The following is a 576,716-nucleotide window of genomic DNA, read 5'->3' as shown; positions in this document are numbered from 1 at the left end:
ACTGGGTGTCTAATTGTGTTCTTGTATGAAAGAGAACCACTGAGAAAATGATGCCCCATATGTTGGCCATCACAATACACATTAAGCAAAGCAAGTATAAAATGAAAGCTGTGTTGAAATCTGTGCCAAAACTTGCTTAACAATGGCTTCAGCATTGGATGGAAGGAACAGCCAGTCCCTGTCAGCCCCATTAAAAACAAACAAACAAACAAACAAACTTGCTATTATAATGTAATTAGAAAAACACACAGGTTTTATTTGGAATTTTGTTAGCAGTTCATTAGACTTTTATAGAGCTTCAGAGTACTCTGGGCTTGGTTCAGGATCTGCTAAATGTGTTTTCATCTTCCTGGTCCAACTAGAGAGAGAGACAAAGAAGAGGAGGAGGAGGAGGATTTGCACATAGAGCAAAAGGAAGTCAGTGTTGCAGTTCTTTAGGAAAAAAATGAATGTCAGAAGGAACCTAAATAAATGGGCTCTGCTTTTACAAGGAGGAGTGCCACTACAGGCACCATCTGTGAGAACAAAGCTGATTTCTTCATCTCTGTGTGCTAGTAAGAAAAGTATCTTTGTAATGAAAAAAATAGCTGCAGCAACATTCACATATATTTGCCAATCACATATAGCTGGGGATATATTGTAATTTGTCTGGGTCCCAGAGATCCTGGGAAGATAGGCAGGTGCTTAACCAGAAAGCAGACTTCTAGCACTGGAAGGAAAGAGGTAAGGGAGGGCAATTAAATTAAATTAAATTTGTGCAATGACATCATCACACCAGTGTTGTCATGGTGCGTGTTGCAGATGCTTCTAGCCTCAAACATCTGTAGAGGACCCCAGGATAGTGAAGACTTCTATATGCTATGCTAATTATGCATTTCAATTCTATGCTAATTTTTGTTTTGGAGAAACAGAAGCTTAAAAGCTTTAGTTGTGGATGTTCTTCTGGTATAGATGGGAGTTGTCTTGGCAAAAATCAGGTGGTTTACTCAACACAGAAACTTCAGGGGTACAAAGCAACTAAGGAAAACACTGGGAGACAGAAACCTTGTTCAGAAAACCATCTGATCAAAATCAGTTCCAAATTCAGACTTTTGCCTTCAGATTAAACTTTTTTAAAAAAAACAAAGGAGTGGAATTTATCATACAGGTAGTTCTCACTTAATGACAATTTGTTTAGTGACAGTTCAGACTTACGACAGTGCTGACTTACAACTGCTGCTTACATTTACGACCATTGCAGCATCCACACGGTTATGCGATCACGATTTGGGTGCTTGGCAATGGTTCACATTTATGACCATTGCAGTACCCCATGGTCATGTGATTGCCATTTTTGACCTTCCCAGCTGGCTTCTGGCAAGCAAAATCAATGGGGAACTGTCTGATTCACTTAATGGCCACTGGAAAAAAGATCATAAAATCAGGTCAGATTTGCTCAATGACCGCTTTGCTTAACAACCAAAATTCTGGTCTCAGTTGTGGTCATTAAACAAGGACTACCTGTAATATGAAAGATAACTAATGAAGACTGGGAGCTACTGTAATTAAAAATGTCATGGGATTTTACAGAAATGCTAAAATGTACACATAAAAAACATTAAAATAACATTTTTTAAAAAGCATAAATATATTAAAAAGCGTGTAAAAAGGATACGATGTTTCTGGGAATGTTATATAGAGACTCAGCTTCTATCCCATGTGTTTTTCAGCCACCAAATAAGCTTCCAATGCAAAGAAAGGAAAGAGCACAATTCCTTTTGCTGCAGCAGAACAAGAGGGAATCTGCGATGATACAAAGGCTGGCAAAGCTGCAACGATGGCAAAGGAAAAACAAAACAACTCAGTCTCTTCCTTCCTAGCCAGGACCTTCATCCTGCTCATCTCCCTATCCAAAACAGTTGTCTTTATCCCAAAGCAAAAGCAAAGGAGATCGGTCTGCCATTACACTGCCTTTTAGTTGAGTCCATGTCTTCCCCTAGATCGGAGCCTGGTCTTCAGACGGGGATCCAGGAAGTCGACCGTTCTTGGGTTTGGCATGGGAGCTTTCTTTTGACATACTTAATACCTGGCTGAGCCTATAGGGGAGAGAAGCAGAGCTGTGTGGTGGCATAGGCATAAACACTGGTCAAACCATTGCAAGATTATCAAATTCAAAGATTTTAATGGTTTCATCTTAAAATCTTGTGAGATTCTTGCCCCAACTCTCACAAACTCACTGCATTCTCAGTGTTTTGTTTTGTTCTGTTTTATGGGAAGATTTCAACTTTTCTCCCTCAAATTCTTGTGAGATTTTGGCATTTGAACATGCAACAATATTGACATTTTATAAGATCTGGAGATTTGTTTGTTTCTAATTTAAAGTATTTAATTCTGGATTTTGGTGACCCCTGTAGGACCCATATTTAAAAGATGATGAGCTTCATACTAATTATATCTATATCTATATCATCTACACTCACATATACATACACAGTTAGGAGAGCTCTCCTCTATTTTTTCCGCATTTGGTGAAATACCCTTCTATGTTTATGACTGAAGTTGAATATATGTCAGGGCAGCCACGCTCTGAATAAGACTCAGACTCACTTAGGAGGCCTAAGGATTTCTGGTTTTATTTGAACGGTGTGCGTGCAAAGAGAAAGACGGGAATCCTTCTGTGGTGACAGGGTGCTCTGTTTATACTTTGCTGGCAGATGTTGTGCTTCTCTACCCTCGGGCCAGGACCAGATGGGTGCTTGAGACCGTGATGCGTCAGCTGATGGGCGATCCCGGCGATCTCCTTTGTCTCCCTGTCTTCGTCCGGACCGGGTGCGTCCCCTGAAGGTGTTTCCCCGATCTTCTGATAGGTGTTAACTACTGTCTGATGGGTGCCCCCATTATGTTGGGCATTCCTCTGTGGACATGCGTGCCTGAGGGAGGTGTGAATGCATCCCCGGGGGGAATGGGAAGGCGTTCCCCTTGCCTCTTGATGGGTGCTAAGTTTGGTCTGAAGGGCTTATCTATTGTGTTGGGGGTTCCCTTCTGGATATGGGTGCTTGAGTGATTTAGGGATTATGCTTATCCCTTCCTCTTACCTAATGTGCATGTTCCCCGTTGTGATGCACATATGCCTTGCAACGGGGAACATGACAATATAACCCTCTTATAGTCTAGAAATCTCAAGGTTCTTTTGAACATCACATCCACACAAACTCTTTACCCTGCTATAAAAACAATGTAGCCATCTGTCATGGACCTCAGGTTCTCATACCTCCCCTTGTATCTGAAGGTCAGCTGACAGCTGAAGCAGCCAAAGTACAGCTTCTGGGTCTGTTTTAGAAGGGGCGATTTCTTTATGATCTCACTTCAAGTCCCTGCATGTGAACAAGGTAGGGCATGTTGATGTGCATGGGGGAGGAGATGTGTTCTATGTTAGTGAATGTTGTGGCTCCATCTGGTTCTGCTGGGACCAACCCCCAATCTGGTCCTTGCTCTCTTCTCCTGCGCCTCAGTCCTCTTTTGCCAGCGAGGATGATGAAATCTCCAGCTCTCAGAGTTTTCTCTTTCCTCTGAATGAACAAGATGGTCAGTCCGATGACTGGTCTCCTAAGGACCCTGATTAACCTGTTCCTGTGTCAATACATGTGTCAGAAACTATAAATTAAAGAACTGTACTGCAAGAACTTGGCTCCTGTGCTTCCTTTATGTGTTTGGCGGTTGTTGTTTTTCCTTTGTTTTATTGTAAACCTTTTTTACGACCATGCAGTCAATGTGTCAGCCTAAGAAGTGGTTGTAGCAGACCTTGTGATGGGTTGTGTTGCTGCTGGTGGTCCTGCTGTATCGCCAAGCATAGCCATGAGAGGCCATTATGCATGTTTGTTCTCAGGTCCCTGGGACACTGGGTAACATGGCTCTGTGGGATGGAATGGTCTACTAAAGGATCACTAAAAATGATTGATCACACCATCAGATAGCCCTATTCCCAACACCCCAGGCACCTGAGGACAAATGTGCATATTTTTGTATACTAAAGTGGTCTGTTAGGAATCGTAACAATTGCTGTTGCTATTTCTTGCTTGGTTTGACAGATGATCAACCGCTTGACCATCTACAGAGGCTGATGTCACTGTGGGGGGCAGGGGATCTAGCTTACAGTGTGTCCGTTGGTGGCAATTGGCACTTGCATCAGCTGTGACTGAGAATACAACTGTCAGTCACAGAACCTGGACTCTGGTGTAGTAAACCTGTGATAAACATCAGACTGTGCAGCATTAGGAGGTAGCCTGATTTAAGGCACTAAGGTTTCCTGCTGGAACCAGCACAGGATGAAAACAGGACTACATGGCTGCATGAATTTGGCTTTAAAATGACATTGTACCCATTAAATGATGCCACTTGCTCACTTGGGCACCACCACTATCATTTCTGTGCCTTGTTTGTCATGTTGTTCCAGGAGTAGAACATATCCATTAAGAGTAAAGGCCATCGTCTGCCCAGCATTTTAAACTGTTTTTTCTGTTGTAGCTAAGAGAGTCATGTCATAAGAGATGGGGCTGATGTTGCTATGTTTGGTTGTTGTTGTTTTTCCTTTGTTTTATTGTAAACCGTTTTTATGACCATGCAGTCAACTTGTCAACCTAAAGTGGTCAATATAGCTCGCCTCACTCCTGTTATATCCTCTGCAGCAGTTTTGCAGCACCCTGCTGTTTTCTGGAGTTGAAGAGGGTGAGGAAGCAAAAGACAGAAAATCCAACCAACTGCCCAATAGAGTCCTTTCCTGGATGATACTGAGTCTCCTTTTGCAAGGAAAAGAAAAAGAAACTGCTTGGAAACTGTCAAAGCAAACATCTGTTCCAAAAAATAGGGATGGTAGTAAGATGCTCTGGTGCCTTGGCTTCAGGAAGGAGTTGAAAATCCCAGAAATCAGGAGGTGCTAGGAGGTGGAAGTCCCCACCAATGAAAAACCACCCAAAGGAAATGCTGAAAAAGTGTCTTCAGGTAACTGGTTCTCAAGCATCAGCCAAGTCAACCTTTAAGTATCAACTTGTTTCTGATAACAGTATGAATGGAATAAGGCCACTAACTGCAAATGGAGAGATTGCATTATTTTTCCCTTGTCAGCCGTGCATCACTGTTTATGGAAAGGGGCAAAGAGGAAAAGTTGATGTTCTTTCATCCAGCCTAAGAATACGGCCTTTGAAAATGGATTAATGGCACTTGGTAGTAGCCCATTAGCAATTTACCTACATGGATCTCATACTGTACCATTTTAAAAAGGAATGATTCTTAATGTCACTAAAGATGTAAGATTTGGAATCACTCCATTATAACTGATGGAAAAATTGAGTGAAGAGGTTTATGGTGAAATACCCCCTTTCATCTTCCTAACTACTTACAGATCAATGGTCAGCACTGAGTTGCTTTTATGATCCTGTTTAAGAATGTGATCCTTAATGTAATCCTAATCAGTAGCTGTTTCTTGATCTGGTTTTAGTCTTTGCAAACTGGATGAGTTTGTAGGAAGAAATAGAATGTATACAGAGTGAATTTGACAGAGAAATGCATTATCCTGAAATATTGTCTCTATCAGAGTTTTAAATATATATATATATATATATGTAGGTTCATATCACATAATAAGGAAATTGTCCATGTCCTGGCAACAAATAAGGGCTTTTATTAGCATGGCTGCCAGGGAAAATTATATAAGGAAGTGCACTGGTAAACTTAGTCTAATGAATTCTGAAGAGGAGAAATATTAACTCAAATATTCTGGACATCACCAAATGTTCCCCCCCACCCACCCAAAATGTTCATGGAGTGATTCCCTAACATGCTACCCACTATATAAAATGGGACTTCAGGTCCCATAATTCCCATGGTCTACTGGCTAACTGGCTGAGAATTTTGGGAGGTGCAGCCCCAAATCTGTGTAAGCAACAGATTGTGGTAGGTGGTCATAAATACTCTGGAAATATTACTGTGATATTTCGATTGATTGATTGATTATGTGCCATCAAGTTCTAGAGACCACACAGATAGATTTTCTTCATGATGCTCCGTCCCTAACCTGGTCCTTCAAGTCTCCCGATGGTGTACTCCTGGTCTTGCTCCTGGTTGTCCTCTTCTTTTTCCTTTCACCTTTCCCAGCATTAGACCTAGGAAACTAGGTCTTTCCATAATGTATTCAAAGTAGGATAATTTGAGCCTGGTCAAATCTGGGTTGATTTGTTTGATGATCCATTTGTTTGTTTTCTTGGCTGTCCATGTTATTCTCAGGAGTCTTCTCCAGCACCAAATTTCAGAGGTGTCAATACTCATCCTATCCTGCTTCTTCAAAATCCAGTTTGGTTGTGCTTGTGATACACCAGACAAAATGTGCCAAAACTGACTAGTAGCAGGGAATGCTGCATCTGGCACAGGCATGATGAAGGCTGGTAACCTTCTCTATTTTACTAAAAAAAAGTATATGAGAACCTTGATTATCCAAAAGCTGTCTGTGGTAGGACTATTAACTACCACAGACATCTATTGCTAACCATGAGGATAACAAAAAGATGAAACATTTATTGCGACATTAGAGCGCAAGGTCGGTCATTCTGTGCCTGCACTGCAACATTTCATGCAAATATATGGGAGTGAATTTTGCATCACAATGCACATTATGTCATTTGTCCCCCTTTGCCCTCCCCTTGCTGACACCCTGAAATCCCCCCCCCCGTAGAATCTTCCAAAGTTCACAATCCCAGGTGCTCCTAACAGTTTCTGATGGTCTGTGGGAAAAGTCCTTGAACAGATAACATAACCCAAACACATTCCATTGTAATGAACACAGATACAGAGCTTGGTACAAGGTTTCACAGCAGCTCCCTCCCAAACAGAAACGTGCATCAGCGCCCTGGCATGTGAAATGTTATGATGTGTACTGTACATTGAAACAGTGAACATGACAGTGTAGAAATTATATATTGAGCAGATGGAAAGCTTTTTAATCTTAGTAGGCTGAAGGCAAAAAATAAGGTAACTACAACCTTATAGAACTCCAATATGCTGATGATAATGTAGTCTGCACACACACAGAAGAAGAACTTCAAACTATCCTAAACATCTTTGCAGAAGCATACAATAAGCTCAGCCTCTCACTTAACATTAAAAAAACCCAAAGTGCCTTACCAGCAAGTTTGAACTAATCCCTCCTCAGCGCCATCAATTCACCATGAAGGAGTGTCACTGGAAAATGTCGACCACTTTCCTTATCTTGGCAGCCATCTATCTATAAAAGCCGATATCGACGCTGAAATCCAGTATCGTCTGAGCTGTGCGAGTGTAGCTTTCTCCCGAATGAAGCTCAGAGCGTTTGAGGATCAGGACACCTGCAGGGAGACCAAAATGCTTGTTTACAAAGCCATTGCACTACCAACCCTATTGTACACCTGTGAAACTTGGACTTTCTACAAAGGCCACCTCCAACTTCTTGAAAGATTCCATCAATGCTGCCTCCGTAAAATTCTGCAAATTACTTGGAAAGATAGGCAGACTAATGTTAGCGTATTGGAAGAAGTGAAGACCACCTGCGCTGAGACAATGATCATCCAACATCAACTTCGCTGGACCGGCCATGTTGTTTGAATACCTGACCATCATCTTCCAAAGCAAGTACTTTACTCCCAATTTAAGAATGGAAAACAGAATATTGGTGGACAGCAAAAGAGATTCAAAGACATTCTCAAAGCTAATTTTAAAAAGTTTAATATCATCACTGAGAACTGGGAAGTCCTAACTCATGAGCATTTAAATTGGAGATCAGCCCTTATTAAAGGCACTACAGACTTTGAAGAAGCATGAGTACAGGGCAAAAGGGAGAAGTGAGCTAAGAGGAAGGCACATCAAGCAAATCCTCATCGTGACCATCTTCCACCTGGAAATTTACACCTTCATTGTGGGAGGCTATGGGGATCCAGAATTGGCCTTTACAGCCGCTTACAGATCCTCTGTTAAGATTTTAATCCTGGAAGACAATCTTACTCTGCTATGAGTGGTTGTCAATGAATGAATGAATGAATGAATGATAATCTACCTTAGGGTAGATTCATGGTCCATCCAAGAGTTTCCAAACTGGACATTGGCATACAGAAACTCAGGCAGATGCTATCATTAGTCCAGGGACTTCTTGTAGCACATAATTTGTGTTCAGAAGATAATACTGTTCATTAGAGTCTTGCTTTTCTTTGTTGGCTGCCTTCTCAATGCAGCAACTTTACCATTGCTTGGCTTCATTTGCACAATATGTGTCCAATGATTAACTTAACCACAGTGTAACCAATGAACCTAATTTTTCTAGCACATTGAAGCGTAAATTCATTGCAGTGGTTGCATTCGGACAATAGGTTAGGCTAAACGGTGACTAGCTAGTTTGAGGTTCAATATGTAGAATAAACATAGCTTATCTCAATTTTTGCCTGCCCTAACCTAGTTTATGATCAGATGAGCTCAGTTCTTCTGCCTGGACTCCTTTGATCCTTCTGGTCTCTGATGACCTTAAGATAACTCAGGCCTAAAGAACATATGGAGCAGATAATCTGCTGAGCTCGGGGGGTGGGGGGCAGAAATAGAAAACAGCAGCTCAGACCATGGGAGGTCATATTTCTTAAATGACTGCATTCATTTGTATTCTTTTAAAAAGCCCTCCCTGGAAACATAACCATCACAGCAGGAAAAAGACAGTGTTATTCATTCTGGGGCAAATCACAAAAAACAGGGATGCGATTTCTCACAGTGGAAAACAAAGTAGATGGAGATAAGTTTTGTGTGTGTGTGTAACAAAAGGGATACTTCCAGGCAATGCCATGTGAGGCAGTAAATGTATGCTGACATTTTGCTAGCTTCTCTATAGCAGAGCAGAAATTGAATTCAGCAAACATATTAAGTAGTACAAATACTATTACTGCTGCTGTTTCCAGTAATATTAGTGTTTCTATCATGCATATAACAACAAGAGGTCCAAAGTCATCAACATAATGCCAGATAAACAGACATTAAGATCCTTCCTGTCAGAATGTTTTCTTCAGGCTGGTGTCTATGATGTCGTTGAACTACAAATCTCATAATTCCAAGGGAATGTGCTAGCTAGAGATGGTGATCTTTCTGTTCCACTCATCTAGAGGATACAGATTGGAGGAAGCTATGATAAATGCCTCGTAAATCAGTTGAAGGTGAGCTGACCACTTCATCTTGTAGTCATGGTGAAGTCCACTGGACCGTGCTTCCCTCTGCCCTGCCTCTCATTGATAACCTTTTACTTACCTCCCTCTCTAGCTTAGGGTAGCTGAGCAACAGAAATCTATTTTTTGTTACTGCAGAGGTTAAACAAATTAGATTATTATTTGGCATGGAAAACAGAAAACCACGCTGATGGAGCCTTAGCTACCTGAGGATTATATTAATGGATCAATAAGGCACCCCTTGGTGTAATACATACTCTCTCATACACTGTCTATTTTATGGGAGTTTTGTTGTTATTTTTGTCTAACTGGGATGCAGATGGCAAGAATCAGGGTCAAATGGATTGAGAACAACACAAAGCAACCAGGCTTTGATACAAACAGCCATAAGGTTTCTATAGAGACAGTGGAAATTTTCACCATGCCACAAATTGTTTCTTACTTTAATCCCAATATACAGTGCTAGTTACAGGAAAAGGAGGAAGAAGAAGAGACTCCAAAACAGAATAATGGCAGAAGAAAGAAATACAGTAGCTCAAAATATTGATGATTTGATTTCATTTCATTTGGTCTGATTTGATTTGTTTCCTGCCTTTCCTCCAAAAGCCCAAGGTTGCTCACATAGAACTTCATCCAATTTTTTCACAACTGTGTAGCAGGTGTTTAGCTAAGAGATAGTGACTGGTCTAAAATTACTGAGGGAGCTTCCACAGCTGAGGTGGACTTCTACCTGAATCTCCCCACTTCTGGTTTGGATCTTAACCATTTCATTACATTGTTCCTTCACTGTGTTTCATGTATTGTGAGGCTGGTCTACAGAAATTTAAATTAGCCATTTAAAGATATGTGTATAGGGGAAAGCTTGATTCTATGACCTTGTATGGTTCTGGTAATCTATCTTTTAACTATTGGGCATCTTGGTGTCTCTTGCTCAACACACTCCTCACAGCTCTTGGCCTTATATTAGCTATTACCCACACAGGATTTTAAAAGTATATTTGTATGGCTGACATTAGATTTGAACTTGACCCTGCCTGGTTCTATTCCAGTCCCTTAACCTTTGCTCACTCTGCTATTTGCAGGTCAGCTACACATGGCTGGAGAGATCCACCCTTGAACTTACTACCTTTGTACCAGTGGCAGTGGGAAGGAAGGGTGAAGTCTGAATTTGATTTGCATGGTCAGATTTCCCCGCAGTCTGAATTATTTAACAAGGGGAGTATGCAGAATGGGAAGAGGAGGGTGAGGAATGGGGAGAGATAGTTTCTGGGCATTGTATCACTGGGCCATCACCATGGGATTTGATGTTGTTGTTGTTGTTGTTGCTTACTTTCTCCTATGGCTTTAATATTTATCGTTTGATTTAATTTTATATTTTTGCATGGCATTTTCATAAAACTTTTTAAGGCATGTTTTCATTCATTATTTTAACCTATCAGTTTGCACTGGAAATGCAAACTTTAACTGTAAACCCCTTCAGGATTTCTTTGACTGGGAAGCAATTGTTTCAAGACAGAAAGACATGCACCACAATCTGCCAATTCTGGTCCTGTGATGGAGCATTGAAGAAAACGTTCTTCTGGAGCTCCCCACTACAGTCCCCTCAAAGGGTGACATCCAGCAGCTGTCTTTATTATCCTGGAATGCAAGGCACTGAAAGACCCAGCTCAAGTCCCTGGTGGAAAACAAAGAAATTTTAGAGCTACCAAATTGGAGATGCAGAAATCCAGATGAGCAGTGGAGGGCAGCAAAAAGCAAGCAAGTTTCAGCATCTCTCTACTGCCCTCTACTGGTCAAATAATTTTCACAGGCTAGACTGGTAGCTTTAGCCTTTAGTGCGGGAAATGGGGCAAGCAGATATATTTTGTCTTACTGTATGTTAATTCATTTTTAATCTGTAGGGTAGTGGAAAAAGCACTTCTATCCAATTTTCTTTCAGAAAATTGAAAGGAGGGAAAAGCCAAAGGAAGATGAGCCTGAATTTAAAATGACCCCCATCCCAAAAATTCAGGAGAATAAAAGGTTAAAAATAGAAACAAAAATCCTGTATACTCTTCACTTTCCCTATATTTTCAAGTACAATTGCTAAACCAATCCTGAAGAGCTTTTCTTCAAACAAATGTGTGCATTTGGCACACTTATACACATGTGTACATATGTCTATGTATTTATTTATGCACCAACCAGAGGCTTCTCTGATAAAGGTAGGGCCTGGATGAATATTAATATTGATTGAAGCCAATGCAGCAGAATAAAAATTACTGTAAAAGACACCCATTTGTAGAATATTTTGTCTCTCTCCCTATCTGTACATATGTGCAAACCAGATTGCAAAGTTGTTTCTTCAAAAATCCTGCTGGGTTCCTTCTAGCTCTGATCAACCTTTTATTTAAACAAAGTCTGCCATTGTGTGCCTTCACCCAGTTTTGGGGCTGTAAGGAAATCAATGGCTACCTTCTCCCTTGGAAATAAGAGAATGACCACTTCTTGATTGCAAACAGGAAACTGATTTACTATTAATATTTTTTTAAATTTGCTTTACAAACAATAAATACTTAACCCCCCAAAAAACTGGTTACTCTTCCCTTCAAGTTCTTTTATGCTGAAAGAAGAAAACCATCAAACTCTATTAGAAATCAAAGGGTGGATCCCTTGCAACTAGTTCCTTTCCCTGTGCAACACTCACTCGCACCCATAAACTGGGCATCAGAGATCTCTTTGAAACTGGCTTCTTCTTGGAGACTTGCAGTCTTAAGTATTGTAGATGTTAAACAGGATGATCATTTCCTCCAGCTAATCCAACCCAATTCCTCTCCTCCCTTCAATCTCTTATCTCTGGGTTTCTCCTTTACTTCGGCTACCACAGGCTATGTGGGTCATTGTCACCTGAATTCTGTCTCCTCCTCACTCCATTTCCACCAATATCTTGGTTTTTTTACCATCCTTTTCTCTTGCCTCATGCCCTGCACCTGTACCATGCCATTTCTTCAGCTTTACTGAATGCTCACAGCTCTGAATCCCACCCCACTTTTTTCCTGTTGTCTATCTCTCTCCTTATCTGACTTTCTGTACTCTCTTACCTCCTAATTTCACTGCCCCATCACCCGAACAAGAAGAGGACAGGGTTAACACATATTATAAGGCTACCAAAATCCAGAAATAAGTTAAAACCATTCTTTGTGGTCAGCTACCAGCTTTCCAGCTTTCTGCAATGCAGGTATGACAATCCCAACTTCATCCTCATTCTCCTTGAAGTTACAGCTGTTGAAGTCACTTTTCCTGACTTTATTGCAGTCACTGTTTGCTGACTTTCAGCAGAAACTTTATTAATGTATTCTTAGCAAATGCAAGACAATCCCTCCAATTGTCAGGTGTCTGATTTGGGAAAACATATAAAGATGACTTTTGGGTAAACACTGTATATGTACAACCAAAATCTTGGATGTGATGAATACTGTGCCCACCCAGATAGCCAGAAGGAAAGGCCCCAGGATGGAACCCTGTCCACAGCTTCCATACTCTAAAACCAGCCCTGGTATAGCCAAAACCTAAATAATAGGACTGTGTAGTGCTTTGGTGTCATTTCCAAAATGGTGCTTGGGAGCAGAAAAAGTCATGAATATGCTTCTCCTTAACACAGCATCTCCTTAACATACTCCCCACCCACCCACCGCACCCCCAGAAACACTCCAAATCACCTTTCTGGAATTGAACCTGACATATTGCACAGCCCTCCTAAATAGATTCCATCCCTTACAAGGAAATATAGATTTGGGGCCTCAGCTTGCCTATATAGCAAAAGGGCTTCTGCCAATATACCAACTCTGCTATAGTAGTAAGTTCTCTTACTCTATTAACTTTGAGATCAAGGGATTTTTACAACTTAAACTATTCCTTTCAGCAACATGAGGATCTCCTTTTAGCCACTGTTTTTTCAAGGGTCTGAGATTTCACACTACAGCTTTCAAGAATAGGTAGCCTGTTGAAAGGAGATGTAATGATGGTTAGTACTAACAGCCAACTCCACCGACTGATAGCCCATTGAGAAATCAACTGCTGTTCTGAACAAAGCAGAGAAAGACTTGATTATGAAATGTCCAATATTATAGCGGGGAAATGTGAACTTATTCCACTATTTCTCAAGACACATCTAATTTCTCACACTCACAAGGCCAGGAGAAATAGTTCCAGGTGGTTTTTACAAAAGTCCTCTAGTAAAAGTAGTTTCTTATGAAATTTATTGGCAATTCTAATCTATGCTTAATGAGTAAGTAGTATGGTGGGATGTCTTTCTCTCTCTCTCTGTCTCTTGGGAACAAATCAGTACAATCAGGTTGTCTAGGGAATGTATCCTCTTTTATGATCTCTTTGAGTATTATAATATTATAGAATGATTATCAAAATCTTCCTATATCTAGGAAATTTATACATCTTTAAAGCATCCACAAGAAATCAGTAGAAACTATGGAAGCTGCTGAAACTTACTGCTTTCAGTGTATTTCAATCGAATGATCAAGCATAAAAGGCTCAATGATCACTCTCAATTTACATTAAGTGTTGCAGCAACTTCTTTAAAAAAATCTTTACAGTATATGTTGAGCTTAGGCCATTAACTTTCGCTAATGCTCCCTTCACGAGCTTTTTTTAGCCTGTTTTATAATTGCCATAAATTGCTTTGGCATGGTGATGAGATCATAGGAACAAATAAATCACCATCAGTCAATCATAGATTTGTAGTATACATAGCTAGAAAAACCTAATAGGTCATTTAGTCCAACTCCCTGTTCAATGAAGTACTGCTGACAGAGACCCATTCAGCCCAAATTTCAAAACTTCCAGTGTTCTGAGCAGTCTACTCAATGGCTCTAATCAATCAGCAGGAAACTTCTCCAAATATAAAGCCTACTGTATCTCCTTCCCTTTAATGTCAGCCTTCTGATATTTTTCTCGTTCTCAAATTCAACACAGAACAGGTCTTCCTCTTCTTGCATGTGATAGACTGTCCTTCCTTCATTCCTTCCCTCCCTCCTTCTCTCTCTCTCTCATACCACTCGCATCCCCAATCAAACTCCCCTTGGAGGCTTACGGGGTATACAAAGTAACAATTAAAACATTCATGATAAACCACACAACATAAAACTCTCCTAATATAAAGCCTGAATCTCCTTTCCTTTAATGTCAGTCTTCTGGTCTTCCCCTTCTTGCATGTGATAGACTTAACATACCTCCTTCCTTCCTTCCTTCCTTCCTTCCTTCCTTCCTTCCTTCCTTCCTTCCTTCCTTCCTTCCTTCCTTCCTTCCTTCCTTCCTTCCTTCCTTCCTTCCTTCCTTCCTTCCTTCCTTCCTTCCTTCCTTCCTTCCTTCCTTCCTTCCTTCCTTCCTTCCTTCCTTCCTTCCTTCCTTCCTTCCTTCCTTCCTTGTCCTGGCTAAGCAAAGACCATGCCGAGATGAGAGGAAGTCTCTAGTGTTTTATTTAACTGCTATTGTAGACAGAAAATCCTACCAAACTGAAGAAGTGTGGGAAAACCCAGACAGATAAACCCCAAAACTCAAGGCAGGTCTGTTCTGGGTTTCTTTGAATGACAGCTCAAAGTCTCTAAACTACGCATGTGTTTTCACCCTTGGATAGGGGCCTCCTCCTGCTCACCATCCATACTCATGACATTCCTTCCTTCCTTCCTTCCTTCCTTCCTTCCTTCCTTCCTTCCTTCCTTCCTTCCTTCCTTCCTTCCTTCCTTCCTTCCTTCCTTCCTCCTCTTTCTTTCTCTCTCTTTCTCTCTTTTATACCACCCCCATCCCCAAACTACCCTTGGCAGCTTACAGGGTATTCAAAGTATCAGTTAAAACATTAATGGTAAACCATACAACATAAAACTCTGAAGAAAATCAGAAACAACAACAACAGCAGCAACGTAAAAATAATAACAATAAAAAACTGGCACAATAATTACATCGAGAGAATGTCCTCTGAAATAATTTCATTTTTATGAATTTTATGAAAGCCAGCATGGATCTCCCCTCTATCTTCTCTTTTACAATTTAATATCCATCTGGCTCCTACTGGCATTCCAGAATTTTCCTAGGCCTTGGGGTAGGGTGGTTGGGCCCCCTGCTCGATTGTATGTGGATATGGTTGATCAGATCCGCCACTGCCTCTTGTTGTTTATTCTTTTATAATTATTGTATGGTATTTTCTATTCTGTCTGGTTTTATTGTATGCTGCCCAGAGTCAGTTCAGAGTCAGACACTGCCTAAATTGAATAAATTAAATTAAATTATTGAATATGCCTAGGTCTTTTAGACATTATCCCTGGAGCTTGGTTTCCAGATCCCTGATCATCCTGGTAGTTCTCCTCTAATCCATTCCAACTTCTCCTTCTCACTTTTAAAGATCAGTGTCCAGAATTGGACACAGTAATCCAAATGTAGCCTAACCAGCAAAGAATATATTTTATTCTGTGATTTGAATACAATCTCCTTTTAATACAGCCAAGATTGTGTTGCTCTTTTTAGCTGCTGTATCACACTATAGCTCATATTCAGCTGGTGGCATACTTGGTCTTCTAGATCTTTCTCATATGCACTGCCATCAAATCAGGTACCTCCAGTTATCTACCTATATCTTTAAATTGTATCTCACAACATTTGAACATGGAACAATGTGCAGTGCATAGTCCCATCACAAGATGGATTTGCAGTTGGCTGACCAACTGTAGTCAACACATGGTCCTTACTTGGTCTATGTCCACCTGGAGGGAGGTATGCATAGGGTACCTCAGGGTTCTGTCTTGGGCCCAGGACTCTTCAAAATCTTCATAAATGATTTAGATGAAGGAATAGAAGGGATGCTCATAAAACTTGTGGAGGACATAAAGTTGGGGAGGATTGCTAACAGGTTCTGGGAATCCTGGTAGACCAGAGATTCAACATAAGTCAGCAATGTGCCACAGCTGTCAAATAAGCCATTGCAGTTTTCAGCTGCATCAACAGAGATACATTGTGTATCTGGAATATTATGTCCAGTTCTGGTCACCACAATACAAAAAGGATGCTGAGGAACTGGAAAGGACAAGGATGGTAAGGGGCTTGTTATATTTAGCCTAAAGAAGAGACAGTGATGGGGACATAGGATAACAGTCTTCCAATAAATATAGGGGCATTGCAGGGCAGAAAGTATTGATTTATTCTCCATAGCATTTAAGGGTAAAACAAGAACAAATGGGTGGAAGCTTAACAGAGAGAGATTCTAATTTTAAATAAGGAGGAATTTCCTGCTGGTGAGAGCTATTAAGCAGTAGAACAGCCTGCCCTCTGAATTCCTGGGTGCTTCATCACTAGGTTTTCGTAAAAGATTGGACAGTTGTTTGTCTGGGATGGTATGAAGATCCTGCCCTGGGCAGGTTATTGGAGTAGAAGACCTCTAAGATCCCTTTCAACTCTATGGTTCTATGATTCTGTGAACTTATCCTGTCCCCTCCAATGCAACCTTGTCAAGGTCATTTTGAATTGTGATTTTAATGTATTAGCCTATCCCACTAGTTTGGTGTCATCTGTGAATCTGATAAGTATTCCTTCCATTTTATCCTCTACACCATTTAGAAAGATGTTGGAAAGCACTGAGTCAAATGGAGCCCTGGGAGACCATTCTTGATACCTTCCTTTGCCTATGGTGAGGAGGGGTAGGCAATTGACTGATACAGTGTTGGCAGCAAACAACTCAGAGAAGTAGTTTACCTATCATTATTTCTTATGAACAAGTACTTGGTCTTGACATCTATTGTCATGAACCTTTGAGTGTTAACCAAGGTCTACAGTTCTAATGCACTCATGCCTACACAGCTACAAGTTAATATTTTACTCCTTGGTTGGCCCCCAAGAGGAATGATGCTGTTCACGGAACATACTATAAGATGTATGATATATAATATATAAATCAGAATATACATCCCTTGAGCCAAGCAGCATTTTACAAGCCAGCATGAAGGATGAATCAAATTATATTTAACATTTCCCTCTTGAGCGATAATGCAAGTGAAAAGCAGAGTCTGAAAGCTGTTAGAAAAGGCCACCCATTTAGTTTGCAGTCTTTGGGTTACAGATTTCATTGGTTCTGTACATTGCAAAATATTTTCCCTTGAAGCGTTATAATCTGGGGAAGCCACTGAATCCAGCTGCTGAACAAATCCCAAGAACATCTAGAAAAGACACTCAAAGGAACTTCTGAATACCTCTGCCCTAAACCCTATGGGAAAAAGAAAGCAAGATCAAGGTTGTCGTCATCATCATCATCATCATCATCATCATTATCATCATCATCACTCAAGTTTTCCTCTATCTTCATCCTGTTTTTAAATTCTTGCTTTCCCCCTTTTCTCTATGAAATAACATGGCAATGTTGAGAGGTTATTTAAAAAAATGAATCAATCCCTACCAGAACAGGAAAATGGTTAAAGTTTGAACCAGTATTCCCAGCCCTAGCAGATATCATTTCTATTGGGGCTCAGACTAAAGGTCCTAGAATCACAGACATAAATTAACACCTAGAAAGTTCCAGCTTAGAATGAGACTACCGGGAGAGATGAATCAGCTACTTTAAGTCCACACTAGTTTTGTCTTTGTTCAAGAAGAGATTTATTCCCCTGAATTTTCCATGACTTGTTTTAAAACCACAAAATGTGGTAGTAAATTTATACAACGGAATTTATTGGGTGTACTTTCTCCTTCCTCAATTACCTTTGTTTGTTTTTCCTAAAATATGCATTTTTTATTAGAGAACTATATTACCATGTTTGGATTGATTGATTTCATTTCATTTATATGGCCCCCATCTCACAACAGTGATTCTGGGTGGCATACAAATATTAGAACAACAGCTACAAGCAGTTATCTATGATGCCCAAGGTTAAAACAATAACCCCCAAACATGAAAACCACATCAACAGCAGCACTCACCTAAGCTCCTGACCCAAACAATTGGGGAAATAGCCAGGTCTTCAGAGCCTTGAAAAAGGCCAACAGGATTGGGGCCATCCAGATCTCTGGGAAGGATGCTGTTCTATAGGGCTAGTGCTGCCACAGAAAAGGCATGACCCCTAGGTCCCACAAGATGACACTGTTTCATGGAGGGGACCCAAAGCATGCTCTCTCGGATAGATCTGGTAGGCTGAGCAGAAACAATGGGAGAGGGATTGTTCTGTAAACATGTAGAATACAGATGATAACTCTGTTCTTATCTGCATATCAGATCAGGACTGTGGATTCAGTGGGTACTTAGTAGATACATAGTAGGTACTCAGGAGGTAATTAAAAGAAACTCCATCACCCCACCAGAGAATTTCTGATTCAAATGTCTAATTGGCAATAAACTCACCAGGTACTCTTGGACCAATCACACCATTTTTCAGTTTAATTTTCTTCTCAGGATTGCACAGAGAGAAGAAATAACAATGCCTGCTACCTTCTCCTGCTTGGCTGAAGGAAAACAAAACAAAACCTTTCTATCTTTTTGCAAGATAAAATGCTGTGCGTATGGTGGTATGTACAAATAATTTTAAAAATAATGAATAATCACAGCATAATCATACACATATTTATTCATAAAAGTGTAAGTGGGCTGTGCTGGATCAGACCTAAAGCTTATCTGGTTCAGCATCCATAGTAACTAAGCATACATATGGTAAGGAATACTATTAATTCATAAGTCACAAATAGTTTCGTAAAACTTGTTTTTAAGCTTAAGCAGTGTTACTACCAAGCAGGACCAGGGGTGGGAGGTCATTGGTCCAATGCTTTCATGGGCTAGAAAGGCCTGAAATGACTCCAGAAAAAAATGAAATGTGGGCCAGCTAGTTAAAGCTGCAGCTGTAGCAACATGCCATTTTAAAAGCTAGCATTCCTCAAACTATTAGTTCCAGGCAGGTGAATCATCCAGATGCTACCTTTTGGGGCACCTGGCCAATGAAGTTATTAGAACACAATAAGCCAAGTCCATTGCTGTATTGCTATATTGGCCAAAAGCCCCCAAGTGCATCATCTGATGGGTTCACCTGGCCCCTGTTAATATTTTAAAGATTTTTTTTTTTTAATTACACAAAATGTCTGCATCTCTAATGAAGAGGCCAATGCAAGCCTTTCAAGGCTGGTTGAAATCAAGGAGATGGTCATGGAGCAAATGGGATAAAGTTATGGAAGACAAAACAAGAGGAAAAGGTGACGGGAAAGGACAACACAGAGAAAAAGAAGCAAATAAAAGTAGCAGACTGCCCTTGCTGTGAGCTGAAAGCTGAAGGAAAACTGGTTGAGAGGTTGCAGACCCCATCCAAACATTACATATTCTCGTTTTTTGCTTCTGCTTCTAAAATTGCTAAGCCAAGTAGATCTGCAGTGGCATTTAGGCATGTTTGTAACTGCATGGGGAAAAAATCCAAATGTGGATAAAGGAATGTCGCTGGATATCTGCTTAGGACAAGAACATGGATTTCAAATTGGATATGAATAGGGCTCATCAAAAGGCAAATGCAAATTTAGGCTGCATTAATAGAAAGACAGTTACCAAGAATGGATGTAAAACTCCCACTGTATTCTATGTCTTTCAGACTCTACCTCAGGTAATGTTCCATTGCACCATAATTTAAGATGCATTCATTCAAACTGGAAGAAGGGCAACAAGGATGACTGGAAAACTGGAAATTTAATTTTGTAAGAAGAGATAGGGGGAACTGGCTATGATTATCTTGAGAAAAAATAATTGAGGGGGCCATATGATAATACAGTTCATACAGTATATACTGTTCAGATACAATGAAGAAGACAAGCTATTCTCTATCATTCATCAGTACCAGAAATGGAATAATGGTGTTAAGTTATAGTAAGGCAGACCCTGTTTTATTATTAAGAATAACATCCTAAAAGCAAAAACAGTGTGACAGTGGAACCAATTACCTATGAAGAGCTCCTATTTGCTGGCTGTCTTAAGGCACTGGATAAACATTTGTTAGAGATGCTTTAATTTGTGTTTCTGCACTGAACAGGGAGATGGGAATCCAAATCTAAATGTCCCCTTGCAACTTTGTGATTCAACCTACCCTTTGTTTTACTAAGTTATGTAAAAAGTATGTTCTGCTTATATTTCCTAATCTAGGAATTAGATTTTGGGTTGATTCTAAACTTCATTACAAATGTGAGTTTACAATATGATGTCAGGTTAAACAACCATCCTTCTTCACATTCAGATTGTCTCAGTTTTTATGGAAGTTCTTATAAAATGAGTTATTCAGTATGTTTTGGTTTGGCACAGTACACTCAGATCTTGAATGTGACAGAATATAAATCATCCATTTCCCCATAAACAGTAATGCTCTATAACTTATAAACAAGTCTCATGTCAACCTGGTCCCTTGGATTTTAGCAAATGCATGCATATAGCCCAGCAAATCTGAAATAATAATGACAAGACCTAGGAGAACTGCAGAGATAAATGTAACTGAGTAAAAAGGAGAGAAATAAAAATGAAATGGAATGAAATGAAATGAAATGAAATGAAATTAGCAACAATATGCCTCTTAGCAAACATCCAGTCTAGGAACAGGTGGGACTTTACTTTCTACCTCTCTTCTGGCAACTTGGGGAAAATAATCAGTTGCATCATCAACATCACCTTGGATAGTTATAGTTTTCTCTTATCAGTGGTATGGAGAACTTGGACTCTCCATCTTATGTTAGTTACCATTACTGATAATTGGGGATTTAGAAAAGTGACAGAGATTTCAGTTCAGAACCTACAGTATACTACAAGAAAATTACAATAGATAGTATTATATTGATGGACTATATTTCAATGCATTACAGTTCCAAGGCCAATCACATTTCAGATACACATTTATTGATGTATCTCTTTTTTCACTTTTAGTTGTGACCATCCCACTTTTCTTACATAACAACTCAAAGCAAGAAATAACATTATTTTTGAAAAAATACATATCACTTGAGCACCCGAAAAATCAAAACCACAAGAGACAAAAACATCAACTTTTTAGCAGGAATCCCAGTAGTGATTATATAGGATTACACCTATGTCATTCCTAATGACATAGGAACAATCTCATGCATAAACAAACAAACAAACAAAAACAATCAGCTGTTTATACTAACCTCAGCTCTTTTTCAAAAGACCAGAGGCCACTTGTTAGGTTGGCATCTAAAAGCAACAGGAATTGGAGTCAGGGATAGCATTTTACAGAACTGTATGCCAGAGTGAACAGTTTCTGCTCATAGTAGTCATACCCTGGGTTTCATTTAGTAGAAGATAAATTACCTTGAAGAATACATTAGGAGGTACATATAGGAGAATATGAGTCTTACCCTATAAACTAAGTAGGGAACCTGTGGTCCTGTAGGTGTTCCTGAACTATAATTCCCAGAAGTCCTCACCATTGCCTATGTTGGCAGAGCCTTCTGCAGATTCTCTCCCTTCTCACCATCACTAATCCTATCAGAAAAGTAAGGTAGAAGGGGAGATGGGCGGTGACAACATTTGATAAATAAATAAATAAAATAAATAAAATAAAGAGTGGAAGTGGTGGTAATGAATTGGAATAGCACTGAGCTGGGAAAAAAATCTCAGTGTACCTTTTCTTGTTCAATATGTTGAAAAATATTTATTTTAGAAAGACTTTCATAGAAGAAGGTAGATACTCATGGGTGGAGTGTGGTATTCTTGCACATATTTAGCTAGGATATGGTCAAGGGGGCTGTGTGAATGACCTGTCTTTCATTGCACAATCATCTCTCCAGGGGTCTGCAGCTTCTCTATCTTTCCACATTTCCATTAAATCCCAAAGGGAAGACATCATAAGAAAAAAATGCCCATTTCAAGTGCCAGTGCTATTATCATTGTTAAGAGGAAGTTCTGTCTTCAAAAAATTGTAGGAGAATTTATCCTTCCCTGGGAGAAAGGTCAAAAAATTATCCACCCTGTTTCTCTGCCCACAAATATAGTGGAGAATTTTAAAAAGGTCAAAGAGGCAACCTCTAGATTAGAAGGCAAGAGTACAAGAGGAGAAAAATTGAGTGCCAACTTCTCAACTTCTGCAGACTGGTTCAGGACACTTGTTCAGTTTTTCCCAGTTGGGGATATAGCTTGGAAAAACAGCTAAACTGACTCTAGGAAAGCCTTGCTGGAGTTGTCCGTCTTCAGAAAACTCCATCAAATCCTTGGCTACATATTGAGCTTTCAAAGAAGGGAGGGAGGGAGGGAGAGAAAGCCCATGTTTTCCAGAAATCAGCTGGGGAAAAAATGGAAATCCTGGAAAGGTATACTGTATGTCAGATAATCGGTAAGAACATTTGATGCAGACTGCATCAAAGGATCAGACATTCTTGCTGGAAAGCTTCTTCGTCTCATTTATTCAGTAATAAGTGATTTTCAAGATTTACTAGATGCCTACCTGGCTCAATATATAAAAATGGAACCAGCAATAACAGTGTCAACTGAAATTGTAAAAAGAAGAAAATAGACTTCATACATCTCACTTTGAAAACTGTCCTGCAGTGCAAATATATTTGGCAGAGAAGTCAGAAAGAGGCTTCGTTGCTCTGGTACTGAGAAATAATACTAAAAATATACTTTTGTCTGCCATGTTTTACATTCAACCTAGCCCTAATAACCTAGTGGTTAAACCTGAAACATCACAGAATTAAATCCAACCAGTAAAATAACATTTTCTTGATCTATAGCAAACTTTCTGAATCTTCCAAATGTATGGGGGTAACAACTCACTGATTTTGACAAAGGTCTAGTCTGAACACATCTGGATGAAGGGATAAAGGTATTGCACATCTTTCAAATTCTGACATCAAAGATTAGTGATATCAGAGAAAGAAAGAGGGAAAGAAATATTTTATTTGATCCCTATTCCCTATTCAAGGCAAAACTGAAATACTTTGGCCACACAATGAGAAGACAGGACACCCTGGAGAAGATGCTGATGCTAGGGAGAGTGGAGGGCAAAAGGAAGAGGGGCCGACCAAGGTCAAGGTGGATGGATGATATTCTAGAGGTGACGGACTCTTCCCTGGGGGAGTTGGGGGTGTTGACGACCGACAGGAAGCTCTGGCGTGGGCTGGTCCATGAAGTCACGAAGAGTCGGAAGCGACTGAATGAATAAACAACAACATTCCCAGTGACCTGATTCTTACATCCCAGAATAGTATGCAGGATGGAACACAATTATTCTTCAGCAAAGGTCACATACTGAATTTGGAAGGCAGTTCTTGGCTCAAAAATTGTGCATGCAACTTTGTATAAATGGGAAATTATATACAAAAAGGCATGTATGAATAAAAAATATGTATACAAATAAATATGTATTTTCTAAAAAAAACATTAAAAATAAAATGCCTAAATCTAATGAGATTTTATGTGAGAAGAACAAGGACTAGCAAAATTTGACTATGTTGATCAAAGACATCAAAACTGCAATTGCCTTGCTATCATGGAGGATGTTGAAATCCATCTCTCCCTGGGGTCTCCCAGGGAGGGTCTCAGGGGCACCAATGTCCCCTTAGATATCTCTCTTCTTTCTGACCTGGCAACATTTTTTAAAAATATATTATTTTAATTAAAAGAAGTAACAGCCTCCAGTATCACCTTTAGTTTTAAAACTACATCTGTGGCCCATATAGGTCCAGTGGGGGAGTAGGGAGAAGAAATAAATATGGTGGCTAAGACTCAGTGTTTTGTTTGGAAGTGTGAGTATCTGCTTGTAGGAAAGGACCATTCTGTGGGACAGATTTCACATCCCTTGAAACTGGTAATATCCAGCATGATATTTTGTGAATGGGCATCCACCACAACATGTCCTTAAAATTCCAAATGTGCCCACCAGTCCTAAAGTATAGGGAGCCCTAGTCTGTGCATAGAAAGCCAGTTTGGTATAGTGGTTAAAAGTGCTTGACTAGAAGCTGAGACTGAGTCCTAATCCTGCCTAAGGTACAGATCTAGGTGTCTTTCTCAGCCCAAGGAAGAAGTCAATGGCAAACCTGTTATGAAAACATTGCCAATAAAACTGCACAGGCTTGTCCAGCAGCTGCTAGGAGTCAAGACTGACTCAAAGGCACAATATATTGATGTTGATATACAATATGTGCATACCAATATCTTTCCTGCCTTCCGGACATCTCCGTGCCTGGATTCCCTATAAACTTCTCTTGTATCTTTGCATGCCTAATTGGGCTCTCTTCTAGACAGTCACTCTCTGTTGCACTTGTGTGCACACACCAAGAGACAAATACATTTAGAATCTGAGCATGCTGCTGCAGTGGGGGCAGCACAGCTTTCCCCTCTGAATATTACTTCACATCTTGCAAAGTCATCTCCCATTATGTGCTCACCCTCCAATCACAGGCTGGCAGAGAGACATTCAATACAGCAGAGAGCAGGCATTTCTGCAGTTCTCCATGGTGGGTGGGTGGGAGAGAGTCATGGCCCATCCAGAGTTTGATGCAAGTCAACAGGTCTGCATTAGCAATTATCCATTTGGATAGACAAAGTGCTGCCTTTCATATATTTTGGACTATAAACCCTATTATTCCTAACCAGGAGGAAAACTGAAACGGGTAGAAATTGGAGTATAAATCTGAATGCACCAAGTTGCTTACCCTTATACTAACCTAACTGGCTTACGTAGTCACGTAGCTAACAATTAACTGCTAAGGTACTGTGGACCCACTGCTCCCATTCTACATTCATTGCCACTATACCCATCAATCTTTGTCCATACATTGGAGAGAATAGATATATTGGAGAACTGCTGTATGGTGAGGGGAGGAATCTGCTTCCCACACACACAAACAGCAGTTCTTTTCTACAATGTTTTCCTTCTCAATATGCAAGTGGTAGCTGCTAGGGCAGTGCAGAACTTCAGCTTCGGTTCCAAAAAGTTGCTTCCAGGTGCATGGGGGGTACAACTGTAGCCTCTCTCTCCAGTTTTGTAAAGCACCTGCATGTTTCCCCCTAGGATTGTGCAGTTGCCCTTTGCAGCTGTTCTGCATTCCATGGAAAATATGTGATTGCTTTATGGAATTGCAGGCAGGTGCTATGTTTGCACCTCTTCAAGTTCCAAAGCACTTTTGGGGAAGTGAGTCCACTGAAGTACTGTACAGCTCAAGTGGCTTTATATTATGACAAGAAGCAAATCTGGCGGATACAACCCTTAACTCTCTGCCTAGGTAAAGGTAAGGGTTTCCCTTGACATTAAGTCCAGTCGTGTCCGACTCTAGGGGGCAGTGCTCATCTCCGTTTCAAAGCCGAAGAGCCGGCGTTTGTCCGTAGACACTTCCGTGGTCATGTGGCCGGCATGACTAAACAGAACGCTGTTACCTGCCCACTGAAGTGGTACCTATTAATCTACTCACATATGCATGTTTTCAAACTGCTAGGTTGGCAGGAACTGGGACTAGCAACGGGAGCTCACCCCGTCATGCGGATTTGAACCGCCGACCTTCTTATCGGCCAGCTCAGCAGCTCAGCGGTTTAACCCGCAGCACCACCACATCCCTCTGTCTACCTAATTATTAATCAAGTGAATGAACACCCAAATCAGTCTGTTAAATGTCAGTGATTAGATCTGGGATGCACAACTCTTCTCTGGTCAAGGACCATCCTTAGCCTTTGAATAATATGCTGCAAACAAAGCTCCCAAAAGATCAGCTGGGCCAGGATAAACAAGTGGGGATGACCAGGGCCAACATTAACTTTAACTTAATGTAAATTTGAATTCAATGTAAATCAAAATCATTAAATACATATGATCATTTCTCTATGTGGTTAATCTCTAGCATTAGAAGCTTCCAGTTCATAGGGGATCTGAGGCCCCCAGTGTTTTAAGGGTCTGCATGGGACCCTGGGCCTCACATATAATCCCCAATATGAGTATAAAAGTGTGAGGAGAAATTCAGCTGCCTGGATGAGATCTGATGCCTGCAACTCATAATCTTAGCTTTCCTTATGCTTTCATATCCCTGTGTCTGCCTATCTATTTGTATCTGTCATGCAGACTCATGAAAAAGTCCAGAAAGCAGCAGTGTGTTCATTTTTAAAAATAAAACACTGCCAAACCTCAAAAGCCATTATTCTGGAGCTCAGAAATGCACACCCAGTGGAAATAGCAGAGCGTAAAGACACCACATTGCCCATCCTCTTGAATGACACATTTTAAATATGATTCTCCGCTCTCTCATTAGGAAACATTGTATTATCTTCAGGTTTATTCTAGCCTGAGGTTTTAAAGTGATTCTGTCACTGGATATAAGTATGTACCCAAGGCAGCCCAAAGCCTTTGACTCCTCTTGCTTGATTTGAAATTCATGTACTAATGTTGTTATGTGACAAATTTCCTGCAGCTCTTGGAGGTTAAAGTTGCATTCTCCACTGCAGAGAATAATTAAGTTATCCAGGGAAAACTCCATTTGTTCTAGCCCCTCAGCTTTCATTGCAATGCATGCCTTTTCCTTTCTCCCTTTGAAAATTACCTGTGTGCAGAAGCAAACACTTTTGAGCTGCCTTCTACATATTCTCTTTTTCTTGTGGCTTTCAAGAACCACTGCATTCCTTCTCCTTACAACAATCACAATTCTCTTAGGGCTTCTTCTCTGCTTGTTCCTAGTCATGGGAGGGATTTGGATTATGAGCTTTCCTAAATGAAAAGAGAGACCCAATTTGGTGTAGTGGTTAGGGCACCAGGCTCAAAACAGGGAGACCATGAGTTCTAGTCCCACTTTAAGCACAAAGCCAGCTGGGTGACCTTGGGCCAGTCACTTTCTCTCAGCCCTAGGAAGGAAGCAATGGCAAACCATTTCCGAAAAACCTTGCCAAGAAAACTGCAGGGACTTGTCTAGGCGGTCTCTGAGAACTGGGCACAATTGGACGAATTAAAAAAAGAGAGAGAAGATGTCATCCCAATATGAGGGAAACCCAAATCTTTCCCATTTAGAACTAGCTGCCTCTATCAGTTAGCCAGTTCTCCCACTTGTGAACCTAAGTGAGACAGGGCAGTGGCACTAATAAGATCTTCTTACTTTGACAGAGCACCTAAAGCACATTAAAAATACTCTTTGGGGCACAACGCTAACCAGGAAATGCATCTCTCCAAGTTAGGGCTCCTGAGTTCCGTGTGATAAGATCCTTCTTTCTACGGACACAGTTACTGCAGAATTAATCACCAAAGTTAGACTTAGCTTCCATGATAGCAGTCTCTCAGGGTACCCTCAGATGAAATTTGAGGGGTAAAAAACAATAATCACATTTTACAGCCATGACTTAATGCATACAATCCATTCCTGAAGCTTCTTAAACCCACTGAATATTTCACCCTGCGGATTTCAGTATTGTCCTTGTATTTTTGGCCATCCTCCTGTGCTTCTCAGAGGCATTATTTAAAAATAAAAACTGATTGCAAAAAAGGTTGTCCATCCCAAGCAGGGAACAATCATCTCCTTCTTTCCTCTTTTTAAATGTGCTGGGATTGCAGCTCCTAAATTTCCCAGCCAAAATGCTAAAAGTTAAATGTGGGAACTGATTTCCAACATATCTGGGAAACATCAGGCTGACCTTAAATGTAAATGCATTTAAAATAGATTAATTAAGAGAATATTGTGTTTAGAATAGTATATTTTGAGTGGTAATGTATTCATTCTAAAGCTGAGAAAAAATATATACATTGAAACAAACATTTAAAAAATGTGTTTGAAAAAAATCAGAAGTGAAATTCTGTGTAGATATTTCTATTTTTTTTAATTATTATAAGATTAACACAGAAAATATGGAATAGATTTATGGATGTTCTCATATGAAAGTGAAATAGACTGGAAATAAACTGATTTATCCTTCTCCATTTGAAAGTATTCTGAATGCCATTTTTAACCAAACTTAAGAACAGGATTTAAAGTAGAGTAATAACATCACCAGATTACAGAAGGAGGCCTGCATCAGAGTGACAGAAATTTTTAAAACCCAGCTATGAATTCTTAACTTCAGTTAAATTTGATGGCAGGACTTTGTACTTTATAGCACAAATTCATAATCAAGGCACTTCCTTTTTTTCTTTTCTGCATGCTCCTATATTCATTTACTTTGATTGTGGTACCTGTCCAAAAAGATTTGTATGAAGGAACTATTGTTGATCTTGTTTATTTTGTTGCTTTGTTAACTTTATTTTTTTTAAGTATTATTTGCCAATGTCATACATATTAAAGAGAAGACAACATAGAAACTTCTTCAATGTTTTATTCAGTCTGATGAAAGCAAATCTACTTTTGAAATTCTTTCAAAGAAGAAAAGAATTTCAGAGGAAATATCACAGATGGAGTGTGGTGTTCTCACACTGATGGCCAAGGAGTGTGTGAATGCCCTGATCTGCTATAATCATCTCTAATGGTTCCCAGCATCCCTGGCTTCCTACACTTCTTATGCCTTGCTTGGAGCTTTATCAATACAAGCATTACCATGACCTGTTATAGTTACAGACCTGCTCTGAAGAAACGGCCAGAGAGTTTCTCTTTTCCCTAAAGAAATTCAGAGAAAACCATCTAAAGGCCATTTCTGTCCATTTCTATTCTGGGTTCATGAGCAGAGCAGACAATGCAAACAGTTTATTTAAGAGGTAATTACTGTGTTTTAAATTAGAAACATTTCAAAACCCCTGGTCCTAGTCTTGGATGAAGAAGCTCTGCCACAGTCACAGATTCCCCTTAGTATGTTATTCACTTTTTCCTGAAGTTTATCACACCAAAATTACTTGGCTTAAGGTATCTGCCAATTTTCACCAGCCTAGTACCCTAGTATGGGGCTTTCTGATGGGTATGGAAGTTACAGTTGCAGGCATCAATTTAGATAAATATTAATTTTCAAAGAGCTCACTGGTACAAAATTGCCAACAAGCACAACGCAACTAGATCATCAGATATTTCTCCAGATGATTTCTAAATTTATTACAGGTTTGTTATTATGTGGCCAATGACTTAGCAAAATATTTCAGCTTCTATACACAGAAACACACACACAAACACACATTCCAGAAGTATAACAACAATGCTTTTACATCAATGATTTTACATCAACAGTGTAAAAAGCCTGTAACAACAATACCGTATCTTATATAAAAAGTATAAAAAGCCTCTCAAAGACCTATGATGAAATCCACATTTTTTTTCTGATAGAGCTACATTTGAGTATCAGATTGTGAGCTGCACACTTCATGAAATAATCATGTCAAATTTCTTCTGTTGATAAAGATGCTATTGCCTCAGATAGATACAAATGCATTTGAACTGGGAAAAACAGTCTATGGTGGTAGTGGAGGGCTTGAGGTGGAAAAGCCTCTTCCAATATTTTATATTTATTTTCTCTTCTTGCTAAAGGAGGCTCAGAAAATAAAGAACACAAATGGAGGGTCTATAGGGTCTGCCATAGATCAAGCTCATATAAGAACTCATATCTGCAAGAGTTTCTAATTTTATAGGAGATCTTAAGATCTTCTCCTGAAGTACAGCTTCAAAGCCCCTTCTCTCCTGGGAACAGTTCTATGGAATGAAATTGGGAAATATTCTCCAGTTCTGGAACATCTTCATAAGGAGATGGGCCTGTTGGTTATTTTACCAATTTTAAAAGGTCAAATTTCGGACACAGAATCATTGAGTCTACTTTCCCATAGCTTAAGTATACAGTCTTAATACTAAAAAAAGTGCCCTCTACCAACTGGCAAATTGTTGTTCTTTAAAAAAACACACCACCAAAATCATTTTAAAAGAATTCTAAATTACCCTGGGAATGAGGCTGAGAGACAGAAACTTTTTCCTTAAGGGAAAGAAGACTTTCAAGAATTTAAACAATAGATTTTGTCAGGATATAATAGAATATTTGAAAAATATTGGGGTATCATATATGATTTGAAGTGCCTGAGTTAATGACATTTACCCAAAAGTTTGCTTATTTATTTGTTTGTTTGTTTATTTATTTATTTATTTAAAATATTTGTATAGCTATCCATCTTATGCAGCATAACCCTGGACATCTCACAAGCAATAGTAACACAATAAAAGCAGAAAAGGCATAAAAGCCAACAAAGAACCTGCTGGTGGCCCAAAACTCAACACATCCTCACACATCCAGAAAAAAACTTTAGCCCTTCACTGATCTCCAGCTTCACACTACCCCAAGGCTTGTAGAAAAAGGCAGTTCTACATGGCTTTTTAGAAGGCTGGGAGAGCAGGGGCCTTCTGAATCTCAGGGGGAAGGGTGTTCCAAAGGACTGTTCTCTATCATTCCAGAGTGTAGGACACAGAATAACGAACTTAATGGAGGAAAAAAAAAACGTTTAAAATATTTTCCAACGCTGAACAGAATTTCAATAAAATCTTCATGATAGAATATTCCTGTAGTTACTTGTAGTTCTAAAGTAGTTGAGTTTCACTGTATAATCAACTTTTCAGTGGCCTGCAGTCTCTCTGCTGTCCATGCTTCAGTTAAATCTCCTGTAGGAAATAATTATTCATGTGTGGTATTTATGAATTGCCACAATCAGTTAAGATTCTGTGTGATGTTCCCCCCCAATAATAACAAAATGAAAATCCTCAGAACTATGGCAAAATGATAATATAATAATAACTAAATATAACAGTCACCCATTATCAAAAAGGCCAAAGGCACTGTGGAGTAGGATGGTCTTCACAGCCTTGAGAAAAGCAAAGATAGAAGGGGCCACATGTATTTCCAGCAGGAGGGTCTTCCATGGCATGTGGGACATTAATATAAAGGCCTGTCACTTAGGCAATTTGCTGGTGGATATTCAGTAGGTGTTCCTACTAGATTGCCAGATTCCGTTTTTGCAAAACAGTTTCTGATATATCCTGGTTCTATCAAGCACTTGAAGATAATAATCAGCACATCATATTGAACCCAGATGCCTATTGGCCATCAATGCAGCAACCTGAAAACATTTCTTTTCCAACCTGAAAAAGTCAGGAATATAAGCAGTCTGGACACCACATTCCCTACCAATTGAAGCTTCTGAGTTATCTTCAGAAGCAGCTCCACATAGGATGAGCTACAGTAGTCCAGCTGCATGATGATCAAGGCATGAGTTACTGCTGCCAAGATTTATTGCCTGATAATCCCTTCTATTGGACTTTTTCAAATCAGAAAATGGAGGCAGCCATGAGGAATCCCTCCAACAATAAATTAAACTCAACAATGTCACCAAAAGAAATCTAAAACAAATTCAAAAGTACCCAAGGATGAGAGAGAAAAACAGAAGGTTTTTTTTTTTTTTTTCAGGAAAAAAAATATTTGGGAAAGTTGAAAGTAGATTTCAGCACAGTGTGAATTAAAATACACAATTTGCATTCCTCCTTGCTTCTATTCAGCAGGAGAGGCTCCCTGAAAATGACAGATTTAGTAAGCAATAGGTCCGTGCCTAAAGAGGTGCCTTGCAAGGGGTAGGAGCACAAACAAAGCACCTCTCTCTGAATTACTAAAGCAATCACCTTTTTCCAAGCTTAGCATGCTTTAATTATTTCAAGAAAGATCCTCATTAGCATTGCCTTATATTACAAAGCATTTCATTTTGCAAAAGCTGAACAAGCAATTTAGGAAGGTAAGAGTCAACATTAACATATTCCAGGCCTGTCCAGTTAACAGTAGACCTTTGCTGTGTCACACCAAAGAACATAGTGAATTCCCAATCACTCTTTTTGTTCTCTAGGTCATTCCATCTTTGAGTTTACAAAGCCCTAGAAATTGATCCAGTACTTGCCATGACCACTTGATCTGCAGGGATATTTGCTACCAAATTTTACTTGTCCTTGGAAAGCCACTCAACATTTGCTGACATCATAAGGCCTACTACAGAGCAGCATTCATTGAATTTTCTTCTACTGCTTTCTTTATCCTAGGTATTCTTAACATTAAATTGTTACAACTGCTTTAGCTGATAGATTTGTAATTTAGCCCTTATTTACATAGGTAATTTTCTTTATATGATTCAATGAATATTCTGTTTCAAGAGCCTAGAGGGAATTAAGTTCCCATTTAGCATTAATATTTATGGTATTTTGTATTATATTATATTATATTATATTATATTATATTATATTATGAATTATATCTTTCTGGTGTAGGTGGTCATGCATGCATGCTCAAAACAAAAAATCAACACAATAAGCAGCTTTGATTTCAAGCTTATATTCTGGCTGCAGCTATAAGCTCTCACATATATGTTTCTCCATGAAACTTGCCATAGTCTGATTTTGTCTGGCATGCTGTTTAGAAAATGTAAATTATTTCTGCAATAAAGACCCTGCAGGCAGGTAATCCTAAAGGATTCTGTTCATCATATCTATTTGCCCCCAAATAGCTTTCCTTCAAAGCTACCTGTCAGATATTTTTCAAAGCACCGAACAAATGCACCCAGATATAAATAGAGAACAACACCGTAGGGGAAGGGGTTCTACTAATTTATTTTATTTCGTTTTATTTTTGTTATTCCATGATTGGTGAGAAGTAAGGAATGGGGTATTTATACATTTTATTTGCCCTTGTGGTTAGCTAAAGGCACGGAGAATAAGGACTGATTGGCCTGTGTTGTTCTTTGAGAGCATTAGACTACAGACAGACACTCAGAACATTTCAATCTGTAAACAGTGAAGTTGTTTTCAAGCTGCTTTGTGAGAACATGGTAGTGTGAAAAGTCCTTAACACTCATCCTTGCTCCTTATTCTTATCACTGATACCTGAAGGAAAAGAAAGCTGCCACTGACATCCACAAAAACTCACAGCTTTTCTTGTTTGGAAAGAAATACTCAGAAGACAGATGGAAAGCTAATGGGTTCAGCAGTGCAGATACAATAAGTAAAGTCTTCCCCACATCAAGCCAACATCAAGGGTTTTTTTTAGCAATAGTAGTGGTGTCTCATTATTGTCACTTTTTTTTAACCCATGAGTCTGGTTTATGGACCTGGAATATCTTGGTGCTCATTGATCCAAATACTAACCAGGTCCAAACCTGCCTCCCAAGGCAGACATGAATTTGGCTGATTCTTCTCAGAAACACAATCTGGTTAGGATTATATCTTTATTAGAGAGCTAGTTTGGTGTGGTGGTTAAGGCATCAGGCTAGAAAGTGGGAGACCTTGAGTTCTAATCCTGCCTTAAACACAAAGCCAGCTGGGTGACCTTGGACCAGTCACTTTCTCTCAGCCCTCAGCAATGGTAAACCACTTCTGAAACACTTGCCAAGAAAACTGCAGGGACTTGTCCAGGCAGTCTCTGAGAATCAGACACGACTGAACGGAATCTGTCTGTCTGACGGTTGATCTGTCTTTACTGTAACTCAAGAACAGTAGTCATTACAGTGGACTGTCTCTGATTATTAAGCCTGATTCCCAAACCAACCCCTTCCTTGTCTTCAAATCTTTCCTCTGTTTAACAGTAGCTTGGCCTTTCTTTTCTCAACCCCACTCATAAGTGGCAGTTAAAGGTTCTATGTTTCCATGTGGGGATCTCTGGCTTCTACTGAATGCCATTATCCCGATTCAGTTCAGCAATGGATTCCATGGATCAGAGGAACAGATTTGACATTTATTTTCACCACTGTACAGAAAAGTATCTAATAAACCAGGAGTTGGAGCAAGCTCTTGCCTCAGAGCATCACCTCCTTCTCATTTATCTGAAAGACTAGATTCACAGAAGTGCAGTAAAATATCTCTATGTGTTTAAGGATTTGTTCCTTGTGTATTAAGCCCCAAATAACGTGAGATTAAGATTCCTAAAATATAGCCTTCCCCAGTATAACTGAGCATTGTTACTAGGATAAACACAGGAGATTCAACTGTTTTTGCCATTATTTGCAGATTGTCCTCTTGAAATTTTGTTGCATGAGGCTTCTTCAGGATGGTGGTACTGACTAGCTAGAAAGTTTCTCCTGATATTCAGGAGTCACCTACTGCAATGCTGGTTGGATACCTGTTGGAAAATCCATCTCTTCTTCCCAAGTCTTTCCAATTAGAACATTTTTTTTACCATTCTCCAGACACCTTCCTAGTATATGTAAATCTTGTGGTTTCATTTGCTTATCTTTTAAAGAAATTCTCCTTATTTTAACAACTTGTTCTATATCAAACTGTTATTTTAACACATTGGTCTTTCATGAACAGTACTTCAAGCAGTTTGAACTTTGGAATGTGGCAGGGAAATAGGTTAAATAAATATGTAAATAGCTTAAGAAGTCAGTGTAAAATGGGGTCAAAGGCTGAAGCCTCAGTTCTCATTCATATAAAAGCTTAAACACTCACACACATTTTGATGCATTTGAATTAGTCAATCACACTCAGTGAGGTGTAGTTTATCTGACTTTCCTTCTATTTCCAAAATTCCCAGATTTTCAGTGTTTGGAATAGCCTGGAAAAGTGTCAGATAAAAATAGCATTTTCTTGTAGACCCTGTATCTGCCTTTCTGTTGAACTGAGTAACATTACAATTGCACTGTCACAACAGACCTGCTTTAGTTATAACGGGTCACTTCACAGAGTTCCCATTTTACTTTATTATGCCCCAGATTTCATTCATCTCAGGACCTGGGATTAAGCTGACAAATACAATGCAAGCTCTTATATGGACACATCATAAATACTGTATGTCATAAATAGTTACATATTCAGTTTTATACTACTACCAATTATTTTTTATCATGTATTATGTGAGCAGTTTGGGGAAGCAGAAAAAGCAGTGAACAAATGAACAAGTGAGTTGTTACTAGGTCCCAATGAAAGCAAAAACATGTCATATATGGCTCTCTGTTCCCCATCTCAAAAAGCCACAGCTGCCCTCTTTGTCTTGCTACATTATTTATTTGCATCAGCTTTGCTATGAGTAGTTCTCATAAAGTAAAACTGGTGGTGTAGAAAAAATAATTTCTGTATACAGAAGCATTTATTAAATTAATGTTTTACTTAAGATAAAAGGCAACTGGTTTAAACAAAACTTTTGTAGAGATTATATTTAGGTGTAGGTGTCTCTGTGTGCATGCAATGTAATATAGAGTTCATTAAATATATGACGACTTCAAAACTACATTCAGATTTATTGAAAGAGTTCTGAGCCACAGTTCATCACAAGTAATCTGTTAGAGACCACATGCCATCAAGGAGCAGAGTTAAAGACAATGCTGGGTAACATGTATCTGAAACATAATCCTCTTTTCTTCGTCCTTTGCAGTCAGGCTGAGAATGGGAGCATCTGATTTCTGGAGGGTAAAACACTTTCTTTTCTACCATCAATCATCCCCCAAACCACCCCATTTTGGCTACTGCAATGTGGCCAACATGGGGCTGGTCTTGAAAAGTATCTGGTGCTAAATGCAGCAGCAGTGCTGATGACTGATGCAATTAAAAAACCATATGACACCTGTACTGAAAGATCTGTACCTGTTGGCATTTGCTTACTAGGTACAATTTAAGGTGGTGTTGTTGACCTAAATGTCAACCTAGGCCTCAATATCTAAGGGACTGCCTCTCCCAGGAGAATCCCTTCTGCCATAAGATGTAGCATACAGGAGAAGGCTATCTCCTGCATGGCTCCAAGGTTGTGGAATATACATTCCAAGTAGATGTTTGCTTCCCATTCTCTCAGTATTAGGAAACTGGTAAAAACTTTCACTAGGTTTTTGTCAGCTGAACTGACTTCAGTGATAGTGATTTTAATTCTCCCTTGATTTTAATTCTATCATTCTTATTTGTAGGTTTAATCATTTGTATATTTAATTCCTGTAAGCCGTTTTGTTGTGTGAGGGTAAAGGTAGGATATACATTTAATAAATAACAATAAATAAATACATAAATGGTATCAGGTACATGGATTGAGCTTCAGGTCTTCTGCATGAAATAAATGTTATGCCGCCAAGCTAGAATCCCTTCCCCACTCAAACATTATGATATGGAAGCTTCCAATTTACACTCTGAATAGGACTGTTACTGAAGTTAATCTAAAGTGAAATATTGAAGGGAAGGAAATAGCAGGATCAGGCTTGAGCAAAATATTCAAGTAATTCTGAGAAGCTAAAGCGGTTTTGATAAGATTAATGAAATGATTCATGGTGTTTGAAATAGTGTGTATTTTGAACAGCAGTACAAAAATAAATTCCTTTTAGTGATGTTCTTCTAGATGCATAAGAACATAGAAGAGAAGAATGACCTTACTGGATCAGGCCCACCATCCTAGTTTGCATTTTGTTTCCCACAGGGGCTAACCAGATGCTTCAAGGGTACTCATAAGCAGGAGGTGGAGATATATCTCTCTGTCTTGCTGTTGTTCCCTGGCAACTCCATTTTGGATGCAAGCTTCTCCTAACCTGGAGAAAAGCTACTGCCTGCCCTACATTGGATTTATCAAATCCCCTTTTAAAGCCATTCAAGTTTAATGGACATCACATCTTACGGTCATCAAGTCCATGGGTTAATTATGTACTGTGTGAAGAAGTCCTCATCCTAATAGAAGACAATGACAAAGCACTTCAATGTTGTCATCAATAAAATTCCATGGATGTACCCATGAAATCACAGACATCAAACTCAACCCAGGGGAGATGTTACAAATTCTTAAATATCAAATATATTTCCCCTGAATATTGGAAAGGGTACGTAATTCTTTGTACTTTAATTCATGTTTAGTAATTGGGATTTAGCATGATTCAATATGAATATTTAAGACTTTGTATTAAAAAGTTGCCTTTGAGTCAAGCTTGTAAACTAGGGGCTTATATCCATATAATTTTCTTGGAAATAATTTGCCATTGCCTTCCTACAAGATATTTTTTTCCAGCTCCTCAGTACATTTTAATATTATTGTTTATTCATTTAGTCGCTTCCAACTCTTCGTGACTTAATGGACCAGCCCACGCCAGAGCTTCCTGTCGGTCGTCAACACCCCCAGCTACCCCAGGGACGAGTCCGTCACCTCTAGAATATCATCTATCCATCTTGCCCTTGGTCGGCCCCTCTTCCTTTTGCCTTCCACTCTCCCTAGCATCAGCATCTTCTCCAGGGTGTCCTGTCTTCTCATTATGTGGCCAAAGTATTTCAGTTTTGCCTTTAATGTTTTAATATACTCTGAGCTAATAAGGCTTTGTGGGATGTAAATGTAGATGGAACATAAACCAAATTATAATATTAACGAGTTCTTACATTTAAGATGCTTTTTTTTTTCCTTCCTAAAAGTTCTGTATTTGTAGGATTAGAACAGGCGTCAAGTTAGAGAAATGAAGTCTTGGGGCAAAATTCTGTGATTCCAAGTACTCAGAACAAATTTACTATTAGCAAAAACACAAAACAAAACAAAATGAACAATAGCTTATTTTAAAAGTACCGGTTCCTAGGAATATTAGAAATGACTTAAATGTGAAAAATAAAAAATCCAAGTTGGCAAGCTAGCCTGAGGGAAAAGATTAGAAATTGAATTGTAATCCTTTCTTAATGCAAATATGATAAGATAGACCTTACATTTGCATGCAAAATAGGTCTATCTAATAACTGCAACATAATCAAGCTAAAGATATCAGCTGCTGAGCCCCATCTGCCTTGATATGAAGGATCACAGTTTTTCACCATGAGAGAGGTCTGCTCCAGGAAGTAGTACTGCATGAAAGATAGAATACAGAATAATTTGCCTCCATCTTTTATAGTAAGGTATCCCTGAAGAAGATGTATTGTCTTTATAACTAATAAACATAGAAGAATCCTTTTCTTTTTTTCCTGTATCTACAACCTTGCTTTGAAGAACAACAGTCAGAGATGTCATTTGGTTTTGCAACTCAGAATCCCAAAGCCCTTTTTGAGTGGCCACAAATTAGGGACCTCCAAGCTTTCTGAACTGGTGGTTATTTTTCCAATTTTAAAATTGGGCCACCAGATTTGGGCTGCAAAAATCTGGATTATTACTAGGTGGCAGCAAAACAATACAGCTGGCCAGATGGGTACCCTTCCAAACCAAACAGTGAGCTACAGCCATTTTCCATGTTTTATTTGCTGTGGGAAATTAAGATTATGCTAGAGGGTGGTGCTTTGCTTTTTAACAAGGCTAGACTCCTTTTTAACATTTAAACAGTGTTTTTTAAAAAGTCAAATAGGGCAGAGGGCCCCTAGGCAGAATTCCTTCAGCATATATTGTCCATGTTGGTGATTCCTGCTATACAGGAATGTGTGATTATCTCAAGCAACATTCTTCTATTTGGTTCAGTTTCTTCTGGATCATGTTTTTCTCCCTTTTAATTTAATGCTTTTGAAATGCCATCTTAAAACTTCATGTGTAATACCTTTCATTCACACCAGCTCAGTCCTTAAACTAATGAGGTTCCTTGTTCTCATGGCTGTTTTGAAATGAGAGTTACAACCTGATCCCCAAAGCATTTCACTCATACAAACCCAATTTGCTTCAGCAAAGCATATTGTGCATTACATTGCCCATCTGCTAAAGCATGTAGGCAATTTCAGAAACTTTACCCCAAGCCACACACTTAACAGCACCCCTGCTAGTTTTCCATTCAGTCTAACTATTCTTCGCATGGATTTCAAGTTCTAGCAGTGTGCTGGAAACGTAAAAACTGGCCCCAGAGGATTTTTTTTTTACTTCAGTGTAATTAAGAAATTAGATTTCAAGAGCATTGATATATTTCTCAACTAGCATTTGGAAATGGGTCACTAGCTTGATCCTTTGGAGGTTGCATTATCCATTGGATTATTTGCAATTATAACTTCTCAGAGTTTCTTTAGTTTCAAACCTCCAACTTCTACATTTAAAAAAAAAAGCAAATAATTATGCCAAAGGAGGATCATCCTTCTGAAATCTTCAAAGAGACCCTCAAGGTATTCATATTCAGATTAATACTCAGGAACATATAAATGAGGGCCAAATGATCAGAAATGTATGACTGGATTGGACCCAGGTTTGCACTTCACTTGCCCCAGGAAAAATACTGTGATCAACATACTTACCATCATGTATCCAAATCACCCACTCAATCATTCACCCACTTCTGAAATTATGGTGGCTACACATCAGGAGGATGGTCTAGGTCTAGGTCTATCCATTCAGTCACGTTTGACTCTCAGTCACTTTGTGGATCAATGCTGTCCATGCCTTTCTATCTCTTACAGCTTCCTTTAGTTCCATCAAAGTCATTTCAGTGTCCCTTCTGATGGTGTCAAGCCAGTGTGTCCTAGGGTGGCCCCTTCTTCTTTTACCACTGATCAGTCCCAGCATAATTGTCTTTTCAAGCGAGTTGGCTCGCATAAGACAACTGAAGTATGACAGTTTTTGTTTGGTGATCTTGGCTTCCAGGGATGTTTTTGGTTTGACTCTGTCTAGGACTTCCTTGTTGGTAATCTTCGTTGTCCATGAGATGTGTAGTAATCATCTCCAGCACCACAATTTGAATACATCTATCTTTCTCCTACCTGCCTTCCTCAAAGTCCAAGTTTCACAACCATACATAGCTATTGGAAATATGATCGTATTAACTAGTCTGCATTTGGGTGGGAGGCTGATACTGGTATTCTTCCAGATGTTATTTATACTGGTCATTGCTGTTCTTCCAAGTGCTATACGTCTTCTGATCTCTGGGTTGCAGTCACCCTTTTGATCGATTTTAGAACCAAGGAAGTTAAACTCCTTTACTGCTTCAATTACCTCATTGTTGATCTTAACACTGACTTGCACATTCTCTGCCGTTGTCATTATCTTTGTTTTCTTGGTGTTAAGGCACAAAGTTTTTCACTTTCATCTTTGACTATAAGGATTAGCCATTCTAGATCTTCTTTACTTTCCACCAGCAGTGTTGTATCATCTGCATAACGAAGGTTGTTGATGTTCCTACTGCCAATTTTTACTCCAATATTAGATTCTTCCAGATATGCCTTTCTCATAACCACGTCTGCGTACATGTTGAATAATGAAGGTAACAGAATACAACCCTGATGAGTGCCTTTTCCAATTTTGAACCATTCTGTGTCTCCACATGCTGTCCTTACAGTTGCTTCTTGATCAGAGTACAAAGATCGTATCAGTTGGATGAGGTGTGATGTGATGTGATATGTAAGGAGGATGACTACTTTTCAAAAGCAACTGCTGCTACAGGGCCTATTCTGTCCAAGTCTGGTTTAAAGATAATAAAGCATAAGACTAGGTCACAGGATGAGATTTGAACTTGCTCATAAGCAGACAGAAGGTTAAGCAGCCACTTACAATATTTTTTTTTCTAAATATGCATCTATAGATCTTTAGATTGGCATGTCAATGTTTTATGTAAAGCTGTGTCTTCCTAAAGCATTTCCTATTTCTTTGCCATAGGTAAGATCCATCTTTACAACACTGTCTTGGTTCTTTTTTGAATTCTGAATAGTAAAAAGAAAAGAGGAGAAGATTTGGCATTCTATTACCCCGCCTTCTCCACTGCTCTCAATATTAGAAGAAACTAGTATTGTTGAAAAGTGAATGAGTAAATGGATGGTGGACAGTAATTCTGAAATATATGCCTGGAAGGAGAATTCTAGCAAACTGATCAATGGAGCCATTGATGGAACTGCTAACTACAACCATCACTGAGAGGCCTCTGGAAATACGGAGACTAATTCATTAGGGCTATCAGATCTGAGCTACAAAGGTCCAGATCATTATTAGATGACAGCAAATAGAAACAGGAAATTCTAACTGTTTGTTGACATCTCATGGTCATTCAATATTTTGTTACTATGTATGCAGCCCTATCATTCCTATGTTCCAGTGAAGCCAGTTTGGGACCCTATACAATGCATGCACTGAACTGAATTAAGGCTGCCCCCCTTCATATTGGATTCATACTTGAAGAACTGCAGAAACAAACACCAATTTCATCTAAATCTAAACACAGGTATAGAGTTAGATGAGATCGACACAGGGGGAGAGATAGAAAGAGAGATGGGGATATATACCCCTGCTACATCTGTCTTCTGTTTCTCTGTTAAATATCATGGTTGGAAAAAAGAGAAGAGTGGAGAAGTATCTCACAGTTTAGCTTCTAATATTTGCCTGCCAGTGTTAAAGGTAAAGGTTTCCCTTGACATTAAGTCCAGTTGTGTCCGACTCTAGGGGGCAGTGCTCATCTCTGTTTCAAAGCCGAAGAGCCAGCGTTTGTCCATAGACACTTCCATGGTCATGTGGCTGGCATGACTAAACGGAATGCCGTTACCTGCCCGCCGAAGCGGTACCTATTAATCTACTCACATTTGCATGTTTTCGAACTGCTAGGTTGGCAGGAGCTAGGACTAGCAATGGGAGCTCACCCCATCATGCGAATTCGAACCGCCGACCTTCCGATCGGCAAGCTCAGCAGCTCAGCAGTTTAACCCACAGCGCCACCGCGTCCCACAGATATTTCTCTGTTAAATATCATGGTTGGAAAAAAGAGAAGAGTGGAGAAGTATCTGACAGTTTAACTTCTAATATTTGCCTGCCAATGTTATCTCATACTAAAAGAAAAGAAAACAAATTTATACCTCTTCTAAAAATAAAAATCAGAATTTAACTATATACTTTGCACCAGTTGCTCTCTTTTTTCCATTAGAAGGTCTATTTGCCATAACATTTCACATATTTTCTCTCATTTTGCTAAAATATTAAGAGCTGTTAATGGGTATTGCATGTTAGCCAAAGAAAGGCATGAAGTACTGAAAATCCAAATGCTACTTGCAGCTTTTAATTTTATTTATTTATTTTTCAAATTTCTATTACCACCCATCTAATTCAATGCTAGCTTCCATTTGTACTACAATTTTCTGCAGATGTGGAACAGCTTCTACTTCTAAAATACTTTAACCCAGGAGAGAGTTTTATATCAGTTAAAGACAGAACACTAAAAGAAAAAAAGAAAGAAAATCTTCAGTGTTGAGTATGGAAGAAAACATTTATAAAGTTTTCTCTTGCTTCATTTGGTTGGTTCATTTGTTTCCATCTCAATTTTGTCCCATTACAGTATGAAGAAATGTGATTGGTTTTGCTTACTTCTTGTGAAAATGAATGAACAAAATTGTCATCTGGCATGAGGAAAATCATGTTTACCTGCTTGCCATGTAAATGCTAATGATCAAGAGCCTGAAATAAAAAATGTGGCAACCCTAATGAAGTATCCCAAATAATGAGCAATGTACAGAGACTCTGACCTAGACTTTTAAGTACCATGCATTCAAACTTGAATACATTAATCAGTCAACTTTGCTTTCTCTGCCATTATTTATTTCTTTGCAAATCTTACCCTGTCCTTTCACCCTATTCAAGAAAAAAAAATGATGATGTTCTGTGAGTTCTTGCCATAAGCAAACCAAATGAAAATCTCCTCTCTAAACTTTGATCCAATCAAAGAGCAAGTGATACTAACTATTCATTCATTCATTCATTCATTCATTTTATTCAATTTGTATAGCTGCCCATCTCAAACCAGTGACTCTGGGCAGCAGACAATCATAAAAACAATGAAAACAATAAATACAATACAAAAATAATTTAAATACAAATAGCAGCCAAGAGACATCATAATCCATCAGTGTCATCTCAACTGAACTTGAGTTCAGTTCATCTGCATTTAATTAAAATTAAATAAAATTAACAAGATTACTCTCCAGTCATGTGTTTATTACTTTTCCCCTTCTGTCTCATTAAAAATTCAACATTTGCAGATCTCTGGGGGTGCCTCCCAAATTTCTGGGGGGCCATATGTGTTCCCAGGAGCTCAGATAAAGTTCTGCCTCCAGATGAAACTACAAGTGATGTCTATAAACTCATGTCACCAAATCAACATTTGTTTGAAGGGAGATTTGTAGGCAAGAAATGGCAGGTTGAAGGGGCTTAATTACAGTGATTTTCTTACATAATTCTCCTATTTTGTCTAAGACAAGTTCAGTCTTAGAAACCTAAGGCTTTGGAAGAAGGAAATCATTGAGTCGTGAAGACTGCATTGAATCCTGATAATTATTTCCTAAACAGTGTTCCACAACATCCCCTTACTAATATTTTAGGGTAAAATAAGGTTGGGAACTGCATGTTTGCCTCATACAATCTATTTTAACCTCATCTGGGGCCTACTGTACCTCAGAGGTGTCTTTGCCTCTCTCTCCACAACATCTGAGAGAGCCATATATTCTGATGACATACTAGCAGTGGAGCATTTAATATTTGATACCTTATCTTGTACATATTTGACGAACATTGAGCCATGAAGACTGCATTGAATCCTGTTAGTCTTTAGAACAATTAATTAATGTTTCCCATGCTGGGCATTTTGCACTTCACATCTTTGGTGCAATAATTCTGCTCCAGAATACTTATCTGGGGCAACATGTTTTGCTAACTTTATTATTGCCATTGTTATTGGTGTGGTTGTTTGCTGTCAGTACTGCTTATGCTTTGGTTTAGTTCTTTTCTTTGACTGTTCTGGCAAGTTGTAGAGAATGGAGCTTTTCCTCTCAAGCAGAAGGCTGCATCAATCAGAAAAATAGCTGACGTTTCTTGATTAAGTTTATATTCTGTCAATGAAACTCCCATATCAATTCAGCAATTACAGGGAACACTAAAATCGTGCACCAAGTGGTTGCTAGCAGACATTCCCACACCCTGTTGATTCAAGGCAGTCTAAAAGCAAAAGAGAAATGGACTGAGATTTACTTTTCATATTTTCCAGAGCCACAAGAAGCAATTAATGAGCAATAGAAAAATGGAATAAAGATGGGATGAGTAGTTCTCATTCTTCTGAAGTAGTTTTAGGGCCACGCAGTGCTTAGGCAAAAAAGAGATTTAAGAGTTTTCAAGGACACAGCTATAGAACCTGTCTGCAACTCCATTAACTGCAAGTGTCTTTTTCTGGAATTACAAAGAGCTATAGAGGGCAGCCACACAGGTGCTACAGTACTTGAATGCTCCTCCTTGAATACTCTTTGTCTTCAAATCCAAAGGACTGCACAGTAATATTTACAGCAAAGGTGGACAATGTTCAGATAGCATGGGGCTGTGCTTGATGTTTTTAGGGAAGGCTAGGACCACAGTGAGTGAAAAATTGATGCAAAGTATACAGAGATTCCTTGTTCACACCTGAGCTAGGCTGGGATTTTCTAGTTTATAATTTGTGATAAAGTCTTTTTTCTGCTTGACAGAGCTTAATTTGCACTTTTAATGTAATCTGTATCTAGAAAGAAAAATGCATGAAAAGGTTTTGGTTGTATGTGGGCCTAGGAACTGAGTTTTTAGAGTATTTTTAAAGAGAAAGAGCCTTCACAATGAAGCTGAAAGGTTGAAGAGATCTACTGAACAATACAGGATAAAATTAATGAAGATAAATGAAACTTCTTCACTTACAAAGCAGAAATCAAATCTGTAGGTACAGGATGGGGAAAATCTGGTTTGTACTTGTGAAAAGGAACTTGGAATAGTAGGAGGATTATACAATGCATATGAGTCAACAATGAGATTTTGCTGTAAAAAACAAAACAATTGTTTTAGGCCACATCTACACAAGCATAGTTTACAAGGTGGGGAAGTAATACATGCATTTTATTCTGTTTTAGTCAAGTACTTATCTCAAGTACTGTGCTCCATTCCAGGCATCACACTTTAAGGAACAAAAAAATGGGTAGTTTCAGAGAAGACTAATGAAAGATGATGGGGGACTGAAAACATAGTCCTATAAAGTGAAACTGAAGAAGTTAGATTACTATTTATTTATATTTATTTATTGAAACTTATTGGCTGCCCAACTCCAGTGGACTCTGATACCTTTAGATACCTTTAGCCTTGAGAAAAGACAACTGAGAAGGAATATGATTGCACTCTTTAATACCTGATGGGTGTCAGAAAATATGGCCACAACCCTCTTCTCTAATGCCTCAAGATGCAGGACATGGAATAATGGTCACAGAAAAACAAATTAGATTGGATTTATAGGGAAAAATATCCTAATGATAAAAGCAGTTTGACCATGGAATCAGTTAGCTGTTATAATGGTACCTTTTTGCTGCATGTATGTAATGGACAGAAGGAATAACCTTGAGGAACAGGAAGCAGACAAGCTACCAAGAAAATGGCCAGATAAAAGAAACCTGACTCTGGACCAGAACTGTAACCTGAGAAAGCATCGCAGACTAGACCCTCCCTAGTTCTCAGGAAGAAAAAGCGAGCAGGGGAAGCACATTCAGACTTGCAAGATTCTGTTACTGCAACATTATAATAAAAGTAGTATTAGCCTGCATGACTTCAAATGTTTTACATTGATAATATTAAAAGAGAGATTAAAAGAGAGAGATTTAAGGATTATAGATACCCTAAAGCAGGGTTCCTTAGCCTCGGCAACTCTAAGCTGTGTGGACTTCAACTCCTAGAATTCCCCAGCCAGCTTTGCAAAGTCCACACAGCTTAGAGTTGCCAAGGTTGAGGAACCCTGCCCTAAAGCCTCAGGTTGCCCACTCCTGATTTATGAATGACCTGCTCTTGAATACTGATTTTAGTCACAACTCTGTAGCCATGTCTTATTCTCCATTCACTTGGGAAACTGGGTTCAATGCTTCACAATTCTTCCAACCTGTTTGCTCGTGCCCTTCCTGCCCGTGTGTCAGGAAACAGATTCTTGTCACTGTGAAATAGTTCTCTAAGAAAAATATAAGCTTTTTTACTACACAAATGGCAGGGTGTGTGGGTATGTACAGTATGTATGTCTAAAACTGGAATGTCAACATAATACTCAGTCTCTTGAGAAAAACTGGGAAGCCCCCAAAATGGAGCTACTTTTAGAATGAACAGCAAAAACATTCCTATTAAGGAGGATCCACTGGGAGGACAGCTCAACTCCAACAGATGGAGTATCTGACCCAGTTTTCATTGCCATTTTAATCTACATTCACTCTGACACAGTAACTACAGCTGTGACAGCCTTGTTGTGCAAGACTAACATATACGAATAAGGACTCACATTATTGAGGGAACCCATTTCAGAGAAGACGTTTGATAATTTCTATGGCTGTTAAGAACATAAGCATAGCCCAACGCTCATCTCAATCCATCTCAATCCATCTCAATTTTTGTTTCTCATGGAATCTAAACTACTGCTTCTTGGGTGCTTGCAAGCATAAGGTGAAGATATTCCTTTCTTCCATGTTTCTTGCCCCACAACTGGTATTTGGAGGCATGTTGTTACCAATTTAGTGGTAACACTGAGTCACAAGACTGATGGCCTTTAACTGACCTGTCCTTCATGTGTTTACCCAGTCCTTTTTTAACACCAGCCAAATTAGTTTGCCATCTATTGTTCATGCTAATGAATTACACAGATTCCTTATGCACTGTTGGAAAAAGTCCTTTATTTGGTGTCTCCTTCCAGTTAGCTTCATTGAATGATCCCTAGTCCTATGTTTAAGCTCTTCCTAATAAAGACATTTGAGCCTCTTGATTATTCTGTTGCCCTCTTCTGTGCTTTTCCCAGTACTATTACACATTCTTTCAAGTGCTGATTCAGAATTAAAAAAGAAGGTAAGGGGAGGTTAGTGGTATTTCTACAGTATAATGTTTGCTTACACATGCATATATGAGTTATGCATCATCCTCCAAAAATTTCTCTTTCCCAGCAAATTGTTGTCCTATAATTTCATACAGAAAGGAAAGATATCACTCTGCCTCTACATATTTCAATGTAGATTTCTTCCTTTGCACATGCATTTTACATTACCTCCTTTTCACTATTGGGAGTGGAAGTCAGATGTAATCATCTGTATCATTACCTTTGCATTCTTGGGCCATCCTGTTCCCACTAAAATATATCACTGGAATCTAATCTTACCCGCTACCAGTTGCCTTTGGTTAGGTATTAAGAAAGAAGTAAGCAATCTGGTACTTGTTAGTTAGACAGCCAGTTTGGTGTAGTGGTTAAGACATCAGGCTAGAAACCAGGAGACCATGAGTTCTAGTCCTGCCTTAGGCAAAAAGCCATCTGGGTGACCTTGGGCCAGCCATTCTCTCTCAGCCCTGGGAAGGCAGCAATGGCAAACCACTTCTGAAAAACTTTGCCAAGGAAGCTGCAAGGACTTGTCTAGGCAGTCTCCAAGAATCAGACACAACTGAATGGATAAAAAAACCTTGCTAGTTGTTCTAAACTATTTCTCCCACAATGCATTACCAATAAACAAGTTGATTGTGGTTAGCGGAGGTTGAAATCTGAAACGTTCCAAGTGTACCAATTTACAAATCCTTGACTTAAGAAGTTATCCTATAATTTGTACCCCTAGAAATTTTAGAGTTCAAAATTACAGACTTGGAAAGGATTCTAAGAAGCTATTAGGACCTGTTCTCAAATCCATCACAATGTTTATTTATTTATTTATTAATCAAATTTATCACTGCCCATCTCCCAGAAGGGACTCTGGGTGGTTTACAATAAAACATAAATAAAAATATAAAACTGTAAAACACTATAATATATAATATAATAAATATAATAAAAACCTCAATGGCTGGAAGTTCTTTATGATTTGCAGGCAGAGCAGGGTCCTTCTAAGAAACTAACCATCCCCAGAAATGGCTACTCTCCCTCCCGCCCCAGGCATAATTACAGAACCAGGTCTTTAGCTGTTTCCTAAAGTCCAGGAGGGAGGGAGCCAATCTCAATATCATTCCCACAGCTTCCTGAAATTCAGATTAAAATTTGTCTTGTTGTTTGGCTGGTGCCAGGTCTGCGTGTGATACAGCCCTCACCCTTTTAATGCACATTCTTCTTCTAACTATGCATCAATGATGGGGCTATGGTTCATAACTCTGCAAATGCCTCAATATACCATGTGGTTCTGCATAGTTAAATCTGTCAATTTCATTGACGATCAGTTTCCAATTACAATGTTCTGTGTGCTTGTTTTAATCCATAGGTCTAGATGCCACAGGTTTTAATTTATAACTAAATTCAGTACAGGAATTCAATACTATTCAGTTAAGAATGCTATATGAAATACAGTATTGTCTTCAGTTGTGCCATTTTAGCACATTAAGAATGTCATTCCCTTAAAAAATATGTACAACAAAACATTGTAATAATAAAACCCAAAGGAAGGGCACCTCTTATAATATTGTGATTATGTTTAGGGGGAAAAAAAGAGGAATAATGCCATTTCTGTGCAGTTATTGCCATGATGCTTTAGGAGTTCTTCTTTATTGAAATGTTATTGCCTTTACAAAATTTGTTTTGCATTTGTAAGCAAATGTTTTCTATAAAGAATACTAATTAGGTTTTAAAGGGGTTTTGTTCATTTACTTCATTCACATTATCTAGGGGTTGAGATAGTTTTCATTTGAATAGTCTGCTTAAATGTGGAAGAAATGTAAAAGTAACAAAATCTACAGATATAAAATGGATATAGAGCTGCATGATTTATATGGATATCAATATTTCTTGCAAATTGTAATTCTGCTCTTACATGGCCTTTTAAATTACTTAACCCAAGATCATAGGTTTTTTTTAAGTTAAATGTAGAAAACTACACCCACCCCCCAAAAGACAGTGATTATACGATGAAGAAAACCTAAATATAATGATTAATATAAAGTAAATATAACAAGCAAGGAAAACCAATCCTCAAAAAGATTCATACAATAACTACAGATAACAGTATAAGATTAATCCAGTTCTTAAGCTGTCATTACATCTAGACAATATAGAGCAGGGTTTCTCAACCAGGGTTCCATGGTTGATCATGATTTATTTAAAAAAATATTTCAAATTCAGGCAGCTTCACATTAAAGAGGCAAGTTTCATTCTTTATTTTTTAGTTTAAGAACACTGTGAATGCATATGTACAAGCCTACACATGAAACAAATATAATAATTTTGTAACTTCTGGCTTATACTTGAGCCTGAATGGTTCCCCAAGGTCTGAAAAATACCTTGGGGACCCCTCCAGGGTCAAAAAGTTGAGAAAGGCTGATATAGAGACATATTGTGTCTTCTTCTCAAGTAAGTTCAAGAATACCTCACTCCATTTGTGAGATATGTTTATAAATTCCCTTATCCTAAAGAAGATTCTCATTCATCGGATTTATAGGTATAACTAAAACTTAATGGATTGACTCCTAAGATTGGAAGATAGCATTTAGAGAATGCAATTTCTTCAAAAGGAAGAAGCAAGAGAAATAGAGTGTGCATATGTTAAAAGTATCCATACCTGCTGAGAAATTCAAGTGAAACAATTGTGGCAATATTGTAGAGAGCATATGGCTTAAAATAAGTGGAGGAATTAATAAAATGAGTGGAAGAATTAATGCAATAAGTGGAAAAACTGATAAAACTATATGGTTGGTGGTGTCTACAATCAGCAGCCCCAACAAGAAGAAGACATAGAAAATTCTTTCTAGAATCAAACTTCAGTCTTTCAGAGAGATATGAGTTTGCGGGAGGGGGAATTTCAAACAAATTCCAAACAAATTTATTCCAAACAAATTCTGTTAAGCGTAGGTCTTCCAGAAAATTCCTGAGTTGACTTGTTAAAAACTCTCTTTTTCACTGGTTGAAGGAAGACTGACAATAGTAACCAATATGAAAAGAAAAAAATCGAAGTAAATAGAACATTGGTGTGGGAAATAACATTTAATGTTTGCATTCTTGATTTTAAAGTAAAATAAAGCTGAGTGTAGTTGAATATGTATCTTGGATTCTGAGAAAGCAAACACAAATAAACTTAGAGCAAAAATTAGTAGGAATTCCATGGTAGGAAGAGAGCCACTTTGGTGTAGTGGTTAAGGCACCAGGCTGGAAACCAGGAGACCATGAATTCTAGTCCCACCTTAGGCATAAAACCAGCTGGGTGACCTTGGGCCATTCATTCTCTCTCAGCCCTAGGAAGCAGGCAATGGCAAATCACTTCTGAAATATCTCCAAGAAAACTGCAGGGACTTGTCCAGCTAGTCTCCAGGAGTTAACAATGACTTGAAGGTGCGCACACACAGACATACCATGATAGGTAAAATTATTGGGAAAAGGGACTCAAGACAGGCAGAGGTCCTAAAAAAGGAGAAACTAAAAGTTCAAGACATGCTCAAAATAAAAGAAAGAGAAAACATTGCTTTATCAACTGCTCAGTCAAGACAGCAAAATGCTAACAAGTATCAAAGAAAAGGCAGCTTTCAAATCCACCCTCACTGGGTGACTTTGGGCTAGTCAGAAGCACTTAGTCTAGCCTCTGTCACAAAGTTCCTGTTTCAAGGAAAAATGGGAGGAAGTGTTATGTCCACTGTCTTGAGCTCCTGAAGAAAAAGTGGGATATAAATAAAAGCACCTACTTCTAGAGAGGGAAATGTGATGGGTCAACAAAACAGCTATGGATGTGAAAATCTATATGGAAACTCCTCAGCTTGGAAGCTACATGGTCTACAGAGGATGAGGTATAGTAACAATTTTCTTTGGTCAGTGAATTTATGTTAAAGCACTGATAGATATCTTCTAGTTTCAGGTTTGGCATTAACACAATTTTAGTGTGGCAGAGGGACACTAAAAGGGATGCTTGAGGGATGATTTAGCAGCATGTTTCCTGAAAATGGGATAAATACATAAAATATATAAATACATCCTTCTGCTAGATTCAGAGAGGGGACATATTTTCCTGTTGACCCTGTTTGATGAAAACTCACCTCTGCTGATATTGCTGCTTCCTTCCTTCCTCAGTTGTGCAGATGATGCCATCCAATCTGTGATCACACCAGTTATGGAACAATGCCATCATTAGAAATGGTTGTGTGATGTGACCATCTGGGGGCAAGTCAGAATCATGGATTAGAGGGTCTGTATCATTTAATGGCCTTTTTCAGGGAGGAAAATCACAAAAGCTTGAAAGTTCCTCAGCACAAGTGGAACAATCCACACAATATTTTGAATAGTTTGGCTTAGCTCCAGTTTAGGCTAATACAATATCTTTCTTTAAAAAAACATCCATAATGTTAGGCTAAGATGTGTTACAACTTTTGTTTCCTTACCAGGTTTGCTTCTGAGCCAGGATCAAAGGTACAGGCAGTTGCATGAAATTAGGTTCTTTATTCTTCACCCAAGAGCAAAAGCAGTGACAGCAAGCTGTTGGGTGGGCAATCGCACGGGACCCCCTCCTTACAGCACATTATATACATTCCATTCAACTCTTCCTTTAGAATACCACCCCTTACTCCGTTACCCATATTCCACCTTAACCTCATTCCATATTAGGAACTTCCTTCCTTCACTCCATCTTAACATCACTCCATACAAGGGACTTCCTTCCATCCTTGCTAGGGCCCCTTGACCCTCTGAAGAAGCTGTCTTTGGAATGTACACCTTATCTTTCTACGGGTATAGCTGTCTATCAAGGTCTGTTAGAAGGGAGAGTAACAAAAGCCAACACAACTCTTCAAGGAAATAAAACACAGTTTCAGGGCCATAATAAGGGTGCAAATGTTCTAATATATGAATACTAAATATAAAATATATGAATATGAAATATATTTGTATTTAAGTTCTATCTATGTAAAAATCTTCTATCAGATGCTTCTTAGCATCCTACAATGTCATGTTGCGAACAAAATTTATATAAATTTGCTCTGAGTTGTATACCCAATGGCCACAGTTCTGGGCAACACATTACTTGTAGTGTAACCACAAACTGGAACAAGATCAGCAACATATGACATAAACAATTAGGCAGCCTGGCATGACTGATTTATGAGGAGCGATTAAAGAGTGTTAAATATTACAGCTTGGCTCTGAAATTACTAAAGGAGAGATGACAACAATATATAAAACATAAGCCCAGAAGAAAATGGGAACTATTAACCCAAAATAAGTTATTGGCTAATGTTAGAGAAGTATAAAATAGCTGCTGATTGGGGGAGGGGTGGGTGGGGGAAGGAATAGACCCAGTGAGATATCTTGGGCTATCAAAATATTTCCTGCAGTCCTAAACGTAACTATTAGTGTTTGAAACATAACTAGAATCCTTGAGTTCGAAGAAGTCATTTAGCCTATTGACTCCAATCCTCTATCCAGTGCAAGAATCTAATTTAAAGCATCCTGGAAGATTGCTGTTTAGTCTCTGCCTGAACGTATCCAATTGAAAGGGAGCTTAACAGCTCTCTGTGTAATTGGCACCATTGTTCTTACTGTTACTACTTTTTTCTCATCTTAATTTGGGAATCTGCATTTCTTTAACTTAAATTCATTATTTGCTCTTCTGCATTCCAGAACAAGACAGATTAGGTCTTGACCTACTTCGGTGTGAAATCCCTTAGGCACAGAAGTGTCTTATCATCTCCCTCCCCACATTTTTTTTCCTCAGGTTTGAACATATCCACTCTCTCTTTCTGAGACTTAACTTCTAATCCCCTGATCACCCTCATTGCCCTTCTCTGTTTTGTTCCACTTTCTCTGAAGACTTTTCAAAATGTGATATCCAGAAATAGAAGTAGCACTGTTAGTTATATGGGGTCGGACCAAAGCAGAATAAAGTGAAAAGATTACTTAGCATTATTTCAAAATGATACCTCTGATGATGCATCCTAAAACTGAATTTGCCTCCCACCCCCCACTATTATCCCAAGTAATATAATAAACCCAGGTTTCCCCCCATTATACATTCTCATTTGCTTTTTTCTTTCATGATAGGATAAGTTAATGGCCAGGAATAAAGAATGAAAAAGTTGCACTGGAGAAGAAACATGAAAATATACATGCACAAGATTGTATTAAGATATGAGATATTTCTAGCCAAGATATGAAGGGATAAAGAATTCTTGGAAACATTTTTTATAATAAGATTCTTGTACTCCCTATGGCCATGGAACAGTAATGGAAAAGATCATCCTTGATCTGATAGACAACTACTAGATTTTTATGAATTTTCATGACAAGATCTGTGATGCAAGATAACCCAGCAATCCAACTGAGGTAATCCAGCATTTCTTATAAATGAGAGCTGGCTGGAAGAAAAGTCTGAAGTTCCAGCATTGATTGCATCAAGGTTCATCTCAAAGGGTTCACTAATGGGATTTCCCATGGCCTTTCGTCACCTGGTCACCACAAGTAGGGTCACTGGTACTGTGTGTGTTATCTGAATGCTTGAGAGAGTGAAGGTGAGATGCTTCTGTTGCTAAAATAAACCTTCAGTAGTCTCCTGAAATTGTTGGATGGTGTTTCTGAGTTTGCTCTGGTGGTGCATAAAAGAATCATAATTTTATAGCAGAGGACAATCCTCTTTGTAATCCTTCCTAAGAAAAGATATTGCGTGTAGCTGTTTTATTTCATTCTGTTACTTTCAGCCTGTTTTTTTGTAACACACACAGTCTTTTTAATGTTTTATTTTTCTTCTAGGACATTAGCCATCACACCCAATTCTTTGTAATCTGCAAATTTAATAAAGGTTATTTCTACTTCTTCATCCTAGTCATTAATAAAAACATTGAAGAGTAGAAAATTCAGGACTGATTATCCCACTTAATAGCTTTCCAATCTGATTAGAAATTAATACTCTTTGAGTACAATTTTTAAACTAGATATATATCCACTCAGAGGCATCCACAGGGAAGGCAAATGATGAAATGAACATTGTGCATTTGTAAATGGCAGAAATTGTACCACAGTGTTGCAATGTTTTTTTCATCATTCTAACAAAATCATTGGTTTCTGTGGATACCTCTGTGTCCACTTAATTGTTCTGCCATTCAGTCCACACTTAATAAGATTGCTAATTAGCATGTTACAGAGTTATTTGTCAGAAGTATTCCTGAAGTCAAGATATATTATGTTTACAGCATTCCCACAATCTATTAGGGAATCCCATTTTAAAAAAAAAGAGAGAGAGAGAGAGAGAGAGAGAGAGATACAGGTAATCTGAAAGGATTTGTTCTTTACAAATGTATTGGTGTTTTATGGTAATTACTTGTAGAGAGTAATGGAGATGATCTTGACAGAAATATGCATGAACTGTTAACTAGGCAAAGAGGGCTGAAACATTCTTTAAGTCCTGAGAAGCAAGATAATATCCAGAAGCAACTCAAGGAAATGCCTCCCTGATTCAATGGGCTGTCTACCTAGTGGGGCTGACATTACTGCACTGAAATTTAACATGCCAAGACCTGACAGATGCTAGGAAGAAGGATTTATTATATTTATCTAAAAATGGTCCTATAGTTCCATGAAAAAAGGTCAACATCTTATTATAAACAATAGCTTGATGTTCTTATCTCTTTTCTGATTATAATAGTAAAAACTATTATAATTAGACAAAAAGAATTAAAAAAGAATTAAAAGTTCAAGGAAAAAGAAAAAGAAACAAAGAAAAAGAAATATATGAAGAAGTGACATCCAACCTTCATCACAAGTATAAACAAATTTAGTGACTCTTCACCCCCTATAAGGTTGCAAGCAGATATTTCTTCATCCCATAACCCATCCCTTATCTATAAGCAAATCCATAAAACATCAACTTTTCAATCCTGGTGTCAGCAAAAAGTCCATGAAGGTTTGCCAGAACATTGAAAAAAAGAAGTCTTATTTTAACCTTGATTAAATAAACCAACTTTATATTCCTTCCTTTTACTTCTAACATTCTTAATCTTTAATTCAATCAAATATTGTTGTAGGATTTGATTTGTCTTCAATTCTTCTTTATCCCATTGCACAGATTTCTTCACAGACACTTTCTAGGATGGTCATATGATCATTCCAAGAAGCACTGAGGAAAGGAAGAATCATCTTTTAAACACCCCGGTGTTTCTATGAGCTTGCAGAGGTTTTTAAAAGACAGTGAAGAGAACCACCCTGACACCTCCATGAACATTTGCAAAAGGGACCAAGAAAGTGTATTGTCCTTCCTAGATTAATTATTATCTTCAGATTTCCAGGTTTCACTTTAAAAAAAAACACCTATTTTCTCACTTTTTCAGAAGCAAATACACAAGACAACATGAGCAGCTTCTAATCCATCCATTTTCTAAGAAAGAGTTCTTCATACTTCTTGGTGTTTTGGGCCAGTGAGAAATCAGTCCTAACGGTAACTAACATGCTTGTCCTGATTCATACATAAATGATGATTTTAAAAAAATATTTGATAAGTGATTATTACCATTTAAAAAAAGACAAGAAGATATCCAGTACATCACCCTTTTGATATAAGAGTGATAGTGGTGTGTCCCCCCAAACAAAAGAATGGATTTGTAATACTATAATTCAATTCTTATTTTTAAAAATGGTCTTCTAAAGAATTGTAGACCTCTTTTCTGATGCATTTGGTTTTGTTTGTGTATTTAACATATGGAGCCAGATACAAAATTTGCAGTTCCAGGAACAAACATGGAGTTCCAAGAGCATTTGGGTGATTTATCTGAACATCAATTGACTAATGAAAAATGTGGCTGATCTACAAGGTACAAGGAACATGAAACTCAGCCCAAATCTGTTCATAGCTCTGATTATTGAAGGCACTCCCCAGAGATTCCATTGTTGATCCATACTTAACATTTTCTAATGTTTTCTAATGTTTCTAAGATGAAGGAAAGTTGTGGAGACTTATGTCATTGTGGAATCCTTGGTGCTCTCTGAGCCTTGTTGTTTTCTTGAAGACATTTCATTGAAGCACTGAAGATGTTGCCTAGTCTGGCAATGAAATGTCTTCAAGAAAACAACAAGGCTCAGAGAGCACCAAGGACCCCACAGTTCAACCCTGAGTTACAAATATTCTCTTCAATTGGCACTTATGTCTTTTTTCTAGCACAAAATAACCAGCTTTAGTCTTTGGTGTTGTGGGAAAATCTGCAGCTTGAAACCCTGGAGAGTTGCTACAGGTCAGTATAGACTTACTGGACTACAAAGAACTATGGTTTTTCACCATCTCCGTCCAATCTAGCTGATTGTTGATGGCTTTGTTGCCTAAAGTTGAAGAGAAATGGACTCCATGATAAACTTGAGTTTGTGCTAATAGTGAGACCATTTCTCTGAAATCAAATCACGTTGTACCAAAAGTTGTCATTTTTGTTACAGGTTGTAACAAAACCTGTTCAGAAATGGCTCAGAACTGCAACAACTCATATTCCTACTCCTGAACAAGGGGTTGTTTTCCTTACAAATTATCTGAAAAAAATATAGTATTGGCAAAATAAAATACCCAACATTTCCTTTAGAGTTCTGAACTATGCATCTGTCACAAACTGTGGCACTAAGCACGAAAGCAGACAGGCAAGAAAAATGAACAAGCGTGCTGTAGTTGGCTGTCTCCTTGAACAAATCACAATTATATTGTATGTTGCAGCTTCTCCCTACTTTGAAAAAATTCCAGCAGTTGCCCAGGGCCACCTTACCAATTTTAAAAATACAATAAATGCAATTACAGCCGCACTGAAGCTCAAATTTATCCCATAATGAATTCCTCTGAGGGCAAGCCCCCTGCCCCCAAATCTCCTCTTATAAGATTTTATTGCAGGATTGTTTTACATTTCTACTTAAGTTACAGCTGTCAGTCTATGATAAAGTAGCAGTTTTGAGTGCAATACAGTGGCTGTTCCAGGCAGTGGATTGGAAAAACAATGGGAAACAAGGGGAGTGGGAAGTTCACTTTTTGCCCCATTCTGACACCTACAGTAACTATGGGGTTTACTTCCTCTAAGGGATGGTGCTGTATGGATCAGCATACACACAGGCCAGGTATAAAGCATTTCTATAGGAAATGTTTAAAGCACTTTAATAGCAAATGATTTGCGGCATTTTCTTATACAACATATTGCTCTGGCAAAAAAACAAAAAAAGCTATCTCAGTCATCACCGCTCATGATTGTAAATTATATCTAGGTAAACACCGGCATCTGCTTCCCATGCAAACAGAATCTGTCATTGCAGAAACAGTCAGAATATCCTGGTTGAGTAAAAAGATAGCAGCAGTTTCTTCTCTTTGCCAAGGAAATGTGAGGAACAAAACACAAAGAATATCATCTAAATTCAGCTGATCTTTTGCAGAAGCATGCTCATTTTCACTGTAGTCAGGTATATACTCCATTCAGTGTACTTTTCATGTGTGTATATGTATATGAACTAAAACTATGGGTTCCTGGACCATGGTCCACACCAGCCTTGCTCAACTTTTGACCCTGGAGGAACTCTTGACATATTTTTCAGACCTTGGGGAACCCCTGCACATTCAGGCTCAAATATAGGCCAGAAGTTACAAATTCAAATTATATTGTATATATATTATTTTGTATAAAATATATTTTATTTTGTAAACAAAATATTATATTGTTTCAGGTGTAGGCCTGTATATATTCATTAACAGTGTGCTTAAACTGAAATTAAAGAATGAAACTTACCTCTTTAATGTGCAGTTGCCTGAATTTGATTTTTTTTTTAATAAATTGTGATCTCTCAGGGAACCCCTGGTGACCTATCATGGAACCCTAGGGTTCCACAGAACCCTGGTTGAGAAACCCTGGTCTACACTAGGTACAGGAAGGGCTTCTGACAAGGGATGGGCTGCATCTCTCAAAGACTGGGAAGAAAATGTTTAGAAGACATCTTGTTCAGGACATCTGGTGGGGTTGAAATTAAATCCAGAAGGGGAGGGAGATAAATACCCAGAACATATGCCCAAATATAGTCAAGCATACAACCAGGAAGGAAATGGTAAGAAGGAATTGGTGTTCAGCAATACACAGGAGATACAGCAGGCAAACCTAAATATAGCAGGCTAGTATAAAAGAGATGGCTGTACACAAATGCAGAATATGGGGAACAAGCAAGGAGTATTTGAAGTCCTAGTATAGGGAGGCAAATGTGACATTGTCAGTATTACTGAAACCCAGAACTCATGACTAGAACATAGTACCAGAAGGTACAAACACAGCCAAAAATAACTACACTTGCAGGATGAAAACCCTGCTTGTAAGCATCTGGGTGAATATTAAGAGAAAGAGAAAATAATGACACTATTATGAGTGTGTATTACAAGCCACCAGTCAAGCAGAAGATGGGTGAAATCTTTGCAAATCAAATGGCTGAGGTGCCAGGAAACATCCCATTGTGGTAATGAGATATTTCGACTACCCTGACATTTGGTGGAGTGGTGAAGGTGCTGGCCTAGAAGCCAGGAGACTGTGAGTTCTAGGTCTCCCTTAGGCATTAAAACTGGCTGGGTGACTTTGGCCAGGCCCTCCCTCTCAGCCCACCCTCCAAGGATCTAAGCTAGGATAATACATTTTAGATCCATTTGGCAGTCTAGATTTTTGCTCTAAACAAACAAAGATTTAGCCCCAACCAGGATCAGAAAGTCGGGACTTACCACTGTTCACTTTTTATCTAATTAATTCACATAGGTACTCCAGAACCTGCAAATCTCTGATTGCAGATTTTCTATTCATCCACAATTCAATCAGAGTCCTGTTGAGAAAACTGCAAGATCATTGGCAGCAAACATCTTACCAGTTTTTTTTTAAATAGCTATTAAGGAGAGTGAACCATCTTTTTGTTTAAGTACTGATCTGTTGCCAACTTTCCCCTAGCTCATAGGCAAAAGGAACTTCTCAGACAAGAAAATTTCCAGGATCCAATATATTGTTTCCAAATTGTTGCAGCAAAAGAAGAGTAGAACCAGGATGATCCAGCATGTTTAAGGTCCTGAAAGCATAATATAGCATTGGCTAATATAAAGCAATCCTTTTGGAAAAGGTATCACAAATCAAGTAGCCCTAAAATGCTACGCAGCTATCAAGATATATTAGATCCCAATTTTGTCCCTAAGAGAAGGATGGGAAATCTCTGGCCTGTCAAAGTTGCTGAACCACAAGTCCCAACCACCTATCCGGATGGGTAATGATGAAGGATGCTGGAAGTAGCTCAGCAACATTTAGAGTGTCTTTCCTTTAATCTTGACCTTTGAGCGTAACACAATAGTTGAGCCACACTAAAAATATATATAATTGATCTAGAGCAGGAATAAGCAATTTTGGTGGCCAGGGGATTTGCTGAAATATTTTGGATGGAAAAAGGGATGTTATTGGTAGGATAATCAGTTTTATCCTCCAATTGTTTGGGGTGAGGAAGTAGAATTGGTGGCTTTCTCTCCTATCTATCTATCTATCTATCTATCTATCTATCTATCTATCTATCTATCTATCTATCTATCTTGTTCAGTTCAGTCTAGGTTACCATTTTTGTGTCACTGATTAAAGTTTCAACTAATGTTAAAGAGGTGCTCTGGAGTCCTTTAAAAAATAGGAGGGGTGAGCTATGAGCCTGGCTTATGAGACCATTTGTTTCTATCAGAGATGCTTTGAATATCCATCTGGTCCAAGTTGGCTATGTATATGTTTATTATTATTTTTTAAAAAAGAGGTTTTATCTGTCTTTCTCTCTGTCTTCATCTTCTACTGTATTTTCTTTTTCTTTTCTTTCTTCTTCTTTTGCATCAGAGCTGTATATGACTCATTTGAATGCATATTGTGAATTTGAATCACTCTTACCATAGGCTTTTGTAATTGCTTGATAGTTAGATCAATACCATGCCTGCTTATTATTACTGCAGTTTTAATAATAGGTTACTGTGTTATCATCTTTTTCCTTTCTCTAACTGAAATCTATTCTAATTTGTGCAATAAGGACTAAATTGAGTGAAATGTGCATTTATCACTGAAGTTATAAAAACTGAGCCTCTCTCTCTCTCTTTCCCACATTTGTTACAATTTTAATTTTGTTTTACAGAGAAGTTTATTCCATTCCATTCTTGCATCACTTTGTTAATGTTTTCAGAAAGCGATCTTCTGAATTTTTTTAAAGTGATGTGGTAACATAGACATTCAGAATCTTAAGAACTCTTGCTTTTGTTTGTTTTAGAAAATAAAGCAACATTACAACCTTTGAATGACAGTCTTTGCTTTTTTTTTCTACCACTCCCATCTAATCAATATCTCCCTTTTCCACTGCTGTTAAATGCTAAGCATCTCATTGCAGAAAATTGAAATCATTGTGTCTGCGAGAACCAAGTAGGAGATTTTAAGTTTCAAATGACTAGGAAAAAGCAGGACTGGATTTAAAGTGAACTACCTTCATTTCAGAAAATGTGTGAAATTAAGGTTTGATTTCAAATGATGCTCTAAAATTTAATTCAAAGGATGGATATATCTGTGCCCCCAGATCACTCATAATTCCTGAGTTCATGCTGCTGAAATTCAGCAACAAACAGTCAAAATGGGATTCCTGCCTATTTTTAGATTAGACATAGAAAGGAGTGCATAAGCCTTTGGATAGGCCTAACACATCCAAAAAACGAAACGAACGAAAAGATAAAACCAAAAAACTTTAAACCTCCCAGTACAAAACCCTGCCTTCATGCCCCTTCCCATTTTTTTTTTAAGTGTGGACTACCTGCTAAAAATATTCTTCCCTTTGTGAAGCCTCAGCACAGAATGGAGACCAATACATTGTCCTGTTAGTATGTATCAGGTATCGATATGCCATTGAGTTTGTATGAAACTGCGGGCATTTCCCCCTAGGTCTCTCAACCAATCTGAAGCATAATTGATTAAATCAATTAAAGAAATAAATTGTATAGGTAATTAAATAAATAAATTCAAGAACTTCATTCTGGGACATACTTTATTCTTCCTAACGTTTATCTGGAGAACTCCTCAGCAGGATTACCAAAACAGAATAACAACCACTTCTGAAATGTTGGTAGCTTCCTACTTGTGCCAGAAGTTTCTCTCATGAAAAATCAGATTGGTTAGAACACTGGGAACTAATCCAAAGATTTCTATAGGAAAAATCACTTGAAATTGATTGAATCACATTGAATATGAAATCACTTTCCACTTAGCCAAGTAGAGCTGTTCTAGGAGTCTTGTTCTAAGAACTGGGAGATCTGTCTGCATTTTACAACTGTCCTTACTAAAGTCAACTACCTAAAATACATGAACATTAACATAAAATTTATCACTCACTTTCAATGGTGACCTTTTGCACTGCTAGATTTTGAAATTATAAGGGCTCGGATATATCCTGATAGACTAGGGTTTTACATTCCATCCTTTTTTCTGAACATCCAATATATATTCGCTCATAAAATTAATATTCTACTTTTATTTAGTATACATAAGTCAGAGCGACTAGTCTAGGCAGGCAAATTGGTGCAGATGTTTAAAATTTCGCTGAAATAAGGCAGTCTAAAAATCTAGGCATATTTTAAATTACTGGCAACCATTCTCCCATTGGAAACATACACTTATGGTTTTTATGCTGATTGAAATTTCTTTTTAAAAATCAAGATAATACTGAAACATATTCCTAGAAAACAATTAGAAAAAGAAGGAAAGACTTACAATAATTTAGGGCTGAATGTCTGGTATGAGATGCTTTCCTGTACTGAACATACCTACTGAATTTTTACCTGTCCAATTATTTTAGTGAATGGAATTTTGGGGTACCTCTGAGCCTGGTAGTCATGTGTCAGGCACATATTCCTCATGGGCATCTCTAGTGAGTAAAGTAAACCTCTGCCACTGGAATGCCTACCTAGATATATCTCAGCCCAGTCCAAAGTTGTCCTGAAAGATCATTGAAAACTGTGGGTTTAGGACCCTTGACTTGTAAACTTACTATAGCATGCATGGCTGAACAAAGTCTTACATTTTATGTAGAACAGACTATAAAATGAATGTTTTATATTCCAGTTTCCTGAGATTTTTGAAGCACTATTAGAAATCTTATCAGGACCAGTTAAACCAATGGTGTCTTCTTTAAATTATTGAATATCTTCTTAAATTATGCCATTCTGGAACACAATCAACACCCCATAATCCATATTACATATCTGATATGAAGGCAGTTTTATCTGCTTGTAAATCGGATTTGATTAGTATCCATGACTTGCCCTGTTGTTCTTATTCAAACTTAAGAACCTAGATTTGGAAGAAAAAAATAAGATAGATATATTTTAAATTAGTGAAGGGGAAAAAAAACCCGCTTTCTGGCATTTGTCTAAAACACCCATGTGATCTCTCTAAGAACCTAATTCAGGGGCACTATCCATCCCAAGTTGATACAAAATTCTTTTATTTTCTACCACAGTGCCGTCAAGCTTAAAAATCAGCAATTTATTTTATAGAATGTTGAAAGGAAGAGAAAACTTTAGATGGTTATGCATTTTTAATGCAAATACAGGCTCTTCTTTTTAAAAAAACAACCTGCCATTCCAGTAAATAATTTGCTGGATAGCATATAACTGAATTTGTGGTATGGAATGTTGGTAAACAAAGCCTATTTTTTTACTAAATTGAAAGATCCCGACTCCAGTTGGAAGGAATAAATGCTTTTAATCAGGTTTAATTTGGCAACAGTTTGTTCACATATTTTGAGCATGCTTTACTCTACAATTTAAAAATGTCTTGTTAATGTGATATATACCACAAAGGCCTAAATTAAAAAGCAAAATGGTGTATGTACAGTCATCTGTTTTTTCTACACATGTGGAATACTTAAGAGATTTTCACCCTAGACAAGTTTTTTTTTACTGAATGTTGTCCTACAGACATTTTCAGCAGGGAGGGACAGTTTATTTTAGAGGGAAGTACCTACCATTCCTTCCACTGTTTTTGCACACATTTAATTTCTATTTCCATGGTTACTTTGATCTCTTGCTATAGCACTACTCGACAGGGCTTCTTGTTTTCCTATTATGACATGACCTCAGCTAATCAGGAACTGGTTCCTGACATTATAGTGCTATATAGTAAATGAGGCTATAAGTGAGGATGAACAACAGCAATCTGAGTCACTGAGAGAACAAATCATACAGGCTGATTTTCCAAGCAAGGCACATTTTCTCTTCCTAGGAACAATCATAAACCATTAAAAAATCCTACTCCCTAAACTTAACAACAAGCAAGGACAAATTTCATAACTATTCTTGATTATTCAGCAATTTAGAAGTTAAAAAGTGTCTTTTTTTAAAAAAAAATGCATTATTAAGCTATTTATTTGTTTGTTTAATGTTTATGGCTGCCCATCTTGCTGTAGCAACTCTTAGAGCTAACAATATATAAAAACACAGGGGAAAAAAACCCAATCAGAACAACATTGGAAAAAGCTATGAAGGCAACCAAGATAAAACCCAATCCACAATAAATTCAAACCACCCACACACAGGTTCCAGTTAAGTGCCTAGTCCCCAAGGCAGAAAAATATCTAGTCTTCACAGCTTTTCAGAGGACCAGAAATGTCAGGGCCCATCATATCTTGGGGGGCCTGGTGTTCCAGGGGACAGGCACTGTAACAGAAAAGGCCCATTTCCTGGGTCCCACAAGATGGCATTATTTAGTTGACAGGACCTGCAGCATGTCTCTCCTGCCTGACCTAATAGGACAGGTAGAAGCAAACTGAGAGAGGCAGTCCCACAAACAACTGGCTCCATGCCATGAAGGATTCTATAGGTAACAACCCACACCTTGAACTGCACTTGGAAGCCAACTGGGAGTCAGTGCAGCTTTCAGAGGAGAAGTATATTTTTCTTCTCCTTCCACAGTTGTAGCACTTCTGAAAATGACCAATGGGATGAGGAGGAGGCTCAAGAATTTTTCTGTCATTATTTATGCCTTGAAACATGGGAAGTCATGGAAGCTATAGATAGCTGTGGATAGGAATTTACAGTGGAAAACTGGATAGTCACAGATATACTGTACCTTTACTCCTGATATCAAAATAAGTGTAAGAACACTACCCCATAGATGTCTATTCCATCATATCCTTGTCATTCCCCATGAGTCAATTAGTGCTCCCTTCAACTGACCAAAGGTCAACATTCAATTACTTTATTCCACCCTGTTTTTGCCTCACCACCCTTATTTTCAAGATGAGGAAACAACCACATCCCCCTGCTCAATTTAGGCCTGCTGAAATAATGGCAGGGCCACTTGGTGCATTAACTTGTACTTGTACAATTTAAATGAAAGGTGGTTCATAGTGACTAAACACTAGCCTTGACTTCAAAAGGGAGAGAACACATTGATCTCCCAATAGAATTGATAAAAGTAATTATATTGTAGAATGCATCAGCCTTGTGTAGATTTATGCTGAAGGGAAATATGAAAAAGTGGTGGCATGATGAAGGCTATGAATGAGGGGAAAATGTAAGAAAATGACTGCTGCAAAACCAAGGATGAAGCATTGCATAATGCACATGTATAAAAAAAGACTTTTGCAAAGAATGCAGAAAGAGAGCAAGAACTGCTAAATTTTAAAAGAGGCTGTGAAAATAGGAGAGTAATTATGATAGAAATAAAAAATTGTTTGGGAGATTGGGTAAAGAGGGCTCAGCAAGCAGCATTCAGCAAAATAAATGTCAAAGAGTAGAAATTAATGCTCTAAATATTAGTATCAAGAAAAAAATGATACTAAGAAAATCATAAATGCTATGAGAATGTTGAAAAATGGTAGGCTACAGAAGAGATAATGTAGCTGAAAAAATGTTAAAATATGGATGTTGTTTGCTTATGTATTTTTGGTGTTACTTTGTTGGCTAAGAACCCAAATTATTTTCAGTAAATGTTAGATAGATTGTATGAAGCAGTGTTGTCATGGAGAAAATCTGCCTATGTGGTCATTAGGAGTCAAAAACAACTTGATGGTACATAATCAATCATCATCAATCAATCAGTGATGCAATGAGGAGTATGACTCTGAAAATTAATCCATCAAAGACCAAGATAGTTGCGTTTGACAAGGAAAATGTATAATGTAACTTAAATGAATGAAGAAAAACAAGAGCAAGTAGATGTATTTGTGCACCTTAATGGAATGCTTAATAAAGATGGAGAAATAGATAAAATTTAGATGTGCAAATGCTAGTAGAAATGTAGCGATTAATGGTCTGTCGCAAGGAATTGAATGTTTGTGAAAAGAACTGAAAATGGCTATTTCATAAACACAGTGCTTCTGCCCACTTCATTTTATGGAAGTGAGAATCTGGTATGCCAGAAAAAACAAAAGTCAGTTGAATGTAGAGATAATGGAGTACTTAGGAAGTGTGTGTGGTCAAACCAAAAGAGATAGGGTCAAGAATGAATGGATGCTGAATGAATGTTGATTAAATACAAAAGTGAGTGACCAGTAACTTAAAATGTATAAGTTAAAGGTAAAGCTTTCCCTTGACATTAAGTCCAGTCGTGTCTGACTCTAGGGGGCGGTGCTCATCTCCGTTTCAAAGCTGAAGAGCCGGCATTTGTCCGTAGACACTTCCGTGGTCATGTGGCCGGCATGACTAAACGGAACACCATCACCTGCCTACCCAAGCGGTACCTATTAATCTACTCACATTTGCATGCTTTCGAACTGCTAGGTTGGCAGGAGCTGGGACTAGCAACGGGAGCTCACCCCGTCACGCGGATTCGAACCACCGACCTTCCAATCAGCAAGCTCAGCAGCTCAGCGGTTTAACCCATAGCACCACCGCGTCCCTTAATGTATAAGTTACATTATGCATTATACAATGTATAATGTAACTTAAATGAAGAATGAAGAAAAACAAGCGCAAGTAGATGTATTTATGCACCTTGATAGAATGCTTAATAAAGATGGAATCAGGTTAGACAAAGAGAATGATTGAAAATCAAACTGCAAAAATGATTATATAAAGGAAAGATGAATGAATCAAGAGAGTCATGGTAGGATGGAATTCATGAGATCTTCAAAAAGAGAGAGGTGAAATGTTTAAAGAACAAAAGGCAATATACAAAATGGCATATGGACATGATAGAAGCAAGGATGTTTGCAAGGATAGAAAAATATGGAGAAGTATCGTGAATGGTGTTGATGTAAAGTAGCTTTAGCTATGTTTCTTTATCTTTTTCTTATTTCATCCCTTTGATGTCTTTATCTTATTATTTCTTGTTCCCCCTTTGCATTCTGTATAATGTTGTTTATCCCAAAAGCGAATCGCCTGATGGGTATGTATATATGTGGAAATTTTATTCTAGATTTTTTCTAACATAGATATACAACAACAAACCACTGATTTCTGGATAATCTTCTTCAAAAAAAGTTCAACCAAATTAATCTGTCAACTTCCACAATCCACAGATGTGATATCTAACTGAATAGCTGAAGAAAACAAATGTTTGTGCAAGACCACCATGCACCTTGACAATTTTTCATCACAGAGGTTGAAATGAGATAAATTAAACAGCTACTGAGACTTAAACCCAGGAGGTACTGACTGTCTGCAGGAAGCAACCAAAATGCAGAAGATTTATGGGTAACCATGTCTTCTAAATACAGGTATAATACATTGGAGAATGACTGCATGATGTGGTTTTTAATCATACAAACCTCTCACCTGGTTTCTTCCAGTGAGGCAAGAGAACCATTTCCCTATTTGATCATTACTCACATCAAAATCAATTCAAACAAACCCATAGGTGGTCTAAGTTTTAAGTTCATGAAAGGAATGGGAAGTCTTTGTCATTTAAAGATATGTTTACTAACAAATGAGAGCCAGTTTGGTGTAGTGGTTAAGGCATCAGGCTAGAAAGTGGGAGACCATGAATTCTAGTCCTGCCCTAGGCACAAAGCCAGCTGGGTGACCTTGGGCCAGTCACTTTTTCTCAGCCCTAGGAAGGAGGCAATGGCAAACCACTTCTGAAAAACCTTGACAAGAAAACTGCAGGGATTTGTCCAGGCAGCTGCGGAGAATTAGACACAACTGAACAGATTTTTTAAAAAAACAAAACCTAACAAATTGTGTCAGAAGAATTCCAAAAGCATCTTGTGTTAACTCTGGTTTTCATTAAAGCTCTTACAAATCAGTCATGCTCGAGGAGATGGTCTTTGATATCTCACACTGATTTCCTTTTTAAAGAACATATCCAGTTTATAGAAGCTGTTTACAATGATTGATTTATTCTAACAATGAGCAAAAAGACAGTAATAGAGTCCTTTTATATTTTGCAATTGTACTTGAGTTCAATGCACTTAATATTTTGTGCAAACTATCCAATTCAGTGGATGTAATATGGCAAGAGATTCTATTCCAAAGTACTTACAGCTGATATTCACAAATTTATAGATGAGATCAAATGCATTTTCAAAAGCAAATGTTGCCCGTGGGGATTCAAACTCTTCTCTGGAAAGAGAAAATGATTCAAGGTATGAGAGCCACTGGCATACTTACAACAAAAAAGGGACATTGGTCTGTGATTCTGCAGGTCAGAAATGCCCTCAGATAACCTGCAGCTAGTCAAAGTAATTCAGTAGAAGCCATTTTTGAAAAGAAAACATTCCTACAAATAGAAGACCACCTTTGTGCTGTCTTTGTGAGGGCATGGCAGCATTGAATTCAGTATCTTCACTGACTGCATCAACCAATGCATCTATTATACAGTGGCTATGGGAATCATCATACAGTGAAGAACAGGATAAACACTCCTGAATGATGGCACTTCATAACAATGGGCAAGAACAATACATACCACCCGTACACCTTTACACAAACAATTTCATCTTCATCGAATTAAATGGGAAGGATAGAAACATGCATAAGAAAACTTTGGCAGAGCACGTATTTATATTTATTTATTTTCTATCCCGCCTTTATTATTTTTATAAATAACTCAAGGCAGGGAACATACCTAACACTCCTTCCTCCTCCTATTTTCCCCACAACCACCACCCTGTGAGGTGAGTTGGGCTGAGAGAGAGTGACTGGCCCAAGGTCACCCAGCTGGCTTTCATGCCTGAGGCAGAACTAGAACTCACAGTCTCCTGGTTTCTAGCCCATTGCCTTAACCACTAGACCAAACAGGTTCAACTGAACAACCCTGTTTTATTATTTCAGATGATTCTGAGTTTCCAGCCTAGTAGATTTTGCTTCTGTGGTGAAACAGCAAATAACACCACCACAAGTCAAAGGTAGGTGAAATCCTTGGGAATCTGCTGTTCTGCTGCAACAGCCTGAAAAAAAGACCCTACTCATACAAAGATCTAGTCCAGAGTTCAGTTTGGACTACAGTTATTTGGCAATGAAGACCTTGTGCATACTTAGCTCCTGCCCATCAATGGATTGTGTTAACAGATTCTTCCATTCTGTCCACATTTCTGATTTTTTGGTAACAACAAGCAAGTTAATTTTACACTGCCTGCTGATCCATTTCTCCAATGAGCCAAAGGCATATTTTTGCTTGATGGTATCAAAAATCACACTGGATTTAGAAACAATTTTAGCAGCTCAGGCTTTCTGTAGAAGTGGGATGGATGTTGAAACACAGGGAACCCCAATGCCCCATCTTCAATATTAGCATAAAACTAACCCAGAGGGGTGTCTTCCAGTAATTGCAGTCAGTGTCTAATCAGAGAATGAACCAGGCAGTCCAGTCCTTTAAGGTGTTACAATGGGAGTTTCCCAACACAGCTCAGACATTGGCCCAAAACTGCTAGTCACGGTGGGTCTAACCTGGCAACAGGTGATGCATGGCTTCTTTTGGGATTGATTGAAGCATATTGACCATGAACACTGCTAATTAAAGCTAGTATCTGGGTAAAGAGCTGGGACAATCTCCTAAAATACTGACCAAGAACCAGCTTTCCTTGAGCTCACTTGCAGCTACTGAAGGATTTGAAACACCTTGGCTTAAAAAACAATGAGCAACAATCAGTGTTGTGCTTTGCGGGGGGTTTGGAAATCTCCAAACTGCCCTTTGAAGTTGACTTTCAGGAACAAGTTGCATTCTTGAACACATAAGCTAATGCAGCATTAAATAATACTCTAGTAAGACATCATATTTGCATGCAATAAACTATGATGTAACTATCAGATACAGGATGCAGGTAAATTCAATCAAGTCTTCTAAGGGCATGGCTAAAAGCTTTGCCTAAATTTAAATGAAGGAAGCATTGGATGGCATAGAATAATTTAAGCTGAAGTCCTGATTCTTATCAGAAGTTGTTCTTTTATGTGAATTTCATAACACTGATGAGCTGCTGTTTCTTTAAAGAACTAATCATAGCTTTAATAAGGTACAATTTATAATTTGAAGAATCTTTGAAAATACTTTCATTGCATAATTCATTAATTAATGCATAATTCATTTATTTAATGTTCAGTTTTAGGATGCAGAGTAATACATTTCATTTGACATGCATTTGGACCTTTTAAAATGAAGGGTCTGGGATGCTGCATTTTTTAGCTGCTTTGAGAAGGAGGCTTTGCCAGTTGTCTCCTGCTCTCTCCTCTGCTGAGGCTGATGAAATGGCTATTGGGGAGGATGGAACATCTAATGAAGCCCACTTTTCAGGGTTAAAAAATATGATCTTGCTTTCGTTCACTGTCCTTAGATTTGGGAGTGAGACAAAAGTTGGTCATTTGGAATGATGGAATTATTGTTTTCCCTCTCCCTGCCTGATAATTCTTTTTAAAAAGTAGATTAGCCCATGGACCAAATATCCAGACAGAATTCTCTGTTCCTTCACATTGTTATAAATCTGAAATTGTTCATAGATTAGCCAAAATAAAATGAAAATTTCCTTTAGGAAATTACAGTAGTAGTAGCAAAATGTGAAGATTACATACCCTTGGGAGAAAAACTACAGAATAAAGTCTCTGTACTGAAGTATCAGAAAGAACTAAAGGAATTTTTCAGATTAATGATAATTTAAGAATAAGGAATCTTACATTGGATGAAGTTATTAAAGAACTGAAGATTTTTTTTTCAGTTTACCTTAGTAAGACAAGAAGAGAAGAAGTACTCAGAATGAAAAAAAATATATATGAAGATAGACTGAATGAACCTGAAGAAGAAAAAAAAAAGCCTTCAACCGTTTGGAAATAGAAGAGAATAAGTACTTTTAAAGATACTTTTGAAGCAGAAAAGTTGTTATTATTAGCCAAAATTAAAGAGAGCCAGTTTGGTCTAGCAGTTAAGGTGCTGGGCTAGAAACCAGGAGTCTGTGAGTTCTAGTCCCACCTTAGGCATGAAAGCCGGCGGGGTGACCTTGGACCAGTCCCTCTCTCTCAGCCCAACTCGGTGCAAGGTAGACTAGCTTCCTCATGGTGCACCCCGGGCAACATGACTCATCATGGCTAAATAGTCTACATATCTGGCTGCTGGACCTCACATGGATTTCCCAGCAAGAAAAATCAGCATGAACACCGAACTGCTATGCCATACAATAAAAAGAAAAAAAAAAAAACTAAAATATAATTAGTAACAACAGAAGAGAATATCTGTGGCTCAGGGTTGAACTGCAGAGTCCTTGGAGCTCTCTAAGCTTGGTTGTTTGCTTGCAGACATTTCACTACCCAACTAGGTAACAATACTTGTGCTAGTGTGGGGTTTTGTCCTAACAACCAGGAAACACACTGAGACAAGGAACTGGTCTCTAATATTTATTGCTAGTACTTAACAGGAATCCTAACAAACTGAAGAAGTGTGGGGAAAACCCAGCCATATAACCCCCAAGGGTTAAGGCAGTCCCGATCTGTGTCTCTTTGAATGGCTGAACAATTCATCAGTGCTACACATGCGCTTGACAGTCTGGATGGGAGCCCCCTGCTCGCCATCCTTACTCATGACAGGTTTGCCTGCAAGGCAAGCGACTATATAAAACAGGGAGCAAACCCCATACTCCCTAGCACTGATTTTGAAATTTATTTAATAATTCATAATTAATTTGACCTGACATCAGTCTTTGTGCTGGTACTGATACTCTATTTCCCAAATTACTTAGACAATAGTTTTGTGTGTAAACTGGAGTTATGTTTTCTGGCATAGGAATAAAATTATTCTTTATTTTTTATTTCTATTTATAGTATTTTTACTGTATTTTATTTTTTGTATTATTCTGATGGTTTTAATCACTTGTTGTAAACCGCCCAGAGGCCTCCAATGGGAGGAGATGGGTGGGGATAAATTAGATAAATAAATAAATAGGAATAAAATATTGGTTTCTAAGATTTTAAATGGCCCCTGAACCTTTCCCCACACCTGCATGACTGCTTGGATATGATTTTTGAAAACCATGTATTGCTAGCAACCCTAAGTGCCATTTTTTTGGCAGAAATGTGGGGTATATGCAAATTTGCAGCCCTCAACAACAATATTCATGTTTGCTGGTAGAAACTGGGCATTTGAATGTTCAATTATGTTGCGGCGGACCTCTATACAGAGGCGTCTATGGGAGGGGAGACAAGGGGAGCAAATGACATCATGAAGGTCATAAAAATATTTTGCAAATGGCAGAATTATGTAATTTGCATGATTTGTCTTATTATACCATGATTCATATGATGTCATCATAGCTTGTATTGCCCCTATCCAGATGATGTCAGGAAAAATGCTAGGCTAATCTGCTGCCCTGGCTTTCTTTTTGTTAGGAGTGCAACATGCAGAAAGGGAAATATCCCCTCTCTGTTCAGTTACGTAAAATGGATGTGGTCCAGGAATTCTTTTGATCTTGATTTTGCTGGTTGTATAAACTGGACCATCAGACTTTTGTAAGCAGCTCTGTAATATGTATCTGCAAAAGTAGTCCAAATGATATTAAGCATATGACAGATCAAACAAATATACTTGTGAAGGTGGAGATGTGGTATCTTGGTCACCACGTCTTGGTCATTTCCAACCATTATACAGGAATCCACTTTTAATCTCATACGGCCACACTAGATGCTGCTTCCAATGCTAATATTGAGTATTGATTAAAGAAATGCAAATGGATTTTGACAGCAAAGGAGACCATGATTTAGTTAAATTGGCAGAATGCATAACTCAAGATGTGTAGGAAATGCAAAGTAATGTTGTATGATCTAAATTTTCAAGGGCAGGTGTTAAACTCCTGTTTTCTGCAGTGTGGCTATTCATCAACCAAGAAGACATTCTCATAAGCAAAACGCAACAAGCATTTCTCTTCCCATTACACCCAATTTTAACTGAAGAGCCAAAGCACATAAAAGTTGTGTCACCGGTTTATAAAAATAAGTCTTCAAAATAAAGAAATAGCAAAATATTAGAAGAAAAGGCAGCCCAGAAAAATAAGAATACTGAGATTGGAATCTTAAGGACTACTTGATTCCTTAAATTTTCCATTCCAAGAAAGCTGCTAACTGGGATTCACCAATATGATGATACCACACCATTGCTCAATCAGCTGCATTGTATTTTTGGCTGGCATCAAGAGGAAATATCCCCTTGTTCCTTGGCATGTTCAATTATAATCGTTGCATGACTTTCTTCTCCTTCCACAATTGCAGCCTGATGTTCTGAAAGTCTTTAAAAACTTGGCTGTTTTCCCAGGCTTGGGGTACGATCCTTGAGCAGCTGTTGTTGGCTGTGTTGTATCATGTATGGAGTGTGGTTTGTCTGGATGTACATTATCTTTTTTATCTTACCATTTTCTATCTTTTTAAAAAAAATCTAAGCTTCCCAGAGTCATTTTGGAGGTCAGCCAGCCTGTAAAATGCATAAATATATACTAGATCTAGCTGTGCTTCGTATAGGTTTAGACATAAAACCTAGTTGAGCTGAGAAATTCTCCTGCATTTTTTGGAACAGTTTTCATTCAATTTAGAGAAGTAGAATTTGCATGAGCTATTATATCAAAGGAGAAGATAATTTAGGAAAGATTCCTATAGTGGACAGTGCTGTTCTTATCCTTATTTAACTCAAATGAGGCCAAGACGTTTGTTTCTGTCTTTCATTGTATACTGATCTCTCTAATGGTCTTCAATAGCAGCATCCATAGGGAGACTCATAATAGTCAAGATAGCAGTCACAACTGTGCGATTGAAGACCCACCCCCTTGTGTGTGCATGCAACACAAAGATACATACAAAAGGGATGGAGCTTCAGTTGTGGAGTTGTGTGAGGTTTGAGTCTGACTCTGTCTCTGAAAACAAAACTTATCTTGAGCAAAAAGGAGAAAACAAAACTCATCCGGAGGGAATCGGAGAAATATAAACCAGGAGTGACCCAGCAGAGCAGGAGAAATTGCAGACACTGATTGGACAAACTCTGGAGGGAGATTTGAAGCCTCCAATCAGTGCTCAAGAGAGAAGAGCAGAGAAGCACATGAAGGAAAAAGCAGCCTGATTGGCTGCTGAAGGAAAACAGCATGAAAAGGAGTGAATAAAAAGGCAACTGTGCCAAGAGCAAGCTGCTGGAGACAACTGATCCTTTGAACTCACAGCACCTGTGGAAGAGTCCTTACTGGAGTCAGGAGCCTTGCCTGTAGCCATTGCGGAATCAGACCCAGCTTCTCCTGCCATCGCGGACCCGCTTCCTTCGCATGTCACTCCAATTGAGTCCAGCCTTGCCAATCCAGTGGAACACAGCCTTGCAACCAGTTCCAAGCCTCATCTCACTGCTCCAGCCATGCCCAGCTTTGGTTCCAGCTTCCAGCCTTGCCTTGCTGCTCCAGGCAAGTCCAGTATTGCTTCCAGCTCCAAGACTTGTTTCATCACTACAGCCATGTCCAGCCTTGCCTCCAGTTCCAAGCCTTGCCTTGTTGCTCCAGCCAAGCCTAGCTCTGCTTTGAGTTACACACCTTGCCTTTCCATTCCAGCCAAGTCCTGCCTCACCACCAGATCTGAGCCTTGTCTTATTGATCCAGCTGAGCCTTTCTTAGCCTCTGTGTCGAGCTCGAGTCTCACATCTCAAGCCTCCTCCTTGCCATGCATTTTAGCCAACCGGGTCTTGCCACCTCATTGAGGGGTTTAGCCAAGTTCTGCCTTGCTGTTGTGCCACAATCTCCTGCTACCTCTGATTCTGCAGCCTTGTCTTGTTTCCCTCCATTGCCTGGGTAGACTTGATTGAACTGAACTGCCTAATCTAGGACTTCATTGTTGTAAATAGTTGTTTGAAATAAAGTATTCAGATGTAATTCAGCCTGGCAGCCTCTTAGTCTGAACAGGACAGGTTGCAACCACCATCTTGACTTTTTTTATATCCTTCCAGATGCCACTGGTCTGGAACCCTGACCCCCATCCCATAAATAGAGTTCAGGTGGGGAGTCCCATCAGTAGGCTTTTTTCAGTAACTATTCTACACTCATGGGTAAGAGAGAATCCTTCCTTTGAGAAATTATTAGAGAATTTCTCCTCCCACCTTGCCCATGAATTTGATGGATAATTTCAAAAGCTCATTTGTGCCCAGTTGTTAAAAAAAGCTAAATTAAAATAAACTCAATGGATTTAAAATAAACTCAAACAGCAATGGATTGGTACATATCAGCCTAGTCTGACAGTGTGTGCTACATAGACCAATGATCTGACTCAGCAAAAGGCAGTATTGATTCTGCCCATGACTGTCTCATCTGATACAACAATATGTATCTTAATGCAAGTCAATAGCATTATCAAATTAATCTGCCTTTGTCAGACACATTAGTACTTAGCTTATTGTGAATCATTACCCACTGTCAAATATGGAGCAATAAAAAATGAGAACATATGAATGCAGATGGCTTGCTTCAAATTCTATTAATTTCTCTAATGCATAGAATTTATTCCAGGGGGTGAGCTTCCAAGCAGAGAAGATCAGTACTAATCATTTACTGCACTAATGGTAAAATGGAACTGGATCTGTTTGAGTGTAGAAAATGTGTCAGAAATGAGGAAGAAACTAAGGAGTGAGAGCTCATTTCTGTAAAACAAACTGCAGATAAATAGGCTGACACAGATGCGCACAAACAAAAGGGATCTTGTGTGTTGCTGCCTGAGAAGCTTCAAAGTGTTCAAAAGAAATAATCACCACTTTGTTCTCTCATTTTTCTTTCTTGGCCAATATGACAGACACCCACACTTCTAAGAAGGTTCTCTTGAAAAAAGTAAAGACACTGAGAAAGAACTGAGTTTTTTAACCATTATTTTTTAAGCGAAGGAGAATCATTTTTATTGATCCCATAAATACACCAGTGAAACACCCACATACAGAGTAATTTTTCAAGCCATCACTGATTACTTCACACATCTTAGTGCCCCCAGGCCTGCTAAATGACTAGAAATGCATGGATCTCTACTGGATATGTCAGACAATCTTTACTTTGGTCATAAACCATACTATAAGTCCATATATAGACTTACACCCATTTGAAAGATAAGGATTTAAGATATAGAAGAACATATTAATAATACGATTATAGGAATTATTAATATACAATTCTAAAACTTTGAAATACTGAGATCTAATTATAAGAACTGTATTTACTATTGTTAATAAAACTATAAACACTAAAATATGGCAATATAGCATAATGAATAAAGCAGAGTGGCATGTTATGAATGATTTTTTAAAAAAAAATAGACTGAAAATAGTCAGTGGTTAAAAAAAGCAAGCTATATTGTGATATTCTTACAGAGTTCATGAATTCACTGAATTGCTGGTATTACAATTTAAGGTATGAAATAACAGATTAGTATCAATGTTACAGGGGTTATTAACACAAAACTGCAAATTTTTAACATTAAGGTATAACAATAAGAAGAGTCACTACTAATATTAAGACTTTAAAATTTGTGATGTGGCTATACAATGTAAAAACAGAGTAGCAAAAATGAATGGATGAAACAAAAGCAAAAAAACTGAAAATAGTCAGCAGATAAAACAATTTAAACTGTAAGATATAATACACTAAGATTGTACATTACTAATGTTAAAGTATAGATTCAGTTTATTTAAAACAATCATAGATGAAAGATGTGGAAGGGGAAAAGATGCATAACAGACACAAAGAAAAATCCAAGGTTGGAATGTGTCAGACAATCTTTATTTTTGTCACAGACCACTATAAAATATAGAGAATGACAACCATTCAAAGGAGAAGGTGGACCTGTAGGCTCAGATTTAGCTTTGCCATCGTTGTCTGTAAGTTAAATCTAAGCATACAGGTCCAGCTTTATAGCACCTGTGATACCATTCGTTTCCTAATAGCTACAGCTCCAGAGATAAATGTTGCCATCTTGCAGGTAGTGTCTGGATTTAAATCTGATAAAAGGAGGTTGACATAAAAGATAGCTGGTCTACCTTAGTATTTCCTTAAAACAGGTATTCCAAGAAAATGTCAGGAGTCCTTGCAGAATTAATACATGTGCCACTTACTCAGCAGATTCACAAAGGCATGAACATAGGTATTTATCATATGAGACATCAGCAAATGTACCTTGGATAATTGCAGAAGATAAGGCATTTCTAAACTGGCCAAAGAAAAGGCACACTGGTGCCTTGAGGAAAGATTACATTAAAAATATGAGGTGGTGTGATTTTTTTTTAGTTGGATTTCTGACTGCACAGCAACAGGCAATTCTGCTAAGGTCATTTTGTTTATCAATAGGTTGAACATGTAGCCTAGCCATCCCCAACGCTAATCTTTGCCAACCAGGGCATCCTCCCAGAGTGGAGGTTCAGGACTCTGGGAGTTGAAGATCACACAGCTGGAGGATGCCTAGGTTGGCAAAGATCAGTGTACCTTTGACACCCAGATGTTGCCATTTTGAGAACTGGTAGCTTCATATGAGCACTAAAGAGATACAGAAAACTTTAACTTTGTTACTTATTCAGATTCTTGCAGTCTAGTTCTATATTTGTATTGTGCCTTCAAGTCAGTGTTGACTCTTGGTGACTGCTTGGACAAGTCCCTGCAGTTTTCTTGGAAAGATTTCAGAAGTGGTTTGCCATTGATTTCTTTGCAGGGCTGACAGAAAGTGACAGACCCAGAGTCACCCAGCTGGGTTCATGCCTAAGGTGAGACTACAAATAACAGTCTCCTGGTTTCTAGCCTGGTGCCTTGACTACTACATCTGGCTCTCAGTCTAGATCTAGTAGCCCTAATTGTAGCAGATTCATTCATGCCTTAGTTTTCTTATAATTTTCCACCTAACCAATTGCTAACTTTTTTACTATTGTTCTTCATGCTACCTCTACTTTTTGATTTAGCATTTTTTGACTCACAATATGGGATTAAGAAATGAAGCAATTACTTACAATGCAATGTAATTTTTATTATCCAGGAATAAGACTCATTGAACTCAACAAGTGTATCATCAAATTGTATTGTTTGAGTAGAAGAATGGCTCAGATCAGAAGTCAGTAAGATTAGTCTAATGTAACAATAGATGTAAGCTGACCATGAGTAGGCCCACTGAAATAAATGTAATAGATGCATTATTTATTTTATTTATATCTTGTCTTTCTACCCAGTGCATTAACAAATAACAAAAGTTCATTACTTCATGATGGAAATATTGTAACTTATGTACTTGCATCCAACATTAAGATACAAGTACCAAAGGGTAAGATTTGCATCATGGCATCATTGTATGTATGTCATCATTTTGGCCTTGTTGTGGCTTTGCTGCATATGATGCTAGCCCAGAAGGCACTTAAGGTAGCTAAAAATAAAATAATAAAACACAGAGTTAAAATTGGATCAGAACAGTTAAAATAAAGTACTGGTATAGACCAGTGGCTGGAAAGAGATCTTGACTCATTTCCTGAAAGAAGAAAGTGTGGGGCTGAGAACAATTCCTGAAGTAGCATCACCCTGAGAACAATTCCTGAAGTAGCATCATCCAGAGGTCCTGTCTCAGAAAATGAAGATAGTTTTTAGAGCACCTCTTCTACAGATGCTAATATCCAGATAGGTTCATACATTTCAAAGGCCCTATTCTAACTGTGACTAAATTTGGATTATTTGAAAAGAAATTCTTGTATTCTTGTAGACTTTCATTAGAAACTTAAAGTTGTAAAACTACATTTCAAAGCAAAGGAATAAAGTGTATTATTTCTTTATAATATCAGATTGAAACAACCTCTGAAGGAATTGATTCTTGAGAAAATACACTATTAGGAGAAGGGACTTTAAACATGTTATCAGGATGCAGATGAAAACCTGAATTACTCTCCGGCCCCCCGCCCAACCAGCTATAGAAGCTGAGGATAATGTATTGGATTTGAAAGTTACTCTTTAAAACTGTCGTCCATTTATATACATTGCAAAAAAGTTGTTTTTTTTAATACAGTGGAAGGTTTTTAAGTATAAATATAATAATATTTGATGTTAGTGAAATACCTGTTGAACTCACAAGAAAAAGCAAATTATTCTTTTTCTGAGTAATCTTCATGGATTCTGGTTAACACACAAGCAACCCTTAGCATTTGCTCAATTCCAGAGATTGGAATACTTATGAGTAACTGAAAACCAAGTAATTTATCTACCACGTCATACATTTTAAGTTCTTTCATACAGAAAAACAGGACTCCTCACACATTCTACAGCATTATATACACACTTACTCTAAGAAGAGAAGAGAAGCAATAGAAATCTTCTCTTGATAAAATCCAGCCTTGCTTAATAGAGGGAATGCAGGTTGGGAATTATGGAAGTTGTAATCTAACATGTCTGAATGACACAAGAGTTAGAGAAGACTCAGATAGGCGGTACTTACCAAGTTGAACCAGTTGCCCACCCAATTCAATGGGAAGCAGCTTCATATTGAAGAGTGAAAGTCACAAAATATATTTTTTAATTTTCTTAATTTCTTTGCAAGATAAAGCATTGTAGGGCTCATTCATCCAATACCTCCATCTGAATCAAAGCAAATAAGAGTTTAGCTACTTAGCACAGTGACCTCAGCCATCAAGTAATGAAGATGTCCAGGAAGATACTGTGATTAAAGATATACCAAAAGCTGCTGGGAGATGAAGCAGTAGCATCTCTCTCTTTGCCCACCCTTCTGTCTCTCTTTCCCACAGGAAATAATCTATCATATGTCCTAAAATCAGATCAGGTTGACCATCTGTCCTAAAATCAGATCTGAATCCAGATTGAAAAGAATCAGCACTCTCCAAAACTTCACCTAAATGGATGAACTGGTAACTGGACAGGAATTGACAAAATATTCTATATCTAGCAAGGGTTTCTTCAGAAATGGATTAATCACTGCATCCTTTAAGGCTAGTGCCACTGCTTCATTATCAAAATTGCCTTTATCACCTCTTGAGCCCACCCAATCAATATCCTTTGACTTGCAATTTGTCCATATCCTTGAGACTCAAAGCGATACCAGAGAATTATCCCTGATGGTGCAATGGACACTTTAGTATGTATTATATGAAAAGCAGGATTCAAATCAGTGTCAAGAAAAATGATTTCAAACTTCAAAATACTTGACATCTGGGTTGCAGCAATTCCAACAAAATAATGCATCTATTACATTTTTTTCAGTGGGCCTATTCATGGTTTTCTAGGGCAGGTGACAATAACCCCCTTGAGCATTCTAAGAGGTTTTCTTGGATGTTTACTTGAGAATGTATTGAAAGCCACAAAGTATGCCTGGTTTTGTAGTGTTTCCTGCCATATAGTAGGCATGACTCTCCATCTAATGGTTGTTCTGTTGGCTCTAAGCTGAAATTTATACTGCTTGCATTACTGTTTTCTCCAGCTCTGTTTCACCCTTCAAAGCTCTCCAGAAAACCAGACAGAAGAAATTAATCAATGGATCATTTTCAATATGCCTAGTTTATCACTATTAATATTCATGAACACATCAAGGCTTAAATTGCGCAATACTCTCTGAGTAACTCTCATCTTGTTATATGCCAGAAAAGCTGGGACCTAATTTAATAATGATTAAGTTTTTTTCTTTTTTCTTTTAATCTATTCAATCATGTCTGATTCTTGGAAACTGCCTGGACAAGTCCCTGCAGTTTTCTTGGCAAGGTTTTTCAGAAGTGGTTTGCCCTTGCCTCCTTCCTAGGGCTGAGAGAAAGTGACCAGCTCAAGGTCACCCAGCTGATATTGTGCCTAAGATGGGACTAAAACTCATGGCCTCCCAGTTTCTAGCCTGATGCCTTAAGTTTCTTGCCTAATATCAAGTTACTTTTCAATAAATTCATTAGGTATACTCCAAGCTTAGCTGTGGATCTAACCTAGTATTTTAGAATATACATTCATTGTTTGCTTTCCTTCAACACAAAATGTTTCACTGCACCATGATTTATGGTTGGTTAAGTTGCTATGGGCAAGATAAAATTGTTTTCTAGACCCTGAAAGAGCCCAGGGTGCATCAGCTGGTCTCCCCTGATCTATGTAAAGCCCTTTCTGTATGAGAGCCTTGGGACAATGCATATTTCAAGCAAAACACCAGTATTTATCATCCTCTTTTAAGCCTGTCTTAAAGAGCAGTAGGAGTCCAATGTTTTCTAAGAAGGTATTCTGTTATATGAAACATTAATTAAAGATGCTATTAATATTGTACTCAATATTTTCCCAAAGGAGCTGCACTTATGTGGTGGCAATTCTACAGTACCTACTCCGAAAAGTGCAATTTATTTGGTCTTAATTCTGCTGGTTCCCTAAGGAAAGAAACCATATTATGGGGATTAGGAGTTAAGTTTAACCCTGATCATTCAGGGATTGAAAGTGACTTGAGAAAGTTAAAAATGCATACAAATTCACAATGAGATCCTACATATTTTAAAAACTGCTGAATAACCTTAGTTGTTCTAAGGTCAGTTGTTCTTAGAACTATATAAAGTTGATTCAGTAATATTAGTCAATAATACTTTAATTTTTGTATTTATTTTTACAGAAAATATGCATTTTTGTACAGTTTCTTTAAATGAGCCCACATTTAAAATTAAATTGACAAACTTGTTTTCTCACCATTAAAGGTTTAATTTGCCTAAATCTCAGAGATCTAGCAGTTTCCAGTTTCTATTGTATAAGTACCACTGTATTCAGTTGTTATCTGTATTCTATAAAGTATTATTCATATTTTATAACTGAATGAAACAATCAACTTGGAAAAAATATTTTGCACAAAACTTCATTATATAATTTCATTATAGGAAATTCATTATATAATAAACCATAAAAAATGTGTGCCAATTCCCATACTGATCACTGATTGAGTACAGGGTCGATAGCCCAAATCAACAAGTTTGATAAACGGATATTTTGAATTCTTTATCTGAATTTCAGAATTGCAAAATATAATTATTTTGTTACTGAAGCAGTACAAATACATTAGGAACCATGATCCTGCAGATTTTTTGTCTCTTTCTGAATTTCCTAAGGTGTATTATGGCTTGCCCAAGTACTTGGAGTTCTAAGTTTGTCCATTTCACTTTACAGCTTTTCTCCATCAACTGTGTTCCTGATGTCTATAATTCCCATGTGCTCAAAAGTCTCAATCTAATTTTTGTGCCTGTTTTATGGATGCCCATGTGCACTTGTGGGCATTCATAAATCTTACCCCAAAAACAAGATGTAATTATGGTTTTGATAGTAACAAAAATTTTATGGAGGGGGGCATGAAGAAATGAGTGATTTATCAAATACCAAAGGTTGTCATTTTTCCTGATAAACTGTCCCCATCAACCAAAATGTAATTTTGAATAAACATATTAAACATAGCAAATTAATCTTCTATACTCTCTTCAATCTTGCATACACATACACACACACACAATTCCATATTTTTTAGATTATACATATTTACTTTTTTTGGTTCTTTTCTTCTATACTTGAGTTCAATCAATCAATCAATCAATTTATTTATTACGGTCATAGACCAGTACAACTATACAGTAGTTGAGTTTGTGTTTGATGAAAAGATCCTTTTGGGGGGGGGGGGTTCAAATTGTGTGTGTGTGTGTGTGTGTGTGTGTAATGTGTTGATGATTCTTACCTGGACATGGTAATGGAACAGCATCCTCACCTGAGAGCAACAGGCTAACTTAAGGCGTGAAGGCCAACCACATAGTATACACACCTGTGTTCTCCTATACCTTGTTGATACACCTGTTTTCTCCTTCAATGAAAGGTGGTGGTCTTCCTGCCTCCTCTCATGCACATTCTGTAACCACCTCCCTGTGCCTGATTGTACCCGTTTGAGCCCTTATAAGTACCAGTAAAACACTGCACAAAAAGAATTTTAATGCAATAATGTATTTGTTTACCCTGAGATAGCATTTCTGCAGGAAAATCATTGAGAAATTGATCATGCATCAGTTTTAAATCCTTTTCAAAATTTTCTAATTAATTTTCTGGTCGGTTGTGTCCTAAGCTTATCCATCCAAAATTAAAAATCAGATTTGGGAGGAATAAGCTCAGGACACAGTTGGCTACAAAAATGCACTGAGAATGGAATGGATGAGATCCTTTCTGCCTAGTCTAGCACAACCTCCCACTTAACCATTGATGCTAGTTGTTTCCTTTTAATTGGCAGTGAGTTCTCCCTACATTTTGTCTCAGGCAATAAAAACTATGAGAAATTGCAGTTCAAATGCAGCTTTAAGTGTAACATGTCCTACCAACAGGGCTGCAACTAAGGAGGGGCAAGCAGGGCATGTGCCCCGGGTGCCACCCTGGGGGGGGGGGGGCAAAATGGGTACGGAATCCATGTTTGACCTGGGTGACACAGAACCTAGTTGCAGCCCTGCCTACCAAACATTATCATCATCACCATATATATCATAACATTCATTCTCATAGTAATAAGAAATGACTCTCATCATATGGGTTTTTACAGATTTAGAACAGCAGGGGGAATTCCAAAGTATGCAAAAGTTCAAAACATATTTGAAATAATATGTTTTGGGGTTGAAAGAAGCCCTAAAGTTATGGGGCAAATAGTCAATGCCCCTGGAATGCTGCTTTAGAAAAGAAAAAAAGCCGGGAACACTAATGAAATAAATTATCCCAGAAAAGGGCATGGTTGCCTAGAACAAGGGAGAGAAGGCTCTCTAAACTGGAAAAAAAAATGTTGCAGTTTCCATTTGCATAGATTAGTGTTTTCAGCCTTGGCAACTTTAAGATGTGTGGACTTCAACTTCCAGAATTCTCCAGCCAACAAGCTGATTTTCTTTTGTGGCCAAGTAGAAGGTTGCTTCAGCTTATGTCCTGTTCCTTCTATATTGCTGGCATTGAATCACTGTTAAAATAGCCATCTCCTGAAGATGTGTTGGGAATATACCTTCCAGGATCCTGTGCCTGGGAATTCTGAACACTTCTGTAAGATGCCAGGTTAGCAAGGGCTAACTTAATAACAGTAGAATTGAGAATATAACCAACTGAAGTTTTTCAGCTGGATGTTTGTAGTAATTTTTTTTCTCCAACACCATTTTTTAATGAATAGTTAGTGCTGGCATTGGAACTGGATGATCAAGCATTGCTAATGTGATTAAGATATTTACTTTCATGGTATTAAAAAACAAAATTAGCTAAACCAGATGTGGAGACATATACACATTTTAGGTCAATAAACAACAGCTGACAGTGACCTTGACATATTCATGTTTGCTTTGTATTTCTGCTGAGGAGTTTATTTTAAAATAGAAAGCAAAAAAAGTTCATCTATCTTTTTGGGAGATAGATTAGACAGTTTGTTGGCAAATTTAAGATGGGTAGACTTCAACTCTCAGAATTTGCCAGCCGGCCATGAATAATCCATTGAAATGGCGTTCTTCCAGACAAATTTCCCCCTAGGCTTTCATGTTGGTCTCCCATCCAAGTGCTAACCAGGTCCAATCCTGCTTAGCCTTTTCAAGATCAATCTAGCTCTGTATGTGATGTGACATCCACGTTTACAAAAACATTGCATAGAAAGGCATGGTGTTTAGGTGAGGTAGGATGGGATGGGGTAGGGTATGGAGGAAAATATCACTGCATAACTGACAATTCTCACTTTCAGCCAGGAATAGCTTTACTATGTTTCAAGTAAATCACAATGCTTTGGGAAGGAACATCTAATGAACGTATGGAGGCCATTATAATATTTTCACTTATTTTTATGACTGATGTTCATAGTCTTGGAAGCCCCTCTGAGCGTCCAGGAATGGCTTGAGAACCAGCATGAATATTTGGTGTCCCATTAATAGTATCCCAATGGTGTATTTGCAGCTCTATCAAGTCCTGGTGATTTGAGTCTGCCTTGCTCACTACTTTCTTCCTGGCCTCCAGTTCAGAGCAGGTGGAGCAACATCTTTCTGTCACAGGTAATAAGTGCTGGGACCTGATAATAGGCTGCACATGCTTCAGGCACCCAATAGCAGCACAGGGAGGACGCCACCTCTTTACTGAAATAATTGGGATGGGTGGGGGAATGTGCTCTGAAGGCTTTAGAAGCTTAAAGGATTTGATATTCTAACACTTAGCTGTTGTGTTAAATAACACGTAACATAATCACAGTGAGAGCAACAAATGGCTCACAAAAATATTTTAAATAGCAATATTTAAAAAGAAAAACATTTCAAGCTTTTAAAGGTTCCCCTTCGATATTACATAGCATAAGACATTGTATTTAACATGCACCCTTATAATATATGTTACTTATATTGTAGTATATGAAACATAGTGTTACAGTATATACGTGGGCTATGTATTTTCTCAGTGAAGTGTCATCCATCTACCCAATATCAAGGATGAATCTCTTTGTGACTTGGATGCCAGAGCTGAGCACAAAGCAATATGAAACAGAAAGCCTCAAGCGATTTTTCCATCCTTATATCTCCCTAACCTGTGCACCTATCTTTTTGAAATCTTACAGGTTACTTACCTACAGGCATCTCTGTGATTCAGGTTATCTTCACAAAAAATGCTCACAAAACATGGCAGAATATAAAACCTTTATGAAACTTGCTAGATTTCAAAGGCTGCCTTTTTCTCCATTTCAGGGAAGGAATAACATAATCCTTTAAAAAATGCTTAAAATTAAGAGATTTGTTGTACAAAACCCCACCACCACCTTCTTCCTATATTTTGTCAGAATGAATCCCCTCAGAAGAGAAAGCTTTTTCTGCAGATTTATTCAGTTCTGACGGAACAGAATACACATATAACTTTATGCCTTCTGATTTCAAAATGCAGCCATCTGGGGCAAATTAACCACTTATCAGAATGAAGCACCAAAGTAGGATTCAAAGTGAATATTCTTCTATATATGTACCTAATTAGTAGAAAAAACCTTTGAGAATCAGTAGAGTTTGCAACTTTAACCGTACATCCAGAGATGTGCAAAATACTTAAGAGACATTCTGTGTGCAAATTTGATTCTGATTGTACTAGAAAATCCATCTCCATATTTGGATTCTCTCTGTGTCTATACACATTACCACTGTATTAAAAATGCTTATTCTGGTTCCACTGTATTCTGGTTCCACTGTATTGAGGACATAGGGAATGGCCTTGAAGGACAGAAGGAAACCCACTGCCAAAAGAATGGTCAGATACCCTTGAACCCAGGTCAAAAAGTAAATTGAGGAAATGTCCCAGAGAAGCCCTTCCCTACTTCACCCAGAGATAAAGGGAGTGAGGGGGAAGCACATTCAGACTTGCAAGATTCTCTTACTATAGCTGTTACAGTAAAAGTAGTTACTGACCTACATGGCATTGGTTTCTTAATAGGGTCTATAGGGCTGTCACACTGCTACATATTGGCTCTTCAGAGGTGTGTGTTGTGGTTGGTTCATAATTGTGGTGCCTCATAGGTTTCTCCCTCTGAATGATACATGAAAATTGCTCAAACCCTCCCCAATAGCCTGGTACTGTGAATTCTGACAGATAACTACCCCTAACCATGGTTATCAGCAAAGCACCAGAAACTGAGATTTCCTAGACTTGCTATTAACCTCAGTTTTCACCAGGTAAAAAAAGACGGTCTCTAATGTCATTGAGTACCCAACCAAAGTCACCACCCTTTCCTCAGAACAGCAGAACCATGAAAGCTAAAGATATTTGGGAATTTGCAAGATACTTACCTACAACTAACCTTCCTCAGGCTGAGCAACAACTTCGTCAGGGCCTGGCACAACATGCTACCCTCAACATTACAGGACAGAATGTACAAAATTCCATTAACAGAACACACCTGCCCAGGTATGATTCTAGGAAATATTGTCCAACATGTGTTGTTTCACTGCAATTTCTGTAAGCGATAAGCAAGGATCATATATTACCCTTGTTGCAATGCCTCACACAAAGAACAGAGGAATAGTAATCATACCAATCACCTTTTCTCAGACTCCAACCATGCTATCACCAACACAGGGACCAACTTTTTTGTGGCTGCAGTGAACATGTGGCAACAATTAGTACAAAACTGATCAATTTTCCAGCCCAGATCCACTTTATTAATTTTATTATTCTTTTTTTAATCTTGTCTGGTTTTGCTGATCTTTGATCGTAATAATAAAACCTGATTTGATTCCTCAGACTCATACTGTATGTTCCTGGTGGGTCTGAGGAGAGTTTATTATAGCAGGATTTGATGAGGTTACTCACGGAGCATACTTTCACTAGAGGTAAATATATATTACTACAGTGTACTACACCTGTTGCCATGGCATTAAAAATGATAGAACACTTTCTGGGATGTGCTACAGATCTTATTGATACTTGTTAGCTTAGAATTCATGTTTGAATATTAGCAGGATTTATCTATAATTCTCATTTTTCTCTCCCATGTAACTCACAAATGTCATCATGTTCTAAAGAATCTTACAATTTGCTTCATTATGTTCATTCACATATGGAACCACAAAATAAGCCTTCTCTACATGGACCTCAATAAGAACATTTATGGCAATATATATTGTTATTCTTATTACTGCACTGGAACCAAAAAATGACAATTTCCTGTAATAGGTAAGACCTGAGAGAAAAGTAGCCTCTCCATATTCTCCATTCCACTCATACACACAGTTTCATCTATAGACAATATATAAAATAAAAATTGATGGAATCAAGGAATCCTGGTATTGGAAACGCCATTGAGGCTATCGAGTCCAATCATTTGCTCAGTGCAGGAATACAGATGTTGGTTGTCCAGTGTCCATTTGAGCACATCCAGTGAAGGACAACCCATGCTCCTGCTGGATAATTGGTTCTAAGGTCAAACTGATCTCACTGTTAGGATTTCTTTTCCTAATATTCAATGGGACTCTGCCTTCCTGTAATTTAAATCCACTATTCTATGTCCTGAATTCTGAAATAATACATGTCTTGAACATCTGTGTGGCATCTTTCCTGATTCTCCTCATATTTCTTTTCTAGAGGCTAAACATTTCAGATTTTGTCCATCTCTCTTCTAGTTCCCTTGTCATTTTTCCAAACTTGCTCTAGTCTTTAAATCCTGCTTAAAGTAGAATTGGATACAGTGCTCAAGATTTGGTTTGGTGTTAGTCTTTTAAAAATATTGCCCTGTCTGCTTCTTAGTATGTGTTTCCTGTGAAGATTTGCAATAATGTGTAGCAATAGCAGAGAGATAGGGACAGAGTGAGACTAATGCAATTACACTTTGCATTAAAAACCAACACCTTGGCATTGCCTCCTTCCTGGGGCTGAGAGAGATGACTGGACCAAAGTCACCCTACTGGCTTCATGCCTAAGGCTGAACTCACAGTCTCCCAGTTTCTAGCCTGGTGCCTAAGCCACTACACCAAACTGGCTCTCTTATTCATCATAGTGGTTCCAATAGTTTTCTTTCCCATTCATGCATGGTTAGCTCTCCTTGTAAGATATATTGTAAACTTAACGGTTTGCTATTTAGATGGCAATTTTGTTTCTATCACTGATTCAATGTGAGCATGTGACGATCAAACAGATTTTATTTTAAACAATCAGACAACGATAATCTAGACTCCTCCTTGAGTTTTGATATTCATACTTTTGAAAATAATTAGAGCTATTCATATTCACAGACCATTCCAATGCATATGATAATTAGGCACATTCTAATTACATATGAAGCAAAATCAATCATGTATTTTCATCCTGGTATAATCCAACAGAAATCTGAGTCAGAAATCAAGTCTCAGATGCTAGGACACACAGGTTTTCAATCATCCCCACAGCAGAGTATATGTGAACTGAAAATAAAATTATTTTTTTGAAAATGGTACTTCCCCGGATTTTGAAAAGCGGTTTCAGGAGCCAACACAGACTTGAAGCAAAAAAAAAAAAAAAAAGCATTTGTTAGGGGAAAATATTATGACAGTTTAAATCTATTTTATTATGTGGGAAGCTGCTATAAATCTTGAAAATTTGGTAGCACACAAATTTAAACAACAACAAATACAAGACAATACTCTGACTAGTAGAGGTTCTGCAGAAGGTCAAATATATATTTCATATCTTCATCTCTCTTTATCAGTACAGATACTTAGAAATCAACCTGGTACTTTCTACAAGGAAGACATGTCTATGACTGGATCATATTGCCCAACTGTTTGTTTAACTGTGTTGTATTTAATAAGCTACAACTGACTTATTCAACAAACCATATCATGGTTTACCACAATGTGCGAGTCCAACCTTCTCATATTAATATCCTGATTATCATGTCTGACATGCTCTGATAGTTTTAATGAGATCAGCATGGGACATAATGGGGTGACAGAATGTGGGGAGTACCATCTCTTCCCCACCTCCTTTTTTTTTTTTTTTTTGGTGCCTTTGAGTCAGTGTTGACTCCTGGTGACTGCCTAGACATGTTCCTGTAGTTTCCTTGGCAACATTTTTAGAAGTGGTTTATCATTGCCTTCCTCCTATGACTGCAAGTGTAATGATATGTGGGAATTACTTTTGGAGACAGGAGGAAGAGTCACAGTCTAGACAACAATCAGATAAGAGTTGGCTTAACCCACAGAAGCAATGGGGGCATGGCAAAGTCTCAGAAAAGCCCCTTCCTAGTTTCTTGGACTGTAAAGGCAATGGGGGAGAGATGTACTTTCAGACCTGCAAGATTCTGTTCATGTAACCTTACAATAAAGTTAGAGCTGGTGTTTCTGGGTGTGATTTTTGTCTGGATTACCGTGCAAAGCTAAGAGAAAGTGACTGGCCCAAGGCACTGAGCTGCCCTTGTTCCTAAGGCAGGACTAGAACTCACAGTCTTCTGGTTTCTAATCTAGTGCCTTAACCACTACACCAAACTGTCTCTCAACCATGTATTATCCATTCAAGTAATTTATCCAGCTGCACCTTGTCTACAGATATAATTGGCATGACCAAAGAGCATAAATCACCTTCTGATGATTAAATTTGTCTCCCAATATCTTCTGTTGTGCTTGATCTGCAAATAGAATTTAGCACGAAGGGGAAAAAAAAACCCACAGAAAGCACTTTAGTTACCTTTACATCATGCACCACTTTCTATTTGCACATTTTTGGTATTTGCATCAAGGAGCACAATGCCCTGTGCAGCTGTTCACCTTGCTGTATATCCACAATTGGAGAAACTGAGGCATCAGGAGATTAATTACAGCTGCATATTTCAAAACTGCTGAACACCCACAAATCTCAATGAAGTCCATACCAGCAGAAGCAATTTAAAACATCATATAATGAGGCTGGAGGTGTCTTTGTGAAGGTCAGACTACCTAGGGTATCTATAAACAGGCAATTACTTACTCACTATACAAGCATTTTCATGGGGCCAGAATGAAAGGTCCACCTTGTCCACCAGGCCATACAAAATGTGACAAGAAATTATAATGAATATAGAATAAATTAAAGAATCTGTATTTCAGGCTGCTCCTTCTAAACTTCTGCCAAAATCAGCGCAGATCAGGTCTAAGGTTATATATGACACAAGTCAAGGTTATACATTATGCGTTGTTCGTAATCTTCTACCATGGGACTCACAACTTTCAGTAATGGCTTCAAGTTTAATTAACAAACTCCAAGTAGGGAACGGACAAGGGAAAGGATCAAATAATTAGATATCTACTGCATGAATCAGTTCTGGGAAGGGAAACATCTGCCATGTAAGAGTCCTCCTTCAAAAATCCACTAACCCTTGGCTCTCAAGGAAGGCAGGGTTGTGGTCACCTTTGTCAGTCCCAGGGATCTTGACAGCCAAGTCCAACCTGTTGGTCAATATTTCTTTGGGAACTGCATCAAGACAACCATTGCCACCAAACCTAAACTCAGAGAAATGAGAGGTACAAGAAATCTCTTTACTGTAAGGCAGCCTTTCTCAAACTTTTGATCTGGAGGAACCCTTGAAAAATTTGTCAGGCCTCAGGGAACCCCTGCCCATTCAGGCTCAAATATAGGCCAGAAGTTACAACATTATTATATTTGTTTCATGTGTAGGCCTGTATATATGCATTAACAGTATTCTTAAACTAAAAATAAAGAATGACACTTGCCTCTTTAATGTGAAGTTGCCTGAATTTGAAATATTTTTTTTAAATAAATCATGATCTCCCAGGGAACCCCTAGTGACCTGTCACAGAACCCTAGGGTGCCACGGAACCCTGGTTGAGACACCCTGCAGTAAAGTAAGAACTCCTCTGATTGCTAAGCATTGTATTGTGGTTTGACTGGCATCTGGTCTCACAAAATGGGTGATGGTGAGTGGGACAGGACCAGACCACCATTATACTTCTCTCTGTGGTTTAAAAAAAAATATTTAAGAGGATTATGGGGGAAAAGAAAAGAAATGGTAGTAAATTACAGCTCAATTGACAAACTGTCCTGACCAACTCGACTAGACACAGAAGAGGTGCAATAAAGTTCTTTATTTGCAAATTGTTAAACACAATAACTAAAAGGTAATAAGGAATAAACTGGTTTCCAAGTCAGTAAGGTGGCCACCAAGGCGAAGCAGGACTGGACTGGGAAGCTGGAAATTGCACAGCAGCAGGGCAAGGCAAGCAAGGCTGAACTGGAAGGCTGGAGTCACAGAGTAGCAAGGCAAGACTCTGAGGCAAGGTTGAGCTTGGTAGCAAGGCAAGGCTCTGAGGCAAGCAGCAGCATGGCAGCAGGGCAGGCAATGGAGGCAGGAGGCTCAGGGTCAGCAGACAAAGTAAGGAGGTCAGCTGAGGCAGCACGTTCCAAAAACAAGGCAGGGAGAAGAGAAGGTTGTCTCCGACAACTGGCTGTGGCTTCTGGTACTCTTTATATCTTTGGCTTTCCTGCCTTTTTCACATAAGAGCCAATCACTTCTCTTGCTGCTCAGCCAGCCTTTCCAGCCTCCTTTCTCACACACCGATAGGTGGAGGTGAATCTGCCTCTTGTCTGTCTTCAATTGGTGGCTCTGGATCTTGCTGCTCAAGGCTCCCTCTCACTTTTTCTGAGATCAGCTGATCCTCCTCTTCCTCAGACTCCACCTCCATCCTGACACAAACAGAGTCAAGTCTCTTCTTGAAGATAGATTATTTATTTTTATTTATTTATGTCTCAAATTTGTACTACCACCCATCTCCCCCCAAGGAGGGACTATGAGCGGTTAGATTAATTGAGAAAGCAGTTTCAGATGGTGAGGCTTCATATTAATTTATCAAAGGTTTAGCTTTATGTATTTGTTTATATATCTACAAAATTTATACCCCCACCATCATCCAAACATCCTGAGCAACTTACATCCAATAAAACAGCATAGTCCATTAAAACAAACTAATCACTAGTTAAAGTAAGTTAAATTATAAATGAAAATAAATTTAAAATAATAATAGAAAATTGTACAATTAAAGATAAATCAACTAGAACCCTGCAAATATTATCTGTGACCAAAAAAAAGCCCATCTTGCCTGATTTTATAAAAGTAAGAAAGATAAGGAGGTATCCTAACCTTGGGGAATCAAGAAATCCCACAGAGTTCCCACTCCCCAACTTTCAACATTGGGGGAGGGGGGGTCCGAAGCATTCCTTCGCAGCTGAAATGTACAGGCAGACAGATTCTACTTGGGGATGTTCCCATAGATAACCAGGACCAAGACATAAGCAGCACTTGATAACCAACACAGTGCCTGAAACAAAGGTACTATTCTGTTGAAGTGTCTCTTACCCAGCAGCATGCCAGCTGTTGCATTTTTCCCCAACTGAAGGGCTAGAGTAGTCTTCAAAGTCAATGTAAACCATGTTGCAGTAATCGAATCCCAAGACAATCAGAGCATGAGTAACTGTCAAAAGATCTTCCTGCTAACAAAAAGGCCACAACTGGTTCACTATTCAAAATCCACCCTGGTCATGACTGTGAATTATTGTTCAAACAGCAGCCCTGAGACCAGGAGGACCCCCAAATCTGCTGCTGATGAGTCACATTATGATCAGAAAGTTACCTGTCAATGACAAAGAACTAACTGGCATGTCCTTCAACTTCAGATCACAAATCAGCCATTAAAAACTGAAAACCACATCCAACATATGGCTACTTGGATGTGTCAGGTCAAGTATCAATTAAACTCATGGATGTCATGGAGGCCATGAACTCCTGAATTTTTCCAGATCCCCTCCCCAGGGCATGAGGTTTATACTCTCAGCACCATAACCTGGGGGAACTTGACACCAACCCAGCAGCAGTGAGGTCTAGGAGGTGAGAGAGGGATCCCACAGGAAAGTACACCAGTAGCACCCCTTACTTGACTTCAAATACTGGCATATCTAGGCACCTGAGAGTAGGGCATCTGATCACATCTTTGCCCAACCAGGGCTCAGCTATGCACATCAAGTCTACTTGCTTTTCCTTCATAAAGGGTTTTTTACACATTGTCCTGGCATTCAGTAACAGCCTGAATCTTCTTAGAGGAGAACTCATCCTTCATGAGAAGCTCATACTTCATAGGGAACTATGAAAATGTGAGATCTAAGGCTACAAAGCTTTCCTTACTAAAATGATTCCCCTTATTTTATGGCTTTTTTGATTTCCAACTTTATGAACTTGCATATCTACAGCATGTTTAATGGACCATTTCTTGTTATTCCTGATCAGAGGTCCACCTGTACTAGTACCCCAATAGTTTTTCTAAGTCACAGAAATGGGCATTAAAGGATATTGATTCATGAAAAGGTATCCCTTGTCCACTTCTCTAGAAGTAAATAAAGTCCTGGACTTGACATAGGTTATAGCAGGAGGCAGTTATAGCAATTGGGGGCAGTTTCTTGGAAATCATCACAGTCAAGGGTTAATGTGATTGCAGGAGTGTGTTTTAAGTACCATGATTTCTAATAGGAACAATAGCATATAAATAGCTCACTTTATTTAATTACAAATTAATGAGGCATGACAAAGCTCCAGAATAATTGGAATTTCCTCTGATTTAAGGTGCAGCAAATGGGTTTTCCTCGTTTGAGGACAGCTTTACTGCCCGTTATAGAAAAATAGTTGTTTTTAACTATATCTTGGCACACATTGTGCAACTTCAACTGCAACAGAAAAAAAATGAAAGCCAGAATGGTTAATTATATTGCTACTCCTGAATCCTTCAGATGAACATAAGTAGTGCTATTCTAGAAGTTCTTCTGCCTAGTCTAAGATCCTATGTTCCAAAACAGCCAGCTATACTTGGGAAGCCCAAGATAATGCGTTATTCAGGCAGGGCACACTGTCTCCAAAGATGGGAAAGTTGTATCATACCTAGCAGCCATTGAGTTTTTATGAGACAGCAGGCTTGCACAGCCTATCATTTAACAGTTCGGATATAACATGCCAGTAATGGATTTTGGCTTACAAAAATGCATGGATGGTTGAGGACTTCAATATTTTTGCAGTACTAGGAAGTAAAAACAAAACAAAACAGGACATTGATTGAGCCAAGCCAATGCCAGTTGATGAGTTAGATTCAGATTAGAGAATAATATGTTGGGGGACCCATGCTATAATTTACATGCATGGCTAACCACACAACAAAGTTCATGCCAAACCCAACTGATGTTTAATTCTGAGCATATAGTGGACAAACAAGGATGTAACTCACATTACCTGTCTCTAGTAGCATGTGAGGCATTTTGTGACTGAGATAATATTCAGTGATCCAAGGTCTTGCAGCACCAACACATTCAAACAACAACAATCAGTGCCAATGCAGAAGTTTGTCTATGCTAATGAAGCCATGGCTGTGAAGCAACAAAGGATGCCCCTTGGTAACTGGCTCAACCACCACCACCCCCTTAAAAAAAACACTTTGGAAGTTAAATGTTCAGTGAAAATGAAAATGAATTGAGTAACTGAAATAGTGGACATTTTACATTGTACATTGCACAGTATTCTCACTTCTGGTTTTTTTAATTCTTTTAATTGTGTCCATTCCCATTAATGAAGAGAGACAGGATGCCTTTTACATACAATTAGCAATGTAGAAACTACTGTGTGGTAGTTAAGATCCCAAAAATATTACGGCTTGAAATGCCAGAATTCCTCTTCTTGCATTGCTGTTCCTCTACAACAAGGGTGGCAACTTTTTGTTAGCCAAGTGCCATTCTTAGTGTCACATTGGGGAGGGAGGGAAAAAAGCCATACAGAGTGAATGGTCTATACCACACATGGGTGGAAATTTTGTTTTTTGAATATGACGTGTTATTTTAGGATTTACACTCCAGTTTTCACATGTTTCCCAGCACAAAATGGCAAATCGCTTCTCAATGTTTAATCATCATTCTTTAAGGAAGTTCTGAGTCACACAACAAAGTTGGTAGAAAGTTGATCAGCCCTGCTAAACAATGGTCTGTGCAGTAACATCCCACATTACTTCTCTTTCTTTGATGAAGGGCCATGTTTGCAATTTTTCTTCTTCCTCTACCTTGCAGAAATCTATGGATTTTTTCCAAATTTAACTCTCACTCTTAGCAGATGCCTCCATATTTTCCTGGCACTTTAGGGAGGTTTCTATAAATATGGCCTTGTGAATAGAAAAAACAAGGCTTTGCACTTTCAGACTCAATACATTTTATGTAGACGCTATCAAAACTTGTCTGGGGCTAGGCAAACAAATTGTGTTATTTAAAAGGCATATAAAACATGAATAAAACATAAGGTCCCAGGACTAAAGAAATAAGTGAGCATTATTGTTTAAGACATAATGTATAATGGTTGAAATCAAAGAATGGGAACAATGAAGATATGATCAGGGTTGCAGTAATGAGATTACAAAGTGACTGAGAATACTAGATAAACATATAGAATGTTGTAATGCATTATTAATCTTTTTTTACTATTATTTCCTGAACATTCTTCTTGCTATTTTGATGATATGCCATCCTCAGGAGACATGGGCATTATCTCAAATTTCTTTGCTCCATTTATATCTACTTGAGATTACAGACTTTACTAAAATCATAGAATACAACATAAAAATATATGGAGGGATCTTTCTAGTCTAGCTGGAGTTTGGAAATAAAATAACAGTCATCCTTTACTGTTCTCCTTGTCTGCCCATGTTTTAGTTCTTTTGCTAACTTATTCTCTGTTCTATAGCTCATTGTGTTACCTGACAGGCAGTGATCTCTGCTTCATCCTGACTTCTTCCCCCAGTGAATTTTTTAAAGATAGGATTGTGTCCTTAGATCAGGGTTTCTCAACCAGGGTTCTGTGGAACCCCAGGGTTCCACGAGAGGCCACTAAGGGTTCCCTGGGAGATCACGGTTTATTTAAAAAGTTATTTCAAATTTGGGTAACTTCACATTAAAGAGGCAAGTTTCATTCTTTATTTTTAGTTTAAGAATACTGTTAATGCATATATACAGGCCTACACATGAAACAAATATAATAATGTTGTAACTTCTGGCCTATATTTGAGCCTGAATGGGCAGGGGGTCCCTGAGGCCTGAAAAATATTTCAAGTTTCCTCCAGGGTAAAAGGTTGAGAAAGGCTGCCTTAGATGGGAGTCCCAGGACCTAAAGTGTAGGATTCAGTACAGTAGAATCCAAACAGAAAGTTAATCTAGGTAGGTACCTAGAGAGCACTGTCACCTTAAAGAACAAAAGTGACAACTCGACTTCAGATAACCTCAAGGACACCTCACCAGCTCAGCCACTGAGAGAAGACAGCCCAGGCAAACACTCTGTACTACCTATAGCAAGACAGCACACAGACGATCTTCTGGAGGGAAATCTGATTAACTCCTTTAGTGCCTTGTCAGACATGGAACAAGCTGACATTATAAAAAGACTGGATGATCTGAGAGAGACCCTAGTGGCAACACGCAAAGCAGCCAACCACTAATCGATCTAGTTTTGCCAACTACCCAAGGCAATTGTAATAACTTTGAGAAAGATCTTGTTGGCACTTGTGCTCCTTCCCTTACCAGGTGGAACTCAGATATGCAGATCATCAATACAGAGGCCCCTGGAGCAGATCCAAATCCCTAATACCAGGAATCTGAGACAGATAACTGCAGTCTAGCTCACTCAAAAATTGGCACCTCTTCCAGCTCTCCAGGCAGACCTCTGCCTCAGGAACCAGAGGAAATTATGGTAAAGGCAGTCTCTGAGATAGGAAGAAGACCACTTCCTGAGACTGAGACAACCCCTCTGGCCTCTGACACAGATATGAAACAACAACCTGTTGATGCTTACCACCCTATGTAAGCCACCACACAATTTACCTGTACCCACACAGCAGCAAGAGAGTGGTAAAGGAAGGCCAAATTTCAATCAGTGTGTCTTTCTAGATACTGAAGGAATGCTAGATCTTATCCTACCTGTAGAATGACTGCATGAGCCACACCATCCAACTACAGATTTCAGCTCAATGCCAGTCATCCCTCCTGACAACAAACAAGGAAGTTCTATTCGGATATTGACATGGAATATAGCCAGATGGAAGAATAGAATGTCAGATGGAGATCTGTTGGAATTCCTCTCCAAATCTGACATCATAGCACTCCAAGAGACATGACTAACCACCAGTGATGAGGAAGCTCACTTAACAGGCTTCAGATCCTGATCTATACCAGCGTGCAAATTTTATTCAAAAGGGCGGGCCTCAGGGGGATTATGCATACTTGCTAAGGCAGAGCTGGGTTGGCAAGGGCAGCAATTGGTCCTCAGAGAAGACCCCTTCTATCTCCTAGCTATCCAATTCAAATACAAATTATTTGAAGTTGTGCTGCTAAATGCATACATACCACCATACTCCTCTCCCTGTTTTTCTTCTGATATTTGGGTGCAATTAGAAAAGACAGTCATAGAGATAAATGTAAAACATCCAAAACCACTGTGATCCTACTGGGAGACTTCAGTGCTAGGGTGGGGGCTTCTTTGTATGATTACATACACTTGGGCATCATACCTGAGAGCTACTTAACAAACGACCCACCCTGGCACTCCAGAGACTCTAAAAGGAACATGGCTGGCTCCAAACTGATCTCTCTGATACATACATGCAACCTTCACATCCTAGGAGGCAAAGGCAGCTGCTTCACATATCCTTTTACCTTCCATGCTGGGAATGCTAGCAGTGTTTTGGATTACATATGTGTCTCAACAGACAAAACATACTTATTCTCAGACATTCAAGTTCACGTGCGGGAGGACAGCAATCATCAACCGATTGCAGTTATATTCTATGGCAATTCTGATTTACGATCGCCAACAAAACACAAGAGGTTACTTGCTAACCTTGAAGTAAGGCAAGACAGGAGGCTTAAATGGACTAAGGTGGATACTAAGGCAATTTCTAATTTTATGAACTCTGAGAGGGCCCAGTCTTGGGTGAACATGGTTGTTACAACTACTCAAGACCCAAATAGAATCCTTACTGGATATGCCAATTTGTGCAGCACATTAAGAAACTTTTTAATAGATAAATGGCCAGTTAGGAACCAACAGCCCATAAGATCTAATTGGTTTGATCTTGATTGCTCTCACTCAAGAAAGACCCTAAGAGCAGCTATGTGTTTGGTTCAAAAAAACCCCACCCCAAACAACCACGCCAAGATATTAAAGCTCAGATGCAATTATAAGAAACTAACAGCTACAGTTTGGTCTGAGCTAGAAAAGTCAGCAAAAGGGTCTAATCCAGTCATATCTTGGAATATCGTATCTGGCATGTTGAAATTGCATAAGCTCCTACTTGATATCCCCATTTCAGCTTCAGTCTGGGAGGATTTCTATACTACCCTATTTGCCAGCTCCAAGCAGGACTATCCTGAAAAGATGACTACTGAGCCTCTGATCCTTGATAATCTTCCTCCTTGGCTACCAGTGACAGTGTCAGAAATTAAACACATCATCCACTCACTGAAACCCAATAAGGCACCTGGCGAAGACTTCCTACCACCAGAACTTTTCAGGACACACACTGACTGGTGAGCTCCACTATTGGCAGGACTCTTTACATACATAGACAACACCAGCCATATTCCAGCAGGATGGGAACTTTCCATCATAGTTCCCATACACAAAAAAGGAGACAAGGAAGACCCTAAAAATTACATACCCATAAGCCTTATTGACATAACAGCTAAGATGTATGCAAACCACCTCCTGAGAAAAATAGAGGACTGGGCAATCGAGAAAAATATACTAGTGGAAGAACAGGCTGGGTTTAGACATGGGCACTCCACAAAAGACAATAGCTTCATTTTACACCATCTTATCACTAAATATACAACTGATGGAAGGCACCTGTTTAGATCTTTTATTGATCTTAGCACGGCATTTGACTCCATAAATAGAGATATCTTATGGAAAAAGCTGGCCAAGTTAAATATGGAACCTAGACGTTTATGTTTGATAAAGGCCCTCTACACAAATACACGCTTGAAAGTCCGTACCGGAGTCAATGACTCTCTTACACAGAGCATACCCACCCACAAAGGTGTCAGACAAGGATGTATCTTGGCCCCGATATTGTTTAATCTCTATGTTAACAACAACCCAGGATTTCTCCGTTCTACGGATGTTCACATGCCAAAGATCCTCAACAGACATATCAATATCCTCTTGTATGCAGATGACGTGGTTTTGATGGCACATTCCCAAGTAGGCCTGAGAAGATTGATGGGTATATTTGGTGCTTACTGCACTGCAAACTTCTTAAACATTAACAAGTCCAAATCCAAAGTGGTGGTTTTTGGGAAAAGACAGGCCAATTACAATTGGCACTTGGATGGGGAGCCTATAAAACAAATAGACTCTTTTTCATATCTAGGGGTGGTTTTTACAGATACAGGGCCTTGTGCTAATCATTACAAGCAAAGTTCTGCAAAGGCCACAGCAAGTTCTAAAACACTAATTAAACTACTTAGCTACAACCACCCTTGCTCTCTGCTCTCCATTCTGAAGGTCCATAAGGCAAAAGTTGTACCCGTGCTAACATATGGTGCTGAACTGTGGGGCCTATCAAAGGCCTCCTTACTTGAACAAAATCAAGCACGCTTCTTAAGAACTATTCCGGGGACCGACAGGAATACACCTGCAGCAGCAGTAAGAGCTGAAACAGGCACCCATTCCATTTACAGTCTATCAACTACTGGTGGAGGATTCTCCCAATGGAACATGATAGACTACCAAAAATGTGCCTTGAAGAACAGATGGGCACACCTCAGCCTTCCACATGGATCAACCAACTTGTCCAAACTATTGTATTCCTCGGCTTTTCATCACAATACTTATTTTCAGCTGGAGACCAGGCCAAGGCAATATTCAAACAAAGAGTCTTGGATGTTAATGCCCAAACAGACATTGAGTCACTTGCACACAATAGGTTGTCAAAATGGCTGGCCATGAATAAACTGTCCTTTCAAATAGAAAAGTACCTGACAATGGGTCTGACACAATATCATAGGATAGCTCTTACTAGAGCAAGATTCGAGCAGTTAGATTCTATGGTCAAATACTGACGATTCCACCTTGAGAGGACATGTGTTTGTGGAGCACCCGAAGTAGAAGACATTGCACATGTCCTATTTAACTGCCAACTATATGCCCCAGCATAGGGACGCGGTGGCGCTGCGGGTTAAACCGCTGAGCTGTCGATCGGAAGGTCGGCGGTTCGAAACCGCGCGGCGGGGTGAGCTCCCGTTGCTCGTCCCAGCTCCTGCTCACCTAGCAGTTCGAAAACATGCAAATGTGAGTAGATCAATAGGTACCGCTTTGGCGGGAAGGTAACGGCGTTCCGAGTCGTCATGCTGGCCACATGACCCGGAAGTGTCTATGACAACGCCGGCTCCAAGGCTTAGAAACGGAGATGAGCACCGCCCCCTAGAGTCGGACACGACTGGACTTTACGTCGAGGGAAACCTTTACCTTTACCTTATATGCCCCAGCAAGGGCTCAGTACCTTCAGACACTAATTGACAGAACCACATACTGGGATCGTAACAAAAGGCTATGTTACTTCCTCCAGGGCACAAATACATATGTGGTCAATAGAACTGTTAAGTTTATAGTTAGGGCTGTCCAACTGAGAATGCAATTTATAGAACATATTGGGGTGGCATGTAAAGGTGATGAATTCATTAAAACTCACATTGTTTCTGTATTTTATCACTTGTTTTATCACATCCTGCATTTTTACCTTACAATTTTATCTCTATTTAATCCTACCATATTTTATCGTATTTTATCTCACCATAGTATATTCTAGTTAATTTTACTGTTTTTAGCTGTTTTATGGTATCATATTTTATATTTTACATTTTATAGTGGCTGATGCCCAACTTTCTGATATGATCATTTGACTAATCAATAAAGTTATTCATTCATAATCTAGGTAGGAAGTGAAATAAGTAGTGAAGTCTCAGCTTCAGCAGGAAACAAAATAAAGTGAAACCTGTTTTTTTTTTTTCCTGTTAGTTGTCCAGATTTGTTGAATTGCATTTACTGTACTAACGGTGATAAGAAGCAGGATAGCAGCTTCAATAAAGAATAAAACCTCTTTATTCAGGAGCCACGGATACCGAAAGATAACAGAGGGATTAACGCACCCTGAGCAGCTGTAAGTGGATCAAGGAGAAAACATCCATGCAAACAAAAGAAGGGGAAGAAAAGGAGAGGGGACGACAGAAGCAGCTACTAGTATAAACCAGGTAAGAGATCAGTCACACATGCCATAGCAACAAAATGCAAGAAGGAAAAAGGATAGGAGACAGAGATTTATTTCTAGCTGTCCTGATAGGAAAAAAATCTGACTCCAGAAATACTGAACCTCTGTAATGCATCAAAAGGAACAGTCCTGATAGGGAGAAAGGGCTCAAATCAAAGCTTCTGTGTTCTGGAACAAAAATAATCTGGGGTGAAATAAACACTGGGAAGAGTAAAAGTAAAATAATCCAAATAACTGAACCCCCATAGTTTAGCATCAAATCTGAAAGCAAAGTTGCTTCTCCTGACTAAAAATGACTTGCAGCACACAGAAAAGGATGGGACAAGAGGTCTTCTGCCTACATGAATAAGTCCTGGATTGGTAGGACCAGAAATGGTGCCAAGTACATTGATAGGTGACAGATCAAAGCTTAACTTTGTCTTGGGACAACTGTAATTTCAAGGTCTTAGGGGCATTTCCCACTCGCATCTAATGATGGCATAAATTCATTGTATGTGTTTATTTGTAATTTAAATGTATAGGGTCACCATTTGCCAACAGCAATGGGCAGCTTACAAGGATTACAAATAGAAACAATACATTAAAATCACTAATAAAAAATAATCTTACTGGAGGATAAACGAGCCTCACCAAACTCTTTATTCTTCCATGTCCTCATGACACTGTTTCATCTCATCCTCAATCCATACTGATACAATTTAAAGTCATCCTTAGCTTATCTGGGGTTAAAGTAGTGTTTCCTCTTTAAGCTGCCAAAGTTTTGCCATGGATGCAACCTGACATGCTTCACCAAAAGTTTGGCTGATTTCACAAGTGACACCTCAGAGTGAGATCAGCCTTGCTCCTTTTGGTCACTTTAGCTGGTGCAGGTTCACCCCCACCCTTCCAATCCCTTGGCACCATCTTCATAATCTGTTTGCTTTAGGAAGTGGGAGAGTCTGGATCTTTCAAACTAGGTTTTTTTTCCCTGTGCCTGCCAGGTCTCCAGCTGATTCCTGGTTCAGAGACCTGGATCAGCCTAAATAGCCCAAACAGATAATGCAGGGAGAATTGTTCTATGAATAATTTCTCCTACCTTAACATATCCTTCTTGATTTTGTTCCATCTCTTAACATAATTATTCTGGCATAACATACAATTCATATTAGTCATAGTGATATCCAAGTATTTTACTTTTTTCTCAATCTTAAATCCATTTTTTTACATCAATTCCTTTTGTTCTTTGATGTTCATATTCTTTGTTAATGTCTTTGTCTTTTGTTTCTTAATTTTAAAGCCAACCAAAACCCCAAAGTCCTTTTGTTTTTCAATTAATATTTCTATTTGTTCCAGAGGATCTTCCAAGATTATCACCAAGTCATCCGCAAACACCCATAATTATAAGTTTCTTTGGACTCCAGCAGTTCTCTCATCTCGTCTTGTACCTCTATTCAATATTTCCAAAGCTAAAAGGTGACAAGAGGCATCGTCTAGTCCCTTTTTATATCTCATAAGGTTTAGTTAATTCCCCATTCACAATTATCTGTGCCTTTTGTGAAATGTAAATCGACTTTACCTGTTTGATAAAATTCTCACCAGTGTCCATATCCTCCAAAATTTTAAACAAGAAAGTCCAATTCAAATTGTCAAAGGCCTTTTCTGCATCAAGAAAAATCAGTGCTGCTTGTTTTTCATTATGTTGTTCCAAGTATTCCAAAATATCCACTACATTTCTAATATTGTCCCTCAGGTGTCTTAGATAAAAACCCAGATTGATCTTCATGAATAAAGTCCTGTAAAACTATCTTCATTCTCTCAGCTAAAATCATCATAAATAACTTATAATCGTTATTCAGTAATGATATCGGGCAGTAATTTTTTGGTGAGGTCAAATCTTCACCTTTTTAGGTATTAATGCTTCATTAACCTCTATCCAACTGTCCGGTATCTTTTCAGTCTGTAAATAGAGTTTATTGTGTGTTGCAACAATTTCAAAATGTTTACAATAAGAGGCTGATAAACTATCTGGTCCAGGTGCTCTCCCTATTTTAACCTTTTTTATAACTTCACAGACTTCCCTTACTGCTGTAGATCCATTCATTAATTGTTTCTGTTTTTCTGTATTCTTCACTAAATTTTGTTTCTTTAAATATTCATCAACCTTTGCCAGGGAAATTTCTTTATATAATTTAGAGTATTATTGATGTTTTTTTTTCATCTTTAAATTACCAGTTATTATGGTATTTCTTGTAGTTTTAATATCATTTTTTTCTCTTTTTCTTTCCTCAATTTATATGCCAACCATTTCCCTGGTTTATTTGAAAATTCAATCTTTTTTGTTTTGCATAATTCATTTGCAGGAAGGGCTAACAGATCATGATAAGGCCATTTTTTGTTTTTAAAAAACCACAAACCCAACAATTGGGAAAGCATTGAGAGGATGTTTGTGTAACTTTTTATGAGAGGATGTTTCATGTAAGTTGCTTGGGAACATCCACACTGAGTTAATTTTAATAACATTTTAACGTGCTTATTGCTGCAAGAATTTTGATCAGCCAGGTGGCCGTGGAAGGTCTCTGAAGGTACCCTACTTTCCTGCCAGACTAGAGTGTTTTTCTATACCAGCTAATCTTGCCTGCCAGCCCCCTTCAGAAGCAACAGTGCCGGTTTCAATATAAGATTGGTTACTAGCTACAGCTCGCATTTTGGCCTCGTGCTTTCATCAGAATATTGAGTCTTTGCAATCCTTAAACCTATTAGGAATATAATTTAGGAAAGGAAGTAGCAAATTGGGTAACAAAGGTTATGATAAAAATAAGAAGGAAAATTACTTAATGATTCCGTATTGATGGATTGTAAGCTTTCATTTCTTCAGCAAAGGATCGTTATCTTGTCATGGTGCTGGAGCTTGAGCACCTCAATGATGCCATGAGCTAAACCATGAAGGGCCACCCAAGATGGGAAGGTCATGACAGAGATGTCAGACTAAATGCGATCCCTGGGGAAGGTAATGGCAACCCACCCCAGTATTCTTGCCGTGAAAACTAAATGGATCAGTACAACCAGAAATATGTCGGTATCCCATCGGAAGATGAGACACCCAGGTCGGAAGATGGTCAAAATGCTACTGGGGAGGAACAGAGGATGAGTTCAACTAGCCCCAGACGTGATGACGCAGCTAGCTCAAAGCTGAAAGGATGGCTAGCGGCTGACGGTGCTCGTGGTGAATGGCGAATCCGATGTTCTAAGGATCAACACGCCATTGGAACCTGGAATGTAAGATCTATGAGCCAGGGCAAATTGGATGTGGTTATTGGTGAGATGTCAAGATTAAAGATAGACATTTTGGACGTCAGTGAACTGAAATGGACTGGAATGGGCCACTTCACATCAAATGACCACCAGATCTACTACTGTGGACAAGAGGACCACAGAAGAAATGGAGTAGCCTTCATAATTAATAGTCAAGTGGCTAAAGCAGTGCTTGGATACAATCCAAAAGACGATAGAATGATCTCAATTCGAATTCAGGGCAAGCCATCTAACATCAAATACTTTGGCCACATAATGAGAAGACAGGACACCCTGGAGAAGACGCTGATGCTAGGGAGAGTGGAGGGCAAAAGGAAGAGGGGCTGACCAAGGGCAAGGTGGATGGATGATATTCTAGAGGTGACAGACTTGTCCCTGGGGGAGCTGGGGGTGGTGACGACTGACAGGAAGCTCTGGCGTGGGCTGGTCCATGAAGTCATGAAGAGTCGGAAGTGACTGAATGAATAAACAACAACAACAAGCTTTCATTTAAGTACTTGGTAATCAAACATATTAATCAATTGACAAAACAAATTGTCCGAAAAAGCTTTAATGAATCAACAGTTGTGAATCACCAAAATGGGGCCCCATATGTATTATTAGCAAATAGAAAACACAACTTCAGAGAAACTCTAGAAAGTAAACGCCACTGTGATTAACTGCTTAAAATGTACAGGCAGTAAAATATAACTTTACAATTATATTTTACAATCCATTTATCACTTTAAAAATCTGTCTTTCTGAGGTGTGGCTTAGTTAGGTGGAAAAGAGTCTCTGGGAGTGAGATAACTGTTCCAATTAGATAACATGCTTATGCAGAAACAAAACAGAAGATGATTAATTTTAGCCATTAATTCTACCCATATACATTTTTTGTGTATTAGAATAGAATATATCATACTTTGCAAAGATACTATCTCAGCCTGGTATGTTTGCAATACAAACATAAAAATATAAATAATAGTATTATAGAAATATGAATCTTAATTCTATTGTAACTGGAATGGGATAATCACAACTTTTTTCTATGTGTTACTCATCCCCTATTGAAAGGTTATGTCACTGTGCCTTGAAAACTGCAATGAATATAGATTTTTTATTTTTAGAACAGCTCAGGAAGTTTTTAGCATTATCAAGAGCTGAATTTTTAAGCACCTTGAAAACAATGTCAATATGGATTTATCAAGGACATGTTCTACCACGTTAACCTGATTTCACTATTCCATTTTTGAATAGGTAACTTCCTTAGCCAATTGTGGGAATGCTATGGAAGTAATATATCTTGATTTCAGCATTTAGCAAATTATCCCATAATATGCTGCTTTAATTTATGCTGTAATTTTGATTCCTGCAGTGAGCAAGGGATTAGAGTTGATGGCCTAAATGCCCCTCCCAAATGTAGGATTCTATGTTTATATAAATCATGGTAAATACTGAATCATTGTCAACACTATGCCTTTCAGAACTGACAATCTGAAGATACACACATACATGTTTTGATTTTAGTCATTAGACAAGTAAATAGGCAGCACAGTGACCTTCTGTAGACTAAGTAAACCAGAGTCAAAAACTTTACAACTCCAGGTGAAATTCTACTGGTTCATTTAGTCATCCAGAATTGTTCATGGCACCCACCCTAACCTTCAGAGATGTTGAGAGAGGGACACTCTGAATATTATGCCACTAATGAAATCTGTTGGGATTATATAATTAATAGCACACTGCCTACTGAATCATATTTTCAATGCAACTGTGGAGGGTCCTTCTCTGATTACTATCTGAAATCTGGCAAGCTTGTGCTGAAGCAGAAAAATCCAACATGTGGATTAGATATAAAAGATGTCCTGTTTCCTGAACAAGTAAAATGTTGGCATAAATAAAACTACCACTCATATCTCACTGTTGGAGTTTGATTGTACTAGTAAGACTATTCAACAGTGCTTGAGAAAAAAAAATGCAATTAATTTCTTTCTGTCACTGCATTAATGCATCCATTAATGAAATGATACGCTCCTTCCCCATCCAGTGGAAATACATTTAAAATGGAGGCCAAAATATATTTGTATTCACTTTCTTTCCTCCATTACAATTCTGCTGTGGTTATTTGTATGTGAAGGAAATCTCTGGATAAATGTTCATTGCTATTATTATTTTACTTTCCTTCCAGTGTCCAGCTTATATTACTTAAGCACACCTCTGTAAATTTACCAGACAATTACTGGGAACAGGGCTGTTGAAAGCACTGCTTGTTACTATTACGTTGTTTACTTGTAGTAAAGTTTAAATAGTATTTTAGTGGTGGGCTTATAAGGTTTGGAACTAGATGTTCTGCTAAACATATATCAGCCATATATTAGGAATATATAGAATACATTTCTACTATGAGAAGCATCACAACAGGCTGTTTGATGTGAACCTGGATCACAGCAGAAAGCTGAGCCCAATTCAGACAGACGTTATTTTCCTAAAGGAAGTTAAAAGGGACATTTTATCAATGAGACTGTGGAATCTGTCTTCTTATTGTCTCTTCAAATATCTCCCACTCAAAACTCTCTTACAAAGAATTGTTTAAGAGGACCTTTGATTGATAAGCATCTGATGAAGTAAGCCATCACCTATAAAAGCCTGTCATTAATAAATACCGTTTTTTCATTACACAAGCTTTTATATTCTGTAAAGTATGCTTTCCAACCCAGACAATTGTCAACCAGTAATATAGAGTAAAGCCAAGTATCTTTTATGGCATAGTGCAATAACTTCAAGGCAATATTATCTACAGAAAAGGGAGGAGAACATATTTTGTCACCCTCTCTGGACAAATGCGCAATTGCATATGGAAATGTGTATATGTTAGGGAGAGTTGTATATCAGATGTATACATCAGGGAACATTATATATACATAGATATCAACAGATATTAGTACAAACAGCAGCTCACTTGGCAGAATTTAACAGAGTGGTCTGAAGACTGTCAGACAGAAGAGGTGGAGTTATTCTCTATTCCCACAGAGGGCAGGACCAGAGCTGGTAGGTTAAAAGAACTTTGCACGCACGCACACACACACACACACACACACAGACACATTTCACTTATATTATGTCATTTAATTATGAAAGCATATAAACTTCACATTTTATAAAATCTGATTCTGGAATTCATCTATAAGGAGTTAACAAAAATCCAAAGTTGATAGCTTGGTTGTTTTTGAAATGCTGTAAAATGTTATTTCAACTCAAAACTAGCTCTTGGAAATCAATGACAATTCAGTCCCCCAGTATTAATAAGAGGAGGCCACTGTTTAACCATCTCCAGGTTTTAAGCACATTTCCACTATCCAACAGAAAAGACAAGAATATTAATTGTTATTGAACAAGTGAACAAGTTTATTTTTTCATTTATACAAGATAGGATATGTCTAAATATGATGTGTGGATCTGGAGTGGATTAAATGTCCTGCAGGCTACCTGAGGTTGTTAAAGGGCTCTGTAAACATCACCAATGTCTTCTTCTAATCAGAGAAGTTAGGAGTTTCTTCATTCTCCAGGAGTGTTGACTGGGAACCAACAAAGGGTTCAAGGATCTGTAGGCATCTGATATCATGTGTTGTTGTTCATTCGTTTAGTCGCTTCCGACTCTTCGTGACTTCATGGACCAGCCCATACCAGAGCTTCCTGTCAGTCATCAACACCCCCAGGTCCCCCAGGGACAAGTCCGTCACCTCTAGAATATCATCCATCCATCTTGCCCTTGGTCGGCCCCTCTTCCTTTTGCCTTCCACTCTCCCTAGCATCAACAACTTCTCCAGGCTGTCCCGTCTTCTCATTATGTGGCCAAAGTATTTCAGTTTTGCCTTTAATATCGTTCCCTCAAGTGAGCAGTCTGGCTTTATTTCTTGGAGGATGGACTGGTTTGATCTTCTTGCAGTCCAAGGCACTCTCAGAATTTTCCTCCAACACCACAGTTCCAAAGCATCGATCTTCCTTCTCTCAGCCTTCCTTATGGTCCAGCTCTCGCAGCCATATGTTACTATGGGGAACACCATTGCTTTAACTATGCGGGCCTTTGTCATCAGTGTGATGTCTCTGCTCTTAACTATTTTATCGAGATTTGTCATTGCTCTTCTCCCAAGGATTAAGCGTCTTCTGATTTCCTGACTGCAGTCAGCACCTGCAGTAATCTTTGCACCTAGGAATACAAAGTCTTTCACTGCTTCTACATTTTCTCCCTCTATTTGCCAGTTATCAATCAAGCTGGTTGCCATAATCTTGGTTTTTTTGAGGTTTAGCTGCAAGCCAGCTTTTGCACTTTCTTCTTTCACCTTCATCATAAGGCTCCTCAGTTCCTCTTCGCTTTCAGCCATCAAAGTGGTATCATCTGCATATCTGAGATTGTTAATGTTTCTTCCAGAGATTTTAACCCCAGCCTTGGATTCCTCCAGCCCAGCTTGTTGCATGATGTGTTCTGCATACAAGTTGAATAGGTAGGGTGAGAGTATACAGCCCTGCCGTACTCCTTTCCCAATCTTAAACCAGTCCGTTGTTCCGTGGTCCGTTCTTACTGTTGCTACTTGGTCGTTATACAGATTCTTCAGGAGGCATACCAGATGACTTGGTATCCCCATACCACTAAGAACTTGCCACAATTTGTTATGGTCCACACAGTCAAAGGCTTTAGAATAGTCAATAAAACAGAAATAGATGTTTTTCTGAAACTCCCTGGCTTTTTCCATTATCCAGCGGATATTGGCAATTTGGTCCCTAGTTCCTCTGCCTTTTCTAAACCCAGCTTGTACATCTGGCAATTCTCGCTCCATGAATTGCTGAAGTCTCCCTTGCAGGATCTTGAGCATTACCTTACTGGCATGTGAAATGAGTGCCACTGTTCGATAGTTTGAACATTCTTTAGTGTTCCCCTTTTTTGGTATGGGGATATAAGTTGATTTTTTCCAATCTGATGGCCATTCTTGTGTTTTCCAAATTTGCTGGCATATAGCATGCATTACCTTGACAGCATCATCTTGCAAGACTGATATCATGTAACCGCACCCAAAAATGTGAATGTTGAACCTCAAGAGCCCTGGGAGAACTGGAACTAACAATGTAAATCTGGCAGCAACATTGGTTTCATTATGTGAGAAATTTGAATTTCATTTAAGTGTGACTTGCTCAGTTTGGGGTAGTTGTGTGTCTGTTTCAATTCTGTCTCTATCTTTTCATTTGCTCATACTGTTTACAGATTACTGAGTGCTAGCTTTAGTATGCAAATCCCAGCTTAATGTAACTTCTTGCAGTTAAACTATTTTTTCACATCCTTACTTTGTTGTCTTTATTAAACAAAACATATTTTTTTTCTTGCTTATTCTATTGTGGGTTTGTTATCTAGTGCCACAAGCTCCAAAATTGCTTGGATTTGCAACGCTGGCAGAAAGGAGAAAACTGGAGTCATTTATTTAAAAGTTTTCTCTATCCCTGGGAAAGGGGAGGAAGGCTTATTCCTGTTTTGTTCCATCCAGATTCCATGTAAGTGGAGCATCTCTCCACAAAAGCAGGTGATAGCAGCATAACTACTTGCTCAGGTGAAATTCTTGCTAGATGCCCTAGAACCCAGGTAGAGGTGATACAAGGAAGAAGTTCCCAGGGAGTTATCAGGCTAGTGTGGTTGTTGGTGACACCCATCCACTCCCCTCCATACTACAGGATCCCATGCCTTGCAATAACTGAGCATAAATACCTAGCTGGCTTTCATTTATCTTGGAAAAGTAAGCAGGTCAACCCTGAATGGGAGAGTGCCAGAAAATCCCAAGTCTTTAGGCTAGCCAGGGAAGTTGAAAAACTTCCTGGCAAGAGGCACTAGCAAACCACTTTCTTATTATCAAGAAAGCTACATGGATGTCTCTCTGTAGTCACCTCAGCCAAGGATTAACTGGAAGGAGACTTTATTTTTTTTCTTTAAGCAACGTGACTGAAAGAACCACATGTTTTCCTTGGGTCTCTTTCCACTGTTACAACTCTGTTGAACTTAAAATTGCATAAGTTGTTGGATGAAGGATCTATCTTGAATTCTTTAAAAACTACCATGTATCATCATCACCACCATTATCATCATCTTCTCTATTAGAGGTGAATAATCAGGGAGGAAAAGAGTCTCTCTCTGCTGTACTGCTAAAAGAAATAAAAGCCCCACAATAGGAGCCACCTGAGAATTTGAGGGACTCACAGTTTTAAAAGCAGTGCCAAACTCTTAAATAGCCCTCATGAAGGTATTTCTATTTTCATACAGGTTGCACAAGAATCTAGAGGTAGATGATTGCATGGTGATGGAATGTCTCTTATGGAATTATATTAATATTCCAGTAAGTAATTCATATCTAACACTTTGCACATCAATCAGCATCCTAGCAACAACTCCTATTTGCCCTGTGTCTGGTTCTCTGCTAAATTATAATCTGGAAAATGACATGTTTAATTAGTGATGACACATTAATAGATAACGGTAAAGAAATCAAACCAATCTAATTTAATGTGCATGAGGTCTATTTCAGAAACATTCTGGGTGGAATGTTTTATCACCTTCTTTTCTTTAATTTACCCTAAGGTTGACTCCAACTTACATCTTAACAGCTGTTCATACAGTAGAAGAATTCATTTGCATTTGGAACAAATTGGTTACTTGAAGAAATCTTAGGCTGATTCTCTAGCACACTGTCCAAGGGACAATAACCACCCAGAGTCCCTCCTTTGGGGGGGAGATGGGTGGTAATAAAAATTTGATAGATAAATAAATAAAGAAAGATCTTTTGGATTTTTTTTTCTGAAAAAGCAAGTCTTCCAATCTTGGAGAAGGAAAGTTGATTTCACAAAGTCCCAGTGACAATGAACAGTTAATCAACCCTTGCCTTCTCTATATCACTCCATGGGTACATAATAGGTGGAAAGGGTTCCAGTTTGAATTCACAGAATTCAAATCCATTGCTTTCTTATTCCTCTGAAAGGCCTCTGGAAAGTCTCTGGAGTTGGGTCTGCAACCTAAGTCTGTGTTGGAGGGTAGGAAAGAGACAGGAACTAATCCAGACACAAAGTGTTATTCTCCATCAAATAAAGTGATGTGTTATTGTTACAATGCAAATAAAGTAAATAAATTCACGCTTAGGCTTCTAGTATATGGCGCTCTTAGCTTAGCAAACCAATCATCATTTATATACACAGCTTCTTATGGTTTCTTAAGGGTTCCAATCACTCCCTTATCCACATAGTTACTAAACTGAATCACTGCTTTATCATGCTCACTCATTCTCTACAGCTTTGATTTACAAGAGGAGGAGGGAAAAATAACTCTTTTTCTGAGTCCCTTGGAAAGCCAACTCTGGGGTCACTCTCCTCCATGCTGTTACTCCTGGTCTCTCTCTCTCTCTCTCTCTCTCTCTCTCTCTCTCTCTCAGTACAGCTCCAATAGTTTCACCAGCCAGTCTGTTCCATAGATCTCCCTTTCCAATTCTGTTGCTCCTGCTGGATCATTCAGACATTTCTACTTGAAGCCTCAGGACAATGACCACCACCCTTTGCCTGACAAATCTCCCACTTATAAATTTTGTACTGGAAGGTAGATGTGCTTGCTTAATGGTGTCTTAATAACCCAAAACCTTCTTGTTGTCTACATAACACTTTTCATACAGCTGGCAGATAGACAAAATTCTAACCTAGATTGTCTAGACTGAAAGGAAGAAAAGTGTGCAAGATCCTAAGGAATCCTAATAACATGCATACACATTGCTAGTATTTCTTTTCATCAGTTGTTGCAAGGCAGTGAGTTTTAAAGCATTTTAACTCTTACTGTGTAATTTGTAATTTGATAATTAATTTGTAATTTTCTTGCTTAATTTATAATTATGAAATTATGCATTGAAATATTAAATTAGTTTAAGTGAGGAAATGGCCTGGATAAATGAAATCCTTACATTGTGATCTCAGAAAAAACATCCTGCTGTGTTTCAAACCATCTCTATGCATGTTGGCTGGATTTGTCCTTTGATGGCTGAGTCAACCAGATGAACATGGGTTAAGTCAGCATTTCACAAATCAGTACCTGTTAGAAGTGCAGAGTTATTGAACTGAGTTCCCCAGATTCTCACCTTGCATGGCCATGGCTGAGAATTGTATGAATCCCATACAATGGAAGTTTTGAGAAGATGAGGTTGTACTTTTCTGTCTAAAAAGGATTTTTGCTGAATTGTAATGTGTTCTTAAAATCATATTGATTCCAAATGATCTCAACAGAATATACAGTATTTCTGACTTAATGTGCATAGGATTAGACTTGATTCCTCTTGTAGCCACTCAGAATCCCACCAAAAATTACCATATTCTCTATTTCAATGTAACAGAAGGAGAAAATGACTAAATATGTGGGATAATCATATATACTTAGTTTAATTTTAATTACATTTCATTTATTTTTTCAGGGACCCATAATCTTTTTGAATACCTATTAATGGCTAAATGTAGTCCTCAGCCTGAAAAACCTTGGACCTTCCCGGATTAGAGTCTGGCTTGATGGTCTTGAACTGAGGAATTGGGGGCAACACAGACAGCATTCTCTTTTCTAACTTAGAATATAAGGCAGGCACCATGACAATAAGTGATTAATGTATTAAGAGATGGAGCAGTGTGGATAAAAAAGGGAATGCAGGCTTCCCTCACTTTATGCTGGAGTTATATTCCCTGAAAACCTTGCATAAATGAATGCACGAAGACATTGAACCAGTGGAAAAAAGGGGATCATGAGATATGCTATGAAACCCAAATGCACTGACAAAAGTGCTAATAAATGTTTAGTCGTCTTCTTAAACACCACATTATTCAAACATGGTTTCTTTCTTGCCTGATGTTTTATGTACAGTGAAAATGTTTCTCCATCTTTTATGGATTTCTAATGTGCATGGTTGTCATGGAAGAGAAAGAGGTAGAATTCATTACAACACTATTATTGTTAGTTCTTAGCATTATCCATTTGTTGCATGCAGCAGATTTGCCCAAGTTAAAATCTTGTCCTAGGACTGAAAATCATTCACCATCTTTGATGCAGCTGTCTTTCTAGTTTAGAGAGATCCTCTTCCTTTCTATTTTGTGTAAGTGGGTTAGACAAGATGTTGATGGCCATTTTGACCTCATAGTAATGGTAGTAGCTATTGCAGGTACAGAAGTAAATGGGAAACAGGATATATAACTAGAACAATCACACAACAGAATAGTAAATGCATGAGTGACAGCAGAAAGGGATTTTGGCAGGAAAATGATCAAGTGATTTTGGTGGGAAGAAGTCTTGGCATGTTTCAAGATCTCTGGTGCAAATTGACTATGCTGGCACAAATTGAATTTTTATTGCATAAAGTGAATTCTTAGATAAAATGATCAAATGCATAATAGCAAGTTTGCAGAAAGGGAGGGAAACCTGTAGTTTAAAAAAGCTTGCTGCAAAAAAACATAGCTACTTGTTATGCAATAAGCTGAATCTGCTTGTTCATCCTAGAAGAAGTTAATGATATATGATTATGATATATGTATATTAAGATATATGTCATATGTAATGCACACATAGTCAATCAATTTAGATTCAACTTATTATTTTCTGTATAATGTGGGCCCCAGATTTAAAAGATTAGGAACTACATGTTTTCACAATCCATCTTGGTTTCAAAGAACGGCACCCCTGACAAGATAATAATAACATCAAAATGACATAACATACAAACAACATCATCATGCCAATTGATATCATCAATTATGTACTTGCATTCTGATGTCTGACACAAATATCTAAGTCTCTGTCATGGCACACCTATTATCATTTGCCACCCTTGTGGAAATTTATGGTTTCAGTTGTCAAGTCACAGTTTTTATATTGACTCTTATATTGGTTGTCCTAGAATCAATATAAAATGAATAATATACCTCAGATGAATAATACATCTCCAATATCCTTGCTTACCAATTCAGAGTAACTCACAGGTCAGTTTCAGATCAATATATTCTGCGTACTACTTATCCTTCATACCAAATATATTGCTCTAGATTTTATTATTTTTTATTATTATTTTATTTTTGGCATGGTCAACGTTAAAAATTTGTAAGGGGGTGAGTAAGTCATTTGTATTTTACAAAATTACAGCCTTCAACTCATTGAAGGCTCTGAGTAACCCTCTTGCCATGTTATTAAAGTATAAACTAGAATAAGAAGGATCCTTATCCCTGACTGTTCAGAGGAGCCTGAATTCTTAGAATAAAATTATTATCAAAGTGTGCTAGAAATTGGTCACCTACAGGAAAAAAAAAATTGGAATGCTCAAAGTAAGATGTCAATAGATTTAAAAGAAATAATGCACTGGAATTCTGAGGACATGGTTTGATAGTCCCACCGATCTAATTTTTCAGATTTCCTTAATACTTGGGAGGCATTCCTATGTGCAACCAAGTAAAGGAAATGAGATGATCCTTTCTTATGTGATTAGGTAATAGTATTAAAGCCCCCCTAAATTTGCAAACAGCAACATCAGGGTTTAAAACATGCTAAACCTGTGACCAAAGCCTTATTTATTAGCTTTAGTATGTAATGTGCATTTTATCAGTGCAAATAAATGTACATCTAAGCCTGATTTTAAACATAGATCCCATGCTTTCCTGTTCAAAATGCACATTCTTAATTATTTATATTTTAAAAGGAGAAGGCCTAGGTGTCCCTTAGAAGCCATGATGATGTCACATGTGTCATGAAATCAAATGGGTGCAAGTTGTATTATTTGCATCAGTTGCATGATGTCATGAGACCACTAACCCCCCCTCCTTTTCCACCCTGCAGATAACCAATGAAAGGAAGCAAAGCTGCCTTGTCAAGCAGCCTCATACTTAAACTTGCTCCAGATATTAATAATGCATGGGCAATAAGAACATTGCTGATCCCTTCTGGTACAGACCATTTGATACCAACCTCTGTCAACCATTTCTCTTTCTTTGTTAATCTCTCCCCTTTTATTATTATTTTTTCATTAGCCTCTCCCCTTTTAAGTTATATATACATCTTGTGCAAATGAAAGCCCTCTGCAAGAGGCAGTTCTTGGGCATGTGACAAGGACTGGTTCCCAAGGAGAGCCATTTATTTCTGCCACCATCTGTATTTGCTGATACACAGGAGAAGAACATCTGCATAATTACACAGTTCCGGTATCACATGGCATTGCCATTTTGACCTGACACAGTCTAGCTGATGCTTGACTTCCATCCCTATATGGTGTTGCCCTCACATATAGTAGTTCTAGCCAGGTTATACCCAATGCAGAGCAATTAATTGTCAGATATAAGCACTGACAATTGTGCTGTGTCTCATTCTTCTGCTGAAAAGCCAAACTACCATCCTCAACATCCAGAGAATGAAGGATTTCTGAGTTCTTCTTTCTGTCTCACATTGTGCTGTCTTACTGCCTTTTAATCTTCTATACTAGACCTTACATTATACTATTTTTTTCTGAAACCTCACTGCTGTCTTTTGTTTTGGCACTTATTTTATCTTGTTGCCCTGCCATCTTTGCAGGATCCAGGAACCAGTAGCACAAATTCCTTTTCCAAGTATCTGGAGCCCTGGACCACACAAATCTCCACTTCGTGTTAAGGACTTATGGATCCTATACCCAATATTTCAGCTACTATTATCACTGCTAGAAATATAATGATAATAATCAATGGTAACTAGGAGGCTTTTCAGTGCACTAATCAGGTTTGCACACTGAACCATAGGAGTGACTTACAAATGCCTCCTTATTGTGCAATGAATAGCTCCAGCATTCAACTTTATTTGTAGCAGACATCTAAATCCCAGGAGGTTTGGTCACCAACAGCACCTAATAGCTAGTTTGATAGTCAAGGCAATACATGTTTTCCAAGGCCACATACTCATTATGTAAGCATATGATATCAAAGAGCTAAATGTAAACAGTGATTATGCTTTGTGATGGTTTTAGGCTGTCAATTGAATTCCCAGCATTTAGGAATACTTTTATTTAGATCAGTATACTGCGATGGGGACTCTTTTATGTAGACAGGTAGAGTGCAGAAAGCTGGTGTGAGTGACAGCAAGTAAATGCTGAACATATTGGAGTAAGGATATGTATTAATTTGTTCACACCTGCTCCTTTAAGCTCTCAGGGACAGAGCTTTCAATGAAATAAGGTCTCTTTTGAAGCTTTACTCTGTCAAATGGTTCCCTCAAATTTTAAAGTCCTACTAAATCATGCAAGTCATGGTATTCCTTATGACATCTATGGAAGCAAAAGCTGGAGTTTGAAGAAGCAAGATAGGAAGAATATTGATGCTTTTGAACTTTGGTGTTGGAGAAGAGTCCTGAGAATACTGTGGATAGCCAAGAAAACAAACTGATGGATCATCAAACAAATCAACCCAGAGTTCTCACTTGAGGCACAAATGACCAGGCTCAAATTATCCTACTTCGGACACATTATACAAAGAACCAGCTCTCTGGAGAAGGCTCTAGTGCTGAGAAAGGTGGAAGGAAAGAAGAGGAGAGCCAGCAGCAAGGTGGATAGATTCAGTTATAGTGGCAATGAGTGCATCACTGGAAGACCTGAAAGACCAGCTTAGGGATAGATCATCATGAATATAATCTATGTGGTTGCTAGGTGTCTAAAATAACTAGATGGCACATGATCGATCAATCAATCAATCAATCAATCAATCCATTATTTGGGCACTAGCTGTTGATGTCCTTTTGCTCTTTCCCTCCCAACAGACAAGTCCAGCATGCCAGCTGCAACTGAGGAAGTTATGCAGATTTTTCCATTAGAGTAGCTAGTTCCTTTCCCCACCTGACATTCCAGTTGGAGGAAATCGCTCATTTCTCCATTAGGAAAATGAGCTGTTTCAAGGCCAGGTCTTTTTGCAGGGTTGGGGGAGTTTTGCAGGCTTGAACAGAGAAATATATGGGTTTTTTTTTTAACTTTTTCTCTACCATCCTTTATCTCCCTTATCCTTCCTTTTCTTCTCTCTTCTTACAGCCTTTGAGTTCATCGGGACTTGAATCTGAAAATACTTAGTCCTTGATGATGAGGCTTGTTCCCAAGGAGGCTAGCATTTTCCATTCACCACATATACTTCTACCATTACTACTACCACTACTACGAATAATAATAATAATAATAGTAGTAGTAGTAGTAGTAGTAGATAGGAAAGTTCATGTCAATCAGAGCCATTTCTCCAGACACTGGGCCAGAAGGCTAGGCTAGCCCTTTGGTTGATGTGTTTTTATGACTGGAAGATGTCATTTACTCAGGGCACCATGGATTATTGTTTTAATTGTTGGGAAATAATAATAATAATTTATTAAATTTATATGTTGCCCGACTCCCAGAGACTCTGGGTGGGTTTTAATTTTTGTATGCTCCCCAAAATCACTGTTGTGAGATGGGCAGCCATATAAATTATATAAATAAATAAATTTCACACATTTGGCATCACAAATATCTCATGCAGAAAAAGAGGGATGCTCCCAAGGTTTGTTCCTGGAGTAATAATGGATATGCTTCCACAGCAAACTTTGCAAGCTGAAAGTTCTGGATCCATTTTATCATCTGACAGTGTATTCTATGGAAATAAAGGCTGTAATGGTAGTTATTAAAATACAGCTAATCTACATGCTAGACATACAGCCAGTTGTGAATTCTGTGTCCATAAATCAAGTTTGTTTTCCAAAACCTTCTTCAATGTCTTTACTTTTGAGGGTGCCATTTTGGCATGAAGAATATTCTTGAAAGGGACAACATGTCTGCCAAAAAAAGAGAACTTCAATTTGTCATCTGCCAGGTTAATGTAACCAATACACCAATTATTTTTGAAGTCTATAAGAAAAGTTGCCCATCTCTGAATTAACATATTGCTATGATCCATGAACTCCTGTTAGCGTGCAGAAGTGACTCTCTTGCTATGGTTGTTAGTTGCTAGAATATTTTAGTTGAGAACTAGATAACCCATGACCTGTTGGGTCATCCTTTCAGAGATATTTCCTTACTTAAACAGAGAAACAGAATGACCACAGTGGGAGTGGGAGTGACTTCCGACTTCCTGCTGGCTTCCCCATTGACGTTGCTCATGGGAAGCTGGCAGGGAGCATCAGAAATCATTCTGCCCCCTCCTTGGCTGACACACAGAACTGCCTGCCACTTTGCTGGGGGGGCAGGGGGCGGGAACAAAAGGAACCATGAACTGTGAGGAAAATTTCACCCCCAGTCCTCATCCTGGTGTGTCCACAAGGGCCCCCTTCCTTCAGGGAGGAAGAGGGCTCATTCATTGACTGCCAGCACCCTCCAGCCAGCCCTACTTTGTCAGCAGGCATCCAAATTGCTCCCTCGTCCTTCCCTCACCACCCATCGCCATTAAGAGATTTCAAATTTCAGCCTCAGTTGCAAAGCAGCCAATCACCACTCACCTGCCGGGCTTGCCACCAGCTGATTGGGCAGAGGTGCCATAGAGAGGTGGGAAAGAGGGCAGGGATATGCCCCTCCATCTTCCTTGTGCCATGCAACCTACTGGTTTCTGGAAAATGTAGTCAGAAGGCACGGTGGCATTGAAGCAGCCACAGCTTTGCCAAATTTCAATCCCATGGAGTAATGGGTTTCAGATTTTGGGTGCATTCTGTAAATTAGTCCATTTGAGGTACTTTGGTTCAAAAATTGTTGTCCTGTGATGCACTGTTTTGCCCAATTGAAGGTTACAGACAGACACAAGAGTTTTAGTAGTATATAGATAATAGGTAAATAACTAGCCCCAGAACTGGAATGGGAGTTTAACTACCAGGTGAGAACTGATAATGATGTTACCTTTTGTGAATAACAAGTTGAAAGAATCTAACTGAATCATTCCTCTGAATCACGCTTCCCTAATCAACCCACTTTATATGTGTGCTTACAGTATTTCTAAATTAAATAAGTAATTGCCCAAACTTTCAAACATATGACTCTGTAAAGCCTGATTCACACATTGCTGAACTACAAACTATTAACCGTTTTTAATAGGCCACAAGTGGCTGGATTAGCTTAAACTAAGCCATAAATCTCAGTTTACAAGCCCAATGGATGGGTTCAGAGAACATGTCAAAAGTAAACCAATCATAATAGGTTTGCATGCTTGGTAAATCCAGCCTAGGTCTCTCATGTTCTCTCCTATAAGAGATGTGATTCAATATGCATCTACTTGAGAGTAAGCCTAATTGAATTCAGTGAGGCTTAATTTTGAATAGACATGAGCAAATGTGTGCTGTAAAGAGAACTGGCAATAAAAAAAAAAGTTTAATTCTTTCCTACATATGAAGACAATAACCATATCCTGGTCATTTTTTCCCTTGACTGCATTCTGTAAAAATCATTCATGCATATGATAGCTTTGTAGCATATTATCTTTCATTTTTCAAACCTGTATAAAATACAAAGCATTTTCATATAGTTTAAAAAATTATACTCAATGTATGTTTATTACTGCTATTCTCCATTTATCACCTGAAGTGTTAAATATTTCCTAAGGGATCCAAATATGCTGTGTGCAAGATAATAAGATACTGCAATGAAACTTCTGACCTTGTGAAAAGAAAGATTCAGCACCCCCCCTTTAAAAAAGAAAGAAAGAAAAAAAGCCTGCCATATTAAAATGATTTAATCTCCACAAATCCCTTCCACATCTTAGCTTCTTGTTGTGCATTCACCTTCTAAATCAAAAACCTAAGAATCATCCTTTATATCCTTCTGTCTTTACTCTCCACACATTTGCCCAGTAAAAGAACAGTGGAGACTGCAGCCTAACGGTATGTCCACATCTTACCTTAGCATGACTTTAACTGGAACTTGGACACTATCTTTCCCCAAAGACAGGGTTTGTCCTAGCCCAGTGTTTCTCAACCTCAGGAACTTTAAGATAGGTGGACTTCAACTCCCAGAATTTCCCAGCCAGTATGCTGGGTGAGGGTTTTCTGGGAGTTGAAGTCTGCCCATCTTAAAGTTCCTGAGGTTGAGAAACACTGGGCTAGCCACTTCTCTACGTGGTAAACTCCCAGTGCAGTACTTCACCTTGCTATGCTAAATAGATGGTGAGAAAGGGATGGCCAACTTTAGTATTCCAAATAGGACAATCTGTTTTCCAAGTAGCAATTCTGGACCTGAATATATCAGAGGTTGCTCTTTGTTGGTGTCTAGACTTCAAAAATGGGGCTGTGTACGGCTTGCTCTCTGTGGTTTGCCCTAGCCATACTGACTTCACAGGCACCTGGGTTCTATCATTAATGCACTTTTAAATAGATTTATAATCTTCCATGTTAAATGCAAAATGCAAAGAGAGGTTGTAGAGTGGATTGAGAGGCCTGGGCATATTTGCAACATATTTGAACTAACAAAGGTCAAATATTATTGCTACAGGGCCAGATTCAGCCAGGGTAATTGCTTATCCCCACTATAAGAATAGTGCCTTGATTGCAGCAGCACTCATCTAATTATCCTAGGATCAGTGCATTGGGAGACTGTATTAGCTGTGTGCTTACAATGTGTTTAGTTAGGTCAATGAAAGACATGAAAACCTCCTAAGCTTAGTTACAAGCTTGGTTAGGTTTGTATGTCCATGTGTGTGCATGCATGTGTATGCTCTTGTAACTCATTGTTTGTGTGAACTCAGTCTATGTGTTTAGTTGATGTTGCATCATACTGTGCAAATCTAGAGTGTCAATTAATTCAGTAACAAGGTTAAGTGTGTTATATGAATATAAGCCAGAAGGCAGGCCTTGTCTGCAGTGGCGCCTGCCCTCTGGAACATTCTGCCCCCAGAGGTGAGGCAGGCCCCTTTGCTCCTGGCCTTCCAGAAGGACTTGAAGACCTGGCTCTGCCGCTTCGCCTGGGGTGGAAAGGGGAATAGTTCTTCCTGGGGGTGGCTGGCACCATAGAACCCTCCCCATTGAATTAGAACTTATCGCAACTTGGATTTTATACCCATTTTTATCTTCTATTTATATTTGGCTGTTTTGTATTGTATATTTATGTGTTTATTGTCATGAGTACTGATGGTGAACAGGAGGGGGCCCCTATCCAGGGGGGAAAATGCATGCATAGTTTAGAGAATTTGAGCTGTCATTCAAAGAAACCCAGAACAGACCCGCCTTGAGTTTTGGGGTTTATCTGCCTGGGTTTTCCCACACTTCTTCAGTTTGGTAGGATTTTCTGTCTACAATAGCAGTAATAAAACACTAGAGACTTCCTCCTCGTCTCGGCGTGGTCTTTGTTTAGTCAGGACATTTATGGTTTTAATTGTTAATTTTATTGTAAACCACCCAGGGTCCCCCTTTTGGGGGAGATGAGCAGTGATAAAATTTGAAAAAATAAAATAAACAAATACAATAAATACAATCACTGGGTAGTCTAGCATCCTTCTCAAAAGGCAGAGCAATCCAACCAAAAAAGTGGGGGGGGGGGAGATCAATTGGAAGATTATTCTTGAAGAATACCTGCCACCTCTAGCACGGGACAACTTGAGTACATACCAATACATTGTACTGAGATCATACTACAATGATATATTACCTACACTGTTTGCCAGTTGTTTTCTGAGTTCAATTCCAGATGTACCTAAAAAGGTCATAATGAGACAAATCATCTCTTAAATAACCAGGCCCTAAGCTCTTTAAGGCTTTATTAAGGTACATATGAGATGTCCCACTGAGAAGGCAGTCATCTGAAATAGTTTATTTCTTAGCTGAATAAGAAAGACTTTTTCCTCAGTTGTTTCCAAATGATGAATCTCCTCCCTCCAGAATGACCCCCACTCCCTTGTCTTTGAGGTATATATCTTTCCCATTTGGCTTCTTGAACTGTTTCTAATATTTTAGTATGCTTTTAATGTTTGTTGTTATCCTTCCTTCCACAGTAAATTTATAACTAATATTCCAATTTCATTTACTTATGACTTCTCATTCTATAATACCCTTGTGGCATTTTTTAATGTGACTCAGCAGTAAATATTTGAAATAAAATCTATATACTGTAGGTATTGACTAATTGAATTTCCTGATTTTCTCCTGTAAAAACACTCAGAGACATATAAGTCAAGACATATAACTTAAACGTATAAGTTACATGTAAAATCACCTTTTTTAAATAAAAATCACAGTGCATACACATATGACTGAAATGAATAAGAAAGGGAGTACCATTTAGAGGATCAGCTAAATAAAGTGAACAAAAAAACAGGGAGAAATATCAAGTCTTTCCCTTGTGCCCGAGAAGTGGAAGGAAAAAAAATAATAGAATCAGCAATCATGTAGATGGCAGAGAATTTGCCTGTCAATAATGCTACATAGTGAGTTGATTGATTGTCAGCAGCAGGGAGAAATCCATTGTCTTGAGCTGGTGACAAGATGGCCCAGAAATGTCCCTTATTTAAGAATCCCATAACAATAAACTGGGTACAAAGATACCTGCTGCATGGATGCTATTTTTAATTTGCATGGATTATAACTCTTGCTTTAATTGAAATACATGGGGCAGGACTTAGAACAGTTTAATGTAAGACAAGCTTATACTGCAACACAACTGGAAAAAGTAACCTTTATTTTTCCTCAACATTCTTAAGATGGAGTAGAGAACAGCAGATAGATGGCTTGCCTTTGAGTTTCTGTAAGTGCTTAAGACCACAGTGGGTAGGATTATGATGCAAAGTGGTAGGATATTATCAGACATATCCCTCTTTTGGGGGAGATGGGTGGTGATGAAATTTGACAAATAAATAAATAAATAAATAAAATATCAGTGAGGCTAAGATTTTGATTTTCCTGGTAAGTCAGTTGGAAGTTGGCCTCGTATAACAACTGTGGGATTCAGTTAACAACAGCAGCCAGGACTGCAGGGATGGCTGTCACTAAGCAATGCGGTCATGCTTTACAACCACATTGCTTAGCGATGGAAATTCCAGTCCCTATTGCCATCATAAGTTGAGGGCTACCTATAATAGATTAAGTTCAAAAGAAATACTCAAAGTCCCTGAGAATAGGGCAAAAAAAAGAAAGAAAGAACTCTTTTTCACAGAAAAACAAACCTTTCAGAAACATTGGTGCCCCAATTTAAGCTGGCATGCTGCCGATTTTCAGCAGTTATGATCAGAGAGGCTTCAAGAGCTGGGGGAAAAATCAGTCTGGATCCCACCCCTGTTTTAAGAGATGGGAGCCCAGCCAAGGGAACAGTGTTTTCTTCTAATCTACAAGGTTGCAAACTTGCCACAACAGCTCATCCTGCTTTGCTTGCCTGCCTGTGAGCAATTGTCGCTCGAGTGTTCCTGTCATCAACAACTGCCGTCCAGTATTTTGTTCTCTAATTGATGTCTTTTCTGCCATTCTGTGTCATTGCCTTAGGGCTGATGGCTTCTTTTGCCACAACCTTTTCCTGCCATATGTCCCCTGCCATAATTTTTTACACTTTAAATTAGTTTGGCTGACATAGACTTACCAGCCAGTTCATTCTATCATTTATTGAATTTTTATCTGTTGGTTGTATTATCAGGACACTGGTCTAAGCAACTTCTGGTTTTCTAACTCAGAGCACACTGCACATCCACCATTTCTTAGTTGTCTTGCTCTTTTGGAAGTGCTTTTCTACATACAGCATATTATAAGAACATATTATAAGAACAGGAGTTCTTACGGTTCTGGAGTACTGCAAATATTTGGTGGAGTCTTTTGAAATTGGTGAATTTTCATTTTCTTCTTTCTTGTCTATGCAGAACAAAAAGTTTATGTGTTCATGACTTAATCCTTTCAGCCAGTCTCAGATGCAGTTCCAGTTATGAGTGTCCTTGTCTTCTGAAGGTAATAAAATAAAATAATAAAATAAAAGTCTGTTTGACAGTTACTCTGATTTCTCAAGAGATTTGGGTGATCTCAAATGGGTAGCATATTCAGGCAAACACTCTGCAGGGAGAAATTATAGGACAATAATCTCCAGTGTATGACTCAATTAAGAATCTAAGTACATCATTCTGCAACCTAACACCACCACCAGATTTGGGGACAACTTGAAGCCCGAGCCATTACTTTCAGAACAAGGAATCATCTGGAAAAGAAAGGAATTATGCAATTAGCCAAGTGTAGTGAACAAACAGAAAATATAAATACTTTGTAATAGTTCATAATACACTTGTGACTAATAGTTCCTGCTTTGTGTCAATCCGTGTATGTGTGAATAGGGTCCTCTGTGCTTTACCTGAACTATGTATATTACAGGGTATTGTATTTTTGGTCTGGATTTTGTGAAGATGTGTATGTGTGTGTTTTATCTAGGATTTATTTATTCACTTATTTATACAAACATTTGCATGCCACCTGTTCCATGTAATAGGGTTAAAATGTGTGTGAGAGAGCGCAAAGGAAAGCATCATTAATTTTGCTTCAGAGAAATTGCTTTTTATTTTGCTTTGTAGCTGCAGATATGCTATTTAGATGTTGGGGTTTAGTTCCTACTTCTGCTTTGAACTTGGACACATATTTGTCTCTGCGCCTCATTGGTAGTAAGTTATCTACCAGGGCAGCCATTTCCTATGAGCACCCACAGCATGTAGATTTTGAAGGAGCATTTTGCTTCTCATTGGCTTTGATCAAAGTGTTCCTTCAGAGGGAAATGAAGCAGTACTCCACTTTTCTCTGTCAAGGCCACAAAGCTGAGGCAGATTGTGTGCATTCCCCCTCTTAAAAAGTTATAGCTTCTGAGAGCTTATAAAATTGATTGGCAGGCTAATGTCAGGCCTGGTTACTCAGGAGCAAGACAATGTAAGTAAGATTTAGCCCAGAAGAGGACTAAATTGGACTGGAACCATAGTTTCATGAGCTACGACTAACAAGTCTGCCTGATATATTTCTGACATTTTTTGAAAATGCATAATTTTGTTAGGTCTGACAAGGAAGGAGATATTCTAGTTAAATCAATGCACCACATTCCTGACTCCTTGGATATTTGTTTAAAAAAACCCTCTGTGATATTATAGTTTGCTTCTTCAGAGCCAAAAATAATGTTGCTGTGGTTTTATCTACTGGGGAAATTTCTCAGCAACAAGCATTAGTTTTAACTCATCTAAAGCAACATGTTGCGGTACATGTATGGTATTTCTGTCACTGACTGCTTTGTACCTTCGGAACAGGATATAAAGCTGAAAAAGATAAACTGGCTAAGACTTGTCTTTTGATGATAAGCAGGCTGTGGGAAGATAGAAATGCAATATCATTTCCTGCTCCCATTAATATCATCATAGCTATTTTTGAAGACTGACTAGTCTAGAAACTGTATTTGCAAAAACGTTACTAACCTTATCCAAATCTTATTTGGACATTTTCCCTTTTCCCACATTTACTTCAAATTGTGGTTTAGTCCATATCTCAGTGAAAGGCTAAGGCCTATGAGGAATAAGTTTGGGTATTAACCACTGCACATGAATATTAAAAATGCATTCACATTTCCAGAAAGATGTCATGTTTCACTTTGTACCATACAGTGGTTACATCAGCTTTGGTTCACTTAGGGATTCACAAAAACATAGAATTTGATTTTTGTATGCAACTGAACATTAAAATAAGCTTGTCATGGATTGACCTCTGCATTACCTCCAATATTCATCAGAAATGTACATGGGTACCTAGGTTTATTAGAATTGTGCAAAGCTCTGAAGGTACTCTGAAGTACTTGGACAATACTTTGAGTGAAGTATTCCTTCAAAGTAAATCAGCATAGCCCCTCTGCTTCTAAAGAACAAAGTAGAGTGGCCATATTGCTTTATTTCACATCATTCTGAAGCATCTTCCAGCATATCCAGGAGCCAGCAGAGGTTTCTTCTTATGAGTGGCATACTTAAAGTGCCAGAGATGACTCATATCACCCCCATAGCACTAAGCTCTCATTGAGGCAGATGGGAAACTGCATTTCCCAACCTGTAAGGTCACTTGTTATAATTCACACATTCCAGGAATATCTAGGCTAGGATGTTGATTGGGCAGAGTCAAGTAAATGACAAAAGTTCTGTCTTAGAACCTTGCATTCTTTTGAGATTGAAGAACCAGATGAAGTGGATAGAGCCTCTGTAGTATGAACTCCACCTCTGGCAGACTGGACTAATGTTTAATCCTAGCTCCTTTTTGCAGCCAGGGGAGGGAGGTCATGTACACCTGGATTCAGAAGGACATAAATGCAACCAGTCTGGACTTGGAAGGAAGGGATGCCAGCAGATTTGAAAGAGGTGGTGAGACACCCTCTGTTGAAGAGGATGTGTTTTAAAGAGACTGTTGATCCAGCCATATTATATAAATTTCTCCAATCTTCTCTTTTCAAGGGAAGATAGTAAAGAAGATAGTGGGGAAATAGTTAGAGAGGAGGAGGAGGTATGCCATCAACTCAATGTCAGTTCTTAGTTAACACATGGAAAGGCCTTCTCCAGGATCATCTGTCCCAAATCTGGCCTTTAAGTTTTCCAACAGTCCACTCATGCTGCTAGATATCATCCTTCTACCTTTCCCAGCATTATGGACTTCTCAAGGGAGATGGGCTTTCATATAATGTGTCCAAATCATGATAATCTGAGCCTGGTGATTTGTGCCTCAAATGAAAATTCCAGATTGATTTGTTCTATGATACATTTGCTTGTTTTCTTGGCTCTCCCTAGTATTCTCAACTTCAGCAAAGGATCGTTACATTGTCGTGGTGCTGGAGCTTGAGCACCTCAATGATGTCATGAGCTAAACCATGAAGGCCACCCAAGACAGGAAGCTCATGACAGAGAGGTCAGACTAAATGTGATCACTGGGGAAGGTAATGGCAACCCACCCCAGTATTCTTGCCGTGAAAACTAAATGGATCAGTACAACCAGGGAGATGTCGGTATACCATTGGAAGATGAGACCCCCAGGTCAGAAGATGGTCAAAATGCTACTGGGGAGGAACAGAGAATGAGTACAACTAGCCCCAGGCATGATGATGCAGCTAGCTCAAAGCCGAAAGGACGGCTAGCGGCCGACGGTGCTGGTGGTGAATGGCGAATCCCGTGTTCTAAGGATCAACACACCATTGGAACCTGGAATGTAAGATCTATGAGCCAGGGCAAATTGGATGTGGTTATTGGTGAGATGTCAAGATTAAAGATAGACCTTTTGGGCATCAGTGAACTGAAATGGACTGGAATGGGCCACTTCACATCAAATGACCACCAGATCTACTACTGTGGACAAGAGGACCACAGCAGAAATGGAGTAGCCTTCATAATTAATAGTCAAGTGGCTAAAGCAGTGCTTGGATACAATCCAAAAAATGATAGAATGATCTCAATTCGAATTCAAGCCATCTACCATCACAGTGATCCAAATATATGCCCCAACCACAGATGCTGAAGAAGCTGAAGTAGAGCAGTTCTATGAGGATCTGCAGGACCTGCTGGACAACATGCCTAAAAAATATGTTATTTTCATCACAGGAGACTGGAATGCTAAGGTGGGCAGTCAAATGACACCTGGAATTACAGGTAAGCATGGCCTGGGAGAACAAAACAAAGCAGGACATAGACTGATCGACTTTTGCCAAGACAACTCACTCTGCATAACAAACACTCTCTTCCAACAACCTAAGAGACGGCTTTATACATGGACTTCCCCAGATGGACAACACCAAAATCAGATTGACTACATCCATAGCAGCCAAAGGTGGCGGACATCTATACAGTCGGTAAAAACAAGACCTGGAGCTGACTGTAGCTCAGATCACGAACTTCTTCTTGCACAATTTAGGATCAGACTCAAGAGATTAGGGAAGACCCACAGATCAGCTAGATATGAGCTCACTAATATTCCTAAGGAATATGCAGTGGAGGTGAAGAATCGACTTAAGGGACTGGACTTAGTAGATAGGGTCCTGGAAGAACTATGGACAGAAGTTTGCAACATTGTTCAGGAGGCAGCAACAAAATACATTCCAAAGAAAGAGAAAACCAAGAAGGCAAAATGGCTGTCTGCTGAGACACTAGAAGTAGCCCAAGAAAGAAGGAAAGCAAAAGGCAACAGTGATAGGGGGAGACATACCCAATTAAATGCAAAATTTCAGAGGTTAGCCAGAAGAGATAAGGAATTATTTTTAAACAAGCAATGCGCGGAAGTGGAAGAAGACAATGGAATAGGAAGGACAAGAGACCTCTTCCAGAAAATTAGAAACATCAGAGGTAAATTCCAGGCCAAAATGGGTATGATCAAAAACAAAGATGGCAAGGACCTAAGAGAAGAAGAAGAGATCAAGAAAAGGTGGCAAGAATATATGGGAGACCTGTATAGGAAGGATAACAATATCGGGGATAGCTTTGACGGTGTGGTCAGTGAGCTAGAGCCAGACATCCTGAAGAGTGAGGTTGAATGGGCCTTAAGAAGCATTGCTAATAACAAGGCAGCAGGAGACGACGGCATCCCAGCTGAATTGTTCAAAATCTTGCAAGATGATGCTGTCAAGGTAATGCATGCTATATGCCAGCAAATTTGGAAAACACAAGAATGGCCATCAGATTGGAAAAAATCAACTTATATCCCCATACCAAAAAAGGGAAACACTAAAGAATGTTCAAACTATCAAACAGTGGCACTCATTTCACATGCCAGTAAGGTAACGCTCAAGATCCTTCAAGGTAGACTTCAGCAAAGCATGGAGCGAGAATTGCCAGATGTACAAGCTGGGTTTAGAAAAGGCAGAGGAACTAGGGACCAAATTGCCAATATCCGCTGGATAATGGAAAAAGCCAGGGAGTTTCAGAAAAACATCTATTTCTGTTTTATTGACTATTCTAAAGCCTTTGACTGTGTGGACCATAACAAATTGTGGCAAGTTCTTAGTGGTATGGGGATTCCAAGTCATCTTGTCTGCCTCCTGAAGAATCTGTATAACGACCAAGTAGCAACAGTAAGAACAGACCACGGAACAACGGACTGGTTTAAGATTGGGAAAGGAGTACAGCAGGGCTGTATACTCTCACCCTACTTATTCAACTTGTACGCAGAACACATCATGCGACATGCTGGGCTTGAGGAATCCAAGGCTGGAGTTAAAATTGCTGGAAGAAACATTAACAATCTCAGATATGCAGATGATACCACTTTGATGGCTGAAAGCGAAGAGGAACTGAGGAGCCTTATGATGAAGGTGAAAGAAGAAAGTGCAAAAGCTGGCTTGCAGCTAAACCTCAAAAAAACCAAGATTATGGCAACCGGCTTGATTGATAACTGGCAAATAGAGGGAGAAAATGCAGAAGCAGTGAAAGACTTTGTATTTCTAGGTGCGAAGATTACTGCAGATGCTGACTGCAGTCAGGAAATCAGAAGACGCTTAATCCTTGGGAGAAGAGCAATGGCTTGCCCTGAAATCAAATTGAGATCATTCTATCATTTTTTGAATTGTATCTGTCATGCGCTGCCTACCTCTGAGTAATACACAGACGCTGATTCCGTGAAACAGGCTCTGGTTTATTCGCAGTGTAGATACAGTATAGGAAAAAAGCTGAGAGTGACAGGAGCGTGCCGGTGCGGGGTTTAAATACCCCGCGCCGGTCAGCGCCCCCTCACTCGCGGTTACGTCACCCCCCTTTGTCCAACACGCTGTCCTGCCGGTAGGTGAGGGGTTGCGAGGCCCCGCTGGCGTTCCGGGATCGCCCATCATCGGTTTCCCTATTCCTCCGGTGATTGCTGTCAGCTGGGCGATCTCCGTTGCGTTAGCGCTAACAGCTTGGGTGTGCCTCGCGATCCGTTTAGCCATTGTCTCTTGTCCTTCAGTCTTTGTAAGTTGATGGCTACTTATCTTGAGCCCCTTCCCCTGTTTCCTTGTTATTGTCATGTGTGCCATTGCGCTGATGTCTTCAGCTCAACGGCACTCATGACAGTATCCAAGCACTGCTTTAGCCACTTGACTATTAATTATGAAGGCTACTCCATTTCTGCTGTGGTCCTCTTGTCCACAGTAGTAGATCTGGTGGTCATTTGATGTGAAGTGGCCCATTCCAGTCCATTTCAGTTCACTGATGCCCAAAAGGTCTATCTTTAATCTTGACATCTCACCAATAACCACATCCAATTTGCCCTGGCTCATAGATCTTACATTCCAGGTTCCAATGGTGTGTTGATCCTTAGAACATGGGATTCGCCGTTCACCACCAGCACAGTGGGACGCTCGCCGTCCTTTCGGCTTTGAGCTAGCTGCGTCATCACGTCTGGGGCTAGTTGTACTCATCCTCTGTTCCTCCCCAGTAGCATTTTGACCATCTTCCGACCTGGGGGTCTCATCTTCCGATGGTATACCGACATATCTCTGGTTGTACTGATCCATTTAGTTTTCACGGCAAGAATACTGGGGTGGGTTGCCATTACCTTCCCCGGGGATCGCATTTAGTCTGACCTCTCTGTCATGAGCTTCCTGTCTTGGCTGGCCCTTCACGGTTTAGCTCATGACATCATTGAGGTGCTCAAGCTACAGCACCACTACAAGGTAATGATCCTTTGCTGAAGGTCAGGTGAACGCTACCTTTAATTTCTAAAACTTTTCATATTGCCATTTACAGTGACAAAATGTGATAATGGGCTAGGAACTTACACAGGAAAAAAAATTGACTAGCACAACACATCATGCAAGGTATGAGAAAACGGTGACTTACAATATTACTTCATCGGCAGAGGTACTGAACTGTATCTTTTATTGCATTTGATCAGTCTGCTTATATTGCTACTTTTAGCTGAATGTTTAATTGGAACAATGCTGTTTAATTGAATTAGGGCTGAATCAAAAGTTCTTCATTTGCTTCCATTAAAAATGGGACAAGGAGCTCACTGGTTTTTGTTTCTGTTTTGTTTCTGTTTTGTTTTATAGGTTCTAATATTTACTTGATGAACACAGCAGGTAATGGTCCAATATGTTAGACTATTATTTAATTTTCTACAACTTCCAGGAACTAAGCTATCTAGGATAATTAATTCCCTTCTCTGCAGAGTTTGACCATCAGACATTTTTGAAGATAGGTTTGGGGATCAGCTAAAAGAAATCTCAAGGCCAGCTATGACCAGTCTAGATTGCAGTTTTCAAGGAAAACTACTCACATCTCTACACCACACTTTGGCACAAAGACAGATGTGGAAATATATACTCCTATCAAGCTATTTCCGATCTGTTTCTGCTTGTGCAGTCTCCAAGTTGCTTCAGAGTTGCTTGGAAACTTGAGGTCTACTACCTGATCTCTGCACTTCCTACTTACTAACAAATGCCATAACCAGACTTATTATTTTACATCAAGCCTAGGTTAATGTTTCATTGAGTTAAGGAGTGATTATTTCTGTGCTTTGAAAAAAGGCAACAAATCCACTTTAAATACCCTGAAGTTTGGACTCTATGACTTGGATTATTATTATTATTTGGGGTCAAATCTGGAGAAGCTAGTAGGTTCTCAAATCAGAATAGTTTTAGATAATTTTGAGTCTTTGAATTTATTGTAATTTGACTTTTCATTTACATAAAAATGGGCAGGTAATAACTTCTCTTTGTTATCAATATCTTTTGATATTATTATCCTTCTCAATAGGTGTGCATGTGGCAGGCATGAAAATACAATATTGTGACTCTATCTTACAAGGAGTCCACTTATAGATACCATTTATCCATCTAGTAGGGAAAAAAATCAATCTATAATGGAGGTGTTCAGCCAGTTTTAGATTTAGAAACATTGAATTATCACATTCACATCTTGGAAGTGCTCAGTGCTATCTGTAGTAGCCTAAGCAGTGGTGGCCATGAGTGTCTTTTATTAGCATATACAGATACACCAACTGTTGATGATGGATCTTGTCTTGGTTACTCATGCCTTGTTCATATCCAGATTAGACAAGTGAAAAGTGTTCCACATGGGACCCCTTTGAAATAACTTAGATGCCTTAACTGGTGCAACCACAACCGCCTGGCTTCTTGTGCAACTAGCTGTTCATGGCATGTTATTTCAATATTGTATTATATTACAATATAATAATATAATATAATATAATATAATATAATATAATATAATATAATATAATATAATATAATATAATATAATAATGCAATGCAATATAATGTAATATAATACTATTATTTTACAGTTATACTACATGCCTATTGATTTTTCATATGCTACTGGTTTTGATCTTTAAAGTTCTAAATCGTATTTTATTAATCTTCTGTTTCCTAATGTGCTAGAACTAGAATTCCTGAAATTAGTGCAAGCATAGCTAAAGGCCTGACATTCTGGAAGTTCTAATCCTAAAAACCTCTGAAAGGTGCCAGATTGAGGAAGGCTACTCTAAGCAAATTGGGCAGGTTGTTTGAAGAACTCCTTGCTCACCTAGCAACCTTTTGGTATCTTGAGATCAAGCTCACTATCTTGCTGGTGGTGGGTAGAAAAAAAAAAAAAGGTAGCACAGGTCCAGAACAATTCAGTGAATGGAATTTTCCTTCTTCTCATCATCAACTTCATCATCATCATCATCATCATCATCATCATCATCATCATCATCATGTATCATGACTTTCCTGAGGATTTAATTGATGTGTGGGATAACAGGAACACTGTAGATCATGGGAAAGAAGATTACAGAGTGAAAGACAGGACATTCACACACAACCCTGGGAACCTCATAGCTAAGTATAGGAGCACCACACTCTACCTAGGATAATATATCTGAAACGTTTTTCTCCTTTGAGCAACATCTTAAGAGCAAATGGCCTGTCATGTTCGCCATTGCAAAGTTTGATTTACATCGTAACGTTTCGCATGCCATGGTGCTGACGCGCATTCCTCCAAATATGCCGATCATAATTGATGGCCAGCAACACTTTGAAATCAAAGAGGTCATCGACTCCTGCAAGCTTCGCAACCCCCTGCAGTACCTAGCTTGCTGGAAGCACTTCCCCCACCCTGAGTGGGTGCCTGCTCGACACGTCAATGCTCCTGATTTAGTTTGCCGCTTTCACCTAGCTTATCCTTTCAAGCCTGCGGCTTGACTGTTTCTTTCACCATTATTACCTGTGCTTTGCTTTCTTTTGGGGGGGGCAGTATGTCATGTTTGCCATTGCAATGTTTGATTTACATCGTAACGTTTCGCATGCCATGGTGCTGACGCGTGTTCCGGTTGGGAGGGAGCTGCTGGGAGACCTTGTACCAGGCTGTCTACCTGTTTTCATGGGGATGGAATGTGTTTGGGTTATTGTTTGTGTTCAAGGTCTTTTTACCTGTTCATTAGCAGAACTCATTAGGAGCACCTGGGATGGGGAATTTGAAATGGCTGTACAGGGGGAGGGCTTACATTCGCACCGAGGGTTTTAGTTTGTATTTGGCGTGCTTTTGTTCATTCTCAGCTTTCTTTGTACTTGCACACTATTCTTAAATAAACCAGATTTGATTCAAGCTCTTGCTTGTGAGTCTGAGTGTGTTTTAGGATAGGCAATCATTACATGGCCACTTATCAAAATGAATGGGAAATGTAAGGAAAAAATGCTGGAGAATTTCTTTGCCTGGTACTAAATGTAATATCAGAGAAAGGGTAAATATTGCTGACCTACAATTCTAGCAGCACATTGAAAGGAGGAGAAAATGGTTTGTTTTCAATTATTTTTAAAAATGATTTTAAAAGCTTATTAGATGGATAATTCTGGCAACTGATACTGAATATGAGTGGAACAAGGCTGGAGTTATGCTTTTTAGATGACGAGAAAGAACACATTCATGAAACATTCTTAGTGGTTCCAGGAAAGAAAGAAAAAGTGTTCTTACAGATAGAGTAATAAAAATAGAAAAATCTTGACTAAGTGCAAAGAATGGGGGTCCAGATCACTGCAAGCAATCCTAATGATTGTGTCACGGATAAAAATGATGTTGTGAGACCAAAATAAATTTGTAATATATACAAATTTATTTTAAAATATATCTTTAAAAGATATATATTTCTTCCTATTTAGTTCTGGGGTCAGTTTGAGGCTGGAGGGTAGCATCCTTGGTCGTTAGAATCAAATAGCTTGTTAGCACGTTCGGCAGGAAAGTACTACAGCAGATCAGACTGAATCATCCAGTCATTTTGTGTTGGGTGTACAGGTAAACAGCAGTACAAGCAATCATCAGAACATCTTATCTTAGATCCAGAGATAGGCCTATAGCAGGAAGTTGTGTTCTCACACAAATCAGAGTAGCCACTTTTATCAGCAAAAAGGAGGTTAACGCAAAGATTTTTATTGCCAGGCTTAGAAACATCAAGACTCTACCTTTGCTAACAGTCTTCAAAAGAGACAATAATGAGGCCTTCTTGCTTCTGCCTATCACAGATAACTGGGGCTAGAACTGGAAAAATAGGCCTGAATGTCCTTTCATTGTAGCATCATTTCTCCAATGATCTGCAGGCTTCCCAGATTCTTACAATTCAACAAGTCTGTGCAGAAATTCAGATTCAAAGAGGAGAAGCTATTTTGAGTATATTATATTTTGGATAATTTGTTTGCACCACCTTAAACCAACAACAGCTGCATAGTCCTAAGAAAACACACAGCTTCTTTAAGATGTCATGCCCACATGAACTCCAACCATCTTTCCCCCTTTGAATGAAGATCATGGCATTGCTCCAGAGTTCCATTAAGTCCAAAGGGAAGGTATCAAGGCAGCTAGGACCATGCACTTGAAACTCCACATTTTTTACATGTATCTTGAATATATGTATCTTGAATAAATTCTTGCCATTGGGTAATTTCAGCTGCAGTACTTCTATGCCAAAAAAGGAGGAACCTTTCCTTGAAAAATTGTGGGAAAAAGTTCAGAGAACATGTCAACCTTATTTTTATGTTCACAGATTTGGTGGAGAATGTTGAAAGGTTATTCAGGTTTAAAAAAAATTCAGTGAAGAACATTGATGATTTGCTACCCTTTCATGACTGTTAACATCAGCTGAAGAAAATATGACCAAGAAAAGTAAGCTTCAGTTTTCTTCACCTTAGCTATTTTTGGTTTTGCCTTTTAAGGCAAAGTTGACTGGAGAAGGCCAAGCATCTATTAAGTGCATAGTGCAACTCATAGTAATTTCTGAGTCTGATCACTCAAGGGGCATCATGCATGCCCATGCACACAAGTACCATCCTGTCATGGATTCTTTTGATGCTACCAATTCTCATCTTTAAAATTGTTTGCTTATATTTCTAATATGCTCTCATTCATTCATTAAACATAAGATATATATTTAATTCTGGATTATGGAACCTTTGTTGTTTTTAGTACATAACTTGCCTCATTCCCCCCCATTTGTACGGCCTTATGTTAACAACTGTTTCTACCTGGCCATATTTCAGATCTCTTGATTTTTTCTTGTATCCAGTATGTAGAAAATATTTCAGACACACATTCAAACCAAATTTCACATTGCTATGCATTTTACTTTTGTTGCCTATAACATGGAGGTAAAGCCAATTCTCCTGAAGACTGTATGATAGCCAGATGTGTGTGTGTGTAAAAATAAGGATTTTATGAAGCACAGAGGTTTCTTCTGAAAGGTATTTCTTACTCAGCCTATGTTTAAGATAAATTTAATGTGTGTGAGGGAAGTAGAGTAAATATATCTTCTGAAATAAACTATAATGCTACAGGACAGATATCCAATGTTTTCAAAGAAGTCAGACTGCTAAATTAATAATATTGTATTTTCATAGGCAGGAATGGATACCAATTATCATTTTATCACACAGGGGTTACTAAATGTTTATACCAGATAAATGGCTAAGTCTTTTTGTTTATGTTTGTGATGCAACAATTTCTCTCATTGCTACCATCCTGCAAGGGGGGGGGGGGAATTGAAATACTGTAGAGCATTTATGTCCTACTAAGCAAACCCAGCTTCAGCACCTTATGTCTTCAGGCAGCTTGGGGTTCTTTGCTGGAGACCAGCAGATATAAGCCACCATTTTAAATGTCACACAACACCCTATTATACCTTAAATAATACTGCCCTGGAGCATTGTATGACAGGGATACAATTCAGCTTCCCAATGCCCCTGAGAGATGTTATATTAGATTCTTTGGGTTGTGAGGGTGTAATTCTTTCTAGGGTAAGGAATACAGCATTATTAATATTGCTTCCTATTTGTGCAGTTCTTTCATTGCATAATGCTTAGATAAAATGTGCTTATACCTAGGCACAGCACAAGACCTAGTTCTTCTCACAAGAACTTTGTGAAGCAGGTTGCACAACCCTTTGTGAGGGTTATTGGGCTGAAGTCATTCAATGAGCTTCCATGGTTGAACCTGCACTGGAACCTAGTCTGGTGGTCTTCTGCATTTTTGCAGCCTATATCTGTAGTACTACCTACAAATATTTAGTTACCTTAACCTATTTAGAGCTTTAAGAACCAGTTTGGTGTAGTGGTGAAGACACCAGGCTAGAAACCAGGATAACATGAGTTCTAGTCCTGCTTTAGGCATGAAGCCAACTGGGTGACTTAGGCCAGTCCCTCCCTAGGAAGAAGGCAATAGCCAACCACTCCTGAAATCTTGCCAAGAAAACTGCAGGGACCAGTTCAGGCAGTCACCAGGAGTCAACACTGGCACACACACATTAAGAGTTTTATGAGTACCCACTATATTTATGGGCTTATTGTTGTGCTATTGAATTTTCTATAGGGCAATCTGGGATGGGGATTTACCCTAAAAGATGCCTTACAAATCTCTTAAGCAAGTAATTAACTAATACATAGCAAGTCAAAATGCACTGTTTTTGGATTTGTATGGGCAGTCTTTATACAGTATCTTATTTATATGAGGCTTCTGCCAGAAATAAGCCATCAACTTTGCAAGGATTGCATTATCAACTTTGGGGAGGAATTCAGTCAAATTTTATATGTTCTCCTGCCAGATGGTTACAGGCATATGTTCCATCAATTGATAAGAAGAAGTGCTGATCCAAACAAACATCACACCTTAATCACTGGAGCCCCTTCCTCTGCATGTCATGATGAATAAGAGCCTAGATGAGGTCTTGATTCCCAAGAAGTTGACTACTGTAAGAATCAGGATGATGGACTAGATGATTTGATCAAGTAAATGTTCTTCCTGTGTTCTTATTGAATATGGCTACCATATTGTGGGTTTCGAGGGGGGGCTGAATTATTTTCAGACCCATAAATCATCATGTTTAAAAGCTGTCTTCTTCTATGTTACATTATCTTACCTCCATTTATTGCAAAGTCATGAAGCTGAGTATAAATTTGGAAGCTAAGAACACCAGCTCTATGCCTCTTTAAAGTAACTTTTTTTGTTCAAGCAGGTGAAGAAAAAACTTTTTCAGGTCATACTGTAATCATAATATCTGTTTGTCACTCTAGTTTGTGAAGATCACAAACTTTACAATCACTCCCCAGTCTAGCTCCTAGAACAATGAATATCTGTGGTGTGAATTCTGTTGTAAAATGCAAATTCTCTTGCAAAGAAAAACTTTTTAAAATATGCCCTGGGAAAAAATTATCAGAACAAAACAAGGACAAGAATTTTCAGGGCTAAGGTGAAGAAACAAACAAAAAAATCCCAGGCATTTTCAAAAGGAAGATATAACAAGGTGGCGAACATGAGAGCTGGTTTAGCGTAGAGGTTAAGGTGCTGGGCTAGAAACCAGGATGCTGTGAGTTCTAGTCCCACCTTAGGCATTAAAACCAGCTGGGTGACCTTGGGCCTGACATTCTCTCTCAGCCCCAGCTCACAGGGTTGCTGTTGTGGGGCAAATAGGAGGAAGAAAGAGTATTAGGCACGTTCGCCACCTTGAGTTATTTATAAAAATAATAAAGGTGGGATAAAAATAAAATAAATAAATACAATATAAATTGTATAGCATAAAAACTATGTAACTAATGTCTTGGGCCAGCCCTGAGAGGTATGAACATTAGAATCCATTCTAGGATTAGTAGCTTAATTAAGTGTGTGTATGTGTGTGCACCTTCAAGTCAGTGTTGACTCCTGGAGACATTCTTGGCCAAGTTTTTGGAAGTGGTTTGCCACTGCCTCCTTCCTAGGGCTGAGAAAGGGTGACTGGCCCACAGTCACCCAGCTGGCTTTGTGCCTAAGGCAGGACTAGAACTCACAGTCTCCCAGTTTCTAGCCTGGTGTCTTAACCACTACATCAAACTGGCTCTCTTAATTAAGTAGGGCTGGTACAATTAATCCTTAATGTTACTACAAGACAACAACATCCAACACTTAAAAACCATCAGAATTAATTAACATATTCTGCCTTGTAATAAATCAGCTGTTACTTTGGCAGATTGATTGATTAATTGATTTGAAAAAAAATTATATGGCCACCTATATTACATAAAATAACCGTAGGTGGCTAACAGACAATTTTTTAGGGGATACAGCACAGGCCTCTACTTGATTAAAACAGCATCTACTCTTCAGTATACTTATGAACTTTGCGATGAACTGATCTTAGATAACAGTATCTACTTTTTAAAGTAAATCAAAAGAAGAGATAGCACATCATGAGGGATAATTTTGCTTAACATATAGGTTAATGTGTTGGTATATGTCAAAGACTAAAAAATCATAGTTTGCCTTTTGAAAGGCCCAGGAACAGGCAGGTAATCATGCTTTTCTACATGAGCAAGCCCCTTAGCATATTTTGATGTCTGTTAGCCAAAATTATGTACTTTCCTGATTGCCCTGATGCTGTCAATTTGGCTTTGGATGTTTTGGATATTTAAATACTAATTTCCTTGTGCTGGTTAATGACCACAGTAAAGATTGTTGTTGTTGCAATGTAGTGCTTTTCTACATCAATACTGGATTACTGTGGAGAACGCACTATGCATAATGTGGTTTATTTGGTTTGGGCTTACAAATCAACCAATTGTAGTTTATTCAACAGAATGTGGTCAAGCAGACTGTTGCCAGCAGAATATTATTAGGAATGGATGAATACCTTATTTATCCATCTGTGAATTCCTGGGGCGGGGGTGTCATCTGACATGGCTAAGAAGAATAGAAGATGCTGTATGAATGAAGCTGGTCTTATGGACTACAGGTTAGCTCTGCTAGTACAAATGGCTACAGACTTTATGCTGAAAAATGAGACTGTCTTTGAGGTTTACCTGTTCCTTACGAGGTGCAGTTACTTGCTAAATTAACCCTTTTTTGTAACACTTACCAGGGTTTCTTTCTTTTGTCCCCTGTCCAGTTACCTGTTGGTCTAGTGGTTAAGGTGCTGGGCTAGAAATCAGGAGTCTGTGAGTTCTAGTCCCACCTTAGGCATGAAAGCTGGCTGGGTGACCGTGGGCCAGTCACTCTCTCTCAGCCCAACTCACCTCACAGGGTTGTTGTTGTGGGGAAAATAGGAGGAGGAAGGAGTATTAGGCATGTTCGCCACCTTGAGTTATTTATAAAAATAATAAAGTCAGGATAATAAATAAATAAATAAAATCTCATATTCAAGTTAACTGAAAATGGATGTATTTTCTTAAAATAAGGATCCCTTGAAAAATTGTCACTGGGGCATTAAATTATAACTTATTCTATTTTTTATTCTATTAATTCAGAAAGGAATATGAAGCCCCATGGATCACTACGGTTAGGATACACCTGAATCCCATCTCCCCAGAAGGATTATAGTATTGTTCATCTCCACCCCTACATTTATTTATTTATTTATTTATTTATTTATTAAATTTATATCACCACCCATCTCTCCCATCTCCCATCTCCCATCTCCTCTAATAAAAATAGATTTATTAATATTTCCCTGGAAACAAGTAAAATGTGTTTTTGTTGTTGTTATTAGAAATCATCGCCCTCTATAAAATACTCAGAAGGGTCAGTCAAACATTACTATTTCCTTCACAGAAATCAGTCCCTTTAGAGACGCTTTGTCAGGGCCAGTCCAAGAAGAACAACAAGTCAGTGTATTCCAAACTCCAGTTCTTTATCTGCTCTCACCGTACAGACCGAACCTTGCCAGACTAAAGCTACCCTAACTAACCTAAGGGAAAATAATGGGGGAGACTCTAGGGTGGGGCCACCCTGAACGTCTTCACTTGCCCACCAACACTGTCCAGACTGTGAGTCCTTGTATCTCCCTGGAATGCGCTCCCTCCTTCCTGAGACTCAGCAGCAGTGCTGAAATCCACCACAGCTTGAGGAATTCAGTTTTGTGAATAAGCTCACCTTATTCACACTCCTTGGCTAAGATGCTGATCAGAATCAAGCTAGATTTCTCTGAATTTTACACGGCTTTGTTTGTTTGTTTAAAAAAATACCCATGGCCATTTAACAGTATGTTGGTTATATATAAATAAATATATACTTTTAGATAAAATTATTTACAAATACATTTCATGTGATAAAGTGGATTAGAACATAAATTTAAATATCATTTATGACTTTTGTGCAGTTTTTATAATGAGCCTGCAAGTAGGTTGGGATGGACTAATACATGAACAGATGGGAGCAGACCTGAAATCAGCAGATGCATCTATTTTTAAACTCCTTTTTAAAATTACCTTAAGAGAGTGCCATACTGAGACTATGGGATATAGAAGTGTTATTTTCATAATCAGTATACGATGAAAGTCATAAGTATCATAAGTCATCTTAAGTAAAAGTCACTCATAAGACTGAGTGACTGTCAAACTGCTAATGGTGTCAGTGATATTATGCATGATTTACAAATAATTATCTATCCCATTTTTTTAAAAACACTCAAGAGGAGTTATTTATTCATGCATTTTAGTAGGCATATTCAGCTCTCCAATTGTCAATCGACTCCAAGCAGCTTACATTCTTCCCATAAGTAAAACAAGGTTATAACAACAATAATAAACAAAACTAAACAATATAGATAATAAAATATTCCTATGCTGAGAAAAATAACCCCAGATAAACATTCTGTCATAGGAGGAATCCCTTCTATCTCCTCCTCTAAGACCTGTTGAAATAATCTGGTTTTAATAGCCTTTCCAATAAAGTTGGGACAAGTGGAATCTTGTGATATTTCCTAGAACAACTTCAGCTGCTTTGCTTAACTTTCCTTGTATAAGATTGTATTAATCACATGCTTATTTGATTAATTTTTGTCCTATTGCTCCTTTCTTCATATGATGAACTCAGGCAAGATTCCTTTTAAACACATAACCCATGTGCAAGACTTTTTCCCAAGATGTAAGGATAATGGGTAATACAGAACTTGTGCTTCAAGTAGTCATGACATTTAAGGCTTTAAGTAACCTTTTGGGTTGAGCCCATAATTCACAATAGCATTCTTGCAAGGGAAACTTTAGGCACCACAAAGTAACCCAGCCAATTTAGTCTGCAGTCACTTCCATGTCAGGTTTATAAATCACTGAATCAATGGAATTTTATTTACTACTAAAAACAGTATCATGTCCTATGGAAAACCCTCTTCAGATGAGGTGAAAAAGTGACATTAGTACCCTCTTTGAAACAATTTAGCAGTCCATGAGTTTGCAGATGCCTGAAATCTATAAGGTAGGAACAGTACATTTCCAGGTTTTAAAAAAAAAAAAAAAAATTAAAAAATATTTTAAATAATTATTCACAAAGAAATTGGACAGAGAGCAAAAATAGGTGAGTACATGTGTTACCCATGATTTACTATATACATTAATTTGTTTGACGCACACCTGGACAAGAGATGTACCAGTCTAAAGAAAGCCCAGTAGCATGGTGGGAAAATCTGATTTTGTGATTGGCCTGAAGCTATAGCAACAGGGAAGTTGCACGCACCCACCAGACAACCATCCAGCCCTGGCAAGAGCCATTCCACTTGGTGGACTGCACATTGTGGAACTGTTCTAATGGGCTCTAAAACAGAAGGGGGTGTTTCAAACACTCACATGCTCAGCTTACCTACCCCATTATATGCAACTCAAACCATTGGAAATATTTGTAAAACAGCAGGCGTTACAAAGTTACTGCAAAATGTCTGCTCTTCTCTCTCTCTCTCTCTCTCTCTGCTCCACAAATCCTATGTCCACAGATAGCCAAAAACGTAAGCAGGCAGGAACCTGCAGCAAAACAGCTTAAGCAGACTATTACTGATGGGCAATCAAGAGACAAAACAAGTCTGTAATTAGAGAGAATATTCACAAAGTATACCTGATTCTCTTCTTTGTGCACTTGATGGTTTCTAAGATGAAAATAACTTCTGAGCCCTAGGAGGTTAATGTAAAATGAATAGGTTCAATTTTGCCAGTTCGAGTGGACAGATAAAGGCTGAACACTTAATGTATTCAGGTACATGGAGAGTACATACAAACCAGCCCTTTAAGATTTGGCCAGTGATAGATGCCCAGTGTGAGACAAATCTGATGTGCTTCTCTTGGCTTGTTCGATGGTTAGCTAAGCAACCAGCTGGCTCACTAAAAAAAGCCAAACTTCTGATTTTGGAGAAGGACAGTTTAAAGTAAATGAAAGGAAGAAGTGAGCTTCCTTTAAAAAAAAAAAAAAAGCCAAGAGCCACTTGGAAGGGCAGGAAGTCAAAATTTCTCTCCTCAGTGATTGTATTTTGCCTTCTCTCTGATTCCTTCCTCATTAGTAGGCATTTGAAAGGATCAGTTTTCATGAGAAAAGAGAACATGGGCAGGAAGGGGATGGGGCATGTGCCTTCAAGTCAATGTTGACTCCTGGTGACTACCTGGACTAGTCCCTACAGTTTTCTTGGCAAGATTTCAGAAGTGGTTTTCCACTGCCTGTTTCCTAGGGCTGTGGGTGACTTCCTAGACTGTGACTAAGGCAGGACTAGAACACACAGTCTCCCAGTTTCTAGCCTGACTCCTTAACCACCATGCCAGACTGGCTCTCAGGGAAGGGGCAGTGATATAATATTTGTTAATCTGTATCAAAAATTAGCAAGGAAGAACAGAGAAGCAATCAGATTACACCACTAACTATTAAAGCAGTACCAATTTCTCTGAGAGCAAATGATATTTCACTTCTAAAGATTTTGATTAAAACAAATTTAGCACTTTAGAAAATTGCCTGGTTCGACATGGATTGAACCAGGAGCTGCTTAACTTGACTTAGGGCCCAAGTCAATGTGAGATTTATGCCTTAGCTGAATGACAAGCATAACCCTACAAACCAAATTATCTGGCCTTGTTCCAGCTATATCTGGCCAACTAGCTGCAAAAAAGCTCTTTCCTTGCAAGCTTAAACTTATATTTATCTCTTTGCTAGGTTTATATCCGACCTTCCCTCCAGAAGCTCACGACCCTTCACATTATTCCTAGAGCCTCAGCTCTCATACGCATTTTTGCTTGCTTAGTTGGGGTTGGTCCCTATCTATGCATCTTTGAGTCCAACCATGGGATGAACACTTTCACCTGTACACACATTTGTACTACTGCCTGAGAGAAAAACACAGGGAATCTGTCTTACTTAAACTAGGTGCAGTTGACAATCCAGTGAGCAGTTGCAATTAAGGACTTGATTGTGCAAAATGTTGAGTATGAGGGAGGTGGGATAGTGGCTGGCCCACATTCAACTGATGAGTTTCTATGGCTCAAGTGGATTGAGTCTTCCCAGTCTTGCACTTTTAACACCATCACACTGGTATAAGCCAGATGACTTCTTCCCAGTTTCCTCAGTGAAATGGGTGGAATGACTTTATAGTTAATAGAAACTGGATAGCTAATGCATTTTTTTAGCAATCCAAGTGGTAATTTCTTCTTCCTTACTGCCCACAAAGGAAGTCTGCTTATCTATTAAGGCTACAATGCTCCATTCTAATATGCAGGGATAAATCCCACTGAATCCAAGTTACTTCTGATTTGTACTGCTTCTCTAAAGAATGATATATGTGTACAGATACTTACCAAAAAGGCAAGATTCAGCTTTCATGGATGCATACATAATACACAAATAAACACATATATTCCAGTGTATCTTAAAAATATCTATATCTGTGTGGAAATCCAAAGGAATGGTCTTTGTGATACTACTAAGAGCATCTGGGTTAAAAAAAGAATACTTTCCTAGGCAGGAATTTAAATTAAAGCAGCCATCTGCCATGGCTGCTTTACTCTGAATGAGTGTACAGAGCAGTACTTTTAATGTGCCCTAAATGCCTCTTTCAAATCCTTAATTCTGTGAAAGGACAAGAAACTCTCCCCATACAAAGCATGCAATCCCAAATAAAAAGATCAGAAACAAACAATGTTTGCACAGTGCAATGAACAATTCCTGTGGGAACTTTCTAACCACCTGTAAATTCCCATTTATTTTACATAGTTCTATGGAGCACCTGTGAACATTCAGCATTTGAGAAACGGTTGCTGAAATCATAACCTTTCCCAGTGGTAGTGCCTTTTCCCATTATACTTCTTCTCCATATAGCAGCAAAGCACTTATTTTCACACTTAACATCCCAGAAAGTGAGAATGGCACTAACAGTAGCTTAACTCAGATATTAACTTGGGAAAGATGGTTTTTCCACCTGGTCCTTAACCTTGCTGTTAGTGTATTGGAACAGTGACAGGAAGCATCATCACCTTGAAGCTCCTTATCTGGTAAATAAAGAGAGTGGTGTAACAGTGAAAAAAATAGATATAGAACTGGATTTACTAACAAATGTTCTGCAGGTGATTATACAGAATTAGACCCAAACATGCAACTGTGATATAATGTGCTTCTCTGGTTGGTCTCCAACATCCCAGGAGAAAGCTTCAACAACAAAAAAGGAATACATTATGAATAACCAGCTGGATCCCAGTTTCGACAGTCAATGCCACATCAATGCCAGTGTATCTACTGTAAAATTTAAAAATGCTTAACTGGGTAAATCCCAGTTAAACTCAGTGGACTTACTCTTGGTCTTGCATAATGTTCATTGTTTTTTAGACCGTATAGCTAAGTTAGGAATATTTGCCTGTTTCAGATATATGCTGCTAATTTATTTACAGGTTTACGTTTTCCTTCCATGAAGAATCATAGAACTTTCCTGTTTTAACCTTACTCACATATAATTTAATTAACTGTTTCTTATTTAAAAAAAAAGGCATAAAATTATGATTTTCAATTATGTTCATAATGTGTTTATGGCTCAGAAGGATGTTATGGCCGGGCTGACAGACCCATACCATTTGCCATTTGTTTTCTGGGCCATTTAATTTAAAGTAATGGATTAAAGTTTTAATGGCTTAGGAACTGAATATTGGAGGGACCACATCTTGTGTTATTAATCTATCTGGACATTAAGTTCAACAGAAAAGGCCCTCTTCAAGATGCTCCAACTTTCTGGGGTCTGTTTGTGTGATGGAACCAGACTTTCCTCCTCATGGGCTAGAATTTTTTTTCAAACAAGCACGTTCAAACCTACTGTATCTGACTTCACATCCCAGATTGATTCTCCTGTGTCTCAGAGGCCTTATCCTAAAGAGATATCTTCCCACTTATCAAAGGGAAGATACTGTAAGTGAGCAATTCATTCAGAATATGAATATGAATACACACACACACACACACATACACACACACTAGAAGTATCATAAAATGTCAAGGTTCCTGATAATTTTTAGTTAGTAAAGACTATGATTTGTTTTATTCTAAATAGCAACTGACCATCAGTATTCCAAAAGGCAAGATGGTGGTTTCAGCAACGTGATTGAAGCCCCATCCCTTTTGTAAATGTCTCATGTAACCAGTCATTTCTGAATCCTCTCTGCTACATTCTTTAATAAATGTACTGAATTGGAAATTGGACTTGATTTAGTTCTTTTTGCATATTCTGCAGAATGACTGTACACATGTGACAGACAGGTGCTTACTTGATTCTTAAGGAGAGAAGAAAAGATCTCCAAAAAAGAGACCTTTCCTTCTTTAGAAATACAACCCTTAGGCTTAGATTCTTTGATATTCATGCTGAAGTTTAGTAATATTGTCAGTTACACAAGTAGTGGCATCTAGTAACCGACAGTACTATCTATTCTGGGATGTGTAACAAAGAGGCAGCCTGCTCCACCTTGCAGAATTGGGGATATAGACATCCTCTCCCATATGTCACAGTTTCTCTGGTGCATGGAAAAGGGCTTTCCCCTATGTTGCCCATGAGCTATGGAGTGCATGGCCCTGGCAGTTTTCTTCAGCCCCTCTGTTTCCACTTTCAAAAAGGAATCTAGACCTTTTTCTTCAGCCAGATCTTTTCAGTCTGAATTGGTTTCAACTGTTTATCTCCAGTTTTTAATATCTTCCTTGGGTGCCCTACAAACAGAAAAGTGCAATATAAAGATACATAATTTCTTCCACCATATTTCCATCCAGAGAAGTTTCAAGTTCCCATTAAGGAAATATAAGTTTAGTCTTTATGATTGCCAGTGAACCATTAAAGACATCTGGTTAATAGTGCTGGTCCTGTACCATGGCAGTTTCTGGGTACTATGGTACATAACTGATGCACATGACCTTCTCAGGATGGATGTTCAGCTGGAAGTTGTTTTGTCCTTCATAAGCTCTTCCATCTCCAATGCTTCATGTATATTTATTAAAGATGACTGGAAACTATGGTAACAACATTTGTACTTTTCAAGATGACATTAGGCCAACTTTCAAAGAGCAGTTGCTGTGCTTGTTCATTGATATCTCCTTTACAAAACTTTAACAGCTGCATTGTACACCAATATGAAGAACACATTAATAGAAATATCTATCATGCTTCTCAACCAGCAAATCATGTTTAAACAGCATAGTCTTCAGGGGCAAACAAAACTCATAAGTTGAGTTACTAGAAGGGCAACCATTACTGCCAATTTCAGATAGTCTGGCCCTAATAATCTTATATCCAAGTAAGCTTATTATCCCAATTTCCATAACCCATGAGTATATAGTCCTTATTCCATTAATCTAACTGCAGAACCTTTACTTTCAATTCCCTTAGAACTTAGCATCCTGCAGTCAACTTCAGCAAGCAAGTTACAGTAGTAAGAGGAATGTTGCAGTGCAGACGGAACACCCTCCCACCCCAAATCCTCCTTTCTCTGTATCACACATATACATGCAGACAGATGTTTGGTATTTACAGTGTTCAAGCATGCTCAGATCTCACTGAACTCTCCCTTCCTTCTCTTCTATAATCTTAGGGGTCTCACAGTCATCTTCTCGGTGCTCACCTGCTGGTTTTCTTATTCAGAGGGCCAAACCTCTGTGAAGGTTTGTTTGGTTTCACAGAGGGGTATTTGGAGCCATCTAGCAAATGATATCACATAAAAACTACTGCAGGGTGGAGACCTGAGGCAACCTTCACCTTACTGGTACCTTAAAGTGTTGATTCTGGGACTTAATTAAATCTGTACCCTTTCTCTTTATTTAGCATGGGAAATAATTTCTCTTTGTCTTATCACCCTATATATTGGGCTAATCTACACAAGGCAGCTCCTGTTTCCAGGGAGATAGAATTCTTTGCATATTAAAAAAAATGGAACATTGAAAAAAGTCAATACTTTTGGCTATGTTCCAGTTGGATATGTAAATGTGCTAATCTCCCACCTCCCCAAACTATGTCTATTTGATTGCCTACATTGTCATCTAGTGATACCTTGTAGGGAGGGTGGGGGGAACTCAATAAATGCTGGTTAATTCTCCCTTTACATTTATCACTGTAATTGCCATAAAAGGGCTATTGAGCTTTTTTCACTGCAGAATAGGTGTTCTTGAGAACTCATTTGTCATCGAAGCAGCATTTAGATTCCACCTGCATCTACTTCCATTCTTTGGGAAATCGGCTTTAGTAGCAATAGAAGGCACTCAACATTTTGCACAATCAAGTCCTTAATTGCAACTGCTCACTGGATTGTCAACTGCACCTAGTTTAAGTAAGACAGATTCCCTGTGTTTTTCTCTCAGGCAGTAGTACAAATGTGTGTACAGGTGAAAGTGTTCATCCCATGGTTGGACTCAAAGATGCATAGATAGGGACCAACCCCAACTAAGCAAGCAAAAATGCGTATGAGAGCTGAGGCTCTAGGAATAATGTGAAGGGTCGTGAGCTTCTGGAGGGAAGGTCGGATATAAACCTAGCAAAGAGATAAATATAAGTTTAAGCTTGCAAGGAAAGAGCTTTTTTGCAGCTAGTTGGCCAGATATAGCTGGAACAAGGCCAGATAATTTGGTTTGTAGGGATATGCTTGTCATTCAGCTAAGGCATAAATCTCACATTGACTTGGGCCCTAAGTCAAGTTAAGCAGCTCCTGGTTCAATCCATGTCGAACCAGGCAATTTTCTAAAGTGCTAAATTTGTTTTAATCAAAATCTTTAGAAGTGAAATATCATTTGCTCTCAGAGAAATTGGTACTGCTTTAATAGTTAGTGGTGCAATCTGATTGCTTCTCTGTTCTTCCTTGCTAATTTTTGATACAGATTAACAAATATTGCCCCCTGCCTGAGAGCCAGTTTGGCATGGTGGTTAAGGAGTCAGGCTAGAAACTGGGAGACTATGTGTTCTAGTCCTGCCTTTAGGCTCAAAGCCAGCTGGGTGACCTTGGGCCAGTCACTCTTTCTCAGCCCTAGTAAGAAGGCAGCAATGGCAAACCACTTCTGAAATCTTTCGCTTTGATTGCATAACATAAGAAGACATGCACTGAATTATTGCAGATTGCCTATTCTACACTATTCTAGAAGGAATATATATATAATACTTGAGGCTCAGAAGAAAACTAACTTTTGAACTTCCCAAAATATTTCATTCCTCCTTAAAATATATTTAATCCTTGTCTGGCTTTTTAATTGGTGGAGAACCCCAAGTGAATTTCCTACCTTTAAGGAACATTTACTTCTGGGTATTTTGCCATCTCCCAATTAGCCCTGATGCTTCTTGTGCAGGATGTCTGACAAATAGTTGAAAATCCCACTTCTTCTGGGGAAGTTATCATAGGACCCTTGAATTCATATTCCTCACTAATTTTGTATTTTAAGTGAATGCCATAGCTTTACATGTCAGAAGTGCACACAACTTTGTATTTGGGATGCAGAGACAAGGGTACTGCATACACTATTTTTCAGACTGCACATACCAAGAACATAAGCAGTGCCCTGATGGATCAGACCTCTGGCCCATCTAGCCTGCAGTCTAGTTTCACAGTTGCCAACCAACTGCACGAGGAAGCCCATTACTCTCCCATCAGATGCATTCCCACTGGCATGAAAGCTAACAGCCATGGATCCCCATGAATTGGTCTGACCCTCATTTGAAGATAGCCAAACTGGTAGCCAGCACCACATCTCAATCCTTAATGGTTCTTGAATTCCTTTATCATGGTTATTGCCACAATCCTCTACACAAGAAGTCTTCATGTAGTTCCCCACATTGTATATGAGTAACCCAACAGAATTGAAATTCCTGCAAAAAATGATCCAAATACATGTCTTACAGTTATTCTTCTTATACAAATGCAACTGCACCAAGCTATATAAAGTCAAAGGTGAATTACAACTAATTCTATGGTATTTATGCATAACGTGATTCAGAAGCCTATTTATGTGGGCTGGGAGATAAATATAAATTAATATCGGAGGAAAGATCAACTGTAAAAACAGTACATCCACTATAGGGGGGTCCTGAACAACTTGGAATCACAGAAGGGAACGCTTTATCCCACACAGTCCTATGTGCTGTGACTGTGATCATCATCAGAGGCCCTCCTACTGTAATTGTATCGAAACCTAGAGAAATTCACTTGGCAGCAATCAGGAATACAATATTCTCTATTGTGGTGTTCACTCTGTGGAACATTTTCTTCCCAGAAATAAATCATATTACAGTATAGATGAATATTGAATGTGGGTTGAATTCAGCATTAGAAAAGAAAGGGCAGTTTTAGTGGCCATTATTATATTCTTTTATGTGATTTATTATTGTTTTCTAGGTGCTTTATAGTAGCTCATGTATTTTTTTTTAATTTTGGACACCAGCAAGGGGATACATTGCATGAGAGGATATATATAAATAAATTAACTTTAAAATTATTTGAATGCAGGACATGGAGCACTAAAAGAAGCAATTGGTGGCAATGATTTCTCTTTAACTAACAGGAGTTCTTTGCTGCAAAAATATTTTGTCACTGCTGCCTATCACTCAAAAGTCTTCGTTACACATCCCACCCTATCTTCTCATCTCTATTTGTCTACCATAGCTTGTAAACATTTCATCTGGATTTGCACAGAGTGTTTTCATATTACCTATCCTGGCTATTGCTTTGCTTGAGCAATTGACTCCAAGATAAATCTTCCCAACTCAGCTCTGCTGACAAGCTTCTTGCTCAGGACTCATCTATTTTAGAAGCAAACTGGCTTTGGGTAACTCTTTTCCACTGTGACTATGCTGCCATTATCTTACAACACAAGGATATGAGCTCATGGTGGCCACTGAAAGAAACTCCTTACTGAGGAATAATCAGTCACCAGATGACAGTAAAGAAGTCCCCTGGCTTCAGTCCAGACCGTCCCTTTGCATGCATACATGGGTATTAGACTGACATGGCATTACATTGCAGTGGATGATTAGTGATGGTTGCAGTGCTTGACATAGTAAAGCCAGCTAAGAATACACTAATCAATCTATTAGTCATTAGCTTGTAAATTAACTGGTTAATTAGACAAGTAACTGTTTATCTCTCTTTCTGACTGGTGGATGAAAAGGCAAGTTACAACAACAGCCAAAAATGATCACCCAAATACTTTTCATAATAGAACTATCAGAAGTTCAAATGTAAAACATGTGAACTCTGTACAATGTATTAGGAAACAAAATAAAAAGAATTGATTACTTCCTTTAAAAAGCATGTGAAAAAAGAACTTGGTTCAGCCCTGTGCCTTCTAAATTTGTTGAGTCACAAGTCCCAGAATTCTCAGCTGCTTGAGAATTATAGGAATTATAGTCCAATATATCTAGAGGATTCTAGATTTGGGAGAGTGGACCTATCTAAAGATCAGATTGTGAAATTTGCCTTTACAGGATTCATAGTAAAAAGATTTCAAAGAGGTGGTATCCATGCTGAAAAATCTCTGCTATGGATATCAGTGACATTTCAGAAGATGTGTCCTTCTGGCAGAAGATCCTATTTGGAAAAATATAATGCACAAGTGGGGTTATATAAGAAGAATGGTTCTTAAGATACCACTGCCTACATTTCTACTATTTTGAAATTCTTTAGCAGACTTCTTAAAAATATGGACACACCCAGGCATCTACAAAATCAGTTTCACTAATTTTAATAGGAATATAGATTCCTCAGTTTCAGAAAGTGGTGTGACATTCTGAATGTATTTATTCCATCTATAAATATAGTAAACCACAAAAGAGTGCTGCTGTGTTTGTTTTTCAATGCTTTATAAAAGCAAGACAAGAACAAAGCAGGGAGGGTAAGAAGAGTAAAGCACAGCATCCAGCAAAAAATGTGGCTAGAGGACAAAAATAAAGGTTTCCTTTTGCAACCAGCATTTTATTTATGGTTCATTACTTTTTTTTTAATGGATTGAAGCTACAGAAATACTCCAAACAGTTAAGGTTGCAGTTCCAATTTGGTTTGATGAGATATAATAACTTATGCCTATGGGGAAATATATATATTGATCATTGCTAGTTCTTTTATGCCTTTTGATTTTCAAAATGCTACACACCTTCTTCAAAGTCCAAAGTGTGTATTCTGGGCTTGCTGTGTTGTTTATTCATTTAGTCGCTTCCAACTCTTCATGACTTCATGGACCAGCCCATGCCAGAGCTTCCTGTTGGTCGTCAATACCCCCAGCTCCCCCAGAAACCAATCCATCACCTCTAGAATATCATCCATCCACCTTGCCCTTGATCGGCCCCTCTTCCTTTTGCCTTCCACTCTCCCTAGCATCAGCGTCTTCTCCAGGGTGTCCTGTCTTCTCATTATGTGGCCAAAGTATTTCAGTTTTGCCTTTAATATCATTCCCTCAAGTGAACAGTTTGGCTTTATTTCCTGGAGGATGGACTGGTTTGATCTTCTTGCAGTCCAAGGCACTCTCAGAATTTTCCTCCAACACCACAGTTCAAAAGCATCTATCTTCCTTCTCTCAGCCTTCCTTATGGTCCACCTCTCACAGCCATATGTTACTACAGGGAACACCATTGCTTTAACTATGTGGGCCTTTGTTGTCAGTGTGATGTCTCTGCTCTTAACTATTTTATCGAGATTTGTCATTGCTCTTCTCCAAAGGATGAAGCGTCTTCTGATTTCCTGACTGCAGTCAGCATCTGCAGTAATCTTCACACCTAGAAATATAAAGTCTTTCACTGCTTCTACATTTTCTCCCTCTATTTGCCAGTTATCAATCAAGCTGGTTGCCATAATCTGGGCTTGCTACTTACCTACATTTTCTCAGCAGAGCTACTGAAGACCATATGCCCATCTGCTTGAAATAAAGAAAAAATCAAGGTTTAGTTTTGGAAGAATAATAGGAAGCAGAGTGAATACAGAAGGATGCAGTCTTCAATCAAATAAATGGCTATTTTAAGCAGCTTCCAAGTTTCAGGACCATGGACAGCAAATGACTCTTTTAGTTAAGGCTCTATAGCTGCTTGCTTGAAATGAAAATTCACCAGTTTGATTAGAAGATTAATTAGCAGTACTGCAGAAAACAGTGTTGCTTTCCTAAGATTATTGAGTCACCATTTCAAAATGATTGAGTAAAGACACCCTATTTATTTGGAAAACTGTGTTACTGGAATAGAACAGCCATTGAATCAGCAGCAAACTTCTATTGCATTGTTCAGAACAGCTTAGATTAAGGACTAGACAGAATATTACTATCTGTATGCATTGGGATTCAGTCCTTTCTAGCCTTTTATCCATTATGTCAAAAGGAAAAAGACTATAAAAGCTGATACACCAAAACGTACTGTATGAACATCAACAGTTGCCTTGCCTCTCGTTCCTTGTATCTTGAATCTCTTGTTCTTGAAAATGACTAGATTACTGAATTATACTAGTCAAAGCAGGAAATCACCCAGCATGTACTGGAATCAAAGATCAGAAAAGTGAGCTAGTAGAAGCTGGATCTCCCTAAATAGGAATAGCAATGGTAGAGTAGAATGAAGGGCCTTTGGACTGATCCACTAGATTTCTTACAACATGCTTGTGAAAACACAATAAATATTTGTTGAATTAAAGCAACCCCTAAGCCCTGTTCTGCAACACCCCAGAAATCATACCATTGACTTTTTGTGGTAAAGCACCAGGAAACAGGAATGTGATTTCCTGCTGTTTTTCAGTGGAAAATAATGATGAAAATAGTGTATATACCTTAATCTAGATTTAGCATAATCTAACTCCCCCAAATCCACCCCATCCATAGAAATATGTATAAGTGTTATAGTATTACTGAAGAATTATTTACAGACTGCTTAATATGGTTATTACAATGTAACAGCTGTAGTAGAATGTTATTATAGATTTAATTGTCAGTACTGGTTGTTGTAGTGTGAGTTATCTACCATGGACATTTTATTGTTTTATGATGTGGATGTTAATGTTTTATGTCACTTGGTGGATGTTTTTATTCTGCACATTTCCATAGGTCTATTTCACTTTGGCAGCATAGAAATCCAATCAACAAATCAAGATTCAGATCATCACCTCACCCACTGCAGTTTTATCTGCTCCAGGCTGTAGCCATTGGTCACAAAAAAATTGTTACCAGAAAGAAGATCTACATCCTTCCTCCACAGGTTCTGGTATCAGCTTACCAAAACCTAAAAACACAAAAAAACTAGACTCCCCATATCTCTGTGGGAGCATCCCAAGGGCCATGTGGGTGAGCCTGTTCCTTAGCTGTATTGATTGTGGATGTTTGCTATGTGTCATCCCTCAGCTGCTATTTGATGTGAGATATGGTTTTGTTTATTGTTTTACTATTTTTAATTGTTAGCCACCCAGACTCATGCATTTGAAATGGGCGCCAAATAAATTGAATAAATGAATGAATAAATAAATAAACTCCTTTACCCTCTGCACTTCGGTGATTCTTCCATGTCATCTTTGTTCTTTGTTTTCCAAGGACTGGACACACCAAAGTATAGAAGATAACTAACTGTACAAAATACTTTATTGTAGCACACACCTTTTCTAATAATAGTCTATTGCCTTGGGTTAACTCCACCCTCCTAGGCTTTGCAAGTTGATGTACCCACATAAATAAGTCTTTGATGGTTGGTCCTTAAATAAAAGTCTTAAAGTTTGTAAAGTGGCATACAACCTCTGCCTCCCTCCAAAAGTTCTTGCACTGGTTGGGATTAGGTGCTACATCTCATCTTCTGGTTGATACCAAGCTCCAGGCCAAGCTTTAAGCCAAGCTCCAGGCAGGAATCACACCACAATGGGCTACACCCTTGTAGGCTGAGAACCTGGGTATGGTGAGGCTGCCTATGGCATGTTGGCATGTTCCTAAAAGTGCCAGGGTATGGATCAATTAGCCAGACAGCTGGAATGCCAGCATAGATGCTTATGTATAAACTGCCAGTGGGGGGATGAATGAATGAATGAATGAATGAATGAATAAACCCATCTCCTCTCAAGTTTCTGGGGCTGTAAACTTTTACAACCCTTTGAGAAAAAGCATGAGCTATGCTCAGCCAGGGGAGTGGGGTGGAGTTGGAAGCATTTCTGCTTGGCTGAATCTACTTTTCCTAAATGCAGACAGCAACCCCAGCTTCATTCCCTCACAGGCAGCATGATCCAGAAATACTGTTTTGCTGCTACCAAAACTTTGTTAGCCAAGGCAGCACAAACCAACTATTCTTTGTTTCTACTGGAGCTAAATAATTGCATCAAAACAATCCACAGAACTGAAAACAAACAAACAAACAAACAAACAAACAAACATATATATATATATATATATATATATATCTTCAAATTGCACTTTGAGCTCATAAAACTAATAAAAAGTGACTATAATGCTTGAAAGGTCTCTTCTCTTTATTTACTACCTTTAAACATCAATGCTGACACTGTAGTTAATATTCAATTTTTTTTTATGCACTCCCTGGCAGTAAGTTTATGAGAGTAAGATGTTTCCTCACTATGAAACAAATCAAGACATTCTGATAAAACGTTTCATCCATATATCCAAACAAAAGAAAAGGAAGATAAATAGTTGTAAGGTATATACGTTTATATTTTGGAGCAATCCACCTAATATGGGATGAAGGATCTGACAGTTATTGTGCTTTGGAAACCCTCATTTTATTTCTTTGTTTATTTATTTCACTTTAGGAGTTGCCAGGTAAAATATTCAATCCTAGCAAAATAAAATCTCATATGGATTTCTAAAATTATTTATGGAAAGGCTTTATATTTAACAAACATTTTGCTCTATGCAATCTGAAATTGGTATCTGAATTTTTTTTTAATATAGTAGCTGCATCCCACTTCCAGCTGTGCCACTTTTCCATTCCATATAAACCTCCATTTCCATGCCTTCAATGCAGTCCTTCTAGCTGCCCCTAACAAATTCCTGGTCAATTCCTTTTCATCCATTGGGACCATATCTTCTGAGCACTTATTACACTATGTACATAAACTACAAGGCTCTAGGGCTATGAGGGACAATGGAAGAGTTATGTAATATTTTCAGAAGCATTTAATCAATACAGTGGTACAGGCACTTTGTACTGGTCAGCAATATATTCTTGTCTATTCTGCACTTGCATTCAAAAGAATACCTGAGACAGGCTCAGAAGGAACTCAACTTGGCACCACCCTGCTTCAAATCATAAATTTATATTGCCTGAGCTGAAAAGGCTGAGTTCCTTGCAGCTGAATGGCAACCAATCCAACATTATACGTTAGCCATGAGCAGACTGGTAGGCAGGGCAGGACCATTAACAGTCATGGTTATTGCAACTGCAAACTAGTTTTGAAGGAATGGAAGATATCTGAAAGCAAGACAGATTGTTGCAACAGAAATGTCACTGCCATTTCCTCTCACACCAGGCATACCTCAAAACATCTTCTGGCACAAATAATATAACACATTCAAGTAGCATAACTCAGGAGCTCACCTGTCAATAGACACTCAAAAGTTCTGGGCAACACCAAGCCTACAAACAAAATGTGTATTTCATAAACTATGACTATAGTTTGTAAAGTAGGTTTGTAGTTTAACTTACGATCTTCCCCCACTTTTATATCAGGAGCAGGCAACTTTTGGGTGGCTGGGGGGCCCATTTAACATTTCTGGATGGTCAAGAGGTGCAATGAATAGGATGCAGAGCTGATAGGCACATGCTGTGTGTGTGGGCATAGTTTGTTTTTTCCTGTTTTTTTCTTGGATTTAGGTTTATATATTAGGCCTGTGTTAGAGCTTGCTTATGTCGAACATCAGGAAACCACAATTTTCAACAATAGTAATCGGGGGGGGGGGGCACAAAAATGGACCTAGTTCCCTACTGTGGCCAAGGGAGCACAGGTTTTCACTATTGTTATCCACATATGGAGGAGAAGCAGATGAAGGTATGATGGCAAATTTAGCTCTGAAGAGTTGTCAGAATGCTGGAGTTAATGTATGCAGCATTCTTCAGAAACAATGCAGCACGTATATACGAAGCAGCATGAATCTTATTTCTTCTTTGGTCCTCAAAGAAAAGCAAGGAAGTGAAATCAATGCTGTCAGAGTGGTACTGAAGACAATGGGACCATTTCCAGTGCAGGATGCTTGGTGGCCTTTGATCTTTGGAAGTATCCATCCACAATTTGTTCTGTCAGAAAGCAGTAATATATAATCCTTGATTTAAAGTACTAGTCAAAGCTACTCAGGGTAAAAGCTTTTTTTTATTTTTTATTTTAAAAAGAGAGAGTTTGCAGCCTTTTGAACAAATACTTTTCCCATCAAGTTGAAAAGATCAAGTTGGATAGCATTACCTCAACATTGTTATTCCACTTGAAGAGTAAAAAATGCCCTTGGAGTATTCTGATTCAGCCTTTCCTAATCTGGTGCCTTCCAGATGTACTGAACTACAGATGGACCCAGACCCATGGCAAAATTTTGTCTGGGTATTCTTAGCCTTCTCGCTCTTGCTCTCTCTGTATGTTGTGACTGACATCTTACATTTCCACCTCAGCATGACATATAATACATATATAATGTTCCAGCTTGTTACCACAATGGAGTCCTGTGGAGATTGCCAGTGCAATTGTGATGCCACACTCATGAGCACCTATTAACCTCTTTTATTGAACATCTGCATGGAAGGAGAACAGACATCTCTAGCAAGGGAACAGACATCTCCATTCCACTATCCTTAATGGCATCAGATTTTACTCTGCCTCTTAAAAAGAAGCCCATGACATATCCTAAGGGGGGAAAGAACAGAGGCACCCTGTCCCTAGTCCACAGACAGAAGCTATTGCCACTAGGATATGCTTCCTGTGATGTCTTCCTCATTTTGCCTAATGCTTGTCCTTTTAATACTATATTGATGCAAGTCCTGGTATGAATTCTGATGAAGATTTACAAGTAACTATTGTTCAACAATTCAGCACCTGACTGCTCCATATAAAATCACTGTTCAGTTGCCAATATCTCTAGTAGTTTCTAGTAAGAGATGGAGCTACAGAGTTCTAGCTACCTCCGCAGAATCCCCTGTGCAGTATTCTTGTAATTATTTCATCTCAGAGCTATGACTCATTCCCCCATCATTTCAAGGTTGCAACAAGGTCTGCATGGGATTGCCCCAAAGATGACTTGGAAGCTGCAATTGGTTCAGAATGCAGCCATCTTGACTGCTCATGGGAGTGGCTGGGTTCAGCAGCACCTATATTGAGAGTACTATATTAGTAACCAACAGGCTTCTAGGCCCAAATCAAGGTGCTACTTGCTCAGTGCCTGTGTCCCTGCAGGACCTCTCTCAACAAGAATAAGCCCATTCTGAGTGTTCATTCCAGAAGAGGCTTCACCAGGTCCACATCCCACTTCAGGTTAAGTGAATGGGAGCCTGGAGGCAGGACCCACATTGTGAAATATCTTACCCCCTAAGATAAGGGAACTCCCTCGTTGCTTGCATTTCACAAAGCAGTGAAAACCATTTTCTTCCAATAGGTTTTGGTGCAGAAGGTGAACTGATTGTATTTGTAACTGTTATTGTGTAATGTATTATGTTTCTTTTTTAATTATGTCAACTGTCTTGAGTCATGAGAAGTAGGGTGACTTAGAAATTTTGATATGAATAAATACCAAAATATTTTTGAGATGGATTTTACATTTTTTGTGTGTGTTTTAGAAAAGAAAAAATAGGATCAGGGAAATGTGTGTGTGTATCCCATCATAGCACCGTGAATTTAGTTTAGTTCTAGAATAAGAGATGTAAAGAATTAGGAAAAAAAATGTTACTTTTTTAGCACAGCCCTATATGTCTACTAAGAAACACTCCCATCACTAAGTTTTACTTAGTGGTCCATGAGTATTAAATTGTAATCATGCATTCTTTTATTGGCACAGAGAGAAGATGAAACTCAATTATGTAATTCTGCAGTCTTAACCAACTGCATTTTGTAGTCCACATTTTCTCACCAGATCTCTCAAAAATTCTCCCAAGATAATTTCATTGAAATTATCTATACAGTGTGATCATTTCACAATATACACCCAATCATACTGATTTGCAGCTAACTTATATTAATGGAAGCTATTCAGATAAGTATTGACTATTCTAAAGCCTTTGACTGTGTGGACCATAACAAATTGTGGCAAGTTCTTAGTGGTATGGGGATACCAAGTCATCTTGTATGCCTCCTGAAGAATCTGTATAACGACCAAGTAGCAACAGTAAGGACAGACCACGGAACAACAGACTGGTTTAAGATTGGGAAAGGAGTACGGCAGGGCTGTATACTCTCACCCTACCTATTCAACTTGTACGCAGAACACATCATGCGACAAGCTGGCCTTGAGGAATCCAGGTTAAAATCTCTGGAAGAAACATTAACAATCTCAGATATGCAGATGATACCACTTTGATGGCTGAAAGCGAAGAGGAACTGAGGAGCCTTATGATGAAGGTGAAAGAAGAAAGTGCAAAAGCTGGTTTGCAGCTAAACCTCAAAAAAACCAAGATTATGGCAACCAGCTTGATTGATAACTGGCAAATAGAGGGAGAAAATGTAGAAGCAGTGAAAGACTTTGTATTCCTAGGTGCGAAGATTACTGCAGATGCTGACTGCAGTCAGGAAATCAGAAGACGCTTAATCCTTGGAAGAAGAGCAATGACAAATCTCGATAAAATAGTTAAGAGCAGAGACATCACACTGACAACAAAGGTCCGCATAGTTAAAGCAATGGTGTTCCCCGTAGTAACATATGGTTGCGAGAGCTGGACCATAAGGAAGGCTGAGCGAAGGAAGATCGATGCTTTTGAACTGTGGTGTTGGAGGAAAATTCTGAGAGTGCCTTGGACTGCCAGAAGATCCAACCAGTCCATCCTCCAGGAAATAAAGCCAGCCTGCTCACTTGAGGGAATGATATTAAAGGCCAAACTGAAATACTTTGGCCACATAATGAGAAGACAGGACACCCTGGAGAAGATGCTGATGCTAGGGAGAGTGGAAGGCAAAAGGAAGAGGGGCCGACCAAGGGCAAGGTGGATGGATGATATTCTAGAGGTGATGGATTCGTCCCTGGAGGAGCTGGGGGTGTTGACGACCGACAGGAAGCTCTGGCGTGGGCTGGTCCATGAAGTCACGAAGAGTCGGAAGCGACTAAACGAATAAACAACAACAAAACTCAGATAAGGATACTCAGCACTGCAATGTAACTTCACTAACTTCTAGTGAGGCCAACCAGAATCAGTTTAAGGCATTCCAATAGCTTGACAGGAGAGCAGAAATGACTGAATTTCCACATCTTGTCTAAGTGATGCACATTTAAAATGTTCCTGGAGCTCCTAATTATGCTGAAAAGAAAGGATAAGCATTTGTAGCTCTATACCTTCACATGGCAGTTGGATCAATTTCAAAGAGGCTTAGGTCCAGTCTTAAATTTTATCTACAAGCAATTTAGACTTCCAGCCCTGCTTTCTGAATAGAAAAGAATGGTGAAAGAATAAGAAAGAGAGAGAAAAAAAAAAGGAATGTCAGAGAAAAGAGAGAGAGGAGGCCAGAGAGGTAATGGTGATCTCCTTCTATTTTTTCTGCACCCTGCCTACTTTTTCTTAAGACCTACCCTTTGTTGATTCTCTCTCAGATGCCCACCCAATAGAGAGCATTAGGAAAAGAAATGTACCAGAAATTCAAAATAAAGACTACCTTAGTCTTATACATGATTATCTAAAACTCAGACCTGCTGGACTGTCAGGGGAATTGACGAAGAAACCATGCTGAGTCAGGTTTGCCACTCTAGTTTCTTTATTGCTCTTGCCATCTACAGAATCTTGCCAGACTAAAAGTCTCCTAACTGATCTAAAAGGAAAAATACTCTTGGAAATCTAGGGTGGGGCTAGCCTAACTTTCTTCCTTGCTCCCTTCTCCCCATGCTCTCCAAGCTGTGAGAACATTTATCAGCCTGGAATGTTCTCTCTTCTCCCCCAGCTCCAAGTTCCATCACATGGAGTGAATCTTAATACTGAGGAGGTGTACACACGCACACACCCCAGTGTGATTTGGCTTGGCTTCCAAGACTGTCAAAATTAGTACATAGTTCAAGAACCATTGCTAGAAGGATGTGGAGGAGCTTATTATAGCATTAAAGACATGGTGCTGACTGTGGAAACAGATCATGAACTCATGTGCAAGTTCCAAGAGGAAAAGGAGGTAGAAGAGAGTCAGTTTCCATAATCTGATCTTCAACATATTCCAACATCTCCATGTTTTAAGGAGAACATCGGGAATCACTCCGAAGTCCTGAATCTCATTGATAAAGAACCAGAAAAATTATGGAATGAACTTAAAAATTATTAAGGATGAATGTGAAAAAAGACTGCCAACAATGAAGAAAGAGAAGAAAGCAAACTGGATGTCAGAACAAACTCTGGAAATTGCCAAGAAGAGAAGAGAAGCCAAAGGCAAGAAAGACACAAATCTCAGAAAGGAGCTTAATAAAGAGTTTCAGATGCTGTTAGAAGAGACAAGAAGTAGTAGTAGTAGTAGTAGTAGTATAACGTTTGTAAAGACATTGAAGATGGAAACAGACATGAAAAAACAAGTATTTTTTTTCCAAAAGATCTCTGCACTCAGAAGGAGCTCCCAGCCTTGAACTGGTATGCTAAAGGACACCAATAGTGTCCTTAGATGATGATGATGAATGCTATCTGTTCAGTCGTGTCCAATTCTCAGTGATTCTATGGACAGGCTCGCTCCACACTTCCAAGAAGATCAAACAAAGATGGAAGGAGTATACTGAAACACTGTACAGTAGAGATCTCAACATTCAAGATACCTTAGAAGACATTCCCTACTTACAAGAACCACTAGTACTAGAAGTTGAAGTTAGATCAGCACTCCTGTCATTACTAAGTTGGAAGGCTACAGGAACTGATGGAATACCCACTGAAATATCTATGTGGTTGCTAACAGTCAACAGTGACTTGATGGCACATAATCAATCAATCAATCAATCAATCAAAATCCAAAGAATTTTGCAAAAGGTTCCAAGCAGCAAAGATGATTTGGAATGTGTGCTACCATCAGCAGCCTTCTATTCTTCAGTGCATGAAGATGAATTTCAAAAGCCATTGCTGTGTGAACAAGAGGGGCAGCATTTAAAACGTCATCGTCTCTCTAACACTTTGGTTGAGCTTAAAACACCTCTTTGGCTCTAAACACCTATTTGGGGTCTTAATAATAAGGAAGAGTGGACAGTGTGTTTTTCTTATCATATATTCAGTGTATATGGTACATTCCTCCTTTTGAGCTGACAGTTTGTATTTCTGATTTTTCCAACAGGACTCAAAGATGCTACAATGGATTTCAAACTTTTTATTACGTACAGCAGTGATCTTCTAGTGATCTCCAATATTTTACCAACTGCTTTGGAAGAATTCCATTTTTTCCTCTTAAGGTGGAGGAACTTAAGATATCCTCCTACATTTTCCACAAAATCACTGCCTTATCAGCTTGATAAACATCACCAACATTTTTCTCCTTGACCTATCTTTCCTCCTCCTCCTCCTGTCCTGCTTTCATATGTTTTCTCTTGAATATAGGCTTTACCAGCTTGATAGTTTCACCCCAGATCACATATATCACCCTTTTCTTTTATGCAGTGAAAGAAAGATCAAAACATTTGTGCTGAACCGTGTCATATCTTTTCCCTCTTTCCTTTCAGCTCTTACTGTCAATTAGTCAAAGAAGTTAACCAGTTTTTTCCAGGCAGAGCTTGTTTTCATAAATTCATTGGATCAGTGAGTTTTCTTTGCCTCCCCCTCAATATTAAAACCTTAGAAAAGATATTTAAAACTTTAGAGAAAAGAACAAGTACAAACAAGGCTATGTACTACTGTATATAGCAGTGTAAAGTCTCTCATATGAGTCTACCCTTTCTGATAAGAACATTGGACTCCTTTGTTTAAAGACAGAAAATAACCTCCATAAACTTTGAGCCCTGACCCAAAGAAATATCTAATTCAGTGGTTTGGGCTGAATATTCTTCATCCTTTCATCCCTTGGAAGTTGTGGATTCTCAGCTTATTTCAGCTGAATTTCTCTTTTTTCACAGCTTAAAGACCCATCTCTTGTACTTACTAGGAAAATACCTAGATAAGAAGCAGGTGGGGTGAGCAATGGTACCTCCACTGTTGACAACTTCTCTTCCTCCTTTCAGCTGTTGGATAAGTTTGCCTCCCTACAATTTCTCTCTGGACAAATATGATAGGAAATTTTGAGAGTTAATTTGCTCAGAGTTCTGGTAGTCACAGCTGCAGGCCTGCCAGAATAAAATGGTAGAAGATAAGAAGACTCCTGCTGAATCAAGTTAAATGTCCAAGTTTCTGCATTACACACCGGCTAATCAGGTGCAGCCTTGAAATTTCATTAGAATTAACAGCTTTTTGTTGCTGTTGCTCTCTAGCCACTGGTCTTTAGGACTGTCCAGCCTTGATTACGGAGGGCTTCAAGACTAATAGCTTTTGCTGCTAGCATGTACTATAGCACTGAAGTACTTAGAAACAATCTAAAGTTGTTTATTTGGGATTCTGGCCTGGGAAGAGCTCATTCTTTAGGTGGTAAAACCGTCTACTTTCCAAAGTACAATAAGCCAGACCATTTGGGTTTAGGGGCCCATGTGCTCATTCTGCTGCAAAGGGTTCTGGACATTTGCTTTCAGATGCCTGTCTATTGGCACCATGAGGGTCATTTATTTATTTATTTATCTATCTACCAAATGTAGACACTACCCATCTCACTATGGAAGTGGCTCTGGGCAGTTTACAAATACAAGATCATAAAAACGACTGTAAAAAAGTTCAAAAAAGAAAACAAAGAGAAAAGAGAAAGAACTAAAAAGGCTGAGAGAGCATCGTCAAACCACCATCCACCCCCAGGGCTGCCTACCGCTATCGGATCCTCAGGCTAGTTGTCAGAGCCAGGTCTTAATGCTCTTGTGGAAGGCCTGAAGAGTGGGGGCCAACCTCACCTCAGGGGGCAAAATGTTCCATAGGGTGGGATCAATGGCAGAAAGGCTTTCCTCCTAGACCCCACCAGCATAAATTATCTCAGCATGCAGTACAAGGACTAACAAAAAGCTGGGGATGAGTCTAATGGTATCTTCTTGCATGCTCCTGTTTTTTCTTCTGTTCACAGTCACAGTTGAGGATATATCTCTGCTATTTCTATTGATTTTTGGTTTTGATGCTTCTGCCAACAGTAGCATCAAACAGTTTTTCGGTGATTGCTCAAGAAATGACTCACAGCATTAAATATTTCTTATACTCACAGGAATATTTTCCTCATTCTTAATATTCCCAATCAAAATCTTTTGCACCAAACACTGAGAAAAGCCTGTAGTGTCTGTCAGCACATATGCTGCAGACTAACTTGGCAGTAGGCTGTCCAATTTCCCTTCTCTAAACTATTTGCACAATTCAACATGCAAGTCATAAAGGGTTGGCATTTTTATGACTGTGGAATCCTTGAGCTGCACTTGTTATAATTGCAAACGTTTCATACAGTAACCTGCTTTTAAAAATTAAAACTCTATGTGTAAAATGTATAATCATGAAAGCTGTAGCCATGCTGTGCCTGAATTTATTTTGGGAATCTTCATGGACATTTTCAAAATATTCTGAAAAGAAAGAAACTTGAACACTTAAGAAAAAGTCCATTAGATTAAGGCAAATGTCTCTCTGATCCAGCATTGTGTTTCCAACATGGCATCAAGTTGCCTTTCAGAATGGAAGATCTGTGAGCAACAGTTTTCTCCTGATGTTTATTATCAACAGCTGACATTCAAATGTTTATTGTAGATTTCACTTAACTATAATGATAGAAAAATCAATGGCTTCTGCTCACCCATAGCCATTAGAACTCTATGGGCAGGGAGGGAAGTAGTGATGATCATAAAAGGAACTTTCCTTATGACCACGTACTCTGCTCCAGGAGTACTTGGGTGGGAATGTTTATGTACCAAGTCGGGAACAGGAGAATTTGGGGGTTCTGCATGTATATGACTGTCCTTGTGTACAGCAGGATCCCTTCCTAAGCTCCTAGACCTGGACTAGGGGCTGGAATTGAAGGTCCCCTAGTTGTATACTCTCCATGTTTTAGGGGGTGGGTCTGGGAAGGCTCAGGAGTTCAAGTTCTCCATAACAACCATAGTTTTGTCCCAAGTAATTTGTAACCTAATGCACACAGGTGGGTGCATGCTAGACCTTGTTTTTACTTTGAAGCGATAAGTATAGATATTGTATGGTACAGTATATGACACTGTAGGGAGGACATTAGACTAAGTTTTTTATTGTGGTCAGATCACCTCCTGATACAGGTGAGATCTATTGCTACCCATTCCATCCATAGGGTGGATGGAATTATTAAGATGGCCCACCCCAAGTGTCTAAGGGATCTAGATGGATTCCAGAGTTTCACAATGATCTGGCATTGATTGATTTGAGACCAAAAATCAGCCAGGGTGTTGATATGGTTGCTCCTGAGTAGTCTCACTGTTGACTGGAGTATGAGGCACTGGCACTGGTGATTTATGTTCTTATCAATACCCAGCTTGATTCTTGCAATATGCTCTACACGGGACTGCCATATAATTGATTCAAAATGCCACTACCTGCATATTAGCAAACCAAAGTCATCATAGTTATATAAATCCTGTTTTAGATCACTGCATTGGTTGCCAATATATTTCCAAGTGAAATTCAAAGGACAAGTTTTAACCTATAAAGCCCTATAAGGCTTGGTTTCTAGGTATCTTCAGGATTGCCTTCTCTGTGCTGAAATGGCCCATCCACACCATCCAGTGTTCATACCCCACAAAATATATTGATGGTTTCCCAGGCTAGAGAGGAAAGTGCTTGCAGACAATGTTTTTTTGTTTTTTTTAATGGGGCCCCTGAACTTTGGAATGGTCTCTTTCTCAAGTTTAAGCTTTCTGCTGCCCTTCCATAAATGACTTGAATAAATAATTCCTGAAGTCATTTGGAAAAAGATACAGATATCCTTATTTTTACTGTATTGTTGCTTCTCTACTTGATGGTTTTTTTATTCATTTATCTGTTTTACATGTTTGTTTAATTTTACGAAGATAACTACTGGGAATCCCTTGGAATTGCAGTGATATAAAAATAAATTAATCAGTAAATAAATGAAAAATATAGCAAAATATACAAATTAGGTTTAAAAAATAATGGTATCTTAAAGGTCCAGAAGCAAAAAGCACAAGAGGGTGAGCACAGATCATAATGAGCATATATAGGGAATATGGTATCTCCTCGATTCATACCTATTTGTAGTTACTCAGAAATGAAAGGCCCAAACTCCAAGGACAGTTCATATTAGACACAGATTCAGATTGTCTCCAAATGAACTTCTTAACCTATGTCTGTATCAGCTTTGCCAGGCTGAAATGTTACTATTTTCTAGCAACATACAGGTATGCTTATCTTCCTAACCAGGGTGATGCCAAAATAGAAATGGCCCTTCTGGAGGTCTAATTTGTTAAGGCAGCATCATAGAAATTGCTTATGTTCCAGTTTTAAGATAATTTTAATATTTGTCATGATTAGATCCATCATGTTGTTTTCTTTTGTAAGCCACTAAGTGCCACATGGTTGTGGCGGGTATCTCGCCCCCCAATTCCAATAAATAACTATAAACATCCACTGTGATGTCACAGCACAAGGTCTACCCTTCAGCATCCTGAACATCCTAAGGAAGCATGAAAGAGGTGGAGTTTGTATTATCAAGTCACAACATGTTTGCCTTGCTATTGCTTGGATGCCTGTGGTTAGGAATTGGAGCTACGTTGCTGCTAAAAATGAAGCGGCATTTGGAGACCTTCCTTCATCCCCTCAGCTCTTTTTCTTATGGTTACAACACAAAAATGATAGCTAAAAGGGAGGGGATAAGAGGAAAGCCAATAGTTCCTCCTGTAATTTGACCATCCTCTCTTAATCTGTCCAGTATCCTTAAAGTCTTTATAAATGTTGTAGAAATATGTAATTATGAAGACTGTTTTGGCCAGGTAAAGCTAGAGTTGGCTCAATTTGAGGAGTCCTTGGTGCTCTCTGAGCCTGGTTGTTTTCCTGCAGATGTTTCATTGCCAGACTAGGCAACATCTTCAGTGCGAAGAGGGTTTGCTCTCAGTTTATATACCGTGGCTTGCCCTGCTTGTGTTGAGAGCACCAAGGACTCCACAGTTCAACCCTGAGCTACAAATATTCGCTTCGATTGGTATTACTCAATTTTGCAGTGTCTAGAATGTCAAAAGTTGGAAGGGTCTTTAAAGAAATATCTAGATTACAGAAAAAATAGCCAGTTTGTGTTCATTGCTTCCCCCACCTTGTTTCAGCACAGACATGGCATTCCGCCTTCCATATAAGTGAAATGAGAGAGCTGTTTGCATTTGCCACTCAAGTTGAATAATGCAATAAATGTAATCAAGCTGAGTCCAATAAATATATTGTTCTCCAGCTACAGCCAGCACTAATATTCATTCTAAATAATTATTTCATTGTCTGTGTTTTACTGTATTATGGACTAGTGCTTATCTGGTTTCCCAGTAACTGTTTTACAAACTCTTTAACCTGAGAAATGCAAATGCTATTTTCCATTTTAAACCCTCAGTTGTTTTTCCTTTTGTTTTTTGTTTGTTTTTTGGCTATATTACATTTCCAATTCATGGGGGAAAATTACATAGAATAGGAGCTATATAAAGAAAATCCAGCATGGAAGAAAGACCAAGAAGATCCAGATTTATCCTCACCCAAAATGTATATGAGCTGTTGTCTTTGACGTTTCTCCCACGTAGCTGTGGTACGTGCATGATTTATTATGCAACTGCTGCAACTGGTGATCTCTCTAAATCTCACTTCAGATTAACTTGAAACATATGCAAAAGATCAGGGAGAAATCAAGGGGACCTCAAGAGCTCAGGATACATGCTTTGGCTTGCTAATCCTCATAGTCTTCAAAGTCCTACCCAGCAGCAACTACTCCTCAAACACTTCTCTTGCTTTTCAGCTGGTAGTAGCAGGAGAAAGAGGAGTAGTGTGACATAGCAAAAGGGGAGAAGGCAGACAAGGCAAAGTTATTGTAGTGTTTGAATAACAACAATAACAACAAAAACAAAAGGGCCATTGTCCCTGCCCTATGAAACATCCTTCCCCCAGAGGTCAGGCAGGCCCCCACTCTCCCAGCCTTCCAGAAAGGGGTGAAGACCTGGCTCTGCCAACTCATGTGGGGCATGAGGAGCAGTAACCAATCCGGGGGTGGCTAGCACCCTGAAGATGCTCCCGTACATTAAGAACTTTTTAACAACTGTCTTCGATTATATTTTTATTTAAGAATATTGTTTTATTGTATTTTAACAATTATTTATTCTTGTTTTATTATAAACCTCCCAGAGTCACTCTTTGAGTGAGATGAGCAGTGACTAAATTTGAAATATATATATATTTATTATATAAATATAAATTATTTATATTTATTATATAAATAAGGGCAATACCTGCTATTCCAGATACAAGATTTTAGGGGACTGTCAGATGAATTTTCAACATTATCGTTGGAATAGCATCCTACACTGCACCTTTAGGTTACAAATTATTAGTTTAGGGGTGCACATGAGGTGATGTGACACAATGTTCACTCTTTCAATAACCTGCTGTCAGCATCCAGCAGCTGCCTGACATAACAGATAGTAGCAACAACCCAGAGTGTAAAGGTCAAGGAGGTCATGAGAAAGCTGAGAATCCCTTTATAAATCCAATTATACTCCAAACAAGAGGGGGAAAAAAGCTCTAGGGTCTGAAAGCCCAATATCACCTTAAAGGGACACCTTTAAGAGCAGAAATCAGTAGAATGTTAATATCCAACCATAGGGATGAAGATGTTTTTTTGGCCACCTCCATATGATTTTTTTCAGTGACATATGCTAATTATAAAACATTAAAATACTTGCAATACTTACATTTTTATAAAGAATTATTAAGAATCTCACCTAATCAAATTCTGGTTTACTATTTATTCAATTATTTATGCTTTCCCCTTTATATGTCACTATGGAGAAGTAAGTTTTCAATGACCCTTGCTACCAAGTAAGTGCATTTCAGTGTGGAGCAAGAGAATACTGGTTTTCCTTTCCCTTTCCCATGATTCTTGTCATGAGCACTGATGGTGAGCAGGAGGGGGCCCCTATCCAGGGGGGAAAACGCATGTGTAGTTTAGAGACTTTGAGCTGTCATTCAAAGAGACACAGAACAGACCCGCCTTGACTTTTGGGGTTTACCTGTATGGGTTTTCTCATGTTTCTTCAGTTTGGTAGGATTTTCTGTCTACTGTAGCAGTAATAAAACACTAGAGACTTCTTCCTCATCTCGGTGTGGTTCCTGCTTGTCAGGACAATTATACTTACACTAGTACCTTTGGGATGTATTCTGATTGACAATGGCCCAGGTTGTAATGCAGAGGCATGGAATTCAATCTGCATCTTTTTCCCCCTACGTACTAGAGGTTCTCCAGGTCTGCCCTCTTGAGAGGGCCGAGACTTATAAACAGCAGATCTACAGTATATTAATTCTTTTGTAAATGGTATGTGCTATCCTGATTCATAAATACCGAAATAACAGCTGTTTTTTATATTTATTGTTTAGGTTGTTGGTGGATGATGATGATGATGATGATGATGATGATGATGATGATAATGATGATGATTACCTTTGAGTCAATCTTGACTCCTGGCAACAAGTCCTTGCAGTTTTCTTGGCAAGATTTTTAGAAGTGGTTTGCCATTGCCTGCTTCCTAGGGCTGAGAGAGAGTGACTGGCCCAAGGTCACCCAGCTGGTTTTGTGCCTAAGGCAGGCCTAGAACTCCCAGTCTCCCAGTTTCTAGCTTAGTGCCTTAACCACTACACCAAACTGTGTAGTACTTTTCTGAGTCACCGGGAGTTGGGTGGCATATATATTTAATATGTATATGTATATGTATACAGTATGTATATGTATATTTGTGTGTGTGTGTGTGTGTATACACACACCCCTAAAAGGATTACTAGAAAATACAAAGCAATTTATGTTAGAAAAAAAAAAGGAAAAAGGAAAAAAATCAAGATACTTCTATATAACAAAACAAGTACAAAACCCCCACATATTGCAATTGATGTGTAACCACAATTCAGATTTTAAACATGTTACACCTTGCCCTTATAGAATCATATATGATAAATTAGTGCATTAGTGATGAGCCAGTTCAAAGGCTGAATATGAGTGTATAATCTTCAGTCTTGAATTTTAAGTCTTACAGTAATAGTTTCTTTCTAACAAAGCAAAATAACTTCTTGGAAATGCTCCAAGCTCAATAAACCCAAAGTTCTTCATGAACAGATAAATTCTAAGTTTTTGGTACATCATTTATCATCACATTAATTGTAACAGTTGTAAAAATCAGTTATGCACTAATATACAAAAAATGCAGTACAAAACTTCATTCAATACCCCCACAAACACATTTACACTGCTGGACTGCTGCAGAACTTCTGTAAATGCTGAAAAGACATTGTGGGGGTAGGAGACCTCAAACTATTTCATCAAATGTTAGTTTTTGAGAGAGGTATGTGGATTTCCTCTAGAAGCCTGCAAACACCTCAGTACAATAAGCAGACAGAAGATCCGCAGAATGCTCAATCAAAATTTCCAAAAGAAGATTCTTAAAGTTCACAGCCGATAACCCTGGAAATTCCACAGAGAACAAAAGAGATAATACATTTGAAAGAAGTCCAGGGAAACTGTTCCTTACTAATATAACAAACAAAATTTCAGAGCTGATGCCACCTAATTGTTGTATGATGCTATCTGTCCTCAGCATCAGGAGTTAAAAGGACAAAAGACAACCCAGCATAGGATAAAAACCAGCGTTTTTAAAGCCTCAGTTGACTCCAGACCAACAGCATCCTTTTCGAGAGTTTACCCAAACTGTCATTTCTTGCAAATGAACTCTCCATGGTCCTGATAGTTCCAGGGCCCAGACCTGCTCAAGAATACCTTTCACACATTATACTAGTTACATTACACATTTACAGACCATGAAGTATAAATATGCATGTACATTGTAGACCTTTAGGCCTCAGAATAGATTTCATTTGTTTTATCATAATGTCATATGCAATAAACACTCTTCCAAGATTATGAGATTCCAGTACAGTTCTTGGTTTTATTTTGTGTTTTGGTTTCACTACAATATATGAGGAAATGCAAAAATGTACAGTTGCAGGGGCTTAAATGGATTATTGGATTACAGGGAAAGTAGTTACAGTAACCCTCATTTGGTACTCAGGGGTATAATTTAATAGATAGCATTCATTAAAAGCAATGTTTTGACTGTGATTTTTACATGTGACTTCCCTCAATATTTAGAAGAAAAGTCATAAATCAACTCAGAAAGGTGTTATACTATGATGGGTTCTTTTTTCCTTCTCTTTCTCATATTCAAAGGTGATTATAAATATAGTCAGATCAGAGTATATTTTTCTTCACAGTCAAAACATTGCTTTTAATGAATGCTATCTATTAAATTATACCTCTGAGTACCAAATGAGGGTTACTGTAACTGCTTTCTCTGCAACCCAACTTGGGGGGCCACCCAGATTAATTGCAGCTTTGGATGTGGATGAAAAACATAGATCAAATCTGCAATTTTAGGCCTTCTTTCTGGAATTAAACTAATTGAATGGGAATGGCTTCTAAGTAAACATACATATGACAGTGCTTTATGACTCACCTGTCCTTGAACTCTTTCTTCCAGTTCTCAAGGCCTTATCATCTGTTAATAAATTAATAATGAAATCAGTAATGGGAAGAAACATTTTAAGCGTGAGAAGGATGCTTTCAGAGCTCAGAAATATTCACCAGATGTCTCTAAAAATACCCAAAACTGTTAACTGCTGTTTCTGAGCCAGCTAAGTGATCATAGCACATGAGGGATCAGATTGTCATAGCCTGATAATATAATGTAGGAACAGGGTACTAATCAGACTTTATTATGTGGCAATATCATACCACTAAACCAAATTTCACTTTTCGTTTATGAGCTGAAAAGGAAGAAATGTGTTAGGAGCAAATTCAAAGAGGTGTAGGTAGACAGATGAAGTTTGCAGCAGTGATGTCTTGGGGACAATACTGTATTGTTATTACATTAACACAATACTGAGGACCTCCAAGCTCAATCACAAACTTAAGTCATGCTTGTTGTATCAGTAAGTATTTCTTCCCAGCAATTGGTAATGTGAATACTGGGAACTAGGATGTATTAAGAGAAGAGGAATCAGCTGGGCAATATTCTATTGTTGAAGACATAGTAACACAACAATTCATCTGGGGAATAATGTGAGTGTCCAACAAAGGTTGTAACAATAGCTACCCAATATCCACAGCTAAAATTTTATTTTTATTTATTTTATTTATCAAATGTTATCACCACCCATCTCCCTCCCAAAGTTTTAATGGAATGCTTATTGCTTGATGCATTTTAGAGAACAGTGCATGTTTTAATCACTGTTTAATGACAGCTCAACTTCATTTCAGATTAAAGAAAATGGTGTAAGAATAAACATCAATTTTAAATGAAACAGAAGAGAATCATTTCTCTGAGGCAGGGGGAATATTAAACTGCAACATGGTCAAAATCATTAGAGCTGCTTGGGGCATTTCTTCACACATTCCAAGGCTGCTTAAAGCCATTATTGTGACATTCCATAGATATTTCTGTGTGTCTCCATCCACGATCACCTTATTAGCACAGAAGAGAATTGGATTAGTTAGCTGGCACTACATTTCTCACTTATCCCTTGACCTTTCTGTTGTAGCTGCACGTTAATAATGCAAGACAGAATCTGTCAATACTCTACCGAAATGTTCTTTTCCCCACCCAGGAAGATTTTTTTTATATGTACTTTCAAACAAATGTATCTCACCACCTTCTATTAAAAACCACATGTAAAACACAAAGCATCAGCAGTATAAAAGAAAGGCAAGTATAAAAGCCTAGAAACAAGAACATAAAAGCCCATGAGCTTCCAGTACATGAATAAAGGTTGCAATCGGTGCTTATCCTCAGTCCCTAATTTGTGAAATAGAGACATGGGCTATTTAAGCAACAATGTTCAATAAACAGTGGTGCAGTAACAGGTCTTAATGAAGCTCACTGAAGCTGAGCATTCATAGAGTTTTAGAAGACATTTTTAGAATATTTTAACCAAATTCTTGAATTAGCTTGAATATTGAAGATCTGGGGAACATTTCTAACTCAGCCATCTCCTCATAACTCTGCTGATTTCATGTTTTTTTGCAGACACTTATTATTCCAAGATGTTTTTCATAGGTACCATTACCAATGTTTTCCCCATTCTATATCAGTGCATTTGGGTGTTTGTTTCCAAACTGAAGAAAATACTGGTATCTCTTTTTGTTAATTTATTACTGTATATACTAGTGGATAAGCCCATCTCCAGATAAGCCAACACTCAAATTTTTAATCAAAATACTGTGAAAAATGTGCCACCCTCAAAATTTTCATAAGTTTTAATTTTCACAATTGGTTTATCCATGGGTGGTGCATTTTTCATGGTCGAAAATTTGAGAGTTGGCTTATCTGTGGATGGACTTATCCATGAGTATATACAGGTACTTTTAAAAAGTTTTATCATATGTATTCTCACAGATAAGCTCATCCATGGGTAAGCCAAACCCAGTTTTGAGGCTATATTTTGGAATCTAAAATTCTTGGCTTATCTGGGAGTATATATGGTATGTTCACTCTGATCATTTTAAAGGACCCAGGACTGAACCTTATGGTACTTCATTCCAGTTTGATGAAGCATTGAAAAATGCTTTTGAGATTCATTTATCAAGCCAGCTATGCATCCCCTTCATCATCATGCCATCCAGATAACACTTATTTGGTAAACAGAATGCCAGAGAATACTTTGTCAAATGCTTTGCTGAGGTATTTTATGTGTACATAACATTTCTACAATCTATTAAGAAACTTGATCAAAAGTGAGTCTACTGAGGATGGGTCTTGCAGTGAATCTCCTGTTTGGATGATTGCATTCTGTATCAGGGTGCACTTAAAGAACACTCAGAATCTACAAATGGTTCAAAATGCCACCACACACTAGACATAGGCGCTTCTCACTTTGCCCGCTTAATAGCACTATTCCATCAGTGGGCTTCTCAGTGCACTGCATTGGTTGTCAGCTATAAACCTCTTCATGGTCATGTCCTGGTTACCTACAGAACTGCCTTATTGCTTTTGCCGAACCAGTAAAATCTGGAAGAGTTGGCATGCTCCAGGTCCCAGCTATAAAGCATTGACAACCCTAGGAGACATTTATTTATATATTTATTCATTTATTTTTGTATTTCTTTACCACCCATCTCATAATGATGACTCGGGTGGTTTACAACAGTTAAAAATAAAGAATTAGCATATTATTAGCATAAAACAATATAAATATACATATAAATACATATAAATATATAAGTACAAACATTTAAAATTTAAAATTTAAAATTCAAGATGGCAAGTAAGAATGTTATTATTGGTTCCCTCCTGGTGCCATCCACCCCCAAGATTGGCTATCCCCCCTCCCACCCCAAGCAAGGTGGCACGCCTTCTTGGCAGCAGTGCCTGCCCTGTGGAACAGCATGCCTTCTGAAATCCATATGCACTTAACCTCGCTGGGCTTCCCAGAGCAGTGAAAACCTGGGTCTTTCATCAGGCCCTGTTTAGGATGGAGGTATTTACTTCATGGTGATAATACAGTGGGGAACATGTATGTATTGCTCTCCTCCCTGAGGTATTCCATGTATACTTCTGGTCTTCCCTGTTTCCTGTTATTTACCAGATGTTTAACTGTATGGTGTAAGCTGCCTAGTATCACACTGTGATTGAGCTGGTGTACAAGCTGACAAATAAATAAATAAATAAATAAATGGTTAGTCTAGCAAGATGTTTTTGACACCATTTAAAATTCCAGCAATTTCTGCATTGTTTTGAGGTGCTGATACATCATTCTCTCTATTATCTCCCATAGGATCTCCCTGGAAATCAATATCAGACTGACTGATCTTTTGGACAAGGGTGTCAGGTGCAAATGGAAATGCTTTGAGTTCAGTTCAAAGGAACCTTTAAATTAAAATTGTGGCCATCCCCTCACTTCACGCCAGCAAATTCCACAGCTTGTCTGTGCGCTATAGAAAGCAGAACTTCCTTTTAGTGTCCTGAATGCCCCATGTGCAATTTTAACAAACGACTGAGTTTTAACTTCGCAAAGGAGAAAAACTTCCAAACTCTATCCATATTTTCCATACCATGCATGCTTTTACATCAATCTATCAAATCTCCCCACTTTGCTCTAAGCTAAAAAGCCCTAGATATAATAGCCTTTCCCCATTGGGAAACTGTTCTCCCTGCTTACTATTAAGCTGCTTTTTTGGTTCTGTCTCTTTCAGCCTGATGGTGACTGCTTCTTCAGAAGAAATGGATGGAATAAAAGGTAGGGACATAAAATATTGCACTACAAATTCAGCTAGAAGCAATTTTGGGCATCCTCCTTCCACTGGGGGATGAATGCTAACATTAAAGTCTGCTAGCATTTATCTCTTCCCAAACTCACCAAAATATGTATTGGGGCAGGAGGAAAGATATGGTACAACTGTAGCTAATGTTTAAAAAGAAACGTTAACCTGGGATAATATGTATCTTGAAAATCCTGCACCAAATTTACAATGAAAGAATGATAGCAAGAGTGTTTACATTTTTTTTTTTTTTTAAAGGAGGGCATTAGCCTTAATGGTCATATAAATTAGTGAGGATGCAAAAAAAAATGTATGGTACAAAAAGTTGCAATTATAAATAGTTACAAATTCTTCCTTTTTTTTTTTTTTTTAATCCATAAGGGGAAGAAAAGCACTACCTTTTACTTCCCTAAACATGTGGGAAATAAAGCAGACAGGATTTTTAATGCTTTGCATATTCCTACCAAGGAGTAGATTTTATTTATTGGAAGATGCATTTCTTCTGCATAAAAGGAAGTCATACAGTATATTCTGTATTTTGTTTGTCCTCTGCCTGCTCTTCTTTCCATATTACAATACAGCATTTTCCTCCACTCTCAGCTGTAACTAACCCTTTTATATCTCTGAACTATTTAAGCTTTTTGTCTTAAGAAGAGAATTTATTTGCTCAGAAGTGAAATGATTTATAATTGTTTTATATTGTTAAAGATATGGCCTTTAAATTCAAGTTATTTTTCATGGCTTGGTAGCAAACTTAGAGATAAAGGGATTTTTTTTATGAAGTAAGTAATTGTCAAGGGACGTGGTGGCGCTGCGGGTTAAACCGCTGAGCTGCCGATCGGAAGGTCAGCGGTTCGAAACCGCGCGGCGGGGTGAGCTCCCGTTGCTCGTCCCAGCTCCTGCTCACCTAGCAGTTCGAAAACATGCAAATGTGAGTAGATCAATAGGTACCGCTTCGGCGGGAAGGTAACGGCGTTCCGTGTCGTCATGCTGGCCACATGACCCGGAAGCGTCTATGACAACGCCGGCTCCAAGGCTTAGAAACAGAGATGAGCACCGCCCCCTAGAGTCGGACTCGACTGGACTTTACGTCAAGGGAAACCTTTACCTTTACCTAAGTAATTGTCAAAGATAGGGAAAAAGTGTGGTTTAATGGCATTTCCTTTTGACTGACCAGATCCGTTAGAAGTTTCTGCCTTGCTATAATGTTTCTGCCAAAGAGAAAACATCTCTCTTTGAAAAGCATACTACCGTAGAATATTGTAATAATAGAATAATATTCTAATCTAATCATATAGTAGACTTTAGATTAGATTAGTATATTATTTTAACATTCTAATCTAATCTAATTCTAATCTATTATTCATAATATTCTACTACTGTAGAATATTGTAACCTTCTCTAAACATGTATAGTAAAGTGTAAGGCTCAGAGGCTTTATAACTGAGGACATACTTAATTTTTTTTTTCTGTTTCCCATGTTTTCCCAGATAGACTACCTATTTTTCTTCTTTCTTCCCCTCTTTCTTCTGTCCTTGAGAGCAGAGGTAAAGGTACCATTTCGGAAGAAATGGAATGACATATTTTATACAAATACATAATTTCTTCAAGCCACACATGATTCTTGGTCTATTTATTGTTAGCCTAGCCTATCCTAAACATATGTCCCAACGTATAAGAAAGAATAACATATGTCAAATCTAAATATCTACACAAATAAGTTCAGGGAAAAGGCACAATAAAAGAATCCATTTAAAGACAGACATCAGCAGAGTCATGACAGACAGCAGACTACAAGTATTACTTTAAAAATCTCTCAGTGTTGAAACCACCGTAAAAATTACCATTACGAAATACTCTCATTGTGATCTGTGTGGTGTTGAACTAGAACTGGGGAAGGCCCAAGTTCAAGCCACCCTTCAGCCACGGAAAAATCACAAAGTGGCAACGGACAGTTTCTCTCTCTAAACCCAACTTGCCTCAAAGGGCAGCTGCTGTGAGGAAAATAGGAAGGGACGCTATATCTGTGGCCTGGAGCTTCTGCAGTGAAGGTGGGATGTAAATATAAATAAATGAAGTATTAAAGGTAATAGGAAAAGGAGCAAACTCAGGTTCATTCCAGCTTGTCAGTTGACTGGATATATCACAGTGTGCCATTGTCAGCATACTCCAACCTGTTTTGTTTTGATTGATTTGATTTCAGGGTTGCCTGACTTCAAACCAACTCTGGGTGGCTCACAATATAAAGAGAATAAAATGAAACACAATAAGATAAATAGAAATACAAATCCTATGAATTCATATTATGGATTCCACATATTTATTTATTTATTTATTAAATTTATATCACCGCCCATCTCCCCCATATGCATATTTTATGTGCTCCTTGAATTTAGTTCTGATTCAGCAACCACTTTGAGATTTTGATTGGGATGGACTTTTTTATACATGACCCAATTTAATGTTGATATCTAAAGGTGTTTTATTTTTACAAAAATATTTATTATTTTAATGCTACTTTTTATAACAATAAAATAGAAAAGGTGGAAATACAGACATCCCACACCAAAACATATGCGATAAATGCCAAACTGTCTGAAAAGGAGTTCTCGCCACCCTACTCCAAGACCTGAGATAAGACAGGGCTTTAGGGCCTTCCAGAACACCATCAGAGTGTGAGATATCTGGATATCAGTCAATCAAGAAATGTCCAATAATTGACTGTAGCCAAATGAGGGAAGAGATCCAGAGTGGCATTGAGAGATCAAGGGACACACATGTACATATGAACTGTCCTCAATAAACTTCCACACATTCTAGGCAGATACCTTGTCAGAAAACAAAACCAAAAAACACTATTGACCAAGTCATGTTCAACCCTATTTAAGCAAAAATGGAGACAAACAATGAAAAACAAGACTTATCTATGAATGTTATGTATTTCTTCAATTCATATGGCTGACCAACTCACAAAACAGCTCTGAGGGGACTTACGAAGTTAAAAATTAGCATTAAAATAATAAATATTTTTGTAAAAATAAAACACCTTTAGATATCAACATTAAATTGGGTCATGTATAAAAAAGTCCATCTCAGTTAAAATCTCAAAGTGGTTGCTGAATCAGAACTAAATTCAAGGAGCACATAAAATATGCATGTGTTGAATCCATAATATGAATTCATAGGATTTCTATTTCTTTAAATAACAATTTCCAGGGAAACAGATTCTTATCTCAGATTAAATTATTGCTGATGGCTGAAATTAGCATGCCATCAGAGGATGTACAGAATAGCTTCTGTAAGAAATGGTGGAACACTATGTTGATGACACTACCCTGAAAGCCAAAAATGCAAGGATCTGCAAGCCCTCATAATAAGAGTTAAGGAACAAAGTGAAAAAATGGGACTAAAATTAAATATAATGAAAACCAAGCTAATGACAAGAGGTAGAAGAACCAGCCTTAGAAGTGGCAGTGGAGATATTGAAGAGGTGGATTGCTTCTGCCTTTTAGGATCAACCATCAACAGTAAAGGAACAAGCAGTCAAGAAATTCACCCTAACTAGCACTTAGTAAAGCAGCCATGAAGATTGGGCCAAAGTAATCCATTAGTATATTCTTTCCTTTCTTTTTCTTCTTTCCTTTTCTTTTTTTTTCCTGTACTTTTTATTTTTTTTCTCCATTCTTTTCTCTTTATTCTAATTTTAGTTTGCATTATTTTTACTATTGTAATAAAAATTCTTAATAAAAATTATATACATACATACATACATACATACATACATGTAGTTCATCTTCATTCACTTGAAAACATTCCTTTCATGATTACTGTGGAAGAGCAGGCTGCTTGATAAAATTTCAGGAACCTGTGCTGCCTTCTTTCCCTTCCCTTTGAGCCTTTCCCCCAGGCAGAGTTGCCAGTAAAGCTGCACCTTGACACAGGTGTAGGATGAATTGGGAGGAGATATCTGTTTTGGAGCTCTGCAGCTGGCAGCAAATTGAGTACAGCAGCCAAACAAAAAGAAGATGTTTTTCCTTCAGAAGGAGTAGATCATCTAAAAGAGAGGAAAAGAAGTATAGAGGCCAAGCGAGACAAAGCACAATGAAAAAAGGTGCAAGAGCTCGACATGCTGGCCATTAACAGAAAAAGAAGAAGAAACGTCAGAGAGAGAGAGGACTTAAGAAACAACGGACTTAAGAAAGAAAAAATGATGCATACTAGTAATAGTATCTTCAGCAAAGGATCATTACCTTGTCATGGTGCTGGAGCTTGAGCACCTCAATGATGCCATGAGCTAAACCATGAAGGCCACCCAAGACAGGAAGCTCATGACAGAGAGGTCAGACTAAATGCGATCCCTGGGGAAGGTAATGGCAACCCACCCCAGTATTCTTGCCGTGAAAACTAAATGGATCAGTACAACCAGAGATATGTCGGTATACCATTGGAAGATGAGACCCCCAGGTCAGAAGATGGTCAAAATGCTACTGGGGAGGAACAGAGGATGAGTACAACTAGCCCCAGACGTGATGACGCAGCTAGCTCAAAGCCGAAAGGACGGCTAGTGGCCAACGGTGCTGGTGGTGAACAGCGAATCCAATGTTCTAAGGATCAACACACCATTGGAACCTGGAATGTAAGATCTATGAGCCAGGGCAAATTGGATGTGGTTATTGGTGAGATGTCAAGATTAAAGATAGACATTCTGGGCGTCAGTGAACTGAAATGGACTGGAATGGGCCACTTCACATCAAATGACCACCAGATCTACTACTGTGGACAAGAGGACCACAGAAGAAATGGAGTAGCCTTCTTAATTAATAGTCAAGTGGCTAAAGCAGTGCTTGGACACAATCCAAAAAATGACAGAATGATCTCAATTCGAATTCAGGGCAAGCCATCTAACATCACAGTGATCCAAATATACGCTCCAACCACAGATGCTGAAGAAGCTGAAGTAGAGCAGTTCTACGAGGATCTGCAGCACCTACTGGACAACATGCCTAAAAGAGATGTTATTTTCATCACGGGAGACTGGAATGCTAAGGTGGGCAGTCAATGACACCTGGAATTACAGGTAAGCATGACCTGGGAGAAGAAAACGAAGCAGGACATAGGCTGATAGAATTTTGCCAAGACAACTCACTCTGCATAACAAACATTCTCTTCCAACAGCCTAAGAGACGGCTTTATACATGGACATCACCAGATGGACAACACTGAAATCAGATTCACTACATCCTTTGCAGCCAAAGGTGGCGGACATCTATACAGTCAGTAAAAACAAGACCTGGAGCTGACTGTAGTTCAGATCACGAACTTCTTATTGCACAATTTAGGATCAGACTAAAGAGATTAGGGAAGACCCCCAGATCAGCTAGATATGAGCTCACTAATATTCCTAAGGAATATGCAGTGGAGGTGAAGAATAGATTTAAGGGACTGGACTTAGTAGATAGGGTCCCAGATGAACTCTGGACAGAAGTTCGCAACATTGTTCAGAAGGTGGCAACAAAATACATCCCAAAGAAAGAGAAAACCAAGAAGGCAAAATGGCTGTCTGCTGAGACACTAGAAGTAGCCCAAGAAAGAAAGAAAGCAAAAGGCAATAGTGATAGGGGGAGATATGCCCAATTAAATGCAAAATTCCAGAGGTTAGCCAGAAGAGATAAGGAATTATTTTTAAATAAGCAATGCGTGGAAGTGGAAGAAGACAATAGAATAGGAAGGACAAGAGACCTCTTCCAGAAAATTAGAAACATCGGAGGAAAATTCCAGGCAAAAATGGGCATGATCAAAAACAAAGATGGCAAGGACCTAACAGAAGAAGAAGAGATCAAGAAAAGGTGGCAAGAATATACAGAAGACCTGTATAGGAAGGATAACAATATCGGGGATAGCTTTGACGGTGTGGTCAGTGAGCTAGAGCCAGACATCCTGAAGAGTGAGGTTGAATGGGCCTTAAGAAGCATTGCTAATAACAAGGCAGCAGGAGATGACGGCATCCCAGCTGAACTGTTCAAAATCTTGCAAGATGATGCTGTCAAGGTAATGCATGCTATATGCCAGCAAATTTGGAAAACACAAGAATGGCCATCAGATTGGAAAAAATCAACTTATATCCCCATACCAAAAAAAGGGAAAGACTAAAGAATGTTCAAACTATCGAACAGTGGCACTCATTTCACATGCCAGTAAGGTAATGCTCAAGATCCTGCAAGGTAGACTTCAGCAGTTCATGGAGCGAGAATTGCCAGATGTACAAGCTGGGTTTAGAAAAGGCAGAGAAACTAGGGACCAAATTGCCAATATCTGCTGGATAATGGAAAAAGCCAGGGAGTTTCAGAAAAACATCTATTTCTGCTTTATTGACTATTCTAAAGCCTTTGACTGTGTGGACCATAACAAATTGTGGCAAGTTCTTAGCGGTATGGGGATACCAAGTCATCTTGTCTGCCTCCTGAAGAATCTGTATAACGACCAAGTAGCAACAGTAAGAACAGACCATGGAAGAACAGACTGGTTTAAGATTGGGAAAGGAGTACGGCAGGTCTGTATACTCTCACCCTGCCTATTCAACTTGTATGCAGAACACATCATGCGACATGCTGGGCTTGAGGAATCCAAGGCTGGAGTTAAAATTGCTGGAAGAAACATTAACAATCTCAGATATGCAGATGATACCACTTTGATGGCTGAAAGCAAAGAGGAACTGAGGAGCCTTATGATGAGGGTGAAAGAAGAAAGTGCAAAAGCTGGCTTGCAGCTAAACCTCAAAAAAACCAAGATTATGGCAACCAGCTTGATTGATAACTGGCAAATAGAGGGAGAAAATGTAGAAGCAGTGAAAGACTTTGTATTTCTAGGTGCGAAGGTTACTGCAGGTGCTGACTGCAGTCAGGAAATCAGAAGACGCTTAATCCTTGGGAGAAGAGCAATGACCAATCTCGATAAAATAGTTAAGAGCAGAGACATCACACTGACAACAAAGGTCCACATAGTTAAAGCAATGGTGTTCCCCGTAGTAACATATGGCTGCAAGAGCTGGACCATAAGGAAGGCTGAGCGAAGGAAGATCGATGCTTTTGAACTGTGGTGTTGGAGGAAAATTCTGAGAGTGCCTTGGACTGCCAGAAGATCAAACCAGTCCATCCTCCAGGAAATCAAGCCAGACTGCTCACTTGAGGGAATGATATGAAAGGCAAAACTGAAATATTTTGGCCACACAATGAGAAGACAGGACACCCTGGAGAAGATGCTGATGCTAGGGAGAATGGAAGGCAAAAGGAAGAGGGGCCGACCAAGGGCAAGATGGATGGATGATATTCTAGAGGTGATGGACTCCTCCCTGGGGGAGCTGGGGGTGTTGACAACCAACAGGAAGCTCTGGCACGGGCTGGTCCATGAAGTCACGAAGAATCGGAAGCAACTAAATGAATAATCAACAACAAAAGTAATAGTATAGAGCAGTGTTTCTCAACCTTAGCAACTTCAAGATATGTGGACTTCAACTCCCAGAATTCCCCAGCCAGCATGACACCCTAAGTTCACATATCCTAAGGTTGAGAAACACTGCTATAGAGCATAGTATTTAGGTAATTGTAATAAAGTAATAGGTAATAGTAATAGAGAATAGTATATTGAATAGTAACAGTATAGCGCAGCCTTTCTCAACATTTTGACCCTTGAGGAACCCTTGAAATGTTTTTCAGGCCTAGAGGAACCCCTGCACAGTCAGACTCAAATATAGGCCACAAGTTACAAAATTATTATATTCATTTCATGGGTGGGCCTGTATATATGCATTAACAGTGTTCTTGAACTGAAAATAAAGAATGAAACTTGCCTCTTTAATGTGAAGTTGCCCGAATTCAAAATAATTTTTTAAATAGTGATCTCCTGGAGAACTCCTAGTGACCTCTCATGGAACCCTAGGGTTCCATGGAGCTCTGGTTGAGAAACCCTGGTATAGAGTATAATATAAACATTGTCATAGTATTAGTAATTGAATAGTAATAGTAATTATCATAGTAATAGTATAGAGATAACAATAGAACAGAATATAGGAAGCACTCATGTATCACTTTTATATGTTTGTTTTTACAAAACAAAACATCTCCCCAACCCTTATATGGAGATATAAAGAAACCCACTGTACAGGGCCCAATGCTTTCATGTCTCCGTTGAGTCTGGGTCAATCTAACTGGGTACAGTTTAAAAAAGACAATTATTAAAAAAAAAAGAAATGGAGCATATTCTTCTCATTGGATATTATCTGGAGTGGCAGTGATGAGTTAAAGTGTTCAGTTAAAGCTACTGATTTGGAAAGGGCAGAGGTTGGCAGTATGTGTTGGCGGGGAGAGGGCATCACCAATGTATCCATGGATATCTCTCTTGACACCTCCCAGACATTTTTATCTGACATTCTTTTAATTAAAATAAATGGGATGTAGGCATCCTGCAGAGCAAAGTACCAGCTTCCAGTGACTTATTTATTCACAAAAATATTGATAACCATCAAATAGGTATGTTAGAAAATCAAAGGAAGGACCATGTAGGAAATATGTTTACCTACCAAAAAAATGACACAGATTAGCTGGGATTTGGAAGGACTAGACAGAATGATGAAAAACAATGTTATCAATTTATCTCCCGGTACATGAGGGACTTTAGACAGGCCATGTTCACCATGGCACACACTTAGTAAACAGGCAAACCCCTTTCTCGGGTCAACCATTTTGTGAATGTGTCATTGACATGATCATAACATTTCATACATACTAACCAGCTCCAAAAAGTTATTTATCTCTGACCAAAAGCTTAAATTAGGCTTTTGTTCAGGGATAAATAACTTCAGGGTAAGGACTTTACAACAACATGCATTCTGAGAAAGGATTTGAAACAGAAAATGAGATGGAGAAGATAAACACTATAATTTTGTTTCTGTATTATATTTGATATACACCTAAATATTTTTAGTTCATGTGTGTGATATAATGAGTACATTAGAGAGTCAGCATTGTCTACTACTCACTATCAAGCATAGTCTTGGTTGCAAACAGATTTTGCTCCCAAGTAAATGTATTTACAGTATCTATTCAATTTTTATAATACGCATCAATATAGTTAGCTGCTTGTAAAAGTTAAATACAATAGCATAGCAGCAACAAAGTAATAAATTCACAGAGTAAAAACAATAAACACTATGATTACATTTTTAAAAACTCACTTCTTGGGTTAGTGCAACATTAGAGAAAACCTTAGTTTCTGTACCTTAACCCAGATGGGGAAAATATTAAAAAAAAAAATTAAAAACCCCTAAAACTGGTCTCAGTACAAGAAGAAATGTTAGTTTCTTAAGCTTAGCTAGATGTCTTATGGCAAAACATGCCTTAAGTAGAAGATTCATGTTTTTTCTTCCCCCCAACCCATATCCCAAAAACACTGAGACCAAAATATGATGTGATTCTTCCTAGTTACTGCTGTTTTTTTCTTTCAAGTCTGGGGAAAACATCATTATGAGTAGACTTATCCACAACCACCTTTCAAAAAATCTCTGCTAAGTTAGGTAAATTATTGTTCCAAATGTATCCAGACAAAGGAGACATTCACCAATAATTTTTCAATAGCAGAACTCCCCATTATTGATGACAATAATACTGAATGTTATTCTCCCTTGAGATTTCATGTAAGTGGAGACTGCAGACCACTGGAGACATTATCATACAACGAAAGGCAAGATATTCATGTACCTTGGCCACCTCATAACTAAATAAGTACAAGAATACACAGCCACCCCATAGCTAAGTGCAAGAATACATTCTAACAACTCTGAAATTCCTTTCTCCTTTAGAAGGATTTCTAAAGCAAACTCTGTTCCATCAAACTGAATGAGAAATGATAGGAATAAATACAAGACAGTTTTTCTTCCTGGCACTAATTACAAAGGTGAGAAGCCTGTTGTTTTCATGGCAGACTTGTGCTTCCTAAAACTAGCAACCATTCTAATGCAATCAGGCCCTTTGGGAGCTCTCTGTAGAATGCTTTTATAGCTAAAAGTCACAGCTGATTGCACTAAAAGGATGCATAGCTATCAAGAATGCTATTTACATTTGTAACATATACTGGTAAGGCTCTCCAGGGGTTTAGACTTCAACTCCCAGAATTCCCCAACCACTATGGGATTGATGGGAGTTCAGAGAATTGAAGGCCCCACATCTAGAGGGCATCTAGGTTGGGGATGGCTGGCCTAAAGAATGTTAACTTGAACTTTTGTCCAAATATTTGACTGTCTGAAAACATTATGTTGATGATAGAGCAGAGAACCAACTCAGTACAGTCAGGCTTACCAAATAGAGCAATTTAGAAATGAAAGTGCTGAAAGATCCTCTCACAACACCTGAGAAATAGAAGTTATATCTGAAATTAGGGCCTTATGGTTTTGTACAGCATTCTTTGATATACTGTATGTCCTTAGTGAGAAGTTCAATATTTGATTTCAAAGGAAATTAAAATATAGAAAGAGATGGGATTTCTTCCTACACAATTTTTTAACACTTACTGTTTTCTTCAGCCAAAAACACTCATCAAATAACTTACAAGTTTGTAAAAAAAAGAAGTTAGTCCTTGCATCATTTAAAAAGATTGATTTCTAAGAAACTTGATTATTAGGTACAGAATTCAGGAGTTGACAGTGCTTCTGATTCTTCTCCCTTTGATGACCTCAGCAGTGATCACGGATAGCAAAAGTAAAAGAGGGATCTCAGCTGGAACTAAATCAAGACTTTATGGAAACAACATGGTGTCTATGCCTTGTCTTTCTGATGGCTACTAGTCTTACCAAAACCATTACTTCTTCTTCCCTTTCCCCTTCTCCTTCCCCTTCCCTTCTTCTCCTTCTCCTTCTCCTTCTTCCCTCAGAATTCTTTAAGTGCTAATATAGCTTCCTTGGAGTCAGAAGAAAATGTGGACTTGATGGACTGTGGGAGATGCAGATCCTTCTGCTAAAGAGCAGATTCCAAAACAGGTAGCTAATTATTCTGATACTGGGGAGGTGCCTACAGATTGTACAAGTGCCAAGCCCCAAAATACAAGGCAACAAACGAAAAGAACAAAGATTGTCCCTGCACCATTTATTTATTTATTAAATTTCTCTGCCACCCATCTCATACACAACGACTCTGGGCAGCTTACAAAGAATAAAAATAAATATAAAAGCATATAAATACAAATATAAATATAAAGTTCAAAATGGGAAATAAAATCTTATCCTGGCACTCTCACAAGGCCAACTACCCCCATGAATAGCTGTCGCCCCTCCCATCCCAGGCCAGGCCATGACATAACCATGTTTTTATTCCCTTTCAAAAGGCCGAGAGAGTAGGGGCCTCTCTAGGACTTTAAACCAACACCTTGAATTGGATCTGGAAGCAAACCAGCACCCAATGCAGCTCGCACAGCAGCAGTGTTATATGTGCCCTTCTGGGGCCTCCTAAGACTGCTCGCGCAACTGCATTCTGGACCAGCTGTAGCTTCTGGATACTCTTTAAGGGTAGCCCCATGTACAGCACATCGCAGTAGTCTATGCAGGAGATGACCAAGGCTTGAATGACCATTCAGAGGGACTCCCGATCCAGGAAAGGGCATAGCTGGCACACAACACGAAGTTGTGCAAAAGCTCCCCTGGCCACGACTGTCACTTGCTCTTTGAGCAGGAGTCATGAGTCCATGAGAACCCCCAGGTTCTGCACTGGGTCTGTCTGAGGCAGTGCAACCACATCCAGAGCCAAAGATGGTAAATTCCCAGATACTCAGGAGCCCCAACCCACAGCCACTCCATCTTACCAGGGTTCAGCTGAAGCCTGTTTTTCCCCATGCAGACCTCTCCATCCTCCAGGCACTGAGAAAGCATGGTCACAGCCTTGCTTACATCACCCAGGATGGAGATGTATAATTGGGTATCATCAACACATTGATGACAACTCACCCCATGGCAATGGATGATCTCACCCAGCAGTTTCATGTAGAAGTTAAAAAGGAGCGGAGAGAGCACCAAACCCTGTGGCACCCCACAAAGGAGGGGCCGAGGGTTGGATTTCTCTCTCCCTATCACCACCAATTGGGACCAGCCCTGGAGGAGGGAGGTGAAGTAACGTAAAACTACGCCACCCACCCCCAACTCCCTGAGCCACCCAAAAGGATACCATGGTCGATAGTATCAGAAGCTGCTGAGATGTCAAGAAGAGCCAGGATGAATGCACTGTCTTCATCCCGCTCTCGCCAGAGGTCATCCATAAGTGCGTCCAAAGCTGTTTCCGTCCCATATCCCGGCCTGAAACCAGTTCTTTTAAAGTGAATAAATGCTAACCAGTGCTAACCAATTTCCAATTTTTCCAGGACATAGTGGAGCTTGATAATATGTTAAGATTGTCTGATGTTAACTTTGTTAGGAACAACCGCCATTTATGCTTCTGGTAAATACTAGAGTCTTGCAAAGATTCAGATGAGAGGGGAAGGGTGATTCAGAGAACATGTGAGCCTGTACATAGCACTGGTCAGTAATTTTTGAAAAGCTGGGTGTTTATTTAGACTTATCCAGCAGGAAAAAACAAGTTTGTGATAGAAGGTATTATGACCATGCTCACACACTCTCTGAATTACTTTTTCCTCTTCAAATCCAGATCACTGTGAGCCTTATAAGTACCTGATCTCACTTTCTTGGCTTTTCTATGGTTTGTGTCCTCAGAATGGCTTATCTGCTATTGTATTGACAAGTCCCTGGCTTCAGTGAGTGATACAGCTTTTAATTGCCTGTATTCTGGACACAATTTACAGTTACAACCTTTTCCCCTGCTCACAAGATTTGCAGGCTAGTGGCTTTGGCTCTGGATAATGGACTGACCTGTTAACTACCTGTGTCTTACTTTGGTGTGACTCCTGGACAGCACCTCACCTTTCCCATTACATTCTACATAGCTTCCAGCCTAATGACTTTCAGCCTTGAATAGGACAGATGGTTTGGCTGAGTTGTAGCATCCACATTCATAGGTCAAATGAAATTCATTTAATTACAGAGAATTAGGAAAGGTCTCCAAACTGAAGCAGAACCAGTATCTCAGAACATCCATCTCAATAAAAAACAACAGTAGCTGGAATAGAAAGCTGCTTCACAATTTTTCAGTGATAATTATTTTTTAATTAAAAGAACCCCCAAACCTATTGCTGAAAAATAAAATTGTGCTTTTCTTTTTCTAAAACAATTTGCATCTGTTTTACCTTTGACCCCCCAAAAGTATTTCACATTTAAAAGTGAATTATATCTATTCGGGGGGGGGGGGTGCACCTGGATGATGGATGTTTAGAAAATAGTGGTGCAGTGTCTAGATTCATACTTTAAACCTTCCCAATGTTCTTAAACTCTAAGATATATGCAGACCAGTTCACTGAACTAGATTGGTGGAACAAAAGACACTCAGAAAGAATTTGAGTTGGTTTTGTTAAATGAATGTAAGAGAAATGGTCTTCTATTTGTATCATGAGATGTAAAAGAGAAAATGGCATTTTTAACTGTTATGCAGAGAGAGAATCTCAGCAATTGCAACCATCCTTTTTTTTTTTTAATCTGTTCAATCATGTCTGATTCTTGGAGATTGCTTGGACAAGTCCCTGCAAGGTTCTTGGCAAGGTTTTTCAGAAGTGGTTTGCCATTGTCTCCTTCCTAGGGCTGAGAAAGAGTCACTGGCTCAAGGCCACCCAGCTGGCTTCGTGCCTAAGGTGGGACTAGAACTCCCAGTTTGCAGCCTGGTACCTTAACCACTACATCAAACTGGGTCTTGCAAGTCTTCTACATAGCTGTTAAATGTCCACCAGTCCTTCCCCTTCTTCTTTTGTATCTTGCCAACCTACTGATAGGCTCCTTTATCTTGCCAGTCTAATTGTGGTTTGATGCTCTTAGTAAGCTTTCATTTCCAATTTTCAAGCTGTTTCTTTTCTTGATGAATATTTGAGAGCAAGATCTTTCAAAGCTGGCTTCACCATCCTGAATATTTCATGTATAGCACATTTTAGATCAAATACAATATTCCATCAGGGTATATTATTGTTGCTTATTAACTACTTTAATTTCTTATTTTTTTTTCATCAGGTTCATTTTTCAAATCTATCAGTAAAGTAATAATGAGAAAAGATGGTTACAGAGATATGGCCTGTTGAAAAATAACTTCTTAATATAGTCTATTATTTTTATTTGTATTGTTTTTATATTGTGTAATTTATGTATTTTATTTGTTTTACTGTAAGTGGCATAGAGTCACAAAAAAGTGAGATGGGCTGTTATATTTATTTATTTATTAGTTAAATTTATATTACCTCCCATCTCCCCCAATGGGGGACTTTGGGTGGTTTACAATAAAAGTATATAAACTGAAATAATAATATAACTTCTATTGAGGTGGCCAAGCAAGTTGAAGGGCAAACCTTAAGATTGTCCCAGTAATATTCTCCAGAAAAAGTACATAAGATTGGGCTCAAGTGCAATGTTTTTACATACAGAACAATAGTATATTTTATTGTTGATTCTGGCTCATTGCCAAGTGTGTTTAAGGGAATTGAGTAAAAGAACAGGGCCACACAGTCTTCCAGTTTGGGGTGGTCTATTACCACATCCAAATCCTTTTCATATGTACTGTTGCAAAACCAGATCCCCCTTTCCTATATTTATACTTTTTTTTTACCTCCCCATTTATAAGACTTTACATTTCTATTTTGGCCCTTTGTTCAAATCTCTTTTGATCTTTTGAACCTTGTCATTCCCTTCTAAAGTGTTAATCACTCCTCCTACTTTTGTGTCAACTGTATATTTGATAATCATCCCCTCAACTGCTTCATCCAGGTGATTAATAAACTTGCTGAACAACACACAGCCAAGGACAGAACCCTATGGTGTTCAATAATATTCTGTGAGTTTATGTAGAGTCATTTATGAGTAATCTCTGGATGTAGTCATTTCAGCAAATAAAAAACTGTACAATGGTTGTATTATCTAGCCCATATTTTACCATTTTGTTAATGAAAATATCCTGAGATAATTTGTTGAATGCTTTACTGGAAATCAAGCTATATTATACCCACTGGCATTCCCTCAATCTATTAGCCTAATAACTCTGTCAAAAAAGGAGAGAGTGATATGACTTGTTTGTGTCAAAACCATGCTTGTGCTTGTTAATTGTCCCATTTCTATCCAAATGCTCACAAACATGCTGTTTAATAATCTTTTCAAGGACCTCACTGAGCATATACCTCAAGCTGGCAGGTGTCAAAGGTCGTCTTTGTCGCTCTTGCCTAAAATAGTTTCAATTCATCTGAATCCTTCCTAAACTGTGATGTCAAAAACTGGACATAACACTTAAAACAGGATCTGATCAATACAGAATAAAGTACAACTAATACTAATGAATAGTTTCTATTCATTGTTGCTAGATACTCCAGAAAGTATTGTTCCTATCCATTCATAGTTTGTTTCGTATTTATACAGGTATAAAGGATACATGTATGGTATTATTTCTTACCTTGATTGCATTGAAGCTGCACGTGAGCTTTTTTAGCTAATATAAATACTGAATTAAATACCTTTTCAAAATAAATGAGTAAACACCATATAGGAAATCATAAATCAATCCAGCATCATAGTGAATCATGGAAGGAACTAGCGGTGCTTTATTTCCTTCCATAAAAGCTAACTTTCTTTTAGAAAGATTATTGCATATATTGGCCTTCCTTTGTCAAATGAAAGCAATTTTCTCAGTGTCTGAGTAGAATATAATTGATGGGTGATCATCTAACAAATACACAAAACATGATGTAATCTGCCAGGATTAATATTAACTACAACAGAGGAGGAGAAAGAGGTGTGCTTAGAAATACATATGCTAGAGTTACACTTTGGAGCATTACTGTCCTGATTACCAGGAAACACACTGAGGCGAGGACTTGGTCTCTAATATTTATTAGTAGTACTCAACAAGAATCCTAACAAACTGAGAAAGCGTGGGAAAACCCAGCCATATAAACCCCAAAGGTTAAGGCGGTCCCGATCTGTGTCTCTTTGAATGGCTGAACAGTTCCTCAGTGCTACGCATGCGCTTGACAGTCTGGGTGAGAGCCCCCTGCTCGCCATCCTTACTCATGACAATTACGCTAGTTCCAATCAAAGAGAATATTTGTAGCTCAGGGTTGAACTATGGAGTCCTTGGTGCTCTCTGAGCTTATGAAACATTTGCAGGAAAACAACAAGGCTCAGAGAGCACCAAGGACTCCACATTATGCTAGTTAATATAATTAGTTTCATGAAGAAGAGTACAATTCTGTATTTTATAACTGCTGGTACGCAAAAGGCTCAGAAACCAAAGAAATTTTTCATTAGGGTTTATAGTAAGGTATATGCAAAACCTAGTGTTCTGGGAACAGAATATTCTGGAATGATCCTTTTTTCTTCCAGACCATGCCAATTCAGCCATTCTGGACATGTTCTGGCAGTTTTTCTGAACCAAAATCATGAGATATGAAAGTTAGTCATTTAGAAAACTGCTTGTTTACGAAGCTTGACCATGCTGTGTTTCAGAAATGCCTCACTTGTACACCTGAACATCTTTCCAAGTTCCTAACAGGAAAGGTCCTTCCTCAAAGGGTATGTTAACACCTCTGTATCATCTCCTGCCTGACTATATCCCATTACACGGTACTAAGCAGATTTCAGTATAGATCAAAAGTAGAATCTATACATATTTTATCTGTCTGTCTGTCTATCTTGCTCCTTATCTGCTCTGAGTTGAAGCTGAGTTTGATTCAGTTGATTCAGAATTTCTGAATAAAAACTAGCCAGCAAAGGAAGGAGCTGAGCAACAGAAAATAAGGCAACCGTCACAGAGACAGTAAGGCAGAGGTACTTATTTTGTATATTCCTGACACCAAATTCTGTCTCATTTTCTCCCTCATTCCTGTTCTTTTCAATAATTTCTTCTAAGCAGAATGTTCCTTTCCCATCCATTCATTGCTTCCTCTCCAGTGTTTTGTTGTCTTTTTCAACTTTTATTCTATATTTCTTGACTGGGTAAGACTTAAGCAAGTAGGGGGCAAAGATAGAACCCAAACTGAGTGGAGCTACCCATACTTACTTTTGGGTGGCCTTTTTTGCTTCTAATATTCTTCCTCTGGGTGTATTTTCGTCTCTTTATTGTACTACATTCTTCATACTGGTTCTCATTATCCTTTCATCTCTTTCCCCATGCAGCAGGCCAGGTCACATTTCTCTTGCCGAAGGTCTGAATAGCTTGCTTGCTTGCGAGTTTTGAAATTAGGCCATAAACAAAGAACAGAGAAGTTAGTGCCAACGATTTCAGAGACTTGAATTTAGGGGCCAGGAATGGTCCAGAGGGAGAAGATTCCTCCATGGAATGAAACCTGCAAGTGTAATTGGCTCCTGGAGCAATGCCTTGCTATGCAGTCCAGCCAATCAACTAAATGGATGAAGAGCCTCTGGCCATGTACTAAAGAGCAGCTTCCTCTACATACATTCTCAGCATGACAGACAAAGAACAGATTCCTCTGAGTACGAAGAGACTCAACTGGGCCCTTGTAACATATTTACACAAACATAGTTTTGAATATGGAGTATTAGGAGTGTTTGTTAACTGCAGCCAGCCATGCTTTGAGCTGAGTATTTAGCCATGTAATTTCTCTGGAACAGGAAAGCAGTCACAGTATCCTCACAAGAAATTATAGTGTTATTGCTAAATAAAGGAGAAGTAATTGCTATATTCATGAGTGAAACTTTATCTGCTTCAAGAGGAAAAAAAAATCAGAACTGTTCAAACATGTTCTGATGGCTGGGGCCTGCACTGCAATGAATATGCTACAGAGTAACAGATCTTTAAAGGAATAATTAATTCACTTTATGCTGACCTGAAGCATTACCCAGCCGGTGTTCTTTTCCACCTCCCCAACTCAGAATTCTCCATAGAACTCTACAGAGAGACTATGTTATTAAAGACAAAGCTTTCAAGTTAAAGTAATAAGAAGCAATTGCTTCTTTCTGTAATAAAACCCAGAACTTCCAAAGAAATGCAACAACCTTTCATGTTAACCTTGATAAGTGTTCTCTCTACCTGTTCAAATCATTACAGGTAGTGAAATAGAAGAAAATCTCCAACTTGTTCTAGGGAGGTACTTTCAAATGATTCAGGACTGAAAAGGCTGGGGCATGCATGGATGCCCATGACCTTTGCTAACTTGAAAACAGTGAAACAAGGAAGGAGTTTCACTTTACACTCAAATTTTTGGAAAGTTTCTCTGTCATTGGATCTGAGGGCAGAGGGGGGACTCAACTGACAGATGAAAACTAGAATCAACAGAATTACCTTTATTGTCAAGGAAAACCACTTAAGTCTTAAAAAAAAAAAAAGATTGCATTTAAAATGGGCAAGCCCAGAAGGAGCAACAGATCATTTTAGGATTAAGGTGGGGCAGATGGAATGGAATTTTTATAGTGATATAATACAGATTAACAGGAAAAACTCAAAAATAACTTCTGCAGGAACCCTAAAGATAAAATGTGAAAAGGTATAGGAACTTATTTTTGTGCCTTAAATCAGGACTACTGAGGGCAGGAAAAAATAATTCCATCCTAGTTTCTTTATTATTTCCTAAACTTCCAGCAAAAGGGAAAATATATTTAACAATGGTTTTCTAACTTTTTTGTGTAAAGCAGAGTAACATGTTCTTATTTATAAGGTCTTACCCTAACTGATTTGACCAGCCATGAGGAGCAAAGGTCAAATAAACCAGTAGTTGCTTTTTTAAAAAAGAATTTTATTAAGTTTCAAGCAAAGATAAAAGCTACAGAAAAATAAAAAAACTACAAAGAGAAAAAAAAACCTAAAAAAATGTGAAAACCCAAGAGAATTTTTTTTTAAAAAAAAGTTACAAAAGAAGTGACTTCTGACTTTTAACAGCAAGGATATATAACAATTTTCCATAATCAATCCTTTACTCTATATTAAACCAAGATCACATTATTTGTATAAACCATATCATTGGCACATTATAAAAATCACTAAGTATAGTTGCTCCCTCCCCTTATATTAAAAGAAATATGTATGTATGTATGTATGTATAAACCTCATAATCAACTTTCGTCCCAAAGATAACTTTTATTTAATTATTTCCTTCCTACTACTATTCTATGCATTCCTGTCTACTGTAATAAAAATCAAACTAAAAAACATATAAATTGTCTACCATTTTACTTAATAATACAGTAATTTTAATAATCATAATCATGTCAAACCCAAAACCAGACATTTTTTTTTTCTTTTTAAAAAAATTATACCTTAATAATATTAATCGAAATCATTAAAGATAAATGAAATCAGCCTGTCAGGGTAATTGGTGAAGAAAACCACACTGAGTCAGATGAAACTCTAGTTCCTTTATTGTTCCCTACCATATACAGAATCTTGCCAGACTAAAGGTTCCTTAACTGAGCTAAAGGGAAAAATACTCTTGGGAAATCCAGAGCGGGGCTAGTCTAACTTTCTTCCTTGGCCCCTCCACACTCTCCAAGGAGTACAAACTGTGAGAATGCTTATCAGCCTGGAATGCGGTCTCCTCTCCACCTGCTCTGATCTCCATCACACAGCCAAACCCTAAAAGCAATCCAGATAAAATATTCTTAAACTCTTATCCCACTTCAAAGTAAACCAAAGTATTTGCATATCCCCACAATACACACAGAGCTTTTTCTTAAAGAAATCAAACAGCCCAACTGACCCCCTTAAAAACTCCGACTTCTCTTCAGGAAACCTCCCATACATAATAACCCCTTCTTTTCCAAAGCATTCCATTAGAAGATCAATTTCATTTATGGCTTGCAACTCAATTTCTCCCTTTAATTTCTTCAACTCCACTATCCAGTCTTCCTCCAGAATCTCAGCAGAAGTCAAAGAAACATTCCTGATGTTTTTAAATTCCTCAGTTTCATCCATGACATCCCCAACCAGATGAGACATTTTAAAGTTTATATTTTCCACAATGTCCTGAATGCCTTGCACAAAAACTTGGCAAGAATCAGAAAGAATCTGCTTAATATCTGGATGGAAGTCAGAGAAAGTCTGCTTAAGAACTTCCATGTCTCAAGCAGTAGATTATGCTGCCCCCTAGGAACTTAACCTGCGAAAGTCAAAGATATGAAGGAGTTAAAGAATGTGTTTACAGAAGTGAAAGTGAAAAGCAGACAATTCCCCAGGGAATATAGCAGCAGGAAACTTAAAGTTCAAAACAGCCAATTCAACATGTAGGAAAATGCTAATTTCTTCAAATTTAGTACAAAAATAATAACAGAGAGACAATTATTTACACTCAATCCTCCTTAATTTTTGGATGGAAAACAAGTCAAAACTTTTTTAAAAAAATTAAAAGTTAAGCCAAAAAATGATGATAAGCACCAAGAGAACCCACTTCTCCTTGCTGTAGAAAGCCTCTCTTAAAAATATATATAGATTGGGTGATTTAGAAATGGGGTGTTGTTGTTTATTCGTTTAGTTGCTTCCGACTCTTCGTGACTTCATGGACCAGCCCACGCCAGAGCTTCCTGTCGGTCGTCAACACCCCCAGCTCCCTCAGGGACGAGTCCGTCACCTCTAGAATATCATCCATCCACCTTGCCCTTGGTCGGCCCCTCTTCCTTTTGCCCTCCACTCTCCCGAGCATCAGCATCTTCTCCAGGGTGTCCTGTCTTCTCATTATGTGGCCAAAGTATTTCAGTTTTGCCTTTAATATCATTCCCTCAAGTGAGCAGTCTGGCTTTATTTCCTGGAGGATGGACTGGTTTGATCTTCGTGCAGTCCAAGGCACTCTCAGAATTTTCCTCCAACACCACAGTTCAAAAGCATCGATCTTCCTTCGCTCAGCCTTCCTTATGGTCCAGCTCTCGCAGCCATATGTTACTACGGGGAACACCATTGCTTTAACTATGCGGGCCTTTAGAAATGGGGTAGCCAGTCTTAATATCCCTTTAAGGCTGCAGCATGGCTTGGAAATGTTGACATCCCAGCCTCCTGACAACTCTTACCAGTCAAGCACAAATGCTATTTGTGATCTCCTGGCTGCAAGTCACTGTTCCGGAGGAAGCATGCGATGATTCTGAGTGTTTTCCTTTCCCAGAAAAACATTCCTGGGCTTCAGGAAAAACCTGCCTGAGCCAGAAAAAACTGCCGCATTGTCAGTTCTGCCCATAGAGCCCATGGGCACAGCTGTTCACTCCATGTCCCCAGTGGAAGTCCTTTGCTCTCTCCAAGCACCCATCCTCATCCTCAGGATCCACAAGCTGAAAATAATAATAATAATAATAATAATAATAATAATAATAATAATAAAGGACAAACCAAGGTTACATTCTCATAACCAGCCCAAACATTGGTTTCTAAATCAAAGTGAATCTGATTAACTTTATCCACAAAGAATGAAGCAAACTGCTCACAACGAGCCACAGAATGTTCAGGATAAAAATCCAATAAATAAAATAATAAATATATCTATATTGATGCAATACAACTAAAATTCATAAGAAAAAAGCAATAAAAGGCTTTCTTTAGCAGCTTAGAAGCAATCTAGTGTCTGTTCAAGGGATGGGATTGTGCAGGTCCTTTTGCTTCAGATGCAAGGCTGTTAGTATGGAACAGAGAAGATGGGAGGAAAATCAGAATTTTAATAAATTGCAAAGTAAACATTGCAAAGTATATTTACATTACCAACAAGATAAAAACAGATGATCGTATGATGATGTATTTGGAAGGAAAATAGTCAAGCCATCTAATGTCAATACAGATTTAACATGCATAATTATTCACCTTGCATTGATATTTATCTACAGCTCTTTTCATGATGTTATCAACTTTGTAAATTAATATCTAATCTCTTTGCTATTTATTATTTTGATCATCAGTTGGTCCAATGAAATGGTCAATCAGTGATTACCTGTAAAGATTTATTATTTAAGGCAAACATTTACAGAAGTAGCAATTAAAAATAGTAATCGACATCCGATCTGTCACAGTCATTAACAATCAATTGCCCACAAATTATTTTGAAAGGAAAATCCATTAAAGTCTATTGAGGTTTACTTACCAAGTGTGGGAATAGAGGGTTGCAACCTAATTTTTTTCTTAATGTGAGTTACCCAGAAATATCTGAGTAAAAGAACATGGTTTACAGATTTAGTAAATAATCAGAAGTATGTTGCCTGAATTTAGAGATGCATATGAATTAGTTACTGTTTTTATGAACTGTTATCTATTTGTAAAATGATGATTAATGGATTATTTAATTAATAATAATGATGGATATTGTCTACAGAAAATTCCATCCTGTCAAGTAATACAAGTATAACTTGGGCATAAAAATAGAACAACTTATAAAATTTACAAGCCAATTATCCCAATAATCTTGGCAACATTAAGAAATATATCAACAAAACTTTCTCTCCACAGTGACCTCCTTACCTATGCAGTGAGATCAACTAGGGATCAACCCCTAATTTGGTGTCTCAGTATACAGTTTTCTCAACAGAAGCATTCCAGTTATGGAATTCTTTCCTGGAGAAGTACAACTGGTCTCATGTAATCCAATTTTGGACATTTTTTCAAAGAAAATGTGCTCTCACAGACATCTCAGAAGTAATATTGGTCTATGACTGTTACTTGAACTAATGCTTTATTGATTTGATTTGATTTGATTTGGATTTGGCTGATTGACTCTGGACAGCTTACAAAATATCAAACATATAATTAAAATAAAGTTAAAAATATAACAAAACAGACAAGACAACAACAGAGACATTAAAAAAACACAACAGGGACTCTGCAGGCCTGGGAACAGAGGTAGTCTCGATGGACTTCCAGAACACTTTGGAGAGTGACAGCCATATGTATCTCTGAAAGTGAAAGGTCCCCTGTGCAAGCACCAAGTCATGTGTGACTCTTTGATGATATATTCCATTGTTTACCAGCATTCACTTTCTTGAATACCACTTATACATAGATTTTTGTGAAAGGTGAAAGATCCTCTGTGCAAGCACTGAGTCATGTCTGACTCTTTGGGGGGACGCTGCTTTCGAGACGTTTTCTTGGCAGACTATAGAGCGGGGTGGTTTGTCATTGCCTTCCCCAGCCATCACCTTCCCCAGCAAGCTGGGTACTCATTTTACTGACCTTGGAAGGATGGAAGGCTGAGTTGACCTGAGCCGGCTACCCAAGAATCCAGCTTCTGCTGGGATAGAACTTGGATCGTGGGGAGAGTTTTGGTTGCAATGCTGCCGCCTACCACTCTGCGCCACATGAGGCTTCTCTATATGTATCTCTGGTGGGAAGCTATTTTAGGGGGCAAGGGCAAGGGGTAAGGGCTATTCTAGGGGGCAGAGAAGGCACACTTCCTTGATCTCACAATATTTTAATTGAGGAGACCTGGAATATACCCATTCTGCCTGAATGTACTGAGTGGGCAGAAACAACTGGAGACTGGCCATCTCTCAGATAACCTGCCATCTTTCCCCAGCTGTTTCTACCCAACCTATGTGATCTGGTTGGAGGGTCATGCTCCAGGTACCATTGGCTAAGGAGTGTTGGCTGGCAAATCCTTAAGAGGAGGCTTTTTTGCCATGGCACCCACCCTCTGGAACATCATTCCCCAGAGATCAGATTAGCCCTAAACCTGCTGGCCTTACATGAAGCCTTAAAGATCTGGTTCTGTGCTCAAGCCTGGGGCCCTGAGTTTGTAAGGAAGCCCATTACCTGGCTTTGTTAAAGGCTTTTCCCGGCTGCTGTGTGTTTTAACTTTTGTATATGCATTTGTTTTTCTTTACTTTTAATATTGTTAGCCACCCAGAGTCCTTTATTTGAGATGAGTGGCCATATAAATTGAATAAATAAATAAATAAGCCAGGTCCTTTCTAGTTCTTGGCAGTATATTTGTGTATTACTTCCATTTTTTAAAAAATATATATGTTAATATTATGCTATAATTTCTGTTTTGTTCACAGCTCTGGGATCTATTAAGAGAAAACATAGTAAATAGCAGAAGTCGTAATAACATTATTATCCTCATAATTACGACTGGAAATACAGATAGGTCGAATCGTAGAATATATGAGTCTAAAGGGACTTCCTAGTTCATCTATGTGTAGAAATCCACAAAACTACTCCCATCGCATGAACTTCCAGCCTCTGTTTGAAGACCTCCAGCAGGGGGAGTCCAGCAGTATTTAAGACAGTCTATTCCACTACTTGACAGCATTTCTAGCTGCCTAGAGTCAGATGAAAGCAAGATGGGCAGCTACATTAAAGGAAGGAAGGAAGGAAGGAAGGAAGGAAGGAAGGAAGGAAGGAAGGAAGGAAGGAAGGAAGGAAGGAAGGAAGGAAGGGATTTCCTACCAGGAAATCCCACCTCATATTTCACCTAAACATCCTTTCATTTAATTTCTACCTGTGATGAGCCTGTTCTCAGCCATAGCTTCTCCCGCCATACTGCATATCCAGGCATCCATGCAGATACTAAAACAAAGCAGTTTGTATTGGCTCAGCTGATAAGGAGCTGAGAATAGGTGTTATTTTAGATTAGATTCTGTTGGGAAATAGCTCTCACAGGAGAAGAAGAGGTAGCAGATATGGAACAGCAAAGGATAAAGTCTTTAAAACATCCTTGTCTCTGGGGAGAAGTAACTTGAAAATAGAGGTGATGTGGAGTCCTTGGTGCTCTCTGAACTTGGTGGTTTGCTTGCAGATGTTTCATTACTCATCCAGGTAACACTGACTAGATAGCACTGATGACATTACCTAGTTGGATAATGAAATGTCTGGAAGCAAACCACCAAGCTGAGAGAGCACCAAGGACTCCACAGTTCAACCCTGAGCTACGTATATTCTCTTCTATTGGAATAGATGTGATGGCTGGCAAATAAAATAGCTAATATGGATTTAGGCAGTGGCTGTTGAAGAGGGACTGGCTTGTTTTGGTACAGAGAAAGGGTGGCTAGGTTAGGCAAATGTTTTATTGCAGAAGGTTCATCCTTTGTGAATAGCTCAAACGCCACAAAGTGTTTGAGGGCAGGATCTGAGAAAAGAGTACAGAGGAGGACCAGTGCAGGACCTTATATACTCATTGCAGAAGACTCTTGCTGGGGTTGAAGGTGGCAGAAGAGAAGTTGCTCAAAGATCACCAGATATATCAAGGCCACTGCCTGTATGTCTGATTGAAGGAAAAAGGAAACTTGCCACTAATACCTGTAAGTATTTTTTTAACTCTAGGATCAGAAAGAGAAGGTAGGGATAGAATTAGAACAAAGCACTCAACCTTTGATAATAATTTGCCTGCATATGCATACTTACTGAGAGTTCACTAGAGATGAAAGTTTGTGGTCAGGAAAAAAAATGTTTTCACTTGTACTTTTGATATCCTGTGTTATCAGAAGGGGAAGAGAGAACTCTTTACTTCGGTATGCAGAGCAATTAGAAGCTGCAAACTGCACTTACAAAGGTGGGCTGGAAATCTGCTATGTGTTTTCAATGATTGAATTAAAAGGGGAAAAAACTGGATTGATGTTTTACACTTTTTCAATCCAGTTCTTTACCATCTTAAACATACTCCATGACACTACTCCTTGGTCCTTCCTTGCTTTCATTTTCAACAAAGAACAGGTGCCCCCTCTTGTGCTTGAAAACTATTTAGAAGTATGTAGACAAGTACCAGAACCGCCCCCCCCCACCAGCTTTTGCAAGTGCAATATTTGAACCACCTCGATGGTTTTTTTTTGGGGGGGGGTGTATAACCCAGAAATAATATGAAGAGCTTTATATTATTATTATTTATGACAACAAAACTTTCGTTAATAAAATAGTTGGCTATCCATCTATATGACACATGTCTGTTAGTGGCACAGGTACCATCTAATTGCTACAATAAGTTAGACTTTATAGATATTAAAAACAGTCAGGCAGTCATTCTGTCAGGATTTTTGCAGTATAGGTTATTAAATAGGTGTAAGCAGCCCAGAAATCCAAAAATGAAACTATAATTAATGCTTATTAACTAATATTTGAGACTAAGGGTATAAAGGCAATGAAGTCATACCCAGCTCACAATTTAAGGACATGTAGCACATACAATATTTAAAGCTAACATACAAATCAATCATATAATAAACAATAATAATCTATGAGAATTAATCCATTCAATGAGAGAAAGGCACGGAGCTGAGGGAGGAGCTGGGGGAAAGGAGAAAGGTTAAAGAAATGATTCACTTTATACAGTGTTCAGCTATCAGAAAAGTCAGGAAAAAAATAATATCGCCTCTTGCGGCAACAAGAAAGCCTGTGAAAAGAAACAGACATTTACAAGAAGTGGCATTCACACACACCTACACACATTAAAGGGAAAACTTTTTACACAGATACCACTTAACCTGGAAATGGAGAACAAAATAGAAAGACTCTTTCTCAACTGAAGAGGGAAATGACAGGGGGACAATAACTTTTCCTTTGTACCTTGTACACAGAATTCTGGCCTTTGATGGTCAATGTTAGATGAGTCCTTCAACAGCTGGGAGGGACAAAAGATAAGGGATTCCTATCCATAACTCCTTTGCCAGTGCTGTTTGGCTGGGTTGGTTCGGTGTGTTCCTTCCTGAAGCCATGGTTCTCCTGAAACAGGAGATTCAGACCCCTTCAAATAGTGGCTATTGATTCGGATTCTGGATCCAGCTACTCCAGGGAAGACAGCTGGCTCTTCCAAGTAATAAAACCCAACTCAGCAGGACTGCTTCAGGAACTCAGGAAGATTATGCTTCCAGAGGTTCAATTCCTGATTTTTGTGGCACTACTATATGATCACTCTCAAAAACAAAGTCCCTGTAAGCCCTTAACTCTTCTCTCTAATTCCAGTAAGATCTCCACTTTAGAATATTATTCTTTTCTGAAGCCAGCCTTTAAAAATTGTATATTTCAAGAGCTATAAAGTACCATCTTCCAACATAATATCCTTGAAGTCTAAATTTAGAATCAATAATAGGCAAATAAGCCTTCATAAAACTCACCATTTTGATTTCTCCAGCATCAATCCTTCCTTGTGTGATAGACGGGCTCTGGACAAAGTGTCAGCTATTACTCATTCCTTCCCTGGTCTATAAGCAACTTGCAGCTGCTATTTTTGCAACCACCCCTGAATCATAGGAGACACACTATATTTTGGGTTTTTAAAAATGTCTTTTAAGGTTCTGTGTCTCTGCTATCTTTCTATAAATATATTGATGAAAATGTGTACAACTGAACACAATGGCTGACATTTCCTTTTCAGTTTGAGAATTATTCTACTGTATACCTGTCACGGTTTTAGAAAATATGCCTCCGTTGAATAACCTTGAAGCGTTACTGTTCCCAAGCCTGTAGCACTAGGGTCAACAGAAATAGTAGCCATTTTAATAAAGTCATAATATCTCAGAATTGGTATACTAGTTAAAACATTCTTAAAATTCTGCAACAGTCTCCTGTTTCTAGGCCAGCACCTTAACCACTACACCAAACTGTGTCTCACTCTTTTTTTTACTCTTTGATCATGTTCTTTATTTTTGCCCCCAGTCAATATATCTTTAAGGGCCAGTTCGGTGTAGTGGTTAAGGCATCAGGCTAGAAATTGGGAGGCCATGAGTTCTAGTCCTGCCTTAGGTACAAAGCCAGCTAGGTGACCTTGGGCCAGTCCCTCCCTCTCAGCCCTTGGAAGCAGGCAGTGGTGGACCACTTCTGAAAAACCTGCCAAGAAAACTGCAGGGACTTGTCCAGGCAGTCTTTGAGGATCAGACACAATTGAACGGACTGATTATACACACACACACGCACACACACATATACATACATATATAGACACACACACACCCCTACATATACATATGCATATGCATATGCATATGCATATACATATACATATACATATACATATACATATACATATACATATACATATACATATACATATACATATACATAACATAGAGATATATATCTTCAGATAACTCTCACAATATCCTCAAAGAGCTGTTGTATAGATCTCCAAGAGAGTTTAGAAGCAAATGAAATACCAAGTGTCAGTCATTAAAATCTATATCTATCAAAATGTGTTAAATATACACAGCTTTGAACTATTTTCATTCAAAGGTATCTGCCAAAATCCATTGCTAGCATCCAGATTTCCATAATGCAGTAATTTCATCTACAAAAGGTAAATGAAAAAAAATTCTCTCAAAATAGCCTTAGTCATACATCTAGGATTTTAATAGTTTCTAGTATGTCCTCATTTTCCCACTATTATGATAGATAGATAGATAGATAGATAGATAGATAGATAGATAGATAGATAGATAGATAGATAGATAGATTATATTGATTTGTCTGCCATTGGATTATGCCATTCTATTGGCTCTACAGCTTTCACCATCACATCCAACTGCTCTGTTTGGGTTCTTTTTGTATGTTAGCTGTCCACATTAAGGGGAATCTTTATAGGTACATCATTTACTGGGCAGACATGTAGATTTAATTAAACTATTAATTATTAACTATTAACTATTAATTATTAACTATTAACTATTAAATATAAATAATTAAATAATTAACTATTAATTATTAATTATTAACTATTAACTATTAATAGTTAATTAATAATTAACTATTGCAATGTGCCCTATATGGGGCTACCCTTGAAGAGCATCCAGAAGCTACAGCTGGTTCAGAATGTGGCCGCACAAGCAGTTTTGGGTGCCCCATGGATGGCACATGTAACACCTTTGCTGCAGAGCTGCATTGGGTTCCAGTTTGCTTCTGGGTCCAGTTCAAGGTGTTGGTTATCACCTTTAAAGCCCTACATGGCATGGGTCCAGGTTACCTGAGGGACCACCTCACTCCCATTATATCAACCCGTCCCACCCAAACAGGCAGAGAGGGCATGTTATGCACCCCATCCATGAAAGAATGTTGATTTGCAGGGCCCAGGAAGAGAGCTTTCTCTGCTGGTGCTCCTGCCCTATGGAAGACTCTTCCCTCAGAGGTGAGACAGGCCCCCACTCTCCCAGCCTTCCAGAAAGGGGTGAGGACCTGGCTCTGCCATCTCGCATGGGGTGTGAGGAGCGGTAATCAATCCTGGGGGTGGTTAGCACCCTGAAGATGCTCCCATGAATTAAATTAAGAACTTTTTTAACAGCTATACCATGGATTATATATTTTTATTTAAGAACATTGTTTTTATTGTATTTTAATGACTATTTATTCTAGTTTTATTGTAAACTGCCCAGAGTCACTCTTTGAGTGAGATGGGCAGTAACTAAATTTGAAATATAAATAAATAGATAAATAAGATTGGTTATTTTTCTCATTTCCTTACTGTTTTGAAAACTCAACTAACTTTGACATCAAAATCCACTATAGGTATTCCTCCCTTATCAACCACAACTGGAATGGCAACTCTGTTGCTAAGTGCCATGGTCACTAAGTGAAAAATCATGTGACTGCACTGAACTTACGATGTCAATTCCACTTCTGTCATTGCAATCATTAAGCAAGACATCACATGACTGTGACTTGTGATTTTACTGCCAGCTTCTCAGCTTGGCAGAAGCCAGGTGTAAAGTGTGCAAATGGCGATCACATGACCACGGAACCCTGTGATGGTTGTAAATGCCTGCCAGTTGTGAAGTGCCCAAATGGCCATCACCCTGGGGACGCTGTGATGGCCGTAAATGTGAGGATTGGTTGCAAGGCTATTTTTTTCCCAAACCTTCATAACTTCTAACGGTGCTAAACAAGACAGTAAGTTAGCGAGGACTACCTGATTTGAAATTCTAATGTGAAAACTTTATTTCTATATTTGCAAAGAAGCTCACATCAAACTCAGAGAACTCCTACAACCTCAGCTCACATTTCCCTAGCACTTGTAACTCCTGCTCAAAGTAACTATTTTTCCCCAGAGATTCAGCTGCAGGTTTAAAAACATTTACTCTATAAACAATAAATTAACTTGTATGCTAGTATTTATTTTAAAATTTACAACCTTGTAACAATTCACATTTAAGACAACATACCATCTTTTTTCCAAATCTTTTGAAATTAAAGTTCCAATAAATAATTGCTGGACTTTTTCTTTGGGTATTGTTTTTCTTTCTTTCCTTCATCAGTGTAGAAATCTTCTTAAATACAAGTTTTTGGTCCTACATATCTTTGCAAAATGATAACGTATGCCACATTTTTGGTAGTCTCTGGACAAGGCTGAATATCATGGTAAATACTATACTCATCCCAACATTTTCTAAGTTCTATGCTTGAACTGTAGTATTTGATATTGTTTAATTAGCAGTCTATTTCAATAATTCTAACATTTACTCTATGTCTCACTATTTTTGTATAGTTCCAAGAGCATTTCTTCTGCTCAGCAAATATCTGTAGCTTTTTCCAGTTTTCACACTATTTTTTCCTAGCTGCAAACAATATAGTCTTTACTAAGAGTCTCTCAATTTCCAATTTTCATAGGCTGTGGTCTCTGAGCTGATGGTTGGGTTTCTGGTAGGCTTCCTATCAGAGATGTTACTTAAGATCAAACTACACAGTATCCACAGCATCCCCTTGATCTATCAAATTAGTTACTCAATCATAAAAAGAGATTTGGGTCTGACATGAGTTGTTCTGTACAAACATATCCCTCTCCTAGTAATGGTAGCATTTTTTTTTTCTAACAGAAATCCAAAAAGGAGAGAGACAGATAGACAGCACGTGCATGAGCAAGTTTGGTCTAGTGGTTAAGGCGCTGGGCTAGAAACCAGGAGTCTGTGAGTTCTAGTCCTGCCTTAGGCATGAAAGCTGGCTGGGTGACCTTGGGCCAGTCACCCGCTCTCAACCCAACTCACCTCACAATGTTGTTGTTGTGGGGAAAATAGGAGGAGGAAGGAATAGTAGGTATGTTCACCACCTTGAGTTATTTATGAAAATAATAAAGGCGGGATAAAAATCAATTAATTAAATAAATAAATAAAGCCTGCTTGACAATGTGTAGATGTTAAATTAACTGGTCTCTAGTTTCCCACCTCCTTGTCCTTCCCCTTTCTGATTGTGAACATTATCTTTGCTCTTTTCCAGTTTTTCAGCACCACACCAGTTCTCCAGCAGTTTTCAGAGCTTACTCTGCTTTGCTCTTGGGATGGAATGCAATGGAGACTTGAATTCATTTAAGAAAGCAGGCTGGATTCTTACTATACCTCTACAAAATCCTAAACTGCAACTTCCCAGTCAAGTTAGGTTGAATTTCAAAGACTGCCTAATGTCAGCTATGGAATTCTATTCATTTAGGTAGAAGCAAGGGCACATCTACATATCCCACTCAATTTGGCTTGAGGATGACTGATTAATCATTCTTGAAGGACATCTCTCATATATGGTCTCATCTGCAGATGTATAGCTAAAACCAGGTGACACTGGGTTTTCCTGAACCAAAGGTGAACCGTGGTTTTCCACCTTTTCTTGACAGAAGCCATGGTATTTGCATTACATGTTGTGCTTTAACAGCAATGGAAAAGATGCTGCAATAGGGATTGGGATTTGCCCAGCTGCTTATGGCTTGTGGGCATGACTCCTCCCCTCTGTTCTCCACTGCATGTCATGTTAGTGGATGTATCTGGTCAGCATCACCCCTCTGACCTGCCAAAGCCAGAGTCACCCAGATCCTTTTCACATGTACTGCTACCTAAATATGGTTACTGTCATCCTGTACTCATGCCATTAAATTTCCCTACCCTAATTTAGGGCTTCACATTTGTCCCTCTGAAGTTCATCTTGATGTCTTCAATGTTCTGGCTCATCAAGATCCTCTAAAGTGTTTGCTCTCCTCCCTATCTTTGTGTTGTCTGCAAGTTTGATAATATTTTCTTACCTCTTTTTCAAGTCATTTATAAATATGTTGAAGCAGTATTCTGTTCAGCACTTCCCTCCAGCTTCATGTAGAGCCAATGACATGCTTTTGTTAGGTACAACTGTTCCACCAGCATTATATCCATCTAAGGATAGCATAGCCGAGGTTACATTTTGCCATTTTTTCTGCTAGAAACTCATGAGAATTTGTCAAATGCTTTGCTGAAGCCAATGTATTCATCACATTCCTGTGGTCACCTAAACTGGCCACTCTGTCAGAAAAGGAGATCAGGTTGGTTTGGCATAATTTATTCTTGATAAACCATGCTGACCAATGCATTATTTGTAAAATGCTCACAACTTATTTGTTTGCCTAGTATCAGATAGGATAGGAAAGGCTCAGGAATGTCAAATAGGAGAAGAAAGGCTAAAATCATGTTGCTGAGGTGGATCAGCCAGTAAAGTTCATTCCTCAGAGGGAGGCTTTAGGCCATTCACCACCTCTCAACCTGACCTACCCCACAGAATTATTGGGATGTGAACCCAGAGAGCTCTCTTGCTCCTGGAGGAAAAGCAGAACATAAATTTAATTTAATTTTTATTTTTAAAAAAGTTAGATTATAAAAAAATGCTGGTTCAAAATAAGCATGTATAATATCCACCTGTGACTGAAAGGCACCAGACAGTAGAAGCAAAATGTATTCACTCAAAAAGTTTCTTATAGAGGCCCTGGGGCAAGAACTAATTCCTAAAGACTATTTCTAAGTCCAATTCCTAACACTGACATTTAAAATCCAGAACTTGGAAAAGACATGTGGCTGATCATGTGTTAGACGACAGTCAGTGCAAAGCAATTGTATATCAAATGTATATATCATTGTCCAGAGTAAGTACCACTGAGTAAAATGGTACTTAATCTCATGTAACTGTGACTAAGATTACAAACTTCAAGCATCAACAGTGTATGTCTGCTTAGAGGGAAAGGCTATGTTCAGTAAAATGTAGTTTTGGGACCTTCCGATTCTTGTTTAGTCCTTAATTTCACTCATGTCCCATCCTGCACATCCTTTTCCCTTAAATAAACAAACAGCACCACAATATATACACAAACTATATTTGTTTCATCTGTGACAATTTCACCCTACTATTTACTATTTTTGCTTCTTTGCAGCCATGTATTTATAAACATTGCTTGGTCGTCAAAGTTCACACTTAACGATTAGAAGTACCTCTGCTCAGTTTCCTTGAAAGAAGGTAGCAGAGACTGACAGTATCTCTCTGATGGAAGGTTTCTTTCAGTGTATATGGAGGCTGGACAAAAGGTGAGGATGCACAGCATTAACAGTTCTGTCCCAGAACTCTTCTCTTTCTAGACAAACCCACAGTGCCATGGCATTTCCTGAGGTTAAAATAAAATCCTGCCTTCTTTGTAGGCCAATTCCAGAACTTAGTGATTTCCTGTTATCCATAGATAACACTGCACTCAACCCCTCCCTTTGTCTAGCAGTAGAAAAGGAAGATGAGTAATTTCTTCACAATCATGCTATCAACTGCCCTTTTGTAAGGTCTAAAGAGACATTATCTCACAGCATCCAAACTATTTGCTGTGCTCACAGATATCTTAGATCCAAGAATTATAGAACAGAAAAGAACATTGTGAGGATAATATCAACTAACTAGCAACATACAACAGTATATTTGCCAATTTAGGACAACACATTATGAATCTTAGATATGGATGCCAGTTCCTAAAAATATATGCCACAATTGAACTATAGGACAATAAGATGTGTTGTTTTCTCATAGTGTAATGATTTAATGGGAACAGATACCCCTTTCAACTTTAGTTCAATCATTATTATTTGCACTGAAAACACAGATCCTCTGGGACACCAGAGTCACTAGCTAATGTTACTAGGGCTTATCTTCCCCTTATTAGTGGCTTATCTACCATTAATCTAGCTGAGCTACATGATTTATAGAGCCCTCTCTCTAAAATTCAAAAGCAAGTAAACATTTTTTTTCTCAGTTGCTATTTAAGCATCCTTAGTTTGTGTATAAATTTAAATTTGTTATAGCCGCCCAACTCTGATGGCCATCTTCCACTGCCATCTGTATTTAATAGAGTTTGGTTTTAGAACACTTTTGATGAGAAGCTGTATTTAACTGGCAGAAATACATTTGCAGGATGGCAATCCCATGTCATATTAAACCCAATGGATCAGATGTGGGTTCTGTTGATTTATGTTTTCACCCATTAGGACTTTTAGGTATGTTAACTGTTCAGAGTGAGTTATAATTGGAGTGGCACATAAACCAAGTAAGTAAGCATTTAAGAAAGTATGTAAATAAATGTTTGCTAATTTTCTCCTATAGCCCTAAATGGAAATGTGAACATTTCTAAGAGACATGATAGATCTTCTCCCAGTCAACTAAATGTTTTTTTTTAATATTCTATGAGAGACTATGAGTCCTAATAATTAATGGATTTCTATTGTCATTTAAACTTCTACAGTGATAATATGGCCTGAAATTGATATTGGATATATACCTTATTGTATCCTAATGTTTTCAAATTCTTGCATTAAAATCAACATTTTGGGGAGCATGCTTGTTGGCTTAGTAGTAATTATAATTATTTATGTATATAATTTTAGAATGTATATTTTGGAAGGAATCCTATAGAACTGCTAATCAAATTCCATGCTTAGTGGAGGAATCATTTAAACCAGTGTTTTTCAAACTTGGCAACTTGAAGACATGTGGACTTCAACTCCCAGAATTTCCCAGCCAGCTTCTTCCCAGAATTCTGGGAGTTGAAGCCCACACATCTTCAAGTTGCCAAGTTTGAAAAGCACTGTTCTAAACTATCCAACTCCATTTGAAACCCTGGAGAAGAGCTAATCACTGTTCTATCCAGATGGTTCTGTGCTTAACAGCTCTTACCATCAGTAAATTCCTTGTAATACACAGTCTGAATCTCTTTTCTTTTAATTTCTACCCATAGGTGATTCTCCTACCAGGTAACAGGTCTGCCTCCTCTTGTGTATGACAATCCTTCAAATACTTGTAGACTGCTGTCATATCTTCCCTTCGTCTTCCCTTTTGCAAGTGAAACATCCCTGCCATTTAATCATTTCTCATAGGGTTTGATTTCCAGATCATCAATCATTCTGGTAGTATTCCAATGGCCCATTCTAGCTTTTCCAAGGTCCTTTTAAACTGTGGTTTAAAGAATTGGACACATTTGTTTTACTTCCTAATCTAGCCTACAGCCTTGGGATTTCCTAGTGGTCTCCTAAGTCCAAGTTCTAGACCTTCTTGGTCTTTCAAGTTTGTTTATTTATTTATCAAATTTCATCACTGCCCATTTCCCACAAAAGAGGGACTCTAGGCGGTTTACAGTAAAGCTAAAAAGAGATTAAAATGCAATACAGACAAGATATCTTAAATATAAATATAAAATAGTATCCAGGATGGCAATATTAAAAGTTCTGATTTAAATTCATAAGTACACAGGAACCACTTTAAGGTGCTAGCCACCCCCAGGATTGACTACCCCCTTCCCGTCCATTATCCAGGTTTGGCTACAAGCTATCACCTGGCTGGGTAATCCAACATAAATGTGCCCAAAGACTGCCCCCACCTCTTCATATACTATTCTTTCCAACTAATAGGGCAAAAATAGTGGGGCATTTTAATAACATTCTCAATGCTTTGTCCTTCTCCAATGCCATCCCGGTACCTTCTAAAATCAGTATTTGAAAGATCTGCCATGAAAAGTAAGGGGCTATGCCTCTCTTGTTCCTGCAATTTGGACACTACTTACAGGCAGAAATCCAGAAGTCAAAGAGAATTACTCTGTATTTAGATAAACAACTGAAACACTTTTTCCCCAACTTCTTTAATTTTTCTGAGTCAGCTCTTGCCTGCATCTCTTTTCCTACAAAGCCTTCCTTCATCTATAGAAGGTCCCAAAATGAATGCTCTAGCAGGCATACAACATTTACATTTTGTGGATTTTCTTGAATCCAGAGTTATGGAAACTGTTTCAATCTGTCATGCCAAGGGAGAAGCATAAAAAGGCAGCCAAAATTATCAGCATCCTACAAGAAAACGCAGAATTTGGGGCATTTTAATTAGAGCCGTGGTGAATAAGAGGAGATGTGATATATATGTATCATGCATGGGATGAAAATGTGGACAGAGACACATAGTGTTAGAACACAGGTCATCCAAGGAAACGAAGTGTAAGGAGATTCAAAAGTACATCTATATTCTACACATAAATAATTATGAATTTGCTGCCATCAGAGGTGATGCTGGCTATGTTTTAATAGGGGCTAGAAAAATTAATGGAGGATTAGGATGGATGGATGGATGTGTGTGTGTCTCTGTGTGTGTATTCATTAGTTTTGAGGGTTGGTTTCTCCCTCCTGAACTAGAGAAAGAACTCTTTAAAGAGCAACTGCTAAGGAGCAACGATGAAAGAGGCCAAGGGCCATCTCATCCATATTTGTGAGCTTCTGGTTGGCCACTAGATAATAGAACACCATGTTCTAGTGTTGGACTAGATGGGCCATTGGCCTGATCCAGCAGGCTTTTCTTATGTTTTATGTTCTCACACCAGTTGCATATGCTGAACCATACAGACTGATCTCTATCTGAGTTTATGTAGGGTTTCCTGAATTAGGAAACCACTAAGTTTTCTCCACTTTACATCTCAGAGCAGCTGATTTATTTCACAAAAGAAAGGCATATGCATAGGCTCAGAGGCAATTCCATCCCGGCCGGAATTTTTCAGGGTTTTTGCGACATATAGAGGTAGTAGTGGGAGTTGTGAATAAGGCTAGGGATTTTTATAACATGCTGTATGCAAATTATAAGAGTCCTGAAATGAACTTGTATTACTCCAGAATTGTAGTATCTTGATTAATGAATTCATAGTTGAGGTGACATTTGAATCAGGGACTTTCTGGCTCATAGTTCACACAACACTTCATTATATCCCTGCTGGTTTCTTTGGCTAATTTCAGTCCTTTTAACACACACTGTATCATGGTAGCACAAGTGCAAGCTGTATACCCTGACTGGCATCCAGGGGTGTCTGCAGGCCATGGTCAAAAAAGTCAAGATGGTGGCTGAAAATGTGTGATTGAAGCTCAGCCTGTTTTTCGTATGGGTTGCCCAGAGCTTTGATCACATCGTCAGAGCTGTCCTCTTGTCTTTCTTGACCATACGTGGCAGACACCCTGCATATGCGTTGTGGCCTGCAAACCTGTAAAAAGGATACACCTATCTCTGCAGCAGAATGTGCTTCTGCCCCTCATGTGAGCTGGCACTCAATGAAGCCAGGATGGGAATTTATCCAACGCATCCGGTGGCTGTGATTGAGATTGAGAAGGACTGCTGGACAGCTCCCACCGGCACGGCTTTGTTCTTCAAGCAAGGGCTTGCAAGTCTGAATGAGCTTTCCATCCCCGCTTCCCACTTCAAACCTGACAGCGGCTCCCTACAAGGCACTTAACCCGGTTACTAACCAAGTTCTCCCCTTCCTACAAGTTACAGAACTCTAAACTGGATAAGCACAGCAAGCTAAGATGCCGAAGCGTATCGCTCCGAGCCAACTCCTATCAGTCTTAGCATGCCGGGCCAACGTGGCCGACAGCTGAACGGGTTGAACATGCTGTGTGAACGCAGGCAGCCTGTTTCAGTGGAGTCCGTCCACACGTGTCATGTGCGTGCAAACCCGCCCTCCTAGGTGGGCCAGCGAGTCCCCCTTGGCCTGCGAGGGCGGAACGCCGGAGAGCGACGCGAGGGGCCAGCCCGCGACCGGCCCGCTGGAATTCGCTGTAGGGCACGTTTTCCCTTCCGCCGCTCGGCTCTTCCAAGCGCCTTTATCTGGGCGGGGTTAAGGCAGGATTGGCGTCCGCGGCGCCGCGGAGGGAATGCCCACCGCGCGGTGGCGGCTCTGGCCGTTCTGGTGGCGAGGCTGTGTTTGCGGGTCTGCTGAAAGGAGCCAGGGCGGGAAGGAAGGCGGGAGGGAAGCAGACAAGAGAGGCAGGGTAGCGGCGGCCGGAGCAGGAGGGCGGGAGGAATAGCGCAGGTCTAGGTCTCCGAGCGCAGCGGCGGCCGCCAGACTCCTCGCTCCCACCGCTCAACTCTCTCCTCCATCTTTTGCGCGTGAACCCTTTGCAGTCGGACAGAAACCTCTGCCGAGGTTATGGAGACTGCGGGAAACAGGCGCCTCGGCAGGATGGCTTGCTGAGGCGGGGGCAGAAGGCAGGCAGGCAGGCAGCCGGGAGGGCGGGAGGGAGGGAGGGAGGGAAGAAAAGAAAGAGGGACGAAAGAAGAGAACAGCCACCCTCTTCTCTCGCCTTCCCTGCGCCCTTTCATTTGGCTTCCCCTCCCCACTCCCCCCTCAATTTGGTGTCCAGTCCTCCCCCCCTTCCTTCTCCCTACATCACCCCCACCACATCCTCAATGCCTCTCTGAACAACATATAGGGAGAGAGCGGGAGGAGGAGGAGGAGGAGGAGGAGGAGGAGACCCGGGGAGGCAAAGAGAAAGAAGAAGATGAGGATTATTTGCAGACAGCTTGTCTTGTTGTTTTCTGGATTTTGGGGACTTGCAATGGGCGCTTTTCCTAGCAGCGTGCAAATAGGTAAGCGCTGCATTGGGCTGGGGGGAGGGGACCGGCGGGGTGGGGAGGGGAGGCGCGGAATGGAGGGAGAGGAGAAAGTGGAGGGGTCATGTCCGACCCGAGCTGCAGCGATTTCGGAAAGAGGGGATCAAGTGTCCCTGAGTGCCTCTTTCCCGTCCCCTCACGTGTCTTTGTGAAGGCAGGGATGCGGGGTGGGCTGGCGGGGTGGGGGGGAGGACTGACGGCTGTGCCTGTTATGGTCCGCAGAGATAGACGGCTGTGTGCATGTGTGCAATGTGTGTTCAAACTTGGGAAGGTGTTCCCACCTCCGAAATGTACCGTTTCTTCAGGATCCCCTGTAAATCCCCTCTTAGCCCAGCCTGCACATTGCAGTAAGCTATTCGTGAAGGGGCCGGGGCGCGGGGTTCTGGTGGTCTACCACTGTTAGGTAGTCTTGGGCATCGCTACTTTGAAACTTGGTTATTTTTTTTCTTTTTCAAACGTTTCCACCAGCCCCCCCACCCCACTTGCCTCTGCCCCGTTCCAGTGGCCTTCAGTTTCTCCTTCTCTGGATGGGACGCAGCCCTTGAATGCCTTCCAGTTCGAGCCACACCACTGCATCATTTCTCGTGCGCTCCTAAAGATGCTGTTAATAAGCCTAAGCAACTTCCTGCCTGCCCATGGGCTGCAGAGGAGCAAAGTTCGTGATGTTCTTCCCTCGGGTTCTCCTTACCCTTTCCTAATATAAATATATATCAGCCAGTACGAAGGGGATGCATGTCTCTGGATGTATGAGTGCATAAGGGCTCATCTCTGCCATACTTAGAAACCTTTGCCTATGTTTTGATAGCTCTGTTCTCTTTAATCTGCCTGCTGCTTCAGGTGGGGAGGGCCAATTTAGCAGCGTCCACACAGATGAAAGCTAAATGGTTTCAAAGGTCATTCTCGTCCTAGCAGATATGTGAAGGAAGGAGAAATGGGAGATTTGAAAATCCTATGTTGGGAGGGGAAAAAAAAGAGCAAAACACGATCATGAATTGGGGTTCTAAAAGTCTCTGAAGCTTTGAATCTTTATGCTAATCAACATGCATGTTATTATTAAAATGAAGTAAGAAAGCTATTTACAACGGCTGGCACACAAATAACTGACACATTTCCCTCCTTCTCTTCTGTCGTATATTTACTGATAGGTGGTCTCTTCATCAGAAACACAGATCAGGAATATACTGCTTTTCGATTAGCAATTTTTCTTCACAACACCAGCCCCAATGCATCTGAAGCACCTTTTAATTTGGTTCCTCACGTAGACAACATTGAAACAGCAAATAGCTTCGCTGTAACAAATGCCTGTAAGTAAGATAATCATTTATCTAAAGTTATGATCACATGATAGTGAAATTAAGACAATGCATAGTTACATCCCTTAGGGGAAAAAAAAAACTTGAATTTTTAAGTCCCATGCCCTGGATGCATTGAAACCCTAGTTAGTTTCTGTTCTTGGTGAAATCCCTTAGGCTGACTTGTACTGACTAACTGGATGTGGCATTTACTTTAGTGTTATTACTGTAGTTTCTTACTTTTGGGTTTCTATGGTGATGCATTTTGTAGTTCTTTAAAAAAAGTGGATGTCTTGATCAGTTTAGCAACCTCCACAATCTCTCCTGTATGCCAACAAGATATGGCATCCTTGGCTGTGTTTAGAAAGTGGCCCTGATATTTGCAATCAGAAGTGTTTTCTAATTGCTGAGAGCAGACAGGAGGCTGTGAAAGCAGTGATGTGCATGGCTATATATTGGAGTGACTTGACACTGCAGTTGGTCTGGTGATGTCACTTGTGGCTGCCCTGCTTCTGTATTCTGGGTTGTAAATGTCTCTTATTATCTCGTATTGCATACATCCTCTGGATATGTCTCCATACATCCATACATTGGTGTCAAGTCAAGTTAATGTCTGATCTACTTGAGTGAACACATAACTGGAATTATGCCCCTGTATATATGCACTTATGTACGTGCACTTGTTTAAAGAGAAAGGATGCACTTAAATGTGATGGATTTAAAAAGGGATGCTTCTGAAGACCATACTGGAAATATCCTAGCTAGCTAAAATATATTTGATATAGATATAGATATATTTGAAGTTTAGGGTAGAGGCCAGCATAATATCTGCCTGAGTGGACTGTAAACCTGCAGTACTACAACGAATAACCCATGCTGAGATCCCTTTTGTGTCTAAATTTGGCACTACACTTTAAAAAAAAGTTTCAGATTCCATCTTCTCTCTCTCTCTCTCTCTCTCTCTCTCTCTGTCTACACACGCACACAGTGTGTGTGTGTGTGTGTGTATTCCTTAAACAAGAAGTTTAAGACACTGTTTCTTTCATGGAGTTGAAAAAAGGAATATGCTGCTGAAGGTTTGAAAATACATTCTCTGTGTTGTTGGTTTTAAACTGAGCTTTAATATGAAACACACTGTTTTGCATCAAAACATCAACATGAAAAGTCTTAACCCAGTTCCAAAGACAAACTTCAGGACAACTGCCAAGTGAAACTGGAGCAGTTCTTTTAAGTTCTACATGACCTTGCAGGAAAGCTTTCAGATTCAGAAAGTTTGTTTTCATCATCTTCAGATTTTTTTTATGCTAAATGTCTTCTGCTGCATTAAATGTGAATTGTTATAATATATATTGTAGGAAAGGATTTTCCAAGATATTCCAAGGATTCCAAGAATCCTTGTTCTGATGGACAAGGGTTGCAGTCTTCTCAAGGGTTTTTAGGCAATGGGGATGAGTTTCATAACTGGAAGTGGCACTGCCATGTTCACAGGGTAGAGTGCTCTTGGCCAGTAGGTTTGAGAAACTGCTTCCCATGTAACCCTCTACAATTTTAGAGAATAGATGTCATAGTACAATAGAACATTTTCCTGTGGTCTAAAATACATATGTGTGTGTATTTGAAAAACAAGGTTTGTTTTTATTTAGAGGTTATATATTCATAACTTAAGTCTAAAAGTTATCTTCTCTTGGGTTATGTGATTTTTTTCTCCATCGTTCATATGTTTGCTTTTTGTCATCTACTGATGTTACAGCCATAACCAATTTCAATAGTGCATAGGTGAGAAAATATGTCACACATAGAGAATCTTGAAGAGAAAAATCTGTGCATAATTTACATGTACTCTTTCAGGCTGTAGACAAGTTATAATCCCAGTTACATTTTTTGTCTCAAAGTTGTACCCTTTAGGCACAATGCCAATGAAAAGAAATCCCATTTATTTCAGTGGAAGATATTTCAGCATGAATTTAATATTTCTGTTCAAATGGATTGAAATTAAACTGGCTATATCATATTTTTTGGTAACTAACATTGAGCTTTGGGTACGTATTTTAGGAAGGGTTCTTTTTTGTTTCTGAAGAAGAAGGAATATAATATTGCAATATTATATTAAAGAGAAATACTCCCTCTTAATGAAATATGGGTGAACTGTCTAACAAATGAATGAACATATTGCATGTCCCTTAGCTACGCAAGAGCAGAATCCTGCAAAAATCAATTGTCTGATAGCTGGAGGACATTGGTTTCCATGTGATTGCATTAGCTGGGTTGACAGAGGCTTCCAGAGCACAGATGTGTGATATGTTCTAACCTAATTAAAAAGTCTTTATGGGAAAAAAAAGCACTAATACTGTGGCAAGCAAGTATAAGAACCAATCTGACTATTTGTCCAACATAATTTTGTATTGACTTTTGTGTGGACAGAAAGGAGATATTAACAGAAATTCTTATGAAATGCACAAGTGTGTGTATATGTGTTTGTTTATTGTGTGTGTCCTTGTATATTTCCCCAAACCAATCTGTATAAAAGTCTCTCAGCTGACAGCTACTGGACAGAAATGAATATTGATATAAGGTCAAATCTTAAAGATTTAAGATGTGGTCAGTTTGTTTTATTTCATTTTTTTCTTGAACGGGTTGTTTTTTGAAGCTGCAGTATCTGGACCATTTTGGGAATTAAGGACAATAAACAAAACACAGAGAGATCTGTGCCAAAAGATGAATTTACTCAATCAGGAATAATACTGTAGAAACATGTGGAGCCAAGTAAATTTCTCTTTTTTAATAGTACCATGATACATTAGTTTGTTTTTGTAACTACAATATTTGTTTCTCTCTGTATAAATGTCATGATAGTTTCTTCTATTTTGACTTTCTCCAGACCCCCAGATATAGGAATCACAGGTAATTTTAGCATGTAGATTCCACAGTGGTTCAATAAAGATGACATTATTTATGTTAGTATAGTTTGCACTTCTTCTCGTTATGTGTTAGGCTTTTCATACATTCCTCTTGCATTTTCTTGCAGATGGGAGAAAAGTGTGCTTAATGAAATAGGTCTGAAATTTACAGTTGAATATGGACAATTTAATTGCTAGACTATCATAAACCGTATATCTGTATCTTTAAGAAGAGGGCTGCAAGTTTGACTAAAATGTTTTTGATGATCTGAATTTATGTGTAGGAAAACATTCTACTATTATGATAGAACTAAGCACACTTTAACAACATGAGGTGTGTGTGTGTCAATACATGTTATACACATCAATATCTGTGTAGAAAGCAAGCTCTATGGTTTTGCACTTTGTCTGAAGACTTTTTTTTTTCCAAATAGGCAATTCATGGAAAGCACATTGCAACATTGCATATCCTTTCTTTTGTAACATTCTCAGATATTCTTTTGCACAACATAGGACAAAGCCAAGTTAGAAAGGATAACACTAAAGTTGTGTTGTCACATTTTCCCTCTGGCCTTAGGCTCTCATATAGGCTCTCATACAGCCACATATGCAATCGGTTGTATTTCTTCTCATTCAGCTTCTCTTAGCAGATTTCTGCTTCTGTTTGATCAGATCTGATGTAAAAATGAAGCAACCTGCATGCAGGTCATGGGAGATCTATTTCCTGGGGGTTTCTGATGTAATGCTAGCTAGGTAATGGCTGAGGGAGTTCATAGAAACCAATGGATTAATTTCACAATTTAGCAGACATTCACAACCTACAGTATCTTTTATCGTCAAGGTATTATTATTAATCAGTTTCTTAGCAGTGCAATAATCAAATAATTTACCATTATACATTACTCTGTTGCACCAAGGTGTTTTGATCAGTTTTACTCCCCACTGCTTGGTTTGCATTTAATGGTGCTAATCAACAGACTATGATTGATGACTGAGAGCACTGTAATGGCCCCTCTTCCTGCATTGGCATAAACAGTTGGGAGATAATTATGATTAGCATGCAATTTGCACTGGAGTTATCGCTAACAATAGGACCACACCAAAGTTTTCATGTCTGGTTCCTACTATGACTTCTAATTACATCTTATAAATTACATGTGAGTTACGGGACATTTCTAATTTCCAGATTATTATTTTGTGACCGGACAGCATTATATTTTCAGTGAATCATCAGCTTCAAAAGACTTTGACTGTATACCCACACCAGCAAATAAATGCACAGATTTATTCTGGTTCCTTCAGTGTTAAGATAGCATAACAGACTTTAGGTTTTGCTGGCATTACTTGGCTATTATCTTGGTGTTATTGACAGACACATGGGTGCAAATATTTAAGATCTTCCTGCACTTCAGAAGCTATTTAGATATTACCTTATTTAGAAGAATACCTGAAAAGATAATGCATGAAGGTGACAGAAAGGTATTTCCAAACATTATCATACAAGGACATTTCTTAGAATGAATAGTCAAAGGTAGATAGATACATATCAACATGCAGTGGTATGAGGCTTGCACCTTTCAAAATCAGCTGTGTGATTTTTCAGTCTTCTTCTTAAGCCTGAAAAAAGGACATTGCTGCTTTAAAGAGGTGGTACACTCATGCGCTTGCATGTTCCAGAGCACCTCTCTAAATAATTTTTGAAGCATGCACAACTTTATAAAACATTCCATCCAGCTGAAGAGAAGTAAATAAAAAATACAGCAACAATAAAAAAAGTAGAATGATCCAGAGGTACTTCCATTTCCATAGGATGCCATTTGGAGCCCAAATGCTTGCCTAAAGATTTTTTTCTTCCAGGTTATAAAAGATAATTAGGAAAGATTTCCCAAATTTCTCACAGCCAAAAAAGGAAAAAAGAAAAGATTTCCCAAACTTAGGAGTAACCATCATTCATTATTTCCTCTTCCCCAGTCCCAAGTAAACAAATGTATACTAAAACACTCAAAACAGACTCCAAAGATTACCATCATATTCAGATAAGTTTCACTGACTTGAATGGAATATTTATTAATTTCATTGTGTATTTACTGCATTCCAAAGTGACCCTTTGTGGTTTTCACAGAAAACAATTAATACGATTGATTGTTTGGTTGGTTGATTGATTATATGCCATCAAGTTTGTGTTGATTCTTGAAGATCACATAGATGTTTTTCTCCAGAAGAATCTGTCCCCAACCTGATCCTTCAAGTCTTCCAGTGGAGCACCCATTGCTGCTGTAATTAAGTCCATCCGCATTCTTGAGGGGTCCTCTTCTTCTACTTCCTTCTGTCTTTTCAGTATTATAGACTTCTCCAGAGAGTCTATAGTCTTTGGATAATGTTAACATTCTGCAAGTCTCTCAAGACCTGGTTACATGATCAGGCCTGGGAGTCCCAGGGGACCAGGGAGATTTTGTGAAGGCTCCCTTTCTACAGTTAACATCACCCTCTCTTGTTTTGTGTGCTTTTTAATAGTTTTTAATTATCATTGTTTTATATGGTTTTCTCTTTAACTGAGTGTTGTACGCTGTCCAGAGTCACTCTGTGTGAGATGGGCGGCTATATAAATATGATGTAATAAATAATAAATAATAATGTATCTGGAGTATGATAATTTGAGCTTGGTTGTTTGTACCTTGGGTGAGAACTCTGGGTTCTCAGGAGTCTTCTCCAATGCCAAAGTTCAAAAGTATCAATACCCTTTCTACCCTACTTCTTCAAAGCCAAATTTTCATTTCCATTGAGTATCAATAAAAAACCTCCCGATATGGTCATTTGACTAATCAATGAAGTTATTCATTCATTCAGTAAAAAACCAATTGCCTGCATGATTCTGATCTTTGTAGGTGTAGGCATATTCCAACATCTGAATATTTTTAAGACCTTCATTGCTACTCTACCAAGTTCTGGTCTGCAGCATATTTCTTGATTTCTGGTCCCTTTACTGATGATGATGATGATGATGATGATTTTTGATCCATTCAATCATGTCTGATTCTCAGAGATTTCCTGGACAAGTTCCTGCAGTTCTCTTGACAAGGTTTTTCAGAAGTGGTTTGCCATTGCCTCCTTCCTAGGGCTGAGAGAAAGTGATTGACCCAAGGTCACCCAGCTGGCTTTGCGCTAAGGCAGGACTAGAACTCACAGTCTCCCAGTTTCTAGCCTGATGCCTTAACCAGTACACTGAACTGGCTCTTTACTTTTGATAGTCGATCCTAAAAAGGTAGAAGCTATCCACCACTTCAGTTTCTTCACTGTCAGTTCTAAGATTGGTTGTTATTGTTGTTTATTCGTTTAGTCGCTTCCGACTCTTCGTGACTTCATGGACCAGCCCACGCCAGAGCTTCCTGTCGGTCGTCAACACCCCCAGCTCCCCCAGGGATGAGTCCGTCACCTCTAGAATATCATCCATCCACCTTGCCCTTGGTCGGCCCCTCTTCCTTTTGCCTTCCACTCTCCCTAGCATCAGCATCTTCTCCAGGGTGTCCTGTCTTCTCATTATGTGGCCAAAGTATTTCAGTTTTGCCTTTAATATCATTCCCTCAAGTGAGCAGTTTGGCTTTATTTCCTGGAGGATGGACTGGTTCGATCTTCTTGCAGTCCAAGGCACTCTCAGAATTCTCCTCCAACACCACAGTTCAAAAGCATCAATCTTCCTTCTCTCAGCCTTCCTTATGGTCCAGCTCTCGCAGCCATATGTTACTACAGGGAACACCATTGCTTTAACTATGCGGATCTTTGTTGTCAGTGTGATGTCTCTGCTCTTAACTATTTTATCGAGATTTGTCATTGCTCTTCTTCCAAGGATTAAGCGTCTTCTGATTTCCTGACTGCAGTCAGCATCTGCAGTAATCTTCGCACCTAGGAATACAAAGTCTTTCACTGCTTCTACATTTTCTCCCTCTATTTGCCAGTTATCAATCAAGCTGGTTGCCATAATCTTGGTTTTTTTGAGGTTTAGCTGCAAACCAGCTTTTGCACTTTCTTCTTTCACCTTCATCATAAGGCTCCTCAGTTCCTCTTCGCTTTCAGCCATCAAAGTGGTATCATCTGCATATCTGAGATTGTTAATGTTTCTTCCAGAGATTTTAACTCCAGCCTTGGATTCCTCAAGGCCAGCTTGTCGCATGATGTGTTCTGCATACAAGTTGAATAGGTACGGTGAGAGGATACAGCCCTGCCGTACTCCTTTCCCAATCTTAAACCAGTCCGTTGTTCCGTGGTCTGTTCTTACTGTTGCTACTTGGTCGTTATACAGATTCTTCAGGAGGCATACAAGATGACTTGGTATCCCCATACCACTAAGAACTTGCCACAATTTGTTATGGTCCACACAGTCAAAGGCTTTAGAATAGTCAATAAAACAGAAATAGATGTTTTTCTGAAACTCCCTGGCTTTTTCCATTATCCAGCGGATATTGGCAATTTGGTCTCTAGTTCCTCTGCCTTTTCTAAACCCAGCTTGTACATCTGGCAATTCTCGCTCCATGAACTGCTGAAGTCTACCTTGCAGGATCTTGAGCATTACCTTACTGGCATGTGAAATGAGTGCCACTGTTCGATAGTTTGAACATTCTTTAGTGTTCCCCTTTTTTGGTATGGGGATATAAGTTGATTTTTTCCAGTCTGATGGCCATTCTTGTGTTTTCCAAATTTGCTGGCATATAGCATGCATTACCTTGACAGCATCATCTTGCAAGATTTTGAACAGTTCAGCTGGGATGCCGTCGTCTCCTGTTGCCTTGTTATTAGCAATGCTTCTTAAGGCCCACTCAACCTCACTCTTCAGGATGTCTGGCTCTAGCTCACTGACCACATCGTCAAAGCTATCCCCGATATTGTTATCCTTCCTATACAGGTCTTCTGTATATTCTTGCCACCTTTTCTTGATCTCTTCTTCTTCTGTTAGGTCCTTGCCATCTTTGTTTTTGATCATACCCATTTTTGCCTGGAATTTACCTCCAATGTTTCTAATTTTCTGGAAGAGGTCTCTTGTCCTTCCTATTCTATTGTCTTCTTCCACTTCCACACATTGCTTGTTTAAAAATAATTCCTTATCTCTTCTGGCTAACCTCTGGAATTTTGCATTTAATTGGGCATATCTCCCCCTATCACTGTTGCCTTTTGCTTTCCTTCTTTCTTGGGCTACTTCTAGTGTCTCAGCAGACAGCCATTTTGCCTTCTTGGTTTTCTCTTTCTTTGGGAGGTATTTTGTTGCCGCCTCCTGAACAATGCTGCCAACTTCTGTCCAGAGTTCTTCCGGGACCCTATCTACTAAGTCCAGTCCCTTAAATCTATTCTTCACCTCCACTGCATATTCCTTAGGAATATTAGTGAGCTCATATCTAGCTGATCTGTGGGTCTTCCCTAATCTCTTTAGTCTGATCCTAAATTGTGCAAGAAGAAGTTCGTGATCTGAACTACAGTCAGCTCCAGGCCTTGTTTTTACCGACTGTACAGATGTCCGCCACCTTTGGCTGCAAAGGATGTAGTCAATCTGATTTCGGTGTTGTCCATCTGGTGAAGTCCATGTATAAAGCCGTCTCTTAGGTTGTTGGAAGAGAGTGTTTGTTATGCAGAGTGAATTGTCTTGGCAAAATTCTATCAGCCTATGTCCTGCTTCGTTTTGTTCTCCCAGGCCATACTTACCTGTAATTCGAGGTGTCATTTGACTGCCCACCTTAGCATTCCAGTCTCCTGTGATGAAAATAACATCTCTTTTAGGCGTGTTGTCCAGTAGGTGCTGCAGATCCTCATAGAACTGCTCTACTTCAGCTTCTTCAGCATTTGTGGTTGGGGCGTATATTTGGATCACTGTGATGTTAGATGGCTTGCCCTGAATTCGAATTGAGATCATTCTGTCATTTTTTGGGTTGTATCCAAGCACTGCTTTAGCCACTTTACTATTAATTATGAAGGCTACTCCATTTCTTCTGTGGTCCTCTTGTCCACAGTAGTAGATCTGGTGGTCATTTGATGTGAAGTGGCCCATTCCAGTCCATTTCAGTTCACTGACGCCCAGAATGTCTATCTTTAATCTTGACATCTCACCAATAACCACATCCAATTTGCCCTGGCTCATAGATCTTACATTCCAGGTTCCAATGGTGTGTTGATCCTTAGAACATCGGATTCGCCGTTCACCACCAGCACCGTCGGCCGCTAGCCGTCCTTTCGGCTTTGAGCTAGCTGCGTCATCACGTCTGGGGCTAGTTGAGCTCATCCTCTGTTCCTCCCCAGTAGCATTTTGACCATCTTCCGACCTGGGGGTCTCACCTTCCGATGGTATACCGACATATCTCTGGTTGTACTGATCCATTTAGTTTTCACGGCAAGAATACTGGGGTGGGTTGCCATTACCTTCCCCAGGGATCGCATTTAGTCTGACCTCTCTGTCATGACCTTCCCGTCTTGGGTGGCCCTTCACGGTTTAGCTCATGGCATCATTGAGGTGCTCAAGCTCCAGCACCGCGACAAGGTAACGATCCTTTGCTGAAGTTGGTTGTTATACCTGTTATTAATTTTGTCTTCTTTATATTTACTCTTAGTCCCATTTTTTCACTGTGCTCCTTGACTTCATTAATACAGCTTGCAGATCATTTGCACATTCAACTATCAAAACAACTAATAAAATAGATTAAAAACAATGCATAACATGCCCCCACCAGTGACCATTTTGATAATGATGGTCATATGCCAAAAGCCCTATCGAACTGTTATAACCATCTTTCTAAAGACAAGAGAGTGGGCTCCAGCCATACTTCTTAGGAGAAGCTATTGCAAAGATGAGGGCCACAATAAAGAAACACTGTCTCCAGCTGCACTCCCCCTCACCACAATCCATTGAATGAAATCTAACTTAATCACCCTTTCCCAGGATAAGCTGGTTTTATTTGAAGGAGACAGTCCTAGAGCAGGATTTCCCAAACTATGAGGTACCCCCCTTGCCAAGGTGCAGACAGAGTATAGGGAAGGTGTGAAGAACTTTTTAGTTTCATTATTAGAATAAATCCATCTGTCCCAAAGTTTCATTGTCTTGTTTTCATTGTTCATTTGAATTCTTTTTGGTGTTTGGATTTTTAGGCCAGGTGTACACATTAAGATTACACTGGTGTGATGGCAAGAAGTTTAGGGACCCCTGTCCCAGAGGTACCTGGGAACCCAGCCATATAACATTTTAGAGCTTTGACTTCTACCCATATAAGTCTATAAGCAACCAAAGCAGTGCCTGCAAAACCAGTGTTATATTTATAAAAATAATAAAGGCAGGATAGAAAATAAATAATCAATCAATCAATCATAGTGACTCTTGCCTGCTAGGAGGTGGGCTACCAAATTTTGCACTTTTGAGCAACCTTCAAAGGCAATTTGAGTAATGTAAAGTACATTATAGCAGTCTAATTTTGAGGGATGGGAGCATGAATTATTGTTGCCAAGTCCTCTGGCTCCAACTACAGCACCAATTGGCACACCATCTGCAGCTGGGCAAATACATCCCTGATTAATGCTTTCCCTTGCTGCAAATTCAGCAGTAACAGTAAGTCCAAGAAAATCTCCAAGTCACAGGCCTGTTCCTTCTGAGTTGTGGTAGAGAAGTGCCAAACTGGCCAGAATCAGGTTTGATGCATTGGAAAGAGTCAAGGGTACTCATCAATGTCCTTCAGTGTAAATGGCCTGTGAAGCAAAACCACCTTGTCTGGAAGATAATCTACTATTTTAAAATGAACTGTGAACAATACATTTTTTCACTGTTTACATTAGTATATTATTATTTTTTTAAATTGTACCTTACATAGTTTCATTCCTCCACAGAACAGTAGGAAAGTACATTTATTTGTGTAGTCACATCTGAACATTTTTTTACTGATGGATTCTAGATCCATTTACTTTCATTTCATGCAGGTATAAGGCAGATATTACCACCTCAGCATATGGCCTTCAAGAACTGGCCAAGAGTTCAGTTTCCTGTTGGTTCTGATGGACCTCTAGTACCTGTTGCTTCCCCTGGCCATGATATATTTATGGTCTTAGTTATACTAGAACAGATTACATTATTATGTGGTGTTCACAGTGCTTCCTGGAGAAGTAGTTGTAGACAGTTGTGTCATGCTATTTAATAACTACTTGAAGCTACTGGGATAAGCTTTCAAAAGCTTTGGAGCCAACAGTATGTGGATGACACCGTTCTCTTTCCCTATTTGTATTATAATTCAATGGAGCTGTTGATGCTCTGCACTGATGTCTAGTTCTTGGTGTAGATCAATGTGCACAAACTGAAACACCCCAGAAAGAGGTGTCTGAAAACTGGATTCACCTCTTTGGATGGGATTACATTCTATACTGCAGTAATGTTAATAAGACAGAAGAAAGCATGAGTCATTATGCCTGGAGCAGATATCCCTAAGAACAGAATTGGAACACCAGTCTCTGCTGAACAAAACATACTTAAGTACTCTGGAAACCTACAGTAGTCAACTTGACTAAGTATGTTTTGTTCAGCAGAGACTGGTGTTCCAATTCTGTTCTTAGGGATATCTGCTCCAGGCATAATGACTCATGCTTTCTTCTGCCAGGGCACAAATACGTATGTGGTCAATAGAACTGTTAAGTTTATAGTTAGGGCTGTCCAACTGAGAAAGCAATTTATAGAACACATTGGGGTTGCATGTAAAGGTGATGAATTCATTTAAACTCACATTGTTTCTGTATTTTATTACTCGTATTATTATATCTAGCATTTTTATCTTACAGTTTTATCTCTATTTTACCCTACTGTGTTTTATCGTATTTTATCTTACCATAGTATATTCTATCTTATCTTACTGTATTTTATCTGTTTTATGGTATTATATTGTATATCTTATAGTGGCTGATGCCCAAATTTTTGATATGGTCAATTGACTAATCAATAAAGTTTTTCATTCATTCATGCTTTCTTCTATCTTATTAACACTGCTGCAGAATACTTTTCTTGCAGACCACTTGAAAACTTCATCTGATTTAAAATCCTGCAGTCAGGTAATTGACCAGGGCCTATTATAGCAAACATTTAACTTACAACAGCTATTGTGGATGACGGTTGATTTGGGGACGTAAATCAGTTAACCTATTTTAAACCCTTAATCCCCTTATAGGAGACCTTCCATTACCAATTAAAAGCTTTAGGAACATAATAAACTGATCTGTCTATTTATTTTTTCTGTATTTTAAAAATCATCATTAATTGCATTGGGAAAGTCAGATTACACACACACATGCACATCTTTACATGTGAATGTATTTACTTGTGTGTGTTTACTTGTATACATCATGTACCTATGTCATATATTAAGGTATCTAGGCAAATGAAACTTAAATATTTTTGTTTGTTTTTTCATATATATAAATCAAATAGTAAACATTTGAACAGGTGGAATAACACATTACCATTAAGTTCTTTTAACAGGGCTTGGCCAGAATATTTTAAGGCCTAAGACAAAGAAGCTATTGTCTATTATATGTGACAAAGGTGGGCTCTTTTTCTTCCAACATTGGTGGCGGGCTATCATTCTCATTGCTCCTGAGAGCAGCAGGATAAATCCACAGTGCAGGCCACATGACTCCATTCAGCTCTGGGGATCTCCCATGTCAAGCCAATGCTTCAACTCTACCTATTGGTGGGCCTAATTTACCTGTTATATATGAAAGTTTACAAATTTCAAGATTTCAGAGATCAAATTATAAGGATCTTTTTAAAACAATCTGTTACCTGTTGTGTCAATTTACTTTTTAAATTTACTTTTTAAATCGTAGGGTTACTGTGCAAAGAATGGTACTCTCTAGTAATTCCTACACACTTCGGCTAGCCTATAGTAGTGTTCACTGTCAGTTTAGAATACTGTGGAGAATAATTGGAATAGAAAAGTTTTAAATGCATCTATACACATAAGTCAGCAGAGCATGTAAGCCTCACTAAATGGGCAGTGAATTCCCTCCATTGCATCTATTTCTGTAATGGCGTTCTTCTGTGTATTCATTCACCCTAAAGGGTAATGATTTGGATTAATAATCTATTGTTATTTTATGTTAATAGAGTAACAACTTTTAATGGAATTACTATGTAGGTAAATTATGAAATTAATCTGAACCACAGACAAGCCAGGTTATGGCTGTTGGAAGCTTCCTGCATGCCTAGACCTTGATAGACTGGCTGTCAGAGTTGAATAGTTTGAACGCGCTTTTGAATTTAGTTTTCCAATTTCCAAAGGTAGTGGCTGTTTCTATATAATTCTAAGGGTGCTTTTGAATTTCTTTTTATGTTGTCTTTGAGCTTACTTTATTGTTGGAAGATGATAAGGAATGCTGCTGCTGCTATTTATTTCTTATTTTATTTTTACCTCTCTCTCTTCTCCATTGCTCTGAAACTCACCAGAGTGCCCCAAGTTTCTTGAACTGAAAAAGAGCTATTGGATGAATTTTCTTATCATGTATTCCCTTGAGATTTAATTGCAGGATGAAAAAGTTAGGCAAACCAGGATTCCTCTAGAGGTGACTGAACAATTAATAACAGAATACACACGAACACATTAGCCATTCAGTAAGTAAAAGAATATCATGAGAATTTCTCTGAAAACTCTTTTGAAAAAAACAGTGTCTGAATCAATCTTTTTATGCCCAGCATTAGTATGTATCTCATGAACCACTGACTGAAATAAGTTATTTGATTTACTAAAAAAATCACTAAAATTGTGGGAAATATAAGCAAACAAGTTACTAGGTCAATCTTCTTCAACAAACATGCTGGACTATAATTCCTATCGTCCCCCAACAAGCATGTCAATTGTTGGAAGATGATTCTCCATGTTGGAAAAGATGGCAGCGGGGACACCAGGTTGCAGAAGGGTAGTTTACTTTGTTATAGGCTGATACATTTTTAATATAGACTTTTTGTATGGTTGCTTCATTGTTTCTTTGTAATGCTTTTCACTTTGTTGTAGTGCTGAGTCATTGGCAAAAGAATGTTTTATTTGCACCCTGCTGATTAGAGAAGATAGCTAAATTAATGGAGTGTATTATACTACATTCCTGGCTTGATGTAAGCTGACTCTGTGTTGGTGCAGGGAAAGAAAGTATCAGCTGGACTTGGACTTAAAATAAATGTAACTAAACCTGCCTGCACTATGCCTCTGGGCAAAAAAATCCCAGAAGCTTGCTATAATGAATGTTATTTTGGCTACTTGATTTTTCATTTTGTGCTGCAGGTACTAACTCGGCAGTCACTCAGGAGCCTTTGACAATGTTAAATCTTGTCTGGAGTCATCATCTTACATCTTACATTACAATCTGTACATGCATGTCTATACATTGGAATTAAAATGGCCCCAAAATATTCTCTCTATCTCTTTTCTATAACTTCTAGAAATTATCTAGTGAGGGGCAGAAACTGATCTGTAACACCCCTTGGGAGGGAGATGGGCAGTGATGAAGTTTGATAAATAAATAAATAAATAAATAATCTCTCCCCTTCATATAAATGCATTATTTATTAAAAGTATTTATAGTGTCTTTCAGGCATCAACCTTCTCTAGATAGGTTGCAACAGAAAGAAAATGTTCCTATATATAGTTTCTAAATCTGTTACAATCCTGTATACAGTATTTGTAATTCTTCCCAGTTAAGTCCCCTCTTCTTTGAACCCCATCAATGGCCTTCACTTCTGATCTGATGTGACTTGATTATCTTTCAAGATTATTCCCAGTGTTTAGTATGCATATATGCTCTGCTCTGAGCTATGTGTTGATGTTAAGCCCCACATAGCCAGCAAACTCAAGAAGCAAGATCCACATAGATTTCAGAAAGCATCTTTAATACTAGTAAGAATAAAACCATAATCTTGAAAACTGTGAAAGTAAGTTTGTAGGAAAACTTATAGCAAGCCAATTAAATAAGAGGCTCCTTTAAACATTTGTTCCTATGACTCCCCTTCTCTGCCTGGTTTCCACAGTCTGTCACAGCTTCCACATTTTTATTAATGACTTGGATGAAGGAGTTGAGGGGATGATTATTTGATATACATATGACACAATATTAGGAAGAATGGCCAATGCTTTAGAAGAAAAAGACAAGGTTCTAAAAGATCTAGATAGGGTTGAATAGTGAGCCAAAATGAACAGGATGAAATTTAATGGGGAGAGGCATCTGGAGAGGAAAAAATGAAAGCCACAAATATAGGCTGGGAGAGACCTGGCTTGGTAGTAGTACCTGTGAAAAAGATCTGCATTTTCTAGTAAATCAGAAGTACATGAGCCAATAATGTCTGATGCATCTGCTAAAAAAGCAAATGACATTTTGGAATGTATTTACAGGAACATAGAGTTCAAGATTACAGGAAGCAATTGAGCGCCTTGATCTATCTCTGGTCCAGTTCTAAACACCTCTGTCTAAAAAGGATACTGACAAGCTGGAGCAAGTTCTAAGGAGGGTACCAAGATAGTGAGAGGACTGGAAAGCAAGTCCTATGAGGAATAACTAGGTATATTTAGTCTGAAGAAAAGAAAATGGCTTGGGGGGAAGAAGAGGTGATATTAGGGTTGTCATATAGAGAAGGGAATGAATTTGATCTCTGTTGAGCCAGAAGGCAACACAAGAACTAATGGGCTCAAACTGCAAGGAAGTAGATTCAGGTTAGATAGTAGGAAGAATCAGCTGATGGTAAGAGCTGTCAGCCAGTGGAATAATTTGCCTCATGAACTGGTATGTTTCCCTTCACTACTGGTATTGAGAGACTGGATAGCCATCTGTCTAAAATGCTTTAGCAGAACTTGCACTAGGTAGTGGTTTGGACTAGATGAGCTCTCAGCATTCTTCCAATGCTTATGATACTGTGATATCATGCTTATGTTACAATTATGGAAGCTTCCCCCAATTTTATCCTCACAATAATATCCATGGATGATTGGCTGGGTTGGGTCTCCCTGGTCCAAGAACATCCTGATGGTGCTCAGCTTTGGCTCTCTACTACACTGAATAATAATCAATTTCAGGTACAGTCAGACACTCTTGAATTTCTGTTTATCAAAGTCCTTCTCATCTCTTGTTGGGCAATAATTCTGCTGGTCATGGAGCTAGGTTTCATGCTACAACCTCCCCTTTTGGTTTCTTTGTGGAAAGCAATTACAGTTAAACCAAAATATGCTTAAATTTCTTTATACTATAAAAACAATCAAAATGCTCTGGAGTTTACTCCTTTGTGACCTTAGCCTTTTTCCTCAGCATATGTAGCTTTTTGTTTTATTCTCTGTTGTAAGCAATGTCAAGTCATAGTAAATAATTTATTCCAATTAAAGTACCATTAAAGCCTCAATATCTGTTTTACTGACCTGTGAATTTCAATGTTCACTGTATTTACTCACAAAGGCTACTGCAGCCCTTGAAAACTGCATTTAGGAATGTCAGTAACTTGAGATTTGTGGATTGTGGCCAATACTTCATCCAACAGGATTCCCTAACTCCTGTTCCATTTGAATGAGATGATGATGATGATGATGATGATGATGATGATGATGATGATGATGATGATGTATTAAACTTGTATGCCACCTGACTCTCAATGACTCTGGGTGGCTCACAACGATCAAAGAAATTACAGTACAACCAACAAAACATAAACATTAAATATAAAAGATGACAGGTACAATGAAGCGAGAGGTCTCACTCTCAAGAGTCACATCTATATCACAAGAGTTGACTTGGACTCAAGAAAAGGGATTCATATTTAACGTGAATAAAAAGAGTCCAAACAATTGTATACATGGAAAATCCTGTACAGCTCTAAACATGGAGCCTGGAGGAATATTTAAATTAGCAAGAAGAATTAGAAATTAACATGAACAGTTTAGAAATACTTGGGATGGGAATGTGACAGCTTCACAGACATCTGTAAAACTTGGTTAGCAAAACATCTGTGCATGATTTGAGAGGTATTTGTAGAAGTTAAAAGGTTTAAATAGCATTAAACCAAGAAAGGATATTGCACTATACCAACTGACCCCAACTATCTTGCTCTCTCTTGGTTGTCACCTTCAAAGAATTATAATATATCTACATCATTTCTCATAAAGGTTTCATTGCAGTCACATTATTGTATTTGATTAATAAATCTAGCTCTTAGCTTGAAAAGTGACTTGTTCTGAATGGATCAGTATGAATTTGGCTTGGAAAGAAGCAGGAAGTGCTGTGGAGCTAACTGAATTAGATTAGATTCACTATTTACCTTCTAGAAGATAGATTAGCTTTTTCCAGCTGAAACTAAAGAGTGTGTGTGTATCTCTGTGTGTAAATACAAATATAGGCCTTGAAGTAAGTCCAGTAGATATCAGTCAGGCTTAGTTCTGAGTGCATAGAATTGTACTTTGTCTTCCCAAAGTTTGCTGTACTCATTGTGAATGTCCTGTAACTTACATGAAAATCAGGTGAATTTTTATTTACTTGTTTGAAAAAAAAAAGTTAAACTGAAAACATTGTAGAAAATAATTTACAACAAATTGGAGAAATTGTTTTCATCAAGAAATGTAGGAAATAAAAGTTGATTGTGAGAAAGTTTATTATATATTCATTGATGTAGATTAAGCATATGATAAAAACTTGAATTATGGAATTGAAGATCGTTGCTGAATGTCATAATAATGGTAAATGAAAGGAGTATAGCATGTGTGAGAATAAGTGGAATGCTTAGCAAATGGTTCAACACTAAGCAGGAAGTAGGACAAGGATGTGTGATGTGCCTTTAGTTGTATAGATAAAAGTATAAGAAATGCTTGTGATTTTGGAAGTGTATTGTTTGGGGATAGGAATATAGGTGAAATATAGTATCTAAATGATGAGTTGCTGGCTGAGAACACAAATAATTTGCAGCAATTGTTAGATAGATTGTATGATGCATCAAGAATTATAAATTTGAAATCGAGTGAATGATTGCAAGTTATACATACATGGGAAAAATTAGCGTAGGAGCATTGTTTGTACCTTGGCAAAATACTGACTGAAAATGGGAAAAATAGACAGATGAGAAATTTTATGATGTGCAAAGCATATTAAAAAAACGAATGGACAATATGTGATATGCTGTATGAATGTTTGTTGACAGAAGTGAAAATAAAATAAAAATGTGGTTCTGTTCACTTTGTTATATGGAAATCAGAATTGAAAATGTCAGGAGAAACCTAAATATAACTTGAATGCAGTGGGAATGATGTATTTATGTATGGGATAAAACTAGAAGAGGGAGGGTTAAAAAAAATGAATGAGTGATGAACTAATGTTGACTGAATACAAAAGTGAGTGGTTTGAAATAAGTATGTTGAGGTAGTTTGGACATATAGGGAGAATAAATGAGGAACAGATTGCAGAACAAAAGAATGAAGGAAGAATGAATGGGCTGAGAGGAAGGCTAGTCAGTCAGTCAGTTTATTACAGTCTTAGGCCAGGACAAACAATGTGTCCATGGGTGTTCTATGAGTACTTGTAAGTCTATCTTAATAGATAGTAAATAAAATTTAAGACAAAGTTAAAATATATTTATAAAACAACCTGACTAGAATCTGTGAATGAGATCCAAAAGGAGCAATCTGTGGCTAGGTTATAAAGTAGTATCTAAAATGTAAGTAAAATGTGATAATATGTAAAGTTACAAAAAAAAAAATCTAAGATTACATAGAATACATCTGTCTAGTGGTAACTTGGCCCATCAAGGTCTGGCAGATCTTCCACACTGCTGCACAAAGCCTAGCTACATGCACTGTAATAAAAGGCCGTTCATCTATGGGCAGCATCTGGGCATAGGCTGAGTCTGAGCAACCAGCATATCTGCTAATCAGAGGGAGGATAAATCTGGTTCAAGTGTCTCTGTAAAAGAAGCAATAAAGAATAACACATTCTGTGGTTTCCATCTCTCCAGAACCACAGGGGCTGAACCTTTCAGCCACTGGTACTTTTTTAATATTTGCCATCCAATACTGCAGAGGGGGGAGCATGACATTGGGCAACAGAGAAAGCCTTTTAAGGGCTGGGTGTTTCTAGCTGTATGAGGTAGCCAGCAGCAGTGACAATATATCTGTTGGGTGCTGATGACAGGATGGCTGGGACCTTCCCTAGATCTGCCTGACACTCCATATCCTTTTCCTTTGCTTCACGGTTTGTTTTGCCTGATCATAATCCATCTCAAGAACCGAGGAGGGAGAGAAGCCCAGATTTAGAAGTTTATATTCAACAGACTTAATCCAGGTAGATTGAAAGTTGTCCTGGAGAATTAATGGTGCTAGGCCTTCAGGATGAAAGTTAAGCTCTAACCAAAGGTTTATGGAAGCAAGACAGACTTTTGTCTCAACTTTGATCATACCTGTCTCCAGTCGTAGATGTGCATTTGAGACACAGCAAGGTATCTGGAGAGCTGCTCTGATGAATTTGGATTGTACCCTCTCCAAGGCAGTAAAGCAAGAAGCTAGAGGGCCTACCAAAGACTCAGAGAGGAACTGGGCTAGGGTCTTAATCTGAAAAAGCTTAAGTGCAGCTGGGACGTATGTAAGGATGACATTGGCAGATCTTTGTCCAGTGGCAGCAGCATATTCATGGATAGCTTTCCTTGAGCCAGTGCCATGCATAACTACTCCTAAATACTTAAAGCAGGTCACCTGTTCTATCCTGTGACCATTAATGCTTCATGAGCAGAGCTTTGGCCTTTCAGCAAATGCCATAAACTTGGTTTTCTGATAGTTTATTGTCAAATGATCATTGTTGCAGTATTGGGCCTGAGCTGTCAGTGCTCTCTTAAGACCTATTGAGGTCCTGGAAGGAACTACGGCATTAGCTGCATAAAGCAGCAGAGCAACGATGTGATCCCTTAGCTTGGGGAGATGGAAATTTGAATCATTTAGGCATCTCACCATACCATTGATATAAAAGTTGAAAAGCAGGGGGGCCAAAATGCATCCCTATTTGACCCACTTTTGAGTTTTAACTGGCTTTGAGAGAAACCTTGGCATATTGCACTTGACTTTAAGAGTCAGATTAGTGTGTAGGGGTCAGATTAAGTAGAGAAGCCTATGGTCAATTGATGAGGCTTCCAGCTTCTCCCATAGTTTGGCCCTGGATACAGAATCAAAGGATGACTTAAGATCTTTGAAGAAAGCATACGGTGATGCCACCTCATTGGCTGAATATTTTTCAATCAAGTGCTGTGGGAAAAAGGATTGATCAGTGGTGCCTCTACCTTCTCTGAAACCGGCCTGCTTTTCCACTGTCAGATTTTCTTGATCCAGCCAGTCCTTGAATTTTTCATGGAGGTCTTAGCATAAAGTTTGCTGATTATGTTGAGCAGGCTAATTGGCCTGTAGTTAGCAGGATCATCTCTCTTTCCCTTCTTGAAGATTGGAACTATAATTGCCAGGCCCCAGGCCTCAGGGACACTAAAACCAAGAAAGCTGTGGTTAGACTGAGTTGATAAAATTCTCAGAAAAATATGAGAAGTATAAAGAACAAAAGGCACAGTATGAACATGATGGTATGGAATGCAGGGATGGTATGTAGGGATAGAAAAGCATGGAGAGGTGAAACCAACAGTTTTCTTTTTCTTATGTAATTTCTTTGACTTACTAGGTCATCTTTCTGTGCTCTGTGTAACTTTGCTAACCCTGAGAGAGAATAGCATAATGGGTATATATGTATATATAGGGAAATGCTTTGAGTTGTAATGAAAATGGTTTGTGATGTGATGTTTTATATGTCATGTATAACATTATATTTTTAAAGTTTGGCTTAATATTTAAAATTTCTTAAAGAGCAGTTGGGTGATTCTTGCAAGTGAAAAAATAGTATTTTCATAATATTTTTGTGACACGAGTGTGTGGGTATGTGTGTGTGTGCAAGCTTCCTGTGAAGTTGCAGAAATATTTCTAAGAGTAAAGGAAGTAACCATTGGTGCTCATTCAGACCCTTTATTTCTGGATTATGTCATATTACAACTGGTAAGTGGTTGCAGGAAATATAAATGCAGGAAATATGATTGCTATGAGTACAAAATATGGAATATCAGTGCCAGTATCCCATTTGGAACCAAATGCTGAAATACTTGATGGAAAGGTACTGTTCCTTTTATGTCTTGCTTGTGGGCCTCACCACTGTGTTGACTGCCATGAGAAATAGCATGCTGAATTAGGTGGACTTACTTATTATTTGATATGTTTCATTCAGGAACTCAAGGTGGTATACCTAGCATTTCCTCCTTGTTTCCATACAAACTTGTGAAGTAGACTGGACTGGAGAGAGTGACTGACTGAATGTCACCACTCTACTATCATGGAGTAGAATCTGGGTTTTCCCATTTTCAGTCCAGCACCTTCACTACTATGCCAGACTGGGCCACCCTGTTCCAGTCAGGCTCCTCTTATCTATAAAAATAGGAATGCGCCATTTTGTGACTTTAGGTTTATAATTCTCAAAGCAAAGTAAACCCTCTATCAGCGTGCAAACAACACTAGCAAAAATGTTAGAAAATCTTGTCTTATGTAATGGGACTATTCAATTAGAAACCTATAAAGAAGAAATGTGAAAAGATGGTGTTTTTTTCCCCCTTTGGCTAACACTTGGCACAGCTATTTTCATCTGTCTTTTTTCACTGTCCTAGTACAACCCCACACATTTCCATGGCACTTATGCCTGAATAATCTCCAATGGACTGTTCCATTTGTTTCACTGATTTTTTTTTTTTTAAATTCTGAGTGCTCTATAATAATCTGTCATTTTATGTTGAGCAGGCCTTGGGCTAATTGTGTAATCTAAGAAATATTAGAAGCTATAACAAATTTCTCCTTCCTTTTTTTTTTTTATATTGTTCCCAAAGCAGTTTTATAGCACTAGTAGTAGAAGCATCATATAATACTTATCAAATTAACTATAACTCTAACAAAATATTATTATTTTGTGGCTTACTTCTGCAGATTGAAAACAACGAACAGTTAATAAGTGACACTGATAATACAATTATTACTACTGATCATAATAAAGCTGAAATTGCTAGGATGTTTTGGAAAAAGCATAGACTCTGAAATAACTTTATTAGTTTAACAAATGTAATTACTAATTATAAGCAAGTCTTGTGCCTTTCTTCCTATCCTCTTCTTTTTTGTGCCCACAAAGTAAATAAAACCTTTCACTTTCACATCTGAAGATCCTCAGTTTTAACCCACCCAAGTCCTGGCATTCAATCCAGGTTGTAATCATGTTCTCCATGCTGTCTGAAGTCCTTTGTAACCATTATTAAAGGCAAGAAGTCAAGCTGCTGCTTGATTCTACTGAGGAAGTCCAATATATTTGGAGGTAGGAAATCAGATAGGGAAGTTTGCTATAAATTTGTTCTAAGATGGATGACATTAGTTGGGGAAAGGCTAACCTAAACCAACATTTTTGGGCCAAGGGCCCATTTGGAATTTTGAAAGTAAGCAGTGGGTGTGTTCACGAAATGGCTACAGTGGTGGACATGGCCAGTCTCAAAGTCTCGATTGTCTAGGAAATGGACTTATACTCTAGGATGATCTCTACCACTGCAGTGCAGCTCAAAGGTATTGCTACAAATAGGTATGTTGATGCTTTGCTTTGTAGCATGCCAGCTATATTTTTTTTAAAAATCAGGTAAATTTGTAAAATAGAACTATGACACATGTTTCATCACTTCCTTGCCTTGCCAGCCCATGGAAACCTATGAGTATAGATGGAGCCATGTCCTTTATCACAAAACTACAGCACATTCAGTAGCAAACTAATAATATGCTGTCTGGTTACCTAAAAAGATAAATGAATCCTGTTGGATTGGAGCATCATACTGTATAAGCCCAGTAAGTAAAACAGGTAATGAATGCCAGTGACTTGGTTCACACATTGCATTTATGTGTTCACACATTTTTTAAAACTTATTTTATTAAATTAACCACAATTTATTTGTTCCTTATGACATGCTAAGCTATGTATTATGGTTTACCAGTTTTGGCCCAGAAAGTCATGGATATTTTGGATGAATAAACATAATTTTGAAATTCCAGTAAGAATATGGAAACAGCTTTAAAAGTTACTGATAATCCTGGTAATTGCAGAATAAAGATCACAATGTCAATGATTATAATGCAATTATTTATGAGACTAAACCAGACTAAACCAGACATGCTACTGCTGAATAGATCCTAATAATACATTACAATAATTTCTGCAGAAAAAGAGTATTAAATAGCTTGGATTCTACAAAATTTTTAAAGATTGTATCTCCATGCTCCCACTTCAGGCTGAGTCATAAAAGGAACCTTCACCTTTCTCTGGATTTAGAATATCTTAACCTTTCTTTATATAACTATTTTTTTCTTTGTTGATGGTCATTGCCTGCTCCTGCAGGTCAAATCTCTAACTTGCTTCGTCATGAGCAGAAGCTGAAATGGGCATGCTGTTGCAAACCTCATCACTATGCTTGTAAAAATTTCACTTCTGAGCTGATGAATGGCCCCCATTCATCATAAACAATAGGCAGAACATGACAAAAGAGTCATGCTAATTGCTTTTATTATTTCCACATATGAATGTTGCTACTATTTCTTTTGAATTCTACTTTAGCATTTTCTATTTGGAGACATCCTGGAATAATCTTAGAAAATCTTGAGAATTATGTTTTAGGATACCATTGTAGTGAATGTTATTCAGTGAGATAAGTAAGCATCTTATTTAATTTATTCAATTTAGGCACTTCCCAACTCTGGGTGGCTTACAAGAAAAATGCAATATGAATAAACAGAGAGAATATAAAGAACAACAACAGCAACAAAAGAACAAGAGCAAGATGGCATTCTGGAAACAGCACATAAAATAAGGGTTCCACCCACCCTACCCCAAGGCCTGGGAGAGTAGCCAGGTCTTTAAGGCCTTCCAAAATGACATCAGGATGGGAGCCACACAGGTTTTGGATGGAGCCTCATTCCACAGGGCAGATACTGTGACAGAGAAGGCAAGCTTCCCGGGCCCCAAAACATGACACTGTCTTACTGAAGGAAGCTGGAGTATGCTAAACCTGTCAACTTGTACCAGCTGGGCAGACACCATGGGAGGTAGGCACTCCCTCAAATAACCACATCCCATGCCATGTAAGGCTTTATAGGTCACAACCAGTACCTTGAATAGCACCTGGAACCTGTTGATATATTGTTTGGGATAAAGGCTACTGCCTCCTAAAATATTCTGTAGCAAAATGGATTACAATTTGTGAATTTGTGCTTGGTGTCAGTTATGAAAACAAGGTAACAAAACTGAGCCACAAGCCTACAACTATTGAATGATACGAAAAGTAAATTCAAATATTGTAACCTATCTAAATAACTACCTACCAAATTTTGAATATATTATCTGGTTCTTAAATATGACATATTATTTCCATGGATGGCATTCTTGGGATACATGATCTATCGTAAATCTTATGTAAGGCAAATACAATTGCAGTACTTTCTTCTGTAAATGCAAAAGAGTTCCCATTAGTCCTTATATAAGTTAAGCAGTTGCATCATAAGTTATAGCTCAAGGAACTGGCTATTAAAATGTTGTTTTATTAGGCAGTACATTTAGGGGTGATAGTGCGTTCCATCCAAGTCCTTTGCTGCAAAAGTATTGTCAAAGGGCTGTGAGGATTTATTGATTTAGCAAGCAAGTGGTTTGTATCTAGTTCAATAAACTCCACTGGGACTCTTTTTTTGCCCTCCCCCCAAATGTTATCCACAATTAATTAAAATTAAGAAAGTTGAACTTCTATTTTTGATTGCAGAGCAAATGCTTTGTCAGAAGATTATTCTGCTAATTGCTGGAAATTACATGCAAATTCATTCTCATGTAATCACCTTTAAAATATATAATAAAAATACATAATAACTTTCTGTTATCTGGTGATTTAGGTGCTTCCTTTGAAGTCTCAAGTGCTTATTTATAAGGAATTCACTGGGACTGTGTGTTTCAAATAAACCTCAAATGGGATGAAGCCCTCTAGCATACCCAGTACCATCTGGAACAACCTGGCCTTGTCTAAAGATCACCAAGTTTTGATATTTAATCAGCCAGTAAGAAGGGATGCTTTTGTGCCACTAGACCATTTAATGATCATTTGGTGACAATGTAGGTGAAGCTCAATGAAACATGTGTTTTAGAATTAATGCATTTCTTTCCCTTTTTCTCATAAGATGGCAACAGCATTGTGCATCTACTGGAACTGAAACTTTGCTGACAACTGCACTTACTCAGTATATGATTTTCTCACAGCTGTTCTTGTCTTTTTAGTTAATGTGCAGAAGTGGGCAAAAGAAGTGAGAATAGAACATCAATCTATCACTTGATTATATGGTCACATTGTGGATAGTTAGTGTGCTCATACTCATTTACATCAATGGATGTAAATGTGCTTAACTGTGTGATATATCATGATGATTGTCTACTTGATGTTCTCTATTATAATAGATCAAATTCTGGTACACTTTCAGCTACATGTTTGCCTTACATGATTTTCTATGCTTCACCTCCAGTCTTACAGTAGAATCCCAATACTGAAGGGAAGTGCCAAATGCATTATAGCTTGGGCAACATTAATATCATAATGTCTTGGACTGGATCTGCATTGGAAAACTGATTGGTGAGCAAATTACGAACGGACCCCTATGAAATAGATGATTCTAACATTTTGCCCATCTATTCCTATTTACACCTTTATGGGAATAATCATTCACAGAGTTGGAGTAAAGGCAATTAAGCAGTGATGCAAAATATATGTTAATTTGGTAAAGTTAACCATGTATATTTTAGTAGAGGTTCAAATAAGAGATTATCAATGTAATTTCATACAGAGTAAAGCAAAAAAAACATAAATATTTCTTGTTATAGAATAATAGACAAACATTCACTGTTCATTACAAATATTATCTTCTTGAATTGGTATGTTTTTATTGAAAATGTAAGGTATTCAATATGGACTAAGATGTCTGCAATGAAGAGATTAAAAGCGTGACATTTCTTTTTTCTGCATACTAACTGGGTTGAAATATGTCTGTTTTTCAAAGTGGAGGTTTAGGTGAATTAGCATTAGATTATCATCTGAAAGTCAGTTTTCGCCTTTTCAGCAGAAAGACTGTCCAAAGACCTGATTAGATGCATAACTAAAGTATGCCTGCATTTTTAACTTTTTCCTACCCTTTAGCCAATTCAAAAGCCAACCTACTAAACAGAGAACTGGTTTGTGGATGTGTGATAATCCCTAAGAGGCTGTGTTTTTTTATTTATTCGTAGATACAGGTTTTAAAAATATGTATTCATTTATTTAAAAAATTTGTATAGCTGCCCATCTTATGTAACATAACCCTGGGGGGCTCACAGACAGTAATAAAAGAATAAAACCCTGCTGGCTTCCCATCTAAACAAAAAACAAACCCCAGTCAACCAAGTGCTGTTACCAGTACCATACGATTCTTCACTAATGGAAAAAGTGCTATCTGTTGAATTTATGAAGCGCATGATTGATGGATCAAAGCCAAATTGTGGAAACCTGAGAATAGCCTTTTCAGTGTGTTCACATATCAAAATGACAAACTAAGATGTGAGATGGCAAGGTGTATGGTGAATAAAAGTTGCAAAAGCAGCAAGATTCTTCTGGAACCTTTTCAGCGTTAGTAGAATAGTTATTCTGAAGATGATGTCATTGCAATATTGTGTTCTGTGTTCAAATCTCTCCCACCAAACTTATAATTATTCATAAGGATCCATACTAAGGATTTCCAAGTAGCTGTTTTTTATTACAGTCCTCCTTGACCTGGTGGAAAGCACCAGACTGAGGAAGGCTGATGCTTTAACTGAAAATGCATCCTTATTCAGTGCCTGTAAAATATTGTGTTGGGACATGCATTACCTTAGCGGACAAGGCAAAAGCTTCAGTTAAAAAACCAGACATTTCAATCCGTATGAATTCATAATAGAGACTCTGTGACCAGTATCTCAGTTTTAGAAAGCTGTACATTAAAAAAGTGTCCTTTTTTACTGGTTCTGTGGAATTTCTGTAAAATGTACTTTGTGAATACAAGATGGAGAAGGGGAAGAGTAGGTCTGAACTGAAAAGAACTGAAGTTTGAAACATTTGATAAACTTTCCTTCTATTGCATAAGTCAGTAAAAGACAAAAAGAGTTTCATTTTTTTAAAGAAGCCTATCCTGCTTTTTGTAATGTGAGAACAAGCCTCATAGAACAGTCTTATGGGATATATGCAATACGGAAGATGGACTGGCATCTTTTCTTTCAGCTTCCACACGTCACAAAATTGTGGCATCACATACCAATCCAAAATACAAAGCTGGAATAGCAACGAACCTGAAAAGAAAAGAGCATAATAGCCATAATTTAGTTGCAGCAAACCAAGATGTGTTTTGTGTTGGATTAATGCCGTTTTATGGATCATTAACTGTCACACACCTGGGATACTGTAGCGCTGAAGCGCAGCATCCATATTCACATCCAATATCATAACATTTCTTGATTAGGCTATGTCTGTTTTCCTGTTCTTGTACATACAGATTTAATTCAATATATGCAAATGAGTATTGTGCAAATAAAGTCATCAGCATTGAGGATCATAGGCAATTTCTAAGCTTGCTTGGGCAAATGCTTTTACACTGGCAAAACCTATTACGTTTGGCAGTTGCACTTATAGAGAGACTTCAGTTCAAGAATAAAGCACAAGTAGTGAATAAACAGTGTTTTAGGTTTTAGCAGTCACCTTTATTGATGTTGGGCCATGAAAGGCATCTGCCCAAGCCCTAAGTAATCAGCTTCCTTGTGGGATGCATAGTTCTGACCTCCTTATGAAATAAACAACAACAACAACAAAAACCCTTCAGTGTTCAGTTTCTAATCACATCTGCTTTATTTCAGTTCAAAGACTTTAAAATGATCATGGGGTAAGTTTTTGTAGCCTACCATCAGATGCATGGAGCATTTCCCTAAGAGAGAATACAAGCACACACATGCACACACATCTACATACAAACAGTGGTGCCCAGAGAAGGGATCAAAAAAGTCAAGATAGTGTCAGTGTCACATGTCACATCAAAGGGGGCATCACAACCACCATCCTGACTTTTTTGAGCTATGAAAGGAAATGCTGCCTGGGAATTCTAACAATTATAAGCCCCAAGGGAAGCTGGGGCCAAAAGATTAAGAAACAAGGCTTTTTGAAAGATAAGTATTACCACGTACATATCAGGGAGGTAATTCCATTCAAAGGTGATAGAAAATGAAAAATGGCACTGCTGTTGGGAAGCTCAGCTTAATAAAGTTGGAGGATGGAATGTGACTTATAATGGGAACAAGCCATTTGGGAGATGATGATGTTGATGAATGTAACTACCCTGCAGAATATGGATTCAGCCTTCTCTTAAGGGGATGTTGTGCTACTTTCCCTCCTTCCGTTTCAACTATATTCTAACGTTGTAGTTGGACAAAACTGACCTTGTCCTGAGCTCTTTGGAGGAGAGGAAAAGATTGGAATATCTCAATAGCATTATTCACTTTTATTATAATGCAATATGTGATACTCATGACGTAGAATTTGGGTGCTTTGGGTTGTATGTTTGTTGCATTGCAGTACGTTAAAATCAAGGGTAATCATTTGAAGGTAAGTTACATTATAGCATCAACATAGCATTGCCAGTCCTCCAGAGAAGACTTCTTCATTATTGATGCTGAAAGAAAAGGGTATTGCTGTCCAAAGTTCTTTAAAACTGTAAACATAAGCATGAAATGCAAAGTGACAGTCTCATATCATCCATTTACTGTGGTAGGATTGCATAGTAAGGGTTGTAAATACCAGCTTTTAATTATAAAGTTTATTTATAATTAATTAATGGGAAGTGGATAAACAGCCAAGGCTAGAATTGGAATGCAAGACTGCAAAATTGAAAATAGCTGGCTCTACAAATTAAAAGAAAAAATATTGAGTTAGATTCAAGGTGGAAATTTTTCTCCCTTAATTTTGCTTCACTGCAATTATTCATTAGATCCATAATATGCAGCCCACTTACTCAACAGCACTCTAGTTTACTTTAATAGAACTCCATGTGAATAATGAAGCTTTGAACTGCAACTATAGAGAATAAAGTAAAAAACATTCTTATTAGGGAGCATGTTTAGCCATAGATATCAAAGCCCTTTCATGGTCCTAAGGAATTTTTTTTATTAGAGTTTAGTATAATAAGTAAAATTATCATATAGCATGTTAGCTTTATATTTCTTGTTATCAGAAAAGTTCCATAGGCAATTATTCAAAATGTTCAAAAAAGATCTCAGCTCCTCCTCTGTGAGATTTAAAATCATTATCATCTTAGTCTATTATTGTTGTTCCACCGATGGTGTGACATTTCACAATGAATAGGAGGACAGGTCCAAGGCTTGAAGAAATTTCTAATCTAATATTCAATATAGGAGTAAACATAATAAGTATCAGCATAGATCAACAGAAATTAGGTATATTTCTGTTATGCAGAACTGGACATAGTTTTGGATATATTAAGAAAGTTAATTACGAGGCTGCACCAAAATCTTTATGAAAAGTTGGTATCATCATGCAAGGGTTTAGCAGTGTAAGGAAACAAATAGTAGCAGCCTTTGATGGAGTGCTTTTAGATGGTGAAAAGCAAAAAGAAGGTTGAGTAGGAAGATCAGAGGATAATAGATATTGGTATGTAGGGCAAAGAAATCCAGTGGAAGAGAAACCTATGCAGCATTCAAAAGTAAGGACAAGGAATTCACACAGGACACTGCAGCAGATAGGAAGCCAGTATGGAGGTTTCCAAAAAAATGTACAATCAAAATGGTGAAAGAGAAGTATTTGGGTAAAAAAAGAGTTTTGGATCTACTGGCCATTGTAGCTGCTGGGCTAATGCTGCATGGTTATCAGCATCATATGTATCTCTCGATCTTTCATCTTTCTTCACAAGTCCTAGTATCTAATAGCCCAGTTCTTAATATATATCAGGGCAATTTTATTTTAATTAAAATGCATTGTGTAGAACTGGAGCTCTACTTGGCATCACCATCAAGCTGCTGCTGTCACCACTGGACTGAGAGTGGGGCCTGGAAGTTTGTAGCTCAGTGATGACATTCAGAGGTGATCATCGTTCATGTGCCTGCTGCTCTAAATAGGCATTTGTGGCAATTCCAATATAATAAATATGGGTACAAAGGTTACAAATGAGATGGAAACCAGCCTTTGAAAGTTTAATAATATCTCTGTGTGTGTTATCCTTAAGGAGTTATGAATGGATATGAGTGGGAAATATAAAGATCATATTGCTCATTATAAACTTCAGCTCCTTTTACTTTCTGAAAATGCTTGGATAAATAATGGTATGTGTTTTGATAACACAGTTAGACTGTATAGTAGTTACGTTGATGCAGGTCCATGCCCAAGCCAAGAAAACTCACTTAGTGACTTTGGTCTAATCCTCTCAGCCTAATGTACCTCACAATACTATTGTTGCAGGCTAAAATAATGGGAGATTCCCATGTAAACTGCTTTGAGCTTCTGGGAAAATGTGAGATGTTTTCAGACTTTTTAGACTGCAGGACCTGTTAATTAAAAAAATAAATAAATCCCAGAACCCTTGATCAAGAGTCAAAGCTCTCGTGATAGAAAATTGGGAATAAAATGAAACTTGTGCTTGTAATTTGTTTATTAAGTTTCTCCACAGAATCCAGTTGGAAAAACCCTGATCTAACAAATAAAATATAAAAACAAATATTTTGAAGGGCTAGTTGGTTAGAAACATACTGAATATAGGTTATTACAGGACATGAGGAAGTACTTTCTTTGAAAATTCTGAGCAGAATTTTTATTCTGCTCAAAAGAGCAAAACAGCAAGGCATTAGGCTCAGCGTGCAGTATTCCAGGGCCTTTCTGTATGTGATGCTCTCCATGGTCCTGGAGTCTTATTAGTTTTGATGGCAGTGGGACTGCCATCTTACGGCCATCTGTTGGGAGACTAGTAGGCTTCCCTGCGCAGTTGGTTGGCCACTGTGAGAACAGAGTCACTTTTATATTGAGATGGGCGGTGTATAAATTTAATAAATAAATGAATAAATAAAAACAGGCTGCTGGACCAGATGGGCCAGGGGTGCAATCCAGCAGGGAACAGTTTATGTAGTTTTGCTCTTATGATAATATATACCTAAACTGCCCAATAGACAGAATATTTATTTATTTATTTATTTATTTATTCGTTTGTTTATGTATTTATTTTCTATCCCACTTTTATTGTTTTTTATAAATAACTCAAGGTGGTGAACATACCTAATACTCCTTCCTCCACCTATTTTCCCCACAACAACAACCCTGTAAGGTGAGTCGGGCTGAGGGAAAGTGACTGGCCCAAAGTCACCCCGCCGGCTTTCATGCCTAAGGTGGGACTAGAACTCACAGTCTCCTGGTTTCTAGTCCAGTGCCAACCACTAGACCAAATATATTGGATTGTATTGGATTTCAATTATTTTATGTATTTATTTTACAATATTTATACTGTATATCACCCAGATCATATGACTCTAGGTGGTTTACAGCAGAATCAAAAATAAAGAAATCATTTAGTTTCTGAAAGTAATTGTTAACATATTAGCTATGATATTTAAAATCCTGAAGACTGTGCAACAAATATCTGCTGTGAATCACCTCCTTGAGAATGAATACTATAAGACTTTCTTCACTGTCCATTTGCTAACAGAAGTACTGCTGGTAAAGGAGAGAGAGAAAAAGGGCATTTTCCTTGAATAGTTCACCAGGATATCATCAACATTATATGGCTTTCAGGCATGCTGTTTGGATCATTTTATTTCACGTACACATTTTAATCTACATTTCCTGCTATGCTTTTAATACATTTTTATGCTTTTAACTGTGACTTGCTTTATTAATAGCCTTGATTTAAAATGATTATGGTCCTATTTTCATTACTGGCCATTTTCAGTATAATTTTTGTAAAGGCATATCTATCCTGTATCGTTAAGCCGTTCCAGTTGCTGCTCATGCTGACTTGACTATAAGCGTGTCCGGGCTGCAGTCTCCCAATTCCCCTGCTGCTGTGCTGTCTCAATTTTTTGTTACACACAAACACACAGTGAAATTTGTATATACAATGTTTAAAGCATCAAAATAAAGATATATGCAGTCAAAACAGCCAGCTATAAATTAAAATTTCTTTCTTGCCCTGTTGGTCTCCTGCCATCCAAAAATAATTGCTGGTCTATACTGGTGACAGGGCAAGGTGGTAGTACAGATAGGTCCTGGGCTTATGTGAATGCACTAATTATAGGGAATATGTCGATGAAAATTCTCAGTCATCCAGGCAGAATTGTCTGTAGGTTGAGTCATGGCAACTGGATTTCTTTCTTTTTGGTAGAAACGTTTTGCTGCCTGTCCAAGCAGCTTCTTCAGTAATTATAGGGAACCACATCACTGATTTTTAGCTATCATGTTGCCGGGGGATCTGGGGCTGTATAAAACAGTTCTGGAGGAACATCCAATTCTTTATCCTTAGATGGATCACTCTGATTTAGAGGTTAAAAGCTAAATATGAATATCAGTGCAATGAATGGAAAAGGAATTGGCTTTAAAAAAAGACTTCTCTTTTTCATTTTACCCCTATGTTGCTATTCTTATGAATCTGTAGTAAATTCTTTTTCACAGCAGTTCAAAATTCACAATGCAATTATGAAACTATTAAAGAACCGTTTCTTTGTAATGTGTGGTTTATCTCTTTCTGCTATTTAACTGAAAATCAAAATGCACAATTTACCATTCTTAATGATATTTGATTCATATGGATTGATAAAAATGGTTCAAATAACAAATATAACACAAAAGGTTTTTTCCCAAACTTTATAAAATAATTGGTTTTGCACTGTTGCATATGAATCTTAGGTTTTTCATTTGACATTTGAACCATATTTTAATACAAGCAAGGGAAAAAAATCTCTTTAATGTGTTTATTACGCCATATGCTATTAAGTAGAAAATACTAGATAAGATATTATCAAGTGATGCCACTTTTTTGTGGAACCATTCTGAAGATACGTACCTCATTTTGTTTCAGATATAATGCACTTGGGGGCTTTTTGTGCAAGACACCATGCAGTAGTACATATTGGGTTGGGTCCAGACTAAGTTATACAATAGTGGTATCTATGTCTACTCAGAAGTAAGCCACACTGACATCAAAGAGACATTGCTATCAGTTAGGTGTGCACAAGATCACAGCCTTTGTTACATTTTAGTCTGTTCAGATCAGTGGAACAGTTAGCCATAACTAAGATGCCCCATGGATTTCAGTGTGACTAAAGAATGATTAGTTTCGTCTGAATTTTGTCTGTGGTGCATGATTAGCAATAACCACAATGCATATTGTATAATGCTGGCCAGCAATTAACTTCTCAGCCGATCGTTGTGAGAAGAATGCAGGGCAAGAGATATCATCCTGTTCTCTAAATTGGTGTGCTAGTGATGCCATTTTCTGAACAACTGTTTTTGTTCTTGGATTGGTAAATGGCATCATCTAACACAAATGAACCTAGTTGATTGCTAGTCCTTCCAGCCTATTTTTCTGTGCTACAAAACACAGTTACCTGCATAACGATGCAGAGAAGGAAGTTAGAAATCACAACTTCAGGGTAGTGTCAACAGTAGACACAAGTGTTATTTATTTGTTTATTCATTCATTCATTCATTCATTTTCTAATGTATTTAACCAATTTATATGGACACCCATCTCAGTATTGCAATTCTGGATGGTAAACAAGACATTTCGAACCAGAAAACACAAAATTATTCAATTACTTAAAAGACATTACAACCAAAAAGGTTTTATTTTATTTTTATGGTCAGTGACAAAAATACAAAAAGAATAAAGTAAAATAAAATTGGTTATAATTTACATAACTGCTTACATAAACGTAGTTCCCAAAATTGCCAGACAATTGAGCATTTTATAGCAATATTTTTATTTATTTATTTTATTTTCTATCCCTTTATTATTTCTATAAATAACTCAAAGCAGCGAACATACCTAATACTCCTTCCTCCTCTTATTTTCCCCACAACAACAACCCTGAGGTGGGTTGGGCTGAGAGAGAGGGACTGGCCCAAGGTCACCCAGCTGGCTTTCATGCCTAAGGCAGGACTAGAATTCACAGACTCCTGGTTTCTAGCCCATTGCCTTAACCACTAGACCAAACTGGCTCTAGTAATTGCAATACCTCTGCAATCTAGTAATCTAGTAAATCTAGTAATCAAATTTGGTAAATCTGGAAATATCTGGAGACCTGTCAGCTAAGTGTAGAACTGGTCTTCTGCTTCTCTGAGAATTATTATTAATTAAATAATAATAATTTAAATCTATTAGCATGGGTTATGATGGGAGTCATTAGGTGAAGTTGCCATGACCTGTAGAAGAGGGCAGTGCAAAATCACATGAAAAACTTGTTGGAACTGTTTCTTCCAATAAGCAGGGCAGAGTGTCTCACGTGCAGAAATGTTATTAAGTCTACGTGCTATGAAACGCTACTTGCTAGGATGGCAAAACCCAATGGACAGAGGGTAAATACTCTTCTATTAGATGAGCAGAGAATATTTGCTGAATATGCAGTGTAGGGAAATAGAACAACCTCCCAAACAGACTTTCTATATACATGAGTCATATCTATCCATTAGTTCATTTTGGATACTGATGATAAGGATCTTTTGTTTCAGTTTGGAGAATGCTCTATTAGGGCCAGATGAAGTCAGTATACTGATAGGTAGTACTATAGATCTGTGAGGACACAAGTGTCCCACATGTATAGGAGGATCAGGGAGGCTAAAGTGTTACCAAAAAAAGGATAATAATAATCCAATATTTCAGGCAGCAAATCACCATGAAAATTAGGACAAATTCCCAACTCAAAGAGGAGCTTGATACATAATGGGGCACTCACAGCTGGGCTCTCAGAAATTTAGATTGTACAGGCTCAATTGGGGCTAAGGCTCAATAGTAGCAAATATGTGCATTGTAAAGCAACTGGCTGATGACCCTGGCTCTGAACATTTTTGTAGCAGCAGGAAAGTGATTATTGCTATTATGATTGGTGAAATGCAAAATTGCTTTTGCGAGTTTTGGGCCATAGCTGTGACCTCTCTCTGCTGATGTTTCCAAGTTGCTGATACTTGAAGATGTATGCCCAAGTATTTAAAGTCCTTAATTTGCTTGGTGCTAGATTTATGAATCCTCCAGGAGTGATGATAAGTACTAGGCCTTTTAGAGAATAACTACTTTGGTTTAAAATTAGCTGCTCCTTGTTGCGATACTGGGCAACACTGGGCTCCAACTCAGGTTCACTAAAGAAAGAATTGCTGCATCATCATCATGTAGAAGGATGGAGATGGGTAATTACTTAACGTGGGGTGGTAAAACTTGGGGTTTGTTAGGGTTTGAAGCAGTGAGTTAATATAGAAGTTAAAAGGAAGGGGACCAAAATTCAACACTTTGTGAACATGAATTATAGGTGACAAATGCCCTGAAGCTTCTCAGTAGACCTTCATAACACTGTTTTCATATAATTTCAGCAACAATTGGCATCACTCAATCAAAGATACAACCAGTTTCTCTCAGAGCCTGCCCTTAGGGATTGAACTGAAGGCTTTATTTGGGTCAGTAAAGGCCATATGAAGGATCTCATGTGGGTAAATTATGCATTTTTCTACTCATCAAATGTTTAATGGCCTTCCTTGAATTCACCCTCTTCCTCCTCTAAGATGTTATCCTGCACGATCCAATCTACAAATTTTCCATGGAGGTACCTAGCATACAGTACAGCTTTCTATTACACTCAGCTGATAGGGCAGAGGTTAGCTTGATCTTTCTTATTTCTTTTTTTAAAATATTGGGGATCATGATTAATCTGTTCCAGTTTTGGAAGGTGTCCTTGAACATAGGTGCAGGACTGGAGCCTATCATTCCATATTTCTCTCCATCATTCCCACCAAAATCAAATTGCTTCCAGCTGCCTTGCTTTTTTTTTTCTTTTTTGGTGTGAAACAAGCTTGACCACCTCAGAGATAGACACCAGAGGCCTGTGATCTAATAAACTCAGGGGCCTTGGGACATTGCTAAACAAGGTATAGAAATAACCCTTCCATACCTCAGAGGCTATTGGATATTGAAGTTCTGCAGAAACATTTGGAAAGAAGCGGCAACAAATAACCCAAAACCAGTAGAGTGCTTGTCTTTTAATATCTGGGCAAGTTTTTCTTAGTCAGCACTTTGAGATCCTAGAAAGATCCAAATTACTTAGAATTAGATTATCTGAAGGATTTACTTTATTGGAGTAATTTTGCTTATGCAGTACTATCTATAGCAGTGTTTCTCAACCTTGGCAACTTGAAAATGTGTGGACTTCAAGTTGCCAAGGTTGAGAAACACTGATCTATAGCAAAGGTTGTCCTTTGCATTACCTTGAGGTAATGCACAGGGTCTTCTCAGAAGTTATTTGGGCCCAATATGTGGATTTTTCTCCTAGTGTCCTGGGCATAGTTTCTCCTCATCAGGTATTTAGGCAAGTAATAACTGACCATTAGCTATAAGATTCCGCCATTTAAAGTTGCCTTCATCTAAAATTCCATTTAAAACTTCCTCTGAATATCAAAGTATTTGACTTGTCTGTTCAAAGCAACTTCACATTGTATTATTTATGCTCTTACTGAGGCAGTTATGCTTTAGATCTGATTGATGCTTTATGGGTATGGATAATTTCTACAGTAAATAAGAAAACAAGTCAAAGATGAGCCTTCAGCTTGAAGCATTTGATTGGTTTGATGGAGTGATAGGAGCATCTGGGTGTTCAGAAGTAAAATTGATGGTGAAGGCTCACGAAAGCAATTCTATGGATTGTGGCAACTTAGTTCTCTCTTAGAAGACATTGGGAGGCCCTAGAGGTAGAAGAAGAAGAAAAACTTTGAAAAGGTAACAAGTCTTGATGAAGAGTAGGCTCTAGCTTTCTGACGGATTTAGCCTATGGATCAGCAAAAAAACCCTCATTACTCAAAAAATAATTGCTCACTCCTCTTCATGATATTATGGCAGATGACTATGGTTTAGTATGTAGTCTGTGTTGCACAGTGACATATTTAGCATATTTTTGCAACTTCAGGCAGCAAGTTAGGATGAGTTGGATGCACAAATGCAGATCTCCTTGTAATAATTGCAGCACACAGGTCCTAAATTTATCTTTCTATTACCACATGGTAGACCAGGAAAAGTGCATTCTTGCAGCATTTTTTTCCAGAACTGCAGCCCTTACAGCCCTTTCCACCACCACATAGACCACAGTAAAAAGAGCTATAGCTGCAGTTGTTGAAGTACCTGGCTCTTGATTGTGCAGGGAACAAATGCAAGTTCATATATCAATTGTCTCAGCAAAAGAAGACAGCTGCATTGGTAATCTTGATCCTGTCTATGTTCTGACAAGCTACACAACAGATCTTACCAATGTGATCTTCTCCCATGTCAAATGGTAAAAATAACCAAGCATTACCGATAATTAGTATATACCAGCTTTAAGATCAAGAAGGGGAAAATGAAACCTTAAAATATATATTTACTACTTTTTCTACTACCTGAAGTCAAAAAGATAAGAAATAGAATCTTGCCAATATAGTGCCTATTTTAATTTTAACTTTAACGCTTGCGAGATGGGCGGTGCAGAATTGTGAGAAATAAATAAATAAAATAAAATAATGTTATAGATTGCTTTGAGTTTTGTTCTTTTCAAGATAGGTACATTAAAACTTGGGGGATTTATTGAGACTTATACAACAGGCTATATGACCTGAAAAAATATTTCCATTTAGATTAGTTTGGATGAACAGAAAAATGCTTTAGGGGTGGTCTTTCATGCTCTGTTTCAGAGCTATAGGAAATATTACTTTGAAGCAGAAATTCATTTACTTGTAGGGGTATTCATTACCAGCTGTAATTTATATATACAATACATACACAGACATAAACATAAACATAATCCTGTTATCTCTTAACATACAAATATACATACAGGAAAAGAAAGATATTGGTATCATGTATTTCTCTCCTGTGCTTGATTTGCAATAAAAAGGCAATGTAAATGCTGTAGCTGAAGCTTTTTCAAAGTTTATTTACACTGAAAAATCAGCTCTGATCACACTGCAGGCCATAAGCAATGCAAGATAACTTGGTAAGAGACGTTATTGCATAAAACATTAGCTCTCAACAAACAAGTGAAGTAGAAGCAAAAGTCTTTCTGTTCATCAGCCTGGAATTCCTCAAGGAAAATCTTTCTATCTCATAAATGCCATGTTATGTAATTTTTCACTCCTGTTAGGTCAGCTACAAGTGCATACAAGATTAATTGACTAGAAATTCAGTGGCATATTTCTTGTTTTGTCTGGGTGTTTTCACAAATAACTAAACCTGTGTTACATACTTGACAACAGTAGTGTTGTAATTTTGATCCCACAGCATGAGCAACTGTCTCAGACAATATATTCCATAGTCTAGAGAAGCCTTCTCCAGTTGGCTGCCCCCACAGGGTATTGCATTTTCTAATATCTCCATTCAGCACAATCAGCAATGATGTTAACTGATACATTGTGGATTTATTTATTATTTAGTCAATTTATTAGCCACTTCAATCAGAGAAGCAACTCTAAGTGGCATGCAAGGAATAGAAATTAAAAACTTAAATACAATAATATAAACCACCAGAAATTGTTTTCCATCATATCTGAAGGGTACTCAGTTGGAGAAGACTTGACTCTAATTTTTTTTTTTAAAAAAAACTTTCCCGAATAATGGTCTGTATTCCTCCTTCACCACCATGTTGAATTAGATTCCTTAATATGAAAATCAAGTGGATCCAAGTTTAATTCAACATGTATTAACAGTAAATAAAATTGTTGTAAAATCCAGTTTTCTTCAGAGAAAATAAGTGGAATTTTGTTCCCCTTCAATCAGAAGGTGTGGGGATGGGAAGGGGTGTAGGCAGGATTTAAACAATATGCTATTTAATTAATATTTAATTCTGTGGGAAAAGTGGGAAATTTATATTTTCAGCTATTTGCTGGTGACAGTAAAAATAGAAAACAAGAATGACTACTGGGTTAAATATCACTCAGTGGTGTTAGTAACAATGGGATCTTCAGTATTAGGTTTTGGGAAGGAAGGAAGGAAGGAAGGAAGGAAGGAAGGAAGGAAGGAAGGAAGGAAGGAAGGAAGGAAGGAAAGAGTGATATATACAGGAAAGTGAAAATACTTCCTCTAGAATACTGCTGAATGAGGCCTGAGATCTTTAATATAACATTTCACGGAAACAGGATTATGGGGAATACTAACTATAAAATGCTATAAACTGATAAATTGCTAAATAACCTTAGGGACTGAAGAAGAAAGACTTCTAAAAGAGATGTTTGGTCCCCTTCTCTGAGCAGTGGAATGTCTCCAAAGAGCTCCAATAACTTAGATGGAGAATGGCAGAATAGCTGTGCTATTCATTTGTCTGTTTTTAATGGTAGATTTCTGATCTGACAGGTTTTTTTTTTCCTCCTATCATTTTTAATTTAAAAATTATTTAGGAAAATTTGCTGCAATAGTCAGAGAGGAAAGGAAGGTTTCTATGTCCAAGAACCTGGGTATCCACAAGACCACCTTCTCCAGATGAAATATGTCCCTCTGATAAGGTTGAGAAGAGGTAGCCTGCTGAAGGTCCCAGCTTCAGGGAATGTTGTTAGCAGGGATCCCAGACCTGAGCCTTCTTAGTGTCAATTCCCCTCTACTGGAACAGCTCATCCTAGAGATAAAGGGGGCCTCTTTGTTTTTCTTCTAAAGAGCTACTAAGACCTGACTTTTTCTGAAGGACTTTTGGGGAAGAATTATATAGAAAAAAATAATACCATGATGTGTTTGGATTGTTTATTCCTGTACCACATACAGTAATCAGTGGGAAGGGTTGCATAAATTAAAAATCCACAGTCTAGAGGGTACCAGGTTAAGAATCCCTTCCATTGATTGATTGATTGATTGATTGATTATGTGCCATCGAGTCATTGTCAGTTCTTAGTGAAGGATTGCCAATTCAACCCTATCTCTTGAGAAATAGAGGGTTAATAGGGTTATTTAAAAAAAATCTACTGACTTTATTTTGCTTAACCTTTAATAGCAAAGCCTAATGCCTTTTAAGAAGTGTTTACTTTAACATGAATCTTACCCAAGAATTTGCATAGCAAATTCACATGTGCATCTAATAACTCCCTGTAGTTTATGAAATTTATGAATATTTCATGATATGAACCTGAAATTGCACCAGATTTCACTTGAAAGATTTGAGGGATGAAGCATATAAAGTATTTGGTTAATACATACAGGGAATCACTTGATGATTAGGTTACCATGTTTTAATCAAAGTTCATCCAGTCTGTTATTTTCTCATGTTTTCCTTCAGCTTTAGACTGAGCTGCCCAAATAAAATATAGAAGTGAATAAAACCAGATAGCAGGCCTAAAAAAAAGAAGAAAGAGTCTGACCATTTTACAGATGCAGTTTTCTAAATATCTGTCATGAGTAAGGATGGCGAGCAGGGGGCTCCCATCCAGGCTGTAAAGCGCATGCATAGCACTGAGGAATTAGGTAGCTATTCCAAGAGACACAGATCGGGCCTGCCTTAACCTTTGGGGTTTATATGTCTGGGTTTTTCCCACGCTTCTTCAGTTTGTTAGGATTTTCCTGTTATGTAGCAGCAATAAAACACTAGAGACCTGTTCCTTGTCTCAGCAGGGTTCCTGGCTGTTAGGACAATATCCTAGGTGTGACCCTATTATTTTATCATTTAATAGTAAAAGTATAGATTTACTATTATTCATGTCTCAAAATAGAATCCAGGCAAATACAAAAGCATAAACACTACATGTAGTCCTCGTTTACCTACTGCCTTGTTTAGCAACCATTTGCAGTTACGACGGTGATGAAAAAGTAACTTTATGACCAATGCTTGCATTTAAGACATTTGCAGGTCTGTAAAGCAAAGGAAAGCTGAAGTAATATCATAAGCACGGTCACAGTTTCACTTAATGGCTTTGCTTAATGGCTGAGTTGCCGGTCCCAATTGCGGTTGCTAAATGAGGACTACCTGTATTCTGTAAATTGGAATAAATCCGAAAGAAACCTAAATAATAAACAGCCTAACCAAGCCTAATGACTTGTCAAACAAGAAAAGGGGGAAAAAATCCAATTCTATTGGTTTACAGTGGTCCTGAAAAAAAAGGATGAAATATGCAAATATTAAATTTCATAGCTCTTTTATTCTTATGATTAAATTATGTGAGATGATTCAGCTTAGATTGATAATTTTCAAAGTAGTTTGAAGATGTGCCAGTTTGAAGTGATTATGTGAAGTTCAGTAAATCAGAATGAAATCAGTAAGGTTTACTTAAAGGTATAATTTGCATGAGTGGTTACTGTTACTTCATTAAAACTTCAGCTAACCAGAGATGACATTAGAATTCATGGTTTCTTTCTGTGATTCTTTGTTGGTCTGCATGAGGGGTGAACAGCTGAAATGTAGAGATTGTTGTTTTTAATAGTCATATAGACAAAAAAAATTCCCACCCATGTCCATAGTAAAGTAGGCTTTTAATATTTAGAAATATTAAATACCTGCAAAATCTGTTTATCAGGCAGTTTTAGGATTACTCTAAACAATAGCATCTCATTCCTATAGTACTGAAGGAAAGTGTTTTATCTTCTTGTTTGTTGTTTATTCGTTTAGTCGCTTCCGACTCTTCGTGACTTCATGGACCAGCCCACGCCAGAGCTTCCTGTCGGTTTTATCTTCTTAGTATCTCACATTTAGTGATAACCTATCCTACTATCATTCCTTTTTTAAAAAGTTAAGAAACTCAACAAATACCCCAAATCTTATTTATGGTAAACTTGAAAGGTCACTTAACTGGAAAATTTCTGATTCTTCAGCCAGTATAGACAGTCACTGATTCTTAAATTTTCTGCATTCTTAAAGTGGCAGGCTATGTATATTCAATCCTTCAAATGTATTTATTTAAGGATTTACTTATTTGGCAACATTTATAGCACACCCTAGTTCTGACAGACTCTGGGCAAGAAACAATAAGGCAAAAACATAATATAAAAATACAGTTCAGATAAATAAATGCTATATAAGTACTCAGATGAACTGAACTAAGGGCTGAAAGCACAATGGAATACAATTGCTAATCTTTTATGGAATGTAAGCAGGGTTGGGGCCACCTGTACGTTGCAGAGACAATGTTCCAAAAAGGAGGAGATCAACTGAGAAGGCCTGTCACCTAGTCCAGGGGTTCCTTTTTTGCTCATGCCCCCCTTCTGAGCCTCATTTATTTTTGTGATGTCCTCACAGTCATTGTGAGCTGGAAAAAAGGCAACTTTGGCCCCCTAAAAATATGGCATGGCCCCCTGGGGGACCATATGGCCCATGTTGAGAACCTAGTCTATGCTTGATGTTATGAGAGGGCAACTTCAACAGGGCCTCTCTTGATGACCAGATGAGAATGACAGATTCAGTTCTGGTAGAGTGTTGCCTGATATCCTACTGTTGAATAGGGCTCTAAAGATAAACAGCATTCTGAATTGGACCCCAAAACCTACTAGTAACCATTGTAGCAACTTCAAAAGTGGTGTTATTCTAGCCTGATTGGATTGTCCTGCCAGGAGTCTTGCCATCCACATTTTGTACCAGTTATTATTGGGTTATCTTCAAAGGCAGCCTGACATAGAGCGCATTACAGTTGTGGAACTGAATGGTGGCAGGGCATGAGTTGCTGTTGCCAAGATATTCTGGTCCAAGTAGTATCATAACTCGTATCCAACCAGACCTGGGCAGAAGCCTCCACCTGCTTTTTAAACAGTGAAGAGTGAAGAGTCCAAGTGGACCTGGACCTGCATAAACAAACTGGGGAGCATAACCCTGTCCAGGTACCTACCTGTCCAGGTAACTACTGGACCCAACCTTAATAGATTGCCCAGATGTATAATCTATGTGAATTAGGCCACATTGTTTATCTTACCATCACCATATTTCTCCTTCATTATCATACTCACCCAAATGTAGATTATTTCAATAGGTTTCTAATTTCAAAGGAAGCTAATACTATAACTATTAATTAATATTCCAATAAGATAAAGCTCTTATAGAAAAATCCTTATCTCAAAGTAGCATGGATACTTCTTTGCAGCTTTGCTAGCAATTACCCCTTTTTAATAGATAAAATCTAAAAGGAAAGTTCCTTCTGTCCTAGAGGAAAATGGCATGAAAGCTCCCCAGAATTTTGTTTATGAAGGTTGCCTTTAATGAGATGGCCGCAGGGACAAGGAAAAAAAAAGTTAACTGCTCACAAAGCTGCAAGGAAATAGCAATGCCAGCAAAACACATTGTGTGAGTCCTCCTAACCCTTTTAAAATTATTGTTTGGCCTATTGTTGAAGACAAAGCCTTCTGTAGAGACTACTAGAGTATCTGTGCTCATTCAAGTGTAACATATTTATAGAGCACTAAATGCAGGTGAAAGAATTTAAGTATTTGTTTTTGTTATCATGGCTGAGACAATTTCCAGAAGGCCAAGGTGATAAATAATTGCCAGAAACCCTGCAATATACAAGTTTTGTGCTCATTAAGGTTTAGTTTTTTAAAAAACATTTGGCTTTCATAGATAATAAATTAGTCCAAACTCAGGATAAACTTTTTTAGTTTGTTTATTGGAAGAAGGATCAGCTTGATTTTATAGGTAAGACCAACTATGGAAAGATTAGGTTGAATGACAGCCACAAGAGAAAATAATAAACTTGGATCAACAGCTTGAGAAACAACATGGGACTTTGTTCATTTATATGGTAACAGCAGCAAGACTTTTATATGCACAAAGATGGAAAGATGCACAAATTCCCACAAGGGAAGAATGGATAGTTAAATTAATGGAACTGGCACAAATGGCTAAACTGACAGCATTGATAAGAGAAAATACCATGACTGGATTTGTTTCTACTTGGAAAAAGCATTTGGATTATTTGCTGGTAATGGGAAAAAATGAAGTCTTGATTTTTGGCTTTGATGATTAAATTTTTTTTCATCGAAATAATGATAGCAAAAGGTTAACTAATGGTAAGAGATTAAATTTGTATAATAAGCATTTATATCTGTGTTGGAGAAGGTTGGAAGTCACCTTCTTCTTATATTTTCCACCTATATCTGCACTTTCTTAGTTTTCATTTTTTCTTCAGTTCTGTATTCTAGCTTTTCTGTATTCTATATTTTGTATTTTAACTTTACTTTGAAAATCTAATAAAGTTCTTTAAAAAAACAAGAGAAAATAATAAACTTATGCTAGAATGCGTCAGTATAATCTTGGAAGAATATAAAAGGAATACATACTGTAAATAATAATCCTGATAATAAAAAAAAATGAAAAGAAAAAATACTGTAAAAAGTAATTATTTATGCTTTTACATCCTAGGAAACAAGAATTAAAGAGAAGTATCTTTACATTACAGCCCAGAAATGAGTAATAATTTGGTTTTGATATGAACAGGCAACATTTACAAATCAAACATGGGAAAAAGTGAAATGGATTCACGCTTCCATCTTTTAGAAAACCTTTGTATTTCTGTGCTAGACACATACACACACCCTTTACTGGAAATGCATAATAGTTTTGCTACCCTTTTTATTCATAAAACAGCTGAATGAGGAGTCAAATGAAAGTTAGACCACTGTTTGCTGATAAGTAGCCTTGATGAAGTTATAAATTTGCTTTAATCATAAAGATAGCAGAAGTTCAGCAAACGTTGTTAAATCTGATGGTTTTATAAAGTTCTGAACTCAAGTTCTTCTCCCTCCTGGCCTGCCTCAAAGATAATCAGAAATGTTCCCAGCTGTGAAAGTAGCAGAGAACCTGCCCTTAATATGAAACATTTGTAAACAGTCACCTTATCATCCTTAGAATAAGTGTTGTTACTTTGCTATTCCAGGCATAGGTAAAGGTAAAGGTTTCCCTTGACATTAAGTCCAGTTGTGTCCGACTCTAGGGGCCGGCGCTCATCTCCGTTTCAAAGCCAAAGAGCTGGCGTTTGTCCGTAGACACTTCCATGATCATGTGACCGACATGACTAAAAGGAATGCCTTTACCTGCCCGCCGAAGCGGTACCTATTAATCTACTCACTTTTGCATGTTTTCGAACTGCTAGGTTGGCAGGAGCTGGGACTAGCAACAGGAGCTCACCCTGTCATACAGATTCGAACCACCAACCTTCCAATCGGCAAGCTCAGCAGCTCAGTGGTTTAACCCGCAGCGCCACCACGTCCCTATTCCAGGCATACCTGTCCCAAAATATTGTGGCTTATTTACAAAGCTAGAATATGGGTGTTCTTTCACTGTAACCATCTAATGGTGAGGGATGTTATACAGTATGTCACCCAGAAGGGAGCATATGCAAAGGTCTACGTATTGTTAGGTATAAATCATTTATCTTACCAATAATCAGGTTAGCTTTGTACTCATGCTGCAGCTTATACATGTTTTGGCTTTTGTGAATGAAGCAGAGAAATTACATGAAGTTAATTTCCATTCACTTTGTAGGATTCACTTTTGTATGAAATGTACTAAATGTATGAGCTGACTACCGTATATATAATACTGAAATGTCAACTCCACAGTGTTTTATTTTTGAATGATGGTAGAGTGCAGCTTAAATAAGATGAAACCTCAGCAAAATTTAGATCATGTTCCATAGCATTTGTAAATAAATCAGATTTTAGGCATAAGTCTAGTATAGATATGTAGAAACAATTCCATAAAATGGTAAAGCAATAATAAAAATACTTCCAGTCATGAGAAATACAGGAGCTTCTAAGGATATTTCCCTTGTTTTATCTTGCCCATTTTCAGTCTAATGTTGTCCCGGTATGTTGGGATTGCAACTCCCACAATTCTCCAGCATGCAGAGCACTGTGATATGATGGCAGTGGGAAGGAGCCTACATAAGAAATATAAGAAATAGGGTGATGTTTAAAATAAACATTAAAGTTAGCATGGCTGACCTCCTTAGTAAGTACCTCTGACCTATCTAATAACTGGCACAATATGAAGTAAAATTGGTTGTGGCTGATGTACTCTGAAGAAATCCAGAACAAATCTTGGTTCCTAATAATCAGTTCACTTTCTGCATGCTAATAAAAAAAAAAGCACTTAAAAATGTTTTAAAGTTTTGTCCAAAACTGACATCAGGCTGATCAGATCTGTTCTTTTCCCTAGATCTGCCTCTCCCTATTTTTCAGATAGAGATAAATTTGCATGCCTCCAAGAATTCTTAAAGGTTACAGACAAATCTTTGAAATAACATTTTCAAGCTCTTTTAGCATCTTTGGATGTTATTCATCTGCCCTGGAGGCTTGAACTCGTTTAAAACAGAAAGTGGTTCTGCTTTATCTATCCTAGGCTGCATTCCTTGTACAAATTGTTTTAGATTTTGCTTTTCAAACATAACTCTGCTTAGGAAGGAAGCCCAGGACAATATTGAAAGCAGATACATACATCTTTTTTTTAGTCATAATTTTCTCTGAACGATGGTCCTAAGCTTTTCTTGATCTTGCTCAGATTATAGTCAAAGAAACAATTATTTTCTTGTCTTATCATCCCTCCCAAATTTTAGCTTGTTCTAGACTTTAGAACTATAATTTTTAACAGAACATTAAAATTAGAATATTAAATTTGTGTGTTAAGAGATTTTCAAAGATCTTCACAGGCTCCTTTTCTGTAAGTGCTTGAACATGGGGAACACATATAGAGTACTTCTCTTTGAATCATGAAAGAAGCCCCATTTTTGCAAAGCCTCTGTTTAGAAGCTACTCCAAGTTGTTTCCTTATAGTATGTGCGCTCATCCACAGTGATTTTTCTTCACCTTTTTGAATGATTTGAGTAGCCTCAGGACATCTGCAAGAAAGGATCACATGCACATTAAAAGGTGTGGGGCTTCAATCACACAGTCGTGGACACCATTTTGATTTTTTTTTAAAAAAATTCTCCCACCTTCCTGCATAGTTCTACTGTTGAATTTGGGTGATGCTGGTGAGTGAAAATTTGCAATTCTCAACTTTTCCTAATTAGTAAAGCAACTATGATTTATTTATACTGTAATTCATGTAACTGTCTTTACTACTAACCTTGATTTGATTTCAAACAGGAACTGAAAGTGGAATTAGGGAAGATGGTTTCATATTTTTGAAAGTGGTTTCACAATTAGTATGATAGTGCTAATTTAGATTTATCAGTAAACAGATTTTTGTCTCCAAACATTAAATCATAGCAATTTTACTGATAATTCAAAGGGGAGTATGTATGAGAGCCTGCAAAGGATGAGAGAAGAAGGAAGTGAAGCAATATCCAATGAAATATTTGTTATCTTGATGATCAAACTGTATGTTTGATTTGAGTTGATGTATTTAGCTACAGTGTGTTGAAGGCAAAACAGCCTTCTGCTTCACCCTTATTGTACAAGATGTTTTTCAGTTCTCCAGAATGCATGTGAGAATAGCACCTCTTTTTTCAGGGTTCTGTGTAAGACTGAAAAAAAAATAACATAGCTGCTTTAAGTCAGCTCATTAACATGCACAAAATAATTTATAATTAATTTAAAATAATTTATAGGTATAAAACTCAACTGTTGAAGCATCACTGATGTAACATATAACATCACAGCATCATGTCCTAACATGTTTCTTAAAATGCTTGGTCATAACACCTGATGGAATAAAAGCAAATATTCTCAACTCCAGTTTAACTGTGGATATAAAATTGTATCATTTTCATTCTAGACTTTTACTTTTTAAAATTACAGATTTTTTTGTGCATGTACCTTGTCTATATTTAATAAAACATTTCTAGTAGGATAAGGTGTAATTCCTGAAAAGCAGCATAAATGGCAGTTTCTGTGCAATGATGATGCCTAAGATAGATCTTACATAATAAGCTAAAGCCTTACATAATTTAAATACATTTGCTGCTGCTTCAAACAGGTTAACTTGCTGAATAGGTTTAGTCACACAGTGACAAATCAGAGTTGTTACAGAAATAGAAATATACAGGGATATACTTACAAAATAGGTAGAAAAAATAGGTAGAAAAATATGTAGAAAAAGGGTTATGAATGAACTTTTTGTTGCAAAAGGTAAGTAATTCTTTCTGGCATGTTTTGCTGCTTAAATACAGAAGTCTTTAATTATGCCTTGAATGTAACAAAATTCTTCTGCTACATAGTGCAATTTCTGAAATGAGATTACTATAAGCCTTGTTAGGAACCTTCTCATTGTTTTATCACCTTTCAAGAGTAGTAGAATAATTGTAGGGTTTGTATCTAAATCCTTAATTATAAACTAAGGCATTTTTTCCTCTCAGTATAATGCACTCTTCATTTCATTTCATTTCATTTGTACTTCATCTGAACTACTTTCATTCTTTTAATGTTAGTGTTGATTAAACAAATCTGAATGAAAATATCCAATGTTGGTATGTATTCCATATTAGAAATATTATACCTCTGGTTGATTATCTAAATAATTATGACTTTCTGAACACCTTATTTGGTCTGTACTGTGATTTTTTTTAAAAAAGAAGACAGTTCAGGGAGACTAATTAGATGGATATGGACATGAATATGTGGAGGCAGTTCAGATAAATTACAAATGAAATCAAATGAAGAGTGCATTATACAATTTTTTTATATTTTTATTAATTTATTTACTATTCATTATTTATTTACTATTCATTTATTCATTTTATTCATTTATTTACTATGTATTACCTTTGTATCCCACCATATTTTTTTAATTAAATTTATACACCGCCCATCTCAATATAAAAGTGACTCTGGGTGGCTTACAAATAAAAGGTTTAAAACCATTATAAAAATAGAAAAAGTACAAAAAATAGAAGAATTACTTTGGACTCTTCCTAATTTTAGCTCCAACAGCAATCCTGAGAGAGGGTTTAGTTATGTAGTGATGCACCTGTAGGGTCAGTGGTAGAGCACATGATTAAGAACCCCATCGCTAATCAATGGAACTTTGGAGGCTGAAAAAACTGTCTGAAATTCTGAAGATCCTCTGAAGATCCTCTACAATGAAACAGCTGGATCAGTGGACAGCTATGTTTCATTATAAGTCCATTTCAGGAAATTTTCGAATATATACACATGCACACATCCATCATGCTACTCTGTTCTGGAGTAAGCAGCATAATGCAGACTGCAGTAAGAACCAGGAAGCGAAAGCCAAAGAAATAGCATGAAGTGAGAAAAAGAAAAGGAGGCATAGTCTGAATAAACTTATATCCTATCCTAAACATAACTAAAACTGGTCTAGACCAACACCATTCAATGTACCACTCCATGCTTCATATTTTTCCAAAATTTCCTTGCTTCACCACATCGATATGTTGCTTTATATATTGCTTTTTGTTATTTAAACGACTTAACTATTTTTTTATTTATTTTGTCTCCTGCTTTTATTATTTTTAAAATATAACTCAAGGTGGTGAACTTCCTCCTCCTAGTTTCCCCACAACAACCAACCTGTGAGGTGAGCTGGGCTGAGAGAGAGGGACTGGCCCAAAGTCACCCAGCTGGCTTTCATGCCTAAGGCGGGACTAGAACTCACAGTCTCCTGGTTTCTGGCCCGTTGCCTTAACCACTAGACCAAACTGGCTCTCTTTTGAGGATCTCATCTACTACATACAACAACTTACTTGGTTTTCTCTTTACTCTTAACCCATTCACTCTTTCTGTAATTTATACATGCTCATTCTCGCCATATGACCTAATCATTTCAAAATTTCTTTTCTTTTCTGCTAGTCACACACTTTTGTATTCAATCCACACTATTTAAGCATCCATTTTTGCTTGAACCTGAATCTTCTTGTTTTATCATGCACACCCCTTAAATATCCTATTTCCACAGCATTCAACTTACTTTTGTCTTTTCCTACCAACCTCTTTCCATATAACAAAGTGGGCAGAAACATGCTTTTATCTTATCCATTTTTGCTTCATTCCTCCATCAGACCACACATTGCCTGCTACCTTTCTACCTGCATTAATACGTCTTAAAGTTTCTCCAATCATTTTTCCCATATGTAGTCAATGTTCTACCCAAGGCACAAAAATTCATAAATTTGCTTTAGTTTTCCACTACTATAAATTGAAATCTGCTGCATCATCTGCATACAAAAGTACATGTGCGTTCATATTCCCAGCTGACACTGTAACATCACCACAAGCATTCCTTTATACATTTAAGCCTAAATATATTTAACAAGCAAAAATACATCACTCATAAGAACAAATAATAAACTTTATTTCCATCATGTATTTGTTGGCAGATTGCTGGGAAAGCCTTTAGCCAAGGAGAGATCAGAAAAGTCACACACCAGGTGTCATTGTTAGGACACCAGGCATTTCTATAAAAATAATTTATTTACAGAAAGCAAAACGAAAGCAAAACATATTTAAAGGACTTGGCTCTCATTGAGAGCTACCTGGCTTGCTACATGCGGGCACAGAAGAGAAAGAGGAACTGAAACAAGTCTGGGCAGGTTCCTCCCCCCAGGTTCAAAAATTAACATTCGAAAAGGGGGCAGTTGAATTCAACCTCTGCACCCGGCCAAAATGATTAGAGACAATAGCACCTTAATCTGTTAGTAGGAAAACCATTAACACTCCCCTTTTTATACTATAGATTAAGATGCAAACAATCTTCTCTGACAACTCTGTATATCTTTTCATTCACATTATTTTACCATTATCTCCCCTTTGGTTTAACAGAAAGCTACCATTCTTCTTCCTGTGTTTTTCCAAACCTAGGTTGTTATAATTCCAAGGCTTTTTAATGTGAAATGGCTTTTCATGCAGGCTTCAAAATCAAGCCTTTGTTTTTCTGTTGATGTGAACAGCAGCAAATCATCAACATAAATGCACAGATACATACAGCCTTGTTTGTCCTTCTTCATATATACACAGGGATCTGCTTTTCCTTTTTCAAAACCAAAATTCTGCAGTTTTTCATCTACTTTTTGGTTCCAGGATCTAGCAGCTTGTTTTAACCCATAGATTGACTTCTGCAGTTCACAGACTAGATTCTCCCCTTTTTCATAGCCAGGGGGTTGCTGCATGTATAATTTGTGGTCTAAATCACCATAGAGAAATGCAGTTTGAATGTCATAGTGGTGAACTGACATTCCTTTCAGTGCAGCAACTTTTAACAGTAATCTAATTGATTCACCTTTAGTAACTGGTGCAAAAGTCTTGTCAAAGTCTAAATCTTTCCTTTGAGTGAACCCTTTTGCAACCAACCTTGCTTTATATTTTTGGATTTTGCCATCAGCATCCCTTTTCAGTTTGAAAACCTACCTACAACCCAGACAGCTTTCATCGGGAGGTAGATTTACCAGTTTCCATGTTTTATTTTCTTTTAAGGATGCTAATTCCTGTTGCATGGCAGAATGCCAATTTTGTGCAATCTCAGGTGGTAAAGCATTCACTTGTTCTAAAGACTCAGGTTCTGTGAATGTGTGAAAAGCCTTTACTGTTTCAGCCTGAAAACGTGATGGAGGAACGCCTTTATTACTCCTCTGAGATCTGCGAGGTAATACAGGGCTTAAATTCTGACTCCTATCACTGTCCTGAGAAGCATCTGTCTCATCAGACAGATCTTCAGTTTGCTTTTCTGGTTTAATGTCCTCATCAGACAAAAGATCACCATCAGCAAGTCCTTGCTGTTCTCTTGTGGTGGTCAGATCAACTGGAGAGCTAGAATTTAATCTCCCCCAGTTTTGTTCAGCAAAAGAAGCGCTTTTGCTAATTATTAATTTCTCTCCCATTATGAACCTGTAGCTCCTTTGGCTTTGTTCATAGCCAACAAAGATGGCTTTCTTTGTTGTGGGGCCTCCTTTCCTTCTCTGCTGTTTTGGAATGTGAACCCATGCAGTGCTACCAAACACTCTAAGATGGTTTACCTTTGGTTTCACACCATAAAACAAATGGAATGGAGTGTCCTGAATCACAGAGTTATACAATCTGTTTTGTACATAAAAAGCAGTAGATATGGCCTCTCCCCAATACTTAAAAGATAAATAAGAATCTTTCAGCATGCATTCCATCACATTTTGCAAGGTTCTGCCCTTTCTTTCAGCAACACCATTTTGCTGAGGGGTGTAAGGGTTAGAAAAAATTTGTTCTATCCCCTTTTCCACTAGGAGCCTTCTGAATTTGTGAGAAAGGTATTCTTCTCCTCTATCACATTGGAGTGCAGATACAGGCCTAGGGAATTTTCCATTTGCCCATGTCACAAAACTTTTAAATTTCTCAAATGCCTCATCTTTATGTTTTAAGATGTAGATAAATGTGTATCTTGAGAAATCATCAATGATGGTCATTGCATACCTTGCTTGTCCAAGACTTGGAGCAAAAGGACCAATAATGTCAGAGTGTACAATTTCCAAAGGTCTAGTTGTAACTCTGTCACTGTGCTTACTCACAGGAGCTTTTAGTGTTTTGCATTCTTTGCAAACTACACAGTCTAAGTATTTATCACAGGGTTTTATCTTTAGGTCAGCACACAGCTGTGGCATTTGTGCTATATATTTGAAATTAGCATGACCAAATCTCCTGTGCATCAGGTGTACACATTGGTCATGATATGGTGTGTTGCCAACTGCAGCCTTGCAGCTTGGCTTCCTTGCATTTTGCACAATGTACAAGGAGTCTTTTAACATACCAGTAGCACACAATTTCCCATTTTTACGTATCTCACAACCATTTTTCTTAAATGTTATGATATACCCTGTTGCAGCCAATTGTGCCACAGATAAAAGGTTTGATTGTAAATTTGGCACATACAACACACCTTTTACAGTTTCTCCTAAGCAGGATAAATACAAGTCACCTTGTCCCATAATTTTGGTCACAGACCCATCAGCCAAAGATACACTTTGTCTTTCAGTTTTAGACAGTGACACAAAAGAGCTTTTACAATTACATAAATGACAATTGGCCCCAGAATCTAACACCCATACATCAGAATTACCCTTCTCAGCAACCTGTGCAATTTGGGTTGTCTGAAGAGCCTTCTTCTGTGTTGCCCTTGTGCTCTTCTTCTCTGTCTTTCTATTCTTGGGTCTCATGGCACAGTCTCTTTGCAAATGTCCAGCTGAACCACAAGTGAAGCATCGCTGGCTGGCTAGCGCTGTGGCCTCAGGTTACTTTCCCTTCTTTTCCCTCATTTTCTGGTATTGCAGCTTTCCAGAAGAGATGGGGGGGGATCTTTCCTCTCTCTTCTCCCATTCAGCGAGTAAGCGCTGTGTAACATACGGTGGGGTGAGGTCTGCTTCAGGCATAGCCTCCAGGGTACAAATCAGCGTATCCCATGTTTCATTCAGTGAGGACAGGAGGATATATGATTTTGTGAGAGGTGTAAATTCCATTCCTCTCTCCTGCAACTCAACAAACAGCTGCTGAATATAATGCAGGTGCTCAGGAAGGCTATCTCCTTCTGCAAGGTAGGCTCTGTACAGCTTTTTCGTCAGGGTAACTTTACTTCCTGCTGTTGCCTTTACATATAAGTCCCCCAAAGCATCCCAAAGTTGCTTTGCAGACTGCATGCCTCGCACGTGGACTAGCTGATTGTCCTCAACTCCCAGGATAATGGTGGCTCTAGCCCGCTCATCCTGTCTCAGCCATTCAGCACTGGGATTTTGGGGGGTTTGCTCACCAATTGGCAGCCAAAGATTCTCTCTGCAAAGATACATCTCCATCTTCAGGGCCCAATTCAAATAGTTGGTCTCTGATAGGTGCTCCAGAGGCATCACTGAGGGCTGGGAGGTAGCCATGGCTTCTTCCTTCTTTTGCAAGTCACCTCAGCTGGCTTCTTTGTCCTGTAGACCGGCAGTTGCTGGAAAATCTCCAGGTGGCTCCAAAGAAAATCTTCGCAGGTCTTTGCTACCTGCCTTTAAATTGTGCATGAGGTGTGGAGCTGATCTCTCTTTTCTCTCTGGGTTTTACTGGGCTTACTGGGCTGGTCACTGGGCCCATAACCTGTTGGCAGATTGCTGGGAAAGCCTTTAGCCCAGGAGAGATCAGAAAAGTCACACACCAGGCATTTCTATAAAAATAATTTATTTACAGAAAGCAAAACGAAAGCAAAACATATTTAAAGGACTTGGCTCTCATTGAGAGCTACCTGGCTTGCTACATGCCGACACGGAAGAGAAAGAGGAACTGAAACAAGTCTGGGCAGGTTCCTCCCCCCAGGTGCAAAAATTAACATTCGAAAAGGGGGCAGTTGAATTCAACCTCTGCACCCGGCCAAAATGATTAGAGACAATAGCACCTTAATCTGTTAGTAGGAAAACCATTAACAGTATTACTCTTATTTGATTCAGTAACCAACCTTCAACTCCACATCCATGTAAAACATTCACTGATTATTCTATCATGTGCTTTATCTTAAAACAAAGTAGTGCAATAAACTCTCTTCCTCATATTCATACATTTCTCAATGACTTGCTGAAGAGCAAAAATGTCATCTATAGATGCTCCTTGGCATCAGGCTACAGTGCATTTCCATTATTTTTCTTGTTGTCATCACTTGACCCGTTTCAATAAAAATTCTGCCAAACACGAATGGAGGGGGTTTACAGTGTGGGAGCAATGGCATCGGGCTGAACTCTACTGAAGCTCTACAGATAGAGTTCTCATTGCAGCTTGATATGACGAGTTGGAAGGTTTTTCCAGATCGAAAGCAACTTCTGGTGAAAGGAGCTGTGAGTGAGAAAGCAAAAGTGCTCTCCAGACAGCTGACAAGCAAGAAAAATGGCAGAGGTCACTTCTTTGCGAAGCAGAAATTCAGCTGGGAAGCACTTTCTTTTCGGTAAGCAGAAGCTGCAATTGAGCGTCTTGTTAAAAGACAATACTCTCGACCACCCCACTTCCTTGGCTATTTTACAACTTAATAGAAGAAAGAAGAAGAGACTAGATGTAGCTGTAGAGACTCAGGAAAGCCTGGTGAGTCACTTTATTTCAAAACGGGCGGATGAACTGTAGAGGGATTAAAAGGAGAAAATAAAGACTACAGGAACAGAGTGCAAGTTAATTATTAATATATAGTAGCCATTTTCTTGTGTCTATATTACTTCTCACCATATAGTGGATTTGGTGGACAAAAGCTCTATAGCAAGTTTCTCCTTATAACGTGGTGGATATAATCTTTAAAATACTGTGTATATTATATGAACACTTTAACAATGAATACCAGGAGGCAAAACAGAAGAGAATCGGGAGCAGGAGAAAATGATGGACTTCGAGCAATGTTTGAAGAGTTTTCTGGAAAGACTTCACAAACAATCTTGCAAAATGTAAATATAATGTTGGAAAAACATTGTTTTGAAGATTTTGAGAAACGATTGAAACAAAATTTAGATAAATGAGAAAATAGATGGGGAAATAAAAAAGGTGATTGAAAGAGTAGAAGAATTGGAAGTAGAGAAAGAAAATGAATTAGACAGAACAGCCCTTTTAGAACTAAGAGACAAGGAATTCAGTCTGAGGTTTAGAGGTATACCAGAAGGAAAGGAGGATGAGATAGAGGAAACAATATTCCAAACACTAGCAAACTTACAAAATTGGGAAGAAGATAAGATGGAAGAGGAGATTGAGAAGATGTTTTGTATAAATTCAAAATGTGCACAGACACATAATAAACCTAGAGATATGTTCATTGAATTTTCAAGGAGAAAAACTAAAGAGATGATATTACATGCACACTTTGACAATAGAATCAGAATTAAAGAAAAATATATTATTGTGCTTAAAGAAATACCGATAATAATTTTGAGAAAAAGAAAGGAATGTGTAGGTTTAATGGAAATGTTGGAAAGAAACAACATACCATTTCGCTGGGAGAAATTAGAGGGGGTAAGCTTTACCTTTCAGGAAAGGAGGTTTAAGTTGAATTCAATGCACAAGGTTAAAGAATTTCTAGAAGGATACAAAAAGGATTTAGACCATATTAAGACAAATATCAAAGAAACTAGCAGAGAAGAGTCAGCCACAACTTCTAAAGAATACGAAGAATTACTGGTGTGATGGGCATTAGTTATATTACTTGGAATATCAATGGGGCAAATAGTCCCCCAAAAAGGAAGAAAATCTTTCACCATCTTAAAAATTTGAATTATGATGTTATTTGCCTTCAAGAAACACATATTAAAAAAAAGGATGTAAAGTATTTACTTAATAGAAAATTGGGTAATGAATTTGTAAGAGCAAACAATAAGAAAATAAATGGTATAGTAGTATATGTTAAATCTTATTTAAAACCACGTTTGCTATTTTCTGATGATCAAGGGAGATTTTTAGGAATTGAAATTGAAGTTCAAGATATGAAAATAATTGTAGTGGGAGTATATGCACCCCCTAAAGACACGAAGGTTTTTTATGAGAATTTAATGGAAGAATTATTAAAATATTCTTATACCAGCTGGATAATAATGGGTGATTGGAGTGGGGTTATGATATAAGCATTAGACAGAAAATCAGGCAAACAAATTAAAGATAAACAGGGAAAATTACCAATTTTTTTTTTTTGAATTAATGGAAAATTTAGCTTTGATAGATGCATGGAGACATAAAAACGGCTTAATGAAAGACTATACTTTTTTTTTTCTGATAGATTCAAATCCTTTTCTAGAATTGATATGGTATTGGTATCTAAAAACATAGCAAATAAAATAATAAAAGCTGAAATTTTACCAAAAATATTTCCAGGCCATAACCCAGTGAAAGTTATACTCACGAGGATTTCTAAAGGTATAAAATGAAGATTGAATGACAGTATTTTAAAAAAAGAGGGAGTAACAGAGGACTGTAAAAAGAAATTAAAAGAATTTTTTGATATAAATTTGAACAATGAAGCGGATATTAGAACTGTTTGGGATGCTAGTAAGGCTGTAATGAGGGGACATTTTATATCTTTGAGCCATAAAATAAAGGAACAATATTGACAAAATGTTCAATTAATAATGAATCAGATTAAAATAAAGGAAAGAATTACAAGAAAATTCACTAGACAAAAATTTAATATATCAAATCAAACTGTCACAACTTGAGCTTCTGGCAATAAAGGATATGGAAAGAAAATTACGCTATGCAAAACAAAGAATTTTTGAGTTTGCTAATAAACCAAGTAGATGGCTGGCTTACAAATTAAGAAAAGAGAGAGAAAAAAAATGATTACTAGAATAAGAGACAGTGGGGAAGATGTGGTAGATAACAAAGGAATTAAAAAAGCATTTTTTACTTTCTTCTCAAAGGTATATCAAAAGCAGGAAATTTCAGAAGAAAAAATTGATAAGTATCTTAACCAAAATCTTCCCAAATTAACACAAAGTCAACAACTCAGTATTAACGGCTGGATTACTAACCAAGAAATTATAGATGCCGTAAAAAAAACTTAAAATAAGAAAAACACCCGGCCCTGATGGTATATCTACAGGCTATTATAAATTATTTTTAGAACAAATTTATCATGAGTACTGATGGCGAGCAGGAGGGGGCCTCTATCCAGGGGGGGAAACGCATGCGTAGTACTGAGGAATTAAGCAGCCATTCAAAGAGACACAGATCATACCCGCCTTAACTTTTGGGGTTTATCTGTCTGGGTTTTTCCCATGCTTCTTCAGTTTGTTAGGATTTTCTGTCTTATGTAGCAGTAATAAACACTAGAAACCTATTCCTTGTCTCAGCGTGATTCTGTTAGGACAAAATTTTAACACCACTTAAAGATTTAATGAATTCGATTTTGATGGGGTCCAAGATACCTGAGTCAGGGTCTGAAGCAAATATCACTCTTATCCCAAAAGGAGAACAAGATCCCACTTTAACTAAAACTTATAGGCTGATTTCTTTGCTTAACAATGATTATAAAATTTTTATGGCAATATTAGCTGAAAGATTAATAATAGTCCTTCAAGAAATTATAAGTAAAGATCAGAATGGCTTTCTACCAAAAAGACAAATAAAAGACAACACAAGAACAGTGATAGATATTTTGGAATATGCACATCATCATAACGAAAGCCAAATAGCTTTAATATTTTTGGATGCTGAAAAGGCCTTTGATAATTTAAATTGGAGATTAATGATCAAGGTATTGGAGAAAATGGAGTTTGGAAAAGACTTTACAATGGGGATCAAAGCAATTTATTCATCACAAAAAGCTAGAATAATAGTAAACGAAGAAGTAACAGATAATTGTAAAATAGAAAAGGGAATGAGACAGGGATGTCCATTGTCACCTTTATTATTCATTCTTGTCTTAGAAGTTCTTATTAGAGAGATAAGTTTTGATAAACTAATAGAAGGAATAAAAATTAAAAAACAAGTATTTAAATTGAAAGCATTTGCAGACGACTTGGTGTTTACTTTACAAAACCCATTAGTTTTGATAGACTATTTATTGGAAAAAATAACAGAATTTGGAGAGGTAGCAGGATTTAAAATTAATAACCAAGAAACTAAAATACTGAGTAAAAATATGACCCAAAAACAACAAGAAATTTTAAAAGAAAAAACTAGCTTTACAAGAGAAAAAAAAATAGATACTTGGGTATAATACTTTCACCTAATAATAATGCATTATTCCACAACAACTATGAGAAAATGTGGTCTGAGATTAAATTAGATTTAGAGAGGTGGAGTAAATTACAATTATCTCTTTTAGGAAAAATATCTGCAGTTAAAATGAATATATTACCAAAAATGTTATTTCTGTTCCAAACAATTCCAATTTTGATAAATGAAAAAAAAATTAAGTTATGGCAAGAAGACATTTTGAAATTTATATGGCAGGGAAAAAAACCAAGAATTAAATTTAAACTATTGCAAGATGCCAAAGAGAAAGGAGGCCTGGGATTACCTGATCTTAAGTTATATCTGGAAGCTTGTTGTTTTCTATGGATCAAAGACTGGTTAATATTGGAAGATCAAAAACTTTTACAGTGAGAAGGACACAAAATTAAATTTGGTTGGCATGCTTATATTTGGTATGAAAAAGTAAAATTGAACAAAGAATTTAATAATCACATTATTAGAAAAATGTTATTTAAGACCTGAGACAAATACAAAAAAAGATTACTTCCAAATATACCAAATTGGATATCACCATTAGAAGCCCTATCAAGAAGAGAAAGCTTAGGGGACCAGACTAAACGGTTAAGATATAAAGATCTATTCAAATTCGATCAAAGTGGTCTGCCTATTCTAAAATCTCAGGAAGACCTACAAAATGAAGGCCACATGTGTAATTGGTTTACTTACCTCCAATTAAACGAACTATTCAAGTGAAATAAAAAGAACTATAAATTTAAAAAAGAAGAATCAGAATTTGAAAAACAATTATATTTAAATAATGATTGTATTATTACAAAAATGTATAAAATCTTGTTACAAACAAATCAAGAAAATGAACAAGTTAAAACATAAGTGATTAATTGGGCAAGAAATGTTGGTTATGACATTCCATTAGAAAAATGGGAAAAATGTGGACTAAGGATTTAAAGTTTTCATTATGTTATAATTTAAAGGAAAATTTTTATAAGATGATGTTTAGATGGTACTTGACACCACAAAAACTAGCAAGAATGTATAATAACACCTCAAATATATGTTGGAAATGTCAGCAAATGGAAGGAACGTTCTATCATATGTGGTGGACTTGTAGCAAAGCAAAAAAAAATTGGGCACAGATTCATGATATGTTTCAGAAATTTTTTTAAGAAAAAGATGGGAAAAAAAACAGATTTTTTTTTATTAGTCTCTTTGATGGTGATCAACAAGAAAAATATAGTAATTTGATGCTTTATATGATCACAGCGGCCAGATTAGTATATGCACAGTATTGGAAAAGGGAAGTTATTCCACCAATGGAAGAATGGATAATAAAACTCATTGAATTAGCACAAATGGCAAAATTAACATGTTTAATGAAAGATAATAATATTTTGAAATTTAAGGAAATGTGGCAACTTTACCTGTATGCAATTAATGAAAATGAAGCAATGATACTGGGTTTTATATTGTAAAGAAGTGAATATTTTGAAATAAATAGTAAAATAAGAGTTCAAAATTATCAGGAGTTAACATTAGGGGTTTTAATATATATCTTTAGCTAGCTTAGTCAGAAACCTCTTATTTATATGATTTGTATATGTTGACACACCTATTTACCTTAGGAAAAAGAAAAGTTAAAATCATAAGACATTATAGCAAGATGTGTAGAAATATATGCTGATTTTTTTGTTAATTTGTTTTGTTGAAAAATCTTTTTGTATATATGTCTTGTAGAATTATTTTTTGTAGAAATTTTTTAACGAATAAAATCTTGCAATAAAATAATAATAATAAAAAAAAATCTGCCGAACACCAAAGCTTACGTAGCATAGTGTGAGCATGCTTGGAGTAAAACTTGAATTATGGGATGGTTTTCACAAAAAACAAGTTGAAAGTTGCTTTGAATAGGAAATATTCAAGGATGTGTCAAGTTTCCTTGGTTATTTAATGTATTTATGGATAAATGTATAGGGATTCTTATGGTTACTGGTTAATAAAATAGGGTAGACTAGGTTACCAGACTTAATACCCATGCCAAATGCAGTATTCCCTACTAATAGTAAATATGGTACCAATCAGTTTGGGCAGATTTTTGTCAATATGCCACAAATGCAACCAAAACCCAAAGCATGCACATGTTATTCTATGCAAGCTAGGATCTCTGATCTAGAGATTAGCAAACCAACATATGCCTGTCTATATTCCACCAACTAGGAGTCATTTGTAATGAAACATTCTCAGGATGCAACTCTTTTATATATATCAAGAAACAATACAAGTACATAAAAGAAATGGAAGGGAAATTGTTTTATACTATACACACACACACACACACACACATACATATATACATACATACATACACACAGAGACATACATACACACACACATATACATACACACACACACACACATACTGTATCTTTTATTATATTTAAGTTTATTTTCTCCTCTAAGCTGCCATCCTTAGCACCTTTACAAGGTGTTAGCCCTATAGATAATAGTGGGACTGACTTTTGAGTAAATTTGATAAAACACCACATTATTAATCATCATATAGCTGGGATTACACATGGTATGGAGATGATGCCAAAATACTATATTTGTGTCGGGTTCTGTCTTATAACAACTTCCTGCAATGTGGGGTGGAGAGTAGAGTTAGAGATGTCTTTCAATTCAATTTTTTCTCCCCTATTTAAAATTAGTTTATTCCATTTCTGAATCTATTGACTTTTTAATTAAAAAAATGGATATCCATACTTATTTTTTGTAACATGTTTCTATTACATTGTTCTTTTGTTTCTGTATTGTATTCATTTCTATAAGAAAATACCTCTAATCTGATACATTTTATGTGAACCCTGTGCAGTCTCAAGCACACTATAATACAAATTTCAATGTTAATAGCCCTGTCTCAGACCAGGGTAGGACAATAATTAGAATAAGCCAACTTAGCTCTCTAGAAAAAGCTGTAATGTTGGAAAAGGTGGAAGAAAAGAGAAGAAGAGGATGACCAGCAGCAAACTGGATGGACAAGTTAGGGATAGATTGTCATGGAGAAAACTAATCGTATTGCAGATGGCAAAAATGGTGAAATCATTTAGTAAAGATAGTAAAGAATCAGTACATCAGAGAGATTTCAAAGGCAGTTAAAGTTCAAGGCACAGCAGTAGCTAGCTATGTAGACTTAGAGAAAAACAGTAATGTGGTGCTCCCAAATCAACAGCTTTAAATTGAGAGCAGCAGCTGATCTTAAAACAGTTGATAGTCATCCATCCTGATCTGGCGTCCAAGTCATCTAAGTATATGGAGCCTCTCTAAAGTATATTTATTTTATTTGTGCATAATAATTTATTTTATGCCACTTCAATCATGTGACTCTAAATGGCTTTATACCTTTATCATTAAGGTATTTTCTGTTGTAATTGAGCATGTCTCTGGTTTTTTGATATTTGATCTAGCACCACAGCTAGTCTCGTGGGCTAATAGCTGGACAGGTGAGGTTCAGTTAGAGTCCTAGACAGAAAGTTTCAGGCTAATGGGTTACCTTGGGTTCTTCGCCAGAACTTGACTCATCTTTCTGCTCTGGGGAGTCGTCTTCAGATGAGGCCAAGACCCTGTAAGTTTCAGTTTCTGTTTCAGTTCGCACATACTGATCTCAAAATGCAATGTAGATACCATAAGTTTTAATTAAAAGAAGAACAGAACAAAGTTGTAGTCTATTTCTAATGGAATGTTCCATATAATTGGAAAAGTATATGGTTCCAGCCCGTTACACCATTCATTAATGGAAAGTACAGTATAAGTTACATAAGTTAATTAAAGAAATTGGTGTAGTTAGAATTTTTAAAATGTCACAATGATGTATTGCATGGCAGGAGTGAAGTGCCATGTACATAACATTAAACAATGAAATCATAGGACCATTAATCCTATGTTGCTATTAAATAGTTTGCGATGGAAGAATGTTCATTAACCTTTTGCATGAACTATAAAGCCTGGTATCTAGGAAAAATGAAGATTGAACTGTAAAAGCTATTTAAAGTGTTATCTACAATTCCTAGAATATAACTTCTCAAATTTGTTTATGCTATTAGTAATACCTGGATGCAAGAAAATTATAAAATAGATTTAACAAAGGCTGGTGCAATTGAGAAAAAAAAAAGAGTTTGAATTGTAATTACAATATAAAGACATGCTGTGCTCCAAGACATGCATGTGAAAAAAACACACACATACTTTTTTGAATTAATTTACAAAAAGTTAACAAAGTTCTTTTGTTTTTTCCATTTAAAATAAAGATAAGATATTCAAGAGATCTAGAGCCCTATATTTTGTCTTCTGTTTAAGTACCCCTTTGATAAGGTCATGAACCTCAGTTATAAAGGCTTATGATTATAGCTGCAGATTTCTCCTTAGACCATCAGTTAGATAGCATTTCAGTTACACAGGATACAGTATATATAGATATAACTTTGCAATTATATGTTGTGATGAATTTTTGCCGGAAATTTTATGAGGACTGGGATTCAAACATGAGAGATAATCATTTGAGATGATGCAAAAAAATGAATCTGGATATTGAAATAGATTCAGTTCTAATGCTCTATGTATATTCAGGAATTACAGAGCAACTGAGATGGTATTTTCATTTGGACAACTATTGTTGACAATGTAGGATGTAAACTTTGTGTTTCATATGAAACTCTATTAGAATGTGATTTATTTCATGTATAGACATCTTTAATTTTAGGGTGTATATTCGGAATGGGCCAGGAGTCTGACTAAATGCATACTGTGTATTCCAATAGAAGAGAATATATATAGCTCCATATAGTGGAGTCCTTGGGGCTCTCTGAGCTTGGTTGCCTGCTTCCAGATATTTCATTACCTGACTGGGTAACCTCATCAGTGCTAGTGAGTGTGGATTTGAAAAGGATAACACTACCATACATCAAAAAAATCTGAGAAACAACCAACAGACTATTACAACCACATGGCATCACCACAGCACACAAACCAATTAAACCCCTCCAAAACATCTTAAGTAAACCAAAAGAAAAAACAGGAGTCATCTGCAACATACGGTGTAAGGACTGTAACAGCCACTCTGTAGGACAGACAAGCAGAAGACAAGCAGAGCACATCCATGAACTAGCAGTCAGAAGACATGATGAAAACTCTTTAATCTCACAACACATGGATAGACTCAACCATAGTTTCAACTGGGAATCCATGAACATCCTAGACCAAGCCAAATCCCAAAATGCTAGGGAATTCCTGGAAGCGTGGCACTCAGACAAATCAATAGACACATAGAGGTAAACCACATATACACACCATTCAAAAGAGACAATGTTGTTGTTTTGTTGTTTATTCGTTTAGTCGCTTCCGACTCTTCGTGACTTCATGGACCAGCCCACGCCAGAGCTTCCTGTCGGTCATCAACACCCCCAGCTCCCACAGGGACGAGTCCGTCACCTCTAGAATATCATCCATCCATCTTGCCCTTGGTCGGCCCCTCTTCCTTTTGCCTTCCACTCTCCCTAGAGTCAGCATCTTCTCCAGGGTGTCCTGTCTTCTCATTATGTGGCCAGAGTATTTCAGTTTTGCCTTTCATATCATTCCCTCAAGTGAGCAGTCTGGCTTTATTTCCTGGAGGATGGACTGGTTTGATCTTCTTGCAGTCCAAGGCACTCTCAGAATTTTCCTCCAACACCACAGTTCAAAAGCATCTCTCTTCCTTCGCTCAGCCTTCCTTATGGTCCAGCTCTCGCAGCCATATGTTACTACAGGGAACACCATTGCTTTAACTATGCGAACTTTTGTTGTCAGTGTGATGTCTCTGCTCTTAACTATTTTATCGAGATTTGTCATTGCTCTTCTCCCAAGGATTAAGCGTCTTCTGATTTCCTGACTGCAGTCAGCATCTGCAGTAATCTTCGCACCTAGGAATACAAAGTCTTTCACTGCTTCTACATTTTCTCCCTCTATTTGCCAGTTATCAATCAAGCTGGTTGCCATCATCTTGGTGTTTTTTTTTTTTTTTGAGGTTTAGCTGCAAACCAGCTTTTGCACTTTCTTCTTTCACCTTCATCATAAGGCTCCTCAGTTCCTCTTCACTTTCAGCCATCAAAGTGGTATCATCTTCATATCTGAGATTGTTAATGTTTCTTCCAGAGATTTTAACTCCAGCCTTGGATTCCTCAAGGCCAGCTTGTCACATGATGTGTTCTACATACAAGTTGAATAGGTAGGGTGAGAGTATACAGCCCTGCCATACTCCTTTCCCAATCTTAAACCAGTCCGTTGTTCCGTGGTTTGTTCTTACTGTTGCTACTTGGTCGTTATACAGATTCTTCAGGAGGCAGACAAGATGACTTGGTATCCCCATACCACTAAGAACTTGCCACAATTTGTTATGGTCCACACAGTCAAAGGCTTTAGAATAGTCAATAAAACAGAAATAGATGTTTTTCTGAAACTCCCTGGCTTCTTCCATTATCCAGCGGATATTGGCAATTTGGTCTCTAGTTCCTCTGCCTTTTTTAAACCCAGCTTGTACATCTGGCAATTCTCGCTCCATGAACTGCTGAAGTCTACCTTGCAGGATCTTGAGCATTACCTTACTGGCATGTGAAATGAGTGCCACTGTTCGATAGCTTGAACATTCTTTAGTGTTTCCCTTTTTTGGTATGGGGATATAAGTTGATTTTTTCCAATCTGATGGCCATTCCTGTGTTTTCCAAATTTGCTGGCATATAGCATGCATTACCTTGACAGCATCATCTTGCAAGATTTTGAACAGTTCAGCTGGGATGCTGTCGTCTCCTGCTGCCTTGTTATTAGCAATGCTTCTTAAGGCCCATTCAACCTCACTCTTCAGGATGTCTGGCTCTAGCTCACTGACCACACCATCAAAGCTATCCCCGATATTGTTATCCTTCCTATACAGGTCTTCCTTATATTCTTGCCACCTTTTCTTGATCTCTTCTTCTTCTGTTAGGTCCTTGCCATCTTTGTTTTTGACCATACCCATTTTTGCCTGGGATTTACCAACCATGTTTCTAATTTTCTGGAAGAGGTCTCTTGTCCTTTCTATTCTATTGTCTTCTTCCACTTCCGCGCATTGCTTGTTTAAAAATAATTCCTTATCTCTTCCTAACCTCTGGAATTTTGCATTTAATTGGGCATATCTCCCCCTATCACTGTTGCCTTTTGCTTTCCTTCTTTCTTGGGCTACTTCTAGTGTCTCAGCAGACAGCCATTTTGCCTTCTTGGTTTTCTCTTTCTTTGGGATGTATTTTGTTGCCGCCTCCTGAACAATGCTGCCAACTTCTGTCCAGAGTTCTTCTGGGACCCTATCTACTAAGTCCAGTCCCTTAAATCTATTCTTCACCTCCAGTGCATATTCCTTAGGAATATTAGTGAGCTCATATCTAGCTGATCTGTGGGTCTTCCCTAATCTCTTTAGTCTGATCCTAAATTGTGCAATAAGAAGTTTGTGATCTGAACTACAGTCAGCTCCAGGCCTGTGGCCAAATGGATGTGAAGTGTCCCATTCCAGTCCATTTCAGTTCACTGACACCCAGAATGTCTATCTTTAATCTTGACATCTCACCAATAACCACATCCAATTTGCCCTGGCTCATAGATCTTACATTCCAGTTTCCAATGGTGTGTTGATCCTTAGAACATTGGATTCGCCGTTCACCACCAGCACCGTCGGCCGCTAGCCATCCTTTCGGCTTTGAGCTAGCTGCATCATCACGTCTGGGGCTAGTTGAGCTCATCCTCTGTTCCTCCCCAGTAGCATTTTGACCATCTTCCGACCTGGGGGTCTCATCTTCCGATGGTATACCGACATCTCTCTGGTTGTACTGATCCATTTAGTTTTCACGGCAAGAATACTGGGGTGGGTTGCCATTACCTTCCCCAGGGATCACATTTAGTCTGACCTCTCTGTCATGACCTTCCCGTCTTGGGTGGCCCTTCACGGTTTAGCTCATGGCATCATTGAGGTGCTCAAGCTCCAGCACCATGACAAGGTAGCAATCCTTTGCTGAAGAAAAGAGACAATAAAAAAGCTAAAAAGGAAACAAAAAGACCAGAACACATCCTCTCCAGCAGCCAACACCCAGATAAGCAGGGATTAACACCAAACAAACAATCAAGCAGAAAACAATACTGTAATCATGGAGCTAACAAGGAGAAAACCATGCCCCCACCAACACTGGCAGGGCAAGCTACTGCATATAAACAGGAAGCTAACCCCACACTCACCAGCACTGATGATGTTACCTAATTGGGTAATGAAACGTCTGCAAGCAAACAACCAAGCTCAGAGAGCACCAAGGACTCCCTGTAATGTGTTTGTTTTCAACTAATTCAAGAAAAATAATTACCAGTTTATTATCAGTTTCCTATAGTAAATAACATGGATTAGACACCTCTATTTCACTAATGCATACACTTGTTGCTATCTTTTATGTTTTGGCATAAAAGGGAACAGTAATAAGTTCACATATGAATAAGTTCATCTGGATAAAATAGATTGTATAATCATGATTTTAAAAAATCACAGTTGACAGGAAAATAAAATGAACAATGATGGTTCAGCATGATCTGTGAATCTCTCTAGTGTATCATTCCTCATGCAAAATTCAGATGATCAGAATTAATCATTTCCTCTTGAACAAGAAAGTTCCATTTTGTAGGGATTTTTTTCCTTCAAGGCCAAGATTTCTCATTTCTTGTTAAATTCAGAGGAACCTGCCTCATATCTGAGCAGTATTCTTAGTGTGAACTCGGTTTATCATAGGTGTGTGTGGGGGGGGGGTCAGATTTGTTCAGTGTTGTCTGTTCATTTTCTGTTTCTTCTGTGAAGCTTTTGAAAGATAACATTTATAACAAAGTTGCAGCCAGTTTAATCATGCATTTATCCTGTCAGGCTATAGAAGAATTGACTCTTGGCAATATAATGTGTGAGGATATTTTTCCTAGGAGTAAGATTTAATGCTTGAATAGAAATCCTTTGCTACTTACTCTGTTGCTTTTCCTTTCTCAGTAAAAAGGGAATTATGTATTGCTTATTCCCCAAGAAATTATTAAATGAATTAGATAACATCTTTATTATTCTTTAATATCTGATCACTACCCTAAGGAATCATGCTGGAATTCATCAGGCCACACAGATATAGTGATGAATGCTATTTATAATATTCTTTGACTGTTCTAAGTAAATGTTTATTTAAAAAATTATTCTGAGATACTGAAAGAAAGAATTAAGCAATTGTGTCTGGTAATTTCTTTTTATATATTTTCAGGTTTCCTCTTACAGTTTTCAGGCTGTACAAGCAAAGCATTTTTTATGTAAGAATTGTATTTTCTTTTTTTGTGGCTTAAAAAAAGTAAACGCTGAGAGTATTGCCTTTGTTATAAACGTTTATAATAAGCTTAAGATATTTCACTCCTAATTCAACAGATTTAACAGAATCTAACCTTAGAGAAATTTACTGAAATGTCTGGGAGACTTTTTAATTATTATTATTTAAATAAAGCTAATTAGATAGTGAAATCTGGTTAAAAGACTTGCAGAATAATGTAGGTTCAAATAATTCATTTTTTAAAAAAATCTTGCTTTGTGCCTATAGAATATGATTTATATCTTAATTGTACAATCTGTAGCATCACAAATGTATCAAGCCACCCATGCCATTGAGGAGCTAACAACTAGTTTTTAGCAAACAATTTTTAAATTATATGCTTTCCACCACCGAACTCTGTTAACAAAATAGGGGCTAGAATGACTGACACAGAAGAGTCCCATTGTCACGCTCCCCAATCAAACATTCCCAGAGCATCTTACCGGACTTGCATCCATCTTTGAGCAACCTGAGTCACCCCATGAGTCACCAGTTGGGAGGGGGACCTGGACTGGAGTGTGAATCATTTTGTTTGGGCTAGATGCTCCTTGCCCCAAGGTCATCAAAGAAGAAACCATTCTGGCCATCTGCTGGCATGGGGAAGGAGGGGTGCATACCTATGGGGGTAGTGGAGGGGAATTAGAAGCTTGTTCGTTTTAAACTGTAGATTGTGCAGGAAATTCCATTCACAACTTTCATTTTGTACTGGACACTTCACTTCATTAAATAGATTTATAGGCATTCACTTATGAGCCGTGTTTGAGTGAAAGATCAAGTGGCCAGTCACTGACACCCATATCTCATATAGTGCTTTTTTTAATGAATGCTCCCTGTATTGTCATTGTCATATTCAGAAATTTATGTTTTGCTAAAAATAAGCATGTTTCTGGACTTCATAGTTATAGATGTTGATTTGATGTGATGACTTAAAAGTTTGTAAACAAAGTCTAAATGAGCTTTGTCAGGATTTGCATTTTCAATTTTTTCTTTATCCATACATCAAGATTTATATAACACTCACTGAAGTTGTCACATTTGGAAATTAGAGTGTTATATAATAAACGTAAAGTTTTGAATCAGTATTCTGGATTGGTCATCAAAATCAAATAATATAGAAATTATGGTAATTTTACTAATTGCATTAGTTATGGTATTTGGGATTCTGTTCTAAGTTCCTCACCTTTATAAATATTTTGGTCTTCAGTCATTGTTACACATCACAAGATTTTTTTTTTTCCTTTTTACAAGAAGAAAAGCCAATTTAACAACACGTAAAATCTGGTCTCACCACTTTGCATTTGGTGGACATGAGATATGACTTTGTTGTGATGGATAAAATCCTAAAAGTACAAAGGGCTACATTATTCCTAACTGAGTTTTTAGTTTATATGAAGATAATTTGGGAATACCCACTTGCAGAGCCATATAAATAATCAATCTTTTAGAAAATGAACTAAATTTTGATGCCTGAGTTTGTTTGTTTGTTTATTTATATTCTTAAACCGCTGAGCTGCCGATCAGAAGGTCGGCGGTTCGAAACCGCGCGGCGGGGTGAGCTCCCGTTGCTCGTCCCAGCTCCTGCTCACCTAGCAGTTCGAAAACATGCAAATGTGAGTAGATCAATAGGTACCGCTTCGGCGGGAAGGTAACGGCGTTCCGAGTCGTCATGCTGGCCACATGACCCGGAAGTGTCTATGACAACGCCGGCTCCAAGGCTTAGAAACGGAGATGAGCACCGCCCCCTAGAGTCGGATTCGACTGGACTTTACGTCAAGGGAAACCTTTACCTTTACTATACCCTTCAACAAAGGATCGTTACCTTGTCATGGTGCTGGAGCTTGACACCTCAATGATGCCATGAGCTAAACCATGAAGGGCCACCCAAGACGGAAAGGTCATGACAGAGAGGTCAGACTAAATGCAATCCCTGGGGAAGTTAATGGAAATCCACCCCAGTATTCTTGCCGTGAAAACTAAATGGATCAGTACAACCAGGGAGATGTCAGTATACCATCGGAAGATGAGACCCCCAGGTCGGAAGATGGTCAAAATGCTACTGGGGAGGAACAGAGGATGAGCTCAACTAGCCCCAGACGTGATGACGCAGCTAGCTCAAAGCCGAAAGGACGGCTAGCGGCCGACGGTGCTGGTGGTGAACGGCGAATCTGATGTTCTAAGGATCAACACACCATTGGAACCTGGAATGTAAGATCTATGAACCAGGACAAATTGGATGTAGTTATTGGTGAGATGTCAAGATTAAATATGGACATTTTCGGCATCAGTGAACTGAAATGGACTGGAATGGGCCACTTCACATCAAATGACCACCAGATCTACTACTGTGGACAAGAGGACCACAGAAGAAATGGAGTAGCCTTCTTAATTAACAGTAAAGTGGCTAAAGCAGTGCTTGGATACAATCCAAAAAACGACAGAATGAACTCAATTCGAATTCAGGGAAAGTCATCTAACATCACACTGATCCAAATATATGCCCCAACCACAGATGCTGAAGAAGCTGAAGTAGAGCAGTTCTATGAGGATCTGCAGCACCTACTGGGCAACACGCCTAAAAGAGATGTTATTTTCATCACAGGAGACTGGAATGCTAAGGTGGGCAGTCAAATGACACCTGGAATTACAGGTAAGCATGGCCTGGGAGAACAAAATGAAGCAGGACATAGGCTGATAGAATTTTGCCAAGACAACTCACTCTGCATAACAAACACCCTCTTCCAACAGCCTAAGAGACCGCTTTATACATGGACTTCACCAGATGGACAACACTGAAATCAGATTGACTACATCCTTTGCAGCCAAAGGTGGCGGACATCTATACAGTCGGTAAAAACAAGACCTGGAGCTGACTGTAGTTCAGATCACGAACTTCTTCTTGCACAATTTAGGATCAGACTAAAGAGATTAGGGAAGACCCACAGATCTGCTAGATATGAGCTCACTAATATTCCTAAGGAATATGGACAGACGTTCGCAACATTGTTCAGGAGGCAGCAACAAAATACATCCCAAAGAAAGAGAAAACCAAGAAGGCAAAATGGCTGTCTGCTGAGACACTAGAAGTAGCCCAAGAAAGAAGGAAAGCAAAAGGCAACAGTGATAGGGGGAGATATACCCAATTAAATGCAAAATTCCAGAGGTTAGCCAGAAGAGATAAGGACTTATTTTTAAACAAGCAATGCGCGGAAGTGGAAGAAGACAATAGAATAGGAAGGACAAGAGACCTCTTCCAGAAAATTAGAAACATGGTTGGTAAATCCCAGGCAAAAATGGGTATGATCAAAAACAAAGATGGCAAGGACCTAACAGAAGAAGAAGAGATCAAGAAAAGGTGGCAAGAATATACAGAAGACCTGTATAGGAAGGATAACAATATCGGGGATAGCTTTGACGGTGTGGTCAGTGAGCTAGAGCCAGACATCCTGAAGAGTGAGATTGAGTGGGCCTTAAGAAGCATTGCTAATAACAAGGCAGCAGGAGACGACGGCATCCCAGCTGAACTGTTCAAAATCTTGCAAGATGATGCTGTCAAGGTAATGCATACTATATGCCAGCAAATTTGGAAAACACAGGAATGGCCATCAGATTGGAAAAAATCAACTTATATCCCCATACCAAAAAAGGGAAACACTAAAGAATGTTCAAGCTATCGAACAGTGGCACTCATTTCACATGCCAGTAAGGTAATGCTCAAGGTCCTGCAAGGTAGACTTCAGCAGTTCATGGAGCGAGAATTGCCAGATGTACAAGCTGGGTTTAAAAAAGGCAGAGGAACTAGAGACCAAATTGCCAATATCCGCTGGATAATGGAAGAAGCCAGGGAGTTTCAGAAAAACATCTATTTCTGTTTTATTGACTATTCTAAAACCTTTGACTGTGTGGACCATAACAAATTGTGGCAAGTTCTTAGTGGTATGGGGATACCAAGTCATCTTGTCTGCCTCCTGAAGAATCTGTATAACAACCAAATAGCAACAGTAAGAACAAACCACGGAACAACGGGCTGGTTTAAGATTGGGAAAGGAGTACGGCAGGGCTGTATACTCTCACCCTACCTATTCAACTTGTATGCAGAACACATCACGTGACATGCTGAGCTTGAGGAATCCAAGGCTGGAGTTAAAATCGCTGGAAGAAACATTGACAATCTCAGATATGCAGATGATACCACTTTGATGGCTGAAAGTGAAGAGGAACTGAGGAGCCTTATGATGAAGGTGAAAGAAGAAAGTGCAAAAGCTGGCTTCCAGCTAAACCTCAAAAAAAAAAACACCAAGATGATGGCAACCAGCTTGATTGATAACTGGCAAATAGAGGGAGAAAATGTAGAAGCAGTGAAAGACTTTGTATTCCTAGGTGCGAAGATTACTGCAGATGCTGACTGCAGTCAGGAAATCAGAAGACGCTTAATCCTTGGGAGAAGAGCAATGACAAATCTCGATAAAATAGTTAAGAGCTGAGACATCACACTGACAACAAAGGTCCGCATTGTCAAAGCAATGGTTTTCCCAGTAGTAACATATGGCTGCAAGAGCTGGACCATAAGGAAGGCTGAGCGAAGGAAGAGAGATGCTTTTGAACTGTGGTGTTGGAGGAAAATTCTGAGAGTGCCTTGGACTGCAAGAAGATCAAACCAGTCCATCCTCCAGGAAATAAAGCCAGACTGCTCACTTGAGGGAATGATATTAAAGGCAAAACTGAAATACTTCGGCCGCATAATGAGAAGGCAGGACACCCTGGAGAAGATGCTGATGCTAGGGAGAGTGGAGGGCAAAAGGAAGAGGGGCTGACCAAGGGCAAGATGGATGGATGATATTCCAGAGGTGACGGACTCGTCCCTGGGGGAGCTGGGGGTGTTGACGACCGACAGGAAGCTCTGGTGTCGGCTGGTCCATGAAGTCACGAAGAGTCGGAAGCGACTAAACGAATAAACAACAACAATTCTATCCCAGCTTTATTATTTTTATAAATAACTCAAGGTGACAAACATCCCTAATACTCTTTCTTCCTCTCATTTTCCCCACAACAACAACCCTCTGAGGTGAGTTGGGCTGAGGGAGGGTTAAACCAAGAGAGCGTTAAACTGGTGTAGTTGCTGGCAAATCATTAACACTCACTGCATTTTAGTAGACTGATTTAATATACTGCATCTTAAGTCACTAATTTCATGTTATTACTTGCCCTTTTTCAGGATGGATAATAAAGTTAATACGGGTTGACAGCCTGTAATTTTAAGGTCTCTTAATTTAGTACTCTAAATATATATTATAACCTTCAGGAATATCAAATAGACTTTTTATCGGGCTTAATTGATCAGAATGTATAATATGCTTTCCTTCTCTGTCCTGTCAACTTTGACAAATATAATGCTCAGTGTTTTCCTTTAATGTATTCTTTATACTTTGAATTTTAGGATCCTTCTTTAGTACAATTGTATGATAAAGCATATCACTCCTGTCACAAATGATTAGATTCTCTTTGTTCTCCAAATCAGTGGGGAAAAGTAGAACTGAACATTTTCATGGTATTCTAAAAGTAGCATGTTGAGTTTGTTCTTATGAAGTCTCTACAACTGCCTGTTAAGGATGGGACATTTCAGCATTAGGAAGAGATCTCAACTTTATGGGGAAGAATGATATGAAACAAAATTGATAGAAGGGGGTGCTGGAGGGATAGATCAAGATTTCTGAGAAGGAATCACCTTTGCACTATTAAGATTTGAAGCTGAATGAATGAACACAATGACAGAATCAACCCCAGCATCCTTACATCTAATATCAGATTAGTTCCACCAAGCTCATAATTTCTTTCAAAATGCAAAGATGATAATTTATTTAAATGCAGCAATTTCCTGTCAGTTACAGTGACAATTAATAAAAGTTAGGGGCAAATACTAATGATGTTACATTTTATCTGCAAGAACTAGGGTTCACATATGGATAATAATATATTGGAATCCTGATCCTGATTTGAAAGCTCTAAAAAGGAAACTTACTGGAAAAGGAGTTTCATATTAAAACATTATATTAATATATAAAAACATCTAAAAATCAAATGTGTTTTTTGTTACTCTTAACATTCCACTATATCAGATCTCTGAAAATTAGCCTACACGTGCATTTCCTCTTCTTGTTGACCAAAATCCTTTTCCAAGACCCTCCTTATTGTTTATTCATACTGCTGATCAATGGTCTGTTCTATTCCTTCCTCACCAGTATAAAACATGAGTTTTCATCTGATGCAAATTACTGCTTCAAGCTCCATATGTAATTGTTATTTAGGAATGCTGATTTATTTGGGATAAGCCTCCATTTAAATTTTTTCCCCACATATTTGTTTCTGGTATAAATTATGGAGGCAATTCAAGCTCTGCATTGTTATTTTATATTAAAATACATTTATATTTACATTTCTACATTGTCTGAAAACATATAGTCCCTCTTCCTGCTTTGTTGTATCAGCTCTTAAGGCAAGTGACATATGAAACTTCCTGTATAACTTCCCATTTCATAAAAATGCATTTACATACCATTAGAGAATAAATGGCCAGATAGCAATTTAAGAAATTAACAGGCAAAATAAGGCACAGTATTGGTAAAACAGAAATAGTCTAGCAAGCAAGAAGTCATTTGAAAATGAAGTAGTATTTGTTGGAAGCAAAATCATCTAAGCCTAGCCTGTGGTTGCTTTGTATTTCATTCATGTTGTTTTTCCTCATCTCTTATTTATATATGTGGTGCTAATGCCACCAGAGGATGTCCATTTATTATTAAATATACTTTGACTTCAAAATAAGCTAATTGTGACATTTGGGCACTATTAATCCTAAAAAGAAAAAAAAAGCCCTGCCTTTCATGCTTAGGCCTTATGGCAATTATCATTTATGGGAGTGTTAATTATTTATGTTTTTAAAAACAGGCAGTCTGGAGTTTAGGGAAATCTAAGCTGTAATAAGCTACAATTGTCTAAGCTACAATATGGCATGACAAGGGAGCAAAAGTCAAAACCAATATTATGCTTCTGAAGCAAAAGTCTGGCAACAGACGATCTAAAACCAATATAATTTGACTGCCATGAAAATGTCAGAAAAGCAACTGCAGGAAGAATAACATAATTGGTATTTAGCTTCCTGTTCTTTCATACCTCAGTTGTCCTTGGATGCAATGAACTCTTAATTGGATACAGGGTACCCAGGAAGACCTTACTGCCCATTAACATACCTGTATCATACAGTGTGTTTCTTCAGTTCCCTTTTATTTGTGTGTGTATTACTTATCAAAGTGTATAAAGCAGTTGTCATTCTGTACACATTTATTTATAGTATTGGAGAGTAAGTCCATTGGATGGCTGCGGAGGCAAATACACTTTCAAGTAGAATTGAGGGGTGTGAATCCGGCTTGAGGTCTGTACCATCCTGAGCTCATGACGGAATCCAAATAATGTAATAAATAAGCCTGGGCAAAGCATTAAAATATTTTACAATTCATCTTTTTGAATCATTATATTTTAATCATTTCAGTCATTAAAGCAGCATGGCTATGCAAGGGCAAGAGCCATACAAGTGTTCAGTAATAACATCTGTATAATTTGCATCTTCCTATCTAAGCCAAAAGGGAAGGATAAGTTACTGTGTATGTGTGTATGTGTGTGTGTGTGTATGTATGTAGACATAACTTCTATACATTTTTGTTTTCCTGAAGCTGAATATTAAAGGCATTGAATAATCTGTACGGGGAGTCCTCATTTAGCAACCACAACTGAGTCCATCAACTTGGTCACTAAGTGATGCAGTCACTAAGTGGAAAACCATGTGACTGTGACTGTGCCTATGATTTTACTTCAGCTTTCCTTTTTCCCCACTCTTCTGTCCTTTGGAATGCTCACCCTGGTGGTGGGATAATTAGTAAGAAGATAATTAATGTTTGTATTTACATTCATTAGAGAAGAAGGGTTTAGAAGAGACTAAGCAGGCACACAATGGGGAATACACATTGAAATGAATGTGCTGGTGCCAGCTGTTTGCCTAGCATGCTCACTGTCCTGTCTCAGGCCATGCACTCACAAACATGCAGAGAGGTTTGCAAACTTTACCAGGAAGTTTTTAAGGAAAGAGCAAGCACCACAGGAAAGGTACGTGCAAATGCACATACACACACATAAGAGAAATCAAGTCCCCACAAGTCCAGCAAGCTTGTCTTGGGAGAGAGTGAAAAAGCAGCAGGCAAAAGTGTGGTCAGTTGAAGTCCAAGGGTCCAAACGTCATAGCAGGATCATTAGCCAGTCCAGGTCCAGAGTCACAGTACAAGATTTCAAGTCTAAGGGCAAGGCACATGGAGTCTAGGTTAATGAATGGTTGCTGCCAATGGAGGGGTTGACTTTGCTGCTCTTCTTAAATAGAAGCAGCCCCAGTGTTGCTCATTTGGAAGGACAAGGTTCCTTTCTCTTGTGAAAAACCTCACAGAGCTCCTTTGTTCTGCTCTCCTCTCTGAATGGTGAGCTCTTGCACTGGGAGGGGGTGGCAGCTCAGACTTCTCATCTTCTGAGACCAGTGGCAGCTGTGACTCCTGGTTCACCCAGCAATTCTGGCTGCTCACTGTTGGTTTCCTCATCAGACTCTGAGCTGGCCATGGTGCACAAGGCCCCCAGCCCCGAGTGCACCATTGCAGTAGGCAAGCAGCCAGTGATAGCTCATTCCTTTTGATATGTATTCCCTGCTGTATGCCTGCTTACTCTCTTGCAATCCCTTTCTCTCCAATCTCTCCGCTGTGTGGGGGGGATGTGTGCAAAAAAATGGGTCAGGCACGGGAGAGATTGCCTAAAGAGACCACTTTTTTAGGCAATCTCTGTACTCTGCAAGGGGGAGGGGGGAAGAAAAAAAATGGCTCAGGCACAGGGCAACGTGTACTAACTGACTGTAATAGCAAACACATGACTGAGAGACTGCAAAGTTCATATATGCAGCACCGTCATAGCTTCAAATGATTGCTGCATGAGGCATTTGGCAAGTGAGGTCTACCTGTAATTCCAGTATTCAGGTTTGTTATGTCCTGCTGCTGGATCCAATCACAGTCAAGCCCTTCTGTTAGGATATTATTGACAAAGCCCTGCCTTGGCAAAGAATCTCCTTCTTCACAAGAAGAAGGAGAGGGAAGGTTTTTCTTTTTGCTTCTTTCTGTTTGACAACTTTTTAGTGATTTCCTAAAATCGTCAAGTAAGAACTTTCTTCTTCTTTGCTAAATTCCCCTGGGAAGGTATTAAAAAAAATCTTCCAGTAAGTCACAGAACAACTCCTGCTTAACAGAAAGGCCCATCTTTCTTTCTTTCTTTCTCTCTATCATTTTGGTTTTATCCAGAAGAGAAGTGAGATTGCAGCTCAAATGAACAACCCTGCTTTCACTTTTTGTCTCTTTGATCATCTCCTAACTAATTAAGTGTAGGAACACCACACTCTTGGACAGAATTTCTAAATAAAATTCTCTTTCACCAAATTGAATGAGAACTGGGAAAAAAACAGACAGGAGAATATATCTTCTTGGAATGAATTATTACTCCTATGATATAAAAAATGCAGGATACTTGCTCTATCTTACACTACTTTAAAATGTATCAGTTTAGTTCACTTGAGAAGCAAGATTGGTGACTTTGATTTAAGACTGTTTATGAAAATGTGAACATATGGATGTTTTTCGGCAACTTTTAAACATATACTTTTGTATTAGAACCTAAGAATGGGCCTACGATTAACCTTACTCTGATCTTTCCTGGGCTGAACTCATGGTAGTACCAAGAACATTCAGCTAGGTTATAGACTGTTCATTAGGCAAAATATCAGAAGTAATGCAAATTTAATGAAGATTCCATAGAGGGACATTTCAAGGAGGAATAGCTTATAATCTTCACTACAGATCATTCACTCTATCTCTCTCTGTCTCTCTCTTTTTTTAATTTCAGCTATACACAAGAGAATAACACTTATCTGTACATTGTATACTTTTTTTACTGTAAGGAGCACCTCATGTTGTTTATGCCAGGAGGGCCAGTGGTGACCATCAGCAAAAGTTCTTATGTCTCAAGGTACCTCTTACTATTAAATACATGGCTTCACTTAAGTGAACATTAGTGTTTCATTGTGAAAAGAGCTGCTTTCCCACTAGGAGGGAAAAAGGCTATTTATTGCAACAGTAGAGTTTGCTGTTTCAATTTCAGTTCACACATAGTGATCCCAAAATATAAAAGTGGGTAAGTTTTCATTAAATAAGAACTGAACAAGGTTCTAGTCTATTTCTTAAGGAATGTTTCATATAATTGGAAAATTACATGGCTCCAGCCCATAGTACCATCACTGAATTTAAGCCAAATATTTCTCTCTCCCAGCTGAATTTTTGTCAACTTTTGGTGCACACACTTATATGCTTTTATTAGATAACTCTCTTCTTTTTCTTCCTTTTTTGTACTGAATGTGTGAACTTGTGTGTTTTCTATGACATTTCTAAGTTTTCTTTGTTGTTTTATAACAGTATAGGCATTATTGGTCCTCAATTTTTCCCTCACAAAATGTGTCCTTTTCCACTTACATTGTCATTTTATTAAATTTTCTACAGTTTATATTGTTAAAATATAATATTTGGTGTTATCAGAACTTTACCTTATCTATAATTGCTACAGCTTTTTCTCTTTTGTTTCTTTTGGGGGTAGCACATAACATACAATATTCATATTTATCCCTTTTATTGTTTTATTCCTCTCTTTTTCTCTGGCTGAGTTCACACAACCCATGATATGGGTATCGTTTTATGTGTGAATCTGATCACTTTAGCTTGTTTATCAAGCCATGATTAAAATAATCCATGGTTTAGCATACAGCTACTGTTTAGAGGTTTGTCTTATTTCTCAAGATGTTAGGAGGTTAATCTACATTTGTTTTAAATGTTTGAGTGTGCTCTGTTTCTTTGTTTAATTATTTTTCAGTGTTCCATAAAAATGCCTACAGTACTTTATCACTTTGCTGTTCTGTTTCACTGCCTCAGTGTTAGAACTAGGTCTGTATTTTTTTCTAATACTACTTTAAGCAAGTCTTCAATTGCAGTAAGCATTGTAGTGTTTTACTTTTAACTATAACTAATCTCTCCCACCTGGTGGGATTACTATTGAAGAACTCAAAATTGCAATCAGAAGCCTTAAAAATAATAAGGCAGCTGGCTTGGATGAGATGTCTGCAGAGATCCTAAAGCATGGCCATCAGGCTATGGTGAAAGAGCTGACAAAGCTGTTCAATAAGTGCTGGCAAAGTTGTGCAGTCCCGAAAGACTGGCAAAGAGGCACTATTGTTAAAGTCCCCAAGAAGGGAAGCATCTCTGAATGTACCAACTGGATGCCTCTCAGTACCTGGGAAGGCATTTTGTACAGTCCTCTTGAGACGACTGCGAAACGCCATTGATCAGTGCCTGAGAGAGGGACAAGCTGGATTCCATTGTGGAAGGTCCTGCAACAAGCAAATCTTTACCTTAAGAAATATCATAGAACAGTGTATTGAGTATTGGCACCCGATTGGTGCCAATTGAGTGCCAATTGGTGCCAATTGGCACCAATGAAGCCATTAACTTTGTTGATTTTAAAAAAGCTTTTGATAGCATCCATCAAGAGTCCCTTTGACAGATACTGTGTTTATATGGCGTGCCGGCAGTCTTTGTTGCCATCTTTAAGAACTTGTACCAACAATCAAGCTGCTGTGTTAAGACTGAGAATGGCCATATGGACTTTTTTGAGATTACCACAGGGGTCAGATAAAGTTGTATCCTGTCCCCACTCCTCTTCCTTGTGGATTATGTCATGCGGCGAGCTGAAATACACACTGGGACAGGCATCCATTGGACTGACCTTGGCGACTTGGATTTCACCAACGATATTGCCTTGCTTGAGGAAGACGAGCTGAAACTACAACATGCCATGACTGTCTTGGATGATGAGACAAATAAAGTTGGCCTCAGGATAAGTGCTGAGAAATCGAAGATCATGAATGTGAGCTCTACGGCCCCAGTATGGGGAACTGTACTCGGACTGCAGCAGTTAGAGGAAGTGGAGAGGTTCACCTATCAGGGTAGTGTGATTGCCCAGAATGGAGATGCAGTGGTGGACGTTAAGTGCTGCATTGGAAAGGCGATAGCCATTTTTTGGAGGATGAATAAGTTCTGGTCCTCACTGTCCATATCGCTGAAGATTAAGTTCCAGCTGTTCACTTCTATTGTGATCCTGACAGCTATTTATGCCAATGAGACTTGGAAGGCATCAGCAAGTATCAACAAAAGGTTTGACATCTCCCAACAGAGATGCCTCCGCTGAATTCTAAAGATCCAATATTTTGATCACATCACTAATGATGACGTGCTTCAAAGGAGTAGCTCTTGTAAACTTCATAACATCATCGCACATAGACTTCAATTGGCTGGTCACATCTTCCTCATGGAGAACAACCGGATCCCTAAAGTGGCAATGAGTTGGACTCCTCCTGATGCAACAATGAGGACGCCCTGAAAGAACATTGACACAAGACCTGAAGGCATTGCATATCACATGGAAGGATGCCAAAATACTCGCCCAAAACCAAAAGTGCTGGAAAACCCTTACTGCCCAATATGCCACATAGCATGGACATGGGAGAGAGAATCTCTCCCACCTGTCAGTTCTATCTTTACCCATCCATTTTGTTCACTGTCAGATCAGAGAGACATCAAAAGCAAAAACCTGTATTCTTTTTAGGTATGCCTTTATGCAAAGCAGTCCTTTAATTTTTCTGAGGGTGATCTGCTGAATAACGTGGGGTTATCTGGGCTGCAGAAATTCAGATGACAACTAAGTTATATAGCAAAGGGTTATACTCTAATTCTGCAGAGATCTAGATGACCACTAGATGGCAGCAAAGGGTTCTTATATAGAAGAGGCAGATCTTGCTGAATTCATCTGGTCCAGGCACATAGTTTTGGCTGTGAAGTGTTTATATCAAACATGTTGATCATTGGCAAAAGCTGGTTGGCAAGTGTTTTATCTGCAGCACTGAAGTTCCTAATTTCATTGCCAATCAGGTAAGGTTTTCATTTACCCATCTCCAAAGGGTATAATTCTATTTGTCTGATTATTAGACAAATTCTAATATGTCTTATTAGAATTTGAACTCAGATATTCAGACTGCCTAAAATCCAAATGAGAAACACTGTTGTTCTGCTTCTGGAGTAAAAGAGGTGACAACAGTAATTAAGGACTTGTGATAGAGAGACTTTTATTTCATAGATTCATATTAGGGTCATGATAGGCTTCAAAGTAACACTGCCTCTGTTTCAATATCAGAACTGGCAAACTAGCAAGTATAATATATATAGTTATTCTATGATTATTAGGTCCCTTTTTCTTTCATGTCATTTAACCTAAAGATTACAGCTTCTGGGCAGGGACTACTTTTGGTTGAATTTCATGAATTGCTTTCAGAGCTTTTTTTTTTTTTTTTTGTGGTATGAGAACATGACTAAAAAGTGTTTCACAAACTAATTTAGTGTTAAAGCTAAAATGCCATTTTTTAAAATAATGGATAGCAGAATACCACTTATGGTATTATCTACAATCAAGAAATATGGGCTTGAAATATAATCTTTATAATACTCAGCAGGAAAATCTCCCATCAGGTCTTCATTGCAGAAGTGCCAGTACCACTAAAAGGAAGAAAATGTGTGGGCTTTATTCCTAACTATTTAAGAGGTGAAGGCACATGTAAGGCTTTGGATGGGTTTGCATGAACATATACATGCTGTGTGGCTGCCATCTAAAATTTCTTCACAAGCAAGGGTCGTTTGAGCACTGGAGTAATTAATTCAATACTTTCTGGCAACCTTATATATTTTAGTACACCAAAAACACAGTGCAAAACATGAATGTGATCAGAATGTTCATTCAGCCATCACCAGGATGGGCAAAGCCCCAGTGACATGCAAAGTACATGAAATAACCTTTATTAATAGAGAAAAGGTTAGCCAGGACATCCAAAGAAATGTTAAAACAATTTGCCAACTTTGCAGCTGTTCCATCTGCCATTGCTTTCTCTGGACTTATTTGCTCTGACTGCAAATGTTGCTATTTGCTGAGTTACATATGGGGGTAACTCACCTGGCAGGGAACATACCTTGATCAGGACTATTGGAGTAAGCATGGTTAACTGGATCAAATACCAATGTATTAATTGTTTAGTACATAAAGGAACAAACTGTTGAAAACAACAAGATGTGTGTCATTTCTGTGTGTTCCTGCAAGCCACATGAAATCCATTATTTCAGTTGGAATCTGCAGAAGACTGCAGTGAACACATCACCCTATACAACTTTGCAGACTTAGCTACACTTTGCCTGATGGATTTGCTTTGAGACAGTCCCCAAATTATCAATTCTTTGTCCACATTCCTGTTGCACTGTGGTATGTATGCTAAGGGTGCACATATGTATGCATGCATATATTGTCTTAGTAAGGACAGTATTTGGAAATTAGAAATTAATCTATGTAAATTAAAATAATAAAACATTGTAGAGAAAGCATGAGCATTAATAGAGTTTGAAACAAGAGATAGCTTGAGGCCATGACTGTAACTAAGAGGGCATTTAAATATTATTAGCATTACACCCAGTGGAGCTGTAGTAAAAGTACAGCTGCCGTTGTAGTTCTGAATGTAAGCTAGCAGCTCTGAAATTTTTCTCTGGTGATTGCAGCTGTAAGCTGTGCTAATACTGATCTTCCTCTCCACCTGCTACAAAACCAGTCATAAAAACTGACTACTAATACAGTGACAGAGTCAGGGTTTACCTAAAAAAAGAGAAGAACACAGAACAGAAGTCTTTATGGGGGCTTCCAGATCACAAAACTTCAGATGATATTAAATGACAGCAAAGTGATACAGAGAACTCTAAGATAAGAATATAAGTTTAAGAATGTACCTAATGATAGCTGTTTCTAAAGATGAGGGTAAAACTGGTTCTGTTTTCATTCTAGTGAGGATTAACCCAGCATGCATTTCTCAAACCTGTATAAGAACCCATAGCAGATGGGACAAAATCCTACCTCAGGAGGTTCAGACATGAAAGACTGAAACTTGATGTGTCAATCAAACCTAACTTGTCAATCTGTAATGATATGTAGGAGTGACCTTGGGCGATAGGAAAAAGAGCTGCAGCCTAGACAACCAGCATGCAAAAGGAATCTCAGCCCACAGAAAGAAAAGGGAAGTGGGAAGCATCTCAGAAGAACCCTCTCTAGTTTTCCAGAAACTAAAAGTAAAGGAAGGGAGAAGTGCTTTCAGACTTGCAAGATTGATGTCGGCCCTTCAGGATAGTCCAGAGAAGAAGCAGAAACCATGACTAGTACCACTACCTTTGTTGTAAGGTCACAGTAACAGAGACGCGGTGGCGCTGCGGGTTAAACCGCTGAACTGCTGAGCTTGCCAATCGGAAGGTCGGCGGTTCGAATCCACATGATGAGGTGAGCTCCCATTGCTAGTCCCAGCTCCTGCCAACCTAGCAGTTCGAAAACATGCAAATGTGAGTAGATTAATAGGTACCGCTTCGGCGGGCAGGTAACAGCGTTCCATGTAGTCATGCTGGCCACATGACCATGGAAGTGTCTACGGACAAATGCCGGCTCTTCAGCTTTGAAACGGAGATGAACACCGCCCCCTAGAGTCAGACACGACTGGACTTAATGTCAAGGGAAACCTTTACCTTTACCTATACACAGTAACAGAGTCTTGCAACCAGTCTTTCAGGTCTTTCAACAGTGCACTCATCTCCACTCAAACCGAGTTGATACCTTGCTGTTGGTTGTCCTTGTCTTCTCTTTCCTTCTACCTTTCCCAGCCTTCTCCAGAGAGCCAGGTTTTCACATTATGTGTCCAAAGTAAGATAATTAGAGCCTGGTCATTTGTGCCTCTAGTGAGAACTCTGGGTTGATTTGGATCCATTGGTTTGTTTTCTTGGCTGTCCATGGTATACTCAGGAGACTTCTGCAATACCAGAGTTCAAAGGTGTCAATACTCTTCCTATCCTGCTTCTTCAAAGTTCAACTTTCACTTCCATAGTGTGTCACAGGAATCCCATGGCTTGCACAATTCTGATCTTATAAGTACAGACACATCACAGCATTTCAATATATTTTCCAAGGCCTTCATGGCTGCCGTACCCAGTGCTAGTCTGCAGTGTATTTCTTGACTGCTGGTTCCTTTACTGTTGATGGTTAATTCTAAAAGAGAGAAGCTATCTACCACTTCAATATCTCCATTGTCAGTTCTAAGGCTGGTTATTGTACCTGTTGTCACTAGTTTGGTCTTCTTTATATTTAATTTTAGTTCCATTTTTTTTTCCGCTGTGCTCCTTGACTTTAATTACTAGAGCTTGTAGATCCTTTGCATTTTCAGCTGTCAGGGTAGTGTCATCATCATCATCACACAAGTTATTGATGTTTCTTCCTCCAGTTTTAAAACCACATTCATCTTCTTCCAGTCTAGCTTCCCTTAATATATATTCAGGATATAGGTACTATCCCCTTATAAATAAGGGGATAGTACAAAGCCTTATCACACTCCTTTGCCAGCCTGGATGCAGTCTGTTTCATCATGTTCTGTCTGTACTGTGGATTCCTGACCTGTATATAAATTTCTGTAATGATATATGGGAATGACCTTGGGGACTGAGCCCAGAGACTCTACCTAGGGAACGGTCAGATAAGAGACAGTATAGTCTGCAGCTGGATAGTGGGTGGGGCAAGAGGCTCAGAAGGGACCCTCCCTAATTTCTCAGGGTGTAAAGGAGACAGGGGAGAATTGTACTTTCAGACTAGCAAGATTCTGTTAATGTAGCCTTACAATAAAGTAGAACTAGCTCATCTGGGCACGTTTCCTAACTGGTCCACCTGGTAAGACATCAGTCTTGCAAGTCTGAAAGTAAATTCCCCCCCCCTTTTTTTTTCTTTTTGGAATGCGAAGCTAGCTCAGCCCCACCCAGGAGCGTGGCAAAAAGGAGTGTTTTGGCATACTGCCATTAAGGGGCTACCTTTAGCATTTTTTTTTTTTTTTTGCCACAGGCAAACCAGCCCAGCTCAGCTCAGTGGCCAGGCTGGGCAGGCCTTCTCAGCAGCAGGAGTGAGAGGACAGCAAGGTCAGATGGAAAGGGGGGAGATAGGCAGGTGGGGGGGGGGAGTTGCAACTGCAGTCATAAGTGCAGGCAGGTTGCCAAGCACCCGAATTTTGATCACATGACCACAGGGGCACTGCAACAGCCATATCTTCAGACACCGGTCATAGGTCCATTTTTTCAGCACTGTCGTAATTTTGAACGGTCGCTGAACGAAAAGTTGTTAAGCACGGACTATCTGTACCCCTAGCAACGTCCATGTATAGGGGCATTGTTTTGGTTGAAAACAGTATTAGCTACAAAGAGAGAATTGGAGTGGCAGAAACTGATAAGTTGGTCTCCTGCTTCATACAGTAAAAGGAGCAGTAAAATACATAATACATTAAATAATACAAAATCATGCTCTTTTTAATAATAAAATATATTCTATTTATTTATTTATTTATATCCCACCACAATCTGTATCATTTAGATACACTTTTTAAAAAAAAAACTGTCACCCCTAGAAAGCCTAGGGGAAAAGGTGAGTTTTCAACTGTTGCCCAAAAAGACCTTACAGAAATTGCCTCCCAGCATTCAGCCAGGGAACATCTCAGAGCATGGGCACCAGCACAGAGAAGGCCCACCCCAAGCAGCTGTCAGGTTGCATTTGAGGCTTTCAATAGGTGTCCCAGGAAATCAACCAGATTTACAATAAAAAGGTGAAGGTGATCTGAGAGGTTTCCTGAACCCTGAGGGACTAGTACCAAAAATCCTGGAATTAGCTTGGTGGTTAACCAGCAAATAGTTGTTTCAACAACTAGTGACATGTACTGTTCTATTTTTAAAATACTGTTTTAATGGCATTTCTGCTGTTTTGACTCTGTTTCTACAGTATAAGCCACCTATGAAAATACATTAATTTTGAAATAAAGCAAAGCAGCAATAGATGAAAAATAGGGACTTATTTTTTCATCTCATCATTTTCTTGTTTCATTTCAGTTTTTGGAAAGAGGTTCTCTTTGGGCTGCTTGGTCTGTGTCAGTTTTTCTACAGTAGGAAACTGGTATGGAACAAATTTTTATCTCTCGAGCATTGCTGAAGGTTGCCTTTAATGCTAAAGGATTCTTAAAAGATGTACTTAGTTCCTAGCTTCCAAATAAGAATGGGGTGCAGAGCTAACAAGAAAGCACTGTAGCAGGAATTGTACTTTATTTACTATTTCTTATGTCAAATTCAGTATACTACAACCTTTCAATACTTGCAATTAACAGCCTTGTCCTCTCCTTGACCACGTAATGTCTTAGACTCATGGATTTATTTTTAGATAGTTTTTTTTTCTCCTCCATTTGTCTGTCTACTCCTGAAAGTATCTGAAGCATATTTAATCATAACATTTTAAGTATGAATGAAAGTATAGTGAATTATTTACAGAATTGGGATTCTGGGTCCAAAATGTGCTTTCTAAGTCATTTGTTCAATGGAAGGGCTTAGTGCAGATAATCTCTACCTGAATTTTTTTTTCACCTTTCTGTAATAGGAGTTGAATAAATAATTGGGCTCAGATTAGAAAAGCTAGCTTCACATTGGAACATACACTTGTTTTAATCTTCAGTGACACTGCACATGGAACAGTATGAAAAATGTGCCATCATGAGCAAAAATTTACTGGTAGGCAATCTTGGAATCAAGGCATTAATAGCATACAGGAAATAGAAGATGGTGTCCCTCACCAGGATGAAAGAGGGAAAAAAGAAAATTGTAGTAACTTGAAAGGAAATACAGAATGACTTGAAAACATGATGGGGAAAAAAGTCACAGTGCAGATATACATAAACCTTAGACTCCTCAACTTTCACACACTACTGTACAATTCTCCTGATATCTTCTTCTTATGATGACTCACAATAAAGTCAAGTCTGTATGTGTGAAGAATTCTGGAGCTCTTGATTTTAGCATTGCTTTAGGAAAACAAAACAAGAAATAAATGTAATAAAAATAATACCAGAACAATGGAATTGAAACTGCCTATTGGAACAATTTAATTTAGCTGCAAGTCACAGTTAGACAGAGTGATAGTGGGATAAAACACTAATTAAAAAAAGTGTTAAAAAGTACTGTAAAAAGAAAACATAAAATTGAGTAATACTTTCAAATAACACAATCCAAAATACTTGTTTGAAGATAGGAGAAAGAGAAAATGAAAGAGAAGACCTAAAGCTGTAGAGAGAGACTGAAGGTAATAAAAATTCAACAAAGCTTTTGAAATCTTAAAAAAAAGTCTTAATAATGAGCAAAAATTAATATTAAAAAATTAACCACCAAAACATAGCAAACATAAAACCCCACATAAAATTCAAGATATAGTATGTGCCCCTAGTCAGCCAGCTGGGACCAAAAGCACCTTGGAATAAAACAGCTTTAACCTGTTTATAGTATTACAACAAGATGTGGTCTGCAATACTTGGGGTGGATATTACATGAAGTGGGTGTGGTTACAGAGAAGGGTTTCCACCTCACCCATACCTTATGAGCCTTACACAGGGAGGGAATTTTCAGTATGTTCTCTCTCTATGAATGGACAGGATGTACAGATTCTCTTTTGGGAACAGGTTCCTGATGTATCCTGGGGCTGCACCATCACATTACTTTCCCATTGCATTCATAGCACCCACAGCATGTCTCAAAACTCTAAATGTGCACACTGGTCAAACAAGTCCCTCTGGTGGGAGGAGATGGGCAGTGACAAATTTGATAAATAAAATAAGTAAGTTGGGAACTTCACAATAGGCAGTCTATGGCACTGAAGATCCTACTAATCTATCGTCAATAATCACTAGGAAACATGGCCAAAGGGAATTCAGTTCTGCACACCCCTGTTTTGAAAAGGACATTGGTAAACTGGAGAAAGTCCAGAGAAGAACTACCAAGATAGTGAAAGGACTGGAAACCAAGTCCTGTGAGGAAAGATTAAAAGACCTTGCAGAAGAGGAGATTCAGAGGGGATATGTTGACTATTGTCAAATATCTGAAGGCTGTCACATTGTAGAGGGTTGGGGCTTATTCTTACTCAATCCAGAAGATGAGACTAGAACTAAAGGGATGAAGTAGATATAGAGCAATATAGAAAAATATAGAGCTGCAATCAATGAAATAGGTTACCTATTGTGAAAAGTGGTTTCTTCTCCTTCACTGGATGTTTTCAAACAGAGTCATCTGTTTAGTCATCTATCGGGGATGGTGTAGGAAATCCTGCAGTGTGGAGGGGGTTGGATGGTCCTTTCCAACTCTCCAGTTCTATGAGCATATCGCTGCTTCCCCTCCCATTTTTTAAATTACAATAGTGAATGTTGATTTTTATTTTACCCCGGGCCTTGGGGTTCCATGGTTGATGAGTCCTGTATGATTTTTGTGCTGTTTTGCGTGTTTTTTTTCTTTTTCTGGGTTAACATTCTTTTCTGTTATTGTTCTGGCTTTTTCTATTGCAAAGCACCCCAGAGTTGTTAGAATTTCCATGTTTTATTTTATTATTTGTGGGCTCCTCCATAAGCTGAAAGCAACTTAAAATCATTGGATAGTGCAGCAGTGTCAAATAATGCAATAGTTACTCAAACATACTATTTTTCTGTATCTTTTACCTTATATATCAGTCTTTTGTTATCCTAGTGTTGCAGAAGAGAGACTAAGGATGAGAAAGTGAGATGTGGTTAAACATGTTTGTATCTGAACTGAGATTAAACTAAGGATTTTTGCAGGTTGAAACAGATTATTCTGAATACGTTTTTATGCAGAGCAAACCAAGAGGCAAGAAAGAGTAAGATTAAAAAGCAGCAGATGGGGATGATAGGCAAAATGTCCCTATTTTGGAAATCAACTTCACAAAGATGGGAGGAGTGAGAATTTTATAATTCAGAGAGAAGGCTACCAGTTCTACAAAAATGCTTCAGGTACCTGGCTGTTCATCTGACCTTGGGAATGACACTTTTTATCTCTAGATGCAAAAACACCATACCAGACAGCCAATCAAGTCAGAAATTATATGGTCTTTTTTGTCAGCAAAGTCTTACTCACTCTGTCAGAACAATAATACCATGCTACAAATTGGGGAAGGAAGGAAGGAAGGAATAGTATTATGTCTATTTTTTAGATGTGGTCCAGGTGCAGTTTTCAAAATATACAACAGCTTTCTGGAAACCACCTGAAAGTTAGGGGCTATTAAGCTTTAACAACATAAGTGGAAGCTTCTTAAGTGTTGGAAAATTACAGTAGGTAATTCCCAGTTTAGTTTGAACCCAAGCACACTCCCAGTCAGTATTTATACCCAGATGGAGTAAGCTCACACAACACTCAATTCAGCTAGCAGAAAATATATCTTTATTAAACATAGGCAAACATCAAAAACAATTAACTGACAAACATGGGATAAAAGGCAGGCAAAAGCAGGGAGAGATAAAAGCTTGAAGCAGAGGCAAGAATTTATGTTATCAGTATCTCTATATCAAAAGAACCAAATTTTTCAGAGCCACTGGAAACAATGCTATGGGCAATTAGCTTCAACAGTCACAAGCGAATGGCCTTTGGTTAGTCCAGCCTTAAGACTTTTATATACATAAAAACAGAAGACTAGAGATGATATTAGGACACCAAGTAATCCCTCCTCTATTCTGCACAATTAAAGAAACAATTTGGTGGATGGAGATGATGTACCCAACTGATTGATTGATTGTGTGCCACCAGTTGTTGTCAACTCTTAGCAACCTTATAGATAGATTTTCTCTGTCACAGCCTGACCATAGCAAGGTCTTTTAGATCTTCCAGTGGTATCCAATAGTAAGTTAATATTCTTGTGCCCACTGTAGACCAACTTGTCAACCAAGTCCACAGGAAGGATATGAGCACTATAGTACTTCTTGTTTTCCCCTGACATCTTCAATGACATGCTGTCTTCAAAGACAGGTTACCCAGTAGTGGAAAGCACCAGTACCTGATGGTTGTGTCCTTGGTGAATTGTTACAATTCTTTAAGGCCATCCATGTTAGTGACCCTGAATTCATCCTGTGGTAGCAGATGGGTTTTGTGGTCCAATAAGTTCCACAACTTAACTGTGTTGTGTGAAGAAGTACTTTATCATTCAGCTTCAAGGGATGACCTTGAGTTTGAAAGATCAAGAAAAAAGTTTCTGCCTATCCATTTTCTCCATAGCACAGAAGATGTTGGATATCCCATGTCCATTCTTAATGATAACACAGAACATTTTTCTCTTTCTTTTCTTCTCCATTCTGATTAAGGCCTGCACCCTTTCCACTATAGGGACAATTTGCCCACCTGTTAAATCCATTTGATTTACTAGAAGATGTGCCAACAATAGTAATGAATATCTGCTGATGTTGCTGGATAATTATTTCCCCCCTTGCTGAAAATTAATAATGTTTTGTTTGAAGTAGAAGAAGCATGTATGATTATCTCTTTGGAACTACTATGTTTAAACCACTGTTTTCATTAGAACAGGCTGTCATATTTATGGGCATCCTCCCATTTTAAATTAAAAATGCTTTCTTGAGAGGAGAAAGTACTAGTTTTATAAATGAGCTTATTTTCTTCCTTTTCAAGGAAGAAAAAGGAAAGGAACAAGAATACTTATGTAAAACTGGATCATAAAAATCTTACTTTTAAAAAACGGGGAAGCTTATATTTTCCCCCTCCTTTCTTCTTTTATTCAAAACAAAAAGGCAATTAAATTTTGTAAGAGTTTATTGTATTAATTTGTGGGAAATGATAGTGTATAGAAATATGGAAATTTTATTCCAATTTTATCAAAAGTAACATATTATATGAGTTAGTGGAGTCTGAAGACAGTGACATCTTTTTCATGTTTTTTTTTTTTTAATTTCAAAGCACTTTTTATTTAAAACTTAAATAATCTATGTAAGAAGGCAAAAGAGAATTTTGGTAAGGAGAACCTAAGCTATCTCTGGTTTCCTATAATCTTAATTACAGGCACATATTGCCAACAGTAATCTTATAAATGTAGACAAGAGTGATTTCAATCAATGATCAGAGACGGACATGTGGCACTCCTGATACTCCTGTTAAACCCCAACTTCCATCAGCCTGAAGCAGATAGGTTTTATGGTCCAATAAACTCTTGAAAGCTATGTGTTACCTATCTCTAAAACTATGGTTTTCCACAAGAGAAAATGGATATAATGGAGGGAGAGGAGAAAGAGTTATGTGTGTGGCATATATCAGTGTGGGAGGTGTTTGTGCATATGAGGTGTGCACACATTTATTGTGCATGGCCATGCATTCCTATGTGTACATGTAGCTGCAGTTTGTCCCTTCACAAAGTCTGGCCAGTGCTTAGTGCAGCTCTCAGTATCTAAAGGATCGTCCTGGCCATCAGAAATTATGGTGCACATCTGTCCCTTGTAGTATGTTACTTTACAATTAAGGCTGTAATTTGATCTCTCTCTGTTTTGTCTTGTTTAAAGTTATATAGAGCTCAGTAGACATAGAGAGCATTGTTATGCACATTAAACAAATCATTCTTTAGACAGGTCTATATCTTTGAAAACAGCCTATAAGCATACATAGTCTTTCTATACCGTTTAATGGTTACTAGAATCTACTGCAGTTCACCATGTTCTAGTCCCTAGAATGTGGTAGACCCCATCTCTGTTTAGTCTCCATTATATCAAAATAGTAATGTGAATTGTTTTCTCTTTTACTGTAAACTTATTGTATAAAGCGAAAGAAAGCAACAGTTTCACTTGGGGGCACACTTAAGATTTTTGGAGCATATTGTTAGCTTTCTTCCCAAATGTCTTTCATGGTGAGTATCAAGTACCATGGTGACTTACCAAGATGCAAACTGGATGATTGCTGTAGTGGACAGGTCTAGAAATGGAAGTCATAGAGAGACCTGTTAGATAGCAACATACCCATAACTGACCTGTAAACTAATTCTAAAGTAACTAACTTTTCCTGAGATTATAGGGAGGGAAGAGTTTTCCAGGGGCTTTTGTTGTTTTGAGAAGCATATGGGCATGGAGAAAGAAAGAAGGAATCTTAAACTTACCTTAAGTTGTGTTATGAAGTTTTCTAAGAGTCAGAAAGGAATCCAATGCACACAGACTTCTAGGTATAGTGACAAATCAAAGCATAGCAGGTTTTGATTTTATTTTTGTATGTTTTCAAGCCTTGCCCAGTTAGTAAGTGGAAGTAGCCAATGATGAAATGTGTATTGCCATGCAAGCTCTGCCTGCTTTGTAGGAGTGTCACATTACCCATAGGCTATATGGAGCTTGCATTGTGATATTGTGATGCATGTTTCCTCATTCTGACAAAAATTCTAGATACAGAGGACACCTCAGTCCATAGTCCATTTTTTTCTGGGCCCTAATCTCCATTGACAAAGGTAAATCCATTTACTCTTTAAGCCCTAATCCTTTTTCTCTAGGTTTAACAACCATCCCTTTTTGTTTTTATGTATCTCGATAAAATCTAAATTTGTTTTAAACAGATATTTCTGTGTCAATTTGTGTCTCAGGAATTTGTAAACAAACCTCAGAAGGTCTAGGTCCCTCCAGATTGACCACCAAAATAAAGAATTTACCTAACTGTAATTTGAAGACTAGTAAACATTCTACTTCCTGATCACCTGAATGTCGATGTTAAATGTTGATACAAAGATATTGACAGCAACCACATAGAGTGCAGACATTAATGCCATCAATGCACATCCTGCACATTCTGGTTTTCTGAAGGTTGTCAAATGTCTGATAATATTGGGAGACTGTCATTCTGGATGTAGATTTAGAAAAAATAAATTTGTAGTGATAGTCTTGTTGGTGGTAATAATGGACTTTTATGTGCTGCAGTGTGTTTTTTCTTAAATAATTAAACAGTATCACAGGGATAGATATTATTTGCAAGCTCTCTAGAAGGAAGATATGAAATATCCCATATTAATAAATCAATAGCTGAGAAACTGAAAGAATATTAAGATGAGATTAATTGAACAAAAGATTTCCTTGCACTTTTTGGGGACTCCCAATAGAAGGTTTAAAAAAGATTGGCTGTCAATTTCATTATGTTGGAAGTGTGAAATAGGTGAAGGGACACTTATTTGCCCCACTGTTGCCCCATTTTTGGTTTAATTATCCATAAATGTGTTAATATGGTTATGAACACCAATATAGTACTCTCAAATTATAATCTCAAAATGTGGAATTTATATCGAAACAGATTACTCAGTATGGTCAAGGCTTAATGATGTGTGTGAAAACTGGGCTGAATGATTTTTAAATGTACATGTATATATATATTTGTTGTTGTCTTTGTTCTTCTTTTTTTCATGTTTGATACTGTGTTTTAGTTTTGCATCCGTCTTTTTTATTCTGTCTGTTTGCATATTAAAGCAAAACAAAAAGATACTGGGATGCAAAAACTAAAGAATCTCTACATGGCAGGAAACGGTTAGAGTTCTGTATCTCTTTGTAGTCCTACTTAAACTGCCATGATGTTTCTCAATTAGTAGAAAAGGGAAGGCATTTTCTTTCTTTTTAACCCTATAACTCTGCTTGTGGGAAAGGAAAGATGGTGGTGGCAGGAAATGCCTTCTGGATTGCTTTGGTTGGGTGGGGCAGAGAGAGTCTTCCAGCTGTTCCCTCTCTTCCCACAAACCTCCTAGAATCCTGTGTCACCCTCTTGAAATACCTGTTTGTTTGTTTCTTTCTTTCTTTCTTTCTTTTTGGCACCAGCAGGCAAAGCAAAACAAGGGGCTTCAGCCATCCACTCTTTTACTTTATAGGATGCCCACGGGTCTAGGAATAATGATGGTGTCATTAAAATGACCTTGCAGGTGCCAAAGGAGATATATGACTACTCATGTTATGATGTCTACTATCTATCTTTATCTACTCATGTATTTGCTACTGATTTTTATTGCAGTTATCCAAATTCACAGATACATGGTGCATTAAAAATAGTCTTTAAATTTCTAGAAGATGCTAGGATTCCTTATCTTCCGAATCTGTGAAAAAAATTGTTAAATATGTTTTTAAGTTCAGGCTAGTCTGAATTTATGAAATGTGAAGAAAACTATTAAGACAATTTTGCTGGCTTTGTTAATAATGAACATTAACCGGAAATGTTTTAACATTTAACATTTTCTTCTTAGGAATGGTATGAACATGAACTTGATAAAGAAACTGGAGATTATATTATCAAGTCTACTCAATTGTTGGTTTCTTTAGAGTTCTGCTTTTCATATTCTTCCATATTTCCAGTAAAGATATTTAAAAATCTTATTGTACAACATCAGTAATGATAGGGTGATTTGCAAATTGTGCTATTATAATATTCAAGTTGATTGTAAAAAAAGAATGTCTTCACTAAAGCTAATTTACAGCTAATTTAATTTTCCCATTCAGTTTACATAAAATGCATTATAAATTTCAGCTGTTATCTGGAGTGTTTATCCTGAGCTGACGATAACTTTCTATAATTATTCACAGAAAACAAACCTAATCATTAATTAAAGTATATAACAAGAATGACTTTTGATTGGTAATATGTTCCTTCACGAAGAAGGAACATATTACCACCTTCCAAATTACTATGTCATCAAGGAACATTGAGGAAGCATTTTCCATATATATTACTCACCAGTAAGATAGGATCCATATCCTTAAAGTAAGATTGGAACCACAGATTTGGCATATTGTTGCTATGTTGTTTTAATCATATGTTTTGTTTTCTTTCAGTCTGCTCCCAGTACTCACGAGGAGTTTTTGCCATTTTTGGACTATATGATAAAAGATCAGTACACACCTTGACCTCATTCTGCAGCGCCTTGCACATCTCCCTCATCACGCCCAGTTTCCCCACTGAGGGTGAGAGCCAATTTGTGCTGCAACTGAGGCCTTCCCTACAGGGAGCATTGCTAAGTTTGCTGGGCCATTATAAATGGAACCGCTTCGTCTTCCTTTATGACACAGATAGGGGTAAGTAATGTTCCCCTTTGTAACACTCACCTACTAAGAGATGTACCCATGTGCCTTAGCAAGAAGAGATACCTGGGAGAGCTTTTCTTTCATATTCATCCACTAATGCTGAACTGGATAACTTACAGATAGTGCTCACTTAACAACCATTTGTTTAGTGACAGTTCAGACTTACACAGTGCTGGTCCTCATACTTACAGTCATTGCAGCATCCCTATGGCCACATGATCACAATTTGGGCACTTCACAACCAATTCACATTTATGACCATTGCAGTGTCCCATGCTCATGTGATTGCCATTTTCAACCTTCCCGGCCAGCTTCTGGCAAGCAAAATCAATGAGGAACCACATGATTTGCTTAACAACCACATGGTTCACTTAATGCCCATGGTGATTTGCTTGATGACCACCACAAAAAAGATTGTAAAGTCGGGTCAGATTCACTTAATGACTACTTCATTTAGCAACCAAAATTCCAGTCCCAATTGTGGTCATTAAGTGAGGACAACCTGTATAGGTTTTGCTGGATATATATGGCAGTCCTGAAGCAAATTTTTTGGGGCCTTAGAGCTGTGCTAGAAATCTGAGCAATTTAATTTGCTTCCATTCTGCAGCAGGCTTTATTTAGAATTTATAAACCACTTCAATCAACTGACTCTAAGCTTTTTAGAGTTTTAATTTTCCTGGTGATGGAAAGTCAAATTCAGAAAAATAGCTGAAAAAAATGAGAGTTCTAAGATGAAAGGGAACATTTTAATAGCAATGTTTATAAAACCAGTGCACCTTATCATTCTATAATCTTAGTGATTGGACATTGAAAGCATTTGACATTTAACCTTAACCATTTTTAGGGCTGATCTCAATCAGGGAAATTCAACCACAGAAAGATGTAAAGTTGCTGAATTGGATTATGCATAGAAAATATGTCAGAAGTATTTGAGCTCCTATTTTATTTCTGCTGCATTGCTGCAAAAAATGGACACATGCACTCAGACAAATTTTCCTTTTTTTATTACACAGTGATGCCATTTAATTTGTAATCTTTCCTTGCTTGATTTGTTGTGTTGGTAATTGTCTGCAGCTCTGTATGAAAATATTCCTTATGTTGTACCATTTGATTTGTGCCGAGTTCTGTTTGTTCTTTTTGCATTTCTAAAATGCTCAGAAAAAAAAAGCTTTGGAACATTTTGTTAAGGTTTTCACTTGTTTCTGCTTTGCAATTTGTTCTGGATGAGCAGAACATAGTAAATAAGATAGCAAAATAAATAAACAGTGATAGTTCCCTTTAAAAAAAATAAAAATCCCCCCTTTCTCCTCTAAATTCCAAAGATAAATTATAGGCTCACTATTTTGCAATATGTGACAGCATACTAAAGTCAGTTTCAGAATTTTCTTGCCTGAAATATGTTTTGTAAACTATTCTTCAAGAAACTATGCAAGAAACTTGGAATATTATGAATACATTTTTGAAATGGAGGTTGATACAAGTTTTATGTATCTATGTGAAAAATTCCAGAATGGTTGCTCTGCTACTCTATAGCTTGAACACAGTGAACAATCTTGTCAATTTTCAGGCTAACCACTTGATATCCCAATCTCTCTTGGGCTAAGGACCAAAATGACAAATATATTTGATAAAGTAACTTTTAGCTGACACAAATGTCAGGGCAGGACAAAATTCTTCCACTAGCACCATTAGACTTTCTTTTCTTCTTTTCTCACTTTCCAGAACCTCTTTCCAAAAATTGCTCAAGTCTCCCTCATTCCTCTGTAGCAGATATTAGTAGTAATAAATACTAGTGATGCTGAGGTAGTATTTCTTGGATATAATATTGAAGATAACTTGAAACAGCTGCTTTGCAATGATGTGCCTCTCTAGCTAGCTACATATATTTTCATGCAGCAATTGTTGTAGTAGGCTACACATTTTTATTTGAAAGAGTAAATTGAATTTTGTCCAAATAAAAAGCGTTATATTGAATGTAAAGCAAGAAGACTGCATGTAAAGCAGGAAGAGTGCAGGAAGACAAGATGCTGATTACTGTTAAATTTACTATTTGCCTGATAATTTGGGCAAATTATCTATTGTTTCTTGACCTTTTGACTAAGATCAAGCACGTGAGATGTTTGCTGGCAACATTCAAGTCAAACCAAAGCACAAACAGTAAAACAAGGTAATAGCAAGACAACAGATATTAAAGATATCTAAAAATATTCAACTGGGCATACAAAATTTAGCAAGTTTTTGAAAGAACAAAAGAAGTTATTTATCTGGTTTTGCTAAAATAAAAAGTAGGTGCCAGGCAGACCTATTTAGGAAGTGTATTCCAAAACTGGGGACACTAATTGGAAAAAGACTGCTCACAATTAGCCATTTATTCAATTACAGAATTTGAGATATTCAGAGCAAAGTCTCAGATGCACAGACTACAAATCAGGGAAGAAGCAGTCTTCTGTAATTTTACTACATGTCATGAAAGGTTTTATAGCTGACAACCAGCACTTTGAATTGGGATCAGTAATGAACTGGAAACCACTGGATATTATATAATTATTCCATGGTATAATAATTTCTATAAGGCCCTTTAGAATCCTTACCAACATATTTTGTGTCAACCTTACCAGGTAGACTAGACAGGAAACACCACCAGATAAGCTAATTCTACTTTATTGTAAAGATACATTAACAGAACCTTGCAAGTCTGAAAGTACAATTCTCCCACTGCCATTTTTACAGCCCGATAACATAGGGAGGGTCCCTCCTGAGCCATTTGCTCTCCCCACTCGGCAGCTATCAGTTATGCTTTTCTTATCTGGTCTTATCTGACCATTCTCTAGGTGGCATCTCTTTGCCCGGTCTCCCAGGGCTATTTCCACATACCATTACATCACCCTCCCCTTCAGACTCATCCCCTCCTCCTGAGTTCCCAGGTGAAACTGATTGTGGGCTATGAGAAGAAAACGTAGTTGTGTCACTCCCCTCTTCTGCCAGTAACTCCCTGGGATCACACCAGGTATCCTGTAAATCAGCTGCACCCATAGAGGCTGCCTCTCCCTCTGGAATCTGTTGGCCTCCCTCCCTCACGTCCTATATGCCTAATGTAGAAGGAGCTGGGTCATTTCCCATACCCCCTACTTGGTCTCTAGCTAACCCCGAGGCACGCTCCACCCCATAGAAGAATTCCTCCTACTCACCTGGGTTAGTGCCTAACTCCTGCAAGGCTGGGGTTTCTTAGGGTATTGTTCGTGACATCAATCATCTCAACTATCACTGGGCTTTCTAGAGCTTGAGTAGGCAACTTTAGTTTCTGTACTGTTTGTATATCAATGAAATTAGTGGTTACCCCAGAGTCTACAAAAGCAGAAAGTTCCACCTTCTGTTTGGAATCTAAAGAAAGAATAACAGGAGTAATTAGGTATGCTTGCCTGCTGCTGGCTGATCGAGCTCTTCTCGGATGGTGGAGGGCCCCCCTTCAGCCTTGCAGTGATTCTCTATATGGGATCCCCAAAGTGTCCTTTATGTTTACGCATGAAGTCCTGATACTTGTCCAGCACCAGATCATTCCCCTCAGTGAGTGGTCTTGCCCACTTAGCTACTGCTTCCTTCAGCAAACTCAGCACAAAAGTCACTTTGATGCAATCAGTGGGAGACTCTACCAGCCTGCCTGCCATAAACATTTCAAATGTTTTTCAGCTTCCTAGACCAGGACTAGCCCTAGAATTCCTTGAAGATCTCCCATCCACATTCCAGCCAGCAATTAGTTTTCTGTCTAATTCATTGTCTGCCACTTGATGAGACTCCACAGCTAAGCATGCCATAGTTACAGTACTTGGAAACAGAGATATGCAAGTCATTCATGCTAGCTGTTTTCAAATTTATATGTGAATTTTACATGTAAATAATCCAGCCACATTTATTTTGGATGCCAAGTTCAGAAATATAACAAACATAAAGTAATTTTTTTCTTTATTTAAAATCTTCAGCTTTGTATTTAAGATAGGATTTTTTGAAGCTAAAATAGGATTTTTGTTGTTACGGATAAATTTCCTGACTGATAGGAAGGTTTGCAGCTGATAGGATTTGATTTTAGGAAAAACCTAAACCTTCTCCTCATCCTTCTCCTTCTTTGTACAATTACACCAATTATGCAGGAGGTACAGAGAAGCAGTTCAGATCTGCACTGCTGTCTGCTTTTTACTGTGAGCACAGTTGCAATCTGCACAAAGCAGGTAATGGTGATTCAACACTGCTTTGAAAAAAATGACATGTGGGCATTTACGGATACGCATTCTGCATTTTTTTCATATGAAACAGCAGCCTTCACACACCTTAGGAAGTATCCTGTTGTTTTTATTTTTCATTGTAAATTCAAAGCTAGATATAAGGTGCCTTGTACCATATAACAGCTTGGAAAGCATTATAAAGTGTCCTGGAATACCCAACAGATGTTGCGCTGGACCGCTGTCTCTGATATGCCTCCCTAGTGATGCTGGAATATACCAAGACTCAGCTCTGTGGTCTTATATGAGGATGTCTCTTAAAGCCACCCGTTTCCAGGAAGTTACTTCAGAGTTACCTCATTGGCATGACTTAGGCAGCATTAGTAAAATGAGGGTATTCAAGGCCACTACTAAACCTCAGGTCAGTCACACTGGTTGACAGACAGTTGATAAATGAGGATCCTGCGGAGCAGGCATCCAAGGAAGCTTTGAAATGCATGAAAGGAGGAAGCCAGCTACACATCCAAACTCGTATGCTTTAGAATTTTATTTCACTGTGGACATCTGAGTCCGGCAGCTGCTGTACTTAGCCTTTTATGTGGCCACAGGTGTTGGCTTCAGTGCTGGAACCCACAGTCATGGGAGACAAAGAGAGGCACAGTAGTAGCTGCCAGGGACTGGCAATTATGCCAAGTAAACATTGAATGTAAAACAAATATATGTGCCAATTGGGCTCCAAACTGAGTTTCTCATTCACAAAAAAAATTAACTTGTCTTTTGAGAAGCATTCTCTGTACACTATAGACAAATGCCCAAAGCTGTTATAAGGTACAAGGCATGCATTTTGTTGAAACAACAACAACAACAAAAGTGGATTAGAAAAAGAAGGCATAGGCTTTCCTGAATTGATCTCACATTCTTCTGTGCACGTTGGGTCAAATTAATCTAGCGATTAATCTCCACAAATTCACCAGAGTTCAGGAAGCCCAAAATCATAAGAGGTCAGAAAGTCAATAAGGATATATTTTTTTTCTTGAGAGAGGACATCCCCAGAAGCTGTCACTTCTTGGACTCTCCTTTCTCTCTATGACTCAGATCCCAAAAGCTACACCAAAGGATTTCACTTTCTTCTAAACAGACTGACTTCATGACATATTAGCCTCTGACTTAATGCCTTGATTTAAGATATCAAATGGCATGGGTGGTAGGCTGAAGTCACCTTTTCACCTTCTCTAATGTAAATAGTGTGAGTTTTTGGATCTGGCCTCTGCTTTTTGAAGCAGAAAGGAGAAGACTGGGGATGCATGTTGTGAAGTTTGTAGATGAGAAACACAAAATGAACTTCTGCATGCTTTTACTCATCTGTGCAATGTTTAAACATAAGTACTGTGGAACTGCTGAGAGAGACTAATATGCCCCACAAGCTAAGTCTTGGGACTATTTTGTCTTTTGGGGTGTGATATGTTTGTTGTTTATTCATTCAGTCGCTTCCGACTTTTCGTGACTTCATGGACCAGCCCACGCCAGAGCTTCCTGTCAGTTGTCACCACCCCCAGCTCCCCCAGGGATGAGTCCATCACCTCTAGAATATCATCTATCCACCTTGCCCTTGGTCGGCCCCTCTTCCTTTTGCCCTCCACTCTCCCTAGCATCAGCATCTTCTCCAGGGTGTCCTGTCTTCTCATTATGTGGCCAAAGTATTTCAGTTTTGCCTTTAATATCATTCCCTCAAGTGAGCAGTCTGGCTTTATTTCCTGGAGGATGGACTGGTTGGATCTTCTTGCAGTCCAAGGCACTCTCAGAATTTTCCTCCAACACCACAGTTAAAAAGCATCTATCTTCCTTCTCTCAGCCTTCCTTATGGTCCAGCTCTCGCAGCCATATGTTACTACGGAGAACACCATTGCTTTAACTATGCGGACCTTTGTTGTCAGTGTGATGTCTCTGCTCTTAACTATTTTATCAAGATTGGTCATTGCTCTTCTCCCAAGGATTAAACGTCTTCTGATTTCCTGGCTGCAGTCAGCATCTGCAGTAATCTTTGCACCTAGAAATACAAAGTCAGGGTGTGATTTGGTTTTCCGTAATTAATTAATGCTTTGTAGATAATAAAACCTAAATCCATTACAAAGAATTCCAATAGGAATCAATTCAGAGAACTCATGCATATGGGGTGAAAGAAAACCCAGTTGGAAGAAATTCTATGTATGTTAGAGTAGAAGAACATTGAAGCATGCCAGGGTAGAAGGTAGTGGTGGTAGTTGTTGTTGTTGTTATTATTATTATTATTTTAATATATTGTGTTAATGAAGTTGTGAACCTGCTAAATCATAAATACGTGAAAAAGTATAGGAATCCTAGGACTTTGCTACATTCTCAGAGATATTACAATATGGATTCTCTTTACAATTTTTATTGTGGAAATTCCTTCCAAACGGTTGTGATTTTAATGCTTTTCACTCAAGACCTTTTCACATGTTATATTTTGGAGAAAAATAAGATTGCAATTATGTAAGTTTCTATGTCTTTGAAAGTATTACATGCATGCATAATATTTTTGTAAAGCACTGGATTCTGGAACTTAAGAATTAGGAGCCAGATATAACATACACCATAAAGATTTAACTACTGCTGTACAGGGTCTTTTCCTGAGTAGCATAAGCAACAGAGGTCCCTACTCTAAGGAAAGTTTCTAGATTGGAAGCAAGGGAGAAAGGAAAGGAATAATAAATTGAGGAATGAAATCAAGCCATCGGAATTATATTTTAGTTTTATTTTTTATGTAAATATAAATATTATTTTTCTACACTGACAGCAGGCAACTTTTTAGGATCCAAAGGTTACTCTTGACTTTTTGGGGAATAATGAGAGTCACAGTGATGGAAGGTGAGTGACTTTAGATGAAGCACATTGGTGGAGACAAAATTTACTCTTACTTTCTGAATTTTGGGAGGATCTTGTGAATTTACTTTTTTAACTACAGTAGGCTAAGCCTGCCTTAGAGCTAAACATAACACTTTTCTTCATGTGGTTCCCATGTCAAAACAGTGTTTGCCCACTCTTGCCCTAAGCAAAAGCTTCCATACAAGATCTCATTCACCCCCTTCTCTATTGGTTATTCATGTGCATGAAAAAGTCTGAATATCAAGTCATGGACCAGAAACAATTTGTCTCCTGCTTTTGTGGAGGAATATGGAGATGGCCTTGAAGAAGGTGTTCAACTACCATTATGTAAACACCAGATTAACCCTGGAAGGTAGCAGGGAGTAAGAAAGAAACTCAAGATTGCCCTGCTTGTCTTTGGTATAAGAAGGGGGAGAGAGAATCTCTGTCAGGCTTTCAAGATTCTGCTATAATACCCTTTAACAATAAAGTCGAGTTCCAGTAGTTCTTGTGGAGGTTGTTTCCTGACATGGTCTACCTCAAAGGACTGACAACTTTACTCAAAACACTATGCTCAAGACACAAAATATTATTCTTCAGTCATAAATGAAACAAATAGAATAAATAGAGGCACAAAATCAAGCAACCTGGGAGAATACATCAGAGCCCTGTTCAGCAACAAATAAACTTTATATTCTCTGCCAGGGTGTTTCTTCAGAATGGGATGGATGAATGTCATCTGAGATTGCCTGTAAGAACGGGAAATTACTAGAGATGAGGGAACCTTCAATAAAACTGAAATCCAGGTCCTGGTTAAGAAAAAAATGCTGTTATACCATTGGCAACCTGCAGCCACAATTCTCTCAAGCTGAATATATGTATAAATGGGAAATTGCCAGCAAAATTCAGGGCAAAATCAATTGACTTCAAAAGAGAAAACTTTTAAAAGGGGGGGGGATGTACAGGAGGATTCAAGATGCTGAAGCCTTTGCAAATGTTATTTATTTATTTATTTATTTTATTTCATCATATTTCTTCACCGCCCATCTCGTGTTGCGACGACACGTGTTATTCATTAGGCTTCTTTGTGGCCGTTTTAGTTTGGCTATGTTCTGTGAAGCACGTCAAGGAAGAAGAAATGTGGTCCACCTCAGGAAGGCACCTTTCATCACTTTGCAGCTTCTTGTAGTGCTTGTCTATGCCTTTCCTGGCTACTGCAAGTGCTGGAGGAGGCTCTGGGAAAGCATGCAGTGAAGCAAAGCAGTTGCTTTCCTTGCTTCATTCTTAGAAGAGAGGAAGAGATTTTCAGGGAAGCAGCGTTGAGTGAGCGATGTTTTACTCAAGTGAAGTGAAACAAACTCCTGAAGATCTGCACAGCCCTCTTACTTAAAAGCTCATTAATAGAAACTTAGCAAAATTACATTGAGGCCGTATGCCATCAAGTATAAAAGGAAACTCGTGGGGTTCCTAGACAGAACGAACAAACTATTCCAGTTAGGAAATTGTTGCTTAGAAAAGAGTGCCCTTTTCAATATAAAACAAAGCTTGGTAAAAGGCAACATGGGAAGTGGACAGCATGAGAGGCAAGGAAGACTTTGAAAAGGCATACAGCATTCGAAGTACAGATTTCTAAAACACTAGGCATGTGAAATATTAAATGTATTTAAGAATATCAGAAACAGAAGATAAGAAGCAGATGGAACCAAAAACATGGGTCCCACAGAGGAGAAGGGTAAACCTGTCAGTGCAGTTGGAAACTGGTTCTGCTGTATCAGTTGCATCACAGTACAGCTTTGAGCAGCATTGAAGAGGTGTCTAAAGCCATCAGAAATACAGCAAAAAAAAAACTATACTAAAGAAAAGATCATTCCTGTTGTAATACTGTAAAATAAAACAGCCAGCAAGGTATGTGGACTCGTGTGTTGTGGCAAAGGTGGACCAGCACTCAGGCATTATGATTAGCTGAGGCAGCTGCCACTGGTTTGGAGGCCCATCAACAGTCTACTTCCCGTCATTAAGGCCACCAAAATTAGGCTGAAAAGGGTATTGGATGATGGCTGGCCTATGTTTACTCAGCAAATACATAAAAAGTAAAATAATGTTACAAGAAAATGCCACACCCAAATTTCATAAAGTGTATTCCTTTAGAAGGTACATCTATTCATTTTGCAATATACAAAAAATAGAAACTGAGCTGGACGGAATCTAAGGAAATGCTTTCAAAAGATTTTTGAGCCTGTGAACTACATCTGTAGTGTTGGCAGATGCTGGGAAAGCCTTTAGCCCAGGAGAGGTCAAAAAAGTCACACACCAAGCATTTCTATAAAAATAATTTATTTACAGGAAGCAAAAACAAAAGCAAAACATTTAAAGTACTTAGCTCCCTTTGGAGCAAGCCTTGCTGAGCTACATTTCCAGCAGAGAGAAAAAGAAGGAAGTGAGAAGACAAGTAAAGTTTGCATGAAGCACGTGAGAGGAGACAATCTAATACAACCCCTTCACCTGGCCAAAATGATTAGGCACATATAGCAGTCTTAATCTGTTAGTAGGAAAACCTCAACACTCCCCTTTTTACACTACAGATTAAGATGCATAACCAATCTTCTCTGACACCTTTATATGTCTTTCCATTCACATTACTTTACCATTATCTCCCCTTTGGTTCAACAGAAAGCTACCATTCTTCTTCCTGTGTTTTTCCAAACCTAGGTTATTATAATTCCAAGGCTTCTTAATATGAAATGGCTTTTCATGCAGGCTTCAAAATCAAGCCTTTGTTTTTCTGTTGATGTGAATAGCAGCAAATCATCAACATAAATGCACAGATACATACAGCCTTGTTTGTCCTTCTTCATATATACACAGGGATCTGCTTTTCCTTTTTCAAAACCAAAATTCTGCAGTTTTTCATCTACTTTTTGGTTCCAGGATCTAGCAGCTTGTTTTAACCCATAGATTGACTTCTGCAGTTCACAGACTAGATTCTCCCCTTTTTCATAGCCAGGGGGTTGCTGCATGTATAATCTGTGGTCTAAATCACCATAGAGAAATGCAGTTTGAATGTCATAGTGGTTAACTGACATTCCCTTGAGTGCAGCAACTTTTAACAGTAATCTAATTGATTCACCTTTAGTAACTGGTGCAAAAGTCTTGTCAAAGTCTAAATCTTTCCTTTGAGTGAACCCTTTTGCAACCAACCTTGCTTTATATTTTTGGATTTTGCCATCAGCATCCCTTTTCAGTTTGAAAACCCACCTACAACCCAGACAGCGTTCATTGGGAGGTAGATTTACCAGTTTCCATGTTTTATTTTCTTTCAAGGATGCTAATTCCTGTTGCATGGCAGAATGCCAATTTTGTGCAATCTCAGGTGGTAAAGCATTCACTTGTTCTAAAGACTCAGGTTCTGTGAATATGTGAAAAGCCTTTACTGTTTCAGCCTGAAAACGTGATGGAGGAACGCCTTTATTACTCCTCTGAGATCTGCGAGGTAATACAGGGCTTAAATTTTGACTCCTATCACTTTCCTGAGAAGCATCTATCTCATCAGACAGATCTTCAGTTTGCTTTTCTGGTTTAATGTCCTCATCAGGCAAAAGATCACCATCAGCAAGTCCTTGCTGTTCTCTTGTGGTGGTCAGTTCAACTGGAGAGCTAGAATTTAATCTCCCCCAGTTTTGTTCAGCAAAAGAAGCGCTTTTGCTAATTATTAATTTCTCTCACATTATGAACCTGTAGCTCCTCTGGCTTTGTTCATAGCCAACAAAGATGGCTTTCTTTGTTGTGGGGCCTCCTTTCCTTCTCTGCTGTTTTGGAATGTGAACCCATGCAGTGCTACCAAACACTCTAAGATGGCTTACCTTTGGTTTCACACCATAAAACAAATGGAATGGAGTGTCCTGAATCATAGAGTTATACAACCTGTTCTGAACATAAGTGGCAGTCGATATAGCCTCTCCCCAGAACTTAAAACATAATCGTGAATCTTTTAACATGCATTCCATTTTGCAAGGTTCTGCCCTTTCTTTCAGCAACACCATTTTGCTGAGGGGTGTACGGGTTAGAAAGAATTTGTTCTATCCCTTTTTCCACTAGGAACCTTCTGAATTTGTGAGAAAGGTATTCTTCTCCTCTATCACATTGGAGTGCAGATACAGGCCTAGGGAATTTTCCATTTGCCCATGTCACAAAACTTTTAAATTTCTCAAATGCCTCATCTTTATGTTTTAAGATGTAGATAAATGTGTATCTTGAGAAATCATCAATGATGGTCATTGCATACCTTGCTTGTCCAAGACTTGGAGCAAAAGGACCAATAATGTCAGAGTGTACAATTTCCAAAGGTCTAGTTGTAACTCTGTCACTGTGCTTACTCACAGGAGCTTTTAGTGTTTTGCATTCTTTGCAAACTACACAGTCTAAGTATTTATCACAGGGTTTTATCTTTAGGTCAGCACACAGCTGTGGCATTTGTGCTATATACTTGTAATTAGCATGACCAAGTCTCCTGTGCATCAGGTGTACACATTGGTCATGATATGGTGTGTTGCCAACTGCAGCCTTGCAGCTTGGCTTCCTTGCATTTTGCACAATGTACAAGGAGTCTTTTAACATACCAGTAGCACACAATTTCCCATTTTTACGTATCTCACAACCATTTTTCTTAAATGTTATGATATACCCTGTTGCAGCCAATTGTGCCACAGATAAAAGGTTTGATTGTAAATTTGGCACATACAACACACCTTTTACAGTTTCTCCTAAGCAGGATAAATACAAGTCACCTTGTCCCATAATTTTGGTGACAGACCCATCAGCCAAAGATACACTTTGTCTTTCAGTTTTAGACAGTGACACAAAAGAGCTTTTACAATTACATAAATGACAATTGGCCCCAGAATCTAACACCCATACATCAGAATTACCCTTCTCAGCAACCTGTGCAATCTGGGTTGTCTGAAGAGCCTTCTTCTGTGTTGCCCTTGTGTTCTTCTGCTCTGTCTTTCTACCCTTGGGTCTCATGGCACAGTCTCTTTGCAAATGTCCAGCTGAACCACAAGTGAAGCATCGCTGGCTTGCTAGCGCTGTGGCCTCAGGTTCCTTTCCCTTCTCTTCCCTCATTTTCTGGTCTTGCAGCTTTCCAAAAGAGATGGGGGGGGGATCTTTCCTCTCTCTTCTCCCATTCAGCGAGTAAGCGCTGTGTAACATACGATGGGGTGAGGTCTGCTTCAGGCATAGCCTCCAGGGTACAAATCAGCGTGTCCCATGCTGCATTTAGTGAGGACAGGAGGATATAGGATTTTGTGAGAGGTGTAAATTCCATTCCTCTCTCCTGCAACTCAACAAACAGCTGCTGAATATAATGCAGGTGCTCAGGAAGGCTATCTCCTTCTGCAAGGTAGGCTCTGTACAGCTTTTTCGTCAGAGTAACTTTACTCCCTGCTGTTGCCTTTACATATAAGTCTCTCAAAGCGTCCCAAAGTTGCTTTGCAGACTGCATGCCTCGCACGTGGACTAGCTGATTGTCCTCAACTCCCAAGATAATGGTGGCTCTAGCCCGCTCATCCTGTCTCAGCCATTCAGCACTGGGATTTTGCGGGGTTTGCTCACCAATTGGCAGCCAAAGATCCTCTCTGCGAAGATACATTTCCATCTTCAGGGCCCAATTCAAATAGTTGGTCTCTGATAGGCGCTCCAGAGGCATCACTGAGGGCTGGGAGGCAGCCATGGCTTCTTCCTTCTTTTGCAAGTCACCTCAGCTAGCTTCTAAGTCCTGCAGACCGGCAGTTGCTGGAAAATCTCCAGGTGGCTCCAAAGAAAATCTTCACAGGTCTTTGCTACCTGCCTTTAAATTGTGCATGAGGTGTGGAGTTGATCTCTTTTCTCTCTGGGTTTTACTGGGTTGTTTACTGGGCACATAACCTGTTGGCAGATGCTGGGAAAGCCTTTAGCCCAGGAGAGGTCAAAAAAGTCACACACCAAGCATTTCTATAAAAATAATTTATTTACAGAAAGCAAAAACAAAAGCAAAACATTTAAAGTACGTAGCTCCCTTTGGAGCAAGCCTTGCTGAGCTACATTTCCAGCAGAGAGAAAAAGAAGGAAGTGAGAAGACAAGTCCGGGCAGCTCCTCCCCTCCCCCCAGGCTATTTGCATGAAGCACGTGAGAGGAGACAATCTAATACAACCCCTTCACCTGGCCAAAATGATTAGGCACATATAGCAGTCTTAATCTGTTAGTAGGAAAACCTCAACATGTAGTTCCCGTAGCTGAGAAGAATGGAACTGTAAGTATCTATGGTGATTTTGAAGTTACCCTTAATTCATAATTATATGCTGAGCAATACCTCTTGCCTAGAATTGTACGTGTTTTTGCTTATGGGGGACACTTCAGCAAAACATACCCAGCAGAAGCTTATTTACAGATGGAACTGGAAGAAGATTCCGAACTGTTTTTCACCATAAATATACACCAGGAGTTATATTATTTTAGCAGACTTGTTTTTCGAGTAGTATTGGCACCATGGTTGTCCAGTAATCTAGTACTATTTAGATGATGTCATTGTCACCAGATAAAATTAGAAGGAAAATCTGTAAAATCTCAAGAGAGCACTGTAGAAATAGGTGGACCATGGCCATTCAGCACTGTGCAATATCTGTGAGTTTTTAAACCTAGTATTACGCATTGCTGTCACACCACTGAATCTCCAGGCCTACACAAGTATGAAAAGAAAATTGAAGCAATCATTAATGCCCCAAGGCTACAAGTTATGTCACAAATACAATCCTTTTTAGGGTTTTTTTAATTATTATATTTATTTATTTATTCATTCTTTTGATTTTTATCCCACCTTTATTATTTCTATAAATAACTCAAGGCGGAAAAGATACCTAATACTCCTTCCTCCTCCTATTTTCCCCACAACAGGAACCCTGTGAGGTGAGTTGGGCTGAGAGAGTGACTGGCCCAAGGTCACCCAGCTGGCTTTCATGCTTAAGGCAGGACTAGAACTCACAGACTCCTGGTTTCTAGCCTAGCACCTTATCCAATAGACCAAGCTGGCTCTCTATATAAGATTCATGCCAAATTTAGCTACCATAAACATTCCTTAAACATGTTACTACAGTGTGAACAAGCTTTCTCAGAAACAAAATTATGACATCAAACATTACTCAAATATTATAAGCCACACTTACTTGTGCAATTGGCTTGTGATGCATCACAATATGGAATCAGTGTGGTTGTATCATGCACCATGAAAACTGGTAGTGAATGTTCAATATCTTTTGTATCATGCTGACTTAAAGCTACATAGAAAAATTATGCTGAGTTTAGATTGGGGAGTTAAAAACTTCAACCAGTATCTATACAGAAGGGAGTTTACCTCATTGTTGATCATCAGACACTACTTGAAGACAATCTTCAATTTACAGAAAGGCATTCTCCTTACAGCTGCTTCTTGAATGCTGCACTGGGCAATGTTCCTTGAAGGATACAGATACAAAATAGAATATCAAAAGGACATACAATCACACAGATTCAGAGGGTCAGCCTGTTTACCCCTACACAGTAAACTATCTGGAAAATTCACATCAGCTGTGGATTCATTTGTCATGTTTTCTCTCACAAAGATCACAAGTCTTCCCATCACAGCTAAAATGTGTCAAAGAGAAACTAAGGGAGATCCAACATTGTCTCAAGTTTTTGTCTCAATGGAGTAGTAAAAGTTAAAGTTTTACGTTATACTTTTACTTGACAGCCAGGAATAGACCAACAACTTGAACAGCTTGTAGGGAGTTGCTGAGATTACCAGTACGTCCAAATGTTATATTTGCTTGTCTCACCTTGGCAAAGAAGTGATATAGATTTTTCAAGAGGCATTTATGGGCATTACCGTATGTTTTCAGTTGTGATAGATGTACGTTCTTCAAAGCCAGGGGTATTTTTAATCAATTCAGCTGCAGGTATGGAGACCATAGCACTATCGAGATAACTCTTTGTGAAAACAGATGTCCCAGAACAATATCTGAGTGACAGTGAATCATAATAGTTAACAATTTCAAATATTCATGGAAAAATGGATGCAGCATGTAACATCAGCATTGCATCACCATGTCAAAATGAGTTGGCTAAAAGTTTTGTTCAAGATTTCAAGAATGTACTTTGCACTATGAAGAAAACAACACACTCTCAGAAACTTGAAATTTTGTACTTGTTTATCACAATACAGTACATGCAAAAGCAAATCAAATGGCAGCAATACACTTAGGTTATGCCTTACATTCAAGATTGAAGCTTTTCAAACTTAATTTGTGTAGACGTGTTCAGGACAAGCATCTGAAAAAACTAAGCAATCTTCTCATATTACAAGAAAACACAACCATGGACAAACTGTACCAGCAAGAAACTACGGAGGAGAGATCAATTGGGAAGATCAAAGAGAGAACTGGTGCCTTTTTTATACTGAGATTTTTCCTGATAACATTTGAAGACAATTCATTGACCAAAAAGAAAAAAAGAAAAGAGCTACAGAAACAAGAAGTGGCACCTAACATGGTTGGACATTGAACTATAATTCCCAAGTTACCATCTGTAGCACCTATTCCAAAGCAGACACACAACTGGTCACCAATACTGTTGGAACCTTGAATGCTCCTATATCTGGTATGTTATTCCATTCACATATGGAAACCACCAGTGATTAGATTTGTAAATATAATCTTGGTGGGGAATGGTGTAGTATATTGTACTATTATTGTTAATGGTTTGTTAAACATGCCTGTGATCTTGTATTACTTGATTATGTTGGCCAGCCATTATGTGTTGTAATTCTTCAGGCTCACTGAAGTTAATTCAATGGAGTTAAGCAGTGGAGTTAAGGAGAAAACTTACTTCTCACCTGATTATCTTTTGTATGGTCAGTGGAAAAGACAAAACAGGAAACCAACAAAAATGGAGCAGAGTTGGTGGTCTGATTGCCTAAACTGAAATCGAAGCCAATTCTCATCTTTGTGTAAATCCACCATCTAATTATATTAATTATATCCCATATACATTTACACTGCTCACATTCCTGGAATGTAGGTTGGCTTGAATTTAAAGTGAGGATAAGGTTCTCAGATTACAGTGTCTTCTTTTTCTTCTGGTTGTCTACTTTGGAAAGGAGAACTGCCTAGAGGAATAGGGACAAGGGACAGACAGGAAGGACCAAGCCATATAAGGGAAATTTGGCAGGTTGTTCCCCACCATCCCTTCTGTTTAAAACTTTTTTTTGTCCCTTCCAGTCAGTGTTGATGATTGCCTGAACAAGTCCCTGCAGTTTTCTTGGCAACATTTTTGCAAGTGTGGGGGGGAAGGGTTAGATTTTTTTATCCTGCCTTTATTATTTTTATAAATTACTCAAGGCAGGGAACATACCTAATACTCCTTCATCCTCCTATTTTCCCATAACAACCACCCTGTAAGGTGAGTTGGGCTGAGAGAGAATGACTGGCCCAAAGTCACCCAGCTGTCTTAATGCCTAAGGCAGGACTAGAATTTATGGTCTCCCAGTTTCTAGCCTGGCACCTTGACCACTACACCAAATTGGCTCCCTTAATTTAAAGTTTTTCTATTGCTGTTTTTCTACTGTACTACCAGTGAATTCAGTTTCAGATCCAGGCCTCTGACCAATTGTGGGGAGGTGCTGGAGCAAATTTTTATTTAAAAATGTAAATGAAAGCACCTTCTTTCAGGAAGCAGGAGTGTGAGAACTAAAGAAAGTAGACTGCAGAACTGGAGCAAATAATAATAAAATAGAAAGTTATACTATATATCTTCTTGACAAATTAAAAATTGACAAATCACCTATTCCACTAGAATTCATCTGATAGTCAGTTGTGATATTGCTGCATTTTCAATAACAATGCATATCAGAAAACTAGAGTTCAACGAATATAATATTTTGTGGTGGGAGAAGAGATTCCAGGAAATTACAGGCTAGATAACTTAATCTTTGTTCCATGTAAATTTGTAGAAAGTGGTATTAAAAATTAGAGACTATCAACCAGGCTTTCTGAAGAGGCAGATATTTGTTTGTTTGTTCGTTCGTTTATAAGACGTATATTGCTGCCCGTCTTAAAAGCACAACTCTGGTGGCTCGCAACAACAACAAAGACCTAAAACAATAGAAACAATAGCAGAATTTATAAACTTGGCTTATCCACGGTGAGCCTTGGCTCACAAACATTTTAGAGTCTGAATTGTGTCAATAAGAATATAGGTAATGCTGATCTGATAGAGGCTGGATATTTGGCTTTCAAAAAAAATTGACTAAGTCAACACTGAAGCAGATTTCTCTCTCAATTTAGCACTGCTGAGATCAGAGAGTAGGTTCTCTTAAGATTGTTTAGCTAATAAAAGAGGAAACAAGTAGGAAAATACGAATAGTTCTCACAGTGGAGGAGCATATGCAGTGAGACCCTAACAGAATCTTTACTGGGACTCAAACTGTACTTTTTAACTTGTTAATAAATTATCTGGGATTACAGTTGAACAATGAGATGGCCAGCTTTATGTTGTTGTTTATTCGTTCAGTCGCTTCCGACTCTTCGTGACTTCATGGACCAACCCACGCCAGAGCTTCCTGTTGGTTGTCAACACCCCCAGCTCCCCCAGGGAGGAGTCTGTCACCTCTAGAATGTCATCCATCCACCTTGCCCTTGGTCGGCCCCTCTTCCTTTTGCCCTCCACTCTCCCTAGCATCAGCATCTTCTCCAGGGTGTCCTGTCTTCTCATTGTGTGGCCAAAGTATTTCAGTTTTGCCTTTCATATCATTCCCTCAAGTGAGCAGTCTGGCTTTATTTCCTGGAGGATGGACTGGTTTGATCTTCTTGCAGTCCAAGGCACTCTCAGAATTTTCCTCCAACACCCCAGTTCCAAAGCATCGATCTTCCGGCCAGCTTTATAGATGATCCCAATTGTTAAAAGCAAAAAGAAGTGGCAAATAACTTCATAATGATCTTTACAAATTGGCTAAATCTTTTTCAGTGTTAGTAAGGGTGAAGTGATGAACGTTGGAGCAAAATAAAATATGTTTCGATTTTATATAGGCACCAATGGAATCTAAAATGTCAGCAAATGACCAAAATAACTCCTGAAATTATGGTGAATGAGTAAATTAAAATGTCATTGCTGTGAAAAGTTTATTCCTTCCTACTGATTTTTTAGCTTATTTCTTAATCATAAATTCAAATTAGTTCAATTAAGCTTGATAGTGAAGTGATAAATCAAAATTAAATTACAGCATGAACTTAATACAGCATACAGTATAGTTATTGTAGGTACAATTAACGTCCCTTAAATGTATGGATCATAACCAGCTTACTTGGCTTTAAAGAGAATTTGTCCAGTTCATGGGAGATAGGGCTGCAAATTCTTACCAACTTTAGTTATGATGGCTATATCACCATCATCACCATTATCATCACCGTTATCATCTCTGAGAGGACATTCTTTTGCATGCCATTCAGAGCAGTACATTATGTGGCAATGTGTGATAAGGCCTTCTCAGCCAGGGGAACCTAATTATGGAACACCATCACCTAGACCCTAAACTGTCAAATTAATTGTCAAATTAATACCTAGCTATTAATCCAAATGTTGGGGTCTTGGTGTTCATATCTTGATACTTTAATATGATTTTGTTTTCAGTTATTTTACTGTATAATTTATTTTATCCCATCCTGAGATTTTTTGCTAGAGAACTAGTTATAATTTTAATAATGAATAAGCAAATATGTGCTATCTCCAGGGTGACATCTCCAGGGAGTCTATCTCTGAGTATTAGTTACTGGAGTTTTGTTTATATCTCAATTAGTTTAGAAGTCATATATTTTGTTCATTCCAAATATAAATATATCCTATTGTCCTGTTATGGTGCTTCCCTATGATTAGCCACAGTATGTTGGATTTGCATTAATTTGTTAGATGTTCTTTTTCTTTTTCAGCGATCATTCATTAAAAAGCAATGCTTCATGTTTAAAGAGACAGATTTTTCAGTTCTTTTTAAACTAATATGTTCAGAAGTGTTTGATTATAAGTCAGGCATTCAAGAAAAAATGTGTTTTTCTTGCTTGTTAAGTTACTACATTTCATAACATAAATTGGTCATCAGTCAATGCATATATTCAGGTTGGGTTGACATAAAATTTATATTAAATTGGCAGAGATCCATAACTACACTGGGTCACATTTCTCATGCTGTCTACCAAATCCCACAAGCTTGTTTTCATTTATCACTAACGCCAGGCCTGTGAACCATGGCACATGTACTTACTGAATCAGTCTTTTATTACACTTGTCATAAATTAAAGTTTCTGCAACTTGCTAGGACTTCCAGCAATATCTAATTTGTCTGTAGATTTTTTTTTTTTTAATAAAAGTAGGGATACATGAATTGCATGTCAAGAAGTATGTTGATTTGGGGGATGGGTACATTTATATTCAATGATAGATATATGTTTCAATGATCATTCCTTTGAAGTCCTCTAAATCTTCAGAGGTTTTGTAGGTATTAAAGAAAAAAAAGAAAATTATGATTATTAAGAACATAATTGTTACTTTAGGACATAATAACATTTTTTTTTTAATCATATGGCATAGCAGTTCAGTGTTCATGCTGATTTTTCTTTCTGGGAAATCGTTGTGAGGTCCAGCAGCCAGATGTATAGCCTATTTAGCCATGACAACTCATGTTGCCCGAGGTGCACCACGAGGAGGTTAGTCTACATTGCACTGAGTTGGGCTGAGAAAGAGTGACTGGCCCAAGGTCACGCAGCCAGCTTCCATGCCTAAGGTAGTACTAGAACTCACAGACTCCTGGTTTCTAGCCCAGAACCTTAACCACTAGACCAAACTGGCTCTCTATAATATAATAACTCTACTAGATCAGGCCATAGACTCATGTAGTTCAGCTTTCTGTGTTGTACAAATGCCAACAAGATACATTTCTGAATCCAATCATTGCCACTTGTCAGCAATCAGTATGAAATGCCTGTTGCCAATGATTCAAGAAATCATAAGCAACATCAAAATTTATAGCTATTGATAGCCTGATTCTCCATAACCCTGTCCAATTCCTTTAAAAACTATCCAAAATTGGCTACTATTACCACAAATTGACACAAATGCACATTGTGAAAATATATATTTCTGCCAGCCCTGAATCTCCCTGAATTTAGTTTCAAGGATGACTTTGAGATCTAACATAGTTAGAAGGAAATAATTCCATGCACAGTTTTTGCTACTGTCATATCATCCATTACCTTCTTTCATTCCAAGCTAAAGAACCCAGCTACAAAAGAATTTTGGTTTTTTTGTTTGTTTTGTTTTGTAGGTTTTTTTGTTTTGTTTTACAGGCTTATACAATATCTGCTAATCATTTGGTTGCCAGATTTTTACTGCTCTGTAGTATCTTTTCTATAGTATAGTGATCAGAACTGTACACAATACTTCAATTTTGGCCTTACCACAAATTTCTGTACAATAAAGGCATTATTATATCAAGAGTTCTATTTTTATTGCCCTTCCTAATAATTCTAAGCTTGGAAAGTTCTTTTTGTTTTTTTATAACAGCTGCATGCTGAGTTGACATGGTTACTGAATTTTCTACTCTGACTCCAAGATTTCTCTCCTGTCAGTCACTTTAGGAAATATATTTATTTATTTATTTTTATTTATCAAATTTGTCACCACCCATCTCCTCTGACCGGAGGGACTCTGGGCGGTTTACAATACAGAATAAATATACAATAAAATTTGAATATATATACAATAAAATTCTAATAAAATCCCATTCAAACTAAAACTAAAACAATTTCTTAACTACCCCAGCTCATAAAATCCAGATGGTTATGATCTCTTCTATCATTATGTAGGAGGGGCACTTTAAGGCACTAGCCAACCCTAAGTATGTCGATTCTCCTCCCTGCCCCAAGCCCAGTGGCAAAGCCAGGTCTTCAACTTCCTCTGGAAGGCTAGGAGTGATGGGGCTAATCTCACCTCTGGGGGCAGGATGTTCCAAAGGGCGGGCGCTACTGCTGAGAAGGCCCACCTCCTGGACCCCGCCAGATGGAATTCTCTTGTCGAAGTGGTCTGTACCATGCCCTCTCTGCATGAGCGGGTGGAACGGGCTGATGATACGGGGAAGAGGTGGTCCCTCAGGTAACCCGGTCCCATGCCATGTAGGGCTTTAAAGGTGATAACCAATACCTTGAATTGGACCTGGAAGCAAACTGGTACCCAATGCAGCTCATGTAACAAAGGTGTTATGTGCACCCTTCTAGGGGCGCTAAAAATAGCCCGCGCAGCTGCATTCTGGACCAGCTGAAGCTTCCTGTACTCTTCAAGGGTAGCCCCATGTAGAGCGCTATATATATATATATATATATATACACACACACATACATACATACATACATACATACACACATATACATACATACATACGTACAAATATATTTGTATTACTTGTATTAATGTAGTAATGTATAGGCACAACTGGAGTTTTTGTGCCAACATGCATCACTTTACTCTTGTTTACGCTGAATGGCATTTGCAGTTTGAAGCTTCTTCACCCAGGTTGGAATTCTTTACAATCCCTCTTGGATTTTACCCCTTGAACAATTTGGTACCATCAACTTCACTACTCATTTTTAACTCCAAATCATTTATATATAAATTTGAAAGGCATTACTCACAACATCAGTGGCTGTGAGTACTCCACCTTACACATCTTGCCATGGTGAAAATGGGCCATTTATTCCTACCCTGTTCCCTGTTCTTTTAACTAGTTGCCAGTTCATGAGAGCATCTGTCCTCTTATTCCATAGCAGCTGAATTTGCTCAGGAATCTTTGGTCAAAGGTTATTGAAAGTCCAACATGATCTATGGAGTCCTTCTTTTCTCCATGTTTATTGACTTGAGAAATAGAATTCCCTTACTTTTGCTCATATAGGCTGGGGATCCTCCTGGCTGATAAAGATCAAGTGATTTCTGATCATGCTGAGAAATGTTTTTCTTCCATGGGTGAGGAATTTTAAGGAGGGCAAAAGTCACAACTCTAGCATGTTGTCCTGTTCAGACTGTGAGATGGCCAGGCAGAATTACTATTAAATTCTTTATTTACAATAACAATTTGCAACAAAGTCTTTAAATTAGGCAATGAAATTTAATCAAGTCCACCCAGGCAGTAGAGGATGACCAGGCAAGGCTTCAGGTTCAGACTGTGGCAAAACAGTGAGGCAGAACTCAGCTAATTCTCTTATTGAAGCTGCAAGACTCGGTGAAGCTAGAGTGTGTGGCAAAGAGGAGGCTTGAGGCACATGTCTGAAAATGGGTGCATAGGTTGGACTAGGCTGGAGCACAGAGGCTAGGCAAGGCTGGACTGGAGCATCTAGGCAAGGCTTGGATCTGAAGACAAGGCTGGACTTGGTTAGGGCATCAAGGCAAGGCTCGGATCTGGAGACAAGGCTGGACTTGGCTGGAGCATCAGGGCAAGGTGTGGAGCTGGAAACAAGACTGGACTTGACTGGAACAACGAGGCAAGGCTTGGAACTGGAAACAAGACTGGACTTGGCAGGAACATCATGACGAGGCTTGAAGCTGGAAGCTAGACTGAATTGTGCTGGAGCAACGAGACAAGGCTTGGAACTGGATGCAAGGCTGTGCTCGGCAGGAATGGCAAGAAGAGGCTTGACAGGAGCAGCATGTGCAGGAGTCAGGTCTGCGACGACAGAAGGGGCTGGCTCTGGTTCCACGCTGGCTACAGGCAAGGCTTCCAACTGGGGTAAGGACTCTTCTGCAGATGCTGTGAGCATGAAGGATCGGTTGTCTCTAGCAGCTCGCTCTTGGTGCGCCTGCCTTTTAAAATGATCCTTTCCACACCTTTTCTCACCTGCAGCCAATTGGGTTGCCTTTTGATTCATGCACTTCTCTTCTTTCTTGAGCACTGATTGGAGGATTCAAACCTCCTTCCAAAGTTTGTCCAATCAGCATCTCTGGTTTCTCCCACTCTGCTGAGTCACTTCTGTTTTTTATTTCTCCAAATCCTTCCTGGTAACTTTGTTTTCCCCTTCTGACTCAAGATAAGTTTTGTTTTCAGAGTCAGAAGCAGACTCAAACCCCACACATGTTTTCCTGGATTTTTTAAATTGCATCAATAGTGCAATTTAGGCTTTGGGCTATTTTTAATCCTTCATGTTAACAAGACAAGGAGCTGCTTTTCAGGAATAATCAAACATGATATGAAACATGGACTGGTTGGGTGTGATTTTTCTCAATGGCCTCATTCAGTGGATTCTGTGTAAATAGCAATTAAGAAGAATCATCTAGATAATAAGAATCATACCAGGTACAGTATATGTGTTAGAAAGAAGCTAAAATGTTAATACATCCAGATATTTAGATGTCTATCAAATGCATTTTGTTGTTTCTTTTAATTTCTGAAACTGTGTTTCAAAACAAACATATAGCTAATCAGAAAATTCCTATTTCACTGAAAGGATATTTTTTTTAAAAAAAAATACTTTATTAAACCTCAAAATATAAGTAAAATGTATAAAGATAGAGACTAGAGAAATAAAAAAGAACAAACTTAAAACTGCAGAAATAAAAAGAAAGAGGCATAGAAAAAAGAGACTTCCGACCTTCTTCAGTACAGATAAAAACATAAAAATACATTCACCTTTTATTCCATTTTTAACTATAGTACACATTATTTCTACATCCTTATACAGTCCTAATCATCAGATCCTGAGGAATTCTAAAGTTTAACATTCTATCACTTTTTTCCCTACAATAAGAAGTTATGACAAGAGGATTCAGATGTGATGATGCATCAAGAGCCAAAATGCTGCTTAACAGATGATCTTCTCTTAGGAAACATTTTCAGTTATACCAACACACCACTGCTAAATAGGATGCTGTTAATTCAGATGGATCTCAGCCATTTCACTTGGACAAGCCTGAATACCTTTCACAGGAAATAAAGTGTAAGGGTGGGTGTGGGGGGATAGAGAAGAAATAGCTGTCCTAGATCAACACAAACCAGAACATCTGCTCATCAGAAATTACCAGACAGTTTTTATCTATACTACTGCTCTTGATTATCATAATTTTTTTTACAAACAATGTCAGTTATTTTTGTCTACATGTTATGAAATGTGAATTAACAAGGAGAAATGGAAAGCTCTTATGTTTGAGCTTCTATTTTGCATTTATGGACATGAACCCTTTGCTTATTGCTGTGATCACAATTGCTTTACTTTTTTCTCTTTTGCTCTAATAGCATGTCAATAAACTTGGTGTTGAAAACACAAGGGTCTCAAGGGTTGTGGCTTGTTTCTTTATTTGCTTTGCTGTTCATTCCATCACTCAAGGTGGCTTACAGCACAATTTAAAAACACAGGGTATAAAACATAGTAATAAATCTGATACAATTAAAGTCAACACTAAAACTAAAAACAACCATTAAAATAATTAATAATTAAAAGCTTGGTGAAAGAGATGGGTTTTTCTCATCTTCCTAAATACTGGGAAAGCAGGAACCCACAGGTATCTTATTAGGAGTGTAGTCCATGGGGTGACTTGTATCCACAGTGAGGTTTGGGGGTATATACTTCATCTGAAAGATTAATAAATTGGGAATTTGAATGTAGGATGCTCCACTCTCTGGACAAACAAGGAAAAAGTACCAAATTCTTGCTTGGTGGGGTTGATCCAGTTGTCTATATTGCCTACAGTCATAAACAGTAATACTGTATTTCCCTGTTACTTTCTGTAATTGAAGAGATGAAGGTGCTCCTAACTCAAGCCCTGGATCCCTGGGCTGTACAATCATAAGGATATCCTTTTTGAAGCTTCTCTGACGTAGCACCAAGGAGGCACTTTACAGGGGGGGGGGGGGAAATCCATTTGTATAGAATCACTTGTCCCAACATCAGGTAAAATAGAGGATTCCACCATTATCAACATAACTTGTACAGAAGAAAAACACATTGACATAGGCCTTTTGAGTAAGCAGTGCCTAAGTCCTGAGACATAAAGAAAATGTAGGTACTTTATATGTACAGTATATCTAAAGGACCAACCTAAATAAAGGAATTATGAAGAGATGGGAAATACAGAAACACTTCAAGAGGGCAGCCTTGTTAGGTAATAGAACAAATGCTTAATTTTACAAAGGTTTCTTTTAGGCCATAATAGTAGGTTTACGTATTTTAATATTATATACTGAATTGTGCTTGGGTCATATTATAGCCATTACTTAAAACTTTAGCATTTAAAAAAAAAAAAAACCCCATTGCATATCCTTTCTCCATGTCTCTTGCAGATGCCTCATCTTGCATTTACTTGATGTGCAAAAAAAAGAAGGCAGGCAGGCAGGCCATGTGGGACTTTGGATTGGAAGGAAAGAGGTGCTTCAGAGAACCCATGGGTGTTCATGTAGCAACTATTGGCAACTCATACCAAATGCATCTTTTCCCTGGACTACAGGGTAGGCACAGCTACTTTAAGGAATTGGCACACAGATGCTACCAGGCAGGTGCTGTTGGTGCTCCTGCAAATTCCAAAGCATGTTTTTGCCTTTGGATCCAAAGATCCCCTTTGCACAACCCTGCTAGGAATGAAATACCTTTTTGTAGATCAACCTCCAGTATTTTGGGTATCTAGTTTACACTTTCAACAAATACCTCTTTAAACCTTCAGTTTGCATTAATGTGGTGCTTTGCTGCTATCAATCATTGATCTCACTTAGAGTTTCCTACAAAACTTCTTGGCTGTTCCATCAGTCTGCAATGAACCTTTTGGTTATTTCTTTCCACCTGGATAACTATAATGACATCCTTTCTCTTAGTACTCCCTTGCCATTCTGCCAAGCAGGGAAAATTAATAACAAGGTCTCAAAATGTGTTTAATGTTGCCTCAATGCCCTTATGAGCCTTTCTTATTATTTTGTCACTGCTACACTTCTTGTTCACATCCAAGAAAGTAAAAAAGAATACATACTTTCCTAGAAATAAATTGAAAGATGCCCTGAGGATAGTCAGTTGCCACAGAATAATTTCAGAAGGGGTGGGGGCATATTAAAATCTTTGTCTCATTGTCATCATTCTGCTTTGGAATATTGAATTACTTTCAGGAACTGTCAACCAAATAAAAATCCATAGTTCCAATAAACTCTATTTCTGTCCTTACTCCTGCAAACACATTCATTTTCTCTAGGAAGAGATAGTTTCTAGAACAGCTTTTGTCCCAAGTAGTGTTATATTAAAGATGTTCCTTAGGATATGTAAACAAGGAATGGTTTTTAAAGCATATAACAAGATATATAAAAAAAGGATTTTCTCACCCCTATGGGTGGTATGTGTCTTCCTCAACTTGGTCCTCTACCAGAGGCCTGGAAGTTTGAGGGAGTAGGGCTGAGAATGCCTGGCCCAAGGTCACCCAGCCAGCTTTCACATCCAAGGCAGGACTAGAACTCACAGACTCCTGGTTTTTAGTCAGTTGCCTTAACCACTAGACCAAACTTTCTATTTATTTATATTTATATTTATATGCAAGTCTAATCAAATAACATTTTTAAAGGACAGTATTTAGTAAGAAATTGCATGTTTGTGTTTAAGCCTTAAAAAACCTGTTTCTAATGCTTCTCAGAATCTGATTTTTCTTCCACAAGGAGCAATTGGCATCCTCTGAGTAAAAAGGGAAGATTTTGAATTAAGAAGTATCATCAGGTCTGTGCACCACTTTTAATTTAATTCCCAGAGAGGACTTTGAAGGACACAGCAGTATAAATGTAGCCCCTGTCCACAGACTCTATGTTCTTGCTCCTGTGTGCTCTGAAGCATTATTTTGGAATGAAATTCAAAGCACTGCATAACCCTAGAAGCCATTACTACTCTGTTCCATCTGTCAACCTTTCTGTCTCTTATTAAAAGGAAAAGAGGTGCCATTATGGTTTGGCAATGTAAGCTTCTACGGCTTCCGTTAAATAGAATTTTTTTCTCCATTAGTTCTAGCATGAAGGATAGTGAGAGTCAGGATAGGAGTAATATGAGGTAAATCTTACTGACAAAGTATGACTTAAGTTTCAAGCTGATGGAAGTTTCACTTACCAGCCTTTGAGTTTTGAAAGGTTGAGGCGATCAGGGCAATCTGTTGCAATAAGAAGGGCAGTGTAGTAAAGGTATGAAAGTGGCAGATCAGAACAACATTAACGAAATCAAACCTCTAGCAACTCAGAATTTACTTCCATCCCTCCATAAGCTTTCATAATTCCTATATACACACACACACACTAGCCTCGTGGTGGTGCACCCCAGGCAACGTGACTTGTCATGGCTAAATAGTCTACACATCGGGCTGCTGGGCCTCACAAGTATTTCCCAGCAAGAAAAAGCAGCATGAACACCGAACTGCTATGCCATACGATTAAAAAAAAAAAATTCCTATACTCTTGACCTCAGAGAGTTCCAAGAGTGTAATCTGTGATCCATAACTATGAATTTAAATGATACCTTCACCATCAACCCATCATAAGGCCTTAAGCAAACCTCATAAGTGCTAACCTTCTTCACAGAATGGTTGTAAATATTATTTAGAAGTCAATTGAATATTCGAAAGTGCTATAAAACACTGAAGTGGGGTGATGAAACCAAATAGAAAAATGCAAAAATTCATTTCATTCAGAATCATTTATTATTTAATACATTTTCAGTTTAATTTTAGAATGTTGACATTCTCTTGGATTCAGTCAGCTGTCTTCTGAAGTCCATAAATAAGTAAATAATAACAATGATTGATTGACTGATAATAAATGAAGTACATGAATATTAAAGGCCAAAAATCCTGCCTTCTGATTCTGATTTTTTTTTTCTGCCATGAACTTAAGAAATTTAGGCTTCTTCCTAGTGTAGGCAACCTGGGGTCCTTCAGATATTTGGGGTGTCAATTCCCATCAACCCAATCAAGAATGGTCAATCTTTCTGACTGAGACAAGGCAGGAAATGGTGCCTCCACTGCAACTGATACTGAGTGGATCGTTTCTAAAGCCAGCTAGGTATACTGTACATGTGAAGCAGGAAAGCCAAAAAGCCAGTTCCTGTATATCTTGCACTAAAAATATACAAGTCAAAAAGCAAATAATTGATTAAAATCTACTGCCTGAGGTAGCCACCCCATTTAGTCACACAATAATAAACAACTCCTAATAACAGAAGCATTTAAAGGACAAACATTCAGCTGTGGCTGTTGAGTCCAAGTTGCCTCAACTTGACTTTTATGAAAAGGAGAAATAAAGTAATCACACTGATGGCAGACAACCCTAAACCTCCAATGACCTCCCAGTGACTTTGTATAAATGCTAAACAACCTTTATGGATGTTTGTGGAACTCCGTTGTCATGGGCCATGCAGATTCTCCTAATGCCACTCACTGAACCTCACCCAGGTTATAGCAGTGGAACTACTAAAGGCAGTCCCTCCAGTTTTATATAGTAGACTTGGTAAGAAACCATATATGATGGTTTTAAAAGCTGCTGAAAGATTCAATAGAATCAACAGAGTAGCACTCTTTATTTTTCCCCCAGCTCAGTCATTTTTGGTGACCTAGGGAATTTCAGCACCAAATCAGGACTGAAACTCAACTGGAATGGGTCCAGATGATCCATATCCTCTAAGAATGTATGACATGGATCAGCCATCACTCTGTGAAATGCCTGGCTCAAGGAAGTGATATTTGCCCATAGGGTAATAATTCTCCCCTGTGTAATGAAGAGGCAGATGTGTCTTCCCTGTGTTCCATCTGAGGCTGAGCAGTGGGGAAAAGGGAATGAATCTACCACCAGTGGCTTTGTGGGACCAAGCAAGAATAACCAGAGTGTTTTTTTTAAAAATACCTAACCAATTATCTAAATAAAATTAAAACCAATGGACTTCAGATAATACATTTTTATCCATGCTCAACATCGATGCTTTGTAGCATGAGCAGAAAGTTAGAGATAAAACTAGATGAATAAGATTAGCGTAAAATGCATCTTCCTCCACCTTACTGACTACATGATAAAATACAGGTAGTCCTTGCTTAACTATAGTAACTGGGACCAGCAACTCCATCGCTAAGCGATGCAGTCATAAAGCGTGGCATCAGATGACTGTGCTGACTTACAACGGCAGTTGCAGCAGTCCCAGTTGAGGTTGTTAGGCAAATTCCACATGGCTGCAGCATCCCGTGGTCAAGTGATTGCCATTTGAGTGTTCTTGCTGGCTTCCCTATTGACTTCGCTTGTCAGAAGCCGGCTGTGAAGATCATAAATGGCGATCCCATGACTGTGGGACACTGTGACATCATGATTTTGGGCTGGTAGCCAAGCACCAGGATCATGATCATGTGATCATGGGGACCCTGCAACAGCTGCAACTATGAGGACCCATTGTAAGTCCCCCTCATTCAGCACCATCATAACTTTGAACAGTCGCTGAACAAATGGCATTCAACGAGAACCATTTGTATACATTTTAGTATAAATAGACTAACATTAATAATAATGAATCACGAGTAATAGTAGTTCTAAGGAACCTCATAGCTAATTATGCACTCTATGCATTTTCAAGATTTCAATTACATGTAGAATAATATACATTAAAAAGCATTCCAGGTTTTTAAGTGGAAAAGGGCTATACTGCTACTATTGACATCATGTGACATATTTGCAGACTATACTTATAGTTAAGTGGACAAATTAAGCACTTGTGCTGATTGCTTGAATAACCTATTGAAAGACCAGTAGAGAATAGTTTTTGGTTCTTGTGCTTTCTGGATTACAACCACCTAAAATAATTAGAATTCTGCCAACTTGTTCTGAATTGGAAGTAATGAGACTTGTAAAACCCAAAGCTGTGTGACCAGTAATCATTGAAGTGGCCTGAGATAAAGAAAGTGAATGAAATAAAGTTGAATTTCATGTGATACATTTCCTATAGAGTAGCATTTAAGAGGAATAGGATGGAGTTCTGTTGGAACAGGATAGAAAAAAAAAAATCCTGCATTTTTTTTCCTAGCAGTTCTCATTCAATTTGATGAAAAACAATTCAGGCCACAAATGTGGTACACAATTTGGAAAGGCCATTTGTGCCCAGTTCAAGAACAGAAGGAGAGTTTATGATGCAGGCTCTTTTGTTCTGGAAATATCTTGTATTCCAGATGCTTCCAAGCTTGATCGGTGGACTGGACCTTGTTGCAGATGTCTAGCAGCATGGCCAGTGGAATGGACCATCATAAGGGTCCATTCCACTGGCCATGAAAAGACAGGCAGAACAGGAAATAAGATACACATGTATCTTTGGGCAGCAGAAAACAGCATTTGTAAAAAGAGGAGTTTAGGAAAGATGAGTTTAGGAAAGAAGACAGGAAGGAGGGAGACAGAGACACTATATTAGATGAGATTTTTGCCAAGATATTTTCAGTCCAGTGACTGGAACGTAGTAGATTGCTTTTTCACAAAGCAGCACATAAGGCTGTGTAGCATCAGAGAAGGATAGCCTGATAGAAAACAAATTGGCAAAATATGCACCAAAGTGTTCCTGAATTACCCATTCTTTGAGGTTAACCATCATCGAAACAAATTCAGATTTATTCAGAATAAGTTGCTTCTCAGCTATGAATATCAACTATGTTATTTCTCAGATACCATGAATCTAAGAGCCTCACCTCCCATTCTGTTGATGTATTTTTTAAATGGGTTACTAGTTTAGAAGCTTAACAGGAAACAAGATGAGTAAAAAAGAAATCTGACTTTTTGTAGAATCCACAGTAGGCAGACTGCAGAAGTGCCCATGTGGAAAGTCAAGGGGAGCAAATGACTAAAGCAGGGTTGCACCACAAGCTCCACCCCTTTTTGGACATGTATTTTGACATCACATATTGAAAGTATCCAATCCTGCAAATGCTTGTGGCAGGTTGGTTTGTTTTGTTTGTCGTGTTGCATTTACAGCCTGCAGGGGGGTGGAAAAAAGATTAAAAGCTTTCTTACTATAAACAATAGTTCTTCGCCCTGAACTCCAGTTTAAAAATGATTTGCAAATGTTCCTCTATTGCATAGAAAAGACTGGCAAACCTAATCTGTTTCCCTTTATTTTTTATATCTCTCCTGCCGGCAACTGTGGAAGGGTTTGAAAGGAAGCAGTGGAGACATTTGGAGTCTAGATTTCAGACATGCATCTTCTGCCTCTTATGAATATGGGTAGCAAAATCCAATGCTGCAAGCACCTGATATGTCTCTTGTTTCAGTGTGCCATTGTAGAGTAGTGCTCGCACTTGCACTGCTGCCACAACTTTGTTTTTAGTTGCTCGATCAATACTGCACTATATATTATGGTGCTCTGCGAGATCCCACACCTTTCTTTCCTTCAGTATTGTTACCCTGGAAAACAGAATTAAAGATTTCTGGTTCAAATTGCAGTAAGAAGAGAGCAGGGCAGAAAATTACTAATGTTTAAAATAGCTCCTCAGAGAAAGAATCTGGGCCCTCTTTTGCAGGGGTAAGAAAGTTTGCTTGTCAATATGCTAATTGTTTATTTGTTTGCTTGTGCACTGGTTTCTTTGCACATTTTTATACTATTGACTTCACAGGAACTGCCAGCAGTTTACAAAAAACTGAACATAAAATTTAGAAACATCTGGAGATTATTCCAAAATTATGGGGCATAAGAGAGCCAGTCTGGAGCAGTGATTAAGGCATCAGGCTAGAAACCAGGAGACTGTAAGTTCTAGTCCCATCTTAGGCACGAAGCCAGTCAGCCCTACAAAGGAAGCAATGGCAAACCACTTCCAAAAAACCTTGCCAAGAAAACTGCAGGGACTTGTCCAGGCAGTTGCCAGGAGTCAGGCATGATTGAATGGATTAAAAAAAAAATAGAGCATAAGGTGAAAAGTACCATCTTCTTATCCTGATCCCCTATGGGGGTGGCATTGGGTTACAGTCTGAGACCTGCCTGTATTTCTAAATTCTAAGTACTTTCCAGAATTTAGATATTCTAGATTATCTAGATATATTCTAGAATCTAGAATAAAATCTAAAATATCCGAATGCATTCTAAATCTAGATACTATGCACCTAGATATCTCCTAGTAGAGAAGGCACCTGTACATGGCCTCTCTACCTGCAGCTTTTCTTCCTAACACAAACAAATCTTGTTTCTCATAAGTGATGAAAGAAGAAGAAAAATAACCAAATTGGGTTGCAAATGGCAGGAAAAGCAACCGTTGCTTCTACTTTTGATCATTGTGGCAGGTGAACAATAATAAAAAAGCAGGGGAGGTAGATTTCATTTGAAACTTTGTTCCTGTTTACCAAAATAGCACACTTCATTGGTTAAAGCTAAATCAGTGATATGCAGGTAATTATTCTATCCTACTTCCAGTGCACGCAATAATCACTGGATTTTAATTCACAATCCACTCCTCATCCATTTTGTTGGCTTATTTCTAATGATGGTAGTCAGGCAACGTCTATTTGAAGTCATTTAGAGGGTAACGTAGCCCCTGCTGTTTAAAGTAATGCAGTGCTGCTCTGGAAGAGCTCTGGGTTAATGGATTGCAGCAATGATAAAGTAGGCTGATGTAAAAGCACATGATTATGGTAAAGAATGAATTGCATCTGTATAATGTGAAAGATGATCACATCCCACCCCTGATCATTTGAAAGCAGTATATTCTTGCTATAGACCTGCAATGAATACTTTGGCTCTTGAGACATAAATCAAAAGAAGAGTATTTGCTTGCTTGACAAGTCAAATATCCTTTTTCAGGCTTTCAACCATTTTATGGAAGAGACCATTACACCCTATAGTATGAAAATGCCATCGTCCCTGCTGTTATATTTAACAGCCCTGCTGAGTCCAGCATAAGTTATTCATCCCAGGATATGCTGGTGTGCATCTGTTGTTTTATATTTGCTTCTTTGACAAGCCTAGCCTCACTGGTATCTTATAAACAAAAACAAAGGAAAAAAGGTGTTTTTATTGTGGAAAATGGTACTGTACAAAGAGTAGATGTTTCCATTTTAGAAACCTATGTAATTTTGTTCTGTGTGTACAGTATGTATACTCCTGTTTTACTTGAATTGGAATTAAAAATGTAGCAGCAATTCTTATTTTAGGTGTGTAGCAATTCTTATCTTAGCAGAATTTAAGCTAGAATAAAAGTAGAAGCTCGCTGCAGATTTGAGTTGAAGATGGTGAGCCAATGAGTTCAGGATTGCAGCAACAGATTTTAAACTAGAGAATATGGGAAACTGCTGCAAATTCTCAAAAAGCTGCTTAAGTATCTCACATTTTGAACATGTGTCTGAGTGGGCTGATAATGTCTATCATCATCATCATCATCATCAAACAGAATGTTGAGAAGATCCTAAAAACGTGATAGACAGAGATACTCAGATTTATCCATTCTGAAATTCTAAAATGCATGCAGTTTCCCTCCCAATGATGATTTGTATGGCATGTATAACAGGGGTGGATGAAATGTCATGTAATATTCAGGCTGCAGGAATTGTTGCACAGATGTTTAAAGAAAAAAGACTCCTTGTCTTCCTACCTAGAGTTAACAGCAAAACAGGGTGCTCCCACTTTAACATAGCTCCCCACATGTTTTGGTGGGATAAAAAGGTTTGGTTTGCTTTGTACTGATGAATGATTTGGGCTTTAACTGTGCATTGAGAGCTCTTTTATTGCTCCAACTGGATCAGTCATGGATATCTTTCCAGGGTAACAGATAGTTCCCCAAATTCTAGGTGACATTTTAATCTTCCTCTTAATTTTCTGCAGGGCTGTCCCTGCCATTAAGGTTCACCAGTACAGGTGGTGAATTGGGGGCAGCCTCAACTACTGGTACACATCTGTAGAAGCCATTTTATTGACTTTAAAGCACACAACTCTGTGAAGCAGCTTACCACATTGCTGTTTGACCTAAAGGTATCATTCTGAACATGTTCTTAGAGCATCTCACAATGCATTGCAATTCAGAGTGACATTTATAGGCTACTAGATAATTGCCAGCCGGAGGATAAGTGGTGGAGCTGTTGTGTGGGAGAAGAGAGTAGTGAGGGTGATTGTGGGAGGGTGGTGGATCTTCCATCTCAAGGGCAGATTTCCCATTTCCAGCTGTGGATCATCTTGAGCTAAGTTTCTATTCCACTGGGAGGATACAGGAGGCTAAAGTTGCTGCATTTTCAACATTAGCTGGCAACGCTTACTAGGTAATAATTCATAAATATCTCTTACTTCAGTACTGCCAATGGTACATTATCCTCTACCGCATCTGAAATAGGAATCTAACTTAGAGAATGCAGCACAGACTGCTCTGTTTTCAGATAGACAGCATCTGCTGCCCAAGGCAGCTGCATCACTCTGCCTCTTTGAAGAAATGGTCCTATCTGGGCAGTCACAGTCAGCTAAAGTTTCTCACCTTATATTCATTATGGACAGATGTGGACAAGAAGGTTATATCCTCCTTCTGCTGTAGCTAGAGTTGGTATTCAAGACATTAAGGGTAGTAGTAGTATCACGCATATGATAGTAGCAATTTCCATAGTTTAACTATGTGCTATGTAAAGAAGTAGAATATACAGTATGTGAATAACAATTGGCATTTATGGAGATTATTGTTATTAATAACAATAAAAAGACTAATCATTAAAGTATTAATTATAAAATATACTTCAGCAAACATATTAAGTGGTATTTACAAAACTAGGGATAGCACTGAGGAACTGAGGAGCCTTATGATGAAGGTGAAAGAAGAAAATGCAAAAGCTGGCTTGCAGCTAAACCTCAAAAAAACCAAGATGATGGCAACCAGCTTGATTGATAACTGGCAAAAAGAGGGAGAAAATGTAGAAGCAGTGAAAGACTTTGTATTCCTAGGTGCAAAGATTACTGCAGATGCTGACTGCAGTCAGGAAATCAGAAGACGCTTAATCCTTGGGAGAAGAGCAATGACAAATCTCGATAAAATAGCTAAGAGCAGAGACATCACACTGACAACAAAGGTCCGCATAGTTAAAGCAATGGTGTTCCCCGTAGTAACATATGGCTGCGAGAGCTGGACCATAAGGAAGGCTGAGCGAAGGAAGATCGATGCTTTTGAACTGTGGTGTTGGAGGAAAATTCTGAGAGTGCCTTGGACTGCAAGAAGATCCAACCAGTCCATCCTCCAGGAAATAAAGCCAGACTGTTCACTTGAGGGAATGATATTAAAGGCAAAACTGAAATACTTTGGCCGCATAATGAGAAGACAGGACACCCTGGAGAAGATGCTGATGCTAGGGAGAGTGGAAGGCAAAAGGAAGAGGGGCCGACCAAGGGCAAGGTGGATGGATGATATTCTAGAGGTGACGGACTCGTTCCTGGGGGAGCTGGGGGTGTTGACGACCGACAGGAAGCTCTGGCGTGGGCTGGTCCATGAAGTCACGAAGAGTCGGAAGCGACTAAACGAATAAACAACAACAAAGGGATAGCACTATAGAAGAGGCATTCCCCTTCAGTTTCACAATGCTGCCCATTGCTACTTAGACTGGCATCATCTAAAAATGAAAACATAAAGAAGGGTTTTCATAATACATTGATTACATATGTTATCAGCTAATAGACAATAGCTGCTTATAGCCATTGTCTGTTGTTCTACCTGAACAATTTGGTCCTCATGTAACCCAGTCAACTTGTAGGGTATTTGTATAAAGAATCAACTTCTCCTATCATTTTATGGGTACAAAAACTCTAACCAAGGCTGTTATTTAAATGTAGACACAGTATTTCTATTTCCATATGTAATGTCTATGTGGACATCTTTACAGAAAAAGACATATGCCATGCTTCGAGTGACATTTCCAACAAGTGGATTACTCCGTATATTTAAAGGGACGAAATCTTCTTGGCCTCTGGAGAGATGCCCACATATATTCCAGCAAGAAGGAACAACAACCCTTCCCCAGTATACTGTTTCTCTTGTCAAACCAATTATTTCTACAAGATACTGATAGCAGGAGAAGTTTTCTTTGCTTAACAGCAACAAGCAAGAGAGAGGAAAAGATACAGCTCTGAAATAATAGTCAGTATTTGTGAGAGACTGAGATATTCCAGTCTATAAGAGGTACTAAAAAGAGCTCAATAAATAAATTGGTGTCAGAATGCATCCGAGCTCATTTCTGAAACATTGAAATAATAAGAGTCATAGAAGGAATGCAGGAAGAATGAGTTCCAAGTCAATCCAAGCTAAAATGTGAATCCTAGCAAGATGGAAGTACTGTTTTTCTAGAAACCATCTATGTCAGCTGCTCTGTTGGTCTTGACAGGGTTGCACTCTCTGTAGGCCTTCAACCTCATGGTTCTCCTGGACATAGTTATACTGGGTCATCATGAGGAAGCCATGGCCCTGCTCTAGCTAGTGTGCCAGTTGCACCTCTGTTTTGAGCAGTAGGCATTGGTGACAATGAATCTCATTACCTCAAAGTTAGATTACTGTAACTCACTTTACACGGGACTGCCTTTTTCTCCCCAACTGCCTCTGGTTAATACCACCCTAAGTTGTACTAATAGCATCCATCATTACTTCTCACAGCCTTTCTACATGCAACCACTTAAGGCTTCCCCATAACACCACTTCAAATGGACTAGATGTCTGGACAGTGGCCACTCTTATTAGCCTGCCAGTTTCCTAACAGTATCCAATATCCAAACCCTGAAACCAATCCTGATACTCAACAACATATCATTTGTCTAAGGGCTAGGCCCAACTTCCACTTGGATTCTGGAGTAGGGGTACACCTTCCTCTGTACTATCACTATGTGGTGTACGGCTTCTATTACCGCTCTTTGCCTCTCACTCACTCAAAAAGCAATAAGCACCAACTATCACCTGGTCCTGAGCAGGATCATGGTACATAGTGTGTGGTGACAATTAGCAATGATGTTGAGCACTTACAGATAACAGAATAGTTATGAGATAACAGCATAAAATAATAATATGAAAAATAACATCTCAAGCACTGAGGAACAACCTTAATATAATCACTATCCAGGATTGACTGTGATGACCCCCTCAGCTTCCAAATAGCTAGGTCTGAAAGCCTAACAAAATGAATACATTAAAAAAGAATGCCTGTCAGGAGAAATATTGTTCCAGAGAAGGAAGTCTCTGGGAACCTGCAGATAACATTCCCTAAGGATCACAGTTCAAAGGGAGTCTTCTTCCAGATCTCAAATGTCAGGCAGACACCCCTGGAAGAAGATAGTTCTGCAGTTATCCAGGCCCTGAATGTCAGCCCCACAAGGTAGATCCGACATGAAAAATCAAGTCCAGAGGAAGCCTAGTACTTTACTTTATTGATTTAGGCTAAAACAACAGCATCTTGCAAGTCTGGTTGTGCTTTTCCTCCCCTCTTATACCCCTGTGAATCAGAGAAGGCCCTTCCAAATATTATCTTGGTTCCCAGGACTTAAAGAATGTTTCAGCCCTCTTTGCCTAGGTAACGATTCTTGCATATTTCTGTCACAGTCATCTCCCTTGCTCTCTACATGAACCATTAAGAGCTTTAAAGCTACCAACTAAGACTATATTTAATTATTTATTATATTTATATTGTTCCTTTAGTTTGTAAAATCTCCTTCCTCCAATTTTCCCCATGACAAGAGCCCTATGGGCTTAGAGAGAGAGAGTGACAGGCCTAAAGTCCCCCAGTTGGCTTCTATGCCTAAGGGACAAGTAGACTCACTGTCTCTGGTTTCTAGTCCAGCACCTTAACCTCTGCCCCAAACTGGCTTTCAATTGAATTGAGCTTGACTTTCAAATGAACCTGAAAACAAACCGGCAATTACTGCAACTCTGGGATCAGAGGTGTTTACCTGAGCAGATCAACTAACACCCATATTCCATGTGTTTAAATTTGAAACAATGGCATCCCAAGCTAGAAATCTCCAGCCAATTCTGACAAACTTGATATTGTAAAGGGGTATAGCTACGTTCCGTTGTGGGCGTGTGGGCATTTCTGCAGGGAGATCCCCAGATTGGAGAAGATTGCTAGGAGGCAGTAGATGATGGGGTGGGGTGGTTATGGATGGGACTATTGTTTCTGAGTGCCAAAAAAGAACGAACAGAGGAGGAAAATGGCTAGGGGAAAGAGAAAAGAGATGTCTGCCTAAAGCAAAGGCTGTTTATATGGGAATTGTAATGCATGTAAATTCTGCTATATTCTATTTCTCAAGGGGGGGAAATGGGTTCAATGTCTAGTGAGTTTTATTGCAAGTAAGATTATTTTCTATTTAAAAAGCACACAAGCTCCTAGCTTTTATTTACAGTATTGTCAGCATCAGTCTGGAGACAGTGAATCCATAAACTCAATCTGAATACAGCAGCAAGATATTTGGAGGTTAAAGGTGGGCATAGTAGCTTTTCTTAACCTAATAGAACCCTAGATTACTCACATAATTCAGTCTGTAATATTACAGGAAGCTGTAATATTACTCCCAGTTCATATGTGATCCACCAGCACTGCAACACCATAGAAAGATTTCCCTCTCCTTGTGTGCTAGTAGCACGCATGAATTCTTATTCAAGATTCTCAGTGCCATGCATATAGGAAGTTTTATATGGGAGAAAGTGATCCCATAAAGGTGTGACAATGGTTCTGTGTCTGAGCTGCTGTAATATACATGTTAATCTTTTGTTTATTTTCCTGAAGATTTTGTTGAACTGGCAGTACTGAATTCAGTGTCCTAAGCATCACTCTCTAATATTTCCTGATAAGTGTGTCATGTAATGGGCTTTATACAGTACTATGAATTGGTATAATAATTCCTGATATGTTTTGCTTGTATTATTTTATCTTTGCCCTGGAGACAACAACAATTTGCATATTTCCTCTGAAAGAGATTATCTCTTCTATAGCAATGATCTTCACAAGTAAAATTAATTGTACTTGTAAAGCCTAATAGAAAATACCCTTTTATTAGGAATTACCGTTATTGATACAACTGTACTGCTAGAGGAACAGTTTTTATCTTAGTAAAATTATTTTAAAAGCATAATATATGCTGCAAATAAAGAAACAAAAAGATAAACTAGAGTGAGGAATGAAATGATGCATTTCCCAAATCAGAACTTACTATCCCCACATGAACTATAAGTTATTCTTTTCAGGCAAATGGATTACTAAATAACACTTCTGAATTCTGTACAATTTATTAACTTTAATGATTTAATATGCTGCAGTGTGATGCACTGCTGGTAATAAAATTACATGCATACAAGCAAGGACATCATACAAGGGCTTAACCCAGCACAAAGTGCAGATGAAGTTTCAGCTAGGTTCCATCTGCTGTTGTACCTGCATGTGAGGGAGCAAAGTTGGGAAAGGTAGCTGCAGCCAGGCAGAAACACTTCTCAACCCATTTTGCATTATCCAACAGTGTTACTCAGAAGCATCCAAACCTTCATTTCAGCTGCCTGTGATAATTAAGCCACACCCTAGCATTTTGAAGGATGTGCCAATGTCCAGAAGTAGCCTCACCCCACCCAGGCTCTTTAGCTTACAAAAACAAATGCAAAGACAGAGTGGGAAGAGGTGTGTGTAGGAGAAAAGGAAATAGGGAAACAGCATACAGACAGGGAAGCACAGGCGACATCTGGAATTGGCAGCTATCACAAGCAGGCAGGAGGACTAGCATTCAGCTGCCAGGACCACAAGTTATGCTGAGCAGCATATCTTGGTAGGAGTCCTGCCTGGAGCTTTGCTGGGAGTTTAGTAGTAGTAATTACAAGAGGAGCAACCACACTGAGACAGCACTCAATCCAACTAGTACAAGAACTTTTGGAAAAAGGCAAAGGTTGTATGTTACTTTATGAGACTTTTGTTTGAATTGAGTATTAAAAGACTGAGTATAAAGGACTGAGCATTAAAGGAGTATTTATGTGGCAACGGCAACTTGCAAATCCTAGAAGGGTGGACTTGAACCATAGCAATAGCTTGTTGTTAGGAAAGGTGTGTGCTGCAATAAAGCATTGTGTACAGATTTGCTACCCTGTGGTGTGTCCAGTCCTTGGAAAGCAAAGAACCCTCAAAGAACTGCATCACCCTTGTGTTGTGCCTATAACACTTCTATACCAATGATTTAATCCTGGGAAATGCATTTCTTTTATAATTTAATGCTACTGACATCAATTACCTGATGGTAGGATTTAATAGATTTTTCAGGCACTGGAGGATATAAATTTCAGGTAATGTTTTGTGGTACCATCATGATTATCATGTCACAAAATACTGCAGTATTGAAACATTTAATGAGATGTTGATGAGACCTCTGAGATCTCTCTTGATTTGATATGAGAATTTGGAAACATAGCCCAATATCACGTGAAAACCTGAGTGTGGAATTCTTGTCTGAAGTTTGGCATTCTCATTTGATCTCATGCAAGAACACTGAAGTCTTGCCAGGGTTTTAAAATACTTCATGAGATGTTCTGCAAATGCCATCTAAGAGAAACAGCATCACCCAAGATTATGAGCCTCTGGAAAGCTCTCACCATAAATGGAGAGGAGAATGGCCTCTTTCTTTCTCCCTCTCATCTACTTTAGCTCTAGCAACCAGTCAGAAAGGGCAGGGGGAAGTTCAGACTAGACTCAGAAGTTCCAGGAGTAAGATGGTATTCTCTTGAGATTAGGCTCAAAATGACCCCAGTAATTTCCTGGAGTATGCAGGTATAGCTTAGTTGGGTTTAGTGAGCTCAATTAAAATTGAACTGGGGATCGGTAGAATGAAAAATTACTTCTCTTGGCTAAAAAGTACTTACTGTAAGTTCACTGGAAGTAAATAAAACAAGAATACAGTACTGTATATCTGCTCTTAGGTAAATTGCTATTTATCTAAGAGCAGATATACTGTATTCTTGTTTTATTTACTTCCAGTGAACTTACAGTAAGTACTTTTTTCATGAGGAAACAGGTGAAAGGAGAGATGGTCAAGAAGCAGGAAACAGTATTTGCAGTGGATGGCAAGTGTCAAAGAAACTCTTAAGTCTCGTTCTCCAGGGGAAAAGTATTTAGTAGTAAAATTCTTCAAACTAGCTTGGTGACAGCTATGAGACAGATAGTCCAGACTTCACAGGCAAAAGGAAAATACAAACTGGTAGCAGAATTATTTTGTTAAGATTTCCTGTAACTTATATATTATTTGAAAAATATCAAAATAAAATGTTTACTATGTACATTAAGTACCTGGTTTCTAAGATTCTGAATTTAATAAACCGAGTGAATAGGTGTGCTATATAAACAAATTAAAAGCTGGATTGTGGGCCATTGTGCTAATCCATATTGTGATTTATACATTTAAAGGCTTATTATGTTTTGTGAAACCAGCAAATTGTGGGGTTTTTTTCAACAAAACATGGCTGAAATAAAATTTTATTTAACCATTTAAAAAATTACACTGGGAAGAAAAAAAGGAAACAAAGAAAAAACCTACCAAAGCATACAACAAGCATATACAAACTAGCTGTATACATATATTTCAATCTTGTTCAAATAAATTATTAATATTGAAATCATGTTAACAATAAAAATGGAAAATTAAGCATATAAACAAATGACTCCAAATTTCTAAGTAGCTCTCCAAAAAGTTTTTTTTTTAACCCATTCAATCATGTCCAATTCTAAGAGATTGCCTGGAGAAGTCCCTGCAGTTTTCTTGGCAAGGTTTTTCAGAAGTGGTTTGCCATTGCCTCCTTCCTAGGGCTGAGAGTAACTGACTGGCCCAAGGTCACCCAGCTGGCTTTGTGCCTAAGGAGGGACTAGAACTCATGGTCTCCCGGTTTCTAGCCTGATGCCTTAATCCACTACGCTGAACTGGCTCTCTCTAAAAAGATTACTGGTGGTAAAAATTGTACTGAGACACTGAAGAAGAAAGTCCTTTTCTGTGTACAGTTATACAGAGAATAGGTTACCTTCCAAATTTGTATCACTGAGGCTTTTTGCAATCATAGCTTCACTTTAGTACATGACCACATCACATGAAACAATCTTGCATTTGAGTACTGCACCTTCATCATTTAATTACATGCCACCATTTTTTCCTAAAAAGATGAGTAAAAGTCCACTGGATATAAAATAATAATTTTGTTGAATCAACTATAATTCTAAATTTATCAAAATGAGACCTAGAGATGCCAAAATTATCTTAAAGTTTATGTATCAGATGTTCCAATTTCTTACTCAAAACCTTCCTATACTCTGATACATCAAATTTAACATAGCCCAACAGCTGTATAAATAGCTATTATATGTGGATAATTTTAGAAACAACATCTTGGGGATTCTGAAGCCTATGGGCTATGTTTAGATGTCAGAAGAAGTTTTAATTAAAGATATTGTCACGCTTTCAGAACTTATAACCAACATCATTCATCAAAGTCCTGCAAAGGCTCTCACAGCCTTCCAGAATATGGTAAGAGAGGATGCCATTTGAATCTCCAGGGGCTAAGTATTGCCTAATGGGGAGAATAGCATGATAAAAAAAACGGTTTAGCCCTCTCCTCCCTGCTTACAGTGTTATTCAGGAAGACTCTCAACATCCCCCTCTGGGCCACCTGCTAGAGAAGCTGGTTCTCTCTGAAGTAAGTGGATATACACATACAGTACCAAAAGGGGGTTTGCAAGTTAAAACTGGCACTTTGATTTATTTATTTATTTATTTATTTATTTATTTATTTATTTATTTAACGAGCTTATATGGCTGCCCATCTGTTAGAAGGAACTCTGAGTGATGAACAAGAATAAGAACACAATATAATTAAAGCAAAAAAACCCAAAACTTTCATCACAAAAAAATCAATGTGGAAGCTCCAATGAAATTTGCATCCATATATCAGCCACCCACACCCTTGGAAGCTTATTGGCAAGAATGCAACTCCTGCAATGCCAGTATTGGGTGATACTGGCAGCTCTTACTTATAGCTTCTGGGTAGTTGTCAAAGGCAGCCCCAGGTAAAGCCTACCGCAATCAATCCATGAGGTGATAAAGACATGGGAAACTGTTGACAGTGCATATTTTGTTAATAAATACCAACATACTCTCTGCAAAGAAGATTTCTTTATACTTGTTATCTGCAGATATAAAACCATGAATCTCAATATTCTGTTTAATTGCTTACAGAAAAGGCCCAAACAATAAATGAAATGTGTCTGTGTGATGCATGCTAAAGGTACCAATCCCAGTAAATAATCATTAAATAGGAAAAGAACATAGCTAATTTCCAGTGACAATGTCCATCTGAATAGTAAGACGAGAATTGCTGTTTTCATTTTGCTCTTTAATATTTTACATTTAAGGCATGAGAAGAGAGATGCCATTTTTCTTGAGGCCTTGTGTTTTATATCTGGCAAAGATAATGCAAGCTATAAAACGTGTTGTAATCAGAGCCACTTTATCACGCCTGCTATACGGGCTAGAACCAGAACACAGACATGCTGCATTGACTGCTGATAATTTTGCTTCACGTTTAGTGCCTTGAAATGAAAAGAGAAAAATTAATGGGAAAACAGAGAAAACAGAATACAAATAATGCAGGGGGTTGCTTTATGTGGTTTCTTATCCTGCTGTTAGCCTTCTTATATCCAGGAAGTGGGACAGTACTTCCCATACTTTCTTCTATCTGACATAAAAAGTTACTAGACTTTTTGCTGAAATATAGTGAATGGAAGTGGAAACTTTCTTGCTATAAGATCTGAAAGAAAAGTTAAGACAACTGTATGGTTAAGGCTCCCTCCTGTCATTTTTCCCAAATACCATCTCTCATTGTTGTTCTTAATACTATCCTTGAACTTCGGTAAGCATTCTGGATTTAGCCCTATTTTTAGGAAGACAGAAGACAGCCTCCAGGCTTCAACTTGAGAGCAAGCATACAAAATCTAAACTAAATCAGTGTAGCTATTTTTAACTTATCACACACACATAAATACTCACAAAAAGACAACAAAGATGTTAAGAGTTGGCGCATTTTCTGTTCTGATATCACATACAATCAAATTTAGTTTCTATTTTGAGCTAGCATATGAGATAGAATCTACATGTACTGTATACATAAAGAAGACAAATTATATTAATAGGAATTCAACATTCTGTATAGAATTCACACATAAACATACTCTGTGTTCCATTCTGTTCCATTCCATTCTGCTTTGTTTTGTTATTATTTATTTAAATTTATTGGCTGCCCAGTTCTAGTGTGGTGATCATCTCGTGTGGTGTTACAAAAATAACAAGGGAGGAGGGATAAAGACAGATCTTTTTAAAAAATAATCTGGAGGTTTAAAGCCATGATATCCCCAAAGTGGGGCTTTTAGCTAAGCATCCTCTGTTAACATTAAAGGGAAAAAATAACATTACTTATGAATCCAGTTCTGAAGTGCCCAGAGAAAAGGATATATTAAGTAAGTTCCTAGACACAGTTTTAGGAAGGCATCTTAATTTGGTCAAATTATCAGTCCATCCCAAATCTATGAATTTATGAATATTCAATTCAGGGTCATGTTTTACTGAAATAAGTTCTTTGCTTTGGAATTAATTTGTAAAGGAAATTTAGGAAAATAGGAATTAAGATTAGGAAATACAGCAAAGGGAGTATGCGTCATAGAATGTGTCATAACAATATGGAAGGTAGGAAATTTTGTTTTGCATTTCATGTGTGAGATAGATAGATAGATAGATAGATAGATAGATAGATAGATAGATAGATAGATAGATAGATAGATAGATAGATGATAGAGCGAGCTATCTACAATCACTCACATCCTTCTCACCTCATAGGTAGACTATTGCAATATGCTTTATCCAAGATTACCCTGAATTAAATATTCATAAATTCATAGATTTGGGATGGACTGATAATTTGACCAAATTAAGATGCCTTCCTAAAACTTAGTTCAAAATACAGCAGTCTGTATATGAACAGGAACAACAGTCCTTGTCACAGAACACCGTTACTGAAGGAGCTGCATTGGTCAGTGGTTTGTCTCCAGGTGCAGTTCAAGATTCCAGTGATCACCTCTAAGGCAGGCCCTACATGCCTTCTGGCCTGGCTATCTCTGAGACTGATTGCTCCATGTACATCTCTATACATCTCTTCGTGTTTGTATTTATGCACAGGGAAGCCCATATGCAGGGTGTGCTGCATATGCTCTGCTCTGGGTATATAAAGAGCTCTTAGGATGGAGCTGTTAGCAGTATTCTGAGTTATTGACCAACTTTTTCTTATAGAGTTGCATTGGGGATTTTTTTTTCTCCAGAGCTGCCAGACAGATCTGATCCATAGGTGGTGGTGGTGGTGGTGGTTGTTGTTGTCGTTTTTGGCCAACTTCTCCCACACCAACTTCGGTCTAATTCTATTCTGTTCTCAGAGAGTTTTCCTGCCAATGGACAGAGAGAGAATCCTGAGACTCCTCACATACTAATCAATTCACATAGTTAACTGATTGATTTTTCTAACATTCTGTTGAGTTGGAAATAACTGGTACTTGGTTGGTGCTCTAGAATGAGGGATCACCAGGCAATCCAGGGCTGTGGATTAGACTGGGAATGAAAAAGAAATCCTTCCAGGTGCCAGTGCAAACTCTTTCTGTATTGTTGACAATACACACATGTCCATGTAGTCACCCAAAGTTAAATGCAACTTAAACGGTTCCTTACATCTCTGGTGCTTTAATTCTTCAGGATAATTTGTATTATTAAGAACTCTTGATATTTTCCTCATTATCTGTGAGAGATGCTTTCCAGCAGAAGACTTTCAAAGATGCAAAAACATGACAGTAGGAATTGTGAGTTTCCAAAAAGCCAAGGAGCTGACTAGCACTGATTGCCTCTGTAGCAATGTTGCTAAAGCAACAGAAGAGCTTGTCCAGTAAAAGCATTAAACCTAATACTTGACAAGAAGCTGGCCAAGAAGAAGATATCCAGGCAATCAGTTCAAAGTCTAGAGCTGGATATGTTGACCACCATACCTTTCTGAAGCATTAATGAATTTCTAGTGATTATTACATTTCTTCCTGAACTCAGTGATAGAAGCTAGAGTGCTGTCAAAAATTTGCTTTACCTTCCAGATATGGCTTTGGTGAGGACTTACAACATTTATTGCCCTAGATTCTTAGTCAACTCTAGAAGGTTTGGAAAAATGAGAATGAGAAACTTGAAGTGCACTAACTTTTATGAACCTTGTAGGTGATCATCTCAGGGTGTTGTAGGATAAGTTGACCTGCTTTGGGCTAGTACATGCCAAGGCTGTCAGTGAAATGCTCCTTTTCTGAAAAGACTGATACAATTCTGGCCATAGACTGCTCTGATATTAGCCTACTGCAGATGTACCAGTCCTTTATTTCATTGAGTTGCCATGGCCTTCTAGCACATTGCTGCTTTTATAGTTATTTTGTTTTTGCTCTGGCCTAAGTAAATTAGGGACGCGGTGGCGCTGTGGGTTAAACCGCTGAGCTGCCGATCAGAAGGTCGGCGGTTCGAAACCGCGCGGCGGGGTGAGCTCCCGTTGTTAATCCCAGCTCCTGCTCACCTAGCAGTTCGAAAACATGCAAATGTGAGTAGATCAATAGGTACCGCTTCGGCGGGAAGGTAACGGCGTTCCGAGTCATCATGCTGGCCACATGACCCGGAAGTGTCTATGGCAACGCCAGCTCCAAGGCTTAGAAACGGAGATGAGCACCGCCCCCTAGAGTCGGATTCGACTGGACTTTACGTCAAGGGAAACCTTTACCTTTACCTAAGTAAATGTAACAGCTCCTACTGTTGTAGTTCATCCTAATTATATATATTGTAGCCTGGGTAAGCAATGCCTATCACCTGGGAAGCAGTAACATTTTCATTTGGGGGTTAGAATAAGCCACATTCAGACAACCCTTTGGGAGGAAGCAGTGGCACTTAGGCAACATCTAAGTGGATCTTAGAGTTAACATTCAAAAGCAACCATTTTTTCATCAAGGTAGTTTTTAAGAAAAGTAGAGGGAAACTCAGAGATGGACACAAGATGATTTAAAAAGAAAATATAAGAGAGTGTATGATTTCTCTTTAAAGGAACTGAACAAGAGTTTCTCTAAGTTATAATCCTTGAAATATGCTGGGGAAATAATAAACTATTATAATATGAATTTGGTTCCATATGTGGTGCTTTCCTGACTTTCCTTTTCTCACTTTTATGTCCCTTAACTGACATGGCTATAAAAGAACACAGCTACCTCTTTAGAAACTTAAACTCTAGTAAGCATAGATAGAACTGTAGAGCAGACCCCATTCATGTACATGCTCATATATACATGCACACGTGTGTGTGTGTGTGTGAAATAGTAATATACAGTCAGATAAATATGAGACTCCATTGCACATATGGATGTACAATCCCAACCTTACTTGTTGCATTTTTGATAGCTGAAGAAGGTTGGACAATAGGGTATGCACTCTTCAGAGAAATGCTTTAGACTTATGCAACAAGCTTCTAGCTAAGCTTCTGTCTGCTAAGAGTTGCATTAACTTTAGTGTGTGGCTCCTTTAAGAGGAATATGCTGTGACATACTTGTAGGAGTCTATGTATCGACATAGTATGTCTCTCTGTGTGTTTGTTTTCTATATGCAATGCTCATATATAGTCATGACATGTTTGCATGCCGTCCAGCTCCATATGGCAGTGTCTATGATAGGTAGGATAACTGTGCTAGCAGGAGCCAAATTCTGATGCCCTAATGCTTCCAAGCAACAGGGAAGCATTTTCAGTATCTCTCCAGGATGCAGCATCCAGATAATCTTAGAGTTTGTATTTATGGAAACTGCAATATATAAAATTATTTTTTTCCCACTATGTTTATTTTCTGAACAATTGTGGGCAACACTCTGAACTGAGGAAAAATTCCCAGTGGCTTCAATAAGGAGCAATACAAGTAAGGGGAAGTTAGACTTTTTTCAGGGTAATTTGAAGTAAATTTATATTGCAAATTTTGCCTAAATAGGCAGTTTTCTTTACTGGTACATTAGCTAGCTTCAGGCGTGTTTGAGGCATTGATGCCTGTTGAAACTTACATGGAACTTGTCATGAGTAAGGATGGTGAGCAGGGGGCTCCCATCCAGGCATGCGTAAAGCGCATGCGTAGTACTGAGGAATTAGGTAGCCATTCAAAGAGACAAGATCGGGCCCGCCTTAGCCTTTGGGGTTTATATGTCTGGGTTTTTCCCACGCTTCTTCAGTTTGTTAGGATTTTCTGTTATGTAGCAGTAATAAAACACTAGAGACCTATACCTTGTCTCAGCGTGGTTCCTGGCTGTTAGGACAAACTGGTCTCACAACATTCAACGATAGCAAGCAAAAAATAAAAAGGGAGAGGAAGACAACAAGCTATTCAAAGTCAAGTAGGATTTTTGGTAATTTTTTAGTATTTTGTTTATATTCCTACTCAAGACTAAATAAAAACATACACACACCTCTTCCATTACTTGCAGGACTGTCATTATATTGTTTTTAATTGTTGGGTTTTTAACCTTTGAACACCACTCAGAGTCACTGCTGTGAGATGGGTGGACATCTAAATTATTTAAATATAAATAAATAAATAGGTACTGAAAACCACAAAATATTAGGCTCATAGAAGAGGCCATGAAAATGGCTGAAAATTTTAACAATAGGAGGTTTAGGAACCTGTTAGAGGCATATAGTTTTGTCCAGACCTTCCTTGTGAGTATCAGCAGTGTTGTGATTCAACCTCTCTGTCCCTACCCTGCTTTCCTTCTCTGCAGTGCTTTACATATTTAAATATTTTAATTATTGGAAGATTCCTATCAGTTATGTTTGTATGTTAAGTGATGCTTTTATTGCTTCAAGATGTCTGTAAGATGAGAATTGGAATATAATGGTTAATGTGGGGAAATAAAGATTTTAAGGTGGCGCTGCTATCAGAGAAATATGGCAGTCATGGTATGTGGGAGCTGTGCATCCTTTGAAAATGGTTCAAAGAAGTGTTTCAGACCTTACATGGGAACAAGGTCAGCACCTCTCCACCAATCAGGGGCTGCACACTCACAATAGGTGTCTCTGCCTGTCTTGGAGTGTTGCCCTCCCATGACGAGTGTCTTAATTCAGCTCTCAAGCCAAGATGTCCTTATCTCTGTATTCAAGCAGGTTAGCTTGCCAAGACAGGTTTAAGTGGGACTCAGGTTCAGGAGTAATGCAGTCCAAGTCAAAGAGGTCACATGCATGGAGTTGGAGCTTGACTGCATTTTGCATATCTCTGCTTATGTAGCTGCTTAAAATATAGCATGGGACTGGAATAAAGAAAATCCTCAGCCAGACCTTTCCAAATCAAACTAATTTAGTTTTAGTCCAAAACTAAAATGTTGCAAATGGGTAATATATTGCAAATCAAACTTTGTAAAACTTTATAGTAAATGACATTTTTGTTTGCTATCAAAATCAGGCAAAGTATTCATTCTAAATTGTTTTTTATCTCTTAACAAGGAAAGAAAGATGCTTTGATTCAGTAATTTTGAGTCTGAATCCAGACATGATGGAATAAGATTATTTTGCCATGGATAATAAATCTCAAGGGCATGGGGGATGATGAGAATGAATATCTTTGCCATTGTGCCACTCTTTAGGGTCTTCTCATGTTTCTACCAAGCTTTAACATTTCTAAGATACCTCACTTTCACTGTCAAAAGCCTCTGAAATGTGAAGGGAGTAAAGGACATAAATGTGCCTTAGCGTATCTGCAATGCAAATAGAAACTGGCATAGTTGGGAGTTTTAATCTAACAGAGAGGCCAGGCCACAGATTTAAAAATAACTATCTATCTATCTATCTATCTATCTATCTAAATAAAATTGCAAAATGCTTCCCAAAGTATGTGCTCTTTGTTCACAAAAGCACAAGGAATAAAAGGGGTATAGAATTGGAAACGAGACTTTAGATGTGATGAAGTGTCAGTTCCAAGGTTCTTTTTAAAATATTTTTAAAGGAATATAACTGAAGAAAATATAAATAAAAGATGTGTGTGTGCGCATGTGTCTGTGTATACACAAATTTATCTCTATTGAACTTGAAATTGAACATGTTTGGTTAAGTTCAAAAGTAGTTCTCAGGCTTAAGAATTTCTAGATGTCTTGTTTTTCAGAGCCCTAAAATATATTTTGTAATTATGGATAAGTATTTTGACAAATTAAGTTGAAATAGAAGAATTGCCTGTCTAGTGTATTTCAGGGGAATTTTTCTGAATGGGTTAATACAATTTCTAGAGTCCTCAGACAGTCAACTTCCTCCCTTCACTCTGGCAACCCCTCTAATTTTTTTTCTCAGCCTAGTTATCATTATCTAAATAACAGTGTACAGGTTCAGGTTTTTATCCTGGCACCTAAAAAAATGACAAAGGTTTTATCATTTAAGCTTCTGAAGATTATAGGCCATTACATCATGCATCAAAAAGCATTGAGACTTTAATCCATCTCCAGAGAACTAAACTGGGTTTTTAAGTTTCTTGAACAGTATAGTAGTCATCGTTCACTGGAGAGTCACCTCCCCTGCAATCTTTACTTAATATGCATGATTTGTTCTTACTATAGAGCATTTTTTTTATATATGCCAAGCTTGGAAAAGGGTATACAGCTTGGATTCTGAAAATGGCCTATATCATATAGAACTGCATTTGATGTACAATGTTGTTTATAGAGCAGTGTCCAGACTAATCTCAGCCATGCCTAGAGTAGCATTCTTTAAAATAAGGCACAGAATTATTGCCAGTGTACCTATGGCATTCAGCTGAATGCAGAAAACAGACTGTTGAACTGTAGACTTAACAGCTTTGTATTTCAGCAAAAGAGTAAAAAGGCAGGGTGAAAATCAAAGGTGTGTTTTTCATAGAACAAAATATTCAACAATCCATCTTAGTAATCAAGAATTAATAACATGACCAGTTCAAGTATAATATTAATAAGAATAAAATCAATTATCTGTTAAAAGTGCTGGTGAATATAATTGACTCTTCTAGTGTGCAATGCCTGTGAATGTTTCCAGGAAGGGTATTCCACAATTGTAATATTGCCACTCCCCAAAAATTCTGGCTTTATTTGCCATCTTCTGCCCCTTTTAAGAACAATTATACCTGTATTCTAATTCATGCCTTAAAGAACAGACAGTTGATGATTACTAAACAAGTGTATCACCAGCTGCCTGCTCTTTAAGATACTCTTCATGGAGTGATGATTTGTTAACTCTTTCACCAAAAGGTTTCCAGAGCAGCTTTTGAGCAGGTAGTCTATTCCTGAAATCCTTGAATATGTTTCTGTTTTACTTAAACCATTAACTTAACAGTTATCTGACTGCTTAGCTTCTTTAAGAGCTTTTGAACCATACCACTGAACTCCCCTGAGCACATTTTTCTCTCTCAGTCTTAAATGCACAATAGTTATTTATCATTCTCTGGAGCAAAAAAATGTCTCTGTTTTCTAAACAAGCAAAAATTGTACCATGAAATAGCATTTACACAATCAACTAGCACATGTCTAAATCAAGGCTTATAAAGTAAATTGCTCAACACATCTGCCTGAACCATGTCGATGACAAAAGAATCTGAGATGCCCATTTTGGATAACTTTAAGAAACTTCACCATGAGTTCCCATTTTAAACTCTTCTTGAAGACCTGAAGGGCCAGGATGGGGACAAATCATCCTCTGTCTATGTCAGAGTTTCTCAACCAGAGTTCCATGGAACCCTAGGGTTCCACAAGAGGTCACTAGGGGTTCCCCAGGAGATCACAATTTATTTAAAAAATTATTTCAAATTCAGGCAACTTCACAAGGGGTTCCCCAGGAGATCACAATTTATTTAAAAAATTATTTCAAATTCAGGCAACTTCACATTAAAGAGGTATGTTCCATTCTTTATTTTTAGTTTTAAAACACTGTTAATGAATATACTGTATACAAGGCTACACATGAAACAAATATAATAATTTTGCAACTTCTGGCCTATATATATATATTTAAATGCAAAATTCCAGAGGTTAGCCAGAAGAGATAAGGAATTATTTTTAAACAAGCAATGCGCGGAAGTGGAAGAAGACAATAGAATAGGAAGGACAAGAGACCTCTTCCAGAAAATTAGAAACATTGGAGGTAAATTCCAGGCCAAAATGGGTATGATCAAAAACAAAGATGGCAAGGACCTAACAGAAGAAGAAGAGATCAAGAAAAGGTGGCAAGAATATACAGAAAACCTGTATAGGAAGGATAACAATATCGGGGATAGCTTTGACAGTGTGGTCGGTGAGCTAGAGCCAGACATCCTGAAGAGTGAGGTTGAGTGGGCCTTAAGAAGCATTGCTAATAACAAGGCAACAGGAGACGACGGCATCCCAGCTGAACTGTTCAAAATCTTGCGAGATGATGCTGTCAAGGTAATGCATGCTATATGCCAGCAAATTTGGAAAACACAAGAATGGCCATCAGACTGGAAAAAATCAACTTATATCCCCATACCAAAAAAGGGAAACACTAAAGAATGTTCAAACTATCGAACAGTGGCACTCATTTCACATGCCAGTAAGGTAATGCTCAAGATCCTGCAAGGTAGACTTCAGCAGTTCATGGAGCGAGAATTGCCAGACGTACAAGCTGGGTTTAGAAAAGGCAGAGGAACTAGAGACCAAATTGCCAATATCCGCTGGATAATGGAAAAAGCCAGGGAGTTTCAGAAAAACATCTATTTCTGTTTTATTGACTATTCTAAAGCCTTTGACTGTGTGGACCATAACAAATTGTGGCAAGTTCTTAGTGGTATGGGGATACCAAGTCATCTTGTCTGCCTCCTGAAGAATCTGTATAACGACCAAGTAGCAACAGTAAGAACAGACCACGGAACAACAGACTGGTTTAAGATTGGGAAAGGAGTACGGCAGGGCTGTATACTCTCACCCTACCTATTCAACTTGTATGCAGAACACATCATGCGACAAGCTGGGCTTGAGGAATCCAAGGCTGGAGTTAAAATCTCTGGAAGAAGCATTAACAATCTCAGATATGCAGATGATACCACTTTGATGGCTGAAAGTGAAGAGGAACTGAGGAGCCTTATGATGAAGGTGAAAGAAGAAAGTGCAAAAGCTGGTTTGCAGCTAAACCTCAAAAAAACCAAGATTATGGCAACCAGCTTGATTGATAACTGGCAAATAGAGGGAGAAAATGTAGAAGCAGTGAAAGACTTTGTATTCCTAGGTGCAAAGATTACTGCAGATGCTGACTGCAGTCAGGAAATCAGAAGACGCTTAATCCTTGGAAGAAGAGCAATGACAAATCTCGATAAAATAGTTAAGAGCAGAGACATCACACTGACAACAAAGGCCCGCATAGTTAAAGCAATGGTGTTCCCTGTAGTAACATATGGCTGCGAGAGCTGGACCATAAGGAAGGCTGAGCGAAGGAAGATCGATGCTTTTGAACTGTGGTGTTGGAGGAAAATTCTGAGAGTGCCTTGGACTGCAAGAAGATCCAACCAGTCCATCCTCCAGGAAATCAAGCCAGACTGCTCACTTGAGGGAATGATATTAAAGGCAAAACTGAAATACTTTGGCCACATAATGAGAAGACAGGACACCCTGGAGAAGATGCTGATGCTAGGGAGAGTGGAAGGCAAAAGGAAGAGGGGCCGACCAAGGGCAAGATGGATGGATGATATTCTAGAGGTGATGGACTCGTCCCTGGGGGAGCTGGGGGTGTTGACGACTGACAGGAAGCTCTGGCGTGGGCTGGTCCATGAAGTCACGAAGAGTCGGAAGCGACTAAACGAATAAACAACAACTGGCCTATATTTGAACCTGAATGTGCAGGAGTTCCCCAAGGCCTGAAAAATATTTAAAGGGTTCCTCCAGGGTCAAAAAGTTGAAAAAGGCTGGTCTATGGGATCACTCAGAGTCAACACTGACTTGATGGCACACAATTAATTAATTAATATTTACTTAATTATTCATATTTCACATTTAGGAGATATGTACGACCAGATACCTTGATATAACAATACCTTTATTTCCCAATACTCAAATATTATTGCAACAAATTCATTTAACAATTTACCAGCATCTGAAATATCTGTGCAGGGGGCTCTTTAACATTTTTTTTCACTTTGCTTAGCTGAGAACCAAGTAAGCCTTTTATGGCTCTTAATATCCCTTGCTTTATAGTCTTTCCTGGCATGAGTTCTTCTGGTGTGGTGGAACTAGATACCAGAGTCAGAATTAGGGTAAGAAATGTGTGTTATAGTGTTCTATCACACTAGTTATGATCTTCCCCCTCCCCCACATCCCTTTATTTCTTTGGTCTGGGATCAAATCTTGGGTCTGTAATTGATTCCCTTATATTCTCAAATTGTGCAGATGGTGCTTCCTCTGTTACAAACTTTTAAGTATTTTGCCAGTCAAAACAATATAGAAGATAAGTACGTTAAGATACCCGTAAAAGGTGCACAAATGATTATTTGTTTTACTGTTATAAAGAGTTCCAAGTCACGAGATCTGGCCATATGTAAATTTAATAACTTGTATATAGGAACTATGTAAATTATGCAAAGCCAAAACTCAGTATATTATTTCCTGTACAATGCGGCTGTGTCTTTCTGACCACTTAGCAATCAAGTCTTGATCAAGCATCCTGAAATTAAATACTGAAAGTAAAATAAACAAATTCTCACAGAGAAAGGGGTTGGGCAGCTGCTGTAAGAATAAATACCTGAGTTGAGGATTATTGGAATTCTAATTATAACAAAGATAATTGATTGCTAGAATTTTTATTTTGAAGACGCTTTCTAGTGTAGGTTGTTGATGAGAATGGTACTATTATCTTAAGCAGGAAATATATTAGCCAGTTATATGTTCAATTCCATCATTGAGTGCGACTATTTCAATAAAGGGGATTTTAAAAAATAATAATCAGATATTACTATGAAATTAATGTGTGACGCATAAATGCATGCTCTTAAGCTACACATAATGAGGTCACTAGGATCAAACAGCTGAACATAGGGTATAGTCCTTAGCACAAGGGCTTCCAAACTGAGCAGCACATGTCTTATTTTTAAAAAATATCAACAGAAATAAAATTATAGCTTAAAAATGAATAAAGGATATGAGTGCTTGCTAGTGTTTTTTTTTCTCTTGTCCAATGAGCAATGTGGTGCTGGAGAGGTGAGTTAGCCATTCAGAATAAGTATAATGTAATGATTGCCTATCCCAATAGACTCAGACTCACAAGCAGGTACTTAATGATATCTGATTTATTAGAAGAATAGTATGCAAATACAGAGAAAGCTAGGGACGCGGTGGTGCTGCGGGTTAAACCGCTGAGCTGCCGATCGGAAGGTCGGCGGTTCGAAACCGCGTGGCGGGGTGAGCTCCCGTTGCTCGTCCCAGCTCCTGCTCACCTAGCAGTTCGAAAACATGCAAATGTGAGTAGATCAATAGGTACCGCTTCGGCGGGAAGGTAACGGCGTTCCGAGTCGTCATGCTGGCCACATGACCCGGAAGTGTCTATGACAACGCCGGCTCCATGGCTTAGAAACAGAGATGAGCACCGCCCCCTAGAGTCGGATTCGACTGGACTTTACGTCAAGGGAAACCTTTACCTTTACAGAGAAAGCTGAGAATGAGTAAAAGCGCGCCAAATATAAACTAAAAACCCTTGGCTCAAAACGTAATCCCTCCCCTCGTCCTGCCGTTGCAAACTCCCCCCCCCTCCAGGTGCTGGTAACCGTTTCTACTGATGTCCTGGGAAAGTAACCTCGAACACACGAGATAACCCAAACACATTCCAACCCAGCAGCCAACAGATAACAACCCCACGAGATGGAATCCTCCTCCCTTCCCAGATGAAACACTTATCAGCGAAATGACATGCGAAACGTTACGATGTACCAGGAACATTGGAATGGTGAACATGACATACTGCCCCCCCAAAAATACTAAGGAGCAGGTTTCATAGGATAAGCCAGATGAAAGTGTCTAACTAAAACAGGGGATTGAACATTGCGGGCAGCCACCCACTCAGGGTGGGGGAAATGCTTCCAGCGAATGAGGTACTGCAAGGTGCCACGAAGCCTGCGAGAATCAAGGACCTCCTTCACCTCAAAATGTTGTTGTCCGTCAATCATGATTGGCGCAGGAGGTGTAGGTTGCAGATGCCACCGATCGGAGTGGTTAACAGGCTTGAGCAAGCTGCAATGAAAAACAGGATGTAAACGTCTAAGATTGTGTGGCAAATCCAATTTAAACGTGACAGGGTGAACAACTCCCACAATGGGAAAAGGACCAACAAATTTAGGAGCCAATTTTTTCGAGGTCTGAGGAGACTTAATGAACTTGGTGGAAAGGTAGACCCTATCACCAACTTTAAAAGTAGGCTGAAGGGCCCGTCTCTTATCAACATGCAGTTTATAGGCGGACTGGGCATCTGCCAACGCTTGTTGAATTACTGGCCAGGAATCGGCCAGGTGCGCAGCCCAATCAGAAGCAGAACAGGGCGGTGTAGTAGGTTGAGGCAGATCAGGAAGGGGAACAAAATCCCAGCCAAAAACAGTACAGAAAGGGGTGTGCCCTGTGCTCTGATGGACGGCGTTGTTGTAAGCCACTTCAGCAAAAGGCAGGAGATCAACCCAATTGTCCTGCTGATAGTTGACAAACGCTCACAAAAATTGTTCAAGGGTCGAATTAAGAGCCTCTGTAGATCCGTCAGTCTCCGGATGCGATGCAGTGGACAATGCTTGCTTAGTGCCCACCAAAAATGCCCTCCAAAATGCCCTCCAAAACTGCGAGGTAAACTGTGTTCTGCGGTCTGTGACCAAGCAGGAGGGGCTCCCGTGAATCCTGTAGATGTGGACTATGAATAGACGGGCTAATTGCTGAGCAGACGGAATGGAGGCACATGGAATGAAATGGGCTTGTTTAGAAAAGTAGTCCTTCACCACCCAAATCACAGTCTTTCTCTAACTAGGAGGCAAATCAACAATAAAATCCATGGAGATCTCCTCTCAAGGACGGGAGGGACTGGCCACCAGCTGCAGCAACCCTTGCGGTTTGCCCCCCTTCCGTTTCGACATGGCACAGACAGGGCAAGAAGCAACATAGTCTTTGACATCACATCTCAATGTTGGCCACCAGAATTGCCGGCGCACCAGGTGTAAGGTTTTCACAAAGCCAAAATGACCAGCCACTTTATCATCATGAGATCTACTCAAAATCTCCCTTTGCAAACTGTCAGGGACATAGAGGCGGTTCTGCTTCCATGCAAAGCCTCTGTCAAATGTAACATTGTCTCTGTTCGCTTGCAACCAAGTGTCAGATTTCAGTCCCAAAAGAAAATGTTGTTGCAGTTGCGAAGGAATCGACGTTCTTCCCCCAGCCGGTGAAACTGAAGCAGAGGGCGGCTGTGCACGAGTCTGACTGTGAGTGACAGCTTGCAAACCCAACTAGGATTCTGTCCACAGTGTACCCACAATGTCAGGTGCCTGGACCGAATCCTGGGGCAGGCGGGAAAGCGCATCAGCCAGGAAGTTTTTCTTGCCCGGAATGAACATCAATTTTAAATCAAAGCGACTGAAAAATTGAGCCCAGCGGATCTGCTTAGGACTGAGCTTACGGGCCGTACTAAGCGCTTCCAAATTCTTATGGTCAGTCCAAACCTCAAAAGGACATTTGGCCCCCTCTAAGAGGTGGCGCCATGCGTCCAAAGCAGCCTTGACTGCAAAAGCCTCTTTTTCCCAAACATGCCATCGCCTTTCCATCTCAGAAAATTTGCAAGACAAATACGCACAGTGCTTCAGGCAGCCCGCAGCATCTGCCTGCAACAAGAGTGCTCCAATGGAGAAATCGGAAGCATCCACTTGAACCACAAAGGGTCTAGTGGGATCAGGGTGTTGCAGAATAGGTTCAGCAGTGAACAGGCTTTTGAGTTTGTCGAAAGCCAACTGGCATTCAGGTGTCCAATTGAGCAATGCTCCCGGGTTCTTCACCTTCCGTGTGTCCCCCAGCCCCTTTGTATGCAATAAATCAGTGAGGGGCAATGCAATTTCTGCGAACCCCTGGATGAACTGGCGATAATAGTTGGAAAAGCCAAGAAAACTCTGGAGCTGCCTGCGAGTACGCGGGTGCTCCCACTCCAAAATAGCTTGAATCTTCGCAGGGTCCATTTCAATACCCTTGTCCGAAATTCTGTACCCCAAGTAGTCAAGCTGAGTCTTATGAAATTCACACTTAGAAAGTTTAGCATGAAGCTCAGCCTTTCTCAGTTTGCTAAGCACCTGTTTCACCAAGCGCTCATGCTCCTCCACCGTTTCAGTATAAATCAAAACATCATCCAAATAGACCAGTACCCCTTTGAACAAATGCTCATGTAATACTTCATTTATCAATTGCATAAACACCCCGGGTGCCCCTGCCAAACCAAACGGCAAAACCTTGTACTGGAAAGAGCCCAAAGGACAATTGAAAGCAGTCTTCCACTCATACCCCTCCTGTATACGCATACGGAAATATGCTTCCCTCAAATCCAGCTTAGAGAAGATTTTGGCCAGATGTGCTAACATGTCTTTTGTTATTGGCAAAGGATATTTGTTTAATATCGAAACCTCATTTAATCCACGGTAATCTGTACAAAGTCTCAATGTCCCATCCTTCTTAGCTCAAAACAAAACGGGGGCGCCCACTGACGAATTTGCTGGTTCAATAAAACCCCTGGCCAAGTTTTTGTCCACAAACTCCTGCAGTGCCGCCAGTTCCTTTTGTGTCGTGGCATAGATTTTTGGTTTGGGCAGTTGTGCATCTGGGACCAACTCTATTGCACAGTCCGTTTTTCGATGAGGTGGGAGTTGGTCCGCCTCCTTCTCACCAAACACATCTGCAAAACTTTGGTATTGCTCCGGCAAGCCCTCCAGTGGGGTGGCAGCAAAATGCGGGGTTCCTGCCGCCGCCCTCCCCACTGCAGCCTGTGGAATGTCATCCTCCCCAGGGGCTTGATAGAAACCATCCCCAAAAGTCAAAGTCCTGTGCACCCAATTTATATATGGGTTTTGCTGGACCAACCAAGGAATCCCCAGAATGACTAAAGGACCCCCCACAGGTGCCACTACAAATGGCAGCCCCTCACAGTGACTGCCCATTTGCAACGCCACCATGCCCGTGGAATGAGTGACTGGCTTCCCCCCCACCGTAGAACTATCCAGCTGAGTAAAAATCATGGGACGTTTTAGTGGAAAACTGGGTAACTCCAAAGCAGTCACCACATCAGGGTGCATCAAGCAACACGAACACCCTGAATCGATCAAAGCCCACACTTCAACAGTTCTTGTGCGGGAGCCTAGCTTCACTTTCACTGTCAGTGTGGGATAGTTTCCACTCACCGAAATATGGTCGCGCCCTTCCTCTACCACCTGCCCAGAGGCGCCCTTTAAAGCAGGTGGCTGGCGTTTCCCACCGGCTGGAGTATATCAGGTTCCCCCTTGTCCCCGAAATAAGGAATTTCCTCCACTTCCGTCTCAGCCAAAGCCGCCTTCATTTTCCTGGGTAAAGAGGGAGACTTCCCCAACGACTTTCCCGGACGTTCCTCGGTCTTTCCTTTCGGGCACGCCGCCGCTCGGTGACCTTCCTTCCCACATTGGAGGCATTGACCCTTCGCATAGCAGCGCTCCCTCTCCTCTTCCCAAGCACGTTGGCCAGACTTTCCAGTGGGTGCAGCAGTGCGGGAACCCTTGCTGAGCCTAGCATATCTCATCACCTTCCGGTGAGCAAAAGTTTCATGGGCATGCTCAGCCTTCCCTGCCAACTGTATCCACTCATATAGGGAGTCCGGGTCGTCTCGGCCAAGCGACCACCTTAGGACCTCCATATTCAGACCGTCCTTAAAAAGTTCTATTAAAGTGGATTGGGACCAATCTTCCACTTTCCCAGCCAAAGCCTTAAATTCCAGAGCATAGTCTGCCACCGATCGTGGCCCCTGGCACAGCTCCCTCAATGCCCGTTTTGCTCTTTCCTTAGCTAACGGGTCTTCAAAGTGTAGTTTTAGTGCCCACAGGAATTCCTCGAACTCCTCCAGCTCAGGGGCCTCCGATTGACATAACTGCACATACCAATCGGCCGGCCGCCCCTTGAGCTTAGTGGCAATGGCATTAATCTTGGCTCTTTCTGAGCGGAAACACTGTTCCCATTCGTCCATATAACTCCTTGCATTGGTAAGGAAAAATGACAGCTTAGTTGGAACTCCATCAAATTTAACAGTAAAGTCCTTTACCCCCACTCCGGGCGGTCCCTTCGCCACAGCTGGATGGTCGGGCTTCCTCCTAGTCCCCAAGGATCTCCACTCTCGAGGAGGGGACCTTGAAATTCTCACCCTCGGTGCTCTTACTTCCTCTCGGTGCCGGGTCCGACTCCTTTCCTCTGGGGAAGGTGGGGGCGAAGAAGGAGTTGAATACCTATGGCTGGACTCCTCTCTTCTCCTCTCCCGTGGACCCCAGTCCATGGACATTTTCCAAAACATAAATTCCAAGGACTCTAATTTAGCCTCCCCCAGTTTTGTATGATCAGGGGTTTGGGAATCTTCCTTTCTCTCCTGCCTCACCACGGTTGGGGACAACGGGTACCACTGCTTCCAAGACGTTCTTGACATCCCTGGTAGGGTTCCCTGTGTCTCATTCCAGGTGAGCAACTCGCCTGGTGACTCGCCGGTCAGTTCAGGGGCTCTTTTACCTCCAACCTCCTCGTCTCCTAGGCTGAAACTTGACCCCTCCCGAACTTCTGAAGTCTCTCGAGGAGGGACTCTCTCCGTTCTTATTACTGTAGAGTCGGGTTCCCCCTCGCTCGATTCTTCGCTTTCCATGGTTTGTGGATTTGGTTTGCTCATCGCTAGCACTTCCCCTCACAAAATAAATCTGGAAAGGGGCTAACGGAAAAATTTTTTGGATTCTCAGCTTTATGTAATGATTGCCTATCCCAATAGACTCAGACTCACAAGCAGGTACTTAATAATAACAGATTTATTAGAAGAATAGTATGCAAATACAGAGAAAGCTGAGAATGAGTAAAAGCGTGCCAAATACAAACTAAAAACCCTCAGCTCAAAACGTAATCCCTCCCCTTGCCCTGCCGTTGCAAACACACACACCCCCAGGTGCTGGTAACCGTTTCTACTGATGTCCTGGGAAAGTAACCTCAAACACATGAGATAACCCAAACACATTCCAACCCAGCAGCCAACAGATAACAACCCCACGGGATGGAATCCTCCTCCCTTCCCAGATGAAACACGTATCAGCGAAATGACATGAGAAACGTTACAATGTACCAGGAACATTGGAACGATGAACATGACATATAAGCTGAACAGAAGGAAAACATTCCACTTTTATTTATACTCCAGTAAGATCTAAACTGGGAGCCAGTCTGGTGTAGTGGTTAAGGCACTAAGCTAGAGATGGTGAGTTCTAGTCCCACCTTAGGCACAAAGCCAGCTTGGTGACCTTCGGCCAGTCACTCTCTCTCAACCCCAGGATGGAGGCAATGGCAAACCACTTCTGAAAAACTTGCCAAGAAAACTGCAGGGACTTGTTTTGGCAGTCACCAGGAGTCAAAAACTGTCTCCTCCCCCCCCAAAAAGTCTAAATTGGTTTTGTCTGAGAATCATGGCTTTATGTTCATGAGTGTGTGAAACAATCATCAATCAAGGCAAATTTGCTCACGAGGATGATAAGAAAAATATTGCAAATCAACAGTCAGTGCAATAATGAGAAGGTGCAGTGCAGTGCACCTTCTATATTCTGTGGTTCAACCACATTTGTATGTGGTGGAAAGAGTTCCAGCTCCTTTTCTTATGAAGAAAGGCTAGAATATGTAATGGAGCTCAACCTAATCATGAGGTATGGATAGCTAAAGAGAGTTTAGATGGTGCAAAGGAAGCTTTTATTCTTAGTATGGTTGATGGCAAGTGGGTTACAGTTGCCACAAGCTGTTGTTGGCACACCTCCACTAGATCAAAGTCTCCTCTGATAAATCCAAACAGGTCTGATTCAAGTTCATCAATTGCCACTATAACCTGGGCCACAACTGGAGAGGGGGGGGGCAACCGGGGCATGTGCTCCGGGCACCGCACTGTTGGGGTACCAAAATGAGCGCTGGGGGGGCGCCAAAATGGGAGCGGAATCCATGTTTGCCTCGGGTGACACAGACCCTAGTTTTGGCCCTGACTATAACAACTTTATTTTTTCCTCAACTATGAAGGGCAAGGGGGAATATTTTGAATTGCCAGGTTGAATATAGTATTAAAATACTGTCTCCCCTTCTGCCCTAACCTGAATGAGTTGGCAGAGCTGGATTGTAGCGCTAGATTCCACAATAGATTTCTGACTGTTATTTGATGTAGAGAAATATTTTTTTTATCTCTCTGTCTCCAAATCGAAGGACAGCTAAAATTAAAGGACAGTATATTTGATTCAAGGAAAGCAAGTCTTTCTTCACAGAGTACATAATTATTTTAGAGAATTCATTGTGACAATTAAGTGTAGCGATGGCTAGCTTAAGTGGTTTTATAAGAGGTCTAGATAAAATTCACAGTGGTGAGATGAACCTTGTCAATCCTTATTAATCAGAGTAGTTAAATGGAACCTGTTTATTATAATGCCTCTAAGTTCCTTCCTGATATGAAAAGAAACATGTTGAGTAGAACAAAAGCTCTATTGCCATGATTATTTATAACTTTGTATAAATGTTTGTCAATCTGTCACAGACTGTGTCTGGATCAGACTTATTTAGGGCCTTTTTATATTCTTAAGATGCTATGCCCTAATCAAATGCAAAATCTTCTTTTTTAAGGAAAAAATTACAAATGCTTATATCTTGTACAATTTGTGATTACTGTGTAAGGAGGCAATTTTTACTGTGGGGCAAATTTTACTGTGATATGAACTACATGATTTGGCAATACAAGTAACAAAGGCTGGAGTTTGTGCTGTCATGCATATTTTGCCATTTCTTTTATCACTGTGGTTTGTACCAGATGCCTAGAGTTGCAATATTCTTAAGCATTAATTGCACAGGGAAAGCCAATTACCAAAGGCTACTCTTTGCTGCCATCTATCAGAAAGGATTAGAGCCACTGTATAAAGGTGTTCCATCCCACATCACTCATTCCCCCTTCCTATTTCTCCCAATTCCTGTTGTAGATACCAACCATCTGAGACAGGGTCCATGTGAGACAATCATTTAAAGACAGTATTAATAATTCTTCATGAGTAATCTGCAAGCATTGATTTCACATTTATTCCAAACCTATTTTATTTAATATGAAAGGTATGTGTCTATGAAAAGATAGTCCTAGATGTTAAATAGCAGTGAATGGCCATGCAGGGTTGAGATGCTGAAAGAGAGGCTATCATTAATAGAATTTGACATGACCAGGTTTGAGTTGTAACAGAAAACTAGCAATGACATTATTAATTCATGCTTGCAATGTTTTGTGCTGGGGTCAATTTGGGGTTTAGGGTTAGGGTCAATCTGGGGTTCAATAAAGTGAAGAACTGCAAGTTTATGTCCCATAACGGAAAGGATATGGCTATGCAGCACCTTGGACTGAAAGGAAAAATGGTGGTTCAGAGCACTGGGACACTCATACATAATTCTCCTGCAGCTCTATAAGGCAGCTATGTCTTTTCCCAGCTGTCCTCTGCAGTTGCAGTGTGATCCTAGGAAATGATGTTTAAGTTTAAGGAGTTTAGTTTAGTTTAGTTTAGTTTAAGGAGATACACATAGGTGCTACATATGTAGTCCTGTGTGTTCCGAATTCCCCTTTTCCCTTTCATATCCAAAGCACTGAATAGCCCTAATAAGGATCTGAAAGGCAGCAGGTTAGTGTCAAATCCTTTTCACAGCCTTCCAAGCATCAGATGGAGAGCCAGTTTGGTGTAGTGGTTAAGGCACCAGGCTAGAAACCGGGAAACTGTGAGTTCTAGTCCCACCTTGGGCACAAGGCCAGATTGGATGGACTGTGAGGGCCACCTTGGGGAACAGAGGGAAGAGATGCTGCCTAGAGAACAATCAGATAAAAGGAAAGGGAGTCTGAGAGAGGGTAACGGTCTAAAGAAGAAACTTAAGGAAGAGAAACTGCCCTGATCACTCAAGCAATAAATAAGGAAGGTGGGAGATTTGTACTTTCAAACTTGCAAGATTCTGCTAATATAGTAAAGGTAAAGGTTTCCCTTGACATTAAGTCCAGTCGTGTCCAACTCCAGGGGGCGGTGCTCATCTCCATTTCAAAGCCGAAGAGCCGGCATTTGTCCGTAGATGCTTCCATGGTCATGACTGAATGGAACACCATTACCTGCCCGCCAAAGCAGTACCTATTAATCTACTCACATTTGCATGTTTTCAAACTGCTAGGTTGGCAGGAGCTGGGACTAGCAACAGAAGCTCACCCCGTCATGCGGATTCGAACTGCTGACCTTCCGATTGGCAAGCTCAGCGGTTTAACCTGCAGTGCCACCGCGTCCCCTCTGTTAATTTAGCCTTACAATAAAGTAGAATTAGTTCATCTAGTCATGTTTCCTGTCTGGTTTACCTGGAAGGACTGACACCGGCTGAGTGTACACTAACTTTCTGTTAGCCCCAGGAAAAGGCAACAGCAAGTCACTTCTGAAAATCTTGCCAATGGAACTGCAGGCACTTATCCAGGAATCAAGATTGAGTTAAAGGCACACATGCATAAAAATGTATCAGACTATGCATTGAGGCATCATTTGAAGTGAACCACATAGTTTCTCTTTTCAAGATCCTATACAAAACAAAGTTCCCGTTCTAGCACTGTGGACTGTGGGAGGAAAACTTCCATAGTAATAAATTGGGATTTTTCCAATGCAAATTTTCAGCACTGGTTCTGGGAGACAATCCAGATCAGGGCTACAGTAGAGGGCAAAAAATTAAAGCTTCTTTGTCCCCGTTCTTACTAATACCAGTTTGGACCAGGTTCCCAGCTGGTAATTTATGTATGGAAATGCTTGCATTCAGGGTGAACTATATAATTAATATGTGTTGTTTAGCCCTAAGATAGTAGGCATCACCACACCACTTTCTATTAATTAATATGATGCATTTGGAGGTATTTCCTGTGATAGTCCCAGTTATATTGCTTCTTGGAAAGACATCTTTGTTTATTCATATTTGTATCACCAAAAACTTAAAAAGATAAGACAAATGGGTGCTCTATTTCAATATTCAATATTCTGCTTTTCTGCATTTGATATTAGTAGTTAATTCCACCTTTCAGTTAGACAAAAGGCCAGTTTATTCTATGAGTCACATTCTTACTCCGTTCAAGTAAATCTGAAGCAAAGGTTTAACCAAACACCGACAGGGCTGCGATCAAAAACCCAACCAGTGTTATCAGACTAAGTGAATCATGTACATATACATAAAATCCTCACGTGCTTTTAAGTAGGAAGCTATAAATGGAAGTGAATGGGAAATGAGGCTAAGAATATACTATTTGGAAAAGGACATAGGCAAGATTTGAAAAGATAATTACAGACAGGCATAACAAAAAGGACTACTCTACTTGGAAAGAGTTGAATAACTGTGCAGTAATTAAAAATAATTCTTCATTCATTCTCAAAAGGAAAGGAATAGAAACCTGATTTCAGGTTAAAAATTAAGCTTAATGGCTGAAACAATTTTTTACCTGTTAAATAATTTACTTTTGTGAAAAGGACATAAATATTAACTGGTAATCTCAGGTTCACATCTGCTCAGGAATCAGTAAATAAGGTTACACTATTTTACCTATATGTGCCATATAGGCTGGTGCAAAGTTGGTTGGGTCAAAACTAGGCCAGAACTAAGAATTAAGTTCATGTATGATAGGTGCTAAAAACCTCTGTATCTCCTAATCTCCTAATCCAGTCTCATCTAATAATCCAAAATGAGATAAGGTATTATGCTGGCAGTTTCCACCCCTGTTCACCTCTTCATAAACTGCAGATGGCAGACTTTAGCAGGTTCTTTAAGAAATCTCCCCTACCTCATACATCGTCATAGAAGATTCTCACAGAAATATAGATCTGAGGTTATCTATCCATCTCTTTGCTCAGTGAGTTCTGCAGTGGAAAATGTGCTGTAACATTCTAATGGACTAGAATTCTTTATATTTTATTTTATTATTTTATTTTATTTTATTTCACTTTATTTACCAAGCTCATATGGCACTACAACAAACAATTTAAATGGAGTATCTTATGACTTAAAGTAGTGCTGAACTGTTCTTGCTATTAAATGGCTTCCTATAAAGTTCTGGCAAAATCTGTTTTCCTGGGCTTCTAGTCATTGGTTCTACCTTGCAGAACAGCAGATTCTAACTTTGTGAAACCTACTTCCTTTGATAAGTACAGAATATCTGAGAAATCTGAGAAAGAGGATCTACTGTCACTCTTCACACAAGGAGGAAGAAGTCAAGGAATGCTTTGACCGTTCAGGCTTTATGAAGAGAAATCAGTTATAAAACCAGTATTGCTGCAGCCCTTCGGCACTTGAAAATGGGAATTATTTTTTAAAAAATTATTAAAAATTAAAATCCTAGCTCTCTGAGATGTCAAAAAAAAAAATCCCAAAAGAAGGTAGAGACAGAATGCTTCTTTATTTCTGCCAAGAAAACAATATGGTAGTCATGTGACTGATGCTTCATGATGACTAGTTCAAGCAGCCAACAGGAGCTGAGCAAAGGAGTTTACCAAAAGAGTAAAATCTATGTGTCTTGGATATACGGTTAGAAAGAACCAGTAAAGGCTTGAGTTGTATGGTCATTTGTGTTGTAAGATTGCTATCATGCAGCCAGTTGTCCATGATGAAGACAGTTTCCTACTTGTTTCTTTCAGGGTAGAAATACTCATAAATCATTCTTTTTACCAAGGGATTTATGTCAGGTAAACTAAACATGAAAGGCTTCCTGTTAAACCGAAGATTTCTAGGGAGCAAGTGACAATTTAACCCAACCATTCTGGACTCTGTTCTGCTTATTTCTCATTGTTTGTTATCTTTAAGGGAGACCGATTTTGAGCAAATATATGGAAATAAAAGAATTTAGGACCCTGCTCACCCAATCTATGCCACAAATTTGTGAAACAATGCTAATGCAAATGTTATGAATGGATAAAGTCATCAATAAGGCTTAAGACTGCCTGCCTAGGTCTAAATCAGAGTGAATGTAATGAATGTACTCTTGAGAAGGGGTGGGGGGGTGAATATACTGTGTATGTATATGTATATGTATGTATATATATGTTTGTGTGTGTGTGTATAAAGATATAAAGATAGATAGATAGATAGATATAAAGATAGATAGATAGATAGATAGATAGATAGATAGATAGATAGATAGATAGATAGATAGATACACACACACACATACACACACAGTATATATGCAGTATTGCATGACAACTTTTTTCTCAGATGAGAAGTAAGTAAATGCATGCTTTTGGGCAAAGGTTTTAATTTTTCATTTTAATATTACCAGTCTAGTGACAGAGTAACAAAGTAATTAATGAATAAGTTTAAGATGAGAGCCAGTTCGGTGTAGTGGTTAAGGCATCAGGCTAGAAACTGGGAGACCATGAGTTCTAGTCCTGCCTTAGGCACAAAGCCAGCTAGGTGACCTTGGGCCAGTCCCTCCCTCTCAGCCCTTGGAAGCAGGCAGTGGTGGACCACTTCTGAAAAACCTGTCAAGAAAACTGCAGGGACTTCTCCAGGCAGTCTCCGAGAATTGGACACAATTGAACGGATTAAACAAAAAGTTTAAGATGCATGCTTCCAATACTGCAGCAGTGGACTGTTGCACAGAAATACTGTCTGAGCAGATCAGGAAAAAAGATTTTATCTAGAGATTGAGCAACCATCTTTCTGAAGACCTTTGTTTGCATAACCATGAGTCTGTCGATTCGTATGCTGCAGGAAGCATTACCTAAAACTGAGGCTGAACATCCTGGTATCCACCAGATATTTGGGGCTTCAGTTCACATCAGCAAGCAGAGTTTGTGAGATAGTCTGGATGGCATCAGATTGCCTACCATTGATCTTAATCAACTCCAAATCAAAAGCATCTTTATTTGTGACAGTTGTTTAGTTGCACTGGGAAGCAGGTATGCCTAACTTAAATATTATTGCACATTTAATAAACTAAACTATCTTTAAACAATTGATAGCATGTGTGTGTGTCTTTGTGTGTAATGGGGAGAGAAGAGAAACCACAGTCTAGTTAATGACTACAAATTTTAACGCTTCATCCATGTTACAAGAAACTTGATATTGATTAAGCCGTCTTGTGTTTCACAAAATGCAAGGACTACGTCATTTAGTGTATTGTTTCCTTTTCTTTTAGGTTACTCAATACTTCAAGCTATTATGGAAACAGCAGGAGAAAAAAGCTGGCAAGTTAGCGCCATATGTGTGGAGAATTTTAACGATGCAAGCTACAGGCAGCTTTTAGAAGACTTGGACCGGAGACAAGAAAAGAAATTTGTAATAGATTGCGAAATAGAGAGGCTTCAGAATCTCTTAGAACAGGTAATACTTGCCTTTGATGCCACCATAAACACATTAGCTTTGCCTCAGAAGTGGACTTTCTTCTTGGCCTTTTATTCTTTCTTGTCAGCCAAGAGGATATTTTCCTCATCTTCACTTTTATACACACTCTGCTAATTAGTATCAACCACTGCCTCCATTTGAGTATGAATGTGAAATTCCTATCACACAGGAAAATTAATGGAGGCAGCATGTTCTAGGGTTTAATCAAATATAATGGTGGAAGATCTATCGGCTTAAAGTATTTTTAAAATACTTAGGGAAAAAATGTTGCAGAGAAAGAATGAAGGGTTTTTTGTTTTTTGTTTTTGGTCCCTTCGAGTCAGTGTTGACTCCTGGTGATATTATCTGGTCATTTTATGTAGTTTTTGTGCTGGTATGACAACTTTTTTGCCATGGGATAACTAGAACCATGCACAATATTCTAGGGCTTGAGACTTGGGCTTTGAAGGTGAAAAAGTTGCTTTGGGGCACATGGGGGCTGTTATGTAGAACCTGTCCGCAACTCCATATAGCAGCTGCATCTCTGACCAGGATGGTTTAGTTTAAGGAGCTGCCAATGCTTTGAAACACCTTTTCCCCTTAAATCTGAAGGACTGTACAGCCTGATGATATTCTACATGCATCATCATCAATTTCTATAAAAGCATTATGACTGGCAAGTTTAATTTCAGTCCCTTCCTGGCAATTCCTAGCATTGCCTTTTTCATTGGGTTGACATTTTCAGTAAGCATTCATCTATGTCCTTCCTTAAATCCATTTCCTCAGCAATCACAGTTAATTCAGACTCAGACAACACATGCTGTCTATTTTCTTAGAATTCACTTGACCTCTGTTTGCATCATTTATTCACATTTATTCTCATTTGCCATTTTGTGACCAATCCCCAATTACTGCTTTTAATAAGTCACCGTGTTTTATAAGTATAGCAAATTTAATAAAACAGTTTCAAGCTATTCACTGAACCAAAGTGATATTTCTAACTGGTTTTTAAAATATGAGAAACTGAGATAAATATGACTCTCATTACCTACTTAAAGAAATGGATGATGGTGCCCTTAAGTTTTGCTTCTCCATTTATTTCCTTGATTGATCAGTACTTTTACACAGGAGTAAGTCCCAACAAACTCAGTAGGGCTAATTATGCTAACATATTGCAGTGTTATATAACATAATATATATAACATATTATATAACATATTGCAATGTTACTCCCTTTCTCAGGTGGGGGAGAATGGAAGGAACATTCAGCCTGGGCTATCATCTTAACCTATCAGCTTGATTTCATATCAAGCATTTTGGGGATTTACAATACCTTTTTATTCCTGTAAGTAAATTAAGAAGGCCAATAAGACATTTTTACTGAATATAAGAGGAAAAGCTTTGTAGTCATCACTGTCTTTTCAAGATAACCCTAATACATATGGAGATTAAGGTTTCATCCACCACCAAAATGGCCAGTCCTATCCTTGTCTTCTAGAGCCAGAGGGGGGAAAAAATCTGAAATATATTTGGATGCTGGTTAGTCAGGTAGCTTGGATTTCCTTAATTGTCCATTCTTCCTCTCTAGCTTGGAGAAGGCAATCTCTGATGTTGAATGTGATAGGATGATTCCTTCCCTAAGCCCAGTTCCTCTGTAATTCCTCTAAATTACAGAAGTTCATTTCATCATCATTTACAAGAGGGAGATGAAGCACTTGCAGTGGCAAGCAAAATATAGACTTCTGCAAGTACACATTAGTTATCCTAGGCTTCTGAGTAGAAGTAGTCCTCACTTAACAACTGCCCTGTTTAGCACCCATTCAAAGTTTCGACAGCACTATAAAAGTAACTTTATGACCAGTCCTGTTGCAGCGTCCTGAGATCATGTGTTCACTTCACAGCTGACCTCTGACAAGCAGAGTCAATGGAGAAGACAGCAGTAAAATCACATATTGCAATCACATGATGTCTCACTTAACAACTATGGTGATTCAGTTAATGACCACACAGAAGTGAGGTCGTAAGTCCATCACAGTCACATGATGTCTTGCTTAATGACTGTATTGCTTAGCGATGGAGTTGCTGGTCCCAATTGTGGTTGTTAAGCAAGGACTAGCTGTAGTTTCATATATGCCTGTGCACTACTTTAAACATACCTGTGAATTGTTTGCTTGTTAGAATGAGTCAGAAAGGTAGGTGTATGCAAACTCTTTTAAATTTGAGTTATCAATCCCAAAACCTTCTGTTTCTTGGTGGTTCCATCCATTCTGGAAATGTTTCAAATTTGAGTTTGAAATGAAGGCACATCTAGAGCAGTCAGAACCACCCAATTTGAATTAGATATCTTTGTTTCAAACACAAAAATGAAAGATTTTGAGTTTGAAATGTTTTGAATGTAAGGTACAGTACTTTGTTCAACCTTAGTCAGAAATTCCTAATTTCCTAGTCATAAATTAATATTGTAAGGTCCAAAACTCCTGATTGAAAGGTAGTATCTAAGTTCCTTCTAAACAAACAAATCAGATTCAAAGCGCAGACTTTATCTCACTCAGCATCCATACATGTTCATCACACAGTTCTCTTTCATGGTCAGCATTGTTATGCAAAACACAGACAAGGCATAAGAAATAATAAGCCAAAGGAAGTAAGTCATGAGATAAGGAAATACATAAGGAAATACAGCTACATTTAGTTTAAACCAAACCATTCACTGTGCTGTACCATACCTTTCTATACTTGCGAGCCATCCTTGCCTCCATAAACCCCTTTACACAATGTCACTTGGCATTTAAATTGTATTTGTTTGAATGCTTTACATCCATTACTACTATTCTTTCACTCTTGCTAACTTTCTCTTTGTTTGGGGAATAAGGCAGTTATCAGCCACAGACCCAGTCTTCACATACATCATAAATAAGTCAGTCACATTGTAAGTGAACCGTGTTCATACTTTAACATTTCTCCAGTTACATCATCTGCACTTCAGCCTTACTATTTTTCAATATTCTCACAGCTTTTGTGAATCCTTTTTCATCCATTCTGTTTGGACACCAACATTGATAGTATTCATTTCATTCCATTCTTTGATATCCCATGGTCATTCCCAGCAGATACCTAAAATTCTCCATCCAGCATGCCCTTTCTTCAGGTTCATCATAAGTCATTTTGTCACATTTATTTTTAATCCCATTCACTCTCCCACTTTAGTCCTTTACACCCATTTTCAAAACAGATTTTTTCCCAATCAAAATTGCTCTGCATTTTCTCTTTCTCTTTTATTATGAATTGTTTTTTGCTCTGATTACAGTCTTTGCCACCACCTTTTTCTGTCTACAGATTACAAAGTACACTTCTCTCTTCCTCGTTGTTTGCAACAATTATTCTCTTATGTGCATGTTTTATCTGACCAAACCATCTCCACACCACGGAGGTTCAGAAGAGACTCAGTATGATATGGAGAGGAAATAGAACATTCCTGAGTTCTTTGGAACAATTGCTGGATTTTGCCCATCCCCTATTTCTGGCATGCATTTTAGTCTTCTCATTCATAACTGAATATACATCCTTACCTCCATCAACATCATTCCACAAAGTCAGGCTAATTTCATTCCTTCCTTCCTCTTCCTCTTAGTTTCACCATGTATTTATTTTTCTTTCTCTCATTTCTTTTGTTAACTCATGTTCTTCATCACTTACACATCTTACCTATCAGCAGGATAGGTTTTATGTGCAACCCACACACAAAATGGATAGAGTGTCGATCACACCATCATGGCTGCCATCTTGACTTTTTTGACTATACCCTGTGGACACCTCACCAAGTTGCTATCTTCCATATGCCATGATGTCACCAGATGTGTGACATTATGGTCAATTAAGACTTTCACATAACATGTTTTAGTAAGATAGAGAAGGTATAGACTGGTTACCAACCTCAGCCCTTCCTTCTGCCACATGCAACTTTCCCTGCTAAGGCAAGTTTATTTTGGCCAATATAAAACAAGTGCAATGGAAATCCAATTTTAAATCATGCCACTAATCTCTAATTGAGAAATGACTTTTTCCAGTCAACATAGTGTTGCCTATGTCACCAGTCATGAGGTACATGCAGTGTACTGGTCCACACTCAGGATTCATGCTTCATTTAGAAATCCTTAAATTAATTCCCAAGGTCATAAATAACATGTATCCTACTTATTGATTGAAAAGTCTGTGTCGATTAAAGAGTTGGATATGTGGATTTCATTTTTTGTTAAAGACCTGAAGGCAAACTTTGTTGTACCAGTTGTGAATTGCAGCAAAGGAGTGCCACCTAGTGGTATTGCCAATTATTTTATTATGCTGCTACTTTTTAAACAAGTTGCTGAGCTTTCTTTATCTCATTAAAAATATGTTGTGAGCTGGATATTTCAGCAGAAAAGGATGCTGGTTTTCTTTTTTAAAAAATTATGCTACCATAACTGCCTTTAAAGATAGTGAAGATGTGAATAAACTGGAAAATAATGATAGAAAATAATAATGGAGAGACAAACATTATGCCAGCTCCTATGCGATTTGATTTGATTCAATTCAATTCAATTCAATTCTTTATTTTAGTATGTATTTGCCTTAATGAGTTGTGAGTCACAAATGTTACATCATGGATCTAGACAAATAAAAGAGAAATAGACACTCGCCAGATTTTGAGAGGGTAAGAAAAAATTTTTTTTTAAAAAAGTATGGTCATAAAATTGTTCAGCTACTGGTTTATATAGTGTTTTAATACTTAGTGAATGATAATCACACAAATGTTGTAATAATACAGCATAATTGTTTAGTTTAGCTATAGCTTGTTGTTGGATCCAGACTTTTCCCAGCTAACTAACTGCCAAACATGATTGTTTATGGCCTGAATTCAGGGTTGCTTGAATTGTTGACTGAATTTCACATAATTATCTGAATTTGTTTTTTCACTGTGCCTTCACTGCCTGTCTGGATATAGAGAAGGAAGCATCGTCACATAAAGGAAGGAATGGTTTTATTCTCAGTCATCCTGCAGGACCGGGCCAGAATCAGTGGGCTGAAATTACAGGAAGTAGATTTGGGCTAGATATCAGGATGAATTTCTTGGCAGTGAGACTTGTCAACAAATGAAATAGGTTGCCTCATGAAATGGTATAGGCTGGATAGCCTTTTGTCCAGAAGGCTTTAGCAGGTCCTGGGCTGATCTGGGGGTTGGATTAGCCGACCCTGAAGATAGTTTTCAACTCTATAATTCTAAGGAAAGAATGTAGACTATTAAGCCAATCCCAAACTTCTCTGTTTGGTAACTGTTTCTTTTCCACTCCAGAACAGTTTCTTTTTTTTCAAGTCTGCTACCAAAGATATACAGTACGTTAAAAGAGCTTAGGAAATCTAAAAGATTTCACTTATCCCAAGCACTGCACCACTCACCTTTGATAAACTCTGCTTTTGCAACCATCTGTCTACATCCATTTTATCTTTTAAGAACTTTGTTATAAATTTCTCTTATTAGCTTGCTTATTATTAATGTATTAATACTAAGGAGACAAGAAGTGTACCGTTATTGAAAAACACCCATAATGACTAGAAAATTGGAAGGAAAAAAATTACATTTGGCAACTTGCTTGCAAAACTCAGTAGCATAGTAACACTATCTTTAAAGCACATGCACAGTGCTCAGGTTTGTTTTTTTGTTTTTTTGCATTTGGTAACTTTCCTGCAAAGCCTGCTAAACAAAGCAAGAGCTTTTGCATTTGATAGCATGAAAGCTCATTAGCACAGCAACATTCTCTATAATGGACTGGAAAAGTACATTCTTTTTGGCAACAATAGTACCAATTCCTTATTTTATTTTGAATTTGGAACTAAACTCCAGGACACAGAAAAATTTTCTGAGCTCAGAATATTTGAAATGGTCATTTTATGTGTCAGGCATTTATTTAGCATTGGAGACCTACTACAGCTGCTGGGTACTCATAGATTTACAAGAAAGCTAGTCACCCTGATTTTGATGCTGCAAACCTGAGTGTGTTCTCTCCTCCCTCGGGGTAGAAAGTAAGGAGTAACTGATCTTGCTGTTAAGAGCTTCACCCTGAGCATGACAATAAATCTCTCTCTAGGAATGCAAATCCACATTCATGAGTATAGCAGCAGAAGCTTCAGGGATGACACAAAAATAAGTTGCTTTTACTGAAGGTATGAAAATAGTTATTACAACAATGAAGATCAGCTAATGCAAAATCTCACCAGTTTAAATGTCGGCTTTGGGATTTAAACCCTGTATCAGTTTCTCCAAACTTATTTGGCAACTGACACTTTATCCTATGGAGTCCTTGGTGCTCTCTGAGCTTGGTTGTTTGCTTGCAGACATTTCATTGCCCATCTAGCTGGCCCAGAAGATGTTGCCTTGACTGGAGCACCAAGGACTCCAGAGTTCAACCCTGAGCTGCAGATATTCTCTTACATTGGTGACATTTTACTTCCTGGGTCTTAGCCTTGACTTTTGAGAGCATCTGCACAGTATTTTGATAACAGTCTTATCTGGGCTCAGACTCCTTATTTCTGACTTTGCCAGCTTCAGACTATACATTAGGCTTGAAACATTTTAAGCTCAGTTGCGTATTGCTGCCAGACACTTCACACAGCAATATCTCTAGAGCCAGTCCTGGTGGTGGTTGTATATGTCATCCTGTTGCTAAACAAAGCAATTGCACTGGCTTTTTCATTGCCCTGCAATACGGCATGGTAATAGGGTTCATTGATCCAATGCCTTAGGACCGTCTGTTTTGTCCCAGTTTCCACAAGCAAACGTTTTTGTATCTCCCTGGAGGGGGGGGGGACCACTAAAAAGGGCAGTTTATTGAAAAGATAAAACACATTCAGAAAAATCAGAACTTTCATGTCAGTGCAATTTAGCTTGCTTATTCAACCCAGGTGCTGATTTCAGCACACACACAAAAAGAAGCTATTTCTCAATTTTAAGCAATTCTGTTACCCTGTGGTATGGCTTGTAGAAACATTTGCCATGTTTAAGAAGATGCATTCTCAGCTACTCAACCCTGCCTGAAGTTATGCTCATCTCTATTCAATTTTCCAATTTCCTGGCAGAAAATCACTTTTTTCAGATCCATTTCAAAAGCTTGTTTTCTTGTAGGAAGCAAACTGGATTTATTTGTCCTGTAAATTTGTTCCCCAAGAACATAGCCTTCTGATTCCTCAGAAAACGTATTTCTTATAAATCAATTCCACAAATAATTTGTTAACAGCTATAAATTAATTAACTCATGCCCTTCTGCCTCAATTTATCTACACACAGAATTATCAGCAATTACTTAGGTGACTTTTCATTTCATCTACATTTGCACAGGCATAATGGAAATATTATTCACTCATTTTGCACTGAAAAATGTAAGTAGAAATTAATATTGAGATCTGTGTTGCACAAGCATTTGATCTCTTAATGTAGACTTGAAAAACATCTTACTAAACTAAAATTATTCCTATTAAGAAACAGATTTCTTTGAAAACTTTGTTTGCAGATTTATATTTATGTTCTTTCCAGAAGGCAAACTTTTACAGAGAGCATCTCTCCCTCCCAAATTCACTTGCCAAAAAGTAGATTAGAGCAATGCTTTACTAAAGTGCATTACAAAGAAAACTGGGTGAATAAATAGGAGTTGCAGCCAGTCCTCCTGGCCAGTTTAACACCAGTTCATAAAGCCAATCCCAGCCCTTGCTGCCTACAGTGTCTAGATAAGGAGGCTTCTGTAAAATACATACCTAATTTGGAAATAAAACTTTGAGCATGGCTGGGAAAAAAGTTTTGTGACCCAGGAATTGGCCATTTATTTGTCTATTTCCAGGGACCTTTAAGGCCATACTGATTGCAGAAATTTTCACCAGGAATAGTAAACTGGATGGATCTTTATTTGATACAACATGACAATTTTTAATGTTAGTATTCATTTTATTTACTTTCTCATTTTTTTTGCACTGTGGTGGAGGAGGTGGGGGTTCAGTCGGTAGGTAGAAAGATAAAAGGTGTGCGTATAAAAGTTGTGACAATATATGTCAGAAAAAAGATGCCCCTGCATTGGGATGAAAAATGTTTTTGAATGAAGATTATCTTGAATGAGCACAAGCGATGAGTACCTGCTTGTGTTGGTCCTGTCTTGGTCCCAAGCAGCCGCAAAGAATTCTCAATTCTCAATAGTTTTTCTCAACTATTGGCAAAAAGAAATAAATTATTCTGACATATTATGAGTGCAGATATAAGGGTTTGTTGTTGATTGAAATGCCAGTGAGATACAGTGGCTAAGACAAAAGGCTATGAATTTAGAAAACATAACTCTTAATTCAGAATTCAAAAATGTAACCACCATCATCTCCACCTCCATCACTACCACCACCAGTGGCAGAGTGGTGATGCTCATAATACTGGCCGACTTTGCCAATCTGTTCTCTTTATAACAATCCTTCACAGTAGGAGTTATTGGAGTATTTTAAATGTGGTTACTTTTTAAGATGTTGTTGTTGATCATTGATACGTTTGACCATGATATTTATGGACTTCCCCAGATAGTTCACCAATATCAAGACTGAAGTACAGTTTTTGGGTACCAAACACTATTTTAAGTATCCAATATTACATGATATGTAGAGAGGTCACAATAAGGACAGGTGCTTCAAATATTTAAACTTTGACAGTAGATTATAGAATCGCTCATAGTGAATGCAGGCACACATTTCTTAGAACTTTGTTGTGAAAAGCAGAAATCAAAAGGAGCACAGCATGGAAGGAAATACAGGAAAACCTTTCTTCATGTTTTCTGATACATTTTTCACATGCTCAACATAACTGGATGCTTTTGTGGTATTTGTAATGTTCTGTTGTGCTTCTGCATTTTGAAACAATCCACACAACTTCCAGTATGGCGTACCCTGCTGGTTTCATTCTACTGATAGCTCCTGCGTTCCCTCATAGAAGGAAAATCTGTGTCAATTGCCCCTTTTAATGAACCTCTAGATCCTGTTCTACCATGAAGTATTTTTCTAAAGACACGCTTCAGTGCTACTGCAGCTGTACTGAACATTTGCCAGTGCTCGGTGAATCATCTTTTTTTCTTCTTCTTCTTCCCTGCTCAGAGGCTTTTAAAATATTTTGTGGATGGCTTTGTGGAAGATTTATCCTTGTTTCAGGTGCTGCATAGAAATCTCATCTCTTAAAAATTTTATTGCTGATCCTTTTGCTGCAACATTGGCACTCTAGTCCCAGTTTTTTAATTTGTTAGACCCTTCCACACTCCTTTACATTTGACCGTGTTAGGGATTATGTTGCTAGATTTTTCTGGGCTAGGTTTTGGGGCTGCAAACATTCCATTACCGTATTAGATAAGCATCACTGCAGAATGTGGGGAAACCTATGCTGTTTCTCCTTCTCACCTCTGGATTGTTACAGAATTCTATCACAGAACACTCAATATCACAATCATTATTTATTACAAGGAGCTGTAGCTTTCAGAAAGGGTTTGTCTTAAACATAGGCAAGGTTAAAAGAAAAACGTTTCATGCTACCCTGGGAATGCACTATTTTGAGCAAGACATGAACACTTGACTTAAAGAGATATTCATCTTGATTTGCTTCTGTATTTAAAAGATGCATGCATCTTTGCAAAAAAACACACAGACATCACCCGCAAGGCAGTTTGCAACCAATATTTTTAAAAAGAAGCTTTTAAAAAAAGAAATCATAGAATTTATTGGAAAGGAAAAGCCAAGTCATTCGATTCAATTTCCTTCTCAGTGTAAGATTTACACTGTAAATTCGGTTCCATCACAAAGGGAGTGACGAATATGACTACCAACTCTGAGTTGCAAAATGTGTACAACTGTCAAGATAAAGAAAACTCTAATTCTTTTTTGCCATCTAGTGGTTGTCTGGAGTTTATCTGCCCACGTCTGGTAGCCCTTGTAAGGATTTTTAAATTCACAGAATTATAGAATCACAGAGCTTAACGTGATCACAGAGGTCACATAGTCCAATCCTCTGCTCAGGGAAGGTTATGTTAAAGCCTTTTGGACAAGAAATTATCCAGCCTCTGTTTGAAGACCTCTAGGGAAAGGGAGCATACCATTTCATAAGGCTTCCTCATTAGAAGATTCCTCATAATACCTATCCTGAATTTACTTCTCTGCCCCTAAGCCCATTGGTTCTGGTCCTGTCCTCCCACAGCAGTACAGAAGCAATTTATTTCCTTCTCTGTCTGACAAGCCTTTAGATAATTGAAGGCTGCTGTTGTATCTCCCCTCAGCCTTCTCTTTGGCAAGCTAAACTTACCCAGTTCCTTTGGCCATTTCTTACAGGACTTGGTTTCCAGTCCACTCACCTTCTTGGTAGCTCTTCTGTGAACTTGCTCTCATATGACGATGTCTAGAACTGGATGCAGTATTCTAATTGAGCCCTGACCAAGGCAGAGTTAAATAGGACAATTACATCCTCTTATATGGACTATATGTGCCTGTTAATGCAGCTGAAAATAGCAGACTTTTTAACTTTTTCATCAGTGCTCCTGTTCATCTTGTGATGTCCTGAACACTCAGATCCTTTCCATATATATTATTTTCAAGCCAAGCCTCCCCATCCTATACTTTTGCCTTTCATTTCTCCCAGATGCAGGTAAAATGCATTTCTCCATGTTAAGTTCTATCCTGCTCTTTTTTGGCCCACTCCTCCACTCCTAGGGTTGAATCTTGTCTTCCTCTTCTAAAGTGTTAGCCATTCTTCCATCCCTTTATCTATAAGAATGTTGATCAGCAAGAGGTCTAGGACCAAGGTCTGTAGCACCTCATTTGATACTGTTTTCTAAGCAGATGTGGAACCAGTTATGAGGTCCTCTTGGAAGAGATCATTTAGCCAAATGAGTCCATCTAACAGTTTTATTATGAACCCTACAATTTACCATTTTATTAATGTGAGGCTTTGTTGAATGCTTTGTTGAAGTCAGGGGATATATCAGTATATATCAACAGCATTCTCCCAATCGGGGTGTATGTGTGTGTGCGTGTGTGCGTGTGTGTGAGAGAGAGAGAGAAGCTTAGTCTGGCATAATTTTCAAGCAGTTTAGAAAGCTAGTGTGTATCCACAATGGCCTCGTCCCCCAATTTTCCTTCTAGTGAGAATTGTTTGAGGTTGTGCTTTTGGTAACTTATTTTGCAGGGTTACCCATCCTTCATCGAAATTTTGCAATTTTTAACACCTTCCTAGAAATTGTCATCTCTAAAAGTTGCAGCTCCCATTTTGAGGCTGTTCAATAACTGATGTACTTGTTGCCATGTATTTTTTCTAACTTGTATAAAGAGATTGTTTTTAGATGTCAAAGAACTCCTGCTTTAAAAACACACTGGCTTTTCAAAGAATGTGGCTGTTGTTCATGGAATAACACAAAGCAATAGTTGTGCAGTAAAGCTTAATAGTATGCGCTATTTTCATTGGCAATATTTAAGCAATCAGATTTTAAGCTACCCTTGCAATTTTGAAGAAGAGGTACAATAATCTCAACATCTTATACTGTAAGTAATAACCACTCCTTGGAGTAAAACACAATCCATTGCTTTCTCTTTTCTATCCCCTCTTTCTATAGATTGTGAGTGTTGGAAAACATGTCAAAGGCTACCACTACATCCTTGCAAATCTGGTAAGAATCCTTTTTTATAGTTAACTTCATGCCAAGCTAGTTAAATGATAAATGACCACAGGAAAGAGAAATATGGTATTGATTCAGTGATGAAAATCAAAATATCTCATGGCTGATTTTGAGCTGAAATTCCTGGCTTCATCTTATGGAGTGTTAGTACATTAAAATCATGTTTGGTTTGGATGACACTGTTTACCCTTTCCTCCCTGAAACTGTCTCTTTATCAGCCAGTCCTTGTGACCATATCTCAAGGAAAGGTCATGCAGCAAGGTGCCTTCCATCCAGTGGTGTCTGAGGGGATGTGCAAGATGGCAAACAGTGTTGTAAGGCAACCTCCATCCCCTTTATACTGCACGTGCATAGCCCATGTTCAAAAGGGGCAGGACTTGCATTATAATGGTCCATCAGCTATCTTGCTGATTTTGACATGACTCCTCCTGCTACAGACATCAGCTGAAGTGGAACTTCTGGTTCCTGCCCTTCTACAATGGTAATATATAGCTATCATTCTAATTGAATGAAATTTCCCTTCTCAGCCCTATGGGTGGTTCGTGTCTTCCTCAACCTCGGGCCCTCTACCAGAGGCCTGGGAGTTTGAGGGTTCTGCACAGTATCTTAGCTGTTCCTAGCCCTACACTCGTCTGGACAGAGAGCTCTGATGTTGTTCCTGGGATCTGTTGGAGCCACTCTCCCAGCTTGTGGGTCACAGCCCCAAGTGCCCCTACCACCACTGGGACCACTTTGGCCTTCACTTTCCACATCCTCTATAGTTCCTCCATCAGGCCCTGGTACTGATTCAGCGCCCCCCCTCCCCCAAGGCAGGCAGACCAGGGCCTGAATGAATGAATGAATGAATATAATCAGTATATACACTTGTTTTACATTTGCTTATTGTCTTCTTCCTGTCCAAACCTTTTTCTGTTAATATCATGTCTACTAGGTTTTATGCAAATTGTATACCACCTTGAATTTATTGGCATAAATGTTATGCAAATGTTAGCATAATCTCATTGATTTTAATTATAACAATAATCTGCTCCCAACCTCTGAGAGTTCTTACCATAGCAAAATATAGCATCCCAACCATAACAGGTGGAAAAAAAGAAAAAAAAAGTTCTACCTAATTCTTCAGTACTCCTTACGCAAATGCCAGCTTTTCCTGCAAAAAGCAGAAGTGAATATTTTAAAATATTTCCTCCTGTTAAATATTTAATCTGTATACTGTATTTCATTTTAAGTAACTAAATTTCAAATAGTTTAGAAGTTAAATAAAAATAATACAAAGTAAGGTTTTGAATTGTGAGTTATCTTGAGAAGACCATGGTCTTGAAAAGCAGCTGAGGGATATATTAAATAAATAGAAAACATATTGTTCTGCGTTTTCCAAAGAACCAATCTGCACAATAATCAATGAAAAAAAATCTGTTCTCTGATTTTTTTTAACTTTTATATTTTTAAAGCTTAAGTTATATATTGGATATCTTTATATCAAACTCATTACATGAATGAGTTATTCCCTACATCAAAACAATATATGACTGTAGAATAAGGAGAAATGAATGATGTGATCAGTAAAGAGAATGTCAGTGAATCTTTTTGAAATATCCCTAAAAGTTACTCACAATGTTAGTATTTTATATGTGATGCATTTTTAAATGTGACACTAAGAATTATAAAGTGATTGTCAATCTATTTATTGGTGCCAAAATCATTGCATCTTACTGGGGGAAGTTTCTCCCTTCTCTTTATAACACTGCTCCTAAAAAAATAATAATAAGACACACAGCAGTGATGATGACATTGACCTGTTTATGCAAATCAGAGTTGTGAGGATAAGTTTGTAAAAAAGATTATTAATTACTTTTTACAACTGCTAGCATAGAGACGATGTGCACTATTCTTTTTTCACTGTGAACTCATTTTCAGATATTTGTAGTTAAGTAGATAGTTCTAGTATAATAATTTTATTTTTATGTGTATTTGAATTGGTAATTGCAATGCTGTTGGGTTGGAATGAGATGGCTTGCAATGGAATGATTAAGCATCTGATAGATCCAAAACCTCCCAGTTCATGCTAAGCAAGAACAAAGGAAGAACAATCTGTTTTCCCTCCTTCAAGCAGTTTGCTTCACTCCCATTAAAACCAGGATACTAGCCTACAGCAAGACATTGATGTATGGTAGGCAGTTTGTGACATGTCTGGGACAAGTGCCGAACACCATATTCTGTCCCATTTTCTAACGTCAGAATTCCAAGATCAGAAAATAAATGTCTCAAAAGTCTCTGCAGTGGCTATGCAGAGAATATTTCAATACAGACTTTTCTCTCCATCCGTAGAGGGGAGATCTGAAAGATCTCATGGCCTCTGGGATGCCCTTAAGGGAAAAATGAAGACAATGGAACTAGTTATTTTCAATGGTCTGTGCTAAATATGAGTCCATGTGGATCCATCTCTAGCTTTATATCAATGTAAAATTATACAAAGTATGTATATATAAATAGGTAATAAGTAAATAAATTATATTGTATTTGCAATTAGAACAATTATATTCATTTTAAACACATCTGAAGAACAGGTTAAAATAGATGAATAATAAAATATGAATTATTTACTTAAAAGTTATAATCACTAAAATCAATGAAAAATTTTTAATAACATGCTGGATGAAAATAAAATATGATGCAAATTTATTTTCACAGGGGTTCAAAGATATTTCCCTGGAGAGGTTTATGCATGGGGGAGCCAACATCACAGGGTTTCAGTTAGTGGACTTCAGTACACCTATGGTTGCTAAACTCATGCAACGGTGGAAGAAACTGGACCAGAGAGAATACCCAGGATCAGAAACTCCTCCTAAGGTTCTTGTCTACATTAAAATCTGAAATAACCATCCACATAGCTTGACTTCATCTGTACTGTATGCTGCTGACATAAGTAACTGCCTGATGTTGTAAAGATCAGCTGCTAATGCTTTCTGTCTTTAAAATTTTACTTCTGTTGATTTCTATGTTCTAATCAGGTTCCCACTCTTCTGCTTAATCTTCATATTTTGTTTTTCCCGTCTGGGGCTCTTTATCATGATGTTGATCAAACCGAGAGCATCAAGATAAATATAATTTTGGTGGTAATATTAGCCTTAGTTCTTCTGGTTATAGATGTAATGGAGTTTAGCAAATGATGCCTTTGATAATCATTCTATGCTTGTTACACAGACTGGGGCTCCATCCAGATCCAGAATGATCTCATTCCTCACTTGGAGGTTGAATCATAGCGAATGAAAAGTAATCTATCAAAATGATTTACCAATAGTATTTTAGCATCAATTCTATTTCATTTTAGCTACCAAAGAAATTTACTTGAAGATATAATCAGCATTGGTTTCAACTTATGTTCCATAGTTTTCTCCAGTCATATTAGAACAGGATATGATGTCCAATACCCTGAAAAGGCAGGTTAAAGTTCAGGATGAATAAATGGAGAATTGTTTGTTAGTTGGAGAACCCTCAAGGCAGGTCTTCAGTTCTTTCACTGCAGATGTTACCTCATTTTCTCATCTCAGGATGAACTTGGTTCTTCAGACATTACCCTCTACCCAATGAATGCAAGTGATTCATTCTTCATAGGAGTTTTCTTGAAGGACCACCACCTAAGTGGCATTCTTTTTATCTTGTTTATTTTAAGTTGTAGTTTTAACAGTTTTTATATATTTTGTTTTCCTATGTATGCCACCCAGAGTCACTATGTGAGATGGGCAGTTATACAAATGTAGTATATAAATAAATAAATTTCATGTCTGGTAAAACGATGGGGAAAATGAGTTATCTGTCGATCAAGAGAAAGTTGCATTCTTCATCAAGAAGTAGTGCTACATCCAGCCTCTATTCTGTGCAAAATGTGTATTAATAATTTCACAGGTCTTAGTGGAATATTATCAAATGTTGTCCTCCTCATATTCATTCTGGAGAAAAACAATAACAAAATTAGATACAGTATCTGAAGATTATTTAAGGTCTTCAGTAGGTGAATTGAAGTATTTAGGCATCCTCTTAAAAAGGAAGAAGTTGTAAGAAGATACATCAGAATATTATGCTCCACAAAGCAAAAAATAGCTCATTCTGCACAAAAGGCAGAGATCTCATGCCACTGAGCATCAACCACCCTCAATAGAATTCTGCTTTCGAACATTTTCTGGTTGTCTTCACTCCACTGTTGACCAAGAAAGATGGAGTTATTACAAACTGTCCTTCTGATAAATAGAGAGTGAGTCAAACAACATTTTCCAGTTATGGGGAAGTTTTTTAAGCTCCATTAGTGGATAGAGTTTGAAAGAGTTTTGTTATTGTGTGTGTGGTTCCCCATGGGCTATTTAATTAAGAATTCTCAAATATCTCATTTTCTTATAATTATTCTGGGTTTCTTTCTTTATCTGTTCATAGCTGTTTGTTTATGCAATCTCCAAAATCAAGTATTGCAACTTTGAGGAGGTTTCCTGGTCTCAGGGACAGGTCATAAAGTCTTATTACTGGCTTTGCCTTCTGGAAAGGGTTAACTCTTTCTCCTTGGATCCACTCTCCTCTGTCCAAAAGTACATTTCATGGGAAGTCTAACTTTCCATTTTGTCCAGTCCTTTTGTAATTCCTTAAAGTAACTTTTTTGCAGCCTTTTAGACCTATATCAGTTCAGAATTAAACTGTATAGTAATGTGCCAAGAATGCGGCAATCGTATCATCCTTGTTTATCAAGAAATCTTTCTCAGCTTGCATTCACTAATCCTTGTCACTTGAGGAATCAAAGGTTTGATAGATTTTAATACTTATAATACTAAGTATAACTGATGTACAATTTTTCTTTCTGATTAGTATACCTCTGCTCTGACTTACGATGGAGTACTTGTGATGGCTGAGACTTTCCGAAATCTTCGAAGGCAGAAAATAGATATTTCTCGAAGAGGAAATGCTGGGGATTGTCTTGCAAATCCAGCTGCACCATGGAGCCAAGGGATTGACATGGAGAGGACACTGAAACAGGTGTGGTTCTTGCAAGAGTTACATCTGGTTGGTTTTTGTGTCAGCTGCTATGTTGGAAAATACCACAGACATTTAAACTGCCAAACAGTTATGGGATTACTTTTTATATTTAATTAATTAATTAATCAGACTTATATAACTGCCCATCTATGAGAAGGAAGTCTGGGTGGTGAACAAAATTAAAACCCAATTCAAAAAATATACCATTTAAAACAATAAACAACTTTGAGGCCTCGATAAAACTCACATTCATCCACCAAACACCCTGTGCCAGCTCCATCAACATCCTAGCCACGGAGCCTGGGGAAAAGCCAGGTCTTCACCATTTTCTTGAAGACCAGCAGAGTTGGGGGGAGGCTGTTCTATAAGGCAGGTGCCATGACAGAGAAACCATGCTCCTGAGGTCCCACTAGTTGTGGTGGATTTCAGCTCTGCTGCTGATTCCCAGGAACGAGGGAGTGCATTCCAGGCAGATAAGAGGATTCACAGTCCAGAGACCATTGCTGGGAAAGTTAAGAAGTTCAAGTTAGCTCCGCCCTAGAGTCTCCAGGTTATTTACCCTTAGGTCAGTTAGATTAGCTTTAGTCTGACAAGATTCTGGCTGTATGATGAAAGCAATAAAGAACTGGAGTTTGGATTACACTGACTCGACATTGTTGTTAGGCTGGCCCTGACACTAGGCAACATCATTTCACCAAAGGGGACTTGGAGCATGACTATCCTGCCAGATCTAATATGAAGGGCAGAAACCATTGGAGATAAGCAGTCCTGCAAGTAACTGGGCCCCATGCCAGAGATGGCTTTAAAAGTGACAACCAGCACCTTAAATTGTACCTGCAAGCCTATGGAGAGCCAACACAGGTCTTGAAGCAGTTATGTTACATGGACATACCAATATTTCTTGTATATTTATGTAGTCTATAATATACTTAGTTTGTTTTTCAATTATTATGTCATTTATCCTGACAACAATGAGTTAATGAACATTCACAATTGAAAATGGAGAAATAAAAAGCTGAAAGGCATGTTGGGTTCAAGTACAATTGTTTATCAGTCACATACACCATAGCTGTTCATTAGTAGTTTTCGAGAAGCTCAAATAACAGTGCTCCCCTTCACCTCATTGATATATGTTTTAAAAGTTATATTTGTAATATATACAATTTATATTTGTAAATTGTTTTATTTTTATAGGATTTTAATTGTTTATTATTATAGTTTTAATTTTATTGTAAACCGCCCAGAGTCCCTCTTTTGGGGGAGATGGGCGGTAGCAAAATTTGAATAATAATAATAAATAAAATATGCAACTACCCAAGGAAATTTGGAAGCACAAGCTATTCAGAACAGGGTTATGGAAGGCAATCAGGCAACTCAACATGTTGGACCATGTTTTCATAGCCTGTGTTTCTGAATGAGCAGCCTGAACATACTTCCACCACTGATACAAACAGAATGAAATGTAGTTGTGCATCCATAGGGCTGGGGGTGGGAGTGGGGGGGACCAAATGACAAAAGAACAATGCAGCACAAGCTCTACCCCTTTTGTGCATGGATCACACCTATATGATGCTGTTTTTCTCATTTTGACAAAAGGGTCAGTCCTTGCAGATGCCTCTGTTCATTCTGCATTTGCCCTTCAAGTAAAATTCACTGGAGTGCAAAGAACATTAGTTCTGCTGGTTGGCTCTTTGTTTAAATTAACTTGGTAGAGAATGAAAGCATTCTTCTTTGGCTTATGTTATTTCTGCTTCGCATCAGCTGTTTGGTTAAGATTGGGAAGATTCACTCTCAGTGATAGAAATGCCCTGTATGCCTAGTCCAGTTATGCTTTCTCAGCCCAAGACTCCTATTTGAGGAGTTCTGATGAGGGAAACACTGAACAAGACTTTGACGTGTATACCTCCTTGAACTTCTTGAGGAAGTATGGGATATAAATCAAACAACTAAATAAAATATATAAGATAACCATTTCTTGGAGTGGACGATATTAATCCATTCCATATTGAACAGAAGCCAGGTTATTTTTTTCCCCAAAGTTATGAGTTAAAAAAGAAAGTGAATTATTGCTGATAGAGATGAATGCAGAAAACATATCTGAGTTAATTTCACATCCCATTGATAAAAGGAAATGAAAAGTTTATATTTTTGTCTAAGAATTATTTTATATTTTTGTTATGCTGCGTGCCAAATGCATTTCTGCCACCCAGAAGGTCTTTTTAACTTGGGTGGCTCCATATAATTCACAATTCTAAAGAATCCTTAAACCTTTCTGCTTTATTCTACCATTTAAGAATGAAATAAAACAGAGGCATTTTTCAACTGATGACAGGGCTCTCTACATCCTGATGAATACAGAGACTTAGAAATTTCCAGATCCAGACTGAGATTATTTAGGCTTTCTTTTCACAGAGAAATAGTTGGGACTAGGAAGAGGAAAGGGAACAAATAAAAACTGAAGAGACTATAAAAAATTCATTTTCCTATCTAGGGAAATTTATCCTGCCCCAACACCACATTATTCTTTTTCCCCTCCTATTTTACATCATTGGCTAGTATGATGGAGAACTATAGTCCTGCATTGTCAAACACTGTGGACAACTGAATGCTGCAATGCAGTGAGATGGTGATCCCATTGTGTTATAAAATTGGTTGGAGCATTTCTGATTTTTTTAGAAAACAAATATTTGGGCAGAGATTTTTATTTATTTTTTTTCCTTTTCCTTAAATCTTTAGTGTCCTAACAGAAACTGGTAGGGAGTGGTATCAGAAATTTGCTATTGAATTTTCATCCTGAGGTATCTAAAGGTGATTTTAAAAACTGGCTGCACATAATCCATGGGCTGTGCACTGACCATTCCTCACCTTAACATTTCAAGGAGAGAAAGAGAAACTGATACAGATCTGACATTTTCATCTGTTGCTTTGGGCCCAGTCTGAACTCAGTTTCTAGGGGTGGAGTGGGGTGGATATGCCCTCACAAGGTTTGTTGAAGAACAAAGTCTTAAACACCAAAAGTACACAGAGATTGCTAAGCTTTTCTTCTCTTTGATCCTTATCAAGACACACTTTGGAGAAGCTTTAGTGGAGGAAAAATGAATCAGAATAAACAATTAAAATGTCTCTTAATTAATAGTCCTGTGGAACAGGTTCACTTCTATATAATATCTTACAAAGAATAAGCTCTTTATTACTAATCCATGTTTTACTTTTATTTCCAATGTGAAGGTTCGAATACAAGGACTGACTGGAAATGTTCAATTTGACCATTACGGTCGCAGAGTCAACTATTCGATGGATGTATTTGAACTGAAGAACACTGGTCCTCAAAAGGTGTGTTCTAGTTCAGTATTAATTATGAATTAATTAATTTAGTTCATCCATGTGTGTCTGTGTGTTGACAGAAATGGTTAATAAAACTCAGTTTAGCTAACAAACTCACTTATGTTTGCAGTACCAACCATTTTATATCCATTTTTTTTAGAATATAAGCATGCAGTTTTTCATATGACAAGACACAGCATCTTTCATTGTCGTAAGGGCAGATCCCTTTGTTTGCTATGGGTTTTTTTTTCATAACAATGGGAAAAAAACAAGCTTTGAGTTAGAAGTACAAAGAAAAAGAAAGGAAGGTAGAAGTAAAATTTTGTAGTTACATAGCTGGCTAGCTTGTCCTCATTATTGTGCAAAACATAAACAGTTGAGGACATTTCAGTTGTTTCAGTAAACTGATTTCCTTATGTTTTGAATATGCAGTTTTGGAATAAGAGACCTGGAATAATATCCGGTCTCCAGTTTCATTCGTAATTAGAGTCCAATCAGAGGACATAATCTCTTGACTGTGCTCACAGAGATTATGACTTGCTGGAACACAGGAAACTTGAGTTTCCTGCTTATATTTCAAATATGCTTGGATGCTTTATTCTTGTGACTTAAAATAGAAACTCTAAACATATTAATCCTTTTTCATTTGGCTCTATCCTATGTTGTTGGTTGTCTAATGCAAAAGCTTAAGTCAGACATCAGACATTAGAATTCTTGACCTCCAAAGTCCAATACTTCATTTCTGACATCAATGTTCTGATCAAGGATAGGTCATCAGAAAAAGAAAAAAAAAAGAAAACAAAGTTTTAGGCTTTTACTTTTATTGCCAAGAAATATCCCTGCTTCCTATGGTTTCTGTACTATGATTTATGGTTCCTTCAGCAATATCAATTCAGGACATTCCTTTTCTTCTCATGCATTAGAACATTTAAGGGCAGCAGAAAACATGTATTTTTATCAAACCCTCCCCCTCCTTTTTTTCTGTCTTTTAAAGGAACATTCCCAGTGGTACATGTCTTCATTTCTACAATTAAATTCCTAATCTGCCTGCCCAGTTTACCCCTTCTGTTTTTCATAAACACAGTGATTGCTGTTTTGTTTTATTTTCCCTGTTGGATCATGGCACAGAAGAAGGAGCATTTTTTCACCTACGTTTATTTTGTTTATTTTGTTTTATTTATTTTCTATCTCTCCTTTATTATTTTTATAAATAACTCAAGGCAGGGAACATACCTAATGCTCCCCACAACAACAACCCTGTGAGGTAAGTTGGGCTGAGAGAGAGTGACTGGCCCAAGGTCACCCAGCCGGCTTTCACGCCTAAGGCAGGACTAGAACACACAGCCTCCTGTGAAAATCAAAAGAAAATATTATCAAGTCACAGCCAGTTCCTTAAACCAAAATATACATTTTCAGTTCTATGGTTAGAAACAGACAGTATTTTTAAGTCAAGATAATCCCAGTACAGTACAGTAAATATTATAAAGTGAGTCTATACTAAAGATGTATGTGTTGATCTGAATCTGTCTCAGCCTTTTAGGTTTTCATAGATCGTTCAGTTTGATCAAGGGCTGCTACGTTATTTTTGGTTTTGTTAATACTTTAATTAGCTTTCCCTAATGAGTTCCTGAATTTGATGAAAGATACTGTGCAAAACTGCTCTTGGGAACTTTTTTCCTCTTCTGTTAAGACAAATAGCATCTGCTTTCCTTTTCAACCACATTTCCGGGCAAGCATTAGCAAGGCTATTTGCAGCTAGAGTTGAACCTGGGCTCTCCCACCTTCTCCTGGCTGTTTTAACTGATAATTAGCAAGGGAGGAATGAAGCCGTGGCTTGAGATTTAAAATGCATTCTAAAAGGAACTTTTCCCCTCTACTGCACAGCTTAAATATTTTCTAATGGTATATATCTGCATACTATAATGTGGGTTTGATATAGGTGTATACTGCTCTATTTCCAGAGACTGCCTCTATTTAGAGATTAAAAAATGGCTAAGTAAATTGGCCAGCACTTTTTTTTTCCCTCTCACAGACTAGCACTGTTTTCTTTTGCTTGTAGCACATGTCTTTCCCTCTGTCTCTTCTACTTTACCTCCAGAACCCTCTGCTCTGAGTAGCTATTATTTATTTATTTATTTATTTATTTTTCAAATTTAATTACCGCCCATCTCCCCCAAGAGAGGGACTCTGGGCAGTTTACAATAAAATATGTTGTAATATGCTGGTCACCAATCTTCGACACTCTTATTTGGATGGTGACCTGTTCCTCTTCTGAGAGCCTAGGCCTCTCCTCGGACTTGCAACACTTCAGCAGTGCAACAGTGTTCTGCCCACTTCAGGCCACCAGCCCTCATTGCTTTTTTACTGAAACAAACCAGCTTCAACAGCTAGTGCTGTCTAGATCCCTTTTTTTGGACTTCACTTCTGCCAGCTCAGCAGCCACCCCACCTTCTCCTATGAAATAGACCTTTCTTTGCAAAACTAAGCTACCTCTTATTCTCAGCTTCTACATACCGGATAACAAGCACAAGGTGTCTTTTGGGATTTCTGGCTGGCTATGTGATTGGAAGCAGGCTGTCACAGATCTCCATTATATTCTTTTTAAATGAAACTTTTTGAAATGCCAGTATCTGTATTATGTTCAGAGAGAAAAAGAGAGAGAATATACATCATTTTGCAGTAGGACAGTGAGATACTCGACTTAATGGTCTAAATGGCTCTTTCTAACTCTATGATGCTAGATGTATATTTTTCAAATATACTGTACATATTTCGATGCGACTGTTTGGAACATCCAGTGATTTGCACTTGGTTCTGATAACCAAACATGTCATTAGTTTTGCAAATAATTTTTGAAAGATGTATTTGTGCATTTCGACAGTAAAACATGAAACTGAGTGTACAGTTTTTCAGCTCACTGAAGAAAAGAGGCAACCTTAAGTTCTTTAATGGCTTCCATATTACTCAACTTATATAGTGAGTAAGGAAGATGACTTTGATGGAGATACACAAAATCCATTGCCTGGCCAAAAGGGGCTAAAGTGTTTTTAACAACATCCAGATAACATTTGGAAGCAACTGAGACAGACATCCCCCTATTTTACTGATCTGTAAGAAGGAAGAGGAGGCACAGTACAATCCGACTTGCAAGATTGTATTATTATAGATAATCTCAAGTATTATAGATAATCTCAAGTAGTTTTAGTTTCTTCCTGTGGAGTTGTTTTCATGGTCTAATCTACCTCATGGGGCTGATTTCACTAAATCAGAGCTAACTCTTTGAATGTAGACACTTCTGTCTGTACCTCTGAAAACCACTTTCTCTGGCATCATGTCTATCTTTCTATTCTGACTTCCATTCTCTTTAATGATGATTATTTATTAATTTATATATAATTAGAACAGCTTTCTCTTCTTTGCTGACTGAGTATTGTAAGATTTCTAATTTTTGTAAGACTGGAAAGTCCTATCAATTATTGGTTGAGAATTATGGAAGACAGCAGGTTGGGAAATCTCTTCAACATTTACCTTCAGTTCTGATTACTTTTTATTTCTTTGTAGACCAACCCTTCTTTATAACGCATTTACTCTCTTTTTTACTTTATATTTATTTTGTATTGATATTGCTGGTGGCCAAGTATACTTACTTTATTTATTTATTTATTTATTTATTCATTCATTCATTCATTCATTCATTCATTCATTCATTCATTCATTCATTCATTCAATTTATATAGCTACCCATCTCACTTTAATGTGACTCTAGGTGGCTTACCATAAAACAAATAAAATGCATAAAATGAATAATATATAAAAAAATAATTTTAAAATATAGTAGAAACAGAATATCCTGGATTATGGCCACCTCAGGGTCATATCTAGGCCTTGATCTTGAATGAAGTTGTAAATTACAGTGTGCTCCAATAATGGAATAAAAAAAAGGTAGTGATGAGGATTGGTGACAGGCTGAGCCACTTGTAGAACTTACGAGCTCTGTAGAATACATTTTTTTTAAAAAAAATTGGATCTTTCTGTAGAATACAGAAAGAAATATGATTTGGAATGTTATGATATGGAATGAAGCACTGTTCAGCCCTTTCTGCATCCCCAAGGATATAAGAACATAGGCAGGAGTACTTAAGGAAATAAGGGAAAAGAGGAAAAGACACCTGATAAACACTTTTATGGAACCCTAGGTTCTTATCATGGTTACTGGAAAAATAACCACCTGTTATTTATGTTTATTTAACAACTTCAAATGGTCATATGGCTCCCTATTTCTATCCCATTGTGAGGAAAGGCTTACATCTCTCGGTACTTCAGAGGGAATGAAGCTGTCTTGGACATACAGAGTAATGACATTCTGTAAATCAGGGTTCCTCAACCTTGGCAACTTCAAGATGTATGGACTTCAACTCCCAGAATTCCCCAGCCACCATGCTGGCTGGGGAATTCTGGGAGTTGAAGTCCACACATCTTGAAGTTGCCAAGGTTGAGGAACACTGCTGTAGACATTCAAGGAAATGAAAGTGCACAAGAAAATGAAAAACCCTGTGCCTGAAAATATTGGTAGGTATCCAGTGAAGAGAGGAAAGGCACCAAGAACAGATCAAGGGACAGGAAACAAACTAGAAAAACCCAGATATTTTTAGTGCCATCATGCAAAATCAAGCACTGAATACTGTATCGAAAGGTTAATTAAGTTTACTGCCTTAAACCAGAAGCAAAACAATCTAGACAGTGACTCTCAGTATGAATTAAAATGGATATAATAGAGCTTAGTTCCCACAGTGACAGTAAATAAAAGTTTTATTTCAGATTCTCAGATTTAATTTATACCTGGATGATACATATTACAAAAGCTATGATTCAAAAGGTAGATGTACAAGGGGTACCAAAAGAAATATTGTAAGGACCATTCTGGGTTGGACCATATTTCCACATTCCAACAAAGTTTACAGTGACCAATTTTAAATTACCCTTGCAGATTGTCTGGATAAGAGGATATTTGAATAGTCAGGACAGAATTTGCACTTACTGTTTGTGAAATCTGCTTCTTTGCATCTTGCAAAAGGACCACTCATCAAGCTCAGTTGGGCCAAAAAGACAACCAGGACACAAAGTATTTGCCTACTGCTGCCCAAATTGTTTTGCTGCTGGCTCCCATGAAGCATAGTGTAGTGGGGGGTTGTGTCAGTGCCAATAGAAGTATAAACTGCATTTGAACAAACAATCATGGCTGACCTCATCAGCAATGAATAGAAACTTAGCTTTTGCATTTGTTTATTACAGATTGGTTACTGGAATGACATGGATAAATTAGTTTTGATTCAACAGGAGCCTACAATGGGCAATGATACATCTGCTCTTGAGAACAGAACTGTAATTGTAACTACAATTATGGTAAGTTGATTTTTCTAGTCTTTGAGGGAAGCCAAATATTTACCTCATTGTCCACTAAACGTTCACTTTTGTAGAATTCAGGAAGTAATCTTTAGGATGTTAACTATTTCAAATGAATAGAAAACATTTCACGTAATTTAGACAGCTTTGGAGATTACTTTTTAAGCATTATATTCAGTGTTTCAGTTAGTCTCTGTAAAATACAATATGCTACAAACAAAAATAGAAAGTTTTTAAGAAGGGGGAAAGCTTCGTTTTCTATAACTGAACCATCATTCATGTTTGCCACGTTGTTTTTATATTGATATTGTTGTTTTTAAGGGAAACTTGTATGCATTGTAAAAAAACAAATGGGAATTCACAAAAATGCACATTTTCTGACTTCTGTAACAAATACCTCTAGCATATCCAGTTAGTTATGTCATTTTAGAGTGTTACCCATTTTTCTAAATGAGTACAACATTGAAAAGCACAGGTTCTGCTCTTTTCTATTGTAAATAGAGTACTAAAAAAAATCAGCAACTAAAATTTAGCCAAACTTAATCCTTTGTAAGGTTTTTTTAAAATTTTTGTTCATTTATTTTGCTAGGTTTACATGCCTTTCTAATCATGTCTTACTCTGAGCAGACTTCAGGGCTCCAAATATTAAGGAGATTAAAAATTAAGAACACAACAATAGAACAGTATAAATTACCCAAAGGTCAAAGAATAGCTGTAACCTATACATGCATTTACTGTCCAGGAAGGACAAAAACAAGGTCACTGAACCACCAGGTCTTCAATGCTTTACAAACTGCTGTCAGGGCCCATCTATATCAGGGAGAATGCTGTTTCAGAGAAAGGGAACAGTGATGAAGAAGACCCAACCCCAGGATCCTTGCAGATGGCATTCCTTAAGGATCAGTCCCCAAAGAAATCCTTTTCTTCCAGGACTCAAGGGATGGGCAGAGACTATTGGGAGAAGGTGGTCCCACAGATATCCAGATGCTGAACCAGCATCTTGAATTGCACTGAGAAACAAACTGGTAACAAGTGCAGCTTTCAAAACAGAGGTATTACAAACAGCCTGACAACCAGAATAGCTCAAAATTGCATTCTGGACCAGCTGAAATTCCCAGTTGGTCTTCAAGGTGCATTGCAGTAAACAAATAGAAGGTGATCAAGGCATGAGTGACCATGAACAAGCTTCCCGATTTAGGACAGATCATAACTAGCACACAAGATGAATCTGTGCAAAAGTTGTCTTAGCCACAACTGCCACTTGCTCTTCAAACAGGGGCTATGAGTCCCAGATTACGAGCCTTAACAGGTTGAGCAATGGCTCCTTGAGGAGACACACCACTATCTGCCCCCTCTTCCAAAAAGCATTCACCACTGCCCAGACCCAGCTTTTTGTCACCTCCCCAAAAGACTGATCAAATAGGGGGGAGGTAGAAGCATCAGCCAAATCCATGCCAAATGAGAGTCATCTGATCCTGACAAGGATAGGTGTTGTTAAGATCTCCCACCTTCAGGTAACATTGCAACTGCTCCAAGATTTAAAAAAAAAACAAACAGATTTAACTTGTGGCCTCCTGCATGAGTTGGGTCCCTCTGACCTTGGATAAACCCATAGTTGTCATAGAGGCCATACATTTATGAGCCTCTGCTTCCCTGTCCCAAGGAATGCAAATTAAAGGTTCCCAGTAAAAGTTTCCTAAAGTTTAACTCAGGGAACTCTATCAGGAAGCTGAGATGAGGTCCAACAGCTTGGACAGGGATGCCACTATGAAGCAGGAAGTGATGTTTCCAAGATACATATACCCCTTTCTCCACTATCCAATTCTCAGTGACACAAGCCAGGTATTCACTTTCATCCACATTAATACCAAGGATGAAAAGAGATTTATTACAGGCATTAAACAACAGCAGCAGCTGGATCATAGGCCTTCAAGGACATTATAACCTGTTTCCTAGCTTGAGCACTGTGGGAGGGGGGACAGAAGTGAGAATGGGTCTCAGTTGCCTACTCCCTCTTTCCTGGGAGAGCCCCCCCCCTTATCCCCATTATATTCCTCTCTACTCATCAGTACCCTAATTTCTATTACTTCTTCTTCATTCCCTTCTAGTTCAGTACTCCCCACCACCTGAATGTGCCAGCAAAAGCCCTCCCTTACCATCCTTTCCACTTCCACTTCCATTTCCACTTCCCACTTCCATTTCTATCTAACTACTCTTCTGATGCGAGGGATGTGGTGGTGCTGCAGGTTAAACCATTGCTGAGCTTGCCGATCAGAAGGTCAGTGGTTCAAATCCGTGTGACGGGGTGAGCTCCCGTTGCTAGTCCCAGCTCCTGCCAACCTAGCAGTTCAAAATGTGCAAATGTGAGTAGATTAATAGGTACCGCTTCGGCGGGCAGGTAACAGCGTTCCATTTAGTCATGCTGGCCACATGACCACGGAAGTGTCTACGGACAAATGCCAGCTCTTCGGCTTTGAAATGGAGATGAGCACTGCCCTCTAGAGTCAAACACGACTGGACTTAATGTCAAGTGAAACCTTTAGCTTTACGTACTCTTCTGATATTACAGGTCATCTCTTCCAAATCAATTCACCCCATCAGGGAGTGTACAAGAGTCATTCAGCAAAACTACTGGTCAATTTTCAATAACTTCCACCTCCAACCCAACTCTAATTATGCCCAGCTTTCCTTCTCCTCCACACCAAAATCTTAGCTCTTGAAAATGCTCAGAAGGCATTTAGTGAGTATTCACTCCTAGACTCTCACTCCAGCCCTCTCTACAACTCCTCTGCCTCTCACCCAGAGGGTAGTCCTTCCACCTCCCAGTCACAAGTCCACTGCACCTTTTCTTCTCTACTGTTCTACTTCCACACTTCCTTCTTGTCCTCCTAATTTTCTCAATGTCTTCTAATGGATAGATTCCCCCTGTAGAAGATGCTCAAGCACTCCATATCAAATTTCCAGAACCAGTTCCTTGATATCAGCTGCCTTCCCTCAAGAAACCATAAAGAGCAATTGTGCAGGCATTTTCTAGATGTTTCCTTCTCCCGAAAACTCTGGCCACCATATAGCAATTGCTCCAATGGATATGTCCTGCCACAGCAGTCACTGGACTCAGTCAAACAACCTCAGTCCAAAAAGTTAGCCTGGCATCCTTTGCCTCCCATTCATGGAGGCATAGCACAGCCTGAACTCTACCAATCTCTGTTGTTACCAGGCCATTAAGTCCATTTTCTCACATTCCAGCAGTGGCTCATGACAAATGAGAGGATCTATTATGGAGGATCGAGGCACTGCTGCTAGAACTCACCACTTCTTCTCCAGTCACAGATAATCTGCTCTCCGTCCTCCTTCCACCAATATCTGGTCCATAACTTCATCTGTCCTAATAACCCTAATCTCAGTTTCATTTTTACTCACTCTAACAGCTTCCAAAAACGTTCACTCTTTGCAGCTTTCTAACGTCCTTTGTATGTAAGTTCCTTCCACAATGCCATCTTGGGGAAAAACGGTATTTTCAGTGCAGTTAATTTCAATGAATAGAATAAATTGTATGCTTAATTCTTCCTTTATAACCAACAGAACTTTGAAAAGAGTTTAACTTTGGTTGTTCATAGTTGCTACTGCTGCTGTTGTCATTACTGTTACTATTATTTAGTAAATAAATCTCTGAAAGAGTTTTGATGAAATCAGCAACATGTATTCGTTTTCTTAATTCACGGTTTTCAGTATTATAAACCTACAAAACTTAAAATAGTTCCTTTTAATTGCGCAGGATAGCTACCATCTTTCTTTTCTTGATGTCAGTAGTATCGTTTAATCTGGTGGGTGTCAAGGCAGACTGGCAAAGAATGACCTTTATCTGATTAATTTAATAATGTTCAGCTTAATTCACTCTTCTTTTTATATATCTTGTTAGACAAAGTTTGGGTTTTTCTCCACCAAACATTCCAGATTACATTTATTTTAAACAATACAATGTGTTTCATACTATATTATTATACTGTTTGTATAAATATAATTGTATAATTTAGTATGGTGATACATACATTTCATTCTGACAAATTATCTATTAAGGATTATCATTCTTGGATAAAAAGGACTAACGTTCTATAGAGAAATTCTAAATATAAACCTAACCCAATTGTATGGTTCTATTTTTGCATGGGATTTATAAAAATGTCTCTTTCCTTTGAAAAAAAAAAAAGTCACAGTAATGGAAAAATCATACTTCAGTACAGTCCTCCTCTTTTCAGCCACTGATGAAGAATCCTATTTTACGAAATTGATCAAGGAAGAAAAGACTTCCAAGCTGCACATGTGAACATTCCTAACATAAGATCCAGTATAGTAGCACTGAGCTGTATTTTTCCATATGGATTTCTGATCCTCTGACTGGATGACCAGGCACTGAACCATCAAGCAAAATATTTTTTTTTTTTAAAAAAGCTCTGTGACTTCGAAATGTTTGAAACACAGGCATTCAATCTTCAACTGGGCCAAGCTGTGAAGAAAATGATGGGGATTTCAAAACAATTTCAGTTGAAATTGAGTTAAAGACTCATGACAGTCTTTAAATTGAGGCTATCATACATGTACCGTGTAAATTATTGTAAAATGCTTCCAAATTTAGGGGCAACTAAATGATGCTTGGAAAAAGAGGGGGGGGTGATGGAGGGAGGGAGAGAGAGAGAATGAATAAATGAATGAATGAAGTGGTATAAAAGATAGAGAAGCTGCTTAAGGTTCTGTCTTGCTTGCAGTGAAACCTTTTGATATGCATTATAAATGTTATCTCTGCAAAAGAACTCAGCCAGTCTTCAGTTATCCAAACAAAGAATCTGAATAGCGTTTATGTAGCATGCCATGATTTCTTAAAGCATACAATTTTAAGCATAAAAAGCAGGGGGGGGGATGTCTTACTGAATGTGCCATTGTTTCAGTGCAGGTAAATTTTTCTTCTGTAATAGTCCTGAATTTGTGATAAGTCATTTATGTGGAGTTGTGTCATATGGTGTATGTAAAATGTTTTCCATTGCCATACACCAAGAAAAGATAATGAAAAATGTAATCTAGATTAGAAATACGGATTCTTGTTAGATCAGACATGTTTCCAGAATGACCCAGGTCTTGCTTGTGTCTTTCTAGAGAATCTGAATACCTACTATTCTAAAGAGTCCTCTCCATGAGCCAACGGAACTCCTTCATTTATTTTTTCATTTATTTATGAAATTTATCTCATCACCTGAAACCAGCTGGACTCTAAGCAGCTTACAGAGTATAAGTATTAAAAACAGAACACACATTAGGCAAAAGAAATAAAACGGTGGCTAAAAATATAAAGCTAAAAATTATAAAAGTATAAAAGTGGCACGGCTAAATAACAATCAATCCCTAAAGGCCCTCTGGAAGGCCATGAGGGTAGGGGCCATACATGCTTCAGAGGGCAAGCTCCTCCAAAAAGGAGGAGTGGCTACAAAGAATGCATGCCACTAGGCCTCCTAAGGCTGCACCTCCCCATTTTCAGAAAGAAAGTACCCTTCACCATTTCTTCTCCAGATCACTCCAACATCTACTGAGCCTTTGTTACAGTCTCAGATACTATAAATTGGTCTTCAGTGTCTGCACAGTTGCCTTCTATTCTGACAAACCAGTGCCAAAAAGCGTAACACAAGGAGACCCTGGAATATTACAGTCACTACAGCAAAATGCAAACCCAAATTTTAGCATCTTAGGCATCTCTACTCCAGCCAGAAAGGAGTTCCCTAATTGGTTGACTGTACGTTATACTTCACAGCTTCTCTTTCACAAGAGAAAGATAGAAAGTTCTTTGTAGGATAATAGAATGAAACACTACAGTTAAAATCACATCCTAATATTACAGACTTTGATTACATTTTTCAAAAGATCAAATTATTTACCCACTTTATATATCTTTTGAGCAGTTCAGAGCAGTTCAGTTCTGTACAATTATAGAATTGTATATTCTATACAATTTGAAGAGAAAATTTCCATCCAATAAAGATGTTCTTGTCTTCTTTGAAGCCTCACCCAACCCATACAACATGGAGATGGTTTATTAAAATGTCACACCTCAGTTTACAAATAAGAGAGTTGTAAACTGAAGGTACTCAAGGGGGTGGAGCTTGGGATATAGTGATAAACTGGAACATTGTTTAGAAAATATTTTCCCCTAAGGCAACAGATCTGTCTACTTATATATAATTTTTTATGTTGGATTTTCTGCTGCAGATACACGCTGGTGTCTGAATATCCCAAAGCAGTTGAGAAAAGTAATTAGAGTTGTAAAGAAAAGAAAAGAAAAGAAAGCTATGAATAAAAATAAGTGGTGATGTCAAAGTACTTTGTACTACGCTTCCATCACATCCTTAAGGACCTACTCCAGCAGTTCCCTTGCAATACCATCTTACAACATCTCTTTTTTCCAATAGAGAAACTGCTGTCAGAACTTCTGTTGAAAAAAAGCAGATCTTTGGATCTAACAAAGGTTGCACAGTATAAACATGTAAAATAGCTAAGGCTTACACACATCTTTCATACCCAGGTCTTTCAGTACCAAAGGGATTGAAAATATCCCCAAGTGATAATATCCAAGGGGTTCCACTCATTTTATTTTAAATTCATGTTGAAATTGATGCAATGATGCAATTTAAATTCAGTGCACTACACGGGGCCCAAGAACAACTGTGCAAAATTATTCTTCATCATAAAATAGGCAGTGAACTCTGTTTTTAAAATATCTATTGGGAAGAGTCATCTGATGTAGAAAGATCCAAGCTCTAGCAGTTTATTTATTGATTTAATTGATTTATATGGCTGCCCATCTCACTTCTATAACTCTGTGTGGCTTACAGTAAAATAGATAAAAACACATATAATATGAAAAATAAAAATGCACAGAAGCTGGGAATAATAAAAAAAATACCATTAACACAATCAGGACAGGCTTTGTCTCACACCGAGGGTCCCGAGCTTGGGCACAAAACCAAGTTTTCAAGTCCTTGGGAAAGGTCAGTAGGACTGGGGCTAACCTGACCACTGGAGGGATGATGTTCCAGAGGTAGGGCACCACAGCAGAAAAGGCTGTCCTTCTAGGCCCTGCCAGCCTACACTCCTTAGCTGATTGTACCCAGAAAATGCTCTTCCTGCTAGATCAGATAGGATGGGTAGAAAGAACATCAAAGAGATAGGCCCATAAGTAATTTGGTTCCAAGCTATGAAGGACTTTAAAGGTGACTACAAGCACCTTGATTTGTATCAGGAATCGCACTGGAAGCCAGTGCAGCTCATGGGGCAGTGATGACACATGCACCAAATAACCAGCACCATTAACTACCTGTGTTGCTGCATTCTGCACCATCTGAAGCTTCTGAATACTCTTCAAGGGCAGTCCCATGTACAGTGCTTTGCAGAAGTCCAGTCTGGAGGTCATAAAGGCATGAGTGACTGTGAGTAGGGCTCCCTGGTCCAGGAACCGGAGCAACTTGCACACAACCCAAATTTGTGCAAAAGCCCTCCAAGCCACAGCTGCCACCTGCTCTTTGAGCAGGACCCGCAAGTCCAGGAGGACTCCAGTTTTCAATCTGTCTTTTAAAACAAGCATTCTGTCATACAGGACAGAACTCAATTCTGTGTATATTCTGTCCTATACAATTCAGTAAACAGAAATTAATGCATAAAATGCAAACTATTATTTTTAGAGTGGTTTTGTATATGGGAATGACCTTGGGAGAACTAGGAAGAGTTGCAGAACTAGACAACCACCATGTAAAAGGAATCTCAGCCCACAGAAGGAAAAGGGGCATGGGAAGCATCTCAGAGGGGTTAAAACCCTCCCTAATTTTCCAGAGAGTAAAAGGAAAGGAGAGGAGGAATACTTTCAGACATGCAAGATTCTGTTTATGTAACCTTACAATAAAGATAGAACTAGTATTCTTTGTTGTGTTTCTTGTCTGAGCTACCTTGAGGGGCTAACATCTTCTGAAAGTAGAACCAGACAGACCACAATGGTGAAGAGTTGTATTCAGAGAAGAGCCCAATTCAAGATGTGATCTCTGTGCATTTGTGTCCTGTCTCAGGCCAGGCACATGAAAATACACAAGAGGCAGTTGCAAACTTTTACTTATAACAAGCAGCAACAAAAAGTAACGTGCGAACACACGCACATAACCCAGTTCTCACAAGTCCAGCAACTTTCCCAGATGAAGAGTTCAAAGTCCAGGGAGCAGGCAGAAGAATGGTAAGGCAGCCCAGGAGTCCAAAGAGTTGGGGAGGTCATCAGCCGGTCTGGGTTCAGAGTCAAAAGGCAAGGCACAGAGAGCCGGAATTAACAAATGGTTGTTTCTAGCAGCAGTCTTGGGCTCATGGCTCTTCTTAAATAAGAGCAGCCCTGATAGGGCTCATTTAGGAGGGTGAGGCTGCTTCCTTGTGAGTAACCTCGCTGACTTCCTCTCTTCTGCTCTCCATTCTGCTCTCTGTGCTCTCGCATTGGGAGGGGGTGGCAATTCCGAGTCCTCATCTTCCCCGAGCAGCAGCAGCTGTCCCTGCTGATCGCTGGCCAACCCCGCCTCCTCTGCCAGCTCGGGCAGCTGTTCGCCCGGTGACCCCAGAGCTGACTGCTCATCCTCCAAGGCCATTTTAGGAGCTGGCTGCCCTTCTTCATCTCCTCACTCTGAATCCGAGCCCCCCATGACAGTCCGTTTACATTGTTAATTTTTTCTAGATACTTATTAAATCTAGGGGGTGATGCATTCAAGATATTCCACTACAGAACAATCTGAAGTAGATAAATTGATTTGCAGATCTCCAAGGGATACTATACAATTCATAGAAAGGATCAGGAACTGAGCTTTATAATTCCCAATTTTCCATTAATATAAGGCCTGGTGCAGGTTTTGAGCCACTACTTTCCTCTACCTAAAGGTAACATGTGAGAGCCCATGCTCAGTATCCGTGCTTCAGCTCAGCAGAGTTTGAGACTGGGTCTTGGCATGTAATAATATCAGCCTAGATCAGAGGTTCCCAACTTTCTCGGTTCATGGCACCTGGGTGTCTCAGTAATTTGACCCCCTAGGCCAAAAGACTGCTGAAAACCTAGCTTTGCAAATATACAGTATGTAAACAAAGATGGGCATCACAAAAATTTAAAATATCTCATGGCACCCCTGTGAGTTTTCTCTGGCACCCTCACAGTGCCCAGTTTGGGAAAAAACTTTTTTTTTTTTTTTTTAAAATAGTTTTCAAGTGCCATGAAATCTAGTATGGCAGAATATAATGTCTCAAAGATGAAATATTTTAAAACAAGACTAAGGAGCACTGCCAGTGCTTCTGATCCAAATTAACTCTAGTTCAGACAAGGATTCCAGACAGTTTTGTGTCATTTCATAATATACTTCCTAATATATTTAATCATGTGATTAATGTGTTTTAATCACAGGGAAGAAATTCAGCAACCAAAGTGGCCATATGAACTGGCATCTTATACATAAAAATAAATTAGAGAAAAGTTCCCTGGCATTAACTATTTTTGGGATTATTTTTTCTTGGCCATAGCTAATATTAGATTCATTTTTATGTTTCATGGGAAAAGGCTCTTGTTTCAATTAAACAAGTGTTGCCTAGGGCATCAAAGCATTTTCCTCTCGTTTGATCTTTTTTTTTTCCCTTAATGCAATCCATCTCCATCTAATTGACAACTGTGAATCAGTGGCCTTTCATTTAAGCAATTATTTCTAGTTGTGATGATAACCCTTGCAATAGAGGCAATATGGAAACCTAGCATATATTCCAAGAACAGTCTTCAGACTAATGCTTTAGATTAGTCACCTCTAAGTGAGGGCTATTATAACCACTTTTGATGTGAAAAAAATGAATTGCTGCATTTTGTGAGAAGTTCCTATACATGTTTTGCTCCATGGAGCCCCATATAATTTGTCAAAAGACTTATAAGCATATCAGTGTGCTTCTTCTAGCACATCTTCAGAGGAACATATGAAATATATGCACTACATGACATCACAAGAGCCAATGTTTCCATGCTCTTAGTTTTATGGGTTGAGGAAATGCTAACGTGACTTTTTCCATCATACTTTTGATGCCAGTCAAGTTACTGAACAGAGTAGCTTAGTAATGCCATCTACATTATGAGCAATCTAATTGGACTTTAGGAAAGCTGCAGCCTAATAGCTATGAAGATTGGATATAAATATATCCATCCAATTATTTTAAGAAATCATATTGTGGAGACTATACATTGTGTGTGTATAGATAACCAAAATATAATAAAAATAAAGAAAATATAAAACAACAGTAATAATACAATCAGAAAAGAACTTAACATATAATTGTGATTAAAATAAACTGAAACAGAAGGGGAAAAAGCATATTAATATAGAATTCTTTAACATATTATTAAATCTGGACCAGTCAGAAACAAACTGCTGTATCTCCTCAATGTTATACTACTGTATGAAAACATTTCACAAATCCGTAAGCAACAGTTACCTTGAATCTAATATTAAGAGTGCATTTTTCCCACCTACACAAAATCTCAGTATCAAAACATCTGATGTAAGAAGTTAATCAATAATAGTTGAGCTGCAGAAAATTTGAAGGAGACCAGTTGTGTATTTTCAGACTAACAAATTATATTAAAAAGCTTAAGCTTTTGTGAACTGTAGCTCACATACATTGGATGCCTGGAGTGGCTACACTGATAAAGGATTTAAGTTTGGATGAGGCAAGGAGTGAGGGAGAAAGGGTGGTTGTTCAGATTCAGGTTATGTGTAAAATAGATTACAAATACCACATCAATTAGCAATTATAATTGAACAATTCTGATTTTATTGTAAACCACCCTGAGTCCCCTTTCAGGGGAGATGGGCAGTGATAGAAATTTGAAAAATAAAATAAATAAACAAACCCATTGCGTTTGTTAAGACCTTCTGAGATAGCCAGGAACCTTTTGACCTTTCTGAGATCCACAGTCTCTTGCTCTGTAGTGCTGGTGTAATTTTGTTGTTCCCAAACAGCTACTTTGAGATCTGTAACTTCCCTGCATCCTGGGAAGTTAAAATACTCTGCTATTACTTTGCTCTTGTTTTGAATCCTGATGTCAAATTTAGGGCCATTAATTTTTTTGTACAAAATCTGGCTCATTTGTCCAATATAGAATCCAGAAGGCCATTGCTGGCAGATGATGGCATAATGTGCAGATGTATCCAATCTTCTGTGTCAAGTTATTGGGGCCTGTGATGGTGCTGTTGGTTTAATGTGCAGGCTTAATATATCAGACTTATACCTACAGTATATTTACGGTCTGGTTCCACGTTAGCATAATTTTTCTGTTGTTTTTTGTTACTTGGGAGAATCTACTTTGGATTGGGTGGGATGTTTGTATATGAGCCTCCCACCCAGTTTCTGAGAAACTGCAGTTTCATTGTTCAGTATGGGTTGTAGCTTATTAATAATGCATTTGTGTGACTTGAGCTATGACAGCTCAAGCTGTAGGTGACAACCAATATGTTCCTTTGTTCTGTTTTTATGGCCTGACTTTTAAGAGGTCCTCTCTTGGAATCAATCTGCCTCTAAATATTTGTCTGTTGATCTTGTCAGAAGGGAAGTTCAGTTGCCTGGTTTAATTCCATCAGTCAAGTATGTTTATTAAGTGGATCAGAACAAATGTGGATTTAGCCTAGAACCAGGCTATAGATTATAGATTTGGTGTATGTTCTGTGTGGAAGCTGGAACCATGTTGGTATGCATGGTGATCTGTAGGTTTCCTATATAATGTGTCTATTGTTAGCTTTACCATGACATCAAGGAATTGGACTTGTTCTGTAGATAGGTCAAGGTGATGGTGGAGTAGGAATTATTAAGGTCTTGATGGAATTTAATGAGATTTTTTTTCCATGGGTCCAGGTGAAGATGCCATCAATGAATCTCAAGTAAATGAAGGGTTTTGTAAAATAAGAGTTGAGAAAAGTTGTTCTAGGTCAGCCATGAAGATATTGGCATACTGTGGAGCCATGTGTGTACCCATGGTTGTGCCACTGATTTTCAGGTACATATTATTGCCAAAGATGAAGTAGTTATGGCTGAGTACAAAGTAATACAATCTAGTGGCAGGATGTGTTGTGTTGTTAGGGAGTTGCCAATGGATTTCAGTCTTAGTGGTGTGGTGTCTCTTGTATAGCTGGGAGTGCTGGTGGCACAAAGTCTAAGTAGTTATGCTTTTTAAAAAAAATTGTTAGTTTGAAAAGATGTTAACAGACTCCTTCTGAATTTTGACTATGATGTACTAACAGGGTTCTCTTCCTACTTTGTCTGCAGTTGAGTTGTGAGTAACAGATGTGGCACTGTTCAATACCCAGTTAATGCCATGCATTTCTGTTGACTTAATTTTTTCAATATATAGCTATGAATTCAGTGTTTAATTTGGAAACAAATAATGGCCAGGATAAGTCAACAACACCCTCTTTCACCCACTTACATACTGTATATCAAAGATGCAGTGGTCTGTAGTGTAAGTGCAGAATCTTGCGAATTTACATTTTTCTCCAGAAAAAAAAAAGGTTCATAAAGAGATATATGCTCAATTCATTGGCCTCTTCATACTAAAGAAAACTTACTCAGTGCCACTGGGGGTGGGGTGGGGTGGGGGAATCAGATGCTTGAGCCAAGTTCTACATTTAATTGGAATCAGTAATACGCAATTTTTCATTCTGTGAATCCGATTATGAATTGATTTGTAAGTTTTTACTGCATGCCGTGCTTTAAGAAAAACTGTCAGCAATTTGCTTTTTACCCTCACATTTGATATGTTCCTATACTTATTGTGATTCTATGCTGTTTTACCCATAGAGATATAAGAGCAACTTATTTATATATAAATTAGGAAGGTGAACACTTTCTTTTTTTACCAAACAATATGTTCTTGTGTTGTATGTATATGTGTTTAGATTTTTGTCTTTAAAGTCGAAAAACAACATTACTGTTTGCTTCTTTTAACTGAAATAAGCATGGAGAGCATTGACATAATCATTTAGATAATATTGGTGTAATATATGAATTCTTACTTTAGAGTAGAGAATTAGATCATTTGCAGTGTCTTAAATAATAAAAAAACTAAAACGTGTGAGTGGGTATGTTCTTCTGTGTACAAAAAAATATAAACTCTTAAATGCCAAAAAAAAAAACTGTCCTGAATTTTAAACTGTGTATTAATTATTTATCTTTTCAATCTCGACTCAACTTTCTTTATTATGGTCCAAGATCAGTACAATATGTTAAAACAGTTCAAGTACAATCCAAAAATATAATAACACTTCAACAGTTTGATACATGGTGAATATCTATTGACAGAACTGGGTATGACATAGCTTTATGGAAAAGGCACAGAACTTAGCAATTTAAAAGCTGATTTTAGGAGACCTGTCATTTAAGAAAACATCTAGGTAACATTGATTAGGGAGTCTGGGCAAATTAAGAGAGGAGCACTATTCTGCATACAATTTTACACTTTAGAAAACCAGAGGCACAAGGGCATTGCCTAAGCACCATGGGACTGCCATCCATAATTGCAGAAGGGAGGGTGTTAAACTGTGCTCTGGAAAAAGCTCACTAGTTGCGGATAACTTAAATATGACCTCCATCCCAAATTGGTGGTAGCTATACTTCTAAATTTTCATCAGTGCGAGTTAGTTAGTATTAATTTGTATTTACCTCCCTGTATGACTCCACAGACAAGTTAGGACCTTCAGGAGTGAGGTGGAAGAACATCTTTTAAATCTACAACAGCCTTTATTAAGCCAATGACTATTGTTTAGGAGATATCCTGTGGGGTTCTGAAAATAACCTGAATGGATTAAAAGCTTGTATTTCCCATTCAATTTATGAGGAAGTTTTTCATATGATACTGAAATCCTGATGCCCAAACACAGCAAATCATCAAATATGAAATTAAGAAATAAAAGCCTCAAATAGCTTTATCTGTTGCTTAACTAAGTTGAAAAAAAAGTTTAACACCCATCTCTGTGAGTTCTAGTCCCACCCTAGGCGTGAAAGCCGGCTGGGTGACCTTGGGCCAGTCACTCTCTCTCAGCCCAAGAGCCAATCAGGCATGGTATGAGAGTTCTGGTCCCTCCTTAGGCATGAAAGCCGGCTGGGTGGCCTTGGGCCAGTCACTCTCTCTCAGCCCAAGAGCCAATCAGGCATGGTAGGAGAGTTCTGGTCCCTCCTTAGGCGTGAAAGCCGGCTGGGTGACCTTGGGCCAGTCACTCTCTCTCAGCCCAAGAGCCAATCAGGCGTGGTATGAGAGTTCTAGTCCCACCTTAGGCATTAAAACCAGCTGGGTGGCCTTGGGCCAGTCACTCTCTCTCAGCCCAATTCACCTCACAGGGTTGTTGTTGTGGGGAAAATAGAAGGAGGAAGGAGTATTATGTATGTTCCCCGCCTTGAGTTATTTATAAAAATAATAAAGGTGGGATAGAAAATAATTGAATAGAATAGAATAGAATAGAATAGAATAGAATAGAATAGAATAGAATAGAATAGAATAGAATAGAATAGAATAGAATAGAATAGAATTCCAGCTCCATTTCTGCCATAACTAAATGTGGACTTATGACCAGGTTCAAACATGCAGGACATAAGAGTTAAGCAAGAATATTCTCTTTGCCATTCCTAGAATTAGTTTTTAAGAGCTGTAAGATAAACTGCCTGCCGGTTGAATCTCACATGTTTCATTATAATATCATGAAAAGGAATCTGTTATTTATATATTTTAAAAGCTGCAGTAGTTTTGCAAATAGTGACTCAATTGTTTTGCCTAGGATAGAAATTTGGAAGGGAATCTTTAGTAACATAAGGACATTTTTTTTTCCCCAGGCCACAAATGACTAATATAGGCATTTGGGAACAAATGGGCAATTTTAAGTGTTTATAAGCAAATAATTTGATCTTAAAACCACTGGCAAATGTATTTTTTCTACTGTAACTTAACAGATTCTTGTTGCCCAGAGAGTGCAATTTTCAAGGTATATTAAGTTGGGGAGTAGGGATTTAGAGTTGAATGTTTTTATAATATTAGTTTCTATTTCAGCAATGTACTAGTCTGATTTAGAAATATTTCTCATACTGATAAAGGCATTTTTATATTAACCACTGTTATAGGTATTTGATTTCCTTGTCTAAATCTTAGGCCACATAAGTACAGAACTTAGCTGTTGGCCCTTTAAAAAATGGATTTTCTTTGGAAGTATATTTCTAAGGACCTGCTCCAAAGTTTTCTAGCCCTACAGCTAAACTACATCAAACCAAATGATGGATGGATCTCTACCCTAATGCATGTTACATTTTGTTTTCACCATCTGGAAGGAGTAGAGTTAAACCAGATGTCTCCAAAACATTTTATTGTACATTTATCACACAAACAAGTTAGTTTTTTTCAGCTAGATCTCAGTGGATCTCTTCACATTATACAGTGCTAATACTTGGCTTACACTATTGCTTTTCTACCACCTTTCACTAATCATTTTACAGTATTTAGCAAAACAAAGTAAATATACAGTACATGCACATGTTATGGGAACTAAACCACTGTCAAACATATTTCTAAGCACCTTATGTATGCAGCCTATTACATGTTGTAGGACACGGTTATATGGCTTTCTAGAAACATATCAGATGTTGAAGCTAAAATACATAGCAGTAATTTGGCCAAGAGAAGAAGTAATGGTGATGTCATCACTAAGTGAAAAATTTGTTTTATATGTGTTTGTGTGTACATGTGTGTTTTAACAATTGTTCATTACAACGATTTTAGAACCAACTAGTTGCACTGGCAAAGAACTCGAAAGAGATATCAACCCTCCTAAATAAATTTGGGTGGATATCTGCAGGAGATTGAGGTAATAGAAAGCTGAGGTAGCAGAATCAACTGAACCATTTCAGTCAGCAGATGAAGGGTATTACCACTTTTTAAAGTAGAAAATGCTAAGTAAATTTTGCACCACTTTGAAGAAATTTTAATTTATAATATTTTATAAATTTATATATTTAAAAGCTGCAGTAGTTTTGCAAGTAGGGGCTCTCAGATTCCCAGATCTTAAATCTCTGCATATTGTGTAACCACCTAATAGATCCACATTCATTTATTTATCACTATACATATCCTGCCTTTCGGGATGACAGTATTCCAAATGTCTTACAAAGAATATAAAAATGTATTTTTTAAAAAAAATTGAAATCAATATTATTGAATAACAAACTGTTAAGATCCTTCCCACAGGACCATTGATCCTCTGTCCCTCTCTCTTCAAGGGATCCTGAATCTGAATAGAAACACATTCACTGTTGGCTTGACCATCAAGAAATAATTACAAATTGCAGAAAATTTCTGAGAAATGTACTTAATGATTTTTTATATAATAACTTTTATTAAACTTTAAAGATACAAAGATAAAAAATCTAATACAAACTAAGAAAAATATTTAAAAGTAGAAATAAAAAATAAAAAGTGCAGAGAAAAAAATTACAAAGGAAAAAAAATTACAAAGCAGAGAGAAAAAATATATAGTAAAGAAAAAAGAAAAGAAATATATAAAGCAATGACTTCCCCTTCGTCATGACAAATACAAACAATTTCAGTAACTTATCACCTTCTCTGATACTACCACAAAAGATCCCTTCTTCCCATATCTCATCTCTTATCTATAAACAAATCTTAAAGCCTCGTCATTCAGTCCTAATCAGCAAAAGCCCATTAAGGGTTACCAGAAGTAACAACATATTTAGGTTAACCTCAATCAAATAAATCCACTCTATATTCCTTTCTTTTCCTTTTAACACAGTAACTTATCACTTTCTCTAAAAATGCAGCAAAATATCTCTCCTTCTCATATCTCATTTCTTGTCTATAAACAGATCTTTAAAGCCTCCTCATTCAGTCCTGATCAGCAAAAATCTAATAAGAGTTACCAGAAACTACAATGTATATGTTTTAACCTTGATCAAATAAACCATCTTTATATTCCTTCCTTTTGCTTTTAAGAATCTTGATCTTTAATCTCTTTAAATAGTGTTCCAGAACTTGATTCTTTTCATTTTCTCTTCATCTTGTCAGCGGGAAAAACCTCCCAGAAGAATTCCAATTCACAAGGTTTGATGATACAGAGAAAAGAGTTTATTTATAATGCGTTTGCAAAGGCGGGTCCCTCCATGCAAGAAGGAACCCTGAATGAAGTTAACACAAAACTTTTATACCCTATCTATCCTCCCCCTCTCCGGGGGCTCAGCTCACAATCTTACTTCACAAGTATCCTTGATTGCTGGATTCTACATGTCAGCAGGATGTTCCTGCAACTCTTATCACACTTATCACCTACTTGTTTCAGGATCTCATCCTACTCAAGCATATCTTTGCTGGTGCCAGCCAGCAGTTTATACACAATTAACTACAAATTTCTAACCTAAATAACTTTAACTAACACCCATATCCTCCACCCCACGAGTTCAGGGTCCGGTGGCATATTTCCCTTTTTCATGAGTTTGAGGCACATACAGGGGTTTTTTCTTACCTTGCCCCATCACCAATTTTACAATAGATAAGCTGTCACTTCCCTGTTCCTTTTTTATGCATATGCAAAATGTTTTAAAGGTCAAATTTTTCATCCTTGTTCCTCATGAAATCGAGACACTTTTTATTTTACTTTTAACCCCCAGCTCACAATCTCTTCTCAGAAGCCCCTTCAAAACTTTACCACTTAGTTCTTGGGGCCAAATTGTTATCACTCCCTATAGTAGATGGCCATTACCTTCTTCATCAGCAGGTTGGAGAAGAAAATTGTTAAGAAGTAGTTAATGTCTTTCAGAGATAATATTAATTTCCTCATTAGTAGCTCCCCATCACTTCCAAAGAACACCAAGGCATCATAAGACAACTTTTAACCAAAATAATGAATATTACCTGAGTCACTTAACTCAGCCCTCTTACCATCACTACTTATAACCAAAATAATTTTTTTTCTTGCTTCTCCAGTAGTTCCTAGGTACTAGTCTAATAAATGTCTGATTGATTGCCATTTTGTGTGAATTTTATTACATAAGCTATTTGATCATAACATTAGAGCTGCAGAACGTGGAACAGAGGGCAGCAGTCATCATTCTCAGAAGATACATTCGCCATCTGTTGCCACAATTCAACTCAAATTAGAGTAGATTGGAAAAACTGAGGTGTGAGTAAAGGTAACTATTGGCAAACAGCAGCTTCATCACTGAGAGAGTTCTGACTTCACTTACAAAATCCTAAATATAAAATACCTCTGTTGAAAAGCCAGGTAATATGGGGCTGCTGCTGCATAAAGTATTTGGATAAACCAAATAATAGTAGAATCCAAAATGCTTGAATGCTACCAATCATTTTTGTGTTTGCTCTTACTTTTTGCAGTAAAATGGGGAGTAGAACTGCACAAAAAGTAGCAGCAAAATTAAACATGGGAAAGGAGACCAGAGAGAACGAATTATGAAATGCTTAGAAAAATAAGTCCTCTGTTGACTGATCTGATTCATTTTGAAGTTATACCATATGAAAAATGACAGAGTGCAGAGACACATCACAGATCTCAGGATAGCATTTCAATTTTTAGATCATATCTAGTTTATAACTAGGTTTAATTTGCACTAATTAACTAATGTATAGTTGATGAACTAAAGCAGCATGATTTTAATTAATGGTATTGTTTATTTATTTGTTTTATTTTTCATCCATGTACTATGGAATGAATCTTAAACATATTAAATATACACTTCTAACTGTGAATGCTAATTTTGTTTATTAAATTGCAAGATAACTGGCATGTGTCCTGATATCTCATAAAAGGCATTTACATTCAGGTTTTGGCAGCATGAAAAAAGTATTTAAGACTATTAATTTATTTGGATTAGTAAATGTAATATTGACAATCATTGTTATAATTAATGTGGACTAATTGTTTCATCATATTTGGAACATAAACAGTGTAGACTTTCAAACAGTAGAATTTGATTTCAGCTGAATATATATGATTCATCCATGTATGCCCAACACATGATTGGTTTAATATTACAGTATAGATTCATTGAATCCACAGATACCTTTTGGACTTCTTGTTCTATTTTGTGATAAGTATCTGTTCAATAATATTTGCTGTAGCCTTTCAGGGTGAAAACCTGATAAAACAACATGTTCATTTGGTTCAGTACCTGTTTTTCTTTCACAGTTTTCATTCTCTCATTGTAGGAAGCCCCATATGTTATGTGGAAAAAAAACAGAGAATTGTTTGAAGGGAATGAGAAATATGAAGGTTACTGTGTAGACCTGGCATCAGAAATTGCAAAGCATATTGGCATCAAGTACAAAATTGCTATTGTCCCTGATGGAAAATACGGAGCAAGGGATCCACAGACAAAAATCTGGAATGGGATGGTGGGAGAGCTTGTATATGGGGTAAGCATATCAATTTTTGATGCAGGTTTTAGCTTAAAATTATCAACACTGCAACTGTAATGTGGGATTATATACAGGATGGGCAAACTGTGGGCTGTTAAAGTCCATTTATGGCCCACCATACACTACAAGGTCACGCTCCTGAAATCTGACAATAAATGAGAGAATTCCTGTGGTCTGTTTCTTAGGTTAAAAAAAAAAAGTAAGAATGGAAATGGCAGTGCAAGTGGAAAGTGAAAGATTCCCATTCCCAATTATAATCCCAAAATTGATTCTGAAACAGGTTAAAATATGTTTATCCTCCCTTCCAGTGATATCATCACACATTGGCAAGCCTGTTGCAAGCTGTGGGCTGCATGGTAGAATGATTTGCAAACCTAACCCAGCAAAGGATAACGGCTCCTGATACATAACACTTAACTTTTATTAAACATTAACATTCAGCTGTGAATGTTCACAATTTTTGACAAATACTTGAAATATGAAAAGATAGGATATGAAAGGAAGGCAGATTACACACCAGTGCCTCTTTTGTAAACTGTGCATGTACGTATGTTCAAGAAATGCTTGAGTTGGAGAGAAAATTGCATTTTTGTGCAGGCGTTAAAACAATTTCCCTTTGATGGGTCATTTGTCAGAACATTTGAACAAGTAAATGTAAAAATTCCCATACCGTTCCCCTTTTTGTCACTTAGACAAGATGGAAATGTATTTTGACTATACAAGGGAATTACTGGAGTATGAAAGTATTCATCAAAAAGTACATTGACCCTTAATGTTACAGAAGGAGATTGATGAGTTTACTATCACTGCTATGCCCACCCTGTCTCCAGCACTTTTCCACTGCTGCTTAGTGGTGGGGTTTTTTTTTATGTAAAAGCTATTTCTATCCCCAATATTTCCAAGTTAGGATTGGGAAGGAGACAGCAGAGGTTAAAACAGTAGAAGAAAAAGTGAATGGTAAAAGAGAAGGTTGATTATTTCATTCCCACTTCATTTTGAGAAGATATCTTTATCAGTTAAAATTATTCTGAATGCTTCTTGAGAAACTGCATGGAAAAACTTGCCTTCTAGCTCAATACCACATAGAGCTGATAAACAGACAGATTTATATGACAGTTTGTTTATGTCCTCCTTTTGATTTCAACAGGTTGTGTCCCATTACCAGACTGAGAATCTTGTAGTAAACTCTGGGCTTGTTCTAGATGTTAACTTTATTTTTTGCATGACAGTTCTTTTCCACTATTTGAAAATTCCAAGCAGATGACAAAAGGTTCTGTCCATCATTGTAACTGAAGACAGGGTAGAGCCAGTTTGGTCTAGTGGTTAAGGTTCTGGGCTAGAAACCAGGAGACTATGAGTTCTAGTCCCACCTTAGGCATGAAACTGGGTGACCTTGGGCCAGTCACTCGCTCTCAGCCCAAGTGTCAATCAGGCATGGTATGAGAGTTCTAGTCCCACCTTAGGCATGAAAGCCAGCTGGGTGACCTTGGGCCAGTCACTCTCTCTCAGCCCAAGAGCCTGAGAGAGGTGTGGTATGAGAGTTCTAGACCCGCTTCAGGCATGAAAGCTGGCCGGGTGACCTTGGGCCAGTCACTTTCTCTCAGCCCAACTCAGTGCAATGTAGACTAGCCTCCTCGTGGTGCACCCTGGGCAACATGACTTGTCACGGATAAATAGTCTACACATCTGGCTGCTGGACCTCACAAGGATTTCCCAGCAAGAAAAAAAGCAGCATGAACACCAAACTGCTATGCCATACAATTAAAAAAAAAACACAAGACAGGGATGGAAATGTTTCAGAGATTGACTAGTTGACTTAGTGAACTGTTTGGTTGTTTTTACACTTTGAACTGACCTATGTAGAACAAAACCCATAGTATCTAAAGCAGTCCTTCATCTGTACTAAAGCATCAGAAGAGTATTGTTTTTATGTAGTTTCATCAAAATAGATTTTCAGTTTAGATCTGCATATAGCACAAGCCAATACAGCTCAGAAGTATGCCCCATGGATAAAAGATAGTTTGCTTTTAGGCAAGATGGGGTAGACTTTTAATCTAATTCAAGTGGATTCAGTAAATGTACCTAGGAAAGAGGAAGCTCTGTTGAAGACAGTGAGGTTTAGCTGAAACAGTGAGGCTTGGGGGGAAAAAAAGTCTCGCAAATATTTATGCTGAGAGGAGTGTGATAAATACATTTAGAGGAAAGGGTGTGAAGAGTTTTGTAATTGTCTTTTTAATTTGTTGCTCTGGTGAATAATCCTTACTAGAACTAATTCAATCTGTAAGAATACCTGTATTTTTAATGTAGGGTTCATCATCTTTATCTATTGTATTTCTAAGATTTCAATAATTCCAATGCAAGTTGCATCCCTCTTTCAAATAATTTTAAAATGAAGTACGGCCTGCAGAGAAACGGTGTACTTGCTTTTTCCTTCTAGGTCTTAATGACCAAAATAGCCACACGATGCTACACTCTTTGGAGATGAGCTGATTCAGTAGAGCCCTTTCTAGTAATGAATGACATTAGTTTACCTACTGCAGAGGTTCTGAAAAGCTTTAGCAGTCAAATGCCTTTAAATGTTCGTCTTTCTGCAGTGGAATGCTCTCTGTTCATTAGATAATGAATGAGTGGTCACTGCCCATTTCTATCAGAACCTGTTCTGATGTAACGTTCAAATAATTTCTGCTGCATTGGACTAAGCTTTCTCAAAATAATACGTCAGAAGGCAAAAGTACAGTGGATCCAGTCACTGTATTTACCACCCACTCTGTCTCACAGTACATTGTTTTACCTTTACCTTCTACACATATAACAATAGAACTATAGCATTAGTTGTTGATTCCAAGATTCAAGTACAAATGAAAGTTTAACTTGTGGGTGCTTAATGTAAACTCTACGAAAGCTCTTCAGGGCTGATTGCTATACAGAAATGCCTTGAGCTCCAGACCGAACACAGCCAGGGAATGTTTCATTAATGTTATAATAAGCACTGATAATAAGCACAGTATGTTCATGAGGTAGGGGACATGCTAAGCTCCTGCCTGAGTCCCCTTTGCTTTGTTCAAGATAAACACAATGGTATAGCTGTCATGAGTACTGATGGCAAGCAGGAGGGGGCCTCTATCCAGGGGGGAAAACGCATGCGTAGTATTGAGGAATTAAGCAGCCATTCAAAGAGAAACAGATCAGACCCGCCTTAACTTTTGGGGTTTATCTGTCTGGGTTTTTCCCACGCTTCTTCAGTTTGTTAGGATTTTCTGTCTTTTGTAGCAGTAATAAAGACTAGAGACCTATTCCTCGTCTCAGCGTGATTCTTGACTGTTAGGACAATAGCAAAGCTTTGTATTAGGCATTGGTCAGCACTTAAAAAGAAAAATAAAATTCTAAACATTAAAAAATATCAAAGAAAGTGTGGCTTTTGATGCAGACAGTTGACCTTGGCTAAGCTTGGAAGTGGACTGTCCATCTCATCTGCCCAACTGGCTCTGAAAATTGATGACGCTAAAAACTGCCTGCACCTGATGGAAACAATATTTCTACTGCATGCAAAAATAGTTTCCAGTTTTGGAGTTCATTGTCAAATGAATAGGCTTGCCTGTTTATGACAGTGAGTGTTCTACAAAGCTGAGGGAAGAACTGGATTTTATCAGGCTTTTTAAGAACTCTGCCGCATTGCTTCAAATTTTCCAAGAATTTTTTAAGCTATGCTGGTAAAACTCAATTGATTTTTGATGTGGGATGGAGGGGTGGGTCCTTCTTGAATCTGTATGCATGCAGAAATTCCTGAGTTTGCTGTTTGGAGTTTCTAATGCCAAATGGATCACAAGCAGAAAAGGCTACAGAAGACTACTTCTTGGAAGGGCCACCAAACATAGGATCTCCTGGGATTTAGGAAGCATGGCTTAGCTAGAAATACAAAGGGTGCAGCTTAGAACTGTTTGCCATAATTTATGCTCTCTTCTCATAATGTTAAACTGCAGTGTCTAACAAGAAGCATCATAAGTTCATACATTACACAGAAGAAAGACTATAGCTTTTTGAAGAACATATGTCTTCAGAAAGGTCTTGCTAGGTTCCTGGACTTTTCACTTTAAAAACGTGTTTAGATAGCTAGGCTGGGCAAGGGAAATCCTTTACTAGCAATTGTGGAGATCCTCTGTAAATCAGAATGGATATTACCCGTCTGGATAAATCAGATATCTGACTTGGCTTTCCACTATCTTCATGTCCTCCAGATGTGTAGACTTTTTCTCAGCTGCTTGGCTACTGCTGAGAATTCTCAGAGCTGAAGGCCCACATTGGAGAAGGATGGTTTGATTTAGTATAAAATAACATAAAGTATGTTTCAGAATACAAGGCTGACTGGATTTACATCAGAGTTCTCATATACACCCCTATCTTTAAGTAGAGTACAGGTGGTCCACACTTAATGATGATTCATTTAGTGATGGTTTGGACTTATGACAACACTGAAAAAACTGACTTGCAATCATTCCTCACACTTATGACCATTGCAGCAGCCCCGTGGTCACCTGATCGCAATTCAGGCACTTGGCAACCAGTTCGCATTTACGACTGTTGCAGTGTCTTGTGCTCATGTGATTGCCATTTTTGACCTTCCCAGCTGGGTTCCGGCAAGCAAAATCAATGAGAATCTGTGGTTTGCTTAACAACCATGTAGTTTGCTTAATGACCATGTGATTTGCTTAATGACTGCCACAAAAAAGGTCATAAAATCACTTAAAAATAAAAAAGGGTCTGATTCACTTAACAACCACACCGCTTAGCGATGGAAATTCCAGCACCAATTGTGTATCAATAGTCATAAGTTAGGACTACTTGTAAAATCATACACACCTCTCAACTAACTGCAGATGAGTGCTCATCTTTGCTTAGAATTCTTCCTGATGTCCTACCACTTTCTCCCTCCAAATGTCCACTCTTTAATTCTAATTGAGAACATTGTCTCAAGCACCCTATTTTTGCCATTAGCCTCTATTTTGGCCATTCATTTCATAATGGATGAAAATCTAAGTCGTTCACTTGTTGCAAAGTACAATGTTTTACATTTCCCTAATCTATATTTCTTTGGGTTCTCCTTCTCTTTTACAGAAAGCAGAGATTGCAGTTGCACCTCTGACCATCACTTTGGTGCGCGAGGAGGTTATCGATTTTTCTAAGCCCTTTATGAGTCTTGGCATATCCATTATGATCAAAAAGCCCCAGAAATCTAAGCCAGGAGTTTTTTCCTTCCTGGACCCCTTAGCCTATGAAATTTGGATGTGCATAGTCTTTGCCTACATTGGGGTCAGTGTTGTCCTATTCCTGGTGAGCAGGTTTAGTCCGTATGAATGGCATACAGAAGAGCCAGAGGATGGTAGAGAAGGACCCAGTGATCAACCTCCTAATGAATTTGGCATCTTCAACAGTCTTTGGTTTTCCCTGGGTGCCTTTATGCAGCAAGGATGTGATATTTCACCCAGGTTGGTATAATGCTGAAGTTGCTTCTAAGTTTGCATTTTATCATTAAGGATAATAATGTACCCCATAGATAAACACAGGCACTTTTGTGTTATTATGACAACATTCTTAGTTTCTTAATTTATCTCTTTTGTATATCAACTTTTAATTCTTTCACTTTCCAATGAGATGTATCAAACCATTCTTGCACTTCCATAGATTTCTGATTTGTTGATTTTCTTTTCTTTTCCTTTTTCTTTCTTTGTAAAATTCATAGCTTAGAGCAAGGATAAGAGTTAACAATTAATGGGCTGGAATGGTAAAAAGACTGCCCAAATTATAATTGTAAGGAAACAGAAAAAGAAATATTCCACTTTGTAATAGTTGCATTTCTATTTTAGATTTTTTTAAATAAATGTATATAAATATGTAACGTCATGCTTTGTCTCAGGTGCCTCACAACAAAGAACCCTTTATAGCTAGATGACATAATATTTAATGATTTCTCACAAGCATGTGGTAATTTGTGTGTTCTGGAGATAACATGTATCCCTAAAATCACTGATATTGACCATCGGTTTGTCTGTGATGAAAGGTAGATGCTTCTGTATTATTTGAAGGCAATATGGAAATATGTTCACAGTATACTCCAATTGTGTTTTGGTTGCGCTGTATGATTTCTCTTTCTATATTTTGAATCAAAATACTAATGCGAGCAATGCAATGGGTAGAACATAAATCGCTGAATTAATATGTGGACTGTGGTCTCTTGAAAATCCTTTGATGAATTTTATTAAAGATGAAAGTAGACTTAGGTCCCAGTCAGAAACTAAGTTAAGTCCTTAAATTAACATTAATTTAATTTATGTCCTTCTGAAATTAGTGGGACATTAGTTAGACAGGATTTATTTTCATTGTTAACACAGGAGTTTCTAGTTCTGTTCAAATAACCACATTCAGTAGTATAGGATTATGCCACATAATACAAAATATGTGAAAATCCAAGCCGTTTTGATATTTTTGGCCAAGATCAATGCTCACACAAAATAGCAAAGTCAATGAGGCAATTATAGATAACTTTCAATGAACCAGGATTCTTTTTTTAATCAGTCTTAGTTTAGAAGCTTGCCAATAGTGCCAAATAGGTATTTTGCTTTGTTTTATCTCCTCTGTTTGGATCTCTATAAAATATAAACAAAAAATACATGGAAATGCAATAATTAACTGTGGAGTGCACAATTCTGGCATGAAAATCTATGGAAGGGGAGTTGAAACATTTATTGAATTCTCCCACTGATAGCTAACCACCTGTGCACCTCCTGTTGCATTATTCTTACAAAATTAAGATCATCTGGAGTCACATAGTCAATGGTATGACAATATGCTGCCCCATCACAACTCACAGTCATTGAAGGCACCATTTTGAAGGTAAATAGAGCCCTCCATTCTGAATGGAATGGGAAAGATGGAACAGAACGTCTTACTGTGATAATCAGACTAATATTCTCCATCTTGCCCATTTTCTTCATCTACAAGCACAAGTATATATAAAGTATCAACCTGGTTATCTTGGCAACAAGCTAATTTATTTCTCCTGAAAGAGATTTTTATACCTTTCAGACCCTCCTTAAAATCCCCCCTCCCCGGCAAGAGAAAGGGATATGAAAGAGTTCAAAGTGAATGGTTTATTTCAAAGACAACCCTGACAAAATGATTTTAATAATTTCCAATCTTTTGAATTCATCTCCATCTATCTTATTTGTATTCTATTCTCCCTTAGCTGATTTCCCTCATACAGTATGTTTGCATTACTCCTGAAGTTTTGCTTATTGCCCATCTGGGGAATACCATGGCAGGAACATGTAGAGTGTCTGACCAAATTTCGCCCAGTAGCTGGTCTATGTTTGTCAAAGAACAAATACATTTTTAAATTAGAAAATCAATCCAGAATAGTGCTTTGCTGGAGACAGGAGGGTGGATGGCAAGCTTACGGTTTAAGATTGTGTGATTTTGTGTTAGTCAAGATAATTTGTATAAGGAGACAAGTCCATAAGGAATCATTTCATTACCAGTCTGTTCATACCTGTGACACAGAGATAGACAACCTCATGCCACTGAGATGTCCTGACAATTCTCATCAGATGTAGCCAACATACCCATATTCACTCACGCCTTGGTCACTTCCCAATTGGATTATGGCAACTTGCTCTACATGGGGCTGCCCTTGAAGACCACCCAAAGTTACAACTGGTGCAGAATGCAGCAGTGCATGCAATGTTAGGTACCTCTAGGTTCACCCACATTACACCCTTGTTGAGTGAGCTTCACTACCTCCCAGTTTCCTTCCAGGTGTAATTCAAGGTGCTGGTTATTACCTTTAAAGCCCTACATGGCACAGGACCAAGCTGTTTGTGGGACCGCCTCTCCCTGAGGGTATATTCCATCTCACTAGATCAGTTAGAGTGGACATGATCCAGGCCCTTTCCTGAAATATTTTCATCTAGTGTCACCTCGGAAGCAAGCCTTTTCCATGGCAGTCCCTACCTTATGGAACAACTACCGCCCTGTAATCTGGCAGCCCCCTACCCTCCTAGCCTTCCGGAAGTCACTGGAAGAGTGGTGGAGCCTGCAGATGATTGTTCAGGCACCCTGGAAGTTGAGTGACATGCCAGGTTTTTAGTTTTTGTTATATGGTTTTTATGGTTGTGGTTTTATGTTGTTGTGAGCCACCCAGAGTTGTTTCAAGATGGATGGCTATTCAAATCTTGAGGGAGGGAGGGAAGGAAGGAAGGAAGGAAGGAAGGAAGGATTGTGAGACATAAAGTTCAGAATGTCCGGACAGCAGTACTGTATTCTTGCTCCAACGTTTCCATTTAGGGTTAGGGTTAGGGTAATGTAAACTGAATATATAAAAGCATGTGTAAAACTTGTTTGTGGCTTACAGGCATATCTGATTTGGATTCTTCCATGTGCTCTTCTGTAAGTGTCCAACATGTTGCATTATTTTAAAGCATAACTTTGTATTTTTGAAAGACTTAAGGTTACATGACCTACAAATTCCTTCCTACACTGACTTGCCCACTAATGAACAAGTCATTTTTTTTCATACACTCTTGAATCATGTTTATTGATTTATTTATTTAGTGGATTTATATGGCCACCAATCTCATATACATGACTCTGAGCAGCTAACAGTATTAAAAATGATCTTTAAAAGCCAAATATATATATAATACCCATAGCAGCGGGGGGAAATATTATAAAGCCATAATCGAACATTTAACATAACCAAGTGCACTCTTAGACAAGGTGAAACCAAACATTTCGGGTCTCACTTTTGTGAAAACAATATGAGTATCAATATGAGAAATGGTGAGAAATTGTTTTTTTTTCCTTGCTGTTATTAATGTTCTTATGGATAAATACCCAAGATGATTCCTCTGCACTCACTTTGGAACCCATTCCATTAGCTGCTGTAGCAGCAGCTCCCCCTTATAAGAGATATAATGAAAAGTTTATTCACAGTATATTAGATTTTTCTTCATAGACCACACTGTATCCTGGAGTGTGAAACAGATAATAAAGAGAAATTTTATTAAACAGAACAATGAACCTATTATGCAACACTCCCAATTATTGTTGCTTGGTGAATACATTTCTTGTAATAATTGTACCTTGCTGCACCTTCTAGGAAAATATACATGATCTTATTCATATTTAGGTCCCTCTCGGGTCGCATAGTTGGAGGTGTGTGGTGGTTCTTCACGCTGATCATAATTTCATCATATACTGCTAATCTTGCTGCTTTCTTGACTGTTGAGCGAATGGTCTCACCCATAGAAAGTGCAGAAGACCTCGCAAAGCAAACAGAAATTGCCTATGGAACACTGGACTCTGGTTCAACAAAAGAATTCTTCAGAGTAAGTTGGTATGCTTCCTGAAACTTAGTTTCTCCATCCAGTGTGATGCTGGAACTATGTTCCATTACAGCTAATCTGTTTTGTTTCTGTAGCAAATATAATTTTGAAGTTATACCAGTGTTGTTATTGTTTTAAAAACAACAACAGCTGCTATATCTGTTGGCATCTGTGGTAAATGCTTAAAGATCTGTGGAATCAGAGGTAATTAAAATAGTACTGCTGTCCTGTTTGATGGCAAACCATAGTACTGAGACACAAGGAGTTTTGATAGACTTTTTATGGTTATAAGATGCATTTCAGGTTGGTTTCTGTTTTATTTTGTTGCAAACTTTGATTAGAAGCTATGCAGTGTTGCTATGTGCAGATACTGGACAAAACAGAACAGTTACATTAAAAATACATAGGATATTTTTCCAGCAGTTTGATCAATCACATTAATTTTGTAAAGGTTTTATTCATATTGTTCCCATTTTGTTTGCTATGTTATAAGATATAAAAATTATCTTCTAGCACCTTGGAAACAGAAATGGTTAAGTACTTCTACATCCCACTGATATAGGCATGCATTTACTTTCAGTCAGATGTGACCTAAACATGTTTCACTTTGGCTGGATTCACTCCTTGACATTAAATGGGGACCCCAGGAATGCTGGACATAGGCAAACAAAAGATTAATCAGCTCCTGCAGTCTTTAAGCACACGTCAATTTATTTCTGAATAGACATCTATACTACACTGTCAATCTCACTGTTATCAATGAGACTTACAGCTTCATGAACAGTGGTAGATTTATCTGTTGTCACCTGTACTCTGGGCTGTATGTCCAAACTATGAACTACATCTAGTTCACTGAAACTCTTCAAGATGTGCTAAGCAATTTGTTGGATCCAGAATTACTCATGTTTAAAATAAATATCTCAAATAGAAACAGAAAACTGGGATGTTTGCACTGCACACGTACTTAAATTAATGAGGGAAATCCCATTGCATGCCAGGACTTGCATCTCATATTTGCACACAAGGTCATATACTTAGGCAGATCCTATATATAAGTTCCAGACAAATGTCTGTTGAAGATTTAATGTGTGTGCCATCAAAAAAAGGGAACTACAGTGAAATTACACTTGCCAGAATATTAAGGTCTCTTAACAACGATAAAATTAAATGGGTCATAAAAAACTAGGTGGATCAAGCCAATTTGTCTCATTTTTGTAAAGTGCATCTCTTTCTTTTATCTCTAACTTGAACAATTTCAAGTAAGAAGTTTCATGAATTGTTTGAAATTTAACATTGTCTAACATGGTAGCTGTTTCAAAACAAAGGGGTAGAATCCATAGTAACAACAGATTAAATACAGCTCCTTTGATCCAGGTATATGTTTATTTGATAACAATTATTTCATATGCTATCATATGTACATGCAATGCCCTTTTAAGCATAAACAGAGTAAGCTTAAATACAATTATGTTTAATACAATTAATTGCTTATTTTAAAATATGTTTCCCCCTTATGGGGATCCCAACATTACTTTTTCTTCCATTCACCACAGAAGTCAGAGCTAGATCTAGGAATGGTCGTAGACAGACTTAACAAACATAAGCTAGTTCATCAAGCAAATATTTTAAGCATACAGCTGGACAGTTCAGATATGAATTTCAACTATTTGTTATCCTTGTACTTGTTTTAAGTACAAAAGTAGGGTTGATCACATTGAAAACAGTATGATAATTACAGGTTTTGGATGTACTGGTCCCAAGCAATCAACCCAATGACTTCCTCTTATATATCTGCAAATAATCAAGAAGTGGGGACAAGCTTGCACAGGGGAGTTGTTTAGGCTATGTAGAGAGTGACAGTCTATGTAACACTTTAAAAAATATCCTCTTCAAAAGTAGTTATTCACTGTACTCCTAGCCAAAGATAGAGCAAAGTGTTTTAATTTTTGTGTTGAACTGCTAGTTCCAGAAAGTACACCTAGTACTCATTACATATTCTGCCATTAATTTAGACATCTAGTTAGTGTTGTACTCATATAATTTTCTCTGTCTGCTGTGGATTCTATCTTGAAATGACTTCAAGAACTGGGCATAAAATAGTTAAAGTTTGTGAGTTATATGCATGTCAGAACTGCAGCTCCTTTTCATTGAAAGCATCTCATTCTATCAAAAGAGACCTATTTCCCATTGTAGACCAATAAACTGACTCTTGATGTATTCGAGGCTGCAACCTGCAGTAATCTTGTTCCTTTGTTGCATCTAACCTCCTTTTAATTTCCTTTAGAGATCTAAAATAGCAGTATATGAAAAGATGTGGGCATACATGAGCACAACAGATCCATCAGTATTCGCTAGGACTACAGCTGAGGGTGTTGCCCGTGTTCGCAAGTCCAAGGGCAAGTTTGCCTTCCTCCTGGAATCCACCATGAATGAATACATTGAACAGCGAAAGCCATGTGACACCATGAAAGTGGGAGGAAATCTGGATTCGAAAGGCTACGGAGTAGCCACACCAAAGGGTTCTTCATTAAGGTGGGTGGAATAATATAACAATATAAAATGTGTTGTTATAGTATTCCACCTTCCCTGATGCCCCTGATCTAATTCTTTTTGTGTTGTTCTGTGGACATGGTATGTTCTTTTTTCTTTTTCCATTTCATATTTTCGATCGTCCAGGAGGTAACAGTTGCTCATAGCACAATCCATTAAATAGTGCAATCAGTGTTTCTCTACCAAGGCCATATAAAAACCATACTGTCTGAACACTGCTTCCAAATCTTTTTAAAACAAAAGCCTAACATCTGATGTTCATGTTCAATAGCTTTTTTTTAAAAAAAAAATGCAAAATTCCATAAGAACAGTAATGTTATCACATGAGAACTGCTTGACCATATTTGTTTCAATTATGGACATTTAAAAAAGTATTTATAGTATCAAAGCTCTTAATATTGTTATTGCAGTACATAATGCTGCTGCCAACATTATCAATGAAGTACAGCTTATAGATTCATTTGAGCAAAAAAACTTTTCAAAACTAGAATATTAAAGTGCATTCCAGTGCAATCCCTATTTCAGTTTATTCTGAAGTAAGTCCCAATCGCTTCAGTGTAACTTATTCTCAAAAGAATGAGCACATGAGGTTGTACACCGAGGCTGAGAATAGGTCCCACTGGAAAAAAAAAAGGAGGCTTACTTAGGACAAAACATGATTAAGAAAATGCTGAACCTATTTGTTTTTACATGCAAACCAATTTGATTTGCAGATACGAACACTCATGGTTCTTAGATTTGTATTTAAAAATGAAATAACTCACAAAGGATTCTGAACAATGGCAACTGGAAAAGCTTTGGACAGTTTCAGGTTACAAAAAATGTAGTATCTTCCATATAGTTCAGATGCAAAACACCCCAGGTCCCTCAGTTTAATTTATGCAACAAGGAAAACATGGCATGATAAAACTGTCCACACCGTGCATTTTTCATCCCTACAGGACTCAGGGATATCTGTTTAAAGCAGATGGGTGATATAATCCCACTTCATTACCTATTGTTTCTGGGAAGTGACAGATAAATTCACTGGGTGTAATGCAAATAGAAATTAGAAAGTGTAAGAAAAAATATTTAAAAGTATAAGCTGCATGAGGAGAGGATCCCCAGCCCTGCCAAAGGCCCAGCCAAAGACTACAGTGCCTAGTGAATCTACAGACCATACTTGGGGGCTGCAGTGGCAACTGAAGCATTCTTCTCTTTCCTCTTTGGTCCTGTCTTTTCTTCCTTCTGCTTTCTCTCACACTCTGCTATGTTGCTAGGATCAGATTGTAACTGGATCTAGAATACCCCATTTTTTCAATGGCTTCTGCCAAATTAATACCCTTTGGAAAAACCCTAACTCTCAAAGCTATGTGATTGCTGTTATGGTTCATAACATTATGCCAGGCACAGTGGAGACAGTGGAGAAGGGAAAAGGTCCCTCTTCTTGCTTCTCCAACATTACTACTGTTACCCAAGGGTTACTATTACCCAATGGTAGAGGGAAATACTGTATGCCCTGCTTTTTTTTCCCTCCTTGCATAGAATTGTTAGTGTTACTTTACCCTTATATCAGCATTCTGTAGAATGAAAGGAAGGTGTGAGTGGATTTGGGAAATCAGAAGGATGGAGAGAAAGTAGCTGGTAGCTTACTGGATGGTAGTAGACCATTCTCAAAATTCAGTTGGCTTGGAAACATGCCTGAGCTGCTGCTCTCACCCACTCCCCTGCAAGAAGTAGCTTTGTTTTATTTCCAAGCTCTTTTAACATAAACTGCAAAACACTCACTGATCATTACTTAACATTTGTCTCTCATGGTTCATACAAGAGAAGTCTACCTAAATTCCTTCTTGAGTCTTTCAACGTATGGACCGTAGCATTGTTCAAGGCAATGTTATCTCAATTAGGCAACAACCAGTTCCAACAATACTTCATTGTGTTAGTAGTAAAGATGATATGCTAGATGGAAATTATTGCTAACCTGAGTTGGATAACGGATGCTGTAGTCAAACTTATCTGGAGGTCCAAGGCCAGGGGAGGCTGAACTGTATCAACAACCAGAGCTGTTGCAAAGATTCTTGGATGTTGCTTATGAAGTGCTAATATCCAGTTTAGATGGAGCCACTCAAAGGAACCCTACTTCTTGATTACCTCTTTTACCCATCTGAAACTGAGTTTGCCCAAGCGGAAGCTCTATGCTGTGCCTGATCATAATGTCCTTTTACCTTTCTTCAGCTGTTTTTTGAAAAGACAGCCATTTTTCTTTTTCTTTTATTTCAGAATATTTTTATTTGTGCCTTTCTGTCCAAAGCTCTTCAGCCACTCTATTTGTCCAACCAGTGATGTCCAACATTTAGGTTGTTAGAAGGAGGTATTTGCCAAAATGTTGAATGTTCTTGGCAGAACTCTTATTAGTCTGCCTTTTGCTTTGTTTCGTATGCAAAGGAGAGAAAGAAAGGTCCCTGAGTCATTTTCTGACTCCATGGGGGACACCGCTTTTGCGACGTTTTCTTGGCAGACTATAGAGCAGGGTGGTTTGCCATTGCCTTCCCCAGTCGTAATTACCTTTCCCCCAGCAAGCTGGGTACTCATTCTACCAACCTTGGAAGGATGGAAGGCTGAGTCGACCTGAGCTGGCTACCCAGATCCAGCTTCTGCTGGGATCAAACTCAGGTTGTGGGGAGAGTTTCAGTTACAATACTGCCACCTACCACTCTGCACCACACGAGCCAAAGGATACATTCTCCTATTATTCCAGATACTATTTCACCTCCACTGTTATCATGCAAATCTCCTAAAATTAATATATCATCTGTGTGTGTGTGTGTGTGTTTTATGTCAACAAGGAGCTGACAAGCTATTCACTTCCCTCTCCCTCTGCAACTCTGGTTGAAGCATAGAGTATGGATTGGCTTGCTTTTGATTTGAATTGTGAGCCTTCTGTCATAAATGAGTACCCAGCTTGCTGGGGAACGTGACGACTATGGAAGGCAATGGCAAACCACCCACTCTATAGTTTGCCAAGAAAACATCGCGAAAGCGGCGTCCCCCCAAAGGGTCAGACATGACTCCGTGCTTGCACAGGGGACCTTTTTTTCCTAATATCTATGGATTTTCCACTTTTTCTAAGATTTCTTGTCCACAGTAGAAGGTTTGATGTTCCTCTGTTATGAAGTAATCTATTCCAGTCATTTAAATTCACTGATTCCCAGTATGTCAATTTTCAATCTTGACATTTCTGCTGTGGCATCAAGTTTACTTTGGTTCATGTTCTGACATTCCACATACCAATGGTATCCCTATCATTGCAGCATCAAACTTTCCTTTTGCCTCTAAGCATGTCAGCAGACATTTCCTTTCCTTCTCCAGTGGATTGTACTTAGTCTGTGAACTGCTCATCATGGATTACCATTCAGAGAATGTACATTCCCAACAGTATAGGTCATAATAGCATTGTGATATGTGGTCCTACATATATGGTACTACAGGGTAATGGTCTTGAAACTGTGGAAGGTGCTGCCTAAAAACAAGCAATGCAACAAACAGCCAGCAGCGGAAGAAAAAGAGGGAGAAGGGGGAGGACAATCAATTGTGCCCACTGCCCTTCCCACGGAGCCTCTCACAAGTAAGTCTTCCACCCTTAGTCTTGGCAGCCTCCACAGCCCATCTTTTGATCTGGTGTGGTCCCACTCAGGGTGTCGGTCCCACTCAGGGTTAGAATCATCAGGGTAGGGTGGTCCCACTGGTCCCACTCAGGGTGAGAATCATCAGATGTGGTGACTGCAGACCATGTTACTGTCACCCTCAACAATTTTGTACAAACTATGACAGCATGATATATGCTTACCCAGCTCAATTAAAGATCTAGCAGCTTCATTGGCACAGTATGCTGAGTCTGGTTGGTTTTAAGTTTGGTCAGGATTTTTTGGGTTATACAGAACCAGCACTTTGTACATTTATTGTTCAATGCAGAATGCAGAAAACAGCATTCAGAAAATCCAGAAAAATGGGTTAATGCAGTAACTAAGTTACTTGTGTTCTGTAAATGCAATTTAGGCATCATTTGCCATGTAGGACATGCATCATCTTCTGAACTCAAGAATAAATTGCCCCTATATTTACTGAAGGTTTGCTGTAGAACATTAAGTAGTATAATGATTGGATCAGGTTTAGACAATTTTCTTCATTGCTCCTAGGCACAGCCATTTGTTTTTTTCTCTATTGCTCTGTAGTTTCCCTGTTTAGTTTCATAGATGTTCATCATCAATAATTTTGATAAAATGAAGACAAATTCTTGCAGAGGAAGTGGAGAGGATTGTGAATCTGTTGAAATTTTAGTACCTGGAAGCAGTGATTTAAAATCAAGATGTATGAGAAGTTCCTAAATTCGGTAAAGCTCGATTTCCAGCAAAAAGCAATTGGAAACATTATTATAAATGGAAAAGTGTCAAGCAAACATGAGCGCTTGGGAGACAGTAATCAGTAGTTAATACTTAGGATCAGGATTTTTGCTGCTATGAATTGTTTTGTATTACAAAGAGAACTTATCATTGTAAAAAAGCAGTTTGGCATGCAGCAAGGAAGGATTTGGATTTTTTTCAACTACAGGATAGTAAATAGTTATTAGAAAAAAATACCTTGTTTTTACATTGCACTACCCCATTGTGAGGGACGCAGTGGTGCTGCAGGTTGAACCGCTGAGCTGCTGAGCTTGCCAATCGGAAGGTCGGCGGTTTGAATCCGTGTGACAGGGTGAGCTCCCGTTGCTAGTCCCAACTCCTGCCAACCTAGCAGTTTGAAAACATGCAAATGTGAGTAGATTAATAGGCACCACTTCAGCGGGCAGGTAATGGTGTTCCGTTTAGTCATGCTGGCCACATGACCCGGAAGTGTCCTATGGACAACGCCGGCTCCAAGGCTTAGAAACGGAGATGAGCACCGCCCCCTAGAGTCGGACACAACTGGACTTAATGTCAAGGGAAACCTTTACCTTTACCTACCCCATTGTACTTACTGTTCAGTGCCCTCTTGGGAAGTGTTTTGTTCTCATGAGAACATCTCTTTAGCCAGAAATAGTCTGGTTTGATAGTTGCAATAATTTTATAGGTGAGTCATTTGACAATTTATGAGAAGGAGAAGGAGGAGGATTCTGCTAAGGTCATTCAGCTAAACAGTACAGTGAATATCACAGCCAGTCTTGAGGGTGTAAAAACCCTGTCCTCGTATTTCATGGGCGTTCTGCATTCTTGGACATCTCTAAGCACTTTTGGAATTATTTCTATACAATTTTGCCTTTATTAAATAAGTATAATTAATTATTTGCTTATATACTGCATAGCTTGTACTGGGAACGTTATGTCTCCATGTCTGGCTGCTATTTTTCTTGTCAGGTTCGTTCATTCTAATCTTGTTTCTTGTTTAATTTAGGTGGGATGTAAATAATTTGATTAACAAACAAGAATTATTTATTGATTAATTTAATTAATAAATAAGAAATAAAAATATTAAACCAAATATTTAAATGTAGCTATAAAGAAACAGACATACTATATATGCTCTAGGCCACTGTACTTTAATATATGTATGTGAGAGAGAGAGAATCAGAGAGAGCGTATTCCATGTAGCTGACATTGCTTATTCACTATTTCCCATCTTAGATTATGTTTATAATTAAGCAATGTTTTGGCAAGTATCAGTGACAAGAAAATTATTAGAAATTTTAGATTGTTTTCCCCATAATAATAGGGAGATATATATATATATATATATATAGTCCCTCTTCTGGGGGAGATGGGCGGTGGCTAAATTTGAGAAATAAATAAATATATAGTAGAATAATCAAAAATGGTTTCTCTATGAATTTGTACCTATTCCTATTCCCTCTACCATAATTTAAAAACTGCCCAGAGTCCCTCTTTTTCGGGAGATGGGCGGTAACAAAATTTGAATAATAAATAAATAAATATAAAATAAAAGGTCAAAAATGTCTGCTGAGCATTCCTTGCCCCTAACCTTGAGTCTGTTCTACTTATTCTAATTATTAGAAGACCCACAAGGGGATTTAGGCCTATACATCAGCCTAATGTAAATTAGATGGTGCTTCCTTTATTTATGCTAAGATAGAGAAAGGTGACAAATCTTAGCTATTTGGCCCTCTTCAGTATCCATCCTGCTCTGGTATTTTACTTAGCATCTTATACTTTATGAAGTAAGAACTGGAGGTTGCAGGAGTTTCATCAAATCCTTGCTTCTACTATAAGACTCTTGCTCAAAGCCTATCAAAATCCTAAGCTGTAATGGGGTGGAGGGGGAGAGGCTGCCTCGAATCCAACAGCAGCCCTAACACATTAAAAAAAAAAAAAATTAATATTATTGTTAGGCATGTCTAGAAAAAGATTCCTCTGAAAACCTGGGAGCAGAGAGTGGACTGTACAGGAGTTACTTAGATAACTTGTCCCTAAGCTTTGTAATGCTTTATACAGAAAACCAAGCTCTCAGGTAGATATTATAATGTTACAATATTATAACCCATGCCAGTGGGTCAATTATAATTTCCAACCATCTTTTAAGAACCACCCCATAGTGAGCACAGTGCAATAATCTAATTTTGGGTTTACTAGTGCATGAGTCACTATAGAATGCAGGAATATACAGGTAGTCCTTGCTTAATGACTGCAGCTGGAACTGGAATTTCAATCGCTAAGCAATGCAGTGATTAAGCAAGGCATCACGTGCCTTGACCTGATTTTACGACATTTTTACCACAGCCGTTAAGTGAATCAATGGTTCCCTATTGACTTGGCTCATTGGAAGCTGGCTTGGAAGGTCACAAATCGCGCTTACATGACCACAGGATGCTGCAACTGGTCGTAAATGCAAGCCAGTTGCCAACTGCCCAAATCGCAATCACGTGACCATGGGGGTGGCGCGATGGTTGTAACTTCAAGGATGGGTTGTAAGTAACTTTTTAGCCCCATCATATCGCTGAACTGTCATTAAACATGTCTTAACCAGGTTGTTGATAGGGCATTCAGGTTCAAGAAAACATGCTCCAGAACCACCAGTCAGATCCATTATTATCTATCCAAACTAATCTCATCCCAACCTTCAACACCTAATATCCATCCATGGGAAGGGAACCATATCTGGAAATCCTACATTGTAACAGCTTTCCTCTCTAGGATAAAACACAGATCAAGGATATGGCTTGTATCATGAGTTTAGACAAATTTTAAGGAGAATTTGGACAAATTTGAAGAGGATCAGTGGCTAGTAATCCTAATAACTATTTACTACCTCTAGAAACAGGCAGTATATCATAAATAACAAGAGAACAGCAATGGAAAAGGGTATCATCCTCTTGCTCTTATTTGTGAGCTTCCTGAATCTGGTTGGCCACCTTATGACATAGAATAATGGATGAGATGAGCCAAACTGCAGGGCATTATGTTCTGACACTGATTTGAACAATGGTGATCAGGAGTGGCTTCAAGGACTCCGAACTCTTTTTACTTTGGGACCTCAAGTTGCCTACTTCTGTAAGACACCCCACCCCAGGTTGTCAGCATTTAGAATTATAGGAAATTAGTGCAATTTGGTAGTATATTCCTGTCCTAAAACCTCATAGTTGAGAGACCGTGGTTCAGTGATACAGCTTTGAATGGAAAAAAAATTCTGGTTCCATTCTTGGTATCTCCAGGAAGAATTCAGGAAAACCCTATTTGAACTGGAGAGCCTCTGTCAGTCAATAAACTGAAGGTAATTTGGAGTATACAATTCATTATCATGGTGATTTGAAGTAGATCAGCAAGGATCTCAGAATTCCAGTAATTTATCAAATGACCATTGTTGAAATGAAAAAGCTGGATCTCAGGAACCAATATTTTTATGTAAGCACAATTCTGTTATTATACTCACAGCAGATGCTGGTGATTAGACTTATTTAATTCTGTCTGTACAGTACATATCTTTGCATCTGGCTTTGATTGATGCATCTTGATGTTCTAATAATAAAAAAGTAAATATTCTAAAACTATTTGCCTACCACCACTATATATAATATTAATCCTGTACAGAAATTGTTTTGCAATTTATCAGGTCTTCCCTGCCCTTGCAAAAGAAGTATATCTTTTCCTATCTTGAATTTTCTTGTAATCTCTTCACTTGGGATTTAATTGTAGCATGGAAAATGAGAAAGACTGCAGATCACTAAAGAGGTAATAGATGAGATACGCAGTCTTATCTAAATAAGTGCAAGAACATCACACTCCACACATTAGAATTTCACTTAAATTATTTTATCTTTGAATGAAATTTCAAGAGTAAATTCTCTTTAATTGAAGCGAATGAGAACTTGTAAAGGGGGGAAATCTGCAAGGCGCAACACCATGCAAAACGCAATGCATGGGTGGTCCATGGCTGTGTAAAACAGTGGACTAAATTTCCAAACTATTTGGTCCACAAGGAAGCAAAAGGCTAGAGACTATATTTTAGTACCATATCAGATATAACCTATGTGGATTAGTTTATTTATTTGCTTGATTGATAGTATGCCACTGTCTGTAATTGCTCCCACATCACTTTGCTAGCAAGTAGAACATCATTTCATGATCTAATATTAGGCTTCTGTAGGCCAGAGGAACACTAAAATGCTTCTTGCTGAAATAATTGGTATATTAAATTCTACCTAGTTCTTCTTACACACCAAAGTGTTACTCAGGGAGAAATAAACTGACAAAGAATACCAGATTAAATACATACAGTAAGGACAACATCAAATGCCTTGATTACTCTCTCACTGAAATTAAACCTGTGGCTCTCCATCCCTTTAATTGACATTTTTCAAAACTATGGCACTAGTAATTCTTTTCTTGTTCTGTGGATCCCTCAAAATGGAAGTTCATCAAAAGAAATTACTCTGACATGTTTCCTTGAATAGCCATGATGTAATTGTAAAACATTGCCCTTTGCCCTGAGAGTATTTTAATTCTAAAGGCAGTCCAGGATCATTCATTCATTCATTTGCTGAAGGAATTAAATACTTCCAATGACTTGTTCTGAGAACAAAGGAACATTTATTTATTTATTTGTGTATTGATCAAATTTGTCACCGCCCATCTCCTCTCGCCAGAGGGACTCTGGGTGAAACATAGGAATGCAGGAACTTGTCTTGTTATATTGATAAAATTAGGAGAGAATTCCAATCACGGAAATTACCAGACAAAAGATGAGATAATACAAAGCCCAAAACAAGTCAAATTATAGCTTGGTCTAATGTGTGAACCAGACCACTAAGTCAGACTTTTGGCTCATATAGTTCATGATGGTTGGGGCACCTGGTAGTATCTTCCCAGAATTTCAGGCTGGAGTTTCTCTGGCTCTGTATGAAGATATTGGGGTTGGCTTTGTATATTATGTGAACCTAGCTACTGTGATTTCAAAACAGTTAGTGGCTTAATTCATTGTGTGAATGCACCCAGTTCTGAGTTTTTAAATAAAACATGGCTTAGTGTGATATGCATACAAGATCAGTGACTAGTGAAAAGATTGCTCACCAAACTTGATGGCCAAGTGTAGAATTGAACAGTTGTAATAGTAAATAGATGTATTTGACTGAATCGAGAACTTTGGGCCTTCCTGGGTTTCTATTTCACTCTAACGGAAGAAAGTAAAGGAAGTGCAAGATGCAAGATAGAGAAGCTGAAGTGCTTCTGAGCCTTGTTGGAGTAACTCCTTTGATAAAATCTAAGTTAGACTTCACCTCGCTTCCTCTGAACCTCATTATAAAACTTCACCTTCATGCACACACACCCACATTCCAAGTTCTTTTGTTAAGGATAAATAGAGAAACAAGCCCCATTTGCAAGGTTGAAAGAAAGATTTGTTGATAAAATATATATTGCATATAAAATGATCCTGTCATCCTCTGAACATGATATGCCATATTCTTCAATTTTAAAAAAATATATAAGATAAATATATATTAAAATATAAGATAGGTCAGAAGCAATGTTTATCATCCTGAAAATGGTCGCTAAATGACAGATAACACCCAAGTAGTCATAAACAAATATTGAGAATCAAACTAATGAGAAAAAAAAATAGAAGTTCAATCTTTCAATGTAAAGAGAAAAGACCAGGGGTCTGATCACTCTTTCAGCATGGCCAAAATGGCTATGAGGTTCTCTGTCCAGTTATCAGACAGGGAAGGCATGTTTCCTCAGCAGACTTGCCAGACCAGCTGGAGCTGAGCAGATAGCTGTCCATGACCTGTTATTCCAGATTGTTCACATGGGAAGTTTCATGTCATGTCAAGAAGGAAAATGCCCATTTCCAGCAAGGATTGCTGTAAGCTGTTTCAGCAGTGGGCTGGGAATGCAATGGAGGTAACAACAGGAGGAACAAAAAAAATTGTGCTTCAGCAAGCAGGACTTGTGCCCCACTTAGATTAACTGTGGACATGGCATAATTCCTTTCCAGCTAGAAGAAAGAAGGATATAAAGTGCATGTGTGATTTGAGTAGCATGTCTTCCCTGGTTGAATATTATTTATTTATTTGTATGTTTGTTGTCTGTATAAGCTACATTTTCTGAATTCTGTGAGTGCCAGGGGTCTCCCTCAGGCTTTTCCTCAGACAGTGACACTGTAAGGTAGATTGGGCTCACACAGAGCAGATGGACCAAGGGAACCTCTCTGGTTGACTGAGGACTTGAGCCTATATCTTCTCTATGTTCAGCACTTTAATCACTATGCTACACTAATTCTCCTCTACCAAAGTAAATCAGTTCTTCCAAAAAGTGAGCACTGCAAAGCAGAGTTTCATAGGCACCTACATCTCATCTAGTAACCAACTTCCTGTTTATTCTTACTTTGTAAATTCTTTATACTTAGAAATAGGCTTTGTGAAAAGCTTTCATAATAGACAAATGTTTACATGTATTATATTTTTCATGCTCCTTTGCCCCAAATATAGTCCTTAGAAACATTCTGAGATGCTGAATTGATAATTCTACTAAGAAAACAGGATGTAGTGGAGTCTGTACGGAGGTTCTGTTGATGGCTGTTGTTGGTTCTTGGTACCCCAGCTGCTGACTGTGTTGCATGGTTTTTTTTATATTGTTCTTTTGTTCTTTTATATAGTTTTTAATTGTTGTAAGCTGCCCCATGTATGTATTTGAGATGGGCAGCCATATAAATTGAATAAATAAATAAATAACTGTTAGAAATGGGGGAAAACTAAATCCCCACCCTTATGTCTGAAAACAGTTGCTTATTAATTGCTTTTATTGATTATTACAACAATGTCATAGGAAGACTAAACTAGCAGCAAACAGTCAGGATCCAAATCTGCCTTCACCTATGACTGACTCTGCTCTTAAATCAGCAACTGAACACTTGGCAGTAAAGAGTTCAATTATTCTCTTAAAAGGATTTCCTTCCCATACTGCTGTGCTGGCAAATCAGTGCCTTCTCACAGTGGGAACCCTGTCTAATGTAACAGCAATTAATGAGAAGCTTTACCCTGTGCTTTAGCTCTTAAATCATCTGCCCAAATGTATTTTGACCTCCGTTAATCAGAGATCTCACTGCCATCCAAAGAAACACACCAGCCTTTTAATACCTGGAGGGTTAATACTTTCCCCATCCTACACTCTTCCTTTTGATATCTCCAAGTACTTCCTTCAACCAGCCCAAATAACACTTACCATTAGAAATATCCACATTGATAAAGATAGGTGGGTATCCCACAAAATAATTGCCCTCTCTCTGAGCCATTTCCTGTACATCCCAAATCCTGCAAGCCAACTTAGATGCTATTGAGTGGCTTCCTAATAATATGGATAGCCTTAGGTTCTGCTTGTTTAATTCTTCAATAATTCCCCTTACAAAGAATTACTTGGTTTCCTTTCAAATTCTTCCAAGCCAGGTGTTCCAAGACACAAACATCAAGTCTCTGCTCTCTACTTCAGAGATTCAGGCACTGCACCAAGTCTGACCATAACGAAGCGAAATGACTCCATAACAAGTGCCAATCAGACAATCTTGATAAGCCACAGACAAACCTCCTCTTCAGGCTTCCTAACTCTTTCGTTTCCCCCTGCTCTTCCGGAGGAATTTCAAGTAAATAACTCCTTCTCATAACTCTCAGGAAAGGAACAAACTGCCATACTTGAGGCCTTAAAATAAGATAGTTCTAAATGGCCACAACATTACAGTTTTAGAGAAAGCAGTGCTTTGGTCTTTAGCAAGTTGCCAGATCAGCACATTTTATTTTGCCCCTATTCTAACACCTCTCCATCCTCATTTTTCTTCAATGGAGGATGTTTCTGCCATATTACCACTGAAGCATCAGCAACCAGAAGCCACTACTACACAGGTGAGGAACACTGATTTCTGCCTGGCTGCAGCTACTTTCCCCAACTTCACTCCCTCACAAGGTTCTCCTACCAATCTGTGCATAGAGTCTTGATACCATTCACACCATCTTTACTCTCTGCTGAATTTGATTTACCCACATTATATTGACTTTATTGTCCACTAAATGTTGATGCTTGTACGTTTTTTACTTTTTGTAGCTATAAATCTGACTGATTTTATCTCCATTGGACTATGGCCATTTACCAAATAAATATATAATAATATATTGGGGTGGGGGTGTGTATCTATGAATATTTAGCCCATCAGGTCCAACCTCTTGCTCAGTACAAGAATCCAAATTAAAGCATCCCCAAGAGGAGTTTATCTACTTTCTGCTTGGACACATTCAGTGAAGGGGATATTGATACAAAAAGAAATAAACCTGATTCAATTACTCTTCAACAAACAGAGTGAAATGAAATATTACATAAATTAAGTTTTAAAAAACAGCAATATCAGCTATGTTTGCAACTGGAGCACTTAAAGAGATTACATCAATCAATAACAAATATACAATAAATGTTTATTAATAAAACATCCAACCATTGCATGGATAGGCCCAGGGCAACAGGAAATTATAAAAGAGGATACCATATCACAGTCCAATGGAGATGTGTATATGAACCATCCTGCTGTGATTCAGAGTATAGCACAGAGAGTCAGGGCAACTCAGAATCACTCAGAGGAGGAACCTTTTTTTATTGCTTATGGAATTATCAATGCAATCAACTAATCTCTATCAGTGTCCTCAAACTAACAGAACTGATCTATCCCATAATATGAAAGGAAAGAAGCACAAGAAAAAAAATGAGATGCCGAGTGAGGTGATAAAAAGATGCCCTGGGGAAAAACTATTATTTAGTTTGGTCAGATAAGCACTCAACACCGGATACAAAAATGAATTGCTGGAGTTGTAATAATAGGATTTTGGAGGCTCCATTGGATATGTTGAGGTCAGAGCGTAAATGTGCAAGATGCGATAACATTTTCACCATGGTGCACAATGAAGAACCTGCTGGCAATATTTTAGGCTGCAGTAAGGACCTTCCTAGGCTGTTGATTATGTGTCATAATGGACTATCTGTGATGGAAGAAGCCCCGGTTAATTCACTGGCCACCAAAGATGTAGTAGAAACAATTTTAAAAGATCAATGACTTCTAGTCTCAAATTGCCTGTTCCTAAAGATCACCTGGAATATTGATTGATTAAGTCGTTTTTGACTCCTAGTGACCCTATAGAGAGATTTTCTCCATGACGTTCTATCCCTAACCTGTTCTTTCAGGACAACCAAGGGTACACTCATCGCCACTGTAATTGAGTCCATCCCCCTTGTTGCTCATAACCTCTTCTTCTGTTTCCTTCTACCTTTCCCAGCATTAGAGCCTTCTCCAGAGAGATAGTGTAGGTCTTCACATAAAGTGTCCAAAGTAGGATAAATTGAGCCTGGTCATTTGTGCCTCAAGTGAGAACTCTGGGTTGATGTGTTTGATGATCCATTGGTTTGTTTTCTTGGCTGTCCACTGTATTCTCAGGAGTCTTATGGAATATTAAAGGATAGAAATCAAAGTCTTGGACTTAATTAAGACTGATTTTGTGATTGTGCAGGAGGCCTGGATGTGGAAGAAAATTAACTTAGAAGAATATCATTCAATCTCCTTCCCAGAAACTCTGATAGGGATATCCTAGAGGAGGTTTAGGCATTGGAAACCTCTTTTGTTCCCACTAAGTCTTCTGCCTCATGTATTAAATTGGCCCCTCTCCTGAGAGGTTTGCTCCAGAGTACTAATTAAATTTAATTATTGAAGTATGTTGTTGCCAATGTGCATGTTTCTCCCCTTAGCACCAAGCTACAATTTAGCTTAATTTGATCCCATTTAACAAATTACGTAGAGGAATTATGGATGAGTAATTCAGGGGTGCATAGAATTGTTGAAGGTGATTTTAATGCCAGAATAGATCAAAATGTTGAGGTGGTCTATGCAATACTCCATAAGTGCCTCCCTGATCTAAAAAAAAAAAATTGCTCTGATGAATTGTTGTTTTAAAGACTCAAAAATTAATTATGCAGGCCTGAACACTAAGGCATTTAATAGTTCAGATCTATTGCTCCTAAGTGCAGCCGTAAAAGGATTATCTGGGGGAATATGCATATTGGGCAGACATGAACATGAGCACTTTAGGGTATGTAGTTCTTTTCTGTATGTTGTTGCAATTTCTACATACTGTAGATTTAAGGTCAATTACCATTTTGATAGTGACCACCTATCATTGCTCTAAGAGTTAAATGAAGTACAACTTGAAATGAAAATGGTAGTTAGAGCCCCATGGTTGTGGACAGGGAAAATTAATGTTTTTATGAGAAGGAGATTTAATTCAGAGTAAATTAAGTGTATTGGATCATTTATTCTAGATAACCAGTCCAGAGCAAATAACTTGTTCGGTATAGCATCTCCAAAGATTGCTAGATGCTGGAGGGGTCAATTAAGAAATAAGGGCCAGTACTTAAAATCATGGTTTGGTAATGCCAAGAGAGACTTCGTAATCAATTGTTCCATAAACAGAACCCCATAAAAATCTCTGATCTTCTTCTGGAACATGATTCCACGGTACAAAGCTGCTGAATTAATCATAGTTCACCAGCCACCTTCAAGCTAAGCCAAGTCTCTTTCCTATCAACACTTCTGCCACCCTTCAATTCCTCTGCCTTGAGAAAGTTTCTGTGTATGTATTTTGCTTATCTGCTTAGCCCAGTGTTTCTCAACCTCAGCAACCTTAAGATGGATGGACCAACTCCCAGAATTCTGGGTCCACCCATCTTAAAGTTGCTGAGGTTGAGAAACACTGGCTTAGCCCGATGTTTCCCTCCACTTTCACCTGTCCAGGCCCAGGAGAGCTGTTTGGTTCAGAGATCCTATTGCCTTGCCCCTGATAAAATGTGATTCAACTAACGATCTTGTGAGCATCTGGTTTGGAATAGGGAGGGATGGTGTGACCTTGTGTTCGTGTGTGATTTATATAACTGATGTGAATTCTTCCATCTTCTATGACAAAGTTCTGTAAGAGTAGGGTGGCTCTACATCACACAATATTTCTAATTTTATATTTACAAATCTGGTTAAAGCATGATTGTGAAAATGCAGTGCTAACTGACTTGATATCTGGTGCCTGGAATCAAATTGTTCCTTGCTGATAGAAAAAGTAATTCCAGATTACTTACTAAAGCCCTGGTCAAACAGAGGTTGATAGTCTATTGCTAGTGCAATGTAATAAGGCTTCCATGCATAATGAAGATACCACATTTATTTTACTATTATTTTCTAATGTTCAGTGAGAAACCCACATGAAGTTTTCCCAACATTTAAACTAAAGTGAACAGGACAATCTTCTCTGATAGAGTTCTTCGCAAGGAGGATGAATGAAGCAGGATTCTAGCTCAGTGTTTCTCAACCTCAGCAACTTTATGATGTGTGGACTATGACAGGGTTCCTCAACCTTGACAACTCTAAGCTGTGTAGACTTAAACTCCCAGAATTCGCCAGCCAGCTTTGCTGGCTGGGGAATTCTGGGTGTTAAAATCCACACAGCTTAGAATTGCCAAGGCTGAGGAACCCTGGACTATAACCTAGCATGCTGGATGGGGAATTCTAGGAGTTAAAGTCCACAAGTCTTAAAGGTGTTAAGGTTGAGAAAATACAACTAAGATCATAAACAAGTGAGCAGGTCTGTACCATTCTGGAAAAATTCTTGGAGATCTCTGAAGAAAATAGCACATACTGTATACTGTATGATTATTTCTATAAACATTTTTAGAACCTTTCCATATAGACCATGTTAAATATTGTCCAAGAAAAATGGACAGCAACTTTTTTTGATATATTCAATTGCATCTTCACAGCTATTAAAAAGCAGTGTGAAATGAATGTTGTTTTTACATGGCCTGTGTATATGTAACAAGGAATGCAATATGGTTAGACTGGTAACCGGTTTAAGCTTAATTTCAGAATAGAAACGCTTAAACTTCTCATTTACTTTTCCATTCCCTTTTATTTTCATTATTTTCCTTATTTGCTGTGAAATTGTCTATGGATACGGCTAATCACCTGCTAAATAAGCCTCTCACAAATAGCCTTTGTGAATACTTTTAAATGACTACTCGTGTCAGAAGCCAGTTGCAAATTCTTTCTTAAAAAATGAAAACTCTTTTTCTTCCAATTGTTAAAGACGAAGTTTGCCCAAGCTGAACGTGGCTTTTGCTCTTTTGGTATATGTGCTTTATTCAAAAGGGAAATCCTGTGTTCAAATAAATGTTTCCAATCAGTTAATAAATTACATCCCTAAATACTCAGGGGATGGATTTCATTGAAGATTCCACCCACTGATTTCCCAGTAAAATCAACAGCTTTTGATTCACTTTTGCTAGATCCTGCCCCTTTTATCCAGCATCCAGAAAACAGTTTCTCCATCTGCAACTGAAACAGGCATAGACCCTAATGTGACACCACTAATCGCTTCTCAGAAGGGGTGAGGAAAACAAATCTATATCCTCTTACTAATTATACTACCTGGACTAACATAATTAATGGGTACATACATGAGGTCTGTGCACACAGTAACTTGTAAGTGGTTTACACCCAATAAGCTCTTTGCTGATTTTTAAACCAGTGATCTTGTTCAATACCTCAGCAGAATATCTTTGAGGGAGTTGGGTGGTGATGAAATTTGAAGTATAAATAAAATAAATAAATATAAATATTAAATTCAGCGGGAAGGCCCTTTCAGTAGGAATGCCCAATCAGGAGACTGCTTGCTTACAAATGAATGTTAATTGAGGATATCTTTCAGACTAATATCCCATAAGACTTAAGAGTAGTCAATAGTCAATTTTTTGCTATTGTAAAAGCATGCAGTAACCATGTTTGTTATCCTCCTTTTAATTTCCAAATGATTAGTATACCATTAAAAAAAGAACCTGAATATCTAACCAAACTAATCAGTGTTCCAGAACAGAATTAATATGTGAAATAACTTCAATGCCATATGAACCAACATTGTTTTACGAACAGCACAACTGCAACAATTAGCTGACTCCATCAGACTTATTTGGAAAAATACATAAATGTCCAATAATTCAAAATAATAACATAGATTCGAAACCAATTTGCATCTATGTGTAGCGTTTCTATAGATTTAAAATTGAATTAATAGCAATTTTAAATCTATAGAAATGCTACACATAGATGCAGAATGGTCTGGGGCACTCCAGTTACCCAGAAAAATGTGAAAAGATGGATCCAGATGGATCTAGACATTCTGGAAGCATTAATTTCTGTTGGTATACCTGTTGCTGCTGCTCTTTGGCTGGGTTTGCACAATGTGTGTCAAAAATAGGGCCGTATCATTTATGATTCAGCATCAACATGTTAAACTTTGGTTTATTCTGATTGTTGTATATTTTGTGAACACTGCAGTTGGGTTATGTCAACCCAAATTTAGCATGTTGAATGAACCCAGCCTTAATATAATGTATTCATTTCCTACTTTTCATCCTACATGTTCAATGCAGCATAGTATGGATATCTCCTATTTTATCTTTATATTACTCCTCTTAAGTCTGAGACTGAGAAGAGGTCACCCAGTGAATTTCATGGCATTTATATCTGGATTTCCAACCCTATTCAATATTCTACTGCATGATATTCAAAGTATCTTTTACAGCAGTGTTCAGCCTTGGCCAGTTTATGATGTGGGGACTTCAACTCCCAGAATTCCCCAGACAGCATGCTGCTGGAGAATTCTGGGAGTTGAAGTCCACACATCTTAATATTACCAAGGTTGAGAAACACTGTTTTAGATTAATGGAAGAAAAATGCAGATCCCTAACAAAAGGAAATCACTATATAAATTAAAAAGAGTTCTCTGTTGCAGAATTTTCATTGTTATCTATGACCACCAATCTAGCAGTATGCTGACTGGATTATGGATACCATTCAAATTAGACTTGATTTTTTAAAAGAAAAATATGACATATAGAATAGAATGTTAGTTTTATTTTCAGCATAACGGAAAGAGAAAGGTTGGAAATTGAAACTTCTACCATAGAATAGCACTTCAGTGAGAATACTGGAAAGATTGAGCAAAAGTTGCTGGAAATACAAAGTCCTGCCATCCAAATACTTAATTGGAAATCCATAATATCCCTCATTTAAAAGCAATGGCTTCTGGGATGAAAGAAACCAAATGAACAACTTCAGTCCAGTCTTCCTCTTTCTCTTTGGATCACACACCTTAATCAGACCTACTGTAGGAAACAGAATTCCTCAGAGGCTTTCTCCATAAATAAAACAATTATCATTAATATTGTGCCTTACAAACTGGCCCATTGAGCTGAAGGGGTGGACAATTCACTACATTATACGTTTTCCCTATTTTCTCAGATTTCCAAAGCTATGCAACTTTGAATCAGCTCTTCCCTTGAGAAATAAAGTTTTAGATGCCCATTTCTCCCTAGGAGCTTTATAGACTATTGCTGGGGTAATACCTACTCCAAATCATTGCTATTTTAAGTCACATTGATCGATGTGGGTGCTTAAATTTTTCCCACTGGAATCTATGGCATAAAACTCTATTTGTTCATTTATTTGTTTGTTTGTTTTTCAAATTTTATCACCGTCCATCTCCCCGGAAAAGGGGGACCCTGGGCGGTTTACAATAAAATTAACGTTAAAAACCATAAACATACAAATACAAATATTTGCCTCATATGTAATTGTAGCAGTGGGTAGAATGTGTACGTCTGCCTATAATTTTATGTACTGTATGCCTATTCAATTTATATTTACGCCCAGACTTCACTGCTAGTACAAGAGCAGACAATTCCAGTTTGATGGAATTTAACACCCTTATCTTGCTGGTAACAATAAGGTCTCTTAACTGATTAAGAAACTGAAAATAAGCCTACATTGCATCAAAGAAGATCATTTTACCCTCTTTCTTGTAAAGAGAATATACATACATACATACATACATACATACATACATACATACATACATTTCAAATTGGATATCTGGCCTGTACTTCACCACCATGTTCGAAACATGTGATCACTTAGTTTTGTTAGAGGGCTAAACCATTACAATTTTTTTTAAAGTGCTTGAAAAGCATATTCCCTTTCCCCAGATTTGCTTTCTCTTTTGCACAAGGACCTTGCAGTAGGCAAGTGAGAGGTTTATTTAGTGCATAGATAAAAGCTTTTTAAATCCTCATTACTTCTAACATCTTAACAGCTGTGCAGTTTCTTACAAAATATGTTTTATCGTTTCAAGAAATGCTGTTAACCTCGCAGTTTTAAAACTGAATGAACAAGGCCTCTTGGACAAATTGAAAAACAAATGGTGGTACGACAAAGGAGAATGTGGCAGCGGGGGAGGTGACTCCAAGGTTAGCCTCAATGTCACCAAAGCGGGTAAACTGAATGTTGAGTAATTGGTGCGTCTGCTGCGGTTCTTCCTTTCTGCTAGCCAGACCACAGCTGTGTCCTGTGGCACTGCTAGTACACTGAAAACCAACTTCCAGATGTATGCAATTACTGTCAAAGCAAAAATATTTGCATCCTCATCAGATTTCTTTTTTACCAAGCCCAGTTGATTGGTCTTGAAGTCCAAATTGGTGTTTCTCTTGTCATTTTGACAATCGCTCAAGACATGCACTTTTTTAAAAAGTGTATCATTTGGTAGTAACATCCAGCTCCAAAGTAAGTTTCCTGAACCCTTAGCAGAAGGCAGAGAAGTGCTGCTGGGTTATCATGTGGCGTGGTTAGGCCATAAATAACTAGTTTTAACAGAGAGGGCTCTTGGCTTGATATCTCACCCCTAACTCCTTAAAGGGAATAAATCCCTTTGGTATGTTCATCATGCATCTTTCATTAAATGTCTTTCTTGCTCCTAGTGTAATTTCCTGTTAGGACAGATCTGCACAATATTGACTTGGAAGTGTGTCTATTGTTGTAGTTTCTTCAAAAGAAACCTGGGAAAGTTAATTCTCCTCTAGTATTCAAGTTGTCCCAACAGAAGAGAATATCTCTAGCTCAGGGTTGAAGGGTGGAGTTCTTGGTGGTCTCCGAGCTTGGTTGTTTGCTTGCAGACATTTCATTACCCAACTAGGTAACACCATCAATGTGAGTGAGTGTGGGGTTTGCTGCCTGTATATAGTACACCCCCACCAAAATGAGCAGGGCAAGCTATAGGTAGTCCTCACTTAATGACAGCAATTGGGACCATAATTTCCATCAATAAGTGACATGGTCATAAAGCGTGATGTCACATGACCTGTCACACATTGATGTCACATGCTTAGTGACAGAAATTCCAGCACTTTCGGTTGCTGTCATTAAGCAAATCCCTGTCCGTTGTTAAGCAAGGACGTCACGTGTTTGCCATTTGCAACCTTCTGCTGGCTTCCCCATTGACTTTGCTTGTAGGAAGCAGGCAATGAAAGTTGCAAATGGCAATCATGTGACCATAGGGATGCTGCAATGGACATAAGTACAAGGGCCAGTCATAAGTACCACTGGTTCAGTGCCACTGTAAGTGCGAACAATTGGTGAACGAGTGGTCATTAAACAAGGACCACCTGTATAAACCGCACATTCACTCATACTGATGATGTTGCCTAGTGGGGTAATGAAATGTCTGCAAGCAAACAACCAAGCTCAGAGAGACCAGGGACTCCACAATTCAAGTTGTCCTCTGAGCACTATGGTTGAGACATATTGCAGATTTTATAATCCAGTTTAGCAAGTCAAAGGGTTTTGCTGTTGAGTACAAGAAAAGATAGTCAGTAAAAACTTAGCGTGGCTGAAACTTCCTTTTGTAATACTTTCTTCATAAACACCTCATGAAGTCAATTACTCTGAAAATAGATAAGGCTAATCTGCACAGTGCCCCTGTCATCCAGTTAATTCATGGCTGGTGGGGGTTTATTTATAGATTGTTGGCTGTGTTCACACATCATCAGAGGCATCAGCAGCTAGCCACAATGATGCCAAAATGACAAACTGTGTGCTGTGACATCAAAATGCAGGCTCCACTCCTTACATACCTGCATGATGCAAGTACCAAAGGGGTAAAATTTACATCACACTTATCTCCCCTTATCTTTGCTCTGAGGCTGTCTATGCATAACATGCTCAACCAGATCTAAGATATACAATCTATGACATGCTAATCTTGGCTATTAATGTTGATTAGGGTTTTTTGTGTTAGTATTTTTAAACACAGACTGTTTGGTTCATAGATGATTCAATGTATTATGCAAACTCAGAAAAAGGAGTTAATGACATTTGAGTTCCAAGCTTTCTTTTAAAAATTAAACTCTGTCCCTTGAAGCATTTTGAACATCAAAGATTAAAAAGTCATGACCCTAACATGAATGTCACATGAAGACACTTCTGTCTGATATCATTTCATCAGTTTTGTACATTTATAATTCAGATATAATTTGCTGTATTGAATAATATATCTTTAAATTATATTATTACAATAACTGATATTAGTGGTCATTGAGTTCAGAAGCAAATCATAGTCTCGTTTTAAAATATTGCCAATTGTTTAAGGCTAGACCTACTAAACTGTTCCATTACCCTATCTACTGAAATGTCAAATCCCAAAAAAGCTATTAGCCTAAGAAATTAAGGTAGATAGTAACCAAGTGTCTTGTATGAACACTATCTTAAAATATTGCATTTAAACCATGATTTAGCTTCTGCAAACCAGCCTACACATCCCGGCCTCCACAAAATATAACAATTGAAAAAGACTGTCCCTATAAATACTTATTGTCCTTACTCATGACACTTATTGTGAGTCTAAGCACATTAACTCAGCTGTAGATCCCATCGAATTCAATATAATGTATTTCTTATAAGTGTGTTTTGGCTTGCAGCCTAAACTGTTCAGTTGACGATTTAGTGGCATGCATTTATATTAAACCAGAAGCAAAAGCAGGAACCCTCTCAAACTAACTGGGAACATTTTATTGGGCAATCCATTAATGTACAGTATATTAAGGATTATTTAAGCCAATAGTTTTGGGTTTACAGTAATTGCAGACAATTTGTTTAAACCTTTGCCCAGCAGTATGTGCCCATTACTTGAAGTGATGGAGCAGGTCCCAATGGTATCTCTGTCTCTAACCCTAGGCCTTCTGTACATGACATAACAGCCATTGTGGCCTGTGCTCCATCACTTTGCCATGCGATTCTATGTAGTTTTACTTGAATAACATAAAATAACATATATAATGTTATTTATGTTATTTCCCACGTGAAGAACTCCTGTAAACCTTGCCGTTTTGAAACTCAGTGAGGCAGGCGTCTTAGACAAGCTGAAAAACAAATGGTGGTACGATAAAGGTGAATGTGGACCGAAGGATTCTGGAAGTAAGGTCAGTTGCTGAAGTTCGGGACCTATTGTTGTGTTCACAAGGGAGTTATTGGTCACTTAGGGATGGAAATAAATCAGCTATTGAAGAACCATCATGTTGAAGATGTTAATTTTGTCCCAGCTCCAGTGGAACAAAATGATATTCTCTTAACACTGCTGTAAAACCAGTAATTCATGTTTCAACTCCAATTATACATATCTGTAAAATCTGCATTTACCAAGGCTGCACTAACACAGAGAGAGAAAGAGAGAGAGAGAGAGAACATATCTAAAGGCTTCTCCCATCCCTTCAATTTTAGCTCCCCAAAAGTGTTTTTTACACCCTTCTATATTCTGGTTTTGTAGACTTTGAATACTTAGATTCAGAATGGTCCTGTTGAATGCTTTTGAACATTTCTGTGAGATCTGAAGATACCCATATTTCAAAATGTGCCTTTTTCTCACTATTCAGCAATGGAGTTCCATTCTAACTCACTGTTATGGAGCCGACTGTTCCACATGAGCAACTGATAGCTGGCCGTTGATTCCCCAATTTTTTTTAAAAAAATAAAGCCCTACCCTCACTTCTTTTTGTAACACTTGGAAATCTAAGAATATAAAGTTGTGCACCCAATGTGTAGGCCACATTGTGGACACTTCTGCCTGCTGTCATCTCATCAGTTTTGCATTTTTGTAATTCAGATAGGACTTACTGTATTCAATAATATCCTTATTCAGTCATTGTATTGTTACAATAACTGATTTTAAAGGTCATCAAGATCAGATCACTCACTTTCATTTTAAAATATTAAAATATTGCTTATTGCTTAAGGTAAGATCTATTACTTGCTTAATTAACAATATGCACTGTGGTATCAAATCCCAAGCAATTTTTTTATCCAAGGAATTAAGCTAGACAATTAAACAATGTTGTTTGGAAATGCTAAACTTTGCAATCTGATGTCTATACCAGCCGTACCAAAATGAACAATGAATTGTGGCAATACCAATTCACAGTATGAAAGCAATATAGTGGCTAAAAATACACTTTTACCACTACTGTAAAACTAATACATCCATGTTTAGACACCACACCTGGTAGAATTCTGAAGCACCAAGCAAAGAACATACTATACTTTAAAAACAGCACAAATGTGAGGAAAAAATTGGATATCTTGAGGTTTCCCACTCTGCACCTGGTGATCCTGATCCAAGGAATGTTAACATTTTTTATGGTTTTCCTGATTTTCACAATCAGCAGAATATACTCACTTTTCACCACATTGCATCTAACTGTTTAAGTAAGACTTGAAAGAGAGCCATAACAGCACAGTAGGAAATTAGAGGTTGGCAGTTCAAGAAAAAGATTCCTTATGCCCAAAACAATAGCTTTGATAGGAAATGCATTTTGCTGAGTTTAGAAAACAAACTGTAAGTAATATTCATTAAAACTGATACTTGACAAGTGTTTGGAAAACATCTCAAGTGTTTTGTTTCCTATGACCTTGGGCATCTAATAGGAAAGAAACTACATATAGATCAAGAAGCTAGTTAGCAATTCTGTAAGAAGCTCCTGTCTAAGCCACAATTAAACCTTAGGAAGAAAAGGCTAGATGTGTTTTATGGCTACTGCATTTAACTGTGTAGAACTATTTCGCAGCTACTCATACAGTAGCTAAGGGACTCATATTCCAAAATATTGGTTAAGTGTATGTCACATTTTGCAATTTTTAAAATTTGTTTACATGTCTGTCTTAGAAATCAGGGTGTACCAATAATATTAAAGGTGTCTGTCAATGGCTATTATTTTTTTTTAAATTTCCTATTTATTTAAATGAATCCGTTACTTAGCTCCCTCAAGTTTTTGTAGTGTGCTGTTTGTTTGTACTTCCAGCTATTTGTTCCTGGAATGTAACACACTCCCTTCTGTCTCCCCAGGACAAGACGAGTGCCCTGAGTCTCAGCAACGTTGCAGGCGTCTTCTACATTCTGGTTGGCGGCCTGGGGTTGGCAATGCTGGTGGCTTTGATAGAATTCTGTTACAAATCCAGGGCCGAGGCGAAGAGAATGAAGGTGGCAAAGAGTGCACAGACTTTTAACCCAACTTCCTCGCAGAATACCCAGAATTTAGCAACTTATAGAGAAGGTTACAACGTATATGGAACCGAGAGTGTTAAAATTTAGGGGTAGGACTTAGGGCCCTACTACAGTGAGTGGGTGATGCATCATTTTGTCATGTGGTGTTGTGACCTGTTTGTTCAGTGGTGATTACTGCTTGCTTCTCAACAGAGCTTCCTCTTTTGGAAAACCGGTTCAGTTAATTTTGGCTGCAGATGTTTATCTATACTTATATGTTGCTAATAGACATCTGCATTGCAAGGGTTTGTTAAATGCATCTATATATGTATATATGTATCTGTATGTGTGTGTGTATATATATATATAGATAGATAGATATCATACACTGATTAATTTTCTTTTTAGAAACAACAAGGAACATTTTCTGCTCTCAGACAGATTGGATTTTGTGGTGAGAATTTAGGAATTTGTAGACAAAGGAAAAGGTTGAATACAATTACTAGAAATATTTCCTTGGGTAAAGGGGTGGACTTGCAACATTTGTTTTAGTTGCTCTTGGTTTTGTTTATGAAAGGGACCAAGGCTCAGAATTAGAGGACTTGAGAAAGTTGGTTTCTTCTGTTTTTTGCAGCTCCCTGTGGGGTCTGTAGTATAGATCATTTTCCCCCAATTTGCCACTTCCAGATAAACCGACACAAGAAACCCCAAAATGTTCATCCACTAAAGATCGCTGTCCAGGAATTCTAGAATTTGTAATCCCAGCAGGAGGAAGCTAGAGTTAAGAAATCTCATACCAAGAGCTGATTTAGAAAATTAGGTTGAAATCCTATGCATACTTACTTTGGAATTAGTCCATCTAGCCCAGTACTGTCAACAGATTTCAGACAGGAGTGTTCCTTCTTATCTGGAGATGCAAGAGCTAAACCTAGGATTTTCTGCAAGTTACATCCCTTCCCTTTTTGTGATGATAGCCTTTGCTTCAGATGGCTTTAAAAGATTACATATAATATACAATCACACATAATAGTAAGCCCAAATTTCTAGCCATGGTTGATTGAGCAAACCTTAACTGCCTGGTTCACAACTAACATTAAGTCATCATGGATGGGTCTCTTATCATGCTAAGCCCAAAATGAACCACATTAGGGCTTGCTGTGATGTTTGAATCCAGACCGTAAGTCTACTAGCCATGAAATTCTATACAACCTTCTGATCAGAAGAAGGATGACACTGAATATCATTTTTAGAGGCCAAGTACAGCTTCTGGTTTGACTACGTCAGGAAGTAGGATGCTGGACTAGATGGACCATTGCTCTGAACTAGAAGGGCTTTATATTCTTATAAGGTTCTTATTTAAGGTGACTTATTTCTGAGTAAATTTGCATAGGATTTGTCTGTTAGTTAAGTCTATTACATTTATACCCTGCCTTTGCTCCGTAGAGCTCAAGTTGGCTGTGCTTCGTTGACCAGGAGCATCACCTGCAGTTCTGAATGCCACTGCAAATCTCCTCAGTACAGGTTAGGTGTAGACGACAAGCGAAGCTGCAGACTTCACTCATGGCAAAGAAGCATCAATTTATCTTTTCTCACTCACTGGTCCCTCCCCACCCATACACCTTCATTGTGGTTTCATGTCATTGTTTCATTCTAGAAACCTGTGAGAATTGCAACATAAAATTATGGCCAAAATCTTTTGCATACTTATCTATATGTCCCTCTTAGGTTGGACAACTATAGCCATAGGAAGGGGGCAAGTGATGAAACATGCATCATTGTGACATTGCTGTGCAAACACCATCCTTTATATATGTACTTGCATGCATAAGTACAGAAGGGCAGAGGTTGCATTGTGACATTGTGATGTGTGTTTTGCTATTTTGGTGTTGTTATGGTTAGGAAAGGATGCATATGGATCTAAATATGGATAGAAACATCAGAATATTCTAGAGGGTATAATAAAGTAAGATTCTTGCTTTTAGAGGCAATGTTTTACGAATTGGATACAGATCTTGCAGGCTTTCTATAGTGCTAAAAAAAATACTTGCACAACCTCTTGTTGCACAAATGCACAATCAACCACTCTGAGAGTCTAGGAATGATTTTAAGGTAGCAGTGAGGCATCACACAATCAGCAAATGTGCTTCAGGATTGTTTACAATATTGCAGAGGATACTCAGGCAACAAGCTAAATTCCATGCTGCAGCTGTTTGAGGGAACAGCACCTGTAGCACTATCATTTCTAAGTTATTTTCAGTGCTTCAGATAATAACATACCCACCTCATAGGAATACAGCCTGTATACAGTGTTCTTGGAAAGGAGCAATCAGTTTCAGTTTCTGGTCCTTTTTAGTGTCATTTTACTTTAACAATTGCAAATTTGAATACAAACGAAAGGGGAAACATTTGCTGTTAAGATACAACCTCATAAAAAATCATTTCACATGGTCTGGGAAGCCATGTCCACTTAGTTGCTCATGAATTGCTTTCTCTAACTTCATGACTTATCTCCAAGAGAAGCAGCTTCTCCAGAGAGCTGGGCCTTCAAGCAGCTGTGTCAAAAGCAACTAATTTTAGATGCAGTCTAAAACTGACCAAACCACTGGAAATTTAATAGGCTTCAATTATGATATTGGCAAGTTAATACATGTGCAGGGCACAACCCTATGTGGTTACATCTTTCTCCCCTGTCATGTATTCTATTTATGCATTTCTCCTTCTGAAAGAATGTGTAGGAGAGAAGAGGAGGACCCAACCACTCATCTACCACATGAAGATGTGTCTGAACCAAACATCTAACTTTAAACTATGGTCAAAATTACTCTTGAAGGCATGGTGATTTTTTACAAATTGCTAGCAAAGGAAGTCCAATCTGAAATGGGACTGAAATGTATTGGAATCACCTCCTTCACTTTCTCCTAGGTGGTCTCATTATTTTAATTACCCTCAACTCAACCTTCTTACCTTCTACCATGCCATCTGACTTGCTCCTTTTCTTCTCTGGGCCAGGCTTTGCACACATACTGATACCTGCACATACATAGGACTTAGAGTCCTATAGATGTTGCTGCCATAATTGGTAGTATAGAAAAGTAGACATTTGTTCAGATTTTCATAATTCCATCCACATATTTTATCATCCATTTTTGCAATCTCTGTGCAATCCTGACATTTGGGATTCCAAAGTGGGGAAATTATGCCTTGTTTTTATTGGACCATCACTCCATCATGCTATCTCTTCAAGAAAGCAAACATTTCCTGCAACCGCAGTAGCCACAACATTTGCATGCCAGGCTGAGCATGGGATGTCTCCCCATTTTAATCCAGATTTGATTCTTCACTGATTATAATCTCATGAAGGACTTGGGTATTTTGTTCCTTAATCGCTCCATTATTTCCATAATATTTTAAATCTTTCTACTTGTTAACCATTGTAGAGTTTGGCTGGGATCTAAAGAGCTGTTTCCGATGCCTTCTTCAAACTGGCATCCTCTAGAGGTTTTGAACCACAATGCCCAGAATTTGCAGAGAGCATTTGGAGAATGCCATGTTGGAGAAGACAAGTTTAGTTCAATGTTCATGGTACTGATCCTGTTGCTTGTTTTCCTTTTCCACTCTGCAGCCTCTCTAGCTGCCCACACTTTTGATCTGAAAAAGCAAATGGGAGGAGTTCCCTTCCAATGTCTTTCCTTAGGATTAAATAGCCAATCAGAGTCACAGTAGCAAAATGGGCAGTTATATAAATTGTCTAAATAAAAACATTCATATAATATAATATAATATAATATAATATAATATAATATAATATAATATAATATAATATAATATAATATAATATAATATAATATAATATAATATAATATAATATAATATAATATAATAAATATGGAAAACCAGGAAAACTGCAGATGGGTTTACAAGAAAAGCCACATACCCCTTAGCCATCTTGGAACCAAGCAAGCGCAAGAATAGTATTCTCCACTCATAAGAATTTGTCCAATATTTTCTTGACTTTAGAAAGAGAGGAGGAAAAAAGATGAAAGCAGCTCCTCCATTCTGTTTTTCCCCTTATCAAACTGAAGGAGAATTTTTTAAAGTACAAAAAAAAAAAACCAGCATTAATTCATGTGCACTTTAGAAAGCATGGATTTGCCGCCAGGCATGAAAAACCTGGCATGACTGGCGTCCATCATTCTCTGAATGTCTGATGCAAATGATTCCAGGCTATGGTGTTAGCCAGCTATCAGTGTCAGCCAAGGATGAGGGGTAAATATTCAGCAAAATGATGACATCTGGACAAAAAGTGAATTATTCTGCCCATTATCAAGTTAGAACTGTAACTAAGTGTTCAGCTGCTGTTTTGCTGGTAGTCCTGTGATTCTTATCCTGTATAGTTTCGTTCTAAACCACTAATTTAAAGTCTCAGCTAAAACTCTTTCTACATAATTCCAGGAAGAAAACCATCTTCCTGATTTGTCACTAGTTGGCTCCCTGATTTCAAGCTGAGAATGATGGAGAATGATAGAACGATATTCCTATCAGGATATCATTGGCAGCTGTAGAATCTCAATATATATGCGTGCATGCGTGCGTGCACACACACACACACACACCTTGATTAGAGAAATTGGCTGAAAATAACAAGACAAAACTGAAAAGAGACAAATGCAAAGTTCCTCACTTAGAACAGTGTTTCTTAACCTTGGCAATTTTCAGATGTGTGGACTTCAACTCCCAGAATTCCTCAGCCAGCATGCTGATTGGGGAATTCTGGGAGTTGAAGTCTACACATCTGAAAGTTAACCAAAGTTTTAGAAATATTGACTTAGAAAGAAATCGAATCGGGGATACTTGGCTTGGTAACAGTATTCATGGAAAGGATCTTAGAATTGACACAAACTAAATAAGTCTACAAAAAAAGGCAAACTTAAGTTTAGGTTGCACCAATAGACGTATAGTTTCTAAGTTACAGGGAATAATATTTCCCCTTTATTACACCTTGGTCAGACCATACATCTTATTCACTTCTGGGGTCCACATTCTAAGAAGGAATCATTCAGACAAACAAGTACAAAGAAGGAAAATAAGGATAATTAGGGGACTGGAAACTAAACAATACAAGGAAAAACAGTTATGTTGAACCCTAAAAATAGAAGACTGAAGGGGAATGTTAATAGCACTTTTCAAGTACCTGCAAGGATGTTACTAGGAAGGAAGTCACAAGCTGTCCTCCTCTACCCAGAGTGTGGGATACACAATAGTGCTCATAATGCAGATTCAATTTGAATGTTGGCGGAAAAAAACCTGTGGCAGTAAGAGTAGTTTGACAATCGTCAAGGAAATCGGTGAACTCAGCATCACGGGTTTTATTCAAGCGAGGTTCTTTGGACATTTGCAAAGTATGTTTTAATCCGGATTCCAACATTGAGGGCAGCATATACTATTCATTGAAGTCAAACTGCATAGTAACTAAAGGAAGCTAAATTATTCTGGCCCTTGAGCTGAAGAAGCTCACAAGGCCCCCTCATCCTTGGCAGTAAAAAATATAATGATAAAGTAAATACGGAATACAGTCCATGGTAGCCCTTTCAAATTGTATTTGGGTGATTTCAAAATGGTAAGGCTGGCCCTCAGTTAATTAAGAGCAACCAACAAAGCAATTTTCAGGCCCTTGCTTTGTTTTAGACTAAAGCACATAGCATATAATAATCACTTATTATATGCTATGTGCTTTTGATCACTTGGTCCCACTTGTTGCATTGCAATTAGCCAGGCATGTGTTTGAGGTCTGCTTTCAAAGTATAACAATTAACTGCTTTTTAATATACAACAGAGAAAAAGTAAACAATAATCAAGTTCAACAATAAACGACAGTAAAAAAAGCAAAATGAAATTACCTGTAAAATAACTAAAACTTAGAGGGGAAAACCAAGAAATAAAAACCAGTTAATAACGATGATATTCAGGTTTAAATAACAAATTAAACTTTGACCATATGGAATCGTATTAATCAGATTTCCCACAGTTTCATTAGAAAGTCAGTTCATGTGTGGATAATATAGATAGGTCTTCCATCCAGGATTTTCAGCTGGATATATTAGAACCTTTATATCAAAGTAAAATAATCTTCTTAGCTTCTGCCCATGCATGATAAATCCAAAGTTCTTCATACTTTGATAAGTTGCACATTTTCAAAATATAATTCAACATCATATTCACATCTTTGACCCTTATTTCTTTTTGTATTTACAACTCTATGAATATTAAACCAAAATACTGCAGGCCCAAGACATATGAGTCAGAGTCCCGTTTGCCGTATATTCCATATACCCAGGCTGAATCCCACTTTTTTTATACATCATCTTGAAGAATCTTTTGTTGAACTAATCTTACGTTAAGGTCATACAAAACTAACTTATCCTACCTTAATCCACTAACTGTTAAAACTAGATATTCAAAATCATTATTCCAAATGACCTGCAAATTGTCCATCTTAATTTTCTTTACAGAAAATTCTATTAACTGTAAATTTAAGAATGTCAAAACCTTTTTCTAATTATATTAATAACGTAGGAATATCAGAGGCAACTAATGCATCAGGAGCAAACTGTACTATCAAGGGATGATTTAATTGCATATATTGCCACTGAGCAGCCTTAGATAATCCTAATTAGCTTTTAAGAACTGATTAGCAATAAGTTGGTTTAAAATAGCAATCCCTCTTTTTGTTCATGAACTCCAAAAAATTGTTTTGTTCATGAGTTCCTAAACTGATTTAGGACCCACATCTCCTTCTCAAACAGCTAATAATGAAAAAGAAAAGCTAATAACTTTATTCACTCACCAAGTGATTCACAAAGCATCTGGTATTAGAAGAAAATGTTCAAAGTTGTGGGGAGGACTGAAATTCTAGATCAGGCACCTGCCATAATAAACCAGAAATCTCAAGGTCTGCCAGCAATATTCTTTCTCTGTCAGGTATACGCTTGGGAAGGCTTTCACTCAATCCTTCATCTGCTGTCCAGAATAGTATAGTTAATTTTATCAGTAATGTGGCAACACGAGTTCTTGGCTTATGCTCCTCTGTCTAATAGCCCTGTAGAGGATTGCACAAGCCTTCTTTCCTCTGATTGCTCTGGCTTCTACGCTGGGAAGCTGCATGGTAGTTGCAATATTGCTAGAAAAGCATGAAAAGCCATACCCAAAACCCAAAAAAGAAAAGTCAACCACATCTCTTCTGCCTTAGTTTTTCATTTAGCATCCTTCCCCCCTCCCTCCCTCTTTGGTGCTGCTTCTTTCTACCGATGGATCAGAGATGGTTTATTGTTCTTGAAAGACTTTGTCAAGAGAGGGAGGACACAGAGTGCACAAAAGGCCCTCAGCCAAGACTGTTCAGACAATAGTGGGAAAGTGGGGGGAGACTGTCTGAATCTACCATAATTTTTTTGTATATATCTATTTTTTCTACTGTATGTTATACTCTTGCCCCTTTGCATGCAATAACCATCTGTGACCAAGATTAGCAAGTCAGTGTGTTTTAATTGCATGCTTGGTCCAAGTCTTCTGTTAATGTTCCTTTACACCGCAGTTGTAACCATAACTTAAAAAATATCTCAGTACTAACCACTCTTTCTTAGAAGTAAGGCTCACCAAACTTAATAGAGCTTATGCCCAAATAAAGGCACGCGTCATTCCAACCTTACAGTTCAATTTTACATGCTTGATTAGAAATAAGCACTATTGAATTTGATGAACCTTACACCCAACTAAACAGAGTCCTAGCCTGCCAAAGGCAGGAAAAACAACGTTATTTGAGATAGGCTTTGCTATTGAGATAGGATTTAAATGAGTTACTGACAATGGATTGAAATCAGCCTTAGCCTTAAAATAGATTTGTTGAAATTACTGGGACACATTATTGATGATTAAGCTCCAATGACTTAATAGGTGTATTATTATAGCATCACCATTCAGAATTTCTAACAGCTGTTATTTTTAGGAAGTGACATTTTCTGCACTTTTGTGGGTCTTAACTGAAAGAAAAGTAGAATAAGGGAACAAATGAAAGATTCTCTCCCAATGACTTCATTGAGAGAGGGAGGGATATACAGTATGTAACTCTTCTCTTAAAGTGACAGAGCCAAAAAGGGCTTTGACTGAAACTTTGCCACTGAAATATACAGAAAATGGGAACATCTTCAAAAGAACCTGGGCCATGGTGGACAGTATCAGTCTGATACTGTACCCACCTTCACAAGCTAATTTGTAAGCAAACATCTAGCTCATCTTCTTACTGATTTTAAATTTTAAAAAAAGATAGAAAACAAGAGTATAAGGACTGATTGCTTAGGAAACTGGGCAACAGAGACACATTTTACATTTATTACAGAGTCTTTTACTAAATTTTATTATAAGTCAAATTCCCAGGTTGATATTTGAGATCTTTATTTTTTGTTTAAAAAAGATAAATTGCATTATTATTATTATTATCATCATGTAGCACAATAATGCAGATGTCTACATAGAGATATTTTTGGTGTTTGCTGTGTACTATTTTCTTGAGGAATAGATTCATTGTAACACTTCCTTCTCTTCCCTTTTTTCCTGTTCTTTTTCTTGCTTCCCAGCTGACCTTTTCTGAAGCCATACGAAACAAAGCCAGATTATCTATCACAGGAAGCATGGGAGAAAATGGTCGAGTACTCACTCCTGATTGCCCAAAGGCCGTACACGCTGGAACTGCAATTAGACAAAGTTCAGGATTGGCGGTAATTGAATCAGATCTACCATAAAAACCAAAAAAATAATCGAGTGCCTTAATTAACCTGTGTCAGTGACTGATGGGAATACAGCACGGACTGTAACATGACATGGAAAATGTCCTTGATGAACTTAGAAACAGGCTGAGTATGGGAAGGGCATCCAAATGTGCCAGATGTCGTCAGCAGCAAATGCGTGCATGGTCTCAGTTCGGAAACCCAAACTCAGATTTTTATATCAGGAAAAAGTGTGTGTGTGTGTGTGTAGATAAATACACATACATACATACACATATGTGTGTATATATAAATATGTATATGTACATATGTGTATATATACACACACACACACATATACATATATATATATATATAATTCATAATTTAGTTTTGTTGGGGGGAGGGTTTGGGACAGAAATATGAACAGCAACAGATTTCTCTCGCAAGGACTTGCCAATTTAGCACATTAAAACTATGAGGAACACACTTGAGGAAAGACTGTGAGTCTTTCTGTCAGCAAAGTTGCTGTAGAAGTCAATGAACATGTTAACCTGTGTCTCCAGATGAACAACATTATACAATGGGAAGAATATCCAGCTGTGGAAACAAGTCACTAAACTGTGAGGAGGAAATAAATATGTAAATCTTGTGAAAAAAAATTAAAAATACATTTTTCTTTGGGAACAAAAGAGGAATATTGAAACATGCTTGCTTTTTAATGGATGTAAATTCCATAGAGGAGAACACGATTCTTTTTTCTAACCATCTTAGGGAACAATTCATTGCAATAACTGATATAAAATGGCATCACTGTAATAAATTTCAAAGACTTTTTTTTTACATTGTTGGCCCTCCTCTCATTTGCTGTTACCGTCATTCTGTTCCGTCATTCAGTGTTCCACGGATTTGCATCTGTCTAACTACAAGAAACCAACAAATGCGTTTAGAGAACACCATCAGTCTGCCGTGTAGAATCAAAGAGACTACGGGTCACTCATGTTACCAATATTATTTATAATCTTGTTCTGTGTAAAAAAAAACTGTGGTTTTTGTACCCACCAAAAAGGAATAAAATAACAACTGTTCTTTTAATACCTGGAGTGGTTTTTCTGACATTAGGAATGCAGTTCACAGAATTAAGGCAAATTATATTAACATGAACTTGTGTATTAATGACATGAAGTGTGATGAAGCATTTTTTTTTAGGATGGAAAAGGAATTAACTTCTTTGAACTTTGCCAGCGGCTTAGACCAACACAATTAAACATACTGAAAAAGGCAATGCTACCATATATGAACCTTAAAGTGTGTGTATGTGTACATGTGCATGGATACACAAAGACTGCTCTAGGAGAACCTAATCTGTGACAAAAATACAATTCTATAACTTGCATTCATTATAAAAATTAGACAGATGTTTGTTCTGCATTTTTTTTATCTACTGCATCCCATTGTTTATTAAGGGACCTGCAAGGAGCTACATTCAGCTCTGAAATTCCACTTTGAGCAGGGAAAAGTGTCTTCAGCCATTTCTTTGGCTGCTGAGCTTTCACTAGACTATAGTTTTGAAATCATTGTATGTTTTGAAACCCATTTGCAGTGTCTGAATTCTGCACTTTTGCATAATTCAGGTATATGAATGGGGGTTATCAGAAAGTAGGAAATATACAAATACTTACTGCTAACAGCTGGGGGCTGTTGTGAATTTGGGTTCTGGATTTATGTGAGACATCCATAATTCAACTCCTTTATTACTTTCCAGAAAATATTAAGCTCCAGAAAGTACTAAGCATCAACAATTTTTAAATTAAAATGTGGAATCTGACTTTGAAAAAAGGGACAAAGGTTAGTGACATCATTCATTGCTAGCCAACCAGTATCCTATATACAGTTATATTCTGGAACCACTGAGCTAGTTTTCCTTATTCTCACTGGATTTACTGCATTACATTTTTGTTTTACATTTATAGTAATTTTCTCCTTCTCACCAGAAGCCTAGATAAAGCTTTCCAAAACAAAATTCAGAAATAATCTATATCTTATTGCACTTATTTTTTTTTCTTCAAGTTAAGGATTTTTTTTTTAATTTGCTAGAATCCAGGAGACTGAGAGTTCTAGTCCTGCCTTAGGCACAAAGCCTTTGGGCCAGTCACTCTCTCTCAGCCCAACTCACCTCACAGGGTGGTGGTTGTGGGGAAAATAGGAAGACGAAGGAGTACTAGGTATGTTTGCCCCCTTGAGTTATTTATGAAAACAATGAAGGTGGGTTTAAAAAAAACACATTGGAAGAATATAAAAACAAGTATTTATTAATCAAACTAAGATAACAGGCACACTTTTGATGGTGCCCATACCCAATTCAGGCAAAAGGCATACTAGAACAGCACAGGTTTTACAGCCTTATGAAATGCAAGAGATACAGTCACATTAAATCCAGAGGCAGGGTGTTCTATAGCATCAGGACTTCAACTAAAAAGGCCTTTTGCTTAACTCAGACATCATGCACCCTGTGAGAACAAAGGATGTGCTCACAGTATCCCCCCACCCAGTTATTTATTTATTTATTTATCTATCTATCTATCTATCTATCTCATTTATATGGCCGCCCATTTCATGGATGTGACTCTGGGCAGCTAACAGCACATTAAAGACAATACAAAATACATATCAGCAAAAGCAGATGTTCAAACCAGACAGACTGAATTTTTGGCAAGGCAATGCCTAATGTATCCCAGTGCTGTGCCCTGTAGGGCTTAAAAGGTAATAATCAGGTCTTGCATTGGGCCTGAAAGGCAAAGAGTGCAGTAACTGTAAACTTGGTGTTTGGGTGAAGTTTTCCTGACAATAAACTGGCCAGCACATTCTGTACCAGTTGCAGCTTCCCAGCCATTTCCAAAGGGAGTCCCACATAGAAGGCATTATGGATGTTCAACCAACATGGGATATAGGATGGAGGCTCTTGCACTTGAAAGAGCATTGATTAAAAGGACTCTTTCAGACTCAGAGAAAAGACAGGTTAAGGGGTTCCATATTAAACTTCCTGTGAAAGGAAAGGTAAAAATTGTGTTTTTACTAAAAATGGCAAGAAATTAGAAACTGAAACTTCCCTGCCAATATACTGGAAGTTGACATCTAAATTCTGGCACCTAGTTTAAGATTTTTATTAGAGAATCATGAACCAAAATTTCCTGGCTACCTGGCTTTAATTCCCTCATGCTCTCTAAACAAATGAGGGTGGGGGGAGATCTCAGATATTCTTAAAATGGATTCCAACCAAGTGGGGCAGGGGGAGAGATCTCAGATGTTCTTAAAATGGATTCCAACCAAGTGCACATCCATTTCTGCATTAGGCTGTCAAATGTAGGCAGAATGACTCATTCAGCAAACTATACTGTGCCATTTTCAGGCACAATCTTCATTTCCCCCATGAAGTGTGGTTTTCTCCTGAACTTGCCTAATATACAATTATTGTGGGAATTTTACCAATATGATTTTGTGTAGATGAAATCAGTGCTGAGTCAACAACAAAGACTCCTAGGAAGAGAAATGTAAAATTAAAAAGGGAATCATAAATTTATGAAGATGATATCCTTGCAACAGCAAACAGTGATGCTTATTGACTTATTGTTCTTTGTGCAACTTGGCTGCTGCAACATCCCTTTAATTAATCTGCTTCAACCCAGTTTAAGATATACATTTACTAGAACTGTTTTACGTTGGGAAAAATATTTAGGGAAGGAAAAAACATCTTCCTAAATATTTAGGGAAGGAAAAAAGCTGTAAGCAGAATAAATAATTAGGCAGTTCATCTTCCATTATTTCACTACAAATCAGTGCAATGAATTGTTGTAGTCCCCCTTACAGTATCTGAGGCTATCAAAATACACTGTGAAGCTCATCATTAAGAGTTGCTTATAAGCAAACACCAAGAAAGTTTGGAACCAGAAGCAGATAGTAGCTCCATGATTTTCTATTTCCGTCTTGCAAAAACATGCCTATGTTGTCATCTTCTTTGTATTGTGTCTTCCTTACAGTATGCTATTCCTGAGAAACTAGGATTTCTCATATTCTCTACAGTGCAATTTAAGCCGGTGGTTAGTAATTACAAAGTTAACTTTGGTACAATATTAACGATGTTCTGAGACTCTCCATAGCACAGGCCTGTCTTTGCTTAGAGGGCTTAATTTGTCCATCAAGTCATCTTAAAAAAGCATTGATTAATTCAGTAATTAAACAATGCAATCAATATTAGACAATGAGGGAGATGTTACAGAACTGGAACAGGCAAGTAATATATTTGTGTATCTGTCACAGAAAGATTGCTTGTTATGCTGTGATAAAAGTTCCTTTCCTTCCTGCTTGCTACATTTGGTAGCCTTTATCTCTGTGTTTTATATTCTGAGTTTTCCAGCCTCTGCTCTACACCGTTTTCAGATATTCATTAACTTACAGCACAATGAAGCCATGTCATGAGTTAAGTCCTCATAATGGATTTGACCCAGGAATGGCATTTTCAGCAGCTTCCCTGTAGCATATGGATAGGCAACCAACGATCTGCAAATTTCCTATCTTTTAGCATCACTTTTGCTGGCTCCTGAGCACCCCAAGTAGATGTAACCAAAATTGTTGGGCCACATTTTGGAGTTAAAGTATCACGGAAGTCAATGCCCAAATGCTGCTTCTTAAAAACCGCCAAACCTCTCATTAAGCTACATGTTTCAAAAACAAATGCCCCTTCCCCCCATAAAAGACCAAAAACCTTTGGCTCTGTCCATTCCAAGTAAAATAAAAAATGCAGCCCCCAACCACACTTTCTGTACTAGGGGGGCATGTTATGGAGGAGACTACACCAAGAAAGTCTAGTGGAGGCATGTGCAGGGTAAAGGACAGTGGTTCAACATACGTGTTACCAGGGAAGTGGGTGATTGAGCAGGTGTCTTTAAATTTCTGGAGAGATATGTAACATTTTAGGACAAACAGATAAAAACATGATTACAGTCACAGGCTAAAATACAAGGGGGTTACTAGCCCTAACTTACAAGAACAAATACACTAAAAAAGATTACACGCATCTAGCATTAAGCACAACCATAATTCTATTTGCTTATAACTTGGGGCTTCCTTTCAGGTAGAGTAGCAAAACTTAGAAACCTGGAGTTCACCAGGGCCTCCAGAGTATTCCTGATCAGAGGCAATATTATATTGTTATAATTATCCCAATAAAAGGTACCATAAAGGAGGATTTCTGCCAGTATTTTAATGGCATTCAAGCTACAGAGATAAATGCATCTGTACAGGATGTTCCTGAACCTGCCTTCCAATCTCAATTAACAGAGAATATTTAAATCAGGTGAGTGTAAACATTCTGCAGTATTTAGGAAGAGTAAGTTGCTCAAGGTATGTTGCTAGCTTAGAATTAGAGTAGTAGTTACCTAGTACAATATCGGGGGTGGGGGGGCAGAAAGCAAATTGGTTAACTTCTAACAATCTCTCCTTTAGTGTATTTTTTACTTCCTTGTAAGCCAGTTAATTGAACAACTAAAATATTTTCTCTTTGATACCACATCTCCAAATGGATGGAAAACTCTCACTAAGATGATGTTTACAGAAAGTCACCTTCAGCCATAAATTGAAGATATTAATCCATGCCTGGGTCTCTGCCTTTAATAAACCAGTTTTCATATGAGGACACAGTGGTTCTGAAACACTTTTTTCAAGATCTTTACTCAGTAATTTCATAAATGGCTAATATGGAACCTGGTCCTAGTTCTGCATCATGTAAAATTTAAGTTTGGGATTTAGCAACTAAAAAGCTTAAATACACCTGGAATGTAATACAAAGCAGTACAGAGCAATAAAATATGAAGAAATACAGAAAAATGACATAATTGCAACGCTCCTTTGGGCATTCTGAATGTACGTGGTAAGTGCTAATGAAAAATCATCCCCAGATAATTAAAATATACTACCTACTCTATATGCTGCTCATTAACAATCCAGGTAAACCATTTTGAGCATTTAAAGAAAAGCATAATTTTCATTTTATCAAAATTTCTTTGTAACAGTTGTTCTCTATGACAAAGAATCAGGGTCCATAATAATCTACGTAGACCTACTGGTGATTGACAAAGAATTCCTGCTTCACCAGTGTATAACAGTAAAACTTTGCCTACAACTGACAAAAGCCACATATATGGCAGACTGTGGTACATTTCTCCATATGAATTAATATTAGGACTGATCAATTGTACTTACAACCAGTCCTAAGTAGGCTTATACAGAACACAATATTACAGCCACCTGGGGATTCTTTATCATTTCTGGGTTAGCCAAATTTGTCCAGTTGTTCCATTCCTCCAGATACAGCAAGGACAACACCAGAGAATCTCTTACTTATAGCATTTATTTCTAACAGCATGTCATGACACAACAATAAGACACACAAAAATTTGAAGTTACAATATTTCCAGTGATTCCATTTCTCGCTGCCACAAGCTATCCTGGGAAAAGTCCCCATCAGTATTATATCTCTGACCTCTCAATATCAACTATTAGAATCACTGTATCTTCTGACGTTTTAAGAAGTGCATTTTTTGTACCAGCTCTGAGAGCATGTCAGTAAATTCTAGAAACTGCTGTCCAATAGTCACAATTGTAGGGACATTTTCATTACATTTCATTTTGTTCCAAAATGTACCTGCTATGCCAATTTCTAAAACTTACCTATTTTGTAACTTTTACCTTACGCGGCACAAACTGTACCATTACCAGAATTAGTAGAAATGTTAGCTCTGTTTGTTGACGCAATCCAGTGGGTGGCCTATAAATGTAATCAATAGGCAAACTAATAAATAAATGTGCAACCTGCACAAAATGTGCAGCTGAGATGCAAGCATTCAGTTCCGAGAGTCTTGGTACAAAATAACAAGCGAGGCAAAATTGTATTAAATTAGCTGATTTTAAAAAAGACTGATGAGCAATATGAATGTAAAATGAAGTCTAGAGGCTGGCTAGTATATGCATGTCTTCCCTTTTCCACAGCAATATTCCCTCCAGACTCCACTGCTACTCTCTGTAAGGGTTCTCACCAGTACTTTGTACTGCTGTTTAGTTGTCTACTGAATTTTTGCAGTCTACATATAATAGGCCTAGGATATCCATGCCATTTGTTAACATTTTCTTATTCCACAGATAGGCAGCAAGTCTTTTTCTTTCAGTCTAGGAAAAGAATATATTGTAGTACAATAAAGCATGGCTTCCTTTCAACGAAGGAACTGAGATAATACTGCTATCCTTCAGTTAAAAAACCTCAGGGCCAAAAGTGTTGAATCATAGAGGAGGAAAAGGCATAGGATTCAAACCCTAGGACAGGCTGACACATCTCACCCTTTCTTAATTCCTGAGTTCTGTAGCTCATATATTGTGCTTTCAGTATAGTGGTTTGTATTAAAATACTGTGTGGCTGTCAATGTCTAATCACTCAATTTAGACTGCAGGAAGTACATCTTATGCATCATATGTTAACATTCAGAATGTTAAAAGGGAAGACTGTGGAAAGGCTCTTTCAGGAGGAAGCATTTCATTAGGAAAAGCCATCTTGTTCCAACATGGATGCTGAATGGAATGCACTATGCAATATAACCAGTCTAAACTATGTAACATGTAACTATCTGAAACTATGTGTAACTATGTAACTTGTTGTATAATCTTCAAGAGTGTCCAAGGATACAGGTTAAAAATTGTCAAACCACCTTATTTCATCAGAGGCTGAGAAGAACAAAGTTCAATATAGTTTTGCATGATTGTTTAAGAATAAGGAAGAATCATGTTACACTTTTAGAGATCGAAGTATAGTTTGAGGGAGTATAGACTTTAAGGATGACTAGCTTAGAAGATTACAGTAGATATTTACTACATTATATAAATGTAACTTGAAAACTTCTTTGGGTGCAGCCTCTGAAGAACACCTTGATATGTCAATGAACTGCTGCAGCCTCACTCCCTGCTGACCTAATTTCTTCCTAGTTTTAACTTCCACATCGTAAAGCAGCGGTTCCCAACCTTTTTGGCACCAGGAACCCGTTACATGGAAGGCAATTTTTCCACGGACCGGGGGTGGGGTGTGTGTGATGGTTTCGGGATGATTCAAGTGCTTCCTCTTTTTCCCAACCTTTTCTTTTTTCTTCACACTGTTTGGAGATAGCAGCCAATGGGCTTGCTTTCTCTGACAGGAGGCGGAGCTCAGGAGGTAATGCGAGCGATGGGGAGCAACTGTAAACACTCAGGCTGTAAATTTGCTCGCTCACCCACCGCTCACCTCCTGCTGTGCAGCCCGTTTCCTAACAGGCCACAGACTGGTACCGGTCCACGGCCCGGGGGTTGGGGACCCCTGCCGTAAAGGACTGGGTGTACAAGTTGAAGGTTCTGGACTCATGTTTCCTGCTTGATAAGTAGGAAGAAGCTATAGCCCAGCTTTGGATGGTGTACAATTGCAGCCATACCTGCTTGTTAAAGGTTACTTTTATATATACTGCAAACTGCTGAGAGTCATTTTGATTGTGGCAAGGTAGAAGTATTATTAATAAATACAGTGTGAGGTAGGTGCTAATTCTGTAGTATTTTCAAAGCCACAACATTCTCTCTTGCCTAATCCTTTCATTCACTTATGTTAGTTCAGCTGCTGAAACAAAAGTAAGTTCCATCTGTTTACCTAGAGCTGTTTTGCTTTGCATTTTTTTTAATTGTGAGAAATTCAGCTCCTGAAAAGAATCAGGGAAAGATTGACTGCAGAAACATTGCAGCAAGGAATATAATCTGCATGTCATTGTTCTTACAATGCACACTTTTCAGACACAATGAAATTAATGTATGTGATGTGTTTGGCTGATGAATACACGCTATGCTAGATTCTTAACTCACATAGGCCTGAGCATTTGCATTCTTTCTCCCAACAAAGTTGTGGGGTGATGTGAGCCTCACCTGAATCTTGAGTTTAGACTGAAGCAGGCTATCAGAATGCCTCAGATACACCCCTCCTTTCCATTACTCTCTTCTGTAGACGAAGGGAAGAACTGAGATTGCAGGACAACTTGAAATATCAGCATTCATCACCAGCAAAACTGATAGGCAAGATTTCTAAGCTTAGTTCTCTAAGGTGATTTGTTTTTAAGGTGTTGAAAGAACCAACAAAATATTATACTGCCGAGGAGATATTCTCCACCTGATCTACAATAGCTTTCCATGAACAGTTTTCAGATATGCTTCTAAAAGCCATGTGCTCCTCTAAGAAAAAAGACAAGTCAACATTTTTCACCTGGTCCCTTCCAGAGCTGCAACGCTTAATATTTACCACCTTTGGCCAAGCTGGCTGGGAATTCTGGTTCCTACACATCTGAATGGTTCCAGAGTTGAAGAAAGATTCTGTATTCTCTATGTATGTTTAAATAGTCAAAGGAAAACTGAGTTGTCAAAAGTTGAAGATAGGAAGATTGTGTTGCCACACCATGATCAAGAAAGAGAATTAAATTCTAGAAGCTGGAAAATTTAGGTTCTGTATTCTCTATGTATTTTATCCACCTTCCTTCAAATGGACTCAAGCTACTATATGTTGTTGCCTACTACCACTTTCTTGCTGTAGCACAATAATGTGTAATAAATGAGTTTGAGAGCTCGAGTTCTTATACAGTTTTTTGTGACTCAACAAATATAACATGAGCTCTCCAATGTTTCCTACTTTGCCTCCACAAAATAGGGAGGAATCTCCGAACTCCTGACACCTGAAGCCCTCTTGCTTCACAACTGCTATGCTGACAGTGGCTAATACATGAAGCTCTGGTAACACTCAGTGCCAAAGAGATGCAAATATTTGGAAAATCTGAAAGAAAACACATTTTTACCAAATGGATCATTGACCAGTGCTTAAAATCTGTAATTTTAAGCAACTCATAGATTTCAGGAGGGAGAACATTCTAGATTGAAGCTTCCACTATCAAGAAGCTCTGAGTAATCATGAGAGAATGTGGTTTTTGGCTCCTGCAATCTAGCACTCAGCCCTGTAACAGTCAAACCAAACTATCAGGTCTACTCATTACCTACTTACAGTCAGGACCAGAAATATTGGAACAAGGATACCTGTTTTGGCATTTGGCCTCCGTACACCACCACACTAAAGTTGAAAGGAAACACACCCAGATGGGAGTGAAGTCAGGACTTTCAGCTGTCATTCAAGGGGTTTGACAAAAGTGGGGCATTAACCATTCAGGAAGTACAGCCAGTGGCATACCCCCCCCCCATCGTCAGTAGCTCGTAAGTAATGGAACAAACCAACATCTTTACAAACAAAAGGATCGCCTTTAATACCTGGATGAAAATCCTTTGCAGTCAATAACTGCCTGAAATCTGGAACCCATGGACATGACCAAATGCTGAGTTTCCTCCCTCGAGATGCTTTGCCAGGCCTTTACTGCAGCTGCCTTCACCTGCTGCTTGTTTGTGGGTCTTTCTGCCTTCAATAAGTGAAAAGCATGCTCTGTTGGATTGAGATCAGGAGACTGACTTGGCCATTGAAGAACATCCCACTTTTTTGCCTTGAGAAACTCTTGGGTAGCTTTTGCTGTACATTTTAGGTCATTATCCATCTGCAATATGAAGCAGTCTCCTATCAGTTCGGCAGCATTTGGCTGAATCTGAGCAGAAGGTATAGCCCTATACACTTCAGAGTTCATCCTGCTGCTTTTAATCAGCAGTCAGGTCATCAAGAAACACCAGTGACCCAGTTCCACTGGCAGCCATACATGCCCATGCCATAACACTGCCTCCACCATGTTTGACAGATGATGCAGTATGCTTTGGATCATGAGCTGTTCCTTTCCTTCTCCATACTTTTCTCTTCCCATCATTCTGGTGCAAGTTAATCTTGGTTTCATCAGTCCAAAGAATCTTATTCCAGAACTGGGCAGGCTTTTTTAGGTATTTGCTGGCAAAGTCTAATCTGGCCTGTTCTTGAGTGTTACCAGTGGTTTGCACCTTGTTGTGAAGCCTCTGTTTTTATATTCATAAAGCCGTCTCTTGACTGTAGATGTTGACAATGACATGCCTACCTCCTCAAGAGCGTTCTTGACCTGGCTAGATGTTGTGAAAGGGTTCCTCTTCACCATGAGCAGAATTCTGCGGTCATCCACTTTAGTTGCCTTCCGTGGTCTTCCAGGCTTTTTGCTGTTGCTGAGCTTGCCAGTTAATTCTTTCCTTTTCAGGATGTTCCAAACTGTTGTATTGGCCACTCCCGACGTTTTTGCTCTCTCTCTGTCAGGTTTGTTTTTTCAGCCTAATGATGGCCTCCTTCACTCGCATGGACGCCTCTTTGGACCTCATGTTGAGAGTTCCAGTGAACAGCTACAAAATGCAAATGTAACACTCAGAACCACTTCCAGGCCTTTTATCTGCTTGATTGGTCATGGGGTACCCAGGAAAGAGGCCACACCTGGCCATGCAGCTGCTTGTCAGTCATTCATTCCATTACTTATGAGCCACCAACAATGGGGGTGTGTATATGCCACTGGCTGTACTTTTTATCAATCAAACTTTATCACCGCCCACCTCCCTCCCAAGGAGGGACTCTAGGCAGTTTACAATAAAAAACAAAATTAAAATCAGAAACATTTATAAATATGATAAATACAGTAAAAATAAAAATATAATGGAATCTATGTTCTTTATCAGTTCATGAGTGTAATAGGTCCATCAAGAATCACTCTAGGGCATTACCAATCCCCCCATTTCCCCTCCTGAAATTTATGAGTTGCTTAAAATTACAGATTTTAAGCACTGGTCAATGATCCATTTGGGGATGGCTAATGCCCTAGAGTGGCATCGGGAGTGGCTATTCCCCCTCCCATTCCAAGCCTGCTGGCAAAACCAGGTCTTTAATCTTTTTCAAAAGTCCATGAGTGAGGGGGCCTGTCTCACCTCTGGGGGAAGGCTGTTCCAAAGGGCGGGAGCTACCACAGAGAAGACATGTTTCCGAGACCCCACTAGATGGAATTCTTTTGCATATGGGGTCTATAACATGCCCTCCCTGCATGACTGGGTAGGGCGGGTCGATGTAATAGGGATGAGACGGTCCATCAGATATCCTGCTCCCATGCCAAGTAGGGGTTTAAATGTGATAACCAACACCTTGAATTGGACCCAGAAGCAAACTGGAACCCAGTGCAGCACACACAACAAAGGTGTTACATGTGCAAACCTCGGAGCACCCAAGATTGCCCGTGCAGCTGCATTCTGGACCAGTTGTAGCTTCCAGATATTCTTCAAGGATAGCTCCATGTAGAGTGCGTTACAGCAGTCTATATGGGAAATGACCAGGGCATGAGTGACCGTTCGAAGGGCCTCTCAGTCCAGGAAAGGGCATAACTGGCATACATGAAGTTGCGCAAAGACCCTCCTGAATGGTTAGTGCCCCACTTTTGTCAAACCCCTTGAATTACAACTGAAAGTCCTGACTTCACTCCCATCTGGGTGTGTTTCCTTTCAACTTCAATGTGGTGGTGTATAGAGGCCAAATGTCAAAACAATTATCCTTGTTCCAATATTTCTGGTCCTGACTATATATACCTCCCCTTTTAAATTATTTTTAAAAATATCCTGGGAAAAGTCAGCTAATCTTCCTTCATCTTAAATAATATGCAACTAAATTGGCTTAAGAACACTCCAGTTCACAAATCAAAATGTTTAAACTCAACCAGTGAGACTTGAGCTAAGCTCTTGATCCTTAGCAGCAGTATCTAGCAGCTGATAATTCCAGAAAACCTTCTCCAGAAGTAGAAGAGTAACTGGGTAATAGTTGAAGATGTGGAAAATATTACGGACACAGAACAGCTGATTTGGGGTGGGCTGTGCCCATGCCTGTTTTGGATGCTTTGCGCCATTAAACCATGATCAGTCCAATGTGACTATCTACCCTGGTTCAAAACAAAACAGAGTTTTCCATTTTACGCCTACTCTAATAAGATTGGATGAAGGAAAACAGCAAAAATGGCAGTAGAAATTCTACATGCTGTGCCATTCTCCTATGTAAGACCCATGTGTTGTTTACTGGCCAACTATTAACCAGATCAGCAGATTACCTTTTTGTACAATTGAGTAAGATTCAGAGGGTTCATTCTTTAATTAAAAATATGAGCACCTCAATGATGCCATGAGCTAAACCGTGAAGGGCCACCCAAGACGGGAAGGTCATGACAGAGAGGTCAGACTAAATGCGATCCCTGGGGAAGGTAATGGCAACCCACCTCAGTATTCTTGCCGTGAAAACTAAATGGATCAGTACAACCAGAGATATGTCGGTATACCATCGGAAGATGAGACCCCCAGGTCGGAAGATGGTCAAAATGCTACTGGGGAGGAACAGAGGATGAGCTCAACTAGCCCCAGACGTGATGACGCAGCTAGCTCAAAGCCGAAAGGACGGCTAGCGGCCGACGGTGCTGGTGGTGAACGGCGAATCCGATGTTCTAAGGATCAACACACCATCGGAACCTGGAATGTAAGATCTATGAGCCAGGGCAAATTGGATGTGGTTATTGGTGAGATGTCAAGATTAAAGATAGACATTCTGGGCGTCAGTGAACTGAAATGGACTGGAATGGGCCACTTCACATCAAATGACCACCAGATCTACTACTGCGGACAAGAGGACCACAGAAGAAATGGAGTAGCCTTCATAATTAATAATAAAGTGGCTAAAGCAGTGCTTGGATACAACCCAAAAAACGACAGAATGATCTCAATTCGAATTCAGGGCAAGCCATCTAACATCACAGTGATCCAAATATACGCCCCAACCACAAATGCTGAAGAAGCTGAAGTAGAGCAGTTCTATGAGGATCTGCAGCACCTACTGGACAACACGCCTAAAAGAGATGTTATTTTCATCACAGGAGACTGGAATGCTAAGGTGGGCAGTCAAATGACACCTCGAATTACAGGTAAGTATGGCCTGGGAGAACAAAACGAAGCAGGACACAGGCTGATAGAATTTTGCCAAGACAATTCACTCTGCATAACAAACACTCTCTTCCAACAACCTAAGAGACGGCTTTATACATGGACTTCACCAGATGGACAACACCGAAATCAGATTGATTACATCCTTTGCAGCCAAAGGTGGCGGACATCTGTACAGTCGGTAAAAACAAGGCCTGGAGCTGACTGTAGTTCAGATCACGAACTTCTTCTTGCACAATTTAGGATCAGACTAAAGAGATTAGGGAAGACCCACAGATCAGCTAGATATGAGCTCACTAATATTCCTAAGGAATATGCAGTGGAGGTGAAGAATAGATTTAAGGGACTGGACTTAGTAGATAGGGTCCCGGAAGAACTATGGACAGAAGTTGGCAGCATTGTTCAGGAGGCGGCAACAAAATACATCCCAAAGAAAGAGAAAACCAAGAAGGCAAAATGGCTGTCTGCTGAGACACTAGAAGTAGCCCAAGAAAGAAGGAAAGCAAAAGGCAACAGTGATAGGGGGAGATATGCCCAATTAAATGCAAAATTCCAGAGGTTAGCCAGAAGAGATAAGGAATTATTTTTAAACAAGCAATGCGCGGAAGTGGAAGAAGACAATAGAATAGGAAGGACAAGAGACCTCTTCCAGAAAATTAGAAACATTGGAGGTAAATTCCAGGCAAAAATGGGCATGATCAAAAACAAAGATGGCAAGGACCTAACAGAAGAAGAAGAGATCAAGAAAAGGTGGCAAGAATATACAGAAAACCTGTATAGGAAGGATAACAATATCGGGGATAGCTTTGACAGTGTGGTCGGTGAGCTAGAGCCAGACATCCTGAAGAGTGAGGTTGAGTGGGCCTTAAGAAGCATTGCTAATAACAAGGCAACAGGAGACGACGGCATCCCAGCTGAACTGTTCAAAATCTTGCAAGATGATGCTGTCAAGGTAATGCATGCTATATGCCAGCAAATTTGGAAAACACAAGAATGGCCATCAGACTGGAAAAAATCAACTTATATCCCCATACCAAAAAAGGGAAACACTAAAGAATGTTCAAACTATCGAACAGTGGCACTCATTTCACATGCCAGTAAGGTAATGCTCAAGATCCTGCAAGGTAGACTTAAGCAGTTCATGGAGCGAGAATTGCCAGACGTACAAGCTGGGTTTAGAAAAGGCAGAGGAACTAGAGACCAAATTGCCAATATCCGCTGGATAATGGAAAAAGCCAGGGAGTTTCAGAAAAACATCTATTTCTGTTTTATTGACTATTCTAAAGCCTTTGACTGTGTGGACCATAACAAATTGTGGCAAGTTCTTAGTGGTATGGGGATACCAAGTCATCTTGTCTGCCTCCTGAAGAATCTGTATAACGACCAAGTAGCAACAGTAAGAACAGACCACGGAACAACAGACTGGTTTAAGATTGGGAAAGGAGTACGGCAGGGCTGTATACTCTCACCCTACCTATTCAACTTGTATGCAGAACACATCATGCGACAAGCTGGCCTTGAGGAATCCAAGGCTGGAGTTAAAATCTCTGGAAGAAACATTAACAATCTCAGATATGCAGATGATACCACTTTGATGGCTGAAAGCGAAGAGGAACTCAGGAGCCTTATGATGAAGGTGAAAGAAGAAAGTGCAAAAGCTGGCTTGCAGCTAAACCTCAAAAAAACCAAGATTATGGCAACCAGCTTGATTGATAACTGGCAAATAGAGGGAGAAAATGTAGAAGCAGTGAAAGACTTTGTATTCCTAGGTGCAAAGATTACTGCAGATGCTGACTGCAGTCAGGAAATCAGAAGACGCTTAATCCTTGGAAGAAGAGCAATGACCAATCTTGATAAAATAGTTAAGAGCAGAGACATCACACTGACAACAAAGGCCCGCATAGTTAAAGCAATGGTGTTCCCTGTAGTAACATATGGCTGCGAGAGCTGGACCATAAGGAAGGCTGAGCGAAGGAAGATCGATGCTTTTGAACTGTGGTGTTGGAGGAAAATTCTGAGAGTGCCTTGGACTGCAAGAAGATCCAACCAGTCCATCCTCCAGGAAATAAAGCCAGACTGCTCACTTGAGGGAATGATATTAAAGGCAAAACTGAAATACTTTGGCCACATAATGAGAAGACAGGACACCCTGGAGAAGATGCTGATGCTAGGGAGAGTGGAAGGCAAAAGGAAGAGGGGCCGACCAAGGGCAAGATGGATGGATGATATTCTAGAGGTGACGGACTCGTCCCTGGGGGAGCTGGGGGAGTTGACGACCGACAGGAAGCTCTGGCGTGGGCTGGTCCATGAAGTCACGAAGAGTCGGAAGCGACTAAATGAATAAACAACAAAATAAAGTCACACTTATTTCAATAATAAAATAACACTTTATTTGCAAAATAAAAATAATTACATAGTGATATAAATAAAGTGACAGGTCCAAATAATCTATGTAAATCTCATGAGATATATTCCAACTCAAACACTTGAATGTCAAAGTAGGCTACCAAAAGTATCTACTGAAGCCAGAGGTTTGGTCAAGCTTAGATACAAATTGTGAGATCTGTTTTAATACTTTAAGCCTTTCCCCCTTCTTTTTTGTACAAACATACTGAGAAGAAAAATGATTAGGAATTTTAAACTCTGGCCTATTTTTTTCTTAAGAACACACCTCACATTAAAGGCATAACTTTTGAGGTTAACATGTATTGTGCAAGACCTATTTCAAATTCACTCTTTCAGCTCAGACATAAATTTATGTTGAAGGCTCGTATGGATTTAGAATAACACTCTTAAAATGACAACACAGCCAAGCCTTGATTCTTAATGTGGATGCAAAGCTACACAACAGAGAATCCAAGAGGATATTAATACTTCTTCTGTTACACCAAAATGTAATTTCACACACAAGCTCCATTTATACAGGCACAACAACTTACTGAGCACCAATTCCCAGCTTTTTTTTTTTTAATTTGAACACATTAATGCTCAATTATGGCCAAAACAAAAATACTCTCAAAGTATAAGTACCACAGTAGCAAAGCGATATAAAGCAGGCCTTATCATTGGTAGTGAAATGCTTTGAAGACCAGATATCCAACACTTTTAATGAAACAAAACTACAATTGTTTTTAAAAAAAGGACAAACAACAAAACACAACATTATCAATGATTTCCCCCAAGTTCACTGCAAATGCCCTTCTCTCTGAATTCGAAGCCGCTCTTTCTCCACCTGCAAGCGTTCTTTTTCAATTTGCAGCTTTTCTGATTCGAACTTCAGGAACTGCAGCCTCTCCTTCTCAAGCTGTAAACGCTCTTTCTCAATTCTCAGTTTTTCTGTTTCTAAATCCAAAGGTTGTAGGACAGGCTTTTCTGCCTGGTTTGGATCATTCTCCAGGACAGGTTTTTCACCATGCTGAGCTTCAAGCCTCAGTTTCTCTCGCTCAATTTGTAATCGCTCTTTTTCCAGTTGAAGCCTCTCATGTTCCAGGTCAATATGCCGCAACCGCTCTTTTTCAATCTGCAGCCGTTCCTTCTCCACTTGCAGCCGTTCCGCTTCAATATCCAGCCGTTGTTTCTCCAGCTCTAGCTTCTGCTTCTCCAAGCTAATCAGCAAATGGGAATCTTCATAAGCCAGCCTAGCTTGAGCAGAGCTTAGATTTCCAAATTCTTCAATATGGGTGAAATCAGGAAGGTCACTTTCCTTTTTGGAATCTGGCAAAACTGAGGACAAAATCTCCTCTTCTTCCTCAATAGGAAACTAAGGAAATTAATCAGAAATTTTAATGTTGATCAAAGATAAAAAGATATATCCCTCAATTCTACATAAAGTGGTTCTACAATTTCCCACTTGCAACCACAAATGTTTTCTGTTAACATGGAAAAAAGGTTGATATAATCAAGAGCAAAAAGTAGATATTATCATATGTTGCTCTAAAGTGTTTGCTTCCTGTACCTTATAACATCTTGTAAACAAAAATACATAATCTGTTCAGCCCTGCCTCCTCTGGTAACATCACCATGTCACTGCACACACACTGCAGTCATTCTTTAGCATAGGCCCAGCCCCATAAAAAAGACCCATCCCTGTCAGAACACTGCACCCAGCTCTAAAATTTGATGAATGAAATGTCCAATTAAAAATTTAGGTAAATACATTCTGACAGTACAATCCTAGACATGTCTACATCAATTAGGCAGCTCTAAGAAATTTGCAAAAGAAAGAAGCTTGGACCTTTATAAGGAGTGTCAAGAGAACCATACATTTATTCAGCAAGTGTCAATTATTCACTCGGAAGGCAGAAAAGTAAAAGCTGCTAGGTAAAAAGGAATTCCTCTATTTAAGAGATTACACAGATTGGTGTTGCTCATATAATGAACACTATGAAACACATGCTGAAACAGATATATATTGAGGACCCCATCTAATTAATACCAAAACACTTAGTTGATAACAAATAAATCAAAGGGATAAAATGCAAACAGCTTGTAAGGCAGTAGAACAAAGAAAGAGTTAAAATATCCACAAAACTGGCAATCAATACCGACAACAAATTCACCATTAATGCTATGACACGCTGGATTCCAAACTGAAAGAATAACTTGGAAAATCAGAGTAGAAAAATAAGTAATAAATAAAGAATATTGGGAAAGACTTGCTAAGCTTTCAGAAAGCATGGACATCCAATGAATCCATTTCTAGGCCATGCTACGTCTCCTGGAAATGAAGCAGTTGACTGATTTGCAAAAGAAATAGCTACAAAATTGTTAGGTAAAGGTAAAGGTTTCCTTTGACATTAAGTCCAGTCGTGTCCAACTCTAGAGGGCAGTGCTCATCTCCGTTTCAAAGCTGAAGAGCCGGCATTTGTCCGTAGACACTTCCGTGGTCATGTGGCCAGCATGACTAAACCTGCCAGCGGAAGCGGTACCTATTGATCTACTCACATTTGCATGTTTTCGAACTGCTAGGTTGGCAGGAGCTGGGACTAGCAATGAGAGCTCACCCCGTCACGTGGATTCGAACTGCCGACCTTCTGATTGGCAAGCTCAGCAGCTCAGCAGTTTAACCCGCAGCACCACCGCGTCCCTTTTAAAATTGTTACCTCAGCATTTTATGATCAAAATACCTCAGTGAGTTTGGCGCAGAGAGGATTAAGATAATTTCAGGTTAATTTGGCTTCTATTAAACCTCCAAATATTTTATAATAAAAGATATGAAGATTTGGCTTAAACAGTGAAGAATTTCAATACTGTCGGAAGTTCAAGGTAGTCCACATATTTATGTCTGTATAACCAGAGCATCTCTTCCATCTTATAATTCTGTATCCAAGAGTACTTACAACCTATTGATTTCATAAATCTAGCAAATTTAAAAATGTATATATGAAATATATACAGTTTGGTTGGTCAACAGCATATTTTTTCTCATTGATTGAATCTAAGTCTAATGCAAAAAACCCCAAATCAATGAGACTTAAGGCCAAATAAGAATATAAAGAATTGGATTTACAGTAGTTCCTCCTAGTTAAAAATGCACCCCAGATGCTTTATCTTGCTTTTAACCAAGTGTTCCTGGGTGAAGGATTAGATGAGTGTGTGAATAAAGAAGATCAATAACTACGTAGTAAGTATTAATAACCTCTTATGAATTCTGTCAAAACTACGTGTACGAACCGAGTAAGACAGCTTTTTCATTAAACAGACTGCGGATAAACTATCACCTATATGTTATATAAGGCATGTAACAGTTAAGTTAGGCAGATTTGCAGAATATACCTACAGGTAGTCCTCACTTAACAACAATAGGGACCAAAAAATTGGTTAAGCGGTGCAGTTAAGTCACCACATGACCAGACCCAATTTTACAACCATTTTTACAACAGCCATTAAGTGAATCACCACGGTTGTTAAGCAAATCATGGGTTAAGCGAATCCAGCTTTCCAGATGGAAGTGTCATGAGTAAGGATGGCGAGCAGGGGGCTCCCATCCAGGCTGTAAAGCGCATGCGTAGTACTGAGGAATTAGGTAGCCATTCAAAGAGACACAGATCGGGCCCGCCTTAGCCTTTGGGGTTTATATGTCTGGGTTTTTCCCACGCTTCTTCAGTTTGTTAGGATTTTCTGTCATGTAGCAGTAATAAAACACTAGAGACCTATTCTTGTCTCAGCGTGGTTCCTGGCTGTTAGGACAGGAAGCCAGCAAAAAAGGTCACAAATTGCGATTACATGACTGCAGGACACTGCAATTGGTCATAAATGCGAGCCAGCTGCCAAGTACCTGAATTGAGAGCACATGATCACACGGTTGGTGCGATGGCTTTCGATGGTCGTATGTGTGAGTACAGGCCATAATGCACCTTTTCTGAGGCCACTGTAACTTTGGACCATTGTTAAATGAACAATCATTAAGTGAGGACTACCTGTACTGTGCTATAGAAGAATTACTTACTTCAAAACTCTGTGGATCTTCCTCTTCTTCTTCTACTTTCACTTCAGTTAATGATCCACCTGCTTCTCTGAAGTCTGTGATATTTTGCCATTCAAAATTAGATTCATTTGGAAATCCTATTTTCTCATCAATATCTTCATTAAGAGAGTCATCTAGATCAGATGAAGGGAGATGAAAGCCAGCTCCCACTAACTTTATGTTAGTATTCAGGCGCTTTCGTTTCATAAGGGCCCTCCAATCAAGGTATCGCCTTTTGACTTCTGTCCCAGTCCTTTGCTCTCCTTCACCTACAGCATTCACACATTCTGCAATTTCTTCCCAAGCCTTCCGCTTCATCTCATTAATAGTTGTATTTAGTTGTTTGGAAAAAAGCACCTCTCTCCTTTTTCGAATTTCTTTAAGTAGTGTTTGAGTCTCCTGAACACTGAAATTGCTTTTTCTTTTCCTTTTTAGTTGTTTCATCTTTTCCAGGTTTCAGTGTACTTCTTTCTGCAGTAAAGGGGATTAGTGCTTAATCATCCTGAAATTCAATTTGCTTATGCATAGTAACAAGTTCCTCCTTTAACTTTTTAGTTTTCTCACTTTAAATATTAATAGCAGCAACCAACTTAAATGCTGAAGTATACAGATCCTACATTTACTCAAAAGGAGCTTGATTCTAAAATTAGAACCATGAAACAATTGTTATGAATTAAGAGATTCTTAAATTTGACCAAATGTATTTTTAAAAAGAGTATACAATACCAATAATTAATTTTACATGGCATATTGTTTTTTTCCCCAGAAGGCCAAAATATATTTTTTTAAAGTATTATGTTTGCTAACATTTGCTATCATAGGTAGCAATCTTCAGAACGAGAATACTTTAGGGAGTATCAGATGCTTCCCTAAAACACTGTTAGCAAATGTAATTAAGAGTTGAAAATTCTATTTTTTTTACCCAGTTTAATACTGACAATTTTTAAAAAGTGGACATATTACTAACTTCAGAACTACTCCATTAAAACTGGGTTGACCAAACTCTGGAAACAATGTGATTATCTGCTTTTAAAGTTATGAAACAGAATTTGTTCATTTGCTTGTAATTTATAAAGGCAAATGTATCAGACCAGTTGTTATTGCTTACTGTATATGTTAATAAGACTTGAATAATTGAGTTTTTCAGGATTACCTAAGTAATTATACGATTATAACCATAAGAAATCAACTCATCAGGAAAAAAATTAATCAGCAAATAAGTCCAACTGTACTTCTGAAGCAACATTATTATTTTTGTCTTTTCTTAAAAGAAACTATCATTCTTTCAATCAGGGGCAATCAACCTTTTCAACCCACAGGACAAATTTATTTAACCTGTGATGCCCACTAAGTGCTATTGGTCCTGCTTTAGATTGGAGGATTTTTTAAAATACAAAAGGGCGCAGACTAGCAGAGGCTGGATGACCCATCTTGATTTTTTTCTTCTTACAAAACCATCTTCACTGGGTTTCATTATTTTGTTCTGATAAATTTCAGCATCATAACATTAGGACTATAATAAATGGGCCTGGAGGGCCAATTTTCAGGTTTTACACCACACTTGGCTGTAAATCTCAACTCTGACACTTAACCACCTTATTTAGAAATCAGCTTAGTTGGCAGAAGACTCTCAGACACAGCTTGGCTAGAACTAGCTCTTTATTGTAAACCAGAATGAAGCCATATGCTCTCAGCATGCAGAAAACAAAGCCTCTATATAGAACTGTGCTCTGGGGTTTAAACTCTACACATTTTCCTTATCTTTCCAAGATAGTAGATACTTAGCTGTTCTTTCATTGCTTTGACAAGCACCTCTTCTATGTTAACATATGGGTTGTCTCTAGCTTTGACACTGCGGGTTCTTTCCTCATCAGTTTCATTTTTTACAACTAAGGCTGCACATCACTGCTTTAAATGTAACTGTTATATATATGTTTTAAAGTTTAAATTTTCATAGTAAATAAAAATACTAGATAGGGTAGTACACCCCAGTTTCAGGGTTGAACATAAATGTTTAAGCAAAGTGGAAAAAAGTGATTCCATTAATTCTCACATTTGGGCTCTACTTCTGACAATGCAAACTAGAATAGTGTTAGATTTTTTTAAAAAATCACATCTGTAATTCAGAGTTTGCAATCTGCATTATTTTCTCACACATAACTATGCTGCTATGTCCTTTGGTTTAGATTTGAAAATGGGAGTATGGACATAAATCTTTCAATATATAGCTTAAATTCAGATAATGGAGAATATACATTGCTTTCATTCTTGGAAATCTTTGGGCTTCTGAGATGCATTATGTTGAACATTACTCAGAAAAGGAACACTATGAGAAACTTTTTGGTGCTCCAAAACATTACATTGGGTGGCAGAATGGATTAACACAAAGTGGCAAGCCATATTATGCACATGGGATTTCCCTTTTCTTCTAAATTTGGTAAAGTCCTCTTGTCTAAAATGGAGGAAGACTACCTTGTCAATGTTTAGCATCTGCCAAAATTTGACGACATGATCAGAGTCACCCAGGGAGCCAAAACAAAAAGGGGTTCCAGAACCACATGCGGTCCTTGGACCAAAAGCTATCCGTACCAGACTGGTTTGTTGGCCTGATTCTGAAACTATTTTCTAAAGCTCTTTCAATCCACTTCCAATGGCATATGTGACAGTAGATTGATCTAAAATATACATGGTTAAAATTACATTTGGGTGACACCATACCCAACGGGCTCCTAAGTGCATATCCATTCTGGAAGCACCTGGAGGAAAAAAAGAGAACAAGACATACATTCATTTTCTCCTTTTACTTTCCAAGCTGATGGTTTCTATAGAAAAGGTATTAGTTAGTAAAAATGGTGACAGGTGCTATTTTTAAATACAGAAATAAAACATTTTCCACAGTGTATTGAAATTTTTGAGAATCTCTCCCTAAATATTAACTTTTGCAGTTTTTTGTTTTGTTTTCACCATACATTACTGATTGCAAGAATCAAAGCAATCAAGAACGTATGCTAACATGATTTATGGAAACACTATTCTGATGGAATTGTTATATTACTATTGCTTGTATTATAGACTTATGGTTAAAACCTCATAAATTAAATTTCAAATCTTTCTACATAAGACTGTACTTTATCTTTTTTTTTTTTTCTTGCTTACTCCTTTTTAAAGCATGGTCTTAAATTCATTTATGAAAGTAAAATGTATAAACTACAGCAAGTCACACAATGAACTTTTTGTCCTATATTTTATGGAACAAATAATTGGTAAGTTAAGTATTTCCTTTTGGAAAAAAAATCATACTTGTTAATACAAAATATTAAATACGTTTTCAGATGTTACTGAGGTTTATTCTATAACAACGTGCCTGATCCTAAGCCACTGAAAATATGGCTTTCACATTTTTCTATTCTGTCAAAATTACTCTGAAAAAACAAAAAAGCTGCTCTAGTCAATTCACTTGCAGTTCACTAGTTCTTCCACTTTTCAGCCCACATCTGGTTTGGTATGGGTAATCTTTTCTTCACCCAGTCCATAATGGTGCCGACCCAAATCAGACCAGATTTAAAAAACAAACAAACAGGAGACAAAAAGCAGGAAAATACAGACTCCCTTCCAGTAGTGAGACTCCCTGCAAAGATGCTGCTCCCCACTTGACCATTACACCCCGTCACTTGCTATCACCTCAGAACATGAATGTGGCATGACATGAAAAGCTTCTTCTAAGACCTATGATTCTGTGTAAAGGTTTCCTATGGATGTGTGCCACAATATCTAAATTTAATCAGAAATCCTTGGAAAAATAACATTAATTTCAATAGCCACTTTTTTCAATGCTTGTGTTGTTTTTCATCAAGAGCAGATAAAAGGTATATCTGGATTTTCTGCTAGAACTCGGCATGGTCTGTAGATTGGCAGATAAAGGCTAAAAGTTACTTAAAAGCAGTGTGAGCAATTTTCTTCTTCTTTAGCCAAAAATATCTAACTTAACATGAAAAAGATTGGAACTGATGGAAAGATTTTAATGCAAAAAAGAAGTGCATGCTGCTGAGTTTTGGTCCATACAAATTCCTAAGTTCAGACTCTTTTAATTCTAAGTGTATGGTTTACACTTTTGCTTTTGCTGATGAATTTTAGGATTCCAGTCAAGATGAAAATGAAACTAAAAGCTTAAAATCTGCTTATATCTGCTCCATCCTATTATTGCAAAGTATCTGTAGATTGCTACTCCTGACATTCACGTATTATCAAAATGAATAAAAACTGTTGCTACAGCTAATCTTCAAAGAATCTTTCTTTAAAAAAGAACCTCTGGAATCCTTTTATTTTCCCCTTTGATATCTGCATCAGTGTTTAACAAACAGCTAGCCACAACAACTTCACTATTTCTTACATAGCAATGGCTAAATTGGAATTCAATGTTCTGTAAATATATTCAAAGCTCCTTTTCAGGAACACATTTTTTCATAAGTGAATGTTATCTACCACTGTTGTTTGCTATTTTTCTTCTATTGCAAGACTCAATCATAACCTCCAGGTGCTTAAATCTATTAATACTCTTCAGCACTGCAAAAATACTAACCATTTTTCTTCTATCTTCAATACAGCTATGATATACTTCAGAATAAGAGATGTAAATAAAACTACAAATCCCTCAAGGAACGTATGGTTCAGGGAAAATATTTGCAGATCAATCTTGGATTCAATCTCCGATTGCCCTAATCATATCTGAAATTGATCCAAATGTCTACAGGACAAATGTAGAATCTACATTTTGGGGGGCTTAAGAATTTATTTAAGAATACTGAAGAAATTTAAATTAAAAACTCAATCATTTATTACTGGAGTGGAGAGAGGTAGCGAAGTTTTATCTATTTTACCAATAATATTCCCTATAACTGCTAAGCAAAGGCCATAGCCCCACACTGCTCTGAGAAAACACTCTACAGATGAACAGCACAACTATTTTATGCTAGAAAATGAAGGGAACAGTAAATGAGTTTTAAAATAGAAAGGAGATGCACTCTTGTTCAAATGACTCAGCTGCCCATAAATACTATTATTTGCTCAAATCATGAATTGCTAACTCATGTTCAGCATATTCTAAAAACCTGTGTTCAGTGTGATCTAGGCTTACAATTTGAAATACACTGATTAAGAAGTGAATCCACTAAACTCAAAGGTTGGATGCAGTTATAGCTTGGTCTATTTAATTTTGGCTTAAACGAGTTTGGCTAACAAAGCCATTAAAATTCTTAAGCCAAAATTTAAACTGAGGGCAGCTTATTTAACAAACCATGGCTTAGGAAGCCAAAAGAGGTCCAGCAGCTTCTGGTTCAGCCTATCTGCTACCTTATTAGCAAACAACAGACCACAGCAACTTCTCAAGAGACGCAACGGTTCTGTCTTAACAGCCCTTGGCGTAGCTACTGTATTTTTAGGAATACCTAAGAGCAGAATAGAGTTGGTCGGAAATACATCTGGTCAGCATCCCCCACCTTAAATGGCACAGCTCAGTCTACCGCCTGAAGACGGTGCTCGCTCTTCCCGCCTTTAGGCAGTCTAAGGGGAAGGCAGAGAGAGAGCGGCAAGGCGTCCACCCTCTCTCTTGAAGAAGAGCGGGTGGAAGCACTTCAGAATCGGCGGGAAGGGAGCATTATCGTTCTCGGCGCTGATCAGGAAAGGGGGCACGCACCGGCCTCCCTCCATCCGGCGGACGGACGAGCGACTCCCCGACGGGAATGTCGGAGGCTGACCGGGGCGCGGGAGGAAAGGGAGCCCGCTCGAAAAACAGTGGCGAGCGGACGCTGGCGGGGAAGGGGAAAGGCGCCGTAAACACCGAGCAAACAGCTACCCCGCTCCCCACAGGCCGAGGCGGCTCCTCCCCTTCCTCCCTTTCTACCCTCCCTCAGTAAGCGCAAAAGCTCCTCACCTGCGCGCAACGCACCCCCTCCGAACGCCGGCCTTTTGACCCACCCCCTACCGCTGACGAGCTCGCCCGTCACTCACCGATCCACGCGGCGCTCCGATTGGGCCGAGCCACGCGCTCGTCAGCTCACGCGCTCCCAACGGCCCCAACCGCATCCCTCCGGCCCGCCTCTTTCCTCAACTCGCGCAACTTTGCTCGGCGCTTCCCCCGCCGCCTTCCCCTTCCCCCACGCCTCTCCCGGCTCCTGCTTATTGGGCGCGGTAGCTGCTTGTCACCGAGCGCGCTCGCTCTCAGTGGCTGGGAAAGCCAGGAGCGGGAGCCGTCCTCAGCGCCGCCCGCCGGAGACAGAGGCCGGTGAGAGGGAGCCGTGTTTGTGCGTCGGTTGGCTTTTGTCGCCGGCGCCCGCGTGCATTTCGCCTCTGGAAGTTTTAGAGACCTGCCCTGAGGAAACCACTTATTCGCGCACCCGCATGCTGGGTTCATACATGCTGGCTTCTAAACCGTGGTAGGTTTGGTAGGTTTAAGCCCAAACCTACCAGACACCGTTATGGCTTAGAGCCTTCTATGAGCCAAGAGCCCATGCGCCTAGTGCCCCACGCTCCAAGTCAGCCCAGTTCAGTTGCTTGTGAAGTACACCACAAAGCAGCTCAAAGCCTCTGAAGATGCTAGCACAGCTGAAACCTCAGAACAAAAGGAAACTAGATCATGGCCATTTCAGCCTGAAGGTCCCTCACTGCACCAGTGCTTTGGGCCTAATACATGCCCTGGATGCACGGAGTCGAACAGGCCCTGGACATGCTAATGGAGCAACATGCTTTTGCCCTTCCCTGTCCCTCCCATGTACAAAGACTGGATGGGCAGTGGGGAAAGAACATCCTCTTTGCCTCCAAATAGCAGACTACTGTAGGGCTTGCAGGACAGACTGTATGAAACAGAAGAAAGTCCTTCAGCAGAAGGAAAAGGCCAGAGCAAACTCTGCTTTTGACCAGCACACAAAGCTGTTGCTTAGTCAAACTAGTCTCTTCTATGTTTACCTCCTGAAGCTACTGGTAAAGGTAGTCTTCACTTACCGACTGCCTTATTTAGTGACCGTTCAAAGCTACAACAGTTGGGGAATCACAGCCTTGCAGCCAATCCTTACGTTTACAGACATCACAACATCCCACAGTCACGTGATTGCCATTTGCAAGCTTCACAACTGGCTTCCAACAAGCAGAATTATAGGTAGCCTTTGGGTTACAACAGTTGGGACTAGGATTGCCATCACTAAGCAATGCGGTTGTAAAGTGGAACATCATGTCACTGCGTTGTTTGGCAACATCGGCAGTCCCAGTTGCTGTCGTAACCCCAAGACGTGTGGGTTATGTGGGAAGCAGCAGAAATCTCAGGTAGGAAGCGTGGTGGGGGTGTGCTGCGACAGGGTGGGGAGGGCTTGGGAGGCCCCGCACAGGGCGTGAATGCAGGAAGGCTGGAGAACGGATGGTGCAGTGCGAATGCAAGAAGGCTGGGGGATGGATGGTGCACTGCAAGCGCAGGAAGGCCGGCAGATGGAGGGTGTGGTGTGAGTGTGGGAAGGCCAGGGGTACTTACCGGAGCAACTTATGACCTTCCCTGCCAGCTTCCTTATTGACTTTGCTTGTGAGAAGCGGCAGGAAAGGTTGCAAATGGCGATCATGTGACCCCGGGACTCTGCAACCATTGTTAAGTGTGAGCCAGTTGCCAAGCCCCCAAATCATGATCATGTGACTGCGGGGGGACATCAAGGACCAATCTTAAGTACCACTTGTTCAGCACTGTTGCAACTTCGAACAGTTGCTGAATAAGTGGTTGGTAAGTGTGGACTACCTGTAATGGAGAGCACAGAAGTGAAATCGCAAGTCAAGATCATGAGATGTCTCACTTAATGACACAAGCAGAAGTGATGCTGTAAGTCTGGTGTGCTCACATGATTTTTCACTTACCGACTGCAGTGCTTAGCAACGGAGTTGCTGGTCCCAATTGTGGTCACTATAGCCCTTGCTCAGCATAACCATGCTTATTCAGAAGTAAATCTGCCTTGATGCCTTCTTTCTTCACTTTACAGTGCTAACGTAAGGAGTAAGGACATAATTTTTAATTTTTATTATCACACAAGTGTAAGCTCAGTACAACATACTGGGTCAAATGCTTAGTGCTTTTATTATGCAAATGAATGAACATTCCAGTACTCTTACTATCACTGCTAATACTCAGATCAATGATGCTTCTCACAAAACAACAGCATACTGAACTAAAATATCAGTGATGCTGGTTTAGTTGTTTTAAGAAAGGTACATAATGCAACATGCTAAAAACTTGTGACATAAAGATATAGCCTTATTTTTAAACGCTACAATGATTAAAAAATGGTAACGTTCAGACAATTTACACAGGAATTTTGAAATTTATGTTCCCAATGTATCCATTTTTGCCTTTGTCAGCAACCTTGGAAAAAACATCATGAACATCTCAAAATTTGGTTCAGTTTCTCCATTGTCAATCTCTTGTATTTTGTGCTCACTACAAAAGTAAATTAGCTTTAGTTCCATCATTATCTCAGTCAGTGAAAACTGAATATTATAGTTTGTGTAGGAATTAATTTTTTTTTTGTAAAACATTAAACTACAGTACATTTGTCAGAATACTTTGATGGAAACCATGACTGTTAACCATCTTTCTGTTTTAAAAATTGCTATGTCACATCCATTTCTACAACAGACACTTGTTTTTTAAGTGTCAGTTATTCAGGAGTTTTAAAATAGTAAAATCCATTTTTTCCTGTCACTTTTCTAAGATATTATTTGCTTGGATACTAGAGTTACAATACAGACCTTGGTTAAATATTTCCATTTCATTTCTTTTTTATACTTCCTACAGCAGTATAAATTAGATCTCATTGCTACTTGGATTTTATATTTATTTTATTCCTATTTATATTTGGCAGTTTGTACTGTATTTTACACGTTTTATGGTTTTAATTGTTAATTTTATTGTAAACCGCCCAGAGTCCCCCTTTTGGGGAAGATGGGCAGTGATAAAAATGTGAAAAATACATAAATACATCAATAAATAAAGTAATATGTAATAATAACCTGTTACATTTTAACATTTATATTGGTTATGGTAGTAGTTCATTCAAGAAGCTCACAGCTGATCATAAGAAGTTATATACATTACATTAATGTTCATTACATCATGCTATATCTTTCTTGATCATACAATAATTGTATGATTGAAATATCTTATGGTTATATTTTCTTAGTGCAAATATTTATTGACATGCAATTCATTAATTATAGACCTCCAAGACCAATTACTTCTACACAGTATAATGTGCCCTTATACTTTTCTTTTTTGAGCTGTAATTCCACCACTTCATGGCTACTGTTTTAAAGCTGGTGAAATTTTCAAGTTTTTTTTTGATGTCACAGAAAAAAAGAACAAACAACCCATGTAACATATCCAAATTCTTGGGACCTACCTAATGTGACACACCTTATTATCACATTTTTATAGTTTCCATCCTGATTATTTTGTTGTGCTTGATTCCTTGAAAGATGGAGTCAGTGGTGCTTACTCAAGAGGATATTTAAGAATTGAAACTCCAAGAACAGATTATATTTCTCCTTTATATAATGTACTGGTATAATCCTACTTTTTTTCAGTACATGGAATGGAATGAACGGTATATGAACAGCATGGAGAATTGACAATCACTGGTCCATGTTATACAGACTATATAATTTGAGGAAGACTGGCCTAGCCTTTAGTATGAAGTAAATTCCACTGATTCAGTCACTTGCTCCTAAAGAAATGGAACCTTAATTTATGCTAATAAATTTACAATAAATGGCAATGATTTAGTGGAACTTTAGTAGTAGTTGATGGCAATGAAAGAGAAAATATGCTGAAATTCAGTAATTACAATTGCTTTTATAAAATACTCCTTTCTGTCTTGATTATATTGAAAGCACAAATTATCAGTAGTATACAGGAAAAGGCTCATAATAAATCAGTGTTCCTATAGCACCAACACAATTGAATTTTCTTCCTTCATTAGATTTAAGATGAAAAATCCTTCAAATCAAGGGCATGCTCACCTTAGGAATCAACTCGGGGGGGTTTCAAATTATGACTTGCATCAATAGGAAATTGCTACAGAAGTCATGAACGTAAACAGAAAGTAGGAAAAACGGGAGGGTATGAAATACATTAATAATTGTGACTTTAGAAAAAAAATGCAGTTCAAAGAAAGGAGGGAACGTCAACAACAATAACAGGTTATGTAATACGTGAAAGACAACTCCTACTCTTGAATTTGTATAATTGTAAGTTTTTTCTCCCACTATTAAAAGTATGAATCATTCATATATATATAGAGAGAGAGAGAGACCATGAGTATACACATGTGCATACTCATACCGTAATACTGATTTGGTAATTATTTTTCCTGAAACTAGTAATCTGAAATGTATTCATTTTATAGATGTCATTTTAAATAAACTTATGGAAATTGGAAACAATTACAAGTTATCCAGTGTAGTGTTTAAATTAGTTCTTGGCCCCCCCAAAATTGGTTTCAAAACTACCCTTAATATCGAAAGTAGCTAGCCACTAGGCAAAGCTTATCTAGAAAATAAATACAGGTACTCCTCGATGGTCTGAAGTTATGACAGCCTCAGAATGGGTGCTTTAGAGCCTGTAAAGCACTTTCAAGCATTGCAAAACATTGCACCCCTCCCCCCATGGCCACATGATCACATGATTGCATTTCGGGCGCTTGGCAACTGGCTCGCATTTATGACTGGTTGCAGCATCACATGATTGCGTTTTGTGATGTTTTTTGCCGTTTTCCAGAAATAACAACCTATCAGGGAAGCTGGATTTGCTTAATGAGCTGTGAGTCGCTTAACAACTGCTGTGAAAATGGTCGTAAACTTGGGTCCGGTCACATGGTGACTTGACTTATGACTGCAATGGCTTACAATGGAAATTCTAGTCCCAATTATGGTCATAAGTCAAGGACTACCTGTAAAGGAAGGAAGGAAACCACCCAGAGTCACTGGAAGTCAGCCAGCATATACATTTAATAAATTGTATTAAATTTATTGTATTAAAGATAGGCCATCCAAACTCAAAAGACGTGTCTTAACACATTTAACTATGGTGCAATTTACCAATCCCTATTCTATGAAAATGAAGAGGAAATCATGGTTTGGTAGATTGAGCCCTAATATTAGTTTGCCTTCGAACTAAGAACAAATACATGTGGGAAACTAGGTACTTATTTATAATTTTTTTGTCTCACATTGCTTTTGCAACCATGGATCCCTGTATTTATTAAACTGAATCACCTGACAATGGAACTCAGTAAGGGCTCTTGGCATTGGTGCAACTTCCTCCCATTCAGATCTACTGCTGTGGTAGACCTGTACTTCGTCCGTTATTTCACCAGGAGCATAATCTCCACCAAGAATGTATATTTTATCTTCTATTCCAACTGCCCCTGCATTAAAACCAGCACACTCAAAAGAGCCTTCCCCTTTCCAGACACAGGTCTCTGGACAAAAGCTATAAACCTTGTAAGTAGAAAGATCACAAATGTACAAAGTGCAGTTCACTGGAACAGCTTTGATTAAGGTTGCATGAAAGAACCGCCCAAATTCTGCTACTAACTCAGACCACTGATCTGTTGCAGCATTGTATTTAAAGAAGCAATCAAGAGATGGATTAAAGGCATCTGTAATTTCAACTTCAGAACCAAGTACATATATTATACTATGACAGGCACTTGCTTCTGGGTAGTAGATGCCCTTTGGTAATGGACTCACAGATTTCCACTCTCTAGACAGAGGATTATATGCCTCAATATCCAAAAGGCTTTTGACATCCTGAGATGCCCTTGTCTTACCTCCTATTACAAACAAATGATTTAAGGTCACAACAGATGTGTGCATTGTCCTTGGCTTCTTCATGGCAGATACTAATGAGAAGCTATCATTTGCTGGGCAGTAACACCAAGTTTGATCTGTGGCGTCATGAAATGTTTCAGCAATATGAAGTCTAATAGTCCGGAAACAGTTACCTTCACATCCACCAGTTATAAATAGTTTTTCACCGTAACTAGATAAACTTGATCCAGGGAGATCAAATATATGTATGTGTGTCAGCTCTTTCCACTGATCAGTTTTAATATTATAGCAAAATGTATGCTGATGTACTCTATTTTCTTCAGTTTTGTGAACCAGTATATATTTTTCTGTTGTTGATGGTCGAGGATCTGAGAAGAGCCCACTGAAACTCTGCACATTTTTAATTGCTTCATTGATTATTACTAAGCAATTAGTTCTTTTAAGTAACTGTTCCTCAGACTGCAAAATACCCTGCAGTGTCTTTTCAGGTAACTGATGTAACCTGATCTTTTTCATCAAACGAAGAAGATATTTATGCCTCATTTCTAAGTCATGTTTTGTCCACCAAAAGACAGCTTTCAACACAGATTCTTCATCTGGAATGTTCAACTCATCAGCTTCTATACATTTTTGCAGGATCTCAAAATTCATTTCCAAAAAGTCATTTGACTGGAGAAGCAAGAAAAAATGGTGCCGTGCATACTCAAGTGTATGCTCAAACAACTTGGTGGAGCCATAACTTTCGGAAATGGATAATAATTGCAAACAGTTAACAAGATCAATATTCTTAATTAGAAAGTCACTGCAAGCTTTTGAAAGAAGTGAAACTTGAAGAAAGGAGGACAGCTGAAAGAACATTTCCACATTATCATTTGTTATCTCAGCTTTTCCAGTATAAGCATAATCTAGAAAAGCCTTCACTGCCTTGGGTGTTAAATTACTTATCGTAACACTCCCATCATCTCTTTCTTTCATGTTAACTTCAAACATGGCCCTGTAATTAAAATATAGAAGATTAACATGTTTTCTCATCACCAATATCCATACAATTTCAATCAGGAAAAAAAATCTCAGAACTTGAATAAGATAACCAGTACCATTCTCAGTATACATACTTGCAGATATTTTATGTAGTATAAGCACCATGTTATCTTAACAATGGAGGTACAATTCTCTACAGGCATGTATGGGAAGTCCATTTGAATTCAATGGGCTTCTAAATAGCCTGGTATAAGATTGTAGAAAATGAACAGATAATTTTAAGATGCCTGCTATTTGTCAACTAATTCTTGATTTCTACATAATTATGCAACTTTATTAAATTTTAAAACTCAGTATCAAAGAATTCTACATTTTAAATTGCATAGGCTGACTCTAGCAAGCTTTAAAAACATCCATGTGCATAGGAGCCAAGTTGGAAATATTTACCTGAAAAAGTCACTACATGCTGCTAGTACACAACGATGGCAGGGGATTGCTTCATCTTTTACAAGTAGTTTAAAGTCAAAAAATATGTTTTGAGCTCTGAAGCTTTGCAGTACGGTTAAGATTCTCTGACCATGATCTTCAGCCACCAAAGAGCTGATTCTCTTCTCATGAGCTGAAATTCCATTGCAAGTTGGGCTAATGGAATTATATTGGTTATCCATGGCTTTTTTTTTTATTTTTTACTGTTGAGAGACATAATACACACATTACGAACATAATAATATTACTGTTTTTTGTAACAAATTACTGAGAATAAAAAAGCCCATTTCATGATCCTGATGTACAGAGGAGTGGTCATCCATATGAATTACAGTAGTGTATTCGTATTTTAAATAATTTCAATTAAAAAGATGGAAATTCTAATTTCACTGGTAACCAGGCTTTGTCTATATTGCTCATCCAGCGATAAAGTAATAGATGCAGAGAAGGGGTTCAGTGCTGAAATTAGGATGCTTTTATAAGACTGAATGCCACAGAGAATTGCACTGTATCTCACTGATACTGAAATATCTGTATTGCTTTATGAGTTGCATGATTTTATGTAGTCCTTACATATATTCCCAAAAACATGTTGCTAGAAGGACAATTAACTAACAACATAATCCTATTTACTACTATTAAGAAGTAAACTCCATTGAATTCAGTGGGGCTTCCTTTCAGGTAAGGATGAATAGGAACGCAACTTCAGTGTTTCTCTGCAAACAGCTAAATATTCTGAAAATCATGTCTGTGGCCTGATTTTAGCTGCTGCTTCATATATTTTCAGAATATTGAGTTCTAGATATCAGATGTTCATGACCTCATCCCACCTCTTTGTGGCAGCATTCAAGTCCTATTCAACTCTAAGCCAAGAATGACTGCCTCAGTGTAATGATTTAGACAGTATTAAACCAGAATTCTGAACTGCTGAATAAACATACATGGCTTCTATATGTTGCCTGATTTGGCCCTTCCTGCAATTAAACAAATGTGGTTTATTTAGTTTTAAATAATATTAACTTATTTAACATCCAAACGAGGTCACCATATTCTTTTGTGTCTGGATTTAGAGATAGTTGCTGCTGATTTTCTCTAGTCTGTAGCAGTTAGATAGCCAATAACTTATCTATATCTGAATCTCCTAAACTAAAAACCTTCCCTGCTACAGAAATGGAAACAATGAGTAGAAACTGCAAGATGGAAAAAACTAAAAAAACAAGAAACAGAGAAATGGAAATGCACTGGTTCCTGTGGTTTTGCAGAAAACTGAGAGGAAAAACTGGGACATAGATGTTAAAAAAAGTATGTTTATAAATATAATATTGACCACATGCTCACAAAATGGTATGTTAGAAATTTAGTATGATATCTTGATGTTCATGTTATATGATTTGTTCCCATTTGATTCCTCACATCAGTAAAATTTGGCTTCTCATCTAAACCACTGACCATAGCTTGTTGCTCTGAATTAAGACAGCAATTATAAATCAGTAACTTTGATCTTCAAATCTGGATCACTGAAGCAAAAACCAAGACGCTATGTTCAAACACAAATACCAAGCATTAAATTCCTGGTAGCTTAGCTGTAGGTATTCACAGGAAGAACCAAATGGAAACAAAGATGTGGCACTACTGTGTAAATAATAATAATAAAAAAGTAGCCCTTGTATATTTCAGTTGTTCACTGTACCTTTTCTCTTTGTACTAGGTCTACTGTATGATTTTCATCGTTATTGTAGAGTAAATATATATTTATAATATATTTAATGAAAGCAAAACTCTTTTTAAATCTTGTTTATCAGGCAAAATCTTGTCATTAGTGACCTATGGAAGCTACAGAAATGTACCAAAATCTAGCAGGACATATTGATACCTTCTGGGCTTCTTATTGGGACATGCAGCTAAACGAAGAAAAGCTATACCTTCTGTGCTGATGTGATGACTCATAGATATTGCAGTAAAGTACTCTCTTATGTGCTAAAAGCAAATGGCATAGAACTAAAAGCTTTCTTCATAAATAGCCTAATAGCATAAATAGAGTTGTTGGTCACTTGTTTCCACTGTCACAAAATGTTGTTGATATCCTAAGATTTATTTATTTATTTAATTTTTATCCCGCTTTTACTATTTTATAAATAACTCAAGGCAGTGAACATACCTAATACTCCTTCCTCCTCCTATCTTCCCCACAACAATAACCCTGTGAGGTGAGTTGGGCTAAGAGAGAGTGACTGGCCCAAGGTCACTAGCCTAAGGCAGGACTAGAACTCACAGACTCCTGGTTTCTAGCCCAGCACCTTAGCCACTAGACCAAACTGGATATGAATTCACAAAAGCTGGCATTTACAAATAATATATATTGGGATTAATGTGTTAGGCATAAGTAACACACAGTATTTTGCATTTCAGAATTACTTTAAGAAACAGCACAATCCTGAAATCAAGCTGGTTCTTGGAAGCATTCTAGAGACAGAGAACTTCTACTCTGCAAGAAATGCTGCTTAATTGCAGAAGCCCACACAGTTATGGTAATCTAATGAAACAAAACAAGGTAGAATTTACTCCCAAAATATTTGAGAATGGTCAACAAACAAGACTAATAGCTCTAGTGTCATGGATTGAGAGAGTATCAATTCTAATCATTTGGGTACCACATACAAAAAATACTAAATTTAAGATCTCTGCTATCCATTTTCCTAACCAAAGGAATACAAGGAAAGTGTCATGACCTCGTTGCAAGGCACAAAGAGCCTCCCAACGTGGATCATGATCATTAAGAAATAGAGGAAGGAGATAATCAAACTAGGGATTAACACAAGCACCCAAAAGCACCCACACCCATGGACCCATAGGCAGCTGAAAAGAAGGACGACAGAGGAACGGAGATAAGCCGCACCTGGTGCCCCGGAGGACACAACCGACGCTGGGAGACAAAGGAAGGCACCGGGAAAACGCCCAGGCGGCCATCAAGGGTCCCATCAAGAGGGATCGGGACAATGTGGGGTGGGGAGCCCGGGGCAACACAAGAGGGTATAAAAGGGGCACCTCCACACCACCAACCCCGTTCCCGTTTTTCGTTCTGTCAGCTATCATTCCAATAAACCAGAAATCCTTAATACCCATTAAGTGAGTCTGTGTCTTATTGCGAAGCGAGGCTGGCCCTGACAGAAAGTTTAATTTAGTAGACCTTAATGCAGTTGACTGGATGCAATGGACAAATTTTACAATAGAACAGCCCGTCCTGCCCCCAGTTCCAGAAAAATCCATTGCAGGCAAATTTGTCTGGATGAGACATTTTTTTAACCCAGTAAATTTATATTCATCTAATTTATGTTGTTTTTGTAATGACATGCCAATCATAAAATAACACAATGATATAATTAAGGATTTAGGAGGTATTTGGGAGAGACAGAACCCCCTTCCCTGAGTGGTCCACTCACTTAAATTAAATGTTACTCAATCCTTTGGGGGACTGTAATTAACACTTTGGGTGGGTGCTGAGGATTTTTCTTCTTAAAAAAAAAGGGTAGATTTATCTTGGGGCTTACACCCAGAATTACCACTTTCACCTGGCCAGCAATCCTAGATTCAACCAAAAAAGCATCATCTAACAGCAGAACATGTTCATATTTTTTTCCCTGCAATGTACCTTTCATGTGATCCCCAGCCTATACCTAAGGCAGCCTTAAGTGGTTATTAGAGTGCCAATGGTAGTGTTTTCCCTCTGAGCCCAATATGATTTTTGTCACAAAAACAATTGGACACACTTCATCAACCGTTCCATCACTGGCACTGTTAACTAACTTCTAGGAGGTAGCTGCAGTCAGCCAATTTTAGCTGGTGGCCTCCTCCACTCTGGTCCCTGAGCTATTGTTTTGAACAACAAGAAAGTCTGGCTCTTTCCCCTTCTACCTGCCAGGCCTGTTCCAATCATTCTTGGAAATCTAGCTTTAAAAGAGGGATCAGTCTAGCAGATGACAGGATGGATGGAGGGACTGCAGCAGGAGGGCGATGCTCACTTCCATGTACAACCCTTTTACCCCATCAGCTGTTGGACAGGCTATTTTTAAACACAGATATAGTGCTTTTAGGAAAACACTAAAGCCCTGTTTAAAAGTAGCTTGCCTAGCAACTGACAGCATGGCGAGTGGCCATGCAATGTAGTACGTTTGTGGGGGAAAAGATCCCCCAATGGATTGACAAATTAGTTGTCTATTCAAAATATTTGTTTTAAACTTTAGGTGAGAACTAATAGGGTATAGTAGTTTCACTTCTGGACTTGGCCAGAGTAACCGACTTTCAAATCTTTGTACACCCACCATTTCATGAACACTGTAGCAGGGATAGGAAGTTGCCACCTAACCCTATAAGGACATGAATAATCGTAATGATAAACTTAATAGCAATAGTAGTAGTATTAACAGCAATATTAAATAATATTAAGACATTTTACTTGCAAATAAGCTCCACCACATCATTCAGTACAATTACTGTACTGAAATTGTAGTTGTTAATGCCATGGGATTGCAATCCTTTTCTATTTGACTCAGATATGCCCCCTTCAGCCCCTTTCTATACCAAAATAGATATACTCCTCTCTGAATAGTATTTCTTCTATCCGAAAAATACAGCTCATCAAAGCTCATGCATATCTCAACTTCTAAAGCAACCTTCCTAAACCTGCTACCTTCAGATTTCTCAGAACTAAAACTCCAAGATCCCCTGCATTCTGGGGATTTTGGAAATTGTAATTCCAACACTTCTGGAAGGCACCAGATTTGGGGGGAAATGGTGCAGCAATACTTTTTCGCTGATTTCCAACTTAATTCCTCTAGAAATAAAGCTAGGTTTACCCAATTTACAATACCAAATTGTGATTTGATTGGGTGCGTGTGCGCGTGTGTGTGCGCGCGCGCAGCCTTCGAGTCAGTGTTGACTCCCGGCAACTGCCTGGTCAAGTCCCTGCAGTGTTCTTGGCAAAATTTTAGAAGTGGTTTGCCATTGCTTCCTTCCTAGGGCTGAGAGAGAGGGAACGGCCCAAGGTCATCCAGCTGATTTTGTGCCTAAGGCAGGATTACAACTCAGGATCTCCCGGTTCCTAGCCTAGAACCTATGGCTCATTATGTTGGCTTAGCACAACATACGGTCCTACAAAATTTCGTCTAATTTTAGGTGGATCAGGATCACCTATGAAGCAGACCTCAGAAGTGAAAGAATTCTTTCACGTTGTAATCAAATCCTAACAGCGCATCCAAATCTTCTTCCTCCCGGGTCTGCGTTTTCTTAAACGGATTCCAGTTGCCAGGACACGCCCACGTGGCGTACCTGTTTAGTAGTTGTTCTGCGCATGCACGCGCGCATGCTCGATATGGCCTCTGATGCTTTACCGAAAGGGCCGTTCTTTTCTTCAATCGACCCCATTCGGAAGAATATCGCCTGCTAGGCTGATACGAGCTCCACGAGCGTGGCATCCTTTGCCAGAATGAGTTCAGTATACATCAGAGAAGCCCGTCCCCCATTCCTTTGTTCTTTGCTGTATCGCGTCACTTTTACCTACCTGCACCCACCCCAAGAGCTGCAGAAGCATCTGCTACATCCGCCGCATAAAACCTACCGCAGTTCGTCCATTGGCTTCCCTCCTGTCAGTTAAACAATTCTTGCGCTGTGATTCGTAGCGGCACATGTCAATCCCTCCTTAAATCCCGCCTCCCGCCAGTTCTGCAACAAGAGCAATGCCGTCGAGCGCAAAGCTGCATTTCCTTTTCGAGTTTACCCTTAGTAACCTCGTTAACTCTTCCGTGTCTTATTGCTAAAGCTTATCTTTCTCTGTTACAGGGCGGGGGTGAAATACTGATTAGAAGTCCGCCATGGAAGCAGTTATCTTTAGATTTCTAACTCTATGCACGCTGCAGAGGATTGCGGCCAACGCTGATTGGCTAGTTCCGTTCTCCAGGGGGCGGTATCCTACATCCCGATTGGTCATCGCATTTTGCGTCTCCGCCCTCCCTCTCCGCCTTCAGATTCAACATCGCTCTTAGAGAAGAAGGAGCTCTTGGTAAGTGGGAGCTCGCCCGTGGCACCTCCTCCTTTTCTCTTCGCGCTCCCCCGCGCTCCCCTCCTGTACGTTTTCTTGCAAGTAAGCCTGGTTGCGATTGGGGAGACCTCCTGTGCGTCACGCTGAGCAGCCCGATGATTGGCTGCCTTAGTGTCCTGGGAAGAGAACTCTTTACCTGCTCAGGTGTGGAAGACCTGTAATCCCCCCCCCACTTGTGCCTACCAAATTAAGCACGTGGCCGGGTCCCTTTTCTAATCGAAGGTGAAAGGTCCCCTGTGCAAGCACCGAGTCACGTCTGACCCTTTGGGGGGATGCCGCTTTCGCCACGTTTTCTTGGCAGACTATAGCGGGGTGGTTTGCCATTGCCTTCCCAGTGGTCACCTGGTATCTCTAAGGGATACTAAGAGCAAATTAGAAGGGACCCTGTAGGACCCGGACTAGCCCTGACATCCTGTCCTCGAAGGGCCCACTTTGTAGGCACATTTCCCGCTTTGCGTTATCTAGCTACTTTTCTATTTCTTTATACCAGCACGTGTGTATCATTCCTCCACGTACAGTGACCGTACCTCCTTTATTGTAAAGGGCCGTCCTTTATTTCAGAAAGCTGCTCTTTAGATTTATTTACTTGTTTTCATGGTTTTGCTCTGTGATTTTCCGTTGTAAAGCAAAGTTAGAATCATAAACAAAACCGGTGTTTTTATCCTTATTAACCTCGTTCAGATTAGCCCCTCAAGAAAATATGGTCACTATACCCATATGACTATTTTTTATTGCATTTGTATCCTTCTGGCCCTTTAAAAGTTTATAAAGTAATAATTTATTTGCCTTTTTGCTTCTAAAACACTCACTGTGTGGTCTATTAAGTAAGTAGGTAAATTTATTGTTGTAATCACAGGTTTGCAATTGTGATAACCTTGTGTGGGAGGCTAGAATAAATTAATGTGATAGCTGTGCTCTCTGCTTTTAAGTCTTTGAATCCAGAGTCAGACTCTTCTTCAAGAGTTGGGAAAATTTGCTTCTGTGGAGTCCTTGGTGCTCTCTGAGCCTTGTTGGTTTCTTGCAGATGTTTTCATTGCCAGACTAGGCAACATCTTCAGCGCGAAAAGGGAGTGGGCCTTGCTCTCTGTTTATATACTCTAGTTTGCCCAGCTTGTGTTGGTGGAGGTGTTGTTCTCTCCTTGGGAGTTCCTTGATTGGGCTGTTGTTTGCTGCTTGGTTGATTGACTAAGTTGCTGGTGGACAGGCAGAAGATTAGCAGAACGCATCCATGAACACCAACTAGCAGTCAGAAGACACAATGAAAACTCCTTAATCTCACAACACATGGACAGACTTAACCATACTTTCAACTGGGAAACTGTGAGCATCCTAAACCAATCCCAATCCCAAAACGCCTGGAAGCTTGGCACTCAGATAAAGCAGCCATCAACAGACACATAGAGGTAAACAGCATTTACATACCATTCAAAAGAGACAATAGAAAAGCCAAAAGACCAGTACACTCTCTTGCCAGCAATCAACACCCACATATGCAAACGTTAACACTAAGATTAACACCTAATTAATCCTGAACAATCAAACAGCACAATATACCCTAATCAAGGAACTATTAACTCAGTCAATCAACCAAGGAGCAAACAACAGCCCAATCAAGGAATTTGTCCTGTTCAGACTATGAGGCGGCCAGACAGGTTTACTATTAAAAAAACCCTCTTTATTAAAAGCAACTATTTACAATAATAAAGTCCTGGTGATTAATAAGGCAAGACTGTTGAATCAAGACCACCCAGGCAATAACGGAAAAACAGGCAAGACTGCAGGATCAGACTGTGGCTGAACAGCAAGACAGAATTCACCTATCTAGCTGAACAAACCTGCTGGACTTGATGAAGCTAGAGTGCGTGGCAAGGCAGGAACTTGGGGCAAGAGTCTGCGGACTGGCACACCGACAGGACTGGGCTGATGCGTGGAGGCTAGGCAAGACCAAACTGGAACCACTGGGCAAGGCTTGACTCTGGAGGCTGGGCTAGACTGAACTGGAGACTCTAAGCAAGGCTGACAGCTTGAAGCAAGGCTGGACTGGACTGGAGATCCCGGACAAGGCTGAGAACTTGAAACACGACTGGACTGGACTGGAACTCCTAGGCAAGGCTGGGAACTTGAAGCACTACTAGACTGGACTGAGGGTTTTGGGCAAGGCTGAAAGCTTGAAGCAAGGCTGGACTGGACTGGAGATCCTGGACAAGGCTGAGAGGTTCAAGCATGACTGGGCTGGACTGGAGATCCTGGGCAAGGCTGAGAGCTTGCAGCACTACTGGGCTGGACTGGAGATTCTGGACAAGGCTGAGAACTAGGAGCAAGGCTAGGTGCATGTCTGGATCGTGCTGAAACATGGAGGCAAGGTCCAGAGCTGGATGTGAGGCTCTGGACCTCGCTGGAGGAACAGCAAGGCAAGGATCCTTGGAAGCAGCTTGTTCAGAAGGCAGGTCTTTGAAGGTAGTAAATGCTTGCGCTGATTCCACTCTGGCTACAGGCAAGGCTTCCGATGCAGGTAAGGACTCTTTCGCAAGGGCTGTGAGCTCGAAGGATCAGTTGTCTCTGGCAGTGTCATGAGTAAGGATGGAGAGCAGAGGGCTCCCATCCAGGCTGTAAAGCGCATGCGTAGTACTGAGGAATTAGGTATCCATTCAAAGAGACACAGATCGGGCCCGCCTTAGCCTTTGGGGTTATATGTCTGGGTTTTTCCCACGCTTCTTCAGTTTGTTAGGATTTTCTGTTATGTAGCAGTAATAAAACACTAGAGACCTATTCCTTGTCTCAGCGTGGTTCCTGGCTGTTAGGACAGGCAGCTTGCTCTTCGCACATCTGCCTTTTATGCCAATCCTTTGCGTGCCTGTTTATTCTGCAGCCAATCAGGCTGTCTTTTCCTTTGTGTACTTTTCTGCACAACTTTCCTGCGTGCTGACTGGCGGATTCCAAGTCTTCTCCGAAGTTTGGCCAATCAGTGTCTCGAACTTCTCCCGCTCTGCTGAGTTACTTTTGAGTTTTGTTTTCCCGAGTTCTGCCTGGCAAGGTTCGGTTTCCCCTTCTGACTCAGAATAGGTTTCGTTTTCTGAGTCAAAAGCCGGCTGAAACCTCACAGAACTCCCAAGGAGAGAACAACGCCCCTACCAACACAAACTGGACAAACCACGGTATATAAACTGAGAGCAAGGCCCACTCCCTCTCCGCAATGAAGATGTTGCCTAGCCTGGCAATGAAATGTCTTCAAGAAAACAACAAGGCTCAGAGAGCACCAAGGACTCCACAGTTCAACCCCGAGCTACAAATACTCACTTCAATTTGCTTCTCTTTTCCAGGTGATTTGAATGTGTATGTTTGACAGCATCGCTTTTTAGGATATGTCCTTGGAGCGCCTCACCATGGAGAGCGTACGCTGGGCATTTTCATACCGTGCCTGGGCCCCTTGCTGTGAGGAATGGTTGTTAGCCATGCGCCTTGTGCAGCCTGAAGAGAAAAAGCGCATTGAACAGTTTGCCTTTGGTCGGGATGCCAAAGCTGCTGTGGTATACTATCTGTTTATTCACCCTTTTAAACATTCCCTTTGCCTTTGAAATAGATTTCATAAGGGATAAGTGCATTGAACCTGTATGATTTAAGATGCCTAATACCCATAATCCAGGGCTACAGTGGATGCCAAGTAGTAGCCATTGTTCTTGCTGCATGAGAGGGAAACCTAGAAATTAAAGGCTTTCCTGATAAGCTCTTGGATGAGGTCTGCAACCATCTGGTACCTCTCCCCAGATTTCCTCTAGATAATAACCTAGAAATTTTGGCTGAAAGCTGCACTTCATATTTTTAGTAGGCTGAGACACACACAGTAGGAGAGGTTTTCGTAGGGCTGTTGTTTAAAACTGTGTAGTTTTCCTCTAGGATTTGAGGGACTTACTTTGTAACGTCTAATATTTACTAAAGCAAGCCGAGTCTTTCTAAAGGCCTAAAATTATGCTATACAGATGGTGCTGAAGCTCTGGAAAGAATATTCAAGCGTATTATATATCGATATATTTTATTTTATAAAAGCAGGAAATGTGGAAGCCAATCATTCATTAGTTAAATAAATCTGATTTTAAAACCCACTTTGATGTTATAGAGAAGTATGCATCTGAGCACATATCGTAATTAGATTTTTCAATGTAATAAAAGTCAGCCATTTCCTGACAAAGTAAGCATTTTATATTTCCCTTGCTCACATAAACTTCATCATTATGAACATAAGTTGATTTCAGTCAGTTAAACTAAAAAAAGCCAAATGTTTTCAAATTCCATTGAACTCCTAGTTCCTACTTCTACTGTTTCACTTTTTAAAAGAAGTGTTCTGATAGTATCTGATTTCCTCCCAAAAAACAGTGATTTCTTGCAGGGACAATTTTTTCTCTGTTAGGGTTTTTATCTCTAAAAAGATTCTACAAGGAAATTAAACCTGTTTTCTGTGCGTCACAGTCTTTCTCCACACTCAATTTGAAATGCAGAAAGATAGATAGTAGTAGCAAGGTGCATAGGAAATATTTACATTGTCTCATATGCCATACCTAAACTGGAGCATCTGTATACTTATTATCAATTTCCTTTAAAAGGTCCACCTTTATTTTTCCTAAAAATATGGTACTCATCTGTTTGTTATTTATCACTACAGGTACTACTTGTTTAGCAACCACAATTGGGACTGGCAACTCAGTTGTTAGGTGAAGCGGTTGCTAAGTGAAACCGCAACTGTGCTTATGAACTTACTTCACCTTTCCTTTGCTTTACAGATCTGCAAAGGTCGTAAATGTGAGGATTGGTTGTAAAGCTACCTTTTCATCACCGTTGTAACTGTGAATGGTCACTAAATGAGGCAGTTGCTAAATGAGGACTACTTGTACCTCACCCATCTGAACTCTTCTTACAAAAGAAATTAAATGTTGAATCTGATAGGTCAGTGGTGCATATAAGAACCAAATGGGTTTAATATCAATAATTTATAAAATATTATTCAATATTGAAATGAGGAACTTGAATACCAATAAGAAATATGGAAGACAGATTTAGAATAAATTTAGGAATGGAACAGTAGAACAAACTGGCTAAAAGTCCATTTTTGTCACAAACCAAAGAATTGTCACTAGAAATCATTCTAAATAATACAGTATTCTAGTTAGATTATCACATGTTAGTAAAGCAGTCTCTTCAGATTGTTGGAGTGGGATTCAGAATTAAACATATTTTCACTTATAAAGTTATAAAATGAGGAAGTAAGTAAGTTGAATTACTCTTCAGGAAATTAGGACTCTGCAGTTAACAGCACAAAACATTTTGTTCTATTAAATGAGACATTAAAAATTGTTGGCAGGTGATTTTATGGTGGCAACTTGCCAAACAATAGTCAGATTTTTGAAAAAAATGGATGGGGAAATTTGGACTCTTTGTTTATATGCAAGGGCATGGAACATTGCATTATTGGGAAAAATGGTTTAAATTTCTGGTAATCAGGAATCAGGCAAAATTAGATTCATTTGCAGGTAAGTAAAGCATATTTGTCAATTTTGTATGCTCTTGCTTTCTTAGCCTAGCCTACTTCACAATATTATTGTGGCAATAAGAATAGAACAACCTCTTCCTGCATTCCTTGGAAGAAGTGCAGAAGTTGTAATGATAATTGCAGTTGCAGCATTTATCTATTGGTTCTGCTTTCTTTTAGAAAGGTGGCTAAATTGTCATTTACTCCATAAGGGGTAGCCAGAATGATTTTGCAAGCAAATACTATTTTAATACATTGCTTTTACTTACATGGAACAGTTACATATTGTGAATTGTTTTGCTCTTTTTATTTTGCAGGCTGGCCGACTGATGATAAGAAAATTGATTGCGGAAAAGCTGAAGATTCCATGGAACAAAATACAGTTACAAAGGACTTCAAAAGGCAAACCTGTCCTTGTGAACGCATTAAGCAGCACCCAGTCCAGCTTCAGCTTCAATGTTTCTCATCAAGGAAATTATACTGTACTTGCCGCTGAACCTGATTGTCAGGTTGGCATTGATATCATGAAGACTACCATGCCAGGTAATAGGTCATGTCATATCATACCTGTGCCATATCCTAGGATGAGAATGAGAAGGTTTTTGGCCTGCTTCATGTTTCTAAATTACAACATTCCCCCCCAAAATTATGATGCTAGTTATTAGTTCTGTTTTCACTTGACTGTATATTATTAGAACTGCTTAAATCTTAGGGTTAGAGCAGGCAAATGGTCCCAGAAAATATGTAAACAAATCCAGGGAAGCATGAAGACATGAGCAGTCCTATATGGGAGGGAACATAAGTGGTGGAAATAACCATCTGCTTCCCTATGCCATGGTGATGGGGAGGAAGGCTTGCAAGAAGCAGGCAGTTAACATATATTTATTTATGTAATGTTTTTGTCATTTCGGTCCAGACGTACTCTAGTATGATAGTAAAATAATACAATTAATTATGGAAAGTAATACATGAAAGCTAATATTAGCACTATTGACTCCACATTGATCCACAAAGGCCTTCTGGGAGAGTCAGTTTTTTATTAGCTTCTGGGAGGCCATAAAATGGGAGCCAGCTTTGCCTTTGAGGACAGGTTGTATTGTAAGAGGGGACACCAACCATCAGTTGCTGTCTAGTCATCAGATCAGATGGGCAGAATCTATCTGGGAAAGGCGTTCTCTTAGATCTCCATCGCCTAAGCTTTATAGGGCTTTAAAGGTAGTAACCAGCACCTTCTGTTGGACACACACTGGTAGCCAGCACAACTCCCACAGCAGTGCTGTGATATTGCAGTACTGCGATTGTCCAATAAGCTCATAGGCTGCTGCATTTTCAGCCAGATGAAGTTTCCAGGTGGCCTGTAATGGCAACCTCACGTTGAGTGAATTATAGTAACCTCAATAAGGAATGACAAGGGAGTGACTTCAGTACATCATGTTCCATGTCAAGTTCCACATGACATACTAGCTGAAACGACACAAAGGCCCTTCAGGTCATGACTTCCACCGGCTCTTCCAATAATAGCCAGGATTGTGGGCATTCTCCTTCTGGGGGAGCACAGCCCCATTGAGAATCAAAGTTGGTGCAGTCCTGGAATTAGTGGGCTTCTGAATTAATAGCCACTTGTCTTGCCTTGGTTGAGTTTAATCCTGTTTAATCCACATGATGTTTTGCTTAGCAACTGTGTCACTTAGCGATGGAGTTGCTGGTCACTAAGCAAGGATTACCTGTACATGTTTATACCCAGCTATGAGTTTCCCTGAGATTTGTAGTCTTAATAGCATTTATTAGAAGGTGAGGAGCCAGAGAAAAGAAAAAAGGAAATCAAAACCGTGCTTAAATGGCTGTGGTTGGAGGATTATGTTCAAGTATATCTCACTACTATACTTTGCCCTGCCTTAACAAAGCAGCAATTGAAACAGTAGCTGATAATATAGGTATACTGCAATTAAATTTGATTTGGAGTCACAAGTATTTGAAAATAATTAAAACATACAAAAACCATGTAGGGAAGCCATGGGCTTGGGTTTATTAATTTTAATTTTTACTTTAATGTACTAAAACAGACACATACACAAACATTCCACAAGAAGCAACAAAATTATATATTGCATATAAGAAATCATTATCAGCCTAATTTTTAGACAAAATAACATTCATCAGTCTTTATATTACAGCGGTAAAGAGCCATCTCATTAACAGAAAGCAAACATATCTTTCATCTAGAATTGTAACCTTAGCGTAGGCATATCTTTTCAGCACTGAATCATGAATTTTCTTTTGCAGTTCCCTATGTTGATAAATCCATAAGTTTTCATATAGTGGTATGTTCCAAGTAGTGGGTATATAATTCAAAAGTACATTCAGAGTTTTAAACTGCATTGATCTTTGTAATTCCATTTTCAGAAACCCACAGATATTAAACCAAAATAGGACATGTGTCCCTTCATCTGTTTCACCTGCCCAACATACTGAAGTCCTTTTAAACATTCTTAGGGGAATCCAGTAAAATTTTTTAAAAAAAACTTTTGTTCAATTAATTTCACTATAAGAATTTAGTGAAATATACTTTAAAGACCTTTAGCCATTGATTCATTAATTCGGGGTATTATTATTATTCCTTATTCCAGAATTTTAGAAAATAGTTAATATTTACCTTAGTGATTGTCCCAAGGCTTTGGGGTCTTGAGAATGATCAGACATTTAGCACACAGAAAATTCCTTGTGATTTTTTCTTTCTTTCTTTCTTTCTTTCTTTCTTTCTTTTGTTTGTAACATAAGCAGGGTAAGAAACAGTTTTTCAGCAATACAGTTTCTCTAAGCAGGGCAGCATTTAAACTAAGATGTTTAAAAAACTATCTTGGTTGATTTGTCCCTCTATTCCATCTCCCTGCAATTTTTGTAATCAGATGGCAATAAAACAGTAGTTTATGTGCGCCTCTTCAAACATTTCAGAGTTAACTGTTTCTCTACTGGTGAAATACAGTTTCTGCCCTTTGTAGCTATTTCTGCAATGCTTCTCCCTTCTTAGACTTAAGTAAGGGCATTAATTACCATTGGCTGGCAATCTCTCAGGCTGGCAGAAGAATTGCAGAAAGAAGACATGTCCCTCACTGGATCTCCCTTCCTCTTTATGGAGCGCTCCACATCTCCGTAGTTTTGGGTCCACTCTGGAACAAAGTGGACCTTTACCAGTTCCAGAGCTGCCTAGTCCAACATGTTTCATCAGCCATCTCTTCAAAACTCCCGTTCAAAATCTTAACAAACTCTTCTCATCCTTCAAGTGGCTCGGCCCCCTTTTATTTCTTGTCCTGTGTGAACATTTCTGTCTATGTTAAAAAACTTGTTCTTTGCTATTCTCCCAGTCTGCACTTATCAGAATACAAGAACAAAGTCTGGATGATTATGTGAAATGGCAGACATTACTCAGCTGCTTCATTCTGTCTTTAATTGTCTTAAAACTAGTTTGTAGAGTTGGAATTAACCAAAGCATCTTCCAAGCAATATGTTTGCCAGGCCTTTTGAAAACTGAACCAGTTCAGTGCAATTCTTGCAGAAGAGAGTTCCATAGTCATAAGTTATGAGCAAGAAGAGTCTGTTTCTGCTATACAGAATCAGATATGTAAACAAATGTAAAGACTCATGTCAGCAGCATTAGAGAAGGAAAATGGAAGGCAACTAAAAGTGGGAGAGCAAAAGGAATTGTTTAGGCATAATGGAAGAGAAATAAGAGTTACATTCAGGTAGATCCAAGGACACCTGCATTAAAATTCTTCCGCAGCCATGAAACCTATTGAGTAATCTTGGGCCAGCTGCTTTCCTATACATAATTAAATTTGCAGGATTGTTGTGAGAGTAGCACATGGAAAGGGAGAATTGCATATGCTACTCCTTGAAGAAAAATAATAGGTGTGTGTGTGTGTCAAGACAAGTTTTGTAACACTGTTTCCAAATAACTTGGGAGCATGGCTTCCATCACTCCAGTCATCATGCCAGGTGCTGAGAATCGTAACTGACACATCTGGAGAACAAAACCCTGCCTTATAAAAACAGTATTTGGGGTAGCAGGTGTCATCACAAGAAAAACCACATGGTGGTGCAGTTGTTCTACCAAACTCTTCTAATCTGGTGAAGAGAGTAAGATTTCAAAATTCTAGTGCATACGCATGATCGTGATTTTGGTACCAGACTCCTTAATACTTACGGTATAGACTCAAGCAAATGTGTTCAATTTCATTAAGTAGAACTTTTGTTCTATAAGGAGGAATGAGTAGTGATCTTTAAGGCACAATTCCCAGGGATCCAGATGAGGAAATGAGTTCCCAGATTCTCAGAGACTAGCCCTGCCAATCAAACTAGTATAGTTGGATATGTCTATTCTTTAGATTTTTCTTTATAAATCAAGCCACTTGATTACTTGCTCTTTGGGATTATTGTTTTGTTTTCCAGCAATTCCCTCTAATCCTGTTGTCAAAGGTTTCTATTTACTTACTTACTGTTTTGCAAATCCTGGTTATTGTCAACAATCCTGAGTGTAATATGCTGTACATACCCACCAAATGCATCTTTTGGATAGAAGGCAGGTGGATTGCACGTGTAGGGTGAGATTTGCAAAATGAGATTATGAGTTCTGCCAAAACGTCTTCCCATACTGCAAAACTTCCATTGGTTAAAAACTAATTCATGAAATAAATCAGTAGCAATTTAAACCCAAACAGCATTAATTTTAAAAACAAACAAAAAATTGTTCGGTCATACATTCATAACTGCAGATTAATGCAGAAGGAAGAAGGCGCACCTAAAGAACTCCACTATTTATTTATTTATTTTATAAATTTATTCACCGCCCATCTCTCCCCTATAGGGGGACTCTGGGCGGCTTACACTATAAATGGAGTATCTTCATTAATCAATGGAGACCCAGTTTTACTTGGTTTTACAATCTGGATGCCATAATGGAAAATCTTTGTATTTGCTTTTGACAGTAGTTGGATCTGGAAAAGAGATCATCTTTAAAGCTTAAAAACGGGTTTTTTTTGTTATCCCAATAAGAATCCAAGAGAATCTGATGGCTTTCCATGGTAAGAAAGATCTTGTCCTAAGGCTTAAATTTAAAAAGATGCAGCACACAAGGAAATGGATTGAAAAGAAAGAAGAAAACAGTCTTCTTAATTCAAGATGGCATGCTGGAATGGCCCTTTCTCAGCTAAACAAATAGTTTCATATAGGAAGACTTGGAGTCTTCTGATCTTAGACTGTTCAGTGCTTTAAAAGCCATATGAATAATCATGTTCAATAACAAAGACCTTTTTAATTCAACAATCATGTTCAACCGTGATTATCACAATCATGTTTAATTCAACAATAGCAAAGACCTTTTTAATTCAGCCGTCTACTTTCTACTATTGTCCATGAGATGCACTTGAGAAGCACACCAAAGGGTTCTCCTTTCCAGTTACTCCCCAGTACTTGGTAATTCCAAGAGATAACAGTCAAAATAAATTGAAACTTGGAACAAACAGATAATATTAATGAAGATAAGAGATTATTGAAATTGCATGGCCCAACAAATATCCTCACAATATCATTTTGGACCAGTGAAAGACAACTGGGAAACTTTAAGATATGTATCTGATTTGTCTTGATATGTGAAGGTATCTCTAAAATATCAAACAACTTTCAAGGATACCCTCAGATGGTCTGTCTCTGCCTCTACCTACCTTTTTCCACACACAGATTTTATACCTGTCAATTCTGCTTATGCAAACGTTTACAATTTGGTTTAGCATATTAAGTCCTTGGTTTTCTTCCAATAGAATGTTGGGGATCATAAACTGTAATCTACTCACAGATTGCATTGTAACATTTGGGTTGATTGAACCCAGCTGATAGTGATTTACTCAGTAAACAATAATCCATTTCTCATAATCATGTGTGAACTAGTCCCAGGTGGAAGCAGATAACCCAGTGTCCCCCAGATTTGGACTAGAGTTCCTTCAATACCATGCAATTGGACCATGTTTGCATAGCATACTTGGAGGATACAAGGTTGCCTTTCACTGAGCAATGATTAAGCACCATTTAAGTCTCCGTAATTTCATGAAAGTTAAGTTCATGCCTTGCTCCTTTCTGTCCTGTTGATATCAGTGGGAGTTAAAGTAGGGGTGTGAAAAATGTTTTGAAGCTGGACCACTCTGAGTGTTCCAGAAATGGTCTGACCTCAAAATGAGCCCATTTTGGAAGTGATATGGCCTTGGAATGGGATCAGATACTTGGAACAGTCCATTTCAAGAGCCAAATATTTTGCAACACAGAATTTAAAGTATAGGTGGGATGCGCTGAGATGTCTGATGTTCAGTATCATATTAAGCTTTAAGCTTTCCAATACTTTTAATAATACTTTATTATTAATATTTTATTATTATATTATACTTTAAATAATAATTATTCAGGAGGACTTATTTGCATCTGCATCCACATAATATATATTGCTACCCTGATCAATAAGCTATAAAGAGAGGTCTATGAAAAACTGATAATGTGAAAAATCTTTCTGTATGAAGGAGGAGGAGTTTGTATAATGTTGTTTTTCATACTGTTCTCTTATATATCATGGACTAATGGGTTTGCTTTGTCCCATGTTGATGGAATTAAAATATGTAACTTACTAAAAGTAAATTATTCTATTTCAGGGTTTTTTTGTTTCTTTTCTTTTTTTTCTTTCCTTTTGCAGTATTTTCCCAGCAACATATTTTCACAGAGATGCAAGTCAAGTATGGGGAACATTTCTGCCTGGTGAAGGGCGGGGGGAACTTCTTTATACTGGTTTATGGAAATAATTGCATTTGAATTATTTTCCATGAGTAGGAGTGCATACAAAATTATTTTTTGGAACTGTGAAGTCTGGCGTGAGTCAAGGCTTTGAACCAGTGCTCATTATTCTGATAGCATTGACTTGTGCTGCAGATTTTATGTCTGCTGTTGTAACTTAAAAGGGATGAACTCTTATAGTGAAGTCAAAATAATGCTTTTGAGATACTGTGTTTGTGGTTCTTGGCAAATACAGAGAGGATCATACTGGATGTGATGTTGATTGCATATTTTTGTTACCTAAATTATTGCTGTGGGGATGCTTGTAAAACTGGGGGGTTGTAGAATGGGTAATCTTAACCCAATTTCAAAACCATTCAGCAAATGATTTACACCACTGTGATTTCCAGGTTTTACTCATGTAAAAAATAAATGCCTTCATTTTCACATCTATGATCCAGAATAAATGCCTTCATTTTCACTTCCTTGATCCAAAGGTCATTCAGCAAGTGGGATTATAGCTCTCATTTCTAAGTTTCTAGCCCTCTAACCATTATTCCATGGGGTAGATGAGAACCTTATTAATAATAAACAGGATTATTATTGGCAAGGTATTGCATTTGAAATAGCTGTGGGCTTTCTTGCCCATGGAGTAATACATTTTCAGCAGCATGGGTCAAAGAGTAAAGTAGTTTTATTCAGGATGGAAATGCAGTGCAGGAAAGGAGATCTTGAGTTCTGGCTTGGTGTGCAAGCGGTGATATTGCAGAGGGGAAAACAGCTAAACCTGAGTTCCAGTGATAATAAATTAGGTCAAAGCACCATCAGAATGTGTATTAAATGGATCTGCTGTGACTTATGGGAAACATTGCTGTATATTGGTACTTTGAAAGGTATGCAAATGCAACACTGAAATGTTTTCTAGGTGCTTAAAAAAGAAGATAATATCAACATTTTTGGTTTTTTTAGATTTATTTCTAAAATTTGTCTCTAGGATCTACTTATGTATACATTTATAATGTCAGTGAAAGAATTCATGTTACTTCCCCTGTTCCTTACATATTTGTCTGTCTTTTCACTAATATTATCATCTGTCCTGGGCTTATTCTATCCTTTGCCAGGGAAAATCAATTAAAAATAACTTAAATCTAATTTTGCAATTGCTGACACAAAGCAGAATTGTCTGCTTTCTGAAATTAACACTCTGGAAAGAAAGTGGGGTTTGAATATGATTTATTCAATAGGAACTCAAGATGAAGATTTCAGTAATCAATTAGCACTCTTCCAGCGACATCTTATATAGGTCCTGTTGCATTAAGTCATGTTTCTAAGCAAGCTTTAAAAAAAATAGTGTATTAAAGCATTGATCAACCATTCCCAACCACTTGCCTCCCAGTTTATTGGGACTGATTGTATTTACAATCCAACATTACTGGAAGGCCCCAGTTTGGAGAAGTCTGATTTATGAAGTGTCTTGAATGATTTGGGGAAATAATGTATTTCACTTATTACTTACCTTAATCAGTCAGAAGCCCAGAAAACCAACCTCCACTGCTGTTCTCCTTGAGGAAGAATTACACTTTCAAGTACTAATGGAGCAATATAATTGATGAGTTTTTAGCTGCTAGTAAGAGGTTTTGCAACATGAACGCTGAAAAATAGAAGGTAATGTTTCCACATGCCATTTTATTAATAAGGACTTTGCATCTCTATTTTCTTGACCCAAAGATCTCTTAGGTTTTAAAACCTAAGAAATTAAAGTATGAATGTTACGCTATCTTTAGTTACTTGTTCTCCGCTTAATTTGTGCAGTCCTCAGTAACGTTCAGTTCTCCAGATGCTTCAGGACTAAATGTCCTTCATTCTTAATCTTCTTTCAGGAAATCACTGATTTTGCCACTGTGTTTATAGCAGGCTGGGGCAGGGGGTGGATAGAAGTGGTATAACTAGAGAAAGAGCCATGAGATTCTAAAGACTCTACCCACCAATAGATTGCACTAATCATCTTTGTCTTTCTGCACATTGACTTCTCCAATTGGTCTAGAGTCAAAGAGGTAATGATTTTCTTTGTTTAAACATCTTTTTAACAATAATTTGTATTTTAGTTTAAATACAGATTAAAATAGTTTAAATAAACTAAAAAAAAATCTGCCTTGGCTGTCCTGTGGGCAGAAAGGCTAGATAGCAATAGAGGAAGTGAATAATTTCTGGGAGTTATTAAATAGATCCTTGAGCAGAAGGAGTAAAAGTCCTTGCCCCATTAATCCACAAATGCTAATATAGGTTTCCCACTTGACACTGTGTAGTTGGATTGAGACTGCAACTCTCAGAAATCCCTGGGACCCTGCATCTGGGACATGCAGAATTGGGGAAGGCTGTGCTAGGAAATTGTAAGATGTTGATACCTGCTTTTCTTTGCCAACAAAAGAAGAAGAAGAAGAAAAGTAGTAGTAGCAGTAGCAAACATGGTAGTAGTAGTAGTAGTTTCAACTGGCCAAGAGGCTGAAAAATTGACTTTCTGAAGTAAAAAGTGTCTCATTAGAAATTGCCATATTTTATCCCCTCCCCACCCCATTCCTTTTACTAAAAATTATGTGTCAGAATAACGAATCTGAGCATTTGCAGGATAAAATTGCTGAGATTCGTTTTGGACTCTAAGCGTGAGGCACTCTCTGAGGAGATGCCAAGGGAACATACTTACCCTGTTATCTGGGAACAGTTTGATCCTCTTGGGCCTGAGGAAGTGGACAGAATCCTCCGGACTGTAAATGCCACTACATGCTATCTAGGCCCGTGTCCCTCCTGGCTGGTGAAGGCAGCCTGAGAGGTGACATGTGGTTGGGTCCAGGCAATGGTTAATGCATCCTTGAGAGAGGGGGTGGTTCCAGCTGCCTTTAAGGAGGCGGTGGTGCACCCCCTCCTCGAGAAACCATCACTGGACCGTACTCTGTTGGATAATTTTCTTCCTGTCTCCCACCTTCCCTTCTTGGGGAAGGTGGTTGAGAAAGTGTAGCATTACAACTCCAGAGGATTCTGGATGAAACAAATTATCTAGACCCCTTTCAGTCAGGTTTCAGGCCAAGGTATGAGGCAGAGACTACATTGGTCGCGCTTATGGATGATCACTGGCGGGAGCGGGATGGAGGAAGTGCATCCATCTTGGCTCTTCTTGACCTCTCAGTGGCTTTTGATACCATCGACCATGGTTTCCTTTTGGGGTGGCTCAGGGAGTTGGGGGTGGGCGGCGTGGTTTTGCGCTGGTTCACTTTCTTCCTCCAGGGCCGGTCCCAATTGGTGGTGATAGGAGATGAGAGATCCGACCCTTGACCCCTGCTGTGGGGGGTGCCGCAGGGCTCCGTTCTCTCTCCTCTCCTATTTAACATCTACATGAAACTGCTGGGTGAGATCATCCATCTCCATGGGATGAGGTATCATCAATATGCTGATGATACTCAGTTATATATCTCCATCCCAGGTGAAGTAAGTGATGCGGTGGCTACCCTTTCTCAGTGCCTGGGGGGGCCTGGATGGGGAACAACAGGCTTCAGCTGAACCCTGGTAAGATGGAGTGGCTGTGGATTGACAGCTCCTTGGTATCTGGGAAGTTGTCATCTCTAGTTCTGGATGGGGTTGCCCTGCCCCATTCAGAACTGGTGCGGAATTTGGGAGGTCCTCCTGGACTCACGACTCCTGTTTGAAGAGCAGGTGGCAGTCATGGCCAGGAGGGCCTTTGCACAACTTCATGTTGTGCGCCAGTTACACCCTTTCCTGGATCGAGATGCCCTCCGGACAGTCACTCATGACCTGGTCATCTCCCAGATAGACTATTACAATGTGCTCTACATGAGGCTACCCTTGAAGAGTATCTGGAAGCTTCAGCTGGTCCAGAATGCGGCCCCACGGGCAGTTATGAGTACCCCAAGATCAGCACATGTGACACTGCTGCTGCTCAAGCTGCACTGGGTTCCAGTTTGCTTCCAGGTCCAATTCAAGGTGTTGGTTATGACCTTTAAAGCACTACATGGCATGGGGCCAGGTTACCTGAGGGACTGTCTCATCCCCATACCATTGGCTCGTCCCACCCGGTCATGCAGAGAGGGCATGCTACGGATCCCGTCGGCAAGGGAGTTCCACTTGGCAGGGTCCAGGAGGCAAGCCTTCTTTGCACTGGCGCCCGCCCTCTGGAACATTCTGCCCCCAGAGGTGAGGCAGGCCCCTTCGCTCCCAGCCTTCCAGAAGAACTTGAAGACCTGGCTCTGCTGCCTTGCCTGGGGTGGGAAGGGGAATAGTTCTTCCTGGGGGTGGCTGGTTACATAGAGTCCTCCCTACTGTATGTAATCTCTCCCACTTGGATTTTATATTTATATTTATTATTTTAGTATCTTGGTTGTTTACTTCGTAATTTTATAGGTTGATGATTTTAAAAGGATTACTTTATTGTCAACCACCCAGAGTCCCCCTTTTGTGGGGGGAGATGGGCAGTGACAGAAATTTGAATAAATAAATAACAACAAAATAAACATAAACAGGAGATTTTCAGGGTAGTTATTTAGATAACAAGGCTGCTATTAATTTCACAATATTTCCATCCTTGTAAATTGTAGCCTCAAATCTACAAGACCTAAGCTCATGCATTTTGGTGATTTATCCAGTAAACTGACAATCTACTTTCATTTAATTCTTCCCTGCCCCACAAACCACCACCTTTTGCCACTTGCCTCAACTGTGAAAGACTTTATGTTTCTTTAAATTGATTCTGCTATTACACTGAGAATTCTCTGATGTATTTCTATAGAGTTGTATTACTCTTGGCTTTTCTATTAACTTCATTTTAGACCTTTTCCTTCAAAATCCTTTTTTCCCTTCTGGCCACAAAAGAATCTAAAGATTCAACCTGGAAATACTAAGAGAAAAAATAAAATAATTCTGTTTTCTGTTAGTATTGTCTTTACCCAGCAACCCATTTCATGATTTTTCTTTACTACTTTAAAAAAAAAATCCTAATTTTCTTCATTCTTCTTGGCAGTGATAACCTCTCATCTGGACATTTTCTTGCTTCTGGAGATCTTCATTTCCCCTTTGAGTGGCATGTTGGAGAGGAGACTCCAAAAAATTGATGGGACCAGAACATTTTTTTTCCCAAAAAAGGTCCACCCACCAAAAAATTCCTAAATTGATCTTAAATTTAATGATTTGTAAAAATCGTTCAATCTTGTAACAAACAAAACGCAATATCTAATAAAACTGTGATTTTGGCAGCAACTGTGAACGGTACCCATAAAGAGTTTTGTGGGAGCTACTAATGGGCTATTTATTGGTTGTGGATCATCATCGCTAATAAAAGGATTCAGATTTCTAAGCCACAGCTAATTCAGATATAAGAGTGACAAGTAATAACCAGCCTTCAAAATGTATGTTGCCTCACTTCCCTAAAGAAAATTCCTTGTTTTCCTTGCTCTGTTTCTCTCCCTTAAAAATAAAAAGAAAGAACTTGGATCAGAGCATAAGTCCATCTAGTTTCACATTCTGCTTACGTATTTAGTAGCTGCAATGTTTTCAAGAATCTCATCAGTGGGAAAACAAAGACATCTCTTTCTGTTAGTGGCACATACAAATTGCCAGTTGTCAAGTTTTTCTCAAAAGTGTTTATAATTTATTTTACTAGATTTTATCTAATCAACTTCTAAAGCTAGTCAAGCTATTAGCTGTTATGGGATCTTATAGAAATGAATTTCAGAAATTAATTATGCATTGTTCAAAAAAAAATCTTTTTTTCTCTGCTGAATGTAATTAAGGGTTCATTGATACTAACTTTAACCAGAAATTATTCAAAGCCAACCCTCAAAAAGAAAGATTTTGATTGAAGGTAATCCTGTTTAAGTTGGCAAATTAATCAAAGAGTAAAAAGAAAACAGCTGTTAAGCCATTAACCCAAAACTCGGATGGTGTTAGTTTCCTAATTTTTCCTTTAATAAGGCCACACGGTTATCCAGTTGTAAGCCTAACTACTGATTTGAAGTACAAAAAAAGGCTTTCATCAGAGAATGAGCATGTGTTCCGAATGCCAAATATCCCAGTTTCAAGCACTGGCGTGGGCTGGTATAACTAAGAAAGACCTTTGTCTGACACCCTAAAGAGTCAATGAATATTCATACTATTAAAGATAAACAAATTGATCTGATTCAGTGGCTTGGATCACAAAACGTGCTAAGCTGTAGTTTCTTTGCTTTGGTTTATGGAATAAACCACAACTATCTGGGTCAGTGTTTCTCAACTTTCGCAACTTAATTCCCCAGCCAACATGGGAGATGTAATCCATGGCTGGCTGGGGAATTCTGGGAGTTGAAGTCCACATGTCTTAAAGTTCCAAAGGTTGAGAAACACTGATCTGGGCTAACACAGCAAGTTATGCCATGAAGTAAGGTTTATTAATCTCAGTGTCTAAGTTCACACATTATATTAAAGCATAATATGCTTCATGTAGGCCTGACTTAATGCAGCGAGTGACTCCAGCTAGTGTTAATTTCAGCTGTCTCTTACCTGTTCCCAACTATCACCTTTTGCTGTTTTTAATGGCAGGAAGTGGTTCAGTTCCTGATTTCTTCCACCTTATGAAACGGCAGTTTACGGAGGAAGAGTGGGGAGTTATCAAGTCCATGAAGAATGAATGGCTTCAGTTGGATATGTTTTATAGGCACTGGGTAATAACATTTATTGTTTATAGGCAGTTAATAAAGCCCCTGTTCAAACACGTAAGCATTCTTTATTTTGAGAACACTTTTTTGAATGTAGAGTGTCTTATTTTGAAAACCTTCTGGAAGAATTCTGGGAGAATCCAAAATCTTGGATCAATTATTTTTTTCAGAAAAGGTAATTCTGGCTGTCCCAGTTGTTTCTTGGCCTTTCTTCAAGGAGTTTAGGGGAAGATTTTTTTTCTATGTGATTATTCCAACAATCTTGTTTGACAGTTTAGTTAGGTTGAGGAAGAGTGATTCGCCCAGTGATCTCAGATTTAATCCAGGTCTTACAAACTTAATTTCTAAATGTTTGACCTCTAAAACTAACAATATCTTAAATTCCACGATCTAGGAATAAATATTGTATTGTATTGTATTGTATTACTAGTTTGTTCATTATGCCAATGGAACCTGAATTTCCAGGATGTATTGGTAACTTTTTGAGAACTATTTGAGAACTAATTTGGCCAGCTCAGCTGAAGATAAATCAGGTAGAACCTTTTTGCTTATATTAGGGGTTTTGATGAGTCTGAAGAGCTGAATGTGCTTTAACAGACCAAGGGCCACTAGGAGACTACATATTCTACCTCTTAAGAAAAATATATTTGCAAAGGGTAAATGAACCTGTCCCTCTTCCATTGATTAAAAAAAGAATAGCTGCTTCAGATTTTCCTCTCCTCTTCCATCCTCATTTTTCTTTTATCTCTTTTCTATTAGACTGTGAATCTGTTCACAGGAGTTACCTTACTTTTCAATAGCTGCACAGTGCCTTGAAAATATTAGGTATTTATGGGTGTGAAATTTTAAAAAAACACTCCTTTGATGCTATTGAAGTTTTTAAGAAGTTGTATTGCAACTGGGGAGGTCAGTTTAGCAGAGGCAGCCTTGGGGAAAGAAGGGCTAATCCCTTTCATTCCTTTTGCTGCCCATCCTTAGACTGCTGCCCATGTGCGTGGGAATTATTCTTCTTAAAAGCTTCCATTGGCCTAATTTATAATGGGGGCTGGCTGCATCCCCAAAGAGGTACTTAGTTAATTAAGGGTTTTTAAAAGATAATTACTAAAAAAACAAATGTGTGAAGAAAGGAGTAGCGTCTCTCATGATTGGTTTAGAGGGCCAATTAATGTATAGAAATGACTCTGAATGATTTACAAACCTATACTGTGCACAGAACATCCACTTGTGTTTGAATGTCGAACTTTAGGCATTAAAGGAGAGCTTCATAAAAGCCATTGGCATTGGAATAGGATTTGACCTTCAAAGGATTGAGTTTAATGTGTCCCCTGTGGAGCTGGAAGTTGGGAAAACATACAATGAAACTATTATACTCTTGGATGGTGAAGAAGAAAAGGAGTGGACATTTGAGGTATGATTTCAAGTTACAAGCTGTTCCCTAGATCCATCATACATACTGAACTGAAACATAATAGGCTTGCATTGGTATAAATGATATTGTCTCTAGCATTATTAGCCTCTCTCCTCATTAGCTAAAATCTTTCCTCCTCTCTCACTTTATGCTGCATCTTTAGCAACAACCTATTTTTAGCATCAGCTATAAATTTCTGAGTCTGAAGTATCAAGTTACTGTCTGACTTTTGTCCAATAACTTTTGGCATGCTGATGTAATGACAGGGTTGAAGAATGAGCTTTCCTAATGAAACGTTGTCATGTTTCCAAAGGAAAAGAAGAAGAAATTGCTGCCACAATGCCTATTACTCATCTCCAATCAAAGCACCTTTAAACTTTTAATATCTGTCATCTACGTGACCTTATGACAATATCTTGCAGTAACTTCAGATTCATTAGCTTTTTTAAAAAACAAAGTAATATGGAAGTCACTGAAAATGCCATCTTAACTCCTAGGTTCTGGAACTCAGTCCTTGTTTTGAAACATGAACTGGAAAAAACATGACACAAATGTTATCTTATATCTTAAATAATAGTCAAGAAAGAAGTCGGACTACATCTTTACCATCCACACTGTTCTTTGACTGGTGGACCATGTCCTTGCAGTCATTAGCATCACCAGGTTTTGTGTGTTACTTTTTTAAATGACAGAAGAAAGCAAGTGAAAACAAATTAATCAGGAATGCCAAGGAGAGTTCCGCAACCTTTTTTCTTCAACGTTCAGGAGTAGTGTGGGGTGGGAGCAAACAGTGGGGGCCCAGGGCCAAAAGTGGGTGGGGGTACCTCTTCTCTCTCTTTCCCCCTCCCTCCCTCCCTCTCCTTCTCTCTTCTTTTTGGGACATTTGCCGAAGCAATAGGCTGTAGTAAAGAGCAAATGGTCTCAGAGCTTGGAACGGATGTTTTGCATAGTGTAGGTTATAATATCAATTGGAGGGCCACATAAAATTAGCCTAAGGGCTGCGTGTTGACCACTACTGGCATAGGGGAAAGTAAGGTAACAGAAGAGGTACAGAACTGGAATCTAGACAGATTTTTTTAAAAGGAGAGGAAAAAGATAAACACGGAATCAAGATCAGCCAGGAGAAATGAATAAGTTTTGGAGAAATATTTTAATTGAGAACAGAGGAAGAGAAGTAAATAGAAGAGCATTCTAGTGATCTGAAGCTGTCTGGAAAATAAAGTGCAGGTGAAGAGTAGAGAGGGTAATTTTAAGTTAAAATAGAAAATAGGCAATTACAGAGTGAAGGAAGTAAGGAACAACCTGTTTAGAAAGGATAGCATTGACTGCAGGTTTGGGGGGGACCTGGCACTCACATGCTATTTTGGGGAACTCCTTCCTCTATCAGTAGTCTGTATTATTAGGTCCTCATACCTTACCTGACCACAGAAATAAGCAGTGCTAGGCATTTAGCCATTAAATACAGGTAGTCCTCATTTAGCGATCATTTGTAGTTACGATGGTAATGAAAAAGTAACTTTGCGACCAATCCTTGCATTTGCAGGTCTGTAAAGCAAAGGTGGCGCTGCGGGTTAAACCGCTGAGCTGCTGAGCTTGCTGATCGGAAGGTCGGCGGTTCAAATCCGCGTGACGGGGTGAGCTCCCGTTGCTAGTCCCAGCTCCTGCCAACCTAGCAGTTCAAAAACATGCAAATGTGAGTAGATTAATAGGTACCGCTTCGGCGGGCAGGTAACGGCGTTCCGTGTAGTCATGCCGGCCACGTGACCACGGAAGTGTCTACAGACAAACGCCGGCTCTTCGGCTTTGAAACGGAGATGAGCACCACCCCCTAGAGTCAGACACGACTGGACTTAATGTCAAGGGAAACCTTTACTTTTACTAAAGCAAAGGAAAGCTGAAGTAAGATCATACACACAGTTGTGGCTTCACTTAGAGACCACTTCACTTAACCAGTCCCAGTTGTGGTCACTAAACAAGTACTACCTCTATCCCACAATAATCTGTGCTGGAGATTGTGGAAAATAAAAATGATGACTATATTCAGCTGCATATGTGTCTGGGTCGGGCATATTTGGGCTCAGTGAATGTTAGCTATATGCCGTGCCATGTCTTTAAGATTATGGAGCTGATGCTAGCTTTGAAAAAGAGTTTTCACCAAATATGCTTTCCTTGTTTCTACAATTTGTTCATTTTTTAAGATAGACTGATACTTCAGTGTAGCTTGTCTTCCCCAGTTGATGCCTTCACAATGAGTTAAATCATGATTCTTTAAACCTCAACCATGAGTCAGGTTGATAAGCATCTAGTTGAGAAAGGCTAGCTTAGGCTGTAATGTCACCAACCTTCCTGAAACATGTATGCCATGCCAATTCTTACTTCTGTTTTGTTTGTCACCCAGGAGACCCGGTTAGATGATTGCCACCATATTGCAGTTGCTCTTGGAAAATCAGGAGAGTTTGGGAAGAACCATTCTGGGGTAAATTATTCTGCAAATCTTTCCTTAAATTTTCATAGTATATCTTCTGAAATAATACTGATTGAAATTTGGCATTTTCTGCCATCAATAGAAGAGAATATATGTAGCTCACATGGTGCTCTCTGAGCTTGGTTGTTTGCTTGCAAACATTTCATTACCTAAGTAACATCATCAGTGCTAATGAGTGTGGGGTTTGCTCCCTGTTTATATACAGTAGCTTGCCTTGCCAGTGTTGGTGGGGGTGTGGTTTTCTCCTTGGTACCTCCCTTAAAACCCCCAATTCCCCAAAACAGACTGAAAATCTGCCAGTTTGGTGGCGCAACTTTCAGCTGATTTGGAGGCTTTAGAGGAGTTATGGGTGGGAAATGGGAACTTTTAAAGAGCTCCCACTACTGTTTCTACCCTTTCAAAAAAAAAAAAAAAACCAAGGGGAAGAAAGGCTATATTTTTATCCTACTCCTTCTGCTGTTTATTGCTTTAAACAACCATAGTGACATTATATACATGGACATCACTGGATGGAGTATACAGAAATCAAATGGACTCTATTATTGGTAGAAGGAGGAGGAGGAACTCAGGTATAACAGCAAAGACATGGCCAGAAGCAAACTGTGGAACAGATCATCAACTGCTCATGTGCAGGTTCCAAGTTAAGCTAAGAAGAAGAAGAAAGCCAACCAGTTTCCACAATATGATCCTGAGCATCTACCTGCCAATTTGAAGGAGTACATCAGGAACTGCTTTGAAGTTCTCAGCCACTCTGATAGGGAAGCAGAGGCACTGTGGAGTGAAATCAAAGAAATTGTTAAGGATGAATGTGGAAGAATGTGGATGGCCAAAGACCAGGAAACAAAAGAAATCAAATTAGACGTCAGAACAGACAGGGGAAATTACTGAGAAGAGAAGTCAAACCCAAGAAAGACAAAGATCTCAGGAACAAACTTGACAAAGTATTTCAGAGAGCTGTAAAAGAGACAAGAAGCAGTATTACAACAAATCTGTAAAGACATCAAAGATGGAAACAGACACAGAAAAACAAGGAAGTTTTCCATAAGATCTCTAAGCTCAGAAGAAGGTTCCAGTCTCAAACTGGTATGCTGAAGGATGGCAGTGGATAGATAATAATGTCAGAACCAAGCTTGCCTCTGACCCTGAATTAGTATCACTTTCTGAGTCAGAGGAGGAATTGGAAACTTACCGGGCTGAAATCAGAGAAACGAAACTTCAGCATGATTCAGCAGAGCAGGAAGAACTTACAACATTGATTTGGCAAGATCCGGAGGGGCACTTGAATACGCCAATCAGCGCGCGCCAGAGACAGGCTGAAAAGCGCATGGAGCAGAAGACAGCTCAATTGGCGGCAGGAGACTCCAAATGTGCCAAAAATCGGGATAAAAGGCAGCCACGCAGACAGCAAGCTGCCAGAGACAACTGGTCCTCTAACTCTGCAGCTTCGGGAGAAGAGTCCTTATCGGTATCGGAGTCAGCGTCTGGCTGAAGAGGAACCAGCGCTCGAGCTCCATTCCGAAGACGAATCTAACCCTGCATTTGCTGTCAGTGAGGAAACAGAGTCAGCCATGCCCAGCAGCCTTCGCCTTGCTTCTAGCCATGAATCTCCGTGATAACCTCAGCAGCGTGAGTTGGCTTCAGCTTTCCAGCGCCGTCACTTGTTCACAGCTCTACATGACCGCGCTTTGCAGACTCCAGCGTGTTCAGAAGTTTTATACCTTTCCTGTTTGGGATCTGAAATTGTGGACCATGAGGTCCTTCCAGCTGAGTCCAGCCGAGTTCCAAGTTCCAAGCCTTGCTCCACGCCTCCAGTCCAGAGAATCCAGCCAAGTCCAGGGATTCCAGCCAAGTCCAGCCTAGTACCGAGTTCCAAGCTTGCTTCAGTTTCAGGCCTTGTCTTCGTCTTCAGTCCAGAGCACCCAGCCTAGCCTAGAACCCCCAGCCGAGTCTAACCTTGCTCTGGGTTTGAGTTCTGCTCCAAGTCTTCAGTTCATCCCTGTTGTTTGTGGTTCCGATCCCAGATCCAGTGAGCCAGAGATTCGGCGTCAGCATTGTTCCAGTACTGTTCCAGTTCAAGAACTGTTGCCTCCAGCCTTCATGTTCCAGTCAGATCCAGTTGGCCCAGTTGGGCTTGTTCAACCCCGTCTCGCATAATAACTATTGTAAATAGTTACCTGCAATTGTAAATAGTTATTAATAAAGAATATTCTTTGAGATCCTGTCTGGTGCTTAGTCTGAACAGGACAAATAACTGATTCAAAGATCAAAGAAAGATTGAAGGCTTGTGCTGAAATTCCACACAGTAAAGATACAGTATCAACATCCAAGACACCATAGAAGATATTCCCTATTTGCAAGACCCTCTAGTACTAGAAGATGAAGTTAGATAAGCTCTCTAATCATTACCAAGTTGGAAGCTACAGAAATTGATGAAATATCTACAGAACTATGGCAAGCAATAAGAAAAATTGGCAAAGGTTCTAACCAAACTATACTAGCAAACTTGCAGAATGACACAGTGGCCAATCAATTAAGAGGTCAATCTACATTCCAATACCAAAGAAAAGATAGTTAATGGAGTATGCAGATTATTGTACAATATCCCTAATTTCATGCGCTAGCAAAATAATGCTTTAGAAAAGGCCGAGGAACATGAGCATTATTGCTGATATGTGCTGGATAATTGAGAAAGGCAAAGAATAAGAAAAACAGTATGTGCTTCATTGATTATAGAAAAAGCTTTTATTGTGTTAAGTCAAGCTGAGGAATGTCCTTAGAAAATGGGAATCCCAGAAAATCTCTTTGTTCTCATGCGAAACCTATATGCAGGACAGAAAGTCACAGTATGGACAGAAAATGGAGAAATCGACTGTATCTAAGCTGGCAAAGGAATGAGACAGGAGTGTATACTTTCCCCTTATTTATTCAAACTACATGCAGAATATATATTGAGGGAAGCTGGATTGGAAGAAGATCAGTGTAATTTTAAAGCTGGAGGAAGAAATATCAATAACCGTACTATGCTGATGATACTACTCTGAAAACCAAAAGTGCAAAGGATCTGCAAGTTCTAGTAATAAAAATCAAGGACCACAATGAACAACTGGGACTAAAATTAAATATAAAGAAGACAAAACTAATGGCAACAGATACAGCCAGCCTTAGAACTGACAGTGAAAATATTGAAGAGTTAGATAGCTGCTGCCTTTTAGGAGCAACAGCCAACAGCCAACAGTAGAGAAGAAGCAGTCAATACATACTGTATGCCACAGGCTAGTACACAGTAGAGCAGTCATAAAGGTCTTGGAAAAGATATTCTGATCTACAAAGATCAGAACTGTGCAAACCATGGTATTTCCTGTGACACTGTATAGAAGCACAATTTTGATTTTGAAGAACCAGAATAGAAAGAGTATTGACATTTTTGAACGTTGGGGTCTGAGAAGACTAAGAATACCATGGATAGCCAAGAAAACAAATGGATCATCCAACAAATCAACCCAGAGTTCTCATTCAAGGTACAAATTACCAGGCTCAAATGAACATACTTCAGACATGTAATGGGAAGACCTAGCTCTCTGGGGAAGTCTATAATGCTGGGAAAGGTAAAAGGAAAGAGAAGAAGAGGAGGACCAGCAGCAGAGTGGATGGACTCAATTACAGCAGTTGTGGATACACTGTTGGAAAACCAGAAGGGCCAGGTTGGGGGCAGATCCTCCTAGAAAAAATCCATGTGGTCATCAAGAGTCTACTTGATGGCACATAATCAATCAATATGCTGTTATTACCACCTTCCAATAACATCATCTGCAAGCTTCTAACCACTGCAGGGAACAAATTGCAGCCCCTGATTTTTAAAAAGTTGCCAGCTTTTATTTTATTTTATTTTATTTGCCTCTTGGCATTTATTTTGTGTAAGCTTGTATTCCATTTTTCTCATATGGAGGATATTTCCATTTCCTTAAAGAAGTACTATTTTTTTCTAATAGTTTTCTTGACAATGTTCATTAATCATATTAACTTCTTGGGCTTGGATAGTACCTATCTTGACCTATGATGCACATTCTAGCTCAATTATTATTACTGTGTTGATGACTAATCCCCAAGTAATCTAGAGACATTTGACTTCTTGATTTTCCATTTAACTTCTTTTTAAACAGCTTTTTACAATGTTGAAGTCAGATGTGACTGTTTTGGATTTCTTGAGCAATTTTCAGTCTGCCTACAAGTTAAATTTGGTAGCACTTTGATCACTATTTCTAGTGAGATGAGCATTCACATCTTAGATTTTTTAGGATCTATATAAAATTCGAACATACTGGTTGACCTGAAAACTGTTTGGGTTTTTTGTCTTTAATTTCACATCTGCAAAATAAATTATTATTTTAAACATGGCAAACAAAGAGAAATAATCCCAGCCTTGCTTTTCAATCAGGGAAATCTTAATCCATTTCCCCCCTCTCTTAGGTGATTCCCACCAATAAGACTGCATTTACAAGTTTGACTTTCAATGATTTAGTCGCCTCTGCTATTCCTCTTACACCCGAAGACCCTGCCTGCTGGGAAAGCTTTTGTTCTAGACAGGAAATGCCAGCCCAACAGAGTTGTAATCCAAGATGAGAGAGGCTGGATTTACTGGAAAAGAAACTGAAAGCCTTGAGAGGCTGCAAACTGTTATTTTACCAACAGCTAATTGGTATGGAAATACATGGGGGGAGGAGGACAGTATTTGGGGGAAAAAACTTTTTAAAAATTGTTTTGCTTGCTGTGTATACACTTGTAAATATTTCCCCTATCCCATGGCCCTCAGATTTGATTTAACTGTTTTTTGGCTCAGTTTGTGTAAGTGGCTGTTCTTCTTTCTCTGCAATGAAAGAATTGGTATATTCCTATTGACTCCTAGGCATGTATCAAGGCATGTATTAGTTTTCTCTGTGGAATGACCTGTGTAAGTGCAGGAGATGTACAGGGTAAGAGTACATGTCCACTTCTTCACCAAAGAAATATGCTGATAAAGTATTATGAGATGAACTTCTGTTTCCCCAACAATTACCTTGCTGTTCCTATTTTAAATCATACAGTATATATTCAAATGTACCACCCAACCAATGTATATGAGTGGAAAAAGAAAAGTGCAAGGTCATGTTAACTACTTTCATCCCAAAATAAGTGGTCTGTGGCAGCCCTGTCGTGCCAGAGAAGGGCTAACGATGGTGTCCTGTAATATTAAGGGAAACACCCAGACCTTATGCAAGCCTGTCTATATAAATTACAAAGTTGCCAAGATTGCCGTATCTAATAAATGTAAATGTGAGAAAGAAAAAGAAACAGCTGCTTTTGAGCTCTGTATTTCCAGGCAATGACCAGAAGTAATGAAAAGAAACTTCTGTATAACAGATGTGGTTTAATCTCCTAGCTCTAACAGCAGATGGTTGTCTGAGTTTTATACCCTCTGCTTCCTGAACTATTTGTTTTTAAAAAACCGAATGTGCATGTGTATGTGAAATCTGTGGTCTAAATCTAGGAAATGATCCTGTTCCCTGCATTGCAGTGGAGTCTTAGAAATGTCCACTGCTAGCAAGACCATGCCAAGATTGAGTGGAGGTTTATCCAGGAAGAGAATCTTGAGTTGCTTGCAAGAGCAGTCTAAGTACAGGGAGTGTCCAGACCTGGGTCCCAAGTTCAGTCTCCAAAAAAGAATTAAGGGACAAGAGATGAGAAAAATCTGTTACTGAGAATTTGAAAAGCTATTGCCAGAGTAGGCATTATGGGAGTAGATCCTGTATCCCCAGCATGGCACCTCTGGACACCAATGTATCCTATGTTACCTCTTTTGGTGCTTGTCAGGCTCAATACCCCACCTTTTATTTATTTATTTTGGTAAGAGTCTTCTAGTTAAAAGTAGGTGCTGCACAGTACCATCCTCAACCATAATTTCTATTTTCAAAAGTTTCCCTTGGCCTTACATAGAGCCAGAGGCATTTACCCAGTAAAACCTAAACATGGGGAGCAGCCTCACCAGTTTGCCTTCTGTTAAATGGATGCTTTGTTATTTATTTATATTTCAAATTTCTGTCACTTCCTATCTCCCCCAGAGGGGGACACTTTGTTCCACTCACTATGGCATCCTTTTTGAAAGGCCCCATAATATTTTCTCAAAATTCTAAATGTACTCACAGGCCCCAAAAGGTTGTGGGTCCCTGGACTAGATGGACCAATAGAAGACAGCAAGCAAGCTTGAGTGTTCTTCAGTACCATGGAGAGATCTTGGAGAGTAGATGAACTTTCTCTGACATTCTCAGGCCCTAGTGAGCAACATATTAGGAGTCAAGCTTTTCTAGCATCAGGTGCCATCACCTTCAAAAGCCTGAATCTTACAAGTTGCCAAAATGTTTATCCAAAATTGAGGAGGAGGAATTGGGTGCCAAAAAAGGGTAACCCACCAGGAGTGGGGTGCTTACAGGATATCACATTTATCCTGACCCACTGTATCTTTCATCAGGTTTTGCCTTCTCCTTTTTAGTTAGTAACAGAGGATACTGGGGTAGTGTTCTAGTTTACTGTTTAGCTTCCTTAGAGTTTCAGTGGTACCAGAAAACTGTAAGTGTGTTTCCATACTGGTTTTATCTATAATAATCAGATTGTGATGGGACTTACTGGTCAGCAATAAATCAATTTTTTTCATACATAGATCCAAGGATCACTCATACCGTTTTAGACATGCAAGTCACTTCAGCCATCCAACCCAATCCCCTGCTTAGTGCAGGAATTCAAATTAACACATCCCTCAGAGCTCTCTCTCTAGCCTCTGCTTGGACACCTCTATCAAAGGGGAGCCCACCACTTCTTGGAGTCATTGATTCCACTGCTCTTAATGTAGGAGGCTTCTCCTTACATTTAATCAGAAACTTCCTTCTTGTAATTTAAATCCATTATTCTGTAACCTGGCCCGTGGGGTGAAAGAGAACAGATCTTGACCTTTTGTGTGCCAACTACTTGAGCACCTGAAAATGCTATATCTTTTCTCCTCAGTATTCCCAGTTCTGTCATGCTCTCAGATCAAATGTTCACAGGACATCTGATCCAACCCGCATGCGTGAATGAGTCAACCCGGATTGAGACTTGTGAGTCAGTAGAAATGGGGGGGGGGGACAAGCTAGGAGTGTGAAAACATCTTGTTTGGACTATCTCTGGCATCCAAGGTCAACCGGCAGAGACATCTGCACAAAACTGAACAGACTGGCACAAAAAGGCAGACTGCATACCCAAGAAGGGGGAAGAGGTGAAATTCATTGGACTGTTTAGCTTGGGGAAAGCGTTTGACCTTCTATTTGCAACTTTTCCTCTGTACTGCACATTTCAATATCATTAAAGAGATTACTACTTAGCATCTATGAATCAAATTTAATGGTAAATTGAGTGGCAGTCGTTACCAAGTTCCTTCAGTCTCTCTTCATGTGACTTAGTTCCTAGTCCCCTAATCATTCTCACTGCCTTTCTCTGAGTCTGGTCCTTTACGTCTGGGCCCTTCTGTGGTACCCAAAATAGCACACAATACTCAGGATGGAGTCTGACCAAAGCAGAATAGAATGGCACAGTCGCTTCCCATAATTTGGAAACTACTTCTGCAGCCTAAAATTATATTCTGAGCCTTAAATTTCCTAATGCTTTTTCTACAGTTCTGGCCGTATACATTTCTCCTTGATGTGCATTAACATCTTAGGCAGGCGGCAGGAAACAATCAGGCTTCTGTTTGAGAGGTTGAAAATCTTTCAGTCAGAAAGAGAATGTCGAACTACATGGGCTGGTGCTCTGATGTGGAATTAAATCCTTTTTTCTGCAGTGTACCATTCTCAATAATGTGTCTGGATTTTGGATGCAGATCTTAACTATACATTTCAACAGAATTTTCTTTGGCAGGAAACCACCTCTTTTACTAGATTTTTCCGATTAGCTGGCACGGTTGCATTGGTTCTTAAGGCATTCATGTTTTCGTACTGCACATATCAATTATTAAAAGCACAAGTCCCTAAAGCTATTCGTCTTTATAAATGTATGATTCAGTGTCTCTAAATTTTAAACTCAAGGCATAACCATAAAATAGCCCCCATGAAATGCCATAGTTTACAATTCAGCCCCGGCTCAGTTTTTCTGAAAATTACCTTTCAGTATATGTTGCTCATTGTCAGTACTGTTAATCATGCACTCTAGATTGCTCAGTGTAAATGTGTAAAAATGTTAAAACTGTCGTTGAAAGCATTCTGAACATTTGGAATAAACATACATTTTTAAAAAATCATTTTCTTCTTCTAACTGAACAGCAGAAATGGTTTAATCTGAATCCCAAATGCGTTTCTATTGCCTGCACTCTTAAACCTCCCCTTTCTCACACACACATACAATCATCCACACACCCACATTTAATTAAGGATATAAGGAATGTAAAGCAGAAGTCCCATTTCTAAATACATCCAAACCAAGATACATAATTCAAGAGAGCTCTGCTTCTATTAATCTTCAGTCATTACAAAAATATTACCATGGTCACACTCTTTCTATCTACGCTGATTTGTGTCTTGTCATGCATACTACCCCATGCATGGGTAGAAGTACCCTTTTTCTTCCATTGAACCACCTTTACTTGGGTAAACTAGGACTGCTGGCAGATCAATAGAGACAAAGCCAGTGGTAATTGGGGTCTCTCTCTTCCTGCAACCTTCTTCTTTTTCTCAGCAGGCTGCAGGAGAGAGAGGCTGCTCTTATCAGAGGTTTAAACAAATTCCTTGCAAAAGGCCAGTTACCCTTCTCCTACCTCATATATCTCTTATTTGTTACAATCAAACCAGAGAACTTTTTCAATGCAATATTGTGACTAGGGTGCTTAAGTAGACCACTGGTCTATAGCATAAATTGATATGATCTGAAATGTCTGTTAGGTGAGGGAGAAATCAAGGCAGGATAGAACCTACCATGGTTTAAGTGGTTCATTACATAGATATAGACAGACAAAAACTTTATTTGGATCATTGACCAGTAAAAATACATTCAGCAAAACAAAGCAAAGCTAACATCAATGACTACTAGCAACTGTTTGTGAGCAAAGCTTACACATAATATAGCAAAATTTTGATACTTTTAGAGAAAGATATGAATGAACGGATAAAAGTCTTGTTATGGGGGGTGCATGACACTTAGTGGCAGATGTTCTACCTCGTGTTAAGGTAAGAATGGGCAATATTGAAAGGGCCAAGGGTCTTAACTCAGTTTCCTGGCCTTCTAGGAGACAGTAGGAGGCCCTCAAGTATCATCCTGTCACCTAGAATGTGGTTGAAGTTTGCTAGCCTATTTGTGAACGAATGACTGAATTTTTCAGAGTATAAAGGGTGGGAATGGAAGTGGTTTGTCTCAGGATGGTATCTTCCCATTTTCATTTCCATTTCTATCTTAAATCATTCCAAATGTTATAAAAGGTCAGATCTGAACCTTCCCCAAAAAGGGAATTTGGGGACTTTAGACTCCAAAGCTTTACTGCTTTAGACTGGATATGGGAAAAGAAAACCTCCCATTTCCATTCTTATTAGCTTAAGCAAACAAACAAATATGTTGCAGGAATTTGGCAATTTTACAACCAAACTTTAGCAGTAAGGCTTAGTGTACTGGGATACCACTATTAAGAGTACTAAGGGTACCACATATAGTCCACCCACCACAGTTTGCTCACCCTGTGTTGTGTGAACTCAGCCATCTGGATTGTAAATTACTATTTATAGCTTAATGTTGCATAAATGCAGACAAGTATAATCTATTCAATAAACCATGCTTAAACAATCCATGCTTTAGTGTACTTGGCAAATCAAGTAAATGAATTACAGAATCTTTTCTGTGCCGTTGACCTCTTAACAAAGAATCATTGTGGTATCAAGAGAAATGCACCTGAGGCATATGCATTGCCAACAATCTAGAAGTGTACCCAGTTTACACCCCCCCAAATAAAAATGGCTAGAATAGCCAAAAAAATCTACCAAAGAGAGAGATTATGAATCATCCAAAAGTAAACTCAGAAGTCTTTAAAAATTAATATTATAGCAAACTGTGCTGAGAAATTGAATATATTTGTGAACATTTGCCTCCCAACATTGAATGTACTATGCTGTTCTCATTAGCACTGAAATAAACATTATAAACTCTTTTTAGATAATTCTCAAGATCCTTACCTGAAATGAACTCTTTATTTTTATCCATGGTTAACCGGCTGACAGATATATTGTCATTCAATACAAACCACCCTTGGACATAGCCAAGTACCATTCCTATAGGCTTAAGTCAGACAGCAGTTACATAGTCACATTTCTGAATTTTTACTTTATGTAATATTAAAGAGTTTTATGTTTGGTGTATGTGCTTGAAAATGGGGTAGGATAGCTGGTGGAAGTACGGGCTGGCTAGTAACGAGAAATGTAATGGTTGCAATTCTAAGGACATACAAGTTGCTTTAAAAGCTTGTTCTGAAGTCATCACCTGATGAACCAGTAGAGCCACTGAGTACTGATTGACTGCACTGAACATTTTCAAATCACTTCTGGCTCTTTGCGTGCCTTTCTAGCTTCATGCATGCCTGCTGATGTCCTGGGGACAGAGGATATGTAATAATGTTTGGTTGTGCTATCTTAGATTGTCTGTATAGCTTCTCTGTCTTGGAATAGTTCATTTTGTTATCCAGTGGATAACAAAATGACCCTTCTTATCCCCTGGCAAAAGTAAGCAAGGGTAGAGACCTTTTACATACACACATACACACTAAGAAAGTAACTCCCTGCTTTCAAAGCATTTTGGAAAAAAAAAACAGTAGCATAAAAACCCTTAAATACGTGGGATTTAAAAGTCCTCTCAAACTGTGATAAAGAGAAGGCTTGCTTCATCTGCAGTGGTTGGTTGGACCACAATGAAAGATTAGCTCATCGGACTATAAAGGACTACTGTACTGCATGCAAGTATTGCTACTGTGTTTATTGTATATTTGTTGACTGTTTTTATGCTGTGAGCCACCCAGAGTCAGTAGGAGTCAGAGAAAAAGAAGGAGAGGGGAGGGGAGGAGAGAAGAGAAGAGAAGAGGAAGTCAGGTTGGTTAGTCATCTTACCCAGTATTGGGTATTTCTATTGCAATACCCAATACTGGGTCCCTGGGTTACAACAGTAATTGGAACTGGAATTTCCATTGCTAAGCGATGCAGTTGTAAAGCGCAATGTCACATGGCCGCATCACTTAGTGATGGCAATCCTGGCAGTCCCCATTGCTGTTGTTAAGTGAGAACTGCAGGTCATTAAGCAAAGGCCATACATGACTGCAACTACGACTTCCTGTCAGCTTCCAGCAAGCAAAGTCAATGGGGAAGCCAGCAGGAAGTCACAAGTCGCAGTCTTTCCTTCTTAGGCGGCTCGCAAGCAGGCTAGCAGGTGAGAATTACCCAATTATGTGCAAACATTTGTACACATATGAATGTATCTCTCACATATGCACATATTATCTTCATCTATATGTAATGCAATATGTTCTTGACTAAATAGAGGGGTTGTATCACAGTATAGAGTATTTGCCAGTCTGTGGAGTCCTTGGTGCTCTCTGAGCTTGGTTGTTTTCTTGTGGACGTTGCATTGCCCAACTAGACAACATCTTCAGTGCTAGAAAGGAGTGGGGTTTGCTCTCTGTTTATATACAGTAGCTTGCCCTGCCTGTAAACAGAGAGCAAACCCCACTCCCTTCTAGCACGAAGATGTTGCCTAGTCGGGCAATGCAACATTCACGAGAAAACAACCAAGCTCAGAGAGCACCAAGGACTCCACAGTTCAAACCTGAGCTACCGATATTCTCTTTGTGTCAGCACCTGCTCATTCTTGCAGTCAAGACACACACAGTCAAGAAACCGGAGTTCTTTGAACTGGTTTATTGAAGCATAATGAACGGTACAGAAGGCAAGCTGTGAATAAAGACTTCCCGCCAAAAACCTACTTTAGACTACATTCCCTTAGCTAGTTCCCTTTCCCACGAAATGTGTCACTCCCCCTCCCAACCAGATGGCATTTCTACCATATCTCAATCTCCCATCCTTGATGTGCTTATAGCCAAAACAATCCCTTACATTCCAACTTCGCAAACCCCCTTCCACCTCCTTCCCATCCAGCAACCTGTGAGAATGACACAATGGGAGATGTCCTGATAAGGGTTTCTGTGAAACCTTTGATCAGGGAATCTGACACTTTGATTTGCCAGTCTTTCTAGAGTTTTCACCAAATGGTTCCTTGGGATTTCATGACCCTTCTCTGTAGTACTTTTCTGTAGTACTTACAGAAACTATTCTGCAAATAAACGAAAATCTAATCACAATAGCACCAAAATTGTACAAACTACAGTCTGTGGTTTGAGCATCTCCCCTGCTCATTTCATTGAATGGCAAAACTTACATTTACAGAAGAAGATTTACATAGTTTATCTGAATCTTCTCATGGTTTCTATAATATTTGCCTCAAGATAATAGAAGTTTCATCTGAACATATACTGAACAGTGACATACTGCTTATGGGAATAATTTGGTATCTTAGAAATGGTTTTTGAAAGTGCTGCATTTGAGTTCCTCCTTCAATTTCCAAAGTATCCTGTTTAATATTAAGCATTATATTGAAAACTCACCATTTGTAACACTTTGGGAGACAGGGAGATTTGCCAAGACCTGAATTAACTTCTGCTCCATTCTTTCCATCTATCTGAAGCCTCCCAGGCTGCCCTAGTCCATCCAATGGGACCCAGCGTGGGTAAATAGTGCTGATGTACTGAGTTTCCACCTCCCCTATTGTGAAGAACAAAGGCAGTAGTTAGAAGAGGCAGATTACTCCCTTTCTAACTTCACCCCATGTCACCTTTCCCAGGCTCCCTTAAGAAGGCAAAAAAATGTTGACACTACCATAGAAGGATTCTTAAAAACAAGAAGAGATATGGGAAGCAAGGCCAAGGGAGACAACACTTAAGAAATAACACATTAGCCTTGTTTTCTCAAACCATTGTCTTTGTAATTCCACCTTTATTAGCTCACTTCTAACTTCACAGATTACATGTATATTTTAATTTGTATAAGCCTATATAAAGGAGGTGTTTCTCCATCCCTTTTAGCTTTGCTCTTGATGCCTCCAGTATCAAAATAAACTCAACTTGTTCTTCTATTGGCTAGTAATCTGGACTCCATTGTTAAATAAGCTCATAAAGGAGAAATTGCTCCTACACTTTCAGCCTTCCCATGTTGCTCAAGAAAATTAGTGGACTTCTGCTGAGCGATTTAGGGTGCTTTGGTTCAGAAGGAGTAGAGAAATTCCTGTTGCATATGTGTGTTGGGTATACATAATATTGAACAGTTCTCAACCTGATACTCTGCTGGATAAGAATGCTAGTAGAAATAGGCCTAAAGGAAGGCATGATGTTGGGGAAGGCTGGTCTATATATAACCATAGAATGTATGACTTGGAAGATATTTTATAGGTCAAGTTATCTAATCTGTTCAGTGCAGGCCATCTCTGGCAAGTGACCATCTAGTCCCAGTTTGAAATCCACCAGTAAGGGAGAGTCTACCACTGTTCTTGGCAGACTGTTCCAATGTTTAATAGTCTTTATGGTCAGGAAATGCTTTCTAATTCAGTCTGAATCTCCTGGCTTTTAGATTCAAGCCATTGATCCAAATATTTTACTCTTAGTTCAGCAGAGCCCAGGTACAACTTGTCTTTCACACAGCCTTTTAGGTATTCCTGGATCATTCTCTTTCACTCCTTAATCCTATCTTTTACAAGCTAAACATGTCTAGCTTCTTTAACTTTCCTTATAGGCTTAATTTCCAGATCCTGTATCATCTGGTAGCTCTTAAATGAACCCCCTCCAATTTCTCCATGTCCCTTTTAAACTATGGTGCCCAGAACGAACTCTAAATGCAAGGTAAACAGTGCAGAGTACAATGGATTTATTACATCCTATATTTTGGAGATGCTGCTTTTCAGATGCTGCATAACACATCCAAGAAAGCAAACAAATGCAAACAACACAACCCAGAGTTCTCACTTGAGGAACAAATGACTAGGCTCAAATTAACATACTTCAGGCACCTTATGGAAAGACCTAGCTCTCTGGAGAAGGCTTTAATGCTGGGAAAGGTGGAAGGAAAGACAAGAGGATGACTAGCAGCAAGGTGAATGGACTTGGTTACAGTGATGATGAATTCACCATTGGAAGAAAGAACAGGTTAGGGACAAATGAAGAAAATTTACGTATGTGATCACTAAGAGCTGACAATGACATGATGGCACATAATAACACTGCTTGGTTCTGTTCAGATCGTGGTCCCCTAGGACCTCTAGATCTTTCTTAAGCTCTCTCTAGTTCTGTACCTATGGACTTGATGCAGGACCTTATACTTGTCATGGCTGACCATCATCATATTAGATTTGGCCCAATTTTCAAGCCTATCGAGATCATTTTGGTAGCATTCCTACCACTCCATTCTCTACCAAATTTATAAAGAAGTTGACTAGTACTAGGTCAAGGACAGACCCCTGAGAGATCCCACTCAATACTTTCTTCCAGGACAATGCAAATCCATTTATGAGTATCCTTTAAGAGAATTGTATGTCCAACTGCAATCCCATTAGACTGCAAAACTATCTAGCTCATGTGCATATACAGATGGTGGGTGGTGGGGAAGAGAATCTTGTGATTAAAGAAGAGACCTTAGAACATTGTATATTTCTTCTTGAGGAAAAAATAACACAGTAGATTGAAAACACACTGTTCTTTGAAGAAAAGAGGAAACGGCAATTTTCATGGTAAGCTTTTCTATACAGTGATAATCAGTTAATGTTGGCAACTCACTATTGAGAAAAAGACCACAAGAGGTTGTCATGGAGATTGCTAGTTCATGAAACTTTGGCCTTACATTTCTTTGTGGGTGTCTAATATGTGACATGTGGCAAATAATTTATTATTGGTCTGCCATAAAAGAATTACTTGGCTTGTAAGGATTTTTTTTTTACCATGAAGTATTGGGCTTTTCAAACTATTCTAACTTTATTTCTCTGAAACATTGGAAGCAATTCTCTTCATCAAATCTCTACATTTTTAGAGATCAATCCTATCAGGGTCCCAAGGGCCTTAGAATATATTAGGGTTTTTTTTCCTCTAAGGTTTTACAGTCTTACAGAAAAGAATATGATGTCTGGTTCTGCCTTGTACCTCACTGCCAATTTCCAAGCTGATTTTTTTTGAAGTAAAGAACTTCACGAAGTCGAATGGGGTCAAGACCCAAATCAGAGTTAGTTCCAATTCTCAACAGAACTGGGTCCCACCATCAGCTCTTCCCCCTCCCAGTTGTGCCACTTCTTTTTCAAGGACACTTACTAGGAAACCAAAACAAACAAATAAAACTCCTTTAACACAATAGCAATGTGATCAATGCCATAAATGAGCATGTTAGTTTACGTGAGGGCCCATCTTAGTCCAACATTTAAATGGTTGGAAACTACCATATGCAGATTCCAGGAGTGCTTGGGTACAAATTAAATAAATGTTTTGTTTCTGTCTGTCCAGCCAACTGCCTGTACTAAGCAGTAGGTTGAGACATACATCCTTCCCACCATTGCTCCTTTGTGATACCTGGAGGCATTCTGCCCTCAACTGAGAGGTAACACTGAGTCTTCAAGATCAACAGCTCTGGATAGGCCCATCCTCCATGACTTTATCCAATCCATTTAAAAGGCATCCAAGTGAGTGTCTTTCACCACATCTTGTGATGAAGATTTCACAAGTTAATTATACACTGGATGAAGAAGTGATTTATTTTTTTTACATTTCTTTCAGTCAGCTTCATTGGATTATAATTTGTCCTAGTATTTTGTGTGTGAGAGAATCGCTTTCTACTTTCTCTGTGCCATGCATGATCTTACACATCTCAATCATGTACCCTCACCCCATCACTTTTTCCCCAGGATAATGATTCCCAAATCCACTAGTCTCTTCTTGTCGAGAAGGAGTTTGACCCCTATGTTAATTTTGGTTGTCATCTTCTGTATTTTTTTCACCTTTATTAGATCCTTTTTTCAAATGTAACTATCAGAATTGTATAATGTTCCAGATGCAGACATATCATAGGTTTTTATAAGAGCCCTACTATGTTGGCAGTTCTATATTCAGTTCCTTTCCTAATGTTTTCTGTTGTGGAATTTGTCTTTTTCATAATGGCCATGTATTAAGTTGGCAACTTCTTTGAGTTACCCACTATGATCCCAAGATCTTTTCCCTAATTAGTTACAGAGAATTGAGATCCAGCTAGTATATATGTTAAAATGGGGTTTGCCCCGATGTGCATCACTTTACTCTTACTACAATTGAACAGCATTTGCCATTTGATTGATTGATTGATTGATTTATGTCTCAAATTTGTACTACCGCCCATCTTCCCCCAAGGAGGAACTCTGAGCGGTTTACACTATTTGTGTAAGCACTGGCACATTCAAGCATTCACACAATAACAGTCTAGAGTCCAAGCTCCTTTTAATGTTTTAATGAAGCTAAATGACCAGCACAAGAGCAAAGCTGCGAATGGAGAGTTCCCACGCAAACCTACATTTAAAACTACATTCACATAATTATTTTTTTCCCCACTTCCCGTTAACGTATGTCACCCCCCTTCTCAAACCAGGTGGCTGTCTGGTGTATCTCCTCTCTCTGGCCTTGTCATGTGAACACCATAAATTCCTAGCCATAATAATCCAATTCACATTCCAAACCAGCACCCCTTCCCATCTGGCAACACAGAGTCTGTTCCCAGTGATAAGAGACCAAAGGAAGATGCTCTGATAAGGGGTTCTGTGAACCTTTTGATCGGAGGGATCTGACAATTTGGTTGACCATTCACCAGTTCAAAGAAATCTTTCTAATTGTCTTCAACTTGCTCCCAATGAGATAATCAAGGTTGCTTCAAGTAGTACCACCTGGATTTCTGTATTCAGTCAGAGAAGCAAGAGATGCCTCCAGAGAAGCTAGAGAATTTGAATGAGTTATGTTCTCAGTATGACTACCCACAGTTTTGCAGCAGACACCAGACAGTACACATTATCCTTCCCAGAGAAATCCTACAAATGAATCATCTCTCAAAAGATGGATGGTTGTCAGCAGCATTGTCTTCAGATAACTTTGTCTTCCAATCAAACAGGCTACTTCTAGGAAGTTAATGCAATGACGGGTGTGAAAAGGGCAGCTGAAAACAAATTGTAGAATGTGATTAAAAGTAATGCCTAATTTACCCAGCCAAATTGAATTTGCTGACTTGTAAACAGGATTTGCATAATCCAATATAAGGGAAAAAAAATAAAACTATGAGGTTAAAACACTTCCTGGATTTCTAGCATCATCAGTTTGTAAGAAACAATTTTCAAGTCTTAAAATGAAATACTTTATTTTTTGCAAAGACTCAGAAATAACTAGATTTATATATACATACACACACACTCAACAGGGATAAGAAAGGAAAACTAGATGTAGTGGTATAATGCTTGAAGGTCACAACAGGAGGAAAGAACTATATACACTGTTATAATGAGTGCATATGTGCCTGGTTTGCTATGTGGGTATGTTCTTAGAAAGGCATTATAAGTGATAGCATGTAAACATTTTATGTGCACCTGTGACTCATGTTTGCATTTATTATATGCTAAATTATTTGCACCTGATTTATTTTCATTCGTTCATTTACTTGGTACCCAGAAAGTATCTTGATATCAGCAGGCTACTTACCCCACCCAAGGCCCTTCTGCCCCACCCACTCACCCACCCCATTACTCCATACTCAATTATGATGGATTTTGTAGCTGATATTTGTATTCTGGCCTCACTCTAGCAATTTCTTCTATTCTGGGAAAAGTTGAATGAACAAGTGTTTCAGGCCAGGTTGGAGCAGAAGAATACTTTTTTTTTTAAAAAAAGAAAACTGTTCTTCATTAAGTGTGAATCCTCTACTTCAGTAGATTTGAAGGAGTTAGTTGCCCTTTTGCAGTCTGTAAATCTGTGGAATGTCAGATACATGTAACCGCATTCCTGATTACCAAAGAAAGAAAACACTTAGATTTTATTTTGGCTTATTCTCCTCAGCTGGGGAATCTGTGTGTGTCGTCTAAATAAGGCCAGTACAACTTAGATTATCTTGACAGCCCAGAAGGCTGTCATTCTGGAAGAAGGTCAAAAAGGAGCAACTAAAACACTGAGGGACATATAGCAGCTCCCTTATGAGTAAAGATTAGCATTTGGAGCATTCTAATTCTGGTGCAACATCAGGGAAGGAGAGGTAAGATGGAACATCTAAAATCATACTTGATGTGGAAAAAATAGAACAAGAGAGTTTTCTTGGGGGCAGCCATACAATTTAAATATAAGGAGATTCAGGACTGAAAAAAAGAAGAATTATTTCTTTACACAACACTTAATTAATCTTTGGAATCAGGTGCCATCAGATGTGGTGATGGTCCCCAATTTAGATGCAGTGTGAAGAGTCCATTATATATAATTTCACCTGAGATATAAAAAGGTTGCAAGTTAACACAGCCAATTCAATTCTAAAAATTCAGTTTATAAAGTATGCAGTGCTTCATGGAAAACAAAACATTTGATTTAAAGGACTAGCTGTTCTTACCCATTATTATGCTGGAATATAGCACAGCTGAAGTCTTCAGTGAGAACATTACGTTAATGCTAAATTTCCAGCCCCTAGATTGAAAGATGCTGAGATGAAACGGGGGTGAAAAGTTTACAAAAATATTAAACAGCAGCATTCATGGACAGATTCAAAAAAACAAGTCTTGCAATACAAGCCCTTCCCCTCCCTTTTATACTGTATATACACCATGCATTGGCATCTTGCCTTTTTGTTAAGCACCCCCTTCCCTCCACCCCACAATGCCACTGATAACAAAGTAGCCAGGAGGTAGACTTCATATATTATTAACCTGAACCAATCCATTACAGGGTGAAGGCCTGTTCACTGAAGGCTGCAGATTATAATCTTCCACTCTGTCCTACTGTCGTCTGGTAGAGAGATATCGCTGACTTCCCAGTCTAGGGCTGAGAGAAAGTAAGTGGCCCAACGTCATCTAGCCAGCTTCTGTGACTACGGGAGGACTAGAACACTTGGCCTCCCAGCTTCCAGTCCAGCACCTTTAAACACTACACCAAACTGGCTGTATATACTGAACTGGAGATGATAGAGATTTTATTTATTTCGTATGGCATAGCAGAAAGCAGCACTGTTGCATAAAAATCACAAAAACAATATACAAAAGTGTATAAAATATTGGACATTGGGACAATAAGTTATTTTTAAAATACACAATACAAATGATGAATAAAATGATGAATAAATTATGTATGAGCAGTTACTAAAGTAACTAAGCCTATGGCTGGATATATTTTGGCTGCTGGACCTTACAAGGATTTCCCAGCAAGAAGAAATAGCATGAACACCAAAAATAGATAGAGATGTATGTGTGAGAGAGAAAGAGAGAGTGCCAGTTCCAGGATGAATTTAAAAATTAAATCCTTCCTTCCTTCCTTCCTTCCTTCCTTCCTTCCTTCCTTCCTTCCTTCCTTCCTTCCTTCCTTCCTTCCTTCCTTCCTTCCTTCCTTCCTTCCAGTAGCTGTCAGAATGACTGGGCAGCTTATACTTCTTGGTGCCTCTAAAGATAGTTCATCCCAACATCACCTGTTCCCCACCATTTCTTCTGTCATTTTTCTGCTACAGAGAAAATATGTTAAGGAGAAAATGATGGAATAGCTGTACCATGTCTTTTGATCGTTAGAGCAAAGAGCCTTCCATCTGGAAGTTCCCCAAAATGTGCTCTGCTTTGTAAAATGCATTCAGCTCATTTAGATTGCACGGGCATTTCATTTTCAAATAAGTATTGCAGCATGAGATTTCTGCAGTTGAAGTGAATGAAAATTAGGGCCAGGCAGAGAATCTCATCTGCCTTTTTTCTTACCAGTTCTCATTGCACTGGATGAAAGAGAATTTGCTTTAGAAATTATGTTGTGGGAGGATTGGGTATGTGGTGTTTTTGAACTTCTTTAGTTATGAAGGGGCTAAGGGGTCTGTGTAAATGCCCTTTCATTGTACAGTTTCCCACCCCCACCCAACCATTTGCAGCCTTCCTGACTTCCCATTACATTCAATAGAAGACATCAGGAGAGAAATCTTCTCATTTGGCTTTCGTGGTTAGGAAGTGAGAACAGGCAGGTAGACTTCAGCATGTTGGAAAGACAAATAACAGAGAAAGGCAACAGCAGCTGTACCATCTCCAAAAATCCAGTAAGCTGTCTCTATGACTCCCACTCTGATGATGTTCCAAAAGACACTGAAAAGCTGGCTATTTTCTCAGGCTTTGGAGCAGGGTGGTTGGTGAGCCACTGCAAGATTTTGTGTGGTGTTTTATGGTGTTTCTCTTTCTGGATGCACATCATTTGCTGTCTTCTTTTACATTTTACAATGTAAAGTGCCCAGAGTTGTTAAGGAGGTGACATATGGTTTGGGCTATGCAATGTTATTGGCCTCTGTTTGAGAGGAGGGCGTTTCTGCCACCCTAGAAGGAGATGATTTCATGAGTATTTCATTTTCCTGTAAGTATTGCAATACAAGATTGCTGCAGTTGAAGTGAGTGAAAACTAGCACTGTTAGATAAATTTGAAAGAAATTCTGAAGCTCTTAAGAATAAGATAGACAGACAAAGATGTACTTTACAGGAAAATAACACTTTTGGGAAACTGCAAGATAGACAAGCACGGCATTAATCCACTGCTTTGTGTCTGTTTCTGTCTGACAGTATAGTATGGAAGACTGAATAATAATAATAATAATAATAATAGGCATGCCGCAGAGTCTCGGATCTTCTGTCTTAGGGGATTGCCAATATACATATTTCAGGTCCCAGGATTCTAACAAATTGGCCATATTGGTTGAAGAGTCCTGGAAAATGAAGTCCATTTGTTAAAGTGGACATGATATAAATTATGTAAAATAAAAAAAATCCATCTGGAGGACCTACAGGCTCTCATATCATCTTTATTGACCAAAATGCCATTGAACACCATGGACATTCTTAGTGTATAAAAATGGTGAGAGAATTGCATCCATTTTTTGTTTGGAAATATACCAGGGTGATAACATAAATCATCCCTTAATATTGGGGTATGGGAGGTAAGTAACAGGGAACATCTTATCTTTCTGGAATATAGGAGAACTTGACACCCATTTTGGTTGTGTGCACATTATACACAGGAACCAACTTATGTCTACACAACACAAAGAACCAATCACATTTTAGCTTTGCATCTTGTATGAACCCAGCCTGTATATTTAGTTTAGCCTTCAGTGAGTCATGTGCTCCCAGAAAACAGGATTTATATGATGCTTCCCTTAGGTAAGTAAACAATTGAGAACACAGCCTAATTGCTCACAGCTTGCTCTTAATATTTCAGATGATTCCTACAAGCCTACCAATCTTTGTTTTAAACTTAAAATATTAAGTGTATAGTTTAATATTGTGTGGGTCGCCTTGAAGATTGTTATACCAAAAGGAGGGATAAAAATATAAACGATCCTACAAGGAGCCATTGAAAGAACAGGGTATGTTTAGCCTGGAGGAGAGAAGACATATGTCTTCAAATATCTGAAGTGTTGTTGCACAGATGGGGCAGATTTCTATTCTGGAACGCAGGAATAGAAGTGGTGCATAGAAATGGCAGGGATGAGCATCTCCCAAAACATTAAGAGAATCTTTAACAATAATAATTGTTCAGTGGAACAGATTGCTTTGTGAGCAGGTGGGTTGACCCAACTTTGATGGAATTCAAGAAAAGTCTGGAAGGACAGTTTTTAATTTTAAATCAAAGGATATTTAAGGACCACGACTAATCTATATAAAGTCCACTTTGAAGCTGACCTTTCCTTTCAAGGTATCATTCCCCTTTTATATCCTTTCGTTTTCTCTGGTGATATTGGCTCAGAACCTTTCTGTTCAAAAATTCAGGGGATATTTTTTCTGTTAGTGGCCTGTTTTTTTCTCAAATTGCATTTTGCAGCCACTCAGGCTACACACAGCAAAAAAATCACTGTATTTTTTACTGGCTTAGAGGATTATTTGTAACATCTCTGCACATCTAATTCATGTTGGAATAAGCTCAGCAAATGAGTTCATGTTTTATCAGAACTAACAAAGGCCATTAGATAAATCTCTCTAATAAGTTCCAGAAAAATAACCCTGTTAAGTCAGTAATTATAAAAGGACAAAAGAGTGATGGCATTTTACAAAGCTCCCTTTTATTATTTTATATGGCATGAACTTACAGTAGTTGAAAACTAACTGAAAACTGCTTTGGAAGGGTAGTTTTGTTTGAGTGGGTTAATATTAATACATTTCCATATTTATTTAGCATGAAATATGCAGTGAAGCCCTTTCAAGACACTGTGAAAGCATCATAGAATCACCTTGTCAGAATTAGATTGCTAGCTCGCTCTCATGTCTGCACATGGGTATCTATCCTCAAGAAAGCTTACATGGGGAGATTTTCTCAATGCAGACCTCCCGTACCCATTTGTAGATGTCTTTGAGAATAGTTAGGTGCGTGGCTTCCCTCTCAGAAATCAAACAATGTTTTCATATTATTCACTTATGAATGAGGCACAGTCTTGCTTGGTTAGCTCATCCTGGACCTCCTGCTGAAGTGGACAGGATCCATGGGACTGCTAGCCGAGCCACCCGTTTGTTGGGACCTTATCTCTCCTAGCTGGTGCGGGTTGCTTGGGAGGTGAGATATAGTTGGGTCCATGGCCCCTTTGAGAGAGGGGGGTATTTCTACCACCCTTGAAGGAGGCAGTGGTGTGCCCCTTCCTAAGAGGTGATTCCTGGACCCATCATGACTGATGACATCAGGATGTGGGATATGAAAGTTGACCTGTACAACTTTTATCTCCCACATCCTCTTTTCAGGGAATGTTATAGAGATGATGGTTGGACTGCAGCTGGAGGATGCCATAGAGGAAATGGATTGTCCGTATCCCTTTCGGACAGGTTTCAGGCTGTGACATAATACTGAGACAGCATTGGTTGCACTTGTTGATGACTGATGGAGAAACCAGGATAGGGGAGTGCCCTCATCTCAGCAGATTTCAATACCATTGGCCATAATACCCTTCTGAACTGGCTGTGGGAAATACATTTGGGAAGCATGGAATTGCAGTGGTTCACCTCTATCTCTGTGTTCAATTCCAGTTAGAGCTGGTAAAGGAGGAGTGGTCAAGTCCAAGGCCTTGCTTTGTGGGGTGCCATAGGGTTTGATACTTTCATGAGGCTGCTGGAGGAAGTCATATGTGGTTCATCAGTGTGTGGATGACAGTTTTATATCTCAACCCTGGTCAGTCAAGCAATGCTGTCATAATCTTGTCTCAGTGCCTGGAGGCTGTTGGAGTCTAGGGGGGAGGAACAGGATCAAGCTAAAGCCTAGAAGGACCAAGTGGCTGTGGGTACTTGGACCTCCTAGTTCTGGGAACTTTCCATCCTTGGTCTTGACTGGGGTTGCATCATCCCATTTGGGATTAGTGCACAATTTGGGGATTTATCTGGATTTGAGAAGTTGGTAGCAGCTGTACCAAGGAAGGCCATTACACAAATCCAACTTGCGTACCAGTTGCACCCATTCTTGGACCAAGAAGCCCTCCTTGCCTTCGTCATTTCAAGGGTAGACTATTCAATGGGCTCTGAATGGGACTGCCCTTGAAGACCACTTGTAAGCTGCAGATGGCAGGAGCAGTAATGGGCAAGCCTCACTCTGCCCATATAACACCTCTGCCTTATGAGCTGCACGGTTACCGGTATGCTAATGGGTGCAATTCAACATGGATATTGTCACCGATAAAGCCCAGCATAACCTAGCTTTCTGAGGGACTATTTGTTTTCCATAGTATCTGCCTACCCTGTTGATCAGACACAGTTGGCTTGCTTTAGGTCATGTTGGTTAAGCAATATCATCTAACAGAACCCAGGAAGCGGACCTTCTATGTTCCTGCCACTTGGTGTTGCCTGAATCCCCCTGGAGATTCACTCAGCCTCCACCCTACCCATCTTCACACAAGCTCTTAAAAGTGGTTCTTCCCTTAGGCTTGGGCTAGGGTGTCTGGTGGGATTCTTTAAGTTAGAGCTGTGGGGAAATTAGTTGTTTAATTTGTGTTCATAGATGATCATATTTTTTTTCTATAATGTTCTTTTTTCCTGTTTTTAATTTTGTGAACTTGCCCAGAAAAGCTTTTGTAGTTAGTTTTTCAGCCATATTTTCAGAGTGTTTGAGAATTTCTTTTAAATTTCTCTGACTGTATTGTTGGAGGGGAAAGAGGATGCTACTGCTGATATTTTCTGTTACACTTCTTTCCATCTATCTGAAGCCTCCCAGGTTGCCCCAGTCCATCCAATGAGACCCAGGGTGGTGTAGTGTGGTGTGGTGTTTAAGGTGTTGGACTAGGACCAGGCAGGGCCAGGTTCAAGTTCATCGTCAACCATGGAAGCTGGGTGGTGACTTTGGGCCAGTCATTTTTTCCTAGCCCAGCTTAGTCCAAACTTATCCCATTGGGCCATTGTGTAGGGGAAAAAAAAAAAAACTGGAGGAAGGGGTGCTACATATGTTACCGTGGAGTCTTCAAATGACTGTAGAGAAGATTATTCAATGAAAAAACATACCCAAATCCTTCGTGGCCACCTCATGACTAAGAAAACACATCCATAAGAATTCAACTTAAATTCTCTTCTCCTTTCAAAGGATTTCCAAAGCAACTTCATCAAATTGTGTTAGAACTGGTTGGAAAAAATGCAGGAGAAATTTTATCCTGAGAGCTACCTTATATTCCTGGCATCAGTAAACTTTGGATAATCCCTTGCCAATATGAGTGGAACATTCTAAGTGATATGGCGAGTGACCCACCTTGGTATAAGGTGTACCTTGGTTGTTGGATCATTGGAGAATATAGGCATAAGAGGTCTATAACCCCAGTATAAGCCAGAATCTGGCAGCTGTCTAAAGCAGGTTTTTAGGTCTAGTGAGAATGGCTTTGCTCAGCACTTCCAATCAAGAATATTTCCCATGTATTCAGCCAGTACGACGAAGCCTCTGTACACAAGGGAGAGCTTTGCTTAGCTGACCTTGGAATTCTTGTAGAGGGTGTTGAAGGGGGAAATTACTGGCAGAAAAATTAAGTGGTTTTGAAATAATGTGTTTGTCTCAAGAGAAAGACTGACTCCATCAGTGATCTTCAGAAGGTGCTGATTGGTTTACTCTGGAAAATAGCCAGGGAGAAGGGTCCAACTCTTTCAACCAGTCTCTTGGCTGCAAGATAACTAAGTGGGATGGGGGATTACAGACTGTGGGAGCGTGAGACCAGTAAGAGATGGGAAAACATGAAAAAGAGGGGGGGAAGAAGATTGGTTCCATTGCAAACATTAACTAGTAAAACTCAGATCAGTCAGATAAAAATGTAATTCCAATTCCAAAGTAAAAGTTTCCTCTCCAGTCCCCTCAAAAACAAGGATCCTAAACCTATTGCTACCTGGTTAAAGGCAGGAAGATGTATTGGATCAGGTCAAAACCTATGTGCCAGGACTTGAGATGCCAAAGTAGCTCCTTTCCAGCCCTGCTACCCACACTGTACATATGACTGCGTGCTTCATATCTGCAACGACTTCAGTGTGTACAGCTGCAGGGTTGGTGCAGAAAAATCACCCATAAGTCCTTCCTTTATTTTAAAAAAATGTATCATTTAGATCCAGTGTCAAAATGCCATACTGTTATATTCTGGGGTTGTGCATGAAATGAAAAGTATGCTTTGTTTCAAAGCCCAAAGAAATCATTGCATTCCAGAAGTTCTGCTAAACTGGTCAGTGGCAGCTCAGCAAAAACAAAACCCAGAAATGTTGGTTGTTCCAGTCTGAGCCAAAATAAAAACTGGAGGGATCCTGGCGTGATCTGATGGGGTGAGGATGACAGCAAGGCTGGTACGCATTGCCTCCTCTTTCCCTTCTTTGCCTAAATGGCCTGCAGCCTTTCTGCTCCAGGGTCTTCTCCTCCCTCCTTTTCGTTCTTCAGCTGGCACCGCCATCAAAGAAACAGGACAGTGTATCCTTCCAGCCTACCGATTTCTTAATCTTCCCACCACTTTTCCTTCTCTACCTTCTGTGACTCCATTTAACTGCTAATGCTTTACCAATGTCTGCGTGTACTTTTGCCAAGAAATCACTCCAGCCTTGGCATTTCGTTTCATTTTTTATTAATTTTTATTATTTTTTCAATAAAATTTTAGATTGAATTTTATTTTTTATTTTATAAATTATATATTTTTTAAAAATCATGCTCTTACACCCCCTATACACATTTCTGCATATTTCTGCAAAGAATGAACATTTTCTGGCCCATATCTAAAACAAAACAAACCTATTTCATTCTGTATATCATTGCAAACACACATTTGTGTATTTATTGTTTTATTTATTAACCAGTTCTTATAACTCACCTGAATTCTCAAGGCCTCAGGGGATATGCCACAATACCAAAAAGAGTTGTAACAAAACCAACATGACAAAAAAACATTAAAACCCTATGATCTCCAACCGGAACTACCTATTCAGATGGAGCAGAACCGACATAAAAGCCCCAATGATTGTAAACAGTCCAGAAGGATACCATGGTTGATGGATGCCACTGAGAGGTTTAATAGGAACACAAGAACTCTCCCATCTAGGTCCCAACAAAGATCATCCTCCAGAGCAACCAATGGCATTTCTGTCCCACAAATATGTCTGAATCCTAAGAAAGGATAACTCATTTCCTTTAGGATCTTTAGGATCAAGTCCCGCAAGGCTGGCAGACTTAGGAAACAAGAACCACTTCAATTTCTAGAAAGATCTTTATTGCCACTAGGGTAAATTTACAGAATCTTGAAAGCTTGTCAAAGCAATTCTCCAGATCATCTTTTACCTAGCATACTTGAAGAGGAGACTATCTGAGTCTCTTTCCTGTGTTTCTCTTTTCCCCTGGACTAAGGCTTGACAGTTACCCCTCCCTCAAGGAACAGTTTATTACCTCCTGGATCCAGCCACTCATCCCCTGCCCTTATCACCTAAAGAAGACAGAAGGAACATGGGTCAAATACCACAAGTGACAGAGTTCTCTATAGTTTCCTTGGGTTCCAAATGCTCGAAAGAATCCCAGATTACTCCAGAAGATGCCAACTCACTCACCACCATGGAGTTTGCTCAGCTGGCTTCCAGCCCAGAGTGGATAGGAGCTATTTTATCTACCAAGAAACTCATAATCTATGTAACATGCCTGCAGATGCTTTTTCCTACTGTCTTTCCCTAAACAAATATTTTTGGTTCAGGCAGTAACCACCCAAAACTGCTTCTCTGTGCAGGGAACACTTAGCACATCCCTGTTGTACTCCATCTCAGCTGAACAGCAAGGAACCAACAGCCTTCTCCTGATCTGATCTTCTGTAATAGATGGCTTCTGAACTGGTATTTTGTTGCCATGTCTCCCCCATCCCACCAGATTATTGCCATTCAGGATGCCCTTCTTCCATGAAGTTGTCTTATATCCACTTAAAACTCAGCATTTTAGGGATTTGGAAAGCATTCTCTGAAGTGCAGTTGTGGGCATCAGTACCATCTATCGCCTTCTGGAAAAAAAAGCATTATCTTTGCTTACAAAGTCAATCAGGTTCATATTCTTATTCCCCATTCTCAGCATAACCAACACAGCCAGAAGTCCCAAAGCACATAAGAGCTTTTATCCTAACTTGTTGTAATGCTTTCCTGTCTGTTGGTTTGCAGCAAAGCCAGAGGAAGATCCTGTACTTGGAATGGATATGCCTTGTGAGCCTGGGCAAACAGAATCTAGTTGCCATGTTCTTCTTCAATGTTCATTTTTCAGAAACATTCTGTGGGCTCACATTTCCCCAATACTTGTAAGACAGTGTAGGACAAGTCTATATCCATATATTACTCTCAGATTATAATCCTTCCCTAACATATAAAATCACCATGTTTCATGCAGCAGTGTGAAAAATCCATCAGGAGATGAACTGCTAGATGAGAACCGTATCTGCATTTTTACATACTCTTTTTATTATTGCTTAGTTATATTTTGTTATTTGATATTACATTCTATACTGTATTCTTACTTCATAGTTTTTATACTCTTAGTATTAATATTAATTATATTTTAATGTAGGTCCTAATGTTTTAAGGAGTATTAGTTTTAAGGAGTCTTTTATATTTTATATCTCATAGTTTGTCAGTTATTATCAAAATGACTATAGTTCTTATTACTTTTATGTTATTTATTCTGGTCTTGGACCAAAATGAAGATTTGATTCAATTTATTCCCTTTCTTCATCCTTTACCACCACCATCAGTCCAAAACCAATCACTCAAATGTTATCCACAGCCTGAAAATAAGATCACATGCAGATAAGCTTAACTATATCTGGATATTCTCACAACAACAGCTCCTGCACATTTATTTTCATTTTGCAGATTTCCTATGAAGGAATGACTCTAAAATGCCTGCTATTTTTATAGAAATTTACATAAATCCATTAGAGCGAAAACTGGAAGACTTCACAATATTCCATTATATCTGTTTTATGAGAATTGTTCAGGTTATCCCAACTGAGAGGACATCTGTGATTAGAAATGTCATGTAGTTCTGCCAACCTTTAAATACTAGTTCCACTTTTTGAAAAAATGTAAGAAAAGAAAGGTTTAAAATCCCTATAAGGGCCAACTGTTCCTGAAATTTCATCCAGTTTATATACAGAGAGGGAGAGGGAGAGGGAGAGGGAGAGGGAGGGAGGGGGAGGGGGAGAGAGAGGGGGAGAGGGAGAGGGAGGGAGGGGAGAGGGAGGGGAGGGGAGAGGGAGAGGGAGCGCTTGCCCTTGATCATCAGTGGAAGATATGGAGTTTCAGGTCTTCAAATCTCACTTTGGATTTAATCCTAATTGGATCTTTAAACTGGTCCAAAGAGCATCATGGATTTTATTTTATTTCTTATTTCTTATATTTACATCCTACCCTTCCTCGAGGCAGCCTACATGGGATCACCCTTCATTTTATTCCCACAGCAGCAATCTTGAAAGTTAGATTGGGCTGGGAGAACATGTCCCAGGGAGTTTCCATGGTCAAGTGGAAACTTCAACCGGTCCAGGACTCTAGCCACTACGCCACCCTTCTGAATTTGAAAATCATAGTTAGAACCCAATCTATGATTAGAATCCAATAAAGAAGATTTCTAATGCCAGAACTGTAATTTGCAAAGGGCTAGAAGGAGACCGATAATGCTATCACAGCATCATGTTTGTTTCCCTTCTTTTTTTCTCTAGTAGAGACAGAGATAAAAATAACTGTATTCGTTCTCATTCCAAGATCAGATTTGGGAAGTAGCTGTCCCAATTATAGATGCTGGGCTCAAGAGGATAGTGGTCTGTTCAGAATAACCCAGTCTCCTCAACAGTGCTCTGTTCACGTTTTCTCTCTTCTCCCCTCTTGCCACACACCCTTCCTCACTTGCCCATTTGACTCAGCACACATATCACAGGCACACCATCTTTTTCCTTCCTGCCCCCATCGCCTTTCTCTACTCCAGTAATCTACTCTCTGTGCATACTTCTTATTGGTTTCTCCCTCTTACTCCTGAATTTCTCCTGCTCCACCTCACATCATAGTCAGTACTTTTTAAACCATCAGCCCTCGCAGTTTCTGAGGACCAATGATCAGGCGAATGACTAGGTCAATACGAATCCCAGAGATAAAATCTTAAGGAGAGCTATAGATGCCATGGAAATGCTGGCATTCTGGATAGGAGAGGGGGTGATTGGGCAACATTGAGGTACCTCTGCCTGGCCCCAACCACTGCACCTGGACAATGAGTTGAGACGTGCCAACTCAAAAGCATTTTCTGCCAAGTTCAGATCCCACCGTGGAATGTCTAAAGTTCTCGCTTCTTTTGGACACAACAAAATAATTTGTTGCAAAAAAATGGAATGATTTCACATGAGCTTTTGGACTGACAGTCAGTCTGCTAGGCAGAGATTGGGAAAAGGGACTGCATAGATTTTCAGAGAACAGCCAGAAATAAATATGAAGATAATGCCTGGGGGAAAAAAGGCCTTGAACTGCACCAAGATTCCAAATATCTGAATAACAGAAAACAAGAAACATCTGCCTCACTTCATTAGAAGTTGCAAATGGGGAGAATTAAATTCTAATGTACACACAATTTATTTATGTCACAAAAGACAAGTTGAGGAATTCACTTCTTCTAAATTATTTGTCTCCCTTTAATCATGGGTAACATGAGTAGTTGGTCCCTCAAAAGACATTGTGCAAAGGCATCCTCTGTTTTTAACATTTTCTTTAAAAACATATTCATTTATTTTTCAAATTTAATTACCGCCCATCTCTCCCAAAATCTTTGTTGCTATATCTCTGCTGTTCCAATCATGTGTTTATTAGGAAGTGTGACACTGATTTATTTCACTAGGTTTCACTGTTAAAACAAGGATGGACATTTAACACTTTACTATGAAATGATCTGAATTTGCATATGCTAATGAATATAGGTTTATATGCAAATGCAAAAGGAATTGTTGTAATTTGCATGGAAATACCATGCAGTTCATCCTAACAGATGTGGCCAAGTGAGCTATAAGTTGGCTGAGGTTGATGGCTGAGTATTAACCCACTGGTGAGAAATTTCAAATTCCTTGCTCTTACTTGCCAGGTGGTATTAGCAGGGACCATGGTTCCAGTATTTAAAACTGGTCTTTAGTTAATGACTGTGGCCACCCTGTTTCAATATCCTTCACTAACAGGTCTGTTCCTTTTCACACAGTTTGGAGGCTTCTTCCTTTCCTATTGCACACTTCCTTATTTTGCTGTTTGATAGCCTGCCATTTCTTGTTCTGCTTCATATACCTTCCTATGGCCATTCAGTAGGAGAGCTGATCCCCGTATTTAAGTGGAAAGAGCACCATTGTCACCATGGGAACAATACTGGTATCTTAGGGTTGTGGCACTAGCTCTTTGGTCCATGTTTCTACCATTCCTTTAGGGATGCTGTTACCTGTCTCAATTATTTGTAAATTCCATCAGAGGACAGCTCGTAAGTAGTGATCGATCATACAGAGGCCAGTCCAGAATTTAGATAGTAAATTCTGTGAACCATTTGAGACTGGTTTAGTTGCAGTGTCTGTCTGCAAACATTCATCCTTTGGTTTAATAAGTTTTGTAGGTTTGCTTCCTTGTGAATGATCCCTAGAACCTGGTGTTTTTTATTTTATTACTGTATTAATAGTATTCAGACCAAACACATTAAAGGCAGTGGTATGTGTTCATTCTGCAGAGAAAGAAGGGAGAAGAAAAATCCCCCCCAGCTGAAATAAAGTTCTGTAGCACACAAAGCCAATAGAAGTTGGACACCTGAGAGAAACACATGATAAACTATAGTACTATGGGGTACTACTATTTCTATTAAATATCATGGTTTATTGCTACCCTGGGCTTTCATAACATATAAGTGAAGCTGAAGAGAGCATAGTCAGAGCTCAATTACCTTTTAGCACTTCTGTGCTGAAAATGACAAGTGCATCACATTTATATAGGAAGGAGAAGTGGCCAGGGTAAGTTTGCTCAGCAGTGCCCAATCAGTCATTTCCTGTTTGATCTCAGAAACGTTTAACAAGTCAGGTCTGTATGCAACAAGGTTCACTGAACTGGACAATCCCTGCTTTAGATGTGAATTCACACAACAATTCTGTCTTCTTCTAGGATGGAGGGACAGATGGAGGACAGACAGACAGATACTATAGATTTTCCTTTCCCATCTAACCTACAGAACTTGAATTTCCTGGGGATTTCATCTAAATACAAACCAGATCCACAACCCTCTTTAGTTTTTAGGTGATCAGCCAAGCCAGGTGTTTCCCCATGTTGAGGGTTAGTGGTTAAGGTTAAGGTTAAGGTATGCCCTCAAATTATACACTAAGCTGAACAAGTAGCATGGAGCTACATCTTAGATTTATTTTTTTATTCATTATAGGAGTGGAGAGGAGCTTGATGAGACTGGTTCTGCTTGGACTGCAGTGCATAGAGATTGGAGGTTTATACTTTCCTCCACAGTCATGATCCAGTGAAAAAAACTCTCCGTTTAACGAACTATGGGAGTTCGGGGGGGGGGGGTGTCCCCATATAACCATGGAGGAAGGAGACATTTTTTGTCTGGACCTAAATTTTCCTCCTCCATACACTCTGAGAGCTGAATGCTATGCACTGAACATAATACATAAGAATGGAAGAAAAGGAGCCACACCACAGCTCCAGATAATGGCAGGCAGGATGGACCTGTTGAATAGATGCAGATCTGCCCTGCCTTACCACACAAACCTGGATGCCCTTCAGATAGGCTGGGTTTCACTTCGTATTATATGTTAGCTGAGGATTATAGGAGTCCAACACACTTGGAGGCCTACAGACTGGGAAGGCTGGTCAATTACTATGAGTTTGGGAAGGGCTAATTCTAGGCTTCAATTAACAATGTGTCATTTGATGGAATTTCTCCCTACATCTGTAGGTCCCTCAGGCCCTGGCCCTGGCAGAAGAATTGTGATAATTTTATTTATTTAATCAATTTATTGGATTCATATGGCTGCCCATCTTACATACATGACTCTGGGTGGCTAACGATATTAAAAATGATAAAAAATACATACAACAAATATATTATGTTACAGTAGAGATATTGTGGGGAATTAAAATGGCACTGCCACAAGCACTTTGGGTTCACAGTTATAAACAAATACTCCAGCATATACAAAACCATTTGATGATTTCTTCCTGTCTTTATTCATACAAGAGGTTTTGTTGGAAGCATAAAAGACTAATGGTGCACTTTTCAGCTGGTCTAGATAAACAAGCAGAGTGACAAATTTCCTCTCCCTCTTCTCTTTATAGCAGTGGAATTTGGCTTTGATTTATGATCTGCCTGCTTAGTGGTTTATCTAAATAAGCTATTGCCCTGCTTGGAAAGGAAACCTTCTACTTCTAACCTGTGTCCTACCTCCCCCCTGCCTTCTTAAGGTTAGAGTTAAGCAAGGGTATTTATTAGGCTTAGCTGGCAATTCCTCAAGCTGATAGCCCATATTAACTCCCTGTCTCCCCCTTTCTGGAAATTGACTGTGAGAGAGTGTACAGACTCTTATCTGTTTCCCAGCAAGTTTATCACTGTATAGAAACAACTTTTTTAAATCGGCAAATATCACATAACAGGATGGCAGGCAGTACTTGGCTGTAAGGTGCAATCTCAGGCGCTTGAAGCTTCCATCTGTATGGTAAATAGCAGGCTTGTGGAGACAAGGAGGTCCAGAAGTGAACTGAGGATGCTGCAACTGGTACCTGGGTTGAACTGAGCATGCGTTGTCTGGAGTGGGCAACCTATAGCCATTTAGATATTGCTGAACCATAACATTCAGCATCCTTCTCCTTTGGTCTTGGTAGTTAGATCTAGACACCACTCAGTGAAGCCCAACTCTGCTGACTGAATATGTACATGCAGATAAGATGTGGTGGTTTTTCGTAAAGTAGAAGAATATTAGAATCTTCTGGCACCAAGAAAAACAAAAATGGGGGAAAAACTCAACTTAGGAAGCTGGCTGACTCCCCAAAGGGCAGAGGTTGGCATCTGAGAACAAAATGAATTATTATTAAAGCTTAATAAGACAGTGAGTGTGTATATATATACCCCCCATATCTTCTTCATATTTTATTGGTGACTTTCATCAGTTTTCCCACAAAGGATTGTTCAGATGCTCACATTACTAGAACTCTGAGAAGCATTAATAATACATCAAAACTCACTGGGCGGGAAGAAACAAGCACACAATTGGTTCATATACAACAAAGCATAACATCCATCAGCAGAGATGGAAGACATTTCATCATAAACTCAAAGAGCTGTCCTTGCCTCTGAAAACAAAGCAACTTCCTTCTATTGGGCTATATTGCAGATTAACTGAAGGCTACGGCAATAAAAATAGTATCAAACATAATTTATTGTTATTGTCACCAAGACTGAAACAAAGTGAAACATTATTGAACACTACAGTTGCCTGGATTAGAATGCAAACTTGCTTGGATGTATTGAAAATCAATCAGCAGTTTCTCCCAAATGTTTTTATCCAGTTCAGAATGGGGGGGGAAAAAAGACTGCTTAATGTTTAGAAGCTTCGGTTTACCAATGAAACTGACTGAAATTTCCACTACATTACCTACAGCCTTGCTACTGGGTTCAATATATAGTTTCACATATTTCAGCCACATCCCATCTCCAATTTAAAAAAAAAGAATCAGCAGGTAATTAGAGTATCCAGATATTTCACTTTACAGTCCATTCTTTGATATATAGTTTTTGTGGCAATAATACAGAAGCAGATTGCCCTTGCCTTATTCTGGGGTGCTTATCTTCCTAGTTTAATCTACAGTCTTGCAATGTGGTGTTCCTTCCAAGTATTAATCACATCTAGCCTTGTTCAGTTTTTCAAGATCAGCCAAGGTGAGCCAGGTGCTATCTGAAGGCATCCCTTATTAAAAGATTTTTCAGGCTTTAGAATTGCCCATTAACAATCAGCGTTGTGTTGGGAGACTTTCCCCATTATGGTGAGAGCATTTATGTTATACAGTAAGAAAGCAGATTGCAATTAAGCATTAGGAGAAATTTTCTTTTCTTTCCTTTTTTTTTTGTAATAAATTTTATTACGTTTGAAGAAAAGAATAAAAACTACAAAAAAAGAAAAAATTACAAAGAAAGAAAAAAACCTTTAAAAAGTGTGAAAACACAAAAGAAAACAATTTCAAATTTACAAAAAGATGTGGCTTCCCACTTTTAACAGCAAGGATATACAAAAAATTCCATAATCAATAACTTACTCTATATTAAACCAAAACACCACATTATTTCTATAAGTCATTCCAGCTTAACACATAATAAAAATTACTAAGTACAGTTACTTCTCCCCCTTATATTAAAATAAAGGGAAAAAAAGTTCATATAAACCTCCTAAACCTCTTTCTCCTCTCCAAAAGATAAAACGTATTTAATTATTCCCTTCCTACCACTATTCTATGCATTTCTGTCTACTATAATAAGCATCAAATTAAAAAGCACATAGGTCATCTGCTATTATACTTAATAATACAACAATTTTAATAATCCCAATCTTAACAAACCCAAAAAACAGAAACAATTCAAAATAATAATTCCATATTTTTGAAGGGGAATAAAGCAAACCAAATGAACATTCTTCAACCTTTATCCCACTTAAAAATAAACCAAAGGAGTTACATATCCCCACAATGTGCACAGAGCTTTCCTCTTGAAAGAATCAAACAGACCAACTGCCCCCCTCAAAGATTCCAGGTTCCTTTCATGGCATTCCATCAGGAGATCGATTTTACTTATGGCTTGCAGATCATTCTTTCCCTTAGATTTCTCCAGCTCCATTATCCAATCTTCATCTAGAATCTCAATAAAAAATTTTCAGTCTTGAAAAAAAAAATTCAGTCTTGAAAAAAAAAAGTTTCTATCACTCTTAAGTTCCTCACTTTCCTCCACCACATCCCCAACCTGATGGCACATTTTTGATCTCATATTTTCCACTATATCCTGGATATCTTGCATAAAAGCCGGATAGAAGTCAGAAGAAATCTGTTTAAAATCCTGGTGAAGGTCAGAAAGAATCTGTTTGAAATCCTCCATGTCTCACCAAGTAGATTATGGCGCCCCCTAGGAGCTTAACCAGCTAAAGTCAAAGATAGAAAGCCCCTCTTAGGGTACATATGCTTAAAAAAATACAAATTGGTGATTTAGAAATGGGATGGCTGGACTTAGTGTCCCTTTAAGGCTACAGCGCAGTTTGGAAAGTGATGAAATCCCTACCGCTCAACTGACTCTTACCAGTCAGATGCAAAATGCTGTTTACAATCTTCTGGCTGCAAGCAGCCATCTGGAGGACAGATGGGATGATTCCAGGTATTCTCCTTGATCTGGAGAATGTTTCTGGGCTTCAGGAAAACATTCCTGAGCCCGAAAAAAGTTACCACACTGTCTGCTCCACCTGCTGAACCAGCGGGCACAGCCATTCAGTCCGTCATTCCCACCGGAAGCCGCATTAGGAGAAACTTTCTAACAGGAAGAGCAGTTTGACAGTAGAGGCAATTATCCAGAGAGGTGATAAACTATTGTTCACTGGATGTAATCAAGCAGGAGCTAGACAGTCTTCTGCTATCAGGAAGCTGTGCTTGAGGTCTAAATGGCTGCTTCCAATTTATGATTCCATGATCAGATATTTCTATTCTACTTAAACTATAGTAATTAATTTCCCTTGAGAAGTCCATAATGTTGGGCAAGGTGGATGATCAGCAGCAAGGTGAATGGACTTGATTATAGTGGTGATGGGTGGACCATTGGGATACCTGAAGGGCCATGTTGTGGAGAGATCATCCTGGTGAAGGTTTACAGTGGGATTGGTAAGAGTCAACACCCACTTGGTGGCACATAATCAATCAATCAATCAATCAATTAAATCAATCAATTAAATAATTATATGTAATAATTACAATTATGTCTAATATTTGCATCAATTCATCTATAAAATATATGCATTTTAACTGCAAATCTGCATCTTCATTTATCCTCTGTGGAGGGAGGGAGGCATTGCCTGGTGTTTTCTTTTTGTTTTTGGCAATTTGTAAGTTGCAACCCTGGGGGACGCGGTGGCGCTGCGGGTTAAACCGCTGAGCTGTCGATCGGAAGGTCGGCGGTTCGAAACCGCGCGGCGGGGTGAGCTCCCGTTGTTAATCCCAGCTCCTGCTCACCTAGCAGTTCGAAAACATGCAAATGTGAGTAGATCAATAGGTACCGCTTCGGTGGGAAGGTAACGGCGTTCCGAGTCGTCATGCTGGCCACATGACCCGGAAGTGTCTATGACAACGCCGGCTCCAAGGCTTAGAAACGGAGATGAGCACCGCCCCCTAGAGTCGGATTCGACTGGACTTTACGTCAAGGGAAACCTTTACCTTTACTAAGTTGCAACCCTACAGGTAGGGATACCAGTTTTGGACTGCAAACTCCAGAATACCACAAGATGGCAGCCAAGAGCTTCTAAATCTCTTTGCTCCATCTAATAGCTGTCTGGATTTTTGTAGCCCAGATCTCAAAGCTGTACTGGTAGTCCGTTTGAGCTAGTCCAGATGAGATCACAACATGAATACTAGCTCTATCTTTATTGTAAGATAGAGCTAGTATAACAGAACCTTGCAAGTCTGAAAGTATTTTCCTCTCTTTTCCTTTTATTCTCCAGAAAACTAGGGAGGGTCCTTTCTGAAATGTTTCTCACACCTGCTCTGCTGCTGTGGGCTGAGATGCCTTTTGCATGATGGTTGTCTAGTCTGCGGCTCTTCCTCCTGTCTCCCAAGGTCATTCCCACATACAACTTGCAACAGAGACTACTGAGAGCTTTTACCAACCAGTACAGATGGTCTTCTCCAACTTGGTGCCTTCCACATAGCAACTTCCAGAAATTCAACAGCTAGCAATGCTGGGAGTTGTAATCTCAACAGTTCAGAAGAGAACCAGGTTAGGGGAGACTGATGTAGGCAGTACAGGATTATATAGATCAATGATTTGATCCACTGTTTTATTTGTTCTGTGCCCAGTGAGATATAAGATTAAATAACAAGGGTAGAGATTTGGTGGGAAAAGAATCTAGTCCATGTTAATAAAATCCACACATTTTGTTTTATTTGTTCAGTCGCTTCCGACTCTTTGTGACTTCATGGACGAGCCCATGCCAGAGCTTTCTGTCAGTCGTCACCACCCCCAGCTCCCCCAGGGACGAGTCCATCACTTCTGGAATATCATCCATCCATCTTGCCTTTGGTCGGCCCCTCTTCCTTTTGCCTTCCACTCTCCCTAGCATCAGCGTCTTCTCCAGCGTGTCCTGTCTTCTCATTATGTGGCCAAAGTACTTCAGTTTTGCCTTTAATATCATTCCCTCAAGTGAGCAGTCTGGCTTGATTTCCTGGAGTATGGACTGGTTTGATCTTCTTGCAGTCCAAGGCACTCTCAGAATTTTCCTCCAACACCACAGTTCCAAAGCATCGATCTTCCTTCTCTCAGCCTTCCTTATGGTCCAGCTCTCGCAGCCATATGTTACTACGGGGAACACCATTGCTTTCACTATGCGGACCTTTGTTGTCACTGTGATGTCTCTGCTCTTAACTATTTTATTGAGATTTGTCATTGCTCTCCTCCCAAGAATTAACATCTTCTGATTTCCTGGCTGCAGTTAGCATCTTCAGTTATCTTTGCGTCTAGAGAGTCTGTCACTGCCTCTACATTTTCTCCCTCTATTTGCCAGTTATCAATCAAGCTGGTTGCCATAATCTTGGTTTTTTGGGGGTTTAAGTACAATCCAGCTTTTGCACTTTCTTCTTTCACCTTCATCATAAGGCTCCTCAGTTCCTCCTCACTTTCAGCCATCAAAGTGGTATCATCGCATATCTGAGATTGTTAATGTTTCTTCCAGCAATTTTAACCCCAGCCTTGGATTCTTCAAAAATCCACACATGCTTTTTCCAGCAATTTTAACCCCAGCCTTGGATTCTTCTTCAAATCCACACATGCTTTGTAAAAATTCATTCATTAGATTTATATCTAGTCTTTCCTGCAGATACATTGCAGTCCTTCCTCCAATGTTTTTCCCCAACAGCAATGCTTTTGGGAAGAATGGACTTAGAGAAAGCAAATTCCCCCAGGGAGCTTCTGTGAGCTAGGACGAATTTGTTTATGCACTATATTTGCCAATTCTTTAGCAAAAGAGATAGCAACAACACTGGTTTACACAGCAACCATGTTTGTGTGACTTAGATGATGTAGGCAGTTTTTCTTCCAGTCAATTAACTCACTTTTGTGTCTAGGTATCACACAATTGCAGAAGATTCAATCCTCCATGTTTTCCCATCTTCTCTAATGCCACAAAGAAAGTTGGTAGGCTATTGCTTCTACCTTTCTTTCTGCCGTTCCTCCCTAGTCTCTAGAAGGAAAAAGAAAAAGACAAGACAAGACAAGACATCTGAGGTTCCACCATTGGAATAGGAAGCACCACCAATACACTCTCACCCATTTTTGCTTCCTTTTCAGCCCTGTTCCCATTTGCTCATGGGGCTGGAAATCAAAACAACGACAAAGACAGAATATCTAGAGAAGGCCCATTTTTATGGAATTTATATCCAGTCAGGGTGTCCACAGGGTATGGGAAAAAAAGTCAAGATGGTGGCTGCAATAGTATGATCAAAGCTCTGCCTGTGCAACACACATAAAAATCCTTCCAAAAGTTCTTCACATGACACAAGGAGAGTTAGTGAAGTGTTTAGACTTAAACACACCAGATTGGCAATTTAGAATGAAATGTACCCACTCTGGATTAACTGGAGCATGCCTTCCATGACTCAGTCAAAGTGAGCAATGCTGACACGATGATGATACTTGTCTAATGGTTTCCTTCTGTATGGGTATCCTGCCATTTGGGGATAAATGTCAGAGGTTCCAGTTCATTTAATCCTTCATTCACTCGCTATGTATCAGAGATTTCCAGGACTTGACAAACACTTGGCATCTGAGATAGATTCCTCCTGATTGAATAATCAACTGTCTTTTCTTCTGCAGGTATATCAGGCAGCTCATCCCACACCTGAGAGCAGTATGCTAAGCAATAGACTATAGTGACACACATCATGAAACATACAGCAGTTCCTTTACAGGGAGAGAAGGGGTCAGGGAGCTGATATTGCTGTACAGCAGTATGTATATTCCCTTGAACCAACTGCTTTGTGCTGTTTAATTGTAGGAGTAGCCCTATGTTTTCTTTCAGGGCCTCTTACTGCTTTCATGTGCCTTAAACGGTTGTGTTACCAGTGCCTTGGTATCAGTTTACATAGCAAATATACTGATGAGCAACGTGTCAAGGCCTCTGATTACTCAAAGAATATTTCACAATAGTTCAGAGGCAGTCTTGTTCTTCTGTAAAGTTATACAAAATTATGACAAGATATTAAGCAGATGTTGACTGGTTAACAGGTATTCAGCGTTAGTGATGTATTTTCATGGGTCTCCCTTCCTATATCTTCACAGTAACATTTTTTTCACGTACCCATTTTTGTGATCAGTATCTGTCAGGAATGTATTCCATCATTCCTGTATCCATTTATTTGATGTCATTACAGACAGAACAGTTGGGGATTTCTTCTGCTTCACGGAAAGGAAAATGGATTGCAGATTCAAGGGAATTCAGATCAGGAATATCAAAATGTAACTTACGAAAAATTAAACAGAGAAACTAGAATTAGGGATAGTTTGTGTTTATGGCTTTGGGCGGATGGGAGTTTTTTTTTTTTTTTCCCAAATGCTTTGAACTGGAAATGCTTTGGTTAGAAAAATATATTATCCAAACTCTAAAGGGTAAATATATTTTTTTAAATTCTGTCTCCTATAGGTGCATATATTTAGTTAGATTTACAAACCTTAACCTCTGTTCAGGATTACAAGCCTCAGTTCATTGGACAAAACAAAAAAACAGAAAAGCATTCAACAAGGCCTTCTGGCCATGGAGTTATCTGGAGTTCCAGTAGTGAATATTTGACATAGGTTTCCAGGTACAGCAGAGTGAATTACTTCACCAGGACTGGCAGTGTATAAATAAACCACACCAGCAGACTACCTATTTAACATCAGCTGCTAACACATTGCAGAGCCTTTTCTTTAGCTTGTTTTAACATCTTACCCTCTGCAATTTTGGAGGGAAGATATACTGATACCCTCTTTGCAGAGTGAACCTGGCCTTTTGACCCGGAGGACCCTGAACTCTAGGTCACATATTCCTTCAGTGTTTTTTCTACAGCAATTTGTGCCCAACTTTCATAACTCCATGTGCTAATAGATGTTTCACTTGTTCTGAGGATGACTTCATTTGCTTCCTACTGTTGAAACGGAACTCTAAAATCTCGAGGAGAGTCACAAAATTTCTTTCAGCCACCATTGCTCTATGTAGGAATTTAGTCCTTTAATCCTTAGAATGATGGTGATGATAATAGGTCCCCTGTACAAATGCCAAGTACACCCTTTGGGGAGATGCCACTTTCGTGACGTTTTCTTGGCAGACTAGAGCAGGGTGGTTTGTCATTGCGTTCCCCAGTCGTCACCTTCCCCAGCAAACCTTGTACTCATTTTACCGACCTCGGAAGGATGGAAGGCTGAGTCGACCTCAGCCGGCTACCTGAGAGAGAATCCAGCTTCCGCTGGGATCGAACTCGGGTCATAAGGAGATATTCAGTTGCAATGCTGCCGCCTACCATTCTGCGCCACACGAGGCTCTGATCCTTAGAATAGTATCATATATAATTTAATTTATACCTTATCAGGGATGGATGGATGGATGGATGGATGGATGGATGGAAGGAAGGAAGGAAGGAAGGAAGGAAGGAAGGAAGGAAGGTAGGTTTTGTTTTCAGAAAACAACCAGGTTTCCAAGTCTTCTAATAGCTCATCGTCATTCAGAAATTATTACCTAAATTCTGTTGATAGTCCTTTGTCTTCATCTAAAGGTCATTTCCCTTTAAGTGACTTATAGTGAGTTCATTGCATCACCAAGCCATCCTCCTTACTGTTATTTTGGCACAATTATGGTTGGATGACTCTAGAACAGTGTTTTACAAACTTGGCAACTAAGATCTGTGTCTTCAACTCCCAGAATTCCCCAGCCAACAGTAAGGTATATAAAATAATTACAATTTTCAATTAATTTAAAAAAAAAAAAAACAGAATGTCACTGACAAATTTTGCAGTGCATAGAACAAAGCTGGGCATTTATTTGTTTATGTTACTGTTGGGCATTGTAGTCCCTTAGGGATAAGCTGGTGATAGTAATGTACTGGCAAACATGATAAATCGAAGTGAATATTTGTAGCTCAGGGTTGAACTGTGGAGTCCTCGGTGTTGTCTGAGCCTTGTTGTTTTCTTGCAGACATTTCATTGCCAGACTAGGCAACATCTTCAGTGCAAAGAGGGAGTGGGCCATGCTCTCAGTTTATATATTGTGGCTTGCCCTGCTTGTGTTGGTAGAGGTGTTGTTCTCTCCTTGGGAGTTCTTTGATTGGGCTGTTGTTTGCTGCTTGGTTGATTGCCTGAGTTAATAGTTCCTTGATTAGGGTGTATTGTGCTGTTTGATTGTTCATCTGGTGTTATTCCTAGTGTTGATTTTTGCATATCTGGGTGTTGATTGCTGGCAAGGGAGTGTACTGGTCTTTTGGCTTTTCTATTGTGTCTTTTGAATGGTATATAAATGTTGTTTACCTCTATGTGTCTGTTGATGGCTGCTTTGTCTTTGTGGTTTGTGATTTACAAACCACAATGGTAGCTTTATACATATATTTATTCATTTGTGAAATGTTTAGGCCACTCAACTTCAAAATGACTCTGGGCGGCTTCACAAGATTAATAAGACAAAATAGCATCATGCTAAGCCAGAATCAAACAAAACACTTATAGCTTAAGGTGATGCGTGAACCCAGCTGTCAGACATTGGTAAGGCTACCCTGAAATCAAAGTGAGCCATGCAATCCAAGCATCACTGATCACCTCAGTCACAGATTTTTCAACAGGTGATGAGATCACCAGAACAAGGTACTGACTGAAAAATTTGAAATTGAGAAAGAAGGCAGCAGACCAGCATTGCTAAGCTCAAAAGAAAGAAACTAAAATATAAGAGCACAGTATAAGATGTCATGCTAGACTCAAAGTAAATGTTGCATTCCAACTTGGGAGACACAAGAATCACTATTGTTTGAAGGGCTGGCCAAGAGAGCACCAGGATCAGTCTTGAGAAAGCAATATCACTTGTCCTTAAATATTGTATATTAAAAAAATGATAAATATAATTTCCTCCATCCCCAAAAACACCAGCCTGTTCCTTTTGTCTCTACACTTGTAGACTGCCTGGTTAAGTGGTGGGAATGGCATTTGTAGTCTCAAACTGAGTCTGTCTGCACAGAGTTTCCCTAGAGAATTTCAGGACTATTAGCTATCCTAGAGTGAGTGTTATGGGTTACATGGCAGTAGCCAGCAACCCACCCACTGTCTTAATTAAAGAATAAGGGGAAAAACACCACCCAGAAGGAAATGTTTAGACAAGACAAGACAAGAGATATCAGACTTTTGTTTTCTCTAAATCACACTCCAAAATTGGGAACAAGTGAGTATGGCCTTCCCACAAACCAGTGTAGGGTAAGGTATTACCAATCCAATCCATGATGCAAATCAGGCAATGTGCAAACAATCTTAGGATTAGCCTCAGTTCTTAGCATGGATGACACAGGAAACCATGGTCAAGAAA

The 576,716-nt window shown here is 38.6% G+C and overlaps 4 protein-coding genes across 9 annotated transcripts; 2 read left to right on the top strand and 2 right to left on the bottom strand.

The window, feature by feature from the left end:
• Positions 1-214,179: 214,179 nt before the first annotated feature.
• GRIA4 (glutamate ionotropic receptor AMPA type subunit 4) lies at positions 214,180-471,378 on the top strand. 2 transcript variants are annotated; one of them, XM_063305838.1, is made up of 17 exons: positions 214,180-214,294; positions 215,464-215,622; positions 310,730-310,969; positions 379,586-379,770; positions 391,413-391,466; positions 394,167-394,325; positions 396,327-396,494; positions 399,723-399,827; positions 405,111-405,221; positions 424,519-424,725; positions 429,841-430,211; positions 433,910-434,108; positions 436,390-436,637; positions 459,379-459,493; positions 461,410-461,544; positions 470,175-470,315; positions 471,201-471,378. In XM_063305838.1, the coding sequence occupies exons 1-17, from the start codon at positions 214,207-214,209 to the stop codon at positions 471,276-471,278; spliced, it is 2,763 nt and encodes a 920-aa protein (XP_063161908.1). In that variant the 5' UTR covers positions 214,180-214,206; the 3' UTR covers positions 471,279-471,378. The 2 variants fall into 2 exon arrangements, with proteins under 2 accessions (XP_063161908.1, XP_063161909.1); XM_063305839.1 differs by lacking the exon at positions 459,379-459,493 and adding an exon at positions 456,376-456,490.
• Positions 471,379-486,674: 15,296 nt separating this feature from the next.
• On the bottom strand, positions 486,675-496,833 carry MSANTD4 (Myb/SANT DNA binding domain containing 4 with coiled-coils). Of its 3 annotated transcripts, none has more exons than XM_063305837.1 (3): positions 496,783-496,833; positions 490,759-491,247; positions 486,675-488,070 (listed from the first exon to the last, which is right to left on the bottom strand). In XM_063305837.1, exons 2-3 carry the CDS (start codon positions 491,218-491,220, stop codon positions 487,495-487,497), a joined length of 1,038 nt encoding a protein of 345 aa, XP_063161907.1. In that variant the 5' UTR covers positions 491,221-491,247; positions 496,783-496,833; the 3' UTR covers positions 486,675-487,494. The 3 variants fall into 3 exon arrangements, with proteins under 3 accessions (XP_063161907.1, XP_063161906.1, XP_063161905.1); XM_063305836.1 differs by lacking the exon at positions 496,783-496,833 and adding an exon at positions 496,706-496,768; XM_063305835.1 differs by lacking the exon at positions 496,783-496,833 and adding an exon at positions 496,272-496,674.
• A 4,872-nt stretch (positions 496,834-501,705) lies between these two features.
• KBTBD3 (kelch repeat and BTB domain containing 3) lies at positions 501,706-504,413 on the bottom strand. 2 transcript variants are annotated; one of them, XM_063305833.1, is made up of 2 exons: positions 504,061-504,413; positions 501,706-503,626 (listed from the first exon to the last, which is right to left on the bottom strand). In XM_063305833.1, exons 1-2 carry the CDS (start codon positions 504,279-504,281, stop codon positions 502,009-502,011), a joined length of 1,839 nt encoding a protein of 612 aa, XP_063161903.1. In that variant the 5' UTR covers positions 504,282-504,413; the 3' UTR covers positions 501,706-502,008. The 2 variants fall into 2 exon arrangements, with proteins under 2 accessions (XP_063161903.1, XP_063161904.1); XM_063305834.1 differs by lacking the exon at positions 504,061-504,413 and adding an exon at positions 503,748-504,030.
• A 9,133-nt stretch (positions 504,414-513,546) lies between these two features.
• Positions 513,547-541,405, top strand: AASDHPPT (aminoadipate-semialdehyde dehydrogenase-phosphopantetheinyl transferase). 2 transcript variants are annotated; one of them, XM_063305831.1, is made up of 6 exons: positions 513,547-513,720; positions 516,032-516,257; positions 529,101-529,222; positions 530,463-530,624; positions 533,023-533,100; positions 537,577-541,405. In XM_063305831.1, exons 1-6 carry the CDS (start codon positions 513,556-513,558, stop codon positions 537,727-537,729), a joined length of 906 nt encoding a protein of 301 aa, XP_063161901.1. In that variant the 5' UTR covers positions 513,547-513,555; the 3' UTR covers positions 537,730-541,405. The 2 variants fall into 2 exon arrangements, with proteins under 2 accessions (XP_063161901.1, XP_063161902.1); XM_063305832.1 differs by lacking the exon at positions 533,023-533,100.
• The last annotated feature ends 35,311 nt before the right edge of the window (positions 541,406-576,716 follow it).

The sequence above is a fragment of the Candoia aspera genome, chromosome 5, assembly GCF_035149785.1.
Source record: "Candoia aspera isolate rCanAsp1 chromosome 5, rCanAsp1.hap2, whole genome shotgun sequence".
NCBI lineage: Eukaryota > Metazoa > Chordata > Lepidosauria > Squamata > Boidae > Candoia > Candoia aspera.
Note: the sequence above shows the minus strand (reverse complement) of the source record. Positions and strands in the feature narration are given on the sequence as shown.

Bases quoted from the DNA above. Each gene is read 5' to 3' on its own strand.
- GRIA4 (XM_063305838.1), top strand. From the start codon at position 214,207: ATGAGGATTATTTGCAGACAGCTTGTCTTGTTGTTTTCTGGATTTTGG. The intron at 310,970-379,585 runs GTAAGTAATGTT...CTTTTCTTTTAG, and splicing joins CCTTTATGACACAGATAGGG to GTTACTCAATACTTCAAGCT. The intron at 459,494-461,409 runs GTCAGTTGCTGA...CTGTCTCCCCAG, and splicing joins CGAAGGATTCTGGAAGTAAG to GACAAGACGAGTGCCCTGAG.
- MSANTD4 (XM_063305837.1), bottom strand. From the start codon at position 491,220: ATGAAACAACTAAAAAGGAAAAGAAAAAGCAATTTCAGTGTTCAGGAG. The intron at 488,071-490,758 runs GTAAGTAATTCT...TAATTTCCTTAG, and splicing joins AAGATCCACAGAGTTTTGAA to TTTCCTATTGAGGAAGAAGA.
- KBTBD3 (XM_063305833.1), bottom strand. From the start codon at position 504,281: ATGGATAACCAATATAATTCCATTAGCCCAACTTGCAATGGAATTTCA. The intron at 503,627-504,060 runs GTAAATATTTCC...TTTTAATTACAG, and splicing joins GCATGTAGTGACTTTTTCAG to GGCCATGTTTGAAGTTAACA.
- AASDHPPT (XM_063305831.1), top strand. From the start codon at position 513,556: ATGTCCTTGGAGCGCCTCACCATGGAGAGCGTACGCTGGGCATTTTCA. The intron at 516,258-529,100 runs GTAATAGGTCAT...TTTTAATGGCAG, and splicing joins CATGAAGACTACCATGCCAG to GAAGTGGTTCAGTTCCTGAT. The intron at 533,101-537,576 runs GTAAATTATTCT...CCCCTCTCTTAG, and splicing joins TTGGGAAGAACCATTCTGGG to GTGATTCCCACCAATAAGAC.